Source organism: Anser anser (assembly GCF_964211835.1).
Source record: "Anser anser genome assembly, chromosome: 2".
NCBI lineage: Eukaryota > Metazoa > Chordata > Aves > Anseriformes > Anatidae > Anser > Anser anser.
This window is the reverse complement of record NC_139721.1, coordinates 112,371,652-112,797,710: the sequence shown is the minus strand read 5'-3', so window position 1 is coordinate 112,797,710 and position 426,059 is coordinate 112,371,652. Positions and strand designations below refer to the sequence as shown.

The following is a 426,059-nucleotide window of genomic DNA, read 5'->3' as shown; positions in this document are numbered from 1 at the left end:
TAAGCCTGGCTCGATGCAAACGCCTGCCCCCTGTTTGCTTGATAAAAAAAATGAAATCCACTGAAATGAATAGTAGCGCTTCAGATGTGGTTAACCACAGCAGGTGGCAGTATGTACATGACTAATTTAATGCTCTTGGTTATGATAGATACTTGAACAAAACAAAATCTGGAAATACCAGACAGCACCGAAAACACTGCAGGAGAGCAGGAAGCTTACATGTATGATTGCTGGCAACTACTTGCAGCTTCTGTTGACTGTATGTTTAGAATGCAAAAGCTTGGGAAGCATCTGAAGGATATCTGCCAGAAATTTACATTTAATGAATTTGCAGCAAGTCTTACACAGCTGAAGCTTCACTCTCCTCGGTAAAAAAGAGGAAAAAGATACTGGTTTGATTTATTTGTTTTCCTTTGTCTATCTGTTATCCTGGCTGCTTACACAACACAAGTGTTAGAAATAAGATGACATAACTTCACATCAAATATATATTGGTGTGAAATCTGACGTATGCAGTAATAGGCCAACATACCACTAAGTATTGGTATTCTGTCTCATATCTGCATTATGCAGTCATCATTGTAATTGTCTGGAAGGGTAGACAATAGCTCTTACTTTTAGAGGTGAAGATAACGCATTGGTGTGAACTGGCAGCCAGGGAGAAGTTTTGAAGCACAGATAACATGCCTAATTGTATACTGCTGCTGACAAAAGATAACTGGAGATTTAGAACTGCCATCTATTTATTGCAGTTCTAAATAGCAATGAGCTGCTTGTTGCTTCTGTTGTAGGCACATTTCAGGTATCTGGTGTCTCCTGCTAACCTTTGGGAGGAATACGCTGTATTTCATCAGAAAAAAATAATGGCTCATCTGCTGTTTGTTGGGAGCTGAAGAAGCTCATTGACACAAATAGGCGTGATGGCTATTTTCAGTTTATCTAAAGTGAGTGGATAGCTCCTGCACAGCTTTGTTTAGCCATAAAATTGCCATCCAAAACACAAGTGATTTATGAGGATGAATTATATGAGCAACTAGTTCCTCTGCCAGCCTAATGTCAATGCAGACATGAGGTGTTGATCTGATTGCAGGTGGGGTATGTGGAAGAGAAAGAGCAGAAACACCAAAGAAACACAGACACCAAAGAAAAACACAGAGAAGAACATAAGGTATCAGAAAAGTCCTGAAAATTCCATACTGAGAACTTTTGGGTAAAAATATGGTAGAAAAAGATAAAGACTTATATCTCCCATTGTTTGATTTGTTCCATGTTCAAGGAAGACAGGATTTGTACATTTAATCAATTTGGAGATTCAGATTTATTTACAAAGATTATTCAGATGTATTTACAAAGATGTGCCTGAACCCGTTACCCGTTTCTTCTCCTGAAATAAATACTCAAAGGAGCCCCATTTTGTTCATGTTAAGATAAAAATAACAGATTAATCAAAAAACATAAATTTGCTTCCGGACAGTAGATTCATGTCTGGTAGGTTATAAGTGTAGCTAAATCATAATATGATTACAGAGACATAAAAGAAAAGACCCCATGGAAAAAATAAATACATAATAATCATATTTAGAGTAATTTTATTATTATTATTTTATTATTATTATATTTTGTGAAAGAATCAGGAGTATTCAGCTGATAATCGCAGGTGCCTGTACCAGAGTTAGCTATAATAAGATACTGAGAGGTCTTTGCCTAGAAGGCATGACTTCACTTTCATTACTTTAAAAAAGACCCGATGAAAGATATTTTCCACCTTTTTCCTAACTTAAGATAGCCACCTTGAATTTGTTTCTCCGTGGGGAAACTATTTCCTCATGGTTCTCTAAGGGTTTCCCTAAGCCCTTTCCCAGGGCAGCCCCTTAACATCTGAGCTGTCTCAAGAATACTTTTTAAAGAGACTTGTATCATCAAAACGAGTAGCTTAAACTGTAATCTTTTAGTCTTCTTTAGCAAAACTAATTGATCATAATATGCTAAACATTTTTTGATCTAGCAATTGTATAATATAAGCAGGTTAAATTGCTCTGACACAGGTTTTAAAATTTAAAACTGCATCAGTACTTTATTTCTTCCAGTTAGAGTGTGTTCATGAAAGCTGAACAACCTGGTATTTAGGTATTTAAAACTGTACGTGCAAACAGTCCAATTACTCTTGAATTACAACTGGAAATGCAGTGGCTGCTGTTGCTTAGTCTGATTTTTAGATAAGCTATACAAACGTCTAGTTATTATGTGTGACTCCCAACTTGGTGTGCAACACAACAAGCTGAATTTCATTCTCTGTGTTTAGAAACTTAATCCTTACCCTTTCTGTACATTGTCAGCCCTTTCTTCTGGACTAGGACACTATGTTTTCAAGACCTCGTGTTTTGCAGTCAGTGAGCCTTGTTGTCAGGGTCACGTAACAAGCTGCAAATTCTTGCCTGGTCCAGGAATGGCAGAGATTTCGAGGTGTTTTGCTGTGGAAAAAGGGACGCTGCTTGATGCTGTGTCCCTATGCCACAGTGTTGGACTCATCGCTTGCCCCAACATACACTGGTTACATGACTTCAGGTCCATCGTATGATCCCGACGCATGGCCTGACTGATGTGGCCTCATGCATAGACCTCCAGTAAGGTGAGATGTCTGACATGACTCAGTCAAAAACTGATTATGCATCTCTTCACATTTATCTTAATTGTGTGAGGGGGCTGAGCAGCTTAGCTTGCTACTGTTGAGAATGTGATAGGAGACTGCTTAGAAACTGAAACAATAGCGGGAATAAAAGGTCAGGCCCTGGAAAGGCTGGAAGGAGCAGATTCTCCTGGATGAAGGCCTTGCTCTCAGAGGCTACAGTGTTTGAGCTTCTCCTAGCTTTCAGGCAGCAGTCATACATAGGCAAGATGGAAACCATGCTGACTTTATACTTAATGTATTGGAAACACTCTTTTTTTTTTTTTTTTTTTGGTGTGTGTGTGTGTGTGTTCCTATTACTGCTATTAAATAAAATGTTCAATTCTGAAAAAGTTGGTGTGAAATGGTGGGCTCTGAAGACCATGATGAACTGGACAGTCACGATTGCTTTTCAGGGACTGAATTTCAAGGTAATAGTAAGAAAATATGGAGATTCCTATGCACCACAAGTAAACAAAAGAGGGCAGGAATGCAGCTAGTTGCATTTGAAAGATGGAGTTTTCTGAGGCACACCTATTAGCTAGGTAAAGGTTAAAATACGAGCAAAATTCTGCACTGCAATTCCTCAAAGGATTCAGAATCTACTCACAGGTTTGGACAAAGGTTTTGCCCTCCAGTTTTAGCCTTCTTCAAGACTAGCAATGCTATTTCATTGCAATCTACAAAAGTGGTTGTTACTAACCTGGTCAGATGTAAAGAACAACAGTATTTTGATATAGCAGAAGAGTCAAAATAAGTTTAAGAGTAAAATATTCAGTGGCTTAATTCTATGACAAGGCTGTTGTGTGACTGCAAATTAGGCCCAAAATCACTGAAAGTGGTAGAATCTGGCAAAAACTAGTAGATAGTTGACATTGACTACATGACTGCAGAACAGTGTGAAGGTCGTCAGCACTTGTTTTTTACAGGTAAGTAAAGCATGTTTTTTAATATGAATTTTCATTTCAGGTTGCAATAGATCAGTTTTAAACAGTATTAAAACAAGGCTGGTATATGCTTGTTTCTCTTTATTAACTATAAGAAAGCCAGCAGTGTCTACAGAAATTTAACTTGTTAACCAATAACAGTAGCATATTTGACTTCACTCACCCTGAAATTGCTCTTTTTGTAATGGTTAACTGCCCTGTTGTAACTCACAGTAGGGGGGTAATTTTCCCATCAGAGGAGGTAAGATAAAAGGAAAGAAAAATTCCTGCCATCACATGTGTTGAAATCTATTTGGAAAAATCATCATTACAGTACACTAAAAAATTCCAGGCAGGAAGTCTAAAGCAGTTTTGGTCTTGCAACAATTAGTGGGGAAAAGGAGATGTTAAAGGAATTCAGATTGAATTTAAGGCATTTTCTCTTTATTTACTGCCAGGTTTTACGTTTCCTTGTACCCAAGGTGTGGCAACAGTCTGGTAGAGTCTAAGTCTTTGTATTTCATTATGTAGCTTCCTGGACAAAGCAAAACATACAGCGTTAGAACACAGAGCCTAAAGTCATGCATGCCTAAAGTGTTTTCAGGAAAACAAAACTTATCTGTAGTCAGAAATTGTTTGGATACATGAAAGACTCATCTGTTAATTGAGTAAGCCCATGACATGCATACTTGTTTAATCTATTATCATTTTTAATAGTCTGAGGAGATAAAACAATCTATTATTCTGATAATGTAATATCTAAAATTACTTCCCAAACACTGGATAATATGGAGATCATGTTTGGCTGAAGATGAGCAAGGAAAATACGGCTTCAAGTGGATCATTTGTTTACAAAGTGTTCTAAATAGCTTAAAGTTGAAATTATATCAGGATGATTTCATGATCTATTTATCAGTGAAATCCAAGGGAATCTTTTTATTATATTAGAGGTTGGATCTGGTACTTAGTGTGTATATTAATACAATTATTATATCTGCTATGTCATGTTTACTACATAGAACTATGGAAAATGTTTGACTCAAAAGAATGCAGAATCAACCCACTTTGACTTTATATTACATTCTTTGAATCACAAATGAGTTATTTTACTTTTTGTCTTTCTGTTTTATTCTGTTGGTTTATTTGTGTAAAAATAAATAAATAAATAAATAAATAAATAAAATTGTGCCCAGGGATATCTTTGTGGTCTTTGGCATTTGAGATTCATTTAGTGAGGTAAGTCACCCCTGTATCTGATTAACTGATTGCAGGTTTGGGCCAGCTCAGTAAAAGTGATGTTAGCTCTTGCAATAAAGCCCTGATTCTGAAGAGAACAAATTGTATCTGACTTGCTCAACCAAAGAATGATAAAAGTACTTTAAAGCTTTTAAATACTTCCGGAATGCAAATAGTTAAATAAATTTACCCAATTACTAGGAGAGTGCAGTTTAATTTTGTGTTATTTTCAAATTTTGCCCATTCAGATAGTAGGCTGGGGGAAAAGCACCCAAATAGTATATGTAACATTTACATATCATCTCAAAGAGACATTCAGAGGGCATCATGTGAGTAGATTCATTAAAAAAAGAAAATCAACTGACTGTACATATTTGCAATTAATTTGTGAAGTGTGAAAGCCTAATTTCAGCTCTATTTATAATCTTTTTTTTTTTTTTTTTCCCCACAAATATCAAGGAATACCAAGAAGAAGACACTGCCTTTTTTACCCGTTTGTTGTGGCTTGCCTGTGTCTTCACACTGATCAACTGAATAACATTTTTGTGAATTTGATCTTGAAGGTCTAGTAAAAGTCTGTTTTATTTTTGAGAGGGAAAAAACTGACCACTTAACAAGTAATCCCAAGATGAATTGGTGAGATGTGTTTTTCACCCAATCTTCTCGTGATGTCAAGATTATTTCTTTTTTTAAAAGACAGCAAAGTTTTTCTAGATTTTAATATTTCAAAATTCTGAGGAGCAACTACGTGGCCACCAAGTTTAAAGCCCAGCCCACGCTCCCACCATCCCACCCCACAGTGCTGCGGGATGAGCGCCCAGGAGACCTTCGCTTAGGGATGCACCCAAAGAATTGGCCATCGGTGTTTGACTGAGGTTCGTCCAGCGGGTAAACACCTTGCGCCTCTCAAACATGTCTTCAGCGTTCACAGTGTTGAGACCAGTCCTCCATGCTGCCCGCCCCAGTGGGGCCAAGCACGGCGTTATGGTGGGGTGGGTGTTTGACCTGTGGTGGGGTCAAACTAATGCCAGGCCAAGCAGGCAGACGCCTCACCCATGTGCTCACCGGCACCCATGGGCAGGGCAGCCCCTCCAACAACTGGCTGCGGGCAGCGGTCACCCGCCGGTACCGGCCGCTCGCACCACGCCGCTATTTCACGACAGCTCTGCCTCATATCATCTGGCCTGGCCTGGCCTCCCCTCTCCCTGCCCACCACCCTGTATGGCCAGGTGCCCCCAGCTTGCTGTGGAGTGCCCCTCCACAAGGGGCGGCCCGGCCACCGGGACAGAGGAGCGGGGACTGCCCTTGACTGCCCTCTTTGGCTCTGCTCTGTCCTGTTCCTTCTGCTCCCGGTGCCTTGTGCCCTCCCGTCCCTCTGCCCGCCTCTGGGCACAACGTCTCTCTCTCCTTCCCCCAGCCACTGCCTGGTGAATAAGTCAGCAGGGTTTTGTGCATGCTGTACGCTGTCCTCCTTGTGGCGTGACCGCTGGTTCTGGGCTTAGTCTGCCAGCTGCCTGAGGGGTTCTCGCCTGGCTGGGCAGGGAGGAGGAAGAGCAGACGTAGGATAAAGTATCCAGAGGGAACTGGCGTGATAGAGGCAAGTCACTTTCTGGGACAGCAAAGCCAGAGGATAAAGACCCTGGGGGGCTATGAGTCCACAGCTATCCCAGTCCATTATTTCCCTGCTGCTTGGGATCCACTTCCGTGTGATGTTTTGTTGCGGGGGTGAGTGCAATCTGTGTGAACCTCCTCTGCACCAGGGAGTAGCAAGACCTGGTTGCCTAGGAGGAGCTGCTCTTTGAGAGGCAGAGCAGAGCCGTGCTGGAAACCCAGGGGAGGCTGAGATCCCTCCCCACAGCTGCCGGTTCCCTCCTTTTCCTCCTGGAGGTGGGCCCTCCTGCCGCGGCCCTGCTGTGGCAGTTCTCAGGGTGGAGCTGAGAAGGGTGCTCAGGCAGGAGCCCTCTCCCAAATAAACAGGTACAGGCAGTGCTCCACAGTGGATTTGGCTACACAGCAGGTCCTGGGCTACCGAGCATGACTAGTCCTGGCACAAAGGGGTCGTTCCTCTCGCAGCCGTTGGTGAAGAGTGTGCTGGTGTATCGCAATGGGGATCCTTTCTTCCCGGGGCGCCGCATTGTCATCAATGAGAAGAAAGTGTCCAACTTTGAGGTCTTCCTGAAAGAAGTGACAGGTGGGGTGAAGGCACCCTTTGGAGCCGTGCGTAACATCTATACCCCCCGGGCTGGGCATCGTGTCCGGCAGCTGGAGGACCTTCAGAGTGGAGAGCAGTATGTGGCTGGTGGCAGGGAAGCCTTCAAGAAACTGAAGTGAGTGGCTGAAAATTGACTTAAGATTTATATGGAACTTGAATATCAGCATTTGGGGTTCTGCACTGTGGCAATATTTGAGACCTCCCCGCATTCCCTGCACCCCTTTTATTAGGCATTGCACAAAACAGACTAAAAGGCTGTGTTCCAAGGCAACAAGAAAGTTAGGTATTTGTGACAGAAAATACTGCAAAAGAGATTCAGAGGTGAGCCATAGAAAGCCTGCTATAATCATTAGTCTCATAGTGCCATCTCCTTGACATGGTGGTAGAATTGGAGAAGCAGTCCTTTACCCTGAAGATCATGCTGTATTGGCATGTTGCTGTGATGGATGTGCTTCACGGAGGGATAAGTGTCAGTGTTTGTGCTCAGTGTTAATAGGGAGAAAGCTCTAGAAAGGTGGAGTGTTGACAGTGTTGTAGAAAAGTTGATGAGCCTGGGAATTTAACTCCCAATTTTTCCTTTCTTGCTTATCTTTCAAAAGTCTAAAATATTCTGCTAAACTGTCCACATCTCCATCCATTTCTGTTCATTTGGCTTTCTTATGATGACAATAGCTGAGTTCCTCCTGTTCTTTAAAAGATGACTTTGCTTTGTTTTCCCTGTGAAGACACCAAGAATTAAACTGATATTTTCTCTATTTTCTAGTGACTGACTAGGAGAATATCGTGGAGCAGATCTGTGCTTTTATGTGTGGTTTCCTAAGTGGCTCTGAATGTGATCAGTAATGATTATTAATTCCGGCAGTGAATTTTGTTGTCTCAGCTGCCTAATTACAAGTTTTGTTCAATCTCTGTGTGTGTTTTTTGTACAGCTCATTTTAAAAAATAATCTCAGAATTAGGAATCCCTTTCTGGGGATGGTTGGGAATTTATATGATAAAGTACCAGCTCTACAGAACCTTGCTGTCTTGATCATGTACCATTTTTCAGGAGAGCTCGGTATGTTTCAGAATAAAGCTTTGCGTGTAATGAGCAGGTTTTCTATGAGCAGCCTTACCATTTTTGTCACTGTTTCTAAAAAGTTATTGAAGTGTCTTGGGCTTCAGTGGCAAAGTTAGAGAGAAGATGTATGACAGGTTAAATATAAGCCCCTTTCCCACTCTGCTCTCTTCCACATCAAATGCAATGCTCAATTCAAGAACTACTGTATCTTTTGGTATTAAATTTTGTGGTCCTGTGAATGGGTTAAAGCTGTTAGTTGTCAGCACGTTTCACCTCTCTAAATGTGTTTTATGTTCAAGAGACAGGCTAAAAGTAAGTGTTTGACAGTAGCATGCACTGTGTAGACAATTGAGTGCCCTGGATTGATTTTTGGTGGGAAAAGGCATTTATTTTTGTCATTTCGTATTTTATGATCAGAGTTTTGTGGTGAGAGCTTTTTGGACTTTTATGATTGCAACGTGCAACAGGATGCTGAAGTAGTTAAGGTCATTGAAGAGAGTACCTTCAGAAAGGCTAACCTAAAGCACTCAGTAAAAGCAGGCTTTTAGATATATATCCCTTGATAGCGTGTGATAGTCCTATGCTGTGGGAAGGATAAACCGGATGACAAGATCTTTTCTGTTCTTCTGTTCAGAGTTAGGGTTCTTCACTATTAGTATGTATTTATATAGTACTGTAAAAGTAGGGAATGCTTTTACAAGCATTGTTTAAGGCAGGCTGGATTGTATAATGTTGAACTTGTTCTTAACTAGATTGTAGACTGATAATTAGGGGTACTTCTTAGCCAGACAGGTCAGAGGAGAGGAGGGGTCAGTTGAAAGGATTGCTTTCTGGAAGAAATTAGAAGAATTAGAGAAATGAATGTATGTTTCTGTATGTTTCTGTATGTGTCACGGGCAAAGATAAAGTAGTTGCATCTGTGGGAGACCAGAGTTTCTGTCATAAAGGATCTGACTCTGGTCTTATAGCAGCAAGAATTTGTACATTTTTACATTTTTTTTTCAGTGATGCTTGTCAGATTCATTTGTGATAGACTAAGCAGGGCCGAACTTTGGACTGACGACTTGTGGCACCCATGTGTGGGAGCGTAATAGAAAGGAGAGAATATCCAAGGAAAATCAGGAGCTGAAATTGTCATCGTTCCACTTCAAGTGGTGCATTTGTTTCTTCACAGATGCCTTATGCTGAGACTGAATCATTTTTTTCCCTGTCCTCAGAGAATTCTAAGCTTAACTGCTTTCACCTTTAGCACATGAACCTCCGTCAATTTTAACATCTTGAGATAGGTACTTCTGAGGTGTCTCATTCTACAGCAGTGACAGCTATGAGAAGTAGAAACAGCTCGATGTGCCTGCAGCTTCTGCAAGCTGAATTCATGAGAAGACCAGCTCGCAAAGCTTTTAGAGTTCTGACAAGGAAACGGAGTTAGTGTGGTCTGGGTACCTGTTTGTTGGCCGGTTTCAGGGTTACTCATGCTTGAAGACTTACTTAATTCCTTTTCTTTGGAAAGGCAACATACACCTAGTCCATCACGGTGTGTTTTAATTGTCACTTTTGTGTTAATGCAGTGTTTTTGTGGGAATATGTACCCTAATGGAGTGCAGTAATGTTCAAACAGATATATTTTGTTTTCTTGTCCAGTCTTGTATTTTGTTTATTCTTAAAATGATTGTGAATATTCTATTCTTGCATCACAACCGTAGTAAAACAGGATATGCAGTTTTCAGGTGTGTCCAAGTCATGTTGAAACACAAGTGGTACAGATCCTCTTAAATTAGCCAATGTCCTGGTTAAACTTGGGTATGGAGGGAGGCTTTAAATATATCAGACTTAGGGTGAGAAACTAAGAGGCAAGATGATGACTTTGAAAACCCTGATAAACTGATATCATGCTGAGGTTTATTGATCCACCTCACAGTATTATGTGAGCTTCTTTCTGACAACTAGGTTACTGACCGTCTGTACTAATCACCAGTGATGTGAAGTTAGATGGTTATCTCTCCCCCATCTTTTGTAATGGCCCAGAGATAAATGTTTTGCTTGTTACTGAATGGAAATTTTCTTAGCATCTTCTGCATTTTGTGCAGTGATTTATTTTTGTTGGACATGTTTTAATGACAGGACGGATGCCCACCAGCTCTGTATTTTTAATATCATCTTCGGGCTTTAGTTTACCAACTTTTTATTCTTCTTATAACCGCTACCTTGTAGATTTATATTAACACTCCTTTAAAATCTTGAATTAGTTACCATTTGTGTTATAATGAGGCATGATAAATTTTAAGAGCTTCAGTGTGAAAAAAAAAAAGTAAAAATATTCGTACTGTGTAAATTAGATGCTTCTGTAGATAATCAATAGTGTTGTCCTTCCACAGCTATTTGGACATAGGAGAAACAAAGAAAAAACCTGCTGAAGTCAACAATGAGGTAGGATATCTGAAATATTTAAGAAATAACCCTGCGGTTAGTATTAGTGGCATGCCTGCATTTACACCTTTTTTTTTTTTTAATATATACTTATTATGTTCAGAAATAATACAATTATCTAGCATTCTGGTTATAATATTTCAGTGACTATTACTCTGATTGCTCTGAACATAATGAACTGATTGTCTTCCATTCTGCTTTCTGAATTGCCACATCCACTCATAAACTTTCAGCAAAGAAAAATTCATAGTGTTGTCACAGATCATAAATGTTTTTTTTTTCATTCAGAAAAGATTATTGGAATTAGAACTTTGGAGGGTTTGGACCAATAAATTTTATTCAAAATACAATATTTTCTCTGGTGAAGAGTCATTTTTGATTGAAAAATCACACTTAGTTGAAATGCTTCTTCCAGTCACTGCCAGTGTCAGTTGCAAATTTCTAACTAGTTCTAGTCCATGATCTTCCAACCTCAACAGTTTTGTATTAGTGGCATTACACTATGACCTAATGACACAACTGCAGGTTTCAAAAAACTCAGTGGGTTTGGGGTTTTGAGACACATGACTCTGCCTTATTTTTACTTTTTAAATTCTATATATGAATAGCAATGATTCCCAAACAAACATTTGAATTTCAGCTTCTGCCTGACAAGAAGCATCAGCTCACAAATCTTTCCGTTTCTTCTGCCTTGTGCTCTCATGCCATGTTTCTAGCAATTTAATGTTTTGTGTAGCGGGTGTCTTCAGACAGTAGGACACCTTGTAAAAGAAGACTCTCAAAATGTAGGGCTTATTGCCATAATGACATTTCCTGTGATACTCTGACTCTTTTTATTCAGAGGCTGTAAAATATGACACATGCATTTTATAAATGATAATGACTTTGTAACCTGTGTTTGTTTGTTTATTTGTTTGTTCAATTGTTCAAATGGGCACAGTCAACAGGAAGATCAAATTCAACAGGAAGTCAGAGATTTGATTTACTACAAGTGCTGTATAAATTTACTCTAAATAATTTCTAGTTATTTATGCAATTGACAAGAGCATTGTAGAAGAGCATTGTAGAGAGAGCTCTGTTGTTTTTGTGTAGTTCGTCATGTCTCCTTTTTTTTTTTTTTCCCCTAAAGGAAATAGAACAATTTTCAAAAATAGGAAAGACTAATTCAAACCGATGAGTCAGCATTAGGGTTATGCTCTGTTGCTGAGGTGCATCTAAGAATTAGCAACATATTTACACATATGCACTGCCTTTCTGATATCCTTTATCCATAAATTCAATTTTTGACCTACAGCATTTTCTTTTTCCAGCCTTGAGTCTCCTTTGATCAAACTTTGTGAATTTTGCTGAAACTATTTACTCATGATACTACAAGGTGGACAGACAGAATCAAGTAATTCATATCACTTTCAATTGTGATCTTAGTAACAGATCATATTTATTTTTTTCAGTGGGAAAAGTTTTGTACAATAACTATACCGCATTTATCTGAATCTTCAACACAAAAGATAGCTCTGAACCTAAAGAAACCCCAACCTTTGGATGTATGACCAGTCTGTACTATTTTTTTTTTTGAACATCTGAATGTGTGGATAGTACCATACTTTATGCTAAAACATTATCCAGGTGATATGTATCTAGGAAAAAGAAAATGTATCTATCTAACAAAACTAAATACTAAACAACACTAAATGCTAACCAATACTAAAAATTTATCTATCTTAAAAAAAACAGTATCTATCTAGGTATCTAGGAAAAATAAAATGATTCGTATATATTCAGGACAAGAAAAAGATAACCTGAGATAATCGCTTCAAATTATCTCTGAAAATGTGCTGGGTTGCATTCACTAATTTGTGCAACTCCCATTAATAGTGTACAGTGTGACTAATTCCAAATGCCCGTTGGTGAGCAGGTAGTTGTCTTCATGAAAGAATATTAACCAAGTTCTGATATTACCACTTATCAGGATAACCACAAGGCTTGCTACTTTAAGGCTAGTTTTAAATCTGTTGATTTTGCTGCAAATCCTTAACAGACTCTGAGGATTATTTTATTATACATACATTATATGTATATACATATACAGAGATTCTGAATATAATAGAAATTCTTTTCACTTAGAGAAGTGGTTGTAGAAGTTGTTTCCATTATGTACAGTTGCATGTTTGGTAAGAGAGGCTTCTGTTACTTCTGTATTCAGTGCTTGTTGTATTCTGAACACTTTTGGCTATCTCAGGGCTTTGAAGTAAACCAGTATAAGCCATCTGTTACATCAGATATTTTTCCTCCTGTTTGACTAATATTTGCAATCTCCATGGTCTCTGTGGAGAGTTGAGCTCTCCATGTTAAGTTTAATTTATGTAATTGATTTATTTGAATAGTCCTAAAAATGAAATAAAACATAGTACTGGTCTACAGATTTTTATCTCATTATACAGAGAAATTTGTGGGTCAGATCTGAGTCATAGTGTTCTGGTGGGCTAAGAGGGTGGGGGCAGGCTCACTAATGCACTCACAGACAACTCCAGGCTAAAATCAGGGTGTGATCTTTGCCAGGACAATTCCTGGTCTCATTGTGGTGGTGCTGAAGTATTAACCAGCTCTTCATTAGCTCCACTTTTCTTCCTTCCTTCCTTCCTTCCTTCCTTCCTTCCTTCCTTCCTTCCTTCCTTCCTTCCTTCCTTCCTTCCTTCCTTCCTTCCTTCCTTCCTTCCTTCCTTCCTTCCTTCCTTCCTTCCTTCCTTCCTTCCTTCCTTCCCTCCCTCCCTCCCTCCCTCCCTCCCTCCCTCCCTCCTTCCTTCCTTCCTTCCTTTCTTTCTTTCTTTCTTTCTTTCTTTCTTTCTTTCTTTCTTTCTTTCTTTCTTTCTTTCTTTCTTTCTTTCTTTCTTTTTCTTTCTTTCTTTCTTTCTTTCTTTCTTTCTTTCTTTCTTTCTCTTTCTTTCTTTCTCTTTCTTTCTTTCTTTCTTTCTTTCTTTCTTTCTTTCTTTCTTTCTCCTTCTTTCTTTCTCTTTCTTTCTTTCTTTCTTTCTTTCTTTCTTTCTTTCTTTCTTTCTTTCTTTCTTTTTCTTCCTTCCTTCCTTCCTTCCTTCCTTCCTTCCTTCCTTCCTTCCTTCCTTCCTTCCTTCCTTCCTTCCTTCCTTCCTTCCTTCCTTCCTTCCTTCCTTCCTTTTTCCGTTTTTTTCCCCCAAACATTTTTTCAGATGTGATAGAATTTACCAGGGCTATGGACCATGGGCTATTCACATGATCTCAGTAGTGCTGCAGTTAGTCTGAGCCTTGAGACAACAGTAACTGCTCTTAAAGCATGCTCCTCAGGGTTGCCTCCCACCTTTCTCACCTGGTAGCCACTCAGCTCTCACAAGAAACTGGTCTTTCTCTGAACATGACCTCAAGGGTAAGCAATCACAGATTTTATTTTATTTTATTTTATTTTATTTTATTTTATTTTATTTTATTTTATTTTATTTTATTTTATTTTATTTTATTTTTTATGATTTTTTTATTTTTATTTTTTGTCATTGTTGTTCCCCATTGGAGAAGATGGTCTTGAAGCTATTAGTGCTGGCTTGCCCTAGACCGAGTTTTGGAATCACACTGAGCCTGGCCTAGTGGTGATGACAGTCATTTCTCTGTATGTGCATAGTACTGTTCACCAATGATCTGGAAGGGTTAAATAGATGCCACAGGATTAGTATTTGAAAAATACATGGTTAACAATTAAAGATGGTATCTTCATGCTTATGTACAAGCAGATGAATTCTGGTTGTATGAAGCACACTTACTTTGGCATTTCCTACCTGATGAGTGTTCCTCAGTGTAGGTTTTCCTCCAGTATAACAAATATCTACTTCCAATTCTGGTTAGTGAAGAGAGAGGCAAAAGGAATAAAAACATGCAGCCACTGTACATTGTGTATTTGTATGCAGCTGTAGGTTATTAGTTAAACTGCTAAATGTTTGACATCTGCTTTTGCAAGTACTTTAATGTTGTTCTTTGAAGGCAGCATCTCACTTACTTCAAATTTGCATATAACTAGAAAATGTGTGTCAAACTAGAATTAAAAAGAAGGAATTCTTGTTCAGGATATGGTGTAAATACAGTGACCTATATTCAGAAAGAAGAATAGATGGGAAATACAGAGTGATAATTTACTAAGCTCTCTTCTCACTTTTGTCATGGAGTGACAAAACAGAGTAAGTACTCTATCAGAAATAGGTTTTTCTACTGACATCTGTAACTGTGAGTCTGGTCTTCTAGGAAAGTGTTCTTGAGGAAAAAAACGAGCACCACTACCAACAAAAAATTAAGGAATCTTCTCTATCTCAAGGCTTCCAAGAGCTTATCTAACGAAATCCCTTAGTGTCCGTTCCTGTAAGGTGGTGAGATTTAACACTTAGGAATGGGTTCTGCCCTTGATGAGAGCAGTATTAGTTCTCTCTGTTATGCCCTGTTTCATTTTTAGCTGGAGCTTCTCAAATACCATGATTCTGCCTTTGCCTTACCTGACACATTTGGTGGTAACAAGAATGTACAGCTTATAGCTACTAAGTAAGTGCCTTTTTTTTTTTTTTGGTATGTCCTTTACAAATGACAAGAGGAGCTTTGGGGAAAGTTTGGTCAAGAAGTTTTTGATGTAGGTTTGTTGTTACAATACATCAATGAACAAATGATGTCACACAATAATTCGTTAAGCACTATCCATCTATTTAATGTGAAAAGTGGAACATACAAATAGATGTGATTGTCTGTAAGATGGGTCAGTGCTGAAATAGCTTGATAAAGCACATATTATTCTGTCTAAGCAGATAGATTTATAGAGAGTCTATACCACAAAATGCCTCATTATGATATCATCAGCAGACTTCATGGGCTGTCTTTGGTCAAAATAAAATGAGGTGGAAAGAGTGTACTATGTATCCCCCACCAGTAGTGAGGCTCAATCATTGATAAGAGTTGTGTCTTCAAAAATATTTAAAAAGACCTCGTTCGCTCTACTGATGTGAATCAGGCTTCAATGCGGTCTTCAATGAAATCATGTCATTATCTGATAGTATTTATAGTATCAATTATATATTTATTTAATCCAGTGCCTTAAAATCTAATTCTTTACCAGTCTAAAGCTGGCAAATGACTGAAGTATCTAAGTCAAATGTTCAGCTGATGGAAAAATAGTTATTTTTATTCACTAATCTATGCCAACTGTGGACTTGAACTTATAGTCCTTTTCTGTCAAGTTTTGTGTATAAACCAGCATCAGTACGGAATGAGGGAGGGCTATTCTGTCATCTTACTGTAAATGGTGTGCTTTGATAGGAGCAAAGCACATGAAAATGGTAATTAACTTTTATTATGTTTCTAAGCAGCAAGCGCTCCAATAGATTCTCTTCATGGGAATGTCTAGTTCAGTGGTCATTGACTTCAGCAGACTTTTGAGCCATACCCAGGGCAGGAAAGGAGATGGCATGCTGTAGGTTTTGAAAAAAAAAACAACAATGTTATTTTTATATACTTTATATTGTTTAACAGTCACTGGATTGTGAGAATAGTTAGAAACCTTATTACCATCTTTGCTGTTGCAAATCATCATAAGACTGTCATACTTAGGGCATGTGATGAAGAGAATAGTTCAAGAGAAAATGGATAACTGTTTAGAAGAAAGGTAGGAGTTTAGAACAGGAAAAACCTGCAAGATCCTTTTAATTTCAGAACATCTGTCTGCAAGTTGTTTAGTTTCACATTAACATCTGCTCTCAGTTCCTGGATTTCTGAGATAAGCTTTGATTCAGTAACATTTGAGAAACTGTCAAGTATGTCTTCACAAGTTTATACCCTATTGCATGCTGCTAGAGCTGGTGAAATTTTAAAACCACGTCTTCTGTTCTTCATCCACTGTTAGGTGTATCGACTACTTCCTTGCCCATTTGTACTATACTCCACTTAGCATTAGGAGCAGTGGTTTAGGTAAAACCCCTTAGTTCTCATGCTGCTGTGACACCAGAACCTGAGCGTGCCACTCAGCTCATTTTCACAGTGCTACACCTTCGCTTGAATGGGAGTGTGTGTGACAGTCAGAAAGGTGAGCTGCAGGTAATGAAGAGGGAGTAAAAGAACAAATCAGAAATAAGGCAATGAGCACCAGTGGTAAAGAGAGACAGGCTGTCTGTATGAGCAAATTTTTCTCTGTCTCAAGTTTTTTACTGAGGTAGTAGTACTCTTTACTTTCTGTTTTACTGTTCATCCTATCAGACAAGCAAAACATATCTTTTGCACTATACCACGTAATGGTAGTTAGTCTGCATGGAAGGCTGAAGCAAGCTTACTACAAAAAGTCTGATTTTCAATTTCCTGTTGATGGCTTCTACAACAAGCTAATCCCCCAGAAGTGTCACATCCCATCTTAGTTTAGACTTCCAGAGGGTATTGTGGCGATAGTAAATTTGGATTTCTCCCTGCTCCCTCTTTCAACCAGAGACAACAGTAAGGATGAAAGAAGACACTTGGCCCATGAGCATGGGAAAACTGTGTGTCACTCAGCAGACGGCAGCCAGGCTCTTGGCCCCCGTCAGAGCCCTAATGCTGTTATAATATGTCTCAAAACATTTTATTGTTACAGTACTGATAGAGAAAGTAGTAAAAATATTTCATCCTAACCCAAGCTAATGCTTTGATACAAAATATTGTTCAGATATGTATCTGTCCTTCATGTTTTTTGGCAACTGAACTTCATGTTTTGAAAGAGATTTGTTTTGTAGTGAAGGTGATCTGCAAATATAAATACACATTAAATGATGTGCTTGACGAGTTTAACAAATCTCTTGAGGAAGGATGGACCAACACAGTTACCTTTTGCTTATTATAAGCTTAATTGTTTGTAAAAGGTACAGAAGATTATTTTCCAATTATAATGTATGAAGAGTGGACATTAATATTTCTTTAGGCACTCTCTCTAATCTAGATGGTTTCTCCTTGTGCACTCAAAAAGATGAATTGTCCTTGGGGCTGGTTTGTGGGTAATCTGCTAAAGAATAAAACTTGGCTTTTGGATTTGCAGATTCTATGGGCAACTATTTGTTTTAAGTTCCGTGTTTGAGACAAATGTGTGTGCATCTGAAACCTCCTTTCCTTGTCTGACTTCTTATGACCAACAGTTTTTTGAACATACAAAAGTAAATCATCTTTGCAATTCATTATTATAAAAGTAAAGAATTGCAGACACCTAAGAAGAGTTGATGTACTTTGATATCGAAGAACCTGTCTCTTTCAACAGGAAGAACAAATGAAGATAATAGTGTCTCTATGAAACAGATTTGATTTCCTAAGTTTATAGTAGGCCTGTGTTAAGCTGCATTACTGGCCATATAGATAGATTTGCCCTTGGTTGATAGCAGACAGATTTTCTTAGGTAGTAACAACACTGACTTTTTTTTTGTTTGCACTTCATTTTTTCTCCTGGGCTTATAGGACAAGGTGATTGTGTGGTAAACACTGACACAAGTATCTTTTGTGCAGCTCAGGATTCATTGTCATTGCACTTGGATCTCTCTTACCAATTTATATTCCAGAAAAAGTTTTATAAAGGTATTTAAGAAAACTTTACATATATTTATTACTCTACATAAGCCATATCTAGATCTGGATCTGTATTATAGAGAAACAAGGGTGATGTAGACTCCTTTCCTCAGGTTCACCATCGTTTTTTATGATGTTTAAGCAGTTGAGACAATGCTATGGAAACATCATGCTCCACACTTTGTAACATATTTGCCTATTGATAGTGTATTTATAACAGTATTGCCCTTTGATTGGGAGCAGTAAGTATAGGCAGTGAGTATGAAAATTGGCACTGTAAGAGCTGGTTGGTTGTAGGCAAGTGTTGGGCTAGTTGAGGAAGGATCTCATTAACCACATTCTTTGAGTGGTGGGTTCACTCTGGAGTGCTGTCATTTAGCATTACAAGTGACTGCGTATATGTATGGTCTTGGACTGCCAGATTCAGTGATGCGTGTCAGGGGCCCAGGTGTGAGGGATGCACTAGGATGGCACTCTGCCAACCACCCACCAGAGGTTATCCTACCTTTCATAGAATCACAGTATGGCTTGGGTTGGAAGGGACCTTACAGATCATCCAGTTCCTCCCCTCCAGGAGGATCTGTTACATGATCTTCCCAGGCACAGAGGCGAGGCTCACCGATCTGTAGTTCTCTGGGTCTTCCTTTCAACCCTTTTTAAACATGGGAGTGATGTTTCCCTTCCAGGACTTTTCAAATATGATGGAGAGGCTTGGCAACTACATCAGCCAGTTCCTTCAGGACCCTGGTATGCATGGCATAGGACCCCATAGACGCGTACCTGTTAAGTTCCATCAGGTGGTCTCGAACCTGATCTTCGCTTACAGTGTGTGGGACTTTGCTCCCCCAGCCCTCATCTGTGGGTTCAGAGAAACTCATCACTGTTCCACCTCCAGGTTTCTTGCATGATCACCCTGGGTATCCTTCTGCAATTTTATTGCCTGAAACTTAGTAGGTGTTTCTTGGTCACTTTTTTCCTGTGATACAATCCTTTTTTTCACTGTTTTACATAAGCATGTTTTGACGTTATTCTATTTCATTTGCAGATTCTTCTTTTATAGGTTGGTTTAGATGTGGTCATATTTGGAGGAGTATTTGTAGAATACAAAAATTAGTATTCTCACTAATGATTTTTCAGGGGGTTAGTAACGATTCCTCAAAACTTTCATGCATTTATGACCTGAGTATTTGCATCTGTATGCAACCCCAGAACATCCCTCTGTAGTGAAACAGCTTGATAATTACAAGGATTTGAATAAGTGCTTTAATATTTTGAAACTTTTTCATTTCTTTTTCGGATTCAGTGCCTGTCAGTCCCTCATGCTGATCACACGCTGGATGACACAGTCACGTGCTAGAACATGCAGTGGAGTGCATTTGCCTGCTGGGGGACTTCACAGTGTGTGTCTGGTCCTTTGATGAAGTGTGACTGCAGAACAAGATTGTGACTGGCAGAATGTGCCTCCTGCTGATGGTCTCAAGCTGCAGCACATCAGCTATGGGATCTTATGGGGCAGGCATAGTTTATCAACAGATCCCAGTCTAGGTCAGTTAGATGCTCCATCCTTGGTGGGATGCTGGATTAGGAAGGACTCCCTAGCATTGTCCAGTGTCAGCTGAAGAGGCAGGCACCTTGACAGGGCAGTGTGAGATGGAAAATACAATGCTTGAGACTTGATAGGTCAGAATTTACCATTAAAATTTTCCTCAAAATGCACCTGAGAAGTTGCAATAAAAATATTTTGAGGAGTTGTCACTTCTGTTTCCCTCTGTTCCTCCACATTTTAAAATGTAATTTTTGTAGTATCACTTAGGTCAATTATTTCTTCTGTATCCGTTAAGTTCATTTTTCTTTCTACAGTGGAGTCTCTACTCATCTGTGGGCAATTATATGATTGTATGAATCTGTAAAAATTGAATTTTTAAAGTTTATAATGTCTTGACTTCACAAATGATTGTGATATATTAATGCTGGATATACCTTGTCTCTAACACAGTCATATATTTTTCCAAGTATGCGCTCATGAAAAATCTCAGTACTTGTAATTATTGTTTATTTCCAACCTAACATTTATCATATCCGAGACTTCTAATCATGGGAAAAAAGTGGCTGTTTTTCAGTGAGTGGTCTCTTGATTCATTTTAATTTTTAGCTGTCAATGAGAAACTTTTCATCCATATTTTCTCTGTACAGGATATAATTTTCTGAGGGTAGAGTGCCTGGAAATCACAGAATGGTTAAGGTTGGAAAGGACCTCTGGAGGCCATCTGATCCAACCCCCTGCTCAAGCAGTGACACCTAGAGCAGGTTGCCCAGGAACATGTCCAGATGCCTTTTGAAGATATCCAGGGAGACTCCGCAGCCTCTCTGAGGAATCTATTCCAGTGCTCAGTCATCCATACAGCAAAGTGCTTCCCAATGTTTGATGGAACTTCCTGTGCTGCAGTTTGTGCCCACTGCCTGTAGCTCTGTCACCAGGCACCACAGAAAAAAGACTGGTTCCATCTTCCTCGCACCCTCTCCTCAGGTATTTATAGACATTGATAAGATACCCCTGATAAGAGCCTGCTCTTCTCCAGGCTGAACTCCAGCCCCAACTCTCTCAGCCTCTCCTTAAAGAAGAGGTGCTCTAGTCCCTTGAGCATTGTGGTGACCCTCCATTGGACTCTTTCCAGTACATCCATGTGTCTCTCTTGTACTGGGAGGCCAAGAGCTGGACACAGTAATCCATGTGTGACCTCACCAACGAGTAGAATGCTGTCTAATAAATATCTTAGAAATGATCCCAGTGTGTGAAAGCTACAACCATTTGATGCCAAAACAATCTACACTCACAGGAATAAGTTTTTTCCTAATAATTAGAAAGAAACAAACACAAATTGTGGTACCCAAAATTACTGTATACAGAATATTCACGCCTGGAAACAAACTGTGTATAAAGGTCCACTTTATAATTCTATGCCAGTATAAAAACCCTCTTGGAAGTTCACATCTGAACAGCTTGATTTCTTCTGCTGCTGGTAGGACACTGAGTGAGGTACTTCTCATTTTTCTGATGCTGTATATAATTAGGAGTTCTATAATCAGGAGTATGGGGAATAAGACTATCAAAATGCAAAGATTAAATAATTATGATATACATCTTTTATCTCCTGAGCAGCATCTTTAATAGTTAAACTTGATATTGCATTGTTTGGTATTTAGTATCCTGGTAACATAATTAGCAAAACAAGTCATACAAAACAGATACTCTTCCCGAGTGTTCATAATCTAATACCAGGAGGAATCAGAGAAGAAATGACCAGACATCCAGTTAAAACAGAGCTGTGTCCTTTTTTTCTAACTGGGCCTGCAGATTCATAAAATTACTGTTGGTATAGTTCTGTATACCTGAATTGTATAATTCTGAGTATTTTAATTACCAGATTGCTTACAGATTGGCTTTAGGGGATTTTGGAGCAACAGAAAGACTTGCAGAGGCCTTGGTTCATGGCATTGGAGATTTCATGGTGCATGTTGCATTTGATATGGAACTTGAAAGTTCATCACTTCCTCAGCTGGCATGGCTGCCTCGTTCTGTAGGGTTACTGTGATGAGGGTGGAGGGAAGGGAAGAGATACCAGCACTGAAGCTTTTAATGAGGCATGTTAGTTTCATTAAAAACTTTTTGCTGCATGTTGATGTTTCTTACTGGAAGCATTAACAACTTTTACCTTTGAAAAATTTGATCTTTTTGGAGTTGCTTTTTATTCTTCAGCTGTCACTGTTCACAGGTTCAGGCCCTTTTAATCAACCATGAAGGTCAAAGACTTCCTTTTAGTTTAAATATGTAAGGAATTCAGGGAAAATACTCAAATCATGAGAGGTAAAAATGGTGACAATTGACAATACTATGTCAGTGACAGAAATAAATGTCAGGATCTATTTTGCTTGGATAAAATATGCATTATTGATCCCATCATTGTCTGTGTTGTAAGCAGTGTAGGGTATAGTATTATACAACTAAGAAGAAGAATATGCTATTCTTAGGATCCAAAAGTAACACAAATGTGATATATTTTGGAACACTGCACAGGCTTAGTGCCTGGGCAGATAAGGACATGCAATTGACTAATCTAGGACAACTGACAACATCTAGGACAACATCTAGGACAACATCGTACAATGCCCCAAAACTATGACAGATCTCAAATGAAACTTTTCTTTCCGGAGTTTAGATAGATGGGCCAAAACTTAGCCCCCAGATGCACAGGGCATATAACCTCCAGCTCACCTACCATGGCTGAAAAGGAGGGTGGTTTACCTTGGAGGTAAACGCAGGGACCCCAGATATTTCTTTTGGAAGAGAGTGGCTTTAAACACTTTGGGAGTTCTGTTGAAGCCTTGTAATCTGGAAGTCTCAATGTAGGTGCCTTCTGGCATAGTTCATTTCCAGTTCACCTGTTCTCTGTGTGGGCTGAGAAGTTTTGTGTACAGCTGTGATGTTGTGACCTATTTATGTAAACTTGGAAATCCTGGCAGGTAACAGCAGTTTGAGTGGTGCTTTGTATTCATTCAAGAAGAAAGGCTAGTAGTCTCTTGCTCAAGGCTGTTTTGTACTATCCAGTGTACCATCTAGCAATGCAAAGTGGCAAGGGAAAAGTAGATTATCCAGGTTTATTACTGTGTAAGATAACCAAAATGGTTTTGTACTGACAAAACTCCTCTGTGAATCTGACTCTTCGTCTTTAGTTAAAGTGTATAAAAATGCCTGTTTATAAGAAGTCATGTTTCTGTGAAGTAGGTAAGATATTTCCTATGTTGTAATAGCTTTAGAAAAAGTAACTTTTATCTTTCTAATTTGCTTTTGATCACTGAACCTTGAACATTCCTTTCTTTCACATCACAGGATGGTGATGGTGTGTATAAATGGGGTTTTGGTTCTTTTGACCCCAGTTCTACCCTAAGGGAATGCAAATATTTGCTCTCAATTTTCCTGTGCACATTGATTAACAAACAGGCCATTGTAACAAGCTGGTAAAGCCATGGGTCACTGCATGAGCTGATAAATTTGGTATGTAACATTGTGTTGAAATATTTAAAACTTAGCTTAGTTATAGAAGGTTAGTTATGAAGTGACATGAGTCATGAGTGAGATGGTAGTAGCACCCAGGGCTATATTAATACAGTAATAAGAAAGGCAAGCTCTTAAACCAGATTTATATCAAACTGGCACAGAGCACCTATTTCAGTGAGGTTAGGTTTTCTGGCTGTTGTTTTGCTGCCATCCAGAATGGCTTTATAAATATGTGTAAACCTGTAAATCTTGCAGTTGCTCAGTTTGACCCCTCTGACAGGGCTCTCTTCTGGTAAGAAAAGGAAATAAATCAGTTAGTTATACTATTTCCTGTCTAAGGATAACTAGCCCATTTCTTCACGGCAGCCTGTAGAATGGCCACCAGAATTCTGTATTTAGCTTGTCTCTATGTTTTTGATGTACACTGGAGGGAAAAGCCAAGCTAAGAATGTCACATTTCTACTTTAAACTATTCTCAAGTGCATTAAAATCACCTTGTTTTTAGAAGTTAAATGTGTAGCATGGTAATTTCAAAGGACAATTAAAATACTGTTTAGTGAACTGCATACTTTTCTGGTTTAGGATTGGTTCTCCGAAGTGTCACACACCTTTTGCAAGTCCTGAGTACCCAGCCTAAATGTTGAATAGTTTGCTAGGTCTGTCCTACCTTCTGGTCTAGGTTTGAGTAGAACGTGTGAAAAGTACAGGGTAGCATTCACAGAAGGAAAAACTTTACACATAGGGATAACCAAACAGCTTTACACAAGACAAAATAAATATATAACATTTTTACCAGTTATCATATTTATGAAGAAGTGAAAACTGTTCTTTTTAATCTGTATATTTCAAACCAAAGTAGGCTTTGTTGCTCAGAGACCTTACCTGAATAGCCATTCTCAATGATGATCTTCCTAGAGTGCTACACTTCTAACCTGGTCTTCGCTGTAAAAGATTTGAGTTAGAAACACTGCACAGCAAAGTATTCTTGATCTGTTGACGGCTGAACCCATCCATAATGTTTGAAAAAAGAGTAAATTTTTAGCTGATCTTCAGTCTTTCTCAGCTGAACATAAATATAATAGAAATTTTTGTATGAAAAGTGTATTAAATTGATCTGTGTGTATGTATGCATATGTATATATACACAAAATATAAATGTTTACATGGTAGATATCGGCATGATAATTCAAAATGATTTTCATAGAAAAACTGTTTTTCATATGTGATAGTATACCTGAGGTAATGGTTTGGCTGCTGATTTTTTTATTACTATTATTTTTATTTTTGCCAACAGTCAACAGTGGAAGATGTAAGTACCTGAAGTAGATTATGTGGTGTGTGGTATATGTTTGCTAAGTGTGTTGCATGTGTTAGTTAAATTTTGTGAATATTTAGCATATTTGAAAAGGGAAAATGAATATAGAATGTTGCTATAAAGCAATTTGATTAATTGTCTCTGACTTGCTTAAAGCTTGCTTAAAGTTCCCTCTAAGTTTCAGCTAGTACTAGTGCTTTCTTCCTGTTCTAAATGCTTTGTGTTCTGCTGTATGTTGTCGTTTAGTACTGCAGATGAGTATCTCATCACAAATTATGAAATATTGGCAACAAATTTGTCAGTAGGATATGGAAGCTGCCCTTGGATGGCTCTTCTGAAACAAACTGAAAATGTACAAAATTTGAAGATAAAATCATAATGGGACCAAACCATTGATTAATGTAAATCCGCCTACAAAAGCTGACGTAAATGAGAATGTGCTGATTTACATCAGTTGAGAATGTGACTGGTGAAATTAAAAGAAAATAAAGGATTTAGGGGTCTAGTGATGCTGTTCTGTTAATGTAAGCACAAACTTTCACCCAAGACCACTTCCTTGTTAATATGTAACTCTGTAGTGCCAGACGGTCAGGTTATTCCAGACAGTGCAATATTGTGGTACCTCCTACAAGAGAAATATGAGCAGTCTTATGTGTTCTTTAATTAAACCCCGGATCAGGTCTTCCACTGGAGTGGTTTTGCATAACTCTGTATACTCCAAAGGAACTATATTGATTTATAGTAGCTGAGCACTTGGTATTTTATTAATGTCTACTTCTGTATATTTACATTAGTTGTCTTGCTTTAGAAAATAAAGTTATTTTCATACCCTTAAGTAGTTTAACATTGGTCACAGAAGTTGTTCTAAACAATATGAGGTAGTAACTTGAAGACCGTATAGGAAGAAAAAAAATAATAATAAGACAGCTTAATTAGAAGAAAGTTGTATAGGTTGTTTTTGTTTGTTTGTTTTTTGTTTATTTTTTACAGTGCAGTATAAATCTAGCCAAACTGATTTTTTATAAATGTGGGTAGAGTAGCTTGTGTTGTGTTTTTGCATTGTTGTACTTGGAGAGCTTGATATGCTATGCTGTAGACAGAACATACATTGAGCATCTGTAAGAATGATATCTTGAGCATTGTAGAATACTGTTTTATAGTTGCTTGCATATCTGCATGCTTGCCAGTTTAAAAATTGAAAATGTTGTGCACGCCTGTGTGCTTTAGCAGGGTTTCCCTTCTGGTTTTGTTTGTTTGTTTGCTTGCTTGTTTTCTTTTTTTTTGTTATTTTTTTTTCTCCTATGATTTATATTTTTTTTTCCTCTCAGAGCAGGTGTGGACCCCAAGGAAAGATGCGATATTCTTGCCTTCACTGTTCATGCTGGGTGTGACAAAAGACTCTTTGGAGAGTTCTGTACCAACATGGTCCAGTACCTGCTTAATTTAGTTTGGGCTACTCTGTTCCAAACTCCCAGAAACAGAGGTGTCATCTGTGCACTGTGCCAATTACTTGTGGGGTGTTTATAAGCACATTAATGTTGTCAGAGTCATCATAGCATTTGCATGCGCTGATTTTTGTGGCCTTACATTAGCGAATGTAATATTGCATTAACATACACTTTTCTCTTTTTGATACAGTAAGGAAATCATACTTAAACATCCTTAGCAAAATAACACAAGTTTGTATTTTGTTCTGTTTTAGGCTACGTTTAGGTAGAAAAGAAAAACGTTAAGTTTCTGCCCAAGCTGGTCCCATCTTACAGTTCCCTGTGGCTTTCTTGTTTAAGACCAGGGCTGTCTTTTAGGCCACAGAAGACCGTCAGAAATATTAATGACTCTTTGAGAGAGTAACCTAAAAGACAGACTTGCAAGCTGATGCCACAGTATCTATTGTTGGCAGAAATACAATCCTTCGAATAATAAATGAGCCCTTAACATCTGTCAGGTTGCTTGTTTTCTCAGGGGCCCAGTGATTGGGCTGTGTGCAATAACATGATGGCCTTCTGAGGAGCCTACATCAAAATTAATGGTTTCATCAGCTCGCAGGAACAAGTAAATAATTGGACACACCTGGGACTATCCTAAAGGGCTTCTTTGTATTTAGTGAATGCTTTCTAACTAGTTCCAGTAAAGTGTGGATCATTGAAACCTGAGTGTTGCAGACTGGATCAAAGAACTTGGCTTTACGGTCAGTTTTGAATGCATGAGAGCTTGGGCATAGGTATCAGTTGCAGAAGTGAGAATCAGGAATGGATTAAGAATCAGCTTTTAGGAAAAGTTCTGTAAAGCTTTTCTGATGGTGGAGTTGTGCATGAACAGCAAACCCCAAACTAATCACGGTAGGTTAGAATCATATATCAGCCCAAGTTGGAATTGACCTCAACAGACCATCAGATCACAGAATCACAGAAGGGCCGAGGTTGGCAGGGACCTCTGAAGACCATCTAGTCCAATCCCCCTGCCGAGCAGGATCACCTAGAGCACATTGCGCAGGATGGCATCCAGATGGGTTTTGAATATCTCCAGAGAAGGAGACTCCATAGCCTCTCTGGGCAACCTGTTCCAGTGCTCTGTCACCCTCACAGGAAAGAAGTGTTTTCTCCACGTGTTTCATTTTGTGCCTGTTGCCTCTTGATTCAGCCTTTCATGGAAAAAGGGAGTGTAGCTGAGATTATCTAGTACCCCATCCATTCTGTCTGCTCCCCGATGGCTAAAGGAACACTGCTTAAACCATTAGGGCTTTCTTAACAAAGTTGAACAATGCCATGTCTTCAGGTTGTAGCTTGTTATCTAAATAGTATTTAGAGGTAAAAGTATTTAGCACTGTAGTTTTGAAACTGTTAAGGCTTTATATAGTGCCTCAGTCACTGGGACCAAAGCGTTAGTTCTTAAATATTACTAGTTCTTAAATATTACTTAGTTCTTAAGTATTGTTATGACAAACATAACATAAGGCAGGAGTTCAAAATTCATTTACAGTGTTGCACATGAGAGGTGGGTTATTCTGAGAAAGTAAAGCAGATACCTAAAGAAGGAACAAAAGAGCAAGATGTGACAAGGACCCTTAAAAACTATCCCTACTGTCCTTAAAGAATTATCAAACGTACTCAGTATAGGTTTTTTGTGCTGTTGTTTCTGGCTATCTTACATTGATCTTGCTGTGGAAGGCTGAAGAATTATTAGATGCTGGTAAGCAGAGGAAGAATTTTTAATATGTGCATTGTATCACAGATGGGAAATACTTCTCTTGCTGGAAGTGAGAAACAAGTTTCAAGGGACAGTCTTTGTGCCTGGGAGACAGTGTGGTGTTGAAGATTTGAGTGGGGTTTGGGAGACATAGCCCTGGTTCTTCCCATGGGTTTCTGTGTCATTATTCCAGTGTTTGTTTCTTTGTCATTAGAGAAATCAGTATCAAGTGCTTTGAGGTTTACTAATGAGAGTACTGCATGAGCAGATTTTTGAAAGGGCTAACAGTCCATCTCCTCTCATTGCTCTTCTGAGGTCTTCAAATGTAGCATTTTGGATTTAATGAGGAAAAAGTATTCCAGAACTTTAAGTATTTTCCTTTTGCTCTCTAATACCTATGGCTAATGTTGGTTAAGGACATATGTAGTGATCTGATTGTTAGTTAGGTCTGGAGTTTCTACAAGCATAGGATCAGTCAGTCTTTTGGCCTTGTAATCTAGTTACGTATCAAGTACTTTATAAGGGATAAGCCTAGCAACCTAGCAGCTATACAGGGAGGTGTAGGGGCAGCCTGATTTAAGTCATTCCCATTTTGGATGCAACTTGTGTTTGGAGCCTAAATATTAGGACCAGATGTAAATCAGTATTACCTCTGCCTTCAATAACATACTCTTTAGAATGTTACCTTATTTTTTCAAATTCTGAAGCTTTCTATTAAATTGCTTACAGTGTGCAAATAACCATTAATGTCTCAAGCAGCAATAGAAATGTTTTCAGATGTTACAGTTTAAGGTGTGTTTTCTTATTCTTCCTGTGACCTAGTAAATTTTCATCTCAAATTTTAGTGACCTAAATGACAAGTTATGCCCTGAAAAATATGCTTTAAATGTTTCTGCAAGAATGGCTGAGTTCCTCCATTATTTGGCAATCTCCAAAAATATCTTTGCCTCCCATAATTATTAGAAATATAGAATAGAATCATTAAGGTTACAAAAATATCAAACAACCTTCTTACTCACTTCCAAGCCTGTAGTCATAGGTGTGAATCTTCCACCCAGTTCAGAGTACACTGGAATTAATGTCAAATCTGGGAATCGAAATTACTTCAGGCATTAAGGCATAGTTTACGTACAGACTAATGCAAATGACCTTGTTGTATAAGAGCAAGACAAACATGTATCTATGAAACAGATCTTAAGGTGTAAATATGCTTGACGAGTAAAGGGAGGTCCACAGCAGTGCCAGGGGCCCGTTTCCTGGACTGGTCCAGAAGCACTGCTATAACAATGCAGCTATATCTTTCTTTCTGTTTCTCCTCTTGAAGAAGATTCTGACTAAAACGTTCCTTATACTGGTCTTCAGATCACAATGACCCTAACGCTGCTGATTGCTTCCATTTAGTCACTTTGCTGTGCAAAGGCTAATTCTACCTTCCTCTGTCCACGACCAGAGCAGGCTTTCATGTCCTCCAAGACTCAGAAAATGGAAGGTTGGGAGGGCTACACTGCTTACGAGGGCCTCTGGGAAAGGCAAGATGCTAAAGTGAATTGAAGTCAGAATAGAAACACCCCCTTTTTTAGCAAAGTAATGGAGAACAGTTTTTGTTCAAAAGGTTTACCTGTTGCTGTCTTTTACTTGAAGTGTTTGTACATCAAGGAATGCAAATTTTGCGTTTGTTTTCTTGGTTGCTTTTTCCCTGAGAAAAATACCTAAGCCCTGGAATTTATGTGCTTGATGCAGAATTTGCTGTGTGAGGTTACTTGCATTAAGTGGGATGTCAGATTTGATTACTTTAAAGATCGTTTTTAGCCACTTTGGAATATCTACTAGACTGGGCATCTCTTTTATTGTTTTTGTTTTTGTTTGTTTGTTTTGGTTGATTTTTTTTTAAATTTAAATTTTAATTTTTATTTTTTCTTTTTACAGTCTGTGCAAGAGAAATATCTGGAAAGCAGATCTGTTAGTCCTAAATTAAGTTTTGTGAAAACCCATGCAAAGATTTAAAGCACTGGAGCTCAGACCGTTTTTCCTAAATTTAATGGGAAGTATCGGTTAAGTTAGCACAAAATGTGATAAGCTGCAACACATCACATCATTAGACTGCTTTACACAGTATATTGGGAACATTGCCAATTTAAATAAACTTTATACTTTATACATCTATTTTAAAGAATGTCTCTATCTGATCATGCCAGCTATTTAATCCTTTAAGTTTTTATAGTCTTCTGTAGAAATGTTGCCAAGTTGTTAATGCATTTAACTTGTGACTTTTGAATGTTTGTTTGGGATTGACACCTTACTTTCACTTGCTAATTACGGAGAATTAGGAAATTTTCCTAATGATTTTGGAGTTTGTTTTTATTTTCCCACTTTTTTCTTTTTAAATTTGAAAGCATGTTTATTAATTCCAAAGGGAATCGTAGCTAGGCAGTATTGCATAACCTTCTATTCAATATAATGGGATTAATGTTGAGCAACCTTCTTGATCTCAACACAGTATCTGTACAAAAGGGTACAGGGCATAATGCTGGAATGTTTGTGTTTTATTCTGCAGTGCACCTCATTTGAGTCAATTCTATAAAATGAGGATAGTATTCAGTAACCTTTGTAAATCACTGATGTATTTAGAGGTAAAGACCTATACATGAGTAAAAAAATACTTACTACATAATAGAAGAAAGACCCAGAGATAGCACTTATTGTTAAAAAGATAAGAGTTTAATTGTCTGAAATATAGTTACAAGCAGTGAAGACTAAGAAAATAAGAACAGTGTTTGGAGGTGTTTCCATGTGTGCTTAGGAACATTGATGGACAAGTAACAAAAGATGCCCATATTATTCTGATCTCTCACTGGACACTGTATGTTGTGCCATGCTGTGGTTGTTATTCAGCAATTATATGAACCTGCAATAGTAATTATATAGGCTTTGTGAAAGATGAAGCTGGAATGGAATAAAATACATGTTTTAAAAACAGGAATTTCCTTCTCCAGATACACTGCCCTTCTTGCTGGTGGTCAGCTCGATCGCAATGTGAAAACAGAGGAATTTCTAATTCTCTTTGTTCTTACAGGTCAAGCCAGTTACTCATAGTAGAATTACTGCATCAGCGCGGTTTCGAAAGCCACTCCAGGAGCCCTACACTATTTTGTAAGCAGAATTTTATGTTAGTAAAATATCTGTTTTGTTTTATTTCTTTCTTTCTTAACTTCAGATGGCTTTTGCTTTAAATACTCTTCCAAATTATTTTACTTTGCTTTATTTCAGCCTGATTGCTAATGGAGATCTAATTAGCCCTGTAGTGCGACTCCTTATTCCCAGGAAAACACTGAATCACTGGGACCATATTCTCGAAATGGTTACAGCAAAAGTTACCCTCAGAAGTGGAGCTGTTCACAGGTATCAGGAAGCTGAATATTTGTGAGATACAGTTGATATGTTTAGATATGTTTTTAAAACTCCATAAGTAGCTATAATGGATCCTTCCAGTTTTATGGGAAATTTATAAGAAAATTATCTTAAGAGCTACCTCCCAACTCAAACCATTCTATGATTCTATGAAAATGGAAATATGTTTACTCCAAGTCACTTTCATGTTTCATTGCAACTGCTATTTAAAAAGAAAAAAAAGCCCCTCAATTTGTTTCAACAGTTATTTCTTGATTAAATATTTTATTAACAGATATGGAATAATGCAATAATATTGCAATGTATTTAACAATAATAAAGTTGCATGTCAGTATAAAATCAACGACCCCTGTAAAGTCAGTAAAATATTTGGAATATCAAATAATGGATGCAGTCCATTTTGACTGACTTTATGGAGGTCATTTATTTTACTCTGTCATGTTTTCCTTTAATTTTGATGGTTCTTTAAAGTCACTGGGGCAAACAACTTCAAGAAGAATGGTTTAGATCCTTTGGTTTTTGAAGACCTGTGCTCTGACAAGGGTGTGCTTTATACTCAGTCAGTTCAGACTCCTAATAAGAGCCGGGGCCAAAGCTGTAGTTGAGGGTTTTCCAATCCCGATATTTTCTGCTGGTCTGAATTGTTGTGGTATCCCAGGAGTAGCAGATGACATCTTGGATACATAAGTTTCAATCACCTTAAGGCCTGAAAATAAACTCTCTAAAATAAGATCTGATAGTTGTTGCAAGTTTTAGAGCAAAATGATATGCAGTCTCCATGACAAACTTTGCAGAGTAAGCAGACTGCCAAGGTGTGTACTGGCAAATTACTGACATTCCAGCATTGCCCCATGCAGAGCACATTACAGAAATCCATTCTTCAGACAGGAAAGGGCCTTTTGTTGGAATCATTCTTTACAGCTTACACAATGTCTGAGGCTAGTCTTGCAATCTCTTTCTCAAATCAGTGAAGATAAAATCTTCATAATCTCTTTCAGTTCTTCTGATTACTTTCCCAGAGCTGATACAGACCATAAAAGGTTTAGTTAATGCTGTCTGCTGACTGTTAGCTCTCATCTGTTTTTTCTTCTCAGTCAGGCATTTCCTTGCTTGTGTTATCAGGCTACTTAGCACTTTTACTTCCCTTAAACTAAACTTAAACATGTTTTGCAGTTTTCTGGATCTGATTCTCAGCTATCATAATTCTGAGGTGAACAGAGTAACAGCTGTTCACAACATCATTTTTTTCCTGCTTCCAGGTTGTTTAGGGATTTAAAAACCTTTTGCATTTTATTCTCTTTACTTGGTATCACTCCTTAGTAAATCTGAATGATGTATATGAAAGCATATATAATTATATACATTTTTAGAATTGATTTTCAGAAGTTCTGTTCTGTATTCAGTTTTAATCCTTTAAAAATAAGATAATGTACACGACTTTTTGAATTACTTAATGTTTTCCTTTTTCTGGTTTTCTTTTAATGCAGTTTTCATTTTATTTTCCTTAAAATGCTAGGAATGCATATTAAATACGTTAGTAAAGTGATTGTTGTTCTTTAATAAGTTATACATTAATTGCTGGGGTTTACTGAAACTATGTCAGTGTTAGGGGAGGTCTTGTAAGACCATTGATTCTGGGAAGATATAATTTCTCATTAAAGAAGAGTAAGTGGAATTACGAGAACCTGCATTAGGTATATGGCAATGTTTCTTTTCCGTGTAATTAAATGTATACAAAGCTGCCAAGTCTTACATAGTTTCACATACGGTTTTAAAAGAAAGAAAAAAAAAAGAAAAAAAAAAAAAGGCCATCCCTATCAGAATAGGGACATAAATAAGAAATATGAGAGAGAAGACAATGAGGAAGTAGCCTTTCTCCTTGATTGTGCTTGGGGATGGGGTACAGCAACCTGATTGGCAGGTATCTGGTGTGTGGACAGGCAGGTATTTGGTTCCACAAGCTGTATCTTTGCTGTCTGCCTTGTTAGTCTGTATGCTTGCTTTGTTTTGGCTGCCACTTTTTTGGCTTGGACTCGGGAGGGAAAACTGAAGTCTACTGACAGCCCACAGGACAAGCCTTTGATCATTCCCCAGTGACCAGAAGACATGACTACAATGACATCTGCTGCATAATACTAACCAGGGAAATATTAGCAAAACCAGGATGTGTTTGAATGGTTCAAACCAGGTGGGTGGGTAAAAAGCTTCAGAAGTAAGTGTCACAAGAATTGTGTGATACTTGTTAAGTCAATAGTTACTTATATTTCTCTGGAGTTCCCTTTTATTTGAAAAAATGAATTTTTAATTCCCTTGTCATATTCAGTGACTGATATGTTTATTATGCTTATGTTATTATGATTATTATTTTTAGGATGAAATATACAACTAGAGACTGCTAGATATTTTTCCATAAAAAAATTGGGTGTTGCATTAAGCAAACAAGTTTTCTACTTTAAATGTAATATTAAAACATAATCAAAGCGAAAGATCAGGTACGAGATCATGTTTGTAAGTACCGCTATGTACCTGTACATGCAACACCATACAAATATATAAAACAATACTACAGTACACCGATTTGCCTTTTTCTTCCAAGTTCCACAAAGCAAAATGTAATCTAGCAAAATACAGTCAGATTAATTCAGAAATGAGCTTTTGCTTATGTCTAGATTGCTTTTTTTTTTTTTTAATTATCATTGTTTGTGTGTAACTGATGTTATCTGAATGGTAGTGAAACATAATTTTTTCTTCAAATTGTTGGGACGTCTATGAAATGTTTGCTCTATAAAGTAAATATGAAATATGAATAGTACAGACGGAATGCTTCAGAGTTAGTATACTTTTTTTTGGTGAGGAAACAGCAATATGATCAAGATTTTTAAAAGCTGCAATTTTTCCATTGAGAACATTTGGTCTTAGCATTTAGAAAACTGAAGTACTTCTAGGTGCAGTACTTTCCTAGGTGCAGGATGTACCTAGAAAATCAAAGTGCTTTCGTGTGGAGCATAAGAAAGGCATGGAGATGCTGAAGCAAGTGTAGCAATGGGCCATGAAGATGAAGGCCTTGAAGGTGCATGTTATGTGAAAAAGGGCAGAGAGAGCTGGCATTAGTTAGCCTGGAGAAGGCCCAGGGAGGATCTTACCAATATGTATTAATATTTGTTGGGGTTGAGTGAAGAAATCAGAGACAGGCTTTTAGTGGTGTCCAGTGACAGAACAAGAAACAATGAGAGCAAACTGAAATACAGAAAATTCAGCTTAAATAGAAGAGAGAAAAAAATTTACTGTAAGAGTCATCAAACACTGGAACATGTTGCCCAGAAAGTTTATGGAGTCTTCATCCTTGTAGTTTTTCAAAACACAACTGGACATAGCCCTGAGCAACCTGCTGTAGTTGCTCTTGCTTTGTACAGGGAACTTGGACTACACAGTCTCCAGCAGTCCTGTCCAAACTCAGCTATTTTGTGGTTCTTTAAGTGGTTCTACATACTGCATTTTTTTTCCTGTATTTATTCAAGGTTGTGCCACTATGTGTATGAACTTAAAAGGCAGCTTTTTCTCTGTTAAACTGATGTTTTTTGGATTTCATAAGTCAGGGATGTTCTCAAGGCAGGCTATTTATATTATTCATAAAAGGTTCTTTGTATACGTACATGTATCTTATTATATCTCCTAATCTTATTATATCTCCTTGCACTATTAAAATGTATGAATAACACATAAAGTAGCTCCTGTAGAAGGCTTAGGGAAAATCATTTAAGATGGCCATTCAACATTCCTGCATTTAAAAGACTTAGAATCATAGAATGATTTGGGTTGGAAGGGACCTTAAAGGTCATCTAACTCCAAACCCCCTGCTATGTGCAGGGACACCTCCCAGTAGACCAAGTTGCTCAAAGTCCCATCCAGCCCCATCCAGCCTGGCCTTGAACCCTGGGGCATCCACAACTTTTCTGGGCAAATTGTTTTATTGCCTCACCACCCTCAAAGTGAATAATTTCTTCCTTATATGTAATCTAAACCTACCCTCTTTCAGTTTAAAACAATTACTCCTTTTCCTATCACTACCCTACCTGACAAAGAGTCCCCCTCCAGCTTTCCTGTAGCCCCCCTTTAGGCATTGGAAGGTTGCTATGAGTTCTCCCCGGAGCCTTCTCTTCTCTGGGCTTCTCTTCTCCAAGTCTCTCAGCCTGTCTTCATAGGAGAGGTGCTCCAGCCCTTGGTTATCCTTGTGATCCTCCTCTAGACTTGATCTAATAGGTCCACGTCCTTCTTGTGCTGGGGGCCCCAGGATTTTAATGCAAAAGTGATAATGTTGGTTTTTAATTTAAACTTAAATATCGTCAAATTTTGGAATGTGCTTCATAGGAAAGAGTTTATTCATTATAGAACGTTTTCTCCTTTCCTTATTGCATTGATCATCCTTAAATAAAATTACAAATTTGACAGTGATCCCAATGAAGTGATTGGGATAGCTTAGAAATAATGTGTTGTCATGCATACTCCCCTCACTCCTAAGTCCGTAATGTTTCTTCCTTCTCAGTAAAGTGTGCGAACAGAAATGATTATGGTGAAAATCTATCTGGTGTTAAAGTAATTTATTCTTCATACTTACGTAGGAATGGTGAGAGTATTTTATCTGTCATAGTGCTTCACATTTTATTAGCTTTAACTGTGATTAGTTTAACTGTGATTTAGGTCATTTTGCTATGTCTTTTCTTGTCATTTTTTATGTTGCAACTTATCATTGTATCCACTGTACTTTATTGGGTTTCAAATCTGAAAATGTACATGATTAGATCAGCATTGCTTTCAGTGCTTTTACTAAACACTATGGAATGATAAGGTTTATTATTTTAAACCTTTCTGTATTTTTCAGACTTTACAGTTTAGATGGAAAACTTGTTCAGGATGGGTCAGATTTGGAGAATGGGCAATTTTATGTTGCAGTGGGTAGAGAAAAGTTTAAGAAGTTGCCATACGGTGATCTGCTGTTTAGCAAATCTACAATAAGAAGGCCGCAGGGGTAAGTTCCATATGTGTGTGATACACTTCTTATGCTTGTGTATGCGTGTATCAATATATTTACAAAGTACTACCACTGTAGTACAAAATCATAATGTCAAAAATGTTTGTAAGGAAAGGATGGATGGGCTTGTATGGATGCAAATTTTTATTGAGCACTTTTAAGAATGTTGAGATAGAAATCTGTAGTAAAAGAGAAAATATAAATTCAAAGGACTATTTCACCTCGTAAACATGCTATTGATCATGTATCACAAAATTCTTGCCAGATAAAGAAATTTTTGTTTTGGCTTGGCTTAATCTTTTTTTTTTTCTTTCTTTTTTTTTTTTTTTCCTGGAACACAAATGAGATTATGAATTATGAGCTGAATGAGATTACGTGTAACTACACCTATTGAAATCTACTCTTGTTTGGTTATATTTTAAGGAATATGTACTCCTTCAAGAATGCTTTAGGTTTGCGTCTTTTTTTTATTAGACAGCATTATTGCACAATGGAGCCCTAAAAAGGATCTCTGTAAGGAAAAATGTGGGCTTTTAGTATCTTTGGGAAATACAAAGCTAAATAAGGAGACATTTCAATGAAATAAATGGAAAGAAAAGAATGGAAATTTGTCATGCAGATTGACATGATTTAGGGGATTTATGCAACAGTCTGCACATAAACTGGGGTGCAATTAATAATACATTTATTTATTTATTTATTTATCTTAGCAAGCAACTGTAGACAATACGACTAGCAAAGTATTTTGGGAAACAACATTTAGAACAAATGAATTTAAAGACAGTGGGAAGTGTTGCTTAAGATGTGTTGATCAACTGATATAAACAGAATTTTATTGAAATTGCTGGAACTTTTCATGGGATTAGTTTTAAGTATCTTACACAGTAACTTGCTGAATACTGCTCTGTGGATTTTCAGTACATAAATTGTGCATTGTAGAGAAATGTAATACATTTGTTTGAATAAGTTCATGATTATGTATTTAAATGTAGTCTAGTGAACAGAATTTACTGATTCTTAGCAAAGCTGTGCAATGGATAAAACAACTCTGTTGGCATAGGTGGCTTGGTGTTATCTTTCTAGGTTATAGAAGGATATTGTTTATAACAGTGACAGTGTACAGAATTCTAAGATATGACTTATTTCTACAGTTCCAAAGCATTTGTACTACCTCCAATTGTGGGATCTCGAAAATCTAAAGGCAGTGTAAGTATCAAATGCAATAATAAAGTTTTTTTCTAATTTTGCTTAATTCCAGCAGATGGAAAGTCCTTGTCCTTTGGGTTTTAATTAAATATGAAAGGAAAAAATCTCCAGCCACCTGGTGTAATGCTTATTAATGCTTGATGTATCTGTAGCTATTTGCAGTGTCAGTTAGACAAAAGAAATCTAAGAAAATATTATTGCAATAATGTCTGTCTTATTTTTTATAAAACCTTCCATAGCAAAGATCAACTGTTGCTTTGAGGTCCTTCCTAAAATCCTTTTCAACTGTATTCATGTATTGGTTCATTTTTTCTTTTTTCAAATTATACACCAAAAGGTGTATACACCACAGGACTTTTTACAAAACTTATTGCAGAAAATGATGTTTCTGTATGCTGATTCTTATTAAGTCCCTAAAACTGTTTCCTGGCTGATCAGTGTTTTGTCCCTAGCTAACCATTACTATACAGAGCTTGAGTATCCACTGTTTTGTGTCCTGTATAGCTACTTATATGTGTACAAAATGAGTCCACTGTAGACTTCAGGAAGTGCCAGATTGGAATAGAAGTGTCTGTTTGCACCAGTTACATATAAGTGCAGTTTACTGTACCAGTACAAGACAGCACAGCATCAGACTCGCAGTCTGACATTTTTATTATGGCAGTTGGTCATATCCAACCACTATTAACAAACCAAAAAAAATCCCACCCACCCTAGAGCCACTAAACAAAATAAAGTATACAAATCTCTGTTCCATTTTGCTGAAATGCAGATGATAAAATCTCAATAAAGAATATAGTGTCATTTTAAAATGTGAGTTTCACAATTTTAACATTCTTAAAAATAACTCATTGTTAACTATTTTAGCTCCTTCTTTTAGTACTTAATGACATACACGGAAAATTATTTTATAATCAGTTATATTCCATGGGGATTGTAACAAAAGACCAATGCTTGAATATTTGACACACTGATAACAAGTTTCAAAACTTAAGGTGGCGGGAATATGTCATACTGCTCTTAAATATCTAATGCAATACTTAGGCTGAACTGGTATAGATCATTAAATTATTTACTTCTGTTTGGTTTCTACATTTTTTTACTACTATTTCTTGGGAGTAACAGGTTGAATTACAAGAGGCTGAAATAGTGCTGTGACTTGATTTTTCTTTATATCAACAGGGTAAATGGTAGATTCAGTAGTATTGGTAGATAAATGTTTGATTAGATAGTAAAACCTACACAGTACTTAAGTAAAATATTTCGAACAGAACTGATTTCTACTGATTATATGTAAATTAGAAGAAACACATTAAAAAAGAATCATGCATGCAAGTTTTTTTAAGAGATGCAGGACTTTATTCAGGACTTATTTTTCTGAACAGTTTTCATTTTATATGGACACTGCCTTCTAACTTCAGCAGTGAGGCGAAAAGAATTGTCCATGACCCTTGCACAATGAAAGGCCTTTCTGGTGTGCAGTTTCTAAAGTGGCATAAACTGTTCATGCAGCTACACTAAGCAAAACAATAAAGCACAGTATACTTGTCTTCCATGATTTAGTTAAGTCTGTGATAAGGTGAATGGTTCCAGATGCTGATAAGATTTTCTGTCCTCTGCTCTAGTGTTTTGTTGTTATATTGAACATTTTGACAGAACTGGAGTAGTAAGAAACTACACATGCCATTTGACTGGCAGAATTACGAGGCTGACAGCTGCTAATGAGAGGCGACAATGAGGGTTTTCAGTTGGTAAACTCTTAACCCAGCCTAGTATGATATAAACAGCACCCTATAGGGCTACTATGTACAATTAAGTTTTTTATATTTCTTGTGAACAGATTTAGACTCAGGAAAAATTATAAATTGATAAAATCTCTAGCTACTGGAATTATTGATAAACTCAGGATCATACATACATCAAAGCTGAAGAAAATCAGGACCAGGTTTCTGTTCCTGTTTCTAGGTACACAACAGAACAAGCAGAGGAATGGGCTGATTTCCTTGGAGGTAATTCAGAGGTGACATGCTGACAGACCCATTTCTAAGCATGATCCTGCCACACAAAGACTGTCATCCTCTTCCAGCTGTTTTTGACACTTAGCAGATTAATACCCGTGTTTCATTTACACAGGCAATGAATTATTCACAAGTTATATATGCTGTATCTAGTGACTTTCTACACATATGCATAGATGAGATATAGCTGTGTATTATGTGTATACATGTATAGATTTGGCTAGCCATTTCTTTCATGAGATGAAACAATATTTCCTTTTAATAAATGTGTTGTTTTCTTCTGAGAATTGTTGAGGAGCATTTAATCAGTCAGATCATATAGCAAGTCGATAAAACAGTTATGGTTTTTCAGATTGCTTTAGATATCCTTTAACTGTACTGATTTTAAATTAATATGATTCTGTAACACCTGATACCAACCCACAGATGTTAAAAAGTTGGAATAAAGTTAAAATTTTAAAATGAACTTAATTAAATTCATCAGTGATAGTTATGAACACTTTTTTTTCAGGGAAATGATCGGCAGTCTAAATCTACTGTTGGATCCAGTGATCCTGGAGAGAACAGTTGCTCACCTCAGCCTCCAAAAGGGAAGGACAAGAAATGCCATAATCCAGAGGATTCCGTGTCTAGAGGACACTTTTCTAACAAATCTACAAAAGTAAAACAAACAATGAGAGTAGCAGCCTCCACAGGAGTCCTTCAAGATAATGGTCAGTACCAAGATAAACTCAGTCATAGCATAGTGGCTTTTTATCTTCTGTTAAACCAGTGAAACACACTGTTAGTATAGTTCTTGAATTGTCAGCTTATTCTGGCTGATTTAATTTACAGAAGTTCTTTTTGCTTAGGAAATGTACCTGTGCAAGATGTTATAATTCAACAGGAGGCTGCGTACAATATTTAGTATATCTTGCAAGTGAAATAAACTAACATGGCCCTATCTTTATTCTTTTGATATAAGCATAATAGAAAATATATTTTGACCACTTTCTTTCACTGTTCTGCACTGCAAAAAAAAAGTGAAGACAAGGAGCTGGCCTACTCAAAGGACACTTCACTTCCTGTGAGGATCCCTGGTTGGCACCCTGGTTCTGTATAACAAAAAGACTAGGGAGGGACTCTGTCAGGGAGTGTAGTGAGAAGACAAGGAATAATGGCTTTAAACTAAAAGAGGGTAGATCTAGATTAGCTATAAGGAAGAAATTCTTTACTTGGAGGGTGGTGAGGCACTGGAACAGGTTGCCCAGAGAAGTTGTGGATGCCCCCCTCTGTGGAAGTGTTCAAGACCAGGTTGGATGGGGCTTTGGGCAACCTGGTCTGGTGGGAAGTGTCTCTGCCCATGGTATGGGGGTTGGACCTGGATGATGTTTTTCTTGTCTTGTGCTTTATACTTACCACCATCACCTGTGTTTTTTTATTTAATGGCTAGAAGACTGTCCCCTCACTACAGATACTGCTGACATACTGGAATGGCTATTTTTCCTCATTGATAAGAGTTTCAAAAGTAATTAATAAAGGCCAATTAATATCTGTCAGTAGAAATAAATTATAATTTTCATAGCATTTGACACCACTTCGTACTGCTGTTTTTGTTCATAATTAAGTGCACAATAGTTAATCATGGTTTAAAACTTCAGTATACATCATCCAACAACACTGTTCTGTTCATCTGCATTTGTCTAGAATCATGAGTTGCAAATTTACGATTATTTTTCTTGCTGAAGAATAGTAATTATATTAAAATGAAAGTGACTGGAAATGTTCATCCCTTATAACTCAGGAAATGACTGAATAGTTCCTTTTGCTTGAAATTATCATAGTGTGTCCCTACTTTTTATGGATTTAGTGGTGCATGCTAAAAACATTTAAGAGAGCAAGTAGCAGAGCTGACCTCTCAGAGAGGAACTTACATGTTTGGCTTACCTGTTTTAAAAGCTCAGTGAAAAGCTTTTATATTTAATGGTTATCCACTTGGGATACCTCAAGTCATTGATAAGTTTTCAATTTTTTAAAAATTGATGCATTGACCTATGTTGGGAAGTAATGGTACAGAATTCTTTACACAGAGCTCAAAATCCATATATTGTGGTCTAGCATCCTCTTCAGAGTACTGAACTGCTCTTAGTAGAGACTTACCACAGAATCACAGCATGTGGTTGTGGTTGGAAGGGACCTCTGGAGGTCATCTGGTTCAAGCCCCTCCTCAAGCAGGGACACTAGAGCAAAATGTCCAGGACTATGTCCAAGTGGCAAAGCCATCTAGGCTGTAATTAGGTAGATCTCAGTCAGATCTCTGACATTAAGAACAGCCAAAGCAGATAACTTTTCCTGATAGGTATAGTGACATTATATTGATTTTCTATATACATATATATATATATATTTTTTTTTTTTCTGGCCTGCACATTTTGTAGGTAAAATTTCTGCAGATGTCTTCTAGAAGCAAGCAGACCACTCTTGCCAAGCCAAGAAAGATGTGCTCTATGCCTTGTGGACCTTGCATTAGTTTAACAGGTTTCTGGTTGCTTCCTTTCCATTCCCAATGGTGAAAAGATTACTAGAAGCAGTAATAGGTTTTCCTGTCCTTTCAGCAGGCAGTGACTTAGAGTCGAATCTTACTTTGGAAATATAGTGAGACCTTTCTCTCTCCATATTTTGCATTATTGCTTCTCCACCTGCTGACAGAAATGTTTGGAAATCCACTGAGTTTGTTGAAGAAGTGATTGCTTGCTATTTCCACTTTACCTTTTCCATGTTTTATGAGTCTTCTGTATCTGGGAGGCCAATCCTCTCGTTTGAGCTAAAGTATGTTGGGAGAAGCTCTCAGTTATCTCTGTGCACCTTTATTTATCCTCCATGTATGAAGACCCGCTGGTTGATGTGGGAATGGGCAGTTTGATTTCTGTGCTGTTATGCATATCTAGACCTAGCTGGTAATGCAGGCAGCTGCTGAAGGAGATAATGTCTCTGGGTTGAATTCAAACAACAGTATGGGATGAGAAATCGAGAGCTGTGTAATGAGTTTCTGATGGTGTGCAATCCCTGGTCTCAGCTGATGAGAAGGTGTATTGTTGATGAGAACGGCTTTCTTTTACAAGCACAAAACCCAAACCATTTCATCCTCCTGTAATTCTTTAGGCCAACCACCACGAGGATTGCAGGCTTATGAACATTTACAGATTTTATCTTTCCCTAATTCAGTTCCCCAGTATTTGTTCACTTGGATCAAGTGGAAAACATCCCTGGAAGCAGTTGCCTTAATATTCTTATTATAAGGCCACTAGTTCAAAATGATTTTAAGCCCTGCTTGTATTTTAATGAGAAGTACATCCTCATTATTTAATTCATCTAGTTCAGCTTAAATGTATTTCTTTGCCAAATGATTCAAACTAAATTTCATGATGTGTTACTTTTTTTACCCCTCCCTTTCTGGCTCCATTTTTTTTTCTGGTACTCTGGAGTAAGTTGGATTTGCTTTTTATTAATAATATTATTAATAATAACAATAATAATAACTATAATTGTAAATTATTAGTGTGATAGGAGTTTTACAACTGGATTTATTCTTGAGCATATTTATTCTTGAGCAACCTACTAATGGTAGGTTTTATGTTACTCAGATAATAACTTTTCTATTCTTTATGCATGCAGAACGATTTTTTTTTTCTCTATTGAAACCTAGGAATGTAAGAGGAGTTAACACACTATGCCCTGCTTGGTAACCAATATTTATCACTTTGTTTTGCCTTTCACTGTTCTTTCCCATGAAAATGAATAACAGGCGTTTCTCTGTATGGTCAAAAATACTAGGAAATAAACATTTCCATGTGTGATACAAAGGATTCTGAAACTGCTTTTGAACGTTTTTGCCCATATTTGTCTGCTTGTGAGAGACTCCAGCATTTGCAGACAAAATATGAGGAAGGAGCACAACCCTTGAAAAAACAGAGCAAGGGTCTTTTCACTTAAGTCTGACCCTGTGCAAGAGCTCCACTGCTTTTAGAACATGGGTAGCTTGTAATGACAGTTTAAAGAACGTGTACTATACATGGCCCCAAAGAGTCATCATCTATGCAGGTATTGTGTCCTGATTGTTTTTTCTAGTCACACCTTAAGATGGAGTGACCTGAAGTACAGGCCAGCAAGGCTGTGGGAGCTGAGAGCTGTTAGAGTGCTACAACTTCAGTATCCTCTGTCCCAGACAAACCATCCGTGTCAAAGATTTCCCTTGCGTCAGTGTCCTGGCATTCTCTCAGCTTAATGTTGGACCATGAAAATATAAGATTGCAGAGGTCAGCATTACAGCATATTTCTGTCCTTTATTATCTGGAGTGACTGAACTGCTGTGTGATTTGTGATGATGTTAAACTTACTGCCAAAGGCATAGTATTTTGTGACCTCATGCCCTGGTTTATATCAAGCTTGCTTCTTTATTTCTCACTAGCTGAATATTTTGCACCCATGGCACTGTCTGTTGAGTTAAATATAGTACAGAAGCTTGATTAACTATTTCCACCAAATCATCTGTCTGTAGATGGGATGTGGAAGTTCTTAGTTCATTGATTTAACGTACATTTTGGATCAGAGATAAGCAGTGAAATAGTCCCCTTCAAAAGATTTCCCTAGAGAGACTCTTCAGCCAAATGATCATTGTGAGCCTACTGACTGAACTCTGGCAGTTGTGGATCTGAGAAATGAGTAGATGTATCAAAGTAAGCAAAATCTGAAACATTCTGTCCTCATCAGCATTGGCATTGCTTTATATAGCACATCATATGAGAGTCACCTGGCTCCATTTTGACCTGTGCAATCCTTTCTTTTTACCAAAAAGAAGCTCCCAGTGATGAATTCTTACTACATGGTTTCTTGCTACCCAAGGAAACAAACCAGCTTGCCTCCTTTAAGCAGGCCATGGCTGGCTTCTTTGCCTGCTTCTTTGGACATACTAAATTAGCATACCAATGAAACAGGACAGAGAGATGTCAAAAATATGCAAACATGGAAAATATTTTCATATCCAGATGATCTAATGTGTCTGTCATACAGTCTGTTGTCCATGGCTCAGTAGGCTGCTTGGGTTCAACCTGCCTGACCATCCACTGTTCACAGGGACATCTGAACATACTTACCACCTTCTTGAAAAAAAAAAAACAACAAAAAAAAACCCATGAGGATCGTCATTAGCAGTGTTCTTCAGAATACGTGTTTTTGTACATCATTTGAGGGACCACACTCACAAGGTTGCACATCTGGTGGTATCACAGAATCAGGGAATGGTTGAGGTTGGAAGGGACCTCTGGAAGTCATCTGGTCCAACCAACCTGCTCAGGCAGGGACACCTAGAGCAGGTTGCCCAGAACCATGTACAGACTGCTTCTGAAGATCTCCAAGGAGGGAGACTCCACAACCTCTCTGGACAACCTGTTCCAGTGCTCACTCACCCACACAGTAAAGAAGTGTTTCTTGATGTTTAGATGGAACCTCTTGTGTTCCAGTTTGTACCCATTTCCTCTTGTCTTGTCACTGGGCACCACTGAAAAGAGCCTGTCTTTTTCATCTTTGCACATTCCCTTCAGGCACCAACCTTATAAACATAGTCTGTAGACTATGTCTATACTTTCCCACCAGGACTCCTAGATTTTTTTGTGCTGATCTGCTTTCCAGCTGGGTGACCCCCAACATGTACTTGTGCCTGGGGTTGTTCCTCACTAGTCTTTCAACTAGTCTTTCATCCTAGTTGTTGGGACCTGGAATTCCACAAGGCTGGTTTTGCTGGTTAAAACTAAGGCAAAGAAGGCATTCAGTACTTTGGCCCCTTCACTATGACCAGGCCCCCTGTTCCATTCGGTAGAGGGCCTACGTTCTCTCAAGACTTCCTTTTGTTATTGATGTACCTGTAGAAGCCTTTCTTGTTGCCCTTGACATCCCTGGCCATATCTAATTTTACATGGGCTTTAGCTTTCCTAACTCCATCCCTGGATGCTCAGACAGTGTTTCTGTATTCCTCCTAGATTGCTTGTCCTTGTTTTCAACCTCTTCAGGCTTCCTTTCTGTGTTTTAAGTTTGGCCAGCAGCTCCTTACTCATCCACTCAGGCCTCCTGACATTTTTGATTGACTTCCTTTTTGTTCAGATGCATTACTCTTGAGCTTGAATATTAAGTAGCTTTCTTGTGCCTCTCTTCCCTCTAGGTCCTTATCCCTTGCGACTCTTTATGGTCTTTATGGTATGATCTTTAAGGTCCCTTCAACCCAAACCATTCTATGATTCCCTGGTTCTTGCAGGAAAAGATGTAGGAATCTGCAGGAGATGGCATGGAGTACAAAGTCAAGATGAACCACTATCAGAATATGTTTGTGTCTATTTCTTTAGCCACATGGCGCTAATATGCATGCTTCCATTTTTAAGCACGCAGCTTTAGTTCCATTTGTGTCACTGAAACTCTGACACTTTCTTGTTCAAAAGTAAAATAGTGTGTTCTTGAAGAGAACTATTGGTCACATACTTACTTACTGTGTCTGTTAGACTTGCACATGTGCTTAAATTTAAGCATGGGCATTTGGATTAAGAAGATTAGGACTTACTCTTTGAAGAAGAAGCTATTATCCTAAGCCTAATATATATATTATCCTCCTATATTAACTCCTATGTTTTCCAGAACGTGTGTGCTAAGCCTAATATATATATGCACACACGATCTGGAAAACATAGGAGTTCATTTAGTCTTATTATTTAATATTTAATGTCAGTTTTTCACACACATTCTATCCTCTGTATCATCATTTAACAGTGTGGATAAAACAGTTAATATTTCATATGACAATTTATAATCTTCGTTACAAGAACAGAGCTAAAAGCTTATGATAAAACATCAAGAAAACATATCATTCCTATATGAATTGCTAGTGTCTGGTATATATTTCACAGAGACATATTCCATGCCACACAAATTATTCAGCACATATGTGGTCATATGAGTATGTCTGCATCACAATATTAATTGAAAGAATCTATTAATGTCAGTGATATTGATATATATTATTTTAAAAATCTTTTATAAGCCCTGCCTTATAAAACCCTCTTATCTATACAGTGATCCAGTGTAAACATATGCCCATTTTACCTTTCTGTTTTATTCTCTTTTTTTATTTAGTGAGTAACAATGTTGTTAAGGATGCTTCTGTCCATTGTAAACTGTACAATTTAAAATATAAAATGTACACCTAAATTTTTATGAAATGGCTGTGGAAATATGTGAAAATCCTTTCAACAGGATAGTGTGAATGTTCCATTTGTGTAGTATTAGGCTTTTTGTATTTATTTATTGTTCCTTTTGACAGAAATATTTTAAAAAGGACTTACAGGTACTTTATCAGGAATGTAATGATAGGACAAGGAGTAACAGCTTTAACATGAAAGAGGGTAGATTTAGATTGGATAGAAGGAGGAAATTCTTTATTATGAGGGTGGTGGGGCACTGGAACAGGTTGTCCAGAGAAGCTGTGTATATCCCATCCCTGGAGGTGTTCAGGGCCAGGTTGGATGGGGCTTTGAGCAACCTGGTCTAGTGGGAGTTGTTCCAACTAGGGGATTGATACTGCATGATCTTTAAGGTCCCTTCCAACCCAAACCGTTCTATGATTCTAAAACATTGGCATTTCTGTAGTTCCTAGCTAACATTTGAAGATTCTTGATCTGAGTTAGAGTTACTTAATGGAGAGGATTGGATTTGTCCAGAGTCAGGATCCTGCTTTTTTATGGAAAGAGGAAAAACATACAATGTACACTAGTATTTATCAGAATTTTGGAGTGTTTTTAGCTCCAAGTCATTACGAGAATGTAACAGATAACTTTCTTCTGACTAATACAAAGTTATTCTTTTAAACATATCCATTAAGTGTATGTCCCAGTGCTCTTAAAAAAGTTCTTGTCTGTACTTTTCATGGTTGATTTATGCATGATGAGTTTTTAAAGCAAAAGTAATTTTCTGTACAGGTAGTTTATATTACAATAACGGAAGTGTGACAAGAACTCGCAAGAACAAATAATATTAGTGTTTTGTTTTGTTTTGTTTTTCATTTTAAGTATTCAGTAGATGTTAATGTGAATGCTGCTCTACAACTATGGAACAAGAATAAAATCAAACAGAATAGTCAGGAAGGACATACAAAGATCATTGAGACCAGCTGTCAGACTACTTCGGGGCTGACCCAAAGTTAAAGCAATACCATTAAAAGCATTATGCAAATACCTCTTAAACAAGGACGGGCAGGCATGGGACTTCAATAACCTCTATAGGAAGCCTGTTTCAGTGTCTGACTGCCCCCTGCATAAAGAAGTTTTTCCTAATGTCTAGTCTGAACCTCCCCTGGCGCAGGCATTCTCACACAACCTGTCACTAGATAGCAGGGAGAAAAGATGAGCACCTCCCTCTGAATATTTAACTCAGTTAAAAGGGGCAGGGGGGAAACCAACAGGCAAACCCTGGACACATTTTGTTAAAAAAATGAGGAACTGTTGTTTAATTTTAAATTAAAAAAATAGCTAACTACTTCATTGAAGTTAATTAAAAGAGTACAAAAGAGTAACCATGGCGTAAACTGGCACCCAGACATGCAGCAGTGCATGTGTGCTTTATTTGCATGCGTGCTGAAGACCCATTGCACTCCCCTTGGGTGTGAAGGGAACTTAAACTGCTGAAGCGGCATGATAGGAGCCAGAGGGCGGTTGAAGGGTACATGCCTGTTTCTAGGGTTGTTGTTTTTCTTCACTTGTTTTCAGTACTTCTTCAGTTACTGAAGACCTGAGTTAACATCCACCCCAAAGTGAAAGAGCAGAAGATAGGCTATTTCTCTGTGTATTAATGCAAGCTCTTCCCCTTCTCCTAACCTGTATGCTTTTAGTGTTCTGAAAAGTCTCTGTCAATAATCATCTTTCCCACACTCTGTCCTGCTTTGCTAACTTGCCTCTGAGCATGATGGACTCCTGTAACTGTTGTGTGATGAGTGAGACTGAAGTGGATGATGAAGTGCCTTAAAAGATGGTAATGGGGATAGTTTTTTTGGTATTAAGGCCCTTGTATTGTCCCTGAAGGTGACTGCTTGAGATACAGCTCTTATGCAGAAAACCATACCAAACCAAATAGTTTTACTACTTTGGCGATGTTCAGTTAGCAGAAAGGAGCACTGCAGCTTTCTTCCTAGTTCCCCAGTGCTTTTGGAAGCCTGCTTCAAACATATGTTTGAGGACCAGAAATTGAGAGGGAAAGGAGCAAGAGTCTCTTGCATTCTCTTCTTACCTTTGCCCACAGATGCAAAGCTGTAAGAACTGCACTTATGGGGTTAAGAGCAAAAATAAGCACAAGAACACCAGACTTAGCACATCTATTTTCCATCCGCATTACTGGCTGTTATCCAAAGTGCTACTTGGGCTAATTGCATTCGAACTCCACATAGCAAGACTAAAATAGGATTATTTGCAAAGACTCCAGCTGTAGTATACTTGGCCTCACCTTTGTGCCGTCCATTCAGAAGGCACGTACAGAAGTTTTGAAAAAGCTTTTTATTTGAAGAGGCTATTTGGTCTTATCTTTTTCCCTGTGACAGCAAGAAAAGAAGGATGCAGTAAATCCTAAAGGCTTCTTGACCTCGGTAAAGTTTCAGACCTCAGCTGCTCCTGGAAACTTGTTGCGGGCAAGACACATCTTGCCTACGTCCCATTGTATGAGGGTCAGAAGATTAATTCAGGCTTGCATCCTAGGCTTCAGCCATCCAGGAGAGACAAATGTGACTGGAGATGCCCACTGTCACAGCTGACAAAGAAATTCAAAATCTAGTTTACACTAGGTGCTGGAGTATTAGATGTGGTTCCTGCCTTAAATTATGACATTATCAATTTCACTTTAGAGAGAGGAATTTTATTCTGAAATGGAGATGATTTTTGATGGAGACCTAGAAGACAGCTCCTGGCTTTCAGTGATGATGGTTGCTCCCAAGTACTGTTTTGATCAGTATAGCTTTACTCCAAAGGCTTGTTGCAGTTACTCAGTTTGCTTTGCAGGGTTATTCCAAAAAAAATCAGTAAAATTCAGAGACTTTGGACTGAGTAGGGGAAGCATTTATCACTGGTTTACAATATTTTTTTTTTCCCTGATGGGCAGTGAAAAAGCCTCTTTGCATTTTATTCAGCTGCATTTGTCTGTCACTGATGTGGGATTAATTTTAATCTGCAACTAATGAACTACAGTGGGTTTACACATGTACATTTCAGAATGTACTGAAACAGACAAAAAGAAAATATTCACAATAGAAGATGTGTCCCATATTCTTTGCTGTTCTCCCTGCCAATTTAGCAGTTACGTGGAATCTTCTCTCCTCTGAGTGCCAGACTGTTCGAAAGTGATTGTTTCCTGGGACTTAACATCTGAAGAATTATCCTCATACCGTATTTAAAAGCTTAACCTGATCTTCCAACAGAGTTTAGTTGGGCTAGTCATGTATTCACTTGGAGTGTTGTTTCTTTTTAATACATTGAGAATTTCACCAGTCTGCCATTCATATTACAACTGATCCATGTCATAATCCTCTCAAATCAAGATGATTAAAGAATTACTCAATTTTGAAAACTCTTTGTGCAAATTTTAAAGACACCACTTCTTAGAACAAATTCAGTAGTCTGCAAGCTGGTGCTTCAGTTTTTGTAAACTTTAAGGCTTTAAAGAGTATTGAATATATTATATGCAACAGTAATTGCAACTGGAAATATGAGGTTTAGATCTTTGATTAGTGCAGCTGTTTCAGTAGAATTTAGGCTTATAAAAGTGATACCAAAGACATATTTAGTTATCATTATCTTGATTTGAGATTGAAACAACAACAGCAATACCCTACTCATTTTTTTTTTTTGGTTTGCAGCACTCTGTAAATACTGCTTTAAGAAATTGAACAGGAAAGTAGTGAATTTAGAAGCATAATAGAAAATTCTTGTAAGGGAGCACTCTCAATTTTATGGCCTATTCTGTTCAAATGCAGTAGGTTAATTGTGATCACACTGCTTGGAAAGTAACTCCCCATCCAAACTACCAAACAAGTTATAGATGTAATAGAATGTGAAGTTTTACTTCTGGCTATGATTTGGAAGAGTGTTATAGTGGAGATGGGCTAAGTCACTTCACAGTTTTTCACATCTAGTTTTGGGTATTATGAGGCCTTAGAAATTAGCAATCATTTCAATCTCTTGATGTTACAGTTGGCTAAAAAAGGGAAGAAAGAAGCCAACCCTTAATTAAAGGGAAAGCTGCACAGAACATCAGGTATGGCAGCTGCTCCTGCTATCATACTCTGAATTTGTTTCAATAAAATTGTGAACTTGTGAAAGAGTATACTTCTGAACTACTGCTTGTCAGCTGTGCATTGTGAACTAGAGCTGCTGTTCTCCATGTTGTCCTGCTGACAACTTTTCTTACTGAAAAACTGTACTTGAAACAGAGATGGATAGACCAGATCATTGTTGGTTTGTTGTCAGTGCAGATAATAACTATGCTGAAAAAAGGGAGTTCATCTTGTTTCTTTTTTTTGCAGAGATTTTACAGGACCTGGAGGTTTATTCCATGCATAATAGGAGATAGAATTGCAGTCTCAATAAGAAGTGAGAACCCTTGCTGCTGTTAGTTTGTATTATTATTACAGAATCACAGTAGCCAGAATATGCTGATGCCAGTGGGGAACTGAGGTGATGGTAACCCTTGTGGCCTTCTCCAAGTACGTCATGCTTCTTTAGGTTTGCTTTTGCTAAGATGAGTACATTGAAAAAGTGAGCAAATAGTACTGGGCAACAGGTAAGCCATGGTGCTTAACTCACTGCAGGATAGAGTGTAGGTGTACTGACTCAGTTTGGAGTGACTAGAACAGAACAGACTTTTCAGGGCTTTGCTTTGTGACAATTAAGACCTTAGGACCAAGCTGTACCCAAGCAAACACTGACTTATGGAATGGACATGGAATTCAAAAAGCTAATGCTAAACAGGATTTGCTTTATTAATTGCAAAATGTGAATGATCTTAACGATACGTCATTTTAAAAAAATGAATAAAGCAGATGCTTAGAAACAAAGAGAATAAATGAGGTGAACAACCAAAGTAGGGGTAAGGAAGAAAAAAACTCATATTATGACATGCAGTCCTTTATTTTTGTAGCTGTTTATGTACAAAGATGAATGAGCTGTTGCAGCTGATGAAGGCAGCTTTTCCTTTGCACTAACACTACCACATTTCTTATCAATAAAGGGAACTGCTTTGTACAAGGTCAAACTCTAGAAGTACCTTTGGCAGTTTCTGTTGTGATATTGAGAAGTCAGCAATCTATAGTAGTATGAAATGTTATTAGAATTTGAATATTTTCTGCACAGAGAAAATAGCTGCTTAGCAGCTTGAGGTTGCAATAGTATCAGGTGAAGAAAAATACATATTTTTTTAAATATTTCCACCAGTTTCATATGCATTTTCCTACTGGTTTCTTTTTAATTCTGATATTTTTTGATGACAGAGGTCACAGGCACACATACACATCCTGCCACCAGGGTGGTGGCTTTTTGTTGGAAATGGGCCTTGATACTTCGAAAAAAAAAATAAATAAATAACAGAAAATTATGTTGTAGACAAGCATAAATGCACATCCTCCCTATTCCTCATAGCAATCTATTCAATTTAATGAGCCACAGATTTTTTACATTTTGTTTTTAATTTGACTTAACATTTTTATGAGACAGCCTCTGTGGTAAGTCACATTAATTTTTTTTTATAGTCACATTAACTTTCTTGCTTACATACGGAGCTTGCAGTTAGTAAATGCCTTTGATTTCCATAAAATATTCAGGGCAGGCTATTATTATGATGATTTTTTATCCCTACTGCTAAACTTCAATCGGTTTCAAATTTGAAATGCATTAATGACTGTATAATGTTGTAATTTGTGCTGCAATAAATCTTTTATAGTTAATGCTTGTTAGGAAAGGAGCTTATACAAGAGCCATTAATTGCTATGTTTAATTATTTAAAATATATAGATTTCTTATGAGTTAGCTCAATGTATAACTCAATTACTATTTAATAAAGTCATATTACTTTCTTGTTTATCAAAGAATACAACAGGATTCCAGCTGAAATACTGAATGGTATCAGACACAAGATGTTTGTGTTGTAGCCAAGTTTTGCTCAAGTTATATTTGCACCAATTCATTGCTTCTTTCTGTACATATTAAGCTGAACGACTGCATGATACAGTGAACATCTGTTTATATAGTCAGTTGACAACATGTATCATGTAAAATGTTGTTAGTCAAAATGTTTTGGGCATTTTAGTTTTACCATTGCTGATTAATGTGCTCTGTACTTACTGGGGGATTAGCCAGAAATATAAAATATCTAGAAAACGTCCCTGATCAGCCAGTGGCAGACTTCCTTTTCACACAGCTGGATTCTCAGGTGCTACAAAGTCAGTATAGCTGGCATGGGTCAGGCAACGGGACAGAGTGGGAAACTGAATATGAAGATCTTATATTGTATTGGTTTTATTTTCTTGTTTACAACTAAGTAATGGAGGTGGAAAAGTAATGTCAGTAATACAGTGCCACCTGTTCCTAACTTTGCTGAAATCAACAGAGGACCAAGGCACTAACTGTATGATGTAGGCCTTAGCCATACAGTAGGTGCCAGTGTTTCAACAGCCATATCAACTGACTTTGCTTAAGGCAGCTTGAGTTGGTTCACCACTATTGGTTCACAGCACCAGGTGTTCCCTTTCCCATTAACCCTCACAAGGCTTTAGGGAATTTAGATCTTAAAGCAGTCTGGATTCTCTTGAGATTTCACAGGTCTTTCTCTCTGTGCAATTATGAAGCTGGAGAAGAGGTAAGGCAGAGCACAACTCTTGAAGAAGCTCCATAGGAACACACTCACAGTTAAAGTTTTCATTTACTCCTTCAGCTTGAATTAAAAAAAAAATGTTCTACGAATTCTTTTCCCAGAGTTTTACTAAATGTTTGTTGTAGGAATAAACAATAATAATGAGAAGAAGTCAAGAAAAATACTTGCCTGAGAAAAGTGAGCTTTTTATTTTTTTTTATTGTTGCTATTTGCAGCACCTCTGTCACAAATGGGTATGTATGGGAACATCTGAACATACAATTTCAATTGCAGATAGGTACTAGGAAAATGTCATTCCTCTTCTTAGGATTTCCTGAAGGAAGATTCCTTTAAGATGTTTAAATTGGCATGGGTACGTGCTGTTTTGTTCTTTCCTCTCCTCTAATTCTTTCAAGCTTCTGCTCTTCCACTGCACATAACTTTTTTTTTTTTTTTTCACTCCTGACAGTGTGTTGCATCCCATTTCTTCCCTAAACTTCCACCAGTGCTTCCTCATCTTCCTGTTTGCTCTTGCATAGTTCCTCATTCCGCATGTTCCTTCTCAGGTTACTCTGCATTCATCTTTTCTCTCTGGGCTCATAACCTCTAGCCTCTGTATATCCTCTCTATCAAGTTGACTACTCTTCCTGAATTCCTTTTTCCTCTTATGATCCACTCTGTGCCCTTCTGTGGATTCTTCTTTCTCCATCTTTCCTGAATTACTGAACACGACCATGCTTTAAAATAATCAGATATAATGGGAGATGACATTAGTGTTTGTTTAGGTTGCCTCACTTCTCTCTGTATAGGATACAGAGATATGGGAAATGGTGGTTTCTAAATTAAGGCAGTCTGTTTTCAGATAGTGACTGGCAAAATCTTTAAAATTCCAGTATCTTCTCATTGTCTGGACACAGAATCACAGAATGGTTGAGATTGGAAGTCATCTGAAGGTTGTCTGGTTCAACTCCTCTGCTCAAGCAGGGACACCTAGAGCAGGTTGCCCAGGACCACGTCCAGACAGTGTTTGAAGGTCTCCAAGGAGAGAGACTCCACAGCTTCTCTGAGCAGCCTGTTTTATTGCCATGGAAAGCACCACAGAAGAAATATCCTTGTAGAAAATCAGGAGACTCTCAGTAATGTTTTGCTTGGCCTATTGTCTGAAGCAGCACTTAGTTTGGCATAGGGAGAACTGAGACCCTAAATGGAAATAAATCCTCTAATTTATACTTGGCAGCAGGCAAAGTAGTAGGGAGACATTTGTGTCTTAAAGTGACCTTTAATTCCTTGCTGCTATCATCTTCTACTCAACTTGGAGCAAATTGGTAGAGTATGCCACTGCTTGACTCTATGGCTTGGACCTATCTTCTTTTTTTACCCCCTTTTAGAGCAGTGTTGCCAGGACCCTGACTTTTGCCACCTCCATCTTTGAAATTTCCAATTAGTTTGAGGCACAGGAAGTTGGAACTAGCTCTTGCATGAGGAGCATGTTTAACCTACAAGATTTTATTAACCATTTGGGGTAGACATAAATGTTCTATCTAATGGAAGTGCTGGGAATTCTTTTTTCAGTGAGATACACTACTTATTTCTAATGTTAGCAGAGGATGTAATATAAGCTTAGAACAGAACAGAATGATGATTTACAAAAATGTTATTTCATGTGATTTATAGTGGTTTCTACAATGCCTTGTTGTTTTTTTCCTCCCTTAGAGAAGTGTGTAGAAACTGACTAATGATTTGGAGACAGAGATGTGAAATATTGCATCAATAAGATTTTTTTTTTTTTAAACCATAAAGCATTTCTGAAATATTGCCTATAAAATAAGATGCAAAAATATCCAACATGTATACATTACATAATTGCTTTTGAGGAGCTGAGTAACTCACTGAATTGGTAATAGTGATTAATATGATCTGCAAACATCTGCAGACAAGATCTTGACACAGAAACCCATAAACAAGGAATACATTGGCCTTTCAATTGCCCTCCTCCAGATATTTTTAGATTCACATGCAAAAAGTGTAAATACTTCTGTCTGAAACAGACTAGCAACATTAATAATGTTTACTTCGAGCTATTTTCTTAATGTTCCCTTTAATCAAGCTAAATATTTTTACATTATTTTACAGATTTTGTATTTCTTTTTTTTTTGTATTTCTTTTCACTTCTGAAAAGAAAGGTATGTGTCCCGATGTAAGCCTAATCTCATTCCTTGCCATTTTCTTTAGAATTTTGGATTTGTTCCACTGTTACAACTTCCCCGTTTTTCAATTAATGTCATTTTTTAGTTCATGCATTTTGGTACATTTCAGACCTAAGTGTTTTTTTCCTTCCCTGACCATTAATGGTACATGTGTTTTGGACATTTGTCTTCCTTACTCTTAATGTTTGCACAGAGATAAATAATTCATTTCTCTTTGGTTGCTGATTTTCAAACTTCCGTATATATTTTTGTCTTTTCTGAAACCAACTAATGACATATTCTGTTGTATGCATTTGAAATATGCTATCATTTTAACTACTTGTTTTCTTTAGAGAACACAGCTGTTCTGAAAATAGTATGATTTCCCATTTTGCCTGAAAACACCGTTCTTGAACTTTTTCAGTGATTTTTGTGACACTTTCTCATCTTTTAGCATCTACCACAAGCAACTCTATGGAAGAGCGGGAATGGTATTTCACTTTAGTGTGCTTTCTACAAAAGACACTAATAGTGGTGTCCTTGAGAGCTGCTAGAAGATTGTGCAGGGCTCTTTTCAACTAATGTCTTCTAATTTATCACCAGATTTCTGAGCAGACACCTGTTAGAAAATGCTCGGTGGAAATCACATTAAGTTTTCAGTTTTTGCTTGTTGAATCCCCCTGTTACGAGCTTCTTGGAAACACTTGTCTGAACGGGAAAGTCAGTTGCATGACTCAGGTAGAAAATGATTGTCTTCTCCTTTCCTACAGCTTGTCTGTTGTGTGGATATTAGTTGCTGGGTTATTCAGCATAGCCCTGAGGCTCCTCTGCTTCTCAAAGGAGAGGTGCTCTAAAACTAAAAACCCTCAACTCTTTGTAGTTTTGGTCTGCATGGCCAACACATGTTCATTTCCCTTGTACCTCTTCTCTTGCCCTGCCTGAGAAGAGCCTCAGCACTAAAGTCCTTTTATCTGTAGAGGACGGATCCCCATTTTTGGTTAAAATAACTGGGGAACTTGAAGATAAAGAGTGTGAAGTGGATTATGACGATATTAAATGCAGTTCTCAGATGCTGATTTTACTTCTTATAGTTCAGTGAGCCAAGGAATCTAGAGCAAGCCACTGAGGTTATTTTTTCAAGATATTTAAGAGAAGGCCTTGAGTTAGAAGGGTCATCAATGGTGGCTTTTAAGGAACATGTTACATTTTCCTCTCAGAATATGGTTGTGATATATATCTCAATCTAATGTCTATGATGAGAGACAATAATGACAATATAGAATAGAATAGCTTCAGTTGGAAGAGACCAACAAAGATCATTGAGTCCAACTGTCAGACTATTTCAGGGCTGACCCCAAATTCAAACATACAATTTAGAGAGTTATTCAGATACCTTTTAAGCAAGGATAGGAAGGCATGGGGCATCAACCTCCTCTCTAGGAACCCTGTGTCTGACTACTCTCTCAGTAAAGAAGTTTTTCATCATGTCTGCTCTGAAACTCTCCTGGAGCAACTTTGAGCCATTCTCACACATCCTGTTAACTAGACACCAGGGAGAAAAGATGAGTACCTCCCCTTCCTTTTCCCCTCCTCAGATAAGATCACCCCTCAACCTCCTTTTGTCTACACTTAACAAACTTAGTATCCTCAGTGTGTCCTCATAGGATATGCCTTCCAGACCTTTTACCAGCTTTGTTGCCATCCTCTGGATCCTTTAAGGTACCTTAAGATCCTTTTTATATTGTGGAGTCCACAACTGCACACAATATTCAAGGTGAGGCTGCACCAGTACTAAATACAGTGGGAGACTTACCCCTTTTGACTGGCTAGTTATATTGGGTTCAATGTACCCCAGAATACGGTTTGCCCTCTTGGCTGCCAGGGCACGCTGCTGAATCATTTTGAGCTTATTGTTGACCAGTATCCCCAGTGCTGCACCCAGTCTGCTCCACCCAGTCTGTACCTGTGTCCAGCATTACTTACCATATCTTGGGCTACATCAAAAGAAGCGTGGCCAGCAGGTTGAGGGAGGTGGTTCTACCCCTCTGCTCTGCTTTAATGAGACCCCATCTAGAGTCCTGAGTTCAGATTTGGGGCTCCCAGCACAAGAAGGAAATGGACCCATTAGAACAAGTCCAGAGAAGGGCCACGAGGATGATCAAAGGTCTGGCGCACCTCTCCTATGAAGACAGGGTGAGGGAGTTGGGCTTGTTAAGCCTGGAGATGAGAAGGCTCCAGGGTGACCTTACAGCGTCCTTCCAGTACCTAAAGGGGGCCTACAGGAGAGCTGGGAGGGACTCTGTCAGGGAGTGGAGTGATAGGATGAGGAGTAATGGCTTTAAATTGAAAGAGGGTAGATTTAGATTAGCTATAAGGAAGAAATTCTTTACTCAGAGAGTGGTGAGGCACTGGCACAGGTTGCCCAGAGAAGTTGTGGAAGTGTTTAAGATGAGGTTGGATGGGGCTTTGAGCAATCCGGTCTAGTGGGAGGTGCCCCTGCCAATGGCAGGGGTGTTGGACTTAGATGATCTTTAAGGTCCCTTCCAATCCAAAACACTGTATGATTCTATGATTTGTTCTTGTTAAATTTCATGCCATTGCTGATGGCCCAGTGCTCCAATCTATCTAGAGTCCTCTGCAAGGCCTCTCATCCCTCAAGAGAGTCAACAGCACCTCCCAGTTTAATATCCTAAGTAAATGTACAAAGGATGCATTTCACTGCTGCATCCAGATCATTGATAAAAAAGTTTAATAGAACTGGCCACAAGTTTGAGCCTTGTGGAACTCCACTAGTGATTGACCACCAGCCAGATGTAGTCCCATTCACTATAACTCTTTGAGCCCTATCATTCAGCCAGTTCTTCACTGTATACCTGTTCATCTCACAACTGGATAGTTTGTCTGGAAGGATACTGTGAAGGACAGTTTCAAAAGCCTTGAAAAATTCAGAAAAGCTACATCCACTGCCTTCCCTTCATCCAGTAAGCAGGTGATCTTAACATAAAAGGATATCAAATTAGTGTTTTTCTTTCATGAATCCATACTGGCTGGGTCTGATGACTGTGTTATCCTTTAAGTGGCTTTCAGTGGTGCCCAGGATAATCTTCTCCATAATATCAGGTAAGAGCAACAGAGCCTTAAGTCCCTTAGCTCACAAAAAATGAGAAATGTGAAATGTATGGATTATTTAGGAAACTACAAGCAGCACCCATGCAGGTGCGTTTTCTTGCTGCTTTTGACCACTATGAGATCTTACTGCTAAATTTGTTGAGTCCCCAGAGGGGATCTGTAATGAGACATGCGCATGTAGATTGTCAAAGGTTTACTATACTGCCAGCAAATACTGTATGCTTTTAGTTGTCTCTGATGGAACATAAAACAACAGGTGAGTTATATTTAATAATCCACCAAAAAAGGGAAAAAAATATAAAAAAAATGAAGTGAAGAAAAGAAAATGGCTATTTCCATGCGAAGTGTGAAGATAAGAAGAAGGACCTTTTTCAAGTTGTGTGAGATACTTAGGATAAGAATTCAGCCTGTAATACCCTGTGTTTTTCTATACACCGGTACTTTCAGAGGACAAGTATTATAGATCTTTGGGCCGGGTGGGAAATTCCAGCAGGACTGACTTCCAAGTACTTGGGCTACTGTGTCTATCACAAAATCTCTCCCCTAAGCTGCATCTAGCAGTCCCAGTCTGGAATATCATTGTGGATATTTCTGTCTCTTCATTTCAAATTGTGACAATACCTTTCATTTCTGGTGCTCTGGTCAGTGGTCTGACAACAGACATATAGGGCATAAGTTGGCACTTTCCCTTGCAGTTATCCATTTTCAGTGGTATAGTATCTCCAAATTAGATAGATGGAGAGAGAGGGAGGTGATTTAGACTAACCCCTGTGTTTTTAATTTCTGTGCTCCTTATGCTTTGGAGGGAGGGAAGAGGGAAATGTGCATAACTTGGAAATTGGTTATTTTCTGTATGTACTTGTCTTACTTTGCTAGTTAGCTGATACCAAAAGACCCACATTAAAAACCTTCTAGACCCCCTACTCGTTACTTACACTTGGAAAAAACAAACAAACAAACAAACAAACAAAAAATCAATCCACCCCTAAATGGTGCACAATATTTGCAGAATTGAATATTATTGTAACCATTAACCTCGTTAGCCAGGTGTATGAGATTTTTAAAAGCAGATGAGGAGTTTTAGCTATAACTCTTCTTGTACAGGCTCAAGGGTTGGGGGCAGCATGAATTCCAACTGTCTTTGTTTATCTTTTGCTCCTGTCCTGGTTCACTGTGTTTGTTGTTGATTCAGAGCCTGAAATTTTTATTAGATGTGTGTTATGCTAATTTCAAGAGGGTGCTATCACTGACTATAGAACTAGAACTAATATGTTGTTATTGTAACATATTAAGTTCAGCTCTACTCCCAACCTCTCCTAAAACTGAAGGAACTCAAGATCCAGGTTTTGCTTAATCTCTCTGTTTTCTTTCCCTTCCCCAAATGATGTAGCATGTAATTACTTGTTATTAAAAAGGAAAGGAAAACAATTTGAGAGTAATGGGACATTAAAACCATTAAAAAAACTATATAGAGAATGGTGGGTCAGCTCAGAAACCTGCTCTAAGCAAAACCGAGTGCAGTTCAGTAGTTGTGCCACACAGTGTCATAGTTGGACTTCACTTCCTTCCACTCTGCATCTTTTCCCATTGTAGGTGACGGGATTTACAAAGTTAGAGAAGAGCAGTCTGAAATGTGGGGGGCAGCTGAAGTGCAGGAAGATGAAGACACTCACGTAGAAGTTCCTCTGGACCAGGTATTGATCAAACTTTAAATAAATGTTTTGTGTTTGTTTGTTTGTTTCACAGGTTGCGTGTGTTGTTTATTCTTTCCCCAATTTCTTTCAGGAGCACAGCAGCATTTTTTTTTGGGGGGGGGGGGGCGTGATTATAACTGCTCAACAATAGAGCTTCACTTATGGGAACTTTAGCAAATGTGACTTTCTCTGTTAATGTCAAACATCAGTTACCTTTTCACTATACATCTGTTTCAAAACTGATCTGAGAGCCTTTAGAGGGCCTCAGGATTTTTTACCAAATAGATGAACCCTTTATACCAGTGGAACAGCATAAAGGGACTATGGCATAGAATCATGGTCAGAATTCCCTCAGTCCTGAGCCAAAAATAGGCATGGATTTATCAGATTTTTATTCAAGCTGCCAGCACTGTCTTCTGTTGAAACAACACAGTATTTAATTGGCCAGCTTAACTGGCCATCAAGACTGTTCTGGTTCTTGACATAAGGAATGCTGCAGCTGTTGTCTTTTCCCAGTGAATACCTGCCCTGGCCTCAGAGAGTTGTGTGCTAAGCACCATTGGGATCATCAGCCCTGTTAATTGCAGTTGTCCTTATGAGGTGTTGTGATAATTAGGGTGTGTTGGATTGTACTGGTAGTACTGAAACTGGGGAAGAGCACACTGCCTGTCCTCTTAATCTTTGTTCCTTATGACATTATGAAGCACATTGTGCCCTGGGCTTAATGTACAATAATTGAATTGAGAAATGCTTAGCCTGTTTATTGGCCTCTGAAGGTGCGTACAGAATTCCTTGGGGGTAGAGTAAAGCATTTGATAGTAAAAATTGGGTCCTCAGGTCTTAGTTTTTATGTTGAATGTGATTCTTGTGAAATCCAGGGACCCTGGAAACACAGCTGTACTCCTCCACAGAGATGCTACAGTGTAGTCAAGAGCTTTGCCCACTCTACTGACAGTCTTGCCAGTTTGCCTCAATTACAGGATGGTGACAGTCACTGGAGAGGGAAGAACAGTTAACTGTCTGCTGCCTCTTCTGTACTTGGCAGTGGGAGCTGTGGGTGTTGATACCTTTGCCAGTGAGCATCCCTTGTGCTGATAAGCTTGCAATGCTGGGCACTTGCTTGATACCTCTAAGCTCATGTGCTGAAGCCAATGCATAGTCCACAGATGGAAATATTTTTCAGTTGCTACCAACTAATTTTGATACCTGGACAAGGAACTGTCATCTCTGGAAGCAAGTGTGTGTATGAGGGGGAAAAAAAAAAAAAGAAAAAAAAAAGGCATGCACACTATTAATAATCTGATTTTTATGTTTTCAGAAATGCAAAAAATTTATTGAGAACTCAAGTCATGGTTTATTTCACATTTTAAAATTGCATGTTTCCTAGGTAATCTGGCAAGAAGCCAGGTCCTTCTGAGTAGCACTGAGTACTCTTTATTCACAGATAACAGGTTACTCAGCTCTTGGAAACATATAGCATTTTAAATGTTCAGATTCTTATTAATGAACATTTTAAATTGTTTTTAATTCAGTGATATAAAGCTTTATATCTTTTTCTTATCTGAAGTGCACTTTCTGTTATGTGCTAGAAGTATGGAAAAGGACAGGCAGACAGGTCTTGACTACCTTGCATAATGCATAAATATTTACATGCCAGCTTTCACTAAAATGCTGACACTTCTGATATGCTATCATTTTTCCATCAGCCACATAAACGAGGTGGTGAAGATAGAGCTTAGTTTTTTTTTTTTATTATTATTATTTTTATGCACCTTCTCTGTCTTGCCATTTGAAGTATGCGGTTGAACAAATGCCAGATTAGCCATTAACTAAACTTAGTGTAATACTGGCTAGACCTTATGTCCTGTTCTGTAAAATGCTGTCTGCCAGCTGAGAACACATTGAAAGAACAGGATTTGCTTTATTCCAGACTAGCTGACAGTTGTAATTGAACATCAAGGAGGAAAAATCAGTGTTTTGCCTAAAACCAAACCATAGCCTTCTGTTCTGTATTCTGTACCAAGACTTCAGCTTCCAAATACAAAATGGATAGTTTCATCTTTTGACATGCAGACTTACTCCAGGTTGGTTATTTACATCACTGTGTCAACATCTACGGGAACTGATGACAGACTATGAAATCAGCTGTGCAAATAGCAGGGAACAATGTGGTTGTACTGTAGTTCTTGGTAAGAAGGGAGCAAAACAATACAAGTTTCATATTTGAAATGCTAATTAAATATATTACTTTGAGTTTGCTGTTCCTAATATAGGTATATTTAAAGTAGCTTTTTCTGAGAGATAAAATTTTCCAACTAATGAAGTTTTGGAACAGACTACTACTTTTTATGTAAATTGTGAAATACAGAAGCAGTATTTGATACTAATACTACTGAAATAACACTGGAAATTTCCATTGATTTATCCATTTCCATAAGTCTGGTTGTTGTTCTCGTGCACTGAGCCCTTGGGAAGTGGGGTAAGCATGAGAGTTACAAGATACAAAATTGTCCACTTCATGATCCCTACATGGAATTCAGGCATGTTGCTGTACCAGCCTTCTTTGCCCTGGGGGAAATGATACCAACTATTAAGATCTAAGTGATGCAGAATGAATCTGAACTCTTTTTTTTTTTTTTTTCCCCTCCAGATTCATCATCCGCATCTCCCTCTCTATGTCTGTGTTTATTTGTAAAAATCACTGAATGTTAAATTTGTTTAATGGGCATTGATTTGGGGGTCTGTTTTTGATGTTCATGCTCCTGGTTCTTTCACTAGCCATTTGCTTTCCATTATTCCAGATGTGTCCCCTGATTAATGCAGTCCTTGATGCCACTCATTATTTTCCATTTCCTGGGCTGTGATGTGATGTGAAATTGTGGAGCTCTCTTAGGTGCTCTCTCTCTAGGTGGAACATATCATCAGTAGCAGAAAATTTGCACCTTTCATTAGCAGGTTTCATTATAGAGTACACGTTTTGCTTTAGAGACCGAAGATTCACCTCAGTGTACAGAACAAAATGTTTATCTTCCATGTTGCTGAAGGCAAAATGTTAAAGTTTGCATTGATTAAACATTAAAACAGGCTGACTGCTTACAGAGACATTCCTTGATTACAAGGCTAGAACTTTTCAAGAGGAAACATTTTGTATTACATTCAAAAGTATTTCAAAATGGCATTTGGAAAAAATACACAAAAACATTTTATGCTGAAGTTTTGCTACAAGTGATGCCACTGTAATTTAAACTTTCTGGATTTTGAGTGCTGACAAACCAGCAGATAAGACATTTCCTTGCCTGTTTTTCTTCCAGCTCCACTAATTTACACTTAGCTTTTTTTTTTTTTTAATTGTTTGTGCATGAGATATGGAAACCTATTCTGGTTGGCTACTTGCAGCTCAGAGTGAGAACAGAGTTCTCTAGTTTTCCTAGTTTTCTGCATTAGATAATTGTGATTTCTGAAGCTGTAACAGCAAGGCCCGATCTTTTCTTTATAGACCTGTGCAGCCAACTGTTGGAGGGCCTAGATTCCTCAGAGCAAAGACTGCAAATACAGTTCTATTATAAAATCAGTGTTGATAGCACTTTGAAAGAAGTTCCCTCTCTCTGTGTGCAGCTGTCTGGAAAAAAAAATCTATCAATCTTAGAGCAGACAGTTTTTCAAATTGCTTAACTTTCAGGGTGGTTTTCATTCATTGTAGAACAGTCTGTTTATGGGGGAAAAAAAAGTATATCTGCAACCTTTGTAGGGCTTCTTTTGAAATGCTTTTAATTTTTCTCATTGTCTATAGGGGTAAAGGTATGAAGTTTAGGAAGGTTTTAATGTACTCTTGGAAAATGTTGTTATGGAAAAACTAAACATGACTATCAATGCAATAGATGGAGAAAAATACTCTTGGCTTAGGTACATCTTAGAAAATTAAGGATCTGATCAGACGTTTTCTCTCTTCCATGGCCTTCTACTGATTAGGGAGCTGTGCACACTTCCAGTTACCACACAATGAAACTGAGGAATGGATTTTGAAAACCTGTTTTCAGTATGCTTCAAGTTACATAGCTTCCATTCATTCAGGTTAGGCTTCTGGGTTCTATGACCTTACAAAAATTAGACTCTATGGACTCAGGTGTTGAATTTGTTGTAAAAATAACACATCTGACCCATAAAGAGGTTGGAGTTTAAAGTTGTTCATTGTGGTGATAAAGACATTTTTTGCCTCCAGGAACAACAGCACATTTACTATGTGGGAAGTGTAAGACTGATGAACCTTAACTATTCGTTTGCTTGTTTTTAAGTGCTTGGGTTTTGTAAATGATGTGGAAGAGAAGAGGGCTGCTGTCACTTAGCAACCCTGCCTGGTTCAGGAACAAAATGTTTTGCTGCTGGAATCTGTGCAGTGCAGCTACAAAGCATTCCTGGCTGGGTGGGAGCAGGGGTAGCTCTGTTCTGGAGACAATTGCTGCAATCAAAGTTAAATGTTCCTGATACCTCATTTGTGAGATGTATTCATGCTGATATATTTGTGACCATTAAGATTTTTGTTGTCTATCTCATTGTTTGTCTGTTGTGACCATTAGCCAAGTAAACATTTACAAATGGTCTCAATAAAGGAAAATCATATTTTACATTGATGGTATAAAATAATTTCTACCTTAAATGATTTGTGATACTGCACTTTTCAGTATTCTAGTATCAGTCATGTACAAACCTACTGAGAGATTACATTAGCATCCCTCGAGGAAAAGAAGCCAAATGCTTCAATGTCTAAAGATTTCCTGACTTATTGCTTTTGAATGATGATGGCATTTGGTAATGTAGCTCTTAATGAATGATAGCATGATGAGTGTAATTAGAATACATCTTTCTTTTTTAAACACTGTGTTTTTGTTGAGATTAAAAATACCGTCAAGCAATCATACTTCTTGAATGCAAAATGAAATTCACTCTGTTCCTCATCAACCTGCTAGTAAGTCAGCAGGTTTCCAGAAGGCGAGCTGGGGCCATGTTTTCAGCATGAAGTTGAGATTGATTTTAGTTGTTCCATGTGCCTTTGGTTGACTATACCTTTGAATATATGCAATTCTTTTGTCAGTGAGTCTTTTTAGTGGTAGTCTATGACAAGCAAAGAATTGTGCTTACAATCATGGAGATATGGTTTGAAAAATAGTTAACTAGTATAAAACAAACAAACAAACAAAAAACACGAACAAAACACCCTAATATAAAATAAATAAATAAACAAAAACTAGTGTTGAAAAAAAAAAACCACCCTCAACTGAGTGACTGCAAAAGCATTGTCTTCACTTAAAGAATGCAGTCAGCTGCAAAAGGAAGAATGTTACTTCATATTTTCCTGCAACCATACAGTAGGCAAAATATAACCCTTATTATGAATAGCAGGAAGAATGAAGATAGTCCGTCACAGTCACTGGAAAGGTTTCCTGTCCTAGAAGTCACTTAGTCCTCTATGATTATTACCACAAGGAATAAGAACGTAATCACCTCATGCTTCTCCAGTCCTAGGTTTATTGCTGTTGGGTTCAAGTTGTCCTGTGTCCACATCACAAAGAACAGCAGCATTATAGTAACACAGGAATACTTTTTCTCTACTTCGTTGCAGTATACTATGTTTAGTTACCTTTGGCTAGATCTGGCTGTGTGCTTCCAAGAAATTTTAGAAGTGCCATTTGCTTTCTATTGTCATCCTGGAATCTCTCATGTTAACACGTTGATATTAATATTTGTTATTCATGTTTCTTTAGTTGAGGTAGTAGACCTCAGTCACTCAAGTCTGGAGATGTAGCTCCGGAAATAGCAATATAGCTGGAAATAACAATATCTTCGATCACTGCAAGCGCTGACTGAGAAAGCCTTGGCTTATTTTTATTCTTTTCTAATGCTGTCTTTTCATTTGATGTTTGTAATGTTGTACCAAGCAGGTGTCATTAGGCAAAACCAAAAATGCTTACTTTTAGCTGGAAGTGTCCAAAGTGTTTAATTTGTCCAGTCCTCCCCTGCTCTGGTCAGAATCCAAAGTTGCTAATTTCCATAGCAGATTGAAAATAGATTAGTAGGTCACACGTGGTGGACTAGATCTACAGATTCTTTGCTATCTTTATGTGCTGGTAATTACAAGAGTTTGCTCAAGTTTGCTTTGCATGGTAGCTTCTTTGCAGTGTCTGTAAAGACTTGGCTTGTTGAATTTCTATTTTAGTAGTAACGAGGCCAGTTTGATGTTACCAAGTGAAAGTAAGTTAGGAAAATAAATAGTTAGGTTGAATAAAAATCAGACAGAAACCACTGTACTTCAAAAAGTACTTTTGGAGCCATTACTTACCTGATCAGGTGACCATGTAATATTTCTAGTAATTTGTCATTCTATGGATTATCACAATGGAATAACTTTTCCTTTTTGGTGCTGTGTCAATGGGGTATTTTGCACAGGCATAGTACAGGTGACTTACATTGCTACTTAAATATCAAAGCAAAAGCAGGGTGGTTCATCAAGAGGCTTCAGTCAATTGCTGGTATTGTTGAACTGGCTTTTACTAATATGCTGAAGATGATGAGAGATTTCTTTCGAAATGTTACTATTAGTGAGGTAAAGAGGTTTTTAAGACAGAATTTACAGATTGTAGGAGATTCCTGCCTCCTTAAAAGATCTGCTAATGATAGTAAAATTCCAAACATTTTTCATTAAGTGAGAATCTATCTTTTGCTCTCAGCTTGTTTGCTTTAGATTTAGAGTCTGATGAGGCTGTGTGAGAGGCAGACACTTTCTATCCTGTGGGATTTTTACTCTTTATTTTGATTCAGACATGAGCACAAGTACATAAGTCAACTTGGCAGTAGGGGCAATGGTTCACTGAACAGTCAGGTGAATCTTGAAAGCTGAAACTGGAAGACAAATGACAAAAACTAGATAGCATGTGCATCAGTCTTGCAGGCTGTCGAAATAATGCTACTAGCAGCATTATCTGTAGTGAGTTTCTGCTTAGTCTTCTTCAATATGGGATAAGATCCTGTTCCTCCCATCTGATGGTCTGCTGATGTAGGAAAGATGAATTGCTAAATGTCAAACAAATCCTAACTATGCAAACCTACACAGGTGTTTTGGGGAAGAGGAATGACGTGTAAGTGACCAGTGGGTCTACGTCATCTCTCTTGCTACTTTTCTGTGGATGCAAAGATGACAGGTTGCAACCAGACTGATTGGTATGGCATGGTCTGGTCCATACGTAAAACTGGGGAACAGTTTGTGGAAAATAACAATGAGGTTATTTTATTTTTAACAATATTTTATTGTGCCAGGAGTTTATAGAAAAATATGTACCAGATGCCAGAATGTTGGAAAACCTGGAATAGCTGGAAAAGAATATCTGCTTCTGGAATAATGAAATCACAGAATCAGAGAATCATTGGGGTTGGAAGGGACCTGTGAATATCATCTGGTCCAACCTCCCTGCTGAGCAGGATCACCTAGGGCACATTGCGCAGGATGGCATCCAGGCGGGTTTTGGATATCTCCAGAGAAGGAGACTCCACAACCTCTCTGGGCAGCCTGTTCCAGTGCTCCGTCACACTCACAGTAAAGAAATGTTTCTCATGTTCAGCTGGATCTTCCTGTGCTTCAGTTTGTGCCCATTGCCTCTTGTCCTGCTGCTAGACACCACTGAAAAGAGACTGGCCCCATACTCTTCACACCCTCCCTTCAGATATTTATACACACTGATAAGATCCCCTCTCAGTCTTCTCCTCCCCAAGCTAAACAGGCCCAGCTCTCTTGGCCTCTCCTCGTATGACAGATTCTCCAGTCCCCTAATCATCTTAGTAGCCCTTCGCTGGACTTGCTCAGAAATGTCTGTCATGTTTCTGAATTGTTTGGCGTATTCTGTTCAAAAATGGCTGATAATGCTGCTGTATTTCCTTTTGTCAGAGGCCAGCAGAAACTGTAGATGAAGAGGAAAATGCAGAAGGGGAAGATGACAGGGAAGAGGAGGAGGCATATAAGCTAAAGGAAGAATATCCAGAAATGAATGGAGAGGAAAGCAGGGAAATTGTTAAAAAAAGAAATAAAGTGGAAGAAAATGAGAAGAAATTAAATGGGAATTATAAACACAATGCAGAAGAAACAAAGAATGTTGACCAAGCAGAGGAAGAGGAACTCACCCATTTAAATTCCAAGATAAATGAGGAAAATGGTGAGGGAATTCAGCAGTTGAACAGCCAAGGTAATTTTCAGTCTAAAGAGGACATAAAAGAAAAGGAGTATTTTGACAGTCAGAACCAGGTAACTATTTTTTCAGTTGGTTTTTCTTAAGTTACTGTTCCTCATTTGCGTCAGCTTTAGGCTTCTTCTCAGCTTGTCTCTAAGTATCTCACTAGTGATAAGTCTCTGAGTGTCCTTAATAGAACTGAAATATGTGGGAAAAGCTATTTCCCATCTATATAGATTTGTTATATCAGTAGTTACATTATATGCCCTCCAACTGAGAAAGCAGATGTTTCTCACTGTTCGATGAAACTGTATGTCCTACTTCCTGAGTATGCTAGACTTTGAAAAAAAGAAAAATCTTGCAATTTCCAAAAAAGCATAATCATTATATATTTTCACACTTTATTGTCCTTTAGGACAGAGGAGAAAGATGTGTTCATGAAAACACAGTGCCTTATTATTTTGATGAGTTGACTTTCACAGAAGTTGTATTTCATAAAGGGTTTTTGCCATTGCTTTGTGGAAGTTTAATGTCTTTTTCTCAGAAATCTGAAGAGACAATGGAGATGATCAATGTCTTGAAAGCAAAGGGCTTTAGTCAGCTTAAAAGCAAATATCCAGTTAATTTAGGATTGCTGGTAACATGCTGTTGGATTAGATGAAATTATGCAGCCCAGAAAAATCAAGTGGACTACCGTGAATGTCAGAATGTGGGAAACAAAGTGCTTGATAGAAAGAATCCATCTTTTCCTAGAGCTGGATCAAGTTTTAGAAGCAGAAAAACTTGCTGCATATACTCTGCATATAGACTGCTGAAAAAGCAGACTCTGCCTCTCGGGAATGGTTTCTTGCTTCCTTGCTCCTAGTCTTCTGTTTCTGTATTACAGACAAAAACATTTTTTGAGGAAGTTAAAGAGAGCGGATTAACATTATCTTTTCTTTAACCCTGAATTTATTTTGTCCTCGACATATTGATGGATATTTTTTGTTTGTTTTTAGAAAAGCTGAAGTTATTTATGGAAGGGGAGAAAGCGAGTGAACATTCACTTAAATAGATGTGTGGGTAAACAGATATTTGATGAATTGGGAGGAAACCCTCTCATTTGAGTACTTTCTCCTTTGGAAGGTATATAGTTAAAAAAAAATGTTAACGTGATCACTCTCAGAAAACATTTTTTCATGTTAAGAATTCCCTGTGGAAATGTTAGTACAAAATAACAGTCTATTGAAATGAAATAAAATCTTTGTTACCTGATGAAGTTAACAATACCTTTTCTTTTTTTCTAGGTTGATTCCCGTATTGAAAAAACATCCACAAATCCAAGGGTGACAATCACCAGTCCACAGGAAAATGGAAAAAAAGGACCAGAACAATGACTATGCTGCAGTTGCATAGATATAAAAAATGTAATGAGTTGAAAATGAATACAATACTTGTATCACAAACATTTTTTGTGATTGATAACTTAAAATGGGAAGATAGGTTGTGTACCCATGTATTGCATCTTGAGATGATAATGCCATATGGAATGATAGAGAAAATAAATGTTAGTAGATATTAAAAGAGCATTGAATTATTTTTACAAGATATGACTTTCTGATGGAATTTGACAGGGAAAATGTAAGACTTCTGTATTAATATTAGAAATAAGTGAACTATTCTGTGATATAAAATGGTTAGCAGTAGCAGAGTCAAACACGTATATGATATTTTCGTTCCAGAAAAAGGATAAATAAACAAGTTAAATGTCAGAACATCTTTGCAGACTTGTTTAAAAAAAGAAAAATAATTTGTGACTTTTAATGAGGACATATGTAGTTTTTCCTTTAAAATTCCACGATATACATGATTCCCAGGCATAACAGTAAGATATAAATATAATACATTCCTCAGTTAAAGGACACAAAACATGGTGTACTATAATGAGAAGTCAGTCCTAATATTACCGAATAGTGGATTTTCAGTATATTAATTTGATCATTAGGTTTTGCATTCTTAAACAGCACTTATTTGGCATTGCGAAGATGTGTTGACAGCCCACAGTACTGCAGTTTCTTCCCACTTGCAGCAACAAGTTTTGTTGATCGTCCTGCACCGATTTACTAAACAGTGAGTTGTTGTACTGAAAAAAGAATAAGGGAGAGGTATGTAGCAGATTAGTTCATTTGTATTTCAGTCCTTGTGAAATGTAATTTCTTAATGAAAAAAATGAAGAGGCCCAGATTCAGACTGAAATTGGTGTGAAATCGTTGCTATTGATGGAACTATTTTAACATTAGGATAACCCACCAGTTTTCTGTAAAACTCAGAAGCTATTGTTATATTTATGAATCCTTTACATGCCCTTAATGCATGAAAGTATATTACCATATTTTTGAGTAAGATGGTTCCTGATAGGCTGTGGCTTAATTTGCATCAGTAAATAAGGCATTGATCCACAGTATTAGTTCTCTTAATGACACCAATCCCATTACTCTTATTGTTTCTCTGTTAGCGATGATTTGTAGTTCATGAAATACAGCCCTGAGCATAATTTCATTAATTATACAAAAGAAATAGTGAGTTTCCTTATCATTAATGCTGGTAAATTATTACTATGAGAAATTAAATGTCACTTCTGTTGATTTCATGCCATTAAGACAAAAATTACATTCATGAACAAATTGAACTTGAAGCACTGTTTGAAGAATGTGTAGAACCACTTGTCATGACTGAAACTCATACAGGTATCTGCACTTTTCTACTAACTAGAAATGGAGTAGTTTTTGCAACAGAGTAGAAATATGCAGAGTATTGACAATGGAAGTGAAAAAAAAAAAAAGTAACCTTAAAAACCATAGGAACAGGGTTAGAGTGGTTTGCCCTATGGTAACTCTGAAATGTCTGTGATTTGCGTGTCCTTTGTTGAACTGTCTGTCAGAGATCTAGGGGAAAATTGCATCCATGGTTCAAAATAAGCTGCTAATTTAGGCAAGCTCTTAAGCAAATATGTATGCTTCTTTTATTTGACGCAGCAACTGAGCCTATGTTCAGATGTCTTTGATTTCATTGGGATTTAAGAAGACACTTAAAAATAAGCAGAAGTAAAACCAACCAAACAACAAAGTAAAACCCCAAACAATATGAATAAAATAGCTCTAAGTGCTAATGAAGAAAATGACACATAGCAATCCTCTAGATACCTTTGTAGCTAATCCTGCAGTGGAACAATATACGCAGTAGTATAGAAAGCCATCAAACAATGCTAAACTGGCCAGATCAGGCAGCTCTGTTTCAGAGTACCTACCAAACTTTCTGTGCAAAGACCACCAAGGAAAATGGCTAACACTGCATATTTACTCACTTAGAGCTGAATAGCTCATGTGCTTAAAAGTAAGCATGGTCTTAAATATGCTGCTGAATCAAGACAAACAACAGTGAGCTTGTATTTACCTTACCATGAATTAGCTCTTTTCTAGAAGTTAATGGTGTACCCAAATACAGGACTCTACTTGCTGCCATTGTATCTCAGGTTAAGACTTGAACAACCTCTGAGATGTTCTTCATCCTCAGAAGTTTGAAATTAAATTGACATCCAAAAATATCTAATGGAGATACTTAATTAGGAGAATATTTACTTCAAAATGTTGTACTTAGAAACAATATTGAGAAGAAACAAGGATTTGTATAGTGACTCTCTCATTGCTTCCTATTTGTGGCTTCTGTCTGCCAATGGTTTTTATCATTACTTCCTTTTTCCCCAAAAGTTCAGTGTCTTCCATGCTTAAAGACCTACAAACATCAGTAAGAATTATTTAAATGCTTAAACTAAATTCTAGTGAACTGTGGTATGGTAATTGTCTTTCATGGGAACATGAAAGTCCCTATGAGTGCTATTCTGCCTTTAAAATGTTTCTCCTCTGTTGTTTATCTTGTGAGAAAGACAGAATATTTTTCTTCAGAATAGCAAACTGGACTTTCTGAAAATGGAGATAAAACCATTTTATCATTCCTTCTTACAGTACTGAAAACATGTATTTTTTTATCGGATTCTCTTATACAGAAAAAAATTAACTTATGCATAACAATTCTGATGTCAATATAGTAATTAAACAAAAAACATACAGGTTGTCTTGCTAATGTTTTGTGTGTGTGTGTGTGAATTTACTGTGTGATAGCTTACATCAGCTTTGCATGAGAAATATGTTATTTTGTTAAGCTTATATAATGTTATTTTATTAAGCTTCTAACATTTTTTTCCTTTTTTTTAAGAATTGTTTTCTTGTTTTGATGTTATTTTTAAAAACAATTTGCTATTAAAAAGAACTAGCATACGAACACTCCTGTTTTTGTTTCATATCAAGACCAGTTTGACATTAAGTCTATGTTTGGATGAATGATATTAATTATAAACCTGGTGGTATTTTTAGCTGTTAGGATACTTCCATAGCTAGAACTTCAATAAATATATAAATAAATAAATAAGATTTGTTAGTTATGGTATTGCAACTGTGAAAGAAAATATGCTGACAATTTGGCTGTCATATAGTCTACAAATCTAAGAATTAATTCCTAATTTTCAGCAAAGCACTAAAGCATATACTTAAATCCCATAAGGCTGCAGTTTTCATTACATTTTATTTAATGCTTCAGTGCTCTAACATGTCAGAGCCAAAATAAAGTTAATTTCTGGAAAGAAATGGGTGAAAATAAGGAAAATGTGTTCCTCCCTCAGTCTCATCTAAAGTAAAGCTAAATAAATCTGCACACAGAAGAAAAAAATAATAAATGCAACTGTTTGGGTTATTTGAAAATCCTGAAAAAAGGCGCATTTCTTGGGTATTTTGATTGATTATCTCAAAGGTACGTTAAAGTATTAGATAATAAATGTAAGTACAAAATGAAGTATCTTGAGGAAGAATATATTTATTAAATGGTAACAATCAGAATGATTTAATGAGATGCAACTCAAGGACGTATTGTTTTGGGTGGCTGATAGTCTTCAATCTAAATTTTAATCAAAGAAATTGCTTTAGACATGGCAATAGACATTGAAGCCATCCAATGTACTTAGATTATTCTGTATGCACATATTTGCATGCATTAACTTAAAGGAGTGTGTATGAACGTGGTAACTGAGTGCATTTTTGTGTGCTCACGCATACTGCACACGCAAATAATTTGCATAAACAATAACCTAGCAGTGGGGAAAAATACTATTGATTGTAGCCGAAATTTCCTATACTTATACAACAAAAATATCAGTAGATCTAGCAACCTTTATAAAAGGGTGATATTTTTTAAAAGTGTGTACTTTGGTTCTTTGCTGAGACAGGTTTCAGAATACTTGACGCCCTGAAGTAAAATGGAAATAGCAGCCTAAAACTCCCTGGGAGCTAGGCGAGTCATAAGGAATTGGAAAGGAGCTGGAAGATTCAAGGAAGAAAATAGAAATCTTTACTACAGAATGTAACACCACAACATTCAAAATTCTTTAGTACTAGGCTACTGCATAGGTAACTTCTATTTTAAGCAATGGGATACCTTTTAACAGTAGGCAGACATCCAGCAACCTGTGCAGTTACTATGAATGCTTTCAAATGTTCATGTTTTCCTTGCAGTCATCTACAGCTATTTTCCAGGCTCAAAAAACAAAACATAAACATAAGAAAATAATTAAAAAAAAAAAAGTTCAATTCCTCTCTTGAACACCCCATTCCTAACACAAGTGATTTCCAGGAGAATGGCCCTGCTCTGCTCCAGACTTCCAGGTGTGCAAAAAGCACCAGCCAGATAATTAAACCACCTAATTCAACACATTCAGCCCCAGTGGTTATACTAGTATACTAGCCCAGTTTCTCTAGGCTGTCCAGTTTGAGATTGGAGAAAAATTGCCGTCCAGAGGATGGTACAAAATAACTGAGATCCTGGCTGAGTCACCTGTAATGGACTGTCTGGTTCAGCAAGCAGCTTAAGAATTAGCCTAAAATTAGATGTTGTTGAAGAATAAAGTCCACTTGGAATCCACTTAAAAATACTTCCCCTTCATGTCTTAATTTCAAGCAGCCGACTTTCACAGGAAAGAGAAACTTTGGTTGGTACTTGCAAGAGGCAGTCCTGCTTAAATAGCATAATGTAGCTCCCTTTGCCACAAAGTCAGGTTTTTTTTGTTTGTTTTTAAAACAGGTGTGAAATAAAGTATAGCTTGCAAAGGTTATGTGTAAATTAAAACCTGTACTGTAAAATGGCAGAATGCTGTTATTAACAGAAAGCACACAACTATAAAGAGAGTTGTGTATTTTTCTTTGTAGTGGTACTTTTGGTTTGGGGTTTTCTCCTTCAGCCTCTTCACAAAGGAGCTACATGAGGCCTACTGAAAAAAGAAGTGTGAAAAAAGAATTAGAAACTGACTGCTGGATACTTGATTGTGGCAGCTAAGGAAGGTGCCAAATACAGAGGCGGAGCCTAGCACCATGAACCTGAATGTTTCTGAAGTCAGTGGAGTGACCTCCGGGCATCACAGCTGTGGAGACTGTAACTGAGTGAAGAGTTTCATCAAGGAGGTTGTGTGCATAAAGAGATACAGAATTAATGCAGGAGTTACAGATCAAATCAGTGCTCTTGCTGTAAATGACAAATGGTCCCTCCCTGCCCCCCCATCAGCCCCTCACCTGAATTGTGACCCTAAATCTAAAGCACTTCAAGCCTCACCATTCAGAGTAAAAAAAACACTCTCTCAATGGTGGGAGAGTGTGTTGAGACTTTGAACAAAAGGTTTTATAAGAAAATTTAAAGGGAAACTGTATTTGTTAAGACTCACTGCATTGCTTTCAAATCTTGCAACCTTAGGGCCACTTCTCTCTTCTTACCCATCCTGTCTATATCAAAAACTGAAAAAACAGTTCAGCTTTCAAATGTGAAAACATATGAGTTTCTTTGTCCTTCAAAAAATGTTTAACTCTGCGGAATGAAAAAGCATTGCTCTGACTCCAAATCCAATGCATTATCTAGTAGGATAGATCCTGTCAAGATGTTGGAAAAAAAAAAAAGGCATAATTTTAAAGGATTTTACTTAAGAGGTTATTCTTACAGAAACTAGTCATTAAGACCTCCTGACTGTTCCCAACCTCCCCTTTCTCCTGTAGCTAAGCAAGACTCGCCCACGCTGTGACTATGCCTGGTGCATACTGGTAGCTGGCCCAGCTGCTTACCAGATAAAATTTTGATGAGACAAACGTGGCTAGCAGGAGCAAGGGGTCAAGTTTGACGCTGGCAGCTCAGCCATCACCACTCGCTTTGCCACAGTGAGTCACAGTCAGCCTTATTTCTCTCCCTTCCAGGGAAGAAGCAGCAGCTGTATATGTTGTGGAGTAGTGGTGGCCATCTGAGCCCTCATCCTCATCTTGGTTCACCTTCCATCCCAGGTGAATTGATCAGAGGGGCTGAGGTTCCCTCTTGCTCAGTTGCAGCTGAGCTGGCTGGAGGGGAGCTGCTGTTGCTCAGCCGGAGATAATCCTGGTGGGACTCTCTGGGACACCTAGGAAATGGGTCCTCTCTCTTTGATGCTTTCATGTGCTGTTGCTTTTTTCTCCTGCTCTTGAGGAAAGAAAATATATTCAGGGCTCAGCATTCACTGATATGCAGATTTTTCTGCTTGCCTCAGTAGGGAAGGAGTGCTGATTTCACTTGAGAGCTGATTTAAATTTCCTCTGCCCCAGTGATGAAATGTTGGTGTTAGAGATGAGCAGTCGTAATGCACTCCAGATACCCAGGCTGGTATCCTCACGCAGAAGTTAACCTTGTTTCCTCTCTTGCCATGGGTCATGGTTTCATTACCACACATCATCCCTCTGTTTCTCTGCTGCATTTGCTTCTTCCACTTTGGCTGTGAGAAATCATCTTTCCAAAAATAGTGCCTGTGCTCTACATTATTTGTGGGTTAGAGATTGTTGGTGCAAAGTGAGTGTCCTAGGAAAAAACTGAGCTTTGCACCTTCCCCTGCCGTTCTCTTGCTGCTCCCTTAGAGTTAGCAAGAAACAGGAATTAACTCGGTTAGCCAAGGTCTAGGATTTGTGCTCATTGGATAAAAGTAGTCTCTATCCATAGAGAAGGGGAAATGAGCAAAGACTATTTCTCTTTCATGAAACACAAGGCCTAGTTCAAGGTGACCAAAGGGTTCATTGTTAAAAGTCTGCTGACCACATGGCTTATCCCAGGACAAGGAATTTAAGGTAGTGAAACCTCTTCGGTGCTTCTGGCTGGGGATTTCATCCTCAAGGACATCTCTTCCACAGCCATGCTGCTGTTGCTGTAAATAGATGCAGGGCTTAGGAAAGAAATGTCAGGGCATGAGGCTGCTGAAGAAGGCAAGGAGAGAAAGGGCAGCAGGTGCTGAAGTCGTTATGAAAGCAGGCATGGAGAAATAATGATGCTCCAGAAAGGGTTCACTCCATTTCACCCTTATAGCCTTAGACTGGAGGCTGTCTTTAGCTAGACATCAGCCTGAAGTTGCAAGTGATTACTGGAGCAGCATATCTGGTGTACCGTTACATTGACTGGCTTATTAGGAGCATTTAAAAATGATCTTCCATCTTTATTTGCAAAAACCCATAAATGGTAAATAATGGAAAAAGTAGGCTTTCGAAGACCAGCTGCAAATGATTAGACAAAAAAAATAAAGCCAGTTACTTGCTTGCTGTTTATTCTGTTTGCATGGCCATGAGAAATGTTTGCCTGACTTATTGTTAATATGCAGAGATTATTTTCATAACAGTCCCTCTGTAAATTATCTTAGAGCAAAACTGAGCTTTGCCCTGCTTAATGTACATCAAGTGAACTAATACAGGAAACACACGCTGTGTGGTCTGCCTTGTGTCCAGATAAGAGCTGAGGAAAATGAGGGTGTGGGTGGATTGTTTGCCCAGGCATCAGAAGGCTCCATAAGGAGCACACAGAGTCCCTAAATACTGGAAATAGGAGGATGCTACATGGGTCTCCTCATATGTGATGATGCTCCCTGGGGGCTAACTATGCTGTGGGGATGACCTCGCAAAACCCATATGCCATTTCTGTAATGATGTGTGGACATTAACCCCAAGCAGCTGGAGCAGTTTAATGCTCCCTAAAAATGCCACTAAAAACACCGCTAAGAGCAGTGGGAGTGGTGGGATGAGGAGGGGGCAAGTTTGTGCCTCCAGAGCCCATTCAAGGAGCATCGTGTTGTCTTGCTGTCCCTGTTGGGCAGTGTGTGAGCTTAAGAGAGCAGCCTGCTGTGTAATGGCAGGATCACCAGTCAGTGCTGAGTGAGCTCAAGTGCTAATTCCTTTATTTTAGCCCTTTGATAGAAGGCTACCGACAAAGTGCATCCAACTTTGGCTCTTACAGTCTTTTGCTGTCTCCAAGGGCTTTCAGATACCTGGGGGGGCTGAGCAGCCCCCCCCCCCCCCCCCCAAGTGCAGGCTCTGTGTGCTGTTCTCCTCCCTCTCCTCTGGCTGCTGGTCAGGCTGCTGCTGCTGCTGCTGCTGCTGCTCTCATGAAGAGCTGTTTGCTTACACTTGTGCGTAATTGCAAACCTCATACTTGGAAATGGCAGGCAGAGGCTGTAGCAGAAACTGGAGAATTGAATGTGCTTATAGGCAGCTCAGGAGGAGAGAACACTTCTGCTTCTCTGCCTTAGCTTGTGATTCACTGTGCATTGGGAACAAATGGAAAATAGAGGGGTCAAGGCAGCCTGGAGCGGGGAGGAAAGAACAGATGTGAAGAGGAGCTTTTGCACAGTGTGGTAGAGGATGCAGACCTAACGACTGGGAGAGTATGTATTAATCAAAATTAAGTCACTGATTACCAGTCAGGCTGCAAAATGTGATTTCTTTCACCACAATTGCAAAGAAAATGGTGTTGGGCTAAAAGGGCTTTCATTATAATTTTAAGCCAAATAAGGCTAGAAGGGTTAGAAATAGGGTGAGCATGAAGAAACTGACAGAAACCTGTTTAGCAGGAGGTCAGTGGGTGGGGAAAAAAAGGTCTCTGCCATTCAAGCTGTGATTTATTTGCACTAGTTAATCCAGTAATATGTCCTTTGGAAAAGTGATGTCAACCAATGTCAGGAGGTGAAGTCCAAGGCAGTCCTGGAGTGGAGTGCATGCTCTGTGATTCAGTGGACATGGGAAAAGGGAAAATATATATAGCAGGGAAAAGATATGAGCAAGGACAGACTGTCCTCAGCCTCACTGGAAAGTTCCCAGAGAGCTGGGCTGCCCTTCATTGCTCCCCACCTGGAGGAAGTATCACCAGCGTTTTCTGTGGGAATAGCACAAAGCACATCACCACTGCTCTTTTGCTGGCACTTCAGTTCCTGTGCCAAAGGCCGAAGGTGCTAAAACATTACAAGGAATCAAATCTCAAAAACTTTTCTAACGTGCCTTAAACTTTCTGGTGTATGACTTCTTAACATAAACAAAATAATTTTATGCTCAGTATTTCCATAAAAGCCCTGTGTGGAACAGAAACTCTGTTGTGAAGGATTTCAGCCTTCGGAGGTATCAAAAAATTTGCTGGAAAATCTCTGATCAACTGAAACAAGGGTTTAACAAGACGAAATGTGTGTGGCACCATTAGCTGTTACAGCGTCAGCAGCTTTGCTGCTGCTAAATCCCTGACACATTTCCTATCCCAGCAAGCTTCAGTAAGATCCTTGAGGGTTTTTCTTTTTCTTAACACCTGAGTAATGCCGCGCATGACTCATCCTTTCTCACAATGTCAAAGATGTTCAGTTCTGCAGGACCGATGCACCGTGGGTCCAAACGGCTGTTGGCTGTTTCAGCTCCATTCACTGTCAGGTCATCCTTCCAACGGACAAAAATTTAACAACACTTGTATGTATTTATGTGTGGAGTGTGTTTAAAGGAGAACTGTATTCCCATATCGCTACTTTGGATAAACAAGCCCAACCCATGCTTTCTTTTTCAACTGGATTTTCAGCCCAACTTCCAGTACAGCGTTAACGAAATGTACATGGAGAGATGCACTCAGTAATAGCTACAGGAGCTATCATTCTAATCTCCTTCAGTGAACTTCACTGTAAAACTTAAAATGTCACATCTCCTCCATGCACAATTTTTAATTAAAAACTGCATTGAAAAGGTCAGGACAGCTTGACTCTCTGCTGCCCACATACTGATAACCCAACAGCAGTGAAAGCAAGTAGTAGTAAACAAAATTCTTCTCAGCTTGAAAAGAAACTGATAAGGACTCTCCACCTGGAGTAACTAACAAACAGCAGTGGCAATGGCTCTTTTCCATGTACCACTCGTAAGTAATCACTACTGCTCATCCCTGATAATGAAATTCTTGCTGGCTTTCCTTTTAAATAATACACAGCTCATCATCTTATCACTTTCCTCCTCTTTGGCACTATCTTCATCTGCTTCTACCCTGAGATTACAATCTTATATTTAAGCACTGGGCCCAATGTGCTTTTGCACTTGTAATATATGGGTGCCAATAAACTGTCAGCGGCACCAAAACCTACTTCATTTCATTCTATGTAATTATGTGCTTGTGACAAGCTCTTAGTTGTGCATCTTTTTAGTGCTAACATTTGGAGACTGCATTTGCATTGCTTAGATAGGCAGTTTTCATTTCTTTCAGAGGAAAATTTTACTTCTGATGCTATTGTTAGCCATGGTAATTACTACAGATTCAGCTGAACCTTCCCTACACATGTATTCAGGTTTATGTATGCCATGAAAGTCTGAACTGAGTAATGGAACATGACATGTTTTATCATCAAGGACAGGAGCATAGCTGTTACAACATACCTGGCATTACCACGTTGGAACTTTTTGATTCAGCACCAAAGTGACTTCCTCATGTAGGAAAGCTGAAATGCAGACTGCATTTGAGTTTTGACTGCCAATTTCTCCTTTCCAAGTGAAATATTAGATTTATAGAGAAACTTGTCCGACTAGAAAGAGATTTTTCACAAATGTCATGATTGGCTCACGCCTAGAATTTTATTCAATCCATTCAAAAAATAGACAGAACTATAAGGTGGCACATATTGTCAGAGAATACAAATGTCACATCCTCCTTTAAACAGTTTAATTTAAATCCATAGATTAAGACAGTGAAATAACTGCCCCAGGTGAGAAAATAATCAAGGGTCTTCAATGAAAGTGTAAGTCTTCAGGAAAGCATTTACACAAATGTATCTGGTAAGCATAACTTTTCTATCATCTATAAAAATATAAACAGCATTTCAAAATGTCTTTAGATAAGTATGTTAAAGTCATCTAACATGGCATTAACGTACTGACAGAAAACGGGGCCTGGGCATGTCAAACTGCACCTAGTAATCCATACCCAGCCAAAACTAAAACAACCTGTATGTGTTTCAAACATAATACAACATAACAGTAGAAGCAATTTCAAACCAAAGATAGACAAGTATGATGTTCCTCCTTTCATATGAATTCCTTATCTTTTTTGTTTTTTATTACTATGACAATGATTAAGAGAAAAGTGGCAGTTCTGCACAGGCTAGTTGTAACTCTGGAACAAGTATAATTTGCCTTTCCCAGAAAGTAACCTTACTGGGAAGTGAAGTGTGCCAGGATCAAACTAAGGGCACTCCAATGTCATGTATGTTTTACTTGTGCATTATTACTTCGATGAGGACTGTAGCATGTGATAGGAGGACAAGTGCACATTACAAGGGCAGAACCTTGGCTCCCTGGACAGCAGAACCAGGCAGAGTAAAGAGTATTTTAAAGACAAGAAAAAACAAAACACCAACTCATCTAAACTTTAAACAGTGCAATGTAAGGTATTCCTGGTACAGCTGTCATAAATGCACCTTGTATTTTCTAGGGATGCAATCTGGTAAGCTAGACACCTAATCATCGTTGCAAGGACTTACTGGTTCAACACAGATTAAAATGTTTGAATACACTGCATATATTGGTCACAGGTCTAATCACATAATTTCACTTCTCCCAGTCCTAAATTTGCACTGGAACAGCTTCCCAATCAGCTGTGAATTTGTATAGCAGAGCACTTGATGTTGTAATTGACTAGCACGTATGCCAACAACAGCTGATATTTTCCAGTAAAGTGATCTACAAGTGAGAAACAAAACCAAAGGGTCAGGTTTCAGGTAAAGGTTGGACATTTTGAACTTTGGACAAAGTGACAGGTATCTTTGATTCTCCGGGTGCTGGCGCTTTTGTGACTGGGGTTGCATGGGCTTTTACATCTGCTATTCTTTCTTTAAATCTTTGCTGGAGGTATTTTTCTTCTTTGGAGTAACTTTTAGCAAAAGCAGACATCAACAGACATGCTGACATGGCGGTCCCTCCAATGCAAAACAAGATCGCTCCTGCCAGCTTGCATATATCAAGGGACCCATTAAACTGAATGGCACGAGTATCCACCACAACAAAATCATCTTTCCCAAGAGCTTCAATTTTTGGTGGCACAAGAAAACCCACTACAAGAACCGTTAAACCTATCAGCATAAAAGCCGTCCCAGAGATGAGTCCGACCTGGAAAACAAAGAAAATTAAGCAATGAATATGGCCTTCTAGTTTTCTGTCAGTAAGAGGTTCTAGAGAACATTTATCTTTTACAGTGCCTTGCAGATACTTTTTTTTGTTGTAAGCGAAGGCTGATGTTTTCCTTTTGTGTGGCTCTACTGGAACTAGAATATACAGAGGAACTATCTTTTTACAACTCATATAATTCAATATTGACATTTCTGGAAACACCAGAATACACATCTATACTTCTACATAGCACCTCACACCCAAATGGCCTGTCACAGAAAGGATCACAGTTTAACCCCAGTACTGTGTGACTGATTATTTCTTTAGCTTTAGGTGGTGCTTAGCACCAACTGTTCAGGCCCCGATGATAGTCTGTGTCATATCCACCACTTGCCATGAAGAGTTCACAGAATACTCCTAGCACAATTTCCATTAGTGCAAAATTTGATTCACACAGGATGGGCTACCATCAGAGCAGAAGGTTTGGATTAGATGACCTCCACAGCCCCCTTCCAGAGAATCTGAGAATACCAGAGGATGAAGTTCCCTCATATGAATGGAGGTCTTACTGTTGTTCTTAATCCCCAGGTCGCATGGTTCCACTGTTAACCTACCATTGCCATTTGTAATTATCTTACAGGACTATTAAGCTCTTGAATTTGGAAAACCCTGCCCATAACAAGACTTTGAGGTTTCAGTGATGTGGCTCCCTGTGACAGAGAAGCTAGAGGATCCAAAAACCCCAGAACTCCCCTGGAAGCTGATGTATCTTGGTTTAAAAAGAAATAAAAACTAACAAACAAAACCCACACACTTTTGTGTTAAGACAGATGGTTATTCAGTCATCTCAGTGAAACCTGAGCAACTGAATCCCTAAGATCATTAGTTACATGTGAATATCTCGACATAGGAGTTTCTCTCTCCAGTACCCAGCAATGGGTAGTACCTTCCAGAACGTAGAGCTCCACCTGCTAGGCGATCTCTGGATCTGAAAATCATCCTCATACTCCCATATTGATGCTGTGCAGTCCTCATAAAACTGATGCAGGTAGGACCGAACTCCATAGCGTTGGTAACCTCCCTCGGTGCTGCCCTGCGTGTGCTTGGTCCCACAGATGTCAGCATAGGAGCTCATCTTTCCTACCTGCAACAAGAGGTTTCATGCAAAGCAGATCTAATTATTGACGTGGCAGGAGATGAAAGCTAGCTACACACGCTCCAGGTGACATGAAGAAAAACAGCCTTCATAATGAGCCTGGTAATGTGTGCAATGACTCAGCTGAAGCAAACCCAGGGCACTGAGCATTTTGGTGCAGCACAGCCTAAAGACGCTGCATGAACACTCTCTCCCATATGTAGGGTGCCTGGTCCCCAACCTTCACACTAGCGCGCTACTGGGTTTCTGTAGAGATGGAAAAAGAGCAGAGGTCAGGTAACAAAAGCCATCATCCCTTAAGGGCTCAAACTGCCTCTGAGGCAGACTCTAGTTCTATCAGTTCACTAGAGTTTGCAACCTTACAAAATTTCAAATGAGTGTTTTTTTTTGTTATTATTTTTTTTTTTAAATGTTTTCACCTGAGCTTTTGAACTTTAAGACTATGTGCTGACGTAACATTCATAGCCGTAAGAAACGCAGGCAAAGTAAGTACCAACCAGATCGAACCTCTACATATCCTGCACTTAAATACAGATAGTTGAAAATGAAAAAGATGGAATGGCACAACAGCACCAATGCGCTCACCTAAGAATGAAATGCAAATACTGAATTTGTGGCAAATCACTGCTCCCTTGGAGAATTCAATACCCAAGCTCCTCCTGACTTTAATGAAATAAGAATTTTGCCTGCTATGGAAACTGCTAACAAAATTCCCTGTTTTTTCCACTTCACTGAAGTTATCCTAACTTAGAAAATTAGTATTTAACTATGCAGGTCTGAACTTGCACAGGTATGATGCTAGTGAATTCATTAAAGTAATACCAGCCCCTCAAAAACTTGAGCAATAGGTCAGTATTATTTAAGCTGAATGGCTTCTCTTTAAAGAGTTCAAAAAGTCTTAGTCCAAAGGGAAATATTAATTCATACCCAAATCTGAATGTCACAACTCAATTTATCAACTTCAAACAGCTTCAGTGGGTTCACTTGACCACCACAGCCACTGCAATTTTACTTGGAGGGAGGGAGGGAAGGAAGGAAGGTTTGATGTGCTCATTGCAGCTAGGACCTCTGTTTTACAGCCTTGCAGTCCCTTTGCCCTTCAATAATGTCTGATCTTGCTGGGTACGAAATACCTGTTTATGCAAGGGAAAAAACAGACACTGCTGCATTTAATTTCAGCAGAAGCCAAAATGTGCCAACAGGTAATGGCAACCAGCTGAAGCTCTTGGCTGGTTCTGAAATCAGCACTGATATGATTATGACCTTCTAAGTTTTTGGAATTTGGTTGCATTCTTGGCCCAGTGAGAAAGGGCTTCACTGTTTCCTCTTTATTGTTAACCATCTTGGCTTTTATTTACTTTGTATATTTAATATGTATTTAGTTTGGGATTTCATGATCTCAACATCTTATGATTGCAAGTTTCTCTACTGCGATTCAAGGCAAAGTTTCAAGACTCTCAGAGAAGTTATGGCAAAGATGACATTGATAAAAGAGCTTGAAAAAACTAACTTATTTCAATGCTCAAAATTGCTGATCCATAGCTCTTTTTGATAGAGCAACAACAAAATAGCAACATAGATATGCAGGACATTATCATGTGCATATAATCTGAACCCTTATGGGGAAACCCTGGAAATTATTCTGCTTTTCAAGCCTGCTTGTTCTTTTACAAAGGTGGTCTTTTTGTTTCCCTTGGGAGTTTCTCCTGTTCATTCCTTGACCAAAAAGAAATGAAATAGTCCTCTTGTTTCACTGCCACTATTTCTTCAATAGCTGGCTAGCTGCCATTTTCCACAGGACAAGCACTGAAGAGAGTTCTGTCTACCCACTACAGATAAAAAAACAAAAAACAAAAAAGAGAGAATAACTCAGGGTAAAAGGAGAGCATGGCAAGATCATCTATATGCAGAGTTCTACAAGTTGACAAGAGACAGCAAAGTATGTTTTGAGTGTTTCCATGAGAAATCATAGAAAACTTCACCATTCAAAGGAAAAGTAGCAAACGATATTCAGTAAAAATGAGAAGTGGCTTAACCTAGAAAAAGTGTTCTGAACTCCTAGTTAACTCCTATATACTTCCCAGACAGTAAAAAGTCATCTTAGTTGTCACGTACCCATTATCTGTGCCCATTCAAAGAACGAGGGGAATTACGTATGCCATTTGCCAAAAATCATCCTAAACTGGTGCTGAACCTAGAACCAGAAAGCACTGTACCTAATCTCAGTGTAGGACTGCACATCACAACAAAGCCACAGTGTATTTTACCATAACCGCCTCAACTGTCACACACAGACTCATGCAGCCTATACCTCAATATCACTTAGGAAGAGGTTACGCCCATATACCTGAACCTGCCTTTGGTTATTGGTAAGCAAGCACTGCACCTCCCACATCACAAAGAGAAGAAAATAAAGAGGTCAACCAAACCTTTGCAGAGAATCATACTCTCAGGTCCTTACTCTGATCTTTATTCTCATATCAAAGCTACCTCCTTAAATTACATGCAGCTGTTTGCCAATTTAATGTACTCAGGTGAGCATATTTAGTGTCACACAACGAGCTGAATAGGTGGCACTTTTCCTGGATGTAATTGACTTGACAAGGTCAAGGCAGGGAAGTACCAGACCCAGCTGCCACCAGGGAACACTTTTAGATGACTTTTTTTCCTTCCAGAATTCTGGAAAGAAGGTGCAACACACATTCATGAATTTGGATTTTCTTAAATTAATGTAACTGTAGTAAACTAAAGTTGCTGATTCAATGCAATGTGACAGAAACCTGTACAAATATATTTTTCTTGAATTCACTGCACTGTCTGTATGTTTACCTGTTGAGAAAGATATCGGGGGGATTGGTGTTTCTAATGATGAATTACCTGCAAGAACCCCATAACCCGTAATCACTTATCTTACACAGATTCTTTTTCTGTAACAATCTAAAATGCTAATAGGTGGTTTTGGTCAGGCATACGAGCAAAATGATAAATAAGAGCTTGGGAGGTTGAATACTAGACAAAAGAAAATGATATTTTGTCTGAAAGAGCTGTGACAACATCAAGTACTATGACCTTTTAAAATGGAAAGAAAAAACTTGCCTAGATCTAGTCAGCATCACCAGTCCTTTTCAAGCGCTGCATAATATGAGTGCTACTGCACCTTTTCTTATCATAAATGGAAGAGTCTGAACATAATCTCCTACCTTTTGGAAAAATCTCATCCCTTAGAGAGGAGGAAAGAGAAGGCTTCCCAGCCCTATATGACTCACTGAAGCAGTCTGGTAATTTGGCCTAAGATGGTCTCTTTTCTCAGCTGCAGTGTAAACATTATGTTCTTGCTATGTACTGATGAGGCAGAGGAGCTGAAACAGTCAGAGCATGGTGGGAAAAAGCAGCTTTACATAAATGTTAGTGCCCGCATCGATTTACAGTGGGTGAATAAGTGCTGCAGTAGATATGTCCTCTTGAGTGTTGATGTCTATTTGCATGTCTCACCTTCATGGATGAGAAACTAAACGCTGAGATGTTGGGAAACTTGCTGGAAAGAAAGACTGACTGTTACTCAAATCTGCATTAAGCACGAGCCCAGAACACGCACCCAGGCTGCAGGAAGTCATTTATCTTTACAAGATTTTCAGCGTCTAAACCCAAGATGTCTAGGAACATGCGGGATAGATGACCGCGGCTTCAGCGCACGCCACTGCGTAGCAGCAACCCATCCCCTAGCAACTTTTGTTTCCATGGCAAAAGCTGTCCTGTTTACCTTGAGCTTTACTATCCCCCACTGATCCACAGAGATGTAACCGGACTGGCGAGCAGGCAGGTAAAAAAGACGAGCATGATCCATGAAAAATTACCCGATACGTTTATCCAGCTCCTTCGGATTACTTCCCACTGAAGGGTCGGTCACGTTTTAAAAGCCGTAAGGGATGAGGAGGGCAGAGCAAATTCGGGGGTGCCACTTCTGCATCCCGCACAGCCAACGCAGACCCCCGGCTCTGGGGGGGGTCCTGACAGAAAACCCCTCTCTCCTCTCCTGTCCCCTCAGCAGTCGCACCCCACGGCCCCCCGGATGCCCCTCCCTGCCCCATTTCACCGCGCTGACGGGGAGGCAGAGCCCTCCGGGGGGCGAGCACCGCAACGCGAACCCGGTGGCACCAGGCAGGGCCCCCCCGACAGCCCCGGCCCCGCCGCTGCCCGCGGGGCCGCTCGCTGAGGGACCCCGGCCGGCCGCGGGCTCGGAGGAAAGGCTCTGCGGGGCTCTCGGTGCCCCCCACGGCCGGCCCCGCTCCGCGCCCCCCGCCCGGCCGAGCCCCACGTTTCCGCTGGGTTTACCTGTCCTCCCGCCGCGGCGGCGCTAGCTGCGGCTCGCCCGGCCCGGCCCCGTCCCCATCCCGCTCGGCGCCGCCCCGCACGGCCCCAGCGCGCAGCGCCCGCCGCGCCCTGCCTCGGCGCTGCAACGCCGCCCACGGCCGGGCCGGGCCGGGCTGGGCTGGGCCCGCAGGGACAAGGGGCCGAAGGCGGCCACCCAGTGAGCACGGAGGGCCCTGAGGCCCTGCCCGGCCTCAGCCGGGTGGCGGTGGGCAAGGCGTTGATGTCTTTGGTCTGCCGCGATAACGAGAGGTTGTGGGGTCAGCAGGAGGGGCTGCAAGGCAGGGAGTTTGGGGGAGTAAGGAACGGAGTGAGGGAAGAGTTAGAAGGCATGACAAGACACTAAGGTGTATCCCGCAAAGAGGCAACGTGCGATTCCCCTGGAAAATAAATACGTGGAAGGAACGCTAAGGAGTCATTTTAATATCCCACACTGAAATACATACAAAAAAATAGAGTGGCACTGCATGCAGGAAATACGGAAGTGCATCAAAGCAAAATGAGATAGTAAAAATGGAAGGAAAAATAAGTGTTGTTTTTTTTTTTTAATTGATTGAATTACTATAGTATCTGAGGAAAATAAAACTAATGGTAGTTTAATTAATAATAATGTCCAAGCTCCTTTAAAACAAACAAACTGCTCTTGATGACAAAAACAAACAAAAAGCAATGTTGGACAGTTCCAAACTAGGAATCTTAAGAATAGCTATGAAAAGTGCAAGTGAGGGAGTACATTCAGAAGAAAAAATGCTCATTTAGGTGGGCTCCATCCTCTTGCAAAGCTGAGTGCCCTTTTCGTTTAATGAGCAATGACGAGCATGGTTCTCCTAACCTGAGCACAGCTCCTTCCAGAGCAGTACAGTAATCAGTGAGTAGTATTAGCATACCCTAGCCCAAGGCAATTAACAAGGCATTAAACTGACAATTATTTGTGAAAAAAAATCCAGAAAATCCAGCGAAGCCATAAATGAACGAGTAACAGGACAGAATATCAGAACAGATTTTCTGTTTGTTTGTCCTGTAAGGACAGCTAACACCTATTTTTACAGGTAGTATCACTGTTAGGATTGAATGCTGCTTCAAGCTAAATCAAGTAGATGTATTCTATTAAAAAATGTAGTTAATCTATGTGAGCTGTCCTCTACTCACAAACATAGCTTTTGATTATTTACATAGTGACAAGGGAGATAATTACAAGATGAAATACATGTGTTAACTGGTACAGTTTTGTTTGCTTACACAGAAGGAATGTGCTCAGCAAACTATGACAAATTAGCATTGTAGCAATAGGGACATTTGCAGTAAAGCTAAAAATGACCCGTTAACTCCAAACTAACAAACTTTAAGATTCACCATTGTTAATCTCAGAAGTTGCTTTTAGTGCACATTTGGATGCAGCCATGGCTGGCTGGGAGGGGAAGGTGGGTTTTAGACATACAACCGTGGCTGCGTTGTGTCAATAAAGGACAATATTGTTTGCTATTGATGGACTTTGAGTTCCCTCCGTTCCTGCCTGCGCTTAGCACCAGCGGTAAACAGGTAGTGGCAGCTGTTGAAGTTGCTAGGTTCACTGCGCTCATCTCTGTTCTCAAGGACAAAGCACACACACACCTGAGCTGGAAGATGGCTGTGTTATAGCTGGACACCACCTGAAACTAATAAATGAAGGAGGGAAAGGGGAGAAGGTATGTCTGCAGAAGGTTTTGGAGGAAGCTACAGATGTTCATTAGGAAGGGTATTAACTCAATCTGAGATTGGAACTGAGCTTGAAGTATAAGTAAATGTGGTTATGAGAGATGTTGAACAGAGCAGTATAAACGTCCCATTTAGCCAATAAATTAGTAACATCAATGTAAAGATTTTTATTTTTTTTTAGAATACTAGCACATGTAAGTCATACCTATGACTCATGATATGAGCTGTTGTTATAGGAGAGAATTTCCAAATCTAAGTTTTTCCTCAGTTTTCAGCTTTCGCAAAACTTAGACTATGTTTATACTGAAGATTTTAGCTGGGAGTGACGTGGAGAGCAAGCTTAATGTCTCTGTCTCTCAAACTGTAGAACTTGTTAACTTGATTTCTTTCCCTTTTGGAGAAGGAAGCTTTCTGTAGCTTCCACTGGTTGTGCTAAAGGTATGTGATGGACAATAGCGAACATTCAGAGGAAAAAGTCCTGTATTGTCAAGAACTTCTGTAGGTGTTGGTTGCCATATAATTTATAGGCTTCTCCCATGCTGAGGGATGAAGTGATCATGACAGCCAGCTTGCTGAACACAGCTTAGTTAACTTCTGGGAGTCTGTGCTGAATAGGAGGAATTACAGCTTCTGGGAAACATGCGTTTCTCTTGTAGCAAAATACTGCAATTGGTATGACGGTCATGTTCACTGAGTAGCAGATGTCTGTCCATATTTGCTTAGCAGCCTTGGCAAGCTTCCAGAGACTGTTCTTCAGTTTCATGTGCTGCAGAAAACCTTGGCCTGAATAATTCTGCAATAGTGACATTATTGGCACATTTGCCTTTCTTTTCCCAGTGTCTGGCTCACTTTCACCTGGAGAACAAGGCCCTGTAATGCTTCCACTTTCTGGAAAAACTTCAGTTAACCTGGGAAGTTTAAAATAAACTTTTGTTTTGTTTGTTTGTTTCTTTTATTTGTCTCTGTTTGTGCAAAATGATGTGATGTTAATTAAAAAAAAAAAAAAAGAGGTCCAGAATAGAGGCCAAATCCTCATTCCACAGAGCTGTTTAAGGAAGGATACCTCCAAGTGTTTATGGGGAATCCAGAGCTTCAAGTCCTGGCCATATCCACCCTCAATTGGTTTCCATGTTTGGCTGCAGCATGACTCTGTGTGCAAGGAATTCCTTGACACCTTTCTCCCTCTCAGATGGCCTTCAGTAATAGATCACGGTAGCTTTATGAGACTTGTCCATGCAGAGCCACAAAGAGCAGCTCAGGTATCTAAAGGTGATCCCGCCCTTCTTCACTGTAAAGGAACAGCAGCAGAGAGGTGGGAGAGCTCCTTCCACTGCAGAAGTGGCTGGTGGGGGCCATGTGGAGCAAGAGCTAATAGCTGTCGTTCTGCCCTTCTGGCTTTGCGTCTCTGCAAGGGGCTGTTGCTGCTGTTTAGATGGTACCTCTAAGTGGGCAGAAATACTGGGGAAGAATGTGGCAAAAAAGGTAGAGGTCAGTTCAGGTCTGTAATGCTTATCTCCTGTTCTTTCTGTGGCCTCTCTGGCAGTTCAAAATAATGAGAAGAGGCTGTGAGGAGAAGGGTGCCAATTTTGCATTCCTTTCTGTTGTCTCTCCCGTGTGACATTAAGAGCAGATACTGCTCTTATGATGTCCTACATCCACACTATTTTCCGATAGCAGAGGACAAACCTGGAGGACAAATTTGCACAAGTACAAACTGAACATGCAGAGCTACCTTGGGAGACATGAATGCCTCTGTGAACGTGTTGGGTTCTTGCCTGCCTTTGTCCTGCCTGAAAAGGGATTGGTGTCCTCTTCCAACTACTTTTGGACCAATGTCTGGTGAGACAGGCTAGTTCTGTGGGGGGTAGCCATTGCCATTCACCCTGCATACTGACTTGAATCAAGGACCCAGAGCAGCTGTCATGCGCTTTTCAGTAGTAGTATGAAACTACCATTTTGATGGTCTGTGTTGATATCTGGATGTATGAAGGGCTCTTCAGAGGGTTTCCGTAGGCCTGCACTATGTTCCACTCCACCAGGTGACATCTTTTGGTTGTTCCTTTTAAATAGTACTTTTAAAACTTCTGATGTGGAGGGTAATTTACAAATTGAAGCATGTTTTTTTTTGTTTGTTTTTTCATATTCTAGACAGATTACTGCCAGCTGCTCCATTCCCCTTTTATCTGAGGTGATTTGGCTATTGATATTGCATAAAAATCTGTGCTTAGCTTCTTGCTTTTCAAATATTGCTGTATTTCCCAGAGCTTTCTTGAAAATGCTCTATCTAGCAAAAATATTCTGCCATCATCTTTTTATATGAGTTTGTCCCTGTTCCCTGAGCTGGTAACAGAAGGGGCTTTCCTGAGAATCCACACCATTTATCTAGGTGCTTTTTTTCTGTTTTACCCTGAAAATATATGGGATAGAAATTGTTAGTTCTCTTTCATTCTTGTTGTTCCTGGTGATTTTGAATATCCTGATACCAGGCAATAGTTTGGAGCTGACTAATCCAAAACATGAGTAGACAAGTGATTAAAGACTAGAAAATAACAGAGAGTTTGTATGATGGGGTGAACATTTGCCTGTGAGGGCAAAGAGGGATAAGAGCCAGGACTTAGAAGTATCTCAATGACCATCTTTACTCAAAAACTTCTTCCATTCATGATGTTTGTGTTTCCGCAGTTCAACATGAAATCTACTTGCTCTTTGACCTAGTTGTTTCCAAATAATCTTTGCAGATGCAGTGTGTTGAGGGGGTTTAGAGGCAAATAGCCTCTGAATTTAGATCCAAATGAATGTCAAAAGTGCCATTTTCCAGAAGTGTCAAGTGTTTGACAGCAAAAGTATGCAGCAGTGAGCAGTTTATTTGCAGCAGCTAGTACTACCACTAGACAGCTGTGTTGTTTTAAAATATGCTGCCTATGAAGATCAGTGACTTGGGTTAATATATAAAATTTGGTTTCTCAAGGGAAGAGTAATTCAAAGAGAAGGGCAGGTGTGGGGAAAGCTATGTAGAATCAGTTTAAGAAATTCTACCTGCTCAGTTTTCTTGAAAGGAGATGTGTAAGATGCATTCAAATACTGAACATCCCCATCAAGAGCAGACTTAGGAGAGTGCTCAGCTCCTAGTGAGACAGCTACTTAGATGGTTGAGTTTTCAGGTGTGCTGAAGCGTGGCTGCCACGTGTGGGATTTACTGTGGTTGAACGAGTTAGGCCACATCAGATGAGTTTCTGTCTCTGCTGTGTTCCTACCTCCTGTGCATAAGAGGTAAAACGTGTGAACCAAAGCTTCTTTCAGTTACACTTTTATGTCTGTCTTTTCTGTTTGCATATGTCAGGTTTCTAATGATGCTCAGCATGTCATACTCTGCATTCTTTTGTGTTTTGGTGCCCACATAGAAATGGCAGTGTCTGAAAACTTGACCTCTACTATAAGTGTTGAGAGTCATGAGGGTAACATTACTAACCACTGTCAAAATGTCTTGGAGTCTTAGTATTTTATCTGTCTGATTGCTATTCCAGAAGTCATTATGCTGTTTCCTATCAGCTTTTGATAAAGTGCATGACATTTATAATGCAGTCATTGTAAATTGATAATGTAATTACTCTGTGGTTGGTCTCTCATATAACTTTATGCATAATCTGAATGTTAACACAGCAAAGTGATGGTACTACACAGTCTAAACAATGTTAGTGGACTTTTAAAAGGCATATTGTTATTATAAGGCCTAAGATGGGACGGATAGCATTGCAATATTGTTATTGTCCTTGTATACTGACAGTCACTGTGAGTAACTGTTAATCAGATGGGAATTGCATTGTGTGAAAGATAATGCACAAACTTCTGTGCAAAGGTACCTTATCATTCAAATAATTGTTTATTGTCTAAACCAGTGTAATCACCATAGCTGTAATACCACTACATCAAGTAGTCACTGTATTAAGTGCCAATTGTTAGTCTGTCATTGTCTATTAGTCTATATATCTTCAGAAAACACTGCTAGATTTTAACAATGAAAGTCTCTCTCCAAACAGTTGTTTCTCTGAAAGAAGTGAGGAGGAACAGATTAACAGTCTCAGCTCTTGTAACCAGCTATATAATTACTTTAAAGAGAACACATCAAATTGCAGCCCAAAGACAGTGCCTATGCTCTTACAAGACTCTCTGGAACTTTTGACCTCTATTTATAAGAAAAAGCCCCAAACCATCAGCTGAGGAGAGCACACACTGATTATTTGCATGATTTATAGACGTTATGACAAAATAAACATGTCAAATGTGTCCAAGGTGTTTGAACAAAGACATGAGAGAAATGTTATTTTCTTTTTAGTCAGCTCAGTAAGAATTGTGTTCTGCCTTTGACTTTGGTGAATTTTGGAGAGCATGGGACCAGTGGGTGTACAGGCAGGCACCATCAAGAGAGCAGAATGCAAGCTGTTATTTCTGGGTTAAAAAATAACTGACATTCTGTTGTGGCATTTTCTACCTTAATTAACCAATGATGCTCAAAAGCAAACAGGCAACAATCACAAGCAGCCCAGTTCCACTCTTGTAACATGAAAGTGGAAGGAATAATATGTGTTCTTTGATTTATAAAATAGCAAGGGTACTGTGTGAATATTGTCCTTTTGACATTACCTCCCAGTTGCCCATAGGACACTTAAAACACTGCTGCCTTTGCAAAGATGTCCCAAAGACAAATAGGTTGATGTAAATCTTCTTCTTGTGCCTATAGAGTTTTAAAAGACTTTTGATTGTAAAACCATATTTTACAGGGATTGTGGTGTTCTGCACTTGGTAGAGGTAATTGAGTGTAGACCCTTTTCTAAAGTTGCTTTTTGCATTGCCACACACACACAAAGTTTTTTGTTGCTCCCCAGAGATGATTTACCTGCACTTAGCTAATAGTCTTTTCACTTAGCATAACAATCACAGATTCACAGAATGGTTGTGGTTGGAAGGGACCTTTGGAGGTTATCTTGTCCAACTCCTCTGCTCAAGCAGGGACACGTAAAGCAGGTTGCCCAGGACCATGTCCAGATGGCTTTTAAAGATCTCCAAGGAGGAAGACTCCACAGCCATACTGGACAACCTGTGCCAGTGCTCAGTTATCCTCACAGCAAAGATGTGTTTACTGATGTTCAGATGGAACATTCTGTGTTCCAGTTTGTGTCCATTGCTTCTTGTCCTGGCACTAAGCACCACTGAAAACAGCAAGGCTCTCATCTTTGCACCTGCCCTTCATGTTTTTGTACATTGATGAGGACCCCCTGATTCGCCTCTTTAGGCTGAACAGCCCCAACTCTCTTAGCCTTTCCTCAAATGAGAGGTGCTCTGGTCCATCATCTGGGTGGCCCTTATTACTTGTATATTTAAATGCAGTAGGAAAACTGTTGTGTGAAGACTTCATGAGAAAGCAGCATATGTGTTCCCTAACAAAATCTGTTTCACATTCTCCTCCCTGCTGTTCACTTGCTTGCTATTCACAGAATGGTTTGGGTTGAAAGACACCCTGAAGGATAATCTAGTTCCAACCCCCCTGCCATGGACAGGGACACCTCCCATTAGACCAGGTTGCTCAAAGCCCCATCCAACCTGGCCTTAAATACTTCCAGGGATGGGGCATCCACAGCTCCTCTGCGCAACCTGCTCCAGTGTCTCACCACCCTCACAGTAAAGATTTTCTTCCTTATATCTAATTTAAATCTACCCTCTTTTAGTTTAAAGCCATTACCCTGTTACCAAAGTATCTCAGATAAAACCCTTAATATCAATGTAATGTTAAGAAGCAGACATTCTTTATTAAGGTGTCGAATGCATGCGGGATCGTTCCACTGATCATGCATGCCAGTTCAGTGACGCAGGTAGGTTATATTAATGTTACTTGATACATATTAATTGTTTATTCTTGGAGTTATTACACATATTCATTACTTTCCCCAAAAGTATTTACATAGGCTCCTCCTGGTTGTGAATGCACCACAGCCCTGGGCAAGGGTCTCCAAAGGTCTTTAAAGACCCCTGGGGGTCACAATCAAGTCTTTGCTGCTCCTCCTTGTCCCGTGGAGGTGTGCACAGTCTCATCTTTCTTCTCAAGATTCTCCATTGTGCTGTTTCAGCAGATAAGAATAAAGAAGCAGTCTGTTTCATGCAGGCAGTTCCATATATTCCCATTGCAAAGCTTCTGATATTTTATGCTTAGGCAGGTGCTTTAGAGTTAAGTCAGCATCGCACAATTGTTCAGCTTTGAGCTCAAATATTTACAGTTATGATGAAGAGTCTGTTAGTGGTAACAACCCCTTGTCCTATCCCTACACTCCCTGACAAAGAGTCTCTCTCCAGCTTTCCTGTAGGCCCCCTTTAGGCACTGAAAGGTGGCAATAAAATCTCCCCGGAGCCTTCTCTTCTCCAGGCTGAACAACCCCAACTCCCTCAGCCTGTCAAAATAGGACAGGTGCTCCAGCCCATCGATCATACTCATGGCCCACCTCTGGACTTGCTCCAACAGGTCCGTGTCCTTCTTAGGTTGTAGGCCTCAGGGCTGAATGTAGCACTCCAGATGGTGTCTCACAAGAGCAAAGCAGAGGGGGAGAATCACCTCCCTTGACCTGTTGGCCACACTTCTTTTGATGCAGCCCAGGATATGTTTGGCTTTTTGGGCTGCAAGTGCGCATTGACACAAGTGCTCTCAATCCATTTTCCACCCAGCCTATATTTGTGCTTGGGATTGCCCCAACCCAAGTGCAGGACCTTGCTCTTGGCCTTGTTTGAACCTGATGAGGTTTGCACAGGCCCACCTCTCAAGCCTGTCCAGGTCCCTCTTGATGGCATCCCTTCTCTCCAGCATGTTGCCCTCAACACACAACTTGGTGTCACCTGCAAACTTGCTGAAGGGGCACTAAATCCCACTGTCCATGTCACCAACAAAGCTGTGAAATAATGCCAGTCCCAATACTGACCCCTGAGGAACACCACTCGTTACTGATCTCCACATGGACATTGAGATGTTGACCACAATTCTTTGAGTGTGACCATCCAGCCAATTCCTTATCCACCAAGTTGTTCAACTGTCAAATCCATGTATCTCCAATTTGGAGCTATTGTATGCCATTATATTCCAGCAACCCACAGGACTGAAAGAAGAGTAATTCCTCTGAAGTCAGAGATCAGGTAAGAGTACTGGGCAGCCCCGTGGCCCTGTATCCACCTGTTTCTGATGGTGGCCAATAGCAAGCACGTGCAAAAATTATAATAGGTAAATCATATAAGTTACTCTAGCCTCCTAGCTTCTGGAAGTTTGCACCCTAGGGCCTTCTGGACTAGAGGAAGCCATAGCCACCCTTTCATATTTAATAGCCATTAAAGAACTTTTGCTTGTGAACTTATGAATCTTATTGCTGTTTGAATCCATTTATACTTTTGGCAACTGCAGGAATAGGTTGTGGCCTTAAATCAGTGTGAAAGGGACTCACATTCCAGCTATCTCTGAAGAATGAGTTTTTAACTGGGAAGTATGTCACTTTTTATTTCTATGCCTTATAGATAATAGCATGCTCAGAACAGGTACTTGCTCTGGATATTTTTTGAAGTTAAAACTGAAAGCCAAGGCTCAGATCTTCAAATCTGCTTTGAGATCTTATTCAAGCAACATTATCTTACTGATTTTGAAGGGAACTAAGCACTGAAGAACCAGTGAGATACAGTTAACTAAACAGTACAGTTCAGTATTTATTTAAATCTGAGGATTTTAATATGTGTGGTAAAATAAAATACATTACAGGACATTAATGTCCCAACTATCTTTTGCTTGGTGATAAGATGATCATGATGGCACTGGCATGGTTCAGTGGATACTGATAGCTTAGAACTCTAATTGGGTCACCAAATATGCCTTTTTAGTTAGCTAGTTTTAGGGGTTTTGAATCCAATCCAAATGCTCTACAGAAGTGGAAAGACTAACATCTTCTATTCATGACTGATATGCCTGGCATTCAAAGAAAAATCTTTAATTCTGTTTGCTTATGGTATCAATTTCAAGGCTGAAAGATACCATTACAGTTTTCTGTTCGATATCTTTCATAACAAAGAGCAATAATTCTGTTTTCTAAATCTTTCATCAACTTTTGGAATAATTTTTATCTATTACATAAATGAACACACAATTTTATTTTGACAGACTGTAAATCCACTGAAAAAAAATGAGGTTTTGTAGGGGTGGGAAGAGGAGCTATTTTTTATTGTGTTCAGTGGAGGAAGAACTGAAAAATGGAAGGAGAAAGGAAAAATTTTGAAAAACGTTTTAATAAAACACTTTATTCAAAATGGAGTATTTCAGGTCTAGTTTTGAAATGCCAAAATGGTTCTATTCTGAAAGTTAGTCCTTTGACTCTTTCATTTAATATAGTGGTTTTGTTTTGTTTAAAAAATGGACCAGGATAGAGAGAGAAAAGGAGGTGTGACAAAGAAAAGAGAAAAAAAAAAGAAAGAATACTCCCAGAATGAAGCAAAACCTCTCATCTAGTGCCAGTTCAAAATAAATGTTTATGGTTTGGCAACCAAACCAATCATCCCTTTGTTCTTCCAGGTCTAGCAGTGGTAATGACTTTCTTGGTTACTTATTCTAATGGTTAAATGGCTTTTCTTTTGTAGTGGTACATCTTGGTCATTATCTGTTTAATGACATTGAACTATGTCATTAGACTATGGCTTTTGTAGGGTAGGCTTTTTAGTTGATTTGTAACACCTTCACTGCTGTAATCAACACTGGCTATTGTAGTAGAGGCAACCTCTGATAGCTAATGAATGTAATCTAAGAGAAAATAAGGTGTTGTGATAATGGAGTTCAAAGCTAATGCAAGTGCTAATGCAGACTAGAAATAAGGAACATTATTCTAACTGTAAGGTTAAGTAATTGTTTTAACAATGTGGCTAGGACTATATGAGATTCTTCCTCATTCTATTTCTTTATCAAGACTGGCTGTCTTTTTGGAAAATGCCTCAATCCAGGAAATAATAGGTTTCATTCAGAAATTGTCAGAAATCTTATAGTTTGAGTTATGCAGAAGATAACAGACTTGTGTGCTTTTCAGGATTGTCTTAAAAGACAGTAATATGTCTTATTATTTATTGGGCAATGGGGTAGCCCTTTTGAAGTTGATGAGAAAATTGTCTATGATTTCAATAGAGTTCATATTTTACCACTGGCTCAGCAGTAGGTATTTCCTCAGTTTAAGTGTCTGTGTGGAATAAAATCTGAGTTTCTTTTAGTCTGAAACTTAATTGCATGAGTGGGGTTGATCAAAGTGCTTTGCTAAGATGTTTGACTTCCTTCATGGCTGTGGCAACAATGGCATTCAAATGCAATTTCAGTGCAGTTACATGGAATAATTTTCTTGTAGCACTCTGAGTCTCAGATTTCTTCAGGCCTGATGCCAGGGGCACTTTCAAATGCCTCTAGTACCTGCTGTACTGAGCCAGGTTACCCTATTTAGAATTACTACACACAGATGAAGAGCTGCAAGTTCTTCTAGGCTTTCTTTAGCAGAGAGGTTAGCTAGTTTCTTCAGATATTTTACGTTATTCAGAGTTTTTTTTTTTTTTTTAAATTAAGCTCATGCTAAATAATGAATTAGCATTTCAAAATAAGGCTATTTAATTTCTTCATGATAAATCACGAAGGAAGAATTGGCTCAACAGAAAAGCCAATTAAAATCTGCTGCTGTGTTGGCTCAAGGGCCTCCTGAATGCATGATTAACACTGTTGTGTCCTGGTAAGGTCAGTACAAAGGTTGTAGAGCTGTAAAGTGATGAGTGTGAAATAATGCTAGTAGTAAACATTTCTGTTTTTCTGCCCTACTCTATCCCCCTACTCCTTTGGAGTGTGTTATAGTTAGTAAGTAGTTTCGCAAGCCTCAGCTTAAATTGCATACCACAAAATAGAAGTACAGTTAGTTTTAAAAATAAGCTTTGTCCCTGGGAGAGCCACCTGATCTAGTTTGCATTGGAAGGAAAAAAGTTCATTCACTAGTTGTGTGTCAGCTATAATTTCATGTGCTTTTATATTGAGTGCATGCATTTGACAATGGTATCCCTTGAGAGGTAATGCTTGCATTGTAAGCTGACGATTATATACATATACTCATAGCTCCGAATAAAAAATTCTTCGGAAGTGCCAGAGGAGAGAACTGGGTGTTGCCAGCATCTTTAATGATTACTGCTGTCTCCATCTGCTCCTGCTCAGTTTTCCTCTCTTGAGATTCAGTTTGTTTTGACTCTTGTTCCCCTTGTATACTAACTAAATTCGTGCTGTCCTCATCTTGATATAGATAGGCCAGCAAGGAACTCACTGTTATGTGTGTCTGTTTGCTTTAGTAATGTATAGGCATTCTTCTATTATGTTGTTTTGTTTTGTTTTGTTTTTTCATGTTTCTTTGTGATCCTGATCTTGGAACTTATAAAGTAAATTAGGAAAATCTCTACTGGAATCCAAGACAAACTTGTTTTTGCTATCAGATGTTTAATTGGACCAGATATTTTATAAACTCCAGGTGTCTTCTTTCTCTAGAACATACTAGCCTTTGGTTTGCATCTCTTTATCTGATGAGGCTTAAATGAAGTGGGTGCTGAAGACTGAAAAAAGAGCACATTGTTCTTGACTTTTGGTCTGATGATTGTTCCGATTGCTTTGTTTATGAAGGTCATTTCTTTGAGGTAGCGGTTCCTTGTACCTACTGTTTTTTCTTCTTGGAACATCCAGAGCCCTAGGAGGCACTGAGGTAACCTAATGTACTTCCCAAGAAGGAATAGACCTTACCAACAACATATTCATATCTCATAGTAGACAATTAGCTCAATGAGTAACTCTGGATAACATACTCAGAGACTTGGGAGTGCAAAATGGAAAAAAAAAATACAGTGAAGTGGTCTTATTTTTTAGCCTGTTAGGTATCTTGGCACACGTTCTTCAAAAATCCATTCCATCCTTCTGCATTGCAATCATTTGTCATGTATGTTTAGCATCTGATATATTTTGAGTGAGTGACTGGAAATGATGAGAGGTGATGATGGAAATAGGGCTAAAGTGTCTTGACATTTGGTGAAGATTTCCAGACCCATGGATTTGGAGACCTGAATCAACCTATAATTTGCTAAATTATCTGGTTGTTTGCCTTTATATACCGTAGTGATTTCTCATTGCATATTAGCAACTGTACATTTTTATGGAAAGCCACAGACTATATCCTTAAGGAATAAGAAACAATATCCTATATTGAAGGCTCAGGTACTTTAGAAACGGATGGAAATTTCTGTAGATTTTCACGTTCTTGGACCAGACAATGAGTTTTAAGGAATGGAATATATCTGACAGCTTCATCAAGATTATCTGAGGTGGTGGTTATTGTAGATGGCATGATTTATGCTTAACATTATGTAGGCTTACTCTGTTCCTAAAATCATGTACTCTTCTGCTTAGTACATAAATATTACAGAAAAATTAATAAACTACGCTTCTGTTCAAACCTGTTGCGGTATTCTAGTGAGACACAGTAGTTTAAAAAGTATTTACAGTGCCCTTGGAAACGAATTTCATCTTATATTATGACTTACACAACTTTTCTGGTACTGATGTTCAAGAAGCATTTCTACAATCATTGCTTTAAGGTCTGGAAGTTATGAGAGAAAAAGGAATTTTGATCCCAGAATCTTTGTTGTTAGCTCTTATAATCATCATAGTATCTTATCATTATTATTATTATTATTTTTCATGGACATTTTAGCAGGAAGGACTCCAAAAGTACTTATTTACATCCTGTTCCTCTATGGACTAAATTGATACAGCTCTGCTTGAAGTTGATAGAACTGTGATGAATTTGCTCTTCTTGAACTATGTCCATAAAGCCAGAAATTCTCTGACACGTGATTTGTACTGCAATACTTTTCATCTTACATAGAGGTTGGTGTTTTAAGGTGACTGGGTTTTATGAATACTTGTGAAGCATAAGGTGGCAAGCTAGGGACAAGCTGTTTGACTGTTATGGGACTGTTATGTTTCACAACACTGAAATATAGCCAACAATTAGAATAGACCTGTAGTCTAACAAAATTTGCTGCACTCATTGTTGATACTGAGCACCGTATGTAATATTAAGTATTGTGTGTCTGCAGTGCCTTTCCAAGAGATCTTTGCTAGCTAAAGCTCAAAATGATCCAGAGGAGATGCTTTTAGTAGAGACCTATCTAAATCTGGTTGGAGTCTAACAATATAATAAGGCAGATAGCTGCCTATTTGGTCACTGTTTGTCCCTGTTCCAACTGGATACTGCATGTCAACCATGTCAGAAAATTGGCCGAATAACTGTTGTGGAGGTCATCTCCTCAAGTGGTTAATTGGTACCGCTAGGTACTTTTCTGGATGGTGCTGATTCCAAGAAAAATACTCTGACACCAGCAGGTATTATAATGTCACTTATCTTTTGGACAGTGAGCTGGTGATGAAAGTGGGAAGCTGTTTGCCATCACTAAGTGTGTACTCTCCAACTGATCTAGATGGAGAGCTAGGACTTCCCATTTAGACTTCAATCCCACATACTACAGGATTTCCAGTCCTGGAAGAGCCCTTCCCCTCACCATCTTATCATGGTGGTTGTGTCCTGTAACCTCCTTTTTATTCTCCACAGTATTATGCCTCTCTTCTGGTGCAAAGAATCCTCTTCCTCCTACTCTTTGTGGAGAGAAAAATGCCTTTGCCAGGAACTGTGGAGCCGGACTGTAACCCTGTGGAGCTGGACTGTAGCCTGTTTCTTCAGCCTTCTGTGGGAATGTAGAAGAGTTGTAGCACTGGTATACTGCCCATTGCTAACAGATGCTCAGCTGAAAATTTCTCAAATATTTTTTATCAGGCAAAATACTGTTTTCTCTTGCTCATTGCTGGAATAGTTCAGGGATCTTTAAAGCATGGCTGACAATAGGCAGTGCTGTCTGGCTGGCTGGGCTCATCACAAGCAATATAATGTTGTGATCCGCATGACGGAAAATTCCTGATCATATTTTCTTCTTCTTGCTGTGTTCTCTTGCATAAGAAGCTATATTTGGAATCTGCCTTCCTTATCTGCTGACTCATCTGTGTCAAAAATAAAAAGAATGTTAGTCTTTTTTTTTTTTTTAAACCAAGGAGGAAACAGTTATCATTCTTACAATATGTGGACTTTCTTGAAAATGGAATCAATTGTCTCTGTAACTCAGTACTTTTATAAAGTATATGTATATCAGTAAATGAAACAGGCCAGGTCCTTCACTGTGGTCTTGGGGGTGATTTGGCTTGGCATGACTTCATCCATAGGGCTGCATGACTGTTTGTTCCCAGTTCCTCCACCATCCATGCTGCATATAAGAAACATGCTTTGTCCTGTGTTCTTGCCTGTAACCATGTCCTGACATTGTCTGGCACAGTGCTAGGTGGCATGGGCCAAAACCGTGTCAGGCAGTGTGCCAACAAGCAGTGTCATGAGATAGCCAGGACACAGGTATGAGTACTAGTTTGCTAGCGTAGATATGGTGGCAAGGGACAGTAATAAAATTCCATCATCCCTGGAGGTATTCAAAAGATGTGCTTAGAGACATGGTTTAGTGGTAGACTTAGCAATGCTAAGTTAATGGTTGGACATGATGATCTTAAAGGTCTTTTCTAACCTAAATGATTCTATGATTCTGAAGATTCTGCCTGAATCCTGGAAGTTTTGGGGCTCTAAATTATCTGGCCCAGGATGCTGTGAAGTTATAATTACATTAAGAGCAAACTGGATTACTACAGAGAGGTCTTGTATTAGGCATTAACAGTTTTTTTTCTCAGGTGGTAAGGTCACAACTCAGCATTTCTCATTGCTTTCCTCTGTCTTTGGTCTCTTTTCTTGGATTCAGCCCTCTTGAATTTTCAGTACTGTGGACAAATACATTTGTAAGCAGTACTCATTTATAAATCTTAATGACATAGTGAATTTTGGATTCTTTTGAAAATATGTATGCTCTTAACTGTTTCTGCCCTGGACACACAAGGATAGTATGTATGTGTTCTGGACTCTCCTATTCATGTTTTGCTGTGCTTGGACATTACTGCAGATCTCACCTAGGCTGACATGGGAGATCTTTTTTTTCAATTGGTTCAAGAGATATCTGGTAGCTAAGTTTTGTGGTGCTCATATATCAGGAGAAATGTGTAGTCATGGTCACACAGAATCTAGTTTCAGAGCTCTGTAGCAGGTGCCCATGAACCTCAGTAAAAATACAATGGCTGAAACTGAGCTTAATCAGGATTAAGACTGACTTCAGTACATCTGTGTGAATTGCAGTCACATTTTGGGACTGCACCAGGGCATCTGCCCTTGAATAACTCTTTGATGTTTTTACAATAGTATAATGCTAGATTTTTATTTTTATTTTTATTTTTTTTTAAAGGCAGGGCTAAAGCAAATTACTTCAAATTGGTATGTGTTCATTCTGGGATGTTTAAAGAGTGAGCCAAAGCAGTTCTGGTACCATTAGCAGCTACTTTGTAAGGACTGTTACAGGATGGGTGTCACCTCAGAACACGGAAAGGGTAAATGTGAGGCACGATTTTTAAAGTTATTGAAGAAAACTGGAGGAAAAGTAGAAAAACCTGGAAGAGAGCTAAAGGTGACTACAGACTCAACTAATCATCAATATGATGCTTTTGCATGAGGGAGATACCATTCTGGTTTCTAAACAGGACAGATGTATATAAGGTAATGTTCCTCCTGCAGCAGTGGGGAATTGCTGAATTCTTGTATTTAGTTTTGAAACTTTCCAGAAAGAGTGTCAGAAGTAGTAAAACTAAGAGCTTTGAGAAATATGCCCTTTAAAGGAGGTATGAAGGAGGAATTGTGTTCTGTTTTTTTTTTGTTGTTTTTTTTTTTGTTTAAAGTAGCAACTGAAGTTGGTGCATAAGATTTCAAGAGTGCTATGGAAATGGGATTATCAGATGCCCACTAATGCTGCATAGAACAAGACATACTGTGCAGCAAGAAGAGTTTTAGTCTTGATAATAGAGACTCTTTCCTCACTGTGAAGTCAGCTGTACAGTTAAATATAGGTGTTCTTAAAATTACCATCCCAAAGAAGTTCCTTAAGATAAACCACCTCTGTCAGGTTTTATTCTATAATTAGTCCTGTCCTACATTTTATATGACTAACTCCCACAGGAACCAATGGGAGAAAAGTGTGCTTGAAAATCCCCTATGTTACACATCGAGGTGCTGATCTGTGAAAGCCCCTACATGATAGTGGGATTTAAATACCTAAAATACCCTTGAGAAATCTGAGTATGAGTCCTTCCAAGGTTTTAAAATGATGACTGAAGAGATGTGAATTTGAGCATAAATTGTTCCTATATTTTCTAAAAATGGGATTCATAAGGTGTTGAATCTCTCTCTCAAAGTGCTCTAGCCCCTTGAGATCTGTCTCCTCAGACACTTTCCTTTCTGTGACATGGTTGCCTGAACATGTCTGATATCTCAGCTTATGCTCGTATATTGGACTGAAAACTGCAGATAAGCTATGGCATGTATAAAAGTGGACATCCATTGATTCTTGCACTTAAAAGGTGCCTTCTGGAAATGTTTTCTCATGTGCTTCTTGTAATGGATTTTAGCAGATCTGGCAAGGGCACTGCAACTGCTGATCAAACTGTTGTTTTTGGAAATTCCCAAAGGAACAGTTCAGTTGGAAGAGACCTACAAAGATTGAGTCCAACTGCCTGACCACTTCAGGGCTAACCAAAAGTTAAAGCATATTATTGAGGACATTGTTCAAATACTTCTTGAACACCGTATGGCATGGGGCATCAACCGTCTTGCTAGGAAGCCTGTTCCAGGGTTTGACCACCTGCACAGTAAATACATTTTTCCTAATGTCCAGTCTGAACCTCCTCTGGCACAGCTTTGTGCCATTCCCATGCATTCTGTCACTGGTTACCAGGGAGAAGAGTCCAGCACCTCCCTCTCCACTTTCCCTCCTCATGAAGGTGTAGAGAGCAGTGAGGCCGCCTCTCAGCCTCCTTTTCTCCAGACCAGACAACCCAAGTGTCCTCAGCCTCTCCTCATAAGACATGCCTTCCAGTCCTGTCACCAACTTTGTTGCCTTCCTCTGGATGCCTTTCAGGACCTTAACAACCTTTTTGTTTTGTAGAGCCCAGAACTGCACAAAGTATTCAAAGTGAGGCTGCAGCAGTGCTAAATATAGTGGGGGAATCACCTCTTTTGACTGTCTGGATGTGCTGTGTTTAATGCAACCCAAAATACAATTTGCCCTGTTCACTGCCAAAGCACATTGCTGGCTGATGTCGAAACTACTGTTGACCAGCACCTCCTATCCCTTTCTGCCGAGCTGCTCTCTAGCCATTCACCTCCCAGTCTGTACCTGTGTCTGGCATTCCGCCCCAGGTACAGACTGGCATTTGTTCTTGTTAAACTTTATGTCATTGCTACTCCCAGTGCTCCAATCTATCTAGCTGCCTCTGTAAGGCCACCTGTCCCTCAAGAGAGTCAACAGCACCTCCCAGTTTACTATCATCAGAAACTTTCTAAGGATGCATTCCCCTCCTGCATCCAGATAAACCACATGCAGTTTGCTAGGAGATGGTCAGCCTGTTCTGCTGGTTAGTAAGCTTTCAGAAACTTTGTTCCTGCAGTGAGATCATGTGTCTCTTCCCTTCTCAATTCTCTCGAGTAGATTGATACTCAAGCATGTTAATACTTAAAATTGATATTGTGACCTTTTGCTTCTTTTTTTTCCCCCTCCTTTGCCTCATTAACAACTATACTCAACATCATGATTGTCCTAGTACCACATACTCTTCATTTCAGTACGTGTCTTGTAATTTTGTTAGAGCAAAGAAATAGCTAGCTGTGTTTGTTTAAATCCCTACCCTAGTGCGGTGTTTTTCTCTCTCTTGCTCTCATCAAGTTCAGTGAGTGCTGCTCAGTTCCCTTTTGTTAAAGGTAATAACGGGCTTTCTTTATTCTGCATGCAACTTGCTCAGCAGTTCTATATAACGTTTGTCAACCATTCCTGCCACTCTGCATCAGAAGATTATGTATTTCCAGTACAGAATGAATAGTTTCCAGTTCTGCAAACAGCTTGATGTGGGGAAAGGACTTGGGAGGAATCTTAAGCTACCAAGGAGGCTCCTCTCCCCTCTCTGCCCTCTCTTCTTCACACACATGATAAAGTTTGAACTCAATTCCTTCCTTGTACTGATTTCTTATAAGTAAATATTCAGTTTGGGAGTAGGATTGATTTTGAGCTCAGAAGCCTCTAGTGTAAGAAATGAAGTTGCACGAAGCTTCACTGTGTAGTGAGGTGTTTGGTGCCCACTGGACCTGGAGAATGCTGGATGATGACCTGATACCACTCCATGACATTTTGCACCTGAGTGCATGTGAAGGAGGTAGTTGTGCCTCACTTTGGTCCTTATCTGTGAGACATCTAGAACAACGTAAGTGAAATTTGGAATCAGGTCTTGAACAAATCCACTGACAGAAGGCTGCCTTTCAAAGGTCCCTTCCAAAGCTATGCTTGCTTATCTGCTTTATATGCAATAAGCAACTGGATTTCCATTTCTCCAGTAGGTGACAGAGGAATGACAGGCATTCAAATCCATAGAAGTGGATACAAAACTATGCCTCTATTTAAATTTAAAGATTGGCACCAGAGTCTGGCAGTGCATTGCTCTGATTGCTGTGATGACAACTTTAAGAGATTAGCTTTAAAAGAGAAGTGGGAACATAGTTTTCCTCAGCAAAGTAAATGAAAGGCACTGCCTTTGTGGGTGTTCTACAACTAAACTGCATTTGGAATAAGAGAGACCAAAAATCAAGTGATGGATGTTGTTGTGATGATAGTAAATGCTACAAATACTTCAGGTCAGAATGCTGTTCCAAAGGCCATGGAAATAGTAGACAGAGCTTAGTCTGAACTGCTTTGTGTCTGGGTGTAAGCTTTCTCGTTCATACAATGATTCTGTCACTCTGTAGCGTAAGCCATGCTGTCTCCTTCCCTGGCAGTTTGCAGCATTGTTCAGCTCAATTTTTAAGAAGTGTGCATGCCCTCCATCAAAGTAATTCATGCTGGTAGCTTCTTTCATGATTCATCAGTCTTACATGTACCTGATTCAGGCTCAACCTCTGACTTTCTATCAAAGGTTGCTTTTAATGTCAGAAAAAAGAAAGGTGTTAACTTGGAATTTCATGTTTCAAAAGTCAGATGGGCAGATGCTCCTGCTGCATACACTGGAAAGAAAATTAAGGAGGTAACCAGCATTAATTATTCATGTGATAGCTGCTTCCTAATTTCAGTGTTAAATAGGCAGATTTCTAAAGTTGTAAACATACATGCAACCTAAAGCTGTGGAAAGGGCTGCAAACTCTTGCAGGCTACACACACATATAACCTGAAATGTACTTTGTTTGCATAAACTAACGCTTAGCATTTTTTACCAGCTGGACTTTGATTCTATGTAGGTTCAATGTTTGTCTTTATATTTGTTTGTTTTAGGAGTTGTGTTCTCAACTGCTTTTGAGAAGGAATATCAAGAAGGAATTTCCCATAATCACAGTCTCATTCCAAGGATGTTTGTGGTGGTTTCACCCTGATGGGCAGCTGAACTCCACCAAAACTGTTCCCTCACTCCCCCTCCTCAAAGGAAGAGGAGGAGAAAATACAATAAAAAAGGGCTCACGGGTGGGGATAAGGACAGGTAGGTTGCTCACCAGTTACCATCATGGGCAAACCAGACTCAGCATAAGGGAGATTAATATAATTTATTGCCTATTACTAACAGACTAGAGCAGTGAGAAACTAAAAGCAAACTAAAAACACCTTTCCCCTGACATCTACCCTCTTCTATCTCTTCCCCCCTGAGTGGCACAGGGAAACAGGGAAATGGCGGTTTGCAGTCAGTCCATAACCCTTTGCTGTTGCAGCTCCTCTGTGGTCACTCTCCTCCCCTTCTGCAGTGTGGGGTTCCTCCCATGGGACGCCATCCTTCCCAAACTGATCCTGTGTGGGCTTCTTCAAGAACTGCTCCATGATGGTTCTGTACCACGGGGTCCATCCCCCAGGAGCAAACTGCTCCAGCACGGGTCCCCCACGGGCGGCAGCTCCCCCCAGACCCCCTGCTCCTGCGTGGGCTCCTCTCCACGGGCTGCAGCTCCGGCCCGGGGCCTGCTCCTGCGGGGGCTCTCCATGGGCCGCAGCCTCCTCCAGGCCACATCCACCTGCTCCACCGGGGGCTCCTCCACGGGGGGGCTGCAGCGTGGAGATCTGCTCCGTGTGGGACCCATGGGCTGCAGGGGGACAGCCTGCTCCACCAGGGGCCTCTCCACAGGCCGCAGGGGAACTTCTGCTCCGTGCCTGGAGCACCTCCTGCCCTCCTTCATTGACCTTGGCGTTTGTAGGATTGTTTCTCATTACGTTTTCTCATTCTTCTCTCCCAGCTGCTGTTGCACAGCAGTATTTTCCTTTCTTAAATTTGATCTCACAGAAATGCAACCAGCACCACTGACAGGCTCAGGTTTGGCCAGCAGCAGGCCCCTTTTGGAGTTAACAGGAGCTGGCTCTTATCTGACATGGAGCAGCTGCTGGACTCCTCACAAAAGCCACCCCTGCAGCCCCCACACTATGAAAACCTTGCCACGCAAATCCAATACAGTACTGTTTTTAGAGAAACACAGAGAGACCAGTACTTTTTATATACATATTTTGGGGATATTTAAATAATTAGGCTAACTTTCAATTCCATTGCTAGTTTTGAGAAATATAATAATGAAGCCTTCTCCCTCAAGTACTACAATGGCATTCTCAATTTCCTTTTATTGCTAGTTTCTGTTCTTGGGAATGGTAGCATACAGAATTAATTTCAGTCTTAATGTTCCTGCTTTGTTACTTAGTGAAAATCTTTCTCATCTGCCTGGGTAGGTTTTGTTCCTCAAAATCCTAAGAGACAAGTTTCTTAGAAAAGCATGAAAGTGAGATTTTAATTATATCCTTAAAATTGTACTTGGGTATTAACCCCCTTTTAACTCCTAAAAAATATCATGTTCTTTGAGTCTTTAGGCTACATGAGGCAAATTGCTGCAGTAACATCAAGCTTTGTGAAAAGGTTCAGATTCATTATGCAGAGAATAATTATTAAAGTGCTAGAAGCTACAGATATACTACTTTTTGCAGTTCACTTGATGTTACTGATTCTACAACTACTTCTGGGATGGTGATTTAGTCAATTATTAGAACTGCTAAGAACAACTGGGAGCTGATTTTGGTAAAAGTAGTAAAAAAGCATGCTATACTTATAAAACTTCTCAAGCCTTTTTTTTTTTTTTTAATCTAGTCTCTTTATTGATTAATGTGAATAGTGACAGGGTAATAGAGATGCTGTATAAAAATATTTGCTGTCTTGTTTCAGTAATATAAATGCAATCTAAGGATCAAAGAAAAAGAGATAAAAATTATTCCAAGGCAAAACATCTCTGCCACTCTTTTGAAATGAAGAATCCACTTAGCAAGCAGCTTAGATTTGTATATCATGCTGTCCATTGGACTATCATTAGTAAAATTCATATACCTGATATGAAAAACAAACAAAAACAAAACAACAACAACAAAAAAACCTGCTTGGTTGGGCATGAAGGGCAGTACAACCCTATATAAGGATGCTCTGAAAGGAAGGTGTTGGCTTAGGTGTGTGTGTGCATGCGTGTGGGTGTTATACTGCTGTGGTAAAAACAGTTTAAATTCATATCTTGGATTATACAGAAGACATTCCATTTTGATGACATAAAAACACATTTTGGAAGCCGACGATAAAGCATCACAACTATCAATAGTGTTATCAATTATGATAATCAACTTCTTGTTTTGGTAGGCGATTCCGTATACAGAAATAAGAAAATACTGTCATTAACAAATCTCCATGGTAGAAAGTTTTGTGCAAGGTTTGGTGCATCCACAGACTTATAGCTTGGAAATTGACAGGAATTTGAAAAGGAGAAGATTTGCACAGGTGATCAAGCATTCCAATAGTGGAAAACATTCTGACAAAAATATCACCTAATGGCAAGGGCTGCTAAGCAATGACCAAGGATGAACCTGATTGTTAAATAGGGGATGTGAATCTTTGTGCTCTGGGGCATAAGCTATGTTATGTTGATTGAAGGGGAGAAAAAAATTAAGCAGTTGAGTATCATATGACAGACAGGTATGGAGTTTTTTGCACCTTTCTCTAGAGTGCATATAGATCTGGACTTGATTTCCGCATGGGTCTAGATGGACTACTTATGTGCTGCACACTGAGATTTTCTCTGTCCTTGTGTGGAACCACTTAATGGCATGCATATTTGACTTGTACATCTTCCATTGTAAGCGTAGTTTGGCTGCTTTCCAAATAAGCCTGGATCTGCTACTCATTCTGATTCATCACTGTAGATTTAATCATTTGACATTCTCAGTAAAGAGACTCTTTGGGAGGCAATCAGTGCTTATCTTAAAAGAAGTCGCTACAGGATTCCAGGCTATTATAATTAATTTTGGGGGATTTGATTTTTCCACTCCCCATTAAAATCTCACAACAAAAGTTATTAAAAAAAAAATACACAAACACCACACAAACCAACCCAATCACTCCCCATCAAACCCAAAAACCATCCCCCCAAATGCTAAGAATTTTAAATATTCAGTCCGCATCTTCAAAAAATTCCGATTAAATTTTTTTTTTTAATATTTCTTTCAGCAGGAAGCAGACAGTGTGTTGTACATCTTTACTATATCCTTGATAGGGATATTCTCCATGATATCCTTGTCTGTAAATTGGAGAGATGTGGGTTTTATGAATGGACCACTTAAGGAATTGGCTGGATGGTCACACTCAAAGAATTGTGGTCAACATCTCAATGTCCATGTGGAGATCAGTAACGAGTGGTGTTCCTCAGGGGTCAGTATTGGGACTGGCATTATTTCACAGCTTTGTTGGTGACATGGACAGTGGGATTTAGTGCACCCTCAGCAAGTTTGCAGATGACACCAAGTTGTGTGTTGAGGGCAACATGCTGGAGAGAAGGGATGCCATCAAGAGGGACCTGGACAGGCTTGAGAGGTGGGCCTGTGCAAACCTCATCAGGTTCAAACAAGGCCAAGAGCAAGGTCCTGCACTTGGATTGGGACAATCCTAAGCAGAAATATAGGCTGGGTGGAGAATGGATTGAGAGCAGCCGTGAGGAAAAGGATCTGGGGATGCTGGTAGATGAGAAACTCAACGTGAGCTGTCAATGTGCACTTGCAGCCCAGAAAGCCAACTGTATCCTGGGCTGTATCAAAAGAAGTGTGACCAGCAGGTCAAGGGAGGTGATTCTCCCCCTCTGCTTTGCTCTTGTGAGACACCATCTGGTGTGCTGCATTCAGCCCTGGGGCCTACAACCTAAGAAGGACACGGACCTGTTGGAGCAAGTCCAGAGGTGGGCCATGAGTATGATCGATGGGCTGGAGCACCTGTCCTATTTTGACAGGCTGAGGGAGTTGGGATTGTTCAGCCAGGTTGTTCAGCCTGGGGAGACCTTATTGCAGCCTTTCAGTGTCTAAAGGGGGCCTACAGTAAAGAGGGTAGATTTGGATTAGATATAAGGAAGAAATCTTTACTCAAAGGGTGGTGAGGCACTGGAACAGGTTCCCCAGGGAATTTGTGGATGCCCCCTCCGTGGAGGTGTTCAAGGCCAGGTTGGATGGGGCTTTGAGCAAATAAGGTGTCTCTGCAAGAGGCAGGAGGGTTGGAATTAGGTGATCTTTAAGGTCTCTTGCAATCCAAAACGTTCTATGATTCTATGCTTTACCACAAGTGCATCTTTGACAGCATGGTGACTCGAGTATTATTTGATGGCTAATGTGGAGCTGTCTTTTTAGTTGAATTTATGTTCCTAGTAGCTGTGAACATGTCAATAAGGTGCATCCATACACTTATAAATGTAAAAAGGCCAGACAGGAGGTTTACCATTTGCACAAATTGCTCTGGTTACCACAATGTGTCAAGCATGTGCAAAAGAATAAGTGTCTTTATGCTTTTTGCTTCTGTGTCATATCTTATTATATTTGTGATAAATGTTGGCAGGTTTCCATGGTTAGGGAGCTGTTCATGGCCACTGTCTAGCCAGCTGCTATTTCTATGGATGTTACCATGGGCACTGATGGACGAAAATTCACGTTGAACAGAAAACAGTCATGGAAAAAAGGCAGGAGGCAGAAAAGGAGAGACCGAGGTAATTGTGTTAGGGTTCAGGATGGTCTTGTAACTGAGGAATAGCTGTGGAGCTGTATCATCATATGATACAGAAATATTCAGCATATATGCTGCAACTATGAAGGGTGGTGGGAAATAATAAGGCTCTCATCCTAAGAGCAAACCTATGGCTGTCATCTTATTAATTTAGGAGTTGTGACTCTTAAGCTCAGTGCTAGAGTAAAATAAATGTCATTCTCCCTAGACAATACAGTGTGTGTGTGTCTGTGTGTGTGTTTAATTTGCTCCTTTAGTAAGCATTTTGTCTATATACATAATCATATTTGTGTGCAGTATGGAACATGTCATCTCAGAAACACTGCAACACCCAGGCAGCTTTACTGATGTGAGCAGTTTTCTTCACTGATATGAGGATAGCAAACTTGAATAAAAATATAAAAAAGTAGCATCAAACTCTTTTTGTGTTCTTTTGATCCAGGTTCTGCTGTGCAATGTTGATTCCCTGATACAACTTAGATACCACGTATTTGGGGTACATAAGGTGTAGAAACCTTATGGCCATGGGTCTTGGCCACTCCATTATGCAAAGGTGATCCTCTGCTGGCTGCATATTTTGAGAGGATCCAGGCCACTGACTAGTACTTCTGATGTGCTCATTTTCAAGGGTAGAAGCTCATGGTAGTTCTCATTCCAAACTGCCCCTGTGTTTTTGTAGCCAGCATCTTATGTCTTTCATTCTGCCTTCAGTTTTTCCACTTTTACATTCCTGTCTTCACCATTTCCTGACTCAAAAGCTGATTGCTTTTTTATGACGTGCCAAAGCTACTGTTAGAGTTTCCTTCTTGAGCATCTTTGTTTTGAGTTGAGTTGTTGCGAAGAGCACAAGCTATTCAGAAGAGAACATTGGAAGCACCTCCTAAAGTGAAGCTCTCACTTGAATGTAAGGAAAAGCTAAGAAGAGAGGTACAGGAACTGTCTACTGGGGGGATTTTTAAAAGTACGTGTGTGTGGGAGAGAGGTGGCAGATGACAGTTCTTCATCCTCATGCCTTTTCATTCTTCAGCCACCTTCCTTCTTTTCGCTACTGATCAACCTAAATGGTGTCCTGACTTTTGTCTTCCTTCTGAGCAGCTTATATGTGTGTGAGGAAAGAGACATGTACAGGCTGCTGTTGTCTGTTATGCCTACTAGAGCCATTGTCTCATGTCTTTCAATGAGTGGCAGTTGGCCTACTGCGAAAGGTTTGATGAAAGAGTTTGGGGAAAAATGATTCCCAGTTGTCTAAAATGTAATCCCATAAGTTTCAGGGTTTTTCAAGTTCTTTCTGAATATGTCAAAAGTATTTCCCTAGATTATCAGCCTTTCTCCTTCTCTAGAAAGGGAAACAGAAATGTGAAAGTAACAAAACTAATTGTAGGTCTCTTTGAATCTCAAGAAAAAAAGTATGTATATAGTTTTTACATTTATTAGTATTTCCCATCTTTAAACTAAATCTTTATCGTGCCACACAAACTCATTCCCCCCCCCGCTCTCCTCCCTAAATTATTTTTTTTTTTCCATGAGGTTAGTTCTAGATCTGTTCATTATGTCACTTACCTGATTCTTTGTGGTACTTTGTCTTCTATGAAAATCCCTGTAAGTTGCAATTGCATTTTATAATGATGTTTTACATCCGTCTTACAACTGTGTAACTTCGACAAGCCCCAAGGCAATGGTGAATAAGTTTCAGTAGCTTTAATAATGGTACAACGCTTCTGCTTTAAGAAATATTGTTTTAATCTGAAAGTTTAAGTTTTTAATGTTTCAGAACATTTTCCGCACCTTTCAATGTAGCATCTTTCTGGTTGTTGTTGTTGGTTTTTTTTTTCATCTCTTAAATCTTGATGAGAAGTAGTTGTAACATACTGTCCTTTTATTAAAATTTCTGATAACAGGAAATATTCAGTGTGGACAAGTGCAGTGTTTTCCCGATTAAGTCAATTGAGTCAGTACTACTTTTATTTCCACAGCTTTTTCTTTAATTTATGTTGAGGAACATAACTGGGGAGAAAAAAAAAAAGACTTGTTCTAGCTGTTATCTTTATAGTGGAATCTTACTAGACTGAAGGAGAGCATTACCCACAATATCATTCATGTTTACTTTTCTTGTCTGGGTTTTGCGAGAAATAATAAGATTTAGTGCCCTTTTTCTTATGTTGAATATATAAAAATACTTCTGACAGCCCTTTGGGGAAAGAAAGGCCTGTTTTTCTACATTTCAGTATGAAGGAAATTGGGGAAAGTGAACAACTTTGCCTTTAGAAGTGTGAAATGTCACTGTAAAAAGCTTTATAATCTGTGGTGTAAGATGGAGCAGCTGTTCTCAAGATTATTTTCAGGAGAACTGGAGACTTCTCATGTGAAATGTTTCTTTTGTTTTGCTGTGTTTTACTTTTACCTTTTCTTGCTTTATTGCTTCTTGTTTTCCTGTTAGGTATGTTCATCACCTCTTGTATAACCTTGAGGTCAAGCTGCAGTGCTCATTAATCATAAAAATGTGTAGAAAGAGAAAAGAGCCTAGGCATGTCTGACTGTATGTGTAGGAGTGAAGAAGTGACATTTTTATGATTCCTTTTCAGACCAAGACACTTTTTATATCTGCAGCTCAGGAAGGGCTGGGGGCACTAAATCTTTACCTTCACACTGGGAACCTAGAAGATGGAGGGTGGAGGCTCAGTGCCCCGTGTGTGCAAATTCACTGGGTGTTCACAATCCATCATTCCCTACCACACTTGTTGAATCAGCTTGTTTCTCCTGTGGTAAAGGCTATGGAAAGGGTGTATGACAGGGGCAAGAAAATAAAAGAAATGGAAGGGAGATAAAACACTGTAGCTGAGAGCAAATGAATGTGAAGTAGAAAGAATTAGAGCTTACATTGGTTAGGTCACTTAGGACCACAGCAAAGGGAGGAAAACTCCCCCAGGAGAAGAGAGTCAGGCTACCTGATGTTGTTTAGTTTCTCGTTGGTTCTCTGGACACCTTTCCATTTTTTAAGGAAGTTCAGCAGAACCTCTAAAAGATAGTGACTTTGGGAGACTGACTTCTGTGCACAGGATGAAGGGAAGCATCCAACAGCTGGACGGAAGCTCAGGGTAACTGGCAGTCAAATATGTTACCTGTCTGTGAAGAACATAGGGTGGTTCCCACTGTGGCTGTGAGATCAGGAAAGAGGGTTGATAACAGCAGGTGTCCGCGATACCTTTTTTCCTGAGGGTTGGGTAAGGCAGAGAGTATGCTCATTGCAGATGGGTCCTTTGGATGTGGGACCCTTACAATTCCTCTGTTTTCTCTATGTTTTAGACTACAGAACTAGCTATACCACCTTTTTCACTCTCTAGCCCGTGGAAGCACTCAAAATAGATATTTCACAGTTGATCTGTGGTGTATGAAGCAGCCCCAACCTCTTGGGACTTGAGCCATGGGCATCTGAGAACCCTTCTGCTCAGCCTCACCACTTTTTGCAGTTCAGCTCTTAAGGCTGGATGTAAGTCCTGGTGATTTACAACTTCGTATGGAAAATGATAACAGTAAACATATATTATACTGTAAATTATATCAGTTTTCTAAAGAAGTAGGCTGCATGAGGAGGGGCTGCGCTCTCCTCCAGCTCCCACAAGGGCACTTTCTTCTTTGGCAAGGTGAGGCTCTGCAACTCAGAAGGAATGGATGGACTTGCTAGGATGACTTTGGAGGTGAGAATTTTTATTGTATAAGCATATTTGCTTCATGTACAGCTTACAAAAACCTCTTTTGATAGTAAGGGCCTCTGACATGAGGAAAAAGGAAAATGAAAGAACCTTCTTGAAGGATGTGATGTGAAGCTAATTTAGCTTCTGTTTGGCTGGCCACAGTGAGTGAGTGAGGTGTGCCATACCCCTGGTGTCTCTCTCCCCACTTACCCAGGTCCATAGCACTTCTGTAATGTCCCTCCCTGTCACATGTGGGAATAGTGGGAACCTGTGTTTCACCCTGGTTGCTGCATGTTGGGCAGTGCCCCACAAAGCAGTTGTCCAGTCTGTACAGAGGTTCTAATTCCTGATTTCTCTACCCATGCAAAATTGCTTTGAAAACTATGCTTCTAGAACTTAACCCAGGCCACAACTGCTTTGAAGTGTTTTTTTTTTCTTTTTTTTTTTTGCTTATTTGTTTCCTTTTTAATTTTTCATTTAATTACTTATTTAAATGAGGCTTAAAATGTAACAAGAAGAGGTAGGACTCACCCAAGAAGTAGTTTCTAGAACTGTCTCATTAGGGGCTTTAATTTTTTATATGTTTTTTCCTAGTTTGTTGCTATGAAGAACAAACATGTTGGAATGTTATTGAATCTTTGCTTTGTATCTGGTCAATGAAATGACTTTTGGTGTTGTAATTGCGGTAATAGTTGATTAGAGATCTATATTATGTGTGATTCCTCTTTTTCCTGTTTGGATTTATGATGGCCATAGTAGTTTTGGCCATCAATGAAATGTGGTCTGCCTCTGGGTCTATGTTTTCATCACATTCAACGGAGTGAACTGTACCTATAAAAGTTGCCATCTGTGTCTCTAGAAGGGGTGGTAAATTTGTAGAGATTTCCTCTCAGTAGTGGAAATATAAGCAAACACACTCTTTTTTTCTTTAACTGAATCTGTAAGAGTGGTGCCATATGTTGCCCATTTTCTGGGTTAATTAGAGCATAACGGTGTCTCCTGGCTAATGAGGCAAACACTCTCCCTTAGGTTCATATGTGGAAAGGTTTCCATCTGGACATTTTTTTTTTTGTTACACAGCAGCAATAGTAGTTGCTGTATGCGACCAGTACAAGAAGCTGCATTAAGATCAACAATTATGCAGGGTATACATATATATATATATATATATATATATATAACAGACCTAATTGAGCATTGGAAGCTTTATAAACCCAAAACCACTTAGTTGGTGGTGCATTACTGTTACTGGAATGAGATTTTTTCATGGATCTTCATGTGGATCTGTAGTTTTTGTGTCTAGGATATTCCAAACACAGATGCTCCTCACAACTATCCTGATGTATAGAGACAGATTTAAGACATCTTGAATTCAGCAAGTGAGGTAAAAATTTGCAGAATTACTCACTTCCTTTCCTACCTGCTTCTCAAGTACTCTTAAGCTCCTTGGGAAGGGGTCCTTTCTTCTCACTTCATAGTCTGAGGTCAACTGCAGTGACCAGAGCTGGCATCTAAATTGTGATTGATTAGTACAGTCCGGTTTGCAAAGGCCACACCACAGAAACTCTGCCTCATATCGCAGTTAAGGGAGGCAGTGAGATGTGTTGCATTCTTACTGGGAGGGCCTGTGGTTTTTCTTTATCTTTTGTTTATTACCTCCCAGCCCCTCCTTCAGTTCTGCCCAGGACAATAGTTTTGGGAAAATCATTTTGCTTTCCTTTGCCATTAAATCATCAATATTTTCTTTGTAAGAGGTCTTAGTAAAATATTTTGCTTGTGCCTGTATTGTTCTACTTGTGGCCACACTTTCTGTGCTGTGGGCCAGAAGTGCTAATAGCTTCCAATCCCACAACATACTGTTTTGTGAGAATCATCTGTACTACTGTTAATAATTTCTACATCTCAGGATGTGTTTTACCAACTTCCTGGCCCTTCTAGTGCAAAGCATGCCTAGAGCTATGAAGACATGTAACTTGAAAAACAGAATATAAATACTGAAGGATTTATTTTTTGAGGCAGGTTTCCAATACACCATTATTTATTTTGATTAGTTTGCATTATTATGTACTCTCTGTAGCATGCCTCTGTCCTACTCCTGGCACAGTATATGCCCAAGAAAAGTATGTCAAAGTTTACCCATTGAAGCAAAGGTTTTGGAGCCCTCATAGAAGAGGACTCACAGCTCTGTGGAAAACAGAAATGCAGGAGTGCCTGCAGAGTTAACAAATGTTGGCAAACAAGGAAACACAGTCTGCAAACCCAGTTTGTGGTGCCATGAGCCTGGCCTAAAAATTAATGACCACAGTGAATGCAACCCCCTCAGCGAACAAGTATGGTGGCCATGGTTCTCGGGCTGTGTCTGCACAGTGCTGTGAGGTATGGTCACCTTGGGAAGGTCACTCTGCCTGAGCATGGTGTGCTGCTGTGGCTGCGCTGTCCCGAGTAAGCTTCATACGTGAGTTGTCTAAGCGTTAGGTGACTGCTTGAGTTTTGATAATGGAAGATGAATATTATCTCTCTGCATGTGCAAAACTTAGCTTAGTGCCAAATAACTGCACTTACAGGCTCTTGGTTATCAGCCTCCTCCTGCGACTTTAGACCAGCCTTAATCTTGCTGATTTAACTCTGTATTTTGTTCAATGCAGGTAGTTTTCCTGGCTTCATGGTCTACTTGTATGCATTATCGCTGTCAGATCAAGGGATCTGTGGCACTAGCAGGCTTCTTGTGCCTTTTGAGGTGCTGGTTGGCTCAAATGCATCAAACAAAAATATGGTTGGAGGGGGAATCTGTATCCCCTTCTGCCACGAGAAATAGAAGGCAGCTTCCAAAGAGGTCTTGTCCTTCCCCGCACCCCTCAGTCACAATGAGCAGAAGACTCATAAACTAGTGAAAAATACAGTTAATTGGGGAGATTTATAGGCTTGTTAGTGGGAATTTTTCTTAATTTAAAATGTCATTGTATTCCCTGAAGGGAGACATTACTTCTTGTTGAAGCCTTAATTGGAGTGGGCTAATTTTCAATGCTGGGACTACTAATAAAACAATCCTTCAGTCTTGACCATGAAGAGAGCCATTTAGATTTCACAAGCTGTAAAAGTGTCAGGAACACTGTTTTTTAGCTTTTTCTCCTGAGGCCAAAGAGGAGACTGAAAAGTGAACAGCAGCAATGGGAAGGTAGTTTTTTCCAGTGTTTTGCCTAAAGCCAACTTGGATTTTTTTTTTCCATTCACTTAAACAGTAATGATAACATTTTCATACTGAAATTGCTTCAAATCTGTATACAGTGATAGATTGCAATGTTAATGACCACACACTGCATAAAACTGAGATCTTTCTAGAAATGAAATTGTGTGCTTGTATGCAGAATAATCACTAGAGTTATTAATTTTCCTTATTTTGAAATATCACCTAGTGCCAATGTTTGCAACTAGGCAATGCCAATGGAAGTGCTCTATATGTGATTTTAATTTCCTGTATCCTTTTGGATGGTATAACAGAATCTTCTCCAATATTTCTTTTAATGAGCTCACCAAATCCCTTCCCCTATTTTATATGTTTCCTTGTTCCTATTTATTGTATTAGGAAAGAGCAACATTTTCCATGCATAAAGAGATGTAGGATTCTGGAGTAGCCTCTAAGATAAAGGCATGGCTGGAACAGAAAAAAGGAATAATTATTCTCTGTTATGTAGAGATTTGTACCTGTAGACATGATGTAAAAATATCTCAAGTCCTCCTGATGCTTTATAATGGGATAATGCATAAGAAGTACTTAGGCAGCCAGCAAAGATGTTGCACAGAGCAGCCCTCCTGACAGAAAATATTAGGCTATTCTACAATGTTTGCTCTTGAGTGGTGGGACTCTTGCTGGTGAAGAGCTTCCTGGTGGCCATGTTCAGGTTCTGTAGGCTCCAGACACCAGTAGAGGTTAAAACAGCTCACCAGGGTTCCCAGTATTAGGAAAATGGGAACCTAGAAGCAATCCCTCCTAATGTATTGATGAGGGGAGAACAGCAGATGTTGCCTACGTGGACTTCATTAAGGTCTTTTATATTGTCCTCCAGAAGATCCTCATTGAGAAGCTGTTGATGTGGGGTTGGATGAGTAGGCAGTGAAGTGTATCAAAAGCTGACTGAATGGATGGACCAAGATTGTGCTGATCAGTGGTGCAAAGTCTACTTGGAGGCCAGTAAGGAACAGATTACTCCAGGGGTCAATAGTGGGTCGAGTTCTGCGTCTTTGTTAATGATCTGGGTGATGGGGTAGGGTACACCTTCAGCAAGTTTGCAGATGACACAAAGCTGGGGGGGAGTGGTTGATACATTAGAAAGTCATGCTGCCATCTAGAAGGACCTTGGCAGACTGGAGAAATGGACTGAAAAAAACCTTGTGAAATTCAGCAAGGGGAAGTGCAAAGTTCTGCACTTGAGGATGAACAACTTCAGGCACCAGTACATGCTGGAGACCCGCTGTCTGGAAGGCAGTTTTGCAGAAAAACAACTAGCAGTCCTGGTGGACACTAAATTGAACTTGAGTCGGTAATTTGCCCTTTCCATGAGGAAGTCTGCAAGGGTATCATGGGCTGCATTAGGTAAAGAATTGAGAGTAGGACAAGAGAGATGATCCTTCCTCTCTACTCAGCATTGGTGAAACCACACCTGGAGAACTGTGTCCAGGTCTCAGCCCCCCAGCACAAGAGAGACATGGGCATACTGGAAAGAGACCAAAGTAGGGCCACCAAGATGATCAAGGGACTGGACCTCTCCTATGAGGAGAAGCTGAGAGAATTGGGATTGTTCAACCTGGAAAAGAGAAGGCTCAGAGTATCTTATCAATGTCTATAAATACTTGAAGGGAAGGTGCAAAGAGGACAGAGCCATGTTCTTGTCAGTGGTGCCTAGTGCCAGGACAAGAAGCAATGGGCACAAACTGAAACACACATTCCATCTGAACATTGGGAAACACTTCTTTGCCGTGTGGATAAATGAGCACTGACGCACGTTGCCCAGAGAGGTTGTGGAGTCTCCATCCTTGGAGATCTTCAAAAGCCATCTGGACACTGTTCTGGGCAACGTGCTCTAGGTGTCCCTGCTTTAGCAGGGGGTTGGACTAGATGAACTCCAGAGGTCCCTTCCAACCTCAACCATTCTGTGATATCACCAGATGTGCAGCCTTGTGAGTCTGGTCCCTCAAATGATATACAAGAACACATAGATTCCAAAGAACACTGCTAATGACAATCCTCACATTTGTTCTTTTTTTTTTTTCAGGAGGTGGTTATGTACATTCAGATGGCCTTGGGAAAAACAGATGGTCAGGTAGGTTCCACTTAGGTGGAATGTCTTCTTCCCCCTCTTTCAACCTTTTTGTTGTTTAACTACTATTTTTTTTTTTTCCAGAAAAACTCTATTTATTTATTTATTTATTTTTAGCACCTTATGAGCTCTGTCACTGAATTGCCGCTATAAATGGCTCTTTCATGAGAATGAGAAGCCATAGGGAATTGTGTTTCACTTTCCTTCCAGTGGAAATGAATTCTTGTTAATTGGCTAGGACTTCCTAATATGTGCACTAACCCCCCTATCTGGCACAGAAGGGCAGTACTGTCTATAATTACTGCTATGTAATACTAATTAAGTAGTAAGACATGACTTTAGAAACCTCTGTGTGCACAAGAATGTCAGGTGGTGTAAGATTTTTAGTCAAGTGTAGTAGGCCAAAAAATTCACTTCCTCAGCCTTCCTGTAACTGGAAGTGCCAGGCAGGGCTAAACATGCTCCAGTCCTGCCAGCAGCCACATGCCCAGACTGGGGGGCCACAGGGCCATGGGAACTGGGGTGGGCAAGGGACCATGAGGGATGCAAGGAAGATCTTGGTTGGGAGCAGGGCGGGGGGTGGTGGTGGTGTGAGATTTCCATGGTAACGGGGTGTCTGAACATGGGTCATCTGTGACTACAGTGCAGAAACAGCTCCTCAAGCCTTCTGTAAATAAATTTGTCTAGAGCTTGATCCTTTGCTCTGGTATAGGTTCAGACTTGTGTGGTTGCTTTTGATATATATGACTCATGCTGTGAACATACAGCTTGTGGAAAAGGACAAAATATTTCACAGTTCCTTGATACTTTCCTATATTTTAGGAAATAGGTCTTTTTTCTTTTTTTTTTCTTTTCTTTTTAAATGAGCTGAAGTAATCTGACATAATGTATACAAAGGACTCTATCATAAAACAGTTACATGCTATAAAAGCTTAGAAGTCATGTCAGGATTTTGCATCAGATATGACCTGAACAGCTTTAATATGACCTTTTGTAATAGACAGGAATATTTAGGATTCCCCAAATAACAAATGTGTTCTATACAAACACAGGTTCCTGAAAGTATAATAATTTATAATATCTAGGTTTGGTTTATGAGGTCTGCCATGGGAGTTATGAAAAATCTTCCATAAGTTAGAGTTTATGAAAGCAAAGGTGGAAGCATCTTAAATGTGTTTAACATAGAAATTTTAAATTCTGGAGAGCATTCTCAAAATCAAATGCTATTTTGCATTATGTGTGATGCTTTTAAAAGTCCCAGATCCACTGCTTTGGAATTAGAAGGTCTCTTTTTGTGTGAGCTAATTTATGTTTGGAAATAAAACTTGGACAATCACTACAAAGTGATGCTGACAGTCAAGCCAGTTGGTGTGCATAAAACTAGATATCTGACCAAAAAAAAAAATATATATATAAAATAAAATCAGAGGGAAGAAAATGAAAAAATCCTATCTAGTTCTTTTTTTTCTCTTCTAAGACTTTGGTAGCTGTTAACTAACTTGTGGTGCCATTCTTTTCATGTCAAACAATTTTATTTGCTAAGCTTTTAAGTGTCCTAAATAGTATGTATTAGCCTCATCCCTTTGGTTTCCCCAGAAACTGAGGCAATCAATTCAATGACAGTTTTGATGCCAGGGAAAAGCAGCAGCTTCTACAGTTATGGACAGAAGTACAAAAAAGAGGTATCCTGAAATCTGTTTGCAGAGCAGCTTTCTTTCTTTCTCTGGTCCATTCTGTTTTATTATGTCCAAGACAAATGATTAAGCACAAATCTCTTCATACTGTGCTGTGCTTGTGCATCAGTGATCCTTAATGCTGACTCTGAAGGATCCTTAGATCCACTTACCCTAGCTGTGAGGAGCTTGATATTTGAGCTTTAGAACCAGGGCCCTTTCATAATATTCATATTCTGGATTGTGTGTATGTGCATGTAAACAGATATATGAATTACATGAACAAGTTTAGTCCAGAGCAATAACTAGGAACTGACATCATCAAGGTCATGCTTGATTTGTTCAGTGGGCAGAGAAAAGGCACCTGTTTGCTACTTCTTAAATTCTTTTCCAATACAAAGGGATAATGTGCATTTTGAGTTTTCTGTCACTCACAGCTTCCTGAAGAAGGAATTTAGGAAGCCAATAGAAATGGTTAATGTCCATAAGTCATCCTGCAGTCTCTGAAGGAAGATGATTTGGCTAGGAAATGTATTTCTTTCACATGTTTCTTATAAATATATATATATATATATTTTTTTTTTTTTTCAGGGGCTTCTTTAGAGTCCTACTGAAGCTTCAGGTCAACTTCATAAGTCCATTTCTGCCTGCAGATAGGCTTACTTCTCTTAATTTGCACAGTATTGTCAGTACCAAAATACTATCAAGGAGGGTAGTAGTGGTATGGGGGTGAGTTATTTGTAAAGCGTTAAGTTCTTTACAGGAAAATGCCTACTCCCTTCACATATATATAAATATATGTTAATGTGACAACTAGATGCACTTTGCAGCAATCACCTTATATGCTGTATTTTTTTCACTCGTGAAAACATGACTGTGTCAAACACTGTCACTGAAGCATAGTTGGAACAGCTGTTTTGAAGCTCATGTTCCTTTAGATCCTTGAAAAAAAATAAATCAAAGGCCTTATCTCAAGCCTCTTGAAGTGAGTGCAGAAAGTCCCTCAGGTTCCTGTGGGCACTGACCCAGGGAACATAAAAAGTCAGAAAACTATAAATACAATGTATGCTTTACTTAGTTGTGGAGACCGAAGTTGCAGAACTCAAACAGTGTCTGTATTAGCTCTACCAGTCTCTAAGCCTGTGAGCATTGCAACCATGAATAAGATTTCTTGCAGGCTTCTGAGTTCAGCATTGGAAAAAATTGGGTTGACAAGTCAGGCTTGCTCATTGTCATGAGTGCTGGTTATAGTATTTACTCCTCTGAAATAACAGAAGACTGAATGAATCACAGGCTTTTTTGGGACTCTGCCTTCCCCTGGATGCTTCATGATTCAGTTTCTATATTTGCCATGAAGGAGTTGTGAAAGAAGCTCAGACTGATGACCAAGAACCTTTATATTGCAATGTAACTGAGGTCTGGAGCTTATTTCAAATGTGTCATACAGATACCCTAGCTGCCAGTACAATTTGATGGGGGCTCCTAATAAATAGCTAGGCATGAGTTAAAATGGATCTTGACCTTCAGTGCAATCCATATGCTCACCTTTTAATTGTCAACACAAAAAGAGGGTGAAAATGGGAGCAGCATAACAGCAAATGACTCATTATTTGACCAGCTGACATGAGGTTGTGTGTATACCTTTAAGATAAAGACTGCAGAAATATAACTTGCAAACAAAATCATCGTGATCTATTGTTTTCCGTGCTATTAAAGATGAATCAAGCAATCACAATACTTATGGCTTTTGATAATATTAAGGACAAACCACCACATTATGGGTTTTCTGTTACTTTTGGATACCTAGTGACCAGTGGATCCAAGCAATAATGAAATTAAAGGACCTTTATAGCAAGATAGCTGAGACTTTCAGAAATGGCTACGTGAACAGGCATGACAAGTTCAGGTATGATAGTCCCACCTCTAAAATGCTTTTGGAAAATGAGGGAAATGTTCTGTTTGAGAATTTTATGTGAACTCTCTTCCATTTTCATTATTAACGCTTAAAATTTTCTTCATTGTAGTAGCTGTGTATAATCTTTAATTTCATTTCACCTTGTAAATGTTATATAAGTGATGGCTATGTAAAATTAAGACGTATGCATCAAATTGGTGATATCAAGTGATTTTTATTTTCCCCATTTTCAAGTGGGGAAAGAAAGAAAATTTCCCCCACAAGAAAATGAAGATAGAATAGTCTTATTAGACTACTGAAGTGATATCAAGTGTGCAAGGAGCAGAAGAATTGGGGGAACATTAGCTAATCTCACATGTGAAGTCTTCACCTCATCAATTAATCTGCGAGAGTAGTTATATTTGCTTTAGATAGAGTGCTGCGTGAAAACATCATATTTCTGAGGAATACCTACAGCATCAAGAGATGTAACTGGACTCTCAGAAAGAGATCTGTTGATACAAGGTTTGATGTCTTGTTCCACTCTGCTAACCTTCGCAAGCTTCTTCCCCCCAATCCCTCCGGAACGATGTTAAATCTCAAACACAGTGTGGCACTCCCTGTTGCAACCACCTCACTATAGATTGTGTTAACACAACATCATCCTAAGTGCTCTGAGCAGTCATCTTTATCATGAGAGGCTCTGTTAACTACCCTGTGAAATGAGCTTGTTGGAAGCAAACAGTCTGGAACAGGGAAAGAGTGAGCTGCCTACCGCTGGTCCTCCTTTGACAATGCATTCAGATTGCATTCTAGTCTGGCAAGAAATATACAGTTTGTTTGTCTAAAAGCATTCACAGCCACCATTTTTAACAAAGAGCTGTTTTGGGAAAGAGATGCCATTAGCAGAGCAATGATCCTGCAAACAGTTCTCTTGTAAGGCAACTCCTGTGCTGGTCTCTAAAACATTAAAAAAAAAAAAAGGGGGGGGGGGGGAAGAGGGGAGCAGCATCAGAAGAAAAAAACTTTTTTTTTTTAGGAAGTTAGTACCTAAAAAAAAATGGAGCTACTGTATTTCTATTGAGAACAGCCTTAAATGTGCTCTGCTAGTGGGTGAATAAGCTGTCCCCAGCTACCCATGGATAAATTTTGGGGGTAAGGTGTTACTCTGGGGGTAAGGTGTTTATTCAGGCACTGGTCTTTTGCCAGCAGCTGAAGTACCACAACCCACTCCAAGGGGGCACATCTGGAGCCAAGCAGAGGATGAGTGCTGGCAGGACTAACTTTGCTGGAATTTAACCTTCTTCATTTGAATAATTTTTTACACTCAGTAAGCATTCACCTCTCTCACTTGCAGGAGCGGTGGATTGGCTAGAGTTGTGAAATGGTTGAAATCTGCCTTTTTTATTGTCTTTGCAATTTGTCACTTGGGGCTACCCTCTGTGTTCTGGGTAATCACTCTAAAAGTACTGGTGAAGGTTCATCTAGCTGTGTCCTCACAGCTCTGATAGTTTGTTTGTTGCTGTTTAAGAGATAGGTTAGTAGAGTTGGCAGTTGCGAAACATCTTCTTAATGCTACAACAGAAAAGGTAAAATTGGATGATTGCCCATATACTGCAGACTAAGTAGTCTAAAGAAAAAGCGTGATATTAGAAATTTTTTAGCCTTGAAACCTGCATACCGAATCATAGAATGGTTTGGGTTGGAAGGGACCATAAAGATCTGTCCGGTTCCAACCTCCTCTGCCATGGGCAGGGACACCTCCCACCAGACCAGGTTGCCCAAAGCCCCATCCAGCCTGACCTTGAACACTTCCAGGGATGGGGCATTCACAACTTCTCTGGGCAATCTGTTCCAGTGCCTCAACACCCTCCAAATAAATAATTTCTTCCTAATATCTAGTCTAGATTTATCCTCTTTCAGTTTAAAGCCATTACCCCTTGTCCTGTCACTCCACTCCCTGACAAAGAGTTCCTCCCCAGCTTTTCTGTAGGCCCCCTTTAGGCACTGGAAGGTGGCAATAAGGTCTACCTGGAGCCTTCTCTTCTCCAGGCTGAACAATCCCACCTCCCTCAGCCTGTCTTTGTAGGTGCTCCACCCCTCTGATAATCCTTGTGGCTCTCCTCTGGACTTGTTCTAATATTTCCACGTCCTTCTTGTGTTGGGGGCCCCAGAGCTGAACACAGCACTCCAGGTGGGGTATCACGAGCAGAGTGGAGGGGGAGAATCTAATATGGCACATAAAAACTGAGCAGGGAAACTTTCCTTATAAAATATTTGCCAAAAAATATGAAATTGATGGAACATTTAAGTTGCTAATCCACTAATTAGTCATTGCAATGTTCAAATTTGGTTTCGGAACCCATGTTTTTTTTTTATGGTGAGTGGTAAATTTAGCATTCAGCTTATCAGTTCCTTTTTTCATTCACCTTCAACATAGTGAAATAACATTGCCCTCTCACAGGTTGTTTGAAGTTATGAAACAGCTAAAAGATCCATTTTCCAGAGCAGGTATTTTTAATTTTGGATCACTAATTACTGCAGTACGTAATATGCTGATGCGAAAGCATCAAACCATAGAAGCCATTATTTATTTATTTATTTATTTTGAGTTTAACAGAGCTATAACCTACAACTTCCACAGGAATTTTTGCTCCCTTTCTAGAATAGGATTTCAAAAAAGATGGGTACTGACCTTTAGAAACAATCTTGGTAGTGATTAAAGAAGCACATTTCTGGGGGGTTGTCTGGGGAAGCTGTCTTACTCTTGGTCTTAGATCAAGGAAGACCACTGTAAGTTTGATGTTGCTACTGTACAGACAGCCTGAGAACACAGTGCTCCTGCTCAGACTGTGTCTGTGTTCATTCATGCTTGTGAACATCAGAGATATAGTTTGCAGAGTAACTTCTGAATGAAAAGAGGTATTTTCCAACACAGCTTCCTAACAGTCCTTTCTGAAATAAGTAGAATGGATGATGTGTGTGAGTGAGACACGGTGTGTTTTAGATGTATTGATGATGGTTTTTTACCTTTGTTTTCTATTACGAAGTATCATCAGTATTAAAATAATTTGTCCAGAAACACATGACAAATACCTAGAACACTGTTTAATCTCCCCACCCTCCCCAGGAATCCTGTATTTGTTGTGGTTGTAAAGACTGATGATTGGACAGGCTGATTAACATAAATGTTTTTGGATTAGTGGGAAGAAACTTGCTTATCGATGGTTCTTGAGTAGCTTTTCCTGCAGAAGCCAAGATGTTTCTACTTGGAAACATTTTGTGAGGGTAATACACATTTATACAAGCAAGAATTGTTAGATACTCCTCAGCAATTGCCTTTCATAGTGTTTAATTCATTCTCTAACCTCAAGTCAATATAAAAGCATTTCTCAAGAGCATTAAACCTTGTAAGCAATTGCATAAATGCATCATTTGAATAATGACATCTGCTATTTGTTTATGCATGACTGTACATCTGTAGCAATCGAAAGACAAAGGTGTCTCCTGAGGTTATCTGACAGTGCACTGCAATGAGCATGTACAAACATGATGAATTGATTGTGCATTTCCAGTTCGTACCAGATCCAATGCCAGAGTATGAAGAATGAAGGCTTTTTTTTTTTTTTTTTTTTTTTTCCGGTCAGTACAGAATCAGATTGTTTTTGTAACAGTTGTTGGAGATCCTAGAGATTATTCTGTTAGCTTTTAGCATTCTCTTACAGACAACTTTACTAGGTTTTATAGAAATGGTACAAAATTCATCCAAAAAGCTCTGATTCCAATGTGCCACAAGTTTGAGTTACAAATGACTTCCACATAGTTCTTATATGTAGTATGTCTGTTTGTGCATTTTATATCAAATTTATAGCCAGGAAAGCAACACAAGGAAGAATACAAAACAGTATCTACTATAGGGAATGGCACTCTCTTGATTCAGAGAGTGACCAAACTATCATGTTGGACAAAATGGTGTATGTCAATGAGAATCTTTCTCCACATCAAAGTTAAGTATAATAGGACTGATCTCTTTGGTTAAGTACTTTAATATCTACTCATGAAAGAAATGAGGTAATGCATAAGCTGCTATAAAATTTTGGAGTGAAATCATGACTCAAAATATAGGTGTTTCATTTACCTCATAGATACTTTCTGAATACCTATGTTCTGTTGAGGCATAACCTTCTTTAAAGGAATAGGTGTGATAAATCATTAACTACAAAAATAAATTTTACTGTTCTGAACTTATTTTTCCATTAGTTCAAGCACCTAGTAAACACACAAAATGTATTCATGAACAAATGAGTTCTTGGAAATTTTCATGTTGCATCCAAGAGGCTTGTACTTTATTTCAGAAAGGGCCTGCAAATTGCATCTCCCCAGGCTAAAAAGAAATGAGACCTTTTATGACTTTTTCTGTGATGCAAAAAATGTTGTTAAATCTTCTTAAAGAACATTTTTACTCAATTTCAGAATAAACAGATCTTGATCTGTCAGTATGGTGTAGTTTTTCTAAAAGCATAGGAGGATTGAAATAGAACGATTTTGTCCCAGCACACTGAAATTGGAATTCAAAGTATTATGTACTCACAAATGAGTGCTATGAAAAGAGTCATCGTGTTCTCATCAGAAGTCTTGGCTGACCTAAGCCCTTATTTCTTTACAGGTGGTAGGAATGCAGTCCACTCTTAATGTTCATCCTGTGGATTGTTGTTGTGTCTGCCATGTAACCCAGAAATAGGTGAAATCATGTGCAGCTGAATAGCTTTTTAAAGAGCACAGCTGCACAGGAATGTAGGTAGACTATCTGGGAGTAAAGAATCTTGTCTCTTAGGGCTATTAGGGGAAAAAAATCAGATGGAACATTTTTATAATAAGCCTTTCATCAGGGCTTTTATAAAGCCATAGTAAACAAGTTAAGTGTGACATATAAAATCACAGCTGATGTCAGATTGTTTGTATAGGATCCCCTAACAAATGCAAACCTCAAATGCCTGTGGATGCTTTAAAAACTGACAAATCCTCCTGAAAGTGTTGCTGCTATGTAGAGTTACCTTCTCTCTACAGTAATATTTAAACCCATTGCACTTAAGTAGTGAGGCAAATAGAGACATCCAAGTAGATTTTTTAATTGCCTGGATAGGATGTATGATATTAAGAATTCAGATATTCAAAGGAAGAGCAGTACTTGGTGGGAGTGACACTGCCTGTGGGATAGGTAGCAAAATAGAAATCTGCTGTGGATATATATTTCAGGACTAATTAAAGGTTAATCCATGCTAAGGTAGATGACAGTTTATTTCTGGATCTTAAAGCTGCGTAATTTGTGACTTAGGTCTGAGAGTGCTTCCTTCTTGCCTTTTTTTTTTTTTTTTTTGGTGGTGGTGTTGCTGATCCATTTTCCAGATCATGGTTATGCTAAAACAAGTCTTAATCCATTTGTTAGGCAGGATTTGATTTACAAGTTAGATTTGGAAGATATGTAAGTTCTGATCATCTTAATGAGATTCCTTTAGCTTAATGCAGACCTACCGCATGTTACCAGCTCGTATTTCATTAGTTCTGTATATGACAATTAGGATTGTTGTGGTTTAACCCGGCTGGCAGCTAAACACCACACAGCCGTTCGCTCACCCTCCCCCCTCCCTCTCTGGGATGGGGGAGAGAAACGGGAAAGTGAAGCCTGTGAGTTGAGATAAAGACAGTTTATTAAGACAGGAAAATAATAATAACAATAATAATAATAATAGTGATAATGGTAATAGTATTAACAATAATAATGTGTAAGAAAACAAGTGATGCACAATGCAATTGCTCACCACCCGCTGACCGATGCCCAGCCTATCCCCGAGCAGCCGGCCCCCCCACCCCGGCCAGCCACCCCTATATATTGTTTAGCATGACGCCAGATGGTATGGAATACCCCTTTGGCCAGTTTGGGTCAGCTGTCCTGGGTCTGTCCCCTCCCAGCTCCTGCTGCACCCCCAGCCTGCTCGCTGGCAGGACAGAGCGAGAAGCCGAAAAGTCCTTGGCCTGGTGTAAACACTGCTCTGCAACAATTAAAACATCAGCATGTTATCAGCGCTCTTCTCATCCTAATCCAAAACATAGCACCCTACCAGCTACTATGAGCTACTTAACTCTGTCCTAACTGGAACCAGGACAGATATCCACCCCTTATTCCATACCATTTATGTCATGCTCAGGTTACACTCTGTCCAATACATTCTAATTAATCACCATTTTCATCTATGATATATAGCAATCATGGTAGTGATGACATACATTATTATATAATAATTAACATACTACAATTCAACTCATGGGCTATTCTCACCCAGTATCAAATCCCCTTGAGGTACACACCGGACCTCCCCATTCTTTTGCATTACCCACCAAGTGCATCCAGGTCCCTGAGCAAAAGCAATCCCACGAATGGGTTTGCCTTTTCCTGAGGCAGGAGTAGCCCAGACTGTTTTACCCAGCATGTTTCTTACGTGCACTACAGGAACTTTATCCCCTTCTACAGTGCGTAACAGGTTTGATTGGGCAGGTCCAGCTCGGTTGGCAGATCCCCTGGTATTGACTAACCAGGTGGCCTTTGCCAAATGTGTATCCCAATTTTTGAATGTCCCAGCACCCATTGCTTTCAGTGTAGTCTTCAACAGTCCATTGTATCGTTCAACTTTTCCAGAGGCTGGTGCATGATAGGGGATGTGATACACCCACTCAATACCATGTTCTTTGGCCCAAGTGTCTATAAGGTTGTTTCGGAAATGAGTCCCGTTGTCTGACTCAATTCTCTCTGGGGTGCCATGTCGCCATAAGACTTGCTTTTCAAGGCCCAGGATAGTGTTCCGGGCGGTGGCATGGGGCACAGGATATGTTTCCAGCCATCCGGTGGTTGCTTCCACCATTGTAAGTACGTGGCGCTTGCCGTTGCGGGTTTGAGGGAGTGTGATGTAATCAATCTGCCAGGCCTCTCCATATTTATATTTCAGCCATCGTCCTCCATACCAAAGAGGTTTTGACCGTTTGGCTTGCTTGATTGCAGCACATGTTTCACAGTCATGAATAACCTGTGCTATAGTGTCCATGGTCAGGTCCACCCCTCGATCACGAGCCCATCTGTAGGTTGCATCTCTACCTTGATGGCCTGAGGTGTCATGGGCCCATCGGGCTATAAATAATTCACCTTTATGTTGCCAGTCCAGGTCCACCTGAGCCACTTCAATCTTAGCAGCCTGATCCACCTGCTGGTTGTTTTGGTGTTCTTCAGTAGCCCGATTCTTGGGCACATGAGCATCTACATGGCGTACCTTTACAACCAGGTTCTCTACCCGGGCAGCAATATCTTGCCACAATGCCGCAGCCCAGATGGGCTTGCCCCTGCGCTGCCAGTTGTTCTGCTTCCATTGCTGTAACCACCCCCACAGGGCATTTGCTACCATCCATGAATCAGTATAGAGATAGAGAACTGGCCACTTTTCTCGTTCAGCAATATCTAAAGCCAGCTGAATGGCTTTCACTTCTGCAAACTGACTCGATTCACCTTCTCCCTCAGCAGCTTCTGCAACTCGTCGTGTAGGACTCCATACAGCAGCTTTCCATCTCCGATGCTTTCCCACAATACGACAGGACCCGTCAGTGAACAAGGCATATTTCTTCTCATTTTCCGGTAGCTTGTTGTACAGGGGGGCTTCTTCAGCACGAACCACCTCCTCCTCTGATGATATCCCAAAGTATTTGCCTTCTGGCCAGTCCATAATCACCTCCAAGATTCCTGGGCGACTGGGGTTTCCTATTCGAGCCCGCTGAGTAATCAGTGCAACCCACTTGCTCCATGTAGCATCAGTTGCATGATGCGTAGAAGGGACCCTTCCTTTGAACATCCAGCCTAGTACCGGCAGTCGGGGTGCCAGGAGGAGCTGCGCTTCAGTACCGACCACTTCCGAAGCAGATCGAACTCCTTCATATGCTGCCAATATCTCCTTTTCAGTTGGAGTATAGCGGGCTTCAGATCCTCTGTATCCCCGACTCCAAAACCCCAGGGGTCGACCTCGAGTTTCCCCAGGTTCTTTCTGCCAGAGGCTCCAGGTGGGACCATTCTCTCCGGCTGCGGTGTAGAGCACATTCTTTACATCTGGTCCTGTTCGGACTGGCCCGAGGGCTACTGCATGAACTATTTCCTGCTTAATTTGTTCAAAGGCTTGTCGTTGCTCAGGGCCCCATTCAAAAGCATTCTTCTTACGGGTTACTTGGTAGAGCGGGTTTACAATCAGACTGTAATTTGGAATATGCATTCTCCAAAACCCCACGACACCTAGGAAAGTTTGTGTTTCTTTTTTGCTAGTTGGTGGAGACATAGCTGTTATCTTGTTGATCACATCCATTGGGATTTGACGACGTCCATCTTGCCATTTAATTCCTAAAAACTGGATCTCTCGTGCAGGTCCTTTAACTTTATTCTGTTTTATGGCAAAACCGGCCTTCAGAAGGATTTGGACTATTTTCTTCCCTTTCTCGAAAACTTCTTCTGCAGTGTCACCCCACACAATGATGTCATCGATGTACTGCAGGTGTTCAGGAGCTTCCCCCTGCTCCAGCGCAGACTGGATCAGTCCATGGCAAATGGTAGGGCTGTGTTTCCACCCCTGGGGCAGCCGATTCCAAGTATATTGGACTCCCCTCCAAGTGAAAGCAAACTGTGGCCTGCACTGTGCTGCCAGAGGGATGGAGAAAAATGCATTAGCGATATCAATTGTGGCATACCACTTGGCTGCCTTTGATTCCAGTTCATACTGGAGTTCTAGCATGTCCGGCACTGCAGCACTCAGTGGTGGCGTGACTTCGTTCAGGCCACGATAGTCCACTGTTAGTCTCCACTCACCATTAGACTTTCGCACTGGCCATATGGGACTATTAAAAGGTGAATGAGTCTTGCTGATCACTCCTTGGCTCTCCAGTTGACGAATTAGCTTATGGATGGGACTCAGGGAGTCTCGGTTGGTGCGATATTGCCGCCGGTGCACAGTTGTGGTAGCGATCGGCACTTGCTGTTCTTCAACCCTCAGCAACCCCACAACAGAAGGGTCCTCTGAGAGACCAGGCAAGGTAGACAACTGTTTAATGTCCTCTGTCTCCAAAGCAGCTATGCCAAAAGCCCAGCGGAACCCTTTTGGGTCCTTGAAATATCCTCTTCTAAGATAGTCTATGCCAAGGATGCACGGAGCATCTGGGCCAGTCACAATACGGTGCTTTTGCCACTCATTACCGGTTAGACTTACTTCAGCCTCCAATACAGTTAACTGCTGGGATCCCCCCGTCACACCATAAATACAGATGGGCTCTGGCCCTTTATAGCTTGATGGCATTAGAGTACATTGTGCACCGGTGTCTACCAAAGCCTTATACTTCTGTGCGTCTGACGTGCCAGGCCATCGAATCCACACAGTCCAATAAACTCGATTGTCCCTTTCCTCCCCCTGGCTGGAGGCAGGGCCCCTCTAGTCCTGGTCAGAATCTTCATTTCTGTGTTTAAAGGACTGCCTGCTGGAAGTTGGAGCAGCAAACCTTTCAGAGAACTCCTTTTTCCCAATTGTTTTCCTTTGCAATTCACGTACCCGTGCCTCTAGGGTCGCAGTAGATTTTCCATCCCATTTTCTCATGTCCTCTCCATGGTCACGTAGGTAAAACCACAGGGTGGCGCGGTGTGTGTGCCCACCATATTGTCTTCCTTGCATAGATGAACGTTTACCCCTAATAGCTGAGACACTGGTTTGTACAGGTGGGGAGGAAAATAATCTCTCTTCAAGTTGGTGGATCTTTTCAGAAAGTTTCTCCAAGGTATTCTCTTTTAGCTGGTGGACACTGGTTCGTTCAGGTGAAGGGGAAGATAATCTTTCTTCAAGTTGGTGGATCTTTTCAGAAAGTTTCTCCAAAGCATTCTCTTTTAGCTGGTGGACACTGGTTCGTTCAGGTGAAGGGGAAGATAATCTTTCTTCAAGTTGGTGGATCTTTTCAGAAAGTTTCTCTAAAGCATTCTCTTTTAGCTGGTGGACACTGGTTCGTTCAGGTGGAGGGGAAGATAAATTCTCTTTAAGTTGGTGGACCTCTTCAGAGAGTTTCTCCACAGCTGAGACACAGGCCTTTAGGGAAGAGGAGAGATTTCCTTCGTACTGCCGGAGTATTTTAGTCACTTCATTCACTGTGGGATTCTCCTCCGTTTTCCAGGCTAGTATTGCCAATGAGTTGGCATATGATGATGGGGCACTCTGTACAAACTTCCGCCACATGGGTAGTGTACACCGGACTGCATCTGGATCTGCGGATGTTTGTGCGTCGTCTAGGTCCTTATAAATTACTTCCCGTACGGCCAATTCCCTCAGGTACTGAATTCCCTTCTCCATGGTGGTCCATTTGCTTGGTAAACATACAAGTTCTTCCTTGAAGGGATACCTTTCCTTCACAGCTGACAGGAGACGCCTCCAGAGGCTGCGAGATTGTGCTCCATCTCCAATTGCTTTGTCAATGCATGCGTCCCTAGCAAGGGATCCCAGCCGCCTGGCTTCCTTGCCCTCCAATTCCACATAATTGGCTCCCGTGTCCCAGCACCGGAGCAGCCAGGTGACAAGCTGCTCGCCTATACAGCGACCAAAATCTTTTCGCACATCTCGTAGCTCACGCTGGTATAGAGTCCGGGTAATTACTGTTGATTTTTCGACATCCTCATCCTCATCTTCAGTCTTCTGCACCTTTGATGGCCGGTGTAGAGTCCGGGTAGTTACTGTTGATTTTCCGACATCCTCATCCTCATCTTCAGTCTCCTGCACCTTTGATGGCTGGTATGGAGTCCGGGTAGTTACTGTTGATTTTTCGCCATCCTCATCCTCATCTTCAGTCTCCTGCACCTTTGATGGCCCAGCCTCGTCTTCACTACGCCCAGACTTAGCAGAAGACTGTCTGCGTTTTAAACGACCTGAGCCTCTATACCATTTTTTCACCTTGTCTACAGGGGCAACTTGCACTGCTACAGCTCGTTTCTCTGACCCAGACACAGGGTCTGCCACAGGGGTTGGAATACCCTCTGCGGGGTCAACTTGCACTGCTACAGCTCGTTTCTCTGACCCAGACACAGGGTCTGCCACAGGGGTTGGAATACCCTCTGCGGGGTCAACTTGCACTGCTACAGCTCGTTTCTCTGACCCAGACACAGGGTCTGCCACAGGGGTTGGAATACCCTCTGCGGGGTCAACTTGCACTGCTACAGCTCGTTTCTCTGACCCAGCCACAGGAGTGGGAGCAGCTGCACGAGCTGGGGCAGCTGCAGGAGCTGGAGCGGCTGCAGGGGCTGGAGCTGGAGCGGCTGCAGGGGCTGGAGCTGGAACGGCTGCAGGAGCTGGAGCTAGGTTGCTAGTAGCATCAATTGCAGCTCGATAGGCACAAGCCAGACCCCAGCACGCTACAGTGATTTGTGTCACTTTGGAACTGCCAGAGTCATGACACCTTTTTTTCAAGCATTCTGCCAGCTTTTTAGGATTTTGCAGTTGTTCAGGGGTGAATGTCCAAAACACTGGAGGTGACCACTGCTCTAGAAACCTGCCCATATCCTCCCACACTCCCTGCCACTCGCAACTATCCCGCCTCAAGACAGATCTCCGGATGAGATTCCTAAGTAGTTGTTTAACCCTCCACAAAATCTGAAGCGCATTCAGGAGACATAACAACAAGAGCAGGCTGGTCTGAGTATCCCAAGGATATTCAACATCTCGGAGAACCACCGTAACTAGCTCGGGGGATAAGAGGGTGGTGGTGAAGGAGAAAGGGAGAGTGAACAGGTAGGGAAACATGTCTTCCCCTGTCCCCTTCACAGATTGGCTCCCTAACGAAAACAGGCAATAGGTGTAATTGCTAATAGTTTCCGAGATATGGGTTCCAAAGTATAGAGTCGATGTCAGTGCTGAGTACAAATACCAGGTTAAAGTCGTGACCAGATATTTCATCATTTCATAAGCCATTGCTACACCGCACAGTACCATAACAATCTTAAACCAGGGCCCGGAAAGGATAAACAGTGCAACAGGGAGCACATACAGAAAGTAACGCACCATAAAACTCAATTTGGAATACAGGTACAGCAGACTGGAGATTAAGGCAATCAACATCGTGACTAGCAACTATTAAGCAGGTCCAATACTTATACCAATTTTAGTTTAACACACTCTGGTCAGATTTGTCGATATCTCAACCCTTCGGGCCCCACGTTGGGCGCCAAAAGGACTGTTGTGGTTTAACCCGGCTGGCAGCTAAACACCACACAGCCGTTCGCTCACCCTCCCCCCTCCCTCTCTGGGATGGGGGAGAGAAACGGGAAAGTGAAGCCTGTGAGTTGAGATAAAGACAGTTTATTAAGACAGGAAAATAATAATAACAATAATAATAATAATAGTGATAATGGTAATAGTATTAACAATAATAATGTGTAAGAAAACAAGTGATGCACAATGCAATTGCTCACCACCCGCTGACCGATGCCCAGCCTATTCCCGAGCAGCCGGCCCCCCCACCCTGGCCAGCCACCCCTATATATTGTTTAGCATGACGTCAGATGGTATGGAATACCCCTTTGGCCAGTTTGGGTCAGCTGTCCTGGGTCTGTCCCCTCCCAGCTCCTGCTGCACCCCCAGCCTGCTCGCTGGCAGGACAGAGCGAGAAGCCGAAAAGCCCTTGGCCTGGTGTAAACACTGCTCTGCAACAATTAAAACATCAGCATGTTATCAGCGCTCTTCTCATCCTAATCCAAAACATAGCACCCTACCAGCTACTATGAGCTACTTAACTCTGTCCTAACTGGAACCAGGACAGGATCCACTACCTCTGATGAAACAGACTTAGAATATTGCCTCAGCTGATCTCTATGTGAACACAACTTCAATCATCCAATGCCTGATAAAATTTCACAGTACATTGTAAAGTGTTTTTTTTTTTGTTTGTTTGTTTTAGATGGCATGTTATTACCTAGTGAAATGTTCATTTCTCTTTGCTGCTTAGCACTGGCAATACTTTAAGACTTTAAGCTAGGAAACTGTTTCAGTTATTTTTGGGAGCGTTTTAGGTTCTTTGTAAAGGAAGACATAAAATTGATAGATTCATTATAGCATATCTTTTCCTATCAGAAATACTGGAATAGTATCCAGAAAACAGGATATTTTTGCCAGCACACATTTTGAACTAAGAAACTGTCAGGACACAGGAAAAGAGTGGAAGATGATACCTAATTTTTAAAAATATAAGACTTTCCCCTAGGCACTAGTAATAGTATCTTCATGATTTATATTTTTTTCTTCAGCATTTAAGTTTCCCTTTCCCTTCTCTACTTCCATGTTTTCTGAACATGCTACTTTCATCAGAAATTTGTCATATACAAGTAGCTTTTTTTAATGTGTTTTTACTGCTCAGATTTCCAAAAGTGATTCATTTTATTGTCCAGACCCCCAGCTCTTTCCCTGGTCTCAGAGGGCTTGGATGTTTTTAGTTAGTTAGTTAGTTAGTTAGTTTATTTCATTAAGCACTATGTTCAGATGACTCAGGGAATGAAGAGAATCTTGCAGTATTGCTCAATAAAAAAGGAGCTGGATGTTCTACTTCATTTTGAATAATTAATTAGCAGTAATTTTATGAGGACTAGTTTCCATAAACAGACTTCAGGATTTTCATATCTGTCTTTTAGGGTGGTATCTTTTTAAGCATATCCAGTGCTCTAATGTCTATTAGCTGTACCCAAGTGTTCTTTCTTTAGTCCCAGCCCAGTCTACAAGGATTATTGCATTAATGAAAGTGTAATCATTTCTGATTGCTAGCTGTATAGAATTAATAAGATATTGCCATACCCATTCTGTAAATGGCAGCATGGGTATAGCAGTTCAGATGATCACATTGTGTGGGAGAGCTTGGATGAGTAGATAACACTAAACAGATATATCTTGGATAAAAGTAGGTTTCTATGTGTTTAGCTCAGGAAGTCATGATTTCTGTGTTAGTTGTCTGAATTTTGGAGGTCAGATTACTACTGTTCTTTAGATGGAACAGGTTAATTAATCTGTTTCCTCTCAAATGGAAGATGTATAACTTTTCTAAACAATTTTTACTTGTGAGGGAATTTTTCCACAGTTTTCACCTTTATGAGTTCTTGGGGGAGTGGTGTGGAATCTTTTGGGCTTGGATACTGTATTCTGTTGTTGTTGTTGTTGTTGTTTTAAGTTTGCCATGGAAACTGTTAACTGTTCAAACAAAATTTCATGGAAGAAGTTCAGATACAGTATGTTGTTTCCTTTTTTTTTTTTTTTAGCTTGTCTAGCTCTAATTATTAGATATGAATGGTAAATGAGGAAAATGGGATACTGGAGTCTGTGAACTGCTTTTTAGAGGTTGTTTTCTGTGCATGGGGTTTCCAGTGCCCTGTTCAGAGGGAACTGGTTTCTTTGTTGTTTGTTTCAATAAGCATTAGGATTAGGTCAGCTCCAGAGTTTATACTGGTCTCAGGGCAATTCCTACTGAAATTAATGATGTTAGTTGGTAGAGAGCTGGTGTTCCCTTCCTGTTCCACAGCTTTCTTCTGATCTGAAGAGAGGTTGAGAGCAACCCAGCCTCTCCTATGTGGATGGGGAACCGTTCCAACTCCGTGCTCAAAGAGTAGTAGAAAGGGGTATTTGGACACCAGGAAAATCCAAATTCTGCAGAACAAGACATGATAGTGCAAGATCATCTTTGGTACCTAATTTTTACTTTATTAGGAATAATCCATTTGTTAGGCCTCCATTTGTTATCAGCTCTTATATGTAGTGTTCTGAGAAGATCACAAGCTGAAAAATTGGCCGTGGAACTGAAGGGCAGGTGTGGGTGTGTTTTTTGTTTTGTTTTGACAATGTCAGTTTTACACTCATAATTCCTGATTAGAAGTATGCATACCCAGAATAATATGATAAACTGAAAATTATGGGACAAGTAGATGACTGTTCTTCTGGTAGCAACCCTCCTCAGGACAAAGTTACAATATATGTATGCACAGTATTATTTTCCTGCAGACAGGCCCATAACCTGACTGATATAGTAGTCTGTAGATCTGAAATTGTCAGATCTAGTGTCCTTTTAGGCTGGCTATACACTAGAAGTGTGCTAGTAGAGTGCTATTAACTTCTCATAAGACTGAATCAGTAAAAATCTGTTTTGCATGTAAAACTTCTACTGCTACCCAAATAAAAGCATCTATTTGGGCTACTTTGTCCCAGTTTTTTGATAAATTATTTCTAGCTCTATGTGTACTCTATTACTTGTCATAAAAACCTTGTATTTAGAGAAGGCATGAAATACAAAGTAACTCAATTTTGTTCTAACGAGAGTCACGAGGTGTGATGAGGTGTGCTTATGTCTTATGGCCTAGGACTTGCTAGTAATGATGTAATTTCCTCTTCCCTCCAAAAAGATGCAAGTGAGATTTGTTAACTCTTATGTACAGTATGGGGGCTAGAGTCCCTCTTCAATATAAATAGCAGAGTTATGATACAATTTACCTCATAAAATGAGAAAGGAACTCCATTTTAGCTAAATAGTGCCACGATTTGCAGTTTTAGCACATCCCTGCAAGCGTCCCAGAAGCACTACTGTTGACTTCACCTCTTGCACAGGGAACCTGCCTGTGTTGTTGGAACAATTGCGTTTCCTTTCCTCACCTGCATAATATGTGCAGAAAAAGTTGTGAATTGATCTGTGTTGAACTAGAAGAGGAACTTTTTCATGAAAATGTGGAAGAAAAAAAAAAAACACCTCATGTTTTCCTTAATTTGTTTGTTTTCTCACTGTCTCTGTCTGAGTGGAATAAAGGCTCTAGCTGCAGGAAGAATTGGGGATTTCTAGGCATGTTATACCAGCTGAGCTCATGATGCTGTTTTAATAGTCTATCTGAGATGACTTAGCCAGCTCAGACTGTGTAAAATCATCAATTATTTATTTCTAAGTTTTGTGCAGTGCCAGTCTATGGAGATCATTAAATCTGGATGAAAAATTACTGTGGAAAGGTGGTGCTTTGGCTCTCTTGCAACATCATTAAAATATTCAAGTAGAGACTGTAAACAAAGATGTTTCCCCTAGAGCAATTGCAATCTGAACATTTAAGGGACGATTCCTCATTTCATATTCTGTGCTTGTTCTCTCCCTCTCAAGCTTACCTAGCCAAACTGTCATGCTTCCCGTCGCAGTTGAAAAGAGCTAAGTTCATACTAATCTAAAATTGTGTCTTGGTTTCCTTAATGATTCTTCCCTACTGTTGCACAAAATCATGTTACTTGGCTATGACTCACTGGATTGCTGTTCACATGTCATTTTGCAACTAGAAACGAAATAAGATCAAAGGGAGCTCTCTTTCTTCCATCCTCTGCTCTAGATACTGTTATGATCTTCATTTTTAAAGAGAGAGTGATTTGTGGGATTTTATTTATTTATTTATTTATTCTGATAGTGATTTTGCAGTTACAGCCATGATATGTTTGAGGCAACATATGTAGAGGTACTACCCATTAATACCCATTTATTAGCTAATTGATGCAGTTAGTAAAAAACAATACTCATTTTCTGGGTACAAGAGGTCCTTCCACGAAGTCCACAAAATCTTGCATTTTTTTTTTTCTTTTTTTGGTACCTTCACAACTTCACATCCAAAGAAGATCTTGTGATCTCACTAACCTTTCAGAGACAACCAATTGGTTATAGTAGCTGCAGAGTTTACTTTTGACAAGAAAATTGATGCAAACCTGGTTCCTCTGAAGTGAGATTCATATATGCAGAAAGTGTATAATAATTCTCTTTATGTTCTTTGTCTCTAGTTCTTTTTCTAGATATTTTAACTTTTAACAGAAAATCTGTCATGTAAAATATGGGAAGTTTAATCCCACTCAGATAAAATGAGGAGCCATAAGAGTTCAACTGTTCAAGTGATTATACCAAGTCTGTATCAGATTATTACAGCTAGGTCTTTATAAATATACCCTCGTGTCTGCCATAGGATTGTCTTTTTGGATTATTTCTTGTTTTTAGTCTGCCATCTATCAATGAGATTTTTATTATGGTAGGTAAAAATACAGAAGAACATGAAAATGATTCTCACAGAGTTTCACGATGTCTGTAAGGCTAAACTTCAGTAACATTATCCTGTGCAACAAAAGGCAGATTAAAAAAAAATAATATATATATATATATCAAAATCTGAGAACTACCTATTTTTGTACTGCATCCAAGATGGACACTTATTACTTCTTACACTGGTAACTCAAACATTAGACAGTCTTTTTTTAGTTTTGGAACTAAACTCAGTTCCCATTACATAGCATTAAAATGATACTTTGCATATGCTGCCTGTGGGTGTTTGTAGAAAAGAAGCTGTCTAGAGGATTTTATAGTACCCTGAGACTTGGAGGTGTCTAAATAGTGGTTTGTGACTGATGGATTTCAAGTATGACGATATCTGAACTGTAAATTTCTCAAAGGCAATAGCATTACCCATTTCACATTTACTCTACTCCTGAAAGGAAAAGGCTCCACTCTCTCCAGGAACTTCACAGCGCCAGTCAGGCTTTGCTAGGGAAGCTGCTCTGTATTGTGCTGGGTGAGTGAAGGTTGTAAGGGATTTCAGCCTTACCTCTGTGTTTTGACATGAGGTGCTTGACTTTCCAAATTTAATGTTGAGTCAGTGCTGGGAGGATTTTTCACGTAGAATAAATCTCCCAGTTTCCTCCCCAGTCCCCTTTAATTTATGCAGGTGAACTAAAAGCAATTCACATTTGGGAGAAGCTGAAAAACAGTCATCAAAACTGATGTTCCCCAAACAAAGAGAATTACTTGGGAAAATTAGGACAAATTGTTGATGGGAGAACGAAGAGCTATTTAATTTCAAAGTATGTGCTTTTTCTCCAAGACCATGCAGTGACAAAAGCTCATCAAAATGTGCATAATCAAATACTTCCAATGAATCATCAAATGCAATGTAATGTTGTCACAAAAAATTGTTCATGGAACACTCACTGAAAACATTCTGCCTGCTGACTTCCACTGCTAGGCATATCTTTAGACAGAAACATGAAGTGGAGTTGTGGAAAATGGAATTCCACCTAGTGGGAAATTAGCTTTCCCTCTTTTAAATCTACTAAATTGTGGCTGGCTACCATAAAGAAGGCTCTGCTGTCGAAGAGACTGATTCTTTCACTCTGCATCACTGACCATCCAGAAAGGTTGGAGCAAAATCCCAGAATGGGATCTTAATCAGATCTCACTGTAGGGACAAGCTGACTTTTAAAACTTTTGCACTGATATAAGCTTGATGTCTCATGCTTATGATACAGACACGTAAGTTGTTGCTGAAAAGCCATATGAAGATCACTTATTGGCAAACCATATAGTAAAGCATTACTGCATTTGTAAAGAACTATCTGTTATTACTTGCAATAATACTCATAAAATCATGTTTAAGATCAGCCAGTATTCTTTCTGTGGTATTTTACAATGTGTGCAGTTTCTAGCACTCACCAGTTAAGTCACCTTTTGCTTGATTATAACTCAGCCTCACTCTATTGCACGATTCCTGATTTTTCTTTTACAAGAAGCACAAAACCCCAATCCTTTCTTTTTCTCTGCAGGTGCTTTACTCTAAAAATGCTGACTGTTCGCACTCCAGAGTCTTTCCAGTCTGTTGCTACAGAGCACCTCTGTGGAGGCAGTTGCTTTGTGCTTGTGCACGCCGGTGCTCTCACTCCCTTTCATTTCATCAGTTCATGGGTGTTTTTTGCATGGCTGTGACAGGGCAGCTTGCTCCATTAATGAACTGTTTGTTAGCCTGGCTTAGAAACTCAGTGTTCACATTCCATCTGGAGAAAAGAGCAGAGAAGCTGTCTCTTCAGGGGGATGAGATGACTGGTTGAAGTGATAGGGTCTCCTAGAGACTCCAAGGGGGAGGGCTGATCAGGTACCAATCACTATGTTGGTGGACCGAGCAATAATGAGGGTGGCTTTGAAGGCTGACTTGTCTTGGGAGTCATTTGCACTGCTGGTGTTTGAATGAGTATGCAATATGTAACCCAGCCAGAAGACTAAATTGAAGGAGCACCGAGGAAGAAGACAGAAGGGAGGACATGTGATGATGACCAGTTGGGCCACTATATGCAAAAATGACACGTTTCACATGGCTTTGCTACTCAAATTCCTCATCTTGTTTTCTTTGGCCTTTTGTATTCCTGCATTACAAGCACAAAACACTTGGCTGTGCTTTCCAATGTTGTCAAGCCTTTCACAGTATTACATATTTACAGGATGTAGTTCCACCAGTGCTGTGGTATGACACCAATGCAAAGTTGTGAAAGGAGAATAGGAAGCAGCCTAAGGACTTTTTTTCATTCTTATCCATGTACAGCTGCTTTGTACCTAGAGTAAATAAGAGTACCAATGAGGATATTTCTAGCTGAAGCCCAGTCTGGAAGCTGTTAATCCTGGTTTGGTTTTGACACATGCATTTTTTTTTTGGCATGGTGGACTTAGTACACTAGAAATATGTTTTTGTTTTGTTTTGTTTTTCTCTCTCACACTAAGAAGATCAGTCAACAAGTGATACTCCATTCAGAGGGATGGTGAAGATAAGTTGCACCTTTATAAATTGATCATGTTTTACAAATGTAAAAGAACACCTATGTGGTCAAAAAAACTAAAAATGACCCCCAAATCTTTCTGAAATCTGGGCCATGTGGATAAATTTGGATACACTTTAAAAATCCATTTTAAGCCATGCCTGGGTAAAATGGTTGTGCCACCAAAGAGTGGCCAGACCTCCCCAAGTGTGTGCCCCTTCTGTCCTCCAGCTTGCCTGAGCCTTCCTGTCTGAGTGTGCTGGTGGTGGATGTGTTAGAGGAACTAGCCGGGCAGCCTGGAGCCCTGGAGTGGTTGTGTTTTATCTTCTCTATGTTGCCTCTTGCTTCAGCTGCTTCAGTGTTTTGAAAGGTCAGGTTTAATGAGCTGTAAGGGGAGGAGATTCAGACAAATCTTGAGAATCTGTTTTAGTTTGTTGAAGTGCTGAAGGTAGCTGAAAGGCCTTTTTCTTCTTTCCTCAAACCCAGAGTAAGCATTACTTTATTGTATTACATTGCCTTTAAGACACAGCATATGTAAATGCCTTTCAGCTGTATACAAAGGAAAATGGTTAACAAGGATTGCATCTTTCCACCAACTTGAAATGAGTATTAGGCTTTAAATTAAAATATGGTTTTCCTTCATTCAAAGTGTATATCAAAACAAACAAAAACCCAGGCACAAAACAGTCAATTTCCCATTATAATCATCTTAGGAATTATCTGCTTTCCTGAGGCTTACAAGCTCAAAGTGAAATACATTCAATTATGCCAAGTATATATATATTTTTTTTCATGTAATATTCAAAAGTAGATTAACTGCCCTCACAAAATCCTAATAGGAAAAAAAACTTTCACCTTTCACTTTCTCTCTCCTTCACCACACTCTATTATTTCTTTTTGCTTATTTCTTTGAAGTGCTGAGATTTTTTTGGCCTTAGTATACCAAATCCATAGAGAAGTGAGAAAAACTATTCCATGTGTCTATACAGAATTATTCTCATTTCCCCCCCTTTCCCTCCTCCCCTAGATTGACTTCCGTTGTTCCATCCAGTGCTTTTATCTCTCTTGTACAGTTTAAATGGAAATAATTGTTTCTTGACCTGTGCCTACAAACCCTGTTCCTAGGACTTTTTTTTTTTTTTAAGTTGTTTGGGGAGATAGCGTAGTATGTCTTTACTTCTGCTAGTGATGGTCAAAGCTGAAGATGCCTCCTGCAGTCTGAATGTCACTGTAGTGACCTTCATTTGTTTTTCCTCTGCTTATTTTATTTTATTTTATTTTATTTTATATTATATTATATTATTTTATATTATATTTTATATTTTATTTTATATTTTATTTTATTCCCGTTACTGCTATTGCTTTTTCAACCTACTGGCCTTTTTTGGTACTGCTTCAGTCAACAATTTCTGATAACCTGTGTGAGCCTGCCTTTTCTGCTGTTTCAGACGCTTAATATTCTGTAGCTTAAACAAAAAGCTGCAAACCTCTATCTTAATGTACTTAAGAACTTCAAAATCAGTGTAAAATATTTAGAAATCTAAAAAAATAAAGGACGTAGAGAATGGAGCTGTATGATGTGTTGAAGTCAGCATGTGCATGCTGGCAAGTTGCTGTTTTTCGTCTCTGACCAGTTGTTGCCTTGTAAGGGGTTATAACTAATATAAATACTCTTGCTTCTCATTCTGAATGACTGTATTACTCCACATTTTCTTTGTGTGGTCTGCTTGTAAGAGGCTAAAATGTGTGAACACAGAAATTGTGTTAAAGTTTCAGGTTATGTTGTTTGTTGTTTCTGATAATGACCGATGCTTTAGTGGAACTAAATGCAGCCTCTTTTTTTTTTCAGAAGTTGATTTATGCCCCAAATATTGTGCACCTTTCAATTCTTTTTTTTTTTTTTTTCTCCTCTTCTTTTTCCATTATGCATTCCTACTAGTTATATAAACATCTAATCCTTCTTTGAAATCTTCTAGCTCTGGACCTCAGTGAAGTATTTTAGCACGAGTTTTCATAGCCAAATTGCACAATCACTTCCCATGTTGAACAGATCAGAGGTACAGAATTGTTATATTTCAGCAAGCTATGCTTAGTGCTTGCCTGAATCCCACGAGCTACTATGCCGGTTTTTTAATACTTCATGTCTCTGTCAATATTTAGTAAGCCATATTCATTTTTATCCCTTTTTTTTTTTTCCTCCGAATGTGTAATTTTCAAGTGTTAAACTTCATGCTCTGAAGAGAAATTGTGTTGGAACAACTTCAGTTGCAAGGGTTAAACAATGTGTTTCTAGCTGATTGCCAAGCTATGCATAAGAAGTTGCACTTACCTTTAGCTTACTATGTAGACTCTCAATGTCTCAATCTATCTGTCTATACCCAGGTAACACAAACACTTTTAATGTCTACTGCTTTGGAAGAAGAGCTGTTGTCTTGGTTATCTGAGAAATGTATGTATTATAGTAGTCTCATAGATTTGACTTTTCCTCAAGGAAAAAATAGTACACAAAAATACGTGGGTCCCCAGTTGATAGCTCTGGGGTGAATCCTAACAAATAATGCTGAATTGAATGTATCTGAGTTTGCGAAATGACCTAGGCATTCTCCAGCAGTCCTATGTAGACATATAATTAAGAACATTAGAATTAAGAACAAAAGAATTAAGATGCTGCGTAGAGCTTAGGAGAGTTGCATTGGCTACTTTGAGTTGACGATATTTCAAAGGGAGAATCATTGAAGAAAGTACCCACAACAGTGTATTAACATGCAGTTAAAAAATAGGAAGTGGAAAGAGAGAGGGAGGGACACATGCCCCCCTTTTTATGTCTACTCGTAATTGCAGTAACCTTTGCTATGGCTATGTTCTTTGCTTCATAATAAAGAAGTATGCCAGAATTAAATGTAATATTTCCATATTGAACATAGCTGGTCATAGCTACTGTTTTCAGCTAAAGTACTTGTAGGTATGTTTTGTAATAGAGGGACTGTCTTCCCTTCTTTGTATAGTTAAAAAAAAAAAAAAGAGCAAAATTCACAATGGATATCTGTAAAGTTTCTTATCTATATTTATTTAAAGATTAGACAACATTGCAATTTACTCTGAGGATTTCAGAATGTTAACTTCAAGATACGGTTTTCAAATAAATGTTTACAGATAAATCTGATTGTTTTATATTACGCCATTGGGGGTAACAAGGTTGTCCATGCCTCTTAGTTTCTGTACTAGTGCCATCTGGTGACTAAATGTTATTATGGATCCCTTCTGCAGCCTGAAGTATCCGGGATGGCTTTGACTAATGACTCAGAATGTGAGGATCAGGAGAAATTCCTCATGAAGCCTCCTTGGATTTTTTGCAGAAGGATCAAACCTAAAATACACTTATGGTAAAAGCAATTCTCTGACTTCTAAGAGTGGATATATGTCTATTGTGATTTAATTCTAATGATGGAACAATTAGCTGAAGCACTGAACTACTACAGTTTATAATCTGTCAGAGCTGAAAAAGGTAATTTTGACTGAGGCAACAATACCATTTTGGAATCAGTGGACATCACCTTGAATTTAAGCTTGTAACTGTCTGGCAGCTGATTTAAAGAGTGGGCTCCTTGTTATATATTTGCAGTATGTTTTTGCTGTAGAAGACAATAACCCTGTAAGTCCTTCAAACTATTTGAGTGAAGATGTGAACCTACAGTCATCTTTTCAGAGTCTTCTTGGCTTTGCCTTAGTCACTGAGTTTGTGAGCTGTAATTTAGAAGCCAAAACTATGCAGAGAAAGCAGATGTAGGTAATTCCTGACTGTGTTTTATTTGAAATGAACTGTATTATCAATAAAGTTTGTATTTTGGAAATTCGTATTTTTAAAAACTACTTGGAGCACCAATGTATAGAAACTTGAGTCTAGAATTCCAAGGAGTTTTGTTACAGTGCAACACTATGAAACTATTTACTGAAGGAGCTGCATTGTGAAAACCCTGGTCTTGACTGGGAATTAACTGACATTCGACATTACTGGAAAATACCCTCTAAGATCATAAGTTTTCTTTATTTTTATGCATATATTTCTGAATAAAAAATACATCTCTATATGTTATTTAAAGAATACCATTCCTTAAAGACCTGCTGGCCTGGTTTGGAAAAGATGAAGTAAAAATGCTTGTAGGTGATCAGTGAACTTCCTCTCATCTCATGAAGACCCTTCCAAAATGGAGAAGAGCAAGCTTAAAAAGGCTACTGAAGGTCAGTGATTTAAAAAGCTAGAGAATCTATCTTTCTACAACAACCACAGCAGGAGATGATGCACAGAGCAAGGAGCGAAACTGCTGGAAGCAGAGTTTAGGAGCAGTACAGCCTGGTGAGAGGCTGGGATCCCATTGACTATATCCATATCTCTGTATGTCTTTCCCCAGAGAAGACAGAGCCAGACTGGGCAAATGGCCAGTTCTGCTCAAGCAACTGATCTCGGTATCTTTCCAGGTCAGCCATAGAGAGGCAAAGAAGGGGTTAGAGTATGGGAGACAAAGGGTCTTGCTCCTGTAGAGGTACCCACCCCTGACAGCTGTACTCATCACACCCACCCTCTCAGGCTGGCATCAACAGTCATGGCTCCCACTCTTCATGTCACTCACAATGGGCAGAAACAGTCCTGGGGCTTGTTTTTTGTCCTTCCTTTGCTTTTTCACTTGGGCAATGACTCTGCGACAAGAGCAGGCTGCTTCCAGCGTAGAGGAGATGTTGTGGAAGGAAGCATGCTCAGAAGCACTGTCCTTAAGGCAAGTCAGCTTTAGGTAAACAAGGTTAATGAAGCGAAGAAAGACACACACATACACTCATGCTCCTCAACCTTTTCCACATTTGGACTGTGGAGGTTTAAAATTAAATGGCTTAATTAAGTGCTAGGGTGTTAGGCAGAAGTTGGGCTGTTTGAATTCTAACCTTTGTGTGTCCAAGTCTGTTGTCTTCCAAATAATAGGAATTTCTTGTCTGATGGGTAAGATTTGGAGACACTATATTGTGGTACTATGATGCAACAGGTACTGATAGTACCTGTGATATTTTTGATTCCTTGATGCCTTAATTGACAATGCTATACATATTCCTTCTATGTCTTATTTGGCATGGGCTGCCTCTCATGTTTTGTGGAGTATTTTGACCCAAAACTCATTTAAAGCCAAGAGACCTTTATCGGATGAAGTCATAGGTAGGTTTCAGTAAAATGTATAACTGGATAAAATCCTCTAGAGGTACTCAATCTGTTTGCCTTTCTGGCTGGATAACTGAATCTGTAAATTAGGAAGTCTACAGGCAAATAAGAAGTTTCAGCTTAAATTCAGAAACAAGTTGCTTGTTGAAAAAAACAAAAAAAACACTACTTTGTCAGTGTGAAAAGTACAGTTTTATGATGATTAACTCTTAGATCTACTTGAGAGCAATTTTAAGAGGCAGAATGTGGGCAGGTACCAATTACCTGTCACAATTAGTGTGCATCTTATTGTACATATTTAAGAAATTAATGACAGTGGGTGGTTAGAACTGTCTCATTACTACTAATTAATATGATAAGTCTTTAGTAGGCCATTGGCAAAATAAGAATACCAATTAAATGTGATGTCGATAGAGAGTCATTAATTATAAGAGAACAGATATACATGAAGTCCAGTAACAATAGTGGGAAACAATCTGTGCTTTTTTCAGAGACATTTCAATGCATTTCCTACTTGAAAAGCAAGTGTATATTTTATCTTAAATGTTTATTAAATGGAAATCATGCCTAAGAAGTGCATTCAGCTGTTCTTGAATGCTAGAATATGAAGTTTTCTGACTGCTTGATAACTTTCTAATCCTGCTTCCTGTTTTTGCACCTTTTTAATGTTTTCACCAGTAGCATGGTGTGCCTGTACATGTTAAGAAGGTTTAGTTAATATAAATTCAGGGTAATGTTTCTCAAAGTATCTTGATTTGTGATCTCTTTATAGTATTCATCTCTTCCTCTTTCTCTGTACTATTCAGAGTGGAAGGAACAATCCTGTCCCTTCACATGGACTTCTGGGGAAGTATGTCTACAGATTTTTTAACAAAGTCCAAATACGACTAAATTACTATGGAGATATAAAAGCTGAGAATGAATCCAAGAATGTCAGTAAGAAATATCTTGAATGATCTGTCAATGTTGGATCTGTGATTAGTCTTGAAAAGTTAAAAGTTAAAATCAGGTCAAACTGAAATCTAATTTTTTATATTTCCTTTCCTAAGCTGTAGTTAAAAGGAAGAATTTGTTTAGTTGAAAGTGAGTTACTTTAAAGCAAATTCACAATTGTTAATCCTTATGTTTTAATTGGAAAGACTAAGATTCAAACCCTTCTTTGCTTCATTCAAATGTGGAATTTGTATCCAGGTTTCCTACTTTTCAAGTGAGTGTCAGGTGTATGATTGCCTAGGTCAGTCTGGTCCTTTGAGAAGCAGTAACTGAATATTCATTGGATACAAAGACTACGCCACACGTCCTAACCTGCATGCCACTCACAACACAGCTGCTCAGGATGGAAGGGACCTCTGGGGGTTTCGAGCTCAGCTCCCTGCTCAAAGCAGGGCCAGACATGGGGTCAGATCTGACTTTATCCAGTTGAGTCATGAAAATCTCCAAGGATGGAGACTGCACAACATCTCTGAGCATCCTATCTCACTTTTTGACTGTTTCCATGGGGAAAAGTTTTATTGTTATATCCAGTCTGAATCGCTTGAATCAATTTGTATCCACTGCATCTTGTCCTTCCACAGCTCAGTACAGAAGAGTCTGGCTCCATCTTCTTGATAAGCAGCTCAGAGATATTGACAGGCTGCTCTCAGGTCATCTTGAAGCTATCTCTTTCAGGCTGAACATGCCCTGGTCTCTCAGCCTACCTTCACAGGGCCAGTGCTCCAGTCCCTGAACATCCTGTTTGCCATCTGCTGAACTTGTTCCAGTTTGTCAGTGTCTTTTTTTTTTTTTTTTTCTGTGCCTGTCTATGTGCAGTTACTATTACTAAGTAGAGCAGATTCAGCAGATATCTCTAAAGACTTGAGCATTTTCAGTGAGAGTGCCTCTTCAGAGCCATGGAGTTTTCAGAAGAGTTTTCAGCTTGTTGTCTCCAGTGCCCAAGCTCAATGTCTCACTGCTGGATGGAGACTTAATGATTTTGTGAATGAACCTCAAATCACGCAGCTTTTATGTGATGAACTTTTTCTTTCTTTCTCTCTTTCCCTCTCCCTCTCCTTTCCCTCTTTCAAAATAAGGCCAAATATATTAGCTCAGTATGTCATAGAACATTAATGTTGCCAAGAATAAAATTTATGGTAACTTTTCCAAACAAGCAAACAAAAAATTGGCCAATCTATAGGGCATTTTGGTTTACTGCTCTCTTCACTACAGCTTTGCTTTACTGCTCTCTTTACTACAACTTTCTGCTCTACTGTTCTCTAGGATGGAGACTTTGACATAAAATGTGAGTTTTCAGCTCTTTCTGAGCATTACTTTGTGCAAATTATGCAAGGTAAGCTTCCTCTGCAAGTATGGAGTCTTCAAAGAAACAAAAAAAATCATCGAGAAAGTCCAAAATTAAACCTAAAAGATGAAACTAATCTTCAGCTCTAGTGTTGTTCCAGGACTGGAAGCAAAAGCTGTGTTTCTGTTGAGGAATGTGGAAAATGTCTCATTTCCAATTATCTAATTTTTCCCCAAAAAGTCATGATTTCTTTGACTTCGGTTTTGCTGTAATGTTCATAACTTTAATCATTTTTTCAAGGTGAGAGAGTGTACTGGAGAAAGGAAGGGTTTGCAGGTATTGCAAAGGTGCCAGATGGTAGGGTTGTGGAAGGCTTTCTCTGCTGTAGCTGCTAGTCCATTCAGCTATACATGAGTAAAAAGAAGAAACAGAGATGGGAAAATGGCTATTTGGGCAGCAGACTTGCTCCACCAGCTCATGTGGATCTCTTCCAGCCAAGTGTAGTCCTGGCCAGGTGCCTGCTTGTTTTGAGCTAAAAGTTGCTTGGGAAGAAATCATTGGCCCCCTATTGCACCCAAAGTGGCTCCACAAGAAAACAAAGCATCAGATGCAAAGAAGCTTAGAGCTTTAGTGGTGCTGGGGAAAAGACTGGCCATTGTATTTGCTCTCATTATCCTAGGGCAGCACAGGCAGCGTGCATGAATTAAGTGAATCACTTCAGGGAGATGTTTTTGTAGGCTTGTAGACTGGTGAGAAGGGACCTGCCAAGTGTGTGTGGTGAAGGTGGAGAAGCAGATGTCTGTGCTGGCCTTCATTTGTTATTTAGGTGGGCCTTAGGAAGCACAGCAATGTTGGTGGAGGCGGGGGAGCAGCAGGAAGAGCCTTGGGCAAGGTGTCCTGGACAATGATGTGGCTATCTGCTGTTGGTGATGGTGGTTTCCATGGAGGATGGTTTTCCTGGCTTTGGGTGATAGTGTGAGACTCAGCAGCTATGGAGGTGATGTGCCACAGTGCATTGTCACCAGCTCTTGCTGGAGTAACTGCCCCTCAGCAGAGGCCTCTATCAAGAGGCAGCTCCCAAGGAAGGATGCAGCCATGCAGTGTTGGGGATGCAGACATGCCCAGGGCCTTTTACTGAGGCTGTGGCAGAGGAATATGATGCCCTTGGCTACAGGAGGTGTGTGTTGTTTAAGGATCTGTGTCACTGTGTTAAGGAGGTCAAAGTGAAGGAGGTCAGCTGAAGCACAGCACAATGAAAGATGAAAATGCAGTGGGCGGGATCTTCAGAGATCCTGCAGAGATGAGTCTGACCTCCCACTCCTCAGAGGGGAGGCAGCCAGGAACTGGTTGATTGTGGAGCAAATAGGGACTCCTCTGATGGGGAAGGCTGGAAGATCGAGACTTTGGCACTGGGAAAATTTACTCTTCTTTACCTCTGGATCTGCAACTGCAGGGTAGCTTCAGTGCCTTGGTAGCTAATGAGTAACACAAAATCTATGCCTGAGGAAACATCACAGTCAGCTGAACCTGAGCCAGGTACCAGCACCAGGAGGATGCATTGCCAGTAGATTGAGGAAGTGATTTTCCCACTCCACTCAGCACTTGTTAGACCAAATCTAGTGTCCCATTTTCCTAATCCACTGCAAATATAAGATGTTGATAAGGAGGAGCAAGTTCAGCAGAGGGACTCCAAGATGGCAGGGTGCTGGAGCACTTGTCCTGTGAGTTAAGGCTGAAGGGCTAGACCCTGTTCAGCCCAGAAAAGAGACAGCTTTAAGATGACCTAACAGCAGCCTGCTAGTAGCTGTGCAGAGTTTATGAAGAGGATGGAGCCAGACACTTCTGTAGTGAGTCATGGGAGGGCAAGACACAGGAGGCATAAACTGACTAGAGAACTCGTAATCACTCTTCCAATCTTAATTTTACTGTGATCCTACTTTTGTGATCATAATGAGCTTCTCCCCATTTCCCAAGGGCCCATCCTTGACCTACTATTAACTTTTAACTGTGTGTTTTGTGCTGATATACAAAAGGTGATGGTGGCTCTCACAGTCTAATAACTATCACTTTGGACGGAAAGCACAGAAATACTGAGGCAGAAGCAGAAGGGGGAATTATGAAATTACAGGGAAAAGACGTGTAAACTCTGTAGGATTTTTGAAGGTGTATAGAGTTTTTGAAAACTGTCCAACAAGTGAAGTGAAATGTTTCTTTCTGAGAAATTTATACTGCTAAAAAAACCCCTCAGTCTCTGAGCGTTATTACATATAATTCTAATACTTGAGTCTGCACTATTAATATTTTGCTGGATGCAAATATTATGACATTAGAGAAATAATTGAAAAACTGCAAGTAATGTTTCCTGGTGGAGGGGGAGAGAAAAGGCTGCCTGCAAAGCTGTGTTCCTGCTGGCCTTCCCGATTTTATGAGTATGTTATTTTGTGTAATTGGGAGAACCTTTTTTTTTTTTTCATCATTTTATTTACCTTCAAAAGCATTTCAATTATATTGAGAGTTTTTAACTTAAGCTCAAAAGTTTGATTTTTTTTTTTCACAGCTTTTATATCTCTGAACTGTCATGTCATATAGGAGCAATCTGCTCTATATCATTTCATTGGATGGCTTTATACAATACTTACCTTATGTCACGAATATACAATGATAACTCTTCCCAGTGTTCCTCAATTCATCCTTCTTCCTTTCCCTTCTCTAAGCTCAATGCACTTTCCAATACTACTAGTCACTTCAGGAGACAACAATACACTTCTGAAAGGACGTTTCTGTCTCAAGGTTGTCAAATGCAGCCTTGATGCCAATATAAGATGTTTCAGGGGAGTATTTTGGACTGGCAGCATAATTAATGTTTTATTGAATAATGTCTAATGGATCAGAGCAAATACCCAGTTTGGCATATATAATTTTTCAATGTTCTAGTTAGTGATAGACTAATGATATAAAGCCGCAAAGAGCATTTTGACATGCTGTATATTTACACTGTTCTGTAACCTCCTGGTCTCATTCTATTTACCATGCAAACAGGCTTTCTTTCAGCAATTTCCAATACTTGACTTGAACACACCAATTCTCCCTAGAAAGGTAACATTTCCACTCCCATTTCTCATTGCTTAAATGTCAAAGGCAGTTTGATACTTGAATATGACTTGGGAATTTTTTACTTACAGGATGATGTAGTAGAATTTTTCACATGCATTTTTCCAGAACAATTAGCACAATGCTTTTAATAAAGTTTTTGTACTAAAACTTAAAATATTAATATAAATACAGGTTGTATTAATTCACTACTTTGTAGAATGTTTCAGGGGTAAATGTCTGCATGGCCCTGATGGGATGCACCGACAAGTGCTAAGGGAGCTGGCAGATGTGATTGCAAGGCCAGTCTCTATAATCTTTGCAGGAAGCATTTCTTCACTGTGTGAGTGAAGGAGCACTGGCACAGGTTGCCTGGAGAGGCTGTGGAGTCTCCATCCCTGAAGATCTTCAAGAATAGTCAGGACATGGCCCTGGGCAACCTGCTCTCAGTGGCCCTGCATGAGCAGGGGTGTTGAACCAAATGAGCTTCAGAAGTCCTTTCCAATCTTAACCATTCAGTGACTGTGTGATAATAATAGGTTGATATTGTGACCTTTATTTTGGGTCACAATAAATGGGAATGGGTAAACTGAGACACAAATGTGATTTGACTAAAGTCTAGTCTCAGGACAGGGAACAGAACTGTAGTTTTTTGAGTCCTAAGTCAGTGCTGTGTGCACAAGTTCCTCTGCCTATGAAAATAAATAACATTAAGTGAAAAGCTTAAAATTGTCATCTTTGAGATACTTCATGGTTTTGTAATTCATTTAAAAAAAAAAAAAAAGACCTGGGTTTTGACCTCTGGCAGCAGGACAGACCTCACTTCTTATTTTTTCAATTTACCAGGTAGATGATTTTTTTTTTTTTTTCCAAAATGAAAATGTTAGCATGCTTCGGCTGCTACTCTAGGGGTTGCTTTTAAATGCTTATGTCCTTTTAGATCAACTGCAGGTGTTGAGTTGTAACAATGAGGTATAAGCAATAGCATCTGAAATGCTGAGGTCATAACTGTGGGTTTCAGATACCTGTAGATGGGAAGGGTCTGCCTCTGTGCTGTAGTCAAATCATTTGTAGAAAGCACTACAGTGGCTTGCTGAATGCAATGGTGAAATTATAAGGGGAGGGTTTTGAATATTGTCTTACAAATAGATATGATTAATCATTCTGTAAGCTATATGAAGATAGGGTCATGTGGAGTATGAAACACGTCTTGGTGGAGTATGAAACATGCTGGCTGCTTCTTGGCTTGTGTCTTTCTAGACCATAGTATATTGATTTTTATATCTCTTTTTTAAACTTTCATTTGGGAACATAATGCCAAATGCAGTTACAGAGACCTGCAAATTATCTAGGCTTGTATTAGTTTATTACCAAGGGGAAGAGGGTAGTTAGTTGCTTCCAGACTTCTAATACCAGACTTACTCAGGAAAGTGTAAGAGTGAATGTGATGATTAAGTCAGAATGGAAGCAGTTTCCCTGAATTTGAAAGGAGACATGCAAAACCAGTCTTTTACCAGTCTACATGTACCAACCACACTTGTAGCGTGGCTATCTGGTTTGTATGTACCTTTCCCTGGTCAGAAAAGCTTTTACTATAGCAAAAAGAGAGGGTGGATAGGTGATAGCTGAACTTGTACTCTTACATTTTTTGGGACCTTCAGCATTATAGAGCTGGTTGAAACCATCAGGATTTATTTTCTGGAGAAGAAGTGGGGGAGCACTTTAAGAAAAATGGTTTCTTAGCTGGAAAGCTGAACATGTGGGATACATGCCTAGATAGGTTAAAGGACATACTTTACACCACCGGTGGAGAAGTGAGAGGAGCATGCCATTGCTTAGTGATATTGCAGAGTAGGAACACCTCTTCTTTCCTGCCCCTGGAGACAGAAGGGGGTCAGCTCCTCCTGGCAGCTGTCAAACTTGAGGTCTTGGACAGCGATGATGAGGTATCTGATTTGGAAGCTGGTGTTCCTAGAGGAAATAAACAAAACAAAACAAACAAACAACAAAAAAAGCAAGAAACCAACCAAACAAGAAAACTGTTTGCACATTGATATACTTCATAACTCCATCCCAACTCACTACATGATGTTCAGATTTGAAACATTTTGTGTGTGTTTTTCTCCTTCTGTGTAGTTTTAGTAGATTCTCAGGATGGAGTAATAGGGTAGTTACTTTAAGTAGAATTGTACTTAGATGTTTTCTACTCAGAGTGGAAGGTCTGCCTGTTGTATGAATGCTATTACTGCTGGTAAAGAGGCTATTTCATGCTGTGTGAAAACTATCAGGACAGTATCAGTGCCACCAAATTACTCTAGGAAATTCTGCACTTATCACTCTGCTCCATATGGGCATGTAAGTTACATCTCCCTGCATTTTCCCTGGCTTTCAGCTTTCACTTTATCTATTGGAGCTGCAAAGACTGTGGACTCAGCAGTGGTAAGGGCTGGTGACTCCTTCCCATTGGCTGGAGCACCAGGATTTGCCCCCCACAGCTTTAGAAAATAAAACAACATATGTGTGTGTGTATACAGTCTCCACTCATGATTTCTACTGCTGGCAGACCCAGTGACAGCTTTTAACGCTTGAACCCATGTCAGACCATCTGTGTGCACAACCTCCGTGTCTGTTGAGAGCCCCTCCTAGATGGGTCCTTTTTTCTAAGCTGCCTTCATTGGAAGTAAGGAGTTTAATCACAGTATCACAGTATCACAGTACTGACAGGCCTATAGTTCCCCGGGTCTGCCCTGCGGCCCTTCTTATAGATGGGCATCACATTGGCTAGCCGCCAGTCAACTGGGACCTCCCCCGATAGCCAGGACTGCCGATAAATGATGGAAAGCGGCTCGGCCAGCTCCTCCGCCAGTTCTTTCAGTACCCTCGGGTGCATCCCATCCGGCCCCATCGACTTGCGCACATCCAAGCTCCGTAGCAGGTCGCCAACCATTTCCTCATGGATAGCGAAGGCCACGTCCTGCTCCCCATCCCCTTCCACCAGCTCAAGGCACTGGGTATCCAGAGAACAACCGGTATTGCCGCTAAAGACTGAGGCAAAGGCGGCATTAAGCACCTCAGCCTTTTCCTCATCCTTAGTAACTAGGTTTCCCCTCGCATCCAGTAAAGGATGGAGATTCTCCTTAGTCCTCCGTTTCGCGTTGATATATTTGTAAAAGGATTTTTTGTTATCTTTAACGGCAGTAGCCAGATTGAGCTCCAGATGAGCTTTGGCCTTTCTAATTTTCTCCCTGCACAGCCTCGCTACATCCTTGTAGTCCTCCTCAGTGGCCCGCCCTTTTTTCCAAAGATTATAAACCCTCTTTTTTCTGCTAAGCGCAAGCCGCAACTCTCTGTTGAGCCAGGCCGGTCTTCTTCCACGCCGGCTCGTCTTTGGGCACGTGGGGACGGACCGCTCCTGTGCCATCACGATTTCCTTCTTGAGGAGCGCCCAGCCTTCCTGGACTCCTCTGCCCTTCAGAACCGCCTCCCAAGGGACTCTGCCAACCAGCGTCCTGAGCAGCTCAAAGTCAGCCCTCTGGAAGTCCAAGACAGCAGTTTTACTGGTCCCCTTCCTGGCCTCGCCAAGAATAGAGAACTCTACCATTTCGTGGTCACTCTGCCCAAGACAGTTTCCGACCACCACATCTCCCACCAGTCCTTCTCTGTTTGTGAAGAGAAGGTCTAGCGGGGCATCACCCCTGGTAGGTTCACTGACCAGCTGCGTCAGGAAGCCATCTCCCACGCTCTCCAGAAACCTCCTAGACTGCTTTCTCTGTTCCGTGTTGTGTTTCCAGGATATGTCCGGGAAGTTGAAGTCCCCCACGAGGACAAGCGCCAACGATTTTGCAACTTCTGTCAGTTGCCTATAAAACTCCTCATCCGTCTCCTCATCCTGGTTCGGCGGCCTATAACAGACCCCGACCAGGATGCTAGCCTTGCCGGCCTTCCCGCGGATCCTAACCCACAGGGATTCAACCTTATCATTCCCAGCCTGGAGTTCCACAACATCAAAAGATTCTCTAATGTAGAGAGCCACGCCACCACCCCCTCTGTGCTGCCTGTCCCTCCTGAAGAGCCGATAGCCAGGCATCAGTTAAGTCAATTTAAAGTCAGTTTTTTCTAGCACTGCAGATTTTCCAACATTTACTAATTAAATGCTTGCTGCTGTATACTGCTCCACCAATGGATTACTTCTCTAATATTTGCTTACATAAATCTTTGTACTGTTTTGTTACATGAAATTCGAAGATGATTTTTGATCATTCTTGTGGTCTGCATTACTTTCTCTTCTTTCAGAAGGCTTTTCTCTGGCTGTAGGCTGAGTTCTTACAAGTTGCTACTGTTCAGTCTAACTGAAGCTTTTAGTGTTTTGATACTTAAAAAGGCAAGCCTATGCTAAATGTCTAGCTAACTCCTCCAGATGCATCATGGTTTCCGTCTCATAATACAATCCAGAAGACTTTAATCTATTTAGCTACAGCACTGATGGCCAGCAAAAGATATCTCTGGTGTGCCTTTGATTTTCAATCGTTGCTTTCCTGTGTCGTGTTACTACTCTTGCTGAATTGCCGTGCTGAGACTGTAAATGTTTTTGACCCTTGCATCCTATTCTTTTATGATTGTATGAAGCTGCTTATGTACGATACACAAGTGGAACAAAACAAATCTTGGACTTGTTTGCAACACATTTGTCCTTAAATAAATGATTTAAAGGTAGTCTTCCAGGCCATCAAGGAAAGGATTTTCTCTAGATACACATCACATCTGTCCAATCCGTGCCTGACCCTTCTGCCCTTGAGGGCTGGGGGAGCCTCACAGACATGGCGTGCTGTGTGACACAGGGCTTTGACAGGTGGGTCTGATGTGGTTTCTTTACTTACTTTGTATTTGCCCACTGGGTCAAATAAGGGGGGTTGCGAGGCAGCCTGCTCTATGCTTAGTTCTGCGGATGTTATCAGAGACTGTGACTAAGTCTTTGAAGGGAGACCATGAGATTTTTTCTTCTTCCCTTGTATGTAGTATGACCTCTTTAATTTGTAACCCTTCTAGTTTTGGCAGCTTTTTCTTCTCTAAAATGAAGGTCTCCTGATTTTTTTATTTATTTCTTTTTCTCCTCCCTTCAGCAACCATAAATAAATAAATAAATAGATAGATCCTGAAAATATAAAAAGTTGTTGGCTAATATTATCTTCTAATGGAGATTTATTAAATGGTCTCAAGTGGTATAGTGTTTTACTTAATTTTTACAACTAATTGAATTAATTTTCATATCTACAGCTAAACATTTAACTTCTGGAAAAAAATAAAAAAAAAATCCCTAGTGTTCTGTCTTTTATAAGTGTGATTTCTTCTAAAGATATGTCCTCTTGCTGCTGCCATTTTAATTTGGCTGATTAAGTGATATCATTAACCGAGAGTAAATATGGGTTATTTACATTAATGTTAGCAATGAAAAATCAGTTTCTGAACAGTTTTAGGATAGCTAGTGAGTTTGATTGCAGAGATGTTTGTGCTGTTATTGGCTAAGACTTGAAAGCTAAAAGTGCCTCAACTTTAGCTTGCACATGTATTGCTAGCCGGGAATTGCTGGATACCTCATGTCACAAAGAAACTGAATCTGCTACAGCTCATTTTTGGCAGAGCTGTATGCCAAGTATTGGAATAAAATTGAAGGGTAAGCTAAAAGGCAGCTAATATTCTGCATAATATTAGCTAGTTAGTGTTATCAGATCCTTCCGTCTTTATTTGTGGTTTGTTCTTTTGGCAGCTCTTTTAAACCTACTCTCCTTGTAATGTTCTGTGAAGGGTAAAAGCTCCTATATGCTGAGCTCAACACTGCTTGGCAATTACTCACTGAGTAACTCTTGTAATAGGGCCCCAGGTTAAAAAAAAAGTACTTCAACATTATTCATTTACTTGAGTATTTTCCAAAATAAAAACGCTCCTCATTCTCCTCTGAACTGAGAATATAATCTTTGGTTTGTGCATGAGCAATCGGCACTTCATCAGTGCGCTCCTTCTGAGTGGTGTGTTGGATGCACATGGTGTGTCCCGCAGGCTGGAGGAACAAGTGACCTGGTGACTGTCTCCAGTCACTCCACCCTCTAATCTCACAAATATTCTTTGGTGCAAACTTGAATGATTTCAGACATGGTAGGTTGGCCCTCAGCTTGCCATTGGGAATTCACTAAGGCAAAATTCATTTCAGCAGTGACTGAATTGCTCAACTGATCCTGCTGAGTTGGAGGGGGAGAGGCAGAGATGTTAAATGTATATGCTGACAACACTGAATTGCAAACTGTGTATAACATTTTATTGGATTCACACGGGTGCTGAATCCAATGCTTGACAACATTAAAATGCTCTACTACTGAAAGGCAGCTGCTCTTAAGACAGCTGCAAAAATCAGCCAAATTAACCTTTTCTTAGGGAGTAAGACTTGCAAATGTGGACAGGTTCACTAGGAATACAGAGGAATGCATTACGATCGATGGCACTTAACAGATGTGCTGTATTTTTCATTGTGTATCCTAGGTCTTGGTGGCTTACTGACAAGACAGAGAACTACTAGAGTCAGTGTGTCATTGCCAGCTGTTTTTAGGAAATCTTAGCAAATATATACATACATTCAAATCCACTATATATCTATATCATCTGCATCTGTTGCTGCCCGCTTTTCATCATGGTCTCAGAAAAGTAAAATGAGATCTGGGAATAGGGCAAAGTAGCTTCAGTCTTTTAATCAGTGCAGATTATTCGCACATATTTCTTTCTCCTTTTAATATTGTCATCAATAAGTACTACAGTTGGCTTGACTCTCCTAGCTTTACTTTGTGCATAGTGTTTCTAGACTGCAAATAATTAACAGGCAAAGAACACGTTCTACACACACACACAATTAACCTTTGTCTGGGGTTAATTAAAACTGGTGACTGAAGTACTATATAGTATAGAATTACATTATTCTATTTATAGTAATAGATTTGACTTCTATGCCCATAAGAGGGCAGCAATTATTATACCTTTGCATAAATGGTAATGATTTTTACCTGAGTACTTATAAAAATGGAACAGTAGAAATTGCAATAGCTGTGTGCTTAAATTTTTTTTTTTTAACCTTACAATGTTTGGGCAAGATAACAGGAGAGTTCTGATTGAGTGGGTTGCTACCTCTAGTAAGGCACCCACAGACACCCTATTCCTCCTCATAAGCAGTATTTCTTGCACAATATGTCTGGTATGCCTGATACATTCAGATGTACCAAAGGAAAAAATGATTAGTTGGTAATCTTGGAAAAAATAAGCTATTATTAAAAACAAAACAAAACAAAAAAACACAAACAAAAAAACTGAAATGACTGATTGAAGGTAGACAGAAACATGATCTGCCTGTAGAATAGAAATTAAAGAGCAGGTAACATTTCCAAATGGAATTATGTTTCATGGTCTGGTATATAGCACCCAAGTTAGATGGATTTTTATTTTATTTTTTTCAAAATCCTTTGTAAGTTATATGGCAAAACATTTGCCAAATACCTAGAGAGGCATGACAGAAGATAATGACTTTGACAGTAGGGCCTCAGTATAGACCAAAAAGCATGGAAGATCAGAGCTGGAAGGGATTCTGTGTCAGCAGAACTAGTTGGTATTTCGCTGGTGGTCTCTTTGTTTATGACGCATATGCACATGCTTAAAAAAATAAGGGCCAGAATCTAATTTCAGGCAAGCTGCTTTACCACTACCTTTTTTTTTTCTTTTTTTATTCCTTTTTTTTTTTTTTTTTCTTTCTACTGAATGCATGGGGAGGAGGAGAGTTGGAGGGAAGTCTGCAGGCATTCAGGAGGAGGCTTGTTTGGCTTACCCTCCTGTGAAGGACATCGGTGTGTACTAAACTGTGTCTTGAAGTACTGCAGTCTCCTGATGGCTTTCACTGAGGACTCTGTGTTTCTGAGCAATCCAAAACACAGCTTTCTATTATTTGAAGTATTACAGAAAACTGTTTAAAACATACTGCTATACCCAGAAAATGTTGTTCTACCAGGGCTTGAAGTCCTTTATTGGCTCTCTATTTGAAAGCAGTTTAAAGCATTTCTATTTACTAAGGATATCCATAACATGCTTCATTTTTAAAAGAATCTGTTCCTGTAACAGGAATTCCACTATATACTGTCTATGTAATTCTTTATTTGAAAGGTGGAAAGCTCACAAGGGCTACCATGGCACGAAAGTCAGTCTTTCCTTTGTTTGTTAGTAGTGTGCTCTTTCTTCAGGTGCTTCTGCTTCAAGTGGATCTGCTTTCTCATGGCTGCCTTCCACATCTTTGTTCCAAAAAGCTGTTTCACTCATGTACTATGGCTAGAACCCAGCAGGCAAGCTATGACGCCCAAGTTTTCATGATTAAATGTTATCAGATCAGTAGAAATGCATGGTGAGGGTGGGAACTAAATTTTCAATTGTTCATTATTCACCAGTTTTTGAAAAATGTTTAAAATCCATGTGCTATTCCACTGGGGACCCAACTACTCCAGAGGCCAAAGCTGAAAAACCATCTGCTTGAATTGGTGCCTAAATCTGAGAGAAGCGGTTTTGTTCTCATGCCACACTGAACTTCTTGTTACTTTCCTTTCTTGTAATTTCATTTTTCCTTATATTTTGCTGCTGTTATTCTCCAGTTATCCCTTCTATTCTTTCCCGTTGTCTTATGTCTTTTCCTTACTCAGCCACCTTTAGTACTAGGGAGAAACTGTGTTGTTTGGGTGTATTCGAGCACAGGAGCACTGTTTCATATGAACTTCCATACAGTGATATGCATGTGCAGAACCTACATTAATGGGCTTATGCAAGAGCTCTTTCTTTCTAGGTACCATTCATCACAGGCTTGGTTCCCAGCTTTTGTTGCCAATGCTTCCACTTTCAGTGCCAATGTTACTGCTGGTGGCACTTGTCCATTCATTTCTGATGAACTGAAAATTTAATTAACCTTCCATTTGCTTTAAAAAAAGTGCCACAATCCACCTTCATTGTAGCAGTGTGGAGTTCCTTAATCATGGTCAGAGATGATGACATGCACAGGCTAATGGAGCCGATGAAGTAAAATAACTGAGGTAACACAGAATCACAGAATGATAGAGTTTCCTGACTTGGAAGAGACCTGCAGCCTTCATCTTCCTCTCTCCCCTCTCTCTCTCTCTCTCCCCCCTCTCTCTCCCCTCTCTCTCTCCCCTCTCTCTCTCCCCTCTCTCTCTTTTTTTTTTTTTTTGTACCAGATATGTTATAAGCTTTCTTTACTTTCCTCAGCATGCCCAGATTTTGATAGATAGCAGTTCTCAGTTTCACATGCCTTTCTGTCTCATCTTTCTCAGTCTGTAGTGTATTGAATTCTCTTTCATACCCACCAAAATAGATCTCTGGTCTTTACCTTCAGCAGGGACTCTGTATCTTCTGCTACCCAGCAAGTTCCTGTTTGGTCAAGCGTTAATGTTGGAGCTTGGAACTGATCTGCCTGCCAGCTCAGGCTTCCCACTGGGGCACACTTAGCTTTTTTCCTCATTCTTCTTCATAATTTTGAGACAGTCTAGGAAGCTCTAGAACAGTGTGTTTCTGTTTTGTTCTTATCTTCCTCATGTGTCTTACAAAATTATTTGTTTTCAGGTAGCATGCAGTACTCCTCTAATTCCTGTAATTCTATTGCATAATTTTGTCTCCTGTGTGAGTTAAAAAGCTGTTGGGGAACAAAAACGAGTAAACTCTTATGCACCAGCTACTATCAGGAGTGATGTTATCTGTTCCTTTTTGTTTGTTTGTTTTTATTTTTGTTTGTTTTCTTCTTCTTGCTTTAGGGTACAACACTGTTCTCAGTCTGTTTTTGCTGTTTTGTGTACTTTCAGAGACCTTCAGCTACTTGTGAAGATTTTTACTGCTCTGTTATTCTAATCAAGCTGTTTTCCTTGGCTATTCATCAGGGATGTGTTTCAGAGTCTACTTGTTCTTATAAGTGAGATGGATGACATGTCATACACTGTCTCTTTTGGCCTAGGAATAGAGGTTTTTCTTCCCTTCAGAAATAAACGGAGGGTGGAAGGGATAGGAGACAAATGCTGAGCTTTCAGGTCTCACTTTGACGAAGAGCTGGGATGTTCGTCCACAGTCTGAATGTGTTTCTGGGTTCTGCAGGTGGCTATAACCTAACCCAAGTTTTGTGTTAGTCCTACTGTAGTGAGTATTGCAGAGTGTTGATAATCCTTCTATGTACTTTGTGGTTAGTGCAGATGATGGGAGAGGAACATGGCATGCTCTCTGGGTAAGCTTCAGCTTGGCAAGAATCAGCTTCCTGTGGCTTCCACATTCTTCATGAGTCCTTCAGTCCAGCATGGTGAAAGCAGATTTTGGAGCACTTTCTCAAATCCAGTCTTAATGGAACTAAAAATGGAACTGTTCATGTTGCTTTAACAAGATGAAGTAAAATACATGAGTCTTCCCTTTTCATGTGTCCTACTGGTATTATTCTTTTCTTTCCATATGGAGTGAAAACAGAGATCTGAAAAGCAAATAAATCTTTAAAAATATGTCAGAAATGTCAATTTCTTTTTATTCTGTGTGTTTCTCTGCTACTCAGTTCATCTATATTTTTCTCTTTAAATTGCTGGAATACACAAAACATTGCTCCTCTAGAACACTTTAGTGGTTGTATAAATTTGTGAACAAGGTTGAGAGAAATCCATTACACTACCTGTTTACTTGCAAATGTTCCATTTGAGGGGATGAGAAAAGCCCCAAATGACATCTGATACATAAAAACAAGTTGCTATTCCCATAGTTATGTTTCTAACCTCCATCATCAGAAATATATATTTTTTCCTACCTTTCTCAAGAAGTTTTAATCACAGAATGGTTAAGGTTGGAAGGGACCTCTGGAGGTCATCTGGTTCAACACCCCTGCTCAAGCAAGGCCACTGAGAGCAGGTTGCCCAGACCATGTCCAGACGGTTTTTGAAGATCTCCAAGGATGGAGACTCCACAACCTCTCCAGGCAACCTGTGCCAGTGCTCCATCACCCACACAATGAAGAAGTGCTTCCTGATGTTTAGACAGAACCTCTTGTGTTCCAGCTTGTGCCCATTGCCTCTCGTTCTGTCACTGGGCACCACTGAAAAGAGCCTGGCTCTGTCCTCTTTGCACCCTCCTTTCAGGTATCTATACACATTGATAAGATCTCCTGAACCTTGTCTTCTACAGATTGAACAGTCCAGAGTTTCTCCTGTGAGGAGAGGTGCTTCAGTCCCTTCATCATCTTGGTAGCCCTACTTTTAAACCTTTCCAGTAGCTCCATGTCTCTCTTGCACTGAGGACACCAGAACAGGACACAGTTCTCCGGGTGTGGCCTCACCAACTCTGACTAGAGGGGAAGGATCACCAGACTTGACCTGCTGGCAATACTTTGCCTAATGCAGCCAAGAATACTGTTAGCCTTCTCAGCAGCAAGGGCAAATTGCTGACTCAAGTTCAACTTGGTGTGCACCAGGACTCCTGTTCTGCAGAGTTGCTTTCCAGTTGAGTGTCCTCCAACCTGTACTAGTACCTGGCTTTGTTTCTGTCCAGGTGCAGGACTCTGCATGTCTTGCTGAACTTCATGAGATTTTTGTCAGACTCTCTCCAGCCTGTCAAGGTCCCTCTGGATGGCTGCATGGCCCTCTGGTGAGTCAGCCAGTCACCCCAGTTTCACGAAATCTGCGAGTTTACAGAGTATGCACCTAACCCATCATCCAGAGTGTTTGCTACAGCTCTTATAAGATTGTTTTTAGCTAGAGAAGCACCTTCCCCATGTCCCACAATATTTTGCTCAGATGGATGAGACACACACTTTTTGCTTCTCTTCTAGCAGTTATGTTCACAGCAGTGGCTGTGATGAGTTTTTTAGCTTCAAGCAGGTACACTCAAACCAAAGTAGAAGTCCATGTTAGCCACCAGGTTGTGATTGTCACTGAAAAGAGTCTTACTAAGCTTTTGCTTCTCTTTCACCCTATAAACCCGTTCTCTCACACCTGCTGACACTTCCCTGCCTCCTCAGAAGTGTCTGCTCTTGCTGCTAGTTAATGAGGACAAATTTTGAATCACAAGCTGTTGTGTGGCACTGCATGTGCAGTGTGCCAACCCTGCTGATGGCTAATGATTAGAGTTTGTTTTGTTTTGTTAGACCTTATTATAGTTCTATGTAAGGCTGAGAGCATGCAGCAGCTTGCTGATGCTGAAAAGGAGGCCTCACTTTTTCCAGCTATGAAATTTACTCTCGTCCTTTCTGCAGCAGCTCTGATGCTCACTGGAAACTTGCTGAGCTATTTCAATTCACTGAAATAGCAGAAAAATACTCCTCTTCCTCCAAGTCACTTTTATTAAAACAATGTTTTTATTGGGGAGAGGGGAGAAGATGGGCAGTGCTGTTTCACTGTATCTTTGACACCTACAGAATGTGAATTTTTTAAAGAAGTTAAACACAATAGAAAAGTGTATGCAGGATAGCATAGCAAAGGAAAGCTTAGTTATTTATGTTATGAAGCCAGTTTTCCAAGTGTTAGGGTACTTAAGGTAGGTTAGTCTAATTTTTTTATTTTATTTTCTAAATATGCATATGTATCATTTCTCCTTATACATATGCAGAGATAAGATACTTGGTCACATATTATGTATTCTGTAGGCCTTCCATCTCATTCAGTGTGTGGGATAGACTAGACCAGTGAGCTGTCCCGTACAGCAACTGTATTCCAAAAGGAAGGCTATCACTGAGAGCATACATACGTAGTCTGTTGAGACCTCCCCACCCCCCAATCTTATGTTGCTTGCTTGCTGGCTAAGTTTGCTGGAAAAGCATGCATACCTTTATCATGTCATTTACCAAATAAAAGCTGCTAAGAGCATTGTTCTACTGACTGCTCATTACAATATAGTATACTGTTAATAGAGAGGAGAATCCTTCTTAAAGGAAAAAATACTTTTCTTATAGTGTATAATAAACACTTTTAGAGAATTCTTAACCGTAAACCCAGTTCAAAACTTGTATGGAGAAAAAGTATGTTATATTTGAACAGACTGACGGTATATTCAGTGCAAGTGTGGACACATGGAAAATGTTACTCATTCTCCTTACTTACACGTATCCTATGCATCAATAAATTAATTGTATGTTGGAAATAATCAAAAACAGACTTGACTGTCAAGTGATAAAGACATTTTACAGACATATTGCATTACCTCTTCTCCTTAAGAGCATTTTGATATGAAAGTGATATATGTAAATATTTCAAAATTAATGACTCAGGGTTCAGATGGCTCTGCTGTTGTTTTTCATGTAATATTTCAACTTCAACAACGAGTGAATTCATTGGTGGTGTTGTGGTGTATTTCAGGCTTTGTTTTTCAGCTATTCTTTTTTTCTTATTTTGGCTTTTAGGTGTCTGCCTTCAGAAAATGACGCGATGCAATATTTCTGTTTTAGTTCCTTTCACCCTGCTCCCATAGGCCCTTTTGCTGGCAGTGACAGTATAAGCCAGAGAGATCCCTTCACATCTGTCTGCCCTGGCTCTCTGCCCTGAGGGTCTGGTAATCCTCTATTTTCTGTGGATATTTCCAGCTTGAGACCTGCATTAGGCTGTATGTTACACTGGTGCCTAGAGTAGCTATTGATTCTGCTGGGGTGGACCTTTAAACTTGAGGTTGTTATGTCCCCTGGGTTGGGAAGAAAGATGAGAGACAGGTCCTCGCTCCCTTCCTAACTCTGAGTTGCTGGTGTTTCCCAGTCAATGCCGGGCTGCTGTTGGCCCTGTCCTTCCTATATCCCAGGCAGCAGAAGATGAAAAGGACTAGGACAGGCCTGGAGCTCCCAAAAGCCCATCTGTGCTTTCCCCTCCCCAGCCTCCTAACAAAGTGCTGTCACTGTGCCTGGAACACCATCAATGCCGCAATCTGCTGTTTTAATTGAGTCAGAAATGGCATGTAAAAAATCATCAGTTGCTGATTCAAAACCATAGGGAAGCACTGCAGGGTTTATTACTTACTTTTGCCAAGCAGAAGCTCTTGGTGCCAGAGACTCTGTGGGCTCCTTGCCTGTCTCTTGCAATGCTTCCATGGATGTTGCATGCTGCTATTAGAACTGGGCAGCAGGTGGTGAATTAAAGCATTCAGCTACCAAGAAGAAAAAGCTTTTTTTTTTTTTTTCTTCTTTTTTTTCTCCTACTGTTTTGTGGCTGGTAAGGAAAGAAAATGCAGCAGGTGCTACAGCCAATACTGCTGCCCTGGGGGCTCTTGTCCTTCGTCTGTTACTGCCATTACTGTCTCTCTTGTTGTTGTTGCCTTGTTCCTGCTGTTTTTACAGCAGAATCCTGTGCTTTGCTAGCAAATCATCGAACATGTTTTTGGGGGTGGAGAGCTGACAGTGTTTTGGAGCTGACTGAAAAGCAAGAAGGGTGGTAGTAGCCTTCTCCTCTTTTCTTCTTCTTCTTCTTGTTTTCTCACCCATATGTCTTCTCTGGTTGTTTTTATTTCCACTAGACTGTCTCACACTGTCCCCAGCCAAATTCATGTTCTGCTAAGATTTATCCCTCCAGACAAAATAATGCAATTGGAAAGGATTCCTTATAATTTTGCTTTCCATCTGAAATAATTTGTGAATAACAGTATCAACAGTGATGTTAATTTAATTAATTCTGATATTTTCACTCCTCTTTTAATGCATGTTTCTGAAATGTTCTTCTGATGTCCTAAGCAGACTCGCCCTCTCCTTATCTTCCTCTTTTTTGTTTAAGCTGATGGTTACATTTCTGAATTCCTTCCTATCAGAGTATCTCCAGTCAAGTAGGAAGGCTTTTTTTTTTTTTTTTAACAGCTGTCCAATTATTTTGTCTGGTTGCAGCTGTAATTATATTCTGTGGTTACAGTTACAAGCAAGTGTAATTAGATTTCCGGTTTCATGGTATAAGTTCATCACCACAGAAATAAGGAAATACTTCTTATGTGTAGGATGTTGGGATGTTGATTAAAGTAGTATTTTATTATATTTAAATGTGGTGATTCCTGTCCTGTTGTTATAGCTGGTGTGTGTATTTATCTTACTGAGTCAGATGCTGTGTATGCTTGTGGTGGCATATTCGCCAGCACTCCTCTGGAACCTGTTTAATTGCTAATGATCATCTTGGATTGGGATTTTAGGCTTTGCATGAACTGATGTCTTTCTAACATCATCTTCCACAGGAAATTACCTCTGATTAGTAGTTGATTTAACTCCATGGAAATAAAAAAATATCTGGAGAGCTGGAGTAGAAGGGTGGAAAATCACAGGAACTGACATTTCCTTTGTACTGTGTAAGTATAACTTTCCCCTTGTGTGAAGGAAGTCTGGACTTGACAGCCTTGCAGACCTCAAGAGCATAATGCAGAATTAAATCAAACCCTCCAATAATCCACATTAGAGGTTCTGAGATTGCTCTGGTTTTGAATACCAAAACACCAGTCATATTCAGATGAAGGATTCAGCACTTTCTGTCTTTGAAAAGAACTCAAACAAATTTGGTCAAGGTTTTAAAACCAAAAAGTAATAACTTTAAGTGATATTTATTTATTCTAAAGATCCATTGTAAATGGCACAATTTTACAAAAGTTGTGCCGTTGCACAACTCAGCCTTTGCTTTGTTTCTAATGCTGTGCTAAATTAAACTGAAATTAAGATATCCCTTGAAATATCAAGGAAACTCTTCTGGTCTTACTCTAATGGAAAGTGACAGAACATCTCTGAGCACTTTGACTTAACAACAAGGAAGCCAGGAAAGAGGTCCTGTATGGTTTATTGCAGATTTTATATGTTTTACTGATTGATATTTTCAGACTCTTATGATGAGGTAAAAGGATCCCTGAGAAGGATAAGAATCAGCTTATCTGGTGAGATGAAATTCTACATTTTTTCCCATTGTTTTTACCAAAGTAATCATCCTCTGCATGTTATGTAATGGCAAAATGAGGAACCTGAAGCGCTTGTTGTTTGGGCTTCGAGCAGGGGATTGCAAAGGGTTTCCTACTGTTGCAATGATGTGCTTTCTCACCTACTCCCATTATGAGTTTTTGGAGCTTTGTCATGATGATAGTGGTGAAGTTCGAACAACAAATTGTATGCATGCAAGATTTGTAAAGCCCTAGAGCATAACTGGCCATATTGTTAATTTTAGGAATACATAGTGGTCACTTGATATAAACATACTTCCAGTCAAGAGTGTCACAGAATCACAGAATCACAAAATTGTCTAGGTTGGAAGAGACCTCCAAGATCACCGAGTCCAACCTCTGACCTAACACTAACAAGTCCTTCACTAAACCATATCACTAAGCTCAACATCTAAACACCTTTTAAAGACCTCCAGGGATGGTGACTCAACCACTTCCCTGGGCAGCCCATTCCAATGCCTAACAACCCTTTCAGTAAAGAAGTTCTTCCTAGCATCCAACCTAAACCTCCCCTGGTGCAACTTTAGCCCATTCCCCCTTGTCCTGTCACCAGGCACGTGGGAGAATAGACCAATCCCCACCTCACTGCAGCCTCCTTTAATGTACCTATAGAGAGCGATAAGGTCGCCCCTGAGCCTCCTCTTCTCCAGGCTAAACAACCCCAGTTCCCTCAGCCGCTCCTCGTAAGACTTGTTCTCCAGACCCCTCACCAGCTTCGTTGTCCTTCTCTGGACTCTCTCGAGCACCTCCATGTCCTTCTTGTAGCAAGGGGCCCAAAACTGAACACAGTACTCGAGGTGTGGCCTCACCAGAGCCGAGTACAGGGGGACAATCACTTCCCTAGACCTGCTGGCCACGCTGCTTCTTATACAAGCCAGGATGCTGTTGGCCTTCTTGGCCACCTGGGCACACTGCTGGCTCATATTCAGCCGACTATCAACCAATACTCCCAGGTCCTTCTCTGCCAGGCAGCTTTCCAACCACTCATCTCCCAGCCTGTAGCTCTGCTTGGGCTTGTTGCGCCCCAGGTGCAGGACCCGGCACTTGGCCTTGTTGAACTTCATACAGTTGACCTCAGCCCATCGGTCCAGCCTATCCAGATCCTCCTGCAGAGCCTTCCTACCCTCGAGCAGATCGACACACGCACCTAACTTGGTGTCATCTGCAAACTTACTGAGGGTGCACTCGATCCCCTCATCCAGATCATCAATAAAGATATTAAAGAGGACCGGCCCCAGTACTGAGCCCTGGGGGATGCCACTAGTGACCGGCCTCCAACTGGATTTGACTCCATTCACCACAACTCTTTGGGCCCGGCTATCCAGCCAGTTTTTAACCCAAAGAAGCGTATGCCAGTCCAAGCCACAAGCAGCCAGTTTCTTGAGGAGAATACTGTGGGAAACGATCAATGAAAGTAAAATTCTTTTGGACCCAAATGTAATCTGTCACACCCAGAGAAAACAAAAAACAAAAAGTCATTGTGAAAGTCCCTGTGGATTTATGGCTGTATACCTGGATGTGTCTCAGTATTGCTTCCTTTCTTTATAAACTTGTAGATGTCAATGTGTAGGAAAGATGGCAAGAACCATTCCTCATCTCTTGTGCCCCATCATGCCCTGGCCAGCTTTTCTTTAGCAGGTTTCAGAGAGTTCAGAGAGTGAGTGTGAACAAAAAGTGAACAAAAACTGGCCTCTGATTAGCGAAGACATGGACAATTTTTTTTTATTATTTTTTTTTTCATGAGCTCTGCTCTTCAGCTGATGAGTTACACCTGTAGTCCCTAGCAGGTAAGTGAAAACATCGATCCTCGGCTTCCCTCCTGACATTTGCACTGTGCAGGTTGTGGGTTGCTGCTCGGATGGAGATTTCTTACTACAGATACAAGCTTTGCAGAGGTCTCCCTGAGGAAGCTCCTCCTGTGTGCAGAGTACTATCCAGAGGGTGAAACTTTGCAGGAGGGAATGAAGAACTGATTTTTTTTATCCTGGGCTGCTATTGTGGTGTTTTTACCCAGCTGGGCAGCTGAACTCTACCACAACCGTTCTCACTCCCCCTCTGCAAAGGAAAAGGGGGAGAAAATACAATAGAAAGTGTTCAAGGGTTGAGATAGCGTTGGGGAGGTCATCCACCAATGATCATCATGGGTAAAACAGACTCTGTTTAAGGAGATTAGTATAATTTATTACCTATCACTAGTGGGCTAGAACAGTGAGAAACTAAAAGCAAACTAAAAAATACCTCCCTCCCCATCCACTCAAGGATACTTCTGGGAAGTCTTTGTCATAGTTAGCACCATAAGTATATTCAGTTACAAGTTATACATTTATATGCTACCTGGCAAAAATGATTAATGTGTTGAGCAGTAAAGCAAGACCTACAAACAAAGTGTTGTTCATTCTTTTTTTGTTGTTTTTGTTGTTTCCCTGCTGTATTTCTTTTCTTCTTTTTTTTTTTTTTTTAATTATTTTTGCTGATCTTGCTTTGAAAAGACAGAAGAACAGGCATTCTTGTAACTGGGATAAACAATTAGTGAGATTACAGGCTGCTCGAGGTAACTAGCATCATTCAATGTGCAAAGGAAATTCTGCCCTGAAAATGCAGGAGGACTTCCTCTCTGTCTCCTCAGGAGGGATGCTGCCAACCCTGTACAAAGCACTGGGAATGATCATGTCCCCAGATGTTCCCAGAGGATGGCTGCTGTGCTGTATATTCCTATCAAGATCCATGTCAGCCCTGCATGATCTGTTTTATTGTACAGAGGTATACAGTTATGGCGTATGAGCATGTGTTCTTTTGCTTTCTTTGGGTTTAGCAATTCCATCATGGTACATTTACTCTGTGTCTGCTTTGTGGCATGTGGCTTTCACATCCATGTTTTTTAAACAGCAGGCAGTAATGGTAGCCTTGCTCTTGCAAGCCTGGAGAGGCAGCTTCATTTCTGTATGGACTGTGGGGCTTTCTCAGGCTTATGTTTATGTATGATTTAGTATTCCAGCTCACGTCATCCCATGCTATCAGTAACACGGGAAATGGTGTTTGTGGGTGACAGGTGTGAATATGTATCAGTCACATTTGCTGTCCCTAATAAAAGAAAGATCATGTTCTGTGGACTGATGTGCCTGTGCTTGGATGAGAGAGATTAGCATGCATTACTCTCTGAAGGTGGTAGCAGCTGAGCACATATAATATACTATTTTACCAAAAACGTGCTGCTTAAGCACTAAACAAAACACAGAAATCCCAGATTGTCTTTTCCATTCACATTTTGTCCCTTCTCAGGGTCTCTCTTGTGTTCACACAGATTGGCATGAGAACTTCTTTCATTGCTGGTCTTCACAGCAGAGAGACTAAGCTGGAAGCCAGTTCCAAACATCCTGCCTTCAGGTGGAAAGGATTCTCTCTGGTGTTTTGCTTGACCATGATGTTATAGTTCACATGTCAGGATGTGTTCAGGCATCCTCCCTCAGTTACAGCTCTGACAGCTGAAGAGAACATCCATGTGTGCCTGCAGTGCTTGTCAGTGCCCCCAGTTGAAGACAATCACTGCGAGGTTTATCAGCAGCCATCTGTGTTGCTATTCCCTTCTTTACTTCTGCTGGAATGAAAATTCTTTATGGCTAATCTGGCTCATCTGAACAGGATCAAGTGAGAAGGTTCTGGCATGGCAGGTATGGGGAGGAATGGCAAACAGCATGATCTGGGGCAGTCCCTCCTGGCTAGTGGCAGGCTGTGTCGAGGACACCTTTGGCTTCCTGACAAGTCTTCTCATCTCCAGTGGTGTCACACCACCACTGGTTTCATTTCTGGCATAGCCCCTGGTACAGAGGGTCCTTGGCTTTAACTTCTCATTGGGATAAGTGGAGCAGTGCAATCACATGTTTTGAGAAGCGAGACATCCCAGCACAACATCAATATATACAAGTGCTTTCTAAAGGAGCTCCCAGTGCAAGAAACATTAGCAATGCTACCGTTAAAAGCTAAGCTCAAGTGAATTTATTCAGGATAATCCCATAGCGCCACTGCACCTCCATAGAGATCTGCTTTATTTTGATCCTTTTACTACTTTGATCCTATCACCTTGCAGCAACAGTTGTTTTTTTCCTGTTCTCTGTCACCATATCCCTGATCATTGCCTATTGCAGTATGAGAGGTTTTGCCAATATATTAAATACACTGGCTTCACAAAATCTGCATTTTTTTAAAATACACATTGTTTTTTAACCTGGTCGAATGTGTCAAGTATTACCTGTAAATATAGATATATATGTATACATATATATATACATATATTTTTTTTTTCTCACGAGGCCATAATTTAATTTTACTTAAGACCAATTTGGAATTGGCAAAGTGTTACTGATACTACTAACTGAAGTAAAAACTATGCCTTCAACATAGCTGTAAAATTTTCAGAACAAAAATTGGAATTATCTTCTTTTCTAGGAAGCACAGAGCTCTGTAATATTTAAAGCAACATAAAAACAAACAAACAAACAGAACCTTAAGATGATACTTCATTCAAAAGTTTCCAATGGACTGCAGAAAGGAATGACAAGAGCAGGCTGATCCTCATGAGCTGAGAATGGTATTTTCTGTCAAGGGGAGAAATATTTGGTAAAACCTTAGAAAGTGTGTGCACCTTGACAGACCAAGGAAAGAAGGTCTGTCTGTGATAAGTGCATGGGGAAAATGTTTTGATGCTATCACCTTGGTAGGCTTATGCTTTTTAGACACCTTGTAGGAGAACTTCTGTTCTAATTTATTGAAAATAGAAAGAAAAGGTCTTTTAGGCTTGTCAGTTGCAAACCTGTGACAAGGGGATATCTAGAAAAGTCATTCAAACATGGTGGTTGTGGGGAGGAATAAATAAAAGAAGTGAACCACTGCAGGATGGCTAGATAACTTCTGTAGTAAATATTCAGTATTTAGTCCTGATTCTTCCTAATGTCGCTTTATGCAAAACCAATAAGCTAGAGTCAGCCCTATTTTAAAGAAATTCAACTACAGAGGAAAAGTGAAACAAAGTTTTGTGTAATTGCTTTATCAAATGTAAATGATTTAAAAAATATTTTAGCAATATAGGCTAGACATCAGGAAGAGGTTCTTCACTGAAAGGGTGGTTGCACACTGGAACAGGCTCCCCAGTGAAGTAGTCACTGCAACAAGCCTGCCTGAATTTAAGAAGGGATTGGACTGTGCACTTAGTCACATGGTCTAAACTTTGGGTAGACCTGTGCGGTGCCACGAGTTGTACATGATGATCCTTATGGGGCCCTTCCAACTCGGGATATTCTATGGTTCTATGATTCTAATATCTTTAGTAGATAGGATTATCATAAGAAAAATAGATCCTGGAGAAGTAACATTTGATTGATACTACACACTTACATTTTAATGTGCTAGTATATCTGAATTTAAGAGCACAATGAATTGTAAAGAATAGATTGTTTTTCAGTTTGTTGGTGGTTCTGAAAAAAAAACAAAAACTACACAAAAAGCATTTCAAAAACAAGCATTTTAATCTCACTGGTTTTTTTTAGTTTTACTTTTTCCAGGTCAATCAGTGCTTTTGATCTTGCATGAATTCATGGATTTTGGTTTCCTTCTATATAGTTTAAAAAAAAACAAAAAGTAAGCTGTTTGATGTGAAGAAACATATTTTTGACTACTTTAATATTTTTGTACTTTTTTTGTACAGAGGATTGAATGAAATGTTTGAGCTGTTCAAGTTGTTCTGTTAAAATGTATTGTCTGCTCACTTGCTTCTGTGAAGGAAGAAAGTGAAGTCAAAGTAAAAGTGGTTTAGTGGTGCTTTGGAGCAAGCATTAAGTCCTCCTGTGGCTGTGTTAAAAACAGAGAAAACAACAACAACAACAGTTGTTAGTATTTTCTGTATGAAGACCACTAATAACTGCCATCTTAGAATACATGGAAAGAATCAAAGTGAGGTAAGAGGGAAAAAGATGACTTGGGAAAAAAAAAAGTGAAGGATAGTAAGAAGGCCAGAGGAGAATCCTCTCACTAGAGCAGAGGTCACTAGTGTGGTCCTATTTTAAGGTCCTCTCAATGCCTAGGAGGTTGAGAGTTTGGGAATGGCTCTTAAAAAGCTGTGTGACATCAGCCTTTCATCAGTGAGTGGAACTGCAATAATCATGTCTGTATGTGCAATAAATCAGCTTTTCAATATTTCAGTACTATAAAAAATGCTCAATTTTCCAGGCTTAAAAAAAACCTTTACTTTGTAGATATTCTGATTTTTGGATGGACTGCCCAGGTTAACTGTTCCAGAGCTAGGAATGCCATCTGTGTACTTGAGTTAAATGTACTTTAGAGCTAGAGAGGTACACAATGTAATGTCAGTAACATTTATTTACCAGAGTATCTGTAACCTTTTGAAAACAGACTTTCTGTAACTTGTAAGATGTAAAATGCATTCCTGTGTGGCTTGGTGAGAAGGACTTGATGACAATTACTTTGTGTGACCTGCCTGCTTTGTTCATGACTGTACCACTTGTGCCTTATTAAGAGACAGTGATACATCTTGTTCCACATGACCCATTAATTAAATTTTTGGAGTTCAGCACTCTGTTACATGAGCCAGCTTGAACACAAACAGCTGTTTGACTCTTCCATGCAGCCTACTGTAGAAGCAAAAGCAGTCATATTTAACCACAAGTTAGTAGAAGTCATATAAACAAAAAATGTGGAATTTGGTTGAAACTTAAAGAACTCTTTAATCAGTCTTAATTTCACTTAATTCATCCATTTGGATAGATAGAAACTTCAGCTGTACTTTTCATTGCATCCCTCCATGTCATTTCAGCTGTTCAAGGACTTCTGACAAGAGTGGAAAGTCAGCTTCCAAAATGTCTGTCCAATAGAAGAGAAGAAATTTTTGGCTTTATGATGGTCCTGTCCCAAAAGAGTGCTAATATTGCATCTGGAAACCTGCATATACCTTTATACACATTCACTTCTTTATATTATTTTAAAAAATATACTTAAGTTTTTTTATCCCTGTTAAAAATGAAACTTTTTTTTTCAACAATTTCAAATAGGTGGATTAGAAATATGTGTGTATTTCATAGTACATAATCTCACTGTCAAATGGAAAGTTAAGAAAGTCTTAGGATATGCCAACATTCCCAATAATACAAAATTTCTTCAGGGGGCCCATGCTTTTAGGGGAAGCTGGGGCTGAGGGAGTGGGGCGGGGGGGGGATTTTTTACTGATTCTAAGGCAATCATGTGCAACTGTTTCAGGAAAGGGGAAGAAGCCATCCCATTGAGTTTCTTTCACTGTCCTTTCCTTAAACGTACCTGCAGTTACTTAATCACTGTTATGTATTGTTTTAAAACAAGATGTAATTCCCATACTGAAGACTGTTTTTTCTCAACTATGTTCTATGACATTTAATTTTAAAACAATTTGGGTATAATTATTACAGATGTTTAAAATATATGCCTTGTAAAATTGAGAACAGATACAAGAAAATGAAGTTAAGTGCTGCTATTGCATTTTCCATTTGGTTGAAACTTTGCTGTGTGCGTTACTCCTGTGGGAGCACACTAAATGGAGTGGAATTTTCATTTCATTTGTTATGACAGACAGCTGGTTCCTTAGATACTTCTCAGTCTACAATACACTTTTTTTCACCAGTCAGAGCTACTGCATTGATAGGAATGGTGTATTTCATTTGAACTGCAGAATAGAAAAGTCATACCTGAGGTCAAAATCACCACTGATGAAATGATTCTTCTCTCAAAATCCATCTTTTTTTTTTTTTTTTTTTTATTGAGCATGATTTTAACCAAAGGCTCAAATGACTTAATGCCCTGAAGTTGAGGAATTCTACTGCCCATCTTCTGCAGAGATGGCCTGAATTCCAAAGATGATTCTATCTAGTAGGGTGTGTGTTTGTCTGTCCTCCTCAGTCAACTACTAGGAAAATCACCAAATTGTATGGTTGCAGATGGATTTTAAATTTCCATTTTTAAGTAAATGAGTATCCTGTTTCATTTGGAAGAAATGCTGGTAGTTACAGAATTTATTACATTTATTCTTTTGAAGTGGTGCGTATCCTTTATGAAATGATTTCCCACTCTAACTACCTTTATGTGCTGTAATAGCTCAGATGAAGAGCTATTGTATAGATGCTGTACCACTGTATGAACAGAGCACATCCTGGAGACAATATTATCATTCTGTACTAATGGAGAAGTTCTTAAAAATAAAATGGGAAACCTTTATGAAAGGTTATTTGTAACCATCCTTTTAACTGAACAGAGGAATTTTTCTTTTGTGGATTGGCTCCAAAGATCTTGTAAAAGGAACTCATTTTGCACAAAATTTAAGCCTTGATTAATGCTTTTAACCCAGTGGAACTTTATTGTATTCAGTGCAGTTATCTGAATTTATATTGCAATAATAGGGATGTCTTCTTCAGAAATCTCTTTCTGTTCTATAGGATGTGGATAGTTCCCTCCTTGTTAAATTCTTAAGGATTTCTCCTTAAGGTGTTGGGAGAGTTGGAGGGAGAGGACATTAGTAACTTTATTTCACACTCGTGGTATTAAGGGACGATGCTCTGGATGATATCAAAGAAATATGTTCTGCATGTCTTCTCTGTCTCAGGAAAGGATAGCTCACTCTCTGCCTGACTGGGAAACTGACCTGTCAGATACCTGATTGGGTCATAAATAAGAAAGAGCTGACAGGCCTGGGTAGGCAGATAAACTGGTCCTGTTAATGTTGTTTTGGTTACCTTGAAATATAGATATTTTATTTCCAGTCTGTATACAAAGTCACTGGATGCAATGTGAAAATAATTTAGCTAATGTGTCTTTGGGTTACCGACACATTAAACATATCATTAGTGGTCTGAATTTAGTTTTTCATGACACAGATAGGAATTCTGAGAATGTGCATGGGAAGTGTCATGGCTCACCTTGACATATTGCGTCAAACTGGCAAGACACTGCAGTATAGTTTGTTGCAATATGCTTTTCCCATTCAGTTTTGGTTCTGACCGGTCTGACATCTTCTGTGTGAGACATATTCCTGTTTGCGGTGTCCTTGATATGGGGAACCTTTGTTGATGAAGTGAAAGCAGGTGTATTAAGGGAAGACTCCTGTGCTTTGGAAACTCCCAGAACAGTGGTATCTTATTGCTTCATGTGGCATACAGAAAGTACTAAGTAACTTCAGTAACTTCAATCAGGAAACAGAAGTTAAGCATTTGGTTGAACTGAATGGCCTTTCAAATAGTAGCCTGCCTTTGGAAAGTATTGTTTATTGCGTAGAAACATGTGGGAGAGAATGGAAGAAATGGTCTGGAGGGCTGGTTGAATCTCAGTGACTCCTTGGTAGCACTGCTGAATTAATAACTCCTTGCAAAAGTGGCAATTCTTATTGCAGAGAGTGGTATTATTCTGGGTTGTGACAGAGATGGGTGATGATGGTATGAATCCACTGACTACTGATGACTGACCCACTGACATTGATGGTGTGATCCACTGGATCCTCCCTGCTGTCTGATTTTTGATCAGTTAAATGATGAAGATTTGAGTTGATTGAAGTCAGTGAGTGTGAGAGAGCCTATGGTGCAACTTAAAGATGCCTCTTTATCCCAGCAATCGAGAAAGGCTGTCAAGTGTGAATCTTTATCCCAGCAATCGAGAAAGGCTGTCAATTGTGAAATGGTGGAGAAAATTTGTGCTAGGGCCAGACAGAGAAAACAGGGAGTGGGAATTGTGATGGAGCAGGAGGTCAAGGTAATAGCAACTGGAGGGCAATAACAGCAAGATATTGATATGACTATACAGAAGGAGGAGAAATGGGGCATTTCCTTGTGGAAGCCAGGCATTTATTTCTTCCCCCTGCTCTTCTTTTCTCCTAATGTATTGGAAAGGATCCTTCATGAGCATTTCTTTGTGTTCTGCTGGCCATTAACAAGCTGTGTGTGCGGTACACAGTGGGAACAGGGGAGAAAAAGAGATGTGCTTAAAATGACATTTATTTTGGGCCATTAGCACCAGCAAGTGAAGAAGCTAAAGGAAGAACAGATAGCAGAATTACTGTGGATCACGTGTTGCAATAACTGTTGAAGATTGTGGGCATGTTTCTTTTGTGAATCTACAAATTAACATGTCCCACACTGAGAAATAACACTTGAAATGAAGGATGTTATTCAGTGTTGAAGCATTGCTTAATATCAGTTCCTTGGGCAAGATGACTTTTAAGAGGGACTTCTGAAGACTGAACCCAGACTCTTTCTACCATAAACATCTTCAAGTGCTCTATTGCAAGGATTAATCACAGTGTGATAACACGCTGTGAATGTAAACCTTTGAAATCATTCAAAAATAAAACCATTTGTTCTGATGTGAGAACCAAGAAAAAAGCTAACAAGAATAGTACAACCTTTAGAAATCATGGCCTATCAGGAAAATTATAAAGATGTGGGGTTTGTTAGCTTGATAGCTAATAGTTCCTTAGTTGTTTCTGTTATAGTCTGTACAACATACAGAGAAGTATATTAAGATGCAATGCTTAACCTTTTTCTCCACCTACAAGAGTCTGGGGCAGGGAGAAATTAGCTTAGTTTTTATTTTTCTAAAAAAACTGTACATTTTGATTTAGTTCTGATAGTAGGTAAAAATCTACCTGTTAATATAGTGAGACACTGGAGAAAGATACTTGGGGAGTGTCTGGAGGATGCTTCACTACAAAAAATTCAGGTTCAGGTCAGAAAGATTTTCTCTGTGAATAGGGGGGTGGCGTGAGTCATGCATGAGAGCTTCTCCATTTCTCTGAGACTTTATTTGCTATTTTTTGTACTGGCTGAATCAGCTGTGTTGTACTTACTTGGCAGCTGTGGCTTTTACCTTCCATAACACTTTCTTGAAGGTGGAAGGAGCTGTGTAGGAAGTCTTTTAGAAAAGGCATATGATTAAATGAATTCAAACCATAAAACCTAAATAACCAACCAGATATTCAAGTTCAAATTTCTCCATCTGAACTGCCATTTGGTAGTACACTACTACCAGGGAAAACCTTATTTTCTGGTGACATTTTTCTCCCTAAGTCAAGTAAAAAAAATAGAGGTTCTGCATAGCATTCTTTCTATCTTTTTCTTTTTTTTTCTTTTTTTTTTTTCCTCCACCAAAATTCGTCTGAAATTTGGGTTGTTTTCTTCATTGTTAGGGATTATCTCTGTAACTAATTGATTGAGTTATCTGATTTGTTTGTTTGCCAGGTGGTGAAAAAGAGGTAGATTGTGTGCGTAAACTCATCCATTAAAAACTGAGTAAAAAGATGAGAGAGGACACTATCTGAGCTCTCAAGAAGAAGAGAATGTGAAAAATGTCGGTTGACTGTTGATTTTAAAAGGTGAGAGCTTTGTGCATTCCCAGCAGCTAAAGCTTGATATTGAGTTGCATCTAATGTGCCCTTGGCAAGGTTTGCTTGCAAAGATTACTGCTTTGTACCAGATGCTCAGCACTTCAGTGTTACACAGAACTCTGGAGCATGAATTAGGGTGTCTGGGAGCAAGTGTTGATATGTGTACTGCTGACAGTGGAAGAAGAGGTACAGAGGGGAACGGGGCAAGCAGATCCATATAAAGGCTTCAGATAACTCTGCAGTGTTTAGATAAAAACTAAACTGGGAAATTTGCCAACTCTCTAGAAGCAAAATAACATTTCAAAGAGACAGGCTATCTGCTGCTGGGTTACAGCCTGACATGAGTAAGTTGCAAGCTGAGATAAATATGCCTAGAACTAACAAAAAGAGATGTAAAACATGCACAAGATATGATTAACCATCAGGCACAATTCATGCCAGTCCTAACTGTGTAAGCACCGCACCAGTGAGAGGATCATGCCGCTTTTGCAGTCAGTCTGGTTAAGGGGAGCAAAACATGAGCGAATGTTTGGTGGTATGGAGGCAATTTAGCCTCCATATATGTTAAAAACATAAAGGTTTCATATGAGGATAGCAATAAGGCAGTATTTATCCAGGAAAAGAAAAATGGCTTTTGTCCAGGGTATTGATCCTAACAGCAAGAGAAAGTAACTTATGCCTTGATTCAAAATGCCTGTGTCCTGACAGGGAGATCTTAAACATGTGAACATTTAGAGCAGCACATGGTGCTTGCTCTGTTCACATAAAATACAGCAATTTAAGGTAGTGAGTATCATTTAGCATAAGTATCTGGGAAAAGATTTGGACTGAAGTAAGGATTTCCACAGGTTTGTTATCAAAAGCAAAGGGACTCACAAAACATCCTGCAGAAAAATAGGAGTCTCTTCGCTATGATCATACATGTCTGAAAAAGATCATGGACCACTCTACTTTTCACTGCAGTCGAGGTAGAAGAAAAATCTGGAGTTCTGTCGTTACAAAAAGGTGTTGAAACAAATTGGTGGAGCAGAAAAGGTGTCAACTGCATTTTTAAGGGAAGTTAAACAAATGTTCAGCCTGAAACACATTTTCACCTAGACAGGATGCAGGTAGACTGAGTGATCCACGGACAGTTGCAGTGTTTGATCTAAACAAATAAGCCCTGAGATTCGTATCAGTACAAAAACAACTACAACCACCACCAAAAAAACAACAAACAACAACAACAAAAAACACAACAAAAACAACCAACCAACCAAACCTGCCAAGACAACAGTGGTGGGAGCAGGTCTTGCACAGGTGCAGGAAGATAATTTAATTCCATTGCTCTGGAAAAGCCTTTAGCTTACCACCCCTTAAAATACCCGAATGTATATATCCATTATACATCCCAAATGTAAATATCCATCAAACAAGAACTTCAGTTGCTAGGAATATTGAGATGAAATAATTTTCTTTTCTGGGAATACCAGCAGATAATAGATGGCAGGTCAAATCCAAGGTGAGGATCAAAGGCAATGGATTGCAAGTTGAAGTTGAAAGACTGTAGAAATCATATGACTTCAAGAAAATGGAGCAGAATAAATAGAGGGGTGCAGATTGCCAAGTTGTTTCTGAAAGCATTATGTACAAGTTCAAATGTTTGGCAAATAAATCTCTGTCTAGAAAATCTGATTACTCTCTAACATTGTTTGTAGAGAATGAAAGGAATCTGAAATAATGTAGATATAATGCCTTCTATTGGATATCAGTTTGCTTCTGCCAATCAAAGGGAAGGCTTGCTAGACTTCTCATACTGTACTCAGATACTTCAGTCTCTTCTCAGACCCACTTGTTTTGGAGACAGCAGCATGGGGATGTTTTTTTGTATTGGATGCAGTAGTTAGAGATGAATAAAAACAAAAGTGATAATTAGTGTAGGAAGATTGTGTTAAATTACTTCTCCGTTAATTTATCGCAAAGTGGAGTATTTTAGTCTTTTGCCATCCAAAGACCTACAAATCTCAGGTTAGATATTACTTTTCGTGCAGTCACTTTTCTTTTGCTCACACTCCATGGTTTTTAAAAGTACTGCCTGTGGCAAACATTAAGAACTGAAACTTCTCTTTTACTAGGAGAATAGTATCTTGGCAGTAGTGGGTAAAAAACACCTGGTTTTCTAAGGCTGAATGGATTTTCAGAGTTTTGGAGCCACTCCAGTATTGATATGGTTAACCATCAGTGAAGTAGCAATCACTTTATTTTATACAGGTGCAGATGAGATGCATGTACTTGCTTCTCAGTGGCTGATATAGGGGGCTGTCAGCTTTGACAGAACTCATTTTAAATTATCCAAGATGCCAGTGACTGAGTGCCTTGCCATGTTTGTCCTATGCTTTAAATGTCTGGTATTTCACAAATTTCCTTCACTCTAGTTCATGAGCTGAAACTGAAATAGCAGGATAAGTGAAATACAAATATAGCTTCTTGGCCTTTTCACTACATTTACATTTAGTGCTGGAAAACAAACGAACAAACAAAAAACCCCACAAATGAATAGGGACTGGTACAACTCTTTTGCTTTGTCACATGGTTGTCCTGAGTCATGTTAGCAGTCATGGGAGTATGTAGGTGCTCTTGTAACCTGTCTTAATGTTCTAATCCTAAAATAAGAATTGCCATATGTTGTCTCTCCTTTAAATATCAACCATTCATAAATGTGAGGCATATTTTTCTCACCTTATTGCTCACAAAATCCAGTGCTGGCTGAGATGATGTTCATATCTAGCCCATTAGAGAACTGTTGTCCTCATCTTAGGCAAAATTTTGCAGCACAAGAGCACATTGCAAAAGGGTTCATTTTACTTGCTAGGGCAGGATAGTGACTATTTTTTTCAGTGTTCTGTGCTCTGTGTAGTACTACTTTATATCTAGGGGAGCTTGTCCATAAAGAATCTCTAGCAGTAATTTAACCACAACTAGTCAAGCTGTGAGTGTACATTTTCTACTTTGCAACACCAGGTCCTGCTTTCTCTTCTGTAAAATGGTGTCACAAACATTAGAGATGCTGAATCTCTGGATGAGCCCTTCCATGGTCTCTGATGTAACGGAGGAATTCTCAGGAAAGTAAGGATCTCTAAGGGCAACCCTGTAGAAAACAAATTTAACTGTAGCTGCCAAAATCTGGGATTGTTTTTTTGAAAAAGAGTATGGGATTCGGGTTATAAAGACAAAACTTCAGTTTGTTCTGTCCCTGTAATTGTAGCTAGGTATCAGGGCAGTGCCTGTGTGCACAGCTGTGCTTAAGTCAGTAACACCCTGGGTGGTCCAGGAATTACCTGGACCTTGTCCTCTGTATAGATGACATAATGACTGTTTTGAGACCATGAATTGATTTGGAACTCAAAGATTGACTGAACTCCTAGACATCTTCACAGCAAAATATTTGACTAGTATTTGGTGCAAGGGGTTACCATGTGGAAACTTCAGACTGCCCTGAAGATTGACCCTATGCAGCTTTTCTTGTGCTTAGACCAGTTCTTTTGCTTAGGTACCGTGTGTGATTAACATGCAGACTGGAGAAGCTGGCTGTCCCAGGGACACCCAGGTGGTTCCTGCTGCAAAACTGACCAAATTGTACATAGATAGATGCTTGTAAATGATTAGTAGAAACTGTTGTGGAGTACATTTTTTTGTTTATATTTTAGTTGGTTAGGGGATGTTTTTCACAAAGTTTAAGATAACCAATTGCAATGGATCAGTTGTGCACTGGAGAAGTCACATGGGAACATGAGCCAGCTGGGTAGAAGGAATCTGCAGAACAGCAGTTTGTAGTGTCTCACCTGATCCAGTTGAGGACATCACAGCATGGACTCTTGCAACAGACTCCCATCATCATCTGTACAGTGATCAACCAGTCCCTTTGACAGAGTTAATTCCCCATGTGTAGGTAACTTTTTGTCAAGATCCTAGTAGTAAACTAAATGTTTATTTGATTTTTTTTTTAATTTTATTCTTTATCATTATTTATTTATTTATTTTTAACAAGCACCCTTTGAATTTCTTAGCAACTGTTTATTTTTGAGTCTCCTTAAATTTCTCAACTTCAGATCAAAACCACAGCTTTTTTTTTTTCTTTTTTCTTTTCTTCTTTGTCTTGAATCTTGAAGTCTTAAAGGATATTATTAGTTTAGGTTACAGAGTTACAGAGAGGTTGCTCTGAAATATCTTAAAGGAGAAAATAACTTTTCCCAAGCTTCCAAGTAGTAGTGAATTATCTTAAACTCCAGGGAGTAAGTATATAAGTAGCAGTGTTGAACATTTGTAGATACAGACTCAGGCAAGAGAAGTACTCACACCTAAATGGAGCCACACTTTTTGCTGCTTGTTAAGACAAATGCATAAGTATTCAGATATACCTGTGGCTTAGGGAAAAGCATGCAAGATAAGCATATACTTGGTGAACTGAGTTATTGTTTGAAGTTGAGAAGATAGATATGACTGATTAGAGATAAAAGTAGAATTCCCATATCTCCAATGAATTTCGAATCTATATTCTAAGTTATGGATTTTACTGATTTCAGAAAGCACTCATATATTGCAATAACATATTTTTTCAATTACTATATTCATCCCTGCCCACTTCTAATATCTTCTACCTTTTCCTTGTGTTCTCAGGGATTCACAAAAAGACAGATAAATCATTTTAACTAAAAGTATTGCATTGAAGTGGGTGCTGTTTAGTGTACATTCTTATTTTGGTTTAAATCTGTCCCAGATAATGCCATTTAAAATTTCAGCTACTAAACATTAATTATTTCTAATAGTTCTAAACATGACAGAATTAGTCATTACAGTAGAGCTTGGCAAAGTTATTATAAGCAAAGTTATTATAAGCAAAGTTATTATAAGCAACAATGTAGGAAGTTAGTCATCCAAGTTTTAGATAATGAAAGTCTGGAGCACTTACAATCCCACACTGCTACTCTTCCAGTGAGATTCACTGTTCTTGCAGCAAAAAAAAAGGACCTTTATGTTTCTGCTTTTACTAACCTGAGGTGAATTCATGGGGACAGGAGGAGAGACTTTCAGAAAAGTCTTAGGTAGTGTTTTAATTTTCAAGGCTATAAACTCCTCCAGCCTACAGTGTCTTCATCTAGAGTGGGCAAGGATTCTCTGTAGGAGCAGATGGTAAGTGCAAGGTTTGTCTGGAAACCGTAAAGCCTACTTCTTAGTCTTTCCTTCAAATAGTCATTTATTTAGATACTTTCAGTACCATTCAGACAATAATACTCGTCTCCAAATTGTATACTTATCCCATTCCATCAACCAGACTCTTGGTAACAAAGGCAATTGAAATAAATTGCAAACAGATTAAGGTATTTTTAGAATGTTTTTCTATGTGAAATGTTTGTAGACAGACTTACAGTTGCGCAGCAACTCTAAATCAGATGTGCAATAGAATGTAGAATGTGTAGGGATATCGTATCATTTTGTTTTTGTTGTTATACCATAACAAATCACTGTTTATAGTTTCATCTTACCTACACACATAGTTCTATCAGGTAGTTTTTTCTCCTTAATAGAAAGAATCGAACTTTTGAATTAGGGAGAGACTGAATCAAAACATCACAAACCAAACAGCATCGTAGACATTTCTGTATAAGAAATGGATATGTTGTTTCATTTCTGAATTTGCTGGGTAGGTGTGTTGTTAACAAAGGGACATGCTTGTTTTCAAACAGAACAATTCTTTGATAGGAAAACATTGCCATCACAGAAATAAAATAATTCACAAGAAATATTAGTGTTGTAGCTACATCAGTGTTGGTAGCTATCCAAGACACACACACACACACACACACACACACACACACACAAATCCTTTCTTGTCTTTCAAAAATGTCATCTTACCAAAGAACACAGAAACACCAACAACATCTATTCTTGGCATCCTTTCATTCTGAGGTTGGGATGAAAAACCTACTGCAAGCATTAACTTTTTCACTGGAAGGGGTTTCCTTTCTCTGACCAGTTCTGCTGAACGATGTATTGGTGGTATTGCTCATTCTTTACACATTGCTCAGTCTTCAGACTACGCAGGCACTGACTCAAGGATGAACAAATTTGTCAAGCTATTTTTTCACATGGGATACATTACTTACAACTTTTCAAATGTGGGATTTTTTGTTGTGTTAGTTTTTCTTTTTTCTTTTCTTTTTTTTGTATAATTCCTCAGAGATTTGCATCCTGTAGTATAGTAGTATAAAACTGTCAGCATTCAGTAGAATTGTCTAACTGTATAAAAGGCAAGGACAAAGAAAGATAAATGCTGTAATTTTCGCATACAGTTGTGCCTCTTCAAAAATCTTTTCCATCCCTGTAAAGTGGAATCTCAAAACTCCTTTTTTTTTTTTTTTTTTAAGCTGTCTACAAATTGCTTATAAATAGGAGGGGGAAAAGGACTTCAAGATGGAAAAATGGGATAGTTGGTTAGACCAAATGTCTACCTAGGCCAGTATTCTGTTTCTAGTAGGAATTAATTTCTAGTAGGAATTAATGTTGGTTGCCATAGCGTCTATGAACCAGACCAGTATATAATAATAACTCATTGCTATATTCTCCCAGCCCTGATGTGGCTCAACTTGCAGATTTACTTCTATTCTTTAGGTACTCTACTAGCTCTGCTCTGATATCTGGAGAAGAAACATATCTCCAAGCCCACTAATGCTGTTTGCCATAGTCCACTGGGACTTGAAGTTCAATATTTCTTTTTCTTTCAGTTTAAGTTAATTTTTCTGCTAATCTGTTTTCAAGTATATTTGTTTTCTTTACTCCCTAAGAATTTGTCTTACAAATACTTTACTGTCCCTGGAGATGTATTTTGTGTGAAATAGTGTGACTCATTTTACACTTTTAATATAGTCTTCCTTATTATATGATCTCAAATGTCTTTCTTATTGAGATACTCATTCAGAATAGGCAGTCAATGAGTATGAGATTGTGTGTATAAAAGAGAGAAACTGTGATTTGTCTTGGTATTTGAGACAGGTCATGTAGGAAATAAGATGGAAGGCCTGAAGAGAATGAGTGAAACAAGACACTTATTTCTCATGCTTACTCTTGAAGTTAATAAGGCAGATGGTCATGAGTGGGCTAACACAGCAATCTGGTGAAGGCTCAAAGGTGATTAGTGATAGTTCATACATTAAAACAAAGAATTCAAGATAAATGTGCCCTTAAATATAACAGTGGTTGTTGATGGATTCACAGTGTTCCCTAACTATGGTACCATCTTAGATGCTGAAATGTGTATTGAGTCTCCAGTATGATTGTATGTTAACCTTGTAATGCATTCATTTATTGTCTGCAGCCAGGGGCAAAACATTCCCCTAGACTTTATATTCATTATATTATGCCAGTCCTAGTTATTTATTTATTCATTTAAAAATCATTAATGTTTGCAAAGTGCTTGGAAGATGACAAATGCTGAGTGAAGTGCTATGAACTGAAAGCTGAGAGGCAAGGAGAAGTGCTGTTCAAGGTGTGTATATGCTGAGCAGTAGTTCAGGTGACAGGAATCCTACTTAACTGTCCAATAGTATGGCTTAGTGATGTAAGTATTAGTTTAATCATTAAATATCAAATTACCTTTCCATGTTTTTGCATCCTGTGAAGTTGGGAGCCCAAACCCTTTTAAGTCGATCAGTGAAAGACTGATGCTAAACATTCTTTCAGAAAAGGGTAAGTATGCTAACTCCTGAACTGTAAAGTTGGCAAGTCCAAACAATTGGTTATTTCAGAACATCCTGTTTCCCAGAGCCAACCTCAGTTCTGCTGCTTTCAACACAATGTGCCATTATACCCCAAGAATTATATAAAGCCTAAAGGGTGCTGTTATACAGGAGGTCGTAAGTCACATCTTATCTAGGATGAAATTTGTTGAAGATAGGGAAACATATTTCATGCTCATAAACCTTAAGAACATTTACCTATCAGATTATGCTGAACCATCTGTTTTGGGGCTTTGTCCACAGATAGGCTAGTCCAGGGGAGGGGATGTGCATACTTTGTTGTTGCTGGTAACTTTATGTGGTTTGTTGAGTTTTGATGTCAGCTGGAAACACTGGAATATGTGCTTTGTGTTTTGGCTTTACATGTTGTCTAGCAAAACACATTGGTTACCACATAAGGCTAGATTTTACATGGTAATCTGAATCTTCCAATTATATTGACTGTAGAGGCTGCTGCTGCCATATATTCCCCATGCTTGTTTTCCATGTACCACCTCTCCATCTAATTTGTCAGCTTGGTGGCTATACTTAGTCCTGCCTAACCCCACTGCAATTTGTATAAACCAGGTTAGCAGAAATTTACAGTTTGAAACAGTTTCATAAACATGACTTATTTGACTGAAACAAGCAGCTCAAACAGATAATCTGAATGGAATAACCTTTTATGCGTGGGATTTGTAAATGTTGGCCCCAGGACAGCCAGTGGCAGCATAGACTTGCTGTTTTATGGTCCTTGCTCTAACAGGCGTCAGTGGAAGCGTCTTCCTCTGTAGAGGCAGCCCTTGGTTGCTGCAGTACTTCACAAAGTGCAGACATGGAGAGGCAAGTTCTCCAGTAGTTGAAAAAGAGGAGCTTGACATCAGTAGATTTCCTTCTTCTACATGTCTGAAGCTGACTTCAGGTTTAATTTGGCAATAGTTCATTTCTTTCCCTCATCATGACTATTGTGTTTGAGGTTCCTTACTCTTCTTTCTTTTTCTTTTTCTTTCTTTTTTCTTTCTTTCTTTCTTTCTTTCTTTCTTTCTTTCTTTCTTTCTTTCTTTCTTTCTTTCTTTCTTTCTTTCTTTCTTTCTCTTCCTTCCTTCCTTCCTTCCTTCCTTCCTTCCTTCCTTCCTTCCTTCCTTCCTTCCTTCCTTCCTTCCTTCCTTCCTTCCTTCCTTCCTTCCTTCCTTCCTTCCTTCCTTCCTTTCCTCCTTCCTTTCTTCCTTCCTTTCTTTTTTCCATAAGTAAGAGAAGGTAAGATGAATCTATTCTTTCTTGCTTATTTACTTGCAACAGACAATGCATGCAAAAGTGGAAGGGTTTTTGATCTTTTTAATGAGAAACTTACTTTTTTCTTCCTTGTTCACTTTGACACCAAAAGTTTTGAAGGCAGTAGTACAGCTGTTGAAATGTATCACCATGGTAGTGGCTTTTTCTACTTACCTGATGCAACAGTTGCTTTTCCCTTATTACTTTTCAGAAAGGATTTTGGTAAATAACAATTATAAACTCATTAGTCTCATTATTCTAAATGGAATAGATAAATTGATATTACTTCTGACAAAGATGCATGTAGTAAATGACAGATAGATGGAACTTAGGAGAGGTTTTGGTTGAGGTATTTCATAGTAATCAAGCTACTCAAGAAAATTACTCATTCTTATTGATGGGAAATTGGAAGTTTCCATTCTACTAATCTATTATGTAGTACACTTAGACATGTTGATTGTGAGATTGTTGCTTTGAGTGTTTTGTCTAAGCATCTGTGATTACATTGTTGCAGTAATGAGCTTAATGACAGTCATCAAAAGAGATGACCCTTTCTGGGCCAGACAGAGTGGTTTAACTGTCTGGGTCTTTTAACTCTTGCAAAATTGGCAGAAAGACACATGCAACTATCGGTAATAAAAAGGTTGTGCAAGAAATAGGGGAAAAATGGTTCTCTATGGAATGTGAATTTGTCTTTTCTTGAACTTTGTGGAATTTAATGACTTTGAATAGGTACACAGGAGATTCTGCTCATATTTTGATGATTATTCATCCTTTTAAAACATACTGTGACAATACCTATGAAAAGTGTGAAGTCCTGTTTATTCATAGAGTTAGATGCACAGTAAACATGATAAAGAATTCTAGCCAGTGGGGACAATTATTAACATGGAGGGAAAACATTTAGTGAAGACAAGTTTAGGAGATGGGCAGCAGTAGATTTAACTGAGAAGGTTCCCATTACAGTTGTCACGTGAATATAAATTCAGGAATAGAAAAGCAATATTATCTCACATATTGTGGACATTCCTCTGTAGGTCCTGTATAAAGATCTATCAACATTGTCTATAATGTTGAGTCTTTCGGCTGATGAGTCAGTTGATTTAAAATTGAACTATCTATATATAGGCTCTGCACAGATCTAACACTCAACCTTCAGAATGGAAATAGGTTTTCTTGAATTCACATACAGACCTGGAGTTTATGGCTTTAGACAGCTATATAGTTCAACATATTTAAAAAGATTGCCGTAAATTAGTGGGATTTTGTTACTGAAAATGGTTTATTTTGGGGATGAAGGACATGCAACTGAGACCAAGTTCCATATTTACACTGTGACAAGATCTCTGATCTATTAACTTTCTTTCATGAGTGCATACAGAGGTAGATGTCTTCCTTATGTTCTAGTTCCTGCATTTGGACTTTTGGTATGATATGAAAGGTGAAATCTAGGACTTGTGCAGCATCTGAGAAGTAGAAGGATTTTCTTTTTCAGACTTTTATTCCAGGAAATCTACAAACCTGGTGTTTTGTCCCACAAGTTACAGTCTGAGAGACATCCAGCCAGCTCCCAGCCAGACTCTATCCACTCACACTGGAAAATTGTATAGACAATACTTAGGCAGCTCTTTTGCTTCCTTTGGTGAGGACTGTTAGTGCAGGATTAAGGATGTGTGATGGTTGATGATGTGTCTGCAAAGTGGTTGAAAAGTGGAAAGTGTAGATAGATTTTGTAAATTGGGGAAAATTGATTGTATCCAAACCAAAGGACTGGCTTTTTTTTTCCTGGTGGATTGCTGTGTCCTGAAGGACAGCAAGACTTCAGGTTTCTATTTTCCTTATAACACAATGTAACACTTGTGGACTCTACTAAGTGTTGGAGAGAACTTAAACAAGTAGATTGTATGATTCATAAATAAGTTGATAAAATAAGGAATTGCCCAGTAAGAAGTTTGAGTTTTGTGTGAGACAGATGGTGGTGGATACAGAAAGTTACAATTTGTTCATGGGGTATGTTGGTGACGATGTGGATCACCCACAGCTCTGTTTTCTCTCTGTTATCTTCATTTAATGACTGGTAGACAAAACCATGTTCTACAGGGTACAACAACCTCAGTGAATGTCCGAGATAAATGTGCTGAAAATGCCCATATTCCTAGTTTTGTTAGGTAGAGACTGATATTTAATACCTGAAAATTGTCATGGCCAGCAAAAGCTGGAAACATTTCCTTACCCTGTAAAGGTGGGACACTGTATTATGTGTCCATTTCCAGCCCCACTGTCTTGGGTGGAGTTAGAAATATCAAAAAATTAATGCTAAATAAATCGGTAGAGTAATGAGGGCTTTGAATATTCTACCTGCCCTGAAGGCTTATGCCCACTTACCCCTCCAGAGTATTTCAAGTTCTTAGCTTTTTAGATATGTTTTAATCAGATTTGGGGCTGGTTTTCATAGCTTAGTGATTGCTTTAGAAAGGGCTAATGGACATTTCTCCCCCACCCTGCAGTGAAACAGCATGTACTGTCAGGTGATGCTGAGCTGTTGCAACATCCTGACTTCAGGTGACTGTTCCTATGAGAAAACCCAGCCCTGGAGACTGTAAGTCTCTTGAACATGAACTCATGAAGTCAGAACAGTTTGCAATCTTGTCCTCTTGGATGAAAAACTCATAAGCTTGTGGATCGCTGCCAGCTTCAGCCATGTCAGGCATGGGTAACCCCTGGCTGGGTGACTGCTGGGGTCACCTGCTCAGGTCTGCTGGGACCAGCTGTGGCGGGGGTCCTCAGGGAGCCTGGGAGAAGAGCCAATTAAGCCATTTAAGTGGACACAGGACAAGGAGGAGCGAGTAGGGTGGGTGACCTTCATGGGGAGACGAGCCAGGGGAGGATGGAGGTAGTGGGCTGACCTCAGGGAGCGCTGACCTCTGCAGCCAGCACCTGTAAGCGAGCGTGTGAGATTCAGCCCCTCTGCACAGAGGGCAAGGTGGAAGCTGTGTGCCTATCTTCAGAAGCAGATACTGAGGTTTAAAACTCTAATGGCTGAATAACAGGGTCAAGTTCATGCTGAGCTAGGGATTTCTCATCGAGGAAATCTACAGAGAAGAAGACAGCATAAAGTAAAGCAGCAGGCACAATTTAGATGAGATTTAGAGCAGGCACAACTTAGCTGAGATTTATTAACACATACCACTAAAGGCATGGGCCTTTAAAAGCACAAGGCAACAAACACATGCTAATTTTTCTTAATTTGGTGGATAGGTTTTGCACTTTTTATTGTTGTTCTTGTTTGCTTGTTTTTTTTTCCTTTCTCTTTTTTTCCTTTTTTTTCCCTTTCTTTTTCTTTCTTTTTCTTTTTCTTTCTCTTTTTCTTTTTTCCCCCTTCCCCTATTCCTATTCTCTCTCTCCCTGTCTCCCTGTGTCCCTGTCCATCTCCTTCCTTCCTTCCTTCCTTCCTTCCTTCCTTCCTTCCTTCCTTCCTTCCTTCCTTCCTTCCTTCCTTCCAAAAAAATAATAATAAAAAAAAAAAATCAGTGATGCCATTATGTGAATAAGATCCCGTTACCATCGTATAAATAAACAACAAACTTTTCCTTAATTTTGGCTGTTGCTGACCTTATCTGAATATACGTGCTTATTCAAGAGGATTATTTTTACTCTAGTCCTTCTCTCTTCAGAACCAGCAATGTTTGCTATGTAACTGCTAGTTTAAATGCATAGTTTCTTGACCTGAAACATGTTTTTCAATCTTTTACAAAAATGATGGGAAGTTCCCTAGTGCCTTAATGGATTCTGGAAACTCAGATGAGTGACTTCAAACTGTAACTTAGATTTTGGTCATTTGTCCCTGAACAGATTACTGAATAACGTTAAATGCTCTTGGAAAAAAAAAAATGAATCTGCCTTAATATAGAGGGAGACTAGATTTCTTTGTGTGAGAAACTGGGAATTTCTGGGCAATGGGGAAGAAACTCTAAACAAAAATTTGGAAAACCAAGGAAAACAAAGAAAATCTTGACAAAGAGAAATTTTGCATTATATAAATTATAAATATTATAAATAACATTATAAATAACATTATAAATAAAATGTTCTCAGACTTTCAGATTTCTGACCACATTTTAAAATTAGCTATTTGTTTTAGCCATTTTTGTACAGCTCTGTTTAGATGGCTCACACACACACAAAACAAAACAGGACTTTTCAAACGTGGAAGTTACAGAGAGTCCATTTGCCTATGCATGAATTACATTCAGCTAATGAACAATCAGTGTGCTTTGCAGGATGCTTGGAGTCACCATATCCTTGATCTGAGAAAGCCGTGACTGACACTGAAGGGCAGGGTGCCAGCAGCTCTTTAAAATCCAGCTTCCCGAGTCCCCTTTGCTGCCCCTATCTGCTCTGGGTTAGGAGAAAGGCCCTGTTATTCAGGCCCTCCCAACTCACATTCCCGCTGGCAGTGGGAATGCCACTTGATGGCAGCATTTTCCCGTGCAACTCTGCAGAGGCAGGGGAGATGATCATTAAGGGAAAAACTGGTTAAAAAAAACGAGTGGGGAAGAAGGAAGAAACCATACTGGAGGTTACCACTTTGAAGACCAGCATGTATCTTCACTTCAGTGTAACTTATGCAAATCTTTGTAGTATTGCTGCTCTTAAATCCCTTGCAGGTAGGATATGCAAATTGAAATGAGGAAATCAAAAGCAGGGTCTGACTTTATTTTTTTTTCCAATGCTTTTCTAATTAGGGGATCTGTTCCAAAGTTGGGAGCAGGCTCGTGTCTTTAAGAAGATGTGCAGTGTTTGTGGGTTTTCTCCATTCTCTTTTTTTTTTTTTACCACTGTAACATATTTTTTCAGTCCTTTTGGCTTCTGCCTCAGAAAGCACCTACCAACCATTGACATACTTGCCTTGAGATTTGCTTATGCACTCACATGCATAAACTTTAATGCAAGCAATATTACTCAGTTCCAACAGCTTATTGGGATTACCTTGTGGATGACATGCTGTCTTTTCCACTCTTGGCAAATACAAAGGTACAAAGGACCTTTTTTTTTTTTTTTTTTTCCTGCCTTTTTTTCTCTGCACTTTGGGAACAAACACCTCCAACATGTTCTGTTTTCAGTGTTCCCTCAGATATATTGCAGGTATCAAGCTTACCAAAACATTGGCAAAAATAGGTTCTCATAAATTATGCAGTGTGATATTTCACTGCATTTATGGAGAAAAAGATACGTAACCTACTGCTGTCAGCTGATGATTTGAACTGATTAGATAAGATGTACGTATTAAATAAGAACCAATTATATATATATAAATGCATAATGAAAAAACTGTGGATCATCTATGCTGACCCAGATGGAGACTCAGGAGGAGTTAGCAAAGTCTTATGTTTTGGAGGTGTTCTTTTTATTATTATTATTTTCTCTGCAGCTTCCTGTAGTTAGGAATATGTAATTTAATTTGGTCTAGCCCAGCGGGGGTGGGGAGGGGGCAACATTCAGTCAGATCAGCTCTGCTGACTGCAACATGAGGTGGAAATGGCTGTGAATAATCAGTGATATATATTTCAGAATGTGATCTTCTCTAGCTTAGACTTAAGCTAACTTTTTAATGAGAGCAAAACTCTCTTGCTTCTCTTTAGAGTGCTGGAGCTTATGACCTGTTTTGGTACTACAGAAAAACAAAAACAAAACTTAAAATCTTTTGATGGTAGTTGTTTTGCTTTTTTTCTTGTTTTGTCTCCCCTCTCTCACAGGCCTCACCATGGCCTTCTGATGTTTGAAAATATTTGGTGTTAGGCAATGTGGGTTGATTTGAAAAAGGTTAGTGGTTTAGAGCAACAGCACTGTTTAGTTCTTCAAGGGTAATTTAGTTCTTCAAGGATTGGAGAGGGGAGATAAAATTTACCTCCTTGTAATTTTTTTTTTAATAATTTCTTCTCTGTTCCTATAAGCTAGATATGCCTAATCAGAAAGGCATGATACCACAAGCGTACACAGTTGATAGGTGTCTGCCTAACATCCACTCCTTCACCTCAGAAATACTGTTTAATGAACCCCTACCCTGATTTTTAAGCGAGTTCTGCACATACTGCTGGTTTCCAGATTATACTACCATGTCTGGTATGGAGATCATTGCTAGCATTATTGCTAAGCATTCAAGACTTTAAAATTACCTGTCTCAAGCTCCTTTCATCCTTATCCTTTCATCCTCTGACATATATTTGGTCTCATTTCTTTTTTGCTCTCCTTTGCCTTCCCTCCAAAGATACGTATGTTGAACTGACCCAAAGTTGTTCCCCTCCTGACCTTAGCTGAGAATCACAAATAACAGAGAGGGCTGCAAATGTCTGCAACAGGGTGCCTCTTACTTGATCATTAGGCTGGAAAGAGAAATGAGTAATATAATGGTGCAGGTACTTGCTTTAAAAAGAAGGAGACTGCAATGCATTTTGGGTCTTTAAAGGTAAAAAGCAGCCCAGAATTCTTTTTTTTTTTTTTTAAATGTCACTTGAAAAAAAAGAAGCCTTTGAATGATGTGTCTGTTTTGTTGTTCAACAATATAAAGAGCTGTGTGGCACTGTCAGTTGCCATCAATTCTTTAAGCACTGCTAGCCAAATAAATGCCATGTAGAAGGGTTCTTGTATGCCACCATAGGCACTGGCAATTGCAGGGTTTGACTTGCCTTCCTAGATATCAAGCAGCATTTCTGAGGAAAGAAAGAGGAAATCTGCCAAATCTTGGCCATTGATGCAGCTCACGTCCTCGGCTGTTTTACCCTTAGAACATAGTGGGCTGGTAGAGTGAAAATTAATGGTGTTTTGGCTGGTCCATTTATATAACTATGGTTTGTGGTGAAAATAAAACACCGAAGTAGCTGTAAGAAATGTAAAACTGTGGAGTTAAAAGCACCTGTTGTCTGTGTAGTGGAGGTCATTCTATGCAGAAAAAAAAAAAAGATATTAATGCATTTTTCTGTGTTTAAAAAGATTGCTGTTAGTATCTAGTGGTCAAAATTAAAAACTAGCATACAGGACAATTTTTAAAGAAAATTAAAATTATACCTTATATAGATGAATAGCTCATCATTCCTATCAGCCACAATACCTTATAAAGCAGGTAAACATGCACATGGTTGGTTAGACTCCTACCTCTCTCCTTCTCATTGCTTGCAATGCCATGCAGAGAAATTTTAAGCTTGAAAGCAAGCCACCTCCAGAAAAGCAAACAAACAACAAACTTTGATTATAGTAACTTCAGATCTCTGAGATAGCTAATGCTTTTACCCTGAAAGAACAGTCAGCACATACAGTCAATACTGTCTAGACATTGTACATTAAGTGGAAGTGTGATATGATTAGCATTTTTGAAGTGGACTCCTCTGCTGTTTGAGTGACCTGCTTTCCACCCAGTGATTTAGACAATGACCCTGGCATGTGAGGGACGGACATCATCAGACTGCTCAGTCTCATCAGACTGCTCTCTGCTTGTTAGGATTAGAATTGTCCTGCCTAACATCATATTCATAGACAGCAAGTAATGAATTCACCTTTAATTGTTGGTATACAGGTGTCTGGAGAAGGAGAAAACTAGGTCCACGCCCAAAGCAAGTGAGAAGTCCTGAGTGGTCTGAATACTTCTACTGGTAAAGTCTGGGCAGGGTTAGATTTATGGTGCTGGGCTCTGTGTAATTGTGACCCTGGTTTACTATCCAGGTAATCATGCACGTGATGAAATTCCCTGTTATAAGGCAGTGCGGGGTAGCTCCCTTGCTTTTTCCAAATGAATTATCAGCCAAGGTGTGGGTGTAAAGGTATGTAGCCAAAGACTGTTTGCAGAGGTGTTGTAGGCTCTTTGAATGTTATGAATGGAAGGGACTGCTTCCTTTGCTTGTCTGTGGCACATGGATCTTTGCTAGATCACTTGCACTGATCTCCGTGTTTTGTTTTTCTTAATTGTGTGCAAGATGGAGGCAGAAGCAGCAAGTATTCTTAAATGGTAGAAAAATGTAAAGGAAAAACTTAACAAGTACTACCATGATTATACTGCTCACTTGGGTCTGCTTTTTACATGTACATGTTTAATTGTCTAAGCCTAAGCATATATACCTTTTAAAGGTTTTCTAGAGCAGAGATCCTAGTTATTGGTCTTGGACATATCTCCACTCCTGTTTCAATAGATAGTTATACTAGCAGACTTCCTAACATACAGACACCGTAATCACAAGTTGCATCATTGCAGACAAGAAATAGAAAGCCTGAACAGGAAGACAATGTCACAGAATTTACAGCTTGCTTCCTCTCACCTCCACTGCCTTAAAAAAAATGATTTTTATGGGGCCTGACTTGTGACTTTGACCGAGCAAAGTAAATGACAGTGCAGTGGGGAGGAGCTTTTCCCATGTCCCTGGTGTCCAGGCATACTTGTCTGCCAAGGACACTTGCTGCTTTCCCCTTGCAGCCACCTTGATCCCAGCTCCACTGCCGGGCAGCTCCCAGAAGCATTCACAGTGTGCAGGGAGGAGATGCTGTAAAAGCAATGCCTTGTATTTCTGTTCTTATTGCTAGGTGGTGCTCTCTTTGCATTTAGCATATGCTTGCTAGCCTTTTCGAAAGCACGAACTAGGAGTATAAGGACTGAAGTGACAGTTGACCTCTGCACTTGCGTGCAAAAGCAGAAGTCTGCAGTTCCTTTACAGCACAGCTGTAGTCTGTGCCTGAGAATAAATCAGTAAATACCCAGATGTAGTAACAGACACCAATTTTGTGACCGACTTTCAACCTCTGTTTGCAACCGTGGCAAAACCCTGTAATGGTGATTTTTCCTAGCTATCTTACTCCTCTTGTGAACTGTGAAGAGAGGGGGTTGGAACTTGCTGAAAAAAAAAAGTTTTTTTTTTGAGGGGATTGTGGCTGTGGCCAGGTTCTGGGAAGCAGCTACTAATGTAGGCTACTCCATGTACCACTGCCTTTGTGCAGAGATGCAGCAACCAGCTATCATGCAGCTCTCCAGAAGCAGTCTTAGCTTATATGATCTTTAAGCCTCATTTGGACTCATAAAACTGCAATAGCTGTCGGTGACTAGCGAGAGATAAATTACATGTTTATCCAGTGCTGTCCTTTATAACAATTATGCTTTAACAGCAGGAGGAAAGGGAATAGTTAAAAGTAGGTTTAATCCAAAAAAGATGGTTAATTTCCTCTGACTACAGCACTTGCCAGTAGCTCTGGTCTTCCCTCAGCCTCCTTCCCTCCCTTCCTCGTTTTCCCCTCACCCCATCCTTTAGCAAAGTTACCTTCACAGTCATGGCCTGCTCATGGCAAGGATTAATGGGTTATTGAAATCTGTGCACCTTACGGGAGTGCGGCATATATTCTTACGAGTTTCATTGCAATGCACCACTGTATATCATTTCATTAAACTGCACATGCCATGGTTATTTGCTGTTATTCCCCAGACCTCTATATGCAGTTTTATTAGTCTCAAATGCCAATAAAATAAAATAATAAAATAAAATAATGTCTATATACATGCAGACGGTCAAGAGAGACTATATGCTGCCTACAACAACAAATTTATTGTCTCATTTATGTGTGAGTGGGGGAAGGGAGCAGTTTCTTCACTGTATTTTAATTAACTGTGTTTCACTGCATGGTAGTAAAGATAATAACCACAACATTAGTGCAACTACTACGCTATCAAATGCTTGTCACAGCCTAATATGCTCCAACAATATAGCTTCACAATAGAAACGTGCACAACAAAAGAGCAGCTTGTTTTATTAATTTACAAAGGCTCCGAGGTTTTGGAAGGCCAGTATGTATTTCTGGGAGACTGATTAAAATAGAAAGAAGTATATATGGTAGAGAATAATATTTTTACTGGTGTGGGATTCATTTAACAAAAGTGTTCCTTCAGGAAAACAGAACCAAGATGCTAATGTTATACCTCATTTATTGCCAGCATATTCAGTGACATTTCATAATGTACATCTGTCAGCCAGAGATATAAATGGATGAGGTGAACCATGCAATTTACCCTCAGGAAGTTCCATTAGAGCCCCCAAAGTATAATATTTATGAGGTCAGAATCAATTAATCAGATAGCTGTATTTGCTTTTCAGCTCAGCATGCTCTTCTACACCAAGCTGTTGCATTGAGAGAGACTTTCCTATTTGGTGAGAAGAGTCAGTTTGTATGTATTGCATGAACTCTGTTTTCTAAATGAATTGCTATCCTCACAGAGCTTATTCTCGGTAAAAATACAAGCTATAAGTTAAGGCAATACAAAATAAATATCAAAATATATAGCAGAGTAGAAGACTTCCATATCTCCTCCTTATTGCTACAGCCTAGCCCCATGGAAATCTGTTGAAAAAGAGAAAACAACATGGGAGAAAATGGTGCACCTCAACCAAAGTTCCAGTAAATGGAAAATCTTGTAGGGAAGGGAAAAAAAAGTGGTTAATTTTAAAAAGTTGAAAGTTAGTAATGAAATCAAAGGACCACAACTTAAGAAGAAAATCCATAGTACAGTTTGAGATGTTAGCAAAATGATTTTCCTTTGCAAACATGTCCTGGATGCTTGGTACTTTAATTCTCTTGTGCTCTGATTTATTAGATGGTTGCATATTTGAGAGCGCATAGGGTATAATTTTTAATTTTTGTTTTAAATTGGGGTAGTTTCCTGGTATATTTTCAGCCTGACAGACCTCTTCTCATCCTCTGACCACAGGTGGAGAAGAAGGTTCTTGATTCTGCCATGCAGTTTAGTGTGCTCAGGCTGGGATCCTGTGAAGGGACAGGTCATGGTGTTTGAGATGTATGCTCTCAGTTCTTAAGTAGTGGAGAGTGTTTCTTGTGAAGGGATTTTCAAAATCTTAACTGTAATTTAGATTTGGGAAGGTTTCAGTCTGCATACCAAATGAATATTGATCATACTGCAATACTGCAATCTTTTTTTTTTTTTCTATTTAGACAACAGATGCAAAAGATTTTCTTGTGTCAGTAAATCTGTGTCAGTATGATTGCCCTGTCATAACTGATGCCAAGATGTGATCCAGCATTTCTTAGTTTATTTGAAAAGGAGTTTACTTAAGATGGTTCAAAAATTACCTGTTATCTAATACCATGATCTTTCTCTTCCTATAAAATTTCTTGAGGATGACAGAAAAAGCAGGAGGGGTGTATCTGAAATTAGTGATAGAATATTCCTAGCAAAGCATTAGCTAGGAAAAAATATCAGAACAATGTTTTACTCAAAGTCTTCACCTCTCTGCATAAAATTCTTAACTAGTGTATTTTGTATATAGAACTTCCTATTTGATTACCAGGAGATGAACCTTTCACACTTCTTCAGGCTTGGTCTTTTGCTCTTGATTTTTTTTTTTTTTTCCCAACCAAAATTTGTCAGAAAATACAAAAATACAAAAAAAATACATCTCTAACCAATACATCCCAGGAAGGGAGTTCCAGAACAATGATCCTGTTTACTGAACACATCTGCACAATCCTCCCAGGAAGGAGGATTAAGATCCCTGTGTATCACTTAGCCCTGTGTTTTTACATCCTCACTTCAGAAAAGATGACTCAACATATGTTGGAAAGACCAGAGTATACTAGGAGAATCTAGGAGTATCTAAGAGTAAAGGAGAAAAATAACAGAACCATCAATCAGAACAAGGAGGGGTGAAAAGGAAAATGGTTAGGTTGTGTAGTCCTGTGCAAGGTGCCCTGACTTGTCACAGCAATAGCAGTTGACTTCACTGGTCTTGCTGCAGCTGGTGGCTACATGGCCAGTTTCAGCACACCTCACCAAATGCTTGCTGGCCAAGTGAAGAAGCAAGAAAAAAAAGTGTAGACTTACAACAGATTTTGTAGATGATTGTGGGAGAAAGTTATCAGCTGTAGAAGATACCAGCGGTCTAATTTACCAGGGATATAGAAAAGCAAGTTCAAGTACTTGTTTTATAAAAGTCAGTGCCGATGACTTGAATGCTGCTTCTTACATTCCCAAGTAAACATCTCAAATATCCCCTAGAGAATTTCTTTTTGTGGCATTGTTTTGCTCCTGTGGGTCAGAATGAAACAAGTGACAAAACCTCGAAGGAGAAATCTGCCTGTCCATGTGGCAGCAAAAAGCAGAACTAGGTGTTAAGGCATTCTTCACTGCAGAAAACACGACTCTCTTTATCAGACAGCTAACTTATCAGCAAATGCAGCATTTTCTGAAACATTTTGTGCAGTCTTATTTGTGTATGTTTATTCTCATTACCTAGTAGTATCAAGACACCATGAACATCAGTGAATTTCTGTCTCTTTGCTTTGACTTTATCTTTGGGCCAGTTAATATTATTGATGGGGTATCATTGACCAGCTGAATTCATGATATTTTTCTGCTTTACGATTCGACTACTGAAGCCTTGTAGACAGAAGGTAAGCACTTTTCGAACAAGAATGAATACCCTTGTTTGCATATGAATAAGTATTTGTACAGCCTTGTTCCCTCCACCTATGCAAATACAAACTCATACATGTGAATGGATGTGGAAAAATGAACAAACAAACAAAACATAATAAAAATGAGGGGATGAATTTATGGAATTGTTTATATTCCACTATTTGTCCTGCTCTCTTCTCTTCTGCTAGATTAGGGCTTAAAAAATTGCCCACAGCAAATGGTAGAGCATTTTTGGAATAAGGCTTTATGACATGAACAGCAAGTAGAAAGAAGGAAGGAAGTAAATTGTTCAGCTGCATGGAGGAAATGCTGTGTAGTTGGTTTTCAGCCAAGACTCCAAGTCTCCCATTGTAAGGCAACTTGGACAACAAAAATCATTGATTTTAGAAGACACTGAGGAAGTAATCGCTTTCTTGTCAGCAGGGTTATTAGAGGGTATGTTATGGTAGAAGATAAGGCAGGTTACTCTCTGCCCTCTTGTCTTGAAATCAGTGGGGTACATTTCTTATCTGTACAGGTAATGTATCTCTGCAACCAGCTAGGACTATCTCATCCACCTGTCCATTGGTACACTCCCTGCTATACACTACCCTGCACCATGTATCTGGGAACTGCCTGGTATACTGCAAACTGGCCAGTACTCAGGCTGTAGGGTCTTTGATAGCATGTTTTTATCAATAACTGTTCTTCCAAAGTTGAACAAAAGAAACAGAATTATGAATTAGCAAAGGATTAAGAGACACTACAGGTAACTTCATCTGATACTTGCACAATACTTTGTGGCAAGATCTGAAACAGAGAGGTAAGGTGTTGCCTCTTGATTTAGTACAAGATCCTTCATCTCCCAGTGGACCACTTCCTGGAGGTTCTTGAGTGATTTATATGTGCTCACCTAGATTTTATGCACATTAGTTCTGGAAGCATTTCCTTTTTCTTCTCTAGGTCTGCCTTTTAGGAGTCTACTATTGAAATTTTCTCTCTTTTAACTTTTCATATTAGCATGTACAGCAAATAATTACTAAGACACCACTATGGGATTCCATCCAGTAAATGAAGATAATACTGTCTCTGTTTAGATCTATTCCCCTTTACAATATCATAATCCCCAGTTTTCAGTTGCTACACTCTCTGACTGAAGATCACATCTCCTTTATTCTTGTATCCCATGACCTCTTTTAAGATTTTGAGATACTGGTTAGCTGTTTGCATTACAGCAAAGGCTGACACAGACACCTTCTCAAACGTCCTCCAAAAGTCCTCTTACATACTGCAAGTAGTTCTTGGTGGCTCCTGCAGAGCTGCTCAAGCTGTATCTTTAACTAATATTTGGCTTATAAATGGCAAAGGGGACAGGCAAAAAAAAAACCTCCCTAAAGGAGGAGGAAGATAGGAAAGTCTGATCATGACCCGTTCTTTAGACAAGATGCTAGAAAAGTTAAATGATTGTATTTAACTTGATTGAGAAAATTTGTAAAAGAAAATCTTAACAAGACTTTGGAAGTTAGGAGTTAGGTCAGAAGAACATTTCTGATCTTTATTTATTTATTTATTTATTTATTTCTGGTCTTCATCAGGGAGAGCAGTGTTAGAAGGTTTGTGAAGGTAAGAAAAGAAAGAAGAAAACAAGTAATTTGAAATGAACATATTTTTGGCCATCTGGGAGAAGGGATGATATCACAGGAAAAGGGATCTGAAGATTGAAAATCAAATAATACATGGCAGCAAGCTGAAAGAGGAGTCAGGGATTTGTTAAGAACAATCAAGCAAAAACAGGGTAACTAGATACTACATGCTGAGGAGGTTGCTGAACAAAACTGATATTACTTAAAGGTTCTTTTAAATGAAAGTAAGAAAAAGAAACTTCCTACATCTAAGGCACTGTACAGGGAAAATTAGAGAGCAGTACAGGGAAAATACTACAATGCATAAATATCCCAAGGTAATTATCTCTGACAATTTTGAGCGGAAGGTAATTTATCTGACTGTTCAAAAATTGGAGGCATTAGTACTGTCAGGGAGGACACTAACTCAATCATAAAGCTACTGAGGGTGTTCTAGAGACTCTAGAAGAAAATTATAAAAGGAGAAGAACATATGTTCTGTCCAACTTGATGAACGAGGGAGAAGGTGCCCATGGGTCTAACATTCTTCAAGTGTTTCTGTAGAGAAGAAGAAAGCCAGCAGAAAGCCATCCATTTCATCGACTCTACAAGAGAGAAGTGAGACTGCAGAAAATTGGAATGAAAGATTCAGAAAACCAACTTTGTATAAGATTAAGATTGTGCTGAGAACTGGCAGAAGGTAGTTGGAGAACAGTACTGCACTAGCACAGAAACGTGGCTTTTGTATTGGAGCCAATGCAAAACTGATATAGAGTAAGCTGAGTCTACATAGACAGTCTGCAAAAGGCTGTAGGGATAAATGTACCTTTACTTATCTAAAATAATCCAGAAAGCCAAATACAATGGAAGTTCTGTGGAAGTTGTGCAGAAAGTCTGTATCTGTTTTCAGCAAAACACATATGTCTTAGTGAAGTCTGTTGGAAATATACCGTAATGGTACTATCATGTGGTATTAAAATGAAGTAAGTGTGTCCCCCTTGTACTGATTTATTTAAATTAGGATGTAAATAGAACTATGCAGTATGGAGGTAAGTTCAGATTATCCTGTAGTTTGAATTTATTTCATGTGCTTTAAAAATTTAAGAAGAGAATGACCTTATCCAAATTAGCTTAATTCTCTGTGTGATAGTTCCATGAATGAAAAAGTCTATCCTTTAACCACTATTAACTTATTTTTTTTAAAAAGAATAGACTATATATGAGAATTTTGTTTGTCAGGACTCAGAGCAGGGTCAGGGACAATGGCCTGATTTATTACTGCTCTTCTAGTTGGAGATAATTGGAAAGATCTTCCTTGCAGTGTAATGAAGGATTTTATAAAGACAGCTTAAAGCCCATCAAAAAGTGCCATTATTTGATAGCTAGCTGAATGCATTTATATCCTGTAAATAAAATTGTTGGTTAAGCAGTCAGCTATGTTTTCCAAGTACTGTTATCACCAACCACTTTTCCTATAAATTAAACTGTTTTCAATAAAAATTCTTATTCCAAGATTGTCTCTCCTTTTGCTTTTTGATGTTTATACTAGCAGATACTCCACTGAAATCTAAAGAGTCACTGTATTTAATCTGATAAAGCTAGAATAGAATTGGGCTTGGTCTTTTGATGTGTGTAATCACCTGGGTCCTGAACAAATTCCGCTGTTGTGTAATACATCAAAATTTGTCCAGGCAGATAAAATGGGGGAAGAAAGATATAATAGATCTAATTTTTCCAATCCAAGTATTCAAATGCAGAGTAGCCTTGCTGGACTGCGTTTGTGTATCAGAGCTGTAGTTGAATAATCCAGAGGGTTGGTGTGCTTTCCCTTTTGCCCAGTATTTTAAAAGAGAAGTTTACGTGAGTGCAATGATGCCTTAATGAAAGAAAGAGTTTATTATTTGTGCAAAAGGGTGGGGGGAAGCTTCACTGCAAGTTTTTTTGTTGTTGGTGGTGTTTTTTTTAGCACCTGTTTGAGTTCTGCTGCAACAGTAAGCACATGATATTTGTATAACTTTCCTGATTGAATATTGCAGCCAATAAGTATCTACTGTTAATGGCTACTAAACGTTTTTTTTTTTTTTTGTGATGTAAAATAATTTGCAAAATAAAGATTTCTTGAGACTTGTCATATACTATCCACTAACTTGACTCATTCTTGGTGCCTGTGTTCTTTGCTTGGTGTAATTTCTCTCACATTTTACTGTATCTTTAATCACTTTCTAAATAAACTTAAAATGCCCTGTACCAGCGACTTCCCCTTAAACTTAACTTGTAATGTGTATTTCCATATGCTTTTTATATGTATCTATTCTTTTACAAATGGAAATATTTCCTTTGGATTTGTAGTAAGAGCATTTTCTAATACTGTATTAATAGTTAGGTTTTTGAGTAGACAAGCTTAAATTTATTAAGTCTCTAGGTGTGAATTTTGCCAAGCTGAGTCTCAAAAGGTAGATTTAAACTGTTTAGAGATCACTGCTACATCTTTAAGCTATGTAAGGTTTGTAGTCCTAGTTTCCAGACTATGAATGGGACCTGGTTTTCCCTCCTTTTACTTATGCTGGTGTATGCCTTACATACAGTGATAGCTCCCCTGACTTTTAGAGTGATTATACGCAGAACAAAGAGGGGTTTGGAAAGTATGAAGCCAGTAGGATCAGACCCTTGGTGATTTGCTTTTTGTGCTGCCTCTAAGCCCGGGAGGCTTCACCTACCTCTCAAGCTCTAGAGCCTAGGATGCTGCAGTATCCTCCAGTTAAACTGAAAGTAGGTAGAATGGAGAACAGGTTCTCTTGTGGGTGTTCCAGTGGTACCCCTATCACAAGCTAATGCAAATAACTTTGTCATCTCCATACTTTGCCAGAGCAGCACATTGCACGAGGAGTGGGGTAACACAGAAGCCAGGAGGCAATAGTGCTAGGAAGCATTTCCTGCAAGTGTTTTAATCTGGGCCATGTGCTGCATCCCAGCGAGAAGAGTGAATTGCCTGATGGTGCACATCTCACCGTTTTATCCTCCTTACCTGCATGACAAGAAGTCTTTGCAGCTCCTTGCTTTTCTGATGATAGACTCCTTTGATGTGATTTAGCCCATTTCAGGGAGTGGGATGTGTGAGGGGTGCATATGTGTGAACTAGGTCTTAGTGAATTGTATCATAGAGGCATGTGTGTGCAGTGCCTTTGCCCCTTGAATAGCAGCTTATTTTTGAATCAAAATGCTAAGGCCTTGCTTGTTAATGTATAATTTTTGACACCTAGGTACAATCATTTGCAAATATCAATATTGCAATAGCTATTCAGAGTCTAGTTTCAGAAGCTTTGTCTGGAGAAATCTTTTCCCTCTGAGATGCTCTGTGATTTTAAGAGAAAAGATATCTCTAATGGCACTATGTCCCAGGGAATTCTGGGGATCTGTTCTGGGCAGGCAATGAAGAAAACATTTCTGTTCAGACTTCAATCTTGCTGCTCCTGCTAAAACGTAGATAAAACCTTGTGTGAAGGCTGAGGCGTGATACCTGGTACAGTGGATTATACAGCAAACAGGCCAATCTTTTTTCATGCAGGAATTAGCCCTGCTGCTGCTGCTGCTATAGAAACAGCTTTTAAAATCATGGTCAAGACCTGCAGCCCCTAGAAAAGTTTTCCAGGTGCTGGGGTAGGCCAAGTAGCTGCTTCTCCCCACATCCCATGGCAGCTGGGGCTGGCTGCTGTCACCAGTACTTCAGTGAATGCTTCAGGCTGATTATGAAATAACCCATCTCTCACTTGCCACCCTCCTGTTTTATGACCATTGGGTTAGAACAGAACAGAACAGGACAGAACAGAACAGCTGGAAGGGACCTCCAAAGATCATCTGGTCCAACTGCCTGACCACTTAGGGGCTAACCAAATGTTAAAGTATATTAATGAGGGCATTGTCCAAACACCTCTTGAACAGCGTATGGCATCAACCATATGGGGCATCAACCACCTCGCTAGGAAGCCTGTTCCAGGGTTTGACCACCCACACAGTAATGAAATTTTTCCCAATGTCCAGTCTAAATCTTCTGCTGGTGCAGCTTTGTGCCATTCCCACCTGTCTTATCACTGGTGACCAGAAAGAAGAGATCAGCACCTCCCTCTCCATTTCCGCTCCTCAGGAAGGTGTAGAGAGTAATGAGGTCATCTCTCAGCCTCTTTTCTTCAAACCTGTCAACCCAGATGTCCTCAGCCTTTCCTCCCAGGACATGCCTTCCAGACATTTTACCAGCTTTATCACCCTCCTTTGGATGCTTTCAGGGACTTTAACATCCTTTTTATTTTGTGGAGCCCAGAAATGCACACAATATTCAAGATGAGGCTGCACCAATGCTAAATACAGTGGGAGAATTACCTCTTTTGATTGGCTGGCTATACTGTGTTTAATGCACCCCAAAATGCAGTTTGCCCCTTGGCTGTCAGGGCACACTGCTGACTCTGTTGAGCCGATTGTCAATAGGACCCTCAGATCCCTTTCTACAGGGCTGCTCTCTAGCCATTCACAGTCTGTACCTGTGTCTGGCAGTAGTCCATCCCAGGTGCAGAACCTCGGGGTCAAATTTACCTTTGTTGAATTTCATGCCACTGCTGATGGCCCGGTGCTCCAATCTATCTAGAACTCTCTGCAAGTCCTCTTGTCCCTACAGGGAGTTAACAACACCTCCCAGTTTAGTGTCATTGGCAAACTTGTTGAAGATGCATTTCACTCCTGCATCCAGAACATTGATAAAAATGTTGAACAGAACTGGCCCTGGAGCTGAGTCCTGAAGAACATTGCTAGTGACCATCCACCAGCCAGATGCGGCTCCATTCACTACGATACTTTGAGCACAACCATTCAGCCTGTTCACCACCCAGCACAGTATGAACCTGTTTATCTCACAGTTGGACAATTTGTCCAGAAGGATGTGTGAGGGACAGTATCAAAGGCCACAGGAAAAAAAAAAACAGAAAAATTGCATCCACCACCTTCCCTTCATCCACTAAATGGGTGACCTTATCATAGAAGATCAAATTACTAAGGCAGGACTTTCCCTTAATGAAACCATGTTGACTATGCCAGATAACAGCTTTGTTCTTTACATGCCTTTCAATATTCCCCAGGACGATCTTCTCCACAACTTTTCCAGGGACCAAGGTTAGACTGACAGGTCTGTAGTTTCCTGTGTCTTCTCTCATGCCCTTTTTGTAGATGGGTATTACATTGGCTAGCTTTCAGTGAGCAGTGACCTCCCTGTTACTGCTCCCCCAGTCATGGTCCTCCAACTCTGAGTTGCAGTCAGACCAAGATCCGTTGTTACTGTTAAATACTGAGGGAAAAAAAAAAATCTGCCTTTTTCTGAATTCGGTTGAATTGGACAGGTTCTCTTTTATAAGATGTACAGAAGGAAAGACCTATAAACCTGCTGAATTTTCATTACGCCTTTCTGTGGTTATTTGAGGAATTGTAACGTTTAAAGTATATGTTGCAAATTGCACAAGTGGTCTTCAGCCATTCAGACTTGTACACATGAAGGCTTGTTTGTGCAATTGCTAAACCAGAGGTTCCTGGCTCTTGTTTGCATTGCAGTACAATCATGCAAGCAAGATATTAATCACCAACAAGGCAGAGTTGAAGTGTTTCAGGCACTCACCTAGTCCATCCCTTGCTAACCAGTTCATAAAACTCTCCAGTGATGGGGGTTCCATGTGTTAGAAAGGAGTTTATCATCAGGTCCTTCCAGTTTTACCTTCTGTCTTTTGGCATATCTATGAAATTTTCCATGTTAGTATTTCTTGCAGATGTTGGCTTTTTTCAGTCTCTTGCAGGGGTATCTGATCTGTTTATGATCAAAGTAGAACAAACTCTAGCATCCATCTTTTATACAGTGGGAGCAACTCTGTGTACATACTGTACAGAGATCAAGATTAGAGAACTCCATCTCTAAAGGGGAGAAAAAGGAAAGAAACAGAATAAAGTAACCTCACATTTCTTTTTAATTTCCTTGAAATGCAGTGTCAGAAATGCTAATAGTGGTCTCAGTGTATATAGCTGCCTTGAAAAAACAAGAAAAATGAAACTGTGTTATTTCTAATTCTTACTGTGCCATTGGAGTTGGATGATGAGTATTTCAAAGTGTGCTCTGTCGAAGCTTTTCTCACAAACAATGATATTTGCTGTGAATCTTTTAAACTTCAAATGATAGAAGTATTTAGTAAATTAAATCATTTCAAAGAATTAGACTTTCAGTACAGATGCTTTTTTTTTTTTTCCCTGCCTTATTTCCCTTGAATCTTATGATTGCATCTCTCTCCAGTACCTGCTGCACATTAATAATCTTCCTTTGCTTTCATCACACTCCAGTAGCTTTGGTTTGTTTTTGCTCCTAATCCTTTTGGTTTTCTTTACTTAAATCAGGAATGGAAGCTTCAGTGACAAGGTAATATAGTAAGTAATAATAATATGTAATGATGCATTCATTCTCCTTTTTCCCCGCCTTTCACCCGCACTACTATAATGAGTATTAATGTCTGACATTCACATGAGAGCAAATGTAATCAAAGAGCACATGCATAAAAAAAAAGAGAAGGGACTTCATATTTTGCTGAGCTTTCACATTGCTGAAATGATACATGCTGGGCTCTGTGTATATACTTAAGGAATGAGATAGGAGCCTATAGATTTAAGGGCTGCGAGGTGATGCCCATAGTCTCTACAGTCTGACCTCTCATGTAGCTGAGACTAAATTGACATTCTTGCACTTGCCCTGAGAAGGTGGTAACTGGGAGCATATGTTGTGTTTTTCAGAGCATTCTTTTCTTGATTCCCATCCTGGAGAGCCCAGCTGTACTCACCACCAGTGCATTTCCAGCATGCAAACCAGGTGAAACACTGGAACAAACCAGGAACAAACACTGCAGTAGGAGAGGTAAACACCAGCTAAGGTCAGGTTTGTTTTGGTGACAGAATAATAACTCCTTTCAGTCCTTCTTGCAAGTTCTCTGATGATTCTAGTGAGTGGGATGATTTTTCCAGGCATTAAGTTGAGGTAATTAATTATTTCTCAGATAGGGATGGCCCCTTCCAAGTGTATCATATACTAGCAATGTTGCTACTTGGAGCAACAAGAACTGCCCCTGCTCCTTCCTCCTCCACTTCTTTTTTGTGATAGGAGGAGGCAGACCTTAGCTCTTTATTTTTGCAGCAGTCACAAAATTTTCATTTTACCTGTGTTGCTGAACAGCAGTGAACCAATGCTGGCAATAATTGTATTCCATATTTGCACCCCAGTTCATGGCTGAAAATGAGAAAAGGCAATTTAGAGAGGTGGAAACTAAGGGGAAATCCTTTTTCTCCCCCTGTTTGTATAAAAGGATATTGAGGACTGAAATGTGTTCAAGCCAGCTGAGGCACCTACTCAAAAAACTGCTAACCCTTTGATAGGTATATCTTGCTGTACTCCAGGATGTTCTTTGCAGCTTTAGCAAGAGCTATTCACTTGTAGCAGGAAAGAAGGAAGAAAGGTCTTCTTCCTAGACACAATCCTAGAAATATTATTTATAAATATTGATTACTGCTACTGTACTTGTTCCTGTGGTACCTAGAAGCATTCCAAGCCCACTGAAATCAGTGTAAAAGATGCTAGCGATTTGAGTGGGACTTAGACTGGACTATGTGCACGCTGATCTCACCTAGCTGATACTGCACATGATTTAGGTACCCAGCATTTGTTTCGGGTATCTAAAATTACGGTTAGGTGGAACATTTTCAGTTTTGGAGCTTCAGTAGAGAGTGGAGTTGATTTGTAAATAGCAGAATATTATAACCATGACTTCACAGTTCTCTGATGGTGTTTTGTAAGAAATTTGTGACCAACATGAAATTTACTTATTCCTGTTGTTTTTCTGTTTGATTGCAGTACTCTGTCCCTGAATGGGTTGCGCACACTTGTTTGGACAGGTATGTGTGTTTTAACCTGTAGATACATTTAGCTTGTTTTACCTGGACAGCCTCCTGGGTGGTTAAAATCAACTGCTAGTGTAAATTATATATGAGATTTTTGAATGGATTTTAAGAACATTTTATTGAGAGGTGGTTTTTTTTTTTTTTTTCACTTAAGATATAGGGTGTATATCACATTGTCAGAGTGACTCAAGAGACCAAACGTTATCTATGAGTTCATTTTTTGACTCTCTTGAAAGTGGCCTCTTGTCCACAGATTAAGTACTGATTTAAAAATCTTGTTTCTACAATGAAAATATATCCCTTAAGATGTAATGTGAGGGGAGAGAATAACAAAGGTCATCGGTCTTTTAAGACAGGTGAAGTAAAAGAGATGTCTCCTGTGACACTGTGTAGATGAAATAATTGTGTGAATTTTTCAACATTAAATAATGAATGATATGGTCTCAATCTCTCATGTGGCAGTTTCTTTTCTTTTTTTTTCCTCTTTAAAGCTTGTATGTACTTAGTGGATTGGCTTACAACAGTTTCTAGATAACAAATGGACCTGGGCTACAAAGAAAACTCACTGGAGTATCGGGTTTCCTTTTTTTAGTACAGTGAAAGCAGGTGTAAACCTGAGCAGGCAATGGGATTAAATATATATATATTTTTTTAATTATGAAGATTTTCTCTCAAATATATCACAACAAAAATTACAAAATTAAAAACAAAGCAAATGAAAACATTGCCTTTTTTTTCTTTTCTTTTTTTTCCTGTTCTTTATTTTTTTTTTTCCTTATTGTGTTTGGGCTCAAAGACTTCAGTTTTCAAGGCTGTGAACAGGAATGTTTCAGGAACACTAAATGAAATTGAAATTCAAACATAAGCTCAGAAAAAAAGAAATTAAATGTTAAAATTTCAAAAGATGAATAAACACATTTGATCAGATTGTCCTTGTGTAAATTGAGTGATTTACACCTTCCTGCATTCAGAAATCCAGTCAGAGATACATGGCATTTGACTGACCACTGTACACACAGAGAACCACGACCTGTCAGTCATCAGTGCTGTGTTCAGAAGTGTGTGATGGTTTATACCTTCAGGGCTGCAGATAGAAATAGGAAAAAGCAAGTGGGTATGATGGGCACCATCTACAGGCAGCAGTCCACAGTATTCTATCAATGCACTTTGAAAGTCCGATGCTGCGTTGTTTGTAAGTGCAGCCTTTTGTTCTCTCAGATTTAAAGACATGTTTGGGCAAATAAAACATCTAATTTGAGTGATCTAATTGCTGCCTCTAAAATGCTCTTTGCACATTACACTGTTTAATTACTTCAGTCTAGTGGTTGTCTAGCAATGTCTCAATCTCTTATATCTATGAGAATTAAGGGAAAAAGGGACTTCATTTAGGCATCTTTCAACAGTTGTATGAAGCCATAAATGGAATACCAATGTTTGTCTATTTTAACATTTTTCATAACTGTCACAACAGCAAAAAATAAGCAAAAAAAGTCAGAGGATTTTTTCTGTAAAGTTTTATGGTTCTTGGTGGCAGTAATATGTAGTCTGAGAGAGCAGTTCGTAAAATAGATGGTAACAAAATAGAAAAAAAGCATAGTCTCTTAATTACTTCAAAACTTCTCTAAACATGAAAGGAAATTTTGTGTGAGCATAAAGGGAAGAATATATAAATTAACCTCACTGTGCACTTTGCTCTACTTCCTTCAAATTGTGAGAGGACAACTCGTATTAAATTTATATGTAGCCCCATGTAACTCAAAACTCTCAGTAACCCTGCTGCAGTAATACAGATTCTGTACAAGGTACTTTAAATAATAATAATAATAATACAAAAAGCTTGCTGACTTTTCAGGACATCACACCCATATGTGTGTGTAATTTGTTGTTCTCTAGGTAAAGAGAAGAAGCTCTAAGAAAAGAGCTGGAATGGGAATAGAGATGCTATGTAAAGCTGTGTATCTGTCTTTTTAAATCAAAGACTACTTAACCATGTGTGGAAAAATAGAGACCATTACCGTGATATTTTTCTTTTGCCAATATCTCAGTTGGTTATGAACTTTGGAAGTTCATTTATTACTTTGATCCTTTCCAATATCAGTTGTTTGCACTCATGGGAACACAGGGCATAATGCAATGTCATAGAGCCTGCTAGGTTTAACGAGAGGAGGAATACTGATTCTTTAGAGAATGCTTTTTTGAAGAATACTATCTCACATAGGCCATGCAGCTACAAAGCTTGACATGCTTGGAGTGCCCCATTGCTGTCTTCTATTTAATGAGATCACCACCCTGGTAGATATGGAGAGAACCAAAAGGAAATATTTCTTTCTTTACACTGAGTTGGACCTTGAAGTCTCCCATATGTTTTGGGGATCTGTACAACTGCATTCTGCTGCTGCTTGGCAACTTTGGATATGAAATTACAAATTCTGGAGGAACAATGTTATAAATATTTTTAAGAGTGCTTTGCGGCCTGTGCTTTATTTTCAAAGAACTGTGTGTTTAATGGAAAGGTCTGACCTTTCTCTAGGTTCTCAAATCTTCACTCCTTTCCTCCCCTCCCTTCCAAAACCTCATTTTTTCACAGCTGAAACTTTAGTCTATACTATAAATCATATTCTGTGTTTGTTTCTGAGGGATCTTTCCTGCATTTCTTGTCTTACAAGACAAGAAGTAGCAAAACTATATACACACTGAAGTGTATTCCCTGAAGCATCTCTAAAATGTTTATGCCAATGGCAAAGATCTTGTTTGACATTTTAACACAATGGAGTTGAATGCAAGAGCTGCAGGCAACTGCCACACATGCTGCTGACATTCAGTTGCCTGCACTGGTTGGAGGAGGAAAAAACTCCCACTGCACTTGGTCTCTGCTCCTAAGTTGGCAAACATGAAGCTCCTGTCTTGGTTAGACGCTGCTGTTAAACTTAGACTGCTTCTTCTTTACATCACTTGGACTGCACCTTAAGTAGCAATCACACAGGCACTCCTTAAGTCCATGCCGGGCTGCAGGGCACCTGTTCATTGTGCAAATATGACAAAATATGTTTATTTAGCTCATTCATGAAAATGTTTCCATTCACTGATCTATTCTGTTTAAAAAATTGATCAGTTTGTTGGGAACATGTAGTAAAACAGGATAAATTCAATAATCACATTGAGTAATAGAAGTTTGCTTGGATTTCTTAAGTAGCCAAAATCATATTCTTTAATTAAACATTGAGTTTGTGATATGTGGGATGGTGGCTTAGGACTTTTTCAGTCTCATAGACTTCTTAGAATTTGTTCTGAATTTAATTTAAACAATATTATTTGTTGCTCAGTATAAAGACAGAAAGCTATACATGAACTGGGGTAAATAGAATAAGTTTTCAAGGTGCTGACTCTGAAATTGCATAACCAATGTATTCAGTTGTGTAACTGCCATTAAAAAAATCATATTTCAATCATTGCGCTCTATTAAATGGGTAAGGCCAATACTCCTGAAAAGCTGACACACTGATTTAGTGTAGAAGTTTATATCTAATTCTTCTCTGATTTAGGGTTTCATGGACTGCATCTTGTACTGTTGAAATCTGTTACATATTTTTTTCTTGGCATCATTACAAGTAGGACCCAGGTTTTCCTTGGCTAAATTATTAAACATAGACATTAGTCATGCATAATGTAGGTTTTTCTGTGGAAAAAGAAACCTGTTACAAATAATTGGGTATTTCATACAATATTCCAAATACATGAGTCCAAAACTGAAATGTGTATAAAACCTTTACTTTTGACAATTTAAAATTACACTCTCTGTATGCATTTTAAAACGTGGGAAAGCAAACAAGCAAGCAAACAAACAAAAACATAGAAACATAGAATCATAGAATGGTTTGGGTTGGAAGGGACCATAAAGATCATCTAGTTCCACTAGTTCCAACCCTCCCCACCCCCCCCCCCCCCGCCGTGTCCTGGTTTCAGCTAGGATAGAGTTAATTTTCCTACTAGTAGCTGGTAGGGTGCTATGTTTTGGATTTAGGATGAGAATAATGTTGATAACACACTGATGTTTTAATTGTTGCAGAGCAGTGCTTATGCTAAGCAAAGGACTTTTCGGCTTCTCGCTCTGTCCTGCCAGCGAGCAGGCTGGGGGTGCAGCAGGAGCTGGGAGGGGACAGACCCAGGACAGCTGACCCAAACTGGCCAAAGGGGTATTCCATACCATCTGGCATCATGCTGAACAATATATAGGGGTGGCTAGCTGGGGTGGGGGGGGCGGCTGCTTGGGGATAGTCTGGGCTTCAGTCAGCGGGTGGTGAGCAATTGCATTGTGCATCACTTGTTTTGTACACATTATTAGTAGTAGTACTATTATCATTATTATCATTATTATTATTTTATGTCCTAATAAACTGTCTCTTGATTCCCTCCCACATCCCAGAGAGGGAAGGGGGAGGGTGAGCGAACGGCTGTGTGGTGCTTAGCTGCTGGCTGGGTTAGACCACAACACCCTGCCATGGACAGGGACACCTCCCACCAGACCATGTTGCTAAAAGCCCCATCCAGCTTTAAACGTTTCCAGGGAGGGGGCACAATAATTTCACTTGGCAACTTGTTCCAGTAACTCACCGTCCTCATAGTAAAGGACTTCTTCCTAAGATCTAACCTAAACCTCTTTCAGTTTAAAGCCATTACCCTTTGTCCTATCACTACATTCCCAGATAAAGAGTCCCTCTCTGGTTTTCCTGCAGGCCACCTTTAGGTACTGTAAGGCTGCTATAAGGTGTCCCCAGAGCCTTTTCTTCTCCAGGCTGAACAACCACAACTCCCTCAGCCTGTCATCATAGGAGAGGTGCACCAGCCCTCTGATCATCCTCATGGCGCTCCTCTGGACTTGCTATAACAGGTCCATGTCCTTCTTATTTCAGGGGCCCCAGAACTGAATGCAGTACTCCAGATGAGGTCTTGTGAGAGTGGAGTACAGAGGGAGAATCACCTCCCTTGACCTATTGGCCATGCTTCTTTTGATGCAGCCCAGGATACGGTTGGCTTTCTGGGCTGCAAGCACACATTGCTGCCTCATGTTGAGCTTCTCATCCACCAACAACCCCAGGTCCTTCTCCTCAGGGCTGCTCTCAATCCATTTTCCACCCAGCCTGTATTTGTGTTTTGGATTGCCCCAGCCTGGTGCAGGACCTTGCACTTGGCCTTGCTGAACTTCATGAGGTTCATGCAGGCCCACCTCTCAAACCTGTTAAATTCCCTCTGGAAGGCATCCCTTCCCTCCAATGTGTCAACAGCACCATGCAGCTTACCAAACCCTGAGGAACACCACTCATCACTGGTCTCCACCTGGACATTGAGAAATTGACCCCAACTCTGTGAGTGCAAACATCTAGTCAATTCTTTATTTACTGACTGGTCTATCCATCCAACCCATGTCTGTCCAATTTAAAGACAAGGATGTCATGCAGAACAGTGTGAAATGCTTTGAACAAGTCCAGGTAAATAGTTCTCACCTTACTGAGTTTGTCATTGTGGCTCCCTAATCTGCCAGTTTCACTGGTGTGAGCTAGTTACTGGAAGCTAGAGACTACACTGGAAATATACTGTTGGTGTTGTACTTTGTATGTAAGCAGAAAATCAGCAGTCACCAGATTTGCTTAATTCTGGATTTTTTTTTACTGAATCTATTGTATTTAACCATACATAACAGGCTGCTTGAAACAGAAGATCACAACTGAAAATGCATTGGATATTTGTTTTGGGTCCTTTAACAATTCACCTAATAAATCTTAATCAACATCATAGTTACACTGTTTAGAAATATTCTTATTATCAGTCCAGAATATTCATAAGGATAGCCTGAGAGATTTAACAACAGGTGAGGAGGTGAAGGAGTGGTTCACTGAGTTTCAACTTTGAAATTAGCCTAAAGGAAAATGGTTTGTTACTTACAAATACACACATCTATTGAAATTTCTGAACTGAATCACAGTTGATATTCAGAATCGAAATACTCATGTGGGGACTCAGGAGTGTATTGGACTGTAAAAAAAAAAATATATCAAGGGAAAGAAAGAACCATTTATAACATAAAATTAGAAGGAATTGTTTTTTAGACCATTAAAGATAATGAACTTTACAGTCTCAAAACTAATAACAGAGAAATAAATCCCAGTTGACATCAATCATTTTTTTTTCCTTTCATATTATCAACCCCATTTCATTTTTTTCATTAAATACTATGTATTTTAAATCTTTTTTTTCTTTTTTTTTTAATGTGGAGGATAAACATGGAGAAAAGTGGGAAGAAATGTCAAGTGGACAACAGACTATTACTACATCATTGTAAAATGTTTCCCATAATTATTCGATAATTACTTTAAATTTCTTTCTTTCAGAACATATAGGTATTCATAATTTCTATATGCCATGGGCAAATTCACTGTTCTTTTTAATTGTATGCATTGTAGTAAGTACCTATAAAAGTATGTTTATTTATTTATTTTCCCCCAGACTTTGATTCCGGAACCCAAAGTTTCTTCTGTATCTGTATCAACATTTGGAGTCTGTTCATTTGATAATGTCTGACTCTCTGGATAATTCATAAGCAAGGACTCTAGGAATAAAAGTTCCTTAGAGATGATATATTAACACTGCAGCTGTTGTCAGTTTGCAACATTTTAATTTTGTACCCATTTTAGAGATATCAATCAATACTTAGACCTTGAGCATGCAGCATTACAATTTCTTGCATATTTCTCAGTTAAAAATAATTTTTAAAAATGTTCATAGTCTAAACATACCTACTACATGCTAATGAATCTGTACATCTTATGATTTTCTTCTGAGATTCATTTTAATAATTTACCACTATTACTTTTATTTGAGAGGAAAAACTCATCAGAACTTTATTTATTTATTTATTTTTGTCTTTAAAGTTGCTGGAAATCTTTCTTCTCTGAGAGTGGGAGGCAATCATTTTAGAGCTTGATTGAGATTTCTAGAAAATTGAAGCAAGTAGATAGTAGCAGAAACTCATGAAAAATAATACACTTCTAGAGAATATCCTGATGTCTTGCAACGTGACCTACTTCTAAGTCATTTTGTGTATCTGGGACATAGTTTTGAAGGGACAGAATTGAATCCTGCAAGTGAGAAATGTCCATCATCTCCCTAATGAATGGGAAAATGAGAAAGGAACATTTTCCACCCAGCCCATTCTGAAGGAGGTTTCAAGAGACCATAGAATGATTTGGGTTGGAAGGGCCTTAAAGATCATCTAATTCCAACCCCCCTGCCATGGGCAGGGACACCTCCCATCAAATCAGGCTGCTCAGGGCCTCATCCAACCAAGCCTTGAACACCTCCAGGAATGGGGCATCCACAGCTTCTCTGGGCAACCTGTGCCAGGGCCTCACCACCCTCATAGTAATGAATTTCCTCCGAACATCTAATTTAAATCTCCCCTCTTTTATTTTAAAAACATTCCTGCTTGTTCTGTTATTGTCTGCCTAAGCAAAAAGTTGCTCTCCATGTTTTTATAAGTCCCCTTTAAGTATTGAAAAGCTGCAACAATGTTACCCTGTAGCTTTCTCTCTACAGGCTGAACAGCCCCACCTGCCCCTTGATCATCTTTGTGGCCCTCCTCTGGACTCGTTCTAACATCTTCACATCCTTCTTGTGCTGGGAGCCGTAGACCTCGATGCAGCAGTCCAGGTGGGGCTTCACAAGGGCAGAGCAGAGGGGAACAATCACCTCCTTTGACCTGCTGGCCTCTCCTCTGTTGATGCAGCCTAGGATGCAGTTGGCCTTCTGAGTTCCTTCTGAGTTTTGTTGGTCATTCAACCCTTGAGGAGCCTGCCTGTTCCCAGACTGTATACATGGTTCCTTTTGGAGTTGCTGTAGTATCTGGTAATATTGCTCCTCTAATTGTCATCTTGACTTTCACTTAATAAATTAAGAGAACAAAATGATTTTGAATGAGAGCCAAGGTCACCTGTATTTTCTGGTGGCTGAGACTGGATTTGATGCAGCTGGTTTGGATCACAGCTGGTCTACACAACAGAGCTGAAGAAGGGATTCAACCTTGCTATCTTTAGCCATCCACAGATTAGCTGAGTCTGGTGTTTCTATATTAAGTTCAGAGACAGAGATGCACTTCTAGTCCCATGCTAAGATAAGAGGAATGAATCACCTTTTAGCATGCCAACCTGATGTACAGTCAGCCTTGACAAGTGACACTAGGTGTTTAGCTTCTAATGAATTAAGTTATGTAGAATGATTCCTGTCTTTACAGATGCTTGTGAAGAAGGCTGCATCTCTAGAAGTACATAGCAAAGTCAGCTGGACAGTTTCATTTGATTTTCTTTTATTCTGCTTGCAACTGCTTGCATTTGAGGGGAACAGGAACAGCATCGGAAAGTACAAGTAAATATTGGCATATGTTCACCATCAGGTGACTTAAATGTGTGCCCCTCTGCTCCCCATTTCTTAAGGCTTGGTACATAAACAGAAAGAGCAGAGTAGTAGTTCTAAAAGTTAACAATTAGCCAATTATAAATGCTTGGCCGATGAGTGATGGTTGGTGTTTCACCAGTCAGATGACCTTCTTGTGGCAGTGGTGAAACAGGTGTTTTGAGCCAGTCGTTAATATCTAATAGAACCTTCAAATAAACTCATCTATCACAGGTATTAATGTTTGGGCAGCAGTTGCCCAGCTGTGCTTAGATTGTGACTTGCACCACCTTGCACAGACAAGGCCAGAAAAAAGTTTCCCTGTGGCTGTTAATATCCTACTGCAGGTGAAAAGACATCTTCTGACAAAGTGAAGGTGGGAGGTGAGGTAAATGTGCTGTATTAGCTAATATAAATTCACGCTGTGCAAATATCCCTGTGGACGCCAAAGCAGAACTGGTGTTTGAGGAGGATTCCAGGTGGTCTCTTGGTGATGGAGGATGAGAGGGATGATCATCTGACCAGGTATAAAGGGTTTAGCAGATCAAATGCTTTGCTTCTGTCAAACAAAACCCAAAAAAGGGCTTTTAATTAACAGACTGCTTAATGAAGAAGCACAGAGAACAGAAATGTTAGCATTGAACCTCTGTCCCCCTGTGAGAGGTTTTGAATCTCTGTGTGTTCTTGCTTTATCTTTGCAGAACAGACACAGTTCTTTCATAGGAAAAACTCTGGAGATGAATACTGACTACATTAAAATATCATCTAACAAGCATGGGTTTTAAAATGGGATTTTAACAGAGTATTGCCCAAGCAGGCCAAGAATAGTAAGCAGACACATAATGCAAAAGGAGACCATCTTACTTAAATGAAATGGGTTTCATTAGTCAACTTTTAAACACACTAGTTATGGATAGACTTAAATTATGTGTAGCATTTATAAGCTTGTTTTTCTACTGGTCCGTCTAGCTTTTTCTGCTATGGATTCATACTTAACGTAAAGTTTTCAGAATCACTCTAGGTTTAGATGCATACATTTTTTTGAAAGGTTGGAATGATAGATAATCTTTTAATTTAAAGAGTAGTATGTCTTGTTGGAATTAAAAATTAAAGATAAAAATAAAATGATCATGGAAGCTGCTATAAGTGGCATCAAAGTGAATAAACCTGGGTTTTCAGTCAAATGTGAATTCATTTAAATAGTCTGCATCTCAGTGATCCTACTGTTTGCACTTCTGGTATGTTTTTGTTTCTGCTTTTTACCTTTTTAATATTTATGAGGATTTTTATTTTATTTTATTTTATTTTTATTTTTTATGAAAAACAGTCTGATGGAGGCCTTAAATTATGTTTGCTACAGTTCCCGTATCTCTGAGAAAATGATGATACATCTGTTTCTTCTGAGGGTGCTCAGTAGATGAATGAACTGGAATGTGTGATCTATACAGAAGACAGACAGATAGCACATAACTGGATACACATTGTATCACGGTACATAGCAACAGATACGTGGACCTCTAGATGGTAATGTCCATATACAGCAACCTCTACTGTATCTGCAGTAGCTGCAAGAGCAAATTTCACCTGTGTTGCACTAATTTCCAAACCTTTGCCTATGCTTTTTTTTTTTTTTTTCCTGTTGTGTTCCATAGACCCTGCACACTCAATTTTTGGAAGTATCTGTCTAACCCTGTACATATTGCTAGGTATCTGTAAAGGGTGAGAATCAGGGGAAGGAAGAGAATCATTACATTACGTTACAGATATATACACATTTATATCACAGTCAGAGCACTGACTGTAAAAAGACAAATGTACTTATAGATTTCTGATGATGAAACATCATCAGAAGTTTCCCTGCACTTTAGATTTAAGGGAAATCTGAAAGTGCACTTCAGACTTATCCATCAGCAGTCCTCCCATATATTAATTTGTCCATTTTTCTTCTGTTTGGGTTTTCTGTTTCTAGATTTATATATTTACTTTTCAGATTTGAATATTACTTTTATCTCTTTCTCACTTATATATTTACAAGAAAGGAGTAGGTCTAGATCTCTGAAACAAATCCAACCTGGAAGTCTTCCGGTCAGATCAGAGTCAGCAAAGGTGTTCCCAGAATTCAAATCTATATTTAGCTTCAGATGACAAAAACCTCTTCAGAACAAAATTCCCAAGAGTTTAAAACATATGCTAATACATTTGTACTAATTTGAATATCAAGCCATATTTCTGTATTTGGGCTGAGATTCTTAAACCAGTACTGTGGCTTGGGGACTATAGTTAGTTGAAGAAAAAGTATTAGCTACTGTTATGTAGGCTGCAGAGAATTTTTAAATCTAGAGGAAAAACCTTTATTAGAAATAGCAGCAAGGAACAAAAGAGGGGGAGGCGGGGCGGGGCTTTAGGAAAAAGTTGCATCATCCTGCCCATACATTGTATTGACTTCTTAAGGTTTTCATACTTTCCCTGCTCTGCTGCTCACTCATACCCATATGGGTGAGATGCTCAGATGGAACCTAACTGAAACTATCAGTTTTGATTTACTGCTTTCACCAGATGCCTGACAGCTAAGAATCTGATTCAGGCTGCCTTTTCCTGAAGGTACCTGTGTGTGACTCTAAGTTCTGTGGACTTTGGCGAAGATCAGACCTGGACCTGCTGAAATAGGCTAGAAAGTGGAGGTCCTAATTCTTACTTTGTACTGGTGCAAGCAAAACCTAACTCCACTGAGATAGGAGAATTAAGCCTTTACTGAAACTGCAAATGAAATGAGAACCAATGGTAGGTGTTTAGTAATAATCTATATAATGGATAATTCAAACTATGACAATGGATATTAAAGGGTGACTTCTAATTGTATGCATTAGAAAAATAATAAAAAGTTTTACTTTTTTATGATAAATGCTCAAAGAAGCTCAATGAGCTAACAGTTGCTTGTATGTCAGCTTAGATAACAAAATCTGTTACTGAAAGTGTAAACACTGTCTGTCTGCGAATACAGTGCTGTTTGTATGACTGAAACACCAGAGGGGACAAATTTGGTTTTAAGGAATTGGCAATAATATTGGCAATACATTCAACCCTTAATGTTCAAAAATTCCTGAAATTGGCCTAAAAATGGGACTTGACAAATAATCTTGGTATCCTTGCATTTGCCTTCTGAGCCATTAGATTTGGATCAAATATTGTTTTCAGTTGTATAATCCCAGGACTCTAGTCCTTGCGGCTTGAAAAATACCTGTTATTTTCTGCCTCACAATGCAACTGTAAGAGCTGGCAATAACCTAAAATTGACACTGAGTCTTAGAAAGATAGAATCCAATTTTATATTTCTTCAGAAAAGCTGTTATTCAAATCAATAGGACATCAGTGAAGCAGATGATTAAAAAGGGAAAAAAAATCTTTTGATAGCTGAAACTAAAACAAATGCTTAGAAACACAGATATAAGAAGAGTCTTGGTTAGCTTTCAGCTGCAGTCTCTCTCCTGCCTAATCCAGTAACTACTAATTCATTAGGATGACCCCTGAGAGGATTAGTCTGCATGAGCCTGTACGAAGGCCCGAAGTGGCTCTTGGTTTCATGTTGCTGCCAGTCAACAAAGGTGGAGTGATTGCAACCAAGGCTGGTTTCCACGGCAGCCCTGGTGCCATCCTGGCACTAAATAGTTTGGGCTCACCTTTGTCCTCACAGAGGCTGCACAATGTAAACATTACTCTAGGTTGAAAAGCCTGATGCTTGGACCTCCATAGAATATGGCAGACTTGATGGTTATGAGGCACAAAGTCTCTCTCCTGACCTGCTCCCTGCTCTCTTACCCTGACTCTGCTGAGAACTGCTATTTCCTGTCTCCTCTTGTCCCTCACTTTCCTTGCACCTCTGTCCTCTTCTTCTACCTTTTTTGTAGAAGAATTTTGTTTTTATCTGAAGTTCATAAGTAGCTGACTAATCTGCTTTATTTATTTATTTATTTATTCTTTTCTTCCCCTTCTGTTTTAGGGCTAACAGTCGTGAAGGTCAAGTAGAAAATATTTTGATCAAGTGACTGGTCTATTAATTGCAATGCAAGTTTAAGCCTCATGTAAGGCTGGCTGCATGCAGTTACAAAAATTCAATGTGCTGAGAACCTTACACTGAGAGGTAGATGTCTGAAAAAATGTAAATTTTTTCTGTCTTCTGCAGCACTGTGTAAATTATGTATAGTAGCACAATGTTATTCCTGGCAAGATATTCCTGTCAAGATATTGCTGCTTGCAAATCATTGTAGAAGGTGAGAAACAGATGCTTGTGTTGCTAAGACAGGCTGCTCAGGTCCCACTGAAGAAAAAGTTGCTCTGAAACATCTTGGCACATTTGGGAAGTTTCAGGTTGCTTTGTACCTTGTGTGGTAGAGGCACAGTATTTTGATTGTGGTGCACCCTTGCTTAAGATCGCCAGCTTTCTCAATTCATCCTAATCAGAACCTGGTGCTGGGGTCTGTGCTACAGCTTTGCCTTTGACATACCTCTGGCAATGGTTCCTGGCTCTGCACGGGTTCCTTCCATTCACTGTTGTCCTCTGGAGGAGGAGGTGTTTGTAGAAACAAGCCCTCCTTCACTTCCATCCATCCTTTACCTAGACATCAGCACTGCAAAATCCATAAACAAAATGTTGCCTGCTGATTTCAAACCTGCAATACACAGAAGACCATTAGGTCTCCATGACACAAGATGTTTGAGCTACAGGTGATTAACTCTGCTGCATTGATTTTTACATGGGATTTAGGGAGAGGCACAGGCTGCCCTGTATATATGGGCTATATCCAGAGCAGTGAGAGTGATGGTGCAGAATAGCAGTGGGTGCTGTGCCTGTGCTTTGATGACTTTTCTTAAATAATAGTAAAAAATCCATTTTAAGGAAAAAAAGCAATCTCTGTAGGGCTGTGCCAATGGTCTTATGGGGCTGGGTGTATGCTGTCACAATTCTTCCCATTGCAGCTCTTTCCAGATCTTCCCTGGAGCTATTTTAGTAATTACCTGTTTTGGGTGCCTATGATATTCATAACATGAAAGCACATTCCTTTCACTACAAAAGAGCTTCTCCACCTCCTGGTGGGCTGAAACTCAGGGCCCAAGTGACTCAACCACTGTCACAAGGTTGGTCATCCAAAAACAATTGATTTCTAAATGTGCCTGAACTTTGGGTGACCTGAAATATAGCAGTAAGTATTACAAGCTGGGACATCTGGTGGACAATAAAACTTTTCTTAATTTGTTTTTACATGAAGCAGCTGTACTTGAGCAGATGACCAGGGGCTGCGCAATCAAAGTGTGAATAGCTGAATTAGCAAATTATATTAGTCGTCTTAGGCACTTATTTGAATGCTGCATGCTCCTTTTAAATTTTGCTTTATTAACATCTACAAAAAACACAGCAGTGTTGGCATTATGGTTATTAGTGACTTATTTGCTTCATTAAAATTTACAGCACGTTTTACATTCACCATCTGGGGCAGCTTCTCCCATGTTTATGGTTAAAATGTAACTTAAAACCAGGCCTAATAGTCTAAAATAAAATATTTCATAGATAAAACTCTTTTGTTGGGTGCCAGTTCCCTTTTTTTCCTGTAGTGTCCTTGTGCACAAACAGTATGCTAATTTGCTTAGTCACTGTAGTACAACTTAGTGCTAGGACACAGACAAATATTTCTGCTTTCAATACGAGATGTTGTTGTAAGGAAAGGTCGATTGTGCTATTACTTGGAAAACCACAGCTTATGGAGAATGGCGAGAGGGAATTAGAGGAGCTTCAGACCAAAGGACCTTCTGGGTCACTGAGTCTAAACCCCTGCTATTGCAAGTAACTACCCTGGATAATCTTTCCAAAGGGATGGAGCAAGAATAAGCAGTGCAAGAGAAATGTGAACATGTTGAAAGGCATCACATACGATCACAGCTCTGAACCCAAGCTGATGTGCCTCTGCAGTTTCTGGATTTGAATTGCCTTGCTGCTAATCATGTCAGTGTGGGCAGAGCAGATCACATATGTCTTCACTTAACAGCATACACATTGCTTTTAATTCTTCATCCCTTTTCCTGCTTTTCTTTACTGGAGGATGGGAAACCCACTTTCTTTTTCTTCAGCGGGAATTTGGAGAAGTTGTGTGCTGAGAGGGCAGAGTGAAGGGAGGAGGAGAGGAACATGTATTGTACTTCTACTGAGAACATGTACCTTCCCCACCATTTGGAGTCCGAAAGAAAAGTCAGTTCAAAACAGTATTTTTCTTGATGTTGCCTATTGGGATGCTAAACATTGAAAATTCATTCACTATTTTTTTCCTTTTTTTTTATTTTTTTTAAATTTCCCAAAGGAAACCTTAATTCTCCACAAGGTCAAAGTAAAAACAAACAAACAAACAAAAAAAAACAAACAAAAAAAAACAAAACAAAAACTAAAAATGTTTGAGTGTTAGGCAGCTCTGTGAGTGCCCAGGTCTTCCTCAGGTCACTGCCTGAAAGTAAATCTCCTGTGTGGGACATCCAGCCAAACATGTTCATGTATCCCAGGATTTTACAGGCTTACATGTGCATTTGCAACTTCTCCCTTACCTCACTTGGATTTTAGGTATGTATCTCCTGTGATAGAGGAGTGGCAATAACCTGGGTATTACTGGAAATCTATTCCCTTTTATGTGTGTGATTTCATACTGATATCTCTTCATGACAAATATTTGATCCTTGAGATTTCAGCATCATGTTAGAATTGCAGATAAATGAATAGACATTAGAAAGGGCTACCCTTGATGCTTCAATTCTTCCTTGGCTTCAACATGAAATACATCCCACTTCTCTTATTTAAAGCGGTTGATGTGGCTGATGGATGTGTATTTTTTTATCTTTATCTTTTTTTTTTTTTTCTGCAGCTCAAAATCAAGTATTTTCAATTGATGGTTTACAGGGGAAGCTAGCTATAGTTACTTCAGAAGAGAGAAAATTATGAATATGAAAGACTAATAATAACCTGATCAATTCCTTAAATTCTTCTCTTTGAGGCAGATTTCCTATCTTGCCACCCTTGAAAATTCACATACTGGTAATTTATGAATAAACAAGAAAGAATGTGTGGAACATATGTAATATTAATTGTGCTGCCTAAATTCAAATGGGGAGTAATATGGAAACCTACAGTCTTTCCGCTCATTTTTAGGATATAAAGCTGAAATTGTGCTTGGCCATTTGTAAGTGTAAAACTGAGGGAATAGATGTTTTACAATTCTTTAATCACAATTCTGTATTACAGAAATAAGATATACACTGATATACACTGTTGTTCTAAACAGTATAATGCTTACCTGTTCTGCTTTATAATTTCAATCTTTGCACAAATTTTGAGGAGTAGGACAGGAGCAGGGGAGAGGTGAAGAGGCATGACTATATGGAAGAAAATCAAACTAGACCTGACCCCTTCTCCTCTAGATTTAGTGTAGAATAGGAGCCAGGAGGTTTCAAGTTCCTTCTGTGTCTGCTAGGGTTGTGATCTCGGACAAATCATTTTGCTGCTCAACCTTTCTCCTGTCTTCCACTCCTTTGTGTGTTTCATTTATTTGGATTGCAAATTCTCTGGTGAAGATATGTTGCATATATATATATATATTATTTTTTTTTTCAGAATTTTGTATGCATACAGAGGAAAGTTTTGCCATGTGTCAAAGGTGGACGCTGGGTATACTGCTCTCCTCATTTATATAGATAATAAGAACATACTAGCATCTTATTCCTGCCATGATCTGTTGGCACAATCCTTCAGCTATATCTGTTTTATTCCTTTTGAAAGTCCTAATGTGTTTCTTTAATATCAGACTTTAAGAACTCTCTTCATCTGATATATTACCTTATTTTCTTTGCTGAACGTTCCAGAGCTGTTCTGCCATTAAACAAGTTAAGAAAGGAGTGATGAACTTCTACTGTATTCCCAATACTGAAGAGCCCTATAAGAAGCCACTTTTTTTTTTTTTTTTTTAACAAAAGAAAACAAGCCAACCCCCAGTGCTTAGAGAACCTTATTCTTTTGGAAGAACATACTTCTTTCAGCAATTTTTAGTGACATTTAGAATTCAAACATAAAAGCACCAAGGCAGAGGTCTTTGTGACTGTATAAAAGAAGATCTTGAGAGAAAGGTCGCTTAGTTTTCAGAAGTTCAGAGGACTACAGAAAGCTGAGTGGGGTCAAAGATGAAATTCTGGTTCAAGTCAAGCCAATGGGAATTTTGCAACAACGTTTGCAACAAATCAAAATCATTGTCTTTGAGTCAGATTTTTTTCTTGAAACAATATTAGACATACTCCCAGAATGAATCATCTGGTGCTTGAAGAAAACATTTACTTTACATTAGAGTGTCTTTTTTCTCTGTCCTCTCCTCATTTTACAACCTGCATGTCTATTTCTGCAGGACAGTGTTTTCTCAGTGCTTTTAAAGATAAATGTGAATTCCTTAAATGAAGAGTTAAGACATACAAGTATATTTTTTTTCCTCTTACATTTCTGGAAGGATTATACACTCCCTCCTGAGATCTCTAAGTGATTAAGAGAAGAAGGGCACTTTTAGCCAATATCTTATGCATGACAAATGGTTCCATAACTAATGGTGACCTGGAGACCATTGCTACTTTTGACTTTTCCTCAACTGATAGCTTTTTTTTTTTTTTTTCTTCCCTTCTCTTCCACATTTAAGCCTTTGCTGTAGGGCATTTGAGATTGGATGGGGAAAAATAAATTGTGAGGTTCTTTGCCATTATTGTGAAATTAAATCTTGGAGATCTTTATGGGGTCTACCAGCAACTGTTAATGAGGCTTTATTAACCTTGGACAATATAGCATGAAATATTATGGTACAAAAAAATGTAATGCCAGGGCCAAGCTTCCTAATAAATGGCATGATAGAGGGACCATATGCCTAGAGGGTTATGACATAGAACCTTTCCCATCTAAGTCACTATTTTAAATTCACCATGGGTTGGCAGTGACTGAAGGCTGTTATTATCTAGTGGCTTTTAAATAGGCTATGTGAAATAAAATGGAGGTCTCGGTTCATTTCCTTAGGGAAAGAGGTCCATGTCCCATCTGACAGTAATTTTCATCTGAGTTCAAGACTCAGCACAAGATCTGTGCTTTGAATGGACATGGTCACTGAATGGCTCTTTCACCTCACACCTTGTACCCTTGCTCAGGTCTTTAGAGTGCTGTGATGGGGTGTTGTTAGAGTTAATACTGTGGGCTCTCATAGAGGCTTATTCTCTGGATAAGCAAAAAGCTTTGTTTCAGACCATTACCAATAATACCCTCTAAGGACTTCTTTCCATACCCTGCTCAGATAAATTAATACTATATTTAATAGTACTCTTGGTACAAATAAATGAGAACTTACGGAAACAGGTATAGCTATGGTGAATATAATGAAGAATGAGGTCCTTTGTAATTATTAAATTCAGTTATAAGGAATAATTATTTGTTATAAAGTCTTGCTTGATAGTGAGGAAGAAGATAGGCAGTTTTAAGTCTATTTCCAATTTTTTAGTAGATTCTCATCATCTAGTCTAATTAAATGACATGTTATTAGTTTTTAATAACCTAGGAAAATGAAATCACAATTGTATAAACCATTGACTAACGATTTCTTCAACAATCCCCCCTACTCCCCACCCCTACCAAGAAAATTAAATATATAAATCTACAAGAAAACTAGTTTAATTTTTAAAAAAGGAAACAAACAGCAAGGTAGGTGAATGAAATATATACTCGGGCAAACAGAAATGAAATGAAAATATTAAAAAAAAAAAAAAAAAGTATCTGTCCAAATACTGTGATTTCTTCTTTTCAAGTATGTCTGCCTTTGTAATTAATTTCTTTTTTTTTTTTTCCATGTAGTCTGTCAGCAAAGGGAAGAATAAGGAGGAGGAGAAGGATTGGAATTTCTAACTTCTTCCTCTTGAAGCAAAGTAATCAGTAGCAGGTTGAAGCTTTTAGTTTGGGAGAAAAAAAAAATCTGAAATTTAATTCAGAATGTAGACGTAAAAGGTAGATTTAAAATTTTTCCAGTTTTGCCTTTGGAGCCTTCTTTTTACTTGCTTAAAATGAATAATTCATTTGAAACGTCATGCAGAAGGAACTTATAGATCATTTGTACCATTAAACCAAATCAAACAAAACCAAAAACAACTGAACAAAAACAAAACAAAAAACCACCACCAACACAACCACTACCACCAAAGAAAACATCAGCAACAAACCAAAAGAAAAAGGGAGAGTGGCAGAGAGGAGACAGAGAAACAGACACTTTTTTTTTTTTAATGTATTCCACTCCGGGAACTGGAAATACAATAGCCCCAAAAGGTGCCATGATACCAAACCCTTCTGTTGGTGCTGGGCTATAACATTACTTTCATGACACGATTTTTCCTGTGCTCTTGTTCTTCTGCAAGTCTTGGGTTATAATGTGTGAAGTGAGCCTAAAAGGCAGCAAGTCCTGTCTAGCTTCAGAGTCAGTTGCATTCTAGAGTGTGAATACTGTCAGTCAATTTCAAAATAGGGCAGCAGACAATTCCCAGACAAAAAATCAACCAACCAACCCCTTCAGATCAAAATGAAAATCCCCCCAAATCCTCCTAAATGTCTGGCCTTTCTTACTTGGATAGGACTTTAACTGCATTTTTTTTGCTTTCATTTTCTACCTCAGCCCCTGCCACCCCCCTGAAATTAAGACTAAAGACTTGAACAGGACACATCAGCTGGGACTTAATTAGAGGAGTTTGGACTGGGAGATGACAGTCTCAATACTATTATGTTTCTGTGCCTCAGCCTTTGCTTCTGTTTCTGCTATGAATATAATTAATACATTGCACCTACTCTTAATAGTGGCAGTAACTCTAGCACAGAGACATTATTGCTTCATGGCCCAAGGAGAACATTCATGCATTTCTGGGCTTAGTGTCATCCATCACATAGATTGGCCTTGTCTCTGTGAAGGGGCATTATACAGTCAGTTAAGGCAGTTGTTATCATATGTCTTGTGGGAAAGCGATCATTTTCCAGAAATACGTTAGATGCATGGGATCTTTTTTTTTTTCAGTGCTCCACTGCTCTTTCTCTCTCCCAGCTTATTAACCAGTGTACCATTAAGTTATTCCCAGTTTCTACAGAGGCCACAGGAAATCTCTTTTTATGTCTCATAGGCTACATTTTCTTCTTCTGGGACACAGAAGACAGAATATTTGCTTCCTCATGTGGAGCAGCAGCAGCTGCAGAGCACCTGCCCAGCCACAGTAAAGAGCAAAGTGGCAAGATCTGGAATACTAATAAAAGAGCAGTCTCTGGGCCCCACTTCAATCTCCTTGGCAGTAAATTAGCCATTGGGTTCTGAGCCTAATTCCCTGATTTGTCACTTACCAGGTGTGCAGAGAGTGTGTCGCTGTAACCTGCCCTGATTTCCCCTGCTTCAGCAGCAGTAGTCGGACTCATGATAGAGATGTTCCTGCAAGGAAGCCCCAAAGCGAGGGACTGATGACCATGCTGGCATGGTTGTGTAAGTGGTTTTGTGTCTGGTATTGTTTGTTTGTTTGTTTGTTTCTGGTTTTGTAACTTTCAGGCAAAAAGGTGAAAGTCTCCAGCCTAGGAAAGCTTTGTAATGACAACTAAGATCAGGAGCAAATGTTGCTGGTGCGAGGAGGCCTGGCAGAAGACTAGAAATTTTCATTGTCAGATTGTTAATTTCTGAGGTAACTAAAGCAAATTCCTACTGTACAGAGGGTGGTTTGTTGGGCCAGAGAGAGAGCATTAGTTACTTTAGCTTTAAGGACTATGGTTAGTGTAGAAAGAGATGGGGTGTGGAGAAACAATGGGTGGGTACTCAAACAGCACATATCTGCCATCAGTGGAGATGGCAGATTAAGAAGAGAAATGGAAGAAACTCTCTTCTATTAGCTTGATCTTCATCTTTCCCCCTTCTCTACTGCTCCCAGTGTGTAAATGCTCAAAGACAGAGCAGGAGTACCTTGCAACCAGGGATTTTTCTCTCTGAAAGATGGTACAGCTGTGGATAAGCACCTTCTTCCCAGTTATCCTCGCCGCCTGGGTATGTATGATGGTGACAGAAAGACATATGCACATGCATGCACAAGTAAAAGCAGTGGCTGTGTTTCTGTTCCACCTCAATAAAGAGAGCATTGCTGACCCATAGTCTTAAATGTGAGTTCAGAAATTGTCAGAGAATTCAGAGAATTACAGCATTTGTATGCAAAATTGTGAGAACGTTATGGACATATGGCTATTTAACTGCCAAGATACCTTGGTGATAAGTCCTATACATGTTCCTAGAAAGAAGATGATTGAAATTTATAGGCAAACTGAGATATTACTTCTCCCAGCCTCAAACAGGACAACCTTAAAATACTTTCCAATGTATTCCTTCTGTGCTCTTTAGCCAATAACTAGCCCTGAAAATACCTAGCATTTTTAGTAGAAATATATGGTCCACACATTTAAAAAAAAAAAAAAAAAAAAAGTCTTGTTTCTCTTGCTGAACAACTGAATCATTTTTCTTCTCTTAGAGATTTATTCTTCTGTACTCCTGAAATAACTGGAAAGTAGGAACAGCCTTTGAACTCTCTTGTATACTAAGGTAATGTTATACTATTCTGTTCATTATTTCTGGCATTTTCTAGTAGAGTCACATAAAAATATGGCCTTTACTGCCCATCAGAGCAGCACTGATCAACATCTACCATATATATGCTGCATATGTTACTTCTGATAGCAACAGAGCAATTAGCTTTCTCTTGAAGCAACACAGTACAGCACCAACTTGTGTTGCTGTTGCTCTCAGTTAATTGGAACATACAAAACCTGAATTTTATTCTTGAGCTGCATTTTTTTCTTCTTTCTCAAACTCAAGGCATGATGAAGAACCCCAAGATGGTGTTTTCAAGGCTAATAGATAAGAAACCAAAGTTGTTTCCTCCACGTTTCTTTGAACTAGAAATAAGCTGTGGTTTCTAAAGGTCCATACCACGTCTGACTTACTTAAAGGTGTACAAGCCAAGGAGATGACAATTCCCCAGAGAAACCAAATTTAGGACTCAGATGCCCTCAGAGACTTTTACTTACCAGTCTCTAGAAGGTATTATGTTTGACTGAAGCGAGGGAGTATTTATCTTTGTCCGTGTTTATTCCCTTCACCGCACACACGTAAGTCAGGGTAAAAACTCATCGCAGTGTTCTGATATTTAAATGTGTATGTCAAATGTTTGCATTTCTAATTCCTTTTTTTTTAATTGCTTGATTTTCTCATGATGATCTATATTTATGTTTAGTAGTCAGAATTTATATATTCTACATTGTTTATTCTCTGAACGATCTTAAAGAGTACTGGGACTAAGGTAACCTGGAAAATAGATTTTGAGATGAAAGGGAAAAAATGAACTGTAAATCAGTCTTCTGTGATCTCTGGTCAAAACAGAGTCTTGCTGAGTGACTTTAAAGAACAACTGGGCAAGGCAGGGACCTTGAGAAATAAGCTTTCAGAGACAGTCCAGCTGCAATGTCTCTTCTACTTCATTAATAATTTTTCTAGAGTATTTATTTGCGTGTTTTTCCTGATATAATCACACAATTGCTTTCAGCGTCTTATTAGGTCTGTCTCAAAGCAGATTGTCAAAAAATGGCTAAATAATTACCTTTCACGTCCAGCAATATTTGGTTGAAAATATGTGCTGTTTGTGCTTTAGCATAGCCCAGGAAAGCTCAAGAGTTGTTCTCAGCTGAAGCACAGTATTTCAGAGGTCTTGTCAGGACTGCTCTCTTTGATAAATGTCATTGCAACCAGGTTTTTATAGGGGCTACTTCAGGACCATGTTCAAGTACTCGCATGTTAGGATTGCTTCTGTAGTACTGATCACCTGAAATTGCCTCCATTGTTATCAAGCCAGGCTTTTACTTTGGATGAAAATATCTAAATCATAAATCACCATGAATTTAAATTGGAATGACCATAAAGGTAGTTGCCACTTTCTATTCATAAACTATAATCCTCCTAGGTATTATTCTGTTTATAATGCAGGACTGGGACTCCCAAATTTTGGTGCATTGACAGGTGTTTAACATATGCACACTGAATTTCTAGCTTTTTCTCCTGCAGCTTGTGTTGTGCAGGAAGGGCATATTTGCACCAGAATTTGTTGAATCATATACACTCAGTCTGCTTAATTATCTATTAAATGGAAAAAACACTGCCTTTTGTAAGCTGGCTTCTCTGTTCCATTTCTGTTTAAATCAAGCATCAGTTTAGATTAATGAAATTATCAGGCACACTGCACATTCTACAGACTCACTGGTCACTGTGAAACCTTTTCAGATTCCAAATATATGTAATATTCATGCACTGCAGTGGTAACATTACTCATCAGTATGTACAGTATGACTATATGATTACTATAAAATCAAACTTATTTTGAAGAGTTTGGCCATAATGTATTCAGCTAAACTTTTTATCTCCTTGGTACTGATGGTAAATTAAGCAGATACCCATTTGGGCATTCTTTGTGCCGACAGAGCAATTTATTGCAATGTGTAAGAAGGTGTAGTCATTAGTTAACAAGATTTTAAAATCATGTTACTGTTTTATTGTTCAGCTCTTCACCTTGGAAGAAGGACAGGTTTTGTGCTAAATGAGAATGGAAGTACTGCATCAGTTCTGATTAAACAGTACCTGCACATGAGACAAAACTGTAATGTCAGGCAGAACAGTTTCAACATAGCAAGAGGAGAGCTGTTAGAAAACCTACAGATTAAATACAGGTAGAAACATAGCCAGCAATATGGAAGGATCCACTGAGACCTATAGAGTCTGTGTGCTGCCACTGTAGAAAAGAATGGATCTCTGAGATTTCATTGTAATTTGGACATCTTTCCTTATCAACTGCTTCACCAAAAGGGTGGATGTACAGCTCCCTCTGCAGCCCAGAATCTTTACTTCTGGAAGCATTGGGGTCACAAAAGGATGCTTTTAGCTTTTGATGACTTTGTCATTGGAAGAGATGTTTTGCATCCAAGTCCTTCTTGCCAGTCGGGACTTCTTCTTGTCTGTAATGAATTTGGGATTGAAATCATTGCCGTCAGTGCATTAAGGATTCTGATCTCTCTCTCTCTTTTTTTCTTTTTTCTTTTTTTTTTTCCTTCATTTCGTTAAGTGTCTCAAGTCAAAGCTGGCTTTCTGCCTAGTGCTTATTGGAGCCCTTCCCAGACCACCTCATGTTTTTCCTAGAGGATTATATTTGTTAATTTGAAAAATACGTATAAAAAAAACTTATGTTTCTCCCCTAACCCCTGTCTTCCTTTAAAACATTGTACCCTCTGGCCATCCATTGATTTTTAAGGGTCTGCATGCTAACTTAAATAGCACAGAGAGGATCCCCTTGTTTTTGCTTTCTGTTGAAATGATAGGGTGTTTCTTTTGCCTCTGTGTACTTTGAGCTGAATTCCATTCCTTTAATTTGTGTTAGCTTTCTCTCATTTTTGAAGTTCGTTTGTTTTGATTTATATTTTTTTCTAGGAGAAGAGGGTCTCAGAAGGTGGAGGTCATAGAATTTGGGCATTTAGAATTTGGGAATTCAGTCCCTGGTTTGGCTGTACAGAAGATCCAAAGAAGAAGCTTGTGGATGGAAAATGGAAAGTGGTACTTTGATTGCTCTGTTATGCAACCCACCATCAAGCAACCCACCATATTCCTGAACTTGCATTTATAGCAAAATTGTATTGAGTATGTATTCTTGGATTGTAAAGATTTGCCTGTGCAGGTTAACAGACGTATAAACTTAGAGTACATTAGATAAACCATATTACCGCTCTGCAACATCACATATTTAAAATAAAAGGGGCCCGATTTAATTTTTCTTAATTCATTTCTGCAGCAAATTCAACTAAAGCAAATTCAGGTCACATTTGTTCTGGGCTTTTAATGTGGTTCAACTAATTCACTTGAAAGGATAATTCAGATGAATCTTCCCAACTGTTCCATGTGGACAAGTCGTGATGCATAGCACCATGCTGTCGAGTTATCTTTGCTCAGGAGGTTGAACCATATAGTTATGATAATGAACAACAAGTGACTGTGTATGGAAAAAAATTATGAGTTAATCAACAGCAGTAGGAGCATTGGTTGCAAATCAGAATCAGATGAGTCAGGAGAAGAGTTATGGGGTATGAACAACCATATTGCTGGGCAAATCTCCCATGCTATGGCCTTTCTCACAACCTAGGAAGTCCTTCAAAAGGACCCTTGACTTGTGGCTCAGCTAAGAGAAAGAGCTAAGAAAGTAAGGATTTGGTGGCAGATGCTGGAATCTTTATTGTGATCAGAGAAATTACTTTGTGTGGGAAAAGTAAATAAAATTCAGAGGCTGATCCTGAATCTCTTTATGGGGTTAGCATCGTGTTGGGGGAAGAAAATAATCTGCAGAGTTTTTAATTGAGTGCTTCAGACATCTCTGCTCCCCTTCATCCTACCAGATTAGGGTGTGAAAAAAACCTCAGGAGCATGGCTTTTTTGAAACACATAACAGTACTTTTTTGTGCTTCAGCTAAAGGTGATGAGAATAAATATCCAAATTTTGGATTAAATTTCGTGTATTATATTTTGATGTTCATTATAAGAAGAAATGGAAAGTGCATATCTGCACTGAAGTTTTGGTTCAGTTCTGATCTTGTCACTTTCCTAAAGTACTGTTTTACTAATGAGTACAATTTCTCCAGATTTAGAGATGGTTAACTCTGCTCTGGAGTGGGACCCAATTAAGCACAAGCGGGCACTTTTAGAAGAGGTAGCTGCCATTTTGTGAGAAGCTACAAATATAGCCTATCAGAGAAGAATGATATTCAGAATGTTGGTCTTCTTATATTTCTGCTAAGTTTTCCCCTAATCTGACAGTTGAGATACCCTAAAAGGAAAAGAGGAAGGTTTACAGTGGTTTAGTATCAGAGAAACAGCAGGAGATATACTTGCAGTTAATCTTAGAGAGATGAATGATCAAGATATTTTGTCTTGTATGCTTTGTTTATTCTAAATTAACCCTTGCACAGTAATCTGTATGATGGATGAAATAAAGGATTTTATTTATTTACTTATTTATGCTTCTGTGTAAGTAATGCACAAAATAGGTGTTTCTTTTTGAGCTTATTCTCTTCTCAAAAAGGACAAACAATATAGGATTAGAAGGGTTGTCAAACCTGTTATGACTGCATCATTGTAAGCTGCCCGCTGGGGAGAGCCGGGGGTGTGGAAGATATATCCGATTGTGGGATATTTTGTTATAGATCAGCAGAAGGCCATTTCTTGCAGTAGAGGTCCAATTACCTAATCCTGTTTGCTGGATTGAAAGGGCTTTTAGTTTGCACAGGTTTTCTGGGTGAGTGTAAGTGTCTACTTCCTAAAAACTCATGGCAATAAACAAAATGGAAGAGCAAGATTTAAGCTGGCTTTTAAATACCATGTAGCTGTAGGTACATCTTAGTAACTGGATAATAAAGGAGTATGCTTTCCCTTGGAGCCATATGTAACAATGTAAGAACACAAGACAAAGCTACCTGCATGTGTAATGCCAAAAATACCAGCTTAGAGTCCCCAGGCTTTAGGTCTGTAGTTCTATGACAACTACAAAGAAATTCCTTCCCTCTGTATCTACATTTTTCCTCTCCTTGTGCTCTGTGTGGATGGGTTCTTATACATGCACAGAATAATGTGATGCTATTCCTTACAGTTAGGGCATATAAATCAAAGTTAATTGCCCTTCTTGAAGAAGGCAAATTATTTTCAGTAAGTAATCCACACAAAGAAGCAGTTACACAGATCATCCTCTGTAACTTAAACAGCCAAAAGAGCAAGAGAGAAATGAAATAATGTATGGAGGAGATAGAATGCCCCCTTCTTTGATGTTAACACATTTTTCTTTTTCAAAACAACAGGAATTTATGCAGAGGAAAAAACCTCAAGAACTAGGCTAATACTATTAATCACATTCCCACCCTCTGCTTTTTACATTTTATTTATTTATTTATTTATTTATTTTTCATACAAAAAATATCATTTTTCTCTCCTTTCCATCAGAGTAAAGAGTTGCATTTTTTTTTTCTTTTCTAGAGCCTGGTTATGGTGAATTGAAACAGTCTTAATAAAAGTGGCAGCCAAAACAAAGAGCATTTACAAAGGATAATTATTGCTTAGGTTATGAATATCGACTTTCTATTGACGTGTAAAAATTGCACCTTACAGAGATATTATAAGCATTGTCATTTACAACGAAGCATGACAGAACAGATTTTACTTTCAGCTGCCTGTAGAATCAAATCATATGAGCCATTCATTCTTTACAGAGAAACTTGAAATAGTAAGTTCGAAGGGTGCAGATTTCTATTCAGAATTAGCGTTATTCCCCTTCCTGATGTGTATTACAACACTAGCTTGGCAAACTAGAATATAGGAACCAGAGGTGGGAAATGTGAAGTTCTCTGGGTGCTGTAAGAACTTCCAATTCCCCATGCAATTTTTATCTGTCGGCCTTATTTCATTAAAAATATCCCTGCTAGGTAAGTGGGTTGGAAACTTCCAAAATACTTCCTCCAAAAAGGGATTGGGATCTTAGATCTGAAATAGCATTTGTATTTCGAATGACAGCAGCAGTGGCAATCTCAAAGTCCTAAGGGATCAAGAGAATAAAGTTACATACATAGCCTTTTGCTTCAGTCAGAAATAATGAAAATATAATTCATATACTACATCTTGTACATGTGGCATTCTGATATTCCTTTTGTATCAAAAGTAAAAAACAATACATTTCTCCTGACCTAGGTTACAGAAGTCCTTCTGTTACTGTTTACATAAGTACCAAGCTCATTCCATCTATATAGATGTTCATTAAGACTGTTATTAAGAAAAAATGCTGAATGTTGTCATCTGTAGCAACTGTACATAAAGTTTGTCATAAAGATTTATTACCTATTGTCCTGGTTCCAGTTAGGACAGAGTTAATTTTTCCTCATAGTAGCTGGTAGGGTGCTATGTTTTGGATTAGGATGAGAAGAGCGCTGATAACATGCTGATGTTTTAATTGTTGCAGAGCAGTGTTTACACCAGGCCAAGGACTTTTCGGCTTCTCGCTCTGTCCTGCCAGCGAGCAGGCTGGGGGTGCAGCAGGAGCTGGGAGGGGACAGACCCAGGACAGCTGACCCAAACTGGCCAAAGGGGTATTCCATACCATCTGGCGTCATGCTAAACAATATATAGGGGTGGCTGGCCGGGGTGGGGGGCCGGCTGCTCGGGGATAGGCTGGGCATCGGTCAGCGGGTGGTGAGCAATTGCGTTGTGCATCACTTGTTTTCTTACACATTATTATTATTGATACTATTATCATTATCACTATTATTATTATTATTGTTATTATTATATTCCTGTCTTAATAAACTGTCTTTATCTCAACTCACCGGCTTCACTTTCCCGTTTCTCTCCCCCATCCCAGAGAGGGAGGGGGGAGGGTGAGCAAACGGCTGTGTGGTGTTTAGCTGCCAGCCGGGTTAAACCACAACACCTATCTTTGTCTAAGGCATTATTCTCTGTGTGCTGTGGTCCATAAGGCATTATAACATTGACTATGATGTCAAGAAAAAATCTCGCAGAAAATTTATAGGCTTGTATATGACCACAAGTTAAAATTAGAGAAAGTAATAATTGAACATTCAAAGCAGGGCCTAATTTTGATTTGAAATGAGACACAAGATGACAGCATTTCTTAAAATTGTCTGTTTTTTCCTTTCCAAAAACTTACATGATCCTTCAAATGAAAGTTAAGAAATACTAGGTTTAGTCCACTTGTATTATTTACTTGCATTTACTTCTCCTAGTACAGCATATCTTAACATTTCACAATCTTAAAATTTAATCTGAAAGGTGAGGAAGTGACCTTTGGAAATGAGAATCTGATGCACAGTAAAGAAGGATTGCTTATCTGCTACCACATAAATCTTCACCAGAAAGCAACAAAGCCAGGTCTCTAGTCCAATTCTCCATCTGCTAGGCAATTGCTCTGTATCATTTTGGAGAAGAGAAAGTTGGTCTGGTGTTTGGCTATCTTCTAATTATGTGGAAGACCCAAATTTAATGTAGTCAAGTTCTACATACCTCCTAATTTCTTAAAGAAGAGAGACTATGGGGATGGCTGAAGTACTCCTTACCCCATCAAGGACTAGCATAGATGCTCTACAAGTCTAAACAGAAACTATACTGAAACACGGTAAGCTTCTGCCATCTTCCAGTACATCTCTTCTTAACACTTACTGTAAAAATGGTGTGCTCTTCAGAGATTTTATCAAAACATGCTACCATAGGGCTTGATTCTTTAGTTGAGTAAAACAGCTCTTTCTGGATGTTTCTTTCAGAAATGATGGGATCTGCTATAGAGTATTAATATTTACTCCCCATTTCTTTCCTTTACCTTTGTTCTGCATGATACACCAGAAGGAAAAGTACAGGCCAAATGAAATGAGTAAAGGAGAAGAGAATGGTAGAAAGCAGAATAAAGACACAAAAGCTAAGCCAGGAATACAGTAGATGCAAAGAAGTTATAAAAGTGCACATAAGCTGTTATGGACAATATTTTAGTGACAAATCCAGAATTAACAAGTAATATTTCCATTTCCTAGCCCACTTTAGTCCTGAACGTGAATGCAGAAGTAAATAAGAAAGAAGAAAGTATCTTCTTGCTCTGGGAGCAGATTGACATCAAAAGTCTAGAAGCTACTTCTCGGGCTTCTCTCAACAGGATGGAGTTCAAAAGGCAGCAGTACACTTAGCATTAAAGGAAACAATCCATTGGATTGTTGATCACACTTTCAGGTGACAAGCACCTTCATCTGACATTTATTTTGATGATGTTTTCACAGCTGGCTTTTTGAAACCTTGCAGACCTGGAAAAGGACATGTAGAAGGTTGTGTCTTATTTATTTATTTATTTTCCAGAGGTGCTGGTCTTTTTATCCATTATTCAGAATTCAATCCTGCCAGCCTTTGGGCAGCTTTGGGGTCTTTAGATGTCCAAAGGACAGAAAAAAACAAAACCAGACAAACAACCAAACCAAACCAAACCAAACCAAACCAAAAAAAAAAAACCAAATAACAACAACAACAACAAAAAAGAATATTCTTGCTGTCTGTGTTTGTGGTCCTGACTTTTAGGTTTTGGATATTTTTCTTAATTAGGATGTACTTTTGCCATCTCAATAGTATTTCCGCTCAACAGCTATCTGTAAAATTTTACCTACGACAACTGGGGGACTCCAACTAAGTCTGTGTGCAAAAGTGAGCAAGACTATTCTCCCTGCAATGGGCACATGCCATGGGAGTTACTCATATCCTGAGGGTGGAGGATATTGGGATCATAGAATCATAGAATATATAAGGAGAAGGGACCCTCAAGGATCAGTGACTCCAACTCCTGGGTCCCCAAAGGATCATCCACCCCCCAAAAAAAAATCAGATCATGTGTCTGATAGCATTGTCCAAACACTTCTTGAACTCTGGCAGGCTCAGTGCCATGAGCACTTACTTCCCTGGGGAGCCTATTCCACTGCCTGACCACCCTCTTGGTGAAAAAACCTTTTCCTGATATTCTGTCTGAACCTCCCCTGTTGCAGCTTCATGTTGGTCCCTTGGGTCCTGTCGCTGGTCACCAGACAGAAGATTTCAGTGCTTGCCCCTCTGCTTCCTCCTCATAAGGAAGTTGTAGACTGTGATGAGGTCTCCCCTCAGTCTCCTTTTCACCAAGCTGAACAATCCAAGTGGCCTCATATGTTTTCCCCTCCAGATTCTTTACCATGTTTGTTGCCCTCCTTTGGACACTCTCTAACAGTTTTATATCTTTCTCATACTGTGGTGCCCAAAACTTCACACAGTACTCAAGGAGAGACCGCACCAGCACAGAGTAGAGTGGGACAATCATTTCCCTTGACCGGTCAGCAGTGCCATTCTTGATGCACCCAAGGATATGGTTGGCCCTCCTGGCTGCCAAGGCACACTGCTGGCTGATATTCAGCTTGCTGTCAATTGAAACCCCCAGATCACTTTCTGAGGAGCTGCTATCCAGCATCTTGTCCTCCAGTCTGGATGTATAACCAGGGTTGCCCCTTCACAGGTGTAGAATCTGGCACTTGCTCTTGTTAAACTTCATATTGTTGGTGATTGCCCAGCTCTCTAATTTGTCCAGATCTCTCTGCAAGGCCTCACCACCCTCAACAGCTCCACCCAATTAGTTATTGTCCACAGACTTGCTCAAAAAATCTTCAAGTCCTTCATCCAAATTGTTTATGGAAATATTGAAAGAGGACTGGTCCTAAAATGGAGCCTTGGGGAACCCCACTAGTGTCAGGTTGCCAGCCTGATGTAACCCCATTTACAAGAACCCTCAGGCCTGACCCATCTGCCAATTTTTCACCCATCTTATTATGTTTTATTTAATTGTATTTTATCATGGGATCGCCAAGATAGGCTATTTCTTTCTTGGTGTAGTCTTTTATAGTGATGAGGACTGGCCTGGAAGATCAACAGGGTAGAATTTTACTTTTCCTCCTAAATGCTTTTTTTTTTTTTTTTTCAACTCTGTTTCATGGATTAAATATTCTTCTAATATGTTTGAGTGGATCCAAAAGCTGTGATCTGAATTTCTGTAAGGGCTGCCAAGTGTTTTATTGTATTCTATATGTCACACTCATATATCACACTCATATATATTTCATATTTTCTGTACTTTATTAGCCATAATTTCACAGTTTGTCATTTTAGCTGTGGAACAAAGAGGATCTGCTTTATTTCCTGGATAACTTATTTCTGTTTTCCTCTTCATCACGTGTATTCTTCTGTAAATGTGGCCTTCTACCTTTGCCTTCTACCTGTCCAAATCTTTAGGGAACAATCACTGATCTGTGAAGTTCTTGCAGTGAATATGTTCCTCCAGTTTGTATTTCCATTAAAACTTTTTAACCGATACATGCTAGGCTGTGTCAGTTCCACATTTTGCTTTCTTTAGGATGTTTACTGTCTTTGTATTCTTCTGATTATTTTGTAAGAAAAAATAAATCAATTTTTTTCTAATGAAACAGCATGTTATAGGGAATTGTTTTTGATATCATTGTGTTGTTTTTTCTTAGCACAATTTATCATTGAGGGAATAGATAGTTACTGAGTTGCTGAAAGTCTTAAGCATGTGAATAACAACATAAATTACCTGCTTGAAAAACATCAGCGAGACAAGACGATTAGAGGGAGTAAAAGTGTCTGCTTTGATAAATTAAGGTTGAACTATTTCAGAAAAGAATTAGTTGTCTAATTCTGTTCCCAGCTGCATGTATAAATCTAGAGTGCATCAGTAACGTCAGTGGTACGAATCTACATTTCCACTGCACACTAAGAATGCTATTGGTCGCAGCAGGATTAAGTACAGCAGCACTGAACCCATGGGAGATGTCCTGTCTATCACTCTGTAATTTTGGTATTTGATTGGTTGACATTAGAAATTTTGAAGCTCTGAACACAGATTTTTCCTACTAAGCCTGGTATTTTTGAAGGTAGAAGAAATTAGGTCAAGTCAAAGGAAACATTTCAATGCTGGAAATAATGCTTGTGAATTACCGTATGATCTCCCCCGTTACTCTTTAACTGTAGGTCAACGGATTTTTTCTAGTTGAAAAGTGATATGCTGGAGTTTTTGGAGAACATGCAAATATTAAAATGATTAAAGCACTGAAAATCTGAGTAGCAAATTTCAGTTCTTTATGTTGGGAAGGTTTTAACTATGAGAACTTTTTCTCCATGTTGGTTACAAGAATGGTTGCTGTACATACAAAAATCAATGCAAATTAAAATTAAAGCTACCATTATAAGAATATCAAATACTTTAGCCAGTAGGTGTAACACTCTTTTTCTCCTCTTTCAATTGTTAGTTAAGAAGATGTTCACCGATGTCTTCCCACATATTTTCTTTACATTATCTGATATAAAAAGTATCTCATACACTTTGTGTTAGGGGGTTGTATTATCCTGGCCTCCCAAATGAATTTCCTTTCTGGTAAGGTACTTACTGTGGCCATGTTGTACCCATAATCTATCCTCTTTGCTTTTTCCAAGCCACGTGAAATGGCCAGAACACAACATGGAAATGGCCCTAAAAACCCATACATAGAATTTTGAAAGTAATTGTAAATAATGGAAAAGTAATTCTTGAGGTTTGGGGTTGGACTTAAAGAAAATTCAGATCCGAAAAAAGATTGGGACACTTCTGCTATCTGGCAGTTTGGATCATGATACCTGCCTAGTTTCTACTACATCAGCCTTATTAAACAGACAGTTTAGCTCACAGGTGATCTAGAGCTTCAACAGCTCTGTCTATGGGTGCACTTTAGATGATTCAGGACCTGCTGCCATGGAGCAACTAGACACTTGGGGAGGTACACAAGCCAGCTCTGAATGTGCTAGCCTAGCTACCTGATACAATCCAGTGTGTTTATCCTGTGAACTTGTTCTTCCAGAAAGCTGAAGGGAGCTTCTCTTAGTACTTGACACTTTATTAAAAACCTACTCAAGTATGATTGTGCTGTTAATGGTCTGTTTTAAGCGGGGGTTGAGCTTGATATGAGCGTCAAAGTGCAGATATTAGATCTTGTGTGGAGGAACTGGTGGCACAACCCGGATGTGCTGGTGAAAAAGACACTCTTCAAAACAAATCCCAAGATCCCATTATAGTATGTTTTTTTCTATCCTCTCTGACTAGCTCATAGTTCTTGCCCATACTGCCAATCATGAAATTTAGCCTGCTAGTATATAGTCCCATTCCCAAGGTCTATGATGAAGCAGTAATGATGCTGAATTCTCTTTATGGTGGTGGTTAAAAAAAAAGGGAATGTAAATGCAAATTACTTAAGCAGCTTGATCAAAGCTGAAATATACTTTAAAATAATTTTAAACTTCTCATGCACATGTAAATTGAACACCTTTGACTTGGATTTTGTGATCCTTTATTGATTTCTTTTCCAGTGTTGAAAATTAAACTTCAGTTCTGTGTTTATGTTCAACACTGAAAAAGAAATCAATAAAAAAAACAAAAAATCAAATCTAAATTAAGCTACATCTCCAACAAATTATGAAAATGTGGAAATATTGAATTACTCACAACCTGTTACATATGGATCTACCTTCTGATTGCAGTCAAGTTTGTTGTATTTTACTTTATGGAAGGAGGGCAGTTTTGAAGGAGAGATAATTACACTATAATTACTTCTAGGAAGTCATTGGAATATATAAAAATGTGCAACATGGAAAAATGTTGCCCTGAAAGTCATTAACCTTGGTGTTTTACAATGAGAATGAATGGGTGAATTAATATTTTTCTTTATTCCAAAACTGTATTGAGAGAGGAAATCAATATGTTAAAGCTTACACCTTACACATTTATTTGTGAGTCAATGATAGCCTTACATTTGTAATAATCCATCTTAATCCATAAAGCTTAATCCACAGTCTACTTAAAATTTCATTGTTTTGGGTGGCCTGTGGACGGGGCACTTTTTTTTTTTTTTTTTTTAATGCATTACTTCTGTCAAAGGAATTGACTTGTTTGGAGCAATCTTAAGAGACTTTCTTAAGAGCTTTCTCAAGAGACTTAACTGCAGCCTCTCCTGCTCAGTGCTGCTTTCAACCAGTTTTGCCTGATTCAAAAGTAATGAAGATTTATTTATTTATTTATTTATTTTAGTATTTATTTTAACTTATACTTTAAAAATCACGTCTCTAAAACACACTAGGCACTTTGAATCTGAAGTCACAAGGGCAGCTAGCAACAAGAAATATAAGTAAATCAAAATCCTCATTTTGCTGTATCATATTAGCTCCACTGCCCAACATCCTTCCCCCTTTGATTCATTTTTGAGTAATTACTTCAAACCAAAACTTTGTGACAATGAAACAAAAACTTGAAATTTTAGCTTCTGTTGCTTTCATGGGAATGTCAAATACCTTCATTGCATTGTAGTCTTGTGTTGCAAAACACACCTGTGAATAAAATATGAGAGATGGTTTTTTTTGAAACAAAGGCCATCCAAAACTGAGCAAAGTAGCTACTTTCAAATCTGCATCAAATGCTCCTGAGAGGAGAAAATGAGATGCTGAGGAGCAGCCTGTGCTAAACTTTGTTCATGTCATGTAGAGCTCTGCTTTCTTTAATAGCTCATTTGCTGTTTCAGGAGAAATATAAGAAGAAATGGGCTTTAACACAGCAAATGAGTTTCTTCTCTTCCAGGGCTTGCTGTGTAGTGTAGCACTTTGTGTGATTTGAACTGGTCACTTTTTGAACAACCTGTGCTTATTGAAAAAGTGTTTCAAAGCTGGTTTCTTCCTGCTCCACACTCTTTATCTATCTATATATAGATAGATAGATATAGATAGATAGATATATGTATATTTACTGCCATTTCAGATGCTAATGTCATTGTTACTTTCAGTCTCCCTGCTGAAACACATATCTGAATCTCTAGAAGTTTGGGTCTAGGGAAGTGGACAGGTGGCATTAGAATGATGCACCTGCTACCAACACTGTATAAAACAGAACAAAGATTACTGTGGTGGGAAGATGATGGAGGGAAACATTGTTTTCCAATTGGCTTCAAAGCTAATTGCCTCAAGCCAGAGACAGTTCACTCAAAAGCTACATTGAAAATAGTGGAGCTTCTTGAACAAGGGAAGCAAAGAGGGCTTCCTACTGTACATTCAAACATCCATAAATGTAAGCTTTGGTAGGAATTAAGAGGAAGGTTGTTATAAGTAGAAGTTTTGTTACTACAAGTTTGTATCCAGGCTTTTAACTACTGTAAATCAGTGAAGTTCTATTGGAATGAATGTTTTCAGTGGAGTTATGCTGATTAACAGCAGCTGTAGATCTGACCCAACATAGCCTTTCAAAGAAACAGTGATCTAGCTAAGTATTTAACTTTCCATTACTAAGTATCCACATCAAAGTGCTAGGTAACTCTACCATAAAAATCACATCCTGGAAAAAAGTTGACAGGAAATATCTCTACATGAGCCATTTCTTTCTGCCTTTTGGGAGCTATTTTGCTACATGTACCCCAACGCTCTTCCAAAGAAGAAAAGTAACCCACAGATCTATCATTTTTATCACACAGGAAAAACAAACAAGCAAACAAAATCTAGTCTTTCTCCTCTCTTTTTCTCAGAGAATGTACACACAATAAGCCCTCACTAGGTTGAGCTTCCTTAAAAAAAGACTGTGTCGGTCAAAAAGATTTAAGACAATTATGAAAAGTTTTCCTTTAACTGACAGATTTTTCAGACAACTTACTGTTTAATGTAAAATCTAGACGTTATGAAGGTCTTTTTATCAGAATTTGAAAAGTTGGTTTCTTCAAAGCTGACAAACACAATACTGCTTTGCAATCAAGTAGTTTCTTGGGCCGGATCCAAATCCTCCTTTAACTTCAGTAATGAAAGAATAATTCCGTGTTTGTTTTTGTTTTTTTTTTTTGTTTTGTTTTGTTTTTTTAACCCTGTGGACTGTCTTCAGCTTGTAAATTTTCTCAAGCAAAACAAGCTTCAGTGTTATAAAAGAACATGGAAAAATGGGCAAATGTACCCTATACCCTCCTACCAGAAAATCTGTGGGTGGAAGACAGAACCTGAGGAGCTATGGTAAACTTACTTTCCAGGTTTCTGATTCTTATTCTCTTCACTGGAATGGCTTTTGGGAAAAAAACTATAGGTTTCAAATTAGAACCTCAGATAAAAAGATCTAACAGTTTTTTGGGTATCTGAAACACAAATCCTCAAAACCCAGCTGCCTCTGCAGTTGTGGTGGCACATGAAATTTATAAGTGTCTCTATTTTATGTTAGTTATTTTATTTGTATTAAAGTAAGCCTTGGCCTATTGAAGTAAGCTTAGGGCTACTCCTGTTATGCCCATAAATGTGTTGACTAAATACCCCCATTTGGTGGGAGGGAGATATTACTTTCTTTGTCTTTCTCATACTGATGGTTGTGGCATGTTGCTTCATTATGAGAACTATGCATTGCACCGCCCCCAGGACAGAGAGGGAGCCCTACATTCTAGCTGTGCCAGGCTAGTGTATATTCAGTAAACTAAAATTGCTCTTTTTGTGGAAGAAAAGATAGATGTGAGTGGAAGAACAGTTTGTGGAGCCCAAGTGAGAGAAGGTGACTAAGCTGTGCAGAGGAACTGCAATTAAACTTACTGTGCAGGAAGCCTGACCACTTATCCTTCATCCAAGTACAAGTTCCTAAAAGTTTATTGCTATGACATGAGCACCTTCAGGAGCACAGACAAGCCTTAGTCTCTAAATACTTTGAATTGTTCTGAGCCATGGTTATTGGGAAGTGTGAACTGCCTAATGAGGTCTCTGCCTTCTAGGAGGTCAGTTTGTTATCTTATCTTTCTCTTCCTTATCAAATATTTTCCTTGAGGTTTCCTTGTTGGTTGAGAGAAGTCCATTTTGTCCACCTGGGCAACGGAAAATATGTCTAAGGCAGGAGCTGCTGCAGGGCTGCAATGTCTGTTCCTATGGAGCCAGACAACTGTCTCAAAGTCAGTGTGAAAGGTTTGATGGGCTCCTCAGATAGAAGAGGTTACTTTGTTGTGCCTGTTTCATTCCTGTCTTTGTTCTTCTAAAGAATTGCAAAGAACAATGCAAAATAATGTTCTTTCAGTGGGATTTTTTTTAGTGCGTGAGCTTTTACATTTTATTGTACTTGTGAAAGTTTTTATATCTCAGTGGGTGATAACTTTCTGTTCTGAAACTTACTTTTAGGATACAGGGTGTGTAAACTTGCCTCAAAATTCATTCTTGTGTTTCAAGTAGACTCTTATCTATGGCCTATAAAACAGAGGCTGATTGAGCACAGATCATGTTTGAATATGTAAATATATTATACTATAAACATTTTATATTTAACTAATATGTATATATATATAGGTAAACAGACCAGCTTGGCAATAAGAGGAGAATGTGGCCTATGGTGACATTTTTAATAACAGTCCTTATCACAATAAAAACTGATGTCCATGTCCACATCTGAAGTGGGTCTCCTGAGATGGTTTTTGCCTAGATCAGGTTGCCGTCTTTCATTTAATCTCACCCTCCTTTCTTAGGGAGGAGTTTTTAATCTCCTGCTGAGTAAATGCTAAGGGTCTGATGTAATTAAGGAAGTTTTATGCCTGATGTGTGATGGATAAACAAGGTTGCTGAGTGCAGCAGCTAACTTGGGAATGTTTAGTTTTGCTTCTCTGTTTTCGGTTTTCACTCCAGGAGGTAATATTAAAATCAATGCCACAGTAGATGAAGGTAGCTTAGAAAGCAAATCAAATGGTTGTCTTTTGTTTACAGTCCTTCATAACCCCCTTTTTGAACTGTGTGAAGTAGTGAAAGAAGTGAAGCATTTCCCCAGAACTATAATGTGGAGAAAACCTTATGTTTTGGCTCTTATTTTTGGCTCTTATTTTTTTTCCCGTCATCTTACTTTTCATTGTTGTTGTTATTATTATTATTATTATTTATTTATTTATTTATTTATTTTATTTATGCACCATCTGCTTTAAGAGTATTAGAGCAAATGTTGGTGACTGAAATTTGTCTGAAGTTTTGACTTGCAACATTTCAGTGTTAAATGCATCATAAGGATAAATATTGTATTCACTGAAAAATCTGTTTCTGAATGGTAAGGTCACCTAGCTTCAACAGATCACCTGCTTGCTTTCTTTGAATTTTTTTCCCTCCTTCTTCTTTGTATACCGTAAAGACATACAAGCAAGAAATGTCAGTCATATCCCATCGATGCAGTAACTGCTATGAAGTTTATTTTCATAGGAAGGTTGTCAAAAAATATATTATAAATTTTACTATCTAAGGACTTTGAGTGATCTAGCTGAAGGTCAGTTGTTATATAAAATACAATAAGCAAAGGTAAACTGTTTTAATATTAGCCTAGCTGCTGCAATTAACTGTTATTTCTAAAAAAGACAAAAATTTTACTAAGTTTTATGTAGCACAATTAAGATATTGTGCTGAACACAGGAATGTTGGAAGGCATCTATTACATATTTTGACTACAGAATTTTCAGATATGCGGATATGAAATCAAGGTTAGTAGGCTACTATGGTAGGCAGGTGGAATTATAAGGTCTGGCAACTGGCATGATGAGAGATGACAACCCTTTAATAACAATGAGTATTATAGAGTTAGAAAAGTCATTTTGGTGAGAATGCTATTATTTAGAAACAACTCTAATCCTTTACTAGAGACTATATCTTTGTAACAGTATTGGTAATATGTATGGCTACTTTAATCCTTTCCTCAAAGTGCTTTGTAAATAGTGGTTGTATAATTCCCGTGACAGTCCTGTGGGGCTGGTGTTTCTTAATCCAGTTTTACAGATGGCAGTGATGAAACGTTACAAAAAAAAAAATAAACAAATAAAAAAATAAAAAAATCGTGGTTTTGGACCCCCCAGAATGGGATCCATTTTTGCTCCAATGTGAGAATGGAGCTGAATTTCTGAGAGAGAAATTACCATGTTTCAAGTGAAGGAATACAACTGGTCAAGCTAGTTTTTGAATGAGAAAACTTTTAATTGAAAATAAAAGTCTTAATTTTTATTTTTTATAGTATCTGCACTATTTTTTTAAATACATATTAAAATTGAAAATGTGTGGCTTGTAATTTGCTGGAGATTTGGGTTTGGGTAAATTTCTACATATTTGTAGGTATTGCATCTCCCTTTCCTTCTTCCCCTCTCTGTCTCCCTTTGTTTCTTTCCTCCCATAGATAAAACAATTTCATGAAAAATAGATCTTTAAAAACCATAGAAATCAGAGCTCTGTTAAGATTTCTGATTATTATTATAAGATTTTTGTGTCTCATAAAGGATGATACTGTTCATTCACAGCAGTGAACTACTTATTTCTGAGAAAAGTAAAATAGTTTTAGGTCATGCTGCTGCTTTACACATAGCAATAATGAAGATTGCTCTAGTATTCGTTGTTCCCATTGCTATGCACCACCACAGCTGATACTCAGAAATTATATGGGTGCTCATCTATAACTTTTCTCAATTCTTATTAGTCCCAGTTGCTTCTCAATGGCTCTTCAGCACATACAAATAAGCACTTAGGTTTTTGCAAAATGAGGGTCTTAATATGTAACTGCATATGATAGTCTTGCACTGGCCTCCTGAAGAAAAATAAATCATTCATAAGCACAGAGCTCATTAATATTTTCTTGAGTCCTTTCACCCTGGTTCGGTCACTATCACTAATTTGTTATGATTGCGGGAACATTTCAGAGGTCTATGTATTTTTATTTTGTCTGAATGACTCCATGGGATCCTGGTTATTTTATATTACCTTAACTGTCACAAACAGAATCAGACACATATAAAATTATGTAAATGTAAATGTCAATAAAATAAATTATTCTATTTTTGCAGATGTTCTTCATCTGGATTGAATTTGATTGTAGATACTTGTCTCCATGCATAATGATCCAGAGCTAAAGGATGAAAGTGTTCTTGGAGCAAAGAAAACACATTCTGAATCTTTACTGTAAATTACACACTATACAAAATCAGTCCAAATTGTTCAAACCCTTGGACAATTACAATGTTATTCTACTCACCATGCTGAGTACTGTGTAATTATCATGGTTAGCAGCATTTTGCTTGCTCTCAGCCCTGAAAGGAGATGCAAGCTTTACTGAACAAAAATAAATGCAGATGTGTGGCCTTATTTTGTTTTCTGACTCAGCAACTGAAAATACCCATAAAATACGAAGGATTTTTTTTCTACTTATTTAGTTGATATAGCATTAACAAAAACACCACTGTTGATCAAATATGCACTGTGCTATACATAATGGATAGTGTGGTTACTTGGATGATTAAGGAATTTGCTAGGTTGCAAACCCAAGCTTCATTTGTTTAAAAAAGAAAATATCAGTGAAATTATTTCCAAAGCAGTAAGATCCACTTATTAATAACCTCTCCTCTCCTCTCCTCTCCTCTCCTCTCCTCTCCTCTCCTCTCCTCTCCTCTCCTCTCCTCTCCTCTCCTCTCCTCTCCTCTCCTCTCCTCTCCTCTCCTCTCCTCTCCTCTCCTCTCCTCTCCTCTCCTCTCATTTTCCTTCCCTCCTTTTTTTCATTAGAGGAACTTTCAAGTTTATGGTCTCACCTTTCTCCTACTAAGCCATTGATAGATTTGTTTGTACAGTTAATCATGCACGAAACATACTTCACCTGTAAGTCCATTTGTTTTGTAGAGTTCGTTTGCCAGTTCTCTTCATAGACATGATCTGTCTTCCTGACTAAAAGCTTTCCAAACAAATTAACTTCCAAGAACTTGTTTAGCTTACGAGCCCAACTTCTGAACCTCAAAAACTTTGATGTAAGTGCTGAAAGGCTTTAATCTAAAAGCAAAACACTTCAAATTTTGGGTGCTTAAAAAACACCCAAAAACCTACCTTCTATTTGACATCAAAATTTGGAGCAAATGGCACAAGAAATTAGTAACTGAAGATTTCTTTGGCTTGAAAAGTTAGAGAACATTAGTGGGATTCCAGCTGGCATCAAGCAATTTTGACCAGAAAATAATATTCATATATTATTTATGGTTTTATGTAAGTTCTGTCTAATAAAATTTAACTATATATATTATGCCCACAAACATGCAATCAGACTATTAAGGAACAGTCTATCATTCCACCTGGATGCCCTGTTTGTTATTATAAAATCTTTCTGTCCTCAGAGAGGAGTGATCTCTAGGATGGGAAATCATCAGTGGCTTGGAGCTCAGATATAAATCTGAGAAGCAATATGGTTTGTGAGACAGCCCAGGTTAGCCAAACTATGCAGGTGTATCTGGACCTTTCTGAATGTGTTACTGGCCATGGTGTCCTACCATGTCTAGACTTGAAGAAAACTAAGGCACTGTTCACTGTACTTACACCATTGTCTGAAGCATGGCAGCCAAAGGAGGTAGATAATCTTTACATTTTGCATCGTACAACATGTGTATTGAAGGAGTATGTGCAAATTCAATGTGTGCTCTGAAACTGCTTTGTAATATAGGCTGATCATCAGATATGTAAGGATAATAGTGAAACTAGTGGTTCTCAGTATTTAGATTTCTGTGATACCTCTTGAAAGTGTTTTCTTCTGGTTAGTGCATTTAAAGCTTTGCATTTGCTATAGCACAGATGTGTTTACCTTCTTTGCCAACTTGTCTATGTCTATGTATTTCAGTAACTCCTGGTACCAGCTCCACAGTTGAAAGCCTTTTATTATTATTATTAATTATTATTATTATTGATAATAATAATTATTATTATTAATAATAATTTCCATTGGAGCCTTATTATTAATGCTCAGACCAAGTTCTTAATTCCATGTCTTTTTAATGTTATATGTAAATTGGATTAGACCATTCAGTTGTATAGCTTTGCTGTGTGAGTTGGATTAATTTGGGTAGCTCTTCCATGTGTCAGAGCTATCGAGAGTCAAATTGGGCCTTACAGGTCATCTTTTTATCATGGTGTGATTTGAGAGGGTTAGGAACACTTTTGTAAGTGTTTCATAAGCAAGTTTTGTGCATTTTGTCACTCCTAAACAACACTTAAATGCATTTACTATAAAGAGCCTTGAAATCTAAAGATTCTTGGTGCTTAACTGCAGTTCTGAATACCCAGCTTTTCCTACCTTTGATAAATCCTTGTTCAAAGCCAATAAATAAAGCTCACTTTAATTCCATATCCTGTACTGTTCTATTCCTTTCTGCTTTTTTAATTTTTATTTTAATTTTTATTTTTAACTCGGCATTTTTCTTCAGCTTAAAATTCTTCATTTCCTTTTATGGTATCATTGTCTGTAACTGCCAAAAAGACTACATTACCAGGTGGTTTACTCACTAATGCATGTTGTTTGAGTGAAATTTCAGTCTCAAAAAGAACAAATGTATTTTCCAGAGGGGAAAAAATGTATTAATTGGTACCTTAGTGATATATTCACTGTATCCCATTTTCAACTTTGATTTGCTTAGAATGGAGCACTCCAACTTCTAAATTATTATTATTATTATTATTATTATTATTTTTTAAAAAGGGCTAATGTTCCTGTGTATATGTATATTTTAGAAAGAAATGGACTGAACACACACCACCACCACACACATTGAGTGGCTGTTGTATAGGATGTTTACTTCAGAGTGCTGCAATTAATCACACAGAAATGAAAAATTAACCTATCAAGTGCATGCTAATAATGAACACTTTTCAGAGCTGGACAGAAAAAAAATGTCTTTAGCAAGAAGCTTTATTGTGAGTATTTATAGGTTCTGTGAACAAAATCAGTCATAAATGCCACAGTTTAATACCCATCAAACCCATTCAAACTAAGCACTTTTTACTTATTTATTTATTTATTTTATTTATTTTTTCTGGGCAAGGGCCTTCAACTGTAACTTGGAAATAAGGCAATGCCATAGGATTTTTGTGGGGGAAGCCAGCCCCATATAAAACCATGAGGAGATTAGATGGGAGCCATCGCTCCTGTGAGGACCATAGAGTAGACAAACTCAGGAGATAATGCTTGCAAAACATCTCCTGTTTGCTAGTTGGGGATATTTTTTTATCTATGAGTGACAAGGGTCCTGGACTCACCGTCCCTTTTATGGTCAGGGCTCAGCTGGCAGACTCATTGTGGGTAGTGCTTCTCCCCCACTTTTGGCAAAAATTACTCATTCAATGCAAAGAGGAGAGGTGGAGAAAGTCTTGCACACACAGGGGAGATTTACCCTGGGCTCTTAGTACCTGCTGAGCACAACAACAGTCCACAGTTGCACCTTGTACTGCAAGGATAGTACACAACATCTTGGCTGAGCTTGGAGGATGTCCACCTTTTTCAGGTCATGGTAGTGCTGCTGTGTAGTATAAAATGTAGCAGAATGCCCTGACATGTAGGACATAAAATTGTAATCTCTGTTGCATATATTGTTTTCTCTAGATGTGTAACCAGTTAGTTGCTCTCACTATGGATGTGGAAAAGTCCTGTGCAAACTTTAGCTGAGTCTAAGCATCCATAGTTGTGTAATAATGGAGGTGGGTGCAGAACTGACCACATTCCACAGATACAGAGCTTTTAATTTCTTCTGATTTGGCAGCTTTTTTCCATCTCCAAGTCAGAAATTTGAAATGGGGCAACTGGCATGTGTTTCTACTTTTCTGCCAAAAAAACACTGTTGGTATTAAGTGGAGTTGCGTTCACCAGGCTTCAGTGAAATCTGGCACTGATTTGCTGCCCCCAAAACTCACTGTTAGTGTTAGTTGCTTTAGCCAGTTTTAACAACCTTGTCCAAACTCTGTCTTTCGAGATTTGCCCAGAACTTTGTACAAAGACTCTTGTGCTGCTGAGCAAGGATATTTTCTGAGCTAGCTATGTCTGAGCAAACTTACAGCATTCAGGACCAGAAATGTCAAACTGGTAAAGCTGCTTGTGCTTTGGCAACAATAAAATTCACACAGCCAAGTTTTGAAGTCCTTTCCCCAGCTAGCAGGTTCCTTCTCAAGAAGTCTACCTGGAGTAAAATGAGCTCCTTGAGTAATATGGTTCTAAATCCTGAAATCTGATCAAAGGAATATATTTCTAAATCCTGAAATCTCATCTAAGCCACTCTGAGGTTTTTCTATCTACTTAAAAATAGATTTTGTACTGAAACATTGAAAAGCTGACCTTTGAAGATCTGTTATTGCTAAGTAAATATTATTAATGAATAAGTAGTTCCTCAAAGACTTGTCAGTGCTTATGCCTCGTACTTTTATCAATCTTCTGTATATTTGTTTTTCTTTCCTTCCTCTTGTAAAAAGGAAATGGTTCCCTTCCCTGAACTGCGGATAAGAGAAGAGCTCTGAGGAGTCACATTAGTAAACTTGCACCCTGTATTGAATGAACAAGAACTTCCTTGTGGCCCAGTTTTCCCCAGATTATTTTTTATTTGCTTTCCACAGTACTATCTGGTGAATAAATGTTACTGTTCCCCACTTCCCATCCTTCACAGCTCACTGCAGGTGACCAGTCAGTCTGTTGGTGCCAAATTAATGTCAGAAAACAGATTTTATTGTCCATGTCAGCTGTGAGTGATGGGGCTTTCTGCTAATTCCCATGAAAGCTTGCTAATCTGCCAACTGAAATACTACATTTACAATCCAGACTGCCCACTGAGAGCAGATTTCTTTTATTATTTTTTTATTATTTTTTAATTTATTATTATTTTTTTAAAGAACAAAATAAACCACACACAAAATCTTTTTATTGAATGTGGGTGGGTGGGTAGGTAGGGGAAGAGCCATTTTCCTAAATTCTATATCATTGAAACCACTTCTTTACTTCTAGTGGAAATGTGAAAACTCTAGGTCATCTGTCAGCCTTCCTTCTCATGGGCACACAGCAGTCTCTACTTTCTCTTTGCCATCTCCAGAAAGAGCAAATTTAAAACATGGGGAGTTGTTTTTTTTTTTTGTTTTTTTTTTTTTGTTTGTTTTTTTTTTTTTTTGTGAGTGGCTGTGTGCAGCCACTTTGAGTGCAAGAGCTACTCAAATGCTGGTTTTAAAGAAGTTAGAATTAAGTGATACATTCTTGGCATAAAAATATTAAAAAATAGAATTAAAAATGACCAAACCATTAACTTCAGTGAAGCTCCTATTACTTATCTTGATATAATTTTTTACTTATCTCTGACAAAATTATGGATACCTGTGTATTTACAAGGATACCTTTAAGAATATTATCCTCTTTCAGGTGTGAATATTTGAATGATAAAAATAAATACGGGCTTACTCCAAATGCAATTCAAAAGTTAAAGGAAGCATTCTTTGTATATATTCTTCTTATTTCATACCATCTCTGTCTTCTTTGGGGTTTTGGCTTAACTTAAGGCAAAGCAAAAATCTTTCCTATTGTCCCCAGCAGGTATTGGAGAGGATCCCAGGGAAATAGTGTAGCAGAATTTCTATCTATCTATCTATCTATCTATCTATCTATCTATCTATCTATCTATCTATCATCTATCTATCTATCCAACCATCCATCTATCCATCAGTCTATCTATCTATATTCCCCTGAACCTTGTTGGGAAGCAAAAATCTTGCACAACCTGTAACACAAAAATACAAAGATTACTGACAGTGGAGTTTATTTTTCTTTCACAGGAATGGTTCCAGCCACTAAGCTATAATAGATTCAAGCTTGAAGCAAACCTGTTCTTTCCCCTTCTCATGTGTGGAGAAATAGGTACGATACTTGAAGGAGAGCTTTTGTGTATGTATATACGCCCACATAACTGTATTAGCAGCAGACTATTCAGGCATGCCTTTTATAGACAGCTTTGGACAAAAAGACAGTTCTGGCAAAATGGCAAAAGAATCATGTTTTGTGGAAATCTGTTTCATAAGGAAAAAAAAAATTAAATAAAACATGGCTGGTCATTAAGGAGCCTGGCAGATTCTCCAGCCATGGACTGGACAATGCTGCTCATTATTTTTTTTGCTTCACATAAATATCTAAGCAGCCTTGAGAAAATCAGAAGTACATGCTATTTAATCTCTTTGCTACTGTTTGTTTGTTTGTTTTTCTGCCCTGTGGGCTGGAAAAATCTTTCTCTGACAAAGTCGTTTGGGATGAGTGCTGCAAGTTTTGTCTCCTGACCAACTCCAGCTTACTGTGCCCTATTCAATGGCTATCTGACCCTGTGTAATGGTCTTAAAGGTAGCATGCAACAAAATCAAACAAAAGCAAATAGATTCCCTTTGTCTCTTGGCAGGGGTATCAGTGCTGGAGGTAGCAAGCTGCCTGCTTTATCTGTGATAGAAAACAGACTTTAAGCTGCCCAAACAGCCTGTTCCTGACATCCTCCTGTGCAGACCTCTGCTTCCAGGGCTGAGGAAGAGCCTGGCACTTTTGTTTGCATTAGGATATGCTCTTGAGAGGGTGGCAGTACTTGCAGTCGCTATATGGCCCAGATTTCCCTTATGGAGATTAGGAGTAGGCCCTGTTTGGTTGATTTCTGTGCATCCATTTGTAGTCCAGGAAGGTCAAGAAGGTGAATGGGAATTGCCTGGAAGGGGAAGGTAGATATCAGAGTGAAGGATGGCTGCTTGCAGTGGAAAATCAGAACAGGCAAGTGTTGGGTGTGGAGCAGGGGTGGGAGTCTGGATCCTGGAAAGGGCAGATATGTTCAGCAGAAGGCTTAAAAAGCCACCATCAGAATTAAAAAGGTTCTTCTAACAAGCCAAATCATTTCATCAGGTGAATATATGCAATAAATATATTTTCTATGTAATTAAGTCAAAGCACATTATTGATAAATTACTCTGTTAATGGCCAAAGCTTTTGTAGAATGCTTATGTATTTAACAAGTTAGAGATAATTAGCTTATAGAGATATACATGTACAGATAATTAGATATTAATCATTTAAAGCGTGAACAGTAATTTAGGAAGCCTCTTAATTGTCATGCAACTTTGTAAGCTATCATTTTAACTGCCAATGACATTCATTTACATTTCTCAGCACCTCACTGCATCTTTTTCTGTTAAAATAACTATAGGGGAAATAGTTCATAAATGCCAGATGATGATCCTTTTATCTTTAGGTTTTGGCTTACTGATCCCAACCCAACACAGCAGTGAGTAAAATTTTTGCTACAGAACAATACTGGCAGAAGAACAAATGGATCCCATGAATAAATTTAGGTTGATAATTTGAAGAAATTTTCTAACCATCGGGAATAACAATCAGAATACAGAGGGTTGTTTAACAGTCTTCAGATGAACAGTGGAATAAGATCGTTGACGTTTTTTGAAGATGAAGCTTGATAAACTTCTGCATGGGATTGTTTGGGATGAATGTCTGCAACAACAGGGGGCTGAAATAAAAAAAAAATCATGATGTTGTATGCAGTCCTTTGTGCAATTTAAGGGAAAGCAATGTCAGTCCGTAAGGATGAACATCTGTGTTATGGAATGAGAACGACGAATGCAGAGGCCAAGAACAGGATAGATATGGATCACTTCTCCTCACTAAGCAGAAATGCCCACTTCAGGCCTGCTTTATTGCATATAGGAAGAAATTTCCACTGACATCAATGCAAAGAGGAAACATTTCTTAACTGAGAATTGGCTTCTAATATCTTTCGAGATTATTTTATTGAGTTCATTCTAATACTTGGACTGTTGTCTCCTAGATGGATATGACAACTGGATTAACATTACCAGAGCAAGCAGAAGTCTGTGTTGTCATTTCAGCTTACACTGGAAGAAAATATGTATTACCTAAGATAATGGCCCCTAGCACTTTTTCCCAAAGTCAATACTTCTGTGTCAATGGAAGCTGTCAAAGACAGTCTTGATACATAACTGTTAGGGCAGGGATGCCTCATCTGTGTCTTCTGCTCTAAAGATTTTTAAAACCAAAAAAAGATAAATACCATGTGCTGGACTGGTGACAGACTGGAGGGCTATACTGAATTTAATGGAGTTGTGATAATCAACATTTGCTGGTGGTTCACCCATGATTTTGCTGCATGAATCCTCTCTCAAAATTAATTTAAAAAGCAGACAGAAAAAATCGGGGAGACTTGGTCCACCAGCAGCTGCTGACCATTTCACTGAATACAACTTTTGGCTCAGGAACTCTTAATCTGTGAAATTTAGAGCACAGGCTGGCAATAAGATACTTAGCAGTCATGCCTATTGTAAAGCTGAATCTTTCAATTATTTAACAATCTTGATATTTGATTCAGATAATTATTAGATCATTAAATGTGCTTAAAATATTGTGGCATTGTTGGTAATATTAAAAATGTCATAGAAATGAAAGTTGTAAAATCCTACTGAATAATGCAGTCTCCTGACCTCTTGGTCCATATCATGGTCCATTACTTTTAACGGAGAATGTCAAAAGCTTGTAGTAGGTGAAATTGTTTTTGTTCCTTCTCCCCCTAACTGATGCTTGAAGCCCCTCAGGTGGTAGAAAATGGATTATGTAGCATTTGCTCATGCTCTAGGCATTTTACTTATGTTGCCTATTATGTGTTTATGTTTTCTCATGGTTTTTAGAACCCTGAATCTATGTTGCCTTTTCAAGTAAAATGGAATATTTAAAATAATCTGTTAATTTTAAGGGAATACTTCTTATAAAGAAAGGTCTTCATATGAAGGGGAACCACAGTGTAGGATTGGATGTTTTTCCTTACATGCAGCATAAACTTGGAAGGGCACAACCTGAGAGCAATCATTTGTTTTCTCTGGGTTAATGGCTTTCAGCTGTATATCTGTCTGCTGCATAATGACTGAGCTGGTACATCAGCCAGTCTTTTCCACTGTAAAACATGTTTAGTTAATGACATTAACACATTGGAGGTTGGAATGAGCCTCCCCACTTGAGTTATTCAAGCATGATACACCCAACTAGAGTGAAGTTAAATAAGAAGCTATGACAGAAGATGAGATTTCAAGGAAGCTGATAGCATGTTCTGAATGTGCAGTATCAAAAGCACTTCATTTTTGACATCATTTGTGCTCATTGTTTAATCATTCCCATCCTGAGTAATTATTTTCTAAAGGGAAAACTGGTTTTCAGATTTTCAATCCTAAGATTTTGATCTTTAGTGTATTTGTACTACTGAGTTATGTCAAATAAATAATAAACAGTAGAAAGACTGGAGTACTCTTTCTAAAATTGCTGAGAGCAAAATTGAAAAAATACTTCAGCAACATGTAAAATTTGCATGTCCCTCTCTCACTCATGGGATTAAGATATTTATGTCACAGAGACACTTCAAGAAAATGTTCTGGTGTTTCTGCAGCAGGGATCAATGTCTGGACATGTGGATAAAAATAAATTCCTTCACTATACCACAAGATATACTGTTTTATTAAATTGCTTTTTTTTAGTGAAAAGACTTGGAAAAATGCATTTTTAACAACTGGCAGTAATAAACAAAGAAATAGCCTATAACAATACAAGGATTAATTTGAAGACTTATTGGTTCACTTTGGTTTTGATTTTTGACATTATTATTACAGGATGAAGTTCTCTGCCTCCATGTGCCTTGCCGTTCATTGTTTCTAACTTGCACGGTGGAGGCTGATTGTATGGTGAAACTTGAAAATGGTTATTACACGTGATGGATTTCCATTTACATTGGCTAGCTTTTGCTAGATTCCTTTTGTTTTGCAGTCGAAGGCTTCTGTCCACATCTGTCAGTCCCTGAGGTAGGCAGAGGTATTCCAGATAATGTGTGCAATGACATTAAGCGTGCAAAAATGGGAGTGGGAATTCAAGAGGTCCCACATGAAAGTTCATCAAATGCCCAGAACTGCATTCCAGAAACGACAAAAGCTATCAGTCTTCTGAATGCAGACTCTTTTGATTTGGTGACAGTAATAATTCTACCCCTAACTCTTTGGTAATGTATTAGCATTAACTGTAATTTTTGCCTTTAAACAAGCTCTGCAGTACAGCATGACGGTTCCTACCCTGTAATTGTAGGATCCTCATTAATCAAAAAGAATATTATGACATTATGAGCTCACAAGAAAGACAATTCATGACTGACAAAATAAAGGCCTAAATTATGCTGCTTTGATGATTAGAGGTGCAAAATTGCCTTTTTTTTTTTTTTTTCCTTGTGAAAATAGTATTTAGCAGCTGTAAGAAAAAGCTCTGCATAATGAAAGCAGGGAGTGTTCAGAAGCAAGCAACAACAGCTTTATCTATAAGAGACCTTTATTTAAAAAAATAATAATAATCAAAGCTGTTTTGGTAGTGTTTTTTATTGATAAACCTGAATTTAAGTCAGGATCCTGAAGGAGAAAAATATATGTGAGAAACATGTTACTGTAGCAGTGCGTTTAGTAGTTTGCTGCTGTTACCCTTTAAAAGTGCAGAAATGCAAATATGGTTTTGGCCAGCTTCCAAAATGTGTTTTGACATATATAAAATGATTAATACTCAAACACATCTCATAAATTGAATACAGTTATATATATTCTCCTTTGTTCATAAGGAGCCAGAGATTCTGGATGATAAATGAAGGCGAGAAGAAAAAATGATTGAGCCAAGTTTTTTCTACCACAGGCTTGTAGGCAAAACCATTGAGTTGCTAGATAAAACCTGAAGGCCATTTCAAAAAGCACTGGTTTAAGTGAATCCAGTCAAGTATTGTCTGTGCATAAGCACCACAAGTGACAAACTGGAAACTCTCTGGAAGACCCAACATTCCCAAGGGACCAAGGACAGAAGGGGTGCTGAGTAGGCAGCGCATTCCCAGAGGAGACCCTTGTGTGACTCCTCAAGTTTCAATGTGCTGTGACTAACAGGGAAATTAATAAAAACAGTGTTTTCTCCCCGGGGATTCCTTCCTCCAGAACAGACTGTTTGCAGCACTTACAATCCAAGTAACCAATAACTTAAACGAGTGTTGTGTCTCTGTGAGAGTCCCCAGAAATGCCTCCTGAGCTGGGCTCCTGTGCAGGAGTTAAGTTACTCAGGTGATTCAGGCACTCCTTTCTATATGTAGGTATTCAAATATGTTTTTAAGGGTAGCCCTGACTACTAAAACAGTCAATTTCTTCCGTGTGTGTTAGAAATTTCTCCCCTCTCTTCTCTGAAAAAAAAAAAAATCTAGTTAAGGAAATGAGGAAAAATATTCTCTCTGTACGTTACCTCAAAACCCATCTTTTCTCAAGACAAAATATTTGGCAATTAGCCCCCAGGTTCATTGTTTTCTTTACTTGACACTGGGATGTGTAGGGTGATCAAAATCAGTTGTTAAGTGTAATTGAAGAAGAAAGTAATAATCTTTGTTAAAATTAATATTTAATATTAAAATTAAGGGCTGGAACAACTCACCTCTGAAGAGAGGCTCGGGGAGTTGGGGTTGTTCAGCCTGGAGAAGAAAAGGCTCCAGGGAGACCTTATTGCAGCCTTCCAGTACCTTAAGAGGGCCTACAGGAGAGTAGAGTAAAAAGTAGCACAGGGAGTGCAGTGATAGGACAAAGGGGACTGGCTTTAAACTAAAAAAGGGTATGTTTAGATTAGATATGCAGAAGAAATTCTTTACTCAGAGGGTGGTGAGGCACTGGAACAGGTTGTCCAGAGAAGCTGTGGATGCCCCACCCCTGGAGGTGTTCAAGGCCAGGTTGGATGGGGTTTTGAGCAACTTGGTCTACTGGGAGGTGTCCTTGCCCATGGCAGGGGGTTGGAGCGTTGTGATCTTTAAGGTCCCTTCCAACCCAAAGCATTCTATGATTTTATGATCTTAAATCCTGTCAGGTGTCTTTTTAGATACCATTAAGAAATAACCTCATTTTTTTAATACTATTTTTTTTTTAAATTTTTTTTTTAATGTATATATGTGTGTATACATATATATATATATACACAGCATTTATTTATGTCTCAGATTCTTGTAGTTGTTTCTTGTGTTGTTGCTGTCTTCAGGACTAGACCATGGGTAGTGATCTTATGTCTCAGCTATTTTTCTAGTTTAAACATTAGTTCCTTCTTTTGAGAGGACTTGAAAGTCCCATATCATTCAGGCTGTGGGACTTCTGTGCTTATTCCAATGACCACATACAGATAGTATTCAAACCAGATGGTCCCTACAGTACAAAAGTACGTAGAAACATATGTAGAAAGTACGTAGAAAACTATATCTGTTCAAATCTCAGTCCCTGATCTTTTTTATTTTTTATTTTTTGTTATATTGGACCTATCTCAGCAGTATCCAAGTGAGAATTTTGTGACAGTTTGTCAGTGTTGCTTTCTCCAGTTCTTCTCTTTAGAGGCAACTGCCACATATGTTTGCACTTATCTAGGTGCCAGAGAAACATATGACACAAAGATGGCCATCCAGGTCCTCTTCACCTTGAAGAATCCTGTGGCAAAGTCCTTTTATTCAAAGTTTTACTCATAATAATGGATCCAATGTAAAATAATAGGAGTTATCAGAATACACAGATTGATCTCTGCCAATGAGCTGCTATTTTCAAATTCTAATAGAAATGAAAAACCAAAGAATCTAAAGAAAAAAACCCTCTGTAGAGTCTTACAGTGGAAGAAAATGACTGTTGATGTGGCCAGATATTTCCTCTAGAGAAGAATACTATCTGCTTCAAACTGGGGAAACATATGAGAGGATCTGTTTCCCTAAATCTGCAAACTTGGAAATGTCGCTAACATAGCCCAAGTGGAGATATACAAAGATTGATGCAGTGGTGTTTTTTGTGTTTTTGTTTTGTTTTATTTTGTTTTCTTCCTCTGTTAGCGCATATTGGTCTTCTGTGATCTTTTTTTGCTGGATTATGTGCTGCTCAATAAAGTTTTACTGATGTCAGAGAGAAATTCACAGAAGTGTTGAAATCACAAAAAGGGCATAAGAATTTGAACAGGAATGATTCATATCGGGTGGTGGCAGTTGCAGCTGTACAGATGTCTGTCCTTCTGTTCCAAATGTTGACATTCAAGCTATATCAATACACTTTGATTTTTTTTTTTTTTAAGGATTGAATCACTTCCTAATAATGTTTTAATAATATGGTTATAAAATTTTATAAATATATTGTGAAATGTAATGCTAATTTATTGAATGACATTGTGTAAAGTAAGTATAATAATAACCGTATGACTAGAATGATAGTAGTGTAAAAAAAAAGTACAGAAAGACAGCCCAACTGTTTTTACTATCAGCTGGACTAGTTTTCTTCTTCTAGGTCTTATCAACTGCAAAGAGAAACTAATGAAAACCTCTGGAGATTTACTGGTTGCAGGGGAGAAATTAATTCCATTGTACACTGCAGAATGAAATCTGTTTAATCTGTTTTAACTTCTGGCTGCACAACAGCCAGAAGGCTGCTTGGATGGGTTGATGATTTCAATGATTTCAATCTATGTATGTAGAACAGGTAATATTCTTGGTTTTATTAAATGTGTCTGCTGTTCGGTAGGCTTCTTCTCACTTGCCCAAAACTTAAAGTGGTTTTATGAAAACCACTATGCTAGTAGCTATGTATCTGATAGGAAAGAGCATAATTTAATGATGATTTATAATCATGTGAATACAGTAATACTAATGGAGCTAATTACTTGCCAATAGCCCTTATTAAAGGATTAGTATATTAGTCTCCATAATCAGTGACCATGTTCGAGGACAGCATCTGACTCTTCAAATTGCTTCCAAGGACTGACATAGAAACCCAGGTTTATACAGATTGATTGAAATTCTCATCATGTATATATACTTTTTGAAACCTAATAGGACGTGTTTTTTTTTCTTATCGTTACTTAGATGTTCAGGCTTATGTGTATCTCCAGAGGTATTCATTTAACCATGATCTATTAGACGTCCCATCTCTTTCTCACTTTTGTCTTCCTTCTCACAGTTCTTCCTAGTTCCCTCTCACAGAAAGCTCAAGTTTCATTTTGTTTTATGACACGAATCCCAATTACAGATAATCCTATTAAAAGCTCTAGTTACTTGAAAACATGTTCGTTGGCAAGAACCTTAAAATGTAGATATTCCTGTGAGGAATTTGTGATTTGTGAAGCCTTTGCAGAGATTTTTGCTTTATTCGTTGGTATATCATAAAAAATAAAAATAAAAATACCTAAACAGGTAGCCTTTTGGATTATTCCACCAGCAAAGGAGAAGTAAAAAATAAGTTATTTTTTCAAGCACAGTTCTTGGAAATATTTTTCCCCTCGTGTTCATTTTTCCCTTCCCTTCCCTTCCCTTCCCTTCCCTTCCCTTCCCTTCCCTTCCCTTCCCTTCCCTTCCCTTCCCTTCCCTTCCCTTCCCTTCCCTTCCCTTCCCTTCCCTTCCCTTCCCTTCCCTTCCCTTCCCTTCCCTTCCCTTCCCTTCCCTTCCCTTCCCTTCCCTTCCCTTCCCTTCCCTTCCCTTCCCTTCCCTTCCCTTCCCTTCCCTTCCCTTCCCTTCCCCTCCCTTCCACTCCCTTCCCCCTTCCCCTTTCCCCTTCCCCCTTCCCCTTCCCCCTTCCCCTTCCCCCTTCCCCCTTCCCCTTCCCCCTTCCCCCTTCCCCTTCCCCCTTCCCCTTCCCCCTTCCCCTTCCCCCTTCCCCTTCCCCCTTCCCCTTCCCACTTCTCCTTCCCCTTCCCACTTCTCCTTCCCCTTCCCCTTCCCCTTCCCCTTCCCCTTCCCCTTCCCCTTCCCCTTCCCCCTCCCCTTCCCCTTCCCCCTCCCCTTCCCCTTCCCCTTCCCTTTCCTTCCCATTGCATTTTAATTTTATTTATTTCTCTTTTTTTCTCTTTCCTTCTTTTGTGTCCAATGAAGGGCAATATCTGGCAATGAAAACTGGGCAGATGGGTTGAGCTTGCCATCCTGTTCATCATACTAAAGCAACAGAGAATTATTCAAACTCTGCTACTTTCAGCACTAAGATAGGCTCCTTTATTTTCATAATGGAACTAAAATAACCTGGCAGTCTGACTGAGTTAGTTCACAAACCCGGTTTCTTTCATTGTATATTTTATCTTTTCACTACATTGTTATAGACAAGGTCATCAGTTAAGGGGCAGAAACAGCACTGAATTTAACACAAAATACTGCAATAAAAGTCTTGCTTGTGGAGACCTGCCTTGGAAGTGCTCTGTGACAATCACAGCCTTTTAGCCACATAATTACTGCTCCAAAAGCTTCACCATTGCAATAAAAATTTATGTTGTCCCTCTATTGTAAATGCATATTTTTTGCCATGGTAAATGTATGAAATTTCATAATGGAGATGACACTTCATTATGCAATAAGAGATTTGCTAGTATCATGTCTTGCTGAAATAGAAAATTGGGTTGCATTATCATATTATAATAACAGTATTTGGGAATTTATATAAGGAACTCTTGTTCATACAAGAGTGGCTGTTATTCATAATTAGTATGACATCAGCTGGAATGACCATTTAAATGATTGAGCAGAAATAATTTTAGCATTTTTTATTTGCCCCTTTCTCTTATGTGACCTGAGTAGCGGCATGCATTCCAGAAATAAAGGATTTAATAGATCTATCCTTCTACTGCAGTTTTGAAAAGGAGTAAGGTAAAATATTTTTCAACTTTTCAATAATTAGTGTTTACTTCTAGCTTGCCCATCTTAAAGCACATCACATTTACTGATGTAGTTATATCTAAAAAGTAATATTTAAATCAAACTGCTCCCAAATAATCTTTCTTTCTTTCCTTCCATATTTTGAGTGTACAGTGTTTTAAATTAGAGGGATTTTGTTATCCCCTATTCCCCATTTAGTTATTCAATTCCATTTGGGGACAATGATATGTAGAAAAAAATCTTAATGACATCTGATTTTGGTGGTAGTGATAAAAATATGGTCAGTTTGAAGTTCCGAAAATCATAAAATTGCCACCTCTAGTTTCTTTTGCACTCCTCGGAGCATTACGCTCTTTAGCACAAATCTAATTTCCCACCAAACAGCTCAAGGCAGTTAGTGCTCAGTTTGGTTCCAGAGAATTAAGCACACTGTTATAAATTGTGATAGTCAGTGTGACTCTGTAGATAAACCCATTTTCCAATACATGTATACCAAGCATGAAAAAATTAGAGGCTGTTGTTTTACAAGGGGGATTACTATGGAAATTAAGGTGAAATTAAAGGAACATTTATTTCAAGGCTAATTAATAACAATTAATAAGAGATAAAATATTTGTAAAGCTCAGTAAGTGAAGGATAAATTGAAAGAGTTCATAGGTGAAGAATATTCAGTGTAACCCACATGAAGCATCAGTCTCACCATGGCTAAGTAAGAGACCACCTCTTTGAGTCTAAATCTCTCATGTCACAGTGATGTGGATGTGGGTGGATTTTCTAGGCCACCTAATCTGCCACTATCTAGAGTCAGGAAAGAGAATGTGGTGGTTGTAACCACAGTGTATTAATCAATGTATTAATCTGGACAAAAGAGGGTAAATGAGCTGAGAAACTCAGTTCTGCAATAGGTAGTATGAAAAAAAAGTATCAAAGATTCTGAAATCTGTCTTAAAACATACAGGGTGTATGGGGAGAAAGATAAGAATTTCAGTTTTCTAAATTCAGAGCCAGGAGGAGACCTCTATAGCAATAACCTGAAAATCGAAACAGAAGTTTTGTATCCACACCGCATACTCTGTGACCTTTATGTGAAAAAAATAAATTTTATATATATATATATATATATATATATATAGCTGGGGCAATTTGGTATTATATAATAACAAATTAGTGTATGCATTACATAGTACACAAAAAATGTGGCAATTACACTGGCATAGAAGGATTAATATTTTCAAAGCTACATTTCAGAAGGGCTCTTACTCCTACTGTTTAACATGAAAGTGCTCTTTTACATTTCTGAGTTCTCTGCCTGGCAAGAATGAGCAGAGGAAGTTTGGCTGTTGGACCCATGAGTTTCCAAAAGTCTAATGATTTTTCATGGCTAGGATTCGCTTTTAAAAGGTTACCTACGGAATGTCTCTAGTAATCTCTAGTGAAAAAAGTTTTAAGACATTCTGTAACATACCTTCTTCCTTTGAACTACAGCTAGATGTCTCTGGATTTGCTGAAGCTGTGTTTTCTTTTTTCCCAAAGAAATGTGTGTTTCACAGAAACAGGATCCAGGTTAAGAGTATATGGCCTATCTGAGGGAGGAGAAGTATTCCTAACCTTATTAGGTTTGGAGATTGCCTTATAGAGTGCTGGTATGTGCCTCCATTGGCCTTGGGCTCAAACAGTATCAGAGCTACAAAGTGCTAGACAATGTAGGAGATAGTCTTCTGATGAAGAACTGGAGGTCCTAAACCAGAAGGGATGACTTCCCTGGTTTGACATCACATTCCAGTGACGGACCTGTTAACTGAGCTTTGTGTTGTGACTCCTGTTTTAGGGCACAAATTCACTGTGCTGTGCTTGCGGTTATGCAGTGAACCTCTCCGTGTTGCTTTTGGCCTTTGGTGGTTTAAGATAGTTTTCAGCAAATCCTATTTGACTGGGTAAAATTCACTGGTATGCTGAAAGGCCACTTTAGACTCAGAGACCATCCAAGTCTCACTATTTGACTGCAGAAGTAGGATGAGTGTATGTTGGATGCTTTGTTTTGCAAAAGAGGGAGTTTTGCAAATCCTGTGGATCAGGCTAAATTCTTTGAATGCACTATTGTTCCTTAATTGTTCTCTGAGTTGTTTCCTTCTCTTTCTCCTCTTCCTTAGTTAATGTGCCATGCTTAATGCAACTTTGTAGTGTTTATTAACCTTACCAGGCAAGGAAGTCAGAGTTCTGTTTTGTACTGTACATTGAAAGTTTCTAATGAATCCAGTAAGTTTCAGCTTGTGCTATACTTGCTTAATGCAGCTGAATGGCTAGTATCCACAACAATAAGTAGCACTGCTAGCACAGTTCATTAGTCCTTTGACTCCAGCCTCAATCTCCTTCCCAGACAGATGGCCACTGTGCATATAGTACTGCACCACATTGAATAGTCAGATACCTCTGTTTGAGATGTGTTAAATGGAAGCTCAGTGAAGTTAGATCTTTGAACTTTATTTCACAGAATCACAGAATCGTCTAGGTTGGAAGAGACCTCCAAGATCATCTAGTCCAACCTCAATTTCAATTTGTACAGGAGTTTTCAATGGAAATTTCTAGATTTTTCATCAGAAGTCATGTGTCACAGAGAGGAGTGCAAGAGAAAGTCAAGATTTCGATGGGCATGTAACGCGAGAAGCTTAGGGTTCTTGTTTCTTAATGCTTTTCTCCTCGCTTTCTTCAAGAAGTTATTCTCATAGGTAGATAGTTCATAGCAGGGAGTCTCTGTGTTGTACTGGAATATACAATGTCAAATGTCAAAGAAAACACACACAAATTCCATTTTGAAGCCAACTCAGGACTTCATCTGAAATATTTACCTTACAGATTGTCATTGTTGGTGTCTTTATTTTTCTCTTCAGTCTTGCCCTTTAGTTGGAATAAAGAAACTGGACGAAGGCTGAGTTTTGCTCTTTGCTAATGTATTATCCATGAAGCTAGGGAAGTGGTGATTTTCACACTAAAAAGAAACATTTTTATTTTCTTGGTGATATGTTTTCTAAGTTATTTTTGAGGATAATTCTGTTTAAATATCAGTGTATAATCCATTCCTCTACTGTACAACAGCAATAAAACAATCAAGCAACAACAACAGAAAAGCACAGACAATTGTGCCACACTGTCTGTTCTCAGAATATGCTGCTTTATGGTCAGAATGGAACAGTCTAGTTTCTGCTCGTATCCCTGAACTTCTGTTCTTTTACCAGTCAGGCACCTCTTCTCTCTTGAAACTTAATGAAACTTAGTGATGAAACTTAGGTGGTATTTATGCGTTATTAACATCACCCCAATTATTGGGGTGAGCAGATTATCCTATGTGCTGCACACCTTTAGAGTGAAGTGTTCAAAAACTCAGTTCCCAATTTCTGAAAACCTAACCAGTAAAAATAAGGCTTGGGATATGAGGTGAAATTTCCAGAAGGTGCATGGAATGGCAGCCAGACATAGAAGTTGAAGTGGGCAGACTGGCGTTGCACCAGGGAGGATCTGTGCTGGGGTGGGGGATAGACATTTTTGGGGTGGAAGCCAGCTGAGGCAAGATATAGTCAATGGAAAGCATTTGAGTCTGAAGGGAATGCTACTGCCTCCAGCATATCAGAGAAGTAGATTAAGACTACTCTTCACCAGGGAAGTTATGATTTATAAATGCTAAAAACTGTTGTCCCCACTGTGTATTTCAGAACATTTTTTTCAAACTGGGTTTCCTGCTGGTAGTGCTAGGTGCTTATGGGTAAACCATGTTTGCATTTTACTATTTGCAATGAACAGCTGCAAAGACTTATCTTTATATGCCCAGTTACCTGACTGAATCATAGCTTTGTTTCTGCAAAGAACTGTGGGCATTTCTATGCCAGAGGACATTTCTTTTAAATGTTATATTGTGGATGAAAGAAAATATAAAAAGAGAGAGTTCAAAATATGGAGTCTATAGTCTTATAGTGTTATAGTTAGAAGACAGACTTTGTATATTTCTTTCTGGAATGCAGGGGCCTGCTGAAGTGTACTTGTATGGGGTGGAAAGTGAGAAGAGGGAAGAGGGAGTATTTTGGGGCACTGGTATTCTCTAAATACACACAGCTCTCTGTCCAAAATACAACAATCGGGTTAGAACACGATCATCTCTTTGACCTTTCCATTCGAAAGATCAGGCATGACAGAACCACAATAATAAAGGCTTTTGGAAACTCTCTTGAATTGCAAGCTTTTATTAGCCATACTTAGGTCTAAGTAGTTTAAACCTCCCCCAGGGACCACTGCTTTATTTCACATGATCAAGCATGCTTTGTGTTCGCCTCCAAACCATTATTATTATTTTTTTTATGAAGATATTATCAAGCAGAACTGTGTAATATACTGCATGTTTCTTTACAGTAGATAACATTAACAGGCCACGGTGCTAACAACTTCTCTTAACAGCCCCCTCCCCTATTGACTCTCTTTTTCTAGCAGGTATATTTATCATTTCTACCACTCTGACATTTCAAGCTCTGCTTCCCAGGACTGGCTTGTTTCTTTTCTCTCGGTAGATTAGTTTGCATTCTTCAGGATTAAAAAGGTTTAGAAAGCAATGGGGAGTTGGCAGGAAGAGCATGAGTTGTTTAGAAATGTCAAAAAGTGTCAAACCAACAGCCATGTGGGGGACAGCAGCACTTTTCAATCAGTCTGCACCAGAAATAGCATCCCTAAGAAAGGGGCCTGAGTGTGCCACAGAGATGGTAATAAAACTTTCTTGTATACTGAGCTGAGAAGGAAGAGAGATTTTCTCACTCCTTGAGGCAACCAAGGCCCAATAAATCAATCAGCAGAGCTTAAAATATAATAAATAGCCAACCTTGCTAAAATAGCTCCATAGGGGTGTCTAGAGGGCAGGACAAATGTAGCAGAGTAAGAAGATCCTTAGAGGCATGGTTCTTTCTTTTCCTTTGGTTTATTCTTTTCACTGTCCCACCTGTCTTTTTTCCTCTGCTGCTTTAGGCTCTCTTCCTTTCAGAAAACATGCAAAGCTTGCATATGATGTTATAAACTCTAATATTTCCCTCCCATGGCAAAGATTAACAGCAGTACTATTGCTTCATGTGGCACAGCAAACAGCAAGAGCATCTTGAGAAGCCTCAGAGTCAATCTCTTTGTACTTTGGCTTCAGGTGTAACTTCTTCACAGTAGTAAATTAAGTCCCCAGCATCTCTTGTGTGATGTTTTAGTTGTGTGTCTTTTATAGGTAACAAACTGTGGATGGAATAGCTTGTGGTCATGCATCCTGTCTGTGGCAGCACTGGAAATGAGGGTCAGGTCTGACTTGCCAATCTGTGTTTTTAAACCCTGGGCACCTGCTCACTGTGGTTTCTCTGTGTGACATTTTGCACTGCAGATCCTCATCTCCTTGGCATCCTTGACTTGGTGTTATACAGTAAGACTGGACTCAGCTAGCTTGTTGTGTATCTATCATCTCTTTTAGCCTGAATATAACCTGGAGGGAAAGGGAAAGAAGGAAAGAAATTTAGTGAAGGAGCAGTGAGGTTCCCTAGAAAGCCAAATACATCTGCTTTTCCTTTCCCACCAAGGCTTAACCAGATCCTTTCCTTTGCCAGACTTGATTCCTCACAACTTGTATGTACATCATAGAATCTGAGCTGGAAAGGACCCACAAGGATCACTGAGTCTGCACAGGACCACCCAAATGAGAGCATTGTCCAAACACTTCTTGAACTCCGGCAGGCTTGGTGCCATGACCACTTCCCTGGGGAGCCTGTTTTAGTGCCCAATCACTGTCTCAGTGAAGAACCTTTTCCTAATAGGCAGCCTGAACCTTCCCTGGTGCAGATTTATGCCATTCCTTTGGATCCTATCCGTGGTCACCAGAAAAATGAGATCAGCAAGGCCACTTCTTTCTGACTGTCTCATCTGTCTACCAAGAATCCTTTACATACTCAAGCACTCCATTTGTTCACTTTTTACCTAGTGATAGGAAGGGTGATTCAACCCATTTATTGAAAACAAGCACCAAGTCTTGTTTGTATTTCATCTGTAATTTGGAGTCACTTTTTGGGGGGGAATCTGGCAGAACAGCCTCAAATTTTTATTCTGAAAGCTGTCTCTGTTTTTTTGTTTGTTTGTTTGTTTGTTTTTTATATATATATATATATGTATATAACAAAATCTCAACTTGGTCCAGGTTTTAGAAGTTGTTTTATTCACCTCTGGGTGAGTGCCATCTGTACTTAGAACATAATTATATAATTTTTGGCCTGATAAGGGTTTGCAAATAATTTGCTTCAAGTGTTTAGCATCTGTAGTTTGTTATTTAGGGGCAGTGGTGATCTCTCACCTGTGTTGGACAGAATAGGGACTGTTGCTTGATTGGCTGATTTATGGGAAGCTGGAGTAATAGCCTGTACATGTTTGTTATATTGCCTTAAGAAAAAGCTGATAACTGTCTGTGAAAATGTCATGATTTGCAGACACTTTCCTTGGATAGAAGATAGTCAGCTAAACATAGTGCTCACAGATATTTTTCTACAAGGTCATAGCAACACTGCCTTCAATCCCCAACTTACAAAACACAGTCTCAAGTCCTGCAAAGATCTACACATCTGTTTAATCTTGCCATCGAGTTCAAGTGTACTGGGCTAAGGGCATAAAACTAAATCTTTATAAGCTGTTGCAGGATCAGAGCATGAGTGAATCCATGTATTTAAAAAAATTTTTGGCAGTGTATGAACACTTGTATTCCCAGAGCCCTGATGAGCCTAAGAATAAAGGAATGAAACAGAAAAAGAATATTTTCTTAGAAGGCCCATCATCCTACTGCAAAACAAAAATCATACTATAAAACAATAATTTTTGTGTGGTTCAGACCTACGAGCAATCAAGTCAGTCTGTGGGAATCCATAAAGCAAGGATTGAAGTAAAGACTGCTAAATGGTTTAACTTTGATCCAGGTCACAGAAAGTCCTGTAAGAGTTGGCATTTTAAGTCTCCAAAATAATGAGCCATGGTTAATAACTGGGAAATCACATTAAGATCTTTCTTTTTCCATCAATTCTTAGATTTTTTAGCAAACTAGATTTTATTGTATCATCTTAAGGTTTTCAACATGTGTAGGAAAATACACCAAACGTCTGCATCACAAGATAACTGTGTCTACTTCTCCCTGTGGAGGCACTGTTTTGATGTGCCAGGGGAGGGAGCGAAGCAGAACTCCCTAGCAAGCACTTCAGATGTCTATGCCTCTCACTTGCCTCTGTATCTTTAATTTGATAGCTTTAAATCTAATGCCCTTCCTAACTTAACATACTGTGCTGCTGCTTGTTTCCTCCCTTTCCCTCATGTATATTATTCAGACTTCATGCAAATCCCTCCTGTCTAGTCCTGTAGTGTAATGTGAGTCCAGGAGGTAGCTTGGAGAAATTGAGATGGGCCGTGAGGAGATAGAGTAAATGGCATAGCTTCAAAAGATGACAGCCTCCTTGTTGTGTGATACAACATGGAGCCCCTCAAAGACTGCTCTCTTTGTCCTGGGAGAGATGTCACTCTGTCCAGTGCTGGGATAAAATGTATTGCATAGTTTTATTTATTTATTTATTTTTCTAAGGAGTGGTGGTAGATCTATGACCTCTCTATATATCACTGTCTCAAGTTTGCTTTTACTTCCTGCCTCGTGCAGAGTGATCTAAATCTTCAGGAACTGGCTGTAGATGGGAAAGCAAGCTGCCTTGTGGGTGGGAAGGCTTCCTTTCTCCCATGAAAGTGTTTGGTAGAGAGAAGCTACATTTCAGGCTTTGTCAGGCTGCAGACTGTACTTCCAGGTGCTGAATTCTGCTGTGATGATTCATACTCAGTGCATAAATTATTTTTATGTTCGTTATTTGATCACTAGTATAACCTGGACCAATGGCTTCATGTATAGCAACATGCGTATATATTGTACATTCAGAATCACAGAATCATCTAGGTTGGAAGAGACCTCCAAGATCACCTAGTCCAACCTCTGACCTAACACTAACAAGTCCTTCACTAAACCATATCACTAAACTCAACATCTAAATGTCTTTTAAAGACCTCCAGGGATGGTGACTCAACCACTTCCCTGGGCAGCCTATTCCAATGCCTAACAACCCTTTCAGTAAAGACGTTCTTCTGAAGCGATAATGTTCAGGCATTAGTACGTTACATTCCAGGCTTTCTGAACCATCCTAGAAATTGCTTTCCTACAGGCTGTAATCTGGCTCTACTGCAGTTCTCCTAATGGGAATGAAGCAATAAACCATGTGGGACAGCTGAGCGTTAAAACCGCCTGCCTGCTTTCCGACTGGCACCGTGCTCCAGAGCTCCTCGTGGCAGCTAGGAAAGGCAAACATGAGGGTAAACTCTTCTCCCACGCCGCGGTCAGACTCAGACCAGGACTGGGACCATCCTTGGCGTTTCATGGTGGGGCCGGCAACCCTGCAGGTGAGGGGCTCCGGGGCTGAGCCAGCCCCTTCCCCGCACTGGCAGGCGCGAGTCTGTGTCCCGGGGCAGAGGCACCTCGCTAGATGGCAGCAACGCCCCAGTTTTATGAAGTAGCCTCTGGGCATCCTTCCCCTCCCCCAGATTGCTCATGTCTAGAGCAGCGAGGTTAAAAAAAAAAAAAAATCCTTCTGCTGTGCGTGTCTTGAACTGAAGAGCTGTGATAAGCTGCATTCTGCAGAGCTTCATCATATCTGTGTGCAGTGACTGTATATACACATGTATGTATTTATGCACGTGTGGATGCTAACAGACATACATATATGTATATGTTTATGTCCACGTTTTTCTGATAGTTAGGAAGCAGACGGCTAATACCCGAAAATGACTCCCTCAGAGTCATAAGAAAGGGAGAGTGAGAGCTAGGACTGGCCCACATTTTGCCAAAGCCACCCTTTCAGATGGCAGGCCCCCTCAATGCCCCCTCCCTCCCTCCCCCCCTCAGCAGTAGCCCTGGTGGTAGCAGGAGGTGGGGCAGAGTCCTTAGTCACCGGGTTTTGCATTGCAGAACGGGAATGGCAAAGTCTTTCCTCCCTCCCCCACAAATCATAACGCTCCAGGAACCAGCCCTCCAGGGATCAGCTGCAGTGTCTGCTCTGGTGATGGCACTTTGTGGTAAGAACGTGTGATAAAGTGAGATAACTGCTTATTTGGAAAATGCTAAAGTTTGATGGTGATTTTCCTTTCCTATTAAAAGAAAAAAAAAAAAAAAGAGAGAGAGACCCCACACATACACCTCCCTCATCCAGCCAGTTTCCCGGACTGGTTCACAGTGTGCCACAACCAGAAGCAATTTCTGCTGTCATAGGATGGTTCAGGTAGCTTATAAATATTCTGCCATGCATTTCTTTAAGCCCAGAATTATACATCACTTCAAAGTGAGAGAATGTCACATTTTCTGCCAGCTGGTAGACATGTCCTCATTCCTGCTGTGGTCACTTGCATATGGTGATGCCTTAAACCTTCAATAGATAGGCAGGGTGAGAAACACAGAGGTTTACAAGTAAAATGTCCTTGGGTTTGCTTGGCAATGGGACTCATCCTTGTGGGGCAGTGCAAGGGCTGAAGGGTGAGCTTGGCAGGAAAGAAAGCCAGAAAAATAGTTTATCTTAATGAATCATTGGCTCTCTAATGCATTATAGATAAAAAATATATAACTTGGGACAGGGATTTTGAAAAATAACTTCAGCCATTGGGGTTGCATGCACACTACTTATGTGTGTCTGTAAGTCTACTGAGTTTGGATGAGAGCAATAGAATTTTTGAAAAAATCTGCACTGGCAATTTGAAATTAGAGACTTTCAGTGATCATATTTGGTACTTGTGTTTTAAGCTATTTGAAGCTAAGAAGAAGAGCTATAGGGCTAGGCCAGTGAATTATTTTATTTTATTTTATTATTTTATTTTATTTTATTATTTTATTTTATCTTATTTTTCGTAGATGTAGCTTATCTCCACGTTGTCTGTCCTGCTTGTTTGAAGGATGAGAGAAACAAGGGGCAATAGCCTGAGGAATACTGTTTGCAACAGGCAGCAGTCATATGGATGTCAACAAAAGGAGAATTTGTGGAAGCTTTTTATTGAAGTGTGGTCTCTTGGAGAACAAAGGTCCCATGGGACACTCACGCTGAGGGGTCCCTCATCTGTGTGAGGCTGAGGAAGCTGCACTGAGGAGCTGTGGTATTCCCTCGCTGCTCTCAGGCCACTGCCCATAGTGACCTGCCTGATTAGATGCAACGCCCAGCAGCTGCTTCAGGCACTCATGTTTCCCTGGGATCCCTTAAGGCCCGAAACAAATGATTTTGTATTTGGCTGGGACAAATTCTTTGGGAAAAAAAGCACAAACTACGCCTGTCTTTTGATCTGGTAGCTACAGTAGGGAAACTGCACTTTTATTTGGCTGGGTACAGACACAGAGAATCATATAGCCCTTTTTCATACTGTGAGTGTATTGTATATATGGTTTGTTTATATGAATACGTGTGAGGAATTCTGGCAAACACGTCTGAACTCAAATTCCTCTATTAGGCTGTTCAGGTGAACATGTTTTGTGGTCTCAGATGACTAGATGACAAGTGACTAGATGACAAGTGACTAGATACTCACTTGAATGGGTGCTCATTTAGAGGCCAGAGCTAAAGTGTTTCATAAAATAAAATGTACTATACATGCTGCTTTCAGTCCATGGAGAGTCCAGTTCTGTCTGTAAGTGTACTAGTAAGTACACTGTCTGTAAGTGTACTAGTGTAAGTTTACTGTAAGTGTAACTTGTAGTGAAACAGCAATTATATTATAGATAAAACAGTGTCTGGATTTCTGTCATTGCATTTTAGCTGAGGTGAAAAAGGTCAAGATACTGAAATGTAGATTTTAATTTTTGAAACATCAATTCCAAAATTGTTATAGTTTGTGAGATGTCTGTGCTAATGTGTGGTTTAAAAATACTGTAATATTAGTTGTTGCTCTGTTAAAATTCCTCTTTGACCAACATTTCCCTTTGTCTGATATATTTGCAGATTCTCTACTGTGTATGATAGAGCTATTCTGATAGTGAGATTGAATGTGTGTAATTTTTTGGTGTGAACAGGTTGTATGAGAATTTGTTTAAAACATGTTCCTTGAATATATACTTAGTTTAGGTTAGGAAAAAATCCTGTCTCTAATATGGTGCTCCAGAAGGTCAATGTTGTTACACATGATGCAAAGTAAAATGGTTCTATCCAAGGCAGTAAGTAGTTTAAGAACTATATGGATAATTATGTCAGGTTTTATCATGATTTCATGGGTTAGTGTCTACCTAATGTCCTGGTTACTACAGATACACTTGTATCATGAAATGAAGACTTCTTTTCAGAGCCAGAAAAGTAAATTAATAGACTTGCTCTTATCTAGGGACCATGTCTTTTGAGGATGGGTTAAACACTTGCAAAAATGCCCACAAATGGAAAAACTACAGATCACTTAAACTTGGGACCATCTTCTTCCCCACCCAGAAGTAGCTCTTGGTTAGCCAGCATTGACCTGAGAGTTACTAGAAATTTACGGGTTATCTACTGCCCTTTACACAATCCACATGGCCTTCTAGCAGCTAAGACAGTGGTTCATGTCATGGTTACACAAAACAGTCTATGAGGTATAAGAATGAGAGATTACTCACAATTTCACATGGTCAAGAGGCTGGGACACGTTATTTGTTGATAGGTGCTGGAAAAAGCAGATAATTCTCCCCTGACAACTTGTGTGGGTGATATGAATGTGGTACAGAATCCTGGAAATTTTCCCAAAACTTCTTGTTTATATATTGTAACAACATGGGTATTCCTATAGTTCTGGACTGTGTCTCTGTCACTTGTCCTTTGCGAGAAGGCACTGGTTAGTGTCTCAGTGGAATGACTTTCCATGTCTTGGCCCTTGATACTTTTACCCTTCTTTGCAGGTTGGTCAGAAAAACATCCCAGCTGCTAAAGTACTCCAAATTTGCCTTGGTTCCTAGGCATCAAATGGATTTGTCTGTAACACTGAGTTATTAAAATTTTGTTTATTTCTGTGTCTTATGTTTTCAGTGTCACTTGAAATCTTCCTCAAAAATTGAAATAGCGTTTAAAAATATAACCACAAGTGTGTCAGGTGCATCAAAGAAGTAAGTTCCTGATTACAAAATTGGAAGCAAAGGTATGAGAAAACCATTAAGAGCAGGAAGAAGTCTCATAGATTGCCTGACGTGAGTCTTCTGTTCCTGCTGAACTTCAGGACTCCTCTGGGGCATCTCTCAGCTGCAGAAGGGCACCACAGCACTGCTGATCCCTACAGGGCTGCCTGTTAGAACAACTCTGATCCAAATGCAATCACTCAGAATGCACAGATGGTACTAACTTGAAAACTAAAAGCCAAGATCCCCTAGAATAAGGTTGTTCAGCTTTAAGAACTTGTTGGATCTTCATTTTCTTTAAGATGGCCTACTTTCCTCTTTCTCTGTGTTCTCCAGCCCCATGAAGGAGTCTGCTCTGAATATATGCCAAGTATGTCTCTCTTTTATTCTCTTGCATTCTATAGGAGTGGAATTAAAGGCAATTTCAGAAAATATAATATGTTCTGTCTTTTGTGAGACTGAGCTGCTGAAGGAAAATGCTCTTCCCTAGTCCCTGCCTGGAGCCATCAGGTAGTTTTAAGTGCAGGAATGGTGTTCATTTCTCAGGGTAGGAGAGGAACGGCTTTGGCCCAATGCCTGCTAACCTTGCAAAGATTAGACTCAGAGATGAACTTGGTGTTACAAGCTCACAGGAAGCCATAGACAGTTTGAAAGAAAAAAACAAACAAACACCAAACCAAACCAAAACAAACAAACAACAAACCCAACCAACCAACCAACAAAAAAAAAAAAAGTAAGACCCCAAAGTCCCAGTACACCATCGCACTTAAATATAAACAATCAAAATCAAGCATTAAAACAGAAGGGCAACATTCATTCAGAAAGAACTGAATGCCAGAAGAGAGTGAAATGAGGTGTGAATAAAAGATATCTACAACAAAATAGTCCAACTAGTAAGGATAAATTTGATAGTCTTTAGGTCATGGAAAAAGGAGGAAAGAACACGGATATTTTCATGGTAGATGTCTCCTGTATATCTGTAATAAAGTAAGGGAATTTCCATCACACTGGAAGGATCAGATAGATAAGGATTTAACCTTGCAAAACTATTCAATATCCAACTGTCAACAGAGATTTTTAACTACCTGTTGGGGATGGGCTGCAGCTGGACAATAGGAATTGTCTAAAATGTTATTGGACCATGTTGGGATAAAATTTTTTGTATGGATGGAGAACAAAGGAATTAATGGGGAGAGCTACAAAGTCTTGCAGAAAATGTGAAGGAGAAAGGCAACAATTAGGAAAGGATACAGTTCATGGTTAAAGAAAATCAATTTCAAGAAAGCAGACTTCAATAAGTTCAGGAGTTTGATTTATGTTAGATGTTGGGAAAATTATTTAATACTGGAGATTGTTAAATAAAGAGGTAACAGTGCCAAGGACCGTGGAGTGTTCATTGCTGGGAGAGCTGAGTGCAGTGCAAAGATGCATTAGGGGGCTAGTAATCCTGCAGAGGCAGAGGTTTCCCACTTTTAGTACCTCCTATGCCTATTTTTAATGATCTAATGATAAAGGGATGGTTATTGAGTTTAGTGGGTGAGTCACATCCCTGCTTATGCCTAATTGCCTATAATAGTATTCCATATTCCTATGTATGTAGCTAACTGCTTTGTAAAGCACTTGAATCATCAGATTACATGAAAAATGCCATTAGCATGCAAGTTGCTCCTTCATAATAAACAGCATTAAAAAAAAAAAAGTAGTAAAGTTGCCAATGTTTTTTCTGATATCCCTGATTTTTTTTTCCCATTGCACTCACCAACTGTTGTTTTTCAGATTGAATTTGATGAAGACACATGTCATTATTAAAATATATATTTAAGTAAGGGATACATTCATATGAAAGCAGTTGTAGAAAAAATGCATAGCATATTAAGAGAGCACCATAAAAAGTGGCCTGGAATAGTATGGAAATACCTGACAAATGTGAACCTGCCAACATGGAAGGACACTTTTAATGCATTATTTATAGATATTGCTTTACCACCACAAGTCACTGAGAGCAAGGTCACTCAGTGGACTTCTGGGCAATGGGTCAAGTTTTGAGAGGCAATATTGATAACAGCAGCTGACAGTTTCTTGGATACAGCTTGTATTTTTCTAAACAGAAGCATTTTCTAACTTCTAATGAACAATGGAAATCTGTTTGCTGTGAAACTGCTCTTGTCTGTCTCGGTTACAACTCATTAATCGTGGTCAGTTCCAGGCTTGGTGTAACTGCCCTGCCTTTTCCCTGCATCTTTTTGGAAATCAGCCAAGTAAATACATCTAATGAATACAACAATGTGCCCTAGGCATTTTTATTTATTTATTAAGTTAACCAGACCCCGGTTTTCCTCTTTTCTAGTTCCCTGACAGTCATATTTTCTAATATTTTGAAGCCCCAAAGCTGAACACTTTCAGTGTGCTGGGATGAACAGTAACAAAATGTAAGCTGTGACTAAAGAAAACATAAACTGTGTCCATGATTTGCAGCACACTGATTTCTCAGATTGGTTTTAAAGGTTTCCTCTCCTCTGTCTAATCTTTTCTCCCTATTGATTGTCATGATCTGTGCGCCTGTGCGCTTTTTTTTTTTAATTGCTATTTATTTATTTGTTTTACTACTATTTAAAATAACTTCTTCTCAGGGGCAGATGGGTAGAAAAGCCATTTGATCTCCTTAGCTAGATTGCATTCTTATGAGATGTATCTTGGATTGCTAAATAATGTGTGCTGTGAGATTTTTTCCTCAAAATGCTTTTGTCTGACAAGATCTCCTGACCATGCAGAAGCTTTCCTCAGTCTTCTTGCTTGGAGGTTCTGACTTCTTTCTAACCTACTCCTGTTTCTTCAACGATCTATTCTTAGTGTTTGGGTAGTACATCAGCTTACAGTCCAAAACAGATAGTAAACTGCTGATGGAAGGCTTGATCAATAATTTATAAAATTCCATTTTTATTGATCATTCCTTTTATATATTTCTCTTACCATAACATTTTCTGTAGCAGTAAACTAACCAAGTTTTATGTTCATCTTGCATTGGATAACTCACTTTCCTATTCCAAACAATCCATCAGCTTTTGTTAATACAAATAATGATTTTCATAGAGAAAATAAGAGCAAAAAAGGTGACTTCTTTTAAGAAGAGGCTTAAAGCACAAGGGTATTGTTAATTTCTGAATGACTGGACTGCATTATACACTCAGCATCTAATTTTAAGAAAGAAAAAAAAATCTTGAGAATAAATTACCACTTGCTGTATTTCTTTGAGAAGAGACTTTGGAAGGACTTCATTCAAAGTAATAATCCCTAAGAGTAATCAGAGAGAGGTGAAAATTGATGGATTCTCTCTGTACTTGCTTTAATCACTGGGGAAAAAAATACAAGATTATACAAAGGAAGCTGAAGTCTGGGCACTGCATCTGCCAGAGCTACTGGGTTTCCATTAGCTGCCAGACATTGTGACATATTTTGCTCCTAGTAATAATAGTGTAAATTATTCTTACTGAAATTGAGGGAGTTGCACTGAAATTAATCTGGCATAATCTAGTACAGACTTCCTCTCCTTCCTTTTCTGAAGCGATTTTGTGCACATAATGTATATACAATAATTAATTTAAACTAACATGAAATAGCCCATTTATGCTTGAAAGGATTTGGGATTAGAAGACTTCTAGTCCAATTTTCAGGATGATTTCTGTTTTTATGGCAAAACCACTTACAAAAATAACCTAGGACAGCATCAAAAAAACAAGGAACTCCACCAATAGGAAGTAGAGTCAGTTGTTTTTTGTAAAAGTATGCCACATGAGTTTTTTATTATTTTAATTGAATTATTTCCCCATGTTGGTTAGAAGTAATCTTTGGTGCTCCTTGATGGCTCTAGGAGGCAAAAAACGCCATGTCTATAGTCTGAAGGTAGTGGTGTGTGTTGCGCCACTCATCAATCAATGATTTTATATTGCTGCAGATGAGATCAATATTTGCCACTTGTGTACTGTCCCTTCTATTCCAATATTTACATTGGTTTTGATGGCTAGTGACTACACGCCTGCCTACAGAAGAGAGAGGGTTCTCAGTTTGCTAGGGCAACGGGGACCTGGGCTAGGCTGACAAGAGCAAAACACTGATCAAGCTAGTTCCACTGGGCTTCATAGGGAATTTATCCATTCTGGCTCCATTTGCTGTGCTTCCTCCAGAGCTGAGCTGGTCTGGAAGCAGCTCATCCATGCATGTGTGCCAGTCCGACCCAGTGGAACTGCAAAGTGATGATCCAGCAGGGGTGAGCAGGAGTTAACTGCAGGTCATCACTCTGGTCAATATGCAATCAGGCCCAACACAGGAGGATGGAGTGAGTATTAACCACCTGGTTAATTTGGGCTATGGAGATGGTGAAAGGTCTAGAGGGCAAGACATATGAGGAGTGGCTGAGGTCCCTTGGTTTGTTCAGCCCAGAGCAGAGCAGGCTGAGGGGAGGCCTCATGGTGGCCTGCAGCTCCCTCACGAGGGGAGCGGAGGGGCAGGCGCTGAGCTCTGCTCTCTGGGGACAGCGACAGGACCCGAGGGAACGGCATGGAGCTGGGACAGGGGAGGGTCAGGCTGGGTGTTAGGGAAAGGTTCTGCACCCAGAGGGTGGTCGGGCACTGGGACAGACTCCCCAGGGCAGTGGTCATGGCACCGAACCTGTTGTAGGTCAAGAGGCATTTGGACAATGCTCTCAGACACATGGTCTGATTTTGGGGTGGTCCCACGTGGAGAAAGGAGTTGGACTCAACAAGCCTCTTCCCACTCAGGCTCTTCTATGATTTTATAAATTGATATTTTAATCATTCCAGACAGAACTTGTCACCCCTGTGCTTTCTAGCTTTTACATGCTCAGAAACAAAGTTTTAGCTTATGTACTTGAAAGAATTTGAAGGGAAAAAATTTGAGGGGGGAATGAATAGTGTCAGGGGACTAGTAATGAACAACCCGTGATGTGTCATTCTCTGTCAGTTCTGAACATGGCAGCAAATTAAAATCATGAGAGGACAGCTGTTTAAATAGCCAAGAGGAAACAAATAGCTGGCTGGTGTTGGCTGGGGCTGGCACCACAGCAGGGTTGTCCCTGGGGCTGCCCCTGTCTGCAGCAGGCAGTGGGTGTTGCCTTCCAGGGCTGCCACGTCAAACAGCTGCCAGCAGTGCCAAATGCACCAATGAAACAGAAAATCTTGGTTTATTTCAGTAATTTGCTGAGTTCAGGGTCATGTGCTAAAGAGCAAAATGTCAGGTCCAGGAACTGTTTAGCAAAATTTATTTTAAGTGACAGGTAATGATGAGTACCATCAAGCAGCTCACAGCTACATCATCACCTGTTTCCTGCCAGCACTGACTCTACCTGTGGTCTCTGAGACTAACACTGGCTTTCCTCACACACCTGTGTTGGGAGATTGCATCATCTGATACCAAGAATAGTGCCTGCAGTATTTCCTTCCTACGTTACATAGAAATCAAGAATGTGCTAAATGGATGATACCTACATTTCTCTTTCTGTAATGCGGACAAGTCATTTCCATTCTAAAAGTCTGAGGCTTGAAAGCTTATGGACAAAGAATAGGTGAACATTATCAGCTGCTAGTTTATAACACCAGGCAGGAACACATCCCTTTGCTTGCTGTTTAAATTAACCTTGCCCAATTTAATTCTTGCTTTTAATTTTGCTCCAATGTTCGTATGAAGTGTTTTAATGTAATTTGGAAGACCTGGTGATCAGTCAGGACTGTGTAGAGAATTTGCTAATTTTCTTGAATAGAAGTGTCAACTGTTCCTTCACTGTCTGCAAGGTGATGCTGTCTTCTTCATGATCCTGCTCATCGAGAGAAAGGTATATCAGCTAACCATTGCAAGGGGAAAACAATCAGGATAATTTTCAGCTTGTCTAGTTTTAACTGATTTTATACAGTTTGCTGTGTATAATTACTTTTTAATAATCATTTTAAACTAAATCATATAAACAAATAAATACAGGTTCTCTGTACTAAGCCCTGAAATTTGGATGAATATATGCAAGCTGGAACTAAAAGGTTTATTTTCCTAACTGTCAGAAGTTGTGCTCAGCTGTATGTCACTGTGGGGAAGAAAAAAATAGCTTTAACTGCTTTTATGCCTCTCTCATTCCAGGGCCAGCTGGGAACAATGCTGGTCCCTGGCCTTGTTGTAGTAACCTCTGAGCTCTCATTTACGCCTTGTTACCTATGACTCACAGGAGGCTGATGTCCTGGAGAGGGCTGTGTTACCAAGGTGTAGACTCTCTCTGGCTACTCTTTCTTCCCCTTGGTTATTGAGGGTAAGCAGAAACTCTTGTGACAGAGACTAAATTGAAGATTTTATGTTACTAGGAGCTATGCATGTGCAAGGTGAGGTGTTCTCTAGCTGGGCTAACTCCTTTGTGCTCGGGGGTGTAGCTCAGAGCCACTGAAATAGGGCAGGGAGGGCAAAGTTAACAATTTGCAGCACCATTGTGTGCATTAACTGAAGACAAAGTTCTAGCAGGAACTAGGCTTTGAAAGTTTATTATTTTTTTTTTTAATCTATCTCCCTTCCACCATGTTTGTTTCATGGTACTTCAAATACTCTTGCCACACCAACATACTTCAGAGAAATGAAAATCATAAAAGTTAGAAAAAGAAAGTGCTGTTAAGTCTAGGCTGAATGTTGAATCAGAAAACAGCTTTTTTTTTTTTTTTTTGTGTCTAGTTTTTAATATTGCATCACCAGACCACCTATAATTAAAGCACATGACTCATTCCCATGCTAAGGCAGATTTATTCTTGCTGTACCATACAATCTGGTGTGCTTTGTCCTGTCTATATGCAAATACATTGAATGATGATATTTCCATCTATGCCCTCCAGAGATTATTCTGTGGGCTGATCCATTGTATTGTCAATGCATATTTTTTCCTAATAAATGATTTTGCTTGAAGTTTATTTTACTTAACTTTTTTATTGTATTTGTCTCAAGATCTTTTCCTCTCTTTGTGATCATTCTTGGACATTTTATCATGTATATTTGCTGTAACAGGAAAGAGATCATTTGAGAGTGGATTTCCTATAATAGCAGAGTGGAAATATATTTCCTATGGTTGTGGCAGAACAGCTAATGGCCAATCAACCCATAAAATATGCTCTACTCACTACTCACATTCTACCCACTACATTTATTTTTAAAACTGTCGACACTTTTCCCATTAACCATGTTGCTCTTATAGTTCTTATAAATCTTGGGGGTCCTGAATGAAGACATGCCAGCTGCAATACAAACTCAGGACAAGATGAAGGGCTTGTCCCCTACTTCTGGGCAGATCTCACATATGAATTGTAAGGCAGGTGGAGAATGATGAGATCAGTCCAGAGGCCAGGGACTATACTCCAGTTAAAAGCAGCTGAAGCTTTGTGCTTTAATTATGACGCTAAAAAATAAGTTTAAGCCAGCTAAAGAGTGGATGTTTGAACAATGGCCAACATGACTGGCAGGACAGTTGTAAAATCAGGAGTTTCTCAAAGTGAAAGTAAGTGGTCAATGTTGCATGTGACAAAGGAAGGGCAGTAATGAAGAGTGTATAGCATGGATACCTATGGTCAAAGCAACTTCAGAGACTGTAGCATTCTGGACAGATCTCAGCTATGCAAGATTACGTTTTTCAAGGACCGTGAGGGAGCTAGATGTGTGGAGTTTCACCTCTGCACTTGCATGGGAGGATCCTTATCTTACTAAGTGTAGAAAAAAATCCAGATGTAAGCACTGGTGCTTAGACTGCATGATTGTTTCAAGGCTGAACACGCTGTAATCAAAAGTGACACCCCCACTGCATGTGCCTCCCGCTTCCATTAGTTTTCATAGAGCAGTGCTGGGTTGGGGTGCTGACCCAGTTCTGACCTCATCCAGGAAAACTGAGTTGCATTTTTTGGTGGCAGTTCCTGCTTCAGCTGGGTTAAAATGACAAACTGCTAGCTTGGACTGATCTCTGAAGGTGATACCCATGCTACCAGCCTGAGTGACAAGCAGAATAATGGTGTTGTCTACAGAGATTGAGAAACCAAGTGGGGGAGGAGGCATCACAGCTCTGTTTTAACCACCGTGAACTTCAGCTGACAGCTAAACACCCATGAGGAGATGTCAGAGAGACAGGTCCAGATTTTTGCCTGTAAAGGAGGAGACAAGTCTGGAGCAAAGAGGCTTATGGGTCATCATGATAGAGAGACGAGATAAGTTTGGATTGGTGGATAAAATTACTTGCATTTTTTTTCCTGCTTTTGTCAGATTTTTTTCCAATATGTTACTTGATATATTTCTGTTAGAGAAATGTTTCACACTAAGCATATTGCAGCAGACTGATCTTCATCAAGATCATGATGTGATGTCCTGTATCTGGAGAGCTAAACTGTACTGGCCCCTCCTCAGAGTTTGGGGTATTGTAAATTCATGCTCCCTTTGCTCTTTTTCATGCTTCTACTCTGTGTTTCTATACTTGGGAATATTTCTCTCCTAAGAGTTTAGCTGACCATTTTCCAGGGTGAATTTTTTAATTTCTCCAGGGGCTCTGAATTATTGCTTACTATTCTTGCAGTGATATATGCAGTGCTTCTCCTTTTGTGAGAGTAAAATGAGATTTGTATAACCTCATGATATGTATACCTTATAGTACAACCCTCATGAGGCAACCACATAGGCTTAATGAACATAGACAATAAGATGCTCTTTTTCATTAATAATGACCACCCGAGTCTTTCAGATTATATAATATATTGTTTAGCCTGTGTGGCATTTTTTAATCTCTGATTCCTTCCCATATAGCTTGTGACATACTAAGTGTTTGGTTTCTATTCCCTTCATTGTAACCAATCTTAAAGGTTTTGTTTTAAAGTTATAAGGAGTCAATGACATGTTTTAAACCATGCTGTCAGTATTGTAGAGTGAATTAAACGTCTTACAAGTAATTTAAAATGCATATACAGGACACGAGTTATACTGACAAGCATCACAGACCACTGCAAACATAGACTGTATACTGTATTATAAAAGTTGGCCTATTTTATCAGTGGCTTAGACATGCTCTCAGAAACATAGTTAATAAAATGAGTAGCCTTTATCATTGAATTAAAGTAATTTTACTGGTTGGTGACAAGTTATAACTATTTAAAAAACTTTCAGAATAAATGACACTATTTGTGGATATACAATGAGCAATCTAGTGGGATATTAGTAAAATGCTATGCATTTGAAAGGGTATTTTGTAATTTCATTTAAAAATTGTATTTCCATTATGAAATTTCCAACATCCTTAAAATAGTATTCAGAATAAAAATTGCCTTGACATTTTAGATTGATTTGAGCATGTTTGAATATGTTACAAGCAAATTTAGGAATAGTGTATGTGTTTTCAAACACTTCAATACAGTATGAAAAATTCAAAATTATATCATGCAGTAGGTGAAAAATATTGAATAAATTATTCCAAATTTTCCCCCAAAAGTGGTCAATGGGGTAAACTGATATATTTTAATCCACCAGAATAAAATAGTTTTATTTTATGGAATAAAATCTTTTGAAGTGTTAGAGAATAAAATACTCCCTGGAATAAATAGTGGAAGTAGACGATTTATTTTGTTTAATACTCTGGAATACTGATTAGGAAATGCATGAGTTGAAAGCCTTCTTCCTGGACAATCCATGGGAACACTGGGGGGGCAGGGGGCAGGAGGGGGGGGGGGGGGAGGGTTGTGAAAGTAAGAGAACCCTTTCAGCTTAATTACAAAAAGTTTCCATTTTCATTAAGTCCATTTTCCTGTCAAGAGCATTTTGCTAAGAGGAACTGTAACTAATGTTGCAAAAATTTGATAGCGTACCTACCTGGATATTAGGTTAATTCTCTGCTATTTATTAATAGATGGAATTGCAAACTGATAAATCAGTTCCCTTCCCCTCCCCCTTCCCCTGTCATAGAATCACAGAATGATTTGAGTTGGAAGGGTCCTTGAAGATTAGTTCCAACCCCCGTCCCAGGGACACCTCCCACTAGACCAGGTTGCTCAAAGCCCCAGTCAGCCTGGCCTTGAACAATTCGAGGATGGGGCATCCACAACTTCTCTGGGCAACCTGTTCCAGTGCCTTACCACTCAGAGTAAAGAATTTCTTCCTTATAGCTGATCAAAATCTACCGTCTTGTAGTTTAAAGCCATTACTCCTTGTCTTATCACTACTAAATCTAAAATGACGGGGTTTGATTTAATTGTGGTTTATTTCAACTGATAAAAAAGAATGTTCCAATTAGAACAGGACTGTTTTGTTATGTGGTGAAGGGGTTGTCCCAGTCACAGGAGTGCAGAGGCACATTTGGGAGGGGGCCGGGGGGTGGCTAGATCACCACTTGCCCCAGCCCTTGGGGCAGACTGAGCCTCCAAATATTAGGTACGCCCAGAGGTTCCCAGTGCACACCGCAGTGTAACGGTGCACGACCTGCAGCGCCCAGTTACTGCCAGCTCCTCACGCCTGTGTATTTGGGCACCACACTGCTAAAATGCCCCAGGAGCAGTCAGAAATTGGATCTTTGGGTGTATAACGTTTTTGGCTAATGCAACTGAATCTGAGGCAAAAGGAAAGATGAGCAGGAGGCTGGAGCATAATAGTTTGCCTGCCCACTCCTGACCCTGCCTGCTGACAGCTCGGTTAATCTGTCCCTGTGTGTATTTTACAATCCAAATTACTTAGACTAAGTACTCCTATATTTGGAAGGATCCTCACCTCCTGCAGTGTATCTTATCAGGCATAGCAGAGAAGTGACTTTGTACCACCCTGTGTATGTAAACGTAAATTTTATATGCAGAAAATGATGATAATACCTTAGAACTGACCTTGGGAAATGATTCTTTTTATTTTGTTTTGTTCTGCTTTTTCTTTCCCTCTCTTTAAAATTCCGTACAGGTTCTGAGAGACAAAGGCAGCTCTCTGCTTTTAATTACTTTAAGTATCTTGTAAGTAGCTGGAACAGCTTTTTATGCAACCTGATTTGAATATATTCCAGGCTGCAGATAGACACCTATTTTAAAGGCACAGCATGCTCATCGTGGCTTTCTGCCAATCAAACAGTTGTCACTTGCTAGACAGTCCTAAACAACTTCTGCTCCTTCCTCAATTTTCTGTCTGTCTGACTGATGGAAACTGCAAGGCTTCTCCCCTTCCCCCTCCCCTTTCTTTCCCCCTCAACCAATGTCACCACATGGCAGGAGGATTCAGCCACTGCTGCTAAGAACAAGGCACTGTTTGTGCTGCTGGCCTCAGGGCTTGGCTCCTGAAACAGAGCAGAGCAGATTATCAGAGTAATTCCCCAGGAATTCCCCCACTTTCCACAGGTCCTTGGGATGGATATGGAGGTGAAGAAGATTTAGTTAGTTTTATTTTGCTTTTTAAACTTTTGAAGGTCTCTAAAAACTGACAAAAATGAAGTTCAACTCTGTTTTTTCTTAACTTTGGGCAGCCAGATTATGTATAGATTGTGTGGGTATTGTGGTCTGACCCTGTAACAATAACACTCTGAGACCTAATCTGAAGCAAAGATAACATGATAAGTGCATGGAAATATTTATTTTTCTGTTTTAGCTCCATGGCACAGTTATGGGGCAACTTTGCTTCTGTATTGGGTCAGCAGTGAAGCACGCAATGTAGCTCAGCAACCCTACAGAAGACTCAGCTCAACCTCAACATCTTTTAATCCATCTGCTCCCTTACCTCTTTCTGAATTCCTTGCTTGCTTGCTGGGCTATAGGCACCAAACATCTTGAAGAAAATCTCAGAAATGTTCTCTCTGGACTACTGGAGATATTCTAACTTCTCATTCCTGATATTGAGACTGTTACCTTTTGGATCCTTTATGGCTTCATGTACATTTCAAAGAAGTTTATTTTGCCAGTGACTTTGTTTTAACACAGTCAGTTTGGCCACTGGCCACATGGGGCAAAAGCACATAGTGGTATCAATCCTGTACTTTATGGTTCATTATTATTTATGGTTTCTAGAAATTTTCCATTTAAGTTTTCAGGCAAGCTTTGCACAGTCAGCCTTGCTAAACTTTTGACCCTGTGATGAAGAAATAAAGTATTTTAACTCAAGAAAGTAGAACACTGAGCTCCTCCTCTGAAACATTACTTCTGATGGTTAGGATTCTTAATTTTTTCCTTAATACTTTCTAATTATTTTTGTTATTGTTGTAGTTTTTGTTTGCTCAATTGTTTGTTTGTTTCCCCCATTTGGAAAATGTGGGAAATTTCCCCTTGGAAATGCAAGTTATTATTGATTACCAGTTATTACTGATGATGTCTTCCATAAATAGCCATAGACTTTGCTTTGGGTACAAGACACTTTTTTTTTTTTTTTCGTCTCTTGATTCTTGCTTTGCTTGGCTTAAGTGATATGCAACAATCTTACTAACTGATAAGGAGAAAAAGCAGGGAAAAGAAAGGTTTCTCTCCATGTCTTTTCTCTTTGCTGTACATTTTCTTTCTCACTGAGCATTTTTGAACAGTTCAAGCTGTTGAAAGAGACTGGCCGTGCCACAAAGCACTGTTTCTTGTTTACTGTTGCCAGTTTTAGCAATTGCCTATGTCTTTTCCTAGGATTTTCTTTGACGGATGCAATGGTTTTAATTTAAGTATCTCCAATGTTAACTGACTGACTGCCAACAACTCTTTTTACTTCTCTCTGTATATGCTGTCCTATGCCCTGAATTGAGTTTCTTTATACTATGGTCCTTGGGCAATTATAGAAATGAAGAATCTGAAAATGTCCTTTGAGGTTGTTCTGCACATTTCCTTGTCAATGTGGATATAGGATATTCTATAGTGTTTCCTATATTTTCTCTGTGGTATCGACTATATTGTTTAGTATTTCCATTTCTTTAGTTTTTCTGTATCCCTTCCTCTAAGTCCCAAACACTAAGGTAGTGCACCTTTCAACCTTTTTCATTGGTCTACTACTGTTAGTAAAATACAAACCACCAATAAAAACCTACTGCACCTCTTTGACTTTTTCTCTTATGAAGACACCCCATGATTTTTTCCTTAATCCATTTTAGGACAGCATGTATCTGACTACAGAAATTCACTCTGTGCTTTATGTTTATGCAATTCAAAGATGTCTAAATATCTATTTGTCCTTCTAGCTTTGTCAAATGTTTGTCCTCAGCTTTTTCAATTTTGTCTTTGCAAAGCAAGTTTTCCAGGCCTTATTTCATTTTATATTGGGGTAATTGTTTTTTTTGTTTTTTTTTTTTTTTTTTAGGCTTTTTTCTTTTTTTTTTTTCTCAGAAGTTGCAGTCTGTCAGTATTAGAGCTGATTGGGAATTTTTGAATAAAAAGCTTTTTTTTTTTTTTTTAATTGAAAAAATGATTTTTGTAAAATTGGAGTCAGTTCTTTTGGGGAAGGTATTTGCTTCGCTCTTCCCCCCAGCCAGCCAGTAGCCCCTCACTTGGTTGAAATGCTGTGTTGAAAGTCACAGAACAGTGGAAGATCCTGGGAGATATAAATTGGCCAAGGCTTCCTTCTTCAGATAAAGAAAAGCAAGCTTTATGTATAGTGTCAGGTCAGGAAGAAAGGGACAAATATCAAACTAAGATGAATTTGAGTGGTATTGGTTGCTTTTCCCAAAGGCAGTGTTACAGAGTAATTGTGATCCAGGCAGCTGTAGGTGTTCTGTAGTTTCAAACTCAGAAATGTGAACGGCTTCTCTCTGCTGCAGGTCAGCAGCAGGTTTAGTCATTACTATTATTACTGATTTCCCAGAGAGATGCGCTTAATTAAGCTGGCTGCTACCATCACATGAATTTTAAGGCAAACTGCTAATGTGGGCTGTTTATTTCATGCACAATTGAACACACTGCCAATGCTGCCTATAATAATATAAAAATGTTGTTATGATTATTAAGAGTGTGTGCGAAAAGACTGAAGACATTTTGTCACTTGGCATCCGTAAGGTTTAAAATATGTTGGCTGTGGTTTAGCTTTAATAAGGCCTTAAAAAAATAAAAAAATGAATCATTGTTACTAGATTTTCTCACTACTCCTAGCAGAGCAACTGGGCAATTGTTTTAGCTGGCTCTAGCACCCGTCTCCAGGCACTCTGTTTTCTGTATTTCTCTGCTTTTGACTGTATTGAGTTGACATATATATTTACTGCAATACATAGTAAGCTGGGGCAAATCGGAGGAAGAAGAAAGCTGGTGGATGGAAAATCAAAGCCTTAGGATTAGCAATAACAAATTCTCAATTATACTGCACTGTATTTCTTCAGAAATCCCTTTGCATACACAAGGCTCCTTGTGTGAGCTCATTATCTGGTGGTTTGTAGAAATGTATTTCACCATTGCTCAGCCAACACTGATGTATTATTTATTATTCATCTGATACTAGAACAGGCTTTAAGCTGTGTAATGCTTTCTTTACCATTTCATTGTTTATTTGTTTTAATGAAAATCCATGAGCCAGAGTCTGAAGGCAGACCTGCTTGGCAGGAAAGACTCAACCCGCCCTCTATCCTCCTGCCCCTCTCCTTCCCCCCAAAAAAAAACCCATAACCACTTCATACTTTCAATGTGCTGAATTTTTAACTGGAAATTATTTAAATTACAGTATTATTTATTCTGCTTTTCCTGATATTCATGTAGAAAGATATTGGAGCACTTACCACTTTGCAAAAACAACCGCTTTTTAATGTCTTGGTGGTAACACAAAACTAGGCATTATGAAAATTTTAGTGTATCACTGTTCGGATTCACTTCAGAAAGTATATGTATACAATCACAGCTAGAATTGTTAATGAATTATCAATTTTGAAACAAAGTATTATCTCTGAAAGCAATGCTTCTGAGCAGGGCTCAAAAAAGAGCCAATTGACTATGTTCCTGTATGTGTTTGGATCTATGAGAGCCAGTTTGAGCCTTAGAAACCAAAGCAGGGAATACCATAAAGTTAAAGCTAGTTCTCTAACTCATTCTAGTGAGATCTAGAATGGCATTTTTAATCCCATTCTATATTCATCCAGTAAAAAAAATGTAGGAAGAGTTGAACATCTAGATCACCTATTTCCCCATGGTATACCTAAGAAAATCTAACCTATTACCTTCGTACAGGAAAAGAGAAGAAGCAACAACTAAGAAAAGACCAGAATGGGAAGAAGATACTGGTACTCCGAAAGACCAGAATGGGAAGATTCTTCAGAAAGAAAGGTCCATAATTAATGAAGTATAGTGTGGTACAAAGCTAAAGCAAAGGTATGATACCATAAAACAAAACAATACAATGCAATAAAAAACAACAACTACAAAAAACACCACCACAGGACTGTGGCAGTTAAGCAGTTAAACTAAAGGAAGGAGAAAGGATCAGGCCACCCAAGTGGCCCCTTTCTATGAACACAGTCCTTGAATCCATCTTTTGGTGCCAGCTGGGCCAGACTGTACCTCTCCACCCAGACCCAGGCAGAGCCAAGCAGGTTTCCTACATAAGAGATTGTGCACCATGAGCAGCAGCATAGCCAGGTAAAATTGGACTCCTTTCCATCTGAGGCTCTCATGGAAAATTGAATGACCACTTTCATTTTCCTGTTCTTGTGCAGTTTGACTGACTGGGCTCACAGTTGGGACCGACGAGATTATTTCTGTGTAAGCAGCTGAAGTGTCCAAGCTTGGCCTATATTCAGCTCCAATTGTTTAAAATCAAATATTGAGAGAAATCAGCAGGAGAATGGAAAAATCATGCTGTATAAGTTAGAATATGTTCCCCCTCTGTGAAGTAAAGGCTAATGATAATAGGCTTGCACACTGGTAAAAACAATAGGGTTTATTTACAGTGTGTTAAGTTTCTGTTTTTGTAACGCTAAAGTGTATACAGGCGTGTAAGTGTGGTGAAGTTACATGAGCCAGGCCAGTCCTTGATAGGCATGAGAATTGTGCCAAAATGCTTCAATATGACAACTGGAAAATGTAAAGGACAAGATTGAACTTAGAGAGAAATAAACAATGGGTGAAGCTGCACTGAGTGTGTGCTCTGTGAAACAAAAGCAGCTTGTGTGGGAACTCCCATGTAAATATTCATATTAGGTCAAATTCCATGCACTTTGTTATAGCAAAAAAAAAAAAAAACATATCCCATTAAGGATGTAAATGAAAGGTAATGAATGGTAAATGAAAGGTAATAATAATGATAATTAATTATAAAGCGTGCTGAGGCTGACTACGTATTCTTAGGACAACCTTCTTTGTGTCTGTATTTCTACTAGCCAGTAAACTGCCCAGAGAGGTTGTGGAGATCTTCAAAAGCCATCTAGACATGGTCCTGGGCAACCTGTTCTAGGTGTCTGTGCTCGAGCAGGGGAGTTGAGCCAGATGGCCTCCAGAGGTCCTGCCCTATCTCAACCATTCTGTAATTCTGTGATTTTGTGAAACCAGATTAGGGATTGTTCCCTGGCCCTGAGGCCAGAGCAGAGCATGACTTAAACCCAGGGAGCTAAACATTTTTTACTAAAATAGGCTGGCTGACTCAGGGGCACCTGTTGGGACTGATCCTGAAGCCCTGAGCCACCACCAAGCATGGGTCTGGATGACTGGTCTTGACTGTGCCCATGCTGCCAGTTTTGTAGTATGGACAACAGCACATAAGGGCTTGTGGTTCTGGCATGGTCCCTTGCTTCTGGAGCTGTAGCTCCCATCTTCTGCCACCTGGCCAGAGGGAGAAGCTTTAGGTAATCTTGGACCATGCTGACCATTTTATTTGAATGTGTATTGCCTGGTATGCACTGAAGCCAAACCAGCATCTCCTGTACAGAACTTCAACAAAGCACTTATGTATTCTTTTCCAAAAGGATCATTGGGTCTTTTCAAATACTATTCTCTCAACAAGAAGAATGGAAAGACTGCAAAAGACTGCAGTACGGGAGACAATATGAAGTCACCACTACAGCTTACTGAAAATGATTTTTGAGGAAATATTAGGTTATTGAGGAAAAAGTGCTGGTTGTCATCCCCCTGCAAAACAAACAAACACTCACAAACAAAACAAAACAAAAAAAGGCTAATTTTTCTTGGGTCTTTGTACCCAGGGGGAAGTATACTGAGTTAGACTCTGACCCTTGTTATGAACTCCTCAGTTGTTTGTTCCTTTTTTTTTTTTTTCTTCAGTGATTCTATGATACAAAATGCATAAGTAAATTCCTCATCTGGGACCAGAAATCCTTAAACTGGAGTCTGTATTGATAGCTAGTTTACAAAGTCAGGCTGTGCCTTTCTTAGCCTTGGTCTCTCACTTCCCCATAAAGATGAAGCTTCAATGAGAAATGGAAACAGTCTGATCTTAGCTCAGCCTTGTCTGCCTCTTGGGATGTGGGAGAAATGACATTGTTTCCTCAGGCTAAGGGGAGCCTCAAAACAGTTTCCAGATCTCTGCATGAATGCTGTACTTATGAAATTATTTCACAAAGGTGGAGAGCAGCAGAAGTATACTCATCATGAGGGGCAGTAGGATTGAAAAGTCTGAGTGAATTAATGAGAAATCCAAATCAAGACATCCTGGGCTCTGAAGTGGCATTTGTGAGTCTCTGCTCAGCTGCTGAAGGAGCTCTGTGGTCAAAGCAGAGAAATCGATTGCTTTTAGGTACTGCCAAGGCTGAGGAGATGTCTGAGAGCAGCTACTCAAAATTTCTCTCCAAGGCTAAGGCTCCTAGTTCTTTTATTCACATCAAATTCAGGAGAACAATCAATCTCCCAATTTTTATTTTATTTATTTTTCCTTGTTATATTCTGTCCTCCAAAAAGAATTGTTCCTAACACCTGAAAAACAATGTGGTTTTTTGTTGTTGTTGTTGTTGTTGTGTTTTTTTTTTTTCCAATAACTTGAGGAAAATAAAGACACCTAAATGTGTCCTGCAGGTATATTGGAGGTATTCCCAAGGTTCATCATGGCCATGAATACAGCAAATTGCCAGCACAGAATACCTTAGGTGAAATTGTCACTCTGTTTATCATTTTATAATGCGTGACAGGACTGCTGTTGCACCAAACCCTGCAAATTTTTCTTTGCAGCCCCTGAAGGTCTCTGCAGTGCAGTCATAGCAGCACGTAACCCCATGGTATCTTCCTCAGGGTGCAGGAGGGCACAGCCCTGACGTGCACTGGGATACCTTGCTGTCCGACTGGCTTAGGAAGCCTTTCCCCAGGGTATGAGATGTTCTTTTGTCTGTGAGACATGCTGCTCCTCCTAGAAGCAAGTGCCTACAGCCAAGCATCTTGTCTCCTCAGCAGCCAGGCAGGAGAGGTGGAGAGCATGACATCGGCAGGACAACCTGGTCACGTGATCTCTCTCTAAAGCTCACAAGTCCAGCAAACTGAAAAGAAGGCACTGGGCTGTTAAACAGGCACCAGGGTGGGTATTCAACTTCATGATCAGTGATTACTGTGTAGGTGCATACCTGGCGTAACTGTGTAAGTCCTGACCACCACCCCCAGATCCAAGCCTCCTTCTAGCCACTGGTTTGGTCCAGTGGGCAGATCGCTGGCCTAGGACCCGAGAGGTGTGGGCAGACCTTGACTGTGCCATGACACTCAGCACCTTGAAGCAGGAGGCTGGGCTGCTTTGTAGAGCTATTTCCCCTCCTAGCCACCTGGGTCAGTTTGGGCTGCAGCCTCTTTCAGTGTCATCCACCCAACGTGGGTGAGGCCAGCCTTGGCCACTGACACTGAATATTAGTGTAAAAGAAAATGTTGAAAATGACCCTAATTTTATATATGACCAACAAACGTTGATAAATAGGCCTTATGAAAACAGATATATTTAAAAGGTTTCTGCAGATTTTTGAAAGAGTCAGTATATTTCATGTGAAATGGGGACAAATTGTTTAATGTGTTTTTTATCCACAGTTTAAATGGAGGTTTCAGAAAAATGAAAGGGACACCTTTAAATGAGTGCTAGCCATTTTCTACAGATCTCTGGATATGTCTGCTTTGGAAAATAGTAATAATTATTTTTCTATAATTTCTTTCTCAAGTGGTTTTGTTATTTAAACAGATGCTTTCATTTGTAGAATGGAAACCTTTTTTATTTTCAATAAAATGCCAGGCTTTAGTGAAGGGAAAATGCAAATCTAAAATCACTCATCTTCTCTTTCTTGCAGACACAAAAATCTTTTGTTCCTAAACAGAAATTATGTGTGGGAGAAAAAATCCCAACCCCATGACTTGAAAGAAAATGTAGCAATACTTATCAAGCTCTCTCTCTCTTTCCTCTAGTATTTAGAAGGTTCAATTATATTTTCTTGTTGGCATTACAGTTCTTAATTATGCAGTTGTCTGTTTATTTTGAATAACTGAAAGACTGTGCCAGAAAAAGGAGAAGAGAGGGGAAACAGAGATAGGGAGAGAGAAGGAAAAGATAGAATCTCATTACCTTTTGCAAACTGCTAATCATTGTAAATGGCCACAGAGGCCAGAGGAGATTGCAGAAAATTACTATCAAGCATGAAGGAATAAAAATACCCTAGACTATATTACAAAATAAATAAATAAATAAATAGAATCTTCTTGGTACTAAAGCAACTAGACTGGAAAGAGTAATGGAAATGAAGCACAGTAAGGGGTCCTGGCAAGTTCTGTAAACAAATAAATAAATAAATAAATTGAGGTAGGAAATAGAGAAAGAAATAGATTTTACCATTTTGTGCTGGATATATTGGCAGAACCCATCTCGATATCAGAGAGTGCTCTTAATCTTTTATTAGCGGGGCTCTGTGAAGCCTTGTTATTACTTGTTTTTACTGTCACCTTCCCGTCTCTTTGCCGCCTTCTTTTGCTGGCTGTGAGCTGAAGTGGGGAGAGCAGTTCTGCTTTCCAAACAAAAGAGTGATGGGTGTCTCTGCTGAGTCAAAAGGGTGGAAGGCACACACACAGCCTTCTTGGAGAGGGCTGTAGCGATTTCCAACTCTGGTTTTAACCTCTGGTTCAAACTACTAGCCTACAGCCATGCTCTCGAGGATGGATCGATGTCAGGGATAACAAAAGAGGCTTGGGCGGATGCAGATAGAAAGCTCCGGGCACTGGAACTAATATCAAGGTAGCAGCCTTTGCAGGCCCTGCTTCATGAATTCTTTACAGTGCTGGCTCTGGTGGTCCCCAAGCCTCTTAGGGTTTTTATTACTTATTTGGAAACCCAGGCTAAAACAGTGAAGCTACCAGATGAATTCTGTGCTAAATATTAGCACTGTAGCTAAGGAAGCCTTCCCTCTCAGAAATTACCTCTATCAGTATTAAAGAAGTCTTTGGATGGGAGCATTGCTCCTAGAGTTCAAAAGAGAGACCTGCTGAATCAGAAGACTGTAATTTAACATCTTATATTTCATAAGAAGAAAAAAAAAAAAAGAACTACCTCTGCAAAGCAAAAGAAAAACGGACTTCATTTTGCTAAAGAATGATTTAGAAAAAGAGGGTCAGATTGGTGAAAAAAAATGTGTCCTGTGGTTGGGGATTCTTTTCCTGGCTGTGTTTTTGTCTTTTTGTACTTAGAGTTAACATGCTCAGTAATTTCTTTTGTTTGGATTCTGTTCTTGAAAAGGCTAAACTGATATAAAATCATGCAAACAATTCCTGATGTCCTTAAATACACAGAATAAATGTTTATATTAAAAAATCTGAAAATATACATTAACATTTTAGGTTAATGTTCAGCTAAGTTTCCAAAAGGAGTTCCTACAGTTTCACATCCAAACTCTTGTACAGTTTTTTTTTTTTATGCATACAAAAACTAGAAATACCCAGGCACTTAGGTACAGTGGCAGGAGATTTTTCTTTTTTCTTTTTTCTTTTTTTTTTGTTTTTCCTTTCTTTTTTCTTTCTTCTTTCTTTTTTCTTTTTTTTCTTCTTTTTCTTTCTTTTTTTTTTGCTTTTTCTTTTCTCTTTTTTTTCTTTTTTCTTTTTTTTTTGTTTATGTTCCAAATTTATTTGATCAGTTTTCTTTATTAAGAAATTTCTTTAGTCAAAACCAGTGTTACCCGTTTTGACACAAAATTTCAGCCACATTAACATATAACATGGACTCAGCTTACTTAAGGCATCAGTGGGTTACATAAGAATTTTTGCTCAGACTCTCTTTAGTGTTTGTACTATCCTCATGATGGTGTCAAACCATGTAGATTCTGGATAATTCTCTGTCCTAAATCATGGATGTGCAAAACATGATGTCAGAAAGCCAAGTTTCTTTATTTACTTCCTCCTTTCATCCAATGGAAGCACCCTTAATACTGCAGCCTCTCATGGTGGCTGGGACTGGTGTAAGGAGCCTGGGATAGATGTGTGAATGCTGCCTTGTGGGTAGATGTGATAATCTTCTGGGCTGTCCTTTTGAATTTCTTTTCCCTATATTCTGTGCAGTGCTGAGCAGTTCCCACTGGTGCTGGTGTCACACTGAATCTAGCCGTGTTCAGCTGCTCATCACAATGAAGCTTCTTCAGTGAGAACATAAAAAAAGGATGCTTACTGATGACACATATGAGGCTCATGCTTTCCATGGCAAGCTAAAGTTAACAGACCTGATATATGTATTTTATGTTATTGTTTTATGCAATACAATCTGCTGACTTATGTTTTAGCAGCTACATGTTCCTGGAAGCAGGACCCATTTCCAACACCAGCATCTGGATCTTGACCAATTTTCTTGTGAGAACTAAATTCTCTTGTGAGGCCATTGCGGCCAGTGAGAAATGCATTGTGTGAACAATTTATTCTGTATCAGCTGGTTTAGCATAATGCTAGTTATTATTTTGAAGGGTCTTGGGAAAGGGTGAAGAGATTTACATGGAAAACTTATTAATAAAGAGTAAGGGAAGGAAAAAATTAAAATTTGTCCTAATTCTCAAGTTTTTGCTTATGGGAAAAATGCATATGGTGTAGAGAGATGGACAAGTGAGTTTGTGTTACTTTTTATATCGGAGGCCAGTGGTTCATTCATTATTCTTTTAGGAGATAGGTGATATATTCTTATAATGGGAAGAAATTGAAAGTGAGAGGTTTCTGGGGAAAGCCTTGTTTATCAAGCTGGGTTCTGCACTTTCCTTCAGGAACTGTTGGATCTGCGTTGCCATTGTGGGACTTGGGATAAGTGCTTCTGTACACATTGATTTAATGAAAACCAGAAGAGATTCAGTCCTCAAGTGATGGTCAGCTTTAGGTCAAGTTTAACAAATGCCAGATCTGACACTTTCATTTGGCTGATTTGGCTTTTTCTTAACCCAAATCTACTAGTTGTTCTGCTTAACAGAACATCAGAAAGCTCCTTGGACCCAGATCAATAGCATACTTAACTGACCCTGTAGTGCATTTTCTAACCTGCATCTCTTATATTTCCTTTTGCTTTTACTTTCTCATCCTGTTGTTCCTATTACATTCTGTGATTAATTTCAGAAATGTGTCTGAAATGGAGCACAATTTACCAGTCCCCAAAAGAGTAAGGAAATGGAAAAAGTGCTACCCCATTGCAATTTTCTAGTTGTTCAACACCGATTGCAGTTCTGTGGCCTGACATCCTCTTTCCTGTGAAAAATGGAAAAAAAAATTAGAATGTTTGTACGTGTCACCAAGCCATCACAAAGGTACAATCTGCTGCTTCTTCTGACTCCTGCAATCTCTTCCTTCCTTCCTTCCTTCCTTGCTTCCTCCCTCCCTTGCTTCCTCCCTCCCTCCCTCCCTCCCTCCCTCCCTTCTTTTTCTCTTTGTGGCTGACTTAACAGCTGTTAGTTTCTTGTTTTTTGTTGGTATGGATTCACTTTTACATCTTGAAATGCCTCCAGCTTCTGTTCTCATGTACCCTGTACACAGGTTGTTACGTGCTAAGCACAGCGCACCAACCAATGTGACATGGCAAAAGTCAGCAAGTAGATCTAGGCAAAATACCCTGCTCTTCTTACCAGGAGAATGTCAAGTAACTACAGCCCCACTGACAATGATGTGCAGGTTGTTTTCCAGTGTGCTGGAGTTTTCTTAAAGCAGTGCTATGACTTTGTTTTGGAGAGGTAAGACCCATGTCCTATGCAGTTGACCATCTCAGAGTCACCACACATATTTAAATGGTGATATATTAAGATGCAGATGATAACATGAGCACTGAGTAGTTCAAATTTAGTTTTTATTTTAATCATCACACAGCTCATTACAGATCAACCTGGATACGGCTGATGTTTTCCGTGAACTAGTTATTTAACAGTAATCTTTCTTTATTTTACGTATCTCATCTTTCAAGACATTTTTCTAAAAATCTGTTTCCCAAGAGAAGTCCTGCTGAAGAGATGTGCAGCCTTGCCAAAGATCTGCTTTATGTAAATCTCAAACTAACAAATCAGCCTCAGTATTTCAGATCTGATACCTACTTACCTTAAAAATATAAAAATAAAAAAAAGTTGGCCTTCAGGAAGTTTACATTCTGACATGGTGCAGAGTACTACAAAGTAGTGTGACTTTCCCTTAACCCTTCCAAAAAGTCACTCTTTTCCTTCCAGATTGGAAGCTTTCCACCAGTAGTAGTAATGTGGGCTGAGTATGTTTGTGTTAGACCATGCAAGAGTAGAATAGAAATATTATGATAGCAGAAGCAGAGTGGTGTGTTTCTTGGCACAGATACCCAGAGATATATTTAAAGAGCTTAGGCTCAGATGCCTGTTCTATATTTTGGGAGACAGTGCCCACAACGTGTATATAGGGGTGACCTGTCACAGTGCTGTCAGGTTGCTTGCAGTGGTATCACTAGATACAGCGTGATAGCACAAGATACAGCGAGGCTTGGTTGTGCTGAGCCAGTGAAGCACCGAGGTTTGCACACAATTAAGTTACTGTGCTCTCTGTGCTGATGCTTTATGGCATCTCTTCCACACAGGAATTTATAACTGAACTTGCATCACCAACTGGAAAACTAAGTCTTTTTCATTATATCTCTCTCCAAGAAGGTCCCCTGCATGCACCCTAGTCTGAGCCTTATGCCTTCCTTGTTACTTCCCCCTTTAATTTCTTACCCAACCACACTTGTAGACAGTGCTGTTCTTGACAAGACAGAGTAAACTTGGCTCTCTGCATCGTGAAGGTCAGTTCCTTTGGCTGTTTGGAGAAACTGAGCAATGCACAAGCTCTCCCACTCTTGCTGGAACATAAAGAAAGGGAAACCATGGTCAGTGATCAAACTTTTTTCTGCCAAATTGCAGTTCAGATCAGCACCGTTAGTTTGCCAGGAGGTTCACACATGCCTTGCTGGGAAAAGAAAAGGCAAAATATGAACTTGTTCAATTTCCAAGACTATTTGAGAACCCATTGAATAAGCTGTAAGAACTCCAGTAAATCCTAGTTGCTGTTTCATCTAATTATTCTGATAAACAATGGAGAATGCAAAGTCCAATGGCAACAAAAGATATGGACATATCCCAGAAAGATGAAGTGAAACATGGATAAAATAATGTAGTCATTAAACAATATAACATTAACCTGCTATATTTAGATATTTTTTTTCAGCAGCTAGCCAGAGACAAAATGTGTTCTTGATAGACCAAATCCAAGGCTTAAAAATGAGATGGACTTTACAGAAAAGGTTTTGTTCAAGTGAGGTTAGGAAGGTTAGATGTTGTTGTCATTGTTGTTTTGTTCTCCCTAATGGTGTTTTAGGTAACTAGCATCTAGACTACTCTTTGGAAAACAGCTTATGAAAATAGCTGAACTGGTGATTAGAGAGTTCACATACGTCAGTCAAACTCTACTGAACCTTCATCCTGACAGCTTCACTAGAGAAATGAACTACTGGCACTTCTATAAAAAGATAAAGCCATTTTCTTTCTGAGTGTTGATATTACCCGTTAGTATTCTGCTCCGAATTAAAAACAATTTACATCAGCCCAGATTTCAGTAGTGCCATCTTTCTAAGAGTGTTTCTTCCATGCAAAGTGTTTATTTTTAAACACTGATTTTAAGTCAGTCTTGAGATTTTGTGGTGTGTCAAGGTGACTTTTAAGATTATGTGTTGGTTTCTCAGGGAGCTGCATAATGCCCAGTGGAGTTATACCAATAGTTTGTAAAGCAAGTTTTGTATGAAGAATGATTGTACCTTTGCAACCCCAGGTGTGATGTGTGCTGCAATATGATGTGACTCAGAAAAGTGGAGCATTACAGATTTTCTTCCCCCACTTTGGTCTTCTTCCCCTGTTTGCTTTATGCCTCTTTTGTACTATAGGACTTTATTCCTATTCTCTTTCATTTGGCTTCACTAGTCTGGCAATCAGACAGAGAATATCAGAGCCGATCTAAATCAAGAAGGCCAGATTGGAGATATAGAGTAAAACTAGTCTGGGACCAAAACAGAGGGTAGAGGGCAAAGGAAACCCAGCTCTTCTGAGCTTGATGAAAAACACGATTTGGAAGCTTCTGTCCTTTTGCACCTAAGTGATGAGACAAAATCTTCCGGGGGGAAATTAAATTATAATACCAGGTTTTTGTTTTTGTAATCTGTAATATTTTGATATATGTCTTCTTCCTGTTATGGTAAAACAGAATGATTATTGCTCCTTTATGAAATTCAGATTTACAATCCCAGGCATGTTTATGGCCCAAATGAAGCAGGTTGGTATGTAATGCCATATTATACTGTAAGCATAGCAGAAAAAAATATGATACAAGACTGATACTATCTCCATCGGCATAGTAGAAGTGTCAGTGAGCAATGATGTTCTGAAATAAGGGTGAGTATTCTTCTTTGGAAACACAGTGCAGCAGCAAGGTCTGTACTGAAAAGTGAATAGCGCATCAAAGACATGGATCAGTCTCACAATAAAAGTTGTGCTCATATAAATTTGTGTGAGATGAGTGACTCAAGCTTGTTGGATTTTCTATTTTTTATTTGAAACTTTTCCTTTACTTTTGTACTCAAGAAATCCCAGGGGGTGTTCAGGAATACAGGTGTACAATATACCATTGAGACACAGTGTATGAAATGTTCATTTATAATTTCTTTCCATAATCTGGCATGATAAAAAGAAATCACATTTATGTGTGACAATCTTGTCTTGATCCATTGTTTATCTCACAATCACATCTGAAGAGAACCAAAATTTGCAAAGGACCCTTCAATACTCCTAAAGGAGAGTTACAGAGATGGCAGAACATGTAAGGGAAGTCACTGATATTCTTTTAGAAAAATATCATTTTAGCTACCATGTCACGGTTCTCAATGGCTACAACTGACCCTCTACATGGGGTATAGCAGGGTAAACTAATATTTATCTGTTAGTTACATCTCATTTATAGATTCAAACAGGTTCCAAATTAGCTATAAGCTAAATATGTGCTTGCCCTTTCCTGTTTGTGAAACACACTACACATTTAATTAAACATGTGTCCTATGGTTTTACAATGATAGAAATTTTACCATAGATGGATAGTTAGATAAATGAATTGATTTGGAAACAGTTATGGAATAGATCTGGATTTAGCAAACAGATATTTTGAAGGCAGATAATGCCCCACGTTCATTAAAACAAAGACAATTTAAATTATTTTTAACATTAGAAGCAAGCCAGGTGTTCAGACAGTACCCATAAAAAGCCAAATCAGATAATAATTCAGTAGGGTATGTCTTAAACCCAGCTATGATAGATGTACTCTGGGGACAAAGAGACAACTTCCAGCCCTTATAAATTGTTAAACATCAGTAAGATTAGCAAAATTAGGCAAACAAAAATAATATGAGCCATTTCTTTTCCTTCCATTTGATAAAAAAGCAATAAAAACCTAGGAAATTAACCTCAGTTTCATAGCTACTGATGAACTGTTGTTTTTTATTAAATGTTCTTCTATCTAATTTCTTTCTGCTCAGTTAATCATTTAAACTAGATACAGCTGGTAATAGAGTTTAGCCAGTTCATGAAAAGATAATCTGATAATGTACACTTCACCATGTCAGTTTAGCTCAAATATGTGTCTACCCAATATGATAGTGACCTTCCATGCTGTATTTCTGCCTGGGTACAATTTAGAACTAGAATAGTATCATAGACTCATCTCTGAGCATATCCAAAGACTGATTTCTCTGAATTCACCCAGTACAATCCCCTTTGACAATCTACAAGTTTATCAGTAGAGCTACACATTGGTGAGATTTGCCCATATCAGTTTATCTTTTTTTTTTTTTATGCATGCCAAAAGAAATACCTTTCTGAAGCATCGTTTTCATAGATAAGGTTAATACTAATTTAATTCCCTTTAACAGTAATCTAAATTAAATGTCTTCAAATAAATGAAGAATAAAAGAGGCTTGTTATGAAATCCATTCACATTCCTGCTGATTCAGCTGCACAGTTTTATCAAATGATGGGTAGTTAGCAGTATTGCTTTTGTTTTGTCCATACTGTTAGTCTGGGGAGAAAGTCACTTTCCTTAACTTGGCTGAATTATTGGAGCAACCAGCAAATGTTTGAACTAAAATACCCAGTATCCACAATATGGATATCTGGATATATCTATGTAGATGTAGCTGTAGATCTATATAACTATAGATATATATCTAGCTATAGAGATATACCTGTAAATATCTATATCAGTCTAAGTATCTCTCTATATATAGATATGGATATCCAGTTCTCTCTATATTCTCCCACCAGGCTAGATATCCAGATATCTGTTTATATCTGTATCAGTATCTAGATTGATGTTGATACCTAGACTATCTAACTATATCTAGATATCTTTATCTATCTATCTATTTATAGACAAGTATTAGATATCTATATAAATCTAGATAGCTATATGTCTAGGTCAAGATCTAGATATTTGGATTTCTGCATCTGTATCTAAATTCTGTCTTTGTAGATATAGATACAACTACTCAGATATCTCACTCCTTCTGTCTGTCTTTCAGAAAGTGGTACCTCTCTCCATCATGGAGGAGTGGGTGGTGTCAGGAAGCTCCTTAGGTACTGATGATCTGTAGAAGTGTGGCAGGAAATGGATTTCTTTGGTTCTCTCTGAATCTGGATTCAGAGCCATGGCTTTGTTCATTGGACCAGGAGAAGGATCAGGTTCTCCAACAACTTCACTTAGAAAATAAAATAATTAATGATGTGAAAAGGCTTAAATTTACTGCTTTCTGATCCCTTGCTTGTCATCAGTTACTGTGATGCCTTTCAGTAAGGAAGGTAAGTCAGGTGAAAGTCAGATCCCTTTCCCAGGAAATCCAGTTCTTAGGAAACAAGAGTCCCCAGTGGCGAGATGCCCAGTGTGCTGTGGAGCTTCCAGTGAATATGATATGGGCTAACCAAGAGGTCAATCAACTTTAGAAAGCAAACAAGCGAAGTGGAAACAATTATCTTGAAGCAGTGTTTTAAGTGTGGTATGTTTCATGAAAGGGGCACAAAGCTGAAGGTAAAAATGAAGATCAGGAGTCCATGCTCTCATTCAAATCTTATCTCAGCCTCTGACTGAGCACTTTTCATTGCAGTTTCTCTTTCTCTCTCTCTTTCCCTCTCAGCAGCTTATCCCAGTAATTAGCACGAAGCCTATGGGACTGCAGACACTATTTGTTGGATTCTGAATAACAGCTGATAACTGTAATGTGCCAGTCTAATAATCATATGAGATCTACTTCAGGGACTTTTAAATAGCATCTCAGGACTGTGCAGCATCAGGTTATTAAACCTGAACAAAACAAAACAAAACAAAACAAAAAAAACCACAACTGATTGAGTCAGACTATAGAAAGTAGATATTTTTCCATTCTTCATGCATGCATATAGCACCATCGTCCACACTAACTGGAGTTGTGCATGTAGATATGACTTCAGAAGTGACTGCTTGCTGTATGGCTCTGTTAAGTTATTTATAATGCTGGAAAATGGAAATCCTTGAAACTTTCACTGACAGACTATAGTTTTCACTCTCCTTAAACCAAATGCCTCAAAGCAGTGAATTATTTATTTAGTATGGATTTGTCAAAGAAATGGTGGGCTTCAGAACATTGAAGGGACAGAGTTGCCATGTAGAAACAGAATAATGTTTAAAGAATTATTGGTGCAAAACAACCCTAAAGCATATCTAGCCTAATATACACATCTGGCTTAGCAAATGTACACACAGATACAATTATAATGAGTTCTGCACATTTTCCAGATATACACTCTCTCCTCCCTCCCTTCTCTAACTTGCTTGAGTGGCCTCTTCTCAGTGTTGAAAAATACCCGATCAATGTAACCCTAACTCTGGCTTTCTAGCTGAAACCCTCAGGCCTCAGACAGCAGCTTCCCTGTCTCTTCTGAATACAGTTTCATCTTGTCATTACAGAACTGTAGTGCTTTTCTCTTATTGTTCTTGTCCTCCAGTGTTGTGAAGAATAATGGTAAAAATGCCAGATGCTTCTGATGGGAATGCAAACAGTCCTTTGAGCCTGCTCTCTTCCAAGTTTTAATGGCTCCAACCCATAAATAACATATATCAAATAGATAGTATTTTTTATTGAAAGTTGCTCCATTGCAAGACACATCTGTCAGGCTGCAACTAGGGCAGGCTGTCATGGACAGCCATGTACAAAATAAGACATTTAGAAAGCCTATAAGGCAGAGAGCCCAGTCCCTCAGCCACAGGAAGCAATCCTGCACTTACACTCGAAGAAAAAAACACAACTTTGTTATCTCATTCTGTGTGCTGAAGTAATAGTATTTTAGAACCCCTGCTCACTGCCTTCCCCTGAAAAATGATGTTACTCAATAGAGCTGATAAAGAGAGAAAACAATACAAAGTTTTATTGTATTTTTATAATTTTTTGTTTTGTTGTTGTTGTTTTTTGTCACTGAGCAGTTAAAGTAGGCTCCTTCTGAACCCCAACTGGCTGCTCTGTGTTCACATTCCTCTCCCACAATCCAAGTGACTTGGCTTTCCTTTCTAGTCCTTACCTCTTGAATTTATTAGGTCTGCTTTCTTTGAAAATCACTGTGGTTTGGTGTTGCTGAGCCACCAAAAATAGCATTGCCTGACTGGATGACCTTCAGTGGAGCTCACTGGCTGGTTACCAAGATAGGGCCTATTACCTTCCATGACTTGCATTGTGTGGGAAGTCAGAAACACTTTAAATTTTGAACTAGTCATAATGATGACTCAATTATTACTGTTTGGAGCAAAAAGTCGGTTTTGCAAGGCCATTCCTAAGGAGAAAAATTAAATTGTTTATTCTGTGAGTTCATTTGCATCCATTCCATATTCAACTCAACTAAACATTTATTTTCATAGGTATATCATCAAATGAATGTTATTTTGAGTTCCCCTTTTGTCCAACAAAATGTGGATTTCATAAAGAGACTGAAGAATAAACATTTTGAGATAAGTATCATTTGGATATTTTTGAGTCAAACTGAGCAAAAACCTTTGAAGGCATTTTGTGGGGCCCAGCTGTATTTTCTAATTGTTCACATGAAAGATTGTGTATGTGGGAGTTTTATGTTAAGAGTATTTACAGCATTAGATGACATTTAATATATTAAGTAACTGTATGTGATCCATGAAGTATTACTTAAAATATTCATATCTCTTTGGTAACCTCTTTTGTTGGTCAGTGCAAAATATTTTTCAACAAACTAATATTTTCCTTAAGAATTTATCTAGCATTCTGCAGACATGGTACATGACATTTGTTAGTAAAAGAAGATGCACATACTTGTAAGGCAAAATCTGGGCAATCTGAGAAACGAGAAGTAAGAAAGTCTCCATTTCAGCCAATGTAAGTGTTGTGGTTTAACCCGGCAGTCAGTTAGGCACCACACAGCTGTTCACTTGCTTCCCCTCAATGGGATGTGGGAGAGAGCCAAAAAAGGTAAAAACGACTGTAATTTCAAGTTAAGATAACAACAGTTTAATAAGAAAGGAAAAAATAAAAATAAAAGCAAGGAAAATATTAAAAAAATATGATGCACAATGCAATTGCTCACCATCAGCCAACCTATGCTCTGTCAGTCCCTGAGCAACGACAACCTTCTCAGCCAGCTCCCCTAGCTTTTATTGCTGAGCATGACACCATAGGGTATGGACTATCCCTTTGGTCAGTTTGGGCAACTGTCCTTGCTGTGTCCCCTCCCAGCTTCTTGTGCACCCCCAGCCTCCTTGTTGGCAGGGCAGCATGAAAAACTGGAAAGTCCTTGTCTCTGTGCAGGTACTGCTCTGCAACAACTAAAACATCAGTGTGTTGTCAGTATTATTTTCATCCTAAATCCAAAACACAGCACTATACCAGCTATTATGAAGAAAATTAACTCCATCCTGGCCAAAACCAGGACAGTTTCCATTCCCAATTCTATACCATTTATGTCATATTCAGGTCCTATTCTTTCCAATACATCCTGTTTAATCACCACCACCCTTCCTGTCCTTTGATACATACACACAGCTGTAATTACCTTCCCTCTAAAATGTCCACTGAGTTCCTTTAGTCCATGATTTCAGGCTCCATCTATCATAATAGTTCTTCAGGACAGGAGCAATTGTGGGTGGTGTCGGAAAGTTGTATACTAAAGCCAGCTTTGGTTCCACCATCATTGCACTTGCCTGGGTCCTTACAAGATTAGTTCTTCATTAGTTTGTGTGACTCTCACTGTAATACCATTGACATGATATCTAACAGCCATAGCAGTGATGGCATACAGCATCATATAACAGTTGGCATCATGCAATTCAAGTCTTGGGCTGTTCTCACTCAAAATCAAATCCCCTTGAAGTACACAGCAAAATTCCTCATCCTTCTACATTACCCACCAAGTACACACAGGTCATTGAGCAAAAGGAATCCCGTGGATAGGTTTGCCTTTTCCTGAAGCAGGAATAACCCCCTACTGTCTTTCTCAGACAGTTTTTCACATGCACTACGGGGGCTTTATCTTCTTCTACAACACAACAGGATTTTGACTGGGCAGGACCAGCTCGATTGGCAGATCCTCTAGTGTTAACTAACCAAGATGATTTTACTAGATTTCTGCTCAATGCTTGAATGTCCCAGCTCTCCATGTACTTTTTTTAACAGTCCATTGTATCATATGATTTTTCCAGAGGCTGGTGCATGATAGGGGATGTGATATACTCAGCCAAAATCAGGACGGTAAGCAGGGCAGTACAGTCCTCTAACACTAACTGGAAATGAGCTCTATCCATTTGTTTAATGAAGCCTCAAGAAAAAGAAAAAGGAAAAAAAAAAGAAAAAAGATTAAAAGTAACTAATTAATTTTAAAACCCTATAATTAAAAGTATGATGACAGAGATCTAATTTGGGAGGGCAGTAATCGATATATAAGAAGACCAACTAGAGTGCAGTCAAAGATAGGATCAAAAACTACTGCAGATACTGCAGATATGAAAACTCCTGGGATTATCTCCAACAGAGTTTGGATAATGCTTTGTGGTACTGAAATTAGTGATGCTGTTTTGTTTGTCTGTGACTTAGAAAAGATTAGTGTGTTGTTATCAACAAATTAGGCTTTCAATAATAAATTAGGCTTTGGAATAATTAATTCCATGCTTGACCATCATGTTCTTTCCCTTTGGGGCAGAGGAAGAAGAGGGCAAAAAACATTCTGTAGTAGGCATGGGCTACTGAAAAATTACCCTGGAAGATATCCTTCTCCAACAAAATTTACGCATTTAAAGCTGAATATATATGATGGATCGAGGTTAAGTGAATGTGGTATAAATATTTATATTACACATTCATATTATAAATTTTTTATGTAGTACACAGGCAAAATGTTCTGATAAGGATTTTTTTTTGTTGTTATAAGGTACTGTGACAGACCTAAAAAGTACATTTTTTTCTAGCTTAAATATTATATGTCAATCAAATGCAAACAATGCATGCTGCAATTTTTGTAGTTTACATCACAGAATCACAGAATTGAAGGGGTTGGAAGGGACCTCGAAAGATCATCGGGTCCAACCCCCCTGCCAAAACAGGTTCCTTAGAGCAGGCTGCCCAGGTAGGCATCCAGACGGGCCTTGAACGTCTCCAGAGAAGGAGACTCCACAACCTCCCTGGGCAGCCTGTCCCAGTGCTCCGTCACCCTCACCGTGAAGAAGTTCTTTCGCATGTTGGTGCAGAACTTCCTGTGCTCTATCTTGTGGCCATTACCCCTTGTCCTATCCCCAAAAACCACCAAACTCCCACCCACCAGAGGTTGGCCAAATCCCTCTGTCGCCTACACCTCAGGGATTTATACACATTGATGAGATCCCCTCTCAGTCTTCTTTTCTCCAGGCTGAAGAGACCCAGGTCTCTCAGCCTTTCTCCACAGTGAAGATGCTCCAGGCCCCGTATCATCTTTGTGGCCCTCTGCTGGACTCTTTCCAGGAGATCCCTGTCTTTTTTGTACCGCAGAGCCCAGAACTGAACACAGTACTCCAGGTGAGGCCTGACCAGGGCAGAGTAGAGGGGGAGGATCACCTCCCTTGACCTGCTGGCCACGCTGCTTTTAATGCACGCCAGGATCCCATTGGCCCTCTTGGCCATGAGGGCACACTGCTGGCTCATGGTCTACCTGTCGTCCACCAGGACCCCCAGGTCCTTCTCCTCAGAGCTCCACTCCAGCAGGTCATCCCCCAGCCTGTACTGATACATGTGGTTGTTCCTTCCCAGGTGCAGGACTCTACACTTGCTCTTATTAAACCTCATTTGGTTTCTTGCTGCCCATCTCTCCAGCCGGTCCAGGTCTCACTGAATGGCAGCACAGCCTTCTGGCATGTCAACCACTCCTCCCAGCTTTGTGTCATCAGCGTACTTGCTGAGGGCAGACACTATTCCCTCATCAAGGTCGTCGATGAAGATGTTGAACAAGACCGGACCCAGCACTGACCCCTGGGGAATGCCGCTAGTCACAGGGCTTATTTTAGGGTTGATATGAAACTATACCTGGAAAAGGTAGCAAACCTTTTAATTCTGAGCTGAATATTCTACCTGAGTAATGATTACTTATAGCCACTCTCAACAGAGCTTCATTTTTAAAGTCTGGGGCTCTACAGCTAAATTATATCCCCAGGTTATTTGAAGTATCACCAGTTAAATTAATCAACTATTGATGACCATGATTTTGGGCCTGAAAATACGGTGGAGAAACTTCGGCAAAGAGAGAAGCAGATTGCATATGAATGGTGAAATTCATCAAAATGTCACCGAATACCTGGGGATTGGAGTTTAAGCTAATTTATTACAGCACTGTTGTTTTGTTTTTTTTACTGGACACTGATAGGGCTTAGGCTAAAGTAGTCTCATCATACTCTCCAGTCAAGCAGTGGGAGTGCCTACTTCATAAGCACTTTTTTTACAGGTTTTGTATTGCTGCTAAGGTAACACATGGCTTTTTTTTTTTTTTTTTTTTAAGCTGTCAGCTCAATTGGTGTATACCTCACAGCATCCAGAGCTGTGAGACTACAGCAGAAGCCGCATCAGAGAGATGTCCTGTGAATTTCAGCAGTGGGAAAAGTCTATCTGCTTATAGGATAATATAAACTGAATCACAATTAGAGAGCCCTAGTCTTGAGGCTGATGGTGAGCTGTAGTTAGAAATGCTAGATTTTCAACAACAATAAATGAGGATTTTTTTATTTTTTTTTCAGCAGCAAAATACCAAAAAGTCACAAAATTGGAAGCAAATAAAAGAGAGGGGCAGAACTACAGAGACACATAACTTCTTTCCAGTCAGCTAAACTGGGTAATCCAGTAGTAGATGTCAAAGATGGGGGAAAGAGATCCATCCTTCAGGCTAGGAGTCATGGTGTAACCTCTTAGTTCCCCCCTTCTCCATCCTTGTTTAAGTCATCAGCTCTAGAGTTGATGTGAGCAAAGAGGTCAATAAGGGTGGCTGATGTCAATGGACCAGACTATGAGCTGAGGAGCCAACTCATAATGCCTCCAATACCCCAACCACAGCAGAAAATTGGATGAAAAGATGTAATTCCTTGAACGGTTTCTGCTTTGTGTGTTACTGCCTGCTGGCCTACACTTCATGGCATGAACTCTCTACCCCTTGCTGCTTGCAAGGCTGTGAGCTTATTAGTAGGGCTGCCACCGGGAGCTGATGCTGAGCCTGAAGGATGTATCCAGTGTGAGAGGCTGAAGTCTATGCACTAGTGCAATGGGAGAGTATGCAGCACAAGGCTGGCCTAGAGGATTGCTCAGGACAGGACCACACACTGGCTCCTTTGATTCCCACACCACCTCCACTGTTTAAAAATAGTCTCTTGTATAGATTTTGACTGAGCTACTGCCCCCATGACTTTCCCTTTCTTTCCTGTGATGATTTACATGGAGGTTAATACACACCTGTATGCTACTGTCCCTCTAGTGCAAGAGGAGGAGATTACAAAATAACCATAGGCACTGAGGATGCCTCTCACTCTTGCTTTATTCCTGCTCGTTTATAGGGGTAGGTCTCCTCAGCATATTTCTGGCTCCAGCCTAAGCCTTGACTTTGGGTATATGGAGGGGAGGTTTGTTGCTGGGCACGCAGGGGCAGGGAGCAGACAGCTGGCCAGAGGCAACTGCCAGGAATGGGATACCATGGGACAAGTAGTGACTGAGTGGGATGTGACTTCAAGTCTCCCGTAGTAACAGAGCATGGTGGGAGTCAGCAGATGTAGGTATTCACATACAGGCTGATTTTTCCTTGGGGGCAGTGAATTAGTATGGAGTGAGAGTGACCATTTTTGGCTTATGAACTAAACTAAGAAATTTGAAAAATGTCACAGGAGGAACAGGAATGGAAGACATATTTCCGTATTTCCATGACTGTTTTCTGAGGAAATTAAGGGAATAAACCCCCAAGAGTACCATAGATGTTGGTTCCTCATACCTGAAAATAATTATTTTTTTTTAAATACAGAGCCATGGCCATGGAAGGTAATGGGAGCTAAGCAAGAAAGAGATGTCTCCTCTGCACCTCTGTACCTCTGTGTGTGACTCCAGAGGGCAGGCCCAGCTGGTGACGGGCGATCCATTTGCTTTTGCACCACAAAGCCTGCTCAACATCAGGCAGGAGCAAAACTCTTCTGTGTGACTTTGTGATACTGCCATCACACAGAGCTCCTTTCTATTAGAGTCTGCAATTACTGTTTTTCTTTCTGATTAAAGTATGCTCTTGGGAATACAGACTATTTGTGCTGTGCTCTTAATAACCTTTCTACTGCATTGGGGGGTGGGGATGAAATGTCAAGACTGATAAATACAGTGAAGTTAACCCCCAAAAGACAGACTGGGATACTGCATCATTATTTTCACCAGCTAGGGTAGAAAGGCCAAGCTGTTAGAGTATCGATTCACATAACTTCACTATAACCTATGTAAACGTGTGTGTGTGAATGTTTGTCCAATGTTAGATCTATTTCTTTGGAATTTTAGAATATCCCATTTATTTTACCTTACTCAGGTGCATTTATAAGAGCTCAAAACTATAAGGGTTTTTCTTAATGCTTAGATTTGTTCCTAGTGCTTTTGAAAGTATAATTTTTTTTTAGCAATTAATGATTTTTTTACAACACTTTGATTTTGAAATGAACCTAGAGGGTAGATTACTTCTAATAACAGAGAAGTATTTTATTGAAGTATTATAATTTGGTATTTTTACTGCTTTTCTGTGTGAAAAATGGTAAAGATAAAAAATATGGAAGACAAAAATTGGCAGGTGAAGGAAAAGCAATGAAGCTGGAAAGAAAAATAATAGAACTGTGTTAAGGTTGCAATAGAAAAAAAAAAAAGTCTACCTCTTATGAATATATAGGGGGCTGTACGAGACTACACCAGGTTAGAATTGTGATTGGATTGATGAGTTCATTTTATGTTGATAATTCTATTTTTAATACAAAGCTATAATGCTCCTGAGGTTTATTTTGTTTTTGTTTTCTTTGCCTAGCAATGAAATTAAGCAGGTGTGATAACTTATTGGAGCTGACCTCCCTTTGTCTTATCTGTTCAGCATTTTAAAGTCACTTTCAGTGTGAGCCACAGTGTCAGGAAATTTGCAGGATTTATCATCTCCCTGATATGAATAAAAAGCTGAGAACAAGCTTTATGGAGATTAAACATCATTGTTTAATGCAACAGTCTGGTTCAAAAGTCTTCAGGAAAAACTACTAACTGGTAAGTTGGATCACTATAGTATACTCTATAAAAAAAAGAGTAAAAATGTTGAAAACATGGTTTTTCAGGAAAGTGCATTCTTTCAAGGGACATTCTGGCTCAGTAACCTGCTAAAGCTCTTGGAGGGTGTCAGTGAACATGTCAATAAACACATGGATAAAGTGGGATGACAATTTGGGAATATAATTTGGAGCTCCCAAAAGCTGTTGGTATATTTGGAACAACCAGAGATTATTATAAAAACTAAGTTGCCATAAAAAATTTTTTATTATAAAAACTGAGTTTGGAGGAGAGGGTCATTTACAGAGTGAAAACTGATAAAATGACAGAAAGCAAACAGCAAGTCTTAAAGGTGATTGTTCTGGATGGAGATGAGCCAGCAGTTTGTCCCACTGGGATCAGTGCTAAAATATTTTTTTTAAATTTTTTTTTAACTTTTATTCAGCATATTCATTGATGATATGGTGGTGGGAGTGTGCAGTGGATCTTCAGGCTAACACTAATGCTGGTGCTAAGCTTTCTGACAGTTAAATATCTTGCTAATGGCAAGGAACTTCAGAAGGACCTCATGAAACTAAGTGTGTGGGTAAAAAAGTGGCAAAGGAATACCAATGCAGATAAACATGAAAGAATGCATTTGGGAATAAAATGATTTAAACACACCTACAACATGATGTTAGATATAGAACTGGCAGTTAGAGCATAGGAAAGAGATCTCATTTGTCACTGACTATGAAATCCTCAGCTCAGCTTGCAGCAGCAGCCAAACAGCAACAACAAAACTGTTGGGCACTGTTGAAAGAATTATGTAAAAGCTCAGTGGGCACACATCTTAAATGCAGCATATAAAGATCTTTACACCTCAAGAACAATATAGTGGAACTGGAGTGGAGGAAGGGTAATGGAATGTTCAAGGGGATGGAGCAGCTATTTTACCAGGAGACACTAAAAAGTTTGGAACTATTCCGCTTTGGGACTAATCCATCTGAATAAAACGCTGTGTTAGGGCAGATGTAATCAAAGTCTGTGAAACTGTAAATGCCAGTGGATAAAGCAAATACAGAACCACTATTTGCCACACTCCACAGCAACAGGACTTGAGAACAGTCAAAGCTAGGATTTTGGTTTAAAACAGATGAAAGAAAGGGTGTCCTTACACAGAGAGGGTTGTAAACTTTTGCAGCCTGTTGCCATTTGAAGTTGTGGAGGCAGACAGTATAACCAGGTTCAGGAATGAATTAGAGAAATTAGTGGCCAGCAGATCTATACCAACATCCTAAGTGGAGTAGTCATGAATGTGTCCTGGAGCAGCCTTAAAAAAAACTTTCTAGATTCTTAGGGAGTGTGAGAACAGACCACAGAAAGTGGCCTGGATCACAAGTTTTTCCTATTTGCACTGTCCTTTTGACACTTTTGGACGTCATTAGCTTTACTCAGCAGGGCATTTGTATGTACTTAGAAAAAGAATTAACAAGACACAATTATGATGCAGAGAAGTTTCATTTTTACCCTGCTCTTCTTCTGGACAAATGATACACATTTTTAATGTCAAGACTGGCAACGCTTTTAGAAAAATTAATTTCATAATGTTGTGCTTTCTCGAGAAATAATACTTCATGTTCTTTCTGTCAGCAAAACTCTTCCCAGATGTTCTTGTGAGATTTATGCTATCCTAAACCACGTAAAGTTATATTTGGAAAAATAAGATTCTTCTGCTTTTGAATGCAATCCAAAATCAGAACCTGAGGAGATTCAAAGCTTGAGCTTTTCCTTTAACCTCTCATTTCAGGGATAAGAGGTGTTCAGATTTAAGGTTATGATTCAGACTAGTTTCCACCAAACTGCTTCCAGTTATTCCTAAAACTGTATTGCACATAGTTAAACACACACACACAGAAAAGCCCTCATTTGAAACAGAATTTACTTTTTTTTTTTTTTTTTTTTTCCATTAGAAGAAAGAGAAGCAATATGCAACCAAATAGACTGATGACATAGCAACCACAACATCACCTAAGGTTTATAACACTATCCCAGCATTTCAGAGGTTTTCTCTTGCTCCTGTTCATGCTTGCAGCAAAACTCCCAAGAAGAGAACTGGGTCTTGAATTTTTGGTAAAGGCGAGGCAATGGGAAAACAGATGTGAAGGAGGATACTGAGGTGACATTTGTTCAGAAGCTCATCACAGGGCATGGGAAAAGCACAAACACATTCGTTTAGAAATGTAGGAAATGGGAATAGAAAGGTTGGCATGAGGGTGTTACTAGGTCCTAAAAGATGAATTTAAAGCAAGGGTGTCATAGGGAGAAGGAAGCTGCTGGATGAAGGTGAAGAGAGGTGTTGAAACCAACAAGGTAGGAGAAAGAGCTACAGCTTCACCATGACAAATAGGAAATTGTGCTCTGAAGGAATGGCTCTAAGATCTTTTAAGCTGAAAGTGTTAACAACATGCATCAAGGCAGAGCCTCAGCACAAGCATCAAATGAAAGATGTCCTACAGATATTCAAGAATTCAGGATTCAACAGCAGGCCAATAGTAATGATTTCTACAGTGATCAAGAAAGGTGATGTAAAGAAGGCTGAAGGGGAAATCAGGAGTTTTTTTGCATTACTGCTGAATCTGAACTGATGTTGCATATCCACAAGGAAATATCAAGGACACCAATTGAGACTTAGGCTAGCAGATTTCAGTTATTTCCTGTTTAAGTATCTGTTCCTATTTGCCAAACTAAATTATGCTAATTTAATGTTGTAGACAGTGTTTTGTATAGCTTCTTAAATCCTCGTCTTCCTATCACACTTTCAACTCTTAGCTGAGGTACTCTTCACAGTCCTGGCTCTTCAGAGGGTTCTCAAAACCTTCACACCTGAAGGTGTTGAGGGTGCAACTCAAAAAACCAGGTGTTAATAGTTTCCAGACAATTTTTAAAGTACAACAGAGTTCCTTAATAATGCAAGTGTTTAATGTACACTGAAAATATTGTAAACTGAAACACTGTAAATTGTATTTTGAGTAGCCTTAATAAGTTTTAAACAAAACTTATAAGAATTTCCATTTGTGTTCCTCATACAATCTCTCCCACTCTGTTTTTGTTATACATCTGAACATAAGGTTTTGAGCACTTTTTATTGCATGCACAAAGGCACTCCCTTCTCATCTTATTCACAAGACTGTCCTTAAAATTTATAACATGACCACAATATGTGTGTGCAAATGTCATCTATACTCAGAGTTTAGGAAGACTGTCCCCGTTGCAGCATTTCCTGTCTGCTTTTTGGCTTTCAGAAGCCTGTCAGAAACTGTGGGGTTTCTGACTATTCTCCCTGAAGTTCCTGTTTGAACTGAAACTGATAAAGGTCTGAGACTTGGCCCTGCCAGTAGACATATCTTTTAGTTCTTTGTCAGTCAGGCTCAGGGCTGTCCTTAACTTCCATATTTATTACGAATTTCTCAGACAGAAACTGTGGATGACCCATCAGATGGCTTTCCCACAATGGAAAGTTTTTCAAAGCTTTGGAAACAGTTACCAAACAGCTGAGCATATTTAGTAAGTGCCATATCCTATGTCTACACATTTCTGTGTAATCTGTCTGAATTGCTCTGTCTCACAGTCTTCAAAAGTTTGTAGACCAAACTAGATTCCATGTACTCTTCTCTGGCCTGCTTCTCTTTTTTTCTGACCCAAAATGAGAAAATACTACAATACAGGATATGTGACTTTTCCTCCAACTTGTAATACGACATCTGCATCTGTCCTTCCCTCAGGCAGATACATGCCCACTGCTCTTCCAACACCACGAGTGTTTATGGATCTGAAGAATCATTTTAGTAAAGAAGGTTAAAAAAAGATTTTCCTTTTCATTCACAGGTGGAATGTATCTTTCCTTGAATAAGAAATAAGCTGTCTGTTCATGTTCTCCAGAGTTTTTGGCCTCTCATTTTAGGTAAGCAAAACTTAGACTGTCTCAGTGTGTGAAAAAAATGTAAGATTGCATTACACCACTGGTTTTTTTTTCTGTTATAATCTTATGTGACCCAGGACATCTTATATGACTGTCATCTTATATGGTCCGGAATGTATGACTTATGTATGAATTATTAATATTCAGTCCTTTCTTATTCAATATAGAGCATAGTGAAAGAAAGTGTATAAAAATATCTTCCTTTTGATTTCTAGCCATACCTTGTCATTGGAATAAACCTGCAGATACAATATTTTGGAAGCATACTCATAGTCTGAAATTTGTTCAGATTTGAGAGAGGCAGTCCTTGCACCTATAAAATCAGAACATTTAGCAAATGTGTTGTTTTAGCAGATTTGACCCTGGTCTCTTAAGTCCAATTTCTTTCTCAGGAGTAAGATTTTTCTCATCAAATCTGTCCTTCTAGTAATCAACCTAAGCCAAGCACTTTTGCAAACCCTGAATTTGCTTATTAAAGTAACACAAAGAATTAAGCTTAAAGGGGATCTCCACATATGAACAACCTAGAAAAATACATTTGAACTCACTTAAACCATTGTCTCAACACGGACTGTTGCAGATAATTATTTTATTCACACAGGGACGGGGGATGCTGGAAAAGGCAGATGTATTCAAGAATATATCTTCATGGGCAACTATGATAGAGCACAATTATAACCCCTTGATCGCTATGTGTAAGAGTGTATAGATAGCAGTCAGATAAATGCGGGTAGGATAGCTAGAACTTGGCTTAGAATATTTTAAAATATCATGACAAAATATAAACAAATAAAAGTGTCTCTATTCTTCAGGTCTTGAATCTCTGATTAACAATTCGCTGTAGTTCTACTTCCCTCAGATCCTTGTTGATTTGGGGGGAAAAAGAAAAAGAGACCTGTTGTGAATATGGTTCTAAAAGCACATAACCTTGAAGTGACAGGATGAAGTTGTCCTTTCCCCAGCCTCTGGGATTCTGCAGCAAGGATGGATGGTGCAGGATGTGTAACAGCAGGAGGCAGTGGATCACAGGGCATGATGAGGTTTCCTCTGCTCTTCATCTGTTTTATCCCATTCTTCCCTTTGCTTCCCCAAAGCAGAATACAACTGGCAATCAACACTCAGGTAAAGATCAGTAATGAGAACCTCTCAGATTAAGTTTTGTATCTTCTAATGAAACCTGCGGTGACGGCTCAGGAAGACTTTGACTTTTCTATTAAAGCTCCCTCAATACTTCAGTTTATTTCTTTGCTTCCCATCATTGATGGCTGCTGTTTATCATTTGTTTAGGTCTTTCATCCATTCTGCCAAAGAGTCACACAACCACATCCATTTAAATTAACAGTTGTCAGACAACTGAAGTTTGCTTGTATAAGTGATAAAGAATCCTGTCCCATATTGTCCCCCCTCCTCCCCTACTCCTTCATCATCTGTTTTTGGAAATTGTGGTGAGCTGGGGAGTTTATAGATCAATGGCTGGTGAACAGTTAGTTTGAGTAAATGCGCGGGATGGAGCATCCAAAGACAGAGAGGCTGTGCAAGCTCATGGACAGCTATTTGGAAAACATCAGTCAGCATTACCAGGAAGGAAATTGAGGCACAAGTCATGTGACAGTCTGATACCAAATGGCTGTCTGAACCTTAGGCTTGTCATAATAAGTGTTTACAAATTTTGACTTAACAACAGAAGCTAGGGACATTTTTTTTTCCAGCAGTCTTGCCTAATAGTGTGTCAGAGCTGAAAGGCTACAGAAGGCTGTTAGCCCACAAAACCTTAAAACAGAGTAATCTGAGATTTTGTTGAATGATCTGAGCACTTGGACATTAGTAGTTTTTCAGTTGAAAGGACAAGCAACTGTTCATATGAAGTTACACTCACCCATGCAGCTACCTTCCTATTTAATTGGTCAGAGATGCAGTCTGCTTGGGTCTCTATAAACTGGACAGGCATATGATTCTGTCAGACAAACCTACCTTGACACTTTGGCCTGAAGATTGTCAGCAAAGTGTCATAAGCACACACTGTAAGGTTAGCATGGGCCAGAGGACTGTACAAGAGTACTACATTCAACATCAAGAAATTGGCAGCAGAAAAATATTTCCAGGTCTAGAAATGTTAAATGCAAAGCAGTGTCCCCAATATCAGTGATGTCCCCAATATCCTGTGCTTTATAGTATCAGATTTCTGCATTTTTCCCAAGAGCTTGGGGTTTTATACAATCTGAGTGGGAGATGGTTTTGAAAGTCCAACACACTTTGCCCCCTATTTATCTTTCATGCTTTGCATGACAAACCCTCTCTCGCCTGCACTGTGAAAAAAACATGTTCTGTGTGTGCACAAAGCACACGTTAACAGAGCTTATCAAGAACGGACTGAAGTCCATTCCAATGGGCTGGAAATTAATGCTTCAGAAAGTCAAGAGGTCCACAGATACTTTGCATTTTCACTGCTTAGCCTTGCTGTTCCAGTCTCTGCACTGACCATCTGTAGGGTGGAATTTACACTCACATAGTAAAAGCTCACACATAACCAACACCCTTTTTCAAAGACTTAAGTTGAACACATGTGGCACGTAGGCCTCCCAGTGAGTCTGTGAGCTGTGGATACTTTAGTTCATAACCAATAAGGCAGTTTTGGTCTTGACAGTTGCCTCAGCCACTGCATGACTTTGCTTCCTTCTTCAGCATTTTAAAAAGATGAAATTTGTAAGTGCACTGGGAGAGAGCCTGGTGCTTTTTACTTTAAGAGATGAGGGAGTTCTGCCATTGGAAGCATCATACATATTGGTGGACTTCTGAGAAGAAGTTTAATCAGTCTCCAATAACTATCATCCTATCCTGTTAAGGGTGAATTGGGTATGATTAGCTCTGGGGACTAAAAAGGAAAAGTATATGCTTCTTGTTGCCTGTCCTGACCAGGAATGGCAGCTATAGTTAGTTATCCAAAACTCTGCATGATATTAAGCAAAGTTGAAATTGATCGGAAGCAAAATTATTCACACCTCCTTTATTGTAGGCCCGATGATGCATTTAATGTTGGATTTGAAAATGTTACCAGTCCTTGGGCTTCTGGACTGAGACATCTATATCTTCTCTGGAGTATGACAAAGAATCTGCCTGCTGAGTTGGGAAATCTGTACACAGCTGAAGAAAGGTAAGTGATGCAGTTATTTTCCTATGTGGAAAAAATACCTTTTTTTTTTTTTTTTATAATACCAAAATGGCTTGTGATATTTGCTGTTCTTTAGAATAAGACTGCCATACCTTAAAATCAAAGCATTGCAGCATATTTTATCAACTTGCCTATATTCTGAATCTATGAAATTTTATTTTCTCTTGTTCTTATTCAATTTATGATTTATTTTTCTCTCAGTATAAATCAGTTTCTATTCTGTGGATTCATGGCAGGTATTCCATCTTGTTTTTCAATATGCTATGTCTAGAATAAATATCTAGTCAGTCATGGGCATATAAAATATTAATCATACATGTTTGAAGGTATGTTGCTATAGCAATTCCTTTAGTGCAAGGAAAAATCAGAATATAGCATGCCAGGGATATGAGAACAGTAGGAATTACAAAGCTATAATGGCACTATTAACACATTACTGCATTGTAATGATATTATTTCCTAACTATTCTAGTCCCAAGCTGGCTAATTTTCAAGATAGAATTCTTCAGCAGGGATTTCATAAATGACTCCAACACAAAAGACAACTGCAATATGAAGAAGACATTAAGCAATCTGAAGAAAATATTTTTAAAAAGGGGAAGTACACAAACATGTAAAATATCTTCTGTTCACAATTTGCCATATCCCTTCTCTTCCCTGTTCCAGTGTGAACAACCCCAAGGGGCCAAACATGACAGGGCTGACCTGAAGAGAACAGAAGGATGCTGCTTAAAAGAAATGCTGTGAGTTCAGCATGTAAAGCTACAGAACAGACAAGCTGGGAGAGCCAGAAGGAGAAATGTATGGCAATAAAATTTCATCTTATATTACAAATCTAACTGGAAAATTTTTAAACCAAACCAGAAAAGAAATTGTCTCTGAGAGGACTGTAGCTATCTGGAGGAGGAAGGAGGCCATAAGTTACAGTGCAGTTCATGGATGAAGAAAGAATGCAATGGTAAAGTAATTGATTGGGAATACGGAATGAAGCATAGTGTGAATGAGGAGCTGGTTGGACATGCATTTAGCTTGCATTCAGGCTTCTAACCCTCTGGGTGTACTAGTATTCTCTTCACTGGAGGAAGGTGGGGCAATTTAAAGTAATCCTATATTTAGCATTTAACTCTTTTTGTTTGATCCTTTATTAACGTCAATGTTTACACAGTGTTGTAAAGCAACCTGAGTTGCCTGCAACCAATCTCCCTTTGCTATGCTCCCTTTTTTAAAGTCCTAAAGCATAACTGCCTTAATATCACTGTGTTTTGACACATTCTTTAAAGAAAAGAAAGCACGAATCCCATAAACAAATAAAAAATGCAGTAGACTTTTGGATTTGTTGCAGTGATCTAGTGTCTGAATGAATAAGAAAAAAACCATTTATTTCTAAATTGATGAGATCAATAAAGATTAGATGGAACTAGCTATGCATCATGCACATCCTTTCTCTTTAATTAAAGACAAACATGAGCCTTCAAGAAAAAGAAGCAGCAGTTCAAATATATATTAATTTTAGTAATAAGCAGTCGGTACAGAAATGGATCATTTTCTTGCTATTTTGTTGTAGTGCATAGTGACAGTAAAAGTAAGAAAACCAAAACAGGAAAATTTTTACTTGTTAAAGAAAAATAAATCAAAAAGAGATCATATTTTTGAAGGTGTTTTACAAGGTGGATAAAATTTTCAAAAGGAGGGGGGAAGGAAACAGATTTAAAAAAAAAAAGAGAGTTTAAAAGGACATTTCCTATTTCAGTCTCCTTGGGAAACGTGTGAATAGAAGCTAAACAGACTGCTTAATTTAAACTGTGATGGAAAGAGGTAAATTGGGAAAATATAAATACCTAGACTTTTAGAAATGAACAGTCGCATTTCACCACCATAACCATCTGGAAAGCTGCAACTTGCAGCACCCAGATTTCACATTCTATTTACCTAAGAGCCAAAAGCTAAATACTTGAAAAATTCATTAGAGCTATCAGCAGCATCTAATATTTGAATAGCACAAGATTAAGCTGAACTGCAGACCAAAACTTTGTGTCACTCTATAGTGCCAAACTCATGACAAGAAACTGTGGTACCAACAATGTATGGCCTTTCTGTAAAGGGAACCCTCTCAGCATCCAGAAGGTATCAGTTATAAGCTATGTAAGCGCCAAGCATAATTGCTAATAAAATGGTTGATATTAAAAATTGGAATTTTGAACGCAGTCCTGGCTTGGTGAAATGTCTGCGATCAGGGTCCGCAACATTCAGGAAGTGAGTGTGCACAACATATGTGTGTTCACATAAGAACGATTTGGGTGGCTGCATTATGGGTCTCATTACTGCTGCATATATATGTATATATGAATACAGAGTAGTGTCTATGAGCACCACCTACACATATAAATATACATAGTCATTAGATGTGAGCTGAGCTTTTCTAATGGTATTTTCCTAACTACTTTATCCGAAACTTTTGAAAATATTAATATTTTCCAAATTTTAAAATAGTAGGTTCTAGGATTAATTTTTTATGGAAAGCAGAACCTGCACAAGAGGCTGTTCCTTCTAGGCAATTACCCCTTTCTCTCAAAGTCAGTCCCAAATGTCTTGAGAATGTATCTTTTCCATTTTTATTAGAGGGCCATTTCCATTCATCAGGAAACTGATTTTCACTGATCTTCTGCATTTGCCGTTACGTCAGGTTTCTACCACTGTATCTAATCATTTCAAAGTAATACACAGACACAAACAGAACACACCCTCAAAATGCAAAACACTGAGGAAGGTGTCTAGCCAAAGCTGCATGCTGTTGCTCTACTGGACTTATATTTTCCCATTGAGCTATATTGGACCGTTATAGAACAGCTATCTATTTACATTAACCTGTTAAAATCTCCACTCTGTAGGAACCCTCTGGAATTAACTGTGTTACTAGGACAGAAAAATCTGGTCCCATTGAAAGCTATGGGATTTTTGCCACTGGCTTCACTAAAGCCAGGATTTTTCACCTTACATATTTGTTCAAGCTAGAACTGAGCTCCCAATATACCTACCTGCTCCTGCCCCTCTGCCACCTCTGTGCATGCTCAGAAGCGTTTCTGCAGTGTCACATGGAGCAGATGCTGTTTACTTACTTCTATTCCTAGCTTGTCTGAGTGTGCTAAGTGAGAGATGTGCCAGCCTGCCTCATCACAAATGGCCTTTTAATGAACTAGTCAAGGATTTAAATTATCCAAGAACCTGGGAAAAGCATTGTAAATTTAAGACCCTTTTAGGCAATTAAAACCTGACATGGTGCTTTTGAAAACAGGCCAGGGAAAAAGTGATTCCACCTCTTGAGAATCACCACTTACAGGGAGAGATAATGGCATTTCAAGCACTCCAGGTACTGCAGGCTTCAGAGGGTGCTTGGATGTCAGCTTCACGAATTGATTCTGGCTGTGTAGCAGTTCAAGTTAATCCTCCAGGCATAGGGGAATGTTTGGTCACTGAACAAACTGGATTGCTGTATCTTGGGACAGTGCCATTTCAAAATGTTAGGGAGGAGAGGAGCAAGAAGGAGGAAGACTTCTATGGCTGAAGAGGTTTGTTTCAGTACAGCAAATAGTTTTATTTCTGCTTTTTTTTTAATCTTTTTATTTTTTATTTTTTAAGATGTAGGTAGATTTGCTTCTATTTTAAGCAAATCAAATTGAATATCTTAAAATTAAATATATGGAGTGTTTGCAAGCTAGCAAGTAATCTGCCAATCAGAATTTGCTAAGTACCCTATTAGTAATGTACTTTAAAAAAAAAAAAAAAGTGTTTGCTGACCTGCTGTTCTCTGCAGCAATGGAAGATTTCAACAGCCTTTCCATGTACCTCTTTTGTGGTGCTGAGAGTCTGAAGCATTAAATAACTGCATACATCTTATTCAAAAACTACTTGTAAGGCCCTGAAAAAATACCTTTGCAAGAATTCCCTGCTAGTTATAAAAAGTCTTTTTAAAGTAAACAGATAACCAAAAGTATATCTTTCACAAGCTCAACTTGCTTCTACTCTCCAGACAAGCACAAGGCTGTAGCTACTGTGCAAGCTGGAAACACGGGGCTGGTAGTGTAGATGCAGGGCTCATATTGGATATCCTACATCCACTGCATGCAGCCACCTGCATGTGGCAGGTTCTTGGTTCAGGACTGTCACAGGCAGTGTTTCTTTGTATGAGCTCTTCCTGTGCAGACCAAGGTAAAGGCTGTCCTTGGCTCATGGTGGTTACAGTCTCTGCATCCTTACAACGGAGATTATAATTCAGTATGTCTTTTGGTTGACCCCTCGCTGCCTGTTACTAATGTTCTCAGTTTTTATAAGCCTAAACAAAGCATATGCTGGGAGAATTCTCTCCTTTACTGAGTTGCTTGCTTTGCACATGATCTGGCAGCAGAGCTTGAACTGGCTGGACAGCAAAATCTTCCAGGCAGTTCAGGAGTGAAGCGCTGGAGATGACTGCACAGTTTCTTGGAGCAGAGGATGAGAGGAGCTGCAAAATGCTGGCACTGGCTACGTGAGTGCTCACGAGGCTATTTTGTGAAAGCTCACAAGGGAAAGTTCAGAAGGGGGTCCTGTTTTTCATCAGACCAGCTGCTGGTGAGTAGGAGACCTAGCAATCTATTTGCCTTATCCCTTACAACTAAACTTGCATGTGTACTTAAGACTGGTTAGTGGAAAAACATGAAGACCTGTGTCCTAACCAGTGCAGCAGCCTTTAGGGAGGAAGAGCAGCTCTGCTTTGGAGTGATCTGGAGGAGCAACACCCAGCTGTCTGGTGTCATGAGTCTCCTGAAGTGCCACCATCTTCCTTCACAGCCACCATCTAACACTGCACAGGGAAGCAGGTTTTTCTTGTTTTTGTATAACTGCAGTATTGTTTTTGAGATAAATGCAGTATTCAGAGAGAAATAGACACCATTGAAAACTGAATTCTTCACATCAATATTTTTCACACAAGTGCTGTTATTTGTAGCACATTCACAGACAGATATAAGATGGTGGAAGAGGCAAGAGGCATGAAGTTAGCTTGTGAAATGGTTCAGATGGAGGCTGGGGAGAGATGGTGACACTGGAGCAGGCCTGAAACTGGGGGTTTGATGTGAGTCACAGCAACCATTCAAATGGAGAATTGTCTCCAGGTGATTAGAAAAATACTTGTTTTTAACTGACTCACTGATTCTCTCTTTCTCTCGCACTGTGTTAAATCCATTTTTACACAGCAATCCTCATGCATGACAGTACTTTTGTGTACTAAGTGACCTTTGAGACTCAAAATGAGCAGTCTCACATAAAATAATGAAACCAGTTTAAATCATTAGTTAGTCTTGATGTCTTCTTGCGTTTGGGTCAAAAGTGTAAACTCACCTCACTGTTTCTGAAGCTTTTCCTACAGAATTCTAGAAAATTAAAGTTTTAAAAAAGCAATTATTAAAAGCACTTTACATGCCATCTCTGAGCCTCGAGCTTTAAGAAATATCAATATCACAGAAATAGCAAACAGAGAGATGTGAAGGCCTCTAGATATACAGCTTGATATTGATTTCTGCACTACATAATTTTATTTAATAAATTTTCTATTAAACTTTCCATTCTCTTCTGTAGAAAGGAATATATTTAATATTCCTTCCATGCACTGAAGCACTTATAAATCTAGGAAGCGTAATTGTGTATTACACCCAGGTGTTATGTCATTTTTGCCATGGGAACAGAAATGGAGGATGTGAAACTGGTCCAATTAGCTGCATATTGCCTTTATATACTTTCACCAAGGCCACAAAAGAACACTTCTGGCCTCCAGTGCAACTTTGACTAAAGGCCCCTATTCCCACAAGCCATATGTCCACTTTTTAAGCTTATATATACTTGTGGCCCTATATTTTGGCATTTATAAATGTGAAGGATGTTTCTGATTTCTTCCAGATTGTGTTTCATTCCAGATCTGAAAATCCACATTCTAACAGTTTGAATGCTAAATAATTAAAATATAGTAATGGATTTAAAACGGGAATACTGAACTCCATTTTTAACTATGATATCAGAAATAAACTGGCTCCTATAGGAAAATTCCTCAGAGTGTCTGTTTCCATTACCATTTTTATTCCCATGTAATGTTTCTAGGCAAGGTTCACTTGAGACCCACTTATTCCAAATAGCGATGATAAGGTTTTATGAATCTGAAAGCTAGTCAGTCTGAACTGAGTTAAATTTGCAGTGATGCCAGCACTCCGTCTCTGAATGTTAGCTCATGGGGAACAATGAACTTATCTCATTGCACTTCGAAATTAAATAATTAAAAACAATCCTTCCCTTCTCTCTCCCCCTTCTACCCCCACCGCCTCCCCCCCCCCCTATTTCTTTACGGTTAATAATTATAATAACATACTCAGATGCAGGCAGTGTTATTATCTGATAATGCCTGAAATTTGAAATGGGCCTATTAGCCACCCGAGGCGAAATATAATTGCCCAGTTTCTGTGCACTATCAGATGGCAGATGATGTTGCTGAATGTTATTACTTAAGTATTTCAATTTTTCATATGGTAGAGAAATTAAATTTCAACCGTATACTGCAGAAAAACATTCTGGATTGAAGGGTGCTACTATCTGTGAAAGGTTGCAATGCTGGAACTGTTGCCCCCATAACCTTTGGTGGAATTGGTGCTTTGACAGCAAAGCTAAAGCTGAAGGATATTGTTGCTGAGAACTTTAACATGTGGTATACATTTTAGTATGCATTTGCACTTCCAAATAGGAATTACCACATGTCAGGTTTCCCAAGCAGGTGAGTCCTGAAACCATTTCATTGCTGGACTATTTATTTATTGCAATACAGTAGTTACACACCTCTAGCATTAGTCACTGTGAGTGAAATCACTTGTGGATTGATGGAAGCCAAGGACAAAAGTCCCTTTGATTTTGCTGGAACAAGGACTCCACTGTGTCTGTGTTCCAAAATATACACAGACTCTCACAAGAGGAAGAAAGGATTCACTTCTTTTCACTCACTGCTACTGATGAAAAAAAAAAAAAAACGCATATGTTGACTCATAACTAAATCCTGACATTGCAAACATCAGCCACATAACCTTCAGAGAGGAGAAGGCTTAGCTGTTGTGTACTAAAGGCTGTCTGGGTGCTTGATTTTAGTAACTGGGAATACTTTTTTTTCCAGCTTTTTTGGCTTCTTCAGGAAAAAAATCTATTTTGCCTGTCTTCTTCATGCTATGTGTTTCATTGGCTTCTCAGATACTGTTATTTATTTATTTTGTTTGTTTTGTTTTATTTGTTTGTTTGTTTGTTTATTTCTCTGAACAAGTTTGAATGGATTTGCTTTAATACTCTGGAGACCTCAGAAGAAGGAGAACCATCTTGTGGCCCCCTAGCAGGGAGGTGCTGTGGGGCTATGGGAATAAAAAAATAGCAAGACTGAGTTTGTTATTAAGGCCTGATGGTGTGACAGAATGACAGTATCACTTGCAAAGAAAAAAAAAAAAAAAAAAAAAGAAGTGCAGCTTGAACAAACTCCAGTTACGCTGAAACGTTTGGAACTCCCTCCCAGTGGAACAACTCTAATAATGCTGGCTGGGTGGAAGAGATATTGGGACTTAGTAAATCAGCTTCACCTACAAGGAGAAACCATGCTTTAAAATAATCAGAACATACTGGTACATCTTTGTGCTACTGCCTAAGGTAGGCATGAAATAGTAGTTCCACTCTGTTACAATGTTATGGCTTTGTAGCACAGCTGAGAGTTAAGCTCTTTAGAGAGCTAACTTTTTAAGCATGCTCAGGCTTTTAACTAAGGTTATGGTCAGTTTGTCCATATAAAGCTTCCACATTCGATGATTCCCTCTGTAACGTCCCAGTTACACAGCACTCATTTACAGGTGAAGGGCCAAGTGTTGACTGGGGTTTAATCTCCTGCAAAATTAACTATGCCAGTTTGTTCCCATGGGCTCTTGAAACTCTATGGGTGGCTCTCAGTTCTCTATGAGCTCATTTACCTGACTTCAGACCCTCTGCCTTTCTCTTTCCTTGAAAGAAAAAATAAAAAAAAAAAAAGCTTTTAAAATTGATTTCACTTGGAGAGACTCATATTATAAATGCTTCATTTTCACATTAAAATGCTAAATGCTAATTGAGAAAAAATAATTTATTTTAAAAAAGAAAATATAAATATAAATTCAATTTCTTCCCCCTTTCCTAGATTCTTTGGTGATCTGTTCCTTATCCAGATGGGTGCATTAATTACTCTTACTTATGAGTCCATGAATCAAGGGTTTGAGTAAGCCAGTGATCTTCAGCACCACTTAGGAAAGAAAGCCCTATGCTGACATAAAATTGTGTCAGGTGCACTCTCAGAGCTGCAGGACTTGGCAAGTGTAGCTGTATTTCATGAGAGCTCAGTGAGAGCTAGGTATCCTCTAGGCTTCTCTAGGCTTTGTAAGTGCCTCTGGCGGTGGTAGTGATATTGATTGCAAAGAACTTAGCAAAGTACTGATGATGGTCAAAGATAACTTTGAAACGAATAAGAACATACCATCACTGCTTTTTTTTTTTAAAACAAAAACAAAAACAAAGAAAACAAACAAAAAAAACAATTAGTGATATGATGAAGTGATGATTAGGACCTCCTGAGAACAGAAATTCAAAAGCAGCCTGTGGAGCAATAGGTCTGAATTGCGGAGTGCGGAGAACCAGCTATAGCTCCCTGCCTTTTTCCTGTGGTAATGTCTGATGTGCAGGGCCCTTGGTTCATACAGAACAGCAATGGAGGGAAGCAGCAGATGGTGACATTGCTGGTTCAACAAGCTAGGAGGTATTCATCTTGCTGGTGGAGTGTGTGTACTTATGAACATAAGACTGTAACTTAAATACCTTTTGCTAATGATTTCTCAAATAGTATCTGTCACTCAGCTGCAAGAAAATGAGGTATTTGCTTTCTAACACAGAGGGGAAATGACAGTACTGCATCACTGCATGAAGAAATTATACTCAGAAATTCATTTAAGATGGGGCAAACTTGCATTTGGGAGGATGGATGTATGATGTGAAGGAGGACAGAACCCCACAGTATTTTGTTGCTTTTTAGTGTTAATGGATTTGAGTTAAAATCCATTTGAATTAGGCAGGACAAGAGGAATTCTGGATCTGAACCAATTTTCCAGGCTTAGAGAAATGTAATGTCTCTAGCAGGTCATAAGTATTTACATTCTTTTCCTTCTTCTTTGTGATTTTTCTTTCATATTTATTCATATTTCTTTCATATATTTCATATCTTGAACAGCTAATATGAAGTCTTGATGCTTTTTGTCTATACGGACACCCCGTATGCTAAGAGAATAAGTATAGCCATCTCCATTCTTGTAATGTAAACATAAAGAAGTCAACCCCAAATACAGGATACACAGGGGAGAAGCAGATTTATTTGCCCTTCAGCTCACTGGGAATCTGCATAACGCCAGGAAAAATCCATCTGAGACCCTAATTCTTCTCTCAGGGCATCAATAGAAATATGAAGAACTTCACTAGAAAGCAATTCTTTCAGCAACTGCAGGCAGGGGTACAGCCTGGATACTGGGTATGACAGGTCTGCAAAACTCACACATCCTGCTAACCTCTTTCTGCTGGACCTTGCTGCTAGTCTATGTAAAATTGAGGAGACTGGTACTTCTGAGAGTTGGGTTCACCGCATCTCAAGAGGAGAACTTTAAAAATGGAAGAGTGGACCAACTTACAAGTTGTGAACAGATAAACAGTTAGTAACTCAAATTCCTTTTTAATATTCGTCTTCACTTGTTTTGGAGAGGGGTTTAACAAGATTACTCAACAATTCTGTCTGAACACAGCATAATCAACTGTGCTTTGGCAAAGTTGTTGCCAAGCTACTCAGAAGCCCTTCACAACACATCAAGCTCCCAGAATGGTGTAGCTTGCTGTTGGCAAGGCTGTTTGATAGTCCACAGAATTTGGTGCCAGAACTAGAAAAAAAACAAAATAAACTGTAAGCTATAAAGCAAAAGAGAAAAAAATAAAAAAGAAAAATTATGCTCTTTGTAATTGAGTCAGCTTGTTGAGGGACATAAAAATCTAATAAATTGCTTTTGCATAACAATCAGTTGTCACATTGGGCTCTAATTGAGCAGCCAGATGGAGCCTTGTAGCTGTAGACAGTAGTAGTAGTATTCCTGGGACACACAAAGCCACATGAGGCGATGAACATTAGGATCGTCTTTCTATTAAGATGTAAGGAGAGCTCCACTTAACAGGCGAAAACAGATTTCCCAAACCAAACGTATTCAACTCAATGTGCTTCTCTTCTATACATGGCAGATAGAAACCTTTCTTTTAATGGATACTTTCTGGGCTTATAGGTATTATCATGTACTCTGAAGCTGGTGCATGGGTGGTTTTCGAATGCCCAAATGACATGCAGGGTCTACAGGAACTTAATTTCCTTTCTAATATTTTTGCATGCACTCCATAAGCATGGCACTTCTAAAAGGACACTGACGAGATGCTTTTCATAAACGCTTTGTTCCTTAATGTTTATAAAAGCTCCTTGGGGAAACTGAAACTGAAATCCATTTCTTCAGTGATTTTTTTTTCCTCCATCTGGATACTTTGATTTATTTGGCTGTGGGCTTTTTATTAACAGCAGTAATATGTGATAATAAGAAACTGAGAGTATTTAACAACTTATCCCTAAAGGTAACGTAGCTCTGGGTAGAGTACTGGGCACAAAGTATTACTGTAATTTTAACACAAATAGGCAAATTCCATTTTGTGCCTGAAAAGTTTGGCAGCATTCTATCAAAGAGACAATTGAATCAAATATAGTCAAGATATAGTCAATAACACTGACCAACCAAAACTCTTTGGCCTATATATAAACTGTGTCTCTTTTCCTGTCTGTGCTCTCTAGGATCTTCTTGGTCCAAAAAGTTCATTGCCTTTGGAAAGTGAATAGAACCCCAACAGAGCCATACCAGTGCCTGTTTTAGGGCCAATTTTCCTGAATGTTTTCACAAATGACTTTGGTGCAGGACTCTAAGGTATAGTAAGCAAATTTGCAGACAATACAAAATTAGAAGGAGCTGTTGACTCTCAAGAGTGGAGAGGTCTTGCAGAGAGGTCTTGACAAATTTGACAGCTGGGCAACCATCAACAATATAAAACTCAACAAGAATAAGTGACAGATTCTGCACCTGGGATGGAGAAACCCTGGATATACATACAGCCTGGGGGATGAGAGGCTGGAGAGCAGTCTCATGGAAAGGGATCTGGGGGTTCTGGTTGATGGCCAGTTGAATGAGAGTCAATATTGTGCTCTGGCAGCCAGGAGGGCCAATGGTATCCTGGGGTTAACAGGCACAGTGTCACTAGCGGGTGAAGGAAGGGATTGCCCTTCTCTACTCTGTGCTGAGGTGGCATCACCTTGAGTACTGCATACAATTTCATGTACCACAATATAAGAAAGACATAAAACTATTATAGTGTCCAAAGAAAGGCTACAAAGATGATGAAGGATCTAGAGGGGAAGAGTTATCTAGACTTCAGAAGTCTAGAGGAGCAGCGGAGATACCTTGGTTTGTTCAGCCCAGAGCAGAGCAGGCTGAGGGGAAGCCTCATGGCAGCCTGCAGCTCCCTCACGAGTGGGAGCAGAAGGGCAGGCGCTGATCTCTTCTTCTCTGGTGACCTAAGAGAGCGGGATGAAGCTGCATTGGGGTTCAGGCTGGATATCAGGAAAAGGTTCTTCACTGAGAAGTTGGTCAGGCACTGGAACAGGCTGTCCAGGGCAGTGGTCACAGCACCGAGCCTGCCAGAGTTCAAGAAGCATTTGGACAATACTCTCAGAAAAGTGATTTGACTCTTCAGCAGTCCTGCGTACAGCCAGGATTTGGACTCAATGATCCTTCCAACTCAGGATATTCTATGATTCTATTTTTATTTAAATATGTGCTTGTTGACAGGTGGGCAATTAAGAAACATTTTTGACTCAGGGATTTGGGTAAGAAACTGAACTTGCTGATTCTGTGCCTACCTTCTAATAAGAATTAAAGCAATGATAATCACTTCTCTAAGATTTGATAAACTCTCTGTTCAGCAGAGGAGAACTGCTAAGGATAGCTTAACTATGCTGCACTGCACGATTTTAACACAACGCCTGTTAAGACATGGTGTTCAGTTGTGACTGTGGAAATTGCACATCTGCCATGGGCAGCCACCCTTCCATTACAGCCCTGGTCTGTGGTGCTGTGTGTTGAGCCTGCCATATCCACCTCTCATAGATAGACATCAACCTCTGCTTCATTTCAGTGAATTCTTTGGCTATAGGTAAGATCTTCTGTCTTCATTGTCAACATTTTTTTGCAGTCTCTATCTCTGGTAGTCTTTGAATGGCATTTTTTTGCTGCTTTTCTCTTACCTTCACAGTTTGCTCTCATTTCTTCTCCCTTTTGTCTTTTTCTATTCTAACTCCTAGTATCATGGTTGGGCAGACTACTTATTAACAGCTGTCATATTCTTTCCCGTCCTCCTACTTCTAGTAGCTGAAAATCTCAGTGACAAACCTGCCCATTTCAGTCTTTGCTTGCAAGGATATGCTCTGAAGACTACACAACAGCTAGTAAGCGTGAGTTGTTTTCCTTGAACAAAGACAATATTTGATAATTAAAGACCAAGCTGAAGTTCTTGTAAAAAAATAAAAAAAAAAAGTTTGTTATCAGAAGTCACCTTCATTTCTCTTCTTGGAAATTTCTCTACTTTCCCTTTCGGTGTAATTTAAACAGTTATAATTTGTCCAATCTGTCTTTGACACTAAGGCTTCCTACTAAGACAATGATAAAAAGGATTAATTGGAATTGTTTTCTATTTTATATACATTATTATACTGAAGTAACATATATATTAATATTTTGTAATAATTCTAACAAAGTTAGATTAAAACAATGCATTGATAATAGCAAGTAATGCCTAGTACATTTTCAATTAATAGCCTGTCTGAAAATGGATTCATTGTCAAAGAGATGGAACCTAGTTATTATCTAGTCATTTCTTAATGATTGAGTTAAACTGAATGAGTCTGCTTTGTTCCTGTGAAAAACTGTCAAAAAAAAAACAAAAAGATTTTTTTTGGCCACATCACAAGCAAGGACATTCAATCTTGTATATACCTGCAAGAAGACTGTCCCCCTTTCAGGTATTCTTTCCCTGTATGCATTTCTGAAACATTTGAAAAAGTCTCTTTTCCTCTACCATGAATAAGCATGTGTTGTCACTAGTGCCAGAAGCATGCTAATTATTTGTCATTTGTTCTTTTTTTCTCCTGACCACCACTTTCCAAATGCAAGAATCTAGAGTCTGGACAAAGAGCATGCAGAGATTATGAGAGAAAAAAATTACTTTCTTTCAGAGTGTTGCTGAATCTTTTAATTAATACCATATTTTTTCAAATATTTACTTTCTTCTTCTGATCAGGGACAGCCCTTCAAAGTAAAAATGCTGGTCCATTGCTATTATGTTGTCATGTTAAAAAATAAATAAATTTAATTTTAACAACTGCTTGGCTTTTCCCCTTGCGATTATAGTTTTGTTATGGCTTTTAATCTCACCTTTTACTGTGCTTTTTATTGTTGAGATTATGAATCTGAGATTTTCAAATTCACAGATGAGAATGTGTAAGCCTTTGGCAATGATCTGTATGAGAAATTTTGAATGCTACAGATAAACAGTTAAACTTGAAATTTCTGGGAAACGATCTGTATATGAAACTTTCTGAGATTTATCATTAGTGCCTCCAGCCATCATCCAGGCATACAATGAGCTCAGAGTTTGCCTCATGTTTGTGACCCACTCCTGGAAGTGAGTTTGTTTTCTTGCTAAGACAGTGGGCAAAGGCAGTAATGAGTGATCTTTTTGCAATAGATTGAGATGCCTTGGTCTCAACTGTCACTGAAGGCTATTAGGTGGCAAGTTCTCAAGTGTTGTCTTCCTCTTCGAAGTTGCTCTGAGGTCAGCACTTTGGTGTCTGTATATGAGTACACACTAATGGGAACATCTGCTAATATGTTGTCTTGCATTGACTATATTCAGCTGAGACTGTTAAACTGGGGTTGTCTTTTTCATCCTACACATACCAGCTTGAAATGTTAGACCACAAGTAACTAGTCTACTGCTGTGCATAAAGTCTTCCTAAAGTGAAGCCCCTGTAAAACATCTAATCTCCCCCTACCATGGGAGGCTGCAGAGATATCTGGAAGTACTTCCCTGGCTCCTGCTGACCATACAAGCAGACAGGGTCTGTGATGTACCTACTCTCGGCGCAGTCCCTTTATCATACCTTCAGAGCCTTTTGCAAGATAAGTAGCAACTGGTCCTAACAAAACTTGTTTCCAGAGGAGTCTGAAGTCATGTGTCAGGAGTATGTGCTTGTTCCATGCTCCTATGTGTCAAAACACAATTTCAGCCTTGGAGAATCAGGATTCACTAATCGTTCATTTTAAAAATTTTAGTTATAAACATATTTATAACATTTATGTCACATCAGTTAAAACCACGCACGCACACACACACAAAAAACAAACAAACAAAAAAAATTGAAAGTGCCTCAGTTTTTGTTGCTACCTTCAATTATAGAATGTAATAATAATAAACATTGTTAATATGTCCCAAATCTTAGAACCTAACCAGCCTATCTCAGCCTTGCAGTAACCTATGGTAATCTCCCCTCTCCATACTCACTACTGGCAGATGGAAAACCCAGGGAAAAATAGCAGTGAAAAAAACTCCTCAGGCAATGGTGAAAGATACATCCATATGACTGTCTTGAGCTGGAATTTTTCCATTGACATGGTTTTACCCAGGGAAATACACAATTTTGCAAAAAAATATAATAATAATAATAATAAAAAAATCTCATGGCAAAATTTTTATTTTGCACTTCCTCATTTCCTGGCTGGCAGTCATGAAGAGCAGAAATGAAATTCTGCCTTTGAACTAAGGAAGGAAGCTGTATATGTGGCCACCCAGCTGTTGATCTGTATCTGTCAGATTTAATACGTTTTGCTACTCAGTAGTGGAAGTGGCAAACCTGAAACTTCAAAATAATATACATGTCCAGATTACATTGTAGATTTCTTGCCAGATGTCTGATAACAATCTCCCCAATCCATTCCATCCATTCCATGTTCCTGTCACTGAAGACCACAAACTGCATCTTAACCACACATCTCACCAATATCTGAAAATGGAAATTGTATGTGCCTTTGTGTGGCCTTTCTCATCTTCATCATCTTCCGCCTCCACAGAGTTGTTTTTTTTTTTTTTTTTTAATTAGGTTATGTTAAAAAAAAAAAAAGCTGCTATAAAATGTAGAATTAAATTAAAAGAAAAAAGATTGGCAGTTTTACTGTTGGAAGAATGACTTCAGGGCATGGGTTTACCTGAAATTCTTCTCCTGAGTATTTTCTAGAAACCCATTTCTAGTGAAAAAAAGCCACAACATTGATCTTTTGATGTGTGCAGCTCAATGCTTTTTTTTTTTTTTAAGAGTTCTTTATATGCTGTCTTTTACTTGGTCTAGAGTCTAGGTTTTAGGATCTAGAGGTATTTTATGAGCTGAAATAAAGCATTCACATCCAAATCACTTTTGTTGTAACATCATCTTAAAATTTCTTTATCAGTCATGTAACTTTCCCAGTTCTTTTTAATTTTCTCACTTAAATGATATATATTGCAAGAAATACAGATTCCTGTCAGAAAATAAATAAATAAAAAAAAAGAAAAATAATAGTTACAGGTGAGTGAGTATTCCCGGTTTATTCCTCATGTGAAATTAATGTAGTGAAACACATAAATACATACAAAGCAGTAAAAATTAAAAAAAAAATAAAAAATTGTGATTCAAATTCTATTGTCAGTCAAGTTGTTGTATACCCAGAGTAATTCTACAGATTGCTGCAAAGCGGCATTATTACTTTTGATTTATTCCAGTATAATTAAGAAAACATATGTCATCAACTCCAATGGAAGCTACTATCAGAAAATTTAAACTGGAGAAATATGGCTTAAGGTAGTTTCTAACTGAATGAATTGTAATATGATTTGGTATCAATAGGAGAAGAGATTTATTGCTAGTATACTTTCATTGTTACCTAACTTTGTATTCTAGATATCAAGATATCCTTTTGGAGCTGGCTGGAGCTGGCTCTGATCTGACATGCGGCTGCTGCTGGGCTCTGCTCACAGAGGCCACCCCTGGAGCACGCTTGCTACCAAACCCTCACCAGGTTCTGCATCTGGGACGAGCAATGACAGATGCAAATACAGACTGGGAGATGAGTGGCTGGAGAGCAGCTCAGCAGAAAGGGATCTGGGGATCTGGGATCTCTGACTTGAGATGACCAGCAATGTGTTCTAGCAGCCAAGAGGGCAAACCATATTTTGGGGTGCATTAAGCACAGCATATCCAGACAATCAAAAGAAGTGATTCTCCATTTTTATTGTATTTATTTATTTATTTTAGCATTGGTGTGGCCTCACCTTGAATATCGTGTACATTTCTGGGCTCCACAAAACAAAAGGAATCTAAGGTCCTTGAAAGCATCCAGAGGAGGGCAACAAAGCTGGTAAAATGTCTTGAAAGCATATCCTATGAGGAGAGGCTGAGGGCACTTGGATTGTCTGGTCTGGAAAAAAAAAAAGACAGTGAGAGGTGACCTCACTGCTCTCTACACCTTCCTGAGGAGGGGAAATGGAGAAGGAGGTGCCGGACTCTTCTCCCTGTTAACCAGTGACAGAACACACGGGAACAACACAATGTTGCACTGTTGGAGATTCAGATTGGACATTAGGAAAATATTGTTTACTATGTTAGTTAGATGTTAACTAACTAACTGTTGATTAGCCCTGAAGTTGTCGGGCAGTTGGACTCAATGATCTCTGAAAATCCCTTCCAACTGAATTATTCTAAATAGATTTCTTGATGTGCTTTTGTTTTGTGAATTATGATTCCTTATGTCATCGCTGTTTGCCATGTTTCAAGTCACACTTTCAAAATCACCAAATCACAGAATCATCTAGGTTGGAAGAGAACTCCAAGATCATCTAGTCCAACCTATGACCTAACACTAACAAGTCCTTAACTAAACCATATCACTAAGCTCTACATCTAAACGTCTTTTAAAGACCTCCAGGGATGGTGACTCAACCACTTCCCTGGGCAGCCCATTCCAAAACCTAACAACCCTGTCAGTAAAGAAGTTTTACCTAATATCCAACCTAAACCTCCCCTGAACCTATCCCTTATTTTGCTAACAAACTTGCAGAGTATTACTGCAGACTTGCTAGACTCATAGAAGTAGACATCTTTTTGTCATTCATTCCTCATTACGTGTTTGAGTCAGTCAGGCCTTATTCTGAATTATTTCAAACACACTCTCATACTTGCTGAATAATTATTAAATGCTCTGGCCTACAATAGAAAACTTTAGATGGCAGTATAAGCATGGCTTGGTGTGAGATTTTTGGGGTAGTCCCTGGATCTGCACTGTTGCTGATTCTTGCTAAGTATGAAGTGGCTGCCTGCACTTCAGTCTTAGAAACCAAATTAAATGTCACTGGCCGCTTAGTCAAGCACCATGCATCTGCTACAAAATCTAGTGATAAACTCGCCAGAAAAGGCTATACTTCCGTATTCAATTTATTTTTGTATGAGGAATAGGGAATAAATGTCAAATTCACAGAGAGAGACTGCTGTTTCCCTACAGAAATAATTAGATAGACCTTTCTTGACTTCTGGACTACAGAGTAAAATACTTCTTCTATGTAACAGTGCCCTTTGTGCTGTTTTCAAGAGTCAGTGACTGATGTCTCCTCTTGCTAAGGCACACTTCCCTCTGTGATTAAATATTTATCACAGTGAGAGGCCAGCAGAAGGACTAAGTGCCTCCAATTAACTATAGTGGAGGTTCATAAGGGACTACAGGACACATATAAATATTTTAAAAGATCAGGTCAGAGCAATGTCCATACCATGCCATTTCCCTGTAGATCGGGGTGCATTGTTTGTTGGTAAGCAGGTGCATGTCTCCTTACCAAAAATTCCACTTCATTTGCTGTGCCTTAGTTATAAATCAGGTGGTAAATTACCACATTAATCATGCATATGAAGAGCTCTGCTTTGCCTGATGATTATGAAGGGCAAGCAAAACATAATTAAAAGTGCTGAAATCTGTTTTGTTTTTCCTGGGTATTGTTATTTTTTCCAGAGTTCACACACAGGATGGAAATTTCATATTTAATTTTCTGGACCAAGAGGTGTCTAAATTTATGAGGATCTTAGCCATATGGGGGCCCCCTGTGATTTCTTTCATCAAGAAACAAAAGACAGGATGTCTTGCCCTAGGTCTGCTACCAAGAACGGGAGGTAGGTAGAGTGGAGCCAGTAATATTCTCCTGAGCTGGCTGCTGATCTAGGGCATGAGATGGTGCTTTGGGAAGGCTGGTATTGTAGAAATGATTGGTCATTAAGAGGGCTTTGGAGCTCAGGGTCACTCGTAGTTTTCTGACTTCTCCAGTGTGAAGAACATCTCTAGTTCGGGATCTAAATCCCACAGCTATGGAAATCTTCTGGTCTGTCCGTGCCCCGGGGAGAGCGTCTGCAGACTCCAGGCCTTGCACTTGTTTTTGGTAGTAGACTGAGCTGTGAAGAAAAGAAGCACTGACTCTTGCAACACTCTTGGCGAATCAGAAATAATTTGTTTTATACTGAAATGTGGCAATGTAAATAAATACTGTTGTGGAGGTGATCAGGGAACTAGGCTTCCTGAGACCCCATGCGCATAAAGGAGGAGGGAGTCAACTGCTGTGGGCTTCCAAGAGAGTGGGTGGAGCAGCCCACACCTGTCAGGCTAAGAAAGTGCTGTTTATGCTTGTGGGACCTTTCTTCATGAACTTGCTTTGCAGTTAGGTGCTGAAAGATATTTTAGTGTTGGTTATTTCTGGTGGTCAACAACCTCCCTCACCCATTTAAGATTTTTTTTTTTTTCCTGAAAAAACGGTGGGACATCTTTTTTTTCAGGCTAAATACAGAGGAATTTGAGGGACTGTGAATGCTCTGAAGCTTAATGAAAAGTTTGGGCTTCACTGTTTGGATGGTAAGAAGAGGTCACTACCATTTCTTATATTTAACATAGAGAGGACAATTTTAAGGGTGGGTTTTCCTGAAGCAGAGGAGGTAGCCTAGCACAGGAGCTTTTGTAGAGCATCCTTTGCAAACTGTCCTCCTCAGGACAGGTTTTTTGTTTGTTTGTTTGTTTGTTTTTTGTTTTTGTTTGTTTGTTTTAGTTGGAAAGGTATATTAAAGAAAACCTTTTTTTTTTTTTTTCTGGAAATAATGTTGATGGAAAATTTTCCAGATATACTTAGACAAGAAAAAAAATAGAGAGAGGAACAGGAATAAAGAAAGAAGAGGGAAGTAGTGTCAGGGAGCCTGGATTTAAGGGTTAGGGTAAGAGGGTTTGGTTACGGAAATGAAGCAGAATGTGATTTTAAGGGTCATTATGTTCCTTGGAAATTGTAATGTGTCTATAGGAGGGAAGTTTCTCCAGTCAACATACCCTGTTTTCAGCTGTGATTGAATCCTACCTGCCTCATGTGCTACAAATATCTTCCTTAAATATAAATCAGAAAGGAAAAGGAGCTGCAAAGCAACAAATTATATCCTTCAAAAATTCAGAAGAATTAACATAGTAATTAGTCTTAGAAAAGAAAGTGCACAGGCTTTTACAGCTTTGATTTTACAGAGAAGAATGAAAGGAAATGCTTGTTCTTGCTGATGAAACTCAGAAGATACAGAAGCCAAATCCTTTATCAAATTAGATAAGTTGCCAGAAATATGTAGAATTCCCTTAGGTCTTACCTGGGTCTTTTCATCTGGAGATGTCAAAGAAGTTTCAAGAACTGCTTTCATGTTGACATCTGGGGCACTGTTTCTTAAAATTACTTTGTAGAAATATTTTGGCACACAACATCACACAAGTTAGATCTTGTAAAACTAGAGGTGTTGTTTAAATTAGAGGAATAGTAACATTCACCATAAATAACAATAGTCTGAAAAGTGGAACTGTATATGACCATAATTATTCACAAGCTTAGGATAAATTCTGAAAATTCTTTTCTCACAAAAGCTTTGTGAGCTTATAATGATACTCTGGGGAAAATATTAGCTGAGCAAACAGGTGCAGAAAATATCGGTTATTGCATTGAACAGTTTGAAAATGTGAAACAAATTCACAGGATGAAAATCTACTTCCTAATGAGAAGAGGTACAAGTGAAATGGCCACATGACTCAAGTGAGGATAAAGGCAAAGCAGAGTGTTAACAGAATATTTAATTCCCAAAACTTCAAAGCCAAGTACCTAATGCAAACAACTCAGAATGGAATAGGTACATATAACATGGTATAAGGTACTGTGAGAATCTTGTCCACGTACAGTATGCTTAAGCTGTTTTTGTTTTTATTTTTTGTTTTTGTTTCTGATTCATGAAAATAAATTAAGAACTGTTCACATCTTTCATGTTAGATAAAAGGTTGTGTAACTACACTGCTGCCTGCATTAATTGTTGCATGAAGTGTGATGGAGTCAAAGAAATTATGTATACAAACTGAAGAAATAATAAACCTTGCATTTAATTTTTATCTGTCAGAGTTTTGAATGTGTTTCAAAGTAACCATAGAGCATGTCATTCATAAGAGAAGTCTAGGACAAGCACAGTGACTGTGCTGTGGAATGACAATTATAGTAGGGTTCAACTTGTAACAACATTAAGAATCATTTATTTATTTATTTATTTATTTATTTTCCCCGCATGAATCACAGATTCTTAGGCTGAAAGGCTGAGAGGAGGTACTCTGAGTAATATACCCTGACCTACCACTAGGTTTAGGACAACTGTTGGTATTTTATTTGGACGTGACAAAAGCATGAGGGGCTGTATTGAATTTAGACCGAGTTTTGTAAAGAACAATGAGAGATGTAAAATTACAAAAAGAAAATAATGGCGTTACACATCTTACTTTTATATTCTGAATGTTAGAAAGGTATGTTTTCAATGACTGGGAGAATTACTGAAGGGTACATAAAGAGCTGTACTGTTTCCACAGAGGTCCAAAGAAAAGTGGTGGTTGTGGTAGTAGGAAATGTGGATCAGGTTATAATGATTGCACCTTCTGGTGCCAGGTTCAGAACAGAGCTGGATGGTAAAATTAGTAAGGAAGGTGAGGTATATAAATGTACAGGATGGTCCAGAGGTACTACCTATATTACTTCTAGTTTATGTGAGAGAAACATATTTTTGTCCTTTTTTTTTTTTTTTTTTCATAATAGTATATCTTAATGGACAAACCTTGCAGTTTCTTCAGAAATAGTGAACCTTTCATCTCAGTGAGGTTATTGTCTTAACAAAATTTAAAACTGGTATTTTACGTGGATTGTAGCGTTATACAACTAAAAAGCAGAATTTTTGGAAGCAATGTAGCCTCAGCCACAGTTCCTGTGGGATAATACTTCAGGATTTTGTCAATTTCTTTTGGTCAGGAGTGCTGGACTAAATACATCTTCAACCCCTGAAATAGGTTGTTATCCTCGCTAACCCTCACAGTGGCTACTGGAGACATCTGAACATCAGTTCTGAGCAGACGCAGGTAGCCTGAGTATGGGCTGCATGGAGTTACGTGGTATATATAGCATAGTATATATGGCATAGCAAATGCCAACATGTCACAAGCCTTAAGGAAAAGGGAATGAGTGAAATCACAAATGCCCATTTGTGGTTGACATTGTGATTGACTAAACAGCTCAGGAACACAAGGGACAATGGACATAAACTGAAATGGATGTAAGAAAAAGACTGGTTGTAAGGAAAATCTTTCATACGCATGAGGGCAGCCAAATAGTGAAGCAGAGGCACAGAAGTATCATGCAGTCTATGCGCACGGAGGTTTTCAAGAGCGAGCCATCAGCAGCTTGGTCTGCTCCCATGGCTGGCCCTGCTTTAAGAAGGGTGTGGGACTTGTCGACCTTCTAGGATTCCTTCCCACTCCAGTTATACAACGATGCTGAAAGTGGATATTTATGGGGAAGCAAGTTCATGGATGTTGCTCAGAAAAAAAAAAAGAAAAAAATAATTGGGGGGGGGAGAAGGGGAGGAGAAAAAAAGAAAAAAACAAAAGTAAAAGAAGGGTCTCATTTAATTTTGCAGTGCTCTAGAAACTAGCAAGATTGTGGTGTGGAAAATGCAGAAGAATAATAGTACAACTGTGTTTCACTGTATATGAAAAACAACCAAAAGAAGGTAAGTAGTTCCCTAAGCAAGAGATCCAAGAAAACCAAAGAGGTATGTATAAAAATATATTTTCTGAACTTGCATTGGTTAGAATTTCACTAATTCAGTCAGAGTGAACTAATATTGTGAAAAAGTCACCTTGGTCAAGTGGAATAATTAAATGGAAACATTTCTAAAAAGAATAAAATACTTGTTAAAGGATATGACAATCCTAAAGAAAATAAGCAGCTGGTAGTAGACTGAAGTGTGAGCAGCTACTCTGAAGAAAAAATAAATTAAATGCAATACTTTAGTTCAGTTTCAGTAAAGAGATCAACCTCAGTGTCTGGGTTGAACTTATGGTCACTTTGTTCTGTAATATTCAAGAAATGCTAAATCACCCAAGAATCTGAACCCTGTTCTTATAATAACACTAAAAGAAGGAAATTTTAGCTAATGTTTTTTAAAATCTGGGAACTCTTTTGAACTTATTTGTTTTGCTATAACAGACACAGTTTTCATAAAATGGAAATTTTCCGTAGTCATATGAGAAGATGGCACAAAATTTGTTCTCTAGATTAAATTTGAGGGGTGTCCTAGAAGCCATATGGGCACAGGTTATTGTTATACCTGTTGTCGGGATGAGAGCCCAACTGCTGAGGAGAGTGAGGACCTGGAGACAAAGACTGGAGTTCCTTGAGTTTTGCAGCACTGATGGAGAACACAAATCTGTGCTGAACGTACACCCATCCTTTCCAAAAGTTCTTATGCTGTTAAGTGAAATGGGAAAAGTCTGCCAATGTCAAAATATTGTGACTCAGTTGGCAATGTCAACCTAAATTTTGACATTTCTGAGGCATTTCTATGAAACTGAAGCCTTCATGAATCACTGGAAAGTGGATTTTTCATCTTAATTCTGCATATAAACAAACATTGAAATGTTTGAATTATCCATGGGATGAAAGCTAATTTTTGTCATCTTTATTCTATAATCAGTTTAGACACTGAATTGGTTTTAATGACTTACATAACTTCCTATGAGATATTTGTAATTTATCACTTGTTTCTTGAGCATGGTGAAATGGATAAATTTCTCTAATCTTAGCTTGACCTACTATGATCTTGTCTAAGACAAGTTCCATTTGCTTTCTTTCCTCCAGATAAGCATATTAGACCTTGCTTAGTAAGAGCTGTGAAGCACCATTGTGTATTAAGATCAGCGTTTATTTATTTATTTTATTTATTTATTTTTATAGTAGACTTTGATTTATACAACATTAGAAGAAGCACAGTATACAGCAGTGATTAGATCCTCGAGCTCCCAGTTGACAGGTTGTTGTCCTAGATGATAATCTGCTGTGTGGAACGGGATCTTCTTCCAGTTACCAAAAGTGTGATGATTTACTTTTTGTACAGAAGCATTCCATTGACTTACCAGTAATTGCTTGTGTCGTGAGATCCTCCAATAAGCCTACCAACAGGTCTGTGTCTGCTTTACCTCCTGTTAAGGCAAATGCATTTAGGTACCTATTTGGAGCCCAATAAAAAAAAATGAGTTTCTATTTATTGTTCTTGGTTTCAGTCCCTACCCTAAAGTCATTCTTTTCCTTGCAGGCAGACCAGTCCTGCTTTCAGGACAGGGGAGGAAACATGAAATGATCTGATTTTGATAAGCATGTTCCTACCTATCAGGCTTTGCTCTTTTCATTATTAGCATTAAAATCTCAGGGCAGAGCATATTTTGAAACATTTCCTTTATTAAGTGGAATACATTTCCTTAGACACCTGGCCAGCAATTTCTATGAGGTAGTGTATTCCCAGGCACAGTTAAGGTTCCTTTACGTATATAACAGCATTTAGAGACAGTCTTTCTGAGAAATCCATGTCAAATTTTAAAGTCATCTGATACTGGAGAGTTGGTATGTAAAGTCAGTGAACTCTGGAAAGTTAATCAGAGGGTCTTGCTGTGAATAATGGCAAGCCTCAACGTGATCAATAGCTATGTTTGGGGAAAAAAAAAAAAAGAAAAAGAAAAAAGAAAAAAGGGACCACACAGCTGATGTTAAAATAAGCACTTTTAATTTCCTTGTATCCATTGAGTTTTAAGGAACAATGTGCACTTATTAACAGATTGGATCTTAGATTTCATGCTGCATGTAGAAGTAACAGCTGATCTTCAGAATGGATCTCAGAAAATAAATATGGAATAGGAACATTATTCAAAGGGCTTAGGATTTTCATCTCTTTTGTCTCCTGTAGTGGTAGAATACAGATTGTTCTCTATCTTTCCATAGGTGTTATAAACAAAGTATTCAGTTACTCTGCTCTGATCTTCTAAGGAACATTAAAGGTCAGCAGAAAATCCACACCTGTTTTCAGTAGGCCACTCTGGATCTTGCTTCCACTGTTAATATCAGAAGCAAGTGTTTGAAACTATTCTAATGTGGTTCAAGTGTAAAAGAAAAGCATAAAATAAGAATTAGAGCTAGAGGAAGACTTTGATAAATGTTTCTTTCTTTGTAGAATGGTGTTTTTTTTGTTGTTGTTGTTTGTTTTTTTACATTTTAACCTGCTCTTGAAATGAACATATAAACTTTAATGAGAAAAACTATGTTATGGCATGAAGGAAAGAGAAAATAGATCTTGAGAGAAAAATGCGAAAACCTTCTGGGCCTTTTGCAGCATGGGAAAAAATGAAACAGTCTCATCTATTTGCAGAATGGCTCTAAGATGGGGAAGAGCTATGGCTTTATCAGCAAGACTATGCCCAAAGTGATGACTAGGAATGCAGTGAGCTGTGTAGGATTTATTTATTTATTTATTTATTTATTTATTTATTTATTCTTTGTAGGATAGGTACTAATGGTAGAAGTCCGAAAGACATAGGATAACTGACCAAAGTCAGGCTAATTTGCAAAGATCAATGGTCTGACAACACTCATCTATCATCTTGAACATGTGTGCATAGTAATCAGTGGTCATCCATCTCTTTCCTGTAGATCGATTAATCTTTTAAATGTTGTAGGCTCACTACCCTAGTAAAGTACTTTTCATAATATCTGCACAAGCTTTTCTTTTTATATAAAACAAAAAGATAAAATGATCTAAAATGTATATGATGTGATTCTCTGAAGCCTAAACTGCTTGAGGTGTGAAGTCAGCTGACAGTAATTTTCTCCTCACATTTTGAGACTAGTATGTTTTAAATGTTTTTACCTGCAGTGATTTTAAATTTGGTTAAATAGCAAAATTTTAGAACTGGGGTTTTGGTTCATGAAGCTGAAAAACTTAATCTTGTGGGATGGCATAAATAAACAACACTGTCAGACTGACAGAGATTGGTGCAGTATGGAACTCACAGTTAGATCTATATCTTACTAGGGAAGGAACATTATGTGCAATCTGGATATGAAACAGGAAAGAAAGCTATGTTTTTACGTGCACCTCTGAACATTTAACTTGGCAATAAAAATGCCCATCCTCCTGGTAATGTTGCATCTCCATCTTGATCAGATGGACCTAATCAATTATCTTTCAAGAAAGACCTTCAGCTAGGTGGAATAAGTGGCCACCTGACACTTTATAAACTATCTCGATAAAAAAAGAATAAGAATTGTCCTTGGAATATCCCCCAGCATGCAAACTGCTTAGAGAAAAGCAATATCTTGCTGATAACACAACCTATGCATCTTTAATTAAAAAGGCTTTTAAGCAGGAAAAAAAGTAAAAATATTTAGATAAATTTTCTTACATAAGGCAAAAAATACCACTTTAGTGTATATGTTTTATGCATTGCATAAGAAATGCACCAAAAGCTGTGTTATCAGCAGGAAATTCTAAAATTGGCTCACTAATTAACTCTCATTAATAATAGTCTCATTTTGATTATTTTCTCTGACACACCTTGCTCTGTTCCAGTGCAGCATATTTTTATGAGAACAACATATTCCTCCTGACCTCCAGTTTCATAAGTACTTGCTGTAGAGTGAGTGAAGATAGATGGAGTAAGATATACTATGGGCATAACAGAAGAATTGAAGTCATATGACTTAGTGGTTTACATGTGTCTAGTATTCTTACAGTAATATATTACTAAATTATTATATATTCATTTTGTTGAATTCTTCAAGAGGAAAATACAGACACCTTAGTGAAGGCAGAAGTTAAGTCACAAAATGATGTAGCAGACTGGAAGCAAAGAACTCCATATTGAAAATATGTGAACAGATATTTCTTGTAGAATATTCTTTTCAGAAGATCTTTTACTGATGAAGAAGGAAGAACTGGATCTTCCTTGAATGTATGCTGCAATTTCTTCAGTACTTAAACACAGTTGTGTCCCAGAGTGATTAGCATGGTTGCAAAATGTAGACAATTTGCTGATGGTCTTCATCTAACAAATTCAAATCAAATCACTTTCCTGAACTAAACTCCTCACATAACTGAGAAGTTAATGCATAACACACAGAAAAATTAATATATATATATATATCTCCACTGCCAAAACTGGTATCTTGCTTAGTATCTCACTGGAAGACTGGCAAAACAAAGAACCCAAATGTTTCAAGTCTTGGTTCTGTTCCATAATTTTCACAGAAGATAAGTGTCACTATAAAACTGCCATTCAAGTTAAGTGGAGTTTGCATTTCATTTTGACTCTGAGGTGTCGATGTGCTGATTAGTTTTCTGATACAGCTTGGTTGTCAACATTTAAAACATTTCTTGGAAGTAAAAAAGATCATTTTGAACAGAAGGCATTCTGTTATACCTATATTTATACATATTTCCCTGCACCCTCAAAACCCAATTTTAAAGTGGCTTATTGGAAGAGCTGTCACCATCACCTTGGAAACTGGTCCATTGACAGCATGTATCAATCAGTCGTCTCACAACTATATAGCTGCCTTCCTTTTTTAAAAAAAAAAAAAAATTTGAATAGTGTCATGCTTTCCCTGAAAAGGCAAAAACAAACTAAATTTGTCAAGAACATTTTGGAGAGTGGCAGCTCTCATCAAGCATAATAACTGACTGAATTTTTATTTATTTATTTTTTAATTATGAGTGTTGTAGGTCATAAACTTAAAATCAGGGTGCTTCATGGCAGGGAGAAATTCCAGTCTGTGCTCCATAGGCTGTTTGTATTTTGTATGAAACAATCTTTTATGGTTAATCTATCCACCTGATATCTACTTGTCCTCAAAACGAGGCCATTTTACTGTAACCTTTCTTGCTGGGTGTGAGGGTGGAGAACATTTTTTCAAGAAGAGTTCATAGCTTTAACATGCTCTTGGGAGATATGTAGCTCAGAATCCCTTTAGGCTGAGGAATACAGTGAATGTGGCACTTCTGCGTTTCTGGAATCTGATCTATTTATGTAAAAAAGGTCAAGCCCTGTCCTATGGTAGCTGTGCTTTCAAAGGGGGAAAAAGCAAGCTGTTTCATTTTTGGAAGGGAAGGGCTGAAGATCTGTCTTCAGAGAGAGGAGTTTATCTTCTTTTGCACTATGTAGGGCAGGTGGGGCCTGGAAAATCATGGGGTTGAAGACATGTACTTGTTCACATCACTCCTGTTGCACTGGATACCTACTTCTATAATGCCCAAGGGGAGATCCCTAAGTACCTGTCTCAGCTTTACAATTTATGGTCCTGGACTTTGATCCTTCAAGCTGATCAATTCGCTGCCTGTCATTGCGGACTAAACCCTGTTTTGCAACTGGTCTTTAATCAGTCAATACTTATGAATACAAAAAACCTGATCTCAGATAGGACTTGCAAGTACAGGCTACAAGTTTTTTTGCTTCTGGATAAGAAAAACGAAGATATTTTCCTATGTTAGAAAGATGGCAAGAAGAAAAATGAATAAACACACCATCCTTCTTGCTAAAATATCCATATATTTTCTATGAAAATTGTATTGAATGAAAGTGCTTACAGGTCTATCATGAGCAAAGTGCATATTTGGCATATCTTTCAAGGGATACCATCAGCAAAATTTATTTCTGATTTTCTTATTGCTTGTTTTTGTAAGCATCACACAAAATGCCTTGCAGAAAGAGGATTAAAGGGAATAAATGTGTTTATCTTTTTTAATCTGCTTTCCTGGCAGAGTTTTGTGTATAGTCAGATTCTATTTCCCTGTGAAGTCAATTACTCTCTCCTTTTTTGTGCTGGTCTTTTACAAAGCAGTTGGGGACAGAGGGGTATTTTAAAATGTGATTGTAAACCCAGAGAAATTGGCAAGGGGACTCAGCAGCAAGAAAAGTGACTTCCATAGCTACTTTTAACTCTTTGTTATAGAATAGGCCGGTTTTCAACTTCATGATGTCTGTGGGCAGGTCCTAGCCCAAGGCAGCTCTCTGTGATGTCCCTGAAGACTCTGTCTTCATTTCCCATGCAGCTCCTTTAAAAGAAGATTGTACCTATGTAGGAATATTTTCATGACACCAAATAGAGGTGTTATTAACTGCTGGGCACAATCTATTTCCAGGGACTGACAGCCTCTCTGCTGGGCCACGTGATTCTAGTGGCTTTCTTGGCACTAGTCTGGAAAAGAGGAGTCTCAGGGGCGACCTTATCGCACTCTACAGGTACCTTAAAGGAGGCTGTAGCGAGGTGGGGGTTGGTCTATTCTCCCATGTGCCTGGTGACAGGATGAGGGGGAAGGGGCTAAAGTTATGCCAGGGGAGGTTTAGGTTGGATATTAGGAAGAACTTCTTTACCGAATGGGTTGTTAGGTTTTGGAATGGGCTGCCCAGGGAAGTGGTTGAGTCACCATCCCTGGAGGTCTTTAAGAGACGTTTAGATGTAGCCCTTAGTGATATGGTTTAGTGGAGGACTTGTTAGTGTTAGGTCATAGGTTGGACTAGATGATCTTTGAGGTCTCTTCCAACCTAGATGATTCTGTGATTTTTTTTTAATTTATTCTGTGAAAATTCCCCTCAATCTCCTTCAGATAATGTGAGCTGCAAAGGTATCAGTGAACTAAGACAAATTCCCTGTGCTCCAGGATACAGTTCCCACAGTCCTCCTGATAAAGGTGTCATTCTCAAGGAAGTGGTTAAAACTCCTATGGATTCAACCAACTATGCTATGATTTGGGATGACTGGACAAATGGGATCAGAGTCAGAAGTCACTTGTGTGGCATTGTGCTAAGGGGTCAAGTTCCTTCTCCATAGTTCAAAAAGTCTGTGATATGAACTTTTCCACTCAAAATCAGGAATCCCAGACCATTGACCTTGTGATTTAGTGAGAGTGCAGCCCTGAGCCAGGGTCTTCCAGTTGCCTTAATTGAGGTGACACGGAGGAATCCTCTAAGGGTGGTAGAGGGGAAGGATCTAGTCCTCTCTGTCTGGAAGAGACAGGCAAGACACATTCGTCTTGAGATCCTAATAGATGGAGAAGTTCACAACCACCCTCCCTTTTCTCCCTAATCTGCAGGGCCATGTCCTTCAAAGCCTCATTGGGCCATGCAGCAGAACAAGAACTTGCAGATAGCAAGTTTCCTCTGACTCCAAATCAGACAGTCCCTCTGGATACAGTACTCCTTTAAGAGTTTTACTAAATCTGCACGTGAGCTCAATCTGCCCATAGAAGAATTTCCATTTGTGCAGATGGTATCATTTGGCAGATCATTCTGATGCTGGCAGCATCGTAGGGGTCATATTTGTGCACAGATGGACTGTTCTTCGTCTGTTTCTTTATTGTAGTATACCCAAATAGGTTTTCCCACAGTAGTACATATTCACATTACATCTCCATTCATTCCTTGTCAGACAACTTATTTAGTGAGAGCACCAAAAAAATTCTCCCTCTTTCTCTTTGTTCACATACCAAATCCTCTTTTATCTGTATCTTTGTTTTGGGGATACAGAGCAAGGACTAAGCAGAGCTATTGAGGATCTCAGTATTTCTGAATCATAAAAAACTGGTGGCATAGAAGTTATCACTGAGATAATATTCAGAGCACTTCTCTGACCCCTCCCCTGTTCAGGGGTGTTCTCATGTACAGTCTATCATAGAAAGATTATTATTTATTTTTAATGGGAAATATTTTTTTCAAATTGCACGTTTGTCACAGCTCTCTTATAAACCAAGAGCACCTACAACCACTATGTGAATGGACATTGGGAAGAATTGCAGAGGCTAGGGAATCAATAATTCAAAACTGGAGATTTTCGACCCAGAGCAGCTACAGTAGTAATGACCAAGAGCTGTTATCATTTGACAGCTGCACAGAGAATTATGTTAAATGTACTCATTATTTAGTGGTAAGATATTCACATTGTTTGAAGCTTCTGTTGTCACACTCGTAATCTTAGTGTGGAGGCGATGAACTGTAGAGATATCATCAGAAATTGCCCTGCCACTACTGGTTTACAACATAGCAAAAGGACATTTTGGAAAACTTGAACTGCTTCTTTTTTGCATTACACAAACCCTTGCTTTGTTGATAGAAAACTTTATACTTTCATGCCTTATTTATTTTTTTTTTTAAATGACAGATCTGTCTTGTGATGAAACTGAGATTTTCTCGTTTTTTCAAGTTGATAGTAACTTTGTCATTTTCCTCCTCCTTTGCTAACCTAACCAATGTAGTCCGAACTTCTCTACTCAGGTGTCAGGTACTAAGTATATCTTGCACATGTAGTGCAAATATAGGTATTGCTGTATACAGCTGTGAAAGAAGTTTACAGTATGTGTAAATGATGCCAAAACAGCTAGGGAGGTTGGAGAGTCAATTTCTTGACGTTTCTCCCCCTCAAAACAGTACTTCTTGAAAGGAAACTGGTTATTTGCAATGTGAACACTACTGAAGAGGCACAAAACTGTATCTAAATGAAAAACACTCCTGCCTATTCAAAGATTTCTTTTTAACCTTTTGACTGCTTAGAGAATAAAGGATTTGAACTGGGGAACAGATGAAATATTTTGAATCAAATTAGGAAGAAAGTGTGACTGAAATTCCAGCACCAACTGTTAAGTAACTTGTTGGCTGTGCTGGGTAAGAGGGAAAGTAAAATTGCTGACTCCAGCTAAATAAAGGTTACTTGGGAAATATAAAAAAAATAATTCCGAACTTTAATTTCATATCCATCTGGTAAGTCTTCGTAATCAGTCCCTAATTATCTACTTGCTAATGCATTTCTGGTTACTCTGACACCTTACAAATTTTTCTATGCATAGATTTCTTGCCCAAGGCTATGGAAAATTATACATGCTGCTATATATGCTTGGATACAGCTGGTTTCTGTATTGGAGCGATATTTTTTTTTCCATCACAGTTACTAAACGTATCTACACAAATAGCTACACTGAACTTGACTTTTTCAGTAGGAGTCCGGAGCTTAAAAAATAGTTTCAGTATGAATGTTTCTAACAGAATAACTGCTACAGGGAGAAAAATATTGTGGAGAAGGGGGTACAGGATGCAATTTTATAATGTAATTCCGTAGTGTGTTATCATACAATGACATACTGATGGAGAGATATAGACCAAAAGATAAAATATTTCTTGTGTTGGAGGTTTTGGCTTGTTTTGAGGGCATTTTAGTCTTTTCTTGTTGAACAGGGGACAAATCTTTCCTCCTGATCTTGAAAACCATACTATAGGCTGTTTCACTTGCTGGAAGATTTGTCCTTTCCTTAGCTCTGACTGATGCAAAGGGGCATTCACTTTGGTCAGTTTACTTGCTCTTTATAGGTTAACAGTTGGACTTGATGATTTTGGAGGTCTTTTTGAACTGAAGTGATTCTATGTATATTTAGGTTTCTCCAAATTAGTCTCTAACAGATGAACTACTTTACTGAAATATTGAAAGGTTTCATCAGTTCGTGAAGCTACACAGGAGAGGAGTTCTCTAAAGACATTCACTACACAGTTGTACAGATTCAAGTCAACAAGCCAGCTGACACCAAGGCTTCTCACAATTTCCCATTATAAAAATATGTTATAGAATTAACATAATACTTCAATGTATGTAGCCTACTGGCATACTAAAATAATAGCATACTAATATATTCTACTGCCAATCAGAAAGTAACAAGAACTCAAGTTATGGATATCCTTTTCTCTCAAGATAAGCAGTATCCATGCTGAAGCTGATGGATGAAGCTCATCATGGATGAGAACAAACACAGGTTCGTGATGATCTCCATCACAAGAATTATGACGATCAGTTAAAATAAATTCTAAAAAACAATTGTTTGTATGCCTTGGTTTACAATGCTCAATATTGACCAAAGACAATGTGAAAATTTTTATTCCACTTTGGAAACAGGAAATTTTTATGATAATCTAATTTTAACCGAAAGCATAATCCACCCTAGCCAATTGTAGAGATACAGCAGAATACAGAGGAGAACATAAATAAATGGATCAATTCCTGCACATTTATGAAGAAGCACTTCATATTGTGAGACATGCAGAAGGACTGAGGCAATGTAAAGGCTGTGTCCTTACCAGCTAATTGTTCTCCAGCTTTGTTATGTATCCTGATTAGAGAGATACACACCTACTTTGTATTATTTTAATGACAATGGGAATAGTTCTATAGATATGCATATTTTATCTGGTACTCAGCCAAGGCTCTGACTTCATTTTACCAAAGTCCATAGAAAAGATATTTGGGGTAAATGAGAAAAATTAAATCAAATGGCAAGTAAAGGTAGAAGCCTGTATCAGAGGTGAAGGAAAAAAAAGGGAGGGGGGGGAAGCTCCCATTTGATGAGTTGACCTCTCAAAAATATTTGAATACAACAAGATTAAATGATATAAATGTGAGTCTAGGTTGGATAATAAAGTATTGCAGACCTAATTCTAAATCTGAGGATGACAGGGGCTGTGTGCAAGGAGCCTGTGGAGACATGGTAAAAAGGTTGTCTGTCTTTGGACGTATATACCAGCCCATTGTAAAAAAGTGAGGTAGCCTGAGTAACGGAAAAGAAATGTTGCTGACAATCACTGTCAAGGAATCACTTTGTGCCCAGGGAGGTACCCAGGAATTTGACATTTCCCATAGGATCACCACCTGCTTTGTCCAGAATTGTCAGCCTGGGCAGTGTGCTCAGGAGGCCTCAAGAACAATAATCTGTGTAGTCTAAAAACACCCTGAAAACAGCTTCACAAGTGGACATTCATGATATTAATTCAGAGAACTAGATACACCATCGTGGGTGTATCTTGTCCATTGTCCAGTATCTTGTCCATACTGATAATATTGCATTTAAGGGGAGAGGTATGGGCTCTGAAGCACGATGAAAGAGAAACCTCCCTTTTTACCATTGCAGTGTGAGAGAAAAGCCAGCCAAAGCAAGCAGAAGAGTTCTTTTTGATTGATGCAGTCTTTGTGGGAACAGTTTTCATCATGACGGGGACTGACGTTGCGTATAGCACGTGCTTTGGAGGTCCCCAAGGACTTGTGAAGCAGGCATGGGCAGGCACCTTGCTCCAGGAAATACAGAGGTGTCCACACTCATGCAAAAGTAGTCAGTCTTGTGCTTAATTTTTGCATATATGTGCTACTTAGCAAATGGTCCCCAAAAGAATTACAAATGTAATACAAGCTGACTTTATACATACTAAGGTAAAGTCAAGTCAAAGTAAGTGAGAAGTAGACCAGTGCTTTTTTTATGCTACGGATGTCTGAGGTTTTCTAATAAACACTCAAGACAAGAATTGTAATCAGTAGTGGATATTTGTTTCCTGAAGAGGTGGGGGAGAAGAGAAAAAAAAATTCAAAGATAAGGGCAAGTAGCATTATAATGGTGAGATTTGTCAGAATTTCCATTATTATAGTCTGTTTACAGGTTGTAAATATTCCCTTGGGGCTGAGACTGAACATTCAAGGTCATACACAGGAAATGGTATTTATCTTTGCTAAATTAAAACATTGATTCAACAGCTTTTTTTTTTTTTTTTTAAATGTAATCACAAGAAAAACCTCTGGAGAACAAGAAGTTCAGATATTTTTGACTTTTTTTTTTTTTCTCATCCACATTTTCTTTCTGCTTAATAAACATGGCATATACTGAATATTTCAAAGCCTTGACCTGTTACTCTGCCATTAGTAGTAAAGATATATTGAAAAGCCTTTCACCTATGAATGTACCTTTTCTTGATGCTATTTGCTGTTATTCTGCTTGTCAAGCTCTCTAGTATTTGGTGATCACTTGATCATTTAAGGCGTAGAGGACAGGGTCAGACTAAAAGTGTCAGGGAGACCCTCACAATGAGTCATGTGGTTCAGAACGGAGTCCCTTTTGTTGTCCAGGCTCCAAAGAGTGTAGATAGGACTGGATGCTATCTCAATCCCAAACTTCACGGTTTATGCCTAAAGGACTATAATGCATAATCAGTCCTTTATATCACTTAGCTCAGATTACAAGATTTCATCCTGCTTAGCAAATTACTTGCAAATTTTCAACAATCTAGATGTTAGTCACTTACTGCATATCTGTTGCAGGTAAGAAATCTCTTGACCTTAATGAGTAGCTATCAGAGATGTTCCTGCTCAAGGGGAAGATTCTGGCACGCAGTCTACTGCAGTGCAGGAGAGCTAATGGGCTCTGGGCTGATACCTATTTATGGAGTAAAATAATTGACTACTAGTCATATTTGCATACCATCCATATTTGGTTGTTGCACGCTCTGTTAGCCCTTGGATCTATTTCTGCTAAATCCACCTTGAACCTGGTTCAGCTACCATGCCCAGACACATTCATCATGGTCGCCACTGATGGTTATCACCCAAGGAAGGTTACTGGTGAATGGTCAGGTCAGGGGATGCCAGAGGGAATGCACTGCCCCACTATGCAAATAGAGTAATTATTTGGTTCACATTAGCATTTCTTTCCCTACACAACAATAAATATATCCTTAAAATTCTGTCTATGTTTTTGAAGGTAAAGTAGCAATTAAAATACACTTAAAGGCTCCTTATTTGCATGCAAATTGTCAGGATGAAGGGGAATGTGAGGATATGCAAAATAATAAGCAATTTTCAATTACATACATGTGTTTGTTGTTAGTATAAATGTCTTCCAACATTTTTTGACTTCAGATAGCATGTCGTTCTTCTTGTGACTGGAATATAATTTCTGATTTAGATTGCTAAGGAGTAGAGAATTTTACAGTCTCAAGTATTTGTTCCCTCTAATTCCAAGTTAAGCGTGAAAGAATTCATCTGTACAGGGCCAGGCAAATTGTCTGTGAATAATTTTCTGTTAAATAGCATTCTGGCAAAGAGTTCCTCATTTCCTGGAGTATTTTAACTGGTGTTTACTGGAGCTGATTGAATAGTGTTCATTTACTGTATTGACATACATTGCTGATATGACTGTATATATAATTCAATTAGCTATCTCTGTAACATTAGACTAGATCTAGTTCTTGCTCAGAATAACAGACCTGGTGTGAATTCATTTATCGAGGAGCTGTCCGTGGTTTGACAAAACACTTTTTCCTTCGCTTATTCTGATCAGAATAGACATTAAGTTTTTATTCAAAACAGGTTGATATGGGATTTGTCTCTCTTTCCACCACACATTAAGTAAAAGGATCCTCTTTTTTTTTTTTTTTATTGTTCTTTTAAATATTGTTCTGGGTAAATTCTAGAGCTTTCTTCTTTGAACTAGGTACAGGAACATTAGTGCTTGACTCAACTCTTCCTCTTCATTGGAAAAAATTTCATTAGTTTCACTGAAGTTATGTCCTTTCTTACCAATTGACTGAATGGCACCTATATTGCTTCTGGAATGTCTGATTAAATTGTATATATGCATTTTTTCTACAAACTGTATTAAAAAAAAAATTATGGTGATTTATGGTGTAATTTAAACATAGCCTGCCTTCTTTCTTAAGTACCTGCTTTCTCAATGCTCATTATACTAGTGTTTTGCTTACATTATTCCAGAAAAGTCTGCATATACATGTTAATGAAGGAAAATATTGCCTACCCTGACCACTGTCCAAAGGGTGCAAAAACATATATTGCAGACCAAATGGATAAGGTGGCTGTGCCACTCAGCATTTCAGCAATATGCAATTTTGCACAAGAAGACATTTTCTTGAATAAATTGTCACCAGTAACTTATTGTGGAATCGGAAGTTTGGAAACAGAAGACAGAATATCCTGCCAGAAACTGATAAATTAGGCCATGAATCAGAGGGCCATCAGGATCCCAGACACAGATGATTAAGAACAATGCATCAAGTCGATTTCAAAGGCAAAGACTAGACTTAAAGCAGGAGGCTGTGATATGATACTTGCTTTACACTGATGTCATAAGTACGTGTGGTCGAAATGCTATCTCACACAAATTTGTTTGAAGAGTGGTCATTTTTCACTGTACGCACCAAAATGGCATTAGGACAAGAATGAGACAAATGACTGAGAGTAAAAGGGAATTTGAAGAGTCTGGGAAATTATTTTAAAATATTTTATATGTTGTATTCTGCTCTCACATTTGACTGTGGCTTAAGGAAGGTCTCTAAAATCCACTAAATTACAGATGTTGCATATGCTGGTAGTGGATTTGAATGAGGATTTTAGAATAGGATAGGGGAGGAGAGGATAAGACAGGATAGGTTGAATAGAGTAGCGTAGCGTAGCGTAGCGTAGCGTAGCGTAGCATAGCATAGCATAGCATAGCATAGCATAGCATGGCATAGCATAGCATAGCATAGCATAGCATAGCATAGCATAGCATAGCATAGCATAGCATAGCATAGCATAGCATAGCATAGAATAGAATAGAATAGAATAGAATAGAATAGAATAGAATAGAATAGAATAGAATAGAATAGAATAGAATAGAATAGTTTGGTTGGAAGGGACCTTCAGAGATCATCTATTCTGACTGCTAGGCTAAACTTCACTTCATGACTAACCAAAAGTTAAAACATATTATTGAAGAAATTGTCCAAATGCCTCTTGAACTCTGACAGGCATGGGACATCAACCACCTTACTAGGAAGCCCATTCCAGTGTTTGACCACCCTCATGATAACAAATATTTCCCTATTGTCCAGTCTGAATCTCCACTGCTGCAGCTTTGTGCCTTTCCTGTCATTGGTTACCAGGGAAAAGAATCTGGCACCTTTCTCCCCATTTTCCCTCTTCAGGAAAGTGTAGAGAGCAATGAGGTCGTCTCTCAGCCTCTTTTTCTCCAGACCAGACAATCCAAGTTTTCTCAGCCTCTCTTCATAGAACATGCCTTCTAGACCTTTTACCAGCTTTGTTACCCTCCTCTAGATGCTTTCAAGGACCTTAATGTCCTTTTTATTTTGTAAAGCTCAGAACTGCACAAAATATTCAAGATGAGGCCACACCAACACTAAATACAGTGGGAGAATCACCTCTTTCAACTGGCTGGTTTTTCTGTGTTTAATGCATCCCAATATGTGGTTTTCTCTCTCATCTGCCAGGGCACACTGCTGGCTCATGTCAAGTCTGTTGTCAACAGGCACCTCTGGGTGCAGGTGCAGATCCTTTTCTGTTGAGCTGCACTCCAGCCACTCATCTCTCAGTCTGTACCTGTGCCCAGCATTATTCCATCCCATGTGCAGAACCTGGCATTTACTTTTGTTGAACTTCATGCCATTGATGATTGCCCAGTGATCAAATGGACCTAGATCCCTCTGGAAGGCTCTTTTCCCTCCGGGGAGTCAACAGCACCTCCCAGTTTAGTGTCATGAGTCTCCCATGAGGATGAGGGCAACCAATCCCAAGATTTCCCCAATTACCTAGAGAATACCTCATCTCTGCCATTGTACTGGGTGGATGGTTGACAGTGAACACCCATGGCAACATCTGATTCACTATTCGTCTCCTTAATCCAGAGAGCCCAGAGGCTCTCTTCTGCATCATCCCTAATGGCAATGGCTGTACAGTCTAATCTCTCCCTTATGTACAGTGCTACACATCTGCTTACTGGTAATTATGCTTGAAAACTTACTGGAAACATCCCTGATCTGAGAACCAGGGAGGCAGTAAACTCTGTGAAGAGGGTCTGGTCTGCAGATGGGAGCCTCCATTCCCTTCAGGAGGGAGCCACCTATAACTCTAACTTGCCACTGTTTCTTCACAGTGCTGGTCTTGATGCTGCACTTGCTACAAGACCTAGGTTGATCTGACCTTGGAGGGACAACTTGCACAGATGCCTCTGCTTCCCTCTTTTCACATCCTTTGTCTGCCACACCCAGAGCCTTTTACCTATTCAGCAATGGAAAATTAGTATCTCTTGAAGACAGTTCAAAGGTGCCATCTTCCCACTGGATCATTGTTAAGCGTTGCCTACAAGATTTCTTTACGCTGCAGAGCTGTGGCTTCTCCTGCCTTCAGCAGCTCGTTGATTTCTAACATGATGTTATTTCTTCTGCTGTGGCTGTAAGTGAAAAAAAATTTAAATGCCCTTAAAGTTTCATTTGCTGTTGTTACAATGACATACTTTTTATTGCTGTAAATGCTTTTTACTTAGTATATGTTCACATTCACTTGAAAGTGACTGCTGACCTACTTGCATGATCATTAAAACATCTATCTTTTATATGGCTTATACAAAACAACCTGGTTTAAAATTAACTGTGATTTGAGTTGTAAGCCCCTCAGAATAGTTATATCTCTGGCATATTTGCCAGTAAGGTGACTTCGGCTGGAGGTGGAGAGGATGAGGTATTCAAACTGCCAGATACAAGCATCCAATTTATATGTCTTAGTTAGGAATTTAATCATCTTTGTGCTCATGGTAGAATCACTAGTGAGTGGGAAAGGGTCCTTAAATGGTACTTTTGTTCCTTAAAGTTAAGAATCTGCTGAGTTAATATCTAGAGGAAACTATTTTGCTGCAGTGGTTGCCTATGGAGACTAGCCAACTAACACAGGCATGGAAGGTGATTCTTGAATTCAGGAAATGCTATCCTCCCTTTGTGACAGCTGTAAAAATCTATCATAGTGCAAAGGCAAAAGGCAAGGGCCCATTAAAGCAGGTACCAGACTTTGGTAACTAAGCTATAACATCATAAATACGAAATACATGGTCTAAAGACTACTCAAGTGTTACTAGAATTTTAAATGGAAAGCCAAAGCAAGGTTAGTATAACTTCTTGTTCTTTTATAATGAAGTAGTTATAGGGACTTCACCTTGAAATTTCTGCTATTACTTCTGTTAAGCTGTAATACATACCTAAAAATTGTCACGATGGAAGAGTGAAGATATATGCAAATGAGATATTAAAGAACAGGGAAAATTTGCTTCAAAATAATATGGCATAATCAGTGTAATGCAATAATATTAATTTAAATTATGCCAGACTTTCAGGTTTTTGTTTCAAGTCAAAACAAATTTCGAACAAAATTGAATGAAATCGTTCTGAGAAAAAGGCCATACTATTATTTCATCACCCTACTTTGTTGATACACCATAAAGTACTACCTGATCTTCCATATCACTGAAAACATTCAGTTAGTATCTTGATATTTTAGTAATATCTAATATTTCAAATTATTGACTATGTTAATGAAAATCAGCCCCTTTTGATTAAAAATAGTTCATGCTAAGTCATATTACATATTTTCAAGGAAATTATTTACAAAAGTAATTAATATATCTAAAAATCTTTTAGCGAGCTGTGAATGTAGATCTTTTTCCATTCCTTCAGCTTTTCTCCCCTTTTAAGAATGAAACAGCCATGTTTATTTTATTTTATTAATTTAATTTAATTTAATTTAATTTAATTTAATTATTTTATTTATTTTATTTTATTTTATTTTATTTTATTTTATTTATTTTATTTTATTTTAATTATTTTATTTTATTTTATTTTATTTCTTTATTTATTTTTCTACAACAGTTCCTTCTTTGTCTGTTTGCACGGACACAATGCACAGACCTCTCAGCTTAGATCCACAATAGAAGGAAATGCAACAATTTAGTAGCAAACTTCCAAAGAGACACTACAGGAATTCAAGGTGAAATTAAATGCTCCAGGAAAATCTACTTCAAAGCTCTCATTGAATTTCTCTAGGGCCAAGATTTCCCCTTTTGCTTGGATATTTCCTTGGTCTGTTCAACTTTGAAATGAAGCTGAGTTTGTAAAGCTCTTATCCTCTTATCATTTCTAGTAGAGGGTAATTGTTCTATTTTAAAAAGATTCATGGGTTCAGTTAATAACATGCTAAAGTCTAGTGTCTTGTCCAGGGGTAGTCACAAATAGTTATTCGTGTGAATGCAACTTCACATGATTTGTAGCTATATCAAACCTTGTTGCATAAATGTGACCAGTCACAAATTTTGGTCTCTCTTGGAACCTGTGGAAAATTTACTGTCCACAGTATTTTTTGTCAAGGAGTTCGGATGGTCTGGTACGTGTTGTGTGAACAACCACATTATATCATTTGTTTCAAACTTGGCTCTCCCTAGCTTTGTATGAAGTCCTCTTGTTTCTATTGGAAGAGTGGATGAACAGTTAGTCCCTGTAAACACTCTGCCTGCCAGTCATGATTTCATAGATCTCTGTAAACTTAAGTTGTCTTCCACAGTATGAAGAGTCCTGAATTGGTTATTCTTCATGTAGACACCATGAATTATTTTTGATTATATTCATGGTCCTTCGTTGAATGTTTACCAGTTCTTTTACCGCACTTTTGAGAAGAGCAGGGCAGAAAGGATCTTCTCTATTTCTTCTTTATCTTAATAATGCTAAATATATTTTTATTTTATTTATTTATTTATTTATTTATTTATTACCAATGTTAAGCATGGGGTGATGTTTCTGTAGAACCGCCTATTATAATTCCAAAACCTCACTTCTGAGCAGTAACAATCAGCTTGGAACCCATTGTGAAATATATAAATTTTGTACATTTTTCCATGCACAGCTCTTTCTCTCTATATTATTTTTTTCCTACCATTTTATCTCCACCTTCTCCACCTTCACAACAGATCATCATATCTACTACCTAGGAGAACTTAGTACCATCAGCTTACTGCATCATGTCCTTGCTGACCCCATTTCCTTATGGGTCTCTTATGAGTAAAATGAACAGCACTGGTTCCTCTGGGTTCTCTGTGAATCTCAAGATTGACCTCCCATTACAATGACAAATGATGTCAGAAAGTAATAGCTTCTTGTTTTACATTTTTAACCACTCACTTCTTCATGCAAGAAGCTCCCATCTTATGACATAGCTACATAAGTAAATACAGAAAGAAGGTTTGTGCATAAGGTAATCACTTCAGGAGAGCTGCAGAACATCTGTGCCCTGCTCAGGTTTAACTGACAAGATAGAGGTTGCTACTCCTGAAATCATAGGAGCCCTTGTTCCAAAGGTCAATAATATCTTAATAATTGATATACTAGTTACTGTTTTTGTCAGTATGCTGAAAAATTTAAATGATAACACTCAGAATAATATATTATTTGTCTCTTGACAGTATTTAGAAATTATAATAACACTGAGTGAAAGATGTTGGACTGGATCTTGGAGGATAAGAAATATTCATTTTTCTTCATATTTTAACAATTTGCAGGTTCATAACATCAACTTTACACCTGCTTTTGAATGCATTGTTTTTTGATGATTAAGCAGAGGAGAAATGCACAGAAATTACCATCCTCCCCACCTAATGGAATAGTCTCCCAAATCAAGTAGTGTTGTGCATACTGTTAAGTAACTGGAGTGTTAGATTACTCTTTGATTTTCTTTAGCAATTAAAAACTGGGTTGCAATCATACATACACAAAGAGCATCTTCTGTATACTTGTCCCTTCCACCAAATTCACGCAGTTTTAGCGAGAAATTGTTGGTGGTGAAAATCACTTCTGTGCCAAAGAACTCAATGTTGACCCTATGAGTTCAAAGATCCTCCAGATCTTTTGATGTATTTAATAAGAAATGTATGTATGACTGAGTAACAGCACGACAAAAAAATTACAATCAAATTCTCTCCAGCAACAACATTTTTATTTTGTGTTGTTTGTTTTGTGTTTGTTTTGTTTTTCCCGTTATGCATACACAGGCAACGGAACCTAGTGAGTAAGTCTGCAAAACCGCTAATGCTGAATATTTGAGACAGGGGTCTCCTGCTATATATGTTAACATTCAGAATACCCTATGACCAGAATGGTGATTCTCCTATAAATAAAAATAAATAAAAATAAAAATAAAAATAAAAATAAAAATAAAAATAAAAATAAAAATAATAAAAATAAAAATAAAAATAAAATAAAAATAAAAATAAATAAAAATAAAAATAAACCAAACAGCTTTTGATCAGGTATTATTAGGCAATGTCAAAGCACACATTTATACTGAAACAAAAAAGTGTGTTTGCAACAGCCCAGCTGGGCTACCTTGTCTTCATGGTTGTGTTGGGATTGTCTCACTCACACCTCCCTATGGAAGAGAAGGTCCCTATGGATCAGAGAGACAGTTTCTTCTCCTTCCAACATCTCAATGAAAAAACAGTCAGCCACTTCTGCAGATGATTCTCAGATAAACAGGCTGCCTTCAGCAATTCATAATGAAACATTTCTGGCAAAAATAGGGGTTCTATTTTAAAGATATTAACATATTTTTCCATCCTGCTGGCAGATATCAATTATTTTGAGAAAGTACTGAGCATATTCTGCAGGTATCTTAATGCAGGGGACTCATTATTTCATATGATTATATGTGTGTAGAAGCAACTCTCTCAGAGCAAGGGTTTGGATCAAGTAAACTTGAAGAAGGAAATTTTATAAGCAGTAAAATCTGAAGAGATTTGAGATGATCTTTATTGCTTTTCTGCCTATTCTTTTTCCTCCCCCTCCCCATTACTAATAAATTCAAATCTCAGAAGAGGGAGTTTAAGTTTTACTACAATAAGAGCTATGTTTCTGAGTAGGTCAGAGAGGATACCTGTTTATATTATTTATTAAAAAAAAAAAAAAAAAGCCTCAGGAGATGAGTAACTCATTTGTCAGCTGATGTATGCTGTTACAGTTCCAGAAAGGAGCTGTAATGTCAGCTGTGTACTTGGCTCACTGACTTACAAAGGGTTTGAAAGTCTTACATGGGAAAAAAAAAAACAAGCAGTCAATAGAGGAAAGAATAGTACTGTAACACAATTAATTATTTAAGCATTAAAAAAAAAAAAAGCAGGAAAGAGTTGGCAAACAAAAGTAATTGTGTACTGTTGTAAGGACAATCTCCACCGTTGCCCTTTAATCCTCATGAGCTTTTTCAGAATAGGCCTGTAACAGCATGGGTATAATATGATCTGTTATGCAGGTATCTGAATGTAAGTCCTCACTTGCCAACCTGATGCTGACCATGAAACTATGGAATAGTAAAAACACAAGCCTGGCAGAAAATATTTTGGGTTTTGGCGTGTGGAATTGTGTAAGTGGCCCCTGGTGTCCCATGTGAGGAAAGTTCAGCTCTTCCCAGTTGATCCAAATTAAGAGGGTAGGGACGCATCTGGAAGCAATGAAGGAAGTGGAACCAGCAGAAATCAGTGGGTGGTCCTGTGGAAGGCCTTAGGGAGTGCTGGAGTGCTAGAAGTGTTTTGCCTCCTGGTTGAGACTAAGGAGCAGAGCTGAGGGACTCACCGGCTGACTTTCCTGAACAAGGATGAGAATTTGGTTGAAAGAAAAGGCTGAAGGCCAGGCCTCGTCTCTCTGAGTGAGATCTAGTGAACAAATGGAAGTGTAGGCAGTAAATATGTAGGAGTGGTGGTGGAGCATGTGGCAGGGAAAAGTTGCTGCTGGTAGAAGGGGCTCTGTGTGCTCTTCCTTAACGGGCTGTGTGCTATATGGCCCTGGGTAAGAACCCTGCAGCTGAAAGGGTGTCAGAGCATTTGAACTAGTTCCAGTATGTCCCATACTACTGCAGGAGAACAGGTTGATCCTGAGAGGTATTTTTTTTGTGGTGGTCTTTAGGCTTTTAATGTAACAATAGCTCCCGGGTGGCAGAGTTGTATTTTTTTGTTGTTGTTTTTGTTGTTTGTTTTCTAGTTTGTATTATGTGAGGGCAGGTGTGAAGTGGATGCTTTGTTGGTTTTCATGAGATAAATGTCTGTTATGTGGTTGTAAAGGGTTGAGTGTTTTGACTGAGTGGTCTTTTCCAGTCCTATATCCCATTTGGGATTCTGAAGGGTTATACATAAATTATGTATATGTATGCAGTACATCTTTTGTGATACTGAAAAAAAAAAAAAGATAAAAATCCCAATAAACTATTAATAGACATAGGAATCCTTCCTTGGAAAGGATAGGTGGATCTAAAAATGATACTTAGCTAGCATATGGGGAAGTTATACATGATAGTTTTAAGGAAACCTTAGCAAATCTTAGGGCCCCGATGTGGGTCTTCTCCTGAAAGAAACAGATCTGGTTACCTGGGGGCAATGAGAAGTCTGATATACTGAATGCCTTTGCCTCAGCCTTTACCAGCAAGGCTGGCCTTCAGGATCCCAAGGTCCCAAAGGCAAGGGTGAATGTCCAGGGTAAGGAAGCTGCTACAGCTGTCCACTTTTTGTGGAAGAAGGTCAGGCCAGGGAATACGTGAGCAAACTAGATATTCACAAGTCCGTGGGCCCTGATGGATGCACAGATGAGATTGCAAGGCCACTCTCTAGAACCTTTGTTCAAACATGGCAGCTGGGAGAGGTGTCCAAAGACTGGAAGAAACTAAATGTTGCCCCTATTTTCGAAAAGGGCAAGAAGGAGGATCTGAGGAACTACAGGCCAGTCAGACTCACCTCCCCTGGGAAGGTGATGGAACATTTAATCTTGAAAACCATTTCAAGGAACACGAAGGAGAATAAAATCATCAGTAGCAGTCAGCATGGGTTCACCAAGGGGAAGTCATGCCTGACCAACCTGATAAGCTTCTATGATGAAATGACCAGCCTAGTGGATGAGGGGGGAGCAATAGATATTGTCTTTCTAGACTTCAGTAAGGCCTTTGACACTGTTTCCCAGAAGATCCTCATAGAGAAGTTGTTGAAGTATGGTCTGAGTGAGCAGGCTGTGCAGTAGATCAAGAACTGGCTGAATGGCTGGGCCCAGGTGGAAGTGGTGAGTGGTACAAAGTCTAGCTGGAAGCCAGTAACAGGTGGATTACACCTGGGGTCAGTACTGGGTTAGGTCCTGTTCAACATCTTCATGAACAACCTGAATGATGGGGTAGATGCACACTCAGTAAATTCATAGATGACATGAATCTGGGGGAGTGGCTGACTCGCCAGAGGGCCATGCAGCTGTCAGAAGGGACCTAGACAGGTTGGAGAGGTGGGCTGACAAAAATCTCATAAAGTTCAAGAAGAAGAAGTGCAGAGGCCTGCACCTGTGGAGGAACAACTTAAGGCAACAGTACATGTTGGAGGCCACCCAGCCGGAAAGCAGTTCTGCAGAACACGACCTAGGAGTCCTGGTGGACACCAAGTTGAACATGAGTCAGCAATAACAGCAAGGGCAACAAAGGCTAATGACATTCTTGGCTGCATTAGGCAACGTATTACCAGCAGGTTGAGGCAGGTGATCCTTCCCCTCTACTCAGCATTGGTGAGGCTGCACCTGAAGTGCTGTGTCCTGTTCTGGGGCCCCCAGTAAAAGAGAGACATGGACATACTGCAAAAAGTCCAAAGTAGGGCCACCAAGATGATGAAGGGACTGGAGCACCTGTCTGCTTATGAGAGGCTGAGAGACTTGTGACTGTTCAGCCTAGAGAACAGGAGGCTCAGGGGTGATCTTATCTATGTCTACAAATACCTGAAGGGAATGTGCAATGAAGACAGAGCCATGCTGTTTCCAGTGGTTCCCAATGCCACAAATGCCAGGACAAGAGGCATAACTGGAGCATAGAAGGCTCTGTCTGAACATCAGGAAGCATTTCTTCACTGTGCCAGTTACAGCACACAGGTGCAGGTTGCCCAGAGAAGTTATGAACTCTCCCTCCTTGGAGATCTTCAAAAGCTATCTGTACATGGTCCTGGGCAACCTGTCTTAGCTGTCCTTGTTTGAGCATGGGGGTTGGACCAGATGACCTTCAATGGTCCCTTTCAATCTTGATGATTCTGTGATTCTGCAGTTTCAGGACACTTGCCAATTTTACAGTGAAAGTAGTTCCTGTGGCTTCCGTTTTGAATGAGGTATATTGTCTCAGCAAGTTTTCCAGTGTTGTCCTCTCATTTACCTTGTAATTTATATTTACTAATGACAAGAAGCAAAACAAACAAACGTGTCCCATATTCCTCTACTGCTAGGTACTCGATTACTTGCCCTAAACATGCACAGTGTAAACATAGATAATAATTAATATGATTTATTTTACATCTCTATCTGCTGAATCTGAAGAACCAAGAGCACTCAGCATCATAGGCAGCTGTCAGAAGCTGCCAAAAGTCTTCTGTAGACTTTACTGCAAAGTGGGAATATCTGTTGGCCTCGAAAAGTGAGATCAGCTCTTTTAGCTGGTCTCTACCTTCAACTGTTTAAAAGTAAATAAATCAACAACAACAAAAAAAAAGATATAAAGCAAGTACTATAAGAAATAAGTAGAGGAAACAAAACTCCAAGTATGTTCTAGCTACCTAAAAGAAAATAAGTTACACAGTAAGCATGTTTGTTTTATGTTGCTAATATTTTCCCAATGACCTTTGCCCACCATGGTCCACTATTACCTGCATTTATGTTAACACATGTTCAGAGCCTGTAGATAAACCTACTAATGCCAGCAGTGCTCTGCAAATATCATTGGATACAGATGTGGCATCAGTTTGGAGGGTCAGGGACTAACATTGGCAAGAGAAAGATTCTGTATTGCAGGGAAATGAAGAGGAAAAAGGTGAAAGGTCAAAATTTCCAGCAGATTTCATAATTTCTTTTGAAACCTAGCCTAATGAAATGAGGAAATTATGTTGACCTTTCGTTTGTAGCGGAGGAGAGACAGGCTGAAAGGAAAAAAATCTTATTGAACTTAGTAGAAATTCCCAGAGTACATCAGGCTGTCCTCTGGCAGAAGGGAAGAGCAATGAATGGTTTAATTTGATATTTATTGTCAAAAGCCTAAAGAAGGTTGAATGTAGGTAAATCCTGTCTAGCACTTGAGCACAAATTTTAGCCCTTATTCCTACCAGGCGTGTAAGATGTGAATAACAGCTTATCGGCTGTTCACTCACTGTCAAAGGATGGTTAGCAAGATGTTGGTCACTCAACAGCTTGCTGTGCAGGTTTGCCATCCTCTTCACACAACACAATACTACAAAGAAGCTCTGCAACTCTTCTATCATCAATCTGTTTTATTGTATATATTGCATCAGTGCTTGGGTACTAACAGGTAGAGTTGCTGAGTTACAATAACACTTGAGTGAGCAGCTTGAAAGGTGACAGAGTGTGTTTTTGTTGGTTTTGTTTTCATTGATCTATCATCTCCTTGGACTGCTGTCTCGCAACACTACAAGCCTGAATTGTCTCATACTTCTCAAGCATGTTAGCTGAGGAATTCAAGCTGTCCTTTACTGCAGCATTTTCTTGCTGTGGTTTTGCCTGCACTGTTTAACTATATGATTTGGAAATGCCCGCTTTTAATAGTCACAGAATGCAAATAAATAATACACATGAAAGTATGTGTAACTGTGACAAAGTGTTTAATATTCTTCAGCCTGCTGCTGAGAGACAAGCCAGTCAAAATATATCAAAACCAAATACAGCACTGGCAAGATTAAACAGCAGTGGATTTGCACATACAATAAAACTGCTACGTTGAATTTAATCCATGTGTAATTGGGAATAGATAAGTCTGGAATTAAATGACTGCACAGAATCTGCCTTCCAGAATGGAAGAAGGGAGGGAGGGAGCATCCCAGAGGAGGGAGGTAAAGAGGCTCTGCTGCTGATATAAGGAGTAGTTCTGTGCTATTTCGTTGTGAGAGACATTAAAAAGGTGATCTGATGTTGATGAACTGCATGTACAGTAAATGGCTTGTCTATTCAAGAACTTCAGATATAAGCTGGTTGTTTTCCTCCCTTGGCTACTGGAGGCAGTTACAATTGGGCTGGGTGTGAAGAAGTGTTGCTGATGTTTTTAGGCTATTATCTGGTTGAAATACAGTAAAACTGAACGGTAAGGGTAAAATAGGAGCTACTTTATTCCTCTGCCCTTTTTCACTCGTCTGTTTTTTCCCTTATAAAGCAAAGAAATATGAGTGATCCAAACTCCTCCCTTCCCACTTCAACATTATAGCATCTCAGCCAGTCCCTATCTTTGTTGGCTTTAGCTCTGTTCCCTTCTAACGGCTCGGCAAAGAAATGCAATGTTTGCCTTGCTATCACCTTCCTTTCCAAAGGATGGTATTTGTTAGGTTTGGATTTTGCTTCCATGAAGTGCCAGAACATATAGCATTCCATGTTTTAAACACATGAAAAGATATTTCCAACATATTTTAAGATTTTCTTCATTCCGTGGGATGCTATTTCTCTTGCGTAGTTTCTCCCTCATAAGAGTATTTAATTCTCTTTTAACAACTCCTATTTTTGGCTGCCTCTCTTCATGGCCTCTTGTTAATATCCCCATCACTGTCAGCTTTTGACTCAGTGTCTTGTCTCTTCCAAAGCTACATCTGCTGAACTTCCCTTCTCTTTCCCTGCTCTGTGGCTTGTGCACTTGTCCTCTCCCTGTGTTCCTCTGTAGTCCTATATAGATGGTCCTCATTCTGTCTCCATACTTTCTCTTCTGTGAATAACCACACAGTTACCACCAGCACACAGCAGCTCAAGACAGACATTAAATGAATGTACAGCCAATCTTTCCCACTTTTACTTAATAGACCCAGTAGGCTTGTAAGGATATTCTTAGGCAGTAATGGAAAGATTTAACAAATTCTTTAATATGTTTAACTCAAATCCAGACAGCACACCCTAATTTTCAACCATTATAGAAGCTAGAGGATCAAAGGGCCAACATTTACTCAATTAGCATGATCCACCTTTATTTAAGAATCAGGTTCTGCATGATTTACATGACTCCATAGCACGTGTCTGGAGTTGGGAAGACTGCACCAACTTTCAGCAGCCAACAAAAGACACAGGAAAATTTGTGGTAATTCATTTATTGGAAGAGCAGGGGCCAGGCTTCCTTTCCATCCCCTGGCTGTAACAGGTTCACCTAGCCTGGTGCAGGTAAGCATGCTGCCACCCTAAATGCAGAAGTGTATGTGCACAGTGCAGGAATTCTCAGTAGCTTAATGCACTTCCCTGTGTGATGCTAATCAATATCAAATCTGACGTAAGGACTCTAAAAACACACTTGTAGGCATTATTGAGATGACCACCCAAAACAGCAATTCTGATAGCACCTAGTCAGCTGCTGCTATGTCATGTAGGTACTCCAGATTTTATTTCAATTTGCTTTATGTAGGCTTCCCTGAAGCGTGATGTTGCATCTCTCCAGACCAGAACAAAGTGGTTGTCCTCATGCTGTGACCCCATAAGGACGTAGATTAAAAGTGGTTTCTCTGCCCATATCTCTGTGTGTGTCTGTCTCCCCATATCTGGTAAGATATGTCACTGCCCATGCAGTGACAGAACCAACCTTCTTCCAAATGTACTTGGGGCCACCACTTGCTTTCAAACTGTGGTCAATAGCAGTACAGACTGACCCTTGGTTTTTTCTTTAGTAGCAGAGCTGATGCGAAGATTTCAGGACAGTAATGCTCGACTGGGTGCTCTCCTGACTCCTCAGCACATTTGCCTCTCAAGCTGGACAAATTTGTTGCAAGGACCATGCAAAGTAATTGAAGTTCCATTAGAAAAAATAAATAAATAAAATGCTGAAACTGTAAGGCAGGGTTTTTTAAAGCTACTCTACTGTCTTGTGGTCAATGTATTTACTAACCTTCTGGGTATGAGAACTACCCAAATCATTTTGCAAACAGGTTGTGCTTTGTAACAGCTAAAATGAACTGTAAACCAAAGCTTCTGTTTCTGGCATTTTATAACTCTTGCTTTATTATTGTTATTATTTCAGATCTGTATAATTTGTACATCTTAGTTTGAGTGATGCTGGCTGTATGTTTTTGCCACAGGACTCAAATGAGAAGCTTAATAAATGAATATGGGGTTTACATGATTCAATTTGTTTCTTGTCTCAGTGTTGTTAACCCTCCCTGCCTTTCAGTCTGAACTTCTTCCTCAGTTTTTTTATAACCATTAGTATTGCATACATCCCTCACTGAGTGTCCCTGACATAGCATGATGGTAATTCAGCTGCTGGCAATTACATGGACACGGTGGGCCAAGGAAAGGTTTGAGCAAAGATCACTTAAAAAAATAAATAAATACAAATAAAAGATAATTGCAAATGCACGAGCCCTGTGAAACAAAATGTCAGCTTTCCGCATGAGACTGTCTCCCCCTAATGCTTGTGCCAGGTAGTGTAATAGCGTGGTTTATACATTTCTCATAGTCACCAGATTGGTGAAGGGCAATGGGGGATTATTGGTCTTGTGGTCTCTGGTTTGATTTTTGCAATGACCATGATATCTACTTATGCAGTGTGGTTCATTGCTCAACATTAAATTCTCTGTTGGCATTTTTGTTCTAGGCATTGCTATTTAATTTGCCTCTTTTTCTTTGTGCTTCTCCCAAGGATGACAAAAACAATGTTATAGCCTGCTGTTGTCCTAAGAGATAGGATAATTTTAATTCTTACCCATGCTCTGAACTGGGCAAAGGACAAATTACAAACTGATGTATGCATGTAGAAGAAATTTACTTCATGGATTATTATTATCTAGATGCTTACAATATACAAAGGCAACTATTTTAGGAAAATAAGTGTTTCTGTGACTTCTAGTCAGTTCAATTTTGGCTTTTAGTGGATTTTTCCCACTAAATATCTGATATGTCTGATATATCTAGATATATCTGATTTGGAAAGACCATGTACTTCTGGGTGGGTTTATTTTATTTGTTTGTTTGTTTTCTTTGACAGAATGCACTTCTCTAATGATGTAACCTGTGAAAGGTAGGTTACCAAACTAGATAGACTAATGGACTGATCCATCTCAATAGCTCCAATATTTGATTGCTTAGAGGGTTTTGTTTGGTTTTTTTTTGTTTCCATTATTGCAATTCTATATTGTAAACAGTATTTAGTTGTCCCTGATCAATCTTTCCTTGCCTGCCAGCATAAATTAGAATTTATAGGAAGTAAATTGTTTGAACTATTGCAAAGCTTTCTCTGCTTCCTTGGGTGAAGGATTCCTAGTGAGTCCACCCAACATTGGAGACAGCTGTCAAGTTCTAGGTCTAAAGCTCAGTTCCCTCTCCAGCTCCTTTGTGAAACAGTCCTAAAAATAGTATTTATAGGGAAAAAAAATGTGTTGATCTGACTGTAGGAAACTCTATCTAGTCATATTTACTTATTTATTTGGTTACTAAAATCAGTCGTTCTGATTCTTTAACTTCTTTTCCAGGAAGAGGAGAATGCATTGGCAGAGATCTATAGACCTATCCAGTGGTCTTAGAATGGGTTGAGACTTTATTGGCAAAGGAGGGCTAGGAACAGTGCAAAGGTGTTTAACATGTGGTCCGTACAATTCGTGCTGGGCCAGGATGAGCTAGCTTTTTTTTTTTGCCTTTTTTTTTTTTTTTTTAATATTTAAACATCTAAAGGTGCACGCACAAACCTAATAAAGTATTTCAAGAGCACAAGAACTGTTGGCCTTTACCTACATCTTTAAATCCTCCAATGAGGTGTATCAATTGATTCTTTCCTAAAAGTAATTTCAGAAAATTAACTATAGCTTTCTGCAATGAAGGATCCAGTGAATCAAGGATGAGAAGCTTGTGTGTGTGTATTGCCTCCCTCATTCCCACCCTTGCACCATTTTGAAAGGGGAGAGATCTTTTTTTTTTTTCACTTTCTAAATTCCATAATAGAAAATACAACAGTTTAGTGTCCACACTTCTGCAATATAATGCACTACAACTAATAAGGCATTGTATTAATAAGACAATGTAAATCAATGCAATTTTTTCTGCTTCCTGTTGAGGGGTGCATCAGTCTCATTGGTTTAGTCAGCTAAACTCTGCCACTGACTTGTGGGTGGAAGGTATTAAATTCATGGTGCCAAAAAAGATTTGTTTACTGTCCATATGGATATGGCTTATACGATGCTTCTGCAAGTAAATGCAAATGTACTTTTAATTTTTCTCTGTAATGTGCATTCATAACTGAAGACTTTTTTAAAACACTTGTCTGTATGGTTTGGAATTATCACATAACAGTAATTACCATGGATGATTGGAAATGTTGAGGAAAAACCTCTTTAGCATATTCCAGACTTCACGTACGCATACACATCTAAGACGGTGAGTTGTGTAGTGCATTTTAATCATATCGTGGTGGTGTCTTTCTATAATGCAAACTATTTCCACTGAAGTCTGAAATAATTCTGGCATGACCCAGAGTCAACATGATAATATATTCTTGGTATCCTTTACATCCTGATAACAGTTCAGCTGCTCTAAAGGGTTTTGTCAAGTTATGTTCATTTTCTATAGGTGTTAATATATCTGGTAATTACAGTTCAAATTGTTACTCTTAAACTAGAGCTGAATCTGGGTCAGTGAAAACTCTAAATTGAGCAATTTCACCAACTGTTGCAGAATGCTGTAGCAAACCTTTGAACTAAGCTGTGCTTCGGAGTGTTGAGAGATGCAATTTATTAAGAGTCAGACAGGCTGTAACTATTTGTCTTCCTCCTGGGAAAAGATGGAAGTATGTTTCGTTGATATTACTATAACTTTAAATGCTGGAGTAGGACGATGGCAGGCTTAAAGGATTGGTTTGTCTCCTGTTTACTTACCCTTGTCTATTGAGTCAAATCCTTACCAAGATTTTTCTTGGCCTGCTTTCATGTGGTTTAGCACAAACTCAGTTTTTCTGATTTAAAGTTTTCATAATTTAAAGACATGTAAAGCAGCAGTTCTGTGTTGGGACAGATGTGCCTCTGACTCCACTGTAAAGAAACACCAGTAGTCACATTGGGTGTTCTCACACAAATAAATCAGATTGTTTTAGTCTGTGTTGCTAGTTTGAAACAGAGCAGTGTTTGGTTAGAGAACCAGTGCCTGGATAAGCTTGCAGGAACACTCTTTTGTTTTTGACATTTCAGTTTTGGATCTATAAAAAGATGCACTTGAGTCCCAGAGGCCACTTTTCAGTTTGGAGATATGAGTTGGATAATGAGGTCTCCACAGAAGGGCAGAATGAGAGCTATGCTTTTTATTATTATTATTATTATTATTTATTATTATTATTATTTCTTCTTCACATGGACAATATATATTCTGTTTGTTTGTTTTCAGAGCTTCACAGTACCAATATGCAGAATGGCTATAATGCATGCTTATCTAGTGCACACAGTCTTCCTTTAAACTTTTGTTTCATTAAATGTTGCTTGTAATCCATTTCTGTAATCATATTTAATATGTAGCACATAAGAATGATAAATACACCTTCCTGTGGCAATCTGTGAAAGGGATTACGCTGAAGACTGCCAACAGTGCTGCTTTATAGAAACTTTTTGCTATGACAGCTACTTTCATTCAGATGAAAAGATGGGCAATTGAATGCCTTCCAGTTTCATTATCAGTGGCCTGAGAGAAAGACAAATGCTACCCGAAGATCAGCCTTTTAAGGCTGAAGGCTGTTTCTTGAGGCCCTGAATACAAACCAAGTGGAAGAAAGAATGATTTCATTATCCCTTTGTACGTGGGAGGAGAAAGGAGCAGTCAGCATGTGTGAGAGGAGCAATAAGGGGAGGGTGAAGGGAGGGGAGAGAGTGTGTCTGTCAATGCCTAAGACTAAGTTGCATGGCAGCAGTTACATCAGTTTTGATCTTAGCAAGTAGTAATTGCTGCTGGCAGGTAGAGATGTAGGAAAGAGTCTGCTGAATGCTGTTGTTGAAGCTGAAGTGCAGCTGTTATCCTTGCGAATTCAAGCATCTCTCCTCAATACCCTGGACTACAATGTACACTGTAAAAACAGTGAATGTATCTAGGAAACCAAGTACAGAAATAAAACACAACCTTGCCACAAATAATACCACAACTTTTAAAAAAGCACACAGCAAGATTTTGGGTGGGGTAGTGGCTGGAAAGATGATTGGAAGTGGAAGCAAATGGGCTATTTCCTGCTGTCTGCTTTCCTGTTCTGCATGTATTCAGGGCTTTACGTTAACAGATGAGACAGCAGGAAAGGCATTCCTGATTGCACCGATGATTTCTCCTAATAAAAGCAACCCACAGAACCCTGAAAAATTCTGGGGTCAAGGAGGGGCAAGAGCAATCTGCTTCACTTGCTCACATGTGTTTTGGCACAGACATTTTGGTCAGCATTAACTTTGGTGTCGATGGTATGGGAGTTCCCATGACAAACATGCTCATCTTTAACCCTGAGCAACAGGGTTAATACCAACCCTTCAGAGTTAATTAAGAGGTAATTGCATGGGCCTCAATCTTTGCTTAACTCAGTTTCATTAGATGGAAGGGCACTAGAGATTAATCTGGCCTAGTGCCTCATCAAATTCATTAATTTCATTAAATGCAAAAGAACTTTAAGTGTGAGGTTCCAGCTGTGACCCTTTTGCCCTAAAGCAAGGTCTAGAAGCACAGGGTAAGTCCTTAAATACATATCATAAGGCTGTACACACCAGTATGTTGGCTGAGTTAAAGAAAATCACTACCATTCCCACTCAGTGACTACAGAAACTCTTGAAAACTGCTGAACCGTACCGTGGTAAGGACCCAGTCCAACAAAGGGATCAGGACTTAAACTCCTGATGATTTCAGTGGGAATGACAAATGCTTGCTCTCCCTCTCTGAATCAGGCCCTTTACTATTCACAGAAGAGTGTATGTGCATGGGGTAATATGTCATGCAACATACTCTGCTTAGCCTTAATTACAGTTATGACTGAGAGGGTGCCAAAATGTTTTGTCATTATTCTGTAGATTAATGAAATTGTACTAATGAGATTTGACTCTAACATCTGCTGTAACAGTAAATTTAGAGCTAGACAAAGAATTTATACACCTTAAATTGTTCAGGACTGAAAGTATGGATAGAGTGACCCTGTGTCAGTTTCTGTAGAGAAGTAAATACCTGGCTGAGGATAACAGGAGAGCTCAGTCAGGATGCAGATTATGAGATTTTCACATTACTTGCTTTGGTTAGTTCCACCTTGGCATTACCCAACACCTGCACATACCATAAAATACCCTGGTTTCTTTGACTTTCTCAGTAACTGCCTTCCAAACCACAGAATCTGGGTGCGCTTTAGCTACAGTATATACTCTGTGTGAAAGCTGACTCAACTTCTGATGCGGTATACTGTACCAGGCAGCTCTCAAGTGATGCTGCTGCAATTTATCACCATGAACTGTTTCATATTGGAACAAACAATACTCATGAGGCAGTCTGGATTCAAATTAATTCAAAAGCACCATAACTGAAAAGTGAGCAGTCTCTTTGTGTTTTTGTTTTTTTTTTTAACAAGATTTTATGATATGACTAGACTACAAATAGCTCTATTCATGATAAACTGGCAACTTTGCAAATTGTATATGCTAAAAGCTATTTGTTGTACAAGCTGTTCTGGAGAAAAATCTGAAATGAAATCTTCTCTGTCAGGGGGATGTGAGGCAACTATTGCATGGGTGCTGCTGTGGGTGTCCTGTTTCAGGAGCCCCATGGCTATGGGGGCAGTGGACGAGGGAGGCAGGGGAAACATCTGGTCCAAAAGCCTTTAATTGCTCAAAGTCAGTCCCTGCAAAGTGTTGTAGGAGAAGAGAGCTGCTCCACTTGGAGACAGTTTACTAGTCTGGTGAGAAAACATTTAAGGCTGAAGGAAAACTAAGAAATAGGATCATTTTTTTTGATCAAATATTTGCATCTGATTATGCAAAGTTGCCACAATATGCCTTCCCTTTGAAGGCGTAGCAATATCACCTTCCAAAATGCCCTAGAAAAAACTCCACTTTAAAGTCCATTAAGACGGCTGCTATTGTCTTTTGGAGATATGCTGTGTTATCAGCATGATCTCAGGGCATGGTTATAGCTAGGTGTCTTTTCTAAGGATGACTGAGCAACTGAAAGAGATCTAATTTTTTTGTTCACATCAGTAAATACCTCAACAAATGTCACTCCAGTCTTCAAAAAGGGCAAGAAGGAGGACCCGGGTAACTATAGACCGGTCAGCCTCACCTCCATCCCTGGTAAGGTGATGGAACAACTTGTCCTTGGCATTGTGTCTAGGCATATTAAGGATAAAAGGGTCATTAAGGGCAGTCAACATGGCTTCACCAAGGGGAAGTCATGCTTGACCAACCTGATAGACTTTTATGAGGGTATAATCAGGTGGATAGATGATGGAAAGGCAGTGGATGTGGTGTATCTTGATTTCAGTAAAGCCTTTGACACCATCTCCCACAGCATGCTTGCAGCTAAACTGAGGAAGTGTGGTCTGGATGATTGGGTAGTGAGATGGACTGTGAACTGGCTGAAGGGAAGAACCCAGAGGATTGTGGTTAATAGGATGGAGTCGAGTTGGAGTCCTGTATCTAGTGGGGTCCCTCAAGTGTCGGTCCTGGGACCAGTGTTGTTCAGTATTTTCTTTGATGACTTGCTTGAGGGGATAGAGTGCACTGTCAGCAAGTTTGCTGATGACACTAAACTGGGAGGAGTGACTAACATGCCAGAAGGCTATGCTGCCATCCAGTGGAACCTAGACAGTCTGGAGAGTTCAGCGGGGAGAAACGTAATGAAATATAATGATGGAGAGTGTAGAGTCCTGCATCTGGGCAAGAATAACCCCAGACACCAGTATAAGTTGGGGATTGGCCAGCTGGAGAGCAGTGAAGGGGAGAGGGACCTGGGGGTCCTGTTGGACAGCCAGATGACCATGAGCCAGCACTGTGCCTTGTGGCCAAGAAGGCCAATGTCATCCTGGGGTGTAACAGAAGGGGAATGGTTCGTAGGTCGAGAGAGGTTCTCCTCCCCCTCTACTCTGCCCTGGTGAGACCACATCTGGAATATTGCATCCAGTTCTGGGCCCCTCAGTTCAAGAAGGACAGGGAACTTCTTGAGAGAGTCCAGTGCAGAGCCACGAGGATGATAAGGAAGTGGGGCATCTCCCTTTCGAGGAAAGGCTGAAGGAGCTGGGTCCCTTTCGCTTAGAGAAGAGGAGACTGAGGGGTGACCTTATTAATATTTATAAGTATGTAAATGGTGAGTGTCAGGAGGACGGAGCCAGGCTCTTCTCAGTGACATCTAATGATAGGACAAGGGGCAATGAGTGCAAGCTGGAACATAGGAGGTTCTGCTTAAATATGGGACAATTTTATCTTATTTTTATGGTGAGGGTGACAGAGCACCGGAACAGGCTGCCCAGGGTGGTTGTGCAGTCTCCTTCTCCAGAGACTTTCAAAACCTGCCTGGACTCCTTCCTGTGTGACACGATCTATGTGTTCCTGCTCCGGCAGGGGGATTGGACTAGATGATCTTTCAAGGTCCCTTCCAATCCCCAATATTCTGTGATTCTGTGATTCTGTGTGAAATGTAGCTGATCAATATAATCGGTGGTATGGCATGGAACAAATTGTTAATGTACCTCCCCTGTAGGCATTACTGGAATATTATTAAATCTGTATTTGGACATGCATATTTCTTGAATATCTGCATAGAGAACTCAAACACTTTATAACATATCTGACCGTGACATAAAATGCTTTCCCAGTGAGAGAGGGAACCTAAATTATCCTTCAAGAATAACTTCTGTAAGACATATAGGGATGTCTACTGTGACTTGTAAATAAAGCTTTAGTAGTACCTACAGGATTATCCCCAGAGCCAAGGAAAAGAATTATCTTTTATCTCTACTGGAAATGAATTATTTTTTATCATTCTAATTCCTACCTCCAAGTAAAGTTATGCCTTGTACAAAACCGGTACCATTTACTCTGGGCCCTTCTTTTCAAGTTAGTTGTACTTTAATAATAATAGTAATTTTAAGAACATTAGAGATTAAAAGCTTTCTTCAGAGCAGTTAGGAGCTCTTGAAAGGTCTTGAAAATTCGGATCTGAATATACTGTTTTGTTTATTTTTTTTGTTTGTTTGAAATTTCTATTTTCTATCTCCAAAATAACAGGATGTAAGCAAAAATCAGAAAGTAGCTGGAGTCCATCAGGGGTTAAGCACCTGAAGGTGAAGCCTCAAAGTTTCTCAGCTGCCAGCAGAATCCCTAATTACCTAAATCAGGAGGCAGATTGTGTCAACAAAGGTTTGAGGAACATTAAATTCATCTTCTGATTAACCTTTGAAGTTGGTTGCTCTTGATGGGCATAAACATTACTCAGGGCTGAGGCCTGCAGGAGTACATAAAATGGGCTGTTTGGTGTGAGGAGCTCAGTGTAACGGCATTTTCCATATGCTTGTTATTGCAGCAGATAAGATGTAAGATGCCAAGATGGTGTTGGTCTTGTTTTCAAACACTGATCTGGAGAAATTGGTATTGCTGCCATCTCTATCTGGTAGATCAGTGCATGTGTCCAGGATGTAGAATCTGGAGAGTTGGTACTGACAGAACAGGGGTTCAAATCTGTCTCGCATAAGAAATGGCCTAATTATTGGGACCAACAGTTCACTGAAATGGAGGGACTTTTTGCCCCTGCCATTATGTTCTCCTGTGCACAAAAGCTTTGAGGCTTTCTGAGTTCCTACTCAGATTACTAAAAGATCCAAGGCTTAATGAACTCTTTCACTCAAAGATTGATTCCTGTAAGGAAACCAGCTTCTGGGCAGAGGAACTGAAGTGCGTGTATCTCCCTCCAAGCAAGGCAGTTGTGCTTTCTCTGGCACTGTGTCTCTCTGCACTAGAGAACCTTGAAATGCTCTGTGGGGCATCTTCAGCAGCACAGAAGCCACATGTGGCTGCCAGCAGTGGGAGGTGTGGTTGCTTTCCCTCTGTGGACAGGAAATGATACCTGGGTTTTCCCCTGAAAGAGGAAAGCAATCCACTTTGGTTTTCTTTTAAGGTATACTCCATCTAAGAGAGCAGGACTCAGGCAATGGTACCCAAGTGCAAAGAGACACATTAAGGGAATCCCTGAAGAGGCAAGGTGGAGTGCAGAGGAGTTTGAGTTCCTAGCGGTGTGAGGAGAGCTGGAGGTGTAGGATAACTGGCATTTGGACAAGTGGGCAATTGGACAGTGGGCAAGTGCACAGAGCTACAGTGTCCCAAGTGGTACCTTTTCAATCTGTGTTGTAAGCAGCTGAGAGGATGTGAATGGGTGGTAATGTATCAATTTCAGAGGAACAGAAGGATGTGGGCCCTGCCCAGATATTTCATGTTCAGCATGAAGCTTGGTTGGATGCATTTGGAAATTTCAATCTAAATTTGTACTTACTGTATGGATTACAATAAAGAAAAAAAGGGTATTCATTAAAGACTGAAACTGAAACAACTTAGCTGGAACTGAGTTCAATCCCTCAACTTGTTTTATTAGTATATGTTGTGCACTTCATCTGCATATAGTATGAATGTAGTTATGATATCTTTGTTAGTCTAATTCCCAAGAACAAAAAAGTGCTTAGACATTAGCTGGCTATCTTCCTGATTTTCAAAGCCAAATGTCTAATTAGAGCACTTCTGTTTCTTACATTTATTTTCAGTTCTAGAGAGTGAAAGGCAAGAAATCTCAGCACAGCTGTGGCTCTTTTATAAACTTCAGCTTATTAGAGCTTTTGGGTCAAACTCTCAGGTGGTGTAGCTACATGGACTTACATTTCTGCTGGTATAACTTCAGATATTTATATAATTCTCTGTACATCTGTCCACATGTGTGTTCCTATATATATACCAAACCCTTAGCTGATATATCACTGTATATAAATCACTGTAGCTCTTTTGGCTTCTGTGGAGCTATACTGATTTCTTACCAGCTGGGTATCCGGTCCACAGCATCTGGTTTTCCTTTTCCCTCTCTTAATAGCACTGATGAATCAGAATTCCATAAGGAGGATAATACTAAACATAATTAGACAGGATATGCTCAAGAAGAAAATTTAATTTGAAGAGGTTTGAACAGAATTTTTATTGGCCTCAGGTGGGATGCTGGGACTTTATCTTAATGAATCCTTTCTACAGATTCATTTCAAAAACTGCATTATGCTATTATGTGATGGAGTATGCTCTAACAGTGCACTACACATATGTTTATTCATTTGGATTTTAAAGTTCTTCTACAGATTGGTATAATTATTCTGGGCTGCAAAAATGAAACGTAAAGACATAAGCTGAAAGTTTAAATATCTACATGCAGAAGTTTATTTAATCTTTGGCATGTATATATGTTTAGGGAAGCCCTGTTAGTAAATCAAATATGGGAATGTGGATTGGAGCTATTCTCGGAACTGACTTGCTGGTTAAGCCATAAGCCTTTTTGTTTGTTTGTTTTTGATTGTGTCCCTCAGTTACTTACAATTAAAATACTAATATTTTATTAAAATACAGCATTTTGTACTGCACCCAGAAGCACCCAGAAGGGGGAGCACCCAGAAGGGGGAGAAGAATTAGTGGTGCTGCTGGATCTGTTTCTCTTCTACTATAATTGTATTCAGAATGATGGAGCCTTAACAAGGAAGCATTGGAGCTGTCGTACAGAAGCGAGCCACAAGCTTCCTCTGTCCTGGCACTACAAAATGAGATTTACAAAGTGATAAAGTCATATGGGAATGCAATATCTTCAATGACCCTGGTATCTGCTTGCTGACTAATTACTTCTAGTTTAGGGGTTGTTGTCCTTGCTCTTTATTATTATTATTATAGTTTCTATGTTAACAATTCTTGAATAAAATTGCGAATCCACGTTCTCTTCTTTATGTGCAGAACACATCCAATCTGGCTGATGATTGAGATCTTGACAAATCTAGCATTACAGTGAAAAACTACTTTGCATCCGTTATGTATTCAGAATATGCAATCATACGTCAAAATATAACAATACAAAAAAATTAATGAAGCTTGCAGAGCCCCGCTGAACACTGCAAGCGAGCAAAGCACATACCTACACTGCTGCTCCTGGATTTACAGTTTGTAAAATAAATAAGAAGTATGCTGTATTTGAGAAATTAATTTTTAGTAGGTCTTCTGAGGAAGATTCACGAAAGGATGTGAAGTTCCAGCAGGTGATTGCTGCTAGCCCATCATCAGGCATCAAGGTTCTGACATGGGAATTAGTCACTTTTCTGCAACATGTTTTATAACAGCTTGGAGCACATTTTTCCATGCATCAGGTGATGAATGAGCACATCACGTACTCTGACTCTGTGTTCTCTTTAATCTAATTACCAACTCTCTTTCTAGCTCAGGTCCAACTGCAGTGCAATCTGATCATGACAATGAGAGAGGTTCTGTGCCTGTATGGATGGATCTAGTGTTATTAGACAGCAAAAAGTAAAAATAAATAATTAAATAAATCACCCAATTGCTTCGTTTTGCAAGGTAAAAATTCTAATGCCCATTTGCATCCTTTTCTAAGTGCTTTTCACCTTTGGTGATATGGAAATGTTCACATTTTAAAATGAAGGGAGGAATGAAAATCTAAACTTGGTCTCCATTTGAATGGAAAGAGGAGGAAGAGCATTGCACCTGGAATTAGTGATTAGCTCCTTCTCTCAAGGCCTTTTCCCATCATTATGAGCACTTCCTAAAGTGAGCATATGTCTGGCTTTGGTGACGCAAAGTCAGTGCTAGCCTGAATATCCTACTTTCTTTGTTCTTTTATTATCCTCCAGGACAGTAATGGAAGGAATTTGTTTCAATTAAAACCAAAACTCTTACATGTGCTGTGGCAATAAGAATAATCCATATTCTTACTATTAGATATCATACTTGCCACACACAGATGACAAAGATACTGGCCCTGAAACCAGTTTCAGAGTCCTTAATATGTCAAGCAACAGAAATGTCTTGTGTCTGCATTGCATCTCTTACTGAAAAGCATCTACCTAGAAGCTGGAAAGCTTACTGAATTGTACAAAGGTGTAAGTAAATTCTAGTCAGGAAATTGACTTCTCATGAGGATGAAAAACTTCTGCACATCATTCTCTCTCTCTCTTGTGTTTTTTTTTTTTTTTTTTCCCTCTCCTATTATTGTACCAAATGGTTATGGTGTTTACTGTTTAGCATGGAGAGCAGGGTCTATTTTTTGGCTGTGACTCCAGGCACTATGCTGTGGATATTTGCAGCCTTGAACTGCAGGTATATAATATGAGTTTAAGTAACTGTGTCTTGGGGAAGGTGGTTTCTGGAATAAGCAATTTAGGACTGTGACTTTCCTGTGATTATAAAGGGGAAAGGAGCTAGGAACTTGGGAACAATTTATGCCCCCAAACTCAGTTGTACTCATTTTCATTTATGCTTTCATCTGTCTTGTTCTTTCTGTAAGAAAATAGAAAGTTTAATGTAAATGGCACCTTCTTTTCTTTCTTTTCATACCCCAATCAATGTTCCTTTTTAATGAACAGATATTTCCCAGTAAAGGAAATCCGTCTCAGATTGCAAGCATCTCCAGCAGCAGCTTTTCATGCCAAACTGAGGAAACATACTGTGTTAATCCCTAAGGCTAACTGACCGAGCATTAAAGGAGTTAAACAGCATATTTAGGCAATAGATTTTAATCAGAAGTCATGGATTAAAATAGACTCTATTCTCTGTACAGCTTCTGTCTACAGTACTCCAGACTTTCTTGGTTTCAATAAGTCATATTGGCAAGGGGACTGTAAACAAATGTTAGAAACATAAATAAGGTAGCATCTTACAGAAAGTAGAGATGTCTGTAAATTGTTCCTAATTGGAACAGAACTCTTCTACAAAGGTTTGTTCCCTTCCCACTTTCTAATTAGAGAGTTACATTTGGTTAATGGCACTCTTTTCACCTGAGTAGCATGAGTTGTGTTTAGGAAAGCAGGTACAAACCCTGCAAAGTCTAGTTAGTCCTAACAGAGGCCCAGCGTAGACTTAACCACATGGCAGGACTAAGATGATTTTGTCTTACTGTATTTGTCATGACTGTTTAAGATGCATTATTTGTATTTCCTTTTCTTTCAAGTTCTTTTTTTGTTGTTGTTGTTGACAAAGCATAAAGGATTTCTCAGTATGTTTCCATTTAGTGCCCTGAACTACTAAAAACAAACAGACAACAACAAAACACTTTTCCATGCCTCTTAGAAGACACTGGTCTGGTTAGATTATTAAAACAGAAATTGCTTAAAAAAGCCTTTACTAATGTTATTTGTTGTAATTATGTCCTGAAATAGGATTCTAAATGGGACTCATGCATGTTTTTTGTTTTGTTTTGCTTTGTTTTGTTTGTTTGTTTGATTTCTTGCTTAGGAGGAACAGGTCATCTCTCCTAATGCTCTTATTTATAGACATCAGTATGATTTACTTTCATTGGAAAAAAAAATACATATCTGATAATATGCTGTAAACTTAGTTTCATAGGAGATAACTTACTTTTTTGTTGTTTAAGTAATAAGAGACACAAAACCCCAAACGGAATAAGTGGTTATGATATTTTCCTTAGAAAATGGCTGTCCACAGTTGAGAAATTCATTGCAATCCACTGGTTTTGGTTAAAATTTTTATTTGGAAGGCTATATTTTTTTTTAGTTGTTATATCAGAGTAACTTACTACAATAGTGTCCTTTTGTAGCTTTCAGCTCAGGTGGCTAAGACTAAAAGAGATATACTATTTCCAGGCTATGTCTGTCAGACTTGAATTCTTCACAAGGAAAAGCCTTGTTCACCAAGGTGACTAGCCATATCTCTCTGGTGTATATGATAGAAACGCTGAAAAACTTTGAATATACATTTAAACAGAAATGACATACTTTTTATGATCAAGTTGCAGGAGGGAGCCATTTTTTACTCAGACCAGATTTTCTCTCAAAAGACAATATTTACTGGCCAATCTGAAAAATGATGAAATCTACTCAAATATAGAAGGAACGAAAGGCAGCTTTCATAAGAATAATTATTTGGAATTGATTTATTGGGGAAGCAAACCTCCATGGTTGCAATGACTCTTTAAAAATCTTGTTTTGCATGGAATCAAGATAAGAACATGAAGGAAATATCACACCAGGAAACTTCTGCACTTAATTAGATGTATTCAGTTTAAGGATGGATCCAGCTAATTCTCTCTTTCGTGTGTGCTTTTGCAGGGTGTATTGGGAGGCAATTGAGTTATTTCATTTATCTTTCTAAAGTTTGAATTAGGTACTACAGATTGTCAGCTACCAGCAAATGAGCAGATTGTTTAAAACATTGTTGAAAAGTTGGGTTCAATCCTGTTGCATCTGGTATGCAGATGGGATGCTACTTCTTGTTCAAATAGATAGAAGAAGCAATTAAGTCCCTTTTTGGAGTAAGATACCTGAAACAATAGGAAGCACCATCTAAAACACAAGCTCAGTTGGATGCTGAGTAATGTTGATAACATTGTTTCATAAAAGGTTTGATGCAAGCAAAGAGTTTTTTCTTGGTTTTGGAATTACCTGTGTATGAACAAAGATGTGACCAGAAACAGAGATGGTGGCAGAGAGGACAGCAAAAAACGTTTTTGCCCGCTGTGGAGAGAAAGTAAGAGAACATAAGCTACATTTAAAAGAATCTTTAATAATGTTTTTAAACTGATTCATGTTTCAATCAGAAAAAGGTAGAATTTGGTACATTTTCTTTACAAAAACAGGCCCTATGCCACACCATTTAAAAACACAACAACAAGAAATGCACTAAAGAATATTCCCCCCATCTTCTTACTTATCACCTCCAAAATCAATATGGTGTTTATAGCATTTCTCCTCGTAATGGAAGCCTGTAAAAGTACAAACACTTTGTGTGAATGATCAAATGAAACATTTCTCCCTCATATTTATGTGCTATGGGAGTTGAGCACACAAGATGAAGCGAAGGTCCTGAGGGAAGGAGCTCAGAGGGAGCTTTTGCTCAGAAAGGAGTAAAGATGTGACAGCAGGCTTTGCCTTCCTGCCTGGCAGAGTAGTAGCCCCATGGACTGTCATTAGTGCAGAATGATTGCCAGTGATGTCTTCTGTCTATGAAGAACTAGCTGGCACCCAAAGGTCTGACCTGTTTTCTAATTTGAGGCACCCAGTCTCCTCAGACATGCAGAACATGGTATGTTTGTGTCTCCATTAGTGAATACTACTACTTCAACACTTGCAATTAGTTTCATGGTAGTTCCATGGTTGTTTTTTTTTGTTTGTTCGTTTGTTGTTTTTTTTTTTTAGTTTCCTAACTGCTGCTGACTTGGGCCCCTCGCTACAGGAAGGACATGGACGTGCTCGAGCAAGTCCAGAGAAGGGCGACCAAGCTGGTGAGGGGTCTGGAGAACAAGTCTTACGAGGAGCGGCTGAGGGAGCTGGGCTTGTTCAGCCTGGAGAAGAGGAGGCTCAGGGGCGACCTTATCACTCTCTACAGTTACCTTAAAGGAGGCTGTAGAGAGGTGGGGGTTGGTCTGTTCTCCCACGTGCCTGGTGACAGGACGAGGGGGAATGGGCTAAAGTTGCGACAGGGGAGTTTTAGGTTGGATGTTAGGAAGTACTTCTTTACCGAAAGGGTTATTAAGCATTGGAACGGGCTGCCCAGGGGGGTGGTGGAGTCACCATCCCTGGAGGTCTTTAAAAGACGTTTAGATGTAGAGCTTAGCGATATGGTTTAGTGGAGTACTTAGTGTTAGGTCGGAGGTTGGACTCGATGATCTTGAGGTCTCTTCCAACCTAGAAATCTGTGATACTGTGATACTGTGACTACCTTTGGAAGTAGGATATTAGTCCCAGTAGAATAGACATGTGATGACAGTGCAAGAGGATATGAAATCCTCTTGGAAAACAATTGTTTTTAAATGATAAAATGGTTCTCCTCAAGAATGTGTTACTGGCATATGAAGTAACAAACATACTCTTGGAGTTTATGTGATGTGACATTTTTTATTTTAAAATAACCCTTTGCATGTGGCCCAGAACATCTTCCACAGTAAAAGAGATGGAATAGTTTTCATCTTGCCTTTTCTTTCTTTTTTCTCCAGAGGCTCCAGACACCACCAACCATTCTCACCAACTGTCTTCTGCCAATGGAGAAATTCTTGCAAACATGCCCTGCCTCCTTTTTTTTTTTTTTTTTTTTTTCCTAACATGGAAGTAAAGTAAGATTTCTCCCCAAAGGCTCCACCTACCAGTCTTGGAACAATAGCTCCATTTAATGGAAGCCTAGAAGGTTTGGTGGCTGAGACATTAATACCCATCCTCCAAATCTCAAGCACTTGACAATGTCAGCGGAACTAATTAAAGGTCAAGTAGATGCAAACAGTGCATCTTGTAATAAAATATTATTATTTTGTTATTCTTAATAGTATGATTTTTTTTAAGAGTGATAAACCATCCTTTTGAAGATGGCAGTATTGCAGAATTTCACAATGTTTCTGCAAAATGTATTAAAATATTTAACACCTACAAAAATCATATACAAATGCAAAGGAATTGGATGGAAGGAGCAGCTAAATCATCTTCAGCCTACAAATAGTTTAGGGGGACTTAAGACTGTGTGATGAAATCAGAAAGTTCTCAGCTCTGTTTGGTTTCTTACACTGCCACAGATGTGTCCCATACCCCAGATCATGAGATATCTTTGGACCTCAGTTTCCCATCTGTAAAATGGAATTAGTATTGCTTCCTTAACATGTAAAAAATATTATGAGAATAACCATATGAATAATAACCCCATCCCACAAGAGCTATGGGCAGGAAATAATAAATCCCTGGGATCCTAAAGTCTCCAGACATAAAGAAAAAAAAAAGGGGGGGGGGGGGGGATTTAATAGATTTTTGATCTATTAATGCAGCTTCCCAGGGTATCAGTGCAAGGGGGATAAGTATATAGAGGGCAAAGCAAATATAAATGCAAATCATTAGAAAAAAGATACCTCAGAACTCTAGTTCTCAAACCCCAAGTCATCTAGTTTTCTGAAGCCTTATCATGTATGATAATTTGTGGTAGTGATCTTATTGCAGTTGGGATTATTAAAAGATATAAAATATTAGATAAATAATAAATATTATTTATTAGACCAGACAATATAGGTGAAAAGTCCATCAGTCTAATAGGCATATAGTATGCAGTTAAAATACATAAATCTAAATCCTTACATACACAGGTGGATAAGTAATAGTTGCAGAAAAAAAATGGTTTAGGTCAAACAAAAAAGGAATTTTTGAATGGCTTTGAGTGAAATGAAAAATATAACTTTAGGTCAATTTAAATGCTTCTTCGGTTGAAACAAAATGTTTCTTTCAGGTTTTAGTAACCTTTTGCTTAATCATATTTCTTAAAATGAATTATCATTTTAAAATGAAAAATCAAGGTTTCTACAAATACGTCGTGTTTTTGGCACAAAATATTTTGCTTAAAATGTCGAAGAGAAATGTAACAGCTTAATAGATGTTACCTTTCTCTTGTTATCCCAGAATTGACACATTTTTAAGTAAGATTTGCTGTCTTCATCAAAACTCCATTTAACAAATTTTATATTCAACCCACCTCCTCTCAAAGCCACATTCACAGGAGAGTTGAAACTGCTTAGCACTCCAGACTGTTGAAAAATGCATATTTTTTTTTTTTTTTAAAAAAGATACTGCCATGCCTTTGGGTTTCTCTATTTGCATATATTGAGTTTGCATCATACTCTTGTATATATGTTGGTGTACTTACTCCTGTTATTGTTGATCTTATGTTACACTGCTAATATTTACCTACTTTTGGATACTGTGCTGAAAATTCATGTAGGAAAAATATTTATCATTAACAAACTTAATGAAGTCTGAGTTTTGTTCTGATATTTTCCAACATAAAACCTTGATGTCATAGGTTTCAAGATGAATAAGAGGAAAAGAGACAAATGGACCTAAGGGGGGAAAAAAAAAAATCATGTTCAGAATCAATTCCATTGATTAATATTCCACTGCAAAAATGAAGAGGGAATAAGCTGAAGTCAGAGGGAACCTTGAACTTCTTTAATCCAACAAGTTGATATTTACTTGCTGAAACATTCCTTGTTTTAAATATAAATCATAGCAAGATCCTATAGCAAGTACTCCCAGTGTCTCATATCTTGTGGTAGATTTCTTGGGGCCAGTCAAATGCAATATGCTTCCAAATGACTCCCTTTTATCCAGCAGCAAGTCTGAGATTTGTTTAAAATGCTACTGAAATTCAGAGAACAGAGCAAACTTAGGCATTAGAGTCAAGCATGAACTTGGTATACTGTACTTTCCATGAACCTGTACAGCAACAACCGCTAAATCTTTTGTAAATACCAATAAATAAAGCCTGGGGCTATGAAGACTGACTTCACCCAGCTGCTGGGTCCCAGGCTCTGACATGTGCTGCTTTCCAGGCTGTTTTGAGGTAAGCCATCTCCTTGGCAACCTGCTTTCACAATCTCTTTTGCTCTCTTTTTCTCACCTTGCATATAACATAGCAGCTGAGCATCACTGTCCTGTTTAACTGTGTTTGGTAGAATGCTTTTAGCATGCAAGTTTATGAGTAAGAAATTAAAAGAAAATTATTGCCAAATTAAAAGAAAAAAATGAGGTCAATAACTGTACTCAGCTCTTAACACTTACAATTACCCTATCAAAGGGCTTGATTTAAGGGAATGGAGGAATATGAAATAAGTATTTCAGAGGAGCATGAAATACTCATATCAGTCATTGATTTTCATTACTTCTAATGGTGGTTCCCTTTGCCAACACCAGCCACATTCTCATATGCCACATTCCATTGATTTGCATAACAGACCACTACATTACTCTTGTGTGACATTCATTTCAGAGAAGCATTACCAAAAAACAGTTTGATTATACCATGCTATGACTGCTGTAGGTCTAGCTACAATAGGCCATAAATCCTTGGGATCTCTCTCTCTCTCTCAGAGTTGCAGATTCTAGAAACAGGAAAAGATGTAAACGTTGTCCTTTGTAGGCTGGGGAAGTTTGTGTCCCATGTAGGGCTGGATTAATATTGCAAGCCTCTCTCTCTCTTTTTTTTTTTTTTAAACCAGCTATGCAGTGTTAAAAAAAGAAAAATGGATTTAGCAGTGTCTGTAAGCTTTTATTACTTTTTTCCCCTGCAATTTATGAAAAAAAAAAAAATCTAGCAGAAATGTTTGATAAAACCACTAGCTGTGAAATAGTGTTTCAGAATACTTGTAGGATGAGAGCTACTTGGCAAGAATCCTTAACTATGGTGGGTCAGTCATACCTTATGACCTTTTTGACCTGTCAGAAGAGTCCAAATCTCAGCAACAATTTCAAAGGAAAGTGTAGATGAATGACTTTGAATAACAAATGAATTGTTCGTAAATGGATTGCAAATAAATGTATGTAGGAAATGGTCTATGTGATAGTTGCACTGACTGCTTTTATTCCCCTTTATTTTCGGAGGAAGACTTTCTCTCCTTTCTTTAGCTAGTGGTTTTATTTTGTATTTGTGGCTCTTACACTATAAACTGTCACTTAAGTTGTGACAGACCTTAAGTAGTTTTAGAACAAAACTTCAGAATACACAGGAAATGTAATAAAGGAGGTGCAAAATAACCTGATCTGCTGGGAATATACATTAAGACTTTAAAAGACAATTTATCTGTTGTCAAAGAAAACAACCAGTAAGTTGTCTCGTCTATTCATTGCACTTAAACTATCCCTTGCTATTAGAAGTGAGGGGCACATTCCTAGGAAACCAGTCGTGTTAGGCAGGGAAACTCAACTAGCTGTAGAGAAGGAAAAATTCCCATCCCTCTTGATTTTCTCCATCAGATAGTATGTGACATAGTAGCTTGACTACGTCAGCAAACTAACCATTTAACGAAATGTGTGTTGTGTTCTTTACATTAATACTTTCCATCCAGTAAATGTTTTCTTTTGTTTTAACTCTCATGGAGTCCTAAGTTGTGCTGACTTTATAATTACCTGAAGAGAATTCATGAAAAAGGCAAGCCTTTATCATTGCTTTATACTTTTTAGCTGTCATCCACTTAAGAGCATCATTTAGAACTACTAGGAAGAGGACCAGAGGTTTGGTGGTTCAATGCCTCTCATCCAAAGCAAGACTAGCTTTGCACTCTCTTTGAATGATGTACACTGGTATCAAGTGGGCACACCACAGTGCTACATGAGTGCTGGCTAGATGACTCTCTGGTTAAAGATGAGTTTCATTAAGAATTCTAGATCACACTGTTTTAGTAGCCTTTATTAGTTATGAAAAATCCTGGTGGCCACTTACATTATCCCACTTGATGTTATACACAAGAAGTACCTTTTGGGTTAAATAAATAAAAACAAATTAAGAATGTGTGCAAGGAAAAACAGTAACAAACATGAAAGTGATGAAAAGAGAAAATGAGTAATTGTTCTTTAATATCGTCATAACATAATTCTAGGTTATTGGATATACAAGCTTTTCTAGTCTGAGACATGACATTTCTTTGACTTAAACTTCTCAGTTTTGATCTCAGCACTGTTCATCTCCTCTAACTTAAATAAAGACTGATTGTCTAAATTATATCTTATTAGAAAAAGAGGAGACATAAGTTAGAGATGTTTCAGTGGAGTGATAAGGGCCATTATGACAAAGATAATGCAGTCATCAAATACATGTCTCATGTCAAAATAGAGAAATAGCTCAACTTTGGAGAGTACTTCTTCCCACTCACTCCCACACTCACATTCATGCTGTGAAATGAAATGCTTGGAAATACTGGTCTTAATACAGAGAAGCAGCAAGAGGCATGATAAAAGACTAAACACCCACTGAAGCAAAAAGGGAATAGAAGATTTGTCCCACTGTGGAAGTAAAATGCAGAGGCTGGTTTTCTTCTGCAATGTCTTGAAAAATGGCAAATTTTTTTTCTTCCTTCCTTCCTTCCTTCCTTCCTTCCTTCCTTCCTTCCTTCCTTCCTTCCTTCCTTCCTTCCTTCCTTCCTTCCTTCCTTCCTTCCTTCCTTCCTTCCTTCCTTCCATTCTTTCATTCTTTCATTCTTTCATTCTTTCATTCTTTCATTCTTTCATTCTTTCATTTTCTTTTAATGTAAAACTAGTAGTATGACAAGCAGCCAACTTTTAGTCTAGTTTAGGCTTGTGCTCAGGATTGCATTTTAGTGAATGGGCAATTATCAGTACATATAAAATAGGCTGCTCTTTACAGTAAGGGTAGATAAACATCTTTATTGAAAAGACTCATGAATGTGTCTTTGTCTTGAACTATTTGCTTAATTCCACTAATATGACCATATACATAAGGTTTCCGTGAGATTGATGCAATTTAAATGTGTCTCACTGAGTAAGGACAGATTTTCAGGTGAGATTATCATTGATTTCCTTTTAAGGTGTGTACCCTCAAATACTGAATTACAAAAAGAATTCTGGTTGGCTGTTTTTTGAATATGGATTTTTTCCCCTCTTAGAAAAGTAGTAAAACATTTCCCACAATCACATCTACGCTTCTTTACAGTACCTTCTAGATGCCATACTTCAGAAAGCAAAGCCATCTTACAGTTCAATATTGAACAAAGTGGCTTTGTTCTGTCCAGGGATAACTCTTAACCTTGACATATACATGCTGTGTACACTTTAATAATGGGATTCTGTGTAAGAATATAAGCTTTAAAAAGGTTGTGGTTTTGTTATTGTTGTTGTTGTTGTTTTTGTTTTTTTTTTTATTATTTTGTGTTTTTTTGTGTGTGTGTTTGTTGTTGTTGTTTGTTTGTTTTTGTTTTCCTTTAAATTATAGATCTGAGGTCAACTTGAAATTACCAAATTACCTTATGTGAAATCTGTGGACTTGCAGATAACTACTTGTCAACAAAAATTTATACCTCATTTGGATTTTTTTTGTCACATTGCAATGCTCCCCCTCCCCCCCACATAAACTAATTATATGACCAAAGAGCTGAAGAATCATACAAGCTGTAACTTCATTCTGCTAACTACAACAGCTGGAAGAGGATACTTCAATTTTTAAAAGCTCCTATAGATTTATATAGACAAGAATGGAAGAGCCATTGACTGTCAGTTCTGACAGCTGTCAAAACTTATAGCAGCAGCTTTACAGAAATCATATTTGTATCCAAAATGAAGCAAACATTTCATTTGTTTCAGTGTTTTCACCCAAAGTAAAACTCCTGATATGTAATATATCTATGTAAATGTAGAGATATTTAAACTGCATGTAGCATAGAAGAGCTGCTTTCTTTCTCAGAAGCTCAAACCAATTAGGAAGCATAAGAGAGGTTTGGGAAGGGTAGGATGGTTTCATGTTTCTAACAGCTTCTCTGGAACTTAAGCACCAGCTAGAAGTGACACTCCCATGCTGCTCTTTTGACTTGCAGTATTCCTCTGCCTCACTCCAAGCGGGCAGATGTGCTAATTGTTGCTGTCTGATTTTGTCCTCCTTCTAGACAAGTCTGAGAGGTGCAGGGCTTCTGGGGAGCAGCTAGTTACTCTGCAGACTTGCTAAGATGTTGCATTGGGTCACAACAAAGGGGTTTGAGTGGAAGGACACAGCCGATTGTTTCCAAACTCAGGGTAGCTAATTCTGGCTTGATGAGTTTTGTTCCCATTCAGAAACAAACCAAAGCATAATGATTTAAACCTCTTCTCTAAACAGTTCTTACAGTAACACAGGAAACTTCTGTTGTGCTAAGGATCCAGTCCCCAGACTGGCTGCACGGAGGCTTCCACTGTAAGACAACACTTCCACACTTCCATGAGCTCAACTCTAGGAAACTATTTGGATGTTGGACCAAAACTATGGTGTTTCAAGAGTATTGGTCAGGAGGCACAACTGAGACCAGCATACAACCACAAGTGTTTAATATCAGCTCCTAAAGCCATTATTTTGGGATCCAGTCAAAGCTGAGTAGTTGATTCAGTATAAGGAAGTTCACAGTGTGTGTGCAGATATGCATTCATGGATGGGGGACATAGTCATGTTCTCTCAATGAACATGGCTGACACCTTACAGGTCTGGTGATCTGATCACACTGCTTGGCAAATAGAGACCTGTCACTGACCTCTGCACTTTTTTACCAGAAACTCTTAGGGTTTCATAGGATGTCAAGAATGTAGACAAAATTCATGACTGTGGAAAATGGATCACTATTTTCTTTTAAACTGATGAATCTGTACACTTCATTCCACTTTACGCCACTATAAGTAAGGATGAAATGTGACTCAAATAATAGTGAGTGTATGTTAGGGCACTTTGGTGCCTCTTCTACTGGCATTTCCTTGAAATAGAGTAATCCAGATAGTGTTCACTGATTGCTTTCTGTTTTTGTAAAGGACTTAGTCTCCCAAGAAATATCAGCAATCGGGATAGCTAGATTGCTGTCTAGAGCCTTTTCCTTCTTGAAGAGTGACTACAGTTTCAAACCACTGTCAAGAAACTGTAAAGCTAGCACCCAACAGCTGACAAAAGGCTTTGAGTAATTAGATCTCAAACACAAACAAAGCAGGGTGTTTTTCTTCATGGATACACCACTACTTTGACATTTTCTCCTCAGTTAAAGTGGATAAAAATTTACATTTCAGCGATCCAAGTGAAATATAAAAATCAATCCAAACTAAACTGTTAGGATTAGTCTGAAGTTTAAAACCACAGCCATGCCTTCACTTCAGAAAGGACTCTGCAGATGCTCTGGTGCCTGAGTCAAGTGGCAGACCAGAAAGTTGACAGTGGCTAGAGCTGCCCTGGGGACTCAGTCTGCAAGCATGTAGCAGGCCAATGCAGAGAGCAGAGGAGTGAGAAATCTCTTGCAAACCACCCCTGGCTTCTTACATCTTCACATTCAAAATGCACCTTCAGAAAGAGATGCTATGATTTCAGGAAAATTAAGGGATTCAACATGGAAAAATGGCTCAGCAAGGTAATGATGGAACCAGATGTGATGGTGGAATCAGAAAACCTTTGTTGCTTGGGGTATAAGCAAGAGAAGATAGTAAAGCAGGGAAGCTATCTGCAGCTTCGGTGAGGAGCTTGAGATATATACGGAGGGACGCTTTGCTCTTTAACTTAAATGGTTTTAAAAGAGGAAGAGAAACTGCAGACCAGATAACATCACATGGAAATTTTTATTCTACTTGAATAAGGTTTTACAATATTTATTAGATGCTGGAATAAAGGGTTTTATAATGGAAGATGCTGAGAAATATTATTAATGATCTGGGGTCCCAGTTTGTTGTTTTGACCAAATTGGTGCCTACTCTCAGATGTTCTCAATCTATGTGTAACATGAAGGCTTTTTTTTTACTTCCTGTCCTATTGTCTTCTTTGCCAGACAGCTTGATGAGAATTTCAGTTAATTCCTCCCACAGCTCACATCCTAGGAGAGCTGAGTGTATGCCAGGTGTCTTCAAACAGCAGCATGAGGGCAACACACAGCTGGGCAACTGAGAGACACACTTACGATCTGCAGCCCTACAACCCCTGGGAAAACTGCTCACTGTGTTGGGCAATGGTCATGCTGTGGCCAAAGCTGCTCCCAAATCACCAGTATAACACAGCACTTGCAGCTCTGGAAGTTTTCCTCTCAACAGCATCACCCCCCTGTGCTCTGCACACTTCTAGCTTCTTCAGGACATAAACTAGTGAAAAGTTGCTAGGTATACTGAGGTCCTTTTCTGAACAACACGTCTGGTTGAAAACAGACAAAAGAGAAGAAAATACTTTTCTTCTTCAGCAAACGAATGACAGAGTGTACTCTGTGCATATATTTATTTACACATTCTGTCTCCCACTCTCAGTTTCCTCAGGCCAAGTGAGATGATGACTCAGGATAACAAGTCGGCAGAATCTATTTGCTGTTCCTGCCTGGATTGATTTTGGCTAACCTAGCTGAATGCTTTGGGTGAGCGCATGCAATTCCTACATTGCATTACACTGCCTACACTGAGAATGGCTCTGACATTGCTTTTTTCTTCCTCCCTTTTCTGTGAGCATTAAGCAAGTACTTTCTCTCTCCTTCTTTTCCAGACTGGTCTTTAAAAGGGGCAAAGAGCTCCTGGAGCTGTTTCCCCTGGTCCCGAGGAGGGTCATGATTAGAGGTGGCCTTCCTGGCCTGGGAAAAGAGAAGTAGGAAGCAGATTAAGAGGAAATGGTGGGCTTAGTGAGTCTTCGGTGAAGGAGACGGGAGAACTCAGTGTCTGCGGGCTGCTTTGAAAGAAAAAATGAAAAAAATGTAGATAAATAATTCTTTACACTGTCAATAGTTTGAGAAAAAAAAATAGTTTGCTGGAGTGCCTAGCAAGGTAAAATGAATCAATCCTAAGTTTTCTTACCCGTAAAATACAATGTTGTGGGGTAATAGTACTGTAGTTATTTTATATTCTGAAGTTTCACGAGGTTTCCATCAAATAGAGTGCATACAGTTCCAGGATTTTTCTGTTTTGGTGTATGTGTGTGTACGTGTGTTCTTTTTATTTGTTTACAAAAATAAATTGTGTGCCTGAGAAAAATTGTCCATTTTCTACATTGAAAGCAGTGTTGAGTGAGTAAAAAATCATGCTAATTACAGGAGTTTTTATAAATTAGTGTGTGGTGTTTTGTTGTTGCTTGTTTGTTTTTAAGGTTGGGTTTTTCTTGTGTGGCAACTACACCTAGAAGGAATATCAATAAAACATGAATATCGTGTAATATAATGATTATGGAAAATGCTAAAATACTAGCAGGAATTGTTCTGATTTACTTTTCTATACACACTTCTGAAAAGTGTCTCTATTCTTCCCATCTCTCTCTCTCTCTCTCTCCAGTCTAATTATGATCTGGAGCTTCAATTATTCAATCAATGACCCCCCAAAAAACCAAAACAACAACAACAAAAAAGAGTCATTATAGCCAATATTGATACTATGTCATGTCTGGCAAAAGCCAAAATTAAACAGCAAGTCATTTATCCCATGGTGGCATGAGGATATCAGGTTCAGATAGATTTAATTTATCAATAGGGTCAGGCTGCAATGAATATAAAATCAAATTATACTGAAACAGATGTTGAAGTCCAAGAGAAGAAGGTGTAGATTGATTGGAGAAAGGCAGACCATCAAAGGGGCCTTTGTCCGGGTTTGACTGGGTGAAGCAGCTGACAAGTGGCCATCAGATGCCGCAGCCAGGCAGCTGCATGACGGGACTTTGACAGCTGACTTCATTAGAGCCCCTAGGACATGCACGGGGATGAATTTTTCCTTTAATTGAGCTGGGTGAGGAAATGGCTGCAAGAGGACCGGAGAGAGTGAAAAGGGCTGAAATGAACCTAGATGCCCCACAGGTGAATTTCACTCTCTTATGTTAATGTATACATTCTATTTGTATTTATGATATGTGAAAATTTATCACCAATCTTAAAAGCTTTCAAATGTAAAAAACCTTATGCCAAAATACATACAAAATAGAGAAGTCATCAGGAACAATGCTGCCTGAGTATGGCAGAAGGTAAAAATGTGCATCAATCTGGAAGTCCCACAGCCAATGACTCTATGAATTCCCTTCCCCACCATTTTGGGAAGAAATCTTGCTTTTCTGTTTGCATCAACATAATTTCCTGTTAACAGATAAGATAAAGTCTATAAAGCAAATTCTGAGGTTTGTGTGAAGTTTTGCTGTTTACAGACTCATTGACATTTTCTATTGGTGTATCACAGCAGAAACCTTTCTCAGAGCATTCACTATAGAATCATAGAATCATAGAATGGCTCCGGTTGGAAGGGACCTTAAAGATCATCCAGTTCCAACCCACCCACTAGATCAGGTTGCCCAGGGCCCCACCCAACCAGGCCTTGAACACCTCCAGGGACAGGGCATCCACAGCCTCTCTGGGCAACCTGTGCCAGTGCCTCACTACCCTCTGCATGAAGAATTTCCTCCTAACCTCTAATCTAAATCTTCCCTCTTTTAGTTTAAAACCATTCCCCTTTTTTCTGACATTATCTGTCTGAGCAAAAAGTTGCTCTCCATCTTTTTTTATAAGCCTCCTTTAAGTACTGAAAATCTGCAATATTCTATTTTTGTAGATTATCAAGTCAAAGTGTTAATACAAACTCTTAATCTCCCTCACCTGGCTTTACATCTCACATTGCCAGGAGCCTGTAGGGGGCAGGGGAAAATCCTTCAGTCTGTCCTCAGGCAAAATGCTGACAGAAGGCTGGGCTTCCACGAAAGGAGACAGGAGCTGGTTTGGAATACAGACCGCATATTTGAAGTGTTCATATCAAAGTAACCGTTTGTGATTCTCAAGCTAATTAATATGAATTACAAAAAGGACTACGGTGCAAACCTGTGACTAGTTATCTGAGTCTTCTAGTGTCGGTGACACTTAGATACGCATATCAAATGGAGAATAGACTCCTTTATGTTCTCTCAAAGCATGTGATCAAAGAAATAACATGCAATGGGGCTGTCCTTAAGCAACAGCCTTAACCTCATGCTTCTCTCCCCCATCACCAGTATCTCCAAAGCACTAAACAAATGTCAAATACAGTTAAAGTGGAACATATACATGCATCTCATTTGGAGACAGGGTAATTACTGGAAAAAAATGCCAGATTTTAAATGTGCCTGTTCAAAAGTTATCTTGATTTACACATATTTGAGCAATACAATAGTGAGTTTTACAAATGATTAGCACTGAACAATGGTTGCCATATTTTAGGTTGTGAGACATTAGTGACCAGTTTTAGTAATACGATGCATAGAAGCACTGACTGTGAGATATCTCAGTCCAGGAAGTCTGTCTGTTGATGTACTGTCTAAACAGCTCTTAACTTGGTTACTAACCCTACAATCTATTGCTGTTCATATAATGTATAATAATAGCAAAATGGTCCAAAACCTGCTTTAAGATCAGGTGTTGTTAAAAAGTACATATCTGCTTTGTATAGCACATTTACAGTGTAAAAAATCAATTCATCCACTAATGCTTTTGAGATTGGTCTGGTCCCTTCCTGGAGCTTTCTGTCTTCCAGTCAAGCAATTTGCTCCTGCTGCCTGGGGTAAGTAAACTAGTTCCCAAATTCATTACCTTCCCAGCATGCTTCAGCAGTCTTTTCTGCAGGGCTGCACAAGGCTTTCATTCAAAGGAATGAGCACCCCGGATTAGACCAGGCGATTTTCTTTCCCTTAAGACACAAAAAGGTAGGCAGCCAGTGCCCATGGAAACTCTGCAGGAGCTGGATGACTCCAAAGTGTCCCTTTTTATTTTATAAGCTGCTCAAAAAGAAACTGGGGAGGGGAGGAGGAGCCATGGAGAATGCCATAACTTTATGCTTACAGAGGTTGTTTTTCTCTCCATGGTGGGGTCTTGACTCCCAGAGAGCTGCTCATGGGTTAAGAGCCTATTTGACAGAGAAAGTGGATGTGATCCTGTATTACTTTTCTAGTGTCATTTCTAGCTTTACGCTACAAGAGAAGGCACTGAAAAATATTCTCTATGCCGAAACTCGTTATCTGAAGAGCTCTCCCTGGTACGCTGGCCACGCATTGAACAAATTATTGACTAAATTTTAGCCAGAGATCAGGAGTAACCTTCAGAAACCACAGGCCAGGCAAATTTGTTTCAGTTCTTGTTTCTGTGATGATTAAGTAGAGTTTCCTCCATGAGACTACTGAAGTCCAAAACTTTATATAAATTGTTTCATGATCTGGTTAGCCTGGTGCCAGCCATGCTTCCCCATGTGAAGCGTGTTTATAGCTGGAATAAAGACCTGGAGGATGAGAAAGGTGGAGGGTATATCTACAATCTGTTTTGATGCCTGGAAAACAGGTATTATTATGTATAAAGAAAATTATATCTAGTCAGATTTCTCCTATGCTTTTTACTTTCTTTTTTCTCTTATCTACAGACACACTGAGTCTCAACACAGACCCATCTGAGAAAGATTTGGGGAATATGTCTTCTCTTTGGCTTCTTACAGCAGGAGACCTCCCTGCCTTGCGGCATGTATAAAAGAACTGTGAATAAAACTGAAAGGGAACTCCACAGGACAGCTAAAACTGACAACGCCTAGGTTTTCCAAGAGCTTTTTGAGCAGGGGTAGACATTTCTCCTTAACATACCCATGAGCATTTCTTTAATCTATACCATGGGGGAATTTCAATCAGCCAGCATAGCTGTGCCTTTCAGAGCTGCTGGTTTTTGGTATGTGAAGAGGGAGCCCTTGTGGCTGTGCCAACGCAGCCTCTCTCTTGGTGGGGTCTACCCCTTCTCTGCAGACACAGGAGGCTTCATGCACAGCCATCCTCCTCTCACGGGAAATTTGCTGCTATAGGTAGCATGCTAGTGACTTGGATATAATACAAGTGGAATCCTAGAAGAGGAGTGGCAATAATCTTTCCCCGTGTTTTCCCAAAGAGAGACACATCTGGTGCAAGCTACATCTGATGGATTATTCTGTCTCTGTAGTAATTGTTGATATTTCCTTTTTCTTCTATTTTTTCCCATCCCTTCATGAAGTCTTTTCCTCCTAATCTGCAAATCATGTGCCATTATTATTACTATTTATTATTATTATTATTATTTTAGCAATATTTTCACTTTTGATTGCTACAATTTTATGCATGAGACCCAGAGGCAATGAGATAAGGAACACTTTTTTTGAAGAAAATAGTTTTATTGTGTTTCATATTTTCACTTCTGGCAAACAAATACAAGAACTGACATGAGGTGATGGGCAAAATCCCAGTACCATCTCCTTCTAGCACTAATGCATTAAATTCATAATACATTAAGAAGTATTTTGCTATGATTCAGCATAGGTTCCACCAAGAAAGCAGTCAGACCTGATGACTGCTCCAACAGGTGGAAAATTATTTGTCTTTACGGACCCACTCAATAATTACTATCAAAAACCTTTTTGTCCTCCTTTTTGTACTGTTTTGCAGGCTTTTTAATGAGATCTATACATTTTTTTGTGTACAAGCAATTTAGTAAGATTTTATTATTATTATACAGATGGTTTTAGATAGAAATATGATGCACCTTAAAAGAGCTTATATTTAGCTAACCTGTACCCAGGTTGGTGTGAGTGTTGAGACAGCCAATTCATTGATTAATAGAGTCACTGTTAAAACCTAATATAATAAACATTTGCTCAATTTTGTCTGATTTAGTAATCCTTTGTAATGGCATACAGAAAGTCAATATTCTCTGAGAAATGACATAACTACAAAAGATTCATAATGTAGATACATGCAGTAAATTCACAGCAAAATCATTTAGTTTGTTGTATTTTGTCTGGTGGAATGTACCAAAAACTACATAAAGAAAATCAAAGATGGTAAACTAAGATTACAGATCTCCTGCTCTGAGTTTACACTGCAATGCTAACGAGCAGGTGGTTGCCATTTAAACAATGCAAAACCCCTGAGCCTGAGTCTGCTCTCCCTTTTGCTAGTGTGGATGCCAATGACAGGAAATAGTTACTTTTTTGTTAGCCCAGTATCTTTGAGAAGAAACTCAAGCTGCCTATCTCCAAAATAAAAGATTGAGGAAATTGGATTCTAATTGCATTTTGAAAGTAGATATAGGATCCAGCAAATGATATCAGTGAGGCAAATTAATTCCTAGTGTAATTACATTGACGTCAGTGGAGTTAATCCAGGGATAAATTTGGCCCGATGTCTTCAAGCATTGTTTGCACAGGAGAATTTGAAAAAAACAACAAAGCCCCTGCACTGAATCAAAAACCACCGCGTGTGCTGGAGTTCCTTCTATTCTAAAGGACAAAAATAAAAGAGGGTGGGCCAAGCTATCATGACTTTTGTATTTGAGAGTGAAAGTATGGAGTTAACACATTCTTTGTTTACTGAGCTGTTACATTCAAGTGTATTTATCCTTCCTTCCTTCCTTCCTTCCTTCCTTCCTTCCTTCCTTCCTTCCTTCCTTCCTTCCTTCCTTCCTTCCTTCCTTCCTTCCTTTCCTTCCTTTCTTTCTCTCTCTCTTTCTTTCGCCCTTTCTCTCTTTCTCTTTCTCTTTCTCTTTCTCTTTCTCTTTCTCTTTCTCTTTCTCTTTCTCTTTCTCTTTCTCTTTCTCTTTCTCTTTCTCTTTCTCTTTCTCTTTCTCTTTCTCTTTCTCTTTCTCTTTCTCTTTCTCTTTCTCTTTCTCTTTCTCTTTCTCTTTCTCTTTCTCTTCTCTTTCTCTTTCTCTCTCTTTCTCTTTCTCTCTCTCTTTTTCCCTCTCTTTCTCTCTTTTGCTCTCTTTCTCTCTTTCGCTCTTTCTCTCTTTCTCTCTCTCTCTTTCTCTCTCTCTTTCTCTTTCCTTTTTTTTTTTTTTTTAATACATAGCTCTTAAAAGCCTGTGATAAAGGGCAATTTAGTTTTCTTGAGGGAAATCCTGTAAGTTTTGCCCAATAAAACCAGTGACAGAGTTGGATGCAGAAGACAAAAATTGCCATGCCCTTAGTCCAGATTTCTACTTTCCTCTCATGGAATAATTGCTGGAGGTGACTTATTGAGACTAAAGGTATGTCCACATCTTAAGAGAAGGTTCAGCGTTCAGGAAACTTCATGGGTGAGATGTGGCAGATATGCAAGGAATCTGTTCCATGATAGTCCCCTTGACAACATAACTTGCAACCTTAGTTATTGGCAGCACCAGGGGAGCTTGGTGTGATGACTGTAAGAGAAATAGCATGGACAGTGGAGCAGAGTGAAGACACTGTGGTCGGGCTCTGTGTTATCTCTGCAAGGATGGGGAACTTGATGGTACTGTGGAACTCATGGCCAGCCCTGAGCCAAACTGGTAACAAAATCATGTCCCCTGGGTGAACTCTGCTCATTATAATCTCATTATAATGCCAAAACACACCTCTGTCCCAAAGGCTGCCTGCCTCCAAGGTGCGACCATGCCTTGCTGAGCATGCGCTCTGAATTTCTTTAAGGCTATACCTTTAAAGCAAAAGTGAGAAAATTTTATACCAACAATAACAAAGGAACATATGACTAGAGTTACTCAAACTCCACCTAAAAATAAGAAAATAGTATAAAAATGGCTCAAGAGAGGAAGAATGTTAGGGAAGATACCACTGCAGACAAGTCAGGCTGACTTCTGGGATCAGTTGACAGGCTGAACCTCTCTTCCCCCCCATACAGACACCTATTGGGTGAGACTCAAACTCTTGGTTATACCGAGTGCTTTCCCGGGAAACCTAACATTCTCTATAGAGTTGTTTAATAAGTTAGCACATGTGTAGTTGGTTGTGTTTGTCATAATTCTGGTATTTGCACATGCTGTGCAGACAGTGTATTTATCACCGGCAATCCAAAAGAACCAGTACTTCTGTTGCTTCAATAAACTACACCAGTATTAATCTACTAGACTGAAGGTGTATTGTGCTATTTGTATGTCCATGATCGTGGTAATTCAATATATTGAATATACTGGACTTACAGGGCCGAACTGGGCATCACTCAGAACCTAAGGCCAGCTGCCCCCAGGCCCTCTGATATCTGAAGACAAGCTGGAACACAAGGGGGTTTAGGTCCTGCCAAACTTCTTTACCCTTTAACGTAACACCTCTCTGCATTAACTATTTGAAGACTATACTGCCTAAAAAGACTAATCAGAGAGTTTCAAAAAGTGGCTGACAGGTCTCAGTGGTTACACTTGCGTTATATATCAAGCATGAGCTTGGACCATATTGAACCAATATCACCAACCACACTGATATGAAGGCAATTTCTGGAGCAAGCCAGTGGTGAAAAACTGCCCCTACCCTTCACTTTAGAGACGGCCCAGGTGCCTTCATCTGTTTGTCCAGCTGCTTCCATGTTTTCCCACTGCCTTTTCAGTAAAGCCCTGTGGCTTTTGTTGAGTGAACCATGTGTCATGAAGGCTTTCCTTGTTGCTGTCTGCAAAGGCAGTGTGAGTTTGTGAGGTTGTGCAGCTTTATTAGAGGCAATTTAGAAGCTCAAGGACAGTACCAAGCTTTAAACTTCTCAGCCTAGCCAGTTCAGGTACAACAGAGAAATGTTTTACATTTGCAAGTTTAACTTTGTCAAGACTGTGCTCTAGTACAGTTTACAAAGGTACTGCATATTCTAGCTGGCTCTTGGGTAGCAATTTCAGAAAAAAAGAACTTCCTTAAATGGAGCAAATCTTTAGTTACTCACTACAGTTTTATTACCCATATATAATTACTGTGATAATATAAGCCTGCTGTGTAAACAGCATGCCACCTCTATGTGTAGCCAGTGATTTATATGTCTCATCATCCACTGAAGATAAAGCAGGGAATAGTTCAGCCAAAAAGATAGCCAGCTGACCTATTAGCTAGTAAAACACATCTTTTCTTTGGTTGATGTGCGGTTTGGCTCAAAAGGAAGAATAGATATACTGATAAAAAAAAGTCTATCACATAAATTTCTTCAAGTTGGTATAAGTGAATGCAATGCCAGAGCTGGCTGTTCCTAAATTAAATTCACCTTTCAGTGATAGAGTCAGTAGATTAGTGACTAGACCTTCAACTTCTGAGTTCTAAGTTAAGCGATTGTAGTCATACAAAAAGAGGTTTGGAAGGCTTTCTTTTCACTTGCTAATTTATCCTTGTGAAGTATAAGGAGTTTTGTTTGGTGTCTTTCCAGCGAGGTATGTGTCCTAATGTGCTAAACATTTATTAGGGAGTAGAATTTTTATATCAAAGTTGGAAGGCAGGCGGTTAAAGTAAAAACCTTGCAGGCTTTCCATGCTAATATATCAACAATGGGATCTTTATGTTTTGCCTGTTCAAAATTCCTTAAAAGTTTTCTTCAGCAAACTGCAGCACCTGCAGTAACCAGAGGCAGCTCTCTCGCTCACTTTCCTCATCTATAGCCAAGGTTCTTAAGGTGCTGAATGCCCTGTTTCCATCACTCTCACTTGGTTTCTAGGCTCGCTGCTCTCAGATAAATTAACAGGTATTTGACAGGCACACTGACATAACAAAATATATGTCCTGTGTATAAAATCAGAAAAACGAAAAAAAGTGTGTGCTTTAGCCTTACTGAAATATAAATGTCAGCTGAGCTTTGGAGGGCAAAGGGCTTTTTGGTGCTGAACTCTTTTTGAGATACAGTGTGTTGCAATCTCCCAATAGGTTTATAATTTATAAACCCATTTTATAATATATGGGGATAATATATTACTACGTAATAAACTCACAGGCATAGGACAATGTAAACGGGTAAAATGTTGTGCATAGATCACAGACTGAGCATGTTAACACATAGTTAACAGTCACCCATGTCTATTTAACTTGAATGGCAAAATGATGCAAGTGAGGCAGTAAAGCATCTATGTAAGTACAGTCACAGGGGCTGCCTCTTTTAGCTGACTCCTGCTTGAGTATATGAAAAGCAACTAGCTTGTTAAGATGCTGCTCCTACTGCTACCATAGAGCACACAGATCCTTTCCATTCATGTAAACTTGCTAATCAGTTTTTTGTTATGACTAGCAAAGGGAAGGGAAAGGGAAGGGAAGGGGAAGGGGCAGAGGAAGGGGCAGGGGCAGGGGTAAGGGGCAGAGGCAGGAGCAGGGGCAGGGGCGGGAAGGGAAGGGGCGGGAAGGGGCGGGAAGGGGGGAGGGGGCGGGAAGGGGAGGGGAGGGGAAGGGGAAGGGGAAGGGGAAGGGGAAGGGGAAGGCCAGGCCAGGCCAGGCCAGGAAAAAAGGCAGCTGAGTCTTGCCGTGGGTATCTACAGGGGAGGAGGGGTCTCAGTAAAAGACTCATCAGTTTCAGCTTAGTTCAGTAGACATCTGTGCAGCAGAGGACCTCATGATGATCCTGGCAGCAGCTCTTTTCATTTGGGTTTGGCTTTTTGTGATGAATGCTTTTTGTACTGAGATCCCGTACCAGCCTGTCTCAGCACTTTCTGAGCCAGAGCTTTTTCTTTTCGTAAGCTCAAGGGATTTTTTTTTTATTTTTTTTTACAGGCCACTGGGTCTGACTGGAGCTGTACTCAGAATTACAGAAACCAGCAACCACCTGTCACCAGGACATTGTGCATGGAAGGGGGGGAGGGAGGGTTGGCTGGGGGATTGGGGCATGGGGAGATGGAGAGAGCCAGCTGATTGTAGGGGGATTTCTGAGAAGCAGGACTCTTGTCTTATCCACTTGTGAACATGGAAAATGATAACAGTGGTTGCAAGCTTTGGAGGGATGGGGAAAAAGGAAATAGAGAAACCAGAAAGGATAGAATTAGGAAAGAGAGATCCTTTACATAAATGTCTGAAAATACATCTTTTCAGATTCCTTTACCACTGGAGGATTTTTTCTACATGTGATCCTCCTTTAGCTCAGACAGAATCTACATGTACTGGAGTGTTTCTTGTATTAGTATAATTTGGCAACAAATTAAGAACTGTCTCTTCTCATTCAGTGAAGACTGTATTGCCTACTCCAGTACTAAGATGAGTATTAGGGAAAATATATATGTATCTATCATGTAGCCACATACATCTCCTTATTCAGTCACATCAATTGCACCTTGGACTTTATGGTGATGCAGATTCAGATATGTCCTCATACAGAGGACTTAGGGTTACTTTCTGACTTGTGGGGTGCCCCTCCGTTCTCACTCTGTTCCCTCAGACAGCATTTACGATGGCTTCTCGGTCTATCTGAAATACTACTTTGAATGGTGCAAGCAATCTTAACAAACCAGAGCTTAGTAAAAATGTCAAAACATTTCTGTGGAGACTAACTGTTTCCCAGTTATTGATGCCCCATCCCTGTGAGTGTTTAAGGCCAGGTTGGATGGGGCTTTGAGCAACCTAGTCTAGTGGTAGGTGTCCCTGCCCACGGCAGGGGGTTTGGAACTAGATCATCTTTAAGGTCCTTTTCAACCCAAGCCATTCTATGATTCCACGAAATGTATTTCTTCTGAGGAAAAAAAAAATGTATCAAGGATAAAAATTCTATTATCCCCAAGGTCTTATTGGGTAGAATAATATTCTTTTTATAAAGTAAAAAGAGCATTATGCTCCCATGACACAACAGAAGTGTGTAATAACAATAGTTAGACAAAGCCCTAAAGATTTTCCCCTGAAACAAATTTCCACTAATACTAAAGGCGGTTTTATATATCTGAAATTTAGTCATCTTAACTAATGGATGGTAATCTATTTTGGCTCTGCATACATCTAATGGAGACGGTGTTATTCCAAAGGCTAAAGCTGAGATCAGGCACCTTGGAACAGGGCAAATTGCCCTCTGGAGAAGATAATTGTTCCTTTCAGGTGTGCTGGGTTCTCTAAAAATGAGATCAAGATAGGTGTTTGACTTTGATTATTGAACTTAAGTAAAGTGAATACCAACCCAAAACCACTGCTTTTGTCCCAGTGATATTAAAAGAAAGGTATGTCAGAATATTAGACTGACATTTACTGTGTAACATCATTTTACCTTATCCTCTGTATCATGTAAAACTTGCTGATGTACTTTTCACACAGTGCTATAATGCTGAGGCTTTCTCAGAAGTTATTTCGAAGGGGCCACTGCCAGACTCAATGAGTAGAGCAGAAGGTAGGAGGCTTAGCCAGAGCAACTCTGTTACTTGCCAAAGGTATGTGTCCTAACAGTTCTCATCTTGGTCTCACTCCTGATAAATTCAGTGAGAAAGCTGAGACCTTTTGACCTTAAAATGGAGGCATTAGCAAGAATATAAAATGTGATGTGATTAATTTGCTTCTCTGAAACTCAGTAATCTTGGGAGGGGTAAAAATGAAAGGGAATTCTCTGCTTAGCAAAAAGTTCTCTTGCTCTCTGGGTCGTCTCCTTCAGCTTTCCTTGTTTCATTCTCCATCTCAATACAATACCTTAAGAGTGTGAGACAATAGGTTACAGAAATAAATTCAGACTACAAAATACGAGTGTGGTGGAGAGTGCTCCTAAATCAGGATTGTAGCAAATCTCTCAGCTACTCACAAAGATAGAGACTGATACTAATGAAGAATTGGGCCAGTCCACACTTATTTACTGTGAAAATATGTATGGTATATATAATTAATGTACACCCTTAGTACTCTTTCATGAAAATATAAAAGGTATAATCCATTTTTAATAGAAAGGGTTACACGTGTCTTCACCGGTGACTTTCAGATGCAAATGACTAGTTCTTGCTTTCACCAGTGAGATGCAACTGCTGTAGTTGTTATAAGGCTGCAATACTATTTTAGTTTTTCTTCTAGCTGGATCTCCAGTAACATTATGCTCTGATCTTGTCAGTGACCTGTCTCTGCTTTTAAATTACCGTTTTTGATTTACTACTGGTGTGACTGTGCCATAAACCATAGATACATACATGTGTGACCTGGTTCTGTTGAACTACATTTTTCTGATGGTTTTGGAAACTCGCTTGCCTGAGAACCCAGGAGGGATGGGGATTTTAGTTTTTTTCCTTGCAGAAACAAGAACCTAACTTTGGAAGAGGTAACATAACAAAAGGAGCACAGTATTATTAACATTTCGGGAAAACGAACACACCACTTACAGCTTACTTAATTTAGAACAACTTTTTTTTTTGAGAGGTGATCTTCTCCATACACCCAGTCTTCTTCCAATAGCTTTTTAATGCCACTGAAAGGCATTAATATGGGCTGTACTAGGCTACACACTTACTATTGGTTACCCTTGGTTTCCATTAAAATACAGGGGAAGCATTATTCAAGGTGCAAGAAAGAATTTTACTAAATTCATCTGAAATGGCCCACTGATTTTACTTAATTTTAATCACTGAAGTGTATCTTCCCAGGCATTAAGTTCTTAACAAATAATGAAATCCTTCAAACTATCCCTAAAACAAGGAGGTGTTCACTTACTCAGAAATCTTAGTCACTGGTGAGTTAAAACAAGGGGAAAGGGGAGATGTAAATGCACCCGGAATAGCTGATACTGGAAGCTCTTATTCATTGCTGGCACGTGGCAGTGACTAACTTATAGAGACACTGGAGGAAAGAGACTTCACCCTTCTTAAGATATTCTTAAGGTATTCTTTAAAGTATTTGTTTCTGTTTAAAAAACAATTGGAATGATTGGAATACCTAAAGTTCCATAAATAAATTCACTGAATGATAGCAATTTCATTTGGATTATTTGCTGGTAATTAATTGTTAAAATTGTCCTCAAACTGTATAAAGAAGTGATATGACAGTCATGTAAAATTTTACCTCCTGAATGATCTTGTTAGTCTGAAGGTTTCAAACTATATTTTGAGTCTCTACTCATTTCTCAGATATTCTGAAAAACCTTTTTCATGTTCCCCCTTTCTCTTTATACATGTGTTACACCTGCCCATTTTTCAAGGATAGATGAAATTATTTCAACATCTTAGGGAAATATAAAATACTTCGGGTAAAGAGTAACTATTAAAATTTAAAAAGATTATCTTCCTGCCATTAAAGATGTAAACTTAGGGTAACCTATCAAATGAAGATCTTTGAACCTGTCTGAGATTCTCTTGGTCATTCTTCACTGTTAAGACTGTTAGCATGATGTAACCTTGTGAGATATGCCTCTTCTCTGACATACTGTCAGGCTCCTATGTGCCATGGTTTTCTTACAGAGCAGTATTCCAATTTTTAATCCTCGAGTTTCTGCCTGCAGTAGGAGAAGGTTTAGATAGTCTTTCAAAGACAGGCTGAAAGGTAGAATACAATCAGAAGACCATAGAGACATGTCAAAAGACCATAAAGCACATGTGAATCAGGCTTCGTGCCACTGCATTTTTGGTACAGAGAGTAACTGGTCTATGTGTAGTCTGGCTCAGGGGAATTTATGAGCAGGGCACAGTATTTTAGCTGCACGCTATTGCAGGACTCTTCTTGCAGCAGCATTTGTTTGCCTGTTTCTACTTTTGTGAACAGTAACCAAGTGCACAATGCATGTGCATAACACAAAATGTGGTGCTGGAAACTGTGCTCTCTATTTTTTTTCTCTATTGATTTGATACATGTACGCCTAGAGAATTCCTCTGTAGCTGAAGACATGGCTCTAGTCAAGTCAATGCAGGCTTTGAAGTAGCTGAGATTACGGACTGTAGAAATAGAGGTCTTGGCTGACATACTGAATTGTCAACATTTCTTCAAAGCTGTTCCCATTTCACGCATGAAGACTTTGCATCCTTAGAGCTCTTGTAAAGTAATGTTTATGGACACATAGTTAAATGCATAATCAAATGGCTCTTAAGAAACCCAGGAAAGAATTATTCTCGCTGCTTCTTTCTGCTTCCTATTCCCATCAGTTTAGATTCATCTCCCTCCCCCTCTCACCCTCCCTGGGGAAACAGGCCGTAAGGTGGCTGTGCGATGTGCTCTGCATTTCAGCTGCAGCAGCACAGCGTGCTGGTTAGCCTTCAGGCCACTGAGGCCACTCGCTCCTGGCCCCCCAGCAGCTCTAGACCTTGTTGTCCACCCAGCTAGGCATTTGCTGATCCTCTCCAGTGCCACATTGGTCCTGCTCCTGTGGCACTTGCGGAGACTCCTTCATGCTCTTGTTTCATCTTCTGCTGCTGAATGTAAATTTAAATTATAGCGGGGGGGGGGGGGGAGGGGGAGGGATTATCCAGGAATTCATAACAAAAACACAAGTGGAAAAAAAGAGTCTCCATTGAAGTTAATAATCAGCAGGGTCCAAATTACCTCTTATTAGCATCTATTTTACAAAAGAGGCAGGGTGTAATTTCACGATAGATTCAGATTTGGAGGGGGACTATAATCAGCCTCCTGAAGAGCTCTGCCTGAAGTACAGGGCTGCTTATTTCTTTTCCAAATTGCACCTCTCTCTTTCCCCACTCTCACACCAACACCCCCCCCCCCCCAGCCTCTTTCTTGATCTCTCTGAATAATGCAATCGCTTTGAATGGCCCAGACAGGCCTGCAGATTAGGGAGCCTGTTTGTGGTGCGGGGGGCCAGCTGAATAGGCGCAGGAGGCCCGCTCCCCAGGAGAACAAGGCTCTGGGAACTAGGCCAACTGTGAAGAGCATGTGCTGGGAGGGACTGAATAGGCGAGCAGCCGGCCAGCCCATATGTCAGGCTGTGCCACAAAGACTCCTCTGCACATCTACCATGACAAACAGGATTACTGAAGACAATTAATCTGGCACGCTTTATCAAAATCAAGCGCTGACCCCCAACCTTTCCCCCCAGCGTGCAGCAGATGCCACGCTCCAATTCAATGGAGCTCAAGTGTTCCTTTTTTCACCGCTGAAAGGCATCCAAAGCCTGAATAAGGCCCGGCATGGACTAATTGCAAACACTGTCTGATGGTGACAGTCCTAATCAAATGAGATGAGCTCACCTTTTCTGTAACTTCTAATAGGAAGGCTGGCAGCAGGCCCCTGTCAGCTGCTTGGAAGAAAGAGAAGCGCGTGGGTTTGGGTGGCCACCACACCTCGCTCCCCCTGCCCGATGGAGGAAGGAAGGGTCAGCCACACGCAGGCCGTGGTTGGAGTCCCTGGGGGATGGAGGAGGGACGGCATCTCCGTATAGCTGAGCTTGCAGCCCCCTCTATGAAAGTGCAGGTTGCTGCTTGGCAGCTGCAAAAGAGGCGACAAAAGCTGAGTGCTGACGCTTGTTACCATGCTGGGGATCCATGCTGAATAAGTACCTGGGGCTGAGTCCCCAGCTGATGTCTGTGGAGGTGCAAACACCCCCTTGGCATCTGACCCAGCCTGTGGGAAGGGCCTGTCAGCTCTGCAGCGAAGGTCAGAAACTTAAACTCATTAGTACCAGTCGTTTCTTCTTGTCTCCCTCCTGCTTTCTTGATTTTCTTTACATTTCAACATGTAGGAGTTTCAAAAGGCCTACCCAGTTGACATTAATAGAAAATGAAAAGTACAGTTCAATAAGAGATTGAGGGAAAGCAGGGGAAAGCTAACAGTTTTTTATCTTATTGCTTTTGTATTTACCTTGCTGCTGTTCAAACAAGTACTCAAGTACTTGCTGCTCAACCCAGTAGGCATGGGCCTTCAAGTTACAGCTTACAGCAACGTGCATGTGTTTCTGTATTTGCATCCTCTTGTCATTTAGAACGGATGGAGTGAAGCATTGCAAGGCATAGATGAATGTTTCTTTTAAGTAGATGTTGTTTATTTGTTTGTTTTGAGTTTTCAAGCAAAAGTTTTATTCAGTTCAGTACCAATTTTGGAAGAATCTCCTCTATTTTATTAAATTGAGAAGTATAATAAAAGTATATTAAAATTGAGAAATATAATAAAAATACATTATAAAATATAATAAAATTAATAATAAAAATAGTGAGCTTTACAGCATAGACCACATCCTGCAGGATATTATCTTATTTTGTAAAATTTGCACAAATGAAATTATTAAAAGAGTTTATTTGGGAAATACTGAAAGAGCTTCTCATAATGTTTTAATATGATTAAATTTTGCAATCAGAGAAAAAAAATCTCTTCTTTCCTACCACAGACACATAAAAAATGAAGTTTAAAATATTCTGTGTAATTTAATTTTCCTCAAGTTCTTTTCTGTTCAAATGGACAGCATTTTGTCCTGGGTAGCATTTGCTGTTCCTTGTCATGTTTCCTCATAGAAAATTCATGTCTATCTATTATCTCTCTACCTACTTCCATAGCTTTCGACTGTGTAACAATTTGAATAATTATATCTTTCTTCGTAACGTAAGGGAAGCAAGGGACTGATACACCCTTTCTGTAGAGAAGGCACTGAAAGACAAGGGGTTAATAACTATGTTGGTGTCTGAAAACAACTTGTTAGGGCTAGGAGCCGCCTGGGTCACAATCTAATGCTCTGCCCACAAAATCTCTGTCCCTCTGCACGTGCAATATGCAATGGGAGCTCCAGGAAAGGTTCACGCATGCGCGCTCATAGCTCAGCTCAATGTTAAGCAGTTGCAACTACTTGTTGTGAAGCCACAGTGACTTAGATTTATATCTTCCCTGAGAATCAATTCTCATCACAGTGTGTGCTAATTAAAAAAAGACCAGACTTGAAATTATAACTTTGTGGGCTGACACCTGCAAAAGGCATCAGTGTAAGAAGGGAGCTTTCAATGAGGGAGCACTCTCCTGCCTCTAGCTGGAATGGGCAAGAGGTTCTTATTAGCAGAGCATTGCTAATGATGCCCCTCAAATCTGTTAATGTTTCTTCTTCCTGTGTATCAAGAACGGGATGTTTAAATGCTAGTTACAGATGGAGGAGCAGCTGATTTTGATATTACAACATTTACACTCCAGCAACATATTCCAGCATCTGAGAAATGCACTACTAAAAGTGGATCCAAGTGGGAAATCAGAAAACAGAGCTAATATTGCTCAAGGCACCCAGCAAATCCAGCTGCAGATCATGTAGCAGCTCATTGCTGTGATTCTTTGACATCCCATAGTCCAACACCTTCCAGAAATCAAAGGCCAGGTTGTGTTTTTATTCAGAGCACTAAGGTTGATTTCTAAGAAGTCTCTTGTAATGAAGTGATATACAGAGTTAGGAGAGCTAAACTGTAGCTAATGGCTGCTGTGTCAGCAAGAAAAACCTCATGCAAGAAAGGTGACGGAATGAGCTACAAATCCTACTTTAAGGAAAAAAAAAAGAGAGAGAGAAAGAGCACAACAAATAACACAGAAAACAGAATTCAATGCAGGATAAAGCAGAGGCAGCAGAATGAAGTGACAAGATATTGATCCGAACTACCTGGAAAACAGGGAAGATGTTTGCATCTCCACGCTGCGAGGGAGGAGCTGCCCGCCAAAGGGTTTGATGCTGCCATCCAAACATGAGCCCCTCTGCACACGCTTGTGGTGTGACAGCGGGGATACATCTCTACAGCAGCCAGGGGCTGGGATCTGCACTCAGAGTGAATGCAAAGCCCTGGTGACACCTCTTGCTACAACTTACCCTGATCACCGGTAAGGCAAAGAGTGATTTATATCATGATTAGATTAGGAAAGAGAAAGGTTGTGATCCTTTTGACTGCAGCTAATTAAAATGTTTCCCTAAAAGCCAGGGGTGCTTCTTACACAATTTTTGCACTGTTTTTTGGAGCAGTGCGGTATGTCTCAATAACATACCCCATTGCTAGAAGTACCAAGACAGAAAGAGTTTAGAAAGTGGAGCTGATATAATAGCTCTGACTGGCAGACCTCATTCTTAGTGACATTGGTCTGAATTTCTTCCACTCATTAGCAGAAGAAGAAACATGCTCTTAACAGAAAGATTTGTGTCTAACAACATGTTTAAAATTTCATCTGGTTTGAGGTTGAGTATCTATTGGTTCCTCTAAAACACACTATACGTGTAATTAAAGCATAATGCAAAAATGACTGAGTCTGATTTCCAGCCTGTGCTTGTAGGTATTGACAAAAGAAAGGGTCTCCTCTTCTCCACTGGACCCCAAGTCAGTGTAGCATTGGATCAGAATAACATAAGTCCCTACCTTTTCCACTCCTCATACCAGGACCTTTTTGAAGGTTAAGTAAATATGCCTCACTTCTTTTCCTCTTTCCTCTTTTTTTTTTTTTTGACTTCTCTGGAGCTGCTGTCAGGTCTCCTGCCTGGTTCATACTGAATGCTTTCTTCTAGGCCTGAATATGGAGTCTAATTCAGATGTCTCATATACAGGAATATCATTCTGTGCCGTAGTGCCGTAAAACCTTGTGTTTCGGTCACCGTGGTATGCTTCCAGTGTGGCTCACAGCAGTACCACCAATACACCAATACCAAAACACCTTAAAATCTTTTTATGTCTCACTTTTGATGTTGTTAATATCTTGCTGTATAGGAAAATAAAGCCCAAGTGAATTGAAGAAAGCATAAGTTTCATCCGGTGCAAAAGTGAAAATAATTACAACATCACAGAATAATGTTTATGGTAGAGGCAAGAAAGTATACAGTTGCTGGAGGAATTAAATGTGCATGTATGAATGTGTAAAGAAACTCTGGTAGAGTTCAGAGCAATGGGCTTTTTTTCACTCACACAAAATATTTTTCTTCCACAAGAAGCACTTTTCAATATGAAATGACGCTGGACTCTTGGCTTAAATATCAAAGCGACTGGCATCTACCTAAACAAAACAGATAGCTCAGGCCAGTAATCTCCAACTTCTTTTGATTTAATGACTCATAAATACAGAGGTGTAGATCCTGTCTGAGTAATTTAAGCCAACTGACGTGAGGTTTGCTTTCTTATTTGGATTTTACAAACCCCTCAGAAGCGGTTTATAGAACACTACACGTCCACAGACCAGTTTCTGGTTTAGACCATTGTCCCCAGCACATGGCTTTCAGGCAGCATGCTGTTTGTGGCACCTCTTAACGTTATTCTTGGCTGTGGCATACCAACCAGAGAGAATACAGTTCAGTATTGCTAGTATCACATTACTTGCTCAAGCGTTCTTTGTGGTTTTCTTTTTTATTTTATTTTATTTTTTTTGCTTCTAAGCTACTAATCACTAGTAGCCCCTGGTTAAGGTACTTTTCAGTGCTCAATAGGAAACAACAGGGTGTTTTTGGTTCAGCTGGAGTTTCAGAAAATAGAAATAGCATTGGGGTTTAATGCTGAGTTCAGTTTAACATAAAAGGCGACATTTTCTTTCTGAGGTTCTAACAATATTTTATAACCAAGGTTGCAGCAAATAATTGTGGAGCTGCAAATCAAAACACTAGGTTTAGAATATGTCAAAAATACACTGATGATTTACTGGTTGTTTTAATTCCTTTTTGTGCAGCCAAAATGATTTGCTGAAATTTACAGGAGTTTGCAAAATGTCTTAGTTGACGCAAGTCCTTATCTCTTTAATGAATACATTTCAGCCAGAAAAGTTTACTTAACTGCAAAGAGTTGATTACACAACTAAGAAGAAGGATCTTCCTGTCAGCAAGGCTTAAGGCTCAGATTTGAGAATGATCTCAGGAGGGTCTTGGTGTTGCACCCAGAGATGACTTCTGGTCTACAGGAGTAGAGTGGTGAAAATTGTATTGTGCACCACTGAGCATTAGGCTGCAAACAATGAGAATGATGCTTTCTTGAAAGGGGGCCATGTGAGCCCTATTACTGCAGCAGTCACAAAGCTATTGATTTCATATCTTCTGAAGTGACTCAGTGAGCAGGACACAGGTCTTCCAGAGACAATCATGGGATTCTCAGTACAGCTTTTACTCAGTGGCATGGTTTTGAAGTGCCTGCCTCGAAGAGGGTATACAAAACATTTCTGACAATAATACAGCCCATAGCTGTATTTCTGAAGCCCTAAGATCTCAACGACAATTGATGAAAACAGAATGCAATCTACACCTATGGTAATCTACACCTATGGTAACCTCTCAGTGTGCTCTGAAATGCCTTTGGGAGTAAATACAGAACCATTTTAAAATTCACAATAAAACTCATTCCAACTTTCTGCAGTTTGAACAATAGGAGGTTTTCCTTTTTTCTTTTTTCTTTTTTTTTTCCTGCCTTTTGAATCCTTAAATTGCTACAACACCAAGTGAACATTGAGATAAACTGCTGTTCAGATAATTCACTGTCAAAAATATTGAGCATACTTTTGTTGGATGGCAGTAGTAATGGTCTTTTCAAGTGCCACTGCACGAAAGCTGAGCCTATCAAGATTTTTTGGCAGGCATTGCGTTTAACTTGTCATGTTATATATTGCAGCAACGCAGTTGAGGATCAGTATAAATCAACTTACAAGTCTGAAGGAAATGGGGGCATGTGCTTCTGCAGCCCATTAGCAGCACAAGCGTCTAACAGAAGGTGGCAGCATTTTAACATCTTTCAGTCTGCCTAAAAGGGAATGAACTCAATCTGCATGTCCAGAAAGCTGCTCTTTAAGTTCAGGGTGGATGTACACATTGTAGTCTTGAATTTATAGGTTTGATGAATATATGTGGTTATGGAGAGGCAGAAGGGTGAAGTTTTGATAACTCTTCTGTTTTGAGAAAGAGAATGTGGGAAACGGGAGAAGTAGGTACTAGAGGGAAAGAAAGTAAAAAATAAATTTGAAATTTTTTCTGTCCAAAGGGTCAGAAACAGACCTCTGGCTAGACAGCAGTTCAATGGCAGCTTCATTATAAACAGTGAGGAAGAAGATATTCAATCCCTAGTGAATGATTGGGATTTGATTTCATACCAATTTCACAGAGATAACTCTCTTGCTTCCAGGCCCATCACACCCTTTATTGCCAGCTCTCATGATCACATCACAAGCTTTTTGGAATTTATTGTTTTTTCTTGAAATCCCAAGCTTTTGAAACTGAGCAACTGCCTAAGAACCCCCACTTCACCTCTACCACCACCAAAAATAGTAAGTTTTAAATCCTTGTGTTTACTGGGAAAAGTCAAAAAACAGGACCAATATGCTCTCACAATGTTCAAAAACCTAAAGGCAGAGTGGGAAGAATAATAGAATTTATTAAAAACAAACAAACAAACAAACAAACAAAAAAACTCATAAGGTTAAATTGAAGACATATATTGTAGTGGCCTGATTGATAATGGTATATTGCTGATAGGAAGTCTGAATGCAACACTGAGACACTGAGAACCAAGGCAAGTCATGGTGTAGTCTGCCAGGGGTGTAATTAAGTACCTGGCTTAGTGCATAACCGTGAGCACAAAACAGTGTTGTTCACTTTGGTGAGGTTACTTGCTGATTTACAGCTCAAGTTGTTTGCCAAACTGAGCTCCTAACTTGTTTAAGAAATAATCCAATGCCCAGTGCAGTTTGATGGTAAGATTCCCAAAATCAGGACAACTATGTTCTTAAACAGCTTTTTTTTTTTTTAACATTAAACTGTTTCAACTACCACTTGATTCACCTTTTAAGGTAGATATGGACAGCGCTAAGGAATACAATTCTAACAGCCACCACAGGGATTCCACATCCTGACAGTAATTAACACCATAATGCACCAAAAAAAGATACTTTTTTTTTTTTTCCCCAATCTTTCCATTTCAATAGGTTTGTCTAGGAAATCATTTAAAATTTGATATATGTTTCTCTGCGCTTTCAAAATGGAGTATATCTAATTTCCACTTTTGTGTATGGAAAAGTAATGCTAATTTTAATGAGACTTCCCACTGTATTCACCTTGGAAGCTTGACTGCAGTGCAATTAAAGAAGTGGGCAGATTACCAGATGGCAAGCAACCACGGGCAGAGTTAATCTAGAAGAGATATGAAACCTTGCAGCAACTGAGATTTTGAGGGTTTAGCACAGCTAACTCTGGACACAGGCAGACAGTCACACAGTCAAAAATGGCATTCAGTAAGTTGATCCCCAGAAAGATTAAATGCGTATTTGGGAGTTCTGGTGAGCTGACAGAAGAAGTGAGAATATAGGATCATGACAACTTTTGTTTTGGATATAGCAAGAATACTGTCAGACCACAATTTTAAATTTCTTGCTGAACACTGAGTTACTGTATTTACTAGACAGCCAAATACACACCAGGCAGGAATAGAGCTGATTTAATTTTGTTTGGCTTCTCAATGTGTCTTCCTGAAGTTCCTATATGATGCATTGTGGATTAAACAGGAAATCAGCTCAGAGAACCGGTTGACCATTTCAGCCTTGTGGAAGCATTTGTCCTTGCCTACTTCCCAGAACAATTCAAAGAATGCCTTGTTTCTGACAAACAAAACAGAAGTGAAAATATGTGGAGAACAATTTTTGGATAGAATGATTTAGTAGGGTGACATCAATTGCTCGAATGAAAGACCTTTGAGTAAGAATCAATACAGATATTGGCACAACTAAAGACAGAAAGTTCTGATTAATTTGTATGTTCTCCTGTAGACAGTCCTCTGACTGAGTGCCTGAATTTGTTACATGAATCTATTAGCTAATCATCTGTTAGAATGATTCTCTCAAAATTAATCTAGCCTAAGTTTGACATAAATGATCTAGAATGACAATTATAAAAATCACTTCACAAAAGAATGACCTTTAACAGAAAAAAAAGGCAAATTTAAGCTAAATTGATTCAAATGACACACAGACAATCAAGGAGGGATATCTTTCTTTCTTCTTGTTAGTGTAATAAAATGTCTGCAATGCCATAGTTCTGTCAGGCTTACAAATGCCACATTTCATATTTTTGTCAAGGGTTTTTTATTATTTTTGCTGTTACTCCATGCATAAGGAATAAAACTCCATGTATGACTTCTAATATCATCATTAAGATCTTTATTAAAGTTCATTCTATCATAGCAGATGCATTTTAATTGCCACTTCTTTTAGCTCAGCTCTGCAGCACAGTTTATATTGCTTTAGATTCAACTCCCTCTTACTAATGGCAAGCTCTGTCAGTCCACTAAAACATAACATATGAAAAGTATCATTAAGGTCTGTGAATTAGATGGAAACAAAAATGGAACTCAGTGGAAGCAAATATATTTCATAAGGCTTTGGAAGGATGGTGGATTTTATGCTATCTGTGTGAGGCAAGGCTAATCACCTTAAGGTTAAGATATCTAGTGATCTCAGGATAAACATTTTCCCAAAAAAAGACTGTGTGAACACCTTCAGGATTTTGTCCAACATGAAAAGTAGTTACCTCAATATATGACTGACATTTCTCTCCAGATGTAGATATTGGGGACCTGGCCTGTGTCGGGATCAGTTCTCACTTCAGTTGGCTGTGGGCAGCAGTTGCTCTAGGTGCTGACGTGCTAGTTCATGGAGCAGGAAGACAAGCTACAATTTGCATTGGATGTGACAACTCTGGTTTCAAACAGAAGTAAGTTATTTCCATGGTTAACATGGTCCTCTCTGCTTTCTGATAAGTTTGCACAATTTTTGCCAGGTATCTATGATGCCAAGGAAAATTTCTGTAGGATAAAATGCTTCAGATAATGCCCACTCAGGTGTCTAGAGTGAGTCTTTATTTTTATTTTCATTTTCCAAGTACTTTGAACTTTCCTTGGGAGCTCTGAGGACTTCACTTATTTTCCTATCTTTACCGCTTCTCTTGGGCAGGCTATTTGATTTTCATGGTCCAGCTCATTTTAAACGAGGTGTGACTTGGGTAGACCTTCCTGACAGAATACACAGACAACCATTTCTCAGTCGCTGAAGGAAGAGCAATAAGAATTCATCCTTGTCTTTGATCATAGGTGTTTTAGCTCCCACATACTCTGTTGACATAAAATAGGAAGATTGTTGCATGCTACTTGCATTATAATATGATTTATTTAGCTTCAATTCAAAAAACAAATATCTAAACATTATAGGCTCATGTCAAAAAATGGAGCTCCTAAGACTTGCATAGTAAGTTAGAGTGTGAAAATCTTGGTTTTTATAACCTAGAGGAGGCAAAAGCAAAGGCAACACCCTAGTGTGAACAAAGCCATCCATGTGCTAATCAAATTCATGCTCAGTGTATGAATAATGTTGCAGCAAGGACAAATATTTGGGAAAAATTTAGTATATGTCTGAAATTTTGATTCAAATTCATGCTAAATATTTCAGTTTGTTGCTAGTCAATGCTGGGAAAAATATAGTTCTGTATGAGGAGGTACAGAAAAGAAAATACCCCTAGGGAGTGCTTCTCAAACCTGCATGATTTCTGTTTGCTTTTGTTTTAATGTATGCATTTCATGGCTACAGATTTATAATAGGATGATTGCTCTTGGATTTGAATACATAGTGGTTGTTAGAG

At 39.0% G+C, this 426,059-nt stretch overlaps 3 protein-coding genes and 2 long non-coding RNA genes across 13 annotated transcripts; 3 read left to right on the top strand and 2 right to left on the bottom strand.

Annotated features, from left to right (window-relative positions):
• The first annotated feature begins 5,714 nt into the window (after positions 1-5,714).
• Positions 5,715-72,756, top strand: DCDC2 (doublecortin domain containing 2). Of its 4 annotated transcripts, none has more exons than XM_083827252.1 (10): positions 5,719-7,154; positions 10,474-10,525; positions 30,728-30,804; positions 30,922-31,053; positions 35,942-36,088; positions 37,243-37,297; positions 39,827-40,028; positions 60,126-60,226; positions 68,160-68,454; positions 69,726-72,756. In XM_083827252.1, exons 1-10 carry the CDS (start codon positions 6,862-6,864, stop codon positions 69,728-69,730), a joined length of 1,359 nt encoding a protein of 452 aa, XP_083683378.1. In that variant the 5' UTR covers positions 5,719-6,861; the 3' UTR covers positions 69,731-72,756. The 4 variants fall into 4 exon arrangements, with proteins under 4 accessions (XP_083683379.1, XP_083683378.1, XP_083683377.1 ...); XM_083827250.1 differs by having other exon boundaries at positions 5,724-7,154; positions 68,160-68,513; XM_083827253.1 differs by lacking the exon at positions 30,922-31,053 and having other exon boundaries at positions 5,715-7,154.
• LOC310895695 lies at positions 70,217-77,851 on the bottom strand. The gene is made up of 2 exons (XR_014580872.1): positions 75,630-77,851; positions 70,217-74,061 (listed from the first exon to the last, which is right to left on the bottom strand). It is a non-coding gene; the product is annotated as an uncharacterized lncRNA (long non-coding RNA).
• A 2,556-nt stretch (positions 77,852-80,407) lies between these two features.
• Positions 80,408-87,588, bottom strand: NRSN1 (neurensin 1). 5 transcript variants are annotated; one of them, XM_083827280.1, is made up of 3 exons: positions 87,451-87,588; positions 82,909-83,106; positions 80,408-81,962 (listed from the first exon to the last, which is right to left on the bottom strand). In XM_083827280.1, the coding sequence occupies exons 2-3, from the start codon at positions 83,095-83,097 to the stop codon at positions 81,564-81,566; spliced, it is 588 nt and encodes a 195-aa protein (XP_083683406.1). In that variant the 5' UTR covers positions 83,098-83,106; positions 87,451-87,588; the 3' UTR covers positions 80,408-81,563. The 5 variants fall into 5 exon arrangements, with proteins under 5 accessions (XP_083683406.1, XP_083683404.1, XP_083683408.1 ...); XM_083827278.1 differs by lacking the exon at positions 87,451-87,588 and adding an exon at positions 86,879-87,168; XM_083827282.1 differs by lacking the exon at positions 87,451-87,588 and adding an exon at positions 86,973-87,160.
• On the top strand, positions 86,874-329,200 carry LOC310895690 (uncharacterized protein). Its single transcript, XM_083827285.1, has 11 exons — positions 86,874-86,938; positions 121,479-121,526; positions 212,602-212,738; positions 213,713-213,753; positions 296,777-296,872; positions 311,930-313,784; positions 318,643-318,806; positions 322,674-322,749; positions 323,702-323,889; positions 325,781-325,918; positions 326,603-329,200. The coding sequence occupies exons 2-6, from the start codon at positions 121,488-121,490 to the stop codon at positions 312,007-312,009; spliced, it is 393 nt and encodes a 130-aa protein (XP_083683411.1). The 5' UTR covers positions 86,874-86,938; positions 121,479-121,487; the 3' UTR covers positions 312,010-313,784; positions 318,643-318,806; positions 322,674-322,749; positions 323,702-323,889; positions 325,781-325,918; positions 326,603-329,200.
• LOC310895692 lies at positions 222,590-239,350 on the top strand. 2 transcript variants are annotated; one of them, XR_014580869.1, is made up of 5 exons: positions 222,590-222,726; positions 233,624-233,756; positions 234,193-234,305; positions 234,781-234,851; positions 237,780-239,350. It is a non-coding gene; the product is annotated as an uncharacterized lncRNA (long non-coding RNA). The 2 variants fall into 2 exon arrangements; XR_014580868.1 differs by lacking the exon at positions 234,193-234,305.
• Positions 329,201-426,059: the final 96,859 nt, after the last annotated feature.

Bases quoted from the DNA above. Each gene is read 5' to 3' on its own strand.
- NRSN1 (XM_083827278.1), bottom strand. From the start codon at position 86,962: ATGGATCATGCTCGTCTTTTTTACCTGCCTGCTCGCCAGTCCGGTTAC. The intron at 83,107-86,878 runs GTAAACAGGACA...CTCTTGTTGCAG, and splicing joins GGGGGATAGTAAAGCTCAAG to GTAGGAAAGATGAGCTCCTA. The intron at 81,963-82,908 runs GTACTACCCATT...TTTGTTTTCCAG, and splicing joins GGAGCTCTACGTTCTGGAAG to GTCGGACTCATCTCTGGGAC.
- DCDC2 (XM_083827250.1), top strand. From the start codon at position 6,862: ATGACTAGTCCTGGCACAAAGGGGTCGTTCCTCTCGCAGCCGTTGGTG. The intron at 60,227-68,159 runs GTATTGATCAAA...TCCTTTTGTCAG, and splicing joins TAGAAGTTCCTCTGGACCAG to AGGCCAGCAGAAACTGTAGA. The intron at 68,514-69,725 runs GTAACTATTTTT...CTTTTTTTCTAG, and splicing joins ATTTTGACAGTCAGAACCAG to GTTGATTCCCGTATTGAAAA.
- LOC310895690 (XM_083827285.1), top strand. From the start codon at position 121,488: ATGTACATTCAGATGGCCTTGGGAAAAACAGATGGTCAG. The intron at 212,739-213,712 runs GTCAGGTTTGTT...GTTTGATTGCAG, and splicing joins AGAGGTAAACACCAGCTAAG to TACTCTGTCCCTGAATGGGT. The intron at 296,873-311,929 runs GTCCATAATTAA...TTATTTTCATAG, and splicing joins AAGATTCTTCAGAAAGAAAG to GTATATCATCAAATGAATGT.